The 576,716-nt window shown below is 34.2% G+C and overlaps 1 protein-coding gene, 2 long non-coding RNA genes and 2 pseudogenes across 15 annotated transcripts, besides 1 other annotated feature; 2 read left to right on the plus strand and 3 right to left on the minus strand.

Annotated features, from left to right (window-relative positions):
• Positions 1–57,957: 57,957 nt before the first annotated feature.
• On the minus strand, positions 57,958–408,880 carry EPHA5 (EPH receptor A5). 13 transcript variants are annotated; one of them, NM_004439.8, is made up of 18 exons: positions 407,953–408,880; positions 381,754–381,818; positions 340,032–340,695; positions 233,779–233,934; positions 228,768–229,103; positions 158,832–158,956; positions 152,675–152,834; positions 142,765–142,867; positions 115,389–115,454; positions 105,748–105,815; positions 104,323–104,448; positions 103,408–103,593; positions 91,433–91,494; positions 89,780–89,989; positions 86,445–86,594; positions 74,323–74,516; positions 70,364–70,519; positions 57,958–62,610 (listed from the first exon to the last, which is right to left on the minus strand). In NM_004439.8, the coding sequence occupies exons 1-18, from the start codon at positions 408,131–408,133 to the stop codon at positions 62,505–62,507; spliced, it is 3,114 nt and encodes a 1,037-aa protein (NP_004430.4). In that variant the 5' UTR covers positions 408,134–408,880; the 3' UTR covers positions 57,958–62,504. The 13 variants fall into 13 exon arrangements, with proteins under 13 accessions (NP_004430.4, NP_001268694.1, NP_001305690.1 ...); NM_001281765.3 differs by having other exon boundaries at positions 142,765–142,870; NM_001318761.2 differs by lacking the exon at positions 407,953–408,880 and adding an exon at positions 407,828–407,879 and having other exon boundaries at positions 142,765–142,870.
• Positions 311,831–312,753, plus strand: RPL6P10 (ribosomal protein L6 pseudogene 10; annotated as a pseudogene).
• Positions 406,498–407,029: an enhancer, noted in NCBI's record as "H3K4me1 hESC enhancer chr4:66533825-66534356 (GRCh37/hg19 assembly coordinates)". NCBI's record gives its function as "activates a minimal SCP1, AML or CMV promoter by ChIP-STARR-seq in naive H9 embryonic stem cells {active_cell/tissue: H9 hESC(naive)}" and the evidence as "EXISTENCE:reporter gene assay evidence [ECO:0000049][PMID:30033119]".
• EPHA5-AS1 (EPHA5 antisense RNA 1) lies at positions 408,352–431,777 on the plus strand. The gene is made up of 4 exons (NR_034138.1): positions 408,352–409,064; positions 410,167–410,272; positions 419,659–419,738; positions 431,500–431,777. It is a non-coding gene; the product is annotated as an EPHA5 antisense RNA 1 (long non-coding RNA).
• An 87,251-nt stretch (positions 431,778–519,028) lies between these two features.
• Positions 519,029–523,063, minus strand: LOC105377258 (uncharacterized). The gene is made up of 3 exons (XR_938833.1): positions 522,877–523,063; positions 521,082–521,186; positions 519,029–519,111 (listed from the first exon to the last, which is right to left on the minus strand). It is a non-coding gene; the product is annotated as an uncharacterized LOC105377258 (long non-coding RNA).
• RNU2-40P (RNA, U2 small nuclear 40, pseudogene) lies at positions 545,631–545,826 on the minus strand (annotated as a pseudogene).

The following is a 576,716-nucleotide window of genomic DNA, read 5'->3' on the forward strand; positions in this document are numbered from 1 at the left end:
CTACTGAGAAGTTATTGCGCCTTTGCTCCTAAGAATATTTTATAATATTCTGGTACAACTTTCTTCCTTAAATAAAAGATAATTAAAGCCATTGGAATATTATTATTGTACTTATACCCAAACTTTTATTGATTTAAACTGAAAAGCAGAGAAGGTATTTCCTACATATAAGGTAAGTGAATGCTGTTGTCTAAGAACAAGAGATTTTTAAATAATGACCATTATTTTAAATGTATTCGTGAATTTTTTAAAAAATATAATTTTAAAGTAAATATTAAAATGCAAGATGTAAAAGAAACTGCAGCAAGGAACAGGGAGATTTTTCCCAGAAAGATTACTGACTTTATATGGATAATACTCAGGCAAACCTCGATCAAGGAAGAAATAATAAAATAAGATCATATAGTTCTGCTCAACCATTTTCATGTAATTTAATTGAAATCACATAATTCTTACATTTCTGATTTCTTCAATATGTAAATGAGAAAACTTGTGATTGAATCAGGCACAATAAGGCAGATTCATAGGAACTGTCAATCAAGTGCAAACATATAATAAAAACTTATTTAGACATCCTAAAACTCAAAAAAAAAAAAAAAAGAAAACCCTCACATCTATAATTTCTTACAAAACCTATGGTAAGCGTACTTCTGGAATTGAAGGAATAAACCAAGTAAAAGAAAATCATAGGAAGTAAGAAACAGAAAACTCAACAGAGAAAAATGGTGATGTCGTATCCTAAGATGATACAGATGCCACAGACCCTGAGAATAGTCAGGTCAGAATGGAGGGGAAGAAAGAAGAATGGCAAGGGAGGATAAAAAGGTGAAACTGGTAGACTATCTGACGGAGTTTCCCTTTGAGAAACAGTAGATATCCAAGACAGCATGTGGAAACGAAGTAACAGCAAGTCTACAGACAACTAAACAATTTAAAAAATAAAATAACCCATAACTTCTAGAAAAATGCAAATACATAAAAAAGGAAATATAATTATATATAATACATTTACTTGGTCCTTCAGTGAACATTTATTATGGATCATTTTAAAAAACATAATTGCTGGTTTAATTAAATAGCAAGACAATTATATTGAGAGAATGAGAAAAGGGAGAAATCAAGGTATGGGGCTTAGGGTAGGGGTCAAAAGTAAGTCCTCACCCATCATAACAACTGGTAAATAGAAATGTTACAACTAGTAAATAAAAAACAGCAATAGACCATAATATTTAGAAACATAACATAAATAGTACAAGAAATATCTGGAAGAATTAAAAACAATCAACTATACGGAGCAGAATGTAACAAAAAATGGGTTGGAGCATAACTGTTTGCTCTTATGAAGCTTTTTATAGTATCTGATAATTAAAAATCTTATCTATGCATGATCTTAATAAAAATAATTAATTAAGATAATTTTTTCAAAAGAAAAGATTTTAAACATTATCTCAATATATCAAATATCACAAGTTTGCTGCTGTTCAACTATTTTAATGCTGTGTGTATTTGTAAGAAATGTTCCACTGACATGTAAAATTGGCTAATGCAAGTATTATTCTTATGCCAAATATTAATGTTTTCTGATTTTTTTTCCTGTTAGCCTTTAAAACCCCAATTCCCATAACTAGCAGTTTATTAGTTCATTCTTTTCCCCATCATTTTTATCTTAAGGCAGTTTTGAAGGTAATGTGATTTTAAGCTTCTAGAAAAACTAATTACAGAAGAGATGGCATGGCTTCAAAAAGATGTTGCCCAGCACTCACATCACAAAACCAGCTTTGTTTTCCTTAGCACCAGCAGCTATTATTATCTTTTTCTCCTATTTTGACTGTCTTTTACTTTTTCCTTTTAAACTGAGTTAATCAAAGTCAAGGTGCTCTCACTTGCTATATAAAGCCATATAGTACAAATCTAAGAACAATTATTTACAACCCTGAGAAGCACATCAATCAAGAAGTGTGCAGAAAGAGAAGACAATGTAATTAGACAATAGATCTATTACCTTATTGTTGAAAAAATAAAAGTAAATCATCCTATTTTTTTCTATTTGTGCTGTGTTTAAATATGTTAATATAAGAAATAATATTTTCTTTTACAAGATAATGTTAAATCATCTTTTGCAAAAATAGACAAAATAGAACAAATTGGTGACATTCCTTATAAAAGGAAATAAACAAAAGGACCATAGTATTTTTGTGTGTGAAATATAATAAAGCTTTGCTGATGGTAATTGGAATTGAGATGTTGAAACTTTTAGATTAAAAAAATTGCATGTTTGTAAATATATTTTTTTAGAAAATTTTAAATTATTAAAGATTAAAATGAAAGATAGTGGGCCAGGTGCAGTGGCTCATGCCTGTTATCCCAGTGCTTTGGGTGGCCAAGACAGGCAGATCTCTTGAGGTCAGGAATTTGAGACCAGCCTGGCCAACATAGTGAAACCCTGTCTCTACTAAAAACACAAAATTAGCCAGATGTGATGGTGCACTCCTGTAATCCCAGCTACTCAGGAAGCTGAGGCAGGAGAATCACTTGAAGCCAGGAGGCAGAGGTTGCGGTGAGCTGAGATTGCACCATTGCACTCCAGCCTGGACAAAAAGAGTGAAACTCTGTCAAAAAAGAAAAAAAAAAAAAGATAGTGAATACAATATTAAAAATCAACAAAAGATGAGTCAGTACATTAAAAAATTCAGTTTTTTGATCAAGTAAAAAGGTTATCTTAGATTTCTAATATTGTTACAGTATATACAGCACAGCTCCAGGCAGAATGATAGACAAGATTACCTTGAATCCTTTACAGGCATATGATTCTAAAGCATTTGAGCACAGATAGTTGAGCTGAAACAACATCTGTATAAATGAGCTGCTTGCTTTTGTGATTATTGAACGTAAGATTTTTATTATATGAATAAGATTAATGGATTGATTTATCAAAGCATAGCAGTATAACTGCTTCAGATTAAACTAGCTTGTATAGTATTCACTACAGAAAGAGGAATGCTCTAAATCTACTTACAAGTCAGCATTACTAACCTAAATCTAAATTATTCATTACACTCAATGTTAACTTTCGGATGGTCTCTAAGAATATTTGAAATAAGCTTTTTACAGAAACTAATTTTTTTCCAACGTGAGTCTTAATTTCAAGAATTTTTAAACAATTGTGACTTCAAGCATCACATTATTATTTTAAGCTAATAAAAATTAAATATTTTATTGAAAGAACATGTGTGCTATTCAAGGTTTTAAAAAACATCTATAGATTCAATTCTGGCATCCATGTGAATAATTAGTTAAGTTGCATTTTAATTCTTGGCCCACCTCTCTGTCACTCTTAATTCCAAATATTTAATAAATATTTTTACTTTGATGCAAAATTATGTTATCAAATTTACTTTAAGTACTTTTGCATATAAGCCTTTCTACTCTGTTTTCTGATTTCTAACCTTGGGCCAAATCCTATTAACCTATTCTTTAAGTATTTCAACAACATCTTTGCCTTCAAATCCCCCTCTTGTTTTCCATTCTGCTTATCACAACTACATTTATCTTATTAAAGATTTTTCTGATCATGTTGCCTGTGATAGTAAATTTTGTTTCAACTTGGTTGGGCCATGGGGGCAAAATATTTGATTAATATTATTCTGAATGTCTCTGTAGTGATGTTTGGATTAGATTAACATTTAAATCAGCAAACACTGAGTAGAGCAGATTACCCTCCATCATTTGGGTGGGGTTCATCCAAACAGTTGAAGGCCTTCATAGTACAAAGAGTGGCCTCTGCTGAGTGAGAGAAAATCCTTCCAGGTGACTGCCTTTAACTTAAACTTTAACTCTTCCCTCAGTCACTTAGCTTTTGTGTCAGTGGAAGACAGGGATGTTGTTCAGAGCTTGTGTCAGGCCCTTATACCTGAATCAAAGTGCAGGCCCTTAGGATTTTATAACAAAGCCCCACCATCCTCAGCAGATTACTATTCTCCTTTTGAAAAACAGTTTTTGGCCTGCTACTGGGCCTCAGTAGAAACTAAGTTCTTAGACATGGGCCACCAAGATTCCATGTGACATGAGCAGCCCATCATGAACTGCTATTATCTGACTCCAATAAGTCATAATATTGGGCATGCATAGAAGTATGACATCATCAAATGGAAGTGAGAATATAAAATCTGGCCCAAGCTTGTACTGAAGGCACAAGTAGTTACATGAACAAGTGGCCCAATGCTCATGAATCCCATTTCTGCTACACTGGCTTCTCTCTCCCAGCTTACACCTATGGCCTCATGAGGAGTTCCCCATGATCTGTTGACAGATGAAGAGAAGAGTCAGGCTTGAATTACAGATGGTTCTGTACAATATTTTAGGGATCACATGAAAGTGGACAACAGTAGTAGTGCCCTTTCTTAGACATTCCTAGACGTCAATGGAGAAGGAAAATTCTCCCTGTAGGCAGAACTTCAATCAATGCACCTAATGTTCATTTTGCTTAAAGGAAGAAATGGTCACATGTGTTATTATATACTGATTCATGGGCTGTAACTAATGGTTTGACTAGATAATCAGAGGCTTGGAAAGAGCATGACTGAAAAATTGGTGACAAGAAAGTCTGGAGAAGAGGTATGTAGGTAGATCTCTATAAATGGGCAAAAGGCATAAAGATATTTGTGTGCTATGTGAATACTTACCAAGAGTTACTTCAACAAAGGAAGACTTTAATAATCAAATGGATAGGATGACTTGTTTTTTTGGATACTAGTCCACCTCATCCCCCCACCACCCTTTGTCCAATGGGACAATAAACAAAGTAGCCATGGTAGCATGGATAGAGGTTATGCATGGGCTCAGCAACACAAGCTTCCACTCATCAAGGTTTACCTGGTTACAGCCACCGCTTTGTGCCCAGTCAGCTAACAACAGAGACCAGCACGGAACCCCAGTATGGCTCCATTCTTCAGGATGATCAGCCAGCTACCTAGTGGCAAGTTAATTACATTGAACCACTTTGATCATGAAAAAGGGAGTGTTTTGTACTTACTGGAATAGACACCCTGAATATGGATTTGCCTTCCCTGCATGCAATGTTTCTGCCAAAACTACCATTAGTGGACTCACAGATGCCTTATCCACCATATGGTATTCCACTCAGCATTAATTCTGACCAAAGAACTTATTTCACAGCAAATGGGATGTGACAATGGGCCATTCTAATGGAATTTACCATCCTGAAGCAGCTGGTGATAGTACAATGATATGATTTTCTGAAGACTCAGTTACAGTACCTGCTAGGTACTGTATAGTACAATGAAATGATTTTCTGAAGACTCAGTTACAGTACCTGCTAGGTAGCAATTCCTTACAGAACTTGAAGAATCTTCTTGAGGAGGCTGTATATGCTCTGAATCAGTGTCTAATAAATGGTGCCATTTCTCCCATAGCCAGAATTCATGGGCCCAGAAATCAAGAGGGTGGAAATGGAAGTGGCATTACTTGCTATTTCCCCTAATGACTCACCAGCAACATTTCTGCTTCCTGTTTATATAAACTTATGTTCTGCTGGTCTAGAGGCTTTACTTCCAAAGGGATGAATTCTTCATAAAGGGGCACAATAATGATTTCATTGAATTAGAAGTTGAGACTGCCACCAGGCCCCATCAGGGCTTCTCACACCTCTAAATTAACAGGAAAGAAAGAGTTGCTATTCTTCCAGGAGTGATTGATCCTGACTACCAATGAGAATTTGGACTGCTATTCCACAGTGAAGGTAAGGAAGAGGATGTCTGGAAAACAGGAGATTCCTTACGGCATGATTTAATATGACCTTACCTGTGACTAAAGTCAATGGACAACTAAAACAACTAAGTCCAGTCAGGAATACTAACAACCTAGATCCTTCAGGAATTAAGGTTTGGGTCATCCCACCAGGTGAAGAACCACAACCAACTGAGGTGCTTGATAAACGTGAAGGAACTAATGCATTGTGGAATAAGATTGTTAGGAATACCAGCTAGAGCCTTGTGATAGCTGTATTACAGAAAAGAGGGCTATAATAATTATGAGTATTTCTTCCTTATTTTGTTATAAAAATAATAAAATTTTGAGATTAAGTATATTTAAAGAAATATGTATGAGTGCCAAGTTGACAAAAGGTGGACTTGTGACGATTAATTTTTGTGTCAACTTGGCTGCACACGAATGCCCAGATATTTAGTCAAACATTATTCTGGATATTTCTGTGAAGGTGTTTCTAGATCAGATTAACATTTACATCAGTGGACTTTGAAGTAGACTACCCTCCATAATGTGGTTGGGCCTTATCTAATCAGCTGAAGGATTTAATAGTAAAAAGATTGATTTCTGCTGATCAAGAAGGAATTCTGACACTGGACTGCCTTTTGACTCAAACTGCAATTCTTCCTGGTTTTCCAGCTTGCTAGCCTATCCCATCAGGTTTTGGACTAACCACTCCTGCAAAATTGTGTGAGCAAATTCTTAAAAACCAAACAAAACATCCTGCTGGTTCTGTTTCTCTGGAAAATACTGAATAATTTATCATCCCAACAATTAAACATTTAAAAATCTTCATATTTGTAACACATACAGTTTGATGTCTCTATCCAGTTACTGCATACCTTCTGTAATATGAAACAATGCTATGTTTTTATTCTCGTTTGTTGTTTCTGTCCTGAATCTTATTATGCAGTCAGTATACTACCATCAATCTCTAAGTATATATTATGATTCTACTTCCATGAATTGATAAAGGAAGTTTCTCTAACTGAATTTTGCCCCTTCCTACTCCATCCTAGCATATAATACACAAATCTATTTTTCAAGGCCAAATTAAAAAGCTGTGTATTTCAGTTTCCTAGATAGTGTCAGGTTACAAAACTGTGTTTGAAACTGTATTTCTGGTTTAAAGATAGAGCACTTAGCCTTCTTAAGGAAACCCAAAGCAAAACAGAGATGAGTTTTACAAATATGTTCAGAACAGATCTCAAAACAAGAAAGGGTACTATGTGTAACTCAAAAGTTGGTATTGGAGAAGAAGCAGACCGAAAATCGTAGCGGTTGCTCCTCCTGAAAACCTCTGCTATTACTGCCAACTTTCCCAAACTAGATGCTTTGTTCCTGCAATTGCCACAATGTAATGAAGAGAAAATAGTTTTTCAACAAATGGTGTTGGAATAATTGAATGTCCACATGCAAAAAAAAAAAATCTAGACACAGACCTTACACCCTTCATAAATATGAACTCAAAGTGGATGAAAGACCTAAATGTAAAACACAAAAATACAAAATTTATAAATAATAGATAACATGGAGAAAATCTAGGCGAACTTGGGTTTGGTAATGACTTTTTAGATACAACACCAAAGGCATGATCCATGAGAGAAAGAATTGGTAACCTGGACTTCATTGAAATAGAAAAAGTCTGCGTTGCAAAAGGGACTGTCAAGAGAATGAAAACAAAACAAGCCACTGACTGAGAGAAAATATTTCTAAAAGACAAGTCTGATAAATATACCAAGAACACTTACAACTCAACAATAAGAAAAAAGACAGCTTGTTTAAAATATAGGCCAAAGATCTTAACAAGATACCTCACCCAAGAAGATATACAGATGGTAAATAAACATATGAAAAGATACTCCTTATCACATGTCATCAGGAAAATTCAAATTAAAACAACAATAAGGTAAAACTACACACCTATTGGAAAGGCCAAAATTAGGAACACTAACACCACCAAATGCTGGTGAGGATGTGAAGGAGCAGGAACTCTCATTCATTGCTGGTGGGAATGCAAATTAGTACAACTACTTTGGAAGACAATTTTGCAGATTATTACGAAACTAAACATACTCTTACCATATGATTCAACAGTTGTGGTCCTTTATATTTACCCAAAAGAGTTGAAAACTTATATCTACACACAAGTGTTTACAGCAGATTTTTTTTTTAAATGGGCAAAGCTTGGAAGCAACCAAGATGTCCTTTGGTAGGTAAATGGATAAATATACTGCAGTACATACAGGCAATGAGCCTTTTTCAGTCCTAAAAAGAAGTGAGCTATTAAGCCATGAAAATACATGGAGGAAACTTAAATGCATAATACTAAGTGAAATAAGCCAATTTGAAAAGTCAGCATGCTTTGTGATGCTAACTGTACGACATTCTGGAAAAGGCAAAACTATGGAGATAGTAAAAAGATTAGTGGTTTCCAATGGTTAGAGGCAGACAGGGATAAATAGGAGAAGTACAGATTTTCAAGGTAGTGAAAGTGCTGTATATAATATTATAATGGAAGATATAGGTCATTATATATTTGGCCAAACCCAAGAATATTCTATTCCATGAGTTAACCCTATTGTAACTATGGATTTTACGTGATAATTATCTTCATTCATTCATTCATTCAGGCTGCTATAACAAAATAGTATACATTGGGCAGCTTATAAACAACCAAAATTTATTTTTACGGAGGCTGGATAGTTCACAGCCAAGGTGATGACAGATTTTATGTCTGGTGATGGTCGCCTTTTGGTTCATAAATGATGCCTTCTCACTGTAGTCACATGGTAGTTTAGAAACTAGCCTTTTAGGATCTCTTTTATAACAGCATTAATCCCAATCAAGAGGGCTCTGCCTTCATGACCTAATCAAATCCCAAAGGCCCTACTTCCCAATTCCATCACCTTGGGGGATTAGGATTTCAGCATATGAATATTGGGAGGACATAAGCCTTAGTCTATTGCATAATAATGTGTGGATTCATCAGTTGTACAAAATGGACCACTCTAGTGGGGAAGTTGATGATATGGGAAATGAGTGAGAGCAATCGATGTATAAAAAAACTCTATAATTATCTCCTAATATTTTTGCTTAAGCAAAACCTAAAGATGCTTTAAAAACATAACGTCTTTACAGAAAAAAATGTGTGGGGGTTTCTGAGAGATAACGAAGGAAATTTCCTTGGTGGAAAATAAAAAGAAAGCAAGAAGAGACAGTAACAAATATATATTATTATTGTTAGACCTTAGAAGAGACAAATATCATTTCCAATAAAGATTACAGAAAGCAACTAACAATTGAAGAAACTGGAAGATCAATGTAAAAAAAAAATACCATTCAAGAGAATATTATCACAATTAAATTATCCCACATAAAAAAGTTTAGAAAAACTTTAAGAAATATGGTAAATTATAGGATGTATTTAATATGAAACTTCATAGAAACAAATAGAGGTAATGAGTAAAAACAATGTTGGAAGTAATAACAGCTCTTACTTTCTCAGAACTGAAGAAGAAGTGGAATGCTCAGATTCGTGTTTAAAACCATGCTTAATGCTAGGGTTACAGAGATAGATAAGCTAGACTACATTGAGCATTTTTCCTTTAGCTGGGGAGGAGTGCATGTGGAAGGCATCCCTTCATAAATATTAATTCCTCAAATTGCCATCTACTGTCAGCTTCCTTCTCCAGGCTCTGATCTCGCTTTTACTGTACGTACAATTTTTACTCCAGATCCAACCTACTTTTATTTACTTGTTACAATATTATCCTCACACTAACAAATTTATTTTTGGTAGAGTTCTCAACTGCTTGTAAAATGAATGCATGAATAAATAAATAATAGAAAGAGTAAATGTAACATTTGGTAATCCTGTTTTTTTTATTATTATACTTTAAGTTCTAGGGTATATGTACACAACATGCAGGTTTGTTACATATGTATACATGTGCCATGTTGGTGTGCTGCACCTGTTAACTCGTCATTATTATTATTTTTCTTTTTTTGAGACAGTGCCTCACTCTGTTGCCCAGGTTGGAGTGCAGTGGCGCAATCTCGGCTCACTGCAAGCTCCACCTCCTGGGTTCACACCATTCTCCTGCCGCAGCCTCCGAAGTAGCTGGGACTACAGGCTCCAGCCACCACGCCCGGCTAATTTTTTTGTATTTTTTAGTGGAGACGGGGTTTCACCATGTTAGCCAGGTTGGTCTCGATCTCCTGACCTCGTGATCTGCCCGCCTCAGCCTCCCAAAGTGCTGGGATTACAGGCGTGAGCCACGGCGCCCGGCCAACTTGTCATTTACATTAGGTATATCTCCTAATGCTATCCTTCTCCCTTTCCCCCACCCCATGACATGCCCCAGTGTGTGATGTTCCCCATCCTGTGTCCAGGTGTTCTCATTGTTCAATTCCCACCTATGAGTGAGAAGGTGCAGTGTTTGGTTTTCTGTCCTTGTGATAGTTTGCTCAGAATGATGGTTTCCAGCTTCATCCATGTCCTTACAAAGGACATGAACTCATCCTTTTTTATGGCTGCATAGTATTCCATGGCGTATATGTGCCACATTTTCTTAATCCAGTCTATCATTGATAGACATTTGGGTTGGTTCCAAGTCTTTGCTATTGTGAATAGTGCCACAATAAACATACATGTGCATGTGTCTTTATAATAGCATGATTTATAATCTTTGGGTATATGTCCAGTAAAGGGATGGCTGGGTCAAATGGTATTTCCAGTTCTAGATCCTTGAGGAATCGCCACACTGTCTTCCACAACAGCTGAACTAGTTTACAGTCCCACCAACAGTGTAAAAGCGTTCTTATTTCTCCACATCCTCTCCAGCACCTGTTGTTTCCTGACTTTTTAATGATCACCATTCTAACTGGTGTGAGATGGTATCTCATTGTGGTTTTGATTTGCATTTCTCTGATGGCCAGTGATGATAAGCATTTTTTGTGTCTTTTGGCTACATAAATGTCTTCTTTTGAGAAGTGTCCGTTCATATCCTTCACCCACTTTTTGATGGGGTTGTTTGATTTTTTCTTGTAAATTTGTTTGAGTTCTTTGTAGATTCTGGATATTAGCCCTTTGTCAGATGGGTAGATTGTAAAAATTTTCTCCCATTCTGTAGGTTTCCTGTTCACTCTGATGGTAGTTTCTTTTGCTGTGAAGAAACTATTTAGTTTAATTAGATCCCATTTGTCAATTTTGGCTTTTGTTGCCATTGCTTTTGGTGTTTTAGATATGAAGTCCTTGCCCATGCCTATGTCCTGAATCATATTGCCTAGGTTTTCATCTAGGGTTTTTATGGTTTTAGGTCTAACATTTAAAGTCTTTAATCCGTCTTGAATTAATTTTTGTATAAGGTGTAAGGAAGGGATCCAGTTTCAGCTTTCTACATATGGCTAGCCAGTTTTCCCAGCACCATTTATTAAATAGGGAATCCTTTCCCCATTGCTTGTTTTTGTCAAGTTTGTCAAAGTTTGTCAAAGTTTTGTCAAGTTTGTCACAGATCAGATTGTTGTAGATGTGTGGTTATTTCTGAGAGCTCTGTTCTGTTCCATTGGCCTATGTCTCTGTTTTGGTACCACTACCATGCTGTTTTGGTTACTGTAGCCTTGTAGTATAGTTTGAAGTCAGGTAGCTTGATGCCTCCAGCTTTATTCTTTGGCTTAGGATTGTCTTGGCAATGCAGGCTCTTTTTTGGTGCCATATGAACTTTAAAGTAGTTTTTTCCAATTCTGTGAAGAAAGTCATTGGTAGCTTGATGGGGATGGCATTGAATCTATAAATTACCTTGGACAGTATGGCCATTTTCACGATATTGATTCTTCCTATCCATGAGCATAGAATGTTCTTCCATTTGTTTGTCTCCTCTTTTATTTCATTGAGCAGTGGTTTGTAGTTCTCCTTGAAGAGGTCCTTCACGTCCCTTGTAAGTTGGATCCCTAGGTATTTTATTCTCCTTGAAGCAATTGTGAACGTGAGTTCACTCATGATTTGGCTCTCTGTTTGTCTGTTATTGGTGTATAGGAATGCTTGTGGTTTTTGCACATTGATTTTGTATCCTGAGACTTTGCTGAAGTTACTTATCAGCTTAAGGAGATTTTGGGCTGAGACGATGGGGTTTTCTAGAAATACAATCATGTCGTCTGCAAATAGGGACAATTTAACTTCCTCTTTTCCTAATTGAATACCCTTTATTTCTTTCTCCTGTCTGATTGCCCTGGCCAGAACTTCCAACACTATGTTGAATAGGAATGGTGAGAGAGGGCATCCCTATCTTGTGCCAGTTTTCAAAGGGAATGCTTCCAGTTTTTGCCCATTCAGTATGATATTGGCTGTGGGTTTGTTATAAATAGCTCTTATTATTTTGAGATATGTCCCATCAATACCTAGTTTATTGAGAGTTTTTAAGAAAATAAGGGATATTTTAGTCATCAAATGCAGTTTTGAACTGAAAGGAAGACAAGTATTCTAAGAGATGGTAAAAACCTCACTGGCTCATCTCACATTCTAAACCATTGAGCCAATAATAGTGTACTATACATAGATATAGCCCGATTACAATTTTGTAATTTGTCCTGAAAACTACACCCATTCAAATGTTCATACACGCACACACACAGACACGCACACATACACAGACACGCACACATACACACACATATGGAAATTAATGGGTTAAATAGTTTGTGTCCTAAGCATTTCTCTTTTTATTCTCTCTGTATTTACTCTACCTTTAAGCAAAGCAAATTATTGATCTATATTTTATTATAGAACAATATAATACTAAGGTTGAAAGAGTCTTTAAAATGATTTTAATGTCTCATCTTTGGCATTCATCAGGAAGTAGACTTAGGTTTCCCTCATAACTGTGTATTGTTTATGAAGGTAATGTATACTTTATGAACAAGAGATAATCCAACAATTGGGTAGGATAAGATTTTCTGCTGTAATATACCTTCAAATTCTTGTACAGATAAAAGTTGGATGATATAAACCAGATGCATCATTTTTCTCTCTCTTCTTTTTTCTTTAAGTTTCTAAAGAGTGAGAAAGCAGATATAGTTTACCTTTTAAAAGTTATATCCAGATTCTCTATCAGTGAGATAAATATTATATTTGACCTTTCAATTATCATGATATGCTGTTCTAAGACTAAACATGAATATTTAAAAACTGGAAGTTATTGAATGCACTTTTACTCTTTCATCAATTACTACACATATATTCCTATAAGAATATAAAGATGAATGAAATAACTTTCCTGTCTCCAAGTTCTCCAGATCTAGAGTGTGAATCAGATTTGAACATACATATGTATATGTACATTGGAGTTTCAAAGGGGAGTCTCATAGAAATACAAGTTAAATGTTGTAGTAAGGATAGTTTAAAATATCAACTAGGGTATCGTGGTGGATATACTTAACAGAAAGCTCATCAAATTGAAAAGGAGGGGCTGAGGAGGGATTACATTCCAGCTAGAAGAATGAGCATATAAAGTGTGCAGAGGCAAGGATTATCATAAGAGTTACAAAAATTACAAACGTTTAAGAGCTCTAGAAAACAAAATTTGCATATAACTGTGACATGATTGGGTTGTACCCAGGTCATCATAGGCCTTATATGCCAGGGGTTTGGATTTTATGTTAGAGAGATAATGGAAACTATTACACATATTTGAACAGCAAGATCATCTAGTTGATCTTTTAATAAAATCATTATGGTGGTACAATAGAGGCACAGTTTTCAACTATTTTGGATGAGTATCTTTTTTATGTTAAAATATGTTGTGATAATGTTGCAGTGTTTCAGAATTGGGAAATGTTGCAGTATTTTAGAGTTGGTTGGAAGGCCTGAAGCCATTTAGAGCAGCTTCTCAAAATTTAATGTGCATATGGATGACCTAAGCATCTTGTTAAATGGCTTTTTGCACATTTTTCACAAGCTCCAGCTGAACATATTGAGTATTAGTATATTGCTCTTTGTACAGCCAAATTAAAAAGTCCAGTTACTAGTTATAATTACTGTTCTCCAATTCTGGAGAGAGATTTTAGTAATTCTCAGGCTAAATCATCGTATTTATCTCGTATGATAAAAATAAAAAAATCCAAAGCCTGAATCTGATAGATTATCCTCCAACACTGCTACTACCAATTTCATGTAAATCTCAGAATTTTCAAGATACTTCTGCCTGATGTTTTTCACAGTTATAGACTAGAATTCAAGCACATTAAATGTGTACTACTGGGAGAAATTTTCCATAGTTTTGGAGTTCAAAATGTTTAAAATATTTTTAAAAATCTGTATGCATTTTACTTTCTCACCTGTATTGCATAACTTTAATGAGAATTTCAGCATAATCTTTCCAAATCCCTAGTATCTTTCTTACTTTTATCTCTCAAGACAAGTCAAAAGTAGCATCTAGCTATTGCTATTTACACTGATATGTAAATTTGGTCATACATATTTTATAAAGACATGTAAATGGCTCAGCTGAAGCATATTCACCTGTTTATCCCTTGGATAGATGTGTGTACCCCTCTTAAGAGCACAACAATGGCAGACACCTGCTTAGCATAAGCAGCTTATTAAAATGCAGTAAGGAGAAGAATACCTTTGTGAGCAATTTTCTTATAGTATTAATAATCCCGATGGAAAAACAATGGAACACAGATATGAGTCTTTTCACCAGTGAACCATCTAGACTTTTTCAGCTGTGTGAGCTAATACAAAAGGCTTAATGGTTTCAGGGAGGTTAATGCCCACTGAAAGAGTTCACATTACAAGAAAAAGGAAAAAGGCAAGGAGAATGAAAGATTTCTCTTTGACGTGAAAAAAGAAATCTGTGGAAAACAATATAGAATTCTCATTTGAGCCCTACCTGAATGTTAGCAACTGATAATATCATTTTTGAAACTGATGTAAATGTATTTTTTGTAAAAATTATATGATCTTTTTGTATTTATCTCACTGGATTCTGATCAGAAACAAATGAGAAGAACTAAATTAAAAAAAAAAACTGATGCCTATGTAAATTCAGATCTTATTCTCTGTAGTTGCTGATAGTTTAATTGTGAGTTAAATTAGTGTTTCCAAAATTTAAAGATATTAAAAATGTGATGACAAGAGTTATGTTTTTCTATATGTCTTCAAATAATTTTTCAGAAATGTAATATAGATGTTTTACATTAAAAATTGCTAGTGCTAATCACTAAAGTCAAGAATTTTGTTACTTTATATTTTAACTATAATATTAATTAGTAATATATTTTCCTTTTGGCATGTATATAGACAGAGGTAGAAGAAGGAATTTTCAAAAAAATTTCCAGTCCAGCAATCTGCTCTGTTTATAGCAAATTTAATATGAGTTTGATAAGAGTTTTATTTCAATAATTGTATGTCTATCTGAAAATTAAGCATCAAAGATAAAACTTTTTTTATTTTCTTGTCATCTTCCATGAGTGAATCTTCATAGGCTGCTACCCCTAGAGATCATGTGTGTATCAGAAAAAAAAATAGTGAAAAGCTTTGAAATGAAGACATGATTACTGGGTATCTTTTTCCTGGAATGCTGTGTTGCTCATGGAGAGTTGGGGGTACCTGATTTTATAGGGGTTTGTGAATTTCATTGTTTTTAGAGGCCTACTATGCAACATTGTATGGAAAGTAATGTAGAAGGCTGATGGTGATGCCAACCTTTTCTTGTTCACAGAGATGAAAATTAATTATGTCTAATGGAAATGTGATTGATTTCTCCCATACCAACCCACTGTGCTGGAACAAACAATTTCAAACATTACATTTTACTTTCTTTTTATATTGAATAGTTTTGCATATATTTGACAATTTATTTCAGCATTCTTGATTCTTTATGGTAAATACAGTTATCTAGACACACAAAAAATGCATTCTTTGGAATCTCTTGAATCAGTTTTATCATCTTGCTGGTTCCCTTATCAGTTACTCAGTAAAATAAAATCTTTGACTCACTTATATTTTGTACTAATATATAAGTCATGATTTTACCTTTTAAAACACATAGCTTTTAACACTTGTTGATATAAAAATAAAATCTCTTATCACTAGACATGGTAAATCTTCCAAATGTTTAGAACATGAAGGTCTAGATGAGAATATATTACGCATAATAAAACATTCAAATAGGCCCTGTGCAGTGGTTGATGCCTGTAATCCCAGCACTTTGGGAGGCTGGGGTGGGCAGATCACTTGAGGCCAGGAGTTTGAGACCAGTCTGGCCAGAATGGTGAAACTCTGTCTCTACTAAAGATACAAACATTAGTCAAGTATGGTGGCAGGCACCTGTAGTCTTAGAGACTTGGGAGAGCTTACAGAATGGTTAGAATCTGGGAGAGGTGGAGGTTGTAGTGAGGCGACATTGTACCATTGCATTCCAGCCTGGGTGATAGAACAAGGTTCTGTCTCAAAAAAAAAAAAAAAAAATTAAAACAGCCATTCATATTTTCAAGTCGAAATGAGGATTTCAGGCAAGTAGAGAAAATTCTTTTGCTATGAATACCATTGAATTATTAAGTAACATAGTTCTTAAAGCAAGTTATATTAGAAAGTCAATTTGGCAAATTATAATTTTTTGCATTCCCCATCAACGGCTATAACTACCAAATCTATTTTTTTAATGTTCAGAAAATTCCATGTCAATATTTGCTTTTGTTTATCATGCTGCAGAATTATTCATTTATTTTATGTGAATAGCCTCCAATTTTAAAATATGCTATATGCCTCTTTAGTTTTCTTTGCAACAAAGAGGAGTCATTATATGCATCATTTATGTTAACTGAAGTATTTAGGAAATTTAATATATGATTCAGGAAGCTTAGAATCATACACTAGACTAGATGCAGAGCTTTGCAACTTATGTATTGTAAATGGGTTACATTTTTAATGCTAATGTAATGACACAGCAAAGAGGGAGAAATTTATGATTCAGACTAGAAAGAAAATAAGACCTCTTTCTCAAGCTTTGATGCAAAGACCTTGAAAAAGAATAAAGGAGTAGGTTCTGGAGCATAAGGGATGGTTTAGATTTGGATAGGAGCATAAACACCTAATTTATTGGATGTGGTTGAAAAAAATATAAATTAACAAATATGATAGTGGGCAGTTCTTTTCTTTTTTTTTTTCTCTCCTTCTCCTCCTTCTCCTTCTTCTTCTTCTTTTTTTTTTTTTTTTTTTCTTTTTTTTGACAAGAACTCACTTTGTTGCTCAGGCTGGAATACAGAGGCATAATGACGGCTCATGGCAGCAGCCTTGACCTCCAAGACTCAAGTAATCATCCCATCTCAGTCTCCTGAGTAGCTGGGACTGCTGGTGAATGCCAATATGCTTGATCATTTTATAATATTTTTGTAGAGACAGGAGTCTCACAATATTGCCCAGGCTGGACTCAAACTTCCTGTCTCAAGCAATCCTCCCACCTCGGCCTCCCAAAATGCTGGAATTACAGGCGTGAACTACCTCGTCTGGCCAGTGGGCAGTTCTTAAACAATTATATCAATTTTCTCTCCAAAGTATGAGGTAAGGTCACCAGATGAAATTGAGACATTATTATTCTAGCTTTAGAATGAAGATGGTACTTGGAATAAAAGGGAATGATATGGAGGAGTGGAAATATATACAAAATTTTTAAGGAAATTACAAGCTGTCTAATGTAGTTAAACAGCTAGAAATATGTATTAGAAATGTGAAGAGGGGGAAACAATAATCACCTGAAGCCAAATGGCAAGGGTCTTAAATACTATTTATTGATTAGGAACATATTTGTAGGTGGTGAAGAAATGTTAAACTTTTTAATAAGTTGATTAAGCTTGTGAGTGCAGTTAAAAGATTTATTCAATGGCTGAGTGAGAGACAATTAGAAACAAAAGACAATAAAGGCCAATAAAGTGGTTAAGAAGCATTTGTAGTTACACATGTTTCAGGCCATCAAAGGCTGAATTAAAGTAGTATAGGTAGAAAAAGAAAGATGAGAACAGGAAAAAAAAATTACAGAAATTGGGGGAATCTTTTTTAAGATCCTCAAAAGAAACATAAAACCTCTGTATAGTAGTTTATCCAAAGAAATATTTACTGTCGGTAAGCTGTCACCTACAGTATAGTAAATGAAAGGAGTTTATATTCTTTGTTTATATTCTTTCTTACTAAAAGAAGTCTAGGCTAGATATAATTTCACTAATGCCACTTAATCTCTGTATTTTATCCCATTGTTTCCAATAAGTTTTATAAACATGTACTTAAACAATGAAAGTAATTTCTAGAAAAAAATATACTTTGTGCAGGATGAGTTTAAGTATATGATAAACTAAACGTAAATAATACAAAGGTAAAATTTGCTGCTCTGTATTTAACACATATCACAGAATCATGTATTTCCCAGCTTATCCAGAAGAGACAGACATCAATAATATAACAGAAGTGAAACTCTCTGGTTAGGGCTAGGGTCTTCACCCCTGGGACCTCTCTGGGGTCCTCCAAGGAAGAGGAGAACTGTCCTAAAGTTACCAGTTTTCTAGCTGGTAAGAACCTTAGCAAGCATCATCTCCACTTTAGATACAAGGAAAATAAAAGATATTAAAAACCAAAGTAAATATAGAAAAACAATTTGTGCAAGGTTACTTGGAGTTAGCAAGTTTTCCTTAGAGGCTTCTGAGAGTCACTGCCTAAATAAAGAGATCACTTAAGTCAAGATTCCTAGTCTTTTTCAAGGATTGATTTGCTGTATTAGTATGTAACAAAAAAATCTTTTCTCTGTAAATGTGTAGCCATTTTGTGGGAGTTATTTTTTCAGCACTTGTGACATGGCTGCTTACATGAGCCAATTCAAGTGTTGTGAGACCAAATCTTTGGAGACACCTTGAAGTGTCTCCACTTTCATATCCCCGAGGTCATTCTTTTATTGGCCTTGTGACAGCCCTGCAGGAGTCAACTATTGTGAGGACAAGGGAGACATATATGCTTCTGACAGCTTTATTCACCATAAAGAAATTTGAAGACATTTTAAAATAGAGTCCATAACTGTGTCAATAGCAAAGTTTAAATTCAGGTTTACTTGAAAATCATGTTTAGAATTTGCCTAAATATTTAACATTTAGGCTTCAATAGGTGTGTGATACTCACATGATAATCTTTTATAAAAATTTATTTTTAGGATTTTTTTGATCTTTCAGTATACATAAGAACAAATGTTGAATATGGATAAAAATAATAATTAAGCTGCATATTTTTGTAAGGATTTAAAGTGAATTACATTGCAAGGAATATACATATATTCAGCAAAATGAAAAGCCAATAGATTTATTAGGTTGGTGCAAAAGTAACTGAAGTTCTTTCCATTAAAGCTATTTTATCAATCTATAAGAATAATACCAAAAGTGAAGTTAAGGAGATGCTTCGAGCAATTTCTTAGGCTACTGCTGGAAGATTCCAAAGGAAGGCAAGGGTGAAGGTGAGTGGGTAGATTGTCCCTGAGAAGCTGGGCACCTATTGACTAGCTCCTGTCCACCATTCCTTGAGAGTTGTCCATGGGGGTATTCATTCCTTTTTGTATGATTACATGTTTCTTCCTAGTTTGTTAAATAAGAGCAAGGTTTTTGGACCCATTTATTTTCTTCTGCCTTTATATAAACTTAAAGGATAATGTGAATAAAGCAATTAGCTGCTTTCTCTTCAAACATACACTGTGTTAAATTTCTACTTCCCCGATTATTTTATATGCTTAGACTTTAATATACTGTCATCGTTAATATTATTTTATACTTATTTGAAAAAATATTTTCTTTCCTTAATTGAAAATCATCATTACATTTTACAGCAATTTTTGAAAGTATATTATTTATCATAGCACCATTTTATAAAAATGCTTGACTATGCCATGGAGACCAAAAACAAACAAAAACAAAAAAGGATAACAGAGGAGACACTTGATGGATGAAAAAGGAATAGTGGAGATCATTAAGCCACCCACCTGTCTCTCATAGCTGGTGCGGTTGTGAAACAAACTGCAACACAGGCTGATTAATTTTGCTGAAAAGGCAACACATCTACCCCCTTATGACACAGAAAACTTTAATTTCCTTACTTTTAATAACTCACCATTGTGAAAACTAAATATATTCTTTAGTATTACATTAAAAATGATGAAGAAAAATGAGTAGAGTTTTAAAAGCTTTTTAAATCAGGTTTCATGCTTATTCTATTACTGTGTTCCAGTAAGCAGATCTGAGTATCTCTTCTTCTATGACCGTTTTTGTTGTTGTTTTAATGCACAGGCAGAAAAAGTAGAATTTATTATAGATCACCCTCTGGAGAATTTTCCTTTTGATTGAGTTTTCTCTTTTTAGTGCTTTTACACAAAAGGATTATAGCAATTAGAGAAATGTGGGCTAATTTAACTAAAAATACATTTTAAAAAGATTACATGAGTTTTTTAGTTTCTACTCTTGTCTACGATAGACAATCTTAGCATATTAACCAAAGTAACAAGGCAATTTGACTGTTTCATTTCTGAGTTGTAACTATATGTTTGTCTGAAAGCCCAGTTATTAAAATATATATGATGAGGTTAGACCATAATATCCAGAGATCAAATAATCTGCTTCTGAATCTCTTATCAAGTTGTTGTATGAGGTTGCATATTGTTAAGGAAAAAGAACATACTTTTGTCTAGCTATATCAATTCAAAAAAGAAATCTGAGCCTACAGATAAAACTATAGAAAGAAGATTGATTATGGGTATAAATACATCCACTGTCTTACTGGGGCCAGTTAGATCCCAAAGTAACTACTCCACTAAATAAGAACCTACTCCATTAAATAAATTATGAGGGCATCATGGTTAATACATCAAAGAAAATCTGGTAAATATATTCTTCATTATAAAACAAAAAAATTACAGCAAGAAACTGAGATGAAGCAAAACTATAGTTTTAGTATGTACTTTTATAGAATATCCTGGGGAGATTGGAATAAGGAGACAAAGCAAGAAAGTTCATTGTGGTTAACATATTTTAATCTTAGAATAAAAAATTAAACACAAATGGTTAACTGTTACCTATGTGGTCTTTGTAAATATGGATTGCAAAATGTGCACTTTCTCTAAATGAAGGTTTTGTTTACATCTCATTTTGGGTCACTTTAATATTCTACCAGCTCCAAGGTAAGTGAAATTTAACCTCATACATAAATAAAAATTAAGGGATTTGAAATATTACACAGTTGTGGTAAAATGAATATAATCTGAATTTGAATTAATCTTGTATCCTGTACTACCTAGTATTAATTGTTATTGTCTTCATACTGGCTTTTAGGGCTGGGATATTCAATTAATTTGGGCTACAAACTAGGCTAGTTATTTAAAATACAATCATATGTTCATAGACTTAGAACCAAGTAGAGGAGATAGCTATTAGCCTAATAAAACCACACTAAGAAATGTTTACTTTTAAGCTCAGAGAGGTAATGCAGTCTTTCTAAAATTGTCATGTACATGTAAATCACCATGAAACTTGCTACAATGTAAATTCTGTGTCAGCAGGTCTAGAGTGGGGCCAAAGAGTCTGCCCTTTTATCAAGCTCTTTGGTAGTACTGATGCTGCTAGACCACAGACCAATTTGAATAGTGCGTTAGTAAGCAATCTACTAATACATTCTACCATTGTAGAGAAATGGAGTCAATAGGATCTCTGTCTACATGAGAGAGAGACTGAGAGAAAGACAGAGATTATCTCTCTCTCTGTATATATATATATATATATATATATATGTGTGTGTGTGTGTGTGTGTGTATATGTATATACAAACATGCAATAAATATATATTTCTCTATATATAATATATATTTCTCTATATGTATTTCAGCCCCCTCATACATATGTATATAAATCTATTTATCTATCTATCTATCTATCTATCTATCTATCATCTCTATCTATGTATATATCGATCTACCTATCTACAAAGAGAGACTTTTTATAAGAGGTTAAACAATATATATATATACATGTATATTATATATACATATAAATAATGAGAGAGAGAGAATTTAAGAATTTGACTCGTGATTGTGAGGGTTAACAAGTCAGAAGTTCATAAAGCAGGCTGGATATTCTAGTAAGAATCAATGCTGCAGTCTTGAGTCAAATAGCCATCTGGAGGCAAAATTTCTTCCTTTTTAGAAGACCTCAATCTTTTCTCTAAGGCCTCACACTGACTGGACAAGGCCCACCCACATTATGGAAGGTAATCAGTTTAACTCAAACTCTGCTAATTTCAAGGTTAATCACAGCAACATTCAGATTGGTGTTTAATCATGCAACTGGGTACCACAGCCTTGCCTAGTTGACATTTAACAAAATTAACCATCACAAGTAGCAAAACTCTAAAGCAGGGATGGGCAAACTATGGCCTCTGGGCTAAATGTGGTGAGCCACAAGCCTGCTTCTGTATATCCTACAAGCTGAGTTAAGATGGTTTTGTACACTTTCAAATGATTGAAAAAGTCAAAGAATAATAATATTTTATACAAAGTGTAAGTATTATATATGAAATTCAAATTTCAGTGTGGCTAAATAAAGTTATACTGGAACACAGCCACACTCATTCATTTACATGTTGTCTGTGCTTGGTTTCCTAGATGCAGAGTTGAGCAATTGTGACAGAGAGCATATGGTCCACAAAGCACACAATATATATTATCTCACCCTTTACAGATACATTTTGTTTGAATCCTACTTTAAGAAAAGAAAATGGTTTTATCTGAGTATAATTGAAATGAGAATATGAAGTAAAGTGACAATAACGGAGAAAAGTGGTTCTCAAACTTCAGTGTTTATCAGAATAATTCAGATCACTTGTTAAACTACAGATATCTGGCTTCCATTCTGAGTTTGCAATTCTGTACATCTGTGACGGGAACCCAGAATTTGTACTTCCAACAAGTTGGAAGTTGTTGCTGATGCTGCTAATCAGAGAACTACTTTAACATCACGTTTAAGAAACTTCAACATTTTTTAGCTGGCCAGCAGAAAATAAACCTGTAACGAAGTCAAGAAAACCGCTAAGAGAGAAAAATCAACACAGCATAAAAGATATTATTTCAAGAGAGAGAGTGCATATGTCCAGCTGTCAAAAGTGCTAAACAATAAAAAAAAATTGATGACTGAAAATAGTCTTTGGATTTGTAGAAAGAAAATATCTGCTGGTCCTTCTTAGTCTGCTGGTCCTTCTTAGTGAGACTGTCCTACCGTACTCTGGGTATATCATGGGAATACAACTACTTTACATCATATTACTAGAAACTGAATTCAAAAAAGTTGAAGTTAATAAATCATACATACGAAATTATAATTATGTCACTAGGTAACCTTGTTATATTTGAGATGGACACATGCCATCTCATTAAATGACTAAATATATATGTGATATTAAAAGAGTTGGAACAACTTGACAGATGTTAGAATTACTATTAGAAATAGGAAAAGCTTTGCAAAATTGGGCCAAAATAACTAATGTTAAATCTGACAATCTTTTTTTGTGCTCTACCATTAGCATATGATATTTGAAAATAAACTTTTGAAAATAAATAAATAACAACAGAGCCCTATTTAAAACCAAAAATAAAACTTGTATGTTTCTGACATCTTCGTAAATGAATTACTCCCAAAGAAATATTTTATCAAATTGCTGTCATTTTCCTAATGGTATGTGAGAGTGAAAAAAAACTTCCAACTGAGAAAAAAGCTGTATTTCCTTTTTTAGATCTTGTTTGCTTTGATCATTTAGTCATGAAAAATAAACTGAACAGCCATTATAAAAAATAAATAATCTTTTCTTACATTTGAATGCATTTTAGATATAAAACATGAAAAGGTTTGCAGTCCTTATTGAAAAATAAAATCTAATCATAGTTTTACTAAAATGTTTTGCCAGTTTTTTCCCTTTCTGCATTATCTCAAAGTGACAAAATTTCCTAAATCACAACCAAAATGTATGTATCTCCAAGTGCATTCACCAGAAGCCATATCCAGAAGAATATCTTGTAGTTTATTTCTTTTCTTCTTGGACATTCCCCCATGAGTTAATAGATTAAAGGGGCAGGCATGCATGTGTCCTGTAAAGGCAAGCCACAGAAGTAAAATATTAGCTCTCTCTAAATAATATGCATATTCTTAGTTATTAAGTTTCTCCTCTTTGTGGTTGCTTGGACAGGCAAATGTGTATATCAATAATTATTTAACTCTTAGAGACTATGCTTGGAGCCTATTGTACATTATTTGGTTCACTGTTTAAAAATTTGGGATATAAATCATTGCAGATAGGACCACATCAAATTTTACCTTTTTTAATGTGTTTTTTCGATTCAAATTTATCAACCTTAAAGGTATTAAGTTAAGGAAAATATTTATTTCTTAGACATGAATATAATTATGGCCTATGAATAATAATCTCAGCTTTTCTATTTGAATAATAATTTTTCATTTTTAGCTAGATAACCAGTACACAATATTTTGTGAATCATATTACCATTAAGACACAAGATTGAACTGAGTGATTATTCTGTCACACCATATAGTATCTGGGAAGATTTTGAATAAATATTTGATTCAATGTAAAATGAGTAAAATACACAGAATGATTTTTTTAAAAAAGAAAAAAAATACAATAATAAATTCAATGACCAAAAAGAGAAATAAATGGAAGAACAGTCTCAGAGATAGCAGCCTTAAGAGTGACTCATTCCTACTCCTGCTCTCCTTTGCGTGATCCTTCAGATCTTCTGTGGAAATTGGGCAAGTAAAGGGGACATGACAGGAAAGAAAAATAAAAGGCTCTATTCAGGGTAATAGAGTAAGTTGGACAAAAAAAGAATAAAACCGAGCTGAATTGGACGTTAGAAGAAGGGGTTTAAAGGATGAGTTTTGGAGTTGGACTCACTAGATTCAAATACTAGCTCCACCACTATGTGTTCTTGGGCAAATTATTTTTCATTATGCCTTTTATCTTACCTACAACAGTAACTGATTCCAACAGCTGTTACGAAGCCCCTAATATAAATGTTTAGAAGAACACCTCACAGTTAATAATAATCAAAACTTATTTTATTACTAAATTATTATCCTTTAGGTCTTTAAAAAGCAGAATTAGTAATGAAAAATAATGATTTTCTATAACACACCCAGTATGAGCATCTCTTAATTAGTTTGTGTTGATAACCCCAAAAATTTCTGTAAAAGTGACATTTTCTTAGAAAGCTTTATATTTATAATTATAATAAAATCAATATTTAAGTCTGTCTTGCTGAACACCCTCCAAATACTCCTATTTTATACTATTTTCTAATGTCTCCAGTAAAAGACAACATATAAGTAAATGTAATTACAAACTCTAGTAACCAATTGTAATTTAAATGTTCAAAGTCTTATGTATTTGTTCAATTTTATGCACAGAAGATGAGCTTTATGTGGTTCATTAGTCTGTTCTCATGCTATTATAAAGAAATATCGGAGGCTGGGTAATTTATAAAGGAAAGATGTTTAATTGACTTACAGTTCTGCATTGCTGGGGAGGCCTCAGAAAACTTGCAATCATGGCAGAAGGCACCTCTTCACAAGCCTGCAGGGGAGAGAGTAAGTGCTGAGCAAAGGGGGAATCCTTTTATGGAACCATCAGATCTCGTCAGAACTTACTATCATGACAACAGGATGGGGGAAGCCATTGTCTTGATTCAGTTATCTCTACCTGGTTCCTCCCATGACACGTGGGGATTATGGGAACTACAATTCAAGAGGAAATTTGAGTGGGGACACTGCCAAACCATATCACGTGATATGAGTAAAAGATAACTAGTTGTCACTGAGTCATGCAGATAAATTTTGTACTACTGTGTTCTTTGCCTTTTTTCTATTCTTTATTTCTCATCCAAGTTTAATTTCTCTGACTTGAATTTCATGTAATGTATTACAAAACATTTCAGTTTCTTTCCTGTATTACAGGCAGAAACCAAAGCTGTCTATTTTGAAAACATAGTTTTAAGGAAGCTCTTTATTATAGCATCATTTTTATTCCAGATTTATATTCTAATGCATATTATTGTCTCTGTGTATCAGAAAGTATATGTAAAGACTTGGCAAAAGCATTTTTTTCAGATTATTAGATTATGACAATATATATGTGACTAGAATCATATTCTTATAAAAATGTATAGTTTTTTTAAGTACAGATAAATCATTTTAAAACTTGTTTATTTTTTACTATGAATGCTATTCTTTCCATAAATACTTCTTCTTTATAAAAGTACAGAATTGTGAAAAACACTATGTTCTCTACTTACTGTTTAAGACTGAGTTGTCTGTCAATAGTGGAATAGCTCTGGTCTAACAAAGTGAAGTTTAACAAACCTAATATAAATATTTTATCTTTGACTTTAAAAGCTGGAGGATTTTTTTGTTATTAAAAATCAGTTTTCTAGAGAGAATGCATTTCGTCATAGCCAATTTTCCAAAATAATATAAAAATACAGTAACTTTCAAAGAATAAAGCTATTTTCAAAGAAAATGCAATAACTTTCTTATAATGTATTAACCATGCTGTAGTATCATCACCTTTAATCTACTAACAATTCTGAATGACTATAGAATGTCACTAAATGGAAATTCAAGTAAAATACAGTATTGTATATAAAGCTCATGAGACAACTCTCTATGCTTCAAATATGCAAGTTTCAATGATTAACCAGTTGCCATTTGTACAGTGCTTTCAGTTGTTTCCACTTAAAAACAAATACCATTATTTAAGCCATTGTATTTTTTTTTTTATACTTTAAGTTTTAGGGTACATGTGCACATTTTGCAGGTTAGTTACATATGTATACATGTGCCATGCTGGTGTGCTGCACCCATTAACTCGTCATTTAGCATTAGGTATATATCCCAATGCTATCCCTCCCCCCTCCCCCCACCCCGCCACAGTCCCCAGAGTGTGATATTCCCCTTCCTGTGTCCATGTGATCTCATTGTTCGATTCCTACCTATGAGTGAGAATATGTGGTGTTTGGTTTTTTATTCTTGCGATAGTTTACTGAGAATGATGGTTTCCAATTTCATCCATGTCCCTACAAAGGACATGAACTCATCATTTTTTATGGCTGCATAGTATTCCATGGTGTATATGTGCCACATTTTCTTAATCCTGTCTATCATTGTTGGACATTTGGGTTGGTTCCAAGTCTTTGCTATTGTGAATAATGCCGCAATAAACATACATGTGCATGTGTTTTTATAGCAGCATGATTTATAGTCATTTGGATATATACCCAGTAATGGGATGGCTGGGTCAAATGGTATTTCTAGTTCTAGATCCCTGAGGAATCACCACACTGACTTCCACAATGGTTGAACTAGTTTACAGTCCCACCAACAGTGTAAGAGTGTTCCTATTTCTCCACATCCTCTCCAGCACCTGTTGTTTCCTGACTTTTTAATGATTGCCATTCTAACTGGTGTGAGATGATATCTCATAGTGGTTTTGATTTGCATTTCTCTGATGGCCAGTGATGATGAGCATTTTTTCATGTATTTTTTGGCTGCATAAATGTCTTCTTTTGAGAAGTGTCTGTTCATGTCCTTCACCCACTTTTTGATGGGGTTGTTTGTTTTTTTCTTGTAAATTTGTTTGAGTTCATTGTAGATTCTGGATATTAGCTCTTTGTCAGATGAGTAGGTTGTGAAAATTTTCTCCCATGTTGTAGGTTGCCTGTTCACTCTGATGGTAGTTTCTTTTGCTGTGCAGAAGCTCTTTAGTTTAATGAGATCCCATTTGTCAATTTTGTCTTTGGTTGCCATTGCTTTTGGTGTTTTGGACATGAAGTCCTTGCCCACGCCTATGTCCTGAATGGTAATGCCTAGGTTTTCTTCTAGGGTTTTTATGGTTTTAGGTCTAACGTTTAAATCTTTAATCCATCTTGAATTGATTTTTGTATAAGGTGTAAGGAAGGGATCCAGTTTCAGCTTTCTACATATGGCTAGCAAGTTTTCCCAGCACCATTTATTAAATAGGGAATCCTTTCCCCATTGCTTGTTTTTCTCAGGTTTGTCAAAGATCAGATAGTTGTAGGTATGCGGCATTATTTCTGAGGGCTCTGTTCTGTTCCATTGATCTATATCTCTGTTTTGGTACCAGTACCATGCTGTTTTGGTTACTGTAGCCTTGTAGTATAGTTTGAGGTCAGGTAGTGTGATGCCTCCAGCTTTGTTCTTTTGGCTTAGGATTGACTTGGCAATGTGGGCTCTTTTTTGGTTCCATATGAACTTTAAAGTAGTTTTTTCCAATTCTGTGAAGAAAGTCATTGGTAGCTTGATGGGGATGGCATTGAATCTGTAAATTACCTTGGGCAGTATGGCCATTTTCACGATATTGATTCTTCCTACCCATGAGCATGGAATGTTCTTCCATTTGTTTGTATCCTCTTTTATTTCCTTGAGCAGTGGTTTGTAGTTCTCCTTGAAGAGGTCCTTCACATCCCTTGTAAGTTGGATTCCTAGGTATTTTATTCTCTTTGAAACAATTGAGAATGGGAGTTCACTCATGATTTGGCTCTCTGTTTGTCTGTTGCTGGTGTATAAGAATGCTTGTGATTTTTGTACATTGATTTTGTATCCTGAGACTTTGCTGAAGTTGCTTATCAGCTTAAGGAGATTTTGGGCTGAGACAATGGGGTTTTCTAGATAAACAATCATGTCGTCTGCAAACAGGGACAATTTGACTTCCTCTTTTCCTAATTGAATACCCTTTATTTCCTTCTCCTGCCTGATTGCCCCGGCCAGAACTTCCAACACTCTGTTGAATAGGAGTGGTGAGAGAGGGCATCCCTGTCTTGTGCCAGTTTTCAAAGGGAATGCTTCCAGTTTTTGCCCATTCAGTATGATATTGGCTGTGGGTTTGTCATAGATAGCTCTTATTATTTTGAAATATGTCCCATCAATAACTAATTTATTGAGAGTTTTTAGCATGAAGGGTTGTTGAATTTTGTCAAAGGCTTTTTCTGCATCTATTGAGATAATCATGTGGTTTTTGTCTTTGCCTCTGTTTATATGCTGGATTACATTTATTGATTTGCGTATATTGAACCAGCCTTGCATCCCAGGGATGAAGCCCACTTGATCATGGTGGATAAGCTTTTTGATGTGCTGCTGGATTCGTTTTGCCAGTATTTTACTGAGGATTTTTGCATCAATGTTCATCAAGGATATTGGTCTAAAATTCTCTTTTTTGGTTGTGTCTCTGCCCGGCTTTGGTATCAGAATGATGCTGGCCTCAAAAAATGAGTTAGGGAGGATTCCCTCTTTTTCTATTGATTGGAATAGTTTCAGAGGGAATGGTACCTGTTCCTCCTTGTACCTCTGGTAGAATTCGGCTGTGAATCCATCTGGTCCTGGACTCTTTTTGGTTGGTAAACTATTGATTATTGCCACAATTTCAGCTCCTGTTATTGGTCTATTCAGAGATTCAACCTCTTCCTGGCTTAGTCTTGGGAGAGTGTATGTGTCCAGGAGTTTATCCATTTCTTCTAGATTTTCTAGTTTATTTGTGTAGAGGTGTTTGTAGTATTCTCTGATGGTAGTTTGTATTTCTGTGGGATCGGTGGTGATATCCCCTTTATCATTTTTTATTGTGTCTATTTGATTCTTCTCTCTTTTTTTCTTTATTAGTCTTGCTAGCGGTCTATCTATTTTGTTGATCCTTTCAAAAAACCAGCTCCTGGATTCATTGATTTTTTGAAGGGTTTTTTGTGTCTCTATTTCCTTCAGTTCTGCTCTGATCTTGGTTATTTCTTGCCTTCTGCTAGCTTTTGAATGTGTTTGCTCTTGCTGTTCTAGTTCTTTTAATTGTGATGTTAGGGTGTCAATTTTGGATCTTTCCTGCTTTCTCTTGTGGGCATTTAGTGCTATAAATTTCCCTCTACACACTGCTCTGAATGCGTCCCAGAGATTCTGGTATGTTGTGTCTTTGTTCTCGTTGGTTTCAAAGAACATCTTTATTTCTGCCTTCATTTCGTTATGTACCCAGTAGTCATTCAGGAGCAGGTTGTTCAGTTTCCATGTAGTTGAGCGGCTTTGAGTGAGATTCTTAATCCTGAGCTCTAGTTTGATTGCACTGTGGTCTGCGAGATAGTTTGTTATAATTTCTGTTCTTTTACATTTGCTGAGGAGAGCTTTACTTCCCAGTATGTGGTCAATTTTGGAATAGGTGTGGTGTGGTGCTGAAAAAAATGTATATTCTGTTGATTTGGGGTGGAGAGTTCTGTAGATGTCTATTAGGTCCGCTTGGTGCAGAGCTGAGTTCAATTCCTGGGTATCCTTGTTGACTTTCTGTCTCGTTGATCTGTCTAATGTTGACAGTGGGGTGTTAAAGTCTCCCATTATTAATGTGTGGGAGTCTAAGTCTCTTTGTAGGTCACTCAGGACTTGCTTTATGAATCTGGGTGCTCCTATATTGGGTGTATATATATTTAGGATAGTTAGCTGTTCTTGTTGAATTGATCCCTTTACCAATAGGTAATGGCCTTCTTTGTCTCTTTTGATCTTTGTTGGTTTAAAGTCTGTTTTATCAGAGATTAGGATTGCAACCCCTGCCTTTTTTTGTTTTCCATTGGCTTGGTAGATCTTCCTCCATCCTTTTATTTTGAGCCTATGTGTGTCTCTGCACGTGAGATGGGTTTCCTGAATACAGCACATTGAAGGGTCTTGACTTTTTATCCAACTTGCCAGTCTGTGTCTTTTAATTGGAGAATTTAGTCCATTTACATTTAAAGTTAATATTGTTATGTGTGAATTTGATCCTGTCATTATGATGTTAGCTGGTGATTTTGCTCGTTAGTTGATGCAGTTTCTTCCTAGCCTCGATGGTCTTTACATTTTGGCATGATTTTGCAGCGGCTGGTACCGGTTCTTCCTTTCCATGTTTAGGGCTTCCTTCAGGAGCTCTTTTAGGGCAGGCCTGGTGGTGACAAAATCTCTCAGCATTTGCTTGTCTGTAAAGTATTTTATTTCTCCTTCACTTATGAAGCTTAGTTTGGCTAGATATGAAATTCTGGGTTGAAAATTCTTTTCTTTAAGAATGTTGAATATTGGCCCCCACTCTCTTCTGGCTTGTAGGGTTTCTGCCGAGAGATCCGCTATTAGTCTGATGGGCTTCCCTTTGAGGGTAACCTGACCTTTCTCTCTGGCTGCCCTTAACATTTTTTACTTCATTTCAACTTTGGTGAATCTGACAATTATGTGTCTTGGAGTTGCTCTTCTCGAGGAGTATCTTTGTGGCATTCTCTGTATTTCCTGAATCTGAACGTTGGCCTGCCTTGCTAGATTGGGGAAGTTCTCCTGGATAATGTCCTGCAGAGTGTTTTCCAACTTGATTCCATTCTCCGCATCACTTTCGGGTACACCAATCAGACGTAGATTTGGTCTTTTCACATAGTCCCATATTTCTTGGAGGCTTTGCTCATTTCTTTTTATTCTTTTTTCTCTAAACTTCCCTTCTCGCTTCATTTCATTCATTTCATCTTCCATCGCTGATACCCTTTCTTCCAGTTGATCGCATCGGCTCCTGAGGCTTCTGCATTCTTCATGTACTTCTCGAGCCTTGGTTTTCAGCTCCATCAGCTCCTTTAAGCACTTCTCTGTATTGGTTATTCTAGTTATACATTCTTCTAAATTTTTTTCAAAGTTTTCAACTTCTTTGCCTTTGGTTTGAATGTCCTCCCGTAGCTCAGAGTAATTTGATCATCTGAAGCCTTCTTCTCTCAGCTCGTCAAAGTCATTCTCCATCCAGCTTTGTTCTGTTGCTGGTGAGGAACTGCGTTCCTTTGGAGGAGGAGAGGCGCTCTGCGTTTTAGAGTTTCCAGTTTTTCTGTTCTGTTTTTTCCCCATCTTTGTGGTTTTATCTACTTTTGGTCTTTGATGATGGTGATGTACAGATGGGTTTTCGGTGTGGATGTCCTTTCTGTTTGTTAGTTTTCCTTCTAACAAACAGGACTCTCAGCTGCAGGTCTGTTGGAATACCCTGCCGTGTGAGGTGTCAGTGTGCCCCTGCTGGGGGGTGCCTCCCAGTTAGGCTGCTCAGGGGTCAGGGGTCAGGGACCCACTTGAGGAGGCAGTCTGCCCGTTCTCAGATCTCCAGCTGCATGCTGGGAGAACCACTGCTCTCTTCAAAGCTGTCAGACAGGGACATTTAAGTCTGCAGAGGTTACTGCTGTCTTTTTGTTTGTCTGTGCCCTGCCCCCAGAGGTGGAGCCTACAGAGGCAGGCAGGCCTCCTTGAGCTGTGGTGGGCTCCACCCAGTTTGAGCTTTCTGGCTGCTTTGTTTACCTAAGCTAGCCTGGGCAATGGCGGGCGCCCCTCCCCCAGCCTGGCTGCTGCCTTGCAGTTTGATCTCAGACTGCTGTGCTAGCAATCAGCGAGATTCCGTGGGCGTAGGACCCTCCGAGCCAGGTGTGGGATATAGTCTCGTGGTGCGCCGTTTTTTAAGCCGGTCTGAAAAGCCCAATATTCGGGTGGGAGTGACCCGATTTTCCAGGTGCGTCTGTCACCCCTTTCTTTGACTCGGAAAGGGAACTCCCTGACCCCTTGCGCTTCCCAGGTGAGGCAATGCCTCACCCTGCTTCAGCTCGCGCACGGTGTGCGCACCCACTGTCCTGTGCCCACTGTCTGGCACTCCCTAGTGAGATGAACCCGGTACCTCAGATGGAAATGCAGAAATCACCCGTCTTCCGCGTCGCTCACGCTGGGAGCTGTAGACCGGAGCTGTTCCTATTCGGCCATCTTGGCTCCTCCAAGCCATTGTATTTTTATGTTTACTTGGTTTGAAAACCTGAATGAAACAATAGCAATAATTTAATTATACAAATCTATTTCTGATTCATATTACCTATTAATAACCACATGCTTTCTTAAACAAAAGAAATAAAAGGAAGAAAAGGGAGACAGAGAGACAGACAATGCAAGAGAGCAGGGATGGGGAAGGCAAGAGAAGGAGAAGCTACAAATAGCTTATACTAGAGCAAAGAAGGAAATGAAGAAGCTACATGAATATTGGGTTTCTTTAGCAAACCTAGGCATCTAAATAGTAAATTATTAAAAGGTGCTGTTTAAACATTCACTGAATGACAAAATGATAAATATTGCTGGATTTGAGTAAGGTAGTAGAACATTAGAGAGTTGGGAACATGGTCATTTGAGTAGATGGATGCAGGGAAAACAAAGCTGTTTAAGAGATCTGTGTTCTGTATATTTTCTCCTTTTTTTTCTTTTCTATTTTCCTGCCTATTGTGGACATGTGACTGCATTCTTAATTTCAAATTTCTGACTAAATTTTTAGAAAATGTTGTTTATAATAGAAAAGTTTGTTTCATTTGCTTATAGAAATAAACCTCCAAAACATATACATTGTTGCTGCTATGCTAATCATGTACATAAAGTATTGAATAATGTATAAAGCATTTATTTCACTATATTACTGGATGTTCATAAAATAGACTTTAGCCTTTTTCCTACTATTAATTGTTTTGCAGTAAAAAGCATTTAGAAATTGTTGGTAATATATATTAGATTAATTCAAAGTCCCTTACATTCATCACTTCATTCAAATTTTCCTTAGTTCTTTCATGAACATGTAAATATTTTCTTCATCATTATAGTGATAATTTATGGGAAATGGTATTAATTTTCCTCAAATGGTATAAAGAGGGTTACTGCATAGTTAAACTATACTGATTTCTTTCCTGGATATATCCTAATGACTATGCTTGCTTCTTATACTGGTTGAATCTCAAGGCTATTTTTTAAAAATCTATTCTAAACAATGGCTACTTTTAAAATGTATTCACTCAACAAGTATTTATAGGGCAGCTAATTTTTCCTTTAGGCATAGTGTTATATAATTGAGATGCAATGATAAGCACAAGTATTACTTGGTGCCCCTCTGGACACTGTAATCCAGAAGGATAGATAGATAATTAACTATGTGATTACAGCACAGTCTGACAAATGTAAATACTGTAATTCCTGTTACCAAATTGCCATCTTAATTTTTAGTCTGTTTTACTTGTGCATAATACAATACAATCTAAATTATCCCCCTTCTTCTTCAATGATGACCTCTTAATCAACTTGTTCTCTCATTGAACAAACACCTGTATGTCAGTTATTCATCCAGATGTAAAAATAATAGCAATAAGAAAAACAGATACAATAATTGTTCTTAGATTACATTTTCCTAGTGGAAACAGACAATAAGCACAAAAACAAAAATATAAATGAATTGAGATAATGAGTTCTGTTATGATAAAGCAAAATTTTAAAAAGTCATGCAGAGAGAGGATGAAAGGTGATATCTGAGCAGAAATTCAATGAAATAAGGAGTATCATGGAAATATCTGGAGGATGAGTTCTCCAAGAAGAGAGAACGGAAAGTGAAAGAAACTTGCATGCTTTAGATACAGTAACAAGACCAAGCCATGTAACTATGATTAAGTAAAAGAGACATATATATTTATTTGTTTCAAGATATAGTCTAACTAGAGTTATTTTAGACATGTTTAAAAGTTGGATTTTAGAAAAGGAAACTGCTATAAAGTTTGAGAGCAGATTAACAGTTTCCAATTTAATTTTTTAAAGATAATTCTGGTCACTTTATAAAATATTTGCATAGAGAAATAAAAACAGAAGCAAGAAAATCAGTTAAGCGGTAGTTTATGCAATAGAAATGGATGTGATGAGAAATGGTCAAATTTGGGATACATTTTGAATATAGAGCCCATATATCTTGTAAAAAATTTTTATGGGATTTAGATACAGAAACGAGTATTGACTTCTAGAGTTTCTGCCTGAGCAACTGAATAAATAGTTGTTCCTTTTATGGAAATGGAAAAGAATAAGTGAGGAGCAGGTTTTGTAGCACAAAACCTCACAAATTGGACCTGTCAAATTCATGATGCCTTTTAGACATCCAAATGAAGCTATCAGGAAGGCAGTCAAATATGTGTCAGCAGCTGAAAGCACGTTCATTCTGAAGGCAGAAGTTTTGCCGATATTAGCATGGGTGATATAAAAATTATTTACAGTTATAAAACTGGGTGTGGATTGAGCTGAGCATAGATTGGGTATGGATAAAGACGAGCATAAATGAGACCCAGAATACCCAGAATTATCAGTCTACTCTAGAGGCTAAGTGAACAAAACGTTTCAGGAAAGAAAACTTGGTAATTTTAGAGGCTAAGATGACTAAGAACTGAGTAATGCATTTGTTAGTCAACACTGGTCAACACTGTTAATGAACTTAACAGAAGAAGAATAATTGAAGTAGTTTAAGGAAAGCGTATGAGTTGAGAAACAGAGCAGTTATGGTAAAAAACAATTTTTAAAAATTTTTCTGCATAATGATGTAGACAATGGAGTGGTAACTGGAGTGAGTTGAGGGATCCAAGAATGGTCATTTTAGGATGGAGGATATGACCATGTATTTGTATGCTGATGAGAATGACCTAATAGAGAGGATAGCATTGATGATATTGTGGAGACAAGAGTTTATTTCTTGGAGGAAAACAAGATCCTTAAATAGATGTGGGGAATGATAGGGTGGCTGGACTAGATAAATGCAATGATTGCTAGGCAATGCTACGAGCTCACTTTAAATTTGTGAGACTGAATATGAAGTGATTCAATTTGGGCTGACTTTAATTACATTTTGAAGGTTATTCAGTTACTTACGATAGGAGTTATAGTATAAGCCTGGGTGTTAGTGGCAGAGATAGAGTAGAGGTAAAGTCGTTGACAACGATGAAAAAAAATAATTTAAAAGAAAAAGGAACTGGAGGAATCATTTGCTTGGGCCATTCCAGAAACCAACCGATTCATTGGCTAAACTCTACACAGATTCTACTTCCAGTCATTGGCCTGGGAAACAGGCTAATATCAGTATAGAGGAAGGGACCCCTTTTGAATTGATCTGCCCATGGGAAATGCCTTTATTTAAGTTCACACACAGAGAGGGACATTTTAAAATAATTTGAAAAAATATACTCTGTGCTAGTGGGCCCTGGTTTGAAATTACAAAACCTGTAGGTTAGGTTATTAAAGTTCCAATGATTGATGACTGCCAGGAAGGTAGGTACATGACCACAACACAAAAAAGTGCCATAGTCCTCCTGTATTCATGGTTTTACTTTCCATGGTTTTAGTTACCCACAGTCAACTGAGGTCTGAAAATATTAAGTGGAAAATTCTAGAAATAATTGTTTTAAATTTCATGCTGTTCTAAGTATCATAAAGTGATAAAATGTGCTGTACCACTTTATACTAGCATGTCAGTCATCCCTTAGTCAAGTGTATCCATGCTGTCTATGCTACCTGTTGCTGAGTCATTTAGTAGTTGTCTCGGTTATCAGATGAACCGTCATGGTATCTCATCAAGTGGACATTTTATCATCTCACATCATCACAAGAAGGAAAGGTGAGTACAGTACAATACGGTATTTTGAGGGAGAGAGAGATTGTTACAGGTAGTTAGACAGGCATGCTAAGGGCAGAAGGGGGCTCTCCCCTGACCACTAAAAATGCCAGATGATGGTTTGACAATTATCACATTGCCTCTCCAAAAGTGATAAATTGACAGCCCGTGCCAGGGAGAAGCCATTTTCTGATGCTCCGCACCTGTTGCACTAAAGTGCTCATTGAATGCAGATTCCAGGGAGAAGCAGCTTCCCGGGCAAGTGCATTAAGAGATAAAATGACGGATTATGACCTTCTGGGGACAATCCACCAGAAATAGGAAGAAAGCCTCAGATGAGCATGTGTACCACTTCCTAAACACACTGTGTGTGCTCACCTCCCAAGGGTAAGGAGGGCACTGAGCATTCAGGCAGCCCACCCTAAGAAAAGAATCCTGGGAAAGAGGAGAGCCTTTAAAGTCCCAGGATCATGATTAAACACCACATTTAACCTTCATATGCCTGCTTGAGTCTCTTCCAAGCATACTTTCCTTTCTTTTTCCTTTCTTTCCTATTACAGAGCCTCTTTTTTTTTTTTTGAGACAGAGTCTCTCTCTGTCACCTGGGCTGGAGTGCAGTGGCACAATCTCTGCTCACTGCAACCTCTGCCTCCTGGGATCAGGCGATTCTACTGCCTCAGCCTCCTAAGTAGCTGGGATTACAGGCACCCACACTATGCCTAGCTAATTATTTGTATTTTTAGTAGAGACAGGGTTTCACCATGTTGGCCAGGCTGGTCTCAAACTCCTGACCTCACGATTCACCCGCCTCGGCCTCCCAAAGTGCTGGGATTACAGGCATGAGCCACCACGCCCTGCCCCTTTTTAAGTAAACTTCCACTCCTGCTCTAAAACTTGCCTCAGTCTCTTTTTCTGCCTTATGCCCCCTCAGTCAATTTCTTTCTTCTAGAGAAGGAAGAATTGAGGTTGCTACAGATCCATACAGATTTGCTGCCAGTAACTCAGTTACCTTCCACTGGTAGGAAGATCACATTTACATAACTTTTATTATAGTATATTGTTACAATTCTTCTATTTTATTATTAGTTATTATTGTTAATATCCCTTAACACGTCCTTAGTAATATATTCCTTAGTAATATATCTTACTGTGCATAATTTATAAATTAAACTTTTTTTTTTTTTGAGACGGAGTCTCGCTCTGTCACCCAGGCTGGAGTGCAGGGGCGTGATCTCGGCTCACTGCAACCTCTGCCTCCTGTGTTCAAGCAATTCTTCTGCCTCAGTCTCCGGACTAGCTCGGATTACAGGTGCCCGCCACCACACCCAGCTAATTTTTGTATTTTTAGTAGAGACAGGGTTTCACCATACTGGCCAGGTTGGTCTCAAACTCCTGACCTTTTGATCCACCCACCTTGGCCTCCCAAAGTGCTGGGATGACAGGCATGAGCCACTGTGCCCAGTCTATAAATTAAAGTTTATCAGAGGTAAGCATGTACAAAAAAAAAAAAAAAAAAAAAAAAACTATTGCATTTAGGGTTTAGTACTTTATGAAGCTTCAGGCATCCACTGTCTACTGGGGATCTTGGAATTTGTCCTCTGTAGATAAGGGGAAACTATTAGGCCGTACATTCTACTGGCATATGTTTCAAAAGGATTGAGATTTTAGAAAGGGAAAGGAATAACTATGGCCTGAAAGCAGTTACAGGAAGGATGGAAGACTCCTCTCTGTAAGCAGGAATTGTAAACCCATCCCCGCTTGTTAGGGCTGCCAGGTAAGCAATATCTTGAGGTAATAGAAGATTATAATTAGATTATGAAGATGGAAATTTCTTTTCAGAGCAGAGTTTGTGTCCTGGCTTTACCACTAAATGTATGTTGTCTCCTAGTTACTCAAGTTCTTTGTGCCTTGTTTCTTCATCTCTAATGTGGGAATAATATTATATAAATTGTCAGATTCCAGTGAAGATTTAAACACATAATATACACAAAGGACATAAAACATTTTCTAACACATAGTGTTAGTGGTGGCAAATATCTGAGTTTCATGGCACCAAATATGTTACTGGTGGTAGAGATGTGATTTACCCGTGGTGAATCTGTACAGGTGGGCAGCGACTTCAATTCTTGACTCCTCAGAAGAAAGAATTTGACTGAGGGGCATAAGGCAGAAAAGGAGAGACCGAGGCAAGTTTCAGAGCAGGAGTGAAAGTTTATTAAGAAAGGCTTTAGAACAGGAAAGAAAGTAAAGTTCAGTTGGAAGAGACCCAAGCAAGCACCTGAAGGTCAAGTGCGACATTTAGCCATGATCTTAGGACTTTATTGGCTCACCTTTTCCCCATGATTCTTCCCTTAGGGTAGACTGCCCGCATACACAGTGCCCTCTTACCTTTGGGAGGTGACTATATGCAGTGTGTTTAGGAAGTTGTACACATGACCATCTGAGGCTTGCTTTCTTTTTCCGGTGGAGTGCCCCCAGAATGTCATACTTCACCATTTTGTCTCTTAATGTGCATCCCAGGAAGTTGCTTCTCCCTGGCACCTGCATTTAATTAGCACTTTAGTGAAACAGGTGTGGACCATCAGAAAATGGCCTCTCCCTGGCACTGGCTCCCAATTTATCACTTTTAGAGATGCAATGTGATAATTGTTGAACCATGATCCGACATTCTTAGTGGATGGGGGAGAACTCTCTCCTGCCCCACTCATGACTTTCTAACTACCTATAACAATAGTAGACACTAAAATATGAGTTATTATTATTTATTGCATAGTCCTGAGTGTGTTGCTGTTGTTGGTGGTGGTGATATGTGTATATAAGAGAGAGATGATGAGGGTGGGTACTGTGCACAGGAAGGGATAGGTAGTGACTGTCTTACCATGGCAACTTCTAGCTGGGAAGATTCTGTCTGTTCATACGTAGAATTCCCATCATTATTCCACCCCTCCTGTGTAAAATACCTGCACTTTTATGATCATAGCATTTAAATATAATGTTTACTACCTGCTCAGTTTTTCATCCTTTTTAAAAGTCCTTTAATATTTGGAGATTTTTACTCTCATTTTCTTCATACCTGAGTGCATTTATAATTCAAACTTTAATGGTATAGAATAATAGCCCAGGCAATAACTGGTCTCTGAATTACTTGGCCTTTTATTTTTTTTCCCCTTCAAAATTTTCCCCATTGAATTAACTAAGTCAAACACTATGCTCACTTATAAGGTTTCTGTAAGGTGGCTTGAGGAACAGATGGAGACTAAAAGGGAATCTATCCTCTCTACCTTGTTACCACTTTGGAATAGAGTCTGGATGACTAGGGTGTAAAGAAGATTATTTTAATTACCAATGTCGCCTCTTTCCTTGGTTGATCTCTGGTCTCAATCACATGGGTTGGCAATTCCAAATTACTCTGACAGTACACGTATCAACGATCTAGCATGTTCTCTTTATTTTTTTAATAAAGTATTAATTATTATTTAAGAAATAACTGGAGGTAGAATTCTGGGCAGGAATCAAGCCCTGATTTATACTTTTTGTGGATTTCCATAGTGCAAATATTTTACCATAGCTAATGTCAAGCTACAGCATGGTATATTAAATGTATTTCTGGGGAAAGACATGCAACAGCACTCCATTATGTTAGTATTTTGTCATATAGATTAAATAGATCTACATAACATCAAGAAGGTAGATAATGGAAAATAATTAGAACATGATAGATTTTGAGTATTAAATACTTTTGTTTTGCATAAAATGTATTTAATTATATAATAAATACTTTTGCATAAAATGTATTTATATAATAAATACTTTTGTTTTGCATAAAATGTATTTAATTATAAATTTAAGATATTTCATTTTTAATGATGACCATGTTTTAAAACCAGCTATCAAAATACCTTAAGAGATTTTGGCCACCAGATCATCTCTAGAGCCATGGCCTTCTTGGAAGTCATAACAAACTGCTCTATTTGCATATTAGCTTGAAAGAATGGGGAAGTTAACACATCAAAAAGCAATCCTCAGCCATATGGATGAGAATTACTAAATTAGTGTCCTGGTATTTCATCCCAAGACAGACATTTATGGCAGGGAATTTTTTATACTTCTCAGTGATTCCAGCTAAAACCTCAATAGTGGGCTCTGATGCTTTTTTCTTCTTTTCCTGTCTCACTTTCTCTACTCCCAAATCCTGCTTTATAAAAACACTTGAGATAAATAACTTGCAGCTATTTCCTTGCCTCAAATTTTGCTTTGGGGAACACCCAGAAAAACTAAGAAATTAAAACCAGAAGTGGATCTAGTAAGCAATTATTCAGAATGAGATGTGAAACTAAGATAAAGTTATCTTAAAGCAGAACTGCTTATCAGTGTTATCTATGGTGATTTGTGGAAGTCTGATACTGACTCAGACCAAGATAAGTATGAGATAGACCAGCTAGCAATTTATATTTTGCTATTTAATGTTTGAAACTCCCTTGGCAGGACCCAGAGCCACCTTCTTTGTGTTACTTAAGGATGTCTAGATTGATGACTTACACGTGGTGAAATGCATTAGCATCTGGCTTGGATACCTGTCCAATGGAGCATAAAAGATTCTCCAAGAAACTTTTGTCCTAGCTCATCTAAAACTAAGATTCCTCCCATATGTCTTGATGGTTCACAATCTAGAGTCAAAGAACATCCTATATGACTACAGAAAATCTCTGGAGAGCTGTGCCTAGACATTTCTGCATACACTTGGTCCCCCTGTGCTTACCTACATTTTATTTCTAGTGCTCTCTAAGATCATTTAATTTCACTAAACCTAAACCTTGCATGAGTATCTTCTGTGAGGTTTAGTGAGTCCTTTCAATTATCTGATGTGTTTAATCCTATTTCATTTATACCATTCCATTTCATTCATTGTAGTCTCTCATCATCAGAAAATAACAAAGATACCATTCTTAATGGTAAGTTGTATGTTCTGATATCACTATTAATAAGAGTCATATGAACTGGTTTACTATAAGGTACAGGTAATGTGGAAGCACTGTTATTCAGGAGTTGTAGCATTCTATCGGTGATTGACCTGATGTATTACTGCACAATAGTAAAAACTGATGATAGTAAGTTTATGACGGAGCTTCTGAATGTTTTCAGTTCCACTAATTCATAAGGTCTAGTGGGTACAGCAGCAATTTATCATACAATAGAAAAGGTCCATTTTGGATCAAGCCCTAGCATAGCCAGTGGATCTAAGTTTGACAAAGTGGTGACTGAGTCTCTTATGTTACCTACTTCTGTTATTCTGACACCTCTCTTTCAGCTTACAACTAAATGATTCAAGATTTTAATGGATTATAATTGGAAATGGCCTGGGTGAGATTTGTGTATTGATTTGACATTTAAGCATATGATTAAATACAAACTGACTGAGGTTATCACTAGAAAAAAAAATGTTGGCTGATGACCAAATAAAATTGGGGGCCTGTTTCCAAATTGTTTAGCTTGTTGGGCTGATGTTAACTAAAGATGGATTGTTACTTCATTGAGCAGACCTGTAAGAAGTGAGTACACTTGGACATACCCTTTGAAGGAGAGATAAGTGGCCTGAAGTAATGATATACATAGACTATCGGTAGTGGTGAATCGACATATGGCTCAGGGCCCTGGAAACTAAAATTGGAAGATTAGAGGTAAGTTTTCTGGAGCAGTGGCATGCTGATGGAATCTACGTGAATGGTTATACAGTGAAATAATTTTTGTTTTACATTGAATGCCCACACAGTGCAGAGAAGACACTCGAAAACTAGGTGCACATGATGACTTACCTAGCAGATGTCAGTGAGTCTGTCCTTGGCTTCTCCAATGCTTGTGCAGTGAGTTCATGAGTACAATAGTCATGATGGCAGAGATGAAAATTATGCAGGATTACAGCAACATTTTCTTCCTTACAAGGCCAGTGGAGCGACTACATTACTGGCAGTGAGAACTTGTTATCAGATAAATAACTTGGGTAAAAAATTAATTATATCAGATACCTTCTACCCTTCTATGTGATATGCATGGGTTTGCCTTCCCTGATTACAGTGTCTCTGCCAGCCCCATTCTGAGAGAGCTTATAGTATGCCTGATTTACTGACTTGGGTTGGCACATAACAGAATCTCAGACCAAGGATCCAATTTACAATGAAGAATTTGTGACTGTGGGAGTATGACTACAGAATCCATTGATTATATGCCATATACACACCACTGTAATGTAGCCAAACAAATCGAAACCCTGGAATTGGTCCATTAAAGACTCATCTAAAGCATCAGATAGGAAGCAACACACTGCAAAGTTATGGTGCTCTCCTTTAGGAGGCGTTATTTATGATAATGCAAGAAATAATTTATACATTTCTACCATTCATAGCTAGAATACCTGGGTCTGGAGAACAAAACATGAAAAAATATTTGTTATCAGACCCAGTGCCTATTATGGACTGAATTGTTTCTTCCCACTTAAAATTCATATGCTGAAGCTCCAAATCCCGGTCCTTCAGAAACTAACTATATTTGGAGATATGGTCTCTAAAGAGGTAAAATTAAAATGAGGTCATTATGGTGGGCCATAATCCCATAGGAACTGGTGTCCTTATAAAAAGATTAGGATGCAGAACATGTACAGAGGGAAGACCATGTGAAGACACAGAAGGGACAAAACAGCCCTCTGCATGCCAGGGAGAGAGGCCCCAGAATAAACCAAACCTGGGATCCCTTGATCTCAAACATCTGATCTTCAAACTCATAAGAAAATAAATATCTACTGTTTAATCCATGTGGTCTGTGGCACATTGTTATGACAGCCCTAGCAAACTAATACGGCGACCAGCTTGCAAAATTGGTATTTCTGTTTCTGCATTTTGGGCTCTGCTGTACTGAATGTGCTGATTTGGGACTGAAAGAAAATGTTTTCTCTACTGAACCTGAGTCTTGACTATGAACCAACAGATAAATGAACTACTATATTGTAGTAAATGAATTACTACATTGACAGGAGTAATTGACCCTGATTATTATGAGGAGCCAGGATTGCTTTTATGTAATGTGGGCAAAGAGAAATATATCTGAAACTTGGGGAAGTCACTGGGGCACTTCTCCAGGCTTCCATGCTTATTGAATAGGCAATTGCAGCAACCAGAGCATGGGAAAGCCAAGGCAATCAAGAGCACATGCCACTCAGGTTTGAAGGTGTGTTCCCCAATCAGGCAAGCAAACTAGACTGGCTGCAACTTTGCCTGAGAGCAAGGGGAATCTAGAATGGAAATGATCAGGGGTGAAAATTAATATCGTTTATAGCCTTGGGGGTGGTTGCAGCAGCCTGTTTCTTCTGTATTTATTCTTTTTTAGAAATTATAGAGAAGCACTTCCTTGTAACAGAGTTGGCTACGTGATTTGTGGGGCCCAATGCAAATTGTAAATGTGGGGCCCTGCGTTCAAAAAGCAGGAAGAAAATTACAAACACTAAAATATTGTATAAACTTTTCCCCCTCTTTCTTCTTGTCTCTCTCTTGACTGCTCAGGGTATTTTAAAATCCCTACTTAAAGTTGTGCTCCTTCTAGTAAGAGGGAATCCCAGGGGAAGTACAGACATTCGCACGTGTCAGGGATTTCCCTGTAATACAGCATGTTTGTGAGAGACCTACAGGTTGTTGGGTTTGCCCTCCTGCCAGCTGCTGGACCAATACAGCCTGAAGGGCAGGAGGAGATTGTAAAGTAGTAAGTTTCTCTTTTTCAAAGGCTGTTAGCTCCAGGCACAGTGGATGGGCGATGCCCAGGGTATTGCAACCTCCACAATGGGAAGTACTTGGTATCTGGGTTGGGAGTAAGCAAAAGACTCATCCCTGACTAGGTGCCTGTCATGATGCTGCCAGCCAGGACCAGGATTGCCACTGTTATGCCCTACTCTGAGACACTGTGGGGCATATGACCCAACAACTCTCCCTGCACCTGTGCCCATGCTGCTGCTGGGGGCAAGAGTGGATGATAGTACACGACCTCCCTCCATTAATGTGATGTTATCTCTACAGAAGGGCAGGTTGGCAGCAGTGGTCTAAGGGCTAGGGCAGGTAGCGAGGCACTAGCAGTGCTAGTGCATGGGGATCAAGCAGCCCAGAGCTCTCCGAAAGGAGGTGGTGGGAGATGGAATAGTGCAAGAAAAGCCAAGATTCCAAGTTCCCTTCTCCCCTGCCCCGCAACTCCCATATGCTTCATTGATCTATTAGATTTCATTTACAAAATACAAATTCAAAAATAAATTTTTAAGGCAGCAACTGCAGAGCATTGAACCTTACAGGTCAAGCCCTACTGAGCATGGACTCTGTAAAACTGCACAGGCCACAGGTCAATGAGGCTACCTCTGCCTTTAAGACTGGACTGAATATAAGGCCTGATTGGATCTGAGTGTTTCAAGAGTTGAACTGCGGCAAACACTTATGTCTTCAATTACACTATTTTGACCTGTCTCTGATTTTATCTGCAGTTATGGTCGATAGTTCTGACTGGTGGTACAACACATACCTTGATTTTCTATTGCATATCTCCACTTTTCTATTTCAGGACCAATTCCACTTCAGCATCATTCCTGAAGACAAAGGAATATGTAAAGCCCATGAACAGTGTGGCATGAAAGTTTGCAGGTGGTAAAGCCCCTGAAGTCATGTGGGATGGGAGCTGGTGGACAAATGCCCAGCCTATCAAACTCTGAAGGCTCATTTCTGAGCGACATTCTCCATGTTTTCGAGAGATCTTTGTGACAATGGAATCCTTGGTTTCCACACCATTGTCGTACTGACTTTTCCTCCTTTCCCTTTCTTTATTCTTGCTTTCTGGGGTCACCTCCCAAATAAATCTCCTGCACCCAAGTCTTTGCCTCAGGCACTAATTTCATGGAATGCAAATTAAGATGTGGGTGAGGGAGAATGAGTAGCTAGTGTCATCACTTCTTTTTTTCCAACTATATCTTTCAGTCATTCCCCAGTACCTTCACAATAATTCCTAACAATTTGATTATGTGAATTGTAGAGTGCTGAATGAAATTCCCAAGATATTTATGAGACTTCTGGAAACAGGGGAAATAAAACCATCATTTCAAAGCTGTAAACAATGTCCTTTCTTCCAAAAAATGTGGAAATCTTTTTTTTTTTTTTGAGACAGAGTCTAGTTCTGTCCCCCAGGCTGGAGTGCAGTGGCGTGATCTTGGCTCACTGCCAGCTCCACCTCCCGGGTTCACGCCATTCTCCTGCCTCAGCCTCCCGAGTAGCTGGGACTACAGGTGCCCACCACCACGCCCGGCTAATGTTTTTGTATTTTTAGTAGAGATGGGGTTCCACTGTGTTAGCAAGGATGGTCTCGATCTGCTGACCCAAAAAATGTGGAGATCTTAAGCTACCCCTCCATTACACTTTTTAAATTTTTTTTTTTCTGTTTTATTCTGGTATTCTGAGCGAGTCTCCAGAATTACTCCTTTAATCTCAGATGTATAGGTCAAATAAACAAACCATTATTTAGGATGAAAACTTTGAGGTAGTAATGGAGATTTAAACTTCTAAGCTCAGTGTTCTTTCAATAATATAGATGGATGTTCATGACTTTTTGAGTCACAGCTTTGTCAATAAAAATTGTGTTGCTCTCTTTGGGAGAAATGTTTCTTTTCCAGATATAGATTATAACTGCACTGTGCTGCATGCTGATGTTTATTTGTGTGGACATGAATGTTTTCATATTTCAACAGTCACTGGGGCCAGAACTGAGATCCAGGGGACTGCAGACAAGATGTGTAGCTTGTTCTTTGTCATTGGCCAGAAAAATTACCATTAAAAGAATAAAGCTAGGTTTATTGAAGCTCACGCTGGTTCAAAGATTAATCTCCTTTATATTTTAATCACTTTAATTGATGTCTTAGCCACCTGAGGCAGAAACTTTGCACTCAATCCTTCTCTTATCCTAATCAAATTCCATCAACCCATCTATGTGTCCTTTGACGCTGCCTCTAATTTAAAAAAAAAAAACAGTTCCCTTCTTTCTATTTCCTCTCACTCCACTACTATTTCTTTAGTTTAAGCATTTCTCATCTACAATACTCACTATATTTCTATTCTAATTGGTCTTCATAGCTCTATTCTTGCTCTTTCTGACATCCCCACACAGATTAAAATGTCAGGCTCTCAGTTGCCTGGATCAGTGTTGTCTAGTAGAACTCCCTGCTGTGATGGATACATTCTATATCTGTGATGTTCAATAGAATAGCTACTAGTCACCTGTGACTATTGAGTACTTGAAATGTGGCTAGTGAGATTAAATAATTGAATTTTAGTTTATTTAATTTCAATTAATTTAAATTTCAAGTTAAGTAGAAACATGTGACTGGGGCTACCATATTGAACAGTACAACTGTGGAATGTAAACTCCATGAAGAGATTCTTTCTTAGCCATTGGAGATTGACTATTCTGAATTGTTCCTAAAATCGCATGACCACATTGCTTTACTGTACTTAATTCCTTTACTGATATAACTCACTCTGCTAGGTTGTAGCTTCTTGAGGGCAAGGTCATATCCTGAGTACAGCAATAACAATAATCTCAACAAACTTAAGTGGCTAGAATGACCATTCATCTGCTCTATGTTCCTGCTTTAGTCGCAGAAACGTTTCCACCAGTAACTCTGCCATCTGGGAGAAATCACTGGAAGAACATCCTTTTCTCTTACTCCATCATTTACTTGCTATTCTTTATTGGAGGAAGATTATGGAATCTGATTATTAAAATTCTAACATTCATTGGGCCCACATCATATGTACTATTAATAGTATGTGAAGGCCAGGCGCGGTAGCTCACGCCTGTAATTCCAGCACTTCGGGAGGCCAAAACGGGCAGATCACCTGAGGTCAAGAGTTCAAGACCAGCCTGACCAACATGGAGAAACCCTGTCTCTACTAAAAATACAAAATTAGCCAGGCGTGGTGGTGCATGCCTGTAATCCCAGCTACTCAGGAGTCTGAGGCAGGAGAATCACTTGAATCCGGGAGGCAGTGGTTGCGGTGAGCTGAGATCATGCCATTGCACTCCAGCTTGGGCAATAAGAGTGAAACTCCGTCTCAAAAAAAAAAAAAAATAGTATGTGATATTACTTTGCCTCAAAGATTGATAACCAAGAAATAGAAGCAGTCTTTTAGAAAAATCCTTGGGGACTAGAGACTGACTCTTCTGCTTTCTATCATGACAGAAACTACGTTTGTGAGGTAAGCCACAATCTTCTATATTAAGAGTAAATGTATTTGAATTTACCTTTGTATACCTAACTTTAGGTGGCTTCCAAAGTCTTGACTGAGTAGGAATGGAGAGAGTAGAAAAATAAGGCTCCAATTTGCTCCCAAATTCAAGCTGCTTCTTCAATTCAGTAATACCAAGGAGCTCTATACTTTAGGGGTCATAAGTGCTTTATTTAATTATCATTTGACTCTCATTGGTTTCTTGCATCTTGTCTCAATCGGTTAAAACCTAGAAGGAAAATTTATTTTTGTTTGGTACTTTATGGTCTCCAAGATTAATAATTGCTAATATTTAATTTCAGACTTACTCTGTGTTATAAAACGTTGGATACTTTATCCCTTCTTTCATTCAAATGATGTATATTGATGTCTATGCTGCTCTAAGAACTATGCTAGGTAATAGAGACACAGCAGTCTACAAAACAAACCTGTTTTCTGCTTTTATGGAGCTTAATATTACAGAGGTAAAGACAGGTAACAAACTTACAATAAGATAGGCAAAAAAATACATATTTGTAAAGTGTTTTGAAGAAAATAAAGTGCTATGATGAAAAAAGATAGGGTGTGGCGGGATACTTTTAGACAAGTTTAGTGGGTAACCCCAGAAGACCTTTAATTGGAGACCTTAAGAATAAGAATAACAAGCTATAGAATGTCCTGGGAGAGGAGTGTTCCCCACTAAATAAAACAGCATATCCAATGACCTCAGGTAGATAGTAGCATGAAAATCCATTCTAAGTGACAGTCTGGAGTAAACTTATTATTGCCCATACTGCAGGTGAGGAGGCTGAGCATAGAGGTGTAAACTGACTTGCCAAAGTCAAACAGCTAGTAAGTGGCAAAGCCAGAATTTGAACCACATCTATTGGACTCAGAGACCATGATCTAGATAGTGAGCATCTAACATAAAAGGTTCTTAAATGAATGAAAAGATAAGTAAATAAGTGTTTGAAAAGAAATCTATATGGACTATTAAAACTGATCTGGTCAGAGAAAATATCACTACTAGTCTTACAACAGGGATTTTATTTAAGGCAAAAGGTCTTGTAAATTATAACCACTGAAGTAATACAGGGTTATAATTCTGCCTGAGGATAAGCTTTGGGGACATATAGATTTGACACCCTTCGATTTTGACAGCCACTTAATAAAGTAGTTAAGTGACTTCTTACTATTTTAAAAATAGTAAGATTTTTATGATAATATCATTGCTTTAGCTATATAGGAGGATTTGTTTAGTGTTTAATATAGTTTTCCACTTAGTTCGTGAAAAAATGTATATCAGATTATGCTATCTCTAGGTCCCACCGTATTATTATTATCAATATCTTTTACTATCTATAACTATTATGATCAAAATCTTTGATCTACTGGAAAGAGCTACAATGAAGTTAATCTCTCAGGAGTAATATCTCAGAAAGATTCTCCAGGACTTAGATTAAACCTTGAAAAAATAAGTCAAAATCATAGGAGAGTCTTATTACAAATTGTTTACTTACAGGTATAAGATGTCACTGGCTAGAGGACATCCAAAGATTACTTTAAGCCAGTGATTTGTAACATTTTATTGACAGGTAGCCCTTTGTGAATTTAATGAAGTCTGTGAGTCATCTCCTTCCAAAATATACATACACAAATTTTGAAGATTTACAGGGATCTTCAGTTCCCTAAGGCTAACTAAATTCAATAATGCCAGCTTTAATGTCTTAGGTTCTAGGTCATTTCTCTAGAAATATCCCTGTAAAATTGACGTATATATTTTAATTATTTCATTCATTCTCTTTTTTTTTGATTTTCATGTATTTTTCGAGTTTCATATACTTCCATTTTATACATCTTTCTCTTTTTTCACATTATACATAGTCTTATGTTAAGGTCTAAAATCATGTTTATGTACGTGTACACATGTACGTGTTTGTGTATATATATGTGCACATGTATATACACATCCAGTATATACACGTCTAAAATGCTTTATTGATTTTCAGTCTTATATCTAGGTCCCAGGCTTTTTCCTTGGCTCCTCAGAAAGGATGAAGTGTGGTGATGCCCTCATTTCCTCTGAGATACTTACTCTATCAATAGTTCCTTGTTATATGTTTCTGCTCTTTCACACAAGATTCATTGTTCTTTTCCTCCTTCCCCCAAGTCTATTGACTCAAAATATTTGCATTTTATATAACTATCATATCAAGTGACACATTCACCAAAATAACAAGGATAATAAATTCAACATCATGGTTCAATTGTTGTATAATGTTTTATTTTTAATTTAAAAGTTTTTATCTTTTAAGGCCAAATTTCTTAATATCAGAAATTATTGAAACACAATTCATGTTCCAAAGTGGGTACATTTAATTAACTAGTTTTTTATTTTTTAGGGCCCATCCAACTCCATCCAGATTCATCATACTTGTGCTATTGCACTAGTCCCCAGGAAAATTAGGCATGAGTATGGACGAACTGTTATGCAAATATATTGCGTTAAAACAGATGCAACTCTGAGTGGCTTTCTTCCTATCAGTGTTCCCCCAGAGTGACACTGATTGAAAAAAATATAACATTCTTATAGTTAATTTGGGAAGTGTTCACGTGGATGACACTCCACTCTTAGAATTGCCTTGAAGTAGTAGCAATACTTGTTACTAACTAAAAGGGTTCTGTGGTCAAACACTTGGGGAATCACTGAACTAAACTTACTTGAGCCTTTTTATTTCTAGGATTTTTTTGTGATGCTCTAAAAGAGAGTGAAATATAGAGGGTTTTCAAACTACTTTTACTTTGACTGGAAGAATTTTTCTTAAAGAACAAGGAACATTTACTTTTTGGAAACCTTCTTCTAAAAAGAGTAAGGACATTTATTTTTTTGGTAGGGAGGGACTTTCTTCTACATTCTGGATAATCAGGGCCATGTGCTTTAACAGGATGTAAAGGGGAAGCTCATGATTAAACATGGGAAATATGCAGCAAATTGCAAGACCTGAGCTTAACCGCATAATTAGAACATAATTTTTCACTTCTTCCAGAGCATCAGCCAAGCAAAGGACTGAGAAATCTGCAACCCAATTGTCCTAAAAAGAAACTTAGGCTTCACATTTGTGACATAATTTCTTTTAAAATGAATATAAAATTTTATTTTTTATATTTGTAGAGCATAGGATGATTGAAATCCAGTTGTTGTTTTGTCTGACCTCCATATCTAATATGGCTAGTGCCGTTACTACTCTACAGAACGCGCAATAAGTCATTTTCTTTTATTCTTACATCAGAGTGGAAACTCTTCAAGTGTTATCCTTTAAAATGTCTATAACAAAAGTTTTATTTTATTTTATTTTTAATCTTCAGCATAATTTATGGAAATTTATTTGCTGACATGGCTCAGAGCACCTCATCTATAGGCTATTTCTTTATTTGGACAATCAGTTAAACATATGCTTTCTAGCTTCTACTTTCATGACAAAGAATACACTAGTTGGCAAAATTTTGGATAAAAACGTGATTGTTTAATGCGTATAATATATTTCTTAGTGTTAGAAGATTTGTGTTAAATCCTCGTTATAAAAATGCTTAAAATAATGTATTATTAAGCAAGATTGTCTCTTTGGTTCTGGGTGATATGTTTAATTTTCTAGGATGTTTCCCATTCGGTGGTACCTTTGTTTTGCTCTTCCTTTTGTACATTTGCAAGTAATATATCTGAGAAACATATTCAACATGAAATTAATAAAATATAAGGTTTAGTGTAGTTGATTGGGGTTAAAAAATTTAAAATACAAATTTTAGATATCTACTTTTGTTTACCATATGTAAAGTAATGTCTTTTATTGGTTAGGAAGTATAGGAAGAGATATAAGTTGTTTTCAAGGTAAGGAGGTCAGTTTGGGTACTCTACTTTTACAATGCCTACAGTACAGCCGATAAGAGATGTTTAGTAAAAAGTTATATATAAGAAGCTATATGTTACAGAAAAGACCAGGATTGGAGATTTAGTATGCAATACTATACTGAATATCATTTATTAAAATTGAAGACTTACTAGCTTCAATTTCCTAGGGAAAGCATACGGCATGAGATGGGAAGAGTATAAAATGTATGATCTTTATTATATCAGCATTTGAAAGAAAGGCAGAATAATATTTTTAAGTGGAAATGACTGAGAATAAATAACCAGAAAAGTAGGCAAATCAGAAAATGGGTTATTGGATGCCAAGAAAAGGCAACTGAGGAAAGAAGGTCAATATAGTATGTCATCAAGCCAAAGGGCCACAGATGAGACAAATTGAGCCTTTGCTTACTTTTAAATAATGATAGCACACACATACAAACTCACCAATCAACTTATGCTTTCTCTATATAAAATCTATCTCAGAATAATTAAGTAATTGATGAGGGGAAATCAGTCTTTATAAAGACAGTTTGGTAATTAAGTGAAAAATCAGCATTGTGAAATTATTAACGAATAATGATTTGACAATGATCATCAATTACTCTTAACATCACAGGAAGTCAGTTTGACTTTAAGTGTGGCTTGATGGAAGTATACAAAACTACCTATGATGTATTCTTAAAAACCTCAATCCTGAATCTGATTGAACTTGTAAACCCAACTACTAATTTACCAGAAATGAAGGGAATATAAAAACATGTTAAAGGACTAAACAGTAAAGTAACTGATAAAATATTGAGCATTTTCAAAAAATGAAATAGAAGAAACAGGGAGAACAGGAGGAAGGAAGAAAGATTATAAATTAACAGAGACTTTATTTGAATACTGATACAAAAATCTGTAAAAAAAAAGATGTATAATAAAGCAGGGGAATGCTGATTGGATATCGAAGATAATTTTAAAATATTGCACATTTTTAGGTAGTGTAAAGGTACTATAATTAGTTTTAAAATAACCTTTCTACATTAGAGATACACACTGAAGTAATTATTTATGAAATAATTAGATATCTGGGATTTTTGTTCAGCTCATCTCGGAGAGGAGACAGTCGGTAGGGTTGTTAACACAACAAGATTGGCATTGAGTTGATAACTGTTGAAGCTGGGTTTCATGTACAAGGAAATTTATTAAAACTTTATTGAGTTTTATATGTGTTTAAAATTTTCAATAACATTACGTGAAAGCAAAAAGAGAATGAGAGAAAAGATTGCAGTGAAATAAATGAGAGGGAGAGATAAAAAGTGAAGGTAAGTCTTTTATATGTTTTGACACTGAAGAAATGGTAGAGTAGGGTATATAAAAATAACGTTTACTAAAGAATTATTATGTGCTGGATACTATTTTCAAATTCTCTATTAATATATTCTTAGATTTTTGCCAGTTATGTTCTCATTTAATAGACGAGATACCTCAGGGCTAAGCGCCTAAATGGCTTGCCTGCATTCTCACAATTACTAACTAACAAAGCAGAATTTGGCATGCTGGCCCCAGAGAACCAGCATGCCTTACTCCCTCTTCATGACACAGAGGGTAAGGTGAAGGGAATCATGGGGAGTGATTGCTGCGGATATTCAAGAATAGGAGTAACTAATGGAATAGATTCCAAAGCAAGAAAGCGGGCATCATATGGAACTCAGAGGGAGAAGGCTTATTTGAAAGAGCAGCTGAGATACAGTACTGAACTACGTTATCTGAGGAAAGTCACTTAGCCATTGCATAGTCTCTTTTCTACATTTGTTCAAAACAAAAACAGAAGAAATCTCAGTTAAAGAACTGTCATGAGAATTAAATGAAAATATATGTGAGAGTATCCAATACATTTTCTGGGAAGATGTGGGTCTTTAACAGATATTTGTATTATTGTTATTAATCCTCACCATTTTCTTTATATGCCTTTGTCACTAGATTACAGGAACACGTTTGTAAGTCTTGGGGTTGTTAAAGACTGTCAATTCACTAGATCCATGATTTTAATTGTCAACAGTATTGAACTTTCTCAGTTTCCTCATTCACAAAAAGAAGATAATAATCTTGGTCCTGTTTAATACACAGAATCCCTTTAAAAATTAAATCAGAAGATATTTGAAGAAATGTTAAGATTTTATGAACTTCTTCCAAAGTCTCAATATTCAAACAAACAGAACTAAGATAAAGACAACAGGTCTCCAGTTGTTAGCCCAGGGTGTTTTTATTTTTTAAGGAGGAGCAAGCTTCCTTCTTGATATTTTTTCTGCATTTGTATATATATCAATTGTTGTCTTCCCAGAGCACATTGGCCCTTGTTGCCAAAAACATCACCTAATTTCTAGCATCAAAGATATGATGGAAGATGTCTGTATGTTACGACATGGAAACTCGTGGCAAGCCCACTACATGATGTTTTATAAGATATTCACTATCTAATACTCAGCTGGGATGCAATTATATTAAGGTAATTAGAATGCCCAATGGCTCCAGGATATGAAAGATCCTCATACTTGCATGTTGATTTATTCTTGCAGAATAGTCCAAGAACTAATTTTAAATTGTGAATGTATTTGTTTCCCACTTAATCTATAATATTTCTAATTTCAAACATATAGTAGCAGCTTAGAATATTTTATTTGGGAGTCTTAAGGGTACAAATTTATTTAGAAAAAGTGTAAAGGAGTTCACCTTGAAGCTACCTATTCACTGGAAACAGATTTTTATTTATTTATTTTTCCTCTGGAGCCTAAAATAAAGCTACTGAAAATTATGTAGGAAGAGAATGGACTAACTATAGTCTTCCCTATAAACGTTGTGTTATCACTTTTTTGGAAGTCCCAAGTTTTTCTGTGAGTCTGTGAAAAATTTTTAAGTGAACTGCTAGCCAAAAAATGGGGCTCACTTTCAGTTCTATACCATTTAAAATTAAATAAATAGATAGTTCCCGACCTGTTCAGCCCCCATAATAGAAAATAACAAGTTTATATTTTTTCTTTTTTTTGCACAGATCAAAGCAAAATCTATAAAGATTTATAAAGCTCACTCACAAACAGGCCATATTACAGTTACTTGGTTAGAATCTCTTGTGTTGCATACAGACATCTGATTTGCCTTTATCAGGCTTTTCTCCATAGAAACAGAATTTGGGCACTGAAGTCTATTAAATGGACTCACTGGTGAAGAAAGAAAAGATAATGGCATGCTTTCTTCCATTTTACCTTCTCATATTAATTTAAAATAATATATTCTTTTTTTTCTTAGAAAGTAGTGTGACAAAAAAAGATGTAAGAAGACAATCTGAGGAAGATATGTAAATCAAGCCCAGAAGTAGATTTGTGTATATCAGCAAATATAGCAATAGGTGGACATTATGTGCAATTCCAGAGAACAAAGAGTCCAAAAAAGGATATCATTTCTTGACACCTTAAGGTAGATAGAAGGTCTCTGACCTTCACTTAGAGGCTAGGGTCTAAGAAGGATCTTTCATATATACCTCCTAAAACAGATACTCTTCAATGAATTTAGAACATGTAAACCACATCGGAACTGAAACTTAACTTCTCAGTTCTAGCAAAGAGATCACGTTCTCCTAATGGATAGATTATCTCATACTGTGAACTTGAAAGTATTAATAGCTCATACTGGCTGTACCTGTGTTGAGATCATATTTGCATTGCTGAATAAAGAAACCTGGTGCTTTTCGTCAAAGTTATCGACTTACTCTTTTTTGAGTGTGAGTTTTAAAAATTGATTGATTGATTATATGACTTAAATAAATGGATGAAAATGCTTGTTGCTCAAGATAAAGGTTTCTTATCAGCATGGTTTGAGACATTTATCATGCCAATGAATACTATGAACCACAGAAATAATATTAAAGTACATATTTTAGAAAGAAGGGAAAGTAAAAAAAAAATTAAAATCATAATCTCCTGGCTGATATTTAAATTTATCAATAAATTATAAAATGCATTTATAGATAAATATTTAGAGCTCTGTTTAGGTGGGGATATCGTTTGGATATGTGTCCCCACCAAATCTCATGTTGAAATGTAATCCCCAATGCTGGAGGTAGAGCCTGGTTGGAGGTGATTGGATCATGGGGCTGATTTCTCATGGTTTAACACCATCCCCATTTGGTGCTGCCCTCATGGTATTAAGTTCTCCTGAGATCTGGTTGTTTAAAATTGTGTGGCACCCCCCCCCACACACAGCCTTGCTTCTGTTCCTGTCATGTAAGTTCTGCTTGTTTTCCCTTCGCCTTCCGCTATGGCTGAACTTCCTGAGGCCTCCCCAGAAGTCAAGTATATGCTAGATTCATGTTCCTGTAGAGCCTGAAGAATATTTTTTTTGTTAGGAGCAGTATAAGAAACCATGATTTTTTTGGAAAAACACAGCCAAATTTCTACTTGTCATCTAATTGAGGAAAGAAGCCTAGACCAAAGTCTGAACACCTGCAAAATCTCTTTGAATTAATAAGTTACGCTATTTAAAATGGTTTACTCATGGTGAGTGTATTTTATCTCATGAAGTAACCTGCCACATATAAACAGTGTTTAATTTTAAAAAGTCTTTTTTTCATTACTCATTTTAGAGAGTAAACTTTAACATGAAATTTGCTGTTGAATTTTATTATCATAATAAAAATGCTAATTAATAGAGAAATTTTTCTTTTTGTTTAAAAATTCAATATCACAAAATTGTATAAGATTCTTAACAAATTTCTACTTTCTGGAAATATAAGATCACTTGGAAATGTCAAATTGAAAATAATCATCACATCACACATCTTAATATTTTTCATAATCAATATTTTTTAAAAGTAAAGAAAAAATTTAAGAGCAAATAACTCTTGCTGTGTAAAAACATTTATCCATATATCAGCATTTCTCCAGCTTCATCCGACTTATTTTTTAACCTGCTAAATTAAAGTAAAATTACCTTTAATATTTTATGTACAACTCTGCCTGATTTAAATAGCTACTGTGGATTTTCATAAATACAAACTTATTTATTTTATGTTGGATGTAGCAGCAATTTGGTAGCTAGTCTCTTGTAGACGTCAATGTTCTATAAGTGAAATTCAGATATTATAGCTGAAAATAACCAACAAATATTATTTGCAACTTCCTGAGCTTGTAGTTTCAGACACTATGACCTATATTACAAAAACATCCTGAATTAGATCATGTTGCTACTCAGTGGCAGAATAACAAATAAGGAAAACTATTTTTGATTACCAAAGTTTGGCTTATTCCAAAAGCTGAACATGTTAGAGGTGTATTCAGTCAGACCCTGGTTTCTACCCAATGTTCACACTTTGCTTATTGTAAATGTGCAATTCATTGTTTCCTGATGACTCTCAGTCCTTGTGTCAATTAAGCCAGAATGTTGGAATAAATGATACTGTTATCTCAATAGCATGGGCAACAGTGTGGAATCAGAATTGTGTGATGGGAAGTTCATAGGTTTACTCTCAAATAAATGTGGATTTCATCAGCCTTTGAAGAGCAGTCAGGCCTTGGACAAGTTTTGGACAGCTTTACGCTGTTTTTTCTTCATCATTAAAATGGAGTCAATAATATGTATCCAAAAGGTAAAAGTGGAAAATTAGAATACAGAATGGTGTATTCTCATTAAATGCTAACATTTTCACTATCACTTCTTCCTTTCTACCTGGTCATATAATCTTTACTTCTGAAGAAAAGCAGAGGCAAAAATAATAGTCTACCTAGTGACAAAGAACTCAGAATTATTTACATAAAATATATACTAAAATATTAAATAATATCATTTGTAGTTGTTATTTTATACATATGATACATATGAGAAGGAGTTGTGGATTATTCCCATAGGCATGGTGATGTTACATATTGTGACATAAATGCAAACAACTAGAAATATAATTTATTTCCTTGAATACAGTGCATTGTTTGCTATGCTTTCTACAAAAAGAGACCAGTATGACACAATACTTACAGAAAAAGAGGGAGGTGTTTGTACTAAATGACACCTCTTCCTGTGACAATGCAACTCTTCCGCTCTATGCCGTAAGCACATGTATGGAGAGGAGATAGTCTTGGGCTGATGCTGATCAATAAAAGTCTCTTTTCTTTTTCCAGATAGTGTGCATAGTTTTCTGTTTTTTCCAAATAATATATTACACTGTCACAAATCAACTTCTAATTAGATTTTGACACAGTAATGCACCTGTGCTACAATTTTAGTGTTAATCTCCATATGCAAAAATTATTTAAATGCAGGCTCATGAATCTGTTTTAGAAGAAAATGGATGCTAATGGCCTGTAAAATATTTAGCATAAGAAGTTGAAACATTGTTATTAGAAGTAACTGAAAACATTACACAAAGGCTATAAGTTTAAACTTTCCAGAGAGGGTCAAGCATGACAATCAGATGTAACTGTATTCAAAGGGTTTTTATTTTCTGAAAAAATATAAAATTTCATATCTTACACTACAAAAAGCATGTACACAAACCAAATGCACATAAAGATTCAAATGAGAAAAAATACAGAAATCCTAATCCTTCTTTGAATTAACTGTGAGACAGGAACTTGAGATAGCCTGATGTATATCATAGAATAAGATATGCTATATAGCTGCTTCTGACATGTCTGAAACTAAGAGATTTTGGTAAAAATACTAACAAATGACTGAGTCTAAGTATTCTCAGGCTCTTATAAATGTAACTACTCACTTTTAAATAATTGACTGTAAAACTACAGCAGCCTAAAGAGTCATAGATATGTTGACCACTGAAACTTCTACTGTGAATACAGTTCCCAGCCTGAATAAACATGACATTTTACCACCTTCAATTTTCTCCATTAACGTTTAGAAGAAACAAACAACATTTGATTCTGATTATTATAAACAGACTTTTTTTCTTTTAAAAGAATTGGTATCTTCTTCTAAGCAATGATTATGTGGTCATTCTGAACAAGAACATTCAATCATTTATGTGTGAAAAGATTTCTTCATAAATGAATAAGAAATGAAAAGAAAGTTCCTATTTCTATTTTGATACATTACTATATAATTAACAGCACAATAGAGAAAATTATTCAATGTAAACAGCTGTGCTACAGAGTTGAAAAAATGATGACTTATTTTACTTATTAATGTCAAATAAAGCTAGCATTTTGATTCCATTTATTCTTCATCATCATCATCATCATCATCATCAGGATCATCATCATATTGTACCTACTTTTTGCTTAATTTGAAGTTAAACATCTGGCAGGACATTAGCAAAGACAGTTTACTATCACACTTCTTTTTTTTCTTATTTTTAGGAAAAACAAAATGAGAAAGGGACCTTATTCTACTATGTAATATAATACATCTAATAAATTTCTAACACCTGACTCAAATAGTGTTTGCCATCCAATGCACTTTTATAGCCAAAAATGTCTTCAGAAGGTAAATATCTGTGCTTGTGCTTCTGAGAACCCACTTTACATGGCATAAATAATGGTGTTAAAAATATTTTACTTTCACATACAGATTAAGTAGAAGACATGAAAACACATAAGTGCTCAAATGATATTAACTTTCCATTTTAAACTTGAAACATGAAACTGTGTCTTCACTTTTTTACACTGGTCAAAACTCTTTTACAAACTGAATTAAGGATATTCTGTGTTGTTTAGGCAACTCTGAAACCAATAATGCTGGCCACACTTAAGTTTAGATAAAATATTGGAATATAATTTTTACAGTAATCTTACAACCTTAGAATACTGACTTGGTAATTGAAACACAAGAAATAAAAGATCATGCACATTACAATTTTAAAACATAGGAAAATCAAAATCTTTACATCTTTACATAGAAATAGTACATTATGAAAAGAGCAACTGGTTATATTAATAGTATATATGAGCAAATGACAAGATTAGAAACAAATTATGATAGGTCAAAGTAGTAATTGAGTGACTTCAAGTATCAGTCTGTTGAAAATTACTCCCTGTACCAATTTTTCAAAGTCCAATACTGTGAAAGACTCATGCCCCTTAAGATATTGCTACTGGCAATTACAATAAGATTATGTATTATTTGCCAAATCTGTTGTATATACTAAAATTGTCATGTCTGTGCTTTATTTTTGGTAGTCTGGTGGGTGACAAAATGAATCAACAGAATAAGAAATTACACAATCAAGATTTGTTAAACTTTGCCTTGGATTATGGCCTCACTACATTTTACTAGAGTTGGCTCCTCTCCTTGTTCCATTTCTCACACTTGCAGATGAGATTGGCATTTTCCAATTGGTGACATATACAATAGGAAACAAATATTTTAGGAAGGCATTCTTTCCTCTTTTTTAGGGAGAGTACTTGTTGTTTGACAGTCTCTTTATTCATTCTAAAGTCATATTAACCTTCCTTAGAAATTCTCAACCAAATTGAGATGCAAAAGAAAACTATGTGGCTATTTAACTTTCCTTTCAATTTACTTTCCAAAATGATCACCAAGATTGCAAAGAAGGCAAATAAATTTGATCCAAATTAATTTATATTCTTCCTTTGTTAAAAAGAGAAAATCTATATTGCAACTTAAAGTTCTAGTCATTTAGATACACTCCACCCGGACCTCCTAATTATCTTTCAGCATATAAAGTTGGAAAACAATGTAGAAAATATCTTTGTTATGTCTAAGCAATTGTGGCAAGTTCATCAGCCCTAAAGCATATGGTAATTTTCCTTTTGAATCAATAAGGCTTTCATTCTGAAGTTTCTCAGTTGTTACTTTATCACTTAGATTGGAATATTTCTATAAAATTCAATAAAGTGCCACATAATCATCATTTATTTTGTACAAAAGTAATTTGTTTCATTAATTTCTGTTTATTGAAATGAACAAATGCATCTTTAATAATGGTGATGCTTTTTTATGATTTTATCAAGAAAATATTAAATTCACATCTCTGGAAATTTTACTAAACTAATAGATTATATGTTTGCAGCACAGTTTGTGTGGACCCATGGTATATAGCCCTTATTATTATGAGAACTGAATGTATTATTTGAAAACTGTTTAGATTTTTGTTGTGGTTATTTTGATGTTTCCTGGTTCTTTAGAAAAGAGGTACTTTACTGCTTAAGTAAAGGGTGGGCAGAATAGGAAGTAGTTATTTCCCAAAAGTTTATTCTTATATGTGCTAATATTCAAATAAAACAAGTGCTTGGAAAAAAGAATACCATTAATATAACGTGGCTATATTTCTGATAAATTTCATTAATCCAGGCTTCTCTGATCTACTGTACTATTAACATTGATAATCATGAGTAGGCTGTATTTTATTTAAATGCTCTGATTTTGACTAATCACATGACATTCCATAATTTTTATAAAGTGTAATAATACAAAAATGTTGGTTATCTCAGGAGCTCAGTTTTGGACAATTTCTAATACACTGCATAATTTGTATCACAAATATAAGTCTTCATCATGTGTGGTATATAGAGCATACATAGAAGATATGTTATATTCCTTAATAAGCCTAATTACATAATACCTTGGATTGGTTCAATAAAATAAACTCAAAGCCATGTAACTGAATACAAACTGAAATTAACAAATGAATAAACATCCATTAAAAATAAAACTTATCAATTATTGAAATAAAATTCTGAAGGGAAATAAGCATATATATATATTTGTGTGTGTGTATGTGTATATATATATATTTGTCATAATTCCATTGCTGCCTTAGAGTCAAAATTTCTAGAACTGAGTCAAAATGGGAATGGTTACAACGGATTAACACTTAAGGGTGATGCTTCGTGCTATGTGCCTGGATTTAACAACATTAACAGAAGCCTGCACAGTTAAATCCTTCTACATCCTGCTGAAAATGTGCCCTTCGGTGTCAACTTTGCTTGACAAGATACTTTTCAGGACTCAGAAAGGTGAAATTTCTTACAGGGGTACAAGATTAATGGCTAGAAGAACTGCATTGTCACTGATATCACAAAATGTTTTTAAAAAGCCAAAGGGGATTTAGTCTTATACACATTTCCTTTTAGTGAATAAAGAGATTAGCTTTTGGACACATGAGAGGAAAAGAGACACAAGCTTGTGTTAAATTTTGTTTTACTGCTTCCCTATTTCTCCTATTCATATTACATTCTGGAACACTTGCTCCTATATGTTGCTAAAATTGAAACACTATTAGAAATGCAAGCAGAATGGTAACACACACATGTGCAAGCAAACACACACACAATTCCATCTTAAATCAGTTCCTGGGTATATTGCAAATTATACAGTATATACACATTTATTACCTAATAATCTCTAGAAGAGCAACTAAAAGTAAACTTTATAACACAAAAAATAAATATACACCCTGTATTGTACTTTTTCTTGATCAAGCAACATGTTTACACACTAGTTTCTATAACTTAACGCTGTGTAACAGCATTTTAAAATTACAAAAGAAGATATCTATTAAGAAATAATCTAATCATATTGCTCTTCAATACACTTTTGTAGACAATTAAGACTTGAAGTAAACTTCAGTAAACTGTAGCTTTTGTTAGCTCACAAATGGCTATAAAACATTTCCTTTCAAGTAGATCCCTGGAAGTTTTGAAAGGGGTTGCCTTAATTCAGTCTATAAAAGTGCTATATAATTATATATTTCATGTACAAAATTTTGTAGAAGTAGTGGGAAGGATTCTGTTGTTGTAACTTAAGATGATGTCTAACTTCATGTCCCTTTTAATGCAAGATATGTTTGCTTCATGAAAAATGAAGACTAAGGACTAAGAACTGGATACTTCAGTAAAACCATGATTACAAATTCTGTGGCTGAGGCAAATGTTTTCTAAGGTTTAGAAATCACTGTTTTCCCTTTTCCCCCTTTTTTTGTTAAAATAAATCTCAGTGCTGTTTACAAAGTGCAGAATCATTCACTTGAAGAAGCGACATTTACATGAAGTTACAATGGCACCATTCCGTTTACCAGCTGCACCTTCATTTCTTGAAGGCTGTTCATGATCTTCTTCTGGTGACCGACAAGAGTCACTCCAAGCCGTCTCAAATCCCTGCATGAAGAAAGCACACATTGGATGTATTGATTCAATTTGTAGCACACCTCAATATTTCATGTTGGCAAAGGGGCAAACATAGTGCAGACACTAGTTAGATTACAGTCCTAATTTAGACATACAGAGTCTAGTTTTTAAAGGTTAGGCTCTAAAATTATACCTCCAAAATCTGTTAGTAGTCAAAAAATATTTATAATGAGGAATGATATAATACATATTTGCTCTCATTTGTGGACATCACTATTTTAGTGGTGCAGAGTGGTGATAAAACAAATTTGCACATTATTACCAATAAAGAGTTAACAGGTACAATTTCATTGAAAAGTTTTGAAACTGCAGATTTACAATATTCATAAGCACTTATTTTTGCTAAAAGAAGCTTGAAATAGACTTTTAATATTTTATAGCTAAGCAGTTGAAAACCAAAGTCATAAAATGACTCATTCTATACAGTAATTTTATATAACAGATATCTTTAGGAGATAATCACCACTACATTGCTTTTATAACAATGTTTTACTTTTTTTTTTTTTTTTTTACTTTATACTGAAAGTACCAGAATTTTTTTTTAATCAAATAACATCCAAGCTCTACTGGCACTTAGAGCATGCTGAATATTACATGCTTTCAGAACACTTTTCAATCAAGATACTTCTGTGCATTTTTTTCAACATGCTTATTATTCAAAATAAATTTACAAATATTTAGATTTCTAAACTAACAACATATTATGGAGCTCAAGACAAGTGGCCATGGTTTTTCAACGTTCTTTTACAGGATGTTTAGGAATGCTATTCCCCTAAAGTATGTATTTGTCAGATATGTTTGGCAAATGATAAGCATTAATTATAGGAAAAAATAAACATGAACAATTCAAAATCCTAAATGACAAAGATGTTTGCCATGTTAGATTTCTCAAGGTAATTACCTTATTGAACACATTATGTGAAAAGTGGAATCTTTTTCCATTCAGTGTGTGTTTTAATTCAAGATTTTCTTAGAGTTCTATTGAATTAATGACATTAGACATTAGAATAATCACAGGTAGAAACTGAATAGTTTTAATTGTTCTTTGAATTCAAAGAAACTCTTAATTATCAGAGAATAGAAATTAAAGGATGCTAAGGCTCTGTGTATATTCGTATTGGAAATATTTTTTTCCAAAATAGTATTTTAGTTTTCTTTTCCCTTTATGGTTTCTTGATTTCTTATGACAGTTTTAGGAAATGGCAAGCAGCTACCCCCCCAAAAAAATGCTATTGATATTTGTGATGGAAACATATTTGTTTTTTAGAATGTGAATATTAAACAGTAAGCTTAAAAATTACTACAACTAAAAGGCACCAGATTGGAATATAAAAATAATAATAGCGGTAGAGAGAGCATGGAAGACAATCCTCAGGGAAACTTAAAATTAGTAAAATTAGCTTTGAAACAAAATCATTATTATTAATAATGGAATAGACTACAAGCTAGCTAATTACAGACCAAACGAGGAATATAAGAGACATGAGTCTAATCTTGTCTCTTTTCAACTAAACCAGAGTTTCTCAGCCTTGAACCTGTTAACATTATAGGCTGGATAATTCTTTGGCTGGATAATTCTTTGTTGTAGAGGTGCTGTCTTATGCATCGTAGAATATTCGGCTGCATCCTTGGCCTCTGCCCACTATATACCAGAAGCACTGCAGCACCACCAGCCCTTCATTTTTACAAGATAAATTGTCATTGTCAATTTCCCCTTAGTGACAAAATCTCTCCTGGTTGAGAATCATTGAGATATATATATCTCATATATATATATATCTCATATATATATGTATATATATGTATATATATATTCACACATATAAATTGGTGACACTTTATAAACATATTTACACACCAATTTAGACACATATAAATTGGTGACATTTAATAGACATACATCCTGTATGCTAGAAATATCAATAACCCTATGATACAGATTTTTAAATTTCCTTTTATGGATGAGGAAACAAAGGCTTAGATAATTTGAATTACTTAGCTATAAAACACAGCCAAATGGGTAACCAAGTTAGGGCTAATATCAGGTACCTGAAAACCAAGTCTATACTTTTAATTTATCATTATTCTAAGAGATGATTTTAAGTAAAGCACTTCAAATTATATGCAGTAATTTATTCATCTATAAAATGAGAATCCTGTAAATGTAATTTAAAATGTCCAAAATTCTAAAAGAAAATGTCTAATGAAGGGAATGAAACACATACTTTGCCTGAGGCTATGGTCACCAAATCTGACCATAGTAGTTTCTGTTATGCACTAATATTCTCGTGTTTCCACATGTAAATTATTAATTATAAAGAATTATGTAGATGTGCATATTCATGGGTGTTCACTAGCAAACTGGATCACAGCCAAGAGAAAAAGGATGAAAATTTTTCCTAAACTGAAAACTGTCTCTGCTGGATAATTTAATTAGGACTAGAAACAAAGTTTTAAAACATGTGTTTTATCATATGTTTTATAAACCCATAAGAAATACTGATGAATCCAGATTGGGAAATATGGTTGTAATAATATATATGCTTAAATTGCATAATTCATGATTGCTATGTGAATTATTAGGAATTATTAGGAATGAGCCTTTGAAAATAACCATTATTATTTATTTTGAATGACCTGAAAGAATTTATAAGTTCTCTTTCAAACATGGAATTTATACAATCACAAAACTTAAATTTGAAGCATGTATGGGTTCCATATTCCAAATCTTGGTTTTGTCTAAAGGATATCAAATCACTAATAACTTATTTTTATTTCTACTGTCTTAACTTGTTATATTAGAGAAAAATATAATTTAATCTTCTAGATATGACTTGAGAACATGAAAGACTCTAGCTCCCTCAATGTTTCGGTAGTTTAAATTTTTCATGATAACTATATCATACTAAAGAATTGTGAGAAATTTTATTTGATTAATAAATGTGGGTATTGTTTGAGTTTATTGAAAAATGAAATCTGTACTTTGTCAGAACATTTCATACTTACAGATTTTAAGTTAAATTTGTTTGAATTTTAACAGTGAACTAGGGATAAAATTTTATTTCAAGAACAATTTATTATCTGATTATCCCTTGAGATGAATGTCAAAGGGCACACCAGTGAAATTATCTTTCTCCTCTTCCTTTTACTTCTCTCTTGCCTTTCCATCTCATCCTAAACCCATCTCCCCAGCGGAGAAATGGAATTACAGAAACAAAACACTGAATTTTAAGTACTGCCACAAATGATGTTTTCTCCCATGAAATTCTGTTGTTTTTCTTTAAATCTGACCTATCATTTCAAAAACTGTCAAATTAAGGTGAAGAGATTTAGAAGATAGGATAACTATAATAATGCATGCAACGTACATGTACCTTTATACATGTGATTTTCAGTGAAAACATGGATAAATAAGATGATTTATGCAAGTTAAAATTGTTCTCAGCAACTAAGTAGTTTCTTTTGAAATGCATCTTAATATTTTTTAATAACACTACAGATGAGAATTAACACAGTATTAGAAAATGTTTATAGTAAAGGTTAAATAACTGTTCAAATATTACTAAACATTTTAAGGTATTTTCTTCTAAGTAGTTTAGTCTCACATTTCTTATTTCCAATAATTCCCATTTTACTACCTAAACCACATATTAAATGGTCATCTTAGCAGTAATTACATAAATTTGATGAAAATAAAATATAAGAATGATATTGCTGCCCTATGTACAATAATTTTTGAAAAATAATTTGGAAATGGTACAAGGTATGCATTTTTTAATTTCATTTTTCTAAGTAGAAAATTTTATAGCTACACAATGTCTTAAGTATGTTCCCATTATAAGTATGACACAAATTTTATCATGATCATGCATAATCTTAAGTAATACCGAAGGTCAATTCTAGTGATAACGAATTATATTTTGATATAGGCCTATGAATCTAAACATGACGAGACTAGCATTGTTACATAAACATAGTTTGGATTTTGTTGACAAAATTGACTACTTTTAGAAAAGCTTCAAATGTTATGAACTGTCATTGTTGGGTTTACATTTCAGTATTTTTTCAAACATTATTCAATAATATTAAACAATGGAAAAACACTGATATTAATGATGCTAAAATGGCAGAATGAAAATAGAGTAATAAAAAGTATATAGTTGATGTTGGAACCAACTCTTAATTATTCAGGCTTAAATTAATCTATCTACAGATGATTCATTCTCTTCCTCATTCTTCTCCCTTCTACTTTACACACCTTTTAGCCGTATCACTGGTACTTAGCCCCAACCAACATTGGCTGGATAGGAGAAGGGAGAAGACAGATTAATGAATATTCCCCAAACTTCAATATTTATTGCTTTTGTCAGAGTTTTATCATGCAGTTGTATGTTTGTCATTTTTTTTTTTGTTAACTTTGCAGAACCCTAACAATCAATGATATAGACATTGTACAGGATAAATGTATTACTTTTGGCAAGAAGAGATTTAACCATGGTCTGTTAATGGTTCTCAATGGAAGAGATGTTGTCAGGGCTAGAACACAGAGGACTGTAGGTACTCCTATGTGTACTTTAAGGGTATAATAAATCATGCATAATGATTTATTGATAAGTTAATAAATCTATTTCAATTAATCTGTAAAGATTTTGCCTCTGGATTTTGAAAACTTTCATTTTATTAGTTTAAGATTCTATTCCAGTAACTGATGATAACAGGAACCTCTTCAGCTGACACACAATTGGTATAATATTTAAATTGATTGGATTTTGCTCATTTTCTGAATAACCAAAGGCTGACAGTACTGATACGAAAATAAGTTTAAAAAGTAGCTGTGATTCTGTCCTTAACTGAAATGTTTGGATTCAATTTTCAACTCACCTCAAGCTCACAATTATCCCTGTTGACAATAACCCACTGCACTTATACAAGATGAGATAGTTTGCACCATTACTGCCACAATTGTTTTCATATAAATACTGAACACAGAATAGAAAGGTTTAGGCACAAACAGTAGCAGACAAACACATCTAAGATTGAAAGCCACTTTCATGAATATGCTTTGACTCTCAGACCTCTAAGTTCTTCATTACCTTTCAATATTTAGCTATACATGCACGTACTGGCAACAATCCATATACAAGTGAAGTTAAACCTTTGTGATGGAGATTTTTAACCAAAATATGTCATTCTGAAAATTTTATATTTATTCTTTTTTTCTAAACCCACTATGAAAACAAATTTGATGCCACAAATTACAATGTAGTTTTTAAATATGGCAGTTGGACTATTCGCTTTATATTAATTGATTTTCACATTTTTCCTAAGTATTTACAACAGTTATGAATGTATTCTTCCATTCTCAGCTTCTACTATCTTCTGACAATAACTCTAAGAATTATATTTTATTATTTTATTATACAGCCTTCATAAAATTAATACTTAGGTATGGGGTAAAGACTATGCGTGAAAAATCAGTATCAAGGTATTTTGAGAGCTGGCCTATTTCTTTTGCTGATAATCCCGTCTCCTTTGCCATTAGTCCTTAGCAATGACTGACTTTTTTTTTTTTTTTTGGAAGAAGAGTAGGCAAAATGAACAGATGAACTTTTAAAAAAATTTTTTTGACCAAGAAAGTAACTGATTACTTGAGTTACTTAACATAATGTTTTGATAAATGTTCTTACAGTTGAAAAAAATGTAGTCGAAAGCACAGAAAACAAAGTGGCATGTAGTTAAATTTAAAGGGCCTGGAGTTGCCCCAAAAACCAGCTTTCTTGGAGTTATGATCTGCTGGCCCAATTACTGGTAAGAAATGTATTAATGATTATGACCCCCAGGAATTTGGAGCAGTTACTATAGACAGACCAATACTTTCTGAATGGGAAAATGCTGGTAAGTCTCCCAATGTAACTTTACTCTTCTGGTCAGAGTAAATGAATTAAAAGACAAATGTTTGAATAAAGGCAATCTAGCAAGAGGCCATAAGCTGGAGAAGAATCATTATGAGAAGACATAAGAGGTTATTAGGGCTTGAAAGAAAACAAAAACTAAAGAGCATTTGGGGATAGAGGAGCAGATAGGAAAGAAATAGAAAAAAAAGGAATAAGAAAAATGTGAAACTATAATGCTAAAATATTCAACATATTTATAGTATTTTGGGACCCCAAAGATATAAGTAAAACACAAGTAGCTAATGCAAAAACTATAATTTGTAATTATAACTATTTTTTGAAGGAAGAAGCAAAAATGTAGTAGATGTAACTATATACAGAAAATGTGCTATTTTAATAACAAAAGAGACATTGTTTAATGCAAATAATTTTATTATATATTTACAAGTAATCTGACATTGGGTAGAAGAAATACCTACAATATCATTTTAATATAAAATGACAAATGACTTTAATAAATTAAAATGACCATTTTTACTGAAAAATTAAATAGCAATCATGTAAAAATAGTTTTAAATTATCAGTAAATTTTTCAGTATACCAGTTTAAATATAGCACAAATGGGTTCCTTGAGTGTCCAAAGAAATAATGGACAAAGCATATGTGTTATCAAGTAGATATGATCTGGTGGACCGTGAGAATGAGATTCAGTAAATTTAGAAAGCAAGCTGAGTGGTTGGTTTCAGGTCCTTTTAGTTATCGGTATGAAGGAAGAGAATGCTGAGAATGTGACATTAATTGGTGATAAATGGTGGTACCCTGTTACCTTCTGTGGGGAGGAACAATGAATTCAATGAATCAAAGAATGTCAGAATAATAGAGATGGGTGAGCAAGAACTGCTCAATGTTCATATCATGTGTACAAATAAAATAACAACTATGGTTTAGTGCTTCAGAATATTCTACCATTTTCTAAACCTTACAATATTTTAACCTTTGAATTGGCAGGTAATTTGAAGTAAGTTATCATTATATTCACAGGTTAAAACATTAATGTTAATGTAATCTAGATGGAACCACCATAAAGACAGTTAATTTTCACAAATAACAATTAGGCTAAAACAACCACATGTACAGAGTATATAATAAAATACAAACAACTTACAACCTTAAAGAACTTAATATTTAACTCTAGTGATTTTTATTTAATAAGGTTTGATAAATTTTATCTTAAACGTGCAAACAGAAAAGGGCACAATTGGTTCCACTGAGATTGTACCAAATAACAAATCAGAGGCGGGATCTGATACATCCTTAGATTGAAAGAATGTAAGGTGCACCATTTAGAAATTAAATGAGATCCTGCCAGGGAAGCTTTGTTTAAGCTACTGTTACCTTGATATTCATCGTAGAGAGCCAAAATGTACAAATATGTTTGGTCCTTATGTAGGACTAGCCACACCAATTGTGCTTACAGTTTATTTTGTTTTGTATTTACATTCATATAACATAGATACCAGTATAAAAAAACTTGTCAAGAAAACATCTTTTCCACAACACAAAACACCAGTATTTTGCCAAGGAGCTGTTATTCCAATTATTCAAGTATGCCAATGTTATTTGTTTGAAGCAAAGAAGCAAAGATACTGGCCACATGTAGCATTAACCATGCAGTTGTTAACAATACAGGCTAAAGATGATGAGGCTTCTTTGAGAGCTGCCACACATCCGCAAAGGTTAACTGATTTCCCTTACCTCATCCAGATTGGTTTTTGAACAATTTTTCTTGCCCCAGCAATTATGTAAAAATTATCAGAAAAATTACTCACTCCAAGGTCACCTGAGCCACAGCGTCCATTGAACTGTATCCATTTTCCATGAAAATCTCTGTATACCGGCCCATCTTGATTGCCTCTAGCCATTCACCTACTGATCTGTAGGCCCCAGATCCTAGTGGGCTATGTTCTGCCAATAAATTAGATACTCTAAAACACATAAAACATAAATATTAAAAGTTACAATTTAATTCTTTTATAACAAAGTTTACTATAATGTTAACTCATATTCAATGGATCTTTGAGTCTGTAAGTATATTTATAGAGGAAAAATATGCAAATGCTAATATGGAAGAAAATAATTTAAAATACAGGAGAACACAAAATCAGTCTACTGAGATTATTTTATCCATAATTAATGAGGACTTAACATGAAGACTTACTAATAAGTAAATTTTATGTAAAACAAAACAATAGCTAAAAATTTTATTGAGTACTAATAGATGAACACAGAATTTTTAGGACAATAAAACCACTCTGTATAATAGTATAATGGTGGACACATTTGTCCAAATCTGTAAAATGTACACAACCAACAGTGAACTCTAATGTAAACTATGGGCCGTGGCTGATAGAAATACAGGTTCATCAACGGTAATAAATGTGTCATTCTGGCGGTTGATGCTGGTAATGGGGTGGTGGGGGGTGGGGGAAGGCTACATATGTGTAGGGTAAGGAGTACTTGGGAGATCTCTGCACCTTCCACTCAATTTTGCTGTAAACATAATATTTCTCTAAAAATCAGTCTACTAAAATTTGTCATGTAGTGATTTAGATATACTACTCTTTGTTTATGAAGGTAAGAAAAATGCTACCCACTATAGCTATGTGGGATAATTTGTGCAAAGCCAATCGATTTTTCCTAGAGGAACTTATCGACTTCCTAGAGGAACTTATGCTCATTTAAGTAAATTTATCTGGAAGTTAAGAAACTATTTATTCTTTATTTTACACTTTTACATAGAGTGTTTCTTAATACACCGAGGAGTGGTAGATCATGAAAAACAAAATGTAACCCCAAATACAAAACAAAACTTAATAGAATCAACTAAATCAATAGACACTTTTAATGACACTACGTTCATATTCTTTGGACAATAATAATAATGATATAATGATGATGATGACTTTTAGAAATGTATCTTAAGGGAATAATCAGAAAAAAATGGCAAAAGGAAACTAAATATTAAAAATAATTTACATGCCCATTATGTAAATTTACATAATTTACATGTGAAATTTACTTAAGTAAATTGCAACTATAAGAAAAAGGACACAAATACCTTTCTCTCTACTCAGGTTCTCTCTACTTTCTCACATTCCATTTACCCTTGAGTATAGTTTCTTCAAAACCAATTTTATAAAAATTACTCTAGTTGAGATGGTCAATGATCTCTCTTTTGCCAAAATCTGTGAGCACTTTTCAAACTACAAAATGACTGACCTCTTGGAAACATTCAGCCAACACCACTACCACCTCCCACCTTACTCTTGAAATCTTACTCTGTCTGAACATTGTTTAAATCACAATTGTGTGCGTGTGCGTGTGAGAGTGTGTGTCTGTGTGTGTGTGTGTGTGTGTGTGTGTGTGTGTGTGTGTGCTGGATTCCCCTCAATCTCCTTTGCCTGCTAGTCTTTTTTTTTTTTTTTTTTTTCCTGACTTTAAAACTCTAAGGGAGCCAGGACTTGGCCCTATATTTTTCTATTTAGGCTATAACTCCACTATAGACAATTTTACTCATTTTCATATCTTTAAAAAGTATCTACTTTTTAAAAATTTTTGTTTCCAGACTAAGATTCTTCTATATCCATATGCCTATTTTGTACCTCCATATTTCTCAGAGAAATACGGCCCCAGGTCCAAGACCACACTCCTCATCTCCACATCCGTGTGCTCTTGAAGTTCTGCCCATTATATAGTATGATGCAACAGTCCACCTCTTCCCTGTCCTCATTTTTCTCAAAACCTATCATTGTGCATACCATCTATTCAACTTCCAATATATTGTACAGCCGACCACTTCTCTCCCATTCAATATTAATACCACCTTATTTCAAGATATCATCATGTCTCGCCTGCACAATCTAACCTTCTAGTATTCATCTTGAATTCAACTCTCACTCCCCACTCCAAAACCAAACACACAATTGGTTTTGAAGTTTTTATTTTGTTCAGTGTCTCTCTCCCAACAGTGCATTGGCTTCATAAAGGCAAATACTTAGGTCTATTTGCTTAATGCTGTATCCTCAGCACCTAGCCCACAGCATGACCCAGAGTATAAAGGTGAATAGATGTTGGATGAATAAATGAATATGTTATAGTGATTTTTAGCCATTAGGCATGAATTGTGAGAAAGAGAATTGCAGAAAGAAACAGTTGGAGAGTAAGATCTTGAAGTTGAAGTTATGAAAGAATTGCAATTTTGATAATAGCAAGGTCTAGAATATAAGCATGGAAAGGAAAGCACAAGGTCGATTTGAGAATAAAATCATTGAAGGAGAAAAATTCAAGATATTTAGAGATACTGGAATATCATCTACATGGTTATTGAAGTCATCAACTCTTGTGACATAGGTAGGGATGGAGAAAGGGCGAGACAATGGACCAGGAACTAACAATTTCTAGAGTCAGGATATGCACATGACTGAATAAAGGAAAGGTAGTGAGTGGTACAGTCGGTCTTAAAGCAAAATTTGTTTAAACGAAACCTAGAAAGCTGAATCCTATATACTGCATACAATGAAATAAGAAAATTATTTAGAAATTTTTAAATGCTCTCAAGCTGTAATAATGATGCCTATATAAATTAATATAATTTAGAACATAAGTTTTTTTTTACTCCTTTTGTACGTCCATTTGTGACAATGTAATATAATTCAAATAAGTAGATAAGAGAAAGTCTTAATATTTTACATGACAATAAGCAATTTAAAAGCAGATATTTAGGGAACAACATAAGGAATAATTGCTAAGAAGATACGTTCTCCATTTGCTACCACAGGAAGTTAATGATGCTTGAACAGAGTTTGAAGATTCATTCCTCATTTGTATTTAAAATGACTTTCCATCTAGTAAACAAATGTTATGTCAGAATCATAGAACTTTCATAACTTTATTAACAAATTGTTTCTCATTTAGTCCATGCTAATAGGCAGCCAATTTAGTTATTAACATAACACTTTCTTGTAAAAATAGACAACTGCCTCAAACATAGTGAAAATAACAATCTGGTAAATTTTCTAGTGCAGAATCAAACTGATTTATTTTTTGAGAAGATAATTCTGTTTTTCAGAAAAACAGAAAGGCATGCTTTACAAATATGAAACATTATTTAAATGCATTCATGTGCTATTCAGAAAAGTAAAAAATATGCTCATTTACTCCCACAAATTTTCTCCACAAGATTACTCATTTATCAGTTTTAAATCTCATTCAAACTACATGCTAAATAACCAAAAATCTGTGTGCAACTGGATAAGAGCAAAAGGGTCCCTAAAATTGTCAATGTTTCTAAAATATGAATACTAAAATGTATTCTAAATAAATCAAAGAGTAATTATTGCTAGATATCTCTGGTTTAAAATGCATCAGTGCTTAATTGGCTTTTTCTTATGTTATAATCTTACATTCCTCCTCCTCACCTATCCTCCAAAATGCATGAAAATACACACATTTAATTTTTTTTTATGCTACCTGAATGTGGCTATAGTTCATTTTTCTGAAACCTGGCATGTCACACTATTAGATTAGGTATAGGTGATTTTAAGTATCATTTAGTCACATATTTCATTCATTGTAAGAGAGTAGCATGCAAAAACTATATCCAAATAAATTAGTGTCATATAGATTCACAGATTAATGTCTATACGAGAATGATTTAATTGATAAAATATTTGTGACATCAATCTGAGTTAGCTACATTCTGGAAAATCACTCGGATCTGGCCTTGTACCTGCAGGATGCATTAACCAGCGTCTTCAGACTACTTGGGTTACGTATCAGCTTGTCCAACATGTTGACTATTTCATCAAACTTGGGCCTGCTATTTCGCTCTTTCTGCCAGCAATCCAGCATTAACTGATAGAGAGCAGCAGGACAATCCATGGGGCTTGGCAGACGATAGCCTTCCTCTACCGCTTTAATCACCTGTATAAAGCAAAACAGAACCAGCACCCCAACACCACAAATTTAGTATAGAATAGCTTTAAAAATGTCCCACTGTCCAACTTTTATCCTTTCTTATCCTTACTCTTGCAATAACAACTAGCATTACTGTCTTTAAAATCCACGGCTATTTCCATTTGCTGCAAAATACAACATAAAATAAATATACTATCATAATATAAAAAGATAGGCTTTCTTCACGTATTATAAATAAAATAAATGGTAATCATTTTTTCTTAAAATCTTGGTGAAGGGTGATTTGTAAAATTAATTGACATAAAATATACAGTTCATGTTTTATTTATCCTTGCACTCCAGAATCAAATAGAGATTAAATTTTCTAGTGATTTTTCTGAAAAGTTAATGTCTTTTTAATGAAAAACTATGTGCACAGCCACATTTTTAAAGTAATAGAACTGTAATTTTACTTCAAAAGAGACTTTTCGATGGTAAATGATGGATAAGTCAAAGGCTAAATTAGCATAACTGTCTCATGTATCATTTAATAATGTCAAGGTCTGACTGTTTATTATCATCTGCTGATTTCTGTCAGGAATCTGGAATGACTGTCTAGTAGCACAAGAATTATAAATATCCTTGATTTTAAATGTAACCACACATATGAGTATCAGCCTAATTGTGAGGTCATTTTATCAAAACCATTTGTAATGTTGCTGCCCACATCAAAATACCTAACTTAAGAAGAAATTTGTTTATGCTACCAAACACAGCAATACAGGTTTATTTTATTATTAAAATTCAAATATTTGAGTGATACTAAAACAAATATTAATGAACATATTTCTCAATATCTTATTTTGCATATTTCTTTAACAATTAGTCTTAATTATACTTTTTCACAAAGAATTCAGAATTGATTTGATAAATGGAAAAAATGATTAGCATAGGAAATTTACAAAGATAATTTTAATTTTTTTTTCTTTTTCTGCTGGCACATAATAATTGTACATATTTATGGAATACAGAATGATCTTTCAACACAGGTATAAAATATATAATGATCAAATCAGGGCAATGAGCATACCCATTACCTCAAACATTTATTACCTGTGTTGTGAATATTCAAAGTCCTCTCTACTAGCTTGTTGAAAATATACAAGAAGTTATTGGTAAGCATATTAACCCCGCAGTGCTGCAGAACACAAGAATTCATTCCTTCTACTTCGCTGTAATTTCGTATCCCTTAACCAGCATCTCCCCCTCCTCCCTTCCCCTTCCTCTTCCTGGCCTCTGATAGCCACATTCTATCTACCCTTCTACTTCCATAAACTTATTTTTTTTCAAAGACAATTTTTAAGCATTGGAAAGAAAGCATTCTCCTTATGATAAATAAAATGGCACCTGACCCAGTGCAGGGGCAGATGGAAAGAAGATTAAACGGTACTTTTAAAGTAGTTAAAACCAAGCAAATTCAAGCCTATCACATTTGATGGTAATTTCTGTTAACTTTAGGCAAGCACATTTCTGAGGGTAGAAAATGTTGTCAGATATAATTTGGGACTTCTTTTATTTGAAGTGAGTAGAGAATACCCAGATGGCAATTTGCAGGAATCTGGCTAGAGCATAGGAGATAGCTGGACTGATAATATAAAGGTAAGGGTCATCAGCACTTGGCCACAGCTGATGTAGTTTATATCCCCCCTGGAAAAGCATATAATAAAAATTATTAGAAATACCAAAAGCTAAGTGCAAGCAGAGAAATAAAAAGTACTCAAGGACTCCAAAATTAAATGGTCAGATAAATTCAATAACTTTGAGCAAAAGTCCTAAGAGCAGCCTACTACCTTAATTAATTTACCTCAAAAACAATATAGTAATTATAAGGCAAACTCCAGGAGAAAATGTTTTCAGTAATTATAACATATAATTAACATAACTTATTAAAATTTATACATATTGAGAAATAAAATAATAAAACAACAGATACATGAGAAACATACTAGCCAATAATTTAAGAAAGAAATAACAATGCTAAACAAGCCTTGAAAAAATATTTATTCTCACTAATGATCAAATAAAGAAATATTTTTAAAAATTATCATTTGCACACATAGATCGATAGAAGTTTATTTATTGGTTTGCTGATTATAAGATTTTCCATGGCTGATAATAAGGACAGTTTTTATTCCCTTTAACAGCATATAGGTATCAAAATAAAGCATCCTAATATAAATGGCTTAAGTCATGTAATATATTTGCTATACAGTGAGAATAGTAATTCTTATTTATTCAAAACATGGTTTATTTCATAATTTGCCCTTTCTCCAAAGCTGCTACCAATTAATTCGATTTTTTTCTTTAGCACCCTTTTTTTTTCAATAATCCTTCCTCCACTAAGCACAACAATACAGATGTTTACCTTAAACACCTTAAGAAGTTATTTGACCTGTGAAGATATTTCTAGAATTTATTTCTTATTCGGTCTTATTTTCGGGTAAATTTATACTTAGAAATACAGTGCTCTGTCTCTATATCAACTTAGAACTGGGTCCAGGTAATTAGGTCATGAAATTTAATTCTAAATTAATTGTTAGAATTTATTTTAAAAATAGATTTGGAACTATAACTTCACATTTTATATTAGAAGTTTCCTTTTTTTTCCATTTCTAATGATTCTTTATAATAGTTTTGGGGGAAATAGATAGCATTACTACTCTGGTAGGTTGTAAAATGATGGAAATCTACCAAAAATGACCAAAGTGCAATTTAGGTGTTCATTTTCCCATGCAACTTGTAACATATAACCAAATGAGTTATAATCTCGATGGACTTTCTCATTACTATTAGATTTGTTGATACAGGTGGCTGAGATGAACAAAGTAAAGAAAAGACAATTAGAATGAGAATTTTTACAGGCAAGCTGGCACCAGTTCAGATGTGCTATATCTGAAATAGTATAATATGCTATGCATTTTCTTGGCATTGGCATGTAAACTGATAGTCTGAACACAATACTGCCTCTCTTTCCAATTCCTAAAAACATAACTTAGCCCCCTATATAGTATTATTCATTTGATGGCAGGGTGGCTCTCTGGGCTCCTTCTATCACATAAGTGTCATTGGGTTAGCATTTTTAGGTGTATATACCTGTTGTGGGTATGGTTGCTTTTCCCACCCACAGACCCTCAGCCAGCAATAGGAGTTTTGAAAGGCTTTATTCACAAACACAGAATTCCACATAGTATATCACCCATCCAGAGTATGCCTTTTGCAGTAAAGAATGTATGGGGACTTAACTATCACAAATAGTTAAGTCCTCACTTAATATCATGGATACGTTCTGGAAACTGTGACTTTCAGTGAAACAAAGTATAATGAAACCAATTTAACTATAACTTTGTTGATATAAATAAACAAGAGTTAAGCTCTTAGGGCATATTTCTGGTCACAAAAACATAACTAAACTTCTAATAATGACCCAAAACACCTCTATTATTAAACACTGAAATAAATGTGAGCTATACATACATTTAAGAAAAAGTGACAAAAACAGGTAAGATAATTGCTTATTTGCTTATTCCATTTTAGGGCTGCAGGTGGCTGGAGCCTATCCCAGCAGCTCAGGGCACAAGGTGGGAAACAACCTTGGCCAGGACACCATCCCTTTGCAGGACACACTCACACTCATGCCACACTCACTTGGACTGGGACCATGTAGACACACCAATTAATCTAAAGGGCATTGTATATGGAAGGAAACCCACACAGACATGGGGAGAACCCGCATGGTCCACACAGACAGTGGCCCTGGCTGTGAGTTGATATATTTGTTTTTCTTATCAACGTTATAACAAAGTGCTGTTGAACAAAATTATGTTATTTCAAGAACTTTTGTACTTCATGAAGTGCTGATAAATTTGTAACAACTCACTCTCCCTGGGGGAGGACAAATTTGTAATATTGTATCGTGACATGGTATAAATACTCTCTCTATGCCAATTGTAAGCTACTAACATGGTCTCATTCAAGTAGAAATATTCTAAAAATATGCTAGCTGGTACAAGCTTGTTGGGGCACACCAGCACACATAGTTCATTATCCAGAAGCAACAAGACACAGCTGAAGCACCAACATGGAGATAAGATTCTGAAAGTATGGGTGTTATTCTTCATGTTGCGATATATATATAGTCAGAGACTTCTGTGTTGTGCTCCATTCCCAGTGACTCTTGCCAGAAAACACAGCAAAGCTCCATTGAACTAACAGTTATGAATTACTCATGCAAAGAGATCAGCAGAAAAGAAGTCACCATAATGGCAAGGATAACTGATACAGAGCAGCAGGAAGCAGTTGGACTTCTTTCTCACAGTGGGGGCAGGGAGAAATATGTGTGAAACCCCAAGAATGAGGAATTAGATCAGACCACCAGTTAAGCTACCATGACCTGCCAAGATCATAGTGAGGGGGATTCAGAGTGGATAGTGGAGGAGGGGGAGGATAAGGACCAGGTGACATCCTATGATCAACTATAGCTACAGGCTGCAGTTCATTTAGTAACCTGCCTTTTCTGAATTCTTTCTTAGGAGGAAGTGCCCACAGAACCATGAAACAGATGTTTTCTGAACCTATGCGAAGTAAGTGTGTCATGGCAAGAGAATAGAGCATGTCAATCATAAACATTTGTCTCTAGGCTCTTCAACTGCAGAGATAGTAATTGGCCAACAACACTAGCTGCTGTGCTGTAAAGCCCTTCATCACATGTGCACCTGCATAAAGCTTACTTTATGCACGTTGCTTCCAGGCAATTATGGAGTATGGCAAGGATAATAAGACTCCTTTAGAACGGCATTTCTACTCCATAGCTTGCAACCAATCATCCTTCCTTCCTTCCATCTCTACTGTACCTAGGGACATACCTGTGTCACAGTCTGACATCTATCCCGGCTTCCCTTCATCCCTCCTCAATTTTTCTTAGAAAAATTTTCCTCAATATCTAATTATTTCCTGTTGACATAGGTTTCTTGGAGGGCTGGAGGGCCTAGATTAGCCTATGGATTATGTCAGTCATAGCCATGCAGGCTGTTTTTAATTATCTAAATTCATCCATATTACAAATCTACAAGATAAAAATTATTATACACATTTCACATATGAAACACCTCAGGTTCCAAATAATCAGAAGGTTTAAGAAATTGCCCAGCTAGGAAGTGGGGGTGGCAGGATTCACAAATTAAGTATTTTTGTCATGAAAACCTGTGGTCTTTCCATCTTGGTGCTGAGTCACACCATTGAAATTAGAAATCATCATCGCTACACTTCAACACACACCAAATAAAATAATTTGAGAGAGATATGAATGTCACCCCATAGAATCATATTTATTTGCATCATAAATAAATATACATATGAATGCCACCCTATAGAATCATATTTATTTGCACCATAAATAAATAGATATTTACATATTATATATATTATATTTATATAAATTATTGTGTGTGTATATGTATATATGTTATATATCTCTCTCTCCAGAATTACAATGAGCTATTTTGGAAGATAGTGCATTCTTCATCACAGGAGATGTGAAAATGTAGGCTTGAAAACTGAGTGGCAGGAAGATTAGGAAGATTATAGGAATTCAAGCATCAGCTGTGTGTTTCCATGAATTAAGTTCTATCTAGGGCTTGAGTACCTATGTTGCTAGGCATTTACTTGAAATCTCACATATAGGAGCTGTTACTATGAGATATGAAGCTCCCTACAAATGACTAGAGTTTATGAATATATTTCTGGAAGCAAACCCAGATGACATAGAAATAGTTTCAGATATATCAGTTTTATTCTAAGATTCTAAGATATATCCGTTTTTATTCTAAGATAGTTATTAAAGATATATTATGTTTTTTTCTTAGTGCATCAATCTTAGATCAGTAGACTTCCAGAGATTAAAGAGATCTTAGAAATCTTCTGTTGAAGCCTATTCCCTTTATAATCATTGAAACTGACCAAGAGTTGTAGAATCCAAGATGACTGGTTTAAGTCCAAGATTTTTGTTTTGTTGTTGTTGTTGTTAAACATCCAGGTACAGAAATCTTGAGCTGAAGAACTGATAATTTTTTATGTGTCATTTTTTTCAAAAGCATAAGAATTTTCATGAGGCTACTAGTTCCTAAAATAATTACTTACATCCAAGGGCGGCATTATCCTTAAAAGATGAATATTCTTTGGTCAAAGACACTCATTTTAGATTACATAGCAATGAGGCTAAGGAGTCAAATAATTCGCTTACTGTCAAATCTTAGTAATTTGCAGCATTTGGATGAGAACTAAATTCCTCATACCCCTTCTTTAGTTAATTACAACATACTGACTCTTTATTTTAGCAAGAAATATGTCTATAATATAAGCAATATACATAAACATATAAGGAATATGTATACATATGTATATGTATGTATATCTGATGTGCCAGATATACATATATACATATATCAGCAGTATAAATTATATGTATATGAGCAATATACATAAACATATAAGGAATATATGTTTATGTATATACATCAACATATACAATATACATAAACATATAAGCAATATACATAAACATAAAAGGAATATGTATATGAGCAATATACATACACATATAATTTATACTGCTGATGTATGTATATATGTATATCTGGCACATCAGAAATGAAACAAGGAATAGAAGGAGGAAGAGAGGCACACCCAGTACAAAGCTAGTTGATCTTTTCTGGAGTCAAATAGTCTTTCTGCTTTACAAGTAAGATCTGGGCCAACAGAAGTAGTAATAAAACGACTGGATTAAAACTGGCCAGAAAAAGAAAGCACAGAATCTGACTTCCTAAAACCAAAAAAGGCAAAAATCCTTCCAATATAAGAAGATTAAAAAACAGGCTACTTAAATTAGTTTTCAAAATATTGTGCAATCTATGTACTTAGTAGAATCTATACAGTCATATACTCTGCAATAAATATAAGAGAAAGACCTTGTCACTAAAAATAAAAATACAACAAAATGAAATCTTTAGTTTTTATTTTAGCTTCTGAAAACTGTTGACATTTAAAGTGTTTACTATCAATAAATAGGCTTCTACTGACTACATGATATTATCTTAGCTTCTGAGCTTGAATCAGAGTTCATGGTCTGGTATTTACCTAAAATCTCCTTAGTTGTTCTAGTTTATTTTCATTATTGTCATTACAGGTTTTCTTCCTGATGGAAGAGGCAATCCTAAATCCCAGGACTCCTACTGCTGCATTTTGTCCTCCTGACACAGAGGAAGATCTCCTCTGTGAGATTTAGATTATCCTGCATGCCTTGGTAACGTAACATTTTCATGGTGGCAAAGCCCTTTAAGAATCAGATAGCATCTGGAATGTAGAGATTATGGAATATATCATTTGAAATTGCCAAATCAGCACTTCTACTTTGTTTTCTGAGAATTTTTCTCCAAAGAAATATTTAGTGATTGAAATCATTAAATATAGTTGATTTGTCATGTTTCTTGGATACAAAATTTGGACAGAAATTAAGGCATAGGAAATTTAATGCTGTATCTGAAAACTAAAATGCCACTTATGAACTAATTGAGAAAGTAACAATGCATGCATTGGACATTGTATTATAGACAGATATTTTAGAATGATCTTTAATTGTATGATCATTTTCTGTAAACCTCATTTAAATTCTTAGAAAACCAAGTAAAAGCCAAAATATTAGTGTTTTTTTTTTCTTTAAACTTCCTGAAAGGTTACATAAGCAATTTCTAGTGTTTTTCTAAGTAATTTGAAATACAGTTATCTGAAAGAGTATCAAGACACTCAAATAGCTGAAATCAGGAAAATAAAATTAAAGGCACAAGGAAAAATAAAAATCACAAAGAAAGTACTATGAGAGTAAAAATAGATGATACTATAATGTTAAAGAAGTGATTAAGCATTAGATAAATGAACTTTTATTCACTTATCTATGCAACTTTGTAGTGCCCATCCACAAAGAGTAGTGTCATTGACTCAGCACTTTGATTATGGGATTGGCCAATGAGATTTTAGCAGACATGTTGCAGGCTGAGATGTAATTGGGCTCCTTCTTACTCTTCAGCCATTTTGCAAATGAGATCACGTTTGGGCTAGCTGCTGGTCTCAGGAGGAAAATAAGAGACTTGTGGAGGAGAGCCAAGGCATACTAATACAGACCCACTGGCCCTCAGGAACATAAGAAAGCCTAGTCAAGATGAGCAGTTATGAACATTCACCTAGCACCAGTGTTTGCACTGGTGTATAATTGTGTCTGTGACAGATACAACTGTATTAGGCATCATTCCTTATAACGTGGATGATCTGCTGCACAGCTGGGAAAAACTAATAATTCTGAGTGACAGGATCAGAATTCAAAATATCTCAAGTGTGAATAGAAGTTAACCAGGCAAATAAGGGATGAATGTTTCCCTTGAGTGAAGTAGACACGTGGTAGAAACCAGTATATCAAGGCTCGCTGCCAGGATGGATTAAAATACTTTCACAAAAATTAAAGGGAAGAATGGCATTGCAATGAGGTTTAGATAAGTTAGAAATGAAACCACGCAGTGTTCTGCAGGGCCTGTTAACATTTGGCATTTATCTGAAGAATAGAAAGTAGTAAATGGGTCTGGTCTTAGTCTAGACTAAGATCAAGATCAATCCAGAGTAATCATATATTCAATTGAACATTTTATATTTTATATTAAATTAGAAAGCTGATGTCGGACTATTGGTTAGAAATGAAAGAGAGGTAGGAGACATTGATTCAATTGGAGACAGTGTGATGCTTAGATACAAAAATTTTGGAGAACCAGATTGAAATTTCTGGTATCACTTTCATTATTTCTGTGATGGTAAATAAGTCATTTAACATCTCCAAGCTTCAGTTTCTTAATTGTAAAACAGTAACAATAATAGCATCCCTCTGACACAAGGTTGTTAAATATAAGTATAAATATATGTAACAGGAATTGAATGACACAGTTTTGTCATAGTCCCGCCCCTAAAATCATAAAGCTGAAGACAATATATACCATTTTCCCAGATTTAGAGAAATGCTAGTCAGTGCTCCCCTCCCCAAGCCAAGTAAGCAGGGCATAAAGAAAACCAATTTTAGCAATTTTAAGTGACTACAAGAAGGGGAGACTCATTGTCATCCGGTGTGCTTGCTGAGAAGCAGAAATCCATAACTCCAATTTGCTGTTTCGATCAAAGAAGAATGCTATGAAATCATTCGTGGGAAAGCTGATGTGTGACCCTGGCTTTTCTTCTGGGGAAATTTGAAGAAGGCTGGCTGGAGCAGCCTGCAACAGATATCTGCAAAGAGAAGGCACTGCTAGTGCATCCAATAAGAATGTGTGTCCCTCCAATAAAGTGGACACAGCTGGAACAGTAAGAGACTGTCAGATGGGGAACAGACAGAGAGCGAGAGGAACTATGGAAAGTCGGAGGACATCCTCCTCCTCTAGGGCCCTTGCAGAGAAAAGGGCTTCATCAAGGGTCTTTGGAAGAGCTCAGACAGATAACTCACTTGAGAACTAATGCCTAGGCAATTTGTCTCACAGGAGGCATCAATATCCTCACATTAGGAAAGCAATCATGCCTCTTCTTTTTCTTTTCTTTTCTTTTTTTTTCTTGAGACAGAGTCTCGCTCTGTCGCCCAGGCTGGTGTGCAGTGGCGCAATCTCGGCTCACTGCAAGCTCTGCCTCCCGGGTTCATGCCATTCTCCTGCTTCAGCCTCTCGAGTAGCTGGGACTACAGGCGCCCGCCACCACGCCCGGCTAATTTTTTGTATTTTTAGTAGAGACAGAGTTTCACCGTATTAGCCAGGATGGTCTGACCTCACGATCCACCCGTCTCGGCCTCCCAAAGTGCTGGGATTACAGGCATGAGCCACCGCGGCCAGCCCGTGCCTCTTCTTTTCTCTCTCTTTTTTTTTTTTCTAATTTGTAGTTCTTTTATTTAAAAAGTTAAACATTTTTTCATACATTTATTGGCCATCTGCATTCCATCCAATGTATCTTGCCAAATCTTATGCTTTGCCTATTGTTTCTATTTTTCTTAATGCTTTATTAAGTCTCATTGTATAAGTAAGTACATTATACTTTTGTTTATAATGCAGTATTGAAAATATTTACTCAGTCTAAACTTGTATTTCTTACTTTTTGTTGTGCATTTTTCAACACATAAATTTATAATTTTGTTAGTGAAAACTATCAAACTCTTTTCTTAAATGGCTTATGGATTTTTCCTGTTTTTAAAGAAAGGCTAAATATAATCAAAATTTTTCTTCTATTATTTTATATTCTGATTTTGACATTTCAATATTTATTCCACCTCACATGTATATTTTATATATACATGGTGTGAAGTTGGGGTTTCATTTTGTCTTTTTTTATTATTATATTTTAAGTTCTAGGACTTCATGACTAAAACACCAAAAGCAATGGCAACAAAAGGCAAAATTGACAAATGGGATCTAATTAAACTAAAGAACTTCTGCACAGCAAAAGAGACTACCATCAGAGTGAACAGGCAACATGCAGAGTGGGAGAAAATTTTTGCAATCTACCCATCTGACAAATGGCTAACATCCAGAATCTACAAAGAACTTAAACAAATTTACAAGAAAAAAATCAAACAACCCCATCAAAAAATGGGCAAAGGATATGAACAGACACTTCTCAAAAGAAGACATTTATGACCTTCTTTTCTACCTTTCCACCCAAACCAATCCTGAAGAATCCTGATATAGACTTTGGCAGAGGAGGAGGGGCAAATACTTGATTCACACTGTAGGTACCTACAATTAGTCTAGGCCTCCAGTTGTGGAAGACACTTTGAAATGAATATAGGATCCACTTTTAGGTTGGACTCGAATTTTTAGATTGGAAAGTGAGTGTTAATTACAGGCATTGTTGTTTCAACAAAATTCAGCTGGAGAGCTATATAGTATCTGTCTAACCAACCCTGAAGGCATGAGAGAGGGAGGTTTTATGGAGCATGGATGACAGAAATAATGCGAGTGAAAAAGTGTTTCAAATAAGCACATTATTAAATTAAAACTGTTCAATATACTAGCTTTACAATGAAGTAATAAAATAGTTGGTAAAGCACTTAAAATAGTGTATGTCTCATGATAAGGGCTCAATAAATGTTAGCTGCTTTTATAATTGTTGTTTCTCAAAATAAAAATATGAAATTTCCATATGATCCAAAATAGAAAGGGCTGTATTGAATAGTAATGATGGAAAATTACAAAGGGAAAGATTAAAGAGCCATGTGTCAGGCATCACATAATAAACGCTGTGAATTTGAACAGAAGATTCTTTCATAGTTCCTTTAATTTTAGGATTCTATTATTGTAAGTATGAATTATTTTTCCATTGTGGGGAAAATCTGGTATTTCTTTCAAGTTAAATAAACAATACAACTCTTCTTACATTTTTTAATTTAAAGAAACGTAGACTATTCCTTTTTATCCTCTAAGAGCATCCACTATTAAATCAATATCATCATCCTATTGGTTTGGAGTATTAGCTGCCTTTATCAAATGCAAATCATAAAAACTTGCCTGTCAGTATTCATTCTTTGATGGCTCTTTCTTTATCTTTGAAAATGATACTGACAAGAATTGAGTGAAACATCACTACAGTACAGCTAAAACTGTCTGGCAAGGGACTGAGTTTTTATATAACTGTAACTTACTTTCCTTTGTAATAACTCATTTTGAGCTCCTGCTTAAAGGATATTTCAACAACACAAAACAGATCAGAGGGTAAGCAAAGTATTTCATTTTCTTAAGCAACTGTCACTTTCAGAAATGAAAAACATTGTGTCTTGACTCAGAGAACAAAGCATTTCATTGTCAAGTTGGGAAAGAGTAGTTCCATACTCACATCTTGATTGGTCATCTCCCAGTAGGGTCTCTCTCCATAAGACACAACTTCCCACATTACTATTCCATAACTCCAGACATCACTGGCAGAAGTAAACTTTCGGAAAGCTATTGCTTCTGGGGCAGTCCATCTGATTGGAATTTTTCCTCCCTAAAATTGAAAAAGATTTAAAAAACTTCCTACATACTTCAAATGTGCCTAGGGACAGTGTTGCCTCACTGAAAAGATCTAGACAGAGATGTAGCATTTTTAAGTGAATCTGTTTGACAGCGCGCAGTGTCTTTTCAAATCTCTCAGCCCATAAGCAGTTGTAGACTACTAATTGGCTGTCTAGAAGGTTTCTAGTTTAAATTCTGTGTGACTACTGAAATACATACAGAAACCACATCTCAATTACAGTCCTCAGTATAGCAGCTCTAAGTAAGGGAAAGCAGGCAGTCAAGCAAACCAATAAGGTATACTCTCATGACTTTCTAACAGAGTAAAAGACTCAAATTCCCTGGGTGCTTCGTTTCTTTAATACAGAAATTGTAAGTGGAAATTATAGGTTGATGAATGTGACCCTGAGCTGTTTAGCAGTTAATAAGAAAAGCATAAACATTGGAGATATATATATATATATATATATATATATATATATATATAAAATATATATGTGTGTGTATATATATGTGTGTGTATATATATGTGTGTGCATATATATATGTGTATATATATGTGTGTGCATGTGTGTGTGTGTGTATATATATATATATATATATATTTTTTTTTTTTTTTTTTGAGACAGGGTCTCGCTCTGTCTCCTAGGCTGGAGTGCAGTGGTGAGATTTCCACTCACTGTAACCCCCACCTCCCAGGTTCAAGTGATTCTCATACTTCAGCCTCCCGAGTAGCTGGGACTACAGATGTGCGCTATCATGCCTGGCTAATTTTTGTATTTTTAGTAGAGACAGGGGTTTGCCATGTTGGCTAGGCTGCTCTCCAACTCCTGACCTCAAGTGATTCACCCACCTTAGCCTCCCAAAGTGCTGGGATTACAGGCGTGAGCTACTGGGCCCAGCATAATATTGGATATATTAAAACAAAGTTACACTTTCCCTTGACGTTGTGTTATTTCTTTTAGACTTGCTTTTCTCTTTTCCTCTGTTGTCTTATTTTGTTTTTGTTTGGTTCAACTGTTTAAGAGGAGGGTGTCTTGTTTGACTAAACCAAATTAAAAATTATTGAAATTGGATTGGGGGAAAATCTTACTACATTATCAAGTTGTTTTTTATGGCATAAAAATTGATTTGGAGACTTTCTCTTAGTTCATACAATAAACACTTTTATAATATGCCTCTTTCAGGGTGAAATTATTATTCTCTTAGCTTCAATAGCAGGCAAATCTAGATAATCAAATATTTCATCTATCATCAAATATATATTGAAAGAGAAAGAGGTGAAGGTTTCCAATATTTTCTTGTAAAAAGACTAACATGTGCCTTCCCATTTTGCAGGAAGGGAAAGATTTAATTTACATTGCAAGGGAAAAAATAGGACTTAAATTGCTGTTTATGAACCAAAGTTTCAATATATATAAGGAAATAACAGTTTGGGGTCATACTAAAAATTATTTTGGGAATTGAAGTTAGGTTTGAATTATTTGCTCTTTAGATATATGGTAACATCATTTGAAGAAGACTTACCTGAAACTTATTCTCATTCGTTAAATATTCATAGGCAAGATTGTATTATGAGTCCTAGCTATGCATAGATATTCTATAATGTCTTATTAATATTCCTTTTAGAATTGTCATTTGTTGATTATATTAAACCTTAGCCCATAATTTTTCTCCTGATCCTCTGATCATCCTTCATGTCTTCAATAAATCTCAAGTTCCTTATGTTCTCATCTCTCAGTGTATAGATTTTCCACAGGCTGCCACTATACCCCATTTCAGAGGAATAAGCCTTGAAGGTTTCAGGTTCTCTGTCTCTCACTTTACTCTGTAGCATAACACACTAACACAAATCTTGAAAAATCTACTTTTTACACTTAACTAAGACACCCACCAATCACACTGGCAATGGATAGTTGTATAACCTCAATCTTGATCAGGCAAAATTTATTAAAGGTAACTCTATTCCCAAAAGAATTCTTAATTGAGTTTTCATGTAATGAAAATAATGACACTGATAGGTCTGGAAGAGGAAGGATATCCCCCTAAATACTTTATTGATTAAGCTGACCACTGGAAGTCTTTGTTTGCTTGGATAAGTTACTTTCTCCCTTCAACAAAGTACAAATCCCCATGAATCACAAAGCAAAAATGTTTTAAAAAAAAAACCCTTATAATCTGAAAAGAACTTATTGTTAGACTACCAGTGGATGTAATTTTTAAAAGTTGAATTAAATATGAAAACATGCATATTACTTTGAGAATGAGAGCTATCAAATTGTATAGGGAAAAATAAACAATGACAGATCTCTATCTTCACAAGGGTTTTAGACATTGAGGATATTCAACTTGATGACACTGAACATATTTAGAATTAAGCAAATATTGTTTATCATAAGGAATTCAAACTCAAAAAGTATGACATTACAGATCACCCATAACATTCTGTTGTAGCAATATGCACAGTTTTTCACAGAAAAAATGTCAATTATATACCATATCAATACAGCAAGCAATTACTTTCATAGAAAAGAGTTTTGACTTCTGTGAAATATAACAATATGAGTTAGTGATCAATTTTCCATAGTGTAGACGTAACAGTTTTTAAATAGCTATTACAATACCTCCAGGAAATCAAAACTTTTTGAAGGAATAGCTCTTTTTTCCCTACAATGTAAATCCTTAAAAGGTGGGAGCTAGATATTTCTGTATTTATTTTACAAGTAAGGACAGTATAATGCAGAGAGCTTAAACTACCCAATAATATTATACATGTTTACTTATTCATATATATGTGTGTATACACAGACACATACATACTATATATATATATATATAACCTTTAATGTAGGAGATTCTGTATTTAACTCCTTACTTTGAAATTTAAGATGATTATTCTTACATGCTGTATCCATTCTGAAGTAAGATTTTTTATTTTTAGTATCTTCAGAAAAAATGAATTATGAAACTCAGATATTCTAAAGTTAATATTTAAATTTGCTGATACATAAAAGGAAGAATTTTTTGACTTTTGATTTTCTCTCTCCCTCTCCCCCTCATTCTCTCTCTTTCTTTTTGACTTTGTTGCAGGAATGCTCTTTTAGCTATTTCTTTCAGAATCTTTAAAAATAAATGGCTCTGGTCTAGTGTTTAGAAATGCACTCTGTTAGATCTTACCCTTGTGGTGTAGGCTGCCTCGGGATCATCTTCCAGTACCCGGGAAAGTCCAAAGTCAGACACTTTGCACACAAGGTTACTGTTGATTAAGATGTTTCTGGCAGCAAGATCTCTATGCACATAGCCCATGTCAGAAAGGTACTTCATTCCTGCAGAGATACCTCTCAGCATGCCAACAAGCTGAATCACAGTGAACTGCCCATCGTTTTTCTGTAAAGACAATGTAGAAATATTAGTCTAGCAACACCAATCACTGGGGGAAAATATGAGAGGTCTGTATTCAATCCCCCAAATTGATACTATCAGTCGCTAAAATTCATATGCAATTTCTATCTGAAGGAGATTGGAAAATGGTAGGAAGTATATGGCTAACTTGGTGACATTTATTTTTCCTCTGCTTGGTCAAAGCAGATAAAGGTTTTGAAAACCCTGGCCAAAAATCTTATGTAGTTGCCTTTTTCTGCATCATAACTCTTTTATTCTCAGTCATCAGAAGGGTTTGTTCACACTCCAACCTAGTATCTGCCTTGGGTCAACACCGTACTATTTTGATGTGATTTAAAAGAAGCTAGCTGGATAGACATATTAAGGTAAAGAAGAAATGGACAGAGGTGATAAGGGAGTTTCTGTAACAGCAGATGGGAGACGGGTGACTGAGCAGTGATCAGGTCAATGTTAGCAATTTTTGGAAGTTTGTCGTCTTTGTCAAGGGCACTGAAATTATTTCAGTTACATTAACTCATAAGGCTCAATGGATGGCTATTTTAAAATAAAGGAATGGCGTGACTCTAAGAGACTGGAGTACTTAAAGGTATGGTTAGAAAATTTGATAAAATAATTTGGCAGAGTCTGGCAGTAGGAAGAAAAATTTGACTTTTCAGTGGACCATTATCAAATTCATTGCATAGGTCCCTCTTACAATTGTTATCAATGCCATTGGGCTATCACTTTTTCCTACCAATGGTAATGAGCACTATATTAAAATTACAAACTGCCAGCCTATATGTTTAATCAGGCCTGCAAATATGTTACATTGTCTAACACAAGCTATTTACTAATAAAGTGGGTTGCCATTATTTAAAATTTAGAGATTTGCACATGAAGAAAATCTTTCCCTGAAACGCTGGTGATCTGATAATATTAGCTATTGTCAATTACCACGTGAACTCTGCTGGTGCAAGTCGTGACGGATCTTCAGGTAGATTAGGAGCACTTATAGGCTCTAACTTGACACCTTTATTAATGACTTGCCTGGGCTATTTACACGTTTTCTTGCTCTGCCTGATACACTAAGAGAAAATCGAACACTTGTAAGACCTTATTTTTTCCTTTTTTCCCTTTTTACATTTCTTTTTTAAAATTTTTCTTTTCCTCTCTTATTCCCTTCTACTTCTCTGCATTTTTTTTTTCAAATTAAGACATACTTAAATAAAACTTTAGGGGCATATAATTTGGATTTGTGTGAGTTTTCTGAAACAAACCTATGTTCATTTTGGAGTGTAATTATTGTGGCTCCATAAATTTCTGTTCTATTAAAAACTTAAGCTTTAAAGTGGCCCAAATTCAACTTCAACATCACAGCATCATCATCACAGCACAACATCACAATATATAAATAACACCTTGAATAACTAAATTATTCCCCAATCCTACCTTCAAAAATGTATCTAAAGAGCCATTCTCCATATACTCTGTCACGATCATCACTGGTTTACCTGAAAAGAAAACAGAGTGATATAACCTGCTGCTCTTCGATTTTGCATTCTTATCTGGCAAAGCTTACCCAGAAGTTTTTATTAGTGTCAAAATTGTATATATATATATATATTTAAAATATTTAAATAAAAATATTAAAAAATAAAATTTATTAAATGAAAGATATTTAAATATTTAAAAATATTTTAATATATTTAATATTTTAAAAACATTTTTAATATATTTAATATTTTAAAAACATTTTTTAAAGTATTTTAAAACTATTTAAATATTTAAATATTTAAAAATGTCCTCTTTAAGAAAGAAGATAATTCCTGATATGATGATATCTTAGTGTTATGGTTGAGTCAGTGAGAAAAATGTATCACAAGGTTAATAACAGACTGATATTTAAGATTTACACACACACACACACACACACACACACACCCTTGCCAATATCATCACTAATTTATGTAGGAAATGTGTTTAAGAATAATTCTATGAGTATTAGGATAAATTTTATTTTAATAGAAATAATGATATAATGTATCCAATAATATTCAGCGAAACACTTGGAACATATTCATCTTTCTAATTCTCACAATTCTAAATAAAAACTCCATCCTATCTAACTGCCCTGTTTATGATCCTTTGAATGTATATTGCATTTTCCTACCTTTACCTCTATGTTTTTGTAACTCCTTTCCTTATGGCTACCTGCCCTTCCTCTCTCTGCTACACACTTAAAATCTCGATTAACCCCACTTTTCTTTTCATTTTTTAAAGCTCTGTTCTAATTGTTATGTGAAAGATTTCCTTAGCAGTCATTAATTATGATGAAAATGGTTCTCCTTCTTTCATATCTGACATTGACATGTAGCCTAGAGGTCAGCTGGACAGACTCTAGAGCCATACTTCTTGGATTTTCATCCCAGAGCAATCACTTATTATTATGGATCCCGGGCAAGTCAATTCTTATCTCTGTGCCTCAGTTTTCTCATATGTAAAATGAGGATAGCAATGGCGCCTACCTCATAGGGTTGTTGCGAGTATCTGCTAAGTCATATGGTTATCCAAGGCACTTAAAATAGTTCCTATTACTCAGAATTTGCTATGCAAGGATTTAACATTTTAAAAATACATTTGATCAACTTTGTGTGTTAGCTTCCTTGCTAGATGTAAGTTGACCAAGAGAATAGATCATCTCATTCCATATAAAATTGTGACATTTCATACCTAGTATGTCTGTAATACAAGATGAAAATTGCAAGATAAAAAATTATTGCTATATGAGAAAATATCTAGAAAACAGTTGCTAGTTTTATCATTCCACATTTTCACTATATTTTAAGACACACCCCTTTACTCTTTAATAGAAACATATGACATAAAACTAGTTTTAATTTAAAATATTTTGAGTTAAGAAAACAGAGACCTATGATAATAAAATTACCATATATGTCCATTAATTAACTTTTTAATTTATGAAGAGAAACAAATACTATACAATTGTGAAATGCATTATAATTAATTTAATGGCATTCTTCAGAAGAGTGTCTGTATTTTACTGGATAATTGATTGACTCAGGTCATAGAATGACAGCTTGCATATTTACACATATCATATTATCCAGAAGTACAACTATAGATATAGAACATATGATTAATACATATGAAAAAGAAATAACTGGGAAGAAAAAAGAATGTTTTAGTCCCATATCACTTAAAACTCACCGTTTATAATAATAATATAGGACAAGTAAGTCTAATTCTCACTTAATTATCTTCTTATAAAATACTCGAGACAATATTTCTTTAAATGGAATGTGATAAGTGTATTGCAAAGGCAGCCACATTTCCTCGTCCTCTAAAGTTTATAAAAGTTGTAAAAATGTTTGTCTAAAATACTTTATTTGACACAGGTTTGTAGATGCCTATGTTAGGTGAGAGATCACATATGCAGAGAATGTGCATTTTGGATGTAATTTAATCTGCACCTTGAAGAGTGCAGGGGTCACAGGTGTAATAAAAGGTGGCCAGAGTTCCAGGAAGAGAGGTGGCACATGTCTATGCATATTGTCAAGAAAGAGCCCATGAAGTTTAAATACAGTCACAACTCTGAATTTTTTTCTCTTCTTAAATCATAAAGTTACAAGAGATGAGGTGACAAATACTGACCTTAAAACTAGATGGAAGTGAAATTTCTTAGTAGAAAAATAATTATTTAGGTTGTATTTGTAAATGGCTCAAGAACAGATCAGGAAAAAATTGATAATGAAATTTTTATCATTAGTATAATTTTAATCTACATTCATGAATAAAAAATGCTTGCAACTTAAACTTTATTTTAACTATATTGTCAGACTCTTTTTAAAGGACCTCAGGCAAACTCTAAAATAGACACAGTTCTGCTTTGGGCTCTTTTCGTCCCATTCTCACATCTCTGAGCCCATTTCAACCTTTTATATTCATCTGAAGTCCTGTTCTTTCAAGAATACAAAACTAATATACCTCTCCCAGTAGTGATAGCCCCACTGTTTGGGCACGGGTATCTATATGTCAGAATTTATACCAGCGATAATGCTGAGGTATCCTGGATCACCCTATGATATTAAGGCATTATCCCATCATTTGCCCAGTTTCAGGAATTTGAAAGAACTCAGCGAAGAAACTGTTACTCACATAAAGGGGACACATGGGCAACTCCGGCATCAGTTTTTAGAAAGATTTCAATCAATTTACAAGGAATAGAGTCAAAGGGTATGTACCTGACAAAGATCAGCCCTAATCTAACTAAAAGGAGGACTAGATTTTCTGGAATCAGCCTATAATTCCAGAAATCCTCCATGTGTGGCTCTTTTACTTGGATTCTGCCTGATTTATCCCCTCATTTACAGAAATCTATTGAGAGGGTTGTCACATTATAATAAATTGAAAGAACTGAATTCCAGCAAACATCTAGAGAATATAGTCGCAGCTTTTCCTGCTTGGCACCTCTCAGCTCATATCACATGAACAGACGCTGTGCTCCACTAATCTATGTTATCATTATCTACTTTACCCCATGTCCTTTATGTTTTCAGGGCTTTTCCTGCATTTCTACTTACAGCACTTTCAGTTTCTTTCTTCTTTCTTTTGTAGAATTTCTTCTTTCTGCCTATCTTTTTATATTTTAGGATCTCTTTTTAGAGTTATGGGTTAGTGGTAAATATGACCACTGCTCACCCAAGGTCTACTGAGTAGGATTTAGATGGAATTCTCATATAAAATTATCTCTTTCTTTGAAAATCTGTATCTTAGATTCAACCCCAAATTCATTGAGCTAAGAAGACAGAATTTATACCCTAAAGAGAATGTGCTGATCAGACAACTTATTAACACTGAATAGTATATATTTGGGGAAAAAAAGGGAGATGGGCACCTGGTATTCATCCTGTAGGATTTTTCAGCTAGTGTCATCTAATTTTAAAAGCCAGATTAATTATTTATGACAGTGTAGGTTGTGATGTGAAAAGCAAAAACATTATTTGAGAAAGATGATAAGGACCTAAAACACCTCTCATATTTCACATGATGGGGGAAAAGCAATTAAAATGAATGTTTGCAAACAAGTATGATCTTCTTTTGTTGACAAGAATAAGACACTTCAGGACCCATTCGATTATTCTTCATGCGTGAGTCATTTTAATGCTAATTACATTTAGTTTGGCTTATGTTTTGTCTCAGCAAAACATAGCCTGCTAGCCTGCAAAAATGACATAGCAATAATTAACATGGCTTACTCTAACCCTTGTAAATTCAATAAAACTGTATAAACCATATTCCATTATCCAGCTTGAAGTACAGACAAAGACTAGATCTGCCAATAATTTTGAAAGCATGTTATCAAAAATCCATATAAAAATAACTCATAAAGCATGTCAAAACATGATTTTAATCACAGGGGAGAGTTTTTATATTACTTTATATTATTTACTGAAGGCCCAGCCCAGGGAGAAGTAACAGAAATACATTATTTGAGAAATTTACCTTTATTATTGATAACCATAAAAGAGCTCAAATTTATTGAGCATCTACTCTTTATAAGGCAATGTTATGGATTTATATTATAATTCTATAACTGTGATATTATAATAGACTTTTTCAGAGAAGGCAAGTAAGGCTCAGAAAGGTTCAATATATTACTCGGGTTGTCTGGAGCAAGTTATATAAGGAGTAAAGTTGAGAATCAAATTTGTATCTCTCTGAATATTAAGGCTGTTTTCCTTTCTCCCATACTGAGATGTCTACAAATTCAAAATATTTACTTTGATTTCATTTTAAAAACTCACAAATATTCATTTTTTTGTGTTAATACAAACTTGGGAATCACAAATATGTCATAACTATTCAACCATTGATGGCAGATCTAGTTCAGGAATTTACCTTTTCTCAATAAATATTCTATTTTTATATATGCTCATTACCCACATATGATCCAAGCAGTGTATTGTGAACAATCTTGGATTACATGCATAAGAGCTACTTAAAGTAGTTAAACCCACAGAAGCAGAAAGTAGAAAGGTAGTTTCCAGGAGCTGTGGGAACAGGGAAGTGGAGGGTTGCTGTTCAATGTGTACAAAGTTACAGTATGCAAGATGAAAAAGTACTAAAGATCTGCTGTACAACAGTGTGTGTAGGGGTAATAATACTGTATTGTACACTTGAAAAAAAATTAAAGGTGTATAGCTCAAGGTGTGTGTGTATGTTTTTTCTACAATTAAAAAAATGAGTTTTTTTAACTTATTATGTGACTTTTTTGGTGCTAACGTCCATCACAAATCTCCAAAAGAGAAGAGAATATGCCGTTCCTGGTAATACAATCCTTTGCCATAAGACATCTCAAAGTTAGGTGAAACAAATTTGGGGAATGTTGATCTAGTCCTTGTTTCTCAGAATATGATATCTGACAAGCAGCATAGACATGGCCTGGGAACTTATTAGAAATGTAAAATAGCATTCCCCAATCAGATCTATTGAAACAGATTCTGCAATTTAGCAATATCCCCAGAGGCACATTAAATTTTGTGAAACACTAAACTAGGCCACATCACAAGAGTTGCTGCTAAATATAGGCTTATTATTTTTATTTGCATTCATACCATCTGCCTTTCCCAAACCATTAGCTCATCAATAAACACATGATACCACTTAAGGCTATCAGTGAACATTTCATTTAGAAGCCTCATAATTCACTGGAAAATTATTGTCACTGGATTTCTCTTAGAAATATATTTTAAGACTTGTAAATGATTAAAAGTAAGCCTCTGCTTATAGACCTATAGTATGATTTCATTATGCCATCTTATTTGCATTGTTTTCTATTTAGTATACTTATCTTTGCAGCTGTTTAAAATGTCTTTTATTCTTACCCCAAAAGAAACTTAGGATAACACAAATATGGTGAATCAATTATTAATGGATAATGGTCAACCAGAAAATAGGATCTTGTACTTGTAGTAGGAATAGGTAATGCTTATTAAAAGGGGAAAAAACAAAACAACAAAGATAAAAACAAACTATGAGACAGAACTTAGAAATGTACTCAGATATTTTAATTTTATTATGGTTCTTATTTGCTGGCTAACATGTTGGGACAAGTCCTTTGTAAAATTATATAATTTCAGATTGGGCAAATAAGATAAAATCAAAAGCTTGTATACCTCACCTGAGACAGGAGCATGGAAATGCAAAATGTCTCTATGGGTAGAAATTTCAAGCTTTCCAAAATATCCTCTTTATTTCGGAATGTTTACCTTGATATAAACCTTTTCAATAGATGTTCGTTTCTCAAATTAAAAACAAACTAGAATTGCTCTTACATTAGCGAAAGTGGTTAATACAGTAATTATGGAGTCAGAAATTATAGACTTTTCAGAAGAGATGGAGAATCTAAAAATGATCAACTCTGACAACTTGGTTGTATTAACAATGAAAATAACTTTAAAACACAGTTTCATTTACTAACTGTCAATCTGCAAGTCAGCAAATCTCTTTCTATAAACCTATATTTTTTTCAGATGATTGAGATTTAGATTCTTTCAGAGACAGCACTTGTAAATCTCTCATTTTTAGTGTACGTGTATTTATTAAAAACCTGTATCTGCCTTAAAGAAAAACAAGAACCAAATTAATGAGCTTGGTTCTGTCTCCACTTCAGTTTTAAAGTTGTTTATGTATATCATTGTTTATAACTGGTTCATATAATTTTATTTCTTCTTGTGAAGTGGAAGATATAAAATTAAAGTTTACTCATACTTCAAACATTTTTCTTTTTACTTCTTGAGACTAAAGCTAAATCCAACTTTATGCACAACATCTGTAATTGTATGCTAATAGGTATCTCCAATTTAACATGTCCACAACTGAACTACTGATTACCAAGCTTAATCTTGTTCCTCATAAGCTTTTCTCCATAAATTGCAACTCCTTTTTTGGAGGTACTCAAGACAAATAATTTATAGTTATCATTGACTCCTCACTTTTTCTCATACTTCACATCCAATTCACAAGAAGGTTTACTGTGATTGCCTTCAAAATATCTACAAAATCCAACCACTACCCTCTACCATGCTAGGTCATTATACTGACCTAATCCATAATGATCTGCGAACAATGTCAATTAGCTTCCAGTGCCTCCCTGCTTCAACACTGGGTCCTACCACCTCTTCTTAACCCAGCAGCCTTTCTGGTCCTGTTAATGTGTAAATCAAATTCTATCCCATGTTAGCTCTACGTCTTCAAAGTTCAGATTAAGAGATGGTCTTTGCAGGCACCAAAGAGTTTTTACATTGTCTATTCTCCTACTACATCGTTAATCTAAATTCTTACCAAAGACTCCTCTCAATCATTCCACTGCAGCGCCAATGGCCTTCTTGCTGTTTCTCGAACCTTCCAGGCAAGTTCCCTTAGAGCATTGCTAGTCCCTCTTCCTGTAACAGTCTGCCTCCAAATGTCTGTAAGGCCCAAAACTTTAATTTGTTCAAGCCTTATCTAAGTAAAATAGAAAACACCCACTCTCAACAGAAGCAACCCCTAATCTCCTTTCCCAGCTTGATTTTCTCCATTTAACATTATTATCTTAAGTTATTTGTTCATTTAATTTCTGTCTCCATCACCCAAAGGTAAACTCTATAAAGGCAGAAACTCAGTCGGTTTAATCTCTGCTATAGCCCCACTGATTAGTAAGAATAGGCATATATTAGGTGATCAGCTAGTATTTTTTGAATAAATGAATGTTTCTTGTCAAGCATGTACAGAATGATGAAATATGAGGTTGGTTATATTCACTGTTTAAGAGTTTGGATTTTGGAGTCAGATAGAGCTGTTTTAAAATCTGACATTATTCCCATGCTAGTTTTATGATATTGGATAAGGTATTTAACTTTTTTAATGTTAATTTTTCCCTTCTGTAAAATGAAAACAAATACTAATGTCTATAGCATAGCTTATTGTGCAGATTAAAAGAGATAACATATAAAGAAAACTAAGCTTACTAAATTCTTAATGCAATGTTAATAATTAATAGTGGTGTATGCAAGATCTGATTTTCAAACTTTCCTATTAATTTTATTATTTTTCTTAAAAGCCCATGGTTTTATATAATTAAGTTTTTAAATTTAAAACATAAACTATATCATTCTAACTAGCTTAAGATCTTTACATAGCCACAATTTATTCATTCACTATTTTAATTTCTTTCTTTTTTTTAATTACCTAATGTGTCTGGCCCTTTGCTAGACACAAAGGGGGTGACAAACCTATGCTAGTTTCAACGAGCTCATTGCATAAGAAGGGTGATAAAACATGTGCAGATTTAATTATGAAGTAACATATAGCATGACAGAGTATACAGAAATGCCACTGGTATTTAGACAATTACTTCTGACTGAGAATTCATTCATTCAACACATATATAAAGTGCTACACCTGTTGGGCTTGGATCTAGGAACACACAAGTGAGCAAAACAAAAACCTCTGCCCTTTGAAGTTCATATTTTAAAACTTGTACTCCAATGTAGAACTGGGAAGTTTTCCTTTACTCAGCTATTCAACATAATTGAAGGCCTACTTTATGCCAGGCAGGCACTCAAGATTGAAGGAAAAATGAAGATAAATGACACTGATCTCATAGAGGTCACATTTGAATTAAACCTGAAGGTCGAGTAGAGAGAAGAGAGGACATTTTAGGTCTGAGTGAAGTATCTCAAGGGGGCAGGGCAAGAATAAGGTAGAGTTTTCCAGAAAGAAAATAGTGAAATATGGAAATGTGTATCAGGTTAAGTATGAAAGTCTATGCATTTTGGTTGATTTGTTTGCTTGACTGCTGATGAAGCATGACAGGAAAGCAGTGATTTGAGGGCAATGTGTATGGAGTGGACTAAAGTGGAAAGTGACAAAATGGGAAGAGTAGTGGAAGACTGTTGGAATAATGTTAGTTAATATATAATAAGACCCTGTATAAAGAAAATGATCTTACTAGACAGACTAAGGAAATATATTTGAAAGATAATTATAAATTTACAAAGTAAGTCAAAACTGTCTAGCAGTTTAGGTAATCAATGTAGTTGGATGTTCTATCTCTGCAGATATAGAAATAAAGAGAAAGACAGAGATTCTTCTAATGCTTCTGTAGTGTTTTGTTTAAATTTATTAATTTTACAGAACTAGGCTTATTTATACATGATTCTAAATTAAGAAATAAAATTATGACTAATCCTAAGACTCAATAGATCTTCCTTTGGTCAGTTTGGATAATAATTTTCCACTGATGGTAGATGAAATCTTCAGGAACTAAGGATGCTGCAGTGAAAAAATTACAACTTTTTTTCCTTTTTATCTTCTTCCCAAATCTCATTAAATAGTAAAAGCTGGCACTATGTCTATTACACTAAAGTGTCTTGCATTTCAAATGAGTCAATTAAGCCAAGAACTGTGGGCTTTTTTTATGTCATTCGTCATGAAAGTTCTTTAGAATATATGTATCTATTTATGATGGTTGCTGTTTAACAATAAATCACAGAAGGAATTTGAATGGGGGCTCAAGCTTCTGGCATGTGATAGTGAAAAGATGAAGGCTCACGATGACACCACCCATAGGAGGGCTACTTCAGACTCCCTACCTCAACTTCAATAAGAAAAGTCACAAGATTTAGTTGCACTTATGTCTCATTATCTGTGTGCTGCTGGTTGAGAATAATTGCTGAATAAATTAGCATCAGATCAGAGAGCATGAAATTAAGGACACAAATAAAGTGAGTTGCAACATGGTAAATTAAAAACAAGTTGGAGACTTCCTAAGTTGAACATTAAGAGCTAAATTTATAAAGGAGAAATATTGTTTCAATTCATATGGAATAAAAAGTAAAAGCAAATAAATATTGTTGGTATTTACAGTTTGCTTTACATGTATGTGTAGCCTCATGCTGAACAGCATCATCCAGCAGAATATTTGATTAAGAGATCAGAAATTTAAAACTGCCTTTCTAACCACAGTAACATTTTTTAGAATAGAATTCACAGAATCTAGATATAGTCATTTGTTAATATTGACACTAGCTCCTAAAAAATGCATATACAATATATGAGAAATCTGTTTGTATTATTACAAGAAGTTGTCTTAAGTTATCTCAATCAGGATCTGTTCAAATAAACAAGTTTTGTAATAAAGGTCTGTAAAATATAATATGTTTACATAAATATTTAGGATACGATCTTTGTCTTCAAGGAACATACATTTTTTAGCTAGAGAGCTGAAAAATATAAGCAAAAGAGACAAAATTAAGTGAGATTTAAATAAGACTTTTGAACCAAATGAAGAAACGTTTTAGACTTCAAAAATTGTCATGTACGCATAGTGTTCAAAAGAAGAAATTACTTCAGGACAAAGTGGAAGGGATTGTTTCACAGAGTTGGTAGACTTTGAATAAGGTTTCAGTGAAGTTGAAAAAGTAGTGAACATGAGGGTGTACATTTCAGAGAAAGAGGCAATGAAGGCAGGGCAAAATATAAGGTACTTTAAAATGGACTAAGCATAGAATGGATATGGAGAAGTTCAGAGCATAGGAAGAAAGATAAGTGGAGAAGTAGTAACTATGTACTAAATAAGTACTTACTTTGTGCCTTGCCCATTCTAAACCTCATCTATATTAATTAGTGTCATCTTCACAATAATGCTATAAGGTATTCTCACCCCATAGCATTAATGTGGAAACTAAGGTTCTAAATGTTTATGATGTGCAAAACCACATAATTGTTTATATTCAAATTAAAATTCAATTGCATCACTAGATGCAGAGTCCATGTTCTTGACTATTATGTAACGTGGTCTTCCATGATAATAACAGTAATCTGGCATTGTTCTAAATATTACATCTTAACTCATTATGAAGGGTAGATTGGCTGCCTATGGAGTTTGCATTTACCCTGGGGTAACGGGATGTCATAGTGAGAGTTTATTTTCAGAAAGTTGAATTTGGTAGCCATGTGAATAAGGTGATGGAGACAGAAATTATCAAATATTTGCTTACTATTATTACTGGTACCATCATTAAGAACTATGTTTTATATTAGATAATACCATTTCTGCATAGCAAATAATTTTACTGAATTTTTGTTGTTATCATTCTTGCTTCTACGGTATCTATCGACACTTGCTATCACAGACGTTCTTTCAAGGTCCTTCCCCTCAGATAGAATACAGCCACGTTCAAATTCTGATTTTATTTTATTGCATCTGTGACCATATTTTTATATTATATTGTTATTTCACATATTTCCACACATCCATTAAAGAATATCCTCATTATAAAATATTTTTGTTTTATTCCATTAAAAAAATGCTGTTTCCTCTGCCTGCCTCTTGATCCTGCCTCTTGCCTTTCTTTAGCAATTTACACTTTTCTAATAAGACCTCAGGATTGCCTTCTTGCTCCAGAAATGCCGTGTCTGGGTTGCTATCAAGTAAAGAATAATGTGTGGGTATATACTCAACTGGAGGAAGAAACACATCTAAGATTTGAAGAAACCCACGTATGTAGTTTATTTTATTCTTTTCCTACATTCCTCTCTGAGCATGCTTCCTGGAGATGTATATCTCTTTAAGATATGGATTTCGGTAACTTATGTGTGTGGTGTAAGGAATAAAGGAAGGAATCAGAACACATAGAAACAGTAAAGAAACAATGAATACAAAGAAAATGAAGGCCTCAGCTATGTGCCACAAAAATACATTACTTGTTGACTGAAAATGATTTAAAATCCTTGTATTGCAAGGCTCACCATGCTAACACATTTACAAAACATTAACACAAATTAAAAGAGATGTAAAATTCTAGATATTTTTGAGAAAGAAAAACTAGATTTGCTTTCACAACAACAAAAATTCATTAAAAGGAACTTTTCCTGTCTTCTGTGATTGTTGCTTTCCCTTGAACTATTAACATATCTTTAAAAAATGAATAAACAAAATGAACCTGGCCATAAAGAACTGCTTAAAAGGTGGCATTGCTATGGTTATAGTAATCCTATTGAATGTTAAACTTCAATGCTTCAATCAAAACTTTGAAGTTAATATTTCATTAGGATAAAAAGTAAAAGAGCCAATAGTTAAAAAAAAAGTTGATATATTTACTGCTTCTTTTATCTGGATACATTTTTGTCTGACATTGAATTCATAGCAAATGGGTTAAAATATATATTTTAAAAGATAGATGAAAATTCAAGTTCATTGAAGATTAGCTTTAACAAAAATCTACTAAAATACAGGATAAACATTAATATTAGAGAAATTAATATATTACAATCTTGGTTTCTCTTTACCCTAAATTAATAATAATCTAGACAGATATTGAGGATATGCACACACATGTATAATTTGCCATCATACTTACTTTTGGTCACCACACCTTCTAAATGGATGATGTTAGGATGATCAAACTGTCCCATGATACTTGCTTCACCTAGGAAATCTCTGCGTTGCTTTTCAGTATAGCCTACTTTAAGGGTTTTGATAGCCACAGGTAATTCTCTTTTTCCTGGTAGTTTCAAACGTCCACTACAAACTTCACCAAATTCACCTTGTGATAAAGATGAAAAAAATGCAAAAACTCATTTGAAATTGTTAGTCTATTAACACTTGTATGCCCTCTTAGACTACTAAGGCTTAGATGAAAAAACAAACAAACAAACAAACAAACAAACAAACAAAAAGCAGTCAGAAAAGGGTAGTCTACACTACATTATTGATAGTAATGAAAATAAATAGTACATTGGAACAAATCATAACAGAGGATCATAAAACACTATAGGGGCTATTAACTTCCTCTATCTCACTTACAAAAACCTTTTAAAAAAGAATGAAATTAAAAGTAACTAATGAAAAATCACTTTTTCTTCTTTTTCTGTCTACCGTAGTAGTAATAAGAAGAGAAAAGCCAACCAGGTTATAGCTAGAAAAAAAGGAAACAATTTTAAGGCAGATATGAACTGAATTACATAAATACTTTTGGGTATTACAAATTCACTATATATATATATATATATATATATATATATATATATATAGTGAAACATTATCTATTTAAAATATATTTTTTGCTGTTTTTAAATTTTATAAACCAGATATTTGCTGGTTTAAGCTTGAGTTACACTGAAGGTTGTATTAAAATGTGATCAGTTACATATCACTTTGAATGCAAGCCAATTAGAAAAGATTAAAAACATTCTCTGTTACATCAGGACACTGGTATATTACATTCTGGAATGCAAACAAAAGTTAAAAATGAAAGTCAAACACATTGTCGTACCTGCTCCAATAACTCTCTCAATGGTGATACATGATGCTTCTATCTCCTTAGCAAATTCGTGGACAGCTTGATTGGGATCCTCATAGGTATGTGGATCAATGTAAGTTCTTACTCCTGGCAGTTTAACTGTAAATATAAATTGGCATTAAAACAGAAGTAGTTGTGATGGATGAGCAAAATTATGAACTTTATTAACATGCAAGTATGGCTTAAATCTCTAATTCCTGGAAGTATTCAAACTGCAAGGACCAGCCCTCTCCTGAGTTACAGTTGTTTGTACAACTATATCAGTTTTATAATTTCAGAAATCTGTTTGCAGGCACAAGAAATGCATATGTGATGACATATCTGAGAAAATACACCTCTCAATCATAATACTTAGAAAGTCTCCAAGGCAAATTAAGACAATGTTATTCACCGAACTGGACAATGCAATACTAGTGCTTAATTTGCTGGTTTATTATTCTATATTTCATATGGATGATATTCGATATAATCCCATTAGTATTAATTTTAATTTTATGCAAAATGATTTCAAGTAACTTTTCTGGTGCTATGGTGCAAAAAGGCTGACATATAAGTCAAAAGAAAGTATTCTGCTTCTCACTGTACTTCTGTCACTGCATGACATTAGACAAGACTTACGCTCTGTGAGTTTCAGTTTTATCACATTTAACGGCTACTAACACTGCCTCATCAAGTTTTTTGGGAATAAATAATATTAAATAAGATACGATTAGGAAATGAACTCAATGCTTTGCAGCATGAGTTATGGCTTTAATGATTTTGACATTTAAGATGGCGGAGTGAAAAAAACAAATATATTTGTCACTCACTTGGCAAATCAATTCACATTGCACCATTTAAGGAAAAATAATAAAATATCAAAATTCAACTCATTTAGGCTAGTTGTTCAAATTCTTTATTAAAACATGATTTTCTGCATTATTTTTTAAAGCAAGGTCTTTTTAAGTCATTTGAACCAAGATTGCTGCCACAGGACCTGTTCAGGTAAATTCCCACTAAAAGCTAGAAGAAAAAAAAAACCTGAGAAATTTTATTTATTTAACCTGGTGATGCTACTTATTGATAGATTTCTACTCATTGTGTTGCTAGGAATTAGAATATTCCAGGAAATTTTATTTGAAATATAATAGTTCTTTATATTAAGCAAAAAGTTTTTATTTTGATTATAACAAAAGTATTATTTAAATAATTGAATAAAGCATTCAGCTATTGCCTAAAGCCTTCCAGAAATACCCAAGCCCGTATTCTTTACAGGAATGTAACAAATAGAACACTTTTAAAAAAAAAAAAAACAATATTTTGGTCAGTTATTATAAATCTTGTAGCCTGAAAAGAAACTTAAATAACAATAAAGTGTCCCCTATTTTATTCTATTTTTATTTTTTACAATTTGCTTACTGTGCCCATTATGAAAATGCATCTTTTCCTCTTCTGGATCTTGTTTTGCTTTGCTGTAGCCACACCGCCTGGAACAAAGTAAGCTAGAATTAGCCACATCTGAAAGTGGTGAATCAGTCACATCAAGCCCAGAAGCATGAAGCACAACTGAAATTATTGCAACCCTAAACTGATTTTCATACTAGTAGTTTGGAATGATGCCAATACTAGTAGTTTGGATGAGACCTATGTCCCTAACCAGTGTTTCTCACTCAGCAAATAATCTTGCCCAGATTTCACTGAGGAGCCTGAAGCCATCCAAACCTGTTTTTAAACTTCCCCTCACCAAATACTGTATACCAGACATTGTTGTTCTCTTTTCCTCTTTTACTTTATTTTATTTTTATTTTTTGGCAGTTCAAAAGCCACTGCCTCTTTCTGAATGAACTGCCCAAAAATGTGTGTCTGATCTAATAGTTTCTTGCCTTCATCACCCTGCACAATAGATTTTTGATTTTTGTTTTTCTCTCTACTGTTTTGGAATCCTCAGTTGCTCCACTGGCTGTTTTCCACTCACATCCACCCAGAAAACTATGAAATTCACCACAACTTGCAAAGCCTCTCAGCTTCACTTTTCAAACCTTTGTCTCTCTTCGTTTTCTCAATAATCCACAAATTTGCAAGTTTTTGCAAATTTCTCTTATTACTAGGAAAAAAAATCTGTCCTCCTAAGATTCACAAATGACATCTTAACCTCTAAATACAATCTTAGTTTTTCATTATTCTTGATGGATTGAAATCCCTCACTACTTTTCTGATGCTTTTTGCTCTTCTCCACATTGATGTATGGACATTTTCATAGGTCCTCCACGTGAACCTCTCTGGTTCTCTCCTCTCAATCCATCTATTTCTATCCGTTTAATTAATACTTCTATCTCACTGGTTTAATTTATTTTGAGAGTTATGTTCTTATTCCTGGTAGATTTATTTTATAGGGGTATTCCACCAACATTCAAACTCAATGGACCTGAAAATGAAATCAGTGCATTTTTCTTTACTTCTTTCAACCATAGTCTGCCTTCTTTTCCTGTTAATAACTCCAGTATGGCCTTGGTCCCTTAAAAGCAAAGACTTATTCTTGTGTCCTTCACAACAAACTAGTGCCAAATCCCAGGAACTACGACCCATCTCTTTCTTTTCATTAACTCTAACATTTCCTCAATTAAGTCCTTAACATTTTTCCTCCACATTACTATAAGTGCCTTCAAAATGATGCTCCTCCACTCTGTAACTCCTTTCCTAAACTCTACTAGACATGGCTATAGCCAAATTACAGTATATAAGATGCTTTTCTATTGCATTACCTATCTACTGCAAAATATTTAATGAAATAATAATATAAAGATTCCTAAATGTAGCCCTAACACACATTTCCTGCATCAACTCCAACTGTTCATCTTCACATGTACTAAATTTTCTCCTGAAATCTCCAGGATATTTCTCCATGCTTCCATAGGTTTGCACATATTGGTTCCTTCACTGAGGATTTTCTTCCTAACAATTTCCAACTGTCAAAGTTCAGTTCCATTTTTTCCTTCTTCACGTTTTTCCCAATACTTAAACTTAATGTAGTATTTTCCCTTTGGAGCACAGTAGCTTTCTGCATCCCCTCATGTGATTTCTAGTCTATGCTGCAGCATAGTCATTTGAGTGCGCTTGTTGGCTTCCTTACTGCTTTTTAGCTTATTGAATGGCAACAAATTTTATTCATCTATAAATCCTTGCAGTGACCTGGCACCTGACTCAGAGTTGGCACTAAAAATATTCGTCACATTGATGAATGAATAAATGAATGAGAGAAAGATGTTTTGATTATGTCTACACAATGACAGGTGTTTGGAGAGGGAATGTGCTGAATGAACACTGAATTGATGATTAAGTGTACAACATTAAACAACTGGCTAAAATGAAAATATTTAAATTATTTTTAGTGAAACTCTAAAGAAGTGATTTTACTATTCATAAGCTCTCAGCACAAAATTCAGTTTACTAAAAACAAAATTTCCATTGATTTATGCATTAAGAAAAGACAGCCAAATGACAGACTGATAAAATATTTTCATTACAAAATTGGTTGAGAACTACCGTGTGACGTAAATGAAGTTTCTATTACACATGTACTAACAGAGACTTTTCATTACATATTCTAGGATATATTTAAAATATATGTATATTTTGATATTAAGGGAATATATTTTGTTGTCATTTTACAATGTGTAACTACATATATATTACAAAAATGGCCAACCCAATCCATCTTTCATCATTTTTGGAAAAAATACAGTTATCTGGCTGGGCGTGGTGGCTCACGCTTGTAATCCCAGCACTTTGGGAATCTGAGGTGGGCAGATCCACGAGGTCAGGAGTTTGAAACCAGCCTGGCCAACACAGTGAAACCCAGTATCTACTAAAAATACAAAAATTAGCTAGGCATGGTGGCAGGCACCTGTAATCCCAGCTGCTTGGGAGGCTGAGGCAGAAGAATCGCTTGAATCCAGGAGCCGGAGGTTGCAGTGAGCCAAGATCTTGCCACTGCACTCCAGCCTCGGCCACAGAGCTAGACTCCATCTCAACAACAACAACAACAAAATACAGTTATCTTTATCATATTAAGAAACTGGCAATGTATTAGTAAAGTAACACTAGTAAATTTTCAGTAAACTTGAAGTAATATTCCTAACACATATAATGTTCTTGGGTGAGGAAAAATACACAACAGGGATCTCATGGCTTCAAATTTTATTCATAACACTTAGATACATATGTCATTCCAGGGTCCTTAAGACATCTTAAATCACCTCACCAAAATGAAAAGGAGGGAAGAAACAAATACATTAAACCATACTGAAATTGTATTTTGTCTTTCAAGCTAAGTTTTAAGTTATTTTAATACATTGCTCATAATTTTGCTAGATATAAAATTATTCTTTTAGCCTTTAATATATGTGCCTCTAGAGAGAACAGTTATTAATGTTTCTCTTTAATAATATTCTAAATACAATTGTGTAAAATTATCCAGAGATTTATGTTATTTAAATAATACTGACAAAAACAACTTTGTTAGACGAATTCTACAGAGACCTGAAAGCTATACATGTTCTCACAATTTACGTTAGAAAACAAACATCTATTCATCCACCTTCAACTCTCCCACCTTCAAAAAAATAAATAATACGCTTTCAAAATTGTATCCTCAAATAGCCTTTATCATTAAATAAGCCTCACGGATATTTAAATTACATGAAATTTCCTGGTATGAAAATGAAAACAAAACTTTGGATCTCATAAGAAAATGACTTGGAAATACCTTGGTGAGGAGCAGTTAACATTGCATTACCTAGGGTGAGAGTCAGGAGGGCAATTGAAAGGAGTTATTTTTGACTATGGGCATCTCTGGAGCTCCATAACATATACGGCTGCATATCACATTAACGTATGGAATTAAGTTCTGGAACCTCCCGAAGCATCATTAAAACAAGCCTCAACAAGAAACAGCAAGTAAAAGTGCAGCTAGCAGAGACTGGTACTCAGGCAGCATTCAGTCTCACTGAAAAAGCATTTCAGGAAGCCTGTTCATTCAGTATCATGTTCTGTACCTGCTCCAGATGCATAATTTTAACCAATCAGAAAAACAGTCAATAAATATGTCATTCTGTATGTAAATTTTGCCTCTCATTTTCTGGAAATGATGTCTTTTTTTTCTGAATGGAAAATAAACTATTTTTTTAAATTTTGTTTCATATCACGATTTTAATGAACTTTGAAATTATTTTACTAAAAACATCTGTAGTGTCTGTATTTAGAGGAATCACATCCTCTAATCATTTATACTCATGTCCTTTTGGAAAACAATGTGCTTTTGCTCTTTAGTAATAGAGATGGGCAGGAGAAATTATTCATAGGCATAACTCATATTCATTAATTAATATTTATTTAAAAGTCCTAGAGAGAGATGCTAGATATATAAATATACCAATGACCTTATGGCTTATTTAGAAATCAACCCATTTTCTCCCATGCTTTTTCTAAGGATTTGGATAATACATTTCTGATACTATTAATGCTGATCTTAAAAATTTGGTTGCAGTTATAATAACAAATTTGGATATTTAAGAATTTCATAATACATGAAATAAAAAATATTTATGTAGAGATGGACAGCCAACGAATAACTTAGTTCTTGAGTATAAATTTGGGACTTGATAATGAATTTGGGATATGAATGTCAAGAATTTCAGAGTACCAAGTAATGTACACAAGCAGTACTTTATAAATGGCACTCTTGTGACCAATGAGGAAAGGTAAGTGAATAGAATAGCCAAAACAGAGTGTAAATCCTTGCAAAACAATAGCCTCCATACTATCAGATCTTTCCATTGCTTTAGTCTATAGAAATATACCCTAAATAATTTTTTTCACCTTAATCTAAATAACGTACAGTGGATCACAATAGGGGAAGAAGTGGTTTTGCACTTAATTTACTCAAAAGAGTGAGCATATGCAGTGTCTAGCTCAGAAATGGATACTCCTGTATTGTTTCTCTATTTTCCAGATTGATTAAGAGACGCTTTTCCTATATATTGAAGCAAAAATATTCAAAAAGCAACAAATTACAGTGAACATTAATATCTATATGAGATGAGAAAAAATAAACACTCTTAATTTAGCCTCGTTTAAAGCCACATTTCTTCACATATGCACACTCACGTGTTCTGACATAACAAGGACCTCAACCATTGCATAATGTTGTATATAAATGACAGTATATAAAGAATTTTATATACTGCTGGAAACTTGAAAGGAATAATACTGTTTTTTAGAAAGTACTTTGAATTTTTCACTTCGGGATTTTCTCCAACTAGACAAAGATAGGATTAACAAAAGCTCAGCTAACTTATCCTCATAAAATAAATAAGCATATGAACATTAAGTTATTAACATATCTAATAAAAACTGAACATTGATTAAATTTTGTTTTATGAGCCAGTATTCTTCAATAAGAATGCACATGAATAGTACTAAAATGGGGCATTGGATATTTAGGCAGTCTTGCTAGCAAAACTGTGTGAGTCATTTATATTTTCCTCATTTATAATACCAGAATATTTGCATTTTGGGTTCTTCATAGATAGATTTAAGTTAGACAAAAAGGGCAACTAATCTATTTTTACTTACTAAATATTTTCAGATATACTGATTAAGAGGAATTTAGTTATTTAGAAAAACGTACTTCATTGAATATGGGAATGATGTAAGATTATACCACACAAAATGAGAAAACAATTTTCTGAGTTCTTATCTCACATTTGATCAAGGGTGCTAACAACCCTATGATTAATGCCATGTGAGAAGCTAAATTATATCTTACTTGATGTTTTATATATCACTTTGTATCTTCATATTCTATAAAACAAAGAATTTTAAAACTCTTAGAATAAATCTCCCAAAATATTATACACATGAAATGGCAAATCTCTTACTAATAAATTCTTCAAATCCTTTTAGAATAGCTATAATAGGAAAACCTGAACAATTTCAAATTCTTCAAAATATGCAAAGATAAATTATACACTATTTTCTCTGTTGAATTCAATTGTAATTGACAGAATTTTGATATAACACTATCTTTAATAAAGTGTGACCTATGAAAATTAATTCTCCCTGTTTTTTAAAAGTTTTATTCTAATGCTAGAGTACGTAACTTCCTATTAATTTTTAACTGTTTCATGGATGCCACTATTGGATTTCTCAATCTGAGGAGGCCCAGTTAATATCTCCTGTAGTCTGAAGCTTCATAGTTATTTTTAAAAATAGATAGTTTGGAGCAGTTCGTGATTATATTTTGCTTAGCAAGCCTTCCATTGAAATTTAATATACTCTATATACATGTCAAACAACACCCCCATCTGCCTACCACAAAGCACTTTAAATGGAGTTCTAGAATTATTACAAAGGGATGGCTTTATTCTTTATGCCACTTTCGTGCTGTATAAAAGGGAAGAGTACTTCCACACTCCCCCCGGCAGATATCTTATAAAGATGAATAAAATAATTAATGTAAAGTGTGTATGAAAATAAAAATCTTCTCATTTCACATTTCAAGAAACAGAATTAATATAGAGAAAGGAAAATATATTTAAAAATTAGGATAATAGTTAATGTTTCAAAGACATCCTGATCCTTTGGCCAGAGAAATTTGTTTTGTTCGGATTTTGTTTTTAATTTCTGCATTGTATGTCTGAATTATGAGATACACTAGACTTCATTTATTATGTCTCTGATTTAAAATATTTTTGAAATTAAAAAAGTCTTTAAAAATGAAGTTTATTATCTACAGATCACATAATAGGTAAATGCATAAAATAAGAATTTAACATCTCTATTTTCAAAATAGTGACTGCTTTTCCCTTGCCATTTAAATCCCTCAGAGGATGGAGTAAATAATATGAAGACACTGAAAAGCATGAAACCTAATGAATGAAGAAAATAATCTGACTAATTTGAATTTAAGAAATGCAAGAAATGGCTACTTTGGGACTAAGGGATATTTTAGATGGATTTATAATAAGTATTATGCTATAAATATACATTGGTTTCTGTAAGCACAAACACAGATGAATATTTGAGGATAAAGGGTAACATTAGAAAGTAGAGACATTATTACATTAAAACCATCAATTCAAAATTGGTTGTTTGTAAAAATAGATTGTCTTTTTGAGAAGTAAAACTATGATTAGAACGTTAAGTTGGTTGAGATGACAATAAAGGCAACGGCAACTTAAACAATACCTTTGCTAAAAATGTGGGCAGCCTTGGGGATATGGTGCTTAAACTTTAGGCGTCTGAGTTTCATTCAGAAATAGTACAGAAATAGCTTTTATCACTGGGTAGATTTCAGTCAAAGCAGGGAGAACATTTGGAATATTAACATTATGTTTATGAATGTCACAACAAAGCAAGCAGGCAACTATACTGATGAAAATAATTTGAGATAAAAGGATTTAAAAAGGCAACATGTAATTACAAATATCATCTTATAAATGGCACACCATGTATTTTTAAACTGATGGATGTGGTTTCCTGGTGGGAAACATGAAAGATCAAAAATTAGAATCGCAGAGCCTTGCAAAAGTGTCAGCACATTGGAATTGCTGAGCCAAGAATCTAGATGAACGGTTTTGAAACAACGTTCTTCGGAACGCTAAATTTCCACAAGTTATCTCAGGGTATTTCTAAGAGTTAATGCATTTACAATGGCCAGTTTTAATGTATATGTATCATATTATATTAAGGTCAAAACTAACCACATATATATTCATGAGTGATCTTTCAAGACACGAAAAACAATGGAATTCTAAGATTAAGAATGTCTACAAATTTCTGTTCTAAAACTGTAAATGTGTCTCTTCACAAATGATGATGATAGAATGTTTTTGAAAATTATTGACATGGTGATTGGAAATGCTGGTATGATGAGACATGCAAAATTAGATGACGGGATTTCAGATTTCTTAGTATTTTACTGACTCTCCTAGATAAATGATTCTTCTCAGCTCTTAATATTTATTAATAAGATTATTTTCTTCCTAATGCTTTAATCTAAACAAATGTCATCCTTAATAGAAAATTTGTAGTAATTTGAAATTATAAAATGAAACTTCACAAAATATAGCAATAAAGCATTTTTAGTCCTGATTCCTACCCAGTAAAAATTTTGGAGAACTTTTTTATTGTTTATATAAGCTCAGTTAAAGTTTGTTTCTTTGGCTTTAATTTGTTTTATTTTACCAAGAATATATTTTTTAATATTTCCAGCTTTTCCAGGGGGTCTTTCCATGAAGACTGGTAGCATTTTACTGAGTGCCTAAATGCATTTGTGGCTAAATCTTTTTTATTTTTTTTTCACAAACACACACACAGGCAAATACACATGCACATATACAAACAAACTCATTGCCTTCACAATTTCTAACATTATTGGAAGAAAGATATTGTCATCTTCAGTTTACTGGTGTGTTCTTTATAAAATAAGAATTCTGCCCTTCTATTTTCCTTCTTTTATTCTATTCGTTTTATAAACCACCTGAAGCCAAAAGTACAGTAGAAAAAGATACTATCTTTTTAAATCAAGAATTTCAATCTGGCCAAAGCTAGCCTTTTCCAATACTTTCAAAGCCATAGACTCATAAATGTTCACACTTCCATTGAAGCATTTTTGAGATGTAGTTCAAGGTAAGGCATCAATATCAATGTTCTTTTCTAAGTTGTAGATTCTGCTTATTCTGCTTCAGAGATAATTTATCTATGTTAAAAACTATAATTGACACTAAAGTAGAATAGACAATTCAATGACCATTTTTAGTTTTTCATAGCACAGAAACACACACACATACACACACACACACACACACACACACACTGTAAAGCCAAACTTTATACTATAGCTTTTACCAGATTTTAGTTTGTATTTAGTTTGACACTGAAGCCCCATGCTCATAAGAATTTCCCATGTAAGTTATTTGGAACAAATCTTTACCTTCATATTAAACTTTAAAACTTTCTCCAAATTCAAAATTTTTAAGAAATTGACAAAATATTTCTAAATTACATCATCCTGTGTTTGTTCACTCTCTCTTCTTCTCAGATCATTGGCATCCATTCCACAACTTCTCCCATTTGCACATCTGTATACACTCATTCACACATAATTTTTTAAGCAACAAAAATTACTTTACACCTAGAGAATACATCTAACAATTTAAAAAGCCCCTAGGAAACTCTATAGTCCTCTAACATGCATTAGAAATCTTTTCTTGGCAAATTCTGACTACAAATGACACTGGGTACAATAGTGCAAGGATTTAGGCTATTGAGTCTAGGAAGAAATTATCTGGAGTATTTCACTTTTCACAAAGTAGCTCCCATTGTGTAGGAGTTCCAATACATCTGTGAATAATCGTAACCCCAGATGTATATTTAGGATTTGTATTTATAAATAATTAAGAGTATGCCATTTGGGCACTGACTGAAAAATGTGCATATTTTCTACTTCATTGGCATCAAAGTGAGAATATCACTTCTGATATCTGTCATAATTCAAGCTTAATGAAATTAGGTAAACCATTTGAAATTACATGTGGCTTTGTTTTCCAGTGCCACGTGTATTCACAATGATATGACAATAGAAGATCCAAGTTATATTGTGGTCATTCCATGGTTTTGGGAAACAGAAAAGGTGATTTTGCCTTGACAGAAGTAGCATTCTACTTCCACGTGTGACATGATTTTTACTTCATGGAACAACAAAAATGGTGACATGTTAAAGTTAGAACATATAACTATAATCTCGTAACTCCCTAGTTTAAATCAGGACCACAGTAAAAGCCTCAGAAGAGACGTATGAATGCTTGACATAGGGATGATGTGCCATATGTATAATATTTATTTGAAATAATCCATTGTGAAATCACTTGTTAGGATTCACCTTGGGGAGCCAGTTTTATTCTACTCAAATGTACACAAATGGAGAAAGAAAAGGAATGCCGACGGTAATACATATAGGTGGACATCACATAGGAGTGAAAGTGGGAGGGAACACTAACCATATTAGGCTTGGATGGGCAACAGCGCACAGGGAAGAAGCCCTCCCACAGCCACATTCGCAGCAACTGAAAAGCAAACAAGAGAGCCCAAGATAAGGAAGAGATCCCACTCCCTCAAATATAGCATAAAGACACTATGAATTTACTCAGGTGTCTGCTTTCCTTTTCAAAATCAAAAACCTCTAAATGCATACAATTAATTTTTTTCCACAGTGCCTTTCAAATTAAGAAGCATTTTATGGATTTAAGAAATATAGAGTTGTAGTAAATTGTTATTTTTATTTTGCTTAAAGTGGTTATCCAGTAGGAAATGTCATGAGCCAATATATTCGAATTAATTGTATGCAATTCATATAGACATATAAATAAAGATGTAAGCCCATTCTAATATATCTCTCCTCAGAAATTCCCTCAAAATTTACATCAGAAGAAATCCTAAATAGCCCTTTAAATACATGTTTTGCACATAGCCTACAACCTTGGAAAGAGTATAAAGACTTTCTCATGTGACCCACCAATTTCTTATGCCTGTGGTATTACTTATCATAGCCTATTGAAAATGTTAGGCATACATAACTCCCCAGATCATTTATTGAAGCCTACCAATTTAATTTTACATTTCCAGATTTAAAAACAGTATCTCCAAATATATATTTTCAGAGCAGTTGCTATATAAAAAAGCAAACTATACAGAATACATGCATTTTTCCAGATATTGCAACACTCAAGATTCTTTTAATTTGTCCACATATTCATAGTAATAAATCCAGGAAATACAAAGTAAACTATTTTATAAAATGCACTTTATTGATAGAAAACATGTAAACTGGTGGCAGAATAAAAGACATAAGTTATTTAGTGCTTCAATGCATTCAATTCTATGTATTTTTTAAATGAGTAGCATTCACAGTGATCTCAACAGAACTATAATGTGAGCTCAGTAGAGATAGGATATACCAGCAGGTCCAGGCTTTCATTTAAAATCTGTTTTGAACTTTCATTTCTAGAAATGTATCTATTCTTTTTTATATCAAAAAAAGTAAACAAAACATAAACTTCCAATAAATTTGCAAACACTAATGAAGATAGATGATTATTTCCAAATAAAATTCCAATGGATCTTTTCAAAGAAAAAGTAGACAATTTTTATATATTTTCTTTTGTAGCACTGACAATATTTTAATTTGTAGTACTACTAAATGTCTGAGGATTTGACTGCTGTCACTAAAATGAAATTCTAATAAAAATTGCTACGTAACATTTATTTCCAATTTGTCTATTTATTATATTTTAAAGAATATGCCAAATCATTATTTTCACTGTAGAGATATTGAGAGTCAGAGTTACAGTATATCAGATTATTAAAACAATCAAAGAGTAGTTAATACATCTGTAAAGTATTTTGGCAGATCTTGATATACTCCTTTACAGTAACACCTGTTGCATTAATGTCTCCAACAATTACTAAAATTTTATATAAGTTAACTTTCCTACCACTTCTGCCTCGTTGCAGCACTCAGATTAGGGGTTGGCAAACTACAGAGCAAGGGCCAAATCCAGTTCACTACTTGTTTTTGTAATTACAATTTTATTGGAACACTCACTGCTTGTTGTTTATGGCTTCTTTAGTGCTGCTGTGGCAGAGTTGAGGAGTTGGGGCAGAGAATGTATGTCTTATAAAGCCTAAATCAAATATCTGGCCCTTTAAAAACCGTTTGCCCTCCTTTGTTAGACTGCTAGTTTTCTGAGATGAGAATGACTGCTCTTGTTTGCTTGTTTTCTTTCTTTCTTTCTTTTTTATTTTTTTGCATGGTTTAAACACAATGATTGACACTTGTAAGCAGTCAATGTTTTACCATAATTGGTATTAACTAACAATAAAATTACCTCAATTTACTGATATCTACTAATGTAGAAAGCCTGCAGATATGGGTTCATTTCAAACAGCAGTTTCAACCCAACAAAAAAATGAACAATTACTGGTTGTTAACAAATGTATCCAATTGTTTGTTAATGAGGAAAAAAAGATGTCATTTCCTAACAAAACACAAATATACTTCTAGTTGAAAGTGTGCACAGTTTATAAATTCATATAGAATTGTGCATGGGAAAACAATAACTGCATCGTGATTGGCTATTATCTCATAGAATTTGTCTAACACTTGGTCAGTGAAATAAATGTGTCAAGAAACACATAAACAATTCTAAAAATAATAACATTTTATAAAGTTATCTTAATTAAAAAATAAGCTTTGTGTCTTATGAATAAGTATGCACATACACACACACACACACACTCACACAGAATTCACTATAACACCAAATCCAAGAATCTAAACCAAGTTACATATCATTAGAATTCTACTTTATAATTTCAATAAAATTTGATTTAAAAACCTAGAACCATATTAAATTAAATATTTATACTTCTATTTTATTGTATTTGTTTTAAGATGACATAAAAATTGCTTTAGATAATTTGGTTAACCTTTCTTATTTAGGTTGACAGCTATAAAATAGTGATAAAAATAGATGTTTTCTCATAGGTTTTGTGAAAATAAAGTGAGAGAATACATCTATTTTACTTTGATCAGTGTCTGGCATATCAAGTATTTTGGAGGAAAAGTGTTAGCTATTACTCTTAATTTTATCATAATCGATGTGACAGAATAGATTCTCATTATCTCAGAGTAATTTATATTTTTCATAATTGATATGACATTACTAGACTAAATATTTTTATCCATAATAGAACTAAATAAACATTACATTCAGATTAACTAATATAAATACCTAATGGCCAATGTAATTTAAAAAATCATTTCCACGAAATACGTTTTCTAAGGATTTGGTGATTAGATAATACTGTGCATTAATATGTTATTAAGAAAACTAAGACAAGTTACTTTTCTATGAACATCTGAAGTTTAACAATGGCCCCCTAATAACCTTTTAAAATAATTTCTGAAGACGCTTTCACAGTAACAGCTTGACATCAGATGGTATAAAAAACATATTTTTCCATCAACCAATAAATATGCAGATAAGTACAGGTTAATGCTTAGAAGCTCAGAGATGATTTAGAAATAGAAACCAAAATGTGCTAGAAATAGCAAGCAATCTTATCTGTGAGCTCTGATTCAACACAGTCTACATCTGTATTCCCATCAGTGTTTAGTACCTAGAACACTGTACATAACTGCATGCAGCTATAACAAGATTGTTTTAATCCAAGTTTAAAATAGCTTAGCTCCTTTTGGCTTAGAATAAAAAACTGTTGATCTTTGTTTTAACAAGATATTTCCATTTGTCCTTCAGCAGATTAAAATATGATAGCATAATCTTTTCAGACCCAAAGAAGATTCAAATAAAATTACTTTAGTCAGCTCTTACACAGAGTTGATCAATATAGGTATGAAGTGTGTCTATGTAAGTATGATAACCTCCTTCCTATGGAAGCAAGGTGATTATTCATCTAGGGAAGGAATTCTCAGATGCCAGAACAGAGAAGCAAGACTGCAGGCTATGGATAAATTATGACTTAAATTCTTAAACAAGAGATCATAGAATTGGATAATAAAAACACTAAGATGTCAACAGGTAAATGAGAAAAAAGCAAGAAGAGTAATTTCACAAAAGAAGTACTTGAATTACATAGAAAATATTTTTATTTTACTTGTAACAAAGGAAGAAAACTAAAAGGCTGCATAATTTTCCTATTTCAAATTAAATTAACAACAAACGATGATATTCAGGGCTAGAGAAAACAGAATGGAGCTAGTGTTCTTATGTGTGGCAAGTGACACTGAAAAGTGGCACCAATCCTTTAGAAAACAAAATTCTAAACCTATCAAAAGGCAATAAAATGTTCTCATGCTTTGGCCCTATTGTTTCACAAAATGGTTAGATCATGGGGTTTGTAGTCAAACTAGAAGCAGTCTTGAATATATCCATTACTAGATGCATAGCTTTGGATAATCTAGTCACTGATGAAATGAGATAATAAAACCTGCACCACACAGGGTTGCTTTGAAGAATGAGTTTGATCATATATGTCAAGCTCTCTGCACTGTTTGGGGCTCACAGTCAGCACTTAGAAAGTTTTTAAGTGATATTACTATATTAAGACAGTCTTAGGGCAAAGAGTGAGCTATATTATTATAATGTATATTATTTGTAATATACATAAGGCTGAGCATAGCTTTTAAAGCAACTAAATGATAAAATATTTGTTCAGTAAACCAAAGTATATATGTGGAGTCTATGAAGCAATTAATGTAAATATGGTATAATATTAAATTTTTAAAAATTAGGTAAAAATCGGTGTGAAGAAAAGTAAAATGATGGCATAGGCATATGTCAAATGTGTAAGAGACATTGTGCTGAAATGTTACATTCATTGCATTATGGAAAAATTTTTAGTTCACCCTGGTTTCATTTTTTAAAAGTTGTACTTTATAATTTCAAAAAAAATTAAACAAATCCAGTAATGATACTTATTGCAATATATTTCATTAAAGGCCATGAGTTTTTAAGTGATTAAAAAGAATTTAAACACATAGCTAATATTAACCAAATAACACTGAATAAATTGTTCACTTGTAATTAACACTACAATGTTAATAGTTTTATACATTCCTTAAAATATTTCAGGATGCAAAACTGCATAGTACTAAATGTGTTTCCGCCAAATTTGTATGTTGAAGTCTTGACCTCAAAAGTGATGATTTTAGGAGGTAGGGTATTTGGAAGCTGATAAGATCATAAGTGCCCAGCCCTCTTGAATGAGGTCAGTTTTCTATCAAACAGGTTTGAGGGAATTCCCTTGTCCCTTCCCTCCATATAAAGACACAGCAAGAAGGCAACCTTCTGCAAGGTGGTAAGAGAGCCCTCACTAGGAATCAAAGAGGCAAGCACCTTCAACATTAAAATATCAACACCTTAAAAATACTTGATGACCCAAACTCTACCACATTATTTAAATGCAAGTTTTAAATAGAGATTAAATCATATAAATGACTGAGGTGCACCTTAAATAAATTATGCACTTAACATGAATTTCTTTGAAAAATCCCCCAAATTGTACAAATCTAAGTGTCTCCTGTGCGGCCATTCATCTTAAGGAAAAAGTCAAAAACACAAACAAACAAAAACTAATTCACATTAACACTGTAATCAGACACTCTCCTTATTTCTTACTCTAAAAAAAACTATTAGGACCTAGAAATATCAAACTAAATGAAAGCAGAAAAAAACTTGAGGTGAGACATATTTAGAAAACACTTCAATTATTTTTTTTCAAGCTATACTTCAATAATGACTCTCTGTTTTTACTTTGTTTCATTACTCTAATGGGCCAGAGATCATTATAAAACATTAAGTTCTTCCTCCACGAATGCCACAGGTAAAGGAATTGATTCAATTAGCAAATGTTATTAAACGTGTTAGATACAATTTGCTTATTCCAATATATATTTGAACTCAAAATAAATTTTATCAAATATTAACCATCTTTCATAAACTTTTTGCTGCGGTAGAAGATACAGTCATTCTCATTATTAGTAAACATTTACTGAGAATCTATATGCTATTCTTTAATAGTGAAGAAATTACATAACAACAGTTCTCTACTCATGTGTAACACAGTGGTTCCAAACCTGGCTACACATTAGAATCAACAAGGAAGCTTAAAAACAAAAGTCCAGGCCTTACTTTACAATAATTAAATCAGAACATCTTGATTGTGGAACTCAAACATCATTATTTTTCAAAATCTGTAAGTTGATTCTAAATTTTCTCCAGGTTGAGAAACACTGATCCAAGAGATACTCAATAAACACGTATTGTATTGAACTGATGTGTATTATAATAGTTCTTTGGGAATTTACTTAATGAATACAAGGGAAAGGCTTGTAATTAGCATATTAATGGCCTGCATGTAAGCAGAAACTTCAAAAGTGCCTGGAGGTGCTTATAAATAATATGTTCTTTGGTAAGTATGTATATATAGAGAGAGATTATATATAATTAAACATATAATTTATATATACATTATATATATGTAAATTATGTACAAATTTTATATGTAAAAATCTTATGCATAAAAAGTATTAAAAACATATATATCAGATATATGATATGAAGAAGACTTCAATAATGATGTATATATATCATATATATGGTATATATGTATCATATATACATCATGATGCATATATGATATACACACACACACACACACACACACACATATACATTAATCAGGTCCAATTCCATTAAGAAAATTAAAGTCAGATGTGGTTTCTCCTTTGCTCTCCCAATTAATATTTCCAATAATTATGAAAGGCCTGGACATGATATTAGTGGCAACAATAACAGGTTAGAAAGAGTTATGTTCACTCCTAAAAATCTTTCCTGTATTTCTTGAAGAACAAAATCACAATCACCACTGCTACCACCATTATCACTTTCACTGCTACCAGTAAAAACAAAGCAAGAAAAGAAATATTAAGAAACACTATTTTTATCTTTGGCAAGAACATTATAGGGAAAAAAACCCAGCATGGAACTATGACTATTGTGGAGTTCCCTCTGATATTTTGGGATGATGGATTTTATTGAGCTCACTCTAGAGCGCATATCCTATTTTAGAAGACTTCAATAATGCCCTGGTCATAATATCTGCCAGTCTGAAGGAGTAATGGTATCTTCCTACCAACTTATTATAAATCAGTGACTCAGACACTTGGACATCTCTTCTTCTAATATTTGTTTAAAAGTAAGAAAAGGGGTTGGGGGAAGTAGGAAGGAAGGTGTGGTTTTAAAATTTTTGAATGCCTTCTCAGTGATTCATAACATAAAAAATATATATGATATGAATCACGTAAGCCATATTCCCATTTGGAGCCACAATAAAAACTAAACAATATTAAACACTATCATATTCTGGAAAAATATAATTTTTTTAAAAAGAAAATCTTGCATGTGTATGATGTGCATGTAAAAATTAACTTCCTTATTTTTCAAAAATCGGTTTGTATACGAGAAAGTTCCTGCCATTAATGAGTCAGGAAGGAATAGAAGATGAGGTTGTGCAGGGACACAGGAGAGGCTGTGGAAGGCCAAATAGTCTGGGCTAAGGAGTCACAGGAAACTGGGCATGCCATATGCACTCATACCCATGCGCCTTTTTCCATCATACTCTCCCGACCATCTCTGGTAAAATTTATCTTCACCCTCAAGGTGTAGTTCAAATCTACCACTCCTCTATCAATATTTCTGTGTTCATTTAAGCAGAGATAATTTTATCTTCTATTCTCACACTGATTTCTTCTCAATTTGTTCCAAATACTCACAATCTATAGCAACTGGTCCAAGAAGTCAAACCATAACCTTTGTAGCAATCAGACCAAATGGTTAGAACCTAATAACTGCAAACTTCCCTAATTTTTGGTCCCTATTTCCAATTCAGGATCAAACAAAGGAAGCCAAATCACCTAGGATGCTCTGATTTTAGGTAGCCCATTTCCAGCTTCAATATGCCAACAACCTCCAAATCTGGGCCTAACTGAAGCCTTCTCTTTGTCCCCATTATTACCCTATCCTGTCTGCCTTTGGGTTTCTACCAAATGCATGTGATGTTGGCTGATCCTCTTCTGTAGTAAGCTGTGGAAAAAATACTCTGTGTTTGTTCTCAGCTGGGTGATTTCAGCTTATTTCCACAGAAGAGATAATCTTTACTAGTTCAATAAAGGGAAAATATATGGATTCATCTTTGCAATCAACGACCATCTTATTTCTGTTCCAGCATAATAATAGTGTTGATATACAACATACTGAATCATGTTTCTTACTCCTGCAGAACGATGCCTACACTGAGCAAACATCAATTACCTCCATTTCTAGGAGCCTAAATTTGCTAAGCTTCTTCCACTGAGCTCTTCCTCCCCCAGTCATTTCACAGCTGAAACACGTCTGTCTCGGGGGCCTCTTAGAAAAGAACGTAGGATTATCATGATGAACCTATTTGTGCTCAGCTATTTTAGGTTTTAAATTATTTTGAGAAAAGGAGAGAAAATTTGAAAGCAAATAAAGTTGCAAATAAGTGATGCTGTTTTCGTCAGCTCAAATAAATAACGTTTATAAACACAGCTTTGAAAGTACTGTTTTAAATACTCATTTAATGAAAAAATAACATCAATTAAAAATATGAGTGGGTTCAAAAAAAGAAGAAAATAAGTAAAAGAAACAAGTCAAATATGTACATTGTTTAGCTCCCTCCATTATGTCTGTCTAGTATTTTTCTAAAATTGAATCACATCTATCAGCATGAAACTTTTAAGGTGGAAAAATCAGAAAGACTAAGCTTTCCATTTAATTATGTCTCTCTCAAATAATAAAAGTAATTGCGGCAATATACTGAAATTACCAAAACTCAAGGAATGTGTGTATTTTGTGATAAACATATTATGATAATTGAACATACTCTAGAATGACTTAAGAGGAAGCTAAATGTCACATTTTCATATCACACTATTCAAATTCCATGCAACTACATTCTGTTTTTTATTAGTATTGATCAGTAGCATTAAAATCACATATTATAATAGTTGCCATAATTATTTAAAATTAAATATTGTGCTGGTGATAAATGTGAAATATTTAATACATTGTATACATAACAGTGATTAATTATGGTTACAATTGCTTTATACATTGAATTGTGTATAAATGTATGTGTGTGATTATATTCACAAAAATGTACCTTTATAAAATATTCGTAATTGTGACTATATATGATCTCCAACAGGAATTTACCTGACCAAACATTGAAAAATATTTTAATATTATAATATTTATATTTGTATAATACTGATAAAAATCAGACAGATTAATAGAACGGCTTTCATAGCCCAGAGCCAACATAGACAAAATAATACCCGTGTAGCTGCTTATTTAGTACATGCTACATGTAGAAACCTATAAGATTTTTGGAGGAGAGTGAAAACCACTGCTGAGTACTCACATAAGTCTTTGGAAAATATCAATTTAAATCCCCACGTACACAAAATTAACATTTTAAAGATTTTTTTATATCCCGTGCAAAATAAACATTACTAAAACACAAAAGTTGACACTTTCAATAATATAGCTCTGTTCTGTGAAGTGCTACAATCCCACTAGTTTTAATGGGTAAAGAGCCTGTTCATGCAATTTACAAAACAGATGTTAAAACAGCTAATGACTGTACTTTTTGCTTATAAGTGAATGATCTCATTAAATCTAAAAATAAAAATAAATTTAATTATAAATGCACAGCTATTTTTCTCCTATTAAATAAGCAACGATGTTCTAGGTTGTGAACTACCAATATCATGTACCATTGAGGGGAATGCTAATTGTACAGTAGTTCAGAAGGGCCATTTGTCAATATGTATAAACAATCTTAAAAATATTCATATGCATTGACCCTTACTTTGAATTTTATGAATGTGTTCTAAGGACATTAATGACAGAAATAGTAAGATACAAAACATGCACACACAGAGGCACACAAAATCTTTCTCTCAAACAATAACAGTTATACACACACAGAGAGAGCAAAACATTCATGACAAAGATCAAACATTAGCATACCTAACAGACACTAAATTTTTGCTTTTAAAATATTTTTAATTGCTCATATAAATTTTATATTGTTATGTTAAGTAAAAAAAACAGAAAACAAAACTACCAATTAAAAATTCAACTGTACAAAAGACATCTTAAATATATATGGCAAAATATTAATACTGTTTGCTTCTGGTGGTATGATTAACTTTCTTTCTGAATTTTGTCTTTTATGTTCTTTGTAATTTAAAATAAGAATTAAGAAATGCCTACCTAAATAAAAATAGCAGCTTAGTGAGAAATTAGGGCAATTGACTTAACTCTGCCAAATTTGTAACCTGCAATATAAAAAAAAAAGGCTGAAACTTATAGGAAAGTGAAGAAGCAAGACGTCTTGGTAATGTCAGCAAATCAGGGCATTCATCTAAGGACGTGGCCATTAATCTAACCTCTAAGAATATGTTGGAAAATAGCTAAAGTGGTGCAGGTGCAATCTGAGCACTTGGAGTCTATGGAGACACAATGCAGTGGGGGCGGGGGTTGGGCGGTAAGTGGAAGCAGGATTGATAGTGATTTTCACCTTAGGACATTTGGTTTATACTGAGATGATCCCCTAATAGACTTCCAAGCTGGGTTATTTCAGAGTCCTCCTTGGAGCTGGGGGCGCTGTCCAAAGGCTTGGATACACTGGAGCAGGATCCAGTCACCATGGCTTTGGAAACTGATAGGAACAAATGGGCTAAACTGTACAAGCTCCATTCAGATATTTGAGATATACAGAAGTTCCTTCTCATTTCAATTTATTGGATGAAGATTTAGAAGCCCCAAGGCTTAGGCAGAAAGATACAGGGTGGTAAAATGCACATCTACTTATATTTAAAAGTAGCTTTTTCCCTATTGGGGCTGAAAAGCAACAGTATACACTAGCACAGGTTTGAAATGATTAATAATACATCATTAAGCCTTAAAAAAAAGCCTTACCCTGGCCCACTACTTCCCAAATTACTAGAGAAGAGGTAAATCCAAAAGACTACAGTATGTACGTTTGGAACAGGTAGAACAGGGCTGAGTCAGGAAAAGTTAGATATCAACAACACAACAAATCATTAAGAGGTTCCCATGTATTACAAAAAGCATGGAAGTCATACAAATGTAGAATACTGGTTTATTACATATTTGTCCATCTAAATTCATTTTTTTTGTATGTCTCATTCTTTTTTTTTATTATACTTTAAGATTTAGGGTACATGTGCACAATGTGCAGGTTAGTTACATATGTATACATGAGCCATGCTGGTGTGCTGCACCCATTAACTTGTCATTTAGCATTAGGTATATCTCCTAATGCTATCCCTCCCCCCTCCCCCCACCCCACAACAGTTCCCAGAGTGTGATGTTCCCCTTCCTGTGTCCATGTGTTCTCATTGTTCAATTCCCATCTATGAGTGAGAGCATGAGGTGTTTGGTTTTTTGTCCTTGTGATAGTTTGCTGAGAATGATGATTTCCAATTTCATCCATGTCCCTACAAAGGACATGAACTCATCATTTTTTATGGCTGCATAGTATTCCATGGTGTATATGTGCCACATTTTCTTAATCCAGTCTATCATTGTTGGACATTTGGGTTGGTTCCAAGTCTTTGCTATTGTGAATAGTGCCACAATAAACATACGTGTGCATGTGTCTTTATAGCAGCATGTTTTATAATCCTTTGGGTATATACCCAGTAATGGGATGGCTGGGTCAAATGGTATTTCTACTGCTAGATCCCTGAGGAATCGCCACACTGACTTCCACAATGGTTGAACTAGTTTACAGTCCCACCAACAGTGTAAAAGTGTTCCTATTTCTCCACATCCTCTCCAGCACCTGTTGTTTCCTGACTTTTTAATGATTGCCATTCTAACTGTTGTGAGATGGTATCTCATTGAGGTTTTGATTTGCATTTCTCTGATGGCCAGTGATGATGAGTATTTTTTCATGTGTCTTTTGGCTGCATAAATGTCTTCTTTTGAGAAGGGTCTGTTCATATCCTTTGCCCACTTTTTGATGGGGTTGTTTTTTTCTTGTAAATTTGTTGGAGTTCATTGTAGATTCTGGATATTAGCCCTTTGTCAGATGAGTAGGTTGCGAAAATTTTCTCCCATTTTGTAGGTTGCCTGTTCACTCTGATGGTAGTTTCTTTTGCTGTGCAGAAGCTCTTTAGTTTAATTAGATCCCATTTGTCAATTTTGGCTTTTGTTGCCATTGCTTTTGGTGTTTTAGGCATGAAGTCCTTGCCCATGCCTATGTCCTGAATGGTAATGCCTAGGTTTTATTCTAGGGTTTTTATGGTTTTAGGTCCATCTAAATTCCTATGTAAATAATTTTAATTCACTTATCATGTAAATATTGAATTCATGCTAATTTGATGATTCCTTGTTGGAGTTTTAGATCATCTTTGGTATGATTACATAGAAATTAATAATTTAAGTGGCTGAATTTCATCTTAAAAGTTGTCTGAGGAAGATTGGACCTCTAAATTGGTAATTCCTTATATTTTTCCTTGCAGCAAATTAGGAAAATCAGAATACTTGTGCAAGCTTAATGTGTCTATTGCTTAAATAGTTATACTGAACTTTGCATCCTTAAAAATATAGCATTGTGGTGCTGGCATATCCAAAAATCTCTTGAACAACATTAGCTTTGCAGATTTTTGGTAAAATTCCAGTATATCTAGGAAAAATTAACATTAATATAAAAAGTACTTGACTTCATCTTATATTCTTGAATATTTCTGAAGATTCAACTCTTTTCTCTGTAATTGCACATTATGATTATCTTTTACATTGTATGTGTAATATTTCTCCATATTTTGAAACAGGTTTCTCTTTGTATTAAACACTAAGGATATTAATAAATGTATTAAACAATTGAATTAAATGATTAAATAATCAAAGCTACATGACTTCAATTGAAATTCAACATGGATAATAGATTATTTGGTCTTTAATGTTGGCAGGATCTGTGCATTATCTATGGAGAGGATCAGTTTAAACAAAGGCTACTCAATTTGCTTCAGGAAAAATCAAGGGGAATAGGCATAGCAATATCAGAGAAGCATTAGGATTCTCCAACATCAGAGGCATTGAGAACTATTGGAGGTAGGCAAGAGGTACTTGTGAGGTACATGGGACTATTTGAATCTATGGAATTATCTGTCTGGAGGGACACTAAAGAGGAATTACAAAGTTGGTCTGAACACAGCCTAGAAAAAACTTGGGAAACAGAGGTTTTCCCCAATTAATTTCCACAGGGAGGTCAAACCTTGCCAACTTGATGAGATCTTGCCTTCTGCATGGAAGTAGGGGTGTAGTAAGGGGGAAAAAAAAACTACACTAAACTTTCAACTATATTTCTTGGCTTTCATTGCATTTCAACCTATCAATCTATCTTGGTCCAAGAGTACTCTATTTTTTATATATTTTCTCTGTCTGTATATTATGATATTTTGACATCTTGAAAACCTCTCTGGCTGGGGAAAGACTGCCCCTCTCATGGCTAGCCAGTTCCTAGAAGTAGCAAAGTACTTAGCCTACAGCATGTATTTGAGATGCAAACTAACCAATCTGGAGCAATACCTTTTTTAACCTCCCATTAACTTCAGGAGGCAATATTCCCCTGCCTTGATAACCCCAGGCCCAGGTTCCAGGCAACTAGAGACCTCTTCTATAAGCCCAAAGTTTGCCAGAATTCTTCAAACTAGCCAATATACTTTCACATAGAAACACCAACAAAGGCTCACTCCTAGACTTTCCCCTCACTCCTGTCTTCTTCCTCCTGACCAAAATCTGGTGTTTCTCTGATGGCCCTGCATGACATGCCATACCTTCCGTTTCTAGGACCGGAGAGTATAATAAACTTTGTTTTCCTATGCCTCTTCCGTGTTTCTTCCTGTGGTCATACCTTACTAACCATCAGTTAGATGAACACAGGGCAAGAACTCAACAAACAGCAACCATCATGGGTATGCAGATTCCAGTGCCGAATCTTGCAAACAGGAAGAAATGATAATATGTTATTTAAAACAACAGCAAGGAAGAGTCCCAAAATAACAACAAAATCAACTGAGATTGTCATTTATAATAACGATGGCTAAAACACAGTGTGACGATGAAAGCAGACATAACTAATATTTAATACATAAAAGTATGCCATTTTTCTGTGAGATTAAAACATTAGAGGAGAAAAAAAGTAATGAGAGAAACAAGGAGTAAGAGACAGTACGGGAATTTTGGTAAGCAAAATAATTGGTGTATTAGTTTGTTTTCATACTGCTATAAAGAACTGCTGGAGACCGGGTAATTTATAAGAGAAAGTGGGTGGAGAGGCCTCAGGAAACTTACAATCCTGAATCATTGTGGAGGGGGAAGCAAGGGACGTTTTTCATAAGGCAGCAGGAAGGAGAAGTGCCAAGCAAAGTGGTAAGAGCACATTATAAAACCATTAGTTCTTGTAAGAACTCACTCAGGATCATGAGAACAACATAGGGGAAACTGCCCCCATGATTCAATTACCTCCACCTGGTCTCTCCTTTGACATGAGGTGATTATGGGGATTATAATTCAAGATGAGATTTGGGTGGGGACACAAAGCCTAACCATATCACTTGAAATAGAATATGCTTTTTATCACTATAACTATCACAGCCATCAGCAGTATACAAAGTCAGTCCTTCCAAATGGCATAATAAAGAATTCAGCTGCTTGAGATTGAGTTGCTGATCTATTAGAAACATTTTCTTTTTTTCCTGGTTCATGTAAGACCTTATAAAGCACAGATCTTGAACAAATGTGGCTTTTAGCTGATGTTTAAAATCATCTGAGACACTTTGATTCATTTTTCAACAATGAGTATACTTCCAGACATGGCTCAGGAAATTAACTGATTTCTCTGTTGAATAGATGTTCTAGCCTTTGGCATAGGGCAGTGCTATTGATTTTCACTGTGGAGCTGGGTATCAGGTTCCTGTGAAAGGCTGTGTTATTGTGGGTTCTGAGAGATGTGTAAAATTCCCAGAAACCTAGGAGGGTCTTCTGCCAGAGCCCAGCGTCTTCTGGAGTGCCAGCCTGTACTCTTTCAGATAGGGATCACATTCTTAGAGAAATGGAGCTTTGAGCAAATGGAGCTTTAGACAAAAAGTGTATTTTGCTCTTGTGGTTAGGCTTTTGACCTGCCCTTTGCTTCATACTAGGTGAAATCTAAGTCATTTGATTCTTTACTTAAATAATTTATATCTTTGCAAGTGAGTGATATTAACTTGTTGTTTCCAGTACCATAAACTGAGTTTTTCTTTCAAATGTTTGCCTCAATATAACTTCCTGAGCATTGCAGCATGTTTACATATTTGATTTGCTCAATAGTGGATGTTCAATAGTGTTGAGCAATTGAGCCAGTAACCCTCTTACGTTCAGTTTCCTAGGACGGTTTACTTCCCACAGTGGGCAATTAGTTGTTGCTATGTTCCTTGTCTTCCTGGCATCACTCTGCCCTAATCCCCATTTGTCAGTTATTAATAAATTATGATGTGCTCTCTAATTATTTTGATTCAGAGCCTTTGAAGAAAAAAGCATGTAATCATGGGAAAATAGAAGAGATAAAAACCCTCAGATATTAAATCAATACACGTCTGGATTTTTTCCAGTTTTACAAAGTCACATCTATTGCTAACTCATAAGCTTCTGAGATTTACTTTTATTGAGCTTTTTTCTAAAATCAGGGATTGTATATATGATTACAAATGTTTGGTTACCATTATTTTAAAATATAATATTTATGAGATTAAAATGTTTTCATAAAATTTATTTTTCTTATTAGAACTTATTAAATTCTGAAACTATACAAGCCTAATCATGTTATAGATGCCAAATATATCAATTTATAAAAGTTATTGCTGCTTGACGTCACCGGGTACATCATGACAATGGTATAAGCATGTCCAGATGTCAAAGAAATAAAATCAAAAGCTAGTGAGGATTTATTAACTCCTATGCACTACTTCTTGAAATCATTGCATTTACTTTGTGATGGGATCAAAAGGATTATATTTGTTTATTTAAAGGTGTATTTATGGGTTGAGCATTTCATTATGTTTATTTTAGAGATATTAAAGTTTTTCATTTTCTAAAATGTCAACATTAATGGGAAAAATGGACAAACCACTTCAAATGGAGATTGATGCACAGCTCATCTTTAATTCAATAACTTATGAGTTATTTATTTAATTAAGTTATGTAGGAAAGCCACAGAAGCCTTTATTCTCTAAATACTTACTGGCCGGCAGAAGAGAGAAGATATTTACACAATGCCCTATAATTTGTGGCTGAAAGTGTTAAATTCTATGAGAATACTGATACATTGTTTTGATATATTGTTCAAAGGAGAGAATACTTTGGCTAAAGGGATTGAGGAAATTTCTTTTTCCTCTATTCATGACAGAAAGTTTGATATAAGACTTCACATGTCAGTAAGGCTTAAATATTGAGAGATAATATGAAGCTTTTTCCAAGCAAATGGAGGATGTGAAAAAGAGTGTAGAGTGAGAGATTCTCTTTCCTCATTCTCAGTCCACGTGCTTTGTATGAAACTGACCCTATTTTCAGTTTCAGTTGTGAGTTCCTATGGTGTTGGTCACAAAGTGTAACTTCTCTATCCTCTCCTTAGTTAAGGTCTCAGTGCTACTGATTGACTTACTCTGTGGAGCTGGGTATCAAGTTTCTGTAACAGCCTGTGCCATTTCAGCTCTGAGAGTGAAGGGTGAGAGCCCTAAAGTCAAATCTGTGTTCAACACAGTGACCATTTCCCCTTAGTGACCCAGCAGTTGCCTGATCTCTTCCAACCTCATGGGCCTCTCCTTCTTAGCTGACTGTGGCTGGATCTTATTCTTCCACCCTACTTTTCAATATCACAGTGTCCCAAGGTTTTATCCAATAACTTCATTTTAATCAATGCCTTTAAATACCATATTTGTTCAACAACATTCTTGAATTATGTCTCAATTGCATAACAGACATTATTTTAAACACCTGGATCTATCAGTACCTGTTCTTTAGACTTAATGTTTTAATATCTGGGAACTTTTCAGCTGCAAGATCAATAATTTCCTTTTAGATTAAGCCACTCTAAATTATGCCTTCTATCATTTGCAAGCAAATAAATCCAAGACAACAACATATAGTGATAATTCTGGAAAGGTAGTTTGAAGCACATTTTTAATAGTCTTAAACTCCAGCTGCACTCCTCCAGTCATACTTTCATTAGACATTTACCCAGGACCTACATTGTAATCTGGATATTCAAGATGAGTACATATCTACTGGGGTGACAGATACATTAAATGGTGAACTAAAACTACTTTAGTGAGAAAATAAAGTTTTAAGGGTAGACAGAAATGGAATTAACCAGGGTTCACAAAGTCAGGAATGACCATGGAGTTGGTGACATTTAATTTGCATGATTTTAGAATGAATACAATTTACTGGATATACCTGTCCCATGAAGGGAGGAGGATCTACTAAAATTCAATGTATTTTTTAGTGTCAAGTTACCATTAATATTAATTTCTAAGAGATGTTTTATTCATATTTCTGATAGTTTCTAAAGTTTTAAAATGTAAATTCCATTATTTTTAGCAGCAGAAAATCAGAGGCTTCCCACACAAAAGTTCAAAAGTTGAATAATCACAAGTCTTGGGGAAGTTATATCCTAAAGAGCAAAGGCCCTGACGTCAGAGCTGGGTTCATGGTCCAGGCCCTTACTGACTGGTTGTATACAACAGTTTATGTTCTGGACACTTTCCAAGAGGAAAAAAGTCACAGATAAAAATCTCTATTATTTTGTATCCTTCTCTAGTAGGACAGACAGACTAAAAATGATGCATGGTGTGTAGAGGAAACAATCAGGTCATCTTTTTAGTATGCTCAATTGAGAGAACAAGATTGAGCAAAGATTTGAAAGAAGAAAGAAGCTATAAGGTTCTCTGTGTCAAGGAAGTTTTAGACAGTAAGAAGAGCCAATGCCAAAGAATTAAGGCAGGACCATTCTTACAATTTTTAAGAAACAGCAAGAAGATAATTTTATCAGCTATAAATTAGATAAGATCTAGTATTGAGACATCGTGGTGTTGTGAGATATTACTTGTAAAACCTTTAGAACATTGCCTAGTAGGAAATGCTATGTAATTAATGTTAGATAATGATATACTTATCATTATTATTACCATGTTACTTCCATTAGGCAAAGAAGCTTCTCTGCAGGTTTTAGCACCTACCCTTCATGAATATACTCTTCACAAAGTACTCATTCAAGAAACTATGATGCTTTGATATCAGATGTAGTCAGAGCTCGTTGATGTGTCTAAATTAAATAGCTGCATTAAAAACTCTGACATAAATATTTTATTTGGCCCCAAATGAGCTTGAAGAAAACTTTCTAAGTTCAAAGGATTTTACTATCAAGTCATTGCTTTGACTAACATAAGAACTGTGCCAGGCATGTAGCAAGAACTCAGATACTTCTTGAATTAATGATTCAGACTAACTGAAAAGTTATCATGAAGGGACAGATTCCAATTGTACTGTAAACTCTTCTTCTATGCCTAACTACTGTAATTGTGTTTTATAAAAGTTTGACTACTTATCACGCTACTAAGTAAGAGTAAAAACATTTATAGAAAGAACACTGCTTTCTTATATCATATGTCCTGGACTTACCTTTGTGTTTATGTGCAATAAGTGTCCAAAAATGTTTGTAATGGATAATTGTGAAGACGTCATTTACAACCTATCTTACTTCAAGGGACTTAAAAGTAAGTACAAAAGGCTAAATTTTAATATTATTTTCTTGAAACAATAAAACCTACCGTTTTATACAAATTTACTTGTTTCTCTAATTTCTACATGGTCTGATGATCATAATTATGATAGCCTCTGTTATAGTATTGGCTGACTTCTAAAGAATTTTTGCTTCAGAAAACTGAGACATTTCAAATGGATTGAGTTTCAATTGTTGAATAGAACATAAGGAGAAATAGGATTGAGCAGTTTTATGTCCAGGTACATGATTTGAACATGATCATGACAATCAAAGAGAAGACTGGTTGGCCAGAAAATATAACTTTTAACAGGCATTAAGCCATTTCTCAAATTAAATTTATCATCTAAGGAACATCATAGCATTAAACTCACATATAAATAGCCTTAAAATGGATGGCAGTGGTGGCATGTCTGGAATGACCACTGCAAAGGCACCGACTGGAGAGGGGGAGGTGAGGCCATGGTTATGCGCTCTATGGAGCCAGCAGAAGATGTCAATGGATGGAAACCCACCCCCTTCCAAATTGGCAGGGCAGGAGCCCTGCTCTTCTAGGCACAGCTGCAGCCACCCAACTGTGGATGTAGATCTGGGCATCCCTGTGCTTTGGGGAACCCCAAAAGACTCCCTGCCCCTGTAGGCTCAGACGTGCCTGCTCCTGCTGCCTGGCCTCTCGCTGCTACTGGTGCCAGCTCTGATTTCAAAGCAAAGTTGAGGATAAGCTTGGGCACTGTTAAAACCTTGCTGGTGTGTGTGCATTCGGGGCAGTGCTGACACACCAACCCCCTGCTACCTAGATATTGATTAGGGTCCTAGTTCCCTTTTCTCTACAGGACTTAAGGCTAATTAAGGGGAATATTGTAAAGTATTCAGATGACCTGACAGTTATATAGAAGCCTTCCAGAATTTAACTCAAGTATTTGAACTCACCTGGAAGGACATTACGTTACTTTTGAATCAGACCCTGACTACCACTGAAAAGCAGGCCACCCTGCAAGCAGTGCAGAATTTTCGGTACGACCTTTGTATCTCATATAGTTTCAGAGAAGGGGATGAGCCTTATCCCGTTGGAAGAACAGCAGTACCACTGGAGGACCCTAAATGCGACACCAGTGATGAAATGGAAGAATGAAAGAGGAAGCACTTTCATGTGTGTATACTGGAAGGGTTACGAAGGACTAGGACTAAGCCTTTCAATTAGTCCAAGCTATTCATGATAGAACAGGGATTAGATGAAAATCCCACTGCCTTCCTGGAAAGGCAAAGAGGGGCCTTGGTAAAGCACATGTCTCTAACTCCTGATTCAGTTGAGGGACAACTGATCCTGAAGGATAAGTTCATTATTCAAGCAGCCCCTGATATCAGGAGGAAGCTGCAGAAACAGGCCATGGCACCAGATAGTACTTTAGAGAACCTCCTGAAAGTGGCCACCACAGTCTTTTACAATAGGAATCAGAAGGAGGCCCAAGAGAGGGAAAGGAGACACAAGAAAAAGGGAGAGGCTCTAACAGCTGCCTTGCAGGCTCACAAATCCCAAAATCCCTTGGATAGACCTGTTAACTGCTACAAATGTGGCAAGCTGTGGCACTTTAGGAAGGACTGTCTGGACAGCAGGAGGAGGCCACTTTGGCCCTGTCCAATTTGCAATGGGGACCACTGAAGACCAGACTGTCCTTGGAGACAGGTCACTGCGTCCAGCCCAAATGGTCCAGCAGGACTGATGGGCCCTGGGGTACTTCTCCCTGGCTCTGATGGTTCAGAAGTCAAAGGGAGAAAGGTGGACCTCCTCCTGGACACTGGAGCTGGTCTTTCAGTTCTCTCCAATACAGCTCCCCTCTCCTCTCTTAGCAAGATTGTGGAGTGGGGAGGGCATCTCAGGAACACATCTAACCCAATATTTTTCCCAAACCCTTAGTTGTAGTTGGGGAGACCTCTTGCTTACTGTTCTCACCTTTGTTCTGTTCCCCACCTAAAACATTTTTGTCAAGGACTCCTTAATCCTGAACTCCCAAGGGATTATCTACCCCCTCAAAAGAGTTATTTCTCTCTTAAAGTTTAACTGCCCCCATACAAGACTTAATTTTTTTGACCAGGATGAAACAGCTCTAGTCACAACATTCTTTTTCAAAATAGTCTACGTTTTAGATTTCTAGTTTTTTTTTTTCCTTTTAGCTCCTCTTTGTATAATACTCACACTTGATCCATGCACACTTAACCTCCTTGTAAAATGTGTTTCTTCTTGTCTTGAGGCCATCAAACTCCCAGCAGTCATGCAACGGGAGCCTCAGATGATGGCTCCTTTCTTACCAGGGACCCTTAGATAGGCCTCTGAGAGAGATCTGACTGCTGTTTTCCCCAGAAAAATGCCCCCTATCATATGAAGCAGTTAAGAGTAGTCATTGTCCCTATCCTAATGGCAGTTAGATGTACCTCTTCAGAGGGGGGACTGATGGCAGTGGTGGCCTGTCTGGAGAAGCAGTTGCAAAGAAGCTGGCTGTAGTGGAGGAGGCATGGCCTGGGCTGTGTGCTCCATGAAATGAGCATGAGCCAGGACAAGGTAGAAGCCTCACCACCCCCCTTCCAAGTTGGCAGGGGAGGAGCCCCACCCTCTTAAGTGCAGCTGCAGACACCCAGCCACAGCTGAGGAACCAAGCATTCTTGTGCTCTCAGGGGCCTGAGAAGCCCCCTGCCCCTGTAGGCTCAGAAGGGCCTGTTACCACTGCCTGGCCTCTCCCTGCTCCTGGTGCCCACTCTGATTTTGGAGCAAAGTTGAGGATGACCCTGGGTGCTGTTGTGACCCAGGCAGATGTGTGCACACTTGGGGTGGTGCTGACACAGCAGTCCCCTGTCACCTTGGCTCCCTCTGGACTTTGGGCACCAAAGAGCACAGGAGAGAGTTGAGGGAAATCTGAGAGTGGCTCAGCATGGGCCTGCAGGAACCCCTCAGCATGAACAGCCTGGGTGCTGTGGACAGCATATTGATGGTGGCAGGAGGCAGACAGGATCCTGGACAGAAGACAGTGGCTCCCCAGTGAAGCCTCACCTTCAAGCCAGGGATGGCCTGAAGCCTGGGGGCTAAGCTTTCACTTCTGTGATCCAGAGTGAGAAGTTATGGTGCTTTCTCTCGCCTGCCTATGGCTGCCCACAGTCCACTCAACACACACTTTCTTCCTTTGGAAGCCCATAAAAACCCTGGACTCAGCCAGACTGGGGAGACAACAGGACTTCCTGCCTGCAAATAGGAGCTACCCACTCTGGGTCTATTCTCCACTAAGGGCTTCAGATATTGGGACAACATGCCTGCAGATAGGAGCTACACACTCTGGGTCTCCTCTCCTGAGAGCTGCACTCACTGGGATGATCTACCTGCAGAAAGGAGCTACCCACTTTGGGTCTCCTTAAAGCTATACTGTTACTCAATAAAGCACCCCTTAACCTTGCTCATTCTACAGTTGTCCATGTACCTCATTCTTCCTGAGCATGAGATAAGAACTTCTGACACTGAGTGGTGAGAGTGGAAGAGCTGTAACAAACAGGGCTAAAACACGCCTCTCAACTACACTCACCATATTGCTGGCAATGAGAAGGAGAGAAGAGTGGCAACCCTTTGGGGAGCCCAGACCTATGGGTGCTCCGAGTCAGGAATGTGACACCCTCTTTGGGGCTTTGCAGTTTCTGGCATTTCCAAGTTTCCAGGCATCACCACATTCCCCTCATCCAGACATGGTGCCCACAGTGAAAGCTACTTGCAATGCATCTGATTCAGCTGCAGCTGGCACTAATTAAGTACTTGTGCTGGTATCAGGAGCAACCCACCCCTCCACAGCAGGAAGCGTGCCAGGCTGTGTGCTCAGTGGCCAGACCCTGTGCTCACTCACTCATGCACCCCTCACTGCTCCATGCCTGGCTTGCCCTTTGCAATTGTGGGATTCAGGCTGGTAACACAAGATGAGTGCAGCCTGCCAGGGCGAGTGGGCAGAACGAGCCTAACAGGCCTGAGCAAAACTCAGGCAAAGGTGCCCCTGGCCACAGAGGCTTCTGCCTGGAAAAGCAACACCCTAAGAATCCTGTGACAAAATCATACATAAGGCCAAGCAGCATAACAGAATTATTCTTCCTCTTCAGAAGATATTTTTGGCTTTTTTGTTTCCTGTTTTTAAAATTAACAAAAAGTTTTAAGTGTTTTGTTTATATGCAAGAACATGTGCAAACAAGGGTGGAAAAGTACATGTGTGCAATGTCTATGTTTTTACTTCTAATTGTGTATGTGGACTTAATTTAATACAAAAAGTGAAGCTCTGCATGCTTGAAATTTAATTAAATTCAGGATCACATAATAAATCAGTGATCAGAAACATAGTATTAAAAAATATTCTTTAATCCCATAATGAAGGTTGTATTGAGAAAGGTTCCAAAAAGAGATTGCTTCTATAAACTAAAAGATGTTTTCCTTTGTATGTCTATACCACTAAATCTTGTTACTTTAAGCTTTTCATCAGCCTCTGAACTATTCAGTAGTTAATTTTCAGAATTTACACTGTCTGAAATAAGGACACAGATAAATAAAAAAGTCAATTTTATATCAATAATCATATTTAAAGTATTAAAAAGAGGAAAAAGTAAAGTGAAAAACTTTCTCAAACATTTAACTGGAAAACAGTGAAAATATTCATTGGTGAAAGACTGGTCAATTAAACATTTACAAATCTGTAAAACAGTAAATATAAGAGATAAACTCTACAAAATTAGGACAAAAGAAAGTTATCAATGCCCAATGTCATTAGTGATAAAAGAGACAGATTAAAGGGCAATTTCAATATGCTGTGCATATAAAGAGGCTTAATTTATTTCCATCCTAAGATGATTAGCTCATAGTTTGTGGAAGGCATATCAATTGTTTTATAATCCTGTAAGAAACATTTAAAGGTTAATGGGAAACAGTGAAGAGAGTCTGAACCCTGCAGAAAATACCCCATAGATTACTTAACACATTTAAAAAGGAAGATCACCCACATTCTAAAATTGTCAAGAATTCTAACATGTTATACTTCTTTGCCATTTTGTTAAATAGGATTTTTCCTTCAAGATGGATACTTTACATTATTTTAAATTGTGTCTAGGTAGGAAGATTCCAAAAGATTTCTGCATAATCAATTTAAGCCTGAAAAGATTAAAAAGTCTCTATATTTGATTTATTTTTCATCCTTGAGCATATTTTAGAATTTTAAAAGTTAACCTTTTTTATTTGAAATAGATCAGTTTCACAATACCCAGTGTGTCATCATTTGCACTTTTTTTGTCTAAATAAAAATACAAATTTTCAGTGAATATGGATCTTCAAGATATATTTCCTCTTAGACCCAAATCATAAAATAAATTGCCAATGAATATTACATGCAAGTGATGTTAATATTTTGCAATGTATCAAAATAAAATTAACTTATTTAACCAATGATGAGTCTAATTATTTTTACTTAAATGATATGTTACCTAGGAGCAAATATCTGGGTTATCATATCATATTCCAGATATTAGAAAGTAATAAGGGTAATTTCAAAGTGAGATGGTAGTCATGTGTGTGTGTGTGTGCATGTGTGTGTGTGTGAGAGAGAGAGAAAGAAAAAAAATCAATCATGTTTTAGCACAGAGAGATGGGAGCAACATATATAATCCTATATTTTTACATCTTTCCTAGGACAAGCTTTTTAAAATAATTTGCTATTACTCAAATATAGTTTCCCAAATTTATGTTAGGTTTTGGCCACATTTCTTCATTTAGTTTTCCATTTATTTAACAAATCTTTACTGAGTTAATTCAGGACAATCTAGGTACTGCAGGGTGAGTTATATTTAATGGGTCCAAATAAAAATTACAAAGTTTATTGCATTAAGTGAGATAGAAAAAGTCTTTCAAGAATCATATCATTTAGCTTTTAGTTATATTTATATAATAAAATATAAAGTAGTTTGTCCATGAAGAGTACAATACAATGGCCAAAGATGTTTCTATCACATGACAAATGTCCCCCGAAATTCAAGAAAATACATCCAACAAATAAAGTAATTAAAATTTAATGCAAAAAGTTGGTTTCTAAAAAACTATAAGCCTCAGATTCGTTTTTGGCGAAATGTGCTGTCTTTTCAACTGCAAATTCCTAGTGTCAGCATCTTAAACTATGTTGTGAAATTAAATTGGATTAGGAAAGAATTTTAATATGAATGAACAATGTACTAATTGCTAAGATGTTGCTGTTTTTAAAAGTAATTACACTTTCATTAGACAAAATGTTCAAAAATTTTTTTACCAAGCTTTGGATTTGGCAGAAAATTAAGCTATGTGTTTTGGGTACATACCTGATTCTAGTACAAATGAGACATTATACTAAAATTTCATTGTTCTTGAACAGCAATTTCAGGTATATATAGAATTTGTGTATGTGTGTGTGTGAGAGAGAGAGAGAGAGAGAGAGAGAGAAAGAGAGAGAGATAGAGATGGTTAGGCTTTGTGTCCCCACCCAAATCTCATCTTGCATTATAATCCCCATAATCCCCACATGTCAAGGGAGAGACCAGGTGGAGGTAATTGGATCATGCGAGCGGTTTTCCACATGCTGTTCTCATGATAGTAAGATTGTTCTCAGGAGATCTAATGGTTTTTTAAGGGACTCTTCCCCCTTGGTTCCTCCCCTTTCAGCACTTCTCCTTCCTGTTGCCTTGTGAACAGGTCTCTTCCTCCATGATTATGAGTTTCCTGAGACCACCCCCTCCATGTGGAACTATGACTCAATTAAACCACTTTTCTTTATAAATTACCCAGTCTTGAACAGTTCTTCATAGCAGTGTGAGAACCGATACAAAGTGTATGGGTGACTTTGTAGGAATGTGCGCACGTATGCACTAAAATGATACTATCCTTCGGTTACCAAATAGTAAGTAGATTGAAAGTTCTTTCAAACATTTTATCTAATGTGAAAGATGCCACATAAGGGTAAGTAAGAATCCATAGTAAAATGTCACCAGTAAATTCACTGTGCTAAGTCTACACCAACATATTTCTTATATTTGATGTGTATTCCTTAATAAATTTTCAAAAACACAGATTTATTGGATTCTAGACCTTGGTTCTTTTTTTTCCATTTTTATTCATTTCTCCTAAGTGCACACACAACAAATACAGAATCTTCTTATAACCTCCATGGCTATAAATATAACTAATGTTTATTTAATTTATTAGAAAGGAAATCACTAACTCTTATCTCAGTCAGAAGTAAAGAAATGGCATTACAAACCAGCTCCACAAAGTCATCATCTATACTTTGGGGTAGAAAAGACACATTGTCACATGGTAGTTTTCCTAGTAGTTACAGTTCTTGCAACTTGATTATACTATTGGATCAAAATCTGACAAGACCGATGAAATCAGCTTATCTTCCAGAAAGCAGGGATATAGGTTGTGCATTCTCCCCAGGTGACTTCAGAGAGATGAAATCAGTGGGGCACTAGATAGCTATCCCCCTGGCTGGGATGGGCTTAATTGTCCTCAACAGAACACAAACTGTCCCCTAGGCTAGAAATTCTAAAAACGCGTAAATGCTAATCTAACATTAAAAGTAAGCAATGAATTACTGCATATATTCTTAAGAAAACTTCAAACACTCAAATAAATAAGGACCAGAAGTAATAGAATTTTCATATACAATGAGGAAATGTTCAAAATAATTTGCAATATTTTATAAAAATAAACTGTTACTTCTGTAATTTAAGGATATAATCAAAAATCTTTTCAGAGCACAATATGCAGTACATTGAAAAGTGCCCAATTCTGTATATTTATGAGTCGAATAGGTGCTGAAGAGTCAACAGTAAATGAGTAGAACGGTAACAAAATCAATATGAACATTGATTTCCTGTCTTTTTTTTTGGACCTTATGGTACATTTTCACTTTTTTTTGCTCAGAAATAAATATTTCCATGAAGACTTTCATTAAGTTTTCTATAATGATCTAACACCAAAATATATTTTCAAATGGACAGCTCCCATTACTAAATATTCCTTCTAATAATGGCCTGGATTTTAAAAATACGTGAAACTATGTTTATTGTAGGAAAACAGCATACTCTTGTTTTATATAGTTTATTTTGTTTTATTTAGTTTATTTTGTTTTATTCTACTTTATTGCATTTTATTTTATTTTTAAGGAGGTTGATTATGCTCAGCTTAATATCAGAAAGCACCTAGAATAGCTATTGTTAAGACTTTATCTCTTTTTGGTATAAAATGAAAAATGTAGATATGTAATATATTATATATTCATGTATCTATTTAGATAATATTTAATACAATTCACTTCAAATCAGTATATATCATGATTGAAGTATTCAGGTTGAAATCACTTAGAAGCTGAAAATAAAAGTGGTCAGTGAAAATGTTTGGTCATTTTCCAAGTAGCTTGTTTGCCATAATTTCTGCTTTGTATACACCACCCTGTTAGGATAGAATGCTGACTAAATAGAATTATTTCTTATTCCTCAAAAATATACTTGGTACAGAGATAGCTTTTCCCAAATGCTAATTAAACTTGAAGCAGGCAACCATATACAATTTTGAGAGATAAAAAATTTTCAGATTAAAAAATATGTGTCATATAAAGAGATATAGCTATATTAACCGAATAAACAATAACACATCAATACAGCTCTTGTGAAGAGAGCATACCTAAAAAGAGAAATTGTGGGCTTAAAAAATATCAATAATATGAACAAGATAAGGCTCAGGAATTGCATCATGTATTGAGATTATCTGCTGATATATTGCTTGCCTGATTTGTTTTGGGATGTGCTCAACAGCCAAATGGTCAGATCAAGGTGAGGAAGAGATCAGCTGCAGAACTTCAGAATCACAGCTTCCTCTCTTACCTTCCACTGAGGAGGACGCCGATAACCACTGCCAACAAAATGACTCCCACTGTCACAGACACAGCAATTACAGGAATCTGGCTTTGATCGCTGGATGCTGCAACTGCTGATAGGAGATACAGAAAATGGAGCTTGTGGTTAAAGTGATCACATGCATTCAAAATAAAAGTTGCTTAATAGACAGTAATCAATTCATGATTTAAGCAATTTACCCACACTTAGCTGAAATTTCCCCTAATATCCTTTCTTAAAAGTGTGTAATTGAAAAGTCATCTATAATAGAAAATATTTACTTTCCAAATAGAGATTTGAGAGCATCACTAAGTCACTGATTATTTCCTTGTCATAATAAAAAATGAATGCATGTTGTTTGCATAGTATTCATCTAGGGGCCTTAGGTCTGTGAATTAAAATGGAACTCCTTTATTGACTTCAAACACCTTAATCTAAATAGGAGGTGCCAGGTATATAAGATTTGACATTTTTAGAGTTTGTATTCTGCTGTTCTCTAGAAAAGAATCTGATGAACCCAGATGGGATTTTTTTCCCCATAGACATTGGAGACATTGATGACCAAAATAATGTGACTATGACCTCATTGAAGTAAAATATAATATCACTATTCTGAATATTATTATAAAAATACAATGTAAAGCACAATATATTTCATAAATAAATTCACTTTTTGAAAAATATGAAGGTAAACATTTAGAAGTATAGAAAACTATCTTACGATTGGATACATTTACATCACCTACTCTTTATATACATAGATTTAGATGAAACATTTTAGATTTTAGCATAAAATTCCCATTATAAGAGGAATATGAACATGATTAGGTAGTTGTACTTAAATAAGCAAATAAATTTTATTTTTGTGCTGATAACTAATCTTGATTAAAATAAAACGCCTTATAGGGCAAAATAAATTGTACTAATGTTCATGAGAATCTCTCCATAGAATATCTAGCATGCTTCTTGTTTAATGACATGATCAATTTGATAACTTCAAAGTAGCACTAGTTCAGCTTCATGGTATCAAATATTGTCATAGAAATTAATAACAATCTGTGTTTTGTTTTTCACAACCCCATACCAGATGTTGGTCTACCAAGAGATTTGGATCTCCAAATACCTCCCTTTCTATTTTAGTCACATTGTTCTTGATTCTTTCTACCAAAACTAAGTGATTTGCTGAGGACCCTCTTGCACTGATCTACTTTCAAATATTCTAGACCAGTAGTTAGATCCCAATATTATTAACAGCTGTTTTGAGTAAAACTATTATTTTCAATATAAGTCAGTGCTCTTACCTTCTCTCTTTTTGCATAATATATACAATAGTATTACCCTGTTTTCTCCTAGTCTCTGACGCTAAGGTCTATGGTAAGAAATTTAGTTATTGGCTACAGTATAAATGAGGTAGGAAAAAACTACCCCCAGAGTCGCTAGTACCCTTTCCCCAAGGTCTGCTTTATTAATCTCTAAACTCATATTATTTCTACCACTATTTTTTTTCTCTCTTTCTCCTTCTTTTTTTGGCAGAGGTCACTGTTTCTAGAGAAACCCATCCAGACTTCACTCAGAAACTCAATGTTACTTGAGTGAGCTGCAACTGCTGCTTGAATGCCTTAATTCTCTAATTAATTTCCTAGTAAAATCATCCCCGTAATGAGACGTCTTCATTTGCTCCGTGTATTAATCCATTCCCACTTCCCACATTTGAGAAATGCTAAACTTTCAAAGATCTCCCTCTGGGAGAGGGTTTTGCTGCCTTATAAACTACTCTGCTGCTTACAAGCCTAAGCAGATATCACCTTTAGGGAGAAATAAATATTTATATCTAAACTTACTAGGGTTAGTTCAATCCAAATTGGAAAATAGGTCCAGCATTTTAAAATTCTGTCTGAAATTTTTTATTCTTCTGCCTTTGAATTCCACAGATGATATTTGCCACATGCAATGAGTGCTTCTCTATTTAACTTACCCTCCACCATTGTAAGGCGTTTGACTTAGCTAAACGTATACCTTAAACTTGAAACTCTCCTCCTCTTGGTTTCTATGGCATCAGACAAGCTGTTTTACTCCGTCCCTCTCTATGAAGCACTGCTTTGTCAGTTCTGATGGCTTCATATTCTCTTCCCACAGCAATGTATGAATGATTCTTCATGAATGCTCACTCCTGACCCTTCTCACTTCTCTCCATTTCTTTCTGTATTTTTGTTTTTTATCCTCCCCTTCTTTCTCCCTCTTTCTGATACTTCTTCCTTCATGGTGTCAATTAACAACTCTCAGGGTGACAAATTTATATCTCCAACCCTTATTTCTCTCCAAAGAATCCTTTCATTTTTTTAGAACAAACTGTTTAGCCCTTTGTTTGGATTTTATTGTTACATAAAAATTAACATGTTTAAAATTGGCCCTTATACCACATCTACCCCCAAAGGCATTAACAAAAACATATATCAGCAAATAAACGTATCATTAATCAAACAAAAAAATCAAACTGGTTTGATCTCTTTCTGGTTTCTTTGAACTGTTACTAAATCTTTCTTAACTTCTGCTTGTTCATTAATTATCAGATACTATTGTGTTTCTTTTATGTTTCTCCCCATACATCAATTATTTTTATCCATCACTCACCTATTTGATTCAAATCTGTATAATGAAAATGGTGGAATATGGTTCATAGCATTTTAACTGTTCTCTCAGCCTTCTATGTACTCAAATTAAATATCTAAAATATCATTTTTATGATGTTTCCCTGATCAAAAACTTTAGAGAGTCCTACTACCTTTGGAAGAAAATTCTCAAATGCTCAGTCTAGCATTCAGAAGCCCTTCTAATCTAAGTCTGATAATTATTCCCACTCTTAATGTGCCAGTTTGGGAACTCTCACAGATACAGTTTTGGAGGAAGAGTCCACAATTACTCAGAAATAAGGGTAAAAACAGAGTAACTTCAGATTGGCCAAAGTATTAAATTTGAGAAAAAATATAACATTTTGGTAGTGTCAAATTCTTCATTTTTAGTAATTTCCAAGACCTAAATTAACAATGTGCTAAAGTAGTGCACCTCTGTGTAGAAAAATATATTGCATTAAAATAATTGCTAATGACATTCAAAAGACTGTTAAAATGCTAAGACATTTTATGAACATATTTTATAAGTAACATCAAATCGCAAACATTAATATTCTATGTGTTTATCTAATGTCCTCTGAAATCAGATCATTTTTGTATAAAAAGCAATCAGAGCCTATTTTGTGAGGAAGAATTTAAAGAATATATTTTTGTTTATTATTTTAATTTAATTTATTTATATAATTTTATTATTATTATTTTAAATTTACAATATTTTCTAAAGTCCTTGATGGGTTTTACATTTTCTTTTTTTTGTGGAGACAGGGTCTCACTTCGTCACCCAGGCTGGAGTGTAGTGGCATGATCTCGGCTCATTGCAACCTCTGCTGCCAGGGCTCATGTGATCCTCCCACCTCAACCTTCCGAGTAGCTGGGACTACAGGCCTGCACCACCACCTATGGCTAATTTTTGCATTTTTTTTTGTTTTTATTGTGAAGGGGTTTCACCATTTAGCCCAGGCTGGTCTGAAACTTCTGAGCTCAAGTGATTCGCCCACCATAACCTCAGGTTTTAATTACTAACTGTTTCACATGCATGAATTAATTTGTGAGCTATTTCTAATAAGAAATGATTCATCAAGATTTTTGAATTGTTTATTCTTTTGTTGGACCTGAGGGCATTAATGATATCATTAATTATATTAACTCAGGTGAAAATAAATAATTTACAGGGTACTGTCAATGCCTTCATGCTTGTTGGTTTGTTTAGGAGTGAGAAAAAAATATTTAGGTCAAGTAGGAGATATGGTAATCATGTTAGCATATTGTTAAAATTTTAATCTTTAAGATATATACCTTTAGTTATGCATGTTTCTTATTTTCTTATGTTTAAGAAAATTAGTTTATTAATGATGCTGTTTTGGAAAAACAGCTGGGAAATATCATGGGAACACTTAAAAGAAAATATTGAAGCAATGTAACACATTATGGTGAAAGGTCATCAATTATAAAAATTAACATTCTGACAAATTTACAAGAAAAAAACAAACAACCCCATTAAAAAGTGGGCGAAGGACATGAACAGACACTTCTCAAAAGAAGACTTTTATGCAGCCAAAAAACACATGAAAAAATGCTCACCATCACTGGCCATCAGAGAAATGCAAATCAAAACCACAATGAGATACCATCTCACAGCAGTTAGAATGGTGATCATTAAAAAGTCAGGAAACAACAGGTGCTGGAGAGGATGTGGAGAAATAGGAACACTTTTACACTGTTGGGGGGACTGTAAACTAGTTCAACCATTGTGGAAGTCAGTGTGGCGATTCCTCAGGGATCTAGAACTAGAAATACCATTTGACCCAGCCATCCCATTACTGGGTATATACCCAAAGGACTATAAATCATGCTGCTATAAAGACACATGCACACATATGTTTATTAAGGCATTATTAACAATAGCAAAGACTTGAACCAACCCAAATGTCCAACAATGATAGACTGGATTAAGAAAATGTGGCACATATACACCATGGAATACTATGCAGCCATAAAAAAAGGATGAGTTCATGTCCTTTTTAGGGACATGGATGAAATTGGAAATCATCATTCTCAGTAAACTATCACAAGAACAAAAAACCAAACACCGCATATTCTCACTCATAGGTGGGAATTGAACAATGAGAACACATGGACACAGGAAGGGGAACATCACACTCTAGGGACTGTTGTGGGGTGGGGGGAGGGGGGAGGGATAGCACTGGGAGATATACCTAATGCTAGATGACGAGTTAGTGGGTGCAGCGCACCAGCATGGCACATGTATACATATGTAACAAACCTGCACATTGTGCACATGTACCCTAAAACTTAAGGTATAATAATAAAAAATAAATAAATAAATAAATAAATAAAAGAGCTTTGTAAGCCGGAAAAAAGGTAATATTCTTTAGTAAATAATAATGTTTCTTAAAAAAATCATTATACATTTGCATCATGCCTGGAAATTTTAAGGCAGCATATACTGAGAAGTCACATTTTTAACTTCACTTTGCTTCCCACACTCCTGGTTGTAGACCCATATTATGTGGATATTCTCTAGACTTTATTGCCTCAGCTATATGTGTGAAGAGTTCATCACTGAAGGTTAAAATAATTGCAAGAGCCAGATTATAAGGCTACAGGTCAGAGTAAGAATTTGGGATCCTTCTCTCACAGCAATAGGTATCTATAAACTTTCTTAATCAGGGTAACTTAATCAAAGGCATAATTTTTAATAAGTAATGTAAGTATGTAGAATCAGTGGAAACATTAAAAACAGTATGGTAGGCAAATAAGTGCATGAAAAGATGTTGAACGTAATTAGCTAACAGTGATTTTCAAAATAATGAGATATCACTACCCACTTATTCAAAATGACTGACAAATAAGTAAATAAATAATGACAATTCCAAATGCTGACAAGGATGTAAAGAAACCAGATCAATCATCCATTGCTGGTGGAAACGGAAAATGATAGAGCCGTTTTGGAAAACATGTTGGCAGTTTCTTACAAAATTAGATATACAATTACTATACAATCCAGTGTTGTACTTTTGGAAATTCATCCTAGGGAAATAAAAACTTACTTTGACATAAAAATCTGTATACAAATGTTTACAGTATCTTTATTTGTGATAGCAAAAACTGTAATCAGCCCTGACATCCTTCAACAAATTAATGGTGGTTAAACAAATTGTGGCACATACATATTATGGAATATTATTCAGTAATAAAAATAAACAAACTTGATATACACCACAATCTGGATCAATCTGCAGGGAATCATGCTAAGTGAAAAAAGCCAATTCCAAATTAAAAGGCACGTACTGCATGTTTCTATTTATAAAACATTTTTGAAATTTGAAAACGTTATACATAAACAGCAGATGAATGGTTTCCAGGGCTTAGTGATAACACATTTGTTCTTAAAGGCAGTGGGTGTGCTTATTAAAAAGCAACACAAGGGATCTTTACGGTATTGGGATTGTTTGATGACTTGAGGTCGGTGGTAGATACACAAACTTGTACAAGTGACCAAATGGCGTAGAATCTAATACACATACGTATCCACATACACATTTACAAAGGAATACAAGAAAACAGGATTAAGATCTGTGGATTGATTGCATCAACGTCAAATGTTCTGGTTGTGATATTATACTATGGTTCTGTAAAATATTACCATGGTGAAAACTAGGTAAAGTGTATAAGAGTGGTCTGTATTGCTGTTACAATTACATGCAAATCCACAATTATCTCAATACAATTTTTAATAAAAAACACAATATCATTATTTCCTCATTCAGACTACACAGATTTGAGACAAATAGATATAGTTAGATAAAAGGAAGTGATGCATTTTTAAAAATTAAAAGAATCACAAATGTGATTGATAAATCTTGGGCATGTAAAGGTTAAGATAGATTCCGTTACAGTCTCAAAGCTTCAAGATAAATTATGTTAAAAGAAACCAGAAAAGGGTCTAACGAGTTTGGCTGAATGGTTTTATTCATGGTAAGTTTCTTTGTTGATATATTGTTTTGTTTTGTTTTGTTTTATCACTGCTGTTGAGAATGGGGGTAATGTAAAAAATCAATTTTAAATATATTATTTTTATGCATGATAAAATTAAAATGAAGAAGTTAACAGTTATAAGACATAAACTAAAGCATGGCAGAGGAAGAATAATTGGAGATTTTCTACCCAAATCTTCATATTAAATAGTTTTTCTAAAAAAAAAGTTTTGCGTTTCCTGTTGGTACTACTGTTTGCATTTCTCTTTAGGGCTATATTTTGACTTACAAGATAATGTCAATGAAAAATAAAAGCACTCATAACATTTTAACTTTTTGTTGACAAATGACGGAAATGTAATATAAATTAGTAAAAATAAATTATATAAAAATGCCAAAAAGTGTCAATGTTTCATTATTTGTATCATCCTTATGAATTGAACAGGCAATTGGAAAATTCTTTTTAAAAAGTATACTCAGGGAAATTTTAAAATAATTTCCTATTCTTACATACCTGACTGATAAAATCAATTTTTCTTAGTACAGATGGCTCATTAAAGCCAGAACTCTTTAACTATGACTTACCAAATAAAAATCACTGATAGCTTAACGAGGAAAAATACCAATAGGTTGGGAAATAATAAATGTACATAAAGAATTAAAATATGGTATGAAGTAAATAATTGCCCAGTAAAATAATTAATGTGGATTTCAGAAAATACTACAAAAATACAATACAAAAGTTCTGGAAAAAAGTATTAATTTAATTATCATTGTGTATCTTCTTTGATTCTTTATTAGACAATAGGCCTTGAGAAAGAAGGGATTATTCCTTAGAATTATTTGAGTCACTTACAGCATCTTGAGCTAAAAAGAAACCCTTTGATGGCTAGAAATTAAATAAAATCAATTTTAAAATAATAAGCAAAATTAGGCTGGGCACGGTGGCTGACGCCTGTAATCCCAGCACTTTGGGAGGCCAAGGCAAGCAGATCACCTAGGGTCGGGAGTTTGAGACCAGACTGACCAACATGGAGAAACCTCATCTCTATTAAAAATGCAAACTTAGCCAGGCGTGGTGGTGCATGCCTGTGATCCCAGCTACTTGAGAGGCTGAGTCAGGAGAATCGCTTGAACTCAGGAGGTGGAGGTTGTGGTGAGCCAAGATAGCTCCATTGCACTCCAGTCTGGGCCATAGAGTGAGACTCTCTCAATATAAATAAATAAACAAGCAAAACTATTACTCTAAAATGCTCTTTGAAACAAATATTCCATATTTTAGAATTAAACACAGTATATTCCTTTTGTCTGGAGAGAAGTTTCCATGTGTTGTTACTCATGTTGATTTCTTCAGGGCCTAGCAAAGCCTAATATGTTATAGGTGTTCAATAAACTATTGTTGTTGAATTATATTCAGAAAATATTATACATAAAGATCAAAAGGGAATTGATATCTAATAGATACTCTCTACAAATAATACATTCATTCTTTAAAAAGTTTTTAAATATATTTGCACATATATGAGTAGAAAATAAGATTTTACTCGTAGCTAGGAGGCAGTATGATATTGAAGTATTTTCATTAGCTATTAAAAATAATGCTACAATCTACTTCAGTAATAAAAAAACAGTGGGAGATATTTCTTTTTCTTTAGAAATTATATAGGAAAAGTTTTAAAAGTAGCTTATTTCAGGTAAAATTTTGTAAAAGTAAACAGGAAATGATTAAGTATTAGTCCTCTAAGTCATCTGATTGAGTTTTGGTGTGCCTGGTAGCTACCATTTAATACATATGTAAATGATAGAATATTGAAAAGCCTGAAGAAAAACCAGTTGCTGAATGTGCCAACATCCTAAAACTGAGTAGAATTTACAGTTGTTTTTTTAAATGGGATTTTTCATTGGTATAGTTATCAAAGCACTCAAGCATAGTTTGAGATTTCATTTACGGCTTTGTTCCCAGAGTTGGTAGACCACATAAGCAATATTTATTACTAATTGTACCTAAATAGAATCAAGTCTTGTTAAGATGGCTAACTTATATAGCATACCTTTTTTCCTACATCCCTTTTAGTTTCAAGGTGCAGGATTAAACAATCCATTACTAATATTACGAGAATTTTCAGACTAATATCACATGTTCCTATTAAATCTAGTAAGAAAAGAAAATTTTCTGAATAGCATTAGAAGTTCAAATTTCAGTAGCTTCAGTTAAACTTCACTCATGGATTTTCCTTTGCGTAGAAAACAAATTTATAATTTTTTACAATGGCACCCTTTTCTTTATAAAATTCAGTGAAACAACATTTAGAAAGCTATTTTAAAGGAATAAAAAATATTTTTAAATAATTCACTTAAATATGCTTTAAAAAGAAGATCTTGATTTTCAAAGGGGATGTATAATATAGTTTTATTCACATTTTAATTTAATAACTCTTCTGATTCTTACCAAGTAAATTCATAACTGAATTATCATTTCATTGATTTTTGAAAAAAGGAAGCATGCATTTTATTTTCTTTATTTTAAAATTACTAGTTCTTATGTAACTTGGCTTAAAGCAAATACACACACACACAGACACACATATATACTTCTGCCATTTCACAATACTGTGTATTTCCTCACAAATAACTTTAATAGCGTCTATTTCTGTCTTCGAATTCTTCTTTCAATGTGTTTAGGGCAAGTAAGTAACATAAATATTTTGTTGAAATTAAAGGAAAATATTTTACGCTATTTTTATAGAGAAAAAAGTGATTCAAAAAGGGTGCTCCAAAAAATATTCCCAGATTCTCCACTTAAAGACAGTGCCAGAGATTTAATATATTTTATGAGATCAGATTAGTTCCTGAGAGCACCATTTTCTTGCCAAACTCACTGCTAAAGAAAGCTCCCTGTGGAATTTTCAAAGAAAGACTAAACCTAGTAGCCTAGTTCAATAAAACGACTAAAAAAGTAAATGGGAATAATTCAATAAAGTATGGCAGCAGTAGAAAGAAAGTCTTTAAAAGCAAGTTTAAACATTTTTAAAGTATCTCCTGAAGTACCATCTCCCAGAAGACTGAATGCAATGAGGAGCACGGACCAACGTGTTAACCTGCCGACCTACCATAATAGCATGACAGATGCTTCCTACCTGAAGGGGTCATGCCTGGGAGAGAGAGAGGGAGAGTGAGACTGACAGAGTGCCCAGGGAGGGTATTGATCCACTGACTCTTTTCTGGTAACCATTACTGAGACATGAGCTGACAGTAATTAAAATGACTTACACACTGGGGTGGTTTCAAACTCAAATCTTCGACTGAAGACACCATAGCCTGCTGCTGTACGTGCTCGAATTTGGAAGACATAAACTGAAGCTGGTTTCAAGCCCTCTGCAGTAATAGTTGTCTCTTTAGATTTGATAATCGTGTAGCTGGTCTCTTGGTCCTTGGGATGCGCATGCATATACAATAAAAAAGACAGCATATAAATTACTAATGACAGCAAAATTTAGAATCATAGATCAGAAAATGAATCAGAAACCAAAGGACTCTATTAGTACAAATATAACATTTTAGAAAAAAATCCTACACATCCTAGGTGTGCTATTTACATAGAATATTAAAGTCTTTTCTAGAACTCAAGGTGGTGGGTGACATACTGTCCACCCATCCGGAATACATGTCTTCGGCAGTAATAAATTTCTAAAACTTTGAAAACATAATGTTGTAGGAGACTGATTATTTTACAGACTCTATTTTAGTATTGTTATTTTTGTGCTTTTTTTCCCTCCAATATAGTTAATCGGAGCATGTCTAACATACTGCCTATTCATACAGAAAGTTAACAACATCTCCCATTCTGTGAGGTAAGACTTATGCTTTAACTCATTAGTGAATTCAATTTCTAATTGTATTTAGTTCTTAAGGTAAGAAATTAGTACTTCACTGGTGAAATTTAATTTCAATTCACTAAGTCTAAATAGAAAGCATTAAAGAAAAATGCAGATAAGCAAAACGTTTTTATTTATCTTTGAAAATGTCCTGATTTGGAGGGGCTAAGTTAATGGAGATGTACTAGGAAAAAAATTACTGGAAAGATAGTTTTGGGAACTGAAACAAAGAGGAACTTTTTATTTTGATGCCAACAAAAGTTTAGACTAACCATCCATAGCTCCTTATTATCTCTGTGAAGTTACCACACCAACTTTACCATGGATACAGAAATCACATGCTCAAATATAACGGGTCCATTTTTGCTTTTATATTCAGTTTCCTTATCAGTAAAACTGGGTAGAGACTTGCTTGGGTTTCCTCACAGAGATGTTGTAAAAATATAACAGGTAACATATGTGAAAACAGTTCATAAACTACAATATATGTTTTAATTTTCATAATTATTTTAAATATTTGTAATTCTTTCTTATATGTAATGTCAAAGTTAACTACCACTAATACTATCTAAAATATACAATCTATAAACATTTTTCTTTTAAAGCAATTTACCATTCCTTTTGTAATATGTTTAATCATATAAAATTATCTTAGAGTTAAGTAGGTCCAAAATTCTCTCTAAATAGGTATGGTATAATTTATAAGCCAAATAGCACATTTTCTGATTCATCCTAGGCAAATGATTGATCTTTAATTTTTTAAACTGCAAATTAATTTAATTATCTAAACTTTCATATATTTAGGAAATTTTATTAAATTTGAGCCAAGGATTCAAAGTAGGTAATTAAATCTTGTAAAACTTTACCTAATAATACCAGGAAATTTCTTCATTGACAAACGTGTAATGCTCTTCCATTATCCACTCTATTACCCCTTCTGTATGCTAGGATCATAGCAGTAAAAAGCAAATAATTTCTTAATGTGTTCCTTTTAACAACTGTAAACAGCTTCTATAAACTATGACAGTTACTAATTTTTCTGAGAATGCACAGGTTCTTAATGGAATAAACCTGATAATATTATTTATTATTTCTCCATATTATTGAAAAATATTATTTTCCCATATTGTTTAAAAGCAATATTTCTCAATAATATTCAACTTTCCAGTCTGGCTATGATTGCAGTAGTAACTCTCAGTAAGTAAGTTAAATGTCTGTTTGCTGATATTTGTTTAAAGAAAATTTAACTTAAAGAAAAAATCTAGTCAGAATTTAAGTATAAAATTCTGATAGACTTTATAAAATTTTCATTTTTACGTAAAGGATTAACATTTATAATATAAACAATTAAAAGAAGGCCTCAATGACAGCATTAGAATTCCAGCCATATTATTAAGTAGATGAGAAAATGTGGGTAAACAACTCTGAACCTCAGTTTTTTCTTCCTTAAAATGGAGATAAAATTATTTACCAAGAATATTGGAAGGAGATAGAGATAAAAATAATGCATGTACCACCAAGCGTAATCTCTACAAAATAGGTTCTATGTAGAATGGATTACTTTTAACTCTATAGCATGATGGTAAGTTCCCCCATTGAAAAGTAAAAAACGAAACAATTTTTAAAAGCTTCCACAGTTGTAAACACTAACTACTGAAGGTACAATGAATACATTTTGTAAAAATATTAGAAATTGATACTTTTTTGCCAAAAAGGAAACATATACAAGGAAACTGGGCTGCTGCTCCTTGAAATAAGGTGTGATCTAATATCAATTGCAGAACATTCTGTCTGATTTAACTGTTAACGTTATGTATGTCTCAGTTGTTCCTTAGCTAGAGTTTAATTGTACATTGGCTCTCTCTGAGTTTGCCATACATAAGTTATTGAAGAAAATTTAGGGAAGCATATATCTAGTGGATCAAAACCAACGAATACACATTGTGAATCATCTAAGCGTCTTCCAAAATTTAATTATGTTTCATTCCTTTAAATCACTCTCATATTGTAATTTTCTACATATCACAAACTTTATGTAAAGATTGTCAACACCCACAATTGCCCTGCTGCCAAGTCCTTGGTCAGGGCAGTGACTTTTCCTGCCTTCGTGCCCCAGCTGAGCAAATGAGCTACATTCCCCAGCTGCTTAGCAAACACTGTTCACATGCAGTGAGGGGACGGCCTCAGCAGAAGGAGCCAGCTGGCAAACACCCTGCCAAGGGGCAGCTTCCCTTTGCCTCTGCCTTTAATTAAGAGATGGCAATGAGCCCATCATCACACGGTAGCAGAGAAGCCCAATGACCTCTATTAGAGCAGGGCAATCACAGGCAGAAATGCCAGCTGGCAAATGCATGTGCCCTGGAAAGCTCTGCCACCTGTGTCTGGCCAAAAGCCATCCAATAAATGGTGGTGTCATTCTGAAAGCTCAAAATCAGCTTTGAAAACCTATCAGGACCCCTAACTCAATACATGGTATAAAAACTCATAATCCATTTTTTTTATAAATGAAAGTCTTTAAAAAATCTTTATAGGTATAATGTAGATATGCTCAAATATTTGGCTCACACACGATGGTCCGGGAATTAATACTTTTATTTTAAAAAGGAAAACACTGACCAAAATAATCACTTCCACCAATATATTATATAAAGATTTTTCTGCTTTTAATGAATGTAAATAGGCAACTTATTATTAATTTATTGGAAATATGTTTAGAAACCTTTTTCCCAAGTCATTTTTTCTTAATTTGAGTTATACAGATCATATAATGGAATATACAGCATTAAATTTGAACTATTAAATATAAGACCAAATCATACTGAGATAAATGTAACTCAAAAAAAATTAAACTATAAAGAAAATAATATCACAATGTGGATAAATATTTAATAGAAACTCCTCCCTACCACTTGTTGAATAACTCTTTGTTGTAACAGAAGCAGCAACGTTTTTTAAAAAGATAAATTCTTCTTAATATTGAATATTATATACATAATGAAACTAATGCATATGCTGGGAAGTGGTCACAAAAATATCAAAGGTTATTCATAAGGGGAAAAAAAATAGGATGCTTTCCTCAAGGACAAAAAAGAAAGCCAGCATTAATCCAGCTAGTTGATTCAGAGATAAAAGAAAATGTAAGTACTTGTTAAACTTTTAGTCTCCCAGCTATTAACCCTTATTGCATCTCAGATAGTCAAATATACAGTTTTTGGTGACTGGATGTTTTACAATTCTATTTTGCATTTTACCTTCTTTTAAAATCAACTTTAATCGCAATGAAAATTGAGAAACAATGTTCACAACAGAATTCAGCATGTGTTAATATATATTTATATAACTCTACATAGCTTTGCATCAGTATAGAGTAACAAAGGTTACAAAAACTTGAATAAGAAATATAAACCTTAATTTTACAAATTGTTTTTTGATATAGCCTATGTTTAAATTGTAGACCTCTGGAATTTGCAATGCTGTTTGTTACTAGTAATCTCACGGGAACAGTAATCAGTGAGAAAGTTTAATGTCACTATATTCCACTTGATTAACTACAGTTTTGTTGACAATAAACAGTGTTAACCATATCCCAACATAACTTTGTCTCAGAGGTATTCTCTAAGAGCATTTTTGGTGAATAATGTATTTAATAACCTATTTTTGAAGTATGTGTCATCATTTATGTTTCGGAATTATCTGATAGTTGCATTTAATACTACCAGTAAGACATTCCTAGAAAGATGACTATTTCAAAAATCGTTGACTATTTATCTACTAGTAAAATCAATATACGAACATTGTAGAAACATTAAAAACCTGTAAATATGTAGATAGCCTTTCTCCATCCCTCCCCATTGTTTTATTCTTTGTTGTATTTTTACACAGGCAATTGTTGAATCAATGAATGAAAGAAGAAAATTTATTTTTGAATTTTGTATACTGTGACAAATTAACATTCAATACACTTACCTAAACTCTTTTTTTTTTTTTTTTTTTTTTTTTTTTTTTTTGCTTCGAGACTGAGTTTTGCTCTTGTTGCCCAGACTGGAGTGCAATGGTGCGATCTTGGCTCACTGCAACCTCCGCTTCCTGGGTTCAAGCAATTCTCCTGCCTCAGCCTCCTGAGCAGCTGGGATTACAGGTGCCCGCTACCACACCCAGCTAATTTTTTGTATTTTTAGTATAGACAGGGTTTCACTACGTTGGGCAGGCTGGTCTCGAACTACTGACCTCAGGCGACCACCCGCCTCAGCCTTCCAAAGTTCTGGAATTACAGGCATGAGCCACCGCACCCGGCCCTAAACTCTTTTATCTATGCATGTATATATGTATATATATAGTTGCACTTTTAAGTAATTTTCATTAATAGGACATTAGCATTTTTCATGATGGTGAGGAGAACCATTTATTCTCCCTCTCTTTTCCAATGCCCTAGCTTGGGCAAGTTCTTAGGTATTGTAAAGTAAGATTTTGTATTTCCTACCATCCCTTTTACTCTTCCAGAAAAAACGAAGGAGTGATGTCTCTGTGAGTCTGGAAAAGCAATTGAGTAAGTAGCGTGGTTCAGTCCTTCTCTTCTTTTTTGGGATCTGCATGTCTGCATTTTTTACTTGTTCATTTCTATTCCTACCTCCATAGGACCAATATTTCTAGCTCAGACTCTCCAACCCACTTCTCAAAGGCTGGTTTGGGTACCCATCTATCTTTAGCTCCTCTTTTAGAATTCAGGTTGTCCTAAGGTGCGTATGCCATTCAGGTCCAGCCAGTAGAAAAATCACAGATGAATGGGGCGGGAGTAGTAGGAAGACTCATGGTGGCTACATCTCTGAGCCACATACTCCAGCCCAGTTTTAGAAATTAGAAGCTTTTTCAGCTTCCATCTGTATGACTCTTTCATCAATAGCTCACTTGCTTGTGAATTCAGAAAAGAGGAAAAGAGTTTATTACAACCTTGAGACCTCGACAGCTATTACGGTAAAATGTTTAAAAGTGGCTATAAGAGACTCAGAGAACAAGGGGAAATCAAGAAAATATAGGGAACGTGATGCATACATTTTTTATTTTTTACCTGAAATTTAAACATAAATTTTATACTACAGTGCCAGATGTTTGCTAAGAATCTTTAAAAAATGTATGTGATATATGTGTCTCATCTTTTTTCTTATCTCCTTAACAGTATAGGTGTTATGTTGAGTTACTGGCCATAAGCACACATTTCTCTGTTAGCACACTGCAGTCACTACTGAAAGTCTATAGCTTAAGTATTTGTAACACTTTCAAATGCCCTATGACTTCATCTTTTAATGCTGTGCAACTCAGTTAAGCCAATATTAGACTATATGGCTATATCTAAGCAGTGTAAACTATGTGGCAGCAGCAGAACATGAATAGAGAGCTCCCTGTACACTTCTAGCCTCCATAATTATGACTGCAGAATCAATTGTCATTGATTTACACATAAAATTGCAACATACTCTTCTGCAAGTTGGATAATTGTAGTTGCTAAAATGAAAAAAAAAAGAAAGTGAGGACATTTTTTATTCTGTTAGTCTTACCTTTTCAAAATACTTGATTTCATACTCTAGGATGATTCCATTGGGACGATCTGGTTCTTGCCAAGACAAAGAGATGCTGTTTTTTGCAATTTTCCCTTTTTTCACATTGGTGACTGGAGATGGAGCTGCAAAATAGTTTAAATAAGGAGCAGTATGATTAATAAGGCCCTAAAAGTAAACCTGTTATGTTTATTACGTATATTGGCATTTTGAGAACGTAGCAATATAAAAAAAATCCCAATTAAATTTTAGTTTTTCTATATAAGGTTTAAAGATTGTGAAGATTTTTTACAAATATAAATCAGCTAAATATCCTCAGGATTTTTTCATAATAAAACTATTTGTATTCTATATTGTTTCCAAGTTGTTTAGAAACATAAATTATTTTATTTCATAATTTATAGAATAAAGATATTCCTGATTATTTTATGTATCTTCTACATTTCTAAAATGTATGAGCTCTATATGACATATCCCATTATGCTAATAGATACATGATTATATTACTGCATTTGCACAACACAAACTCTCTTTTATAATTTATTACATTTGAAATTACATGGATCCTAAAATCATTAATAAATGTATATATTAAACATGGGCAGGTTCCTTAAGAAACATGCCACCAAAGATATGATACACTTTAAAATAAGAGCAAATAAAATAAACTTTTTTTATTCTCGTTTTTCTCATATATTTCCTTAGAAATCATAATCACTTCTGGTGATCATCACAATTTTATATCGGGTCTATGAAACCACCACTTGTCTAATGAAAATAGGACTTATATATCTGCTCTTTCGGGTATGTCTGGATATTTTGAGTTTGCAAAACATCTGAATATTTGAGTCAAAGTTCTTTTTATCAATCTGCTGATATATGTATAGATAACATGTCTAAAAGACATGGCAACATAGAATAGTAATCTATGGGCCTCCTAGTTCACTGTAGTGTTTATTGAAAAGTACTAACATTACTGAAATAGAAACAACAGAGGGTTAAGTAAGACAATGAAGTTTTGAATATATTTTGTTCAGTAGTGAATATCTGTATGAATTATTTTGAATCATGAATTATGCTCAATTTCCCATTATCACTACATATGTTTCATAACACAACAGTAAAAATCGCAGAGAAAGACTAAGTCTTCAAAGTTCTTCACTCACTTTACTATAGTAAAATCATTTTTTTAGATTTACTTATTTCTTGGAGATAGCTGTCAGTTTTTACCTAATGAATTGGTGGTATTACCACCTTGCTATTCATAAATTATATTTAATATGTATGCTTCATGAAGGCAGGAATTGATTTGGTTTAGTTCACTGCTACATTTCTAAGATGAGAAAATTGTTTAGCATATAGAAATTTAATGAATATTTGTTGAATGAATTGATGGATGGATGGATGAATGAATGGCAAATTCATATTTAATTATGTGTCATTCAAAACTGAATTTGTCTCATAGGTGCACATACTAGGATAATATTAGTTTGGGATTTGTGCTTCATTTTAAAACTTAATCAGTTCTTCAATAAAATAATCATTTGTGGGTAAAGACAACAAATAAATACCAACACAGAAACAGCCTAAGGTGGAATACTTTGTTATTTACTTGCATTAATCAAAGTTAAGCATAAACTATTTCACTTTCAAACACTTAGTTAACAAACGCCAGTGTTTTCCAAACTCAGTTCAGTAGCTAAGAATACACTTTAAAATACTGGTTTAGAATGAGGGGAGAAGACCATTTCTGAGCTCAGAATAGGTCAGGGATAATTTCCTCTGTGACAAGAGCATCTTTGCATCTTCTGGGTAAAGCTGATGAAAGTGGGGATGCTGACAACTCCTGGGGACATAATGATGATGCACAAATTGTGAATGGCAGCAATCCTTCACCACTGCAAGTATTATGCACATTAAAATAACTGTAACCAGGTTTGTCAGCATCAAGGAGCATGCTCAATTTATCTTATTTGTCTCCCTCACTGATACCTTTTGCCCATTCTCTGCCTGCTCAACCTTTTAAGTCTGGTATCAAATGAGAATGATGACTTAGAGCATTTATGCTTGTAGAATTTTGATGGGTGATGTCAAATCATAAAACTATTACTGTCCCTGTATAAGGATAGAAAAAAGTACCAAGGAAATCAAGTTGTGAAGAGTATAAAATAATTTCCAAACTTCTGAGTTGTAGCTTTAAGATATGTGGAAATATTCCAAACTCTTTCCATATTGTACCTTCTGTGTTAGAGCTAACCTTTGCATACTAGTATGATATGCAAAATGGAGATCCTTTAGGCTACTACAGTTCCCATTATGAACTGATTGCCTTGTCTGTTTCAAATTTTTAAAGTTTTAAATTTAGAATAGCTTTATTTTTATAGAAAAATAAGATAATAGCATTCCCACATACCTTACATCTAGTGTCGCCTATTAGAAATATATTACATTAGCACATTATATCTGTCACAATTAATTAACAAATACTGGTAGATTATTATCAATTAAAGTCCACAGTTTATTCAGATTTCCTTAGTCTTTAATTAATGTCCTTTTTCTGTCCTGAGATTCCATCCAGCAAACCACATTCATTTAGTCATCATGTTTTCTTAGGCTCCTCTTGGTTATGGCAGTTTTTCAAAGTTTCCTTGATTTGATGACCTTGACACTTTTGGAGCACACTGGTTGGGTATTTTGTAAGCAGTCTCTCAACTGGGATTAATTTAATGTTTTTTCATGATTAAAATGGGGTTGTGGGTTTTTTGGGGTATGACCACAAAGGTAAATTGCAAATCCTATTACATCATATTGAAGGTACACACTATCTACCTATCATCACCGTTATGTCACCTTTGATTTCCTGAGTGACATAGGGTTTACTGTTCCTCCACTATAACATTTTTTCCCCAGCATTCAATATTGTACTTTTTGGAAGAAAGTCACTATTTGTAGCCCACATTTAAGGAGTGGGAATTTATAATTCACTTTCTTGATGGTGGAATATCTACTTAAATTATTAGAAATTCTTCTGCATGGGAAATTTGTCCATTTTTCTTCATTTTTAAATTTATGTAATTATTTACATCAATATGACATGGATATTTTTATACCTTGGTTTATAGTCGAATACTTTATTTTATTACTTAATTTGCTAACGCTTTGGCCATTGGAAGCTCTTTCAGAGCTCCTATGTCTCTTTGATATACCCCCATCATTATGGGTTTGTCTGTTTTTTTTTTTTCTACATTATTTTCTTATCTTCTGGGACTAAAAGACCAGATGCTCTAGGCTCATCTTGCTTATTCACTGCTCCAGTCCTAGAGTCATTCATTTCTGTAAGGAGCACTGGTTTCATTTATTAGAAAAGGCATTAGAAACCAAGATCTGGGTGTTGAGTGTGTTTCTTGCCACTGAGGTGCCATTGCTTCTAAGCCCTCTAACTGACAGGACAAGGACATAAATGTGTATATTAACTTGTGTATATCTATACATATTCCTATACATAACTACCTATATCTATATTAACCTAAAGATGCATATATACTGATGTTGCGAACTCTAATTATTACATAAATAATTCTAGCTTTCACACCTTACTTATCTGTAACCTCCCACTCTAATGGTGAGTCCCACCATCAGCCATTCAACTGAACTTAATTATTCAGTTCCAGTACATATGTCTAGTATGTACTGAATTGTTCAGAATTGTTCATCTGTGTCTGTTTGACTTATTGATAATGATATAATGTAGAAACCTCTAATATCCCAATGACACAAACAATGATATCAATGATATACAAAATCCTGTCATCAGTTGTATAAAACAATATATCTTCCTTACTTTTCAGATATAGAAACCTAGTTTAAGGCACAGTGTTCCAAGATGGAAAGGCCTGCCATGGTACAGATACGTTGAAGCCTGATAGAATTGACTTCAGGTATTTTGGCAGCCAGACATTTCTATGTAATTCTGTTAGTTAGTTAACTTTTATAAATGTGCTTTCAATCTTTATAATAGGAACAATAATATAAATTCATTTTTTGAAGGTTGACATCTTATTCTTCAGGTACAATGTCAGGTACAGGGTGGGTGCCAAATAAATACTATTTGTAATAATATCGGTTGTAAAATATTAGAAAATTGTTTAAGAAGTTTTCAATGATGAATTTTCCACAATTCTTTAACTGTTTTATCCTTTATCAGTCAAAATTATTTGTCGCTTCTTCTCTGAACTTGGCACTGCTTTAAAATGCTCGATGAGATCCAAAGGCAAAGTGCTTACACAGATGAGATGCTTTGTTTTCTGCATCCAAGGCTTCATGACTCTAAATTAATAAAAAGTTATGAGTAAATTTCCTTGATTTTATTAATTTTATTAATTAAAATGTTGGGCTTTCTAATGTCAATTAAAACATTGATAGTTACACTTAGTATAGAACAATATCTTCCTCATTCTTTAAAACAAAGTGAACATGATGAAAACATGAATCTCAGCTGTGTCAAATGGAATAAGAAAATACCATTCACGCATCCCTATAGCCAACACTTTTTGTGTAGGCAGTAAATTATAAATAGAATCAAGTATTGGTTACTTGTATTTAAAAAAATAAATAAATAAAACTCCATGCATTTGATTTATATACCCATATTTTAAGTCTCAAAGACTAGAGAGAGGTAAATAAAACAATATTGAAATCTTTTCAGTCTATGACAGTCCATGAATGTGTTAAAAACTTCATCAGATGACACTTTTTAAACTTTCCAACTGAAGTCCCTACACGTCAGTCATGTGTTAGTTCATTTAAACACAAGGTTTAAAAATACATGTATTTTACATTTGATTCTATAGGTTAAAATTTGGCCAAATGAACTGTCAGTATCTGCCAGCTGGAAGCCCCCACTTCTCACTGCTATGCACACTTTATCATATTAAGGTACTTCTTATTAATGAAGCAGGTCTTATTAATGAAGCATGTCTAGGCCACTACAGTATTCCAAAACAACACAGAGTATTAGGCTTCTCTCCAGAAAATTCTGACTCTGTAGGTCAAGTTGGGACCAAGATTCTGTATTTTCAGTAAAGACTCTGGTGGAATCATTTTGTCAGTAAAATTCAGGAAGTAATTAAGGCAAACCATACTAGGATTAATTCTTCTTTTTAAAAAATATTATTATTACTATTTTAAAAATAATAATTATTATTAATGCTTCTTTTATAAAAAATCAAACTTAGAAAGCTGAGGCTGAAAGTTGGATCAGTATTGAGGTTTTCTGAACTGCTGCTGACTTGAACCAGTGGCTCACTATTGTTGCCTGTTATCCTAATCATTGTTAGCAACTTTGCCTTTCTGTGAGGATTATTTCTGCTTATATTTGGTATTTTCCTGACCCTTTAGTATTTGTTGGTAATTTGATTTGTTTGTTCATTCATGCCATAATTCGGTTTAGTCTGTTGATAATCTATAAAATTAGAAAAATCTTATGTCTGGTTCATTGTTGCTTGCTTAGTCCTTAGAATATTTTTCTGACAACTTCGTAAAATGTATAACCGCGTCCACCCTCGTTGAAGACGCCATGATTTTTCTCTTAATTGGACTACTTCTTTACACCTTCCTGGCCTTCAGGGAGTTTTTCTAAGAACAGCCAGTGTGTTATTGTTCATGCTGTAATTTTGTCACGTCACTACCCTGCCTTATGGATTACTAGGTTGCACATGCTCTATCCTCTGCCTAAATTTCTCAAGTCATCAAGTCAACTATCTTTCCTTGATTTTATTTTATCTTTCCTTGATTTTCCCTTTCATGGACATGACCTTCTATATGTTTCTTGAGCACTCTAAATTTGTCCTGCCTCAGACCCTTTACACTTGCATTTCTTTTAGTTTAGAATGTCCTTCCTTATCTTCCTCTAAATTGCCCTTCACTTTATTCAAGTCTTTAAAATACAAGTCATATTTTCAGAATTAACTTCCTGACTGATTGACCATTTGTTAATTTCTTATTTTTCTTTATAATGGCACTGCTTGAAATGATATGCTTATTTCTTTACTTGTGTATTGTCTTATATTCTACAGGAATATAGCTTCCATGATGGGAGGTACTTCTACTGTCTTATTTATTGATATATCTCATGTGCCTTGAAAATTCCTGGAGCATAGAATGGCATTTAATTTTTCTAACATGCATAAATTATTTTTCTGGGATTTAAAGCTAATAAAGGATATATAGCACATGGTCCTACTTTATAGTTTTTAAGTCGAATCAATTATTGCATGGATCGTTCTAGTCTCCTCACTTTATTTATCTGTAACCTCTTGCTCCAAGAGTGGCTCTCACCACCTGTCATCCAGTTACTTACCTGTTTAATTTCAGTATAAATGTCTTCAAAGCAATATATTTTTTATTTGTTTTTGGCACAGCACAATATAGGTAGAACTATATTTGAATCTAGTATATATTGAATATGTATCTGACTTACATATGAATAGGACAGGGAATAGTAAAATGAGTAAACAATGTTATTAAAGAATTTCAAGGAAATCTAGAGACTTCTGGAGCAAAGAATAAATAAAGAATTAGAAGTCAAGTGACTACCACCCCTAACTATTTGTATAAAATAAGAGTTACTGGAAAAAAAGTCCAAGAATATATATGCGAATATACCCACACACAATTTCATATTTATATATAGAGAGACAATTATATGTATAAGTATGTTTAGTAATTATAAAACTCGAGTGTATTCTTTTTTTTTTTTTTTTTGAGATGGAGTCTTGCTCTGTCACCGAGGCTAGAGTACAGTGGTGCGATCTCTGCTCACTGCAACCTCTGCCTCCCGGGTTCAAGCGATTCTCCTGCCTCAGCCTCCCGAGTAGCTGGGGTTAAGGCGCCTGCCACTGCACCCGGCTAATTTTTGTATTTTTAGTAGAGACAGGGTTTCATCATCTTGGCCAGGCTGGTCTCGACTCCTGACCTCATGATCCACCTACCTCGGCCACCCAAAGTGCTGGGATTATAGGCGTGAGTCACCGCGCCCCGTCCTTGAGTATATTTTTAAGATAAAATATATTCCTTCAGTAAAGAACAGATTTTTGAAATGATGAAAGACAAAGTATGGTTTTAAATCTATGTGTCTTATGACTCTCTTCATAAGGCTTTCCATTCTTTCACTTCTTCACAAAGGTGGAAAAGGGAAGAGGGAAAAATAGGAAGACAAGCCCTAGCTAATCTAAAAACCTAAGCTACAGTTATAGAATTTCCAGAGAAACATGGGAAATTACAAAACCTACATCCAATGAATTTATCTTTGGTTTATATTTTCTAAGATGAAATAGTATTGGCATTAGCATAGTGAATACATCTTTGATTTTCATGTCTGTCTTTCAGTATCTATCTGAATAATAGTATAATACTGTCTACACTGAATTTTGGTATAATACTGTCTTTCAGTATTTATCTTTACTATCTATGTGTATGATCATGTAACAATTTAACTGCCTCCCACAGACTACATATATATTTTTAAATGAAATGCAGATATAGATAAATCCATATTTTATTTTATATATACATATATACACACATCACATAGACATACATACATCTCTAAGAGAATCATGTACGTCTTCTGTAGCTGGTTTAATAAATAAAGCTACATATAGTGATTACTTTGCTATCTTTGTTTTGGGGTACATATTAGCATTTGAATGTAAGAAAATGAGTAACTAAATTTCCTAAAGTAAATGAGAATTGCAGTTATTGAATTATAAACTTATTCAAAATTATTAACAGAAAAGTAAGGCAGACATAATATACACACTCACAAATGTGCAATATTATACCCTTTATATTTTTATAATACATAACATAAATTTTATATACTTACATACTTAGTATATCCTTCTTACTGTGTTGTCATTTGATACTGTTGGGCCAGGAAAAGTAACTAACAGTGCATTCTCAACACACTTAGTACCTAACCATGTTCTGTACTAAAGAAAGAAGGTATTTTAAAGGTTTCTTTCTCAAATAAAAATTCAATCTGCTCACTCAGACAAAAACCTACAATCACTCCATCTTAAAAGCCTGCAACTGGATCTTTTGATATATGACCTCAGTAAAGTTTTGAAACGACCATTTTACCAAAACCTGGCCTTAAATGTCAGTAGTTCTAGAGAGACGGTATCTGTTTTAATAAAAAGAATTTATAAACTAAAATGCACCATTCAGTATAGTTTGGTTTTTTTCAAAGACTTGAAAATCACAAAATATTAAAAATTAGTTGCTTCCAGCAGGAAACGAAAGTAACTTAATTGCCAAGAAGTAATTTCTGGTGTGATTACAGTTCATAGTTGAAATCATACACTTTAAATATTGTTTTGAAGTCACATTCACAGTGATATTAACTTGAAAAGAAAATGACAATAATAAAAATAGAAAACTATATCACTGGCACTCATAGTATTCTGTAAAATAACAGTGCAAATCACAGTAACAAATATTAAATGTAACAAGGTGTATAATGGCAACATGCCTCCTTCTGAATAGCAAAATTAATCTCACACCAAATTAATTGTCATTGAATGTGTTTTCCATTCATTACTTGTTATTATCCTATAATAGAATTTTTAATACACGAAGAGTCCTAAGTGTCAATGATTATTTGATCTTAATAACCACAATCCCCATTTTACAAGAAACAGAATTCAAATAATTTTTACAGTATTGTAGTAAAATAAAATGAGGCTATATCTAGCAGATAGCGTGGTGCATTTGGAAAACTTTAATCAGCTCAGTATTATTCAGTTATACTATATTCAAGAGAATATAGTCCCATATGCAATTTTCAATAATGTTTTATCAATATCAAACTTCCATTATGGAATACTGCAGTTTGTTTTACAGGAAATTAAGTAGTAATTAGCTCAGAAACAAATTTTTATAGCTTATGTTTAACAAGAAAAAATTAGTCTCCTCTTATAAATCCACATTAAATAGGGTTTTGGCAACCACAGACTAAGTCACTAACAGTAACAAGGCCATAAAGTGCAAACTCTAATTCAGTTGTTAATTATTTCAAAATTTTCACAATTTAAACCAATCTGATCAAGCATTTTTAAAAGCAAAACAAACACATCATAAATATAGAGAACCTATTCATTTTCCTTTCTCACTTCTCATTGGTCTTAGTCTTATATAGCCAAATGAACAACAGAATAATTTAATTCACTAGGAATTGTGATATTAAATTATTTATCTATTGATTGTTTAAAGAACCAGATTGAATTTCTATTATACTATTAAAATTCAGGACCACCACATCTTCTCTGCTGAAATATATTCTCGCTGATACCATCTGACATGATTTCTTCAAAATCTGATATTATGCCAGTAGACACAAAAAAATAAACTTTATGGCTACAGAATGACTGGGAGACCTGAGTAGTGTTTATCAGCAGCTCTCATAAACATCCCAATCACAATATCTTTAAATAGCATCATTTCTAACAGCAACATGACAGCCTGGAACTAGAGAAAATACAGGATTAGTGATTGCAGCTGGTCAACCTTTTAAAGTCCAGAAAAAAAGCCAAATCACAACATTCTGTTCCACATTAGTAATGTTACCAGATATTTAATTTTTAAGCCATGGGACCAATTTTAGTGAATGAAACCACATATTCTTCAGTTGTGGGAAATATCTGCTGCTCAAGTCACATGTAAGGCCATTTTTTACTCAAACAGATCACGCAGAGAAATTTCTAATGCTGATAAAATATATAATTATATATCTATCATTATAAGTTTAAATGGCATAAAATCCATATTTTTTGTTCCACTGGAACAGTAGTCTAGATTCCTATTTATTTTAAAAAGTAAATAAAATGTAAATAAAACTGGCTGCAAAGTGCTCAAGATGTATTTTGAAAAAAACTCAATTATTAGAAAGAATTAAGTCCAAATTTTGCTTTGAGAATTGTTTAACAAATATTGGCTAAGTGAATGAACAAATAGATGTATGTATGAATACATAGATAATGAGGCTACTGTAATTGCTGTACCATAAGAATACATAATATATCACATTTATAAGAAACATTATGTGCCAGACAGTTTATAGTTTAAGCACTTTATATACATTAACTCATTCATCCTTCCTAACATCATTAGGAAGTAGAAACTATTATCGTCCCTTTTTGATGCACAGAAGTTAATTATCCAAGTTCACCCCACCAGGAATTGGCAGACCTTAGCAGTCTTTCTTCAGAGTTTGTATTCTTGAGTATTATTCCATAGAATAATGAAAGAATAGCTCTAAATAGAGTGTTACATTTAATATGTCATCGCACATACAATTATGTTAAAGATTATTCAGATTATCTAATTTCTTCTTTGAGTATATAAATGTCTTAATTTTTGCTCAGTTTCCTTACTGCTTTGCAAAGCTGATTATAAAAAGCAATAGGAGAAACAACTGTCTTTGATAAAAACTAAGCAACTTTTTATTGCACATTCTGTGACGTGTAATTGTAAAACTCTTAGTTGTATTACCTAAATCAAAGTTTTACAACTATTTTTGATCTACCATGATGCATTTATGTAATAGCATTCAAATATATGAGAAATATCTCTACATACTCCTATACCGATGCAACTTGAAAATTGTCTTCTGAAAATAAGCCAAGATAAATCCTCACAACGATTAACGGTACACACAAAATGACTGCTCTCCGCATGCTGCACCATAGATAAGATGAACTGTGGATTTTGAGAAATGCCCTGCATGCTAAATGCAAATTCAATTTTCTCTACCACTCAGGAATACACATGTAAACACTTTGAGGCAAATATTATAATACAGATAGCCATAAATATCCTCTAGTTTATATATATTTAAAATTATGTATGTATATATTTCACAAACTTTGATACTTCACGATTAATAAATAATAACTTGTAAAAAGTAACATAAAACATGCATGTGGAGTAACAAAGCAGAGATCTGAAGGACTCATATGTAAGTTTCTTCCTTATTTGTACCAGCACATTCCTTTCCTCAAAACTCAAAACATCTCTTTCTCCATCTCATGGACTTTTAACAGGTCTTCCCACCGAAGAAAAAGTGCTACTGGCAATTCTCCTCTTCCCGACCTCCCTCCTTTCCTTTTTTCCTAATATTACTGAAAACCTACTGTATGCCAAGCGCTAGTGAGTTGGGTTATCGCAATCAACAATTCCACGTGTCCTGGCCAGTGACCATACAGCTGGGAATATTAAAAATAAATAGTTTGGGAAAAGTATTAGATATCACAGATAGAGAAAGTTAGATCATTCCTCTGAAAATCCATGTACCTGCATTCCATATTATACAACCTTGAGCACAGAGAGTGGCCTCATTTATCTTTGTATCCTCTACAGCTAGAAAAAGAACAAGCATGTGGTATGTGCCCAATAAAAAAAAAGATCCAATCCATCAAGAAGCCAATGAAACAGGAAAGTGGTATGAGATATTTCTGACAAGTAGTGAAGATGTAATATCATCACTAAAGACATAATAGAATATTAGTTTCTCAAAATTTATGGATAAAACTGACAAATGTCAGTTTACTTGTAGATGAACTTTTATTTAAAAAACCAGAATTGAGTTAACTTGAAAAAAGCCTTTATGACATTATGTTACAAGTTTGATTCTAGCTCAAGTTTAATGATTAACTGTACATTTTATGAGCAAAAATGATACAAAAATAACCAATTCTTGTAAATTCAAGGAGGAATTGAGGCAAGTGAAAATTGCTAAGGAGTACAATAAATATCATTTTAATTTGCTTTTTGAAGTAATGGCTGTATAGAATTGACTGCTATAATGTAATGTTTGCAAATGTAGAAACTTGCCATAGATATAGAAGTGAAATAGGTAAGAGTAACCTGCGCTCCAATAAAATTGCTTAAAAATACTGGAAATAAGGTTGGTTAACAACACTTTCTAGAGAAAGTCTACAGTTAATTAATGGAAACAAGTCAGAATATGTTTGAAACCTTTGTTGAAAATCATCTAACTAGCTTTAGACTTCTGTGTTGAGTTCCTTTTCGTTGTTCTGTTTTGTTTATGTTTTTGTTCATGTTTTTGGTTTTGTTTTTCTTTTTTAATATGGAGTCTTACTCTGTCACCCAGTCTTGAGTGCAGTGGTGCAATCTTGACTTACTGAAGCCTTGAACTCCTGGTTTCAAGAGATCTTCCCGCCTCAGTCTCCTAAGTATCCTGGAATATAGGTGGGCAGTGCTACACCCAGCTAGTTTATTTATTTATTTAATTAATAAAATCACTTTCTACTACTGCTTTTACAGCCACCTAGAGCAGGTTGTGTCTTATTTTTATTTGAAGTAGATAAATTTTGCATATAAATTAATAAAGTATATATTATATATAAAAATACATTTGTAAATATATTTAGTGCCTCTATATTTTAAGTATCAACAGCTCATAAGTAGTGGATTAGGGATTTAAACACATATATGATTCTAAAGGTACTTAACCTGATGCTTCTAAATATAATGATACAATGTGGTGTTTAGTAAAGTTAATTCAAAGAGAGATGTAGCATGGTGATCTATGCAAAACACTCGCTAATGCAAAACATTACATACAGGTTATTAAGTATGCAAACCAGAACAAAATAAAATTTTCGAGTGCTGAAGCAGATTATTCTTAGTTCATTAAAAACACTGTAGGGTATTTGTTTTTGACATAGTTCTGTATATAACTTAAAATGACTTCCATGATATAAATAGTTTCATTGTGCAGTGAATACAGAATCTAAACTTAATTTAGGTAAAATTTTGGGAAGCTTCCATATTCAAATACACATAAATATAAAACAAAATATTCTAATGCCCATTCTGATTACTAGGCCTCTCTTCAGTGAAACAAAGTTGTAAGACCACACCAACATATTGGATATTCGCTTAGAATGCATAGTGATAACATTATGTTGGCCAGAACATGCATAGTTAAAATGTTATGTTGGCCATAGAATATGAGACTCTTGATTCTATTCACCCAGAAACTCAGATATATTTCAACACAGCCTTGCCAAAGTATCCTATCATATAAATTTCCTATTGCTGCTACAACAAATTACCAACAAAGTAGTGGTATAAAACAACACAGATCTATTATCTTACGGTTCTAGAGGTCAGAAGTCTAAAACTCAAGGTGTTGGCAGGGCTGTGTTTCTTCTGGAGGCTTCAGCAGAAAATCCATTTCTATGTCTTTTCTATCCTCTAAAGACTACTGGACTTCCTTGGCTCCAGCCTCTTCCTCCATGTTCAAAGCACTTTCACTTGGCTGGGCGCAGTGGCTCATGCCTGTAACCCCATCATTTTGGGAGGCCTAGGCAGGACGGATCACCTGAGGCCAACATGGCGAAACCCCGTCTCTAATAAAAATGCAAAAATTAGCAAGGCGTCGTGGCAGGCTCCTGTAATCCCAGCTACAACTACTCTACTCGGGAGGCTGATGCAAGAGAATCGCTTGAACCCGGGAGGCGGAAGTTGCAGTGAGCCGAAATCGTGCCACTGCACCCCAGCCTGGGCAAAAAGGTGAGACTCCATCTCAAAAAAATAAAAAAATTAAAAAATAGCACTTTAACTCTAGCCTCTGGTTCAGTAGTCACATCTCCTTTTTATCTAACTCTATTGGCTCTCTTATATTAATATAATCACCCTTAGATTACAGTGGGCTAGGATAATCTCCCTATACAGGATAACCTACCAATCTCAAGATCCTTAATCTAATCACATTAGCAAAATTCCTTTTTTCCATTTAAAGTAACATATTTAGAGATCCTAGGAAATAGGTTGTGGACATTTTTTTTAAGAAGAGCATCATTATTCAGCCTACCACATCTACATATATCCTGGTTTTCGCCATGTTTGTGTCTAATCTATATCATTTTATAGTCTTCTCATGTTCACATTCTAGGCCAAGACGATATATTTCTAATATCTTTATTATGGATTTGTTAAATGCATCTATAAAATTATATTTTAGGTATACATATCCAAACACTTTCCACGGGACTACTTAAACATAGTTAGCAAATTAATATCTTATTTGTATTCATTTATGGAAGGTTTTTTTTGGATATTGATCTAATCTTATTTGAAATATCACTAAATATTTTTTAAATGCATCCCTTCCCTTTGCTCTTCCAAAGCACTTCTCTATTCATCACTTCCCTTTTACATAAATTAATGCAACTTTTCATCAAATGTTTCAAAATTCCAATGGAATAGGCAGAAAATTCCCTCTTGAATCAAGATTGCTGCTTCACATAATGTTGTAGGCCATCTCACTACTAAATTGTTATGTTGAAATCAAAACACTGACTATTTTTTTAAGACCATGAAGTACCCAACCAGGACACCCTGTTTAGGAAGACTTTTATGTGATTTTTTCAGCCTGTTCCAAAAATGAAAAACACAGCCAGCCAATGTCTTGTTTAAGATATAGTGATTAAAATCAAGTATACATAGGAGACACCACAGAAATATAGGTCCTTGTAATTTCCCCATTGCCCTCTCTATGTGCAAATTATGGTACACATAAGGATAGGAATTTGCCATTAACTGTCAATATTACATATAAAAATGACATTAAAAAATAGAATCACCTATATTATCCACATTTTAACACTGGTCGTAAACTATATATACACCCTGGGCAAGTTCATGAATATTTTATTGCTACACATTAAATTTCACCTCACTGTCACTGAGAATTTTAGATTTGTGTAATAGGCGTCTTGGATCAGTCCATGATTTGTATCCATTGTTAGGTTTCTTGGCACAGAGTGGAAGCATTTTCATTGATGAGTCCATACATATGGGCTAAGAATAATATTTACAGAATTTAGATTAAGTATTCTTGAAGGCATACAAAATATTCATAATGGCATTTGTATGGTTTTTTCATCTTCAAAGGATTCTTTTAAGTGTAGAAGATACTAAGAAATCAAAATATTACAAGCTTTGATACTGATTCTCATAGCCACAAGGACAAGGGGAGAGCTAGGATATCTAATTAGACTGACATATTCTTGAAATACTCCCAGATAAATTAAGGGTTTATAAACAAAGCACTTGTCTAGATGTTGCACTGTCTTTTTCTTTTTCCGCTTGTTATCTGAAAAATCATTATGGCTGCTGGAAACCCCAGATCTGGAGTTGAGGAGAGCTTCCATTCTAGCTCTGTCACTATCTTAGCATTAGGGGTAAAGAGCTGAGCCTTTTTATATGTAAAATTAGAGCGTTAATGGAAACCATTTTTGCTAGTTTCTCTCTGATGGTTAAAAACATTCTGCAAGCATAGAAATGAAGCACTGGAAAAAAAAATCCATCCACAATTGGTGGATTCAATTATCTGACTGCATATTGAACATCTCCAATTAAATACCTGCATTAATAAAATGTAACTATTCTATAAAATTTAAATATGATTTTTTTCTTCCCTGTGATTTTAAGCATTTATTATAATGTTACAGTTAAATTACACACTTTTTCTCAGTGATAGTAGATGCTATAATGTTCTCAATGGATAATGATAACAACCCTTAGTAACGAAATAACTATAAATAATATCAAGTTCTTTTCTGTGAGGTAGATTAAGCTGTTACTGATGAGAGTTGCTTAATTTGACTTATATTTGTAGGAGTTAGGTCAGTTTGGACATATTCATCTTTTGACACAGAGTTGTTCTGATAAAATAGAACTTGGGGAATCAGAAGCCATTATATAAATTCTTACAAATGGATGATTTGTATTCTTAAGACAGTATTTAACACTTTGGAGAAATGTTTCTATGTTTCCTAATCAACTACTATCAAGATCTACTAAAATAGTGCTATAAACAGACACACACACACACACAAAATGTAACTAACATCTATTAATTCACAATTTCTCGAGACACTCATGTTAAATAAAAATTCTGTCCGTCATATTTTAAACTCCTGGTTACTTAGAGGATAAGATGATCATATCTCCTATTTTTAAATCACCCCCAAATAACTAAATGGAAGTACTGATGGAACAATTCAGAGACAGATAAAACAAAAACTAATTGGTACCACATGCACATGAAAAGTTCACTAATTTGTGATTCAATGTTTGTACTTCTGAATATGTACAAACTTCAGTAAAATATCCTCAGATTGAACAGTGTAGTATTTATTTTGAAATCTACATGTTTGAAACAGTTAAATCACCATAAGATCAAATAAACATAAGATTACCAGAACGATAACTAACTATTTACACATGAGACCACTTATCCATCACTAACTTGCACCTACTGGTATGTGAACAGTTTAATGACTCTCTGATCAATTACATAATGCCAAAAGTCTTTTTCCCCCCTTTATTTAGCACTCATTTGATTGTTATTTTTATGCCCTCTTTAGAAAATGATGCCAGGCTTTTGATCTAAATATTTTCATTATAATAACATAGTAGGGAAGAAAAGAATCCTCTTTCTATAGCATTCACTGCCAGGAATTTATTAATGGTGTGCTAATTTTTATAAGTATGCCTAAAGAGAAGGAAAGGGATATTTGAAGAATATGTAAACGAGATTAAAATGTAAAAACAAACAATAATTTCTAACAGAAAAAATGAAGTGTTAACACTATGATAAGTTATTTACAATATTATTTTATTTTTATTTCCCAACTTTACCTACGTGTAACAAAGGCATTTTTGTGAAACTTATTCTAGAATCTCAGCTTGCAATATTGCAAAGAAGGCAGAGCCATCCTACTGAGTTTATAAGTTTCACAAAGAGACTCTGGCTTCCTGCCAATCAGAGCCTATTTCTTATTGTACTTAGTGGCTATTGTTCTTGCAAGTGCTGGGAAAACTTCCCAAATAGGCCTTAATGGTGTCCATCATCCTACATTAAAATTAGGCATTTGTTTCTTTAATTAATTAAAAAAGACATATCAAATTTTAGAATACTTCACAAATAGTAATAAAAGACTTTTCACTTTTTATTAGATAATAATGTACAATTGACCATATCTTCTTAGAATGATCAAGAAATAATACATTTTCTTGAAATCTATAATAATTAGGGACTGACCAACACTTCTGATGCAAAGTTACCAATTACTGACCAGAAAATCATTCATAGGATTTTAATCATGTTGTTTCTGATTATGCAACTGGATTGCATATTGGATTCAGAGTGAATCTAGAGCACAACTTAAGTTCTGCCAAAATGTAGTAAAAATCAAGAATCCTACCAGTGCCTCAATATAGTCATTTGTAAAATTGGGGTTATATCTGTTTTACCTAACTCACAATGTCATAGGGATTTAATACCATACTAAATTTAATTTTAAAATAATTAAAATAATAAAATTTCCATGTTAAAAATTTAAAAAATCATGAATTTACATAGTTAAAATTTAAGCATCATTTTTTCTCTGTCCTATGGTGTCTTATCAGATCTCATAAGCCTCATACTGCATCCTTTTAAAAATATTTCAGAAATTAAATCCTCTGGATTCAGAAAACAGTATTTATCTGCTTATACAGCATCATAGTAGGATCATTCTTTTATTTAATTAAATACTTGGAGGGAGCCTATCATGTGCCAGGCATTATTTTAATCGCTGGCAAAACAGCAGTAAACAAGAACAAGGTCCATACTTTCTTGACATTTGCATTTAAAATGCTATTGATTTATCTATAAACTCATTCATTTAATGACTAAAAGACCATCAAAATAATCATAACAATAACAAAATGTTCAATTGAAGCCAAGATTATTGCAAAAGCCTCATATTTGATTTTTCATCTTATTTCTCCCAATGTGAATTCCCTGTATCAGTTAAATAATTAATTAGTTATTATTTAACATTTAATTGTTGGAAATATACATATAAATATGGATATTAATGTAAATTTAAATATATACACACACATGTATATATGTATCCATATATATATACATTCATGTATAAATTTTCATATGTTTTCATCTTTGAAAGGCCTCCCCACATTTGATTTATAAAATATGAGCAGAAGGCTATAGAGACACAAAGAAGACAGTGAAGAACCAAATGGAGCTGAGGAGAGTTATGAAAGGATTTCAATAAGAAAATATGTGAGCTGAAGCTTAAAATGGAAACTCTTCCATTGGACAAAGAACATTTTAAAAGTGTGGAAGTGAACAGTAGAGAGATATACCATAGGGACTTCAAGCAGAATGAAACTGAAAACTAATTTTTAGAGTTAGCTACAAGATGGTTAGAGGTTTTATTTGGAAAAAAAAATAGCAAGAATGTCAACGCAAAAGGAGGAAACCATATAAAAGAAAGGACATTAAAGGTTTTAAGTTGTAACTATAAGATAATATAATGTGTAACTATGAAAAAGGAGTGAGAACTTAGAACTGAAGTTCTGAGAAGGTGAATAAAATATAAGGGTTGAGGCAGTTTACATTTAAAAATAGCTGTAAGAGCTAACACTCTACACAATGACTTAACTAAAATATACTAAACCCTTACATACACCAATTCACAGAAACTTCTCAACAATCCTATGAAGTAGATACTATCATTATGCCCATTTTACAGGTGAAGATACTGAGGTAAGGAAAAACTACAACTAGCAGTGCAGTTGATAAAATGCAGCAAGTCTGGATTCAGAGTCCATATGTCTAACCATTGGTACCACCATACTATATAATAGGAGTTATATCCTAGAAGAGGCGAGAAAACTTGGAATACTTGAATACATTCGTATATATAAAAACTACTTTATATTTTGTAAGGTAAATCCAGATATTTAACACTTTGGTACTGCTTAGATTTACTGTACAAGTTAGGTTAATGTTTGTTCTATTTGTGTCTAATTCCTAACATAAAAGGTGCACAATCTTTGCTGAACTAAGTAAAATTTTGTTCCGCTGTTCCACATCTCCACCCCCACACCACCCCCCGCTGCCCCATACCCTGCTTTGGGATACCAAGTATCAGAATCAACCACTCTTTAAAACTCTTTATAGTCCAAGAGTTCATATCTTGCAAGTGCTGGTTGAAAATTCCTCCCTAAACCTGAGTAGAATTACAAGATGCTGACATAAAAGCATTTGAGTTAAGAAGAAAATGTCCATGAATCAACAATTAAGTAAGTATAAAGACAGACGACAGGGTATTTTAATTTGTCTTCTTAGGAGTTTGAACTGAGAATTCATGATCTCTATCAAAAACTACTCTGATTTACTTTGGTAATTTCAGTAGTATATTTTATTCTGTACACAATGTACCTGTATTTCTTCTATTTTCTTTCGTATTTGCATTTACCGAAAGGAAAGCCGAATGCTTAGGGTTTCTGCATTTAATTGATTTAGATAAACTAGTGCCTTTGATATTTTTAAAAAGCAAAAAAAAATTTGTTTGCATTATGAAAGATTATGTCATGTTTGTAGCTATCATGTTAATTATGTGGTATTTTACTTATCTTTTTGCAATAGTTTGCACTAAATGCTTATATCCTAATTATCAGAAAATAAATAGAAATACTTCAGAAATACTTGACACTAATACTATGTTTTTATATATGGTCTTTGAGAATGTTACTGTAAACATTTAATAATATACTTATTTAAACCAAAATAGACTTGTTTGCCTTTTAATAATATATTTGAAAATGTTATTTCTAACTTCAGAAATATTGTCATTAACATTGTCATAGACATAATCAATATGAATACTACTAAAATATTTAAATAGATGTTATTAAAGAAAATAAACAAAGGTATTCTCGGCTTTTATGAATTCATTAAAAAGTTTCTTCAATAAATATATAAGTAATACACTAAGAAGAGAATATGGCCATAAAACAGGACACTCCAGAACAGAGCTGGAGATATGGATACATATTAAAGTTAGTATTATGTGTGCAAAAATTTAGTAATAATCATACAGAAATAGTGAGATTAAGGAAAATATGTAAATCTTTTGTTTTTATTCAACTTATACTTTTCCTAAATCTTACACACACACACACACACACACACACACACACACAGAGGGAGGAATTTTCTAATCTTACCAGAAATAATGTAAAGTTATTTTCGATTACTTCATAGTAAAAAATACACTTCAATTAAATAAGCTAATTTTTTTGTAGCATCAGGTCTAGTAATCATAAGCAATTCAAAGATTTATTACTCATCCAGGCATATGCAAAGCAAGCAGGGGGCCTTTGAGGAGGAGCGATACCACCTTGAGGAGGGTTCTCTGATGTCTGGGAAAAGGGAGAGAAGGAGAAGAAAAAGAAGAGGAAAAGCCTTGTCTCCGGAGCCATTTTTAGTGGCCCATCTCCCTATGGGTGTCTTCAGAGGTGGTAGTTTGGGGAAGAAGAGCAAAGAAATTGAGGAGGCTGCTTTGTGTGCAACTTACCAAGCTTACTAGAAGTAAGTAAGGCTAAGATTTCTGTCTGTAGTTGTCTGCCCTAGGCTTGTGTTAATGTTTCCACCAGATGTCATTTTGCTGTCAGTAATTTACTGTTTCCAAACTTATTTCTCCACAAATAAAATATCAAAAATAAATTTACTACATAATAGACAAAAGGTTAACAATTTAAAGATGGATAATCCCTGTCAATATACTATATTAATTTTCTAATAACTTCAGCATCTTTAATATACTATATTAAATTTTTAATACCATCAGCACCTTTAATAACCTAATATAAAAGTTGGTGATATAAAGTAATTAATTGAAGAAAAATGCAAATGACCTGTAAACATGAAAAAATAAAAAAAGTTTAGCTTCATGTGAATTAAACTATCCAACTGGCAAAATTAAAAATAATCTAAAAACATATACTACTGAGGGTGTGAGAAAAACAGTATTTCCATAATTTATTTGAAAAAATGAAAGCTATTTGCAAAGTATATTTATAGTATTTACTTAAATTTGAAATGTATAGATCTAAAATAATTTATCTTTACCACTAGTTAAATATATCTTTAAAAATGCTCACTCTGGTATTACTTATGATAGGAAAATTTTTAAAAAAGGCAGAGTGGAAGAAAGGAAAAAAGGGAGAGAGGAAGAGATAAAGTAAGAAAGAGAAAAAAGAGCAATTGGAATGACCTAGAAGAACAAATTATGGTGTATCCATTCTATGGAATGCACTACAACTACAGATATTTCTGCATTTCATTACAAAATAACTGTTTAAAAGAACTACTGACTCGCACTGACTCTGTAAAACATATTAATAAAAAAATGGTTTGGAACATTTGGAAATTGAAGGTATCAGAAAAAAAATTCTTCTCAATTAAGAAATATAATCTAAGCTAAATAGAATAATTATCAAGGAAATCTACTAGCTAGCCAAATCAATTGCACTTCTTGATTACATCTTTGTTGTAAGTGCATGCCTATAATCTTTTTATTCTAACATTTATAGAGCGTTCACCATGTGCCAGTACTATGCCAGGTGTTTGACATAGATTTCACCATTTAATCTTCCAAATAACCAAAAGACTTAGATGCTATTATTACCCTATTTAATATATACATAAACAGGCTATGTATAATTTTCTAAATAAAATGTCCAATGTAATTCAGTTTATAAGAAGAGGTTATGACCTGAATATTTGTGCCACCCCCCCGCCACAACACCCCATCCAAATTCATATATTGAAGTCCTAACCACCAATGCAATGGAATTTAAAACGGGGCCTATGGGAGGTAATGAGGCTTCAGTGAGGTCATTAGGGTGGGGCCTCCATGAGAAGAGCTCTTATAAGAAGAGGAAACCTTAAAGAGATCTTTCTTTCTCTCTCCACATGTATGCACCAAGGAAAAGCCATGTGAAATTATAGCAGAAGGCAACTGTGTGCAAACCAGTAAGAGAACTCTCACCAAAAATGAATTGGACAGCACATTGACCTTGAACTTCCCAGTCCCCAGAATTGTGAGAAAATTAATTTCTGTTGTTTATGTCAACCAGTCTATGGCATCGCTAGCTGATTAAAACACAGTCTGCCTACAAAGATTGACTCTTTGTGTTATACTGACTCCACAAATCTATATATCAGTGCCATTCTGTGTACTTGTATGTGTGTAGAAACTGGACATCCAGATATGTAAGTGCTCACACACACTCATGCATCCACACAATAATTTTTACATATTTCATATTAATATGTTGCATTATTAAATTTCTGAGTTTCTATAAATAATAAAGCAGAATAAAATTACATATGCCCACCACAACCATATTTTTCCTTAGAGCTAGTAGCAAAACATTTTTGAAGACACTTTATGTTGTCTATAATGATAAGAATAGTCATTATGAATTGACAGTGCCCCATAAGGTGAGAAGAAACTGAAATGCAGAGGAGGGTAAGTGACTTGTGGCAGTCAGAGTCACTGCCTAACACTTGAGATGACAACTCTAAAGTCTCAGATCTTTACTAAGTTCACCAGATCATGATCATTTATACAGTGAACTTCTGAAGTTAGAAACCCTTTAAAGTCGCTATTTGAACAAACTATATATTCTCCAACAGTTCTTTTCAAAGAACGATGCTAGAAACCTAAAACACCTTGGAGACTTGCCTTTTAGAAGAGCAAATCTAAAATGTCAGGTATAGTAGATGAGAAGGTCCAGCTGTAGTATCCTGGGGTTTGCCCTAGTTATTTACAACTTGTCTAGACTGAGGCATTGTACTTCATAGATGTTTCTGCTTTTCATTACTTTTTTAAAAAGTGTATCCATATATAACTTTTCCCTATCTGAATTACATAAAGCTATCCAAGTTTTTCTAATATGTTGGTGAATTTTAGCTGCACAAAACCGGTAATTGTATGAGATGGAATCTTGTTAGAAAAATAGTAAACATACTAGATATTTCAACAGAGGGCATTTAATATAGGGAGTTGTTTATACTGTTACTGCGATACCGAATTAGATGGAAAGGAAATATTGAGGTAACCCAATGACAATCACTGAAAGAGGCAGCTATCATTTCCAGGTTGAAGATAGGAAAAATTTAAGGCATATCAGAAACAAGAAGCCTGGCTGAAGCTACCTTAGAAGCCTGGGGGAGGGCCTTTGAAGGGGTGCAATGAGGCTGGTTCTAGCAATGCCTAAAGAAGACCGAGGCTAGAATCTCCTGTTGCTGTGAAGGCAAAAAACAATTACTAGAGCAGTAATACCTAGAATGGCAAGCTAATAGGAAAGGCAATTTCCCCTCCGCACTCCATCTGCTTTCTAGTCTCCTTTGCATTCTCTCTTACTGGTGAACTCTGACAGAAAACCATTGGGCAAAGGAGAAACATGTTTGCTGGGTCTCAACCCTAGCAATAGCAGAGTAGCCTATAGTAGGATGACCTATTTCCTTGAAAAAAATAGTTTCTACTTGCAGATGTTTGTGTGCCTGTGTGTGTGTGTGTGTGTGTGTGCGTGCACGTGTGCACGCGCACATGCGCACTGGGGGTACACATCTATGTGTGCAAGTTTCCTGTAGATTTGATTTGTACTGTAACAGGAAACATCTATTGCTAAGAAGTTGACTCTTATTTGAAAGGCTGATATAGTGGACCTGTGTACTTATATAGTAATTTTACTAATGTTGCTACCAAGTAATTAGGCTACATGTTTTCATTAAAACTGTTTTACTTTTATAATAGTGCAAATGTGAACTTAAATTCCAGTTCTGCCACTTTCTAGCTGAGTAATTTAGGGAAAATCACTTACCCGTGCTGAAGATCCTTTTGTCTCTGCAAAATGAAGATAATATCTATCCTTAAGTTGTTATAAAGATTAAGGATATGATATATATACATATAATCTAGCCAGCATCTATTATATAGTACTGCCCAGTATAATATTATTGTAGATACAAGTCACTTTCATTTGAATAATCTCATTTAATCTTTATAAAATCTCAGGAGAAAAGAGGAAATCAAAGATCCATTTATTGAATGTTACTATGCACAGTACACTGATAGAAGAATTTTTATAGGAGCTATCTTGTATATATACCTTGTCTGGTTTTTCCAACTGAGAGAAATTAAGTTTAAACAGGTGAAGTGATTGGCTCAGTCCTGCACAGTGTTAACATCCACAGCCAGTGTACTTTTATTGCCCTGAGTTTAGCTAAAATACTTAGTGTATAAATTGTGGATTTACTTCAGATCAGAAACATTTTATTTATTTTTTTGCTGCTGTAACCAATATTTACCTTCTTTCTTTGGTAGTTCTTCTGTATTATATTACCACTTCATCACTATTTATTGAAAAATATAAAAAACCTAAAAATTCTGATGCCTTTTGCTTGGTTGCTTTTAGAAGTAATTGTATTTTTCCCCTCAAAAACTTAAATTCTTTTATCCCTAGTCTTTTCCTCATATTCCTGGGTACCTAAAAAAATTGATATTTTTCTCAGTTTTTCTTTGAATTAGTCACTTAACACATTTTTATTTTGTTTAAACAATACAGAAAATATAGCAAAGAAATAAATAGTATTGGAGTTTAGAAGAGTTGAATTCAGAAATGTTACTGTGATTTATGTTTTATCCTGCACTTCAAAATAAATAAAATACTTCTTTTTCTAGTCTGCAAATGTCTCTTATTTTTTATTCATGTTTTGGATACACATTTTTATAGGATATCCATAAACTGAGGGCCATGGTAACTTTAAATCAATCTATACTTTAAAAACCTTGAAATTTAGTGTTGGGGTTCATGATTTAAATTTGTTATATGCACATTTTAAATTTACAAACAAATTGTTCAAAATAATTTAGATTTTCTTTATCTAATCCAGTATGTGACTATGAAGTTTATAACTGATTGAACAAAAATATTACATTTTTAAACAATATGTTATTTAATTGACTTATTCATCAGTGTTTAAGAGCATTGATAATCACAGATGAAAAAGCCTAGTTCAAAGCAAATGATGAATAGCTGGAAGCCTTCAAATATTGCTTCTTTATGAGAAAAGTTAATTGGTCATATAGTTTCGTAGTAATGAAGATGCCAACAGGACTGTGAGCATTATAAAGAAAATTTATCATCAAGAAAATTCACATTAAATATAATATCTGTGTACTCCAGCCTTAACTTGCAAGCTTGAAAGAAATCGGTTGCTATCTAAAATTTTAGCCCTTTTTTCCTATAGGTTGGTGTTCCATACCTTTACTTGGTGACCTTCTGTTTGACAGATTACACTTACTACATTCATTAAACAAAAAGTTTAATGTTCTTGTACAAAAATATTAATTTTGGTTCAAATAGCTATACGTCAAACTACTTCAAATCCACATATGGATAAAACCTCAGGAGCAAAGCTAACAATTTCTTCTTTTATCTTCTCTAGTAGTTCAAGGAATAGAAATATTACCAATTAGGGATGGCGTGCTTCTTAAATACTGAGTTCATTCTGAAATTGAACATTCAAAATATACCATCTCCTTTGTCACCAGTGTCATCTGGGCCACCACTATCTCTCCTGAGTCCTGAAATAACATCCTAACTGGTGTTCTTTCTTCCACTCTGGCCACATAGCTATTAGCTACATAGCTGTCAAAGCGATCTTTGTAAAACAAAAGTTAGATCATGTCAATTATCTGCTTCACCCTCATGATATTTTTAATATAATAACAAATGTTTCAATGGGTTACAATGCCTTCAATAACTACAGATGTCTGCTTAATGCAATTGTACCAATTGTCTATTATTTTTAAAACTTGGTATTATCTTTGCTTTATTGTCTTAGTATGAATAACTTTATATAATGACTAGAATTAGGTCTATTTGGAATAAAATCCTATCATAATCAGTCAAAAAACTTATTTGTTCATTTAATCATTACTTTACTTAATAAATATGCTTTTTCCTGTATATTTTATTAAAAGCATTGATAGATACTGTGACACTACAGGAAAAGGAAAACAAGCAAACTGTGAAAGCCACAAGCATTATTCTTGTAGAACTTAGCTTCTAGTGAGGGATACAAACAAGTAAAAGAGGCTATTACAATGTGGAAATAACTATAGTGGTAGGATAGTGTACTATGGGAACACATATGTAAAACACCTCTTCTGGACCTGAAGAATCAGGCAAGTCTACTAAAGGAAATGAATTATAACTTAAGATATGAATAATGTACAGAAATAGTCACATAAAAGAGTGTAGGGATGCTCATGTATGCACATGGGGTGCATGTATGGACATAAAGTACATTATATGTGTGTATGTGTTGTGGAGGGATTGGGGGTCATTGTATGATATTGAGATACTTAAATATGTTTCTATATGGCTGCGACACAAATGGTGAAGTTGGAGAATAAAACATCAAGTAATAACAAAAGCAGGGACAAATAACATAGCTCCAATAAGCCATATTAAAGAGTTTGAATAATTTATTCTAAGACCAACTGGTTATATTCAATAGTTAGAATTAAAGACTGCTATTACCATGTCTGCGTTTTTAAAAGCTCATTTTTTTTTTTTTTTTTTTTTTGTTCCTTGAGACAGGGTCTTGTTCTGTCACTCAGGCTGGTGTGCAGTAGCATGATCATAGCTCACTGTAACCCTGAACTCCTGGGCTCAAGCAATCCTCCCACCTCAGTCTCCCAAGTAGCTAGGATCACAGACATGTGCCACCACACCTGGCTAATTTTTACTTATTGTTCTTCTGATTACATTGAGAACAATGGATTGCGGGTTGGGGGGTGGGTAAGGCTGTAAATAAAACAGTTAGAATATGGCAATAGTTTCTAAGCAGATATTTGCTATTGGGTGGAGACTATGATATTCACTTAGATATTCCACATACCCCTGCAAAATAATGTTACTGCATTCAATATACTATGACAACCATTATAGTTGATGTCAAACAAAATTATTGCTCCTTTTGTACCAGTTGCTACTCTGAAAAGAGGATTTGGGGCCAGATAACTATGAGAAATAGTCTGTCATATATTAGAAACACATATATATATATATTAAACTTTATATAATATATATATTTTTTCCTAATTCTGAAGCCTAGACTTGAGTGATAAAATTTTATTGAAGCAAAAATTGACAAAAACTGGAAGACCTCTAAATCTTACTACTATTTTTGCTTAGACAACATTAAATCAACAATATGCATTCATATCCCATTCCTTGCCAACACAGACAGCTTAAAATGTTAAATTATTTACCACAGATGAATCTATTTACTTGTGAAAAGTGCATTCATTGGACAGGAGGAAAACTAAAAACAATTGGGAATTTCTGGTATTACTTGAATAAATTTACCCTTATCTGACCAAAAAAAAAATGATTTGAAGAAATTACAACAAAATGACAAATTTTTAAGATAACCTAATAAGAGGGAAAAGACATGAAAGATATAATGAGAAAACCCAGCATTTATCTAACAAAAGTGTCAAAAGAATAAAGTAGAAAGAACAAGAACATAAGATTTAAAGACACAACAATGACCAATTTCTAAAATAGATGAAAGTGATAGATATAACTGCATATTCAACAATCATGATGATTTCCAAAACCTATAAGTGAAAATAATACCAATATCAATTTCTTGTTATATGAAAACTGTAAAAATCATAAAGACAATAAAAAATTTAAGAGACAACAGAGAAGAAAGTAAGATGATGTATAAACTGTGATTTACACTGATAACAAGCTCTTTTAGAGGACAATTAAAAGTATGTCATGAGAAATGAAAAAAAAATCACCAAGCTATAAAAAAAGCAAAGAATAGTCAAAACAAGTAAAAAAAAAAGGACAGAAAAAATCACAGACACATTGTAATTTTATAATAATTATGACATTGTAATTATTATATTTATTATTAAAAAACAAAAATACATTTTAGGGCTGGGTGTGGTGGCTCATGCCTGTAATCCCAGCACTTTGTGAGGCCGAGGAGGACAGATCACTTAAAGTCAGGAGTTCCAGAGTAGCCTGGCCAATATGGCGAAACCCCGTCTCTATTAAAAATACAAAAATTAGCTAGGTGTAGTGGCACAGGCCTGTAGTCCCAGCTACTTGGGAAGCTGAGGCAGGAGAATTGCTTGAACCCAGGAGGCAGAGGTTGCAATGAGCTGAGATCATGCCACTGCACTCCAGCCTGAGTGACAGAGCCAGACTCCATCTCGAAAACATAGAAACAAACAACAACAACAACAAAACGACTTTGTACTTACAGTTATTTTGAATAAACAAAGCACACAATGGAGAAACTAGAGAAAGAGCCATGTATATGTGAGTGTATTATATATTACAGAGGTGTCATTACTCATAAGAAAATGATAAACTCTTTAACAAGGGGCACTGAGAAGCAAATTATTCATACTGAAATGACACTCACATCATAATATATAAGAAAATAAATCATAGGGAAATTAGAGATCTCTATGTGAAAATCCAAATTTACTTTTAGATGGGAATATATGACCATATCTTTATATCACACTCCAAGAAATAATTTTTAAAAAATTGACAAGGTACAAATCACACAGAACAGATGGACAGTTTTATACTTGTCAAAGTAAGAAATAACGTAACAAAAATGTATTTAAAAACTACATATTAAGAAAAAAATTCATTGGGTTAAAAACAATAAAAATTACTACCTAGTGAACATAAATTTTAAAAAGGATTATTCCTAAGTAAAAGATTGTTTAACTATGACCAGGCAATTTGTAGAATAAACTCAAATGCCCAAAATTATATGAAAAGTTTAAAACCGTTTTTCAGAATCAGGAAAATGCAAATAAAATAAAATGGGATACATTTAGCACCTTAAATTCAAAAATATGATAAAAGCAAGCATTAATGAGGGTTTAAAAAAAGAGCCTTTTGCACTGACTTACATTTTTTATAGTACACATTTGTACACTTTGGTGGGAAACTTGAAAACTTCTGCCACAGAATAAATTTAATTCTATGTATCTGCCACAACAAAACCCAAGAACAGAAGCAGAAAGGGATATGTACAAAGATTGTCATAGAACAAGAAGTTGACAATATCAAACAGTCTTATAGTGGAAGAATGGACAAACTGTCGTATATTCATATAACAATTATATAGTGAAGTTGATATCTAAGTATTGTTATGGGTTGAACAGTGTTCCCCAAAAAGTAGTTGAAGTCCCCAATCCCATTACTCGTGAAGTTGACCTTTGCAAAAATAGGGGCTTTGCAGGACCATGTTAAAATGAGATCATTAGGGTGAGCCCTACTCTGATATGACTGTGTCCTCATACAAAAGAGAGATTTGGAAACAAATACACAGGTATCACACAGGTACCCTTTTTCCACAAGAATGCCTTGTGGACACTGGGGCTATGCTGCCACCACCCAGAACCTAGGAGGGAGGCCTGAAACAGGTCCTCCTTTAGTACTTTCAGAGAGATCAGGGCTCTGTCTACATCTTGATTTTGGATTTCCAGTCTTCAGAATCATGAGCCAATAAATTTCTGTTGGCTAAACCACTCAGTTTGTGGTCCTTTGTTATGTCAACTCTAACAAATGAATACAGGTATCAACATAGATAAACGTTTAAAGCATTAAAAAGAAAAATGCAAAAGAGTCATGAATATTACGTTTTTAAATATTTTTTTTACTAATGTCTACATTTGCAGTGAAACTACTGAAACACATATGCAAACAGGATACACCCACTTAAGGATGATAGTATATTATGGAGAGATTGTGAGAGAGAAGAAATTAACTATAGTCAGAATTTAACTATAGAAATTGTTATATCTCATTTAGAAAACAAAAGCATTTAAGCAAATGAGTGGAAATGTTTCTTATGTTTCAGCCTACTGCTAAGTACATTAGATCATTTTATGTAAGCTTTTGTTTCATCATTAAAAATACTATAGTTAAAAGTGAAACACAGAGACCACACATTACTCTATATTTTAAGGTCCAATGGACCCAGACACATATGTCAGCATTTCACATGCAAAGCCACCCATGACCATTATGCTGAGGGGCATAGATCCAGACCAATGTAAAATCTGGTAGACACTTGTTTCATTTTCAATTCCAAAGCATAATGGCAAATAATATGTGACAATGTGAAATACTATAAATATCTTTTCTCCATCTAATTATTAATCATATCAAACAATTAAACCTAGAGATAATTATAATACCAGCCCAATGTTTGGATTAAAAAATAAAAGTGACATACTTGCAGCTCAATTCATTTTTTTGACAGAATGAAGTCACCTACGCATTGACTTTCCCATTTAATCTCCCAAATGATTAGTTTGTTCACAATCTAATCCCAGAACAAAGTATAATATCCCTAAAGAACCTCAAAATAATTGTGGCAACTAATTCATCAGTACAAATCCTAAATTGCTTTTCTCTTTTATGCACTTTAACTTAAAATGGAAACATGAGTAGTACTTTGCCTCTTTAAGTAAAACATTATACAGTCTCAAAAGGGTATTCACGCACAAGAGGAAACATCTTTCCCATTTTGACTAATTCTTGGAACTTGAACAGGAAAACCTTATTCTTCAATACAGACCTTCTAATGATACTTCAAAGATTTACAAGCACCCTAGAGACTGTTGAGAAGTGCCCATTGTTACATGATAAAGCTGCCTCACAGAACAGGTGGCTTCAATCACTTTTGGATAAGTAGCTTCTTTCTGTGAGATATCTTGCATCACATACATTGACTGGTCAAAAAGAAATACTAGCTTTTTATTTTTTCATTTAAAAAAGAAATGAAAAAGGCCGTAACCATATTTGTTCTTACAATATGTTTTCAAGTATCTTCAAATAATCTTTTTTGATACAAGACATTTTAAATTGTTTTGGATTGAATATTTAAATACTATTCTACTACATTTTTACCACATTTTACAATCCCAATTATATACCAAAATAAACACAGTCCTTTTTCCTAGCCATTGATTATAGTAGGCTGTAGGTATATAGGTTCAAAGTTATATTTAAAAATAGAATTAATAAACATAGTTGTGGCACCTAAGTATGACATTCAAAGGATAGAATTACACTTTTATAACAATTAAACAGCAATATAATGTGAGTCAAATATGTCCTTGAGCAGGGTAAAGCTGTTTTATCAAAGTTAGTACAGCTATAACAAGTTTTTATAACTATAGTCAGGTGCTGTTAAAACTAGATTTTTTTGTAAACTTTCTATATAATAGCACTGACAAGGCAAGATTCCTAGAATAACCTAAATAGGCCTAATGTTGTGGTCAGATATTCATATATGTATAAATGAGCTATGAGATATGTTTACGAATGATTGTGTGTTGCCAATTAAGAGGAAGGATGAATGTGACTGCAAATGAGAAGAGTCTGTGAAAGCTTGGAAAAATCAGACATGGGCTATTGAGGTGACTGGCTGCTGCCAGAGGACCTTTTCTTCCTACTAGTTTAATTTTTAACATTTTCTTCTTTAAATGTCCAAAAAAGTCATATTATCTTGTTAGTTAAAGCTAATGTTTCATCTCTTTAAAATTATTTTGTGGGTGATGATGAAGTTTGGGCAGGTGGGGAAATCTATCCAGTAAATATTTTTAAATCATCAGAAGATCAGCAATAGAGAATAAATCAACAATAATGAATAAAATTAATTCCATTGAAAAGTTTCATGGACTTTCAGCTTTTCTTCAAAATGTTATTGATCATGCCTGTACATTTTATTGGTAAGTTGTGTTTAACCACTTCAGAGATTACTATTTGGTGTGGTGGGAGTTAAAATTTATAACCAATTTCAATTTCTGTACAATTTTTTAAATGCAAATAGATTAACGCATTTATTTTCCTATGAGACATTTAACATGTATAACAAATGTGAAATAGATTAACACACCTATTCCTAACACAATTGAGAAGGTAATTCATATACAAATGTTATTTTAAATGCTGAGATATGTTAGAAAACTTATTTTGTAGTGTTCTTTAAGTTACATAAACACACACACTCCAGCGAAGGACAGAGAAGGGTAGTTACTCTAAGTAAACTTGTGATGGAGACTGATTATTGCTAATAAATAAATAAATAAATTAGCTAGCTCAGCTAAAATACCAAAAAAAAAAAAAAGACAAACATCCTATGGCTGTTGGAATGCATAAATTAAAAATCAGAAAGTAAATGTGTAAACATTCACTTAAAGCATAGTGTCAGTTTCCTTGAATGCAAGCAAATAAACTAAAATGTGTAATGTTTGTCCTTAAATTTGAAAGAACTAAAGCAGAAATGATAAGGAAATTAGTGTATTCAAAAGATTCATAGCTAAAAACAGTTTCTGCACTGTATTAAATATGTATTCTATTTAGCATCTTTAACACTCTAGGTACAATAACCTAAACTTAATTGAAAAAAGAAGACGAAGAAGAAAAATCCTCCAAAAAGAAGAAATTGTGCTGACTTGGTCAGCATTCTTTTTCTTTCCTATGTTTTCCATTTTCACTGAGTAAAAGTTTCTAGGAACTTCTTTCTTCAATCTTTGTCCATATAAACAATGGTTTTAGTGACTCAGAATTATTATAAGTTAAATGCACACAGTTTGGCAAATATTTGCTTCCATGGATAATCATTTTTTGATACTCGTAATGTAAGCTGTTTTTCTCTTGAATTTTACTATACCAGCACACATAAAAAGTTATACCTACTTAAAAATCCTAATTAAAATATTCAATAAAAATAATATGCTCTTGTTTATGTGTAGAAATTATAATGGAAAGTTAACACAAATCTACATAAATCACTAAATATTTCACTAAGCAATACATTTTGTAAACATGTTTTTACAATCTGTCACGTCTTTTTTTCCAAGATATGTGAAAATAAATTAAGGTTAAGATTTTTAATTCTCCAACTCTTTAGGTCAATGAAACTGCCGTGGGCCACAGGTTGGACCAGCTTGCTCTAAAACAATAATTGGTCACAGAGAGAACCAAGGAAAGACAGTCTCCCAATAAACAGAAACACCTGAAATTGGTGATCAGCAGCATCCTGATAAGATCTCAGGAGCTGGGTAAGTGGACTTAAGCACGTTCATTAAGAAGCAAAGTAGCAGAGTTCATCTGGTATATGACCTTCTAGGGACATTCAGCTGGTAAGGGAAGAATGTCTCAAGTAAGCATGTGTACAACTCCAGTAAACACACCGCACATGCTCCCCCGACCAGTGCTAGTAGTCCACTGTGCTTGTGGATAGCCCACCCCAAGGGAAGAATCAGGGGAGAAGGGATGCAAGACCCTGGAAGCATGCCAACACATAAAACCCTAAGTCAAATGTCAAACCAGGCAGTTGATCTGTCAAGTCACCCACTTTTCCCTCTTTCAAGTGTAGTTTATTTTCTTTCATTCCTGCCCTAAATCTTGCCTAGGTCTCTCCTTCTGCCTTATGCTGCCTCGGTTGAATTCTTTCTTCTGAGAAGGCAAGAATTGAGTTTGCTGCAGACCCCTACGGATTTGCTGCCACTAATAATATGAATTGTGGGCCAGGCACGGTGGCTCACGCCTGTAATTCCAACACTTTGAGAGGCCAAGGCGGGCGGATCACCTGAGGTTGGGAGTTCGAAACCAGCCTGACCAATGTGGAAAAACCCCGTCTCTACTAAAAATACAAAATTAGCCGGGCATGGTGGCGCATGCCTGTAATCTCAGCTACTGTGAAGGCTGAGGCAGAAGAATCGCTTGAACTCAGGAGGCGGAGGTTGCAGTGAGTCGAGTTCGTGCCATTGCACTCCAGCCTGGGCGACAAGAGCAAAACTCCATCTCTAATAATAATAAATAATAATAATAATAATAATATGAACAGTGTTGGTCCTATGCAATGGTCCTCAGCAAATATGGAAGAAAGGTAATTTATTCAATGAAAAATCTTTTTAGTTGTGTACAAAAAGTATAGATCAGAGTCAGATGCCTACTAGACAAATGTCAATGCATGAAAAAGGCTATGACTTGTTCTATTTAAAGGCAAAGAATAGTGTAAATGCTGTAAGGTAACTTTGCCACAGAGATTTCCATAGATTCAACAGCTTCTAGAATGTACACATTATACATGTGAGTCTATCAGATAATGTAACTGCTCAAAATTGCATCCTGACACTTAGAGTTTTTTGAGAAAGAGTCCATCTGCTTCCACAAATTTCAAAGTGGATGAAACCAGTATGTTTTGGAAATTGATGCCTATTATAACTTAAATTGACCTGACAGAACAGCAAAAGTTCAGTTTAAAACTTTAAAGCACAGACTGCAAGTACTATTTAGTGGAAGTGCATTCAAAATTGCAAACTTTATCCTTTCTTAGTCATGCTGAAGAAATGGGTTATGAATAGCCTTTTGGGAATTAACTTATTTTTAAGTAGAGAGATGCCTATGTTAGTCCTCTTTTCTTTCTCACCTCTGACTCTCTCTCTTTCTCTTTCATACAAATACACATTTTATGAAAATTATATTTCTGCTTGGCACGGTGGCTCACGCCTGTAATCCCAGCACTTTGGGAGGCCGAGGCGGGCAGATCACAAGGTCAGGAGATCGAGACCATGGTGAAACCCTGTCTCTACTAAAAATACAAAAAATTAGCTGGGAGCAGTGGCGGGCGCCTGGAGTCCCAGCTACTTGGGAGGCTGAGGCAGGAGAATGACGTGAACCTGGGAGGCAGAGCTTGCAGTGAGCCAAGATTGTGCCACTGCACTCCAGCCTGGGAGACAGAGAGAGACTCCGTCTCAAAAAGTAAAATAAAATAAAATAAAAATAAATAAATAAAAATACAAAACTAAAAAATGAAAATTATGTTTCTTTCTTCTTGTTAGTGGGAAATCACCTAAATTTTAGTTTGCACATCAATTTACTAGAGTGCACACAAGCAAACAGCTGGACATCAGGCCTGTCCTTTCTTATTCCTTGCTAGATGTTCTCTCTAGTTCTTGAGAATACTTATCATAAATATTGATCATTTCTTAGTGGTTGCTAGAAGTAACTTCTCATAAGGAACGCTGATCTGCTTACAACTCAGGTAATTAGTGTAGATTTATTTTAACACTGTGAGGAAGCAATATCAATGCATTCATAAAATCATTGATACATGCAAGAGAAACAGTAAACAATATTCTGAACTTTGTTTCTATTTCCTTTTTTAACTTATTAGAAAATAATTTTATTTCAGTAACATTACTATGTAATGACAAATGTGACACACATAAAGAAAAAAAGCAGATGGTACAATTTAGTGCACTGTCATTGACATTTAACTCTTAACAATCACTGCTCAATCTAACCTTCATTGGCCCAGACTTGATTAGAATGAATTTAAATACAAATGCCCTGAACACATAGGATCGGTTTTCTTAAATTCTGAAGAGTTATTAACATTGTTAAAACATTATGCCCATAGTAAGAACAAAAACTGAGTCCCAAACTCGTTTCTTACACATTTTATAGTTGTACATCTTTATTAACTAAATTTGAAATATTTTTCCCCTTCTGTTCAAGTAAACATCAGATTTCAGAAGCCATTCACAAGTACATTATTTTTTCTACTTAAATGGACAGTAGAAGATCCCAGAAGGAAAGTTGTGGGGAGAGAGAAACTTGTTAAAAGAACTTTGAATCCGTATGAATAACTAGTTCGCAAATTTGCTTGAAAATGGGTGCATTCAGAATGAATGCCCTAACAGTGCTCTGCTAGCCTGTCAGTGGAAGAAAAAGGAATTTCTATTGCAGAGGCAGATCTCTACTGTATTTGCCTTCCTTGGCCGATTTCACAGCATTAATTACTGCAGTTTTATTTCTGAACCCTTCTTTACTCTGTTCTTCGATTTTTTTTTTTTCTTCACAGGAGTGGAAGAAAAGGAAACAGTAGTATAATCTGCCATATTCTAAGCATTCTAAGCATAATGTAGAAGCTGATCTATTGTCTCCAATTTGTTAAAGACCAATAAGAAGAAAAACTATGCACTTTGTTTTAGAATCATTGATGAAATGTTAATGCTGATTAGTGTGTCACAACAAGACTGTCGTATTTTTAACCAATCTCACATGCTGCTTAATTTATGATAGGAGTGCTTGAAGGAAGCCAATTAATTAATGAATCTTGGAAATGTTTAATTAAATTTCTAATCAACATAAAAGGTGCATGAGAACACAATTATTTTAGTGAAATATTAATCTATCAAAGGATATCAGTTGTAAGTGGAAAAATCATACAAAATAAACATATACACACACACACACACACATACACATTGCTATTAGCTGATTTGTAATATGTCACCTATCCACTTTCCCAGAGGTGATTAGTAATACATGAAAATTTTCTTTCTGTTTCAATCCATGGAAGTAAGTTGATATACTTGAATTCATCCTTTCATTCCTTTCTATCTAATTAAAGTGCTTAGTGCCTGAAAATTCATACCTCCAAGAGTTTATTTGCTATCTCATTGTAGCAATGAACATTATATGCATTATAAATATCATTGTTTTATTAGGGTATAATGCAAATCTGCATAACTAAAAAGACAGAAATGATAACCTGAGAACTGACCTCCTTATACTTAAAAGCAGGAAAAAAAAATAGACTTTTAATAAGCTACACATACTTTCAATTGTGAACTGAAATAAACATACTGCGTTAATTCCTCCAGTAAGAATGAGTGGGAGAAAAGGAACATTGAGCTGCACAGGAAGAGACTGCATACTGTTTTTGTTAATGGGATTTAGTTCAGTGAAGGCTGGCTGGGTTATTTACAGTCTTCTACTTAGGCTTCTAGTGACTTCTGTGACTTTAGCAAGTTACTTAAACTTGGTGTCCTCGCCTGTTAACTGGGGAGACACTATACCTACATCATAGGATCATTATAAGCATTGAATGATTTGATTGATAAAAACCAACTATAAGTTATACCTTAAATAAGTAATAAGCAAACTATAAGTTATACATTAAATAAGTAATTCCTTTTCCCCTATTCTTCCACTATGGAACATATTTCTCTTTAATTTGAGAATATATTATATTTATGTGAACCAGTATTTGCTAAGAATTGCTTAAAGGTATACATCTCAGATGAGGTGTCAAGAACTCAAAATTTGAAATAAATACTTTTTCTATATATATAATTATTTCTATACATATTATCTTTTTCTAAATTATTACTTTTTGGTCAATGAAGAGTCGTGTAGCATAACACAGTAGTTTTCTAAGCACAGCTAAGCACCTACTACACCAGAATCAACAAGTAAAATTATTCGGAGTGTAGATATTATGGCTAATGCTGTTTCTGTTATATCAGGTGGCTGATTTTGCAATGCCAATATAACATATAAATGTATGCTACTTAGATTTATTTTTAAAGATTGCTTAAGAATAACTTTTTTTCCTAGCTAACAGGGTGAAACCCCGTCTCCACTAAAAATTCAAAAAGTTAGCCGGACTTGGTGACTGGCGCCTGTAGTTCCAGCTACTCGGGAGGCTGAGGCAGGAGAATCGCTTGAACCCGAGAGGCGGAACTTGCAGTGAGCCGAGATTACACCACTGCACTCCAGCCTGGGTGACAGAGCGACACTCCATCCCAAAAAAAAAAAAAAAAAAAAAAAAAGAGTACCTTTTTTGAAGGAAGTTTTTATACTAAGATAATTGACAATATACATATTCAGTGTAAGATATTTTTGCATTTCAAATTATTCTTTGCACTTATTTTATCTCAAAAATGTGTGAAGCAAAATTTAGTTTCATACGAAGAAATTGTAATGGCTCTTCAATGCATAGAGAATTAAATGAAATATTTATATTCTAGTATTGAAGCCCTCCAAAATCTTATATCAATTTACCTTTCCAAACATATCATCCCTTATACAGCATGAACTAGACCATTCTAAATCTTTTATGCATCTTTGACAATGCTACTTCTCTGCCTTTACTCAATATGTTTCCATAACTCAACATGCTCTTTTCCATCTTAGCATGTCCAAATCCTACACACAATTGATGACCTTATTCAACTGTCTCCTTAATGAAATCTTTTGAGTGTCTCATCTGGAAATAATCACTGTTTCTTCTTAATGTTCACATTAATTTATTAATCTTCCTAATAAACCTACTTTTAACTTTATCTTAGAGTTACTTGTATCCATATGTAATTCCCATATTAAACTGTACACTCATTGAAGACAGAAATTTTGATTCATTTCTATTTTTCAAGTATTACCTACAATAGTACCTTTCTAATAGTAGGTATTCAAAATTATTATATAGTACATGTATAAATAGAAACAAGCCTACAGTAAATATTACCTGTTATTAATTTGTTCAATAATTTAGTGAACCGTTCATTTACAAGATTTATTTATGCTCCATTTGGCTCCATTTAGAATTTGAGATGAATATCGTCATTAAGAAGGCAAGTTAACATATTCATTAATATAAATCAAAATATCTTTCTCTTTTATTAATTTTAAGTGCTTAGTCACACAGTGATGATGCATGTGAATTTTCACACCTGTTATTTTTTGAGAGTAAGAATCAATTGCATTTTCACATTCTAACACCTGCAAACAAGATAAGCAAGAAATGCATAAGCAGAAATCTGAATTATTATGTTTCTTTCCTCTGAAGTTTAAACTGGGGCCAATTTGTGTTACACACATTCAAGGGATGTAAGGACCATACTCAATACTTAGTTTAGTTCCTAATTCAAATAGGATATTGAAATAAAGTAAGGTAAGTAACACATCTTAATAATGGGCTTCAGTTTAAATTTTCTGATCTGGAACTGGCAAATTATTGTATCTCATCAATAACATGGAAACTAAAGGAAAACAAAACAACAATTTCAAAAGTTAATCCAGCTTTATGGGAAACTACTTTTCCATTATTTATCACAATCTATTTCAGTTGAGATAAATAATGCACAAATCACTGTTCTTTTTGAGGATTTTAATATATCTTAGTATATATATAAATACTTTCATTTACTATTGCATATGGAAAGTAGGAATAATTAGTTGAATAAAAGGCTATCCCTTTTACTGTGTCAGTGGTCTGAACTGTAACTTGACATACACAGATTTACCTCTAAGGCATGATTACTGTCAATTTTTCTTCTCTTTTCTCACATACTGAAACTCATACCAAGAACATATATAGAGTAATAATATACATGTGTTTATTAAAGCTATTTACCATTACAAAATTTTCCAAACATGGAAACAATAAAATGAAACCTAAATTTTTATATTTATGCATTTCAGTCTCTCTTTTGTTAGAATGGAAATGAAACATTAAAGCCAATGAGTCAATATGGGAGACAGTAATTTTTATAAAGGAAATCTAAAAAAGAAGATAGTTAAAATCAGCAAATGAAAGAAAAGCTAATGAAAAATATTGATTGATTATAAAATATTCAGTTATCCAATAACTGTTTAGTACATTAAAAAGGAGAAAAATGTGTACTAGTGCTAATGCTGGGTATAGGGAACCCTATTCAAACCATATTTTGAAATAATCTACCCTTAATATTAAATTAGCTTTGAATCTCGACGTGAGAAACTGGAAAATAATGCATTCTTGACCTTTCTTTCCAATTTGATTTCTGTTGTAATCTAATGTAAAGATAATTAAGGACACTTTTATTTTAAAATTATATATACACATATATGTACATGTATTCTGCTGATGGAAATATATATAGGAAATTTAAATATATATAGGGAACAGAATTATGTTAATGTATGTAGAATTTTAATATTATATAGTCTCAAGTTTCAAAACCATATTTACATTACTATATATTCATATTTCTAAATGTGAATTTAACTGTCTGAATGAAGATAGCTAGCCATAGTTTGAATCTCAACTTCACCTTCAACTATACTATTAAAACATTATTTAGTTTCCTTATGTCTCAGATTTTTAGCTTTGAATGAAGACTCTACATAGGAATACTAGATAATTAAATGAGAAGTTAATGTAAATAACTTAGTTTTGTGCCTGGAATATACTAAATACTCAGTAACTATTATTTATAAGTAATGACTTTTTAAGGTTAACATCCATAAAAAGTAAAAAAGTCAAAAGTATATTTAAATATTTTATATAATATATAGGCATTTAAAATATAGCAATATTACTCATTGTCTTAGTAGATAGGCAGGTAGATAAAAATTAGAGACTTCTAAGTGTTCACAGTAGTTTTTTCAATTGATTTGTATGTATTTGACATTTGGGAATTAATTAGCCTAAAGAAGTGTTTCTCTCATTGAAACTGTAATGGTGAAAAGGATTTGTATGTGTGTTGGTATATGCTTCAATGTACGTGTGTGTTTGAGGTGAATGAGGGGAGATAGAGAATTATTTTATACCACAGTGATTTTTATTATAGATAGTAGTTTAATGATTTTTCTTACAGATTTTATATTTAATCACTGCACAATAATTTAATGTGGTTAATCATCAAATTGCTATTAGTGTCATGGATTGTATGTGTGATAAAATAACCATAACACTGGAAATAAACAAAAATTTACTATAAATATTCCACATGATCACTACACTTTCATTTAAATCATAAATACCCTCATAATTACATACCATAACACTAAATTTTAACATTTTGAAATCTGTCTTCACCTAACAACAAATCAGCAATTAGCAATAAGAGAGTTATTGTAAATGTACACCTAGCAACCAAGACTAAACTTAAAGTCTAAAAACTAGACTTGCTTGTGATGAAGACTTTAAGTGAAGAACAGATCCAGTCACTATCTGTGATTTAATATTATGTTTCCATTTGGCTATACAATCTTGATGTTCTTGTTTGTTTTATTTTTATGCAGTTTATTCACATGTATTAAAAGGATGTCACTGTAAATCACTGAAAAACAGAAAATTTATATTACTGTAAATCTAAATATGTAATGTTGCCGTTCTCTTAAAGGACTTCCAATTTGCTCTAACATATTTTCGATATACAAATTTACTACCATGTAACAGGTAAACTAATAATTTCCTCAGCATTATCTTTTGCTATTTTAGAAAGTATTTATTTTACTATATTCTTCATACAAAAATTCCATGAAAACATATCACAAAAGAGCAGATTAATGGAGGACGTAGAAAAAGAAAGACTATTAATCAAGCTATCTAGCTTATAAAGCTGTAAGTCATGACTTTCATAAAAGATATATAAACCTTGCAACCTCAGAAGTAAAATGACACATTTAATGGGTACAGCAAAACTTCATTAACAGCTACAAAAATGGGGCACATTTGAAACCATGATGTATCCAAAGAGCTGTTTCTTAAGCTTTGAAATATAGACATGAAAATATTGTGAAATATAAAAAGGAGAAAAATGAGAACAAAAGCTAATGAGGAAATATTATCATAAAAGAAACCCAGGTCAAGTCTACAGAGATACAATAACAGAATATAATTGATATTGAATCATTATGCAGTTAACCAAGCAGAACATGCCGTCTACTGGAGAAATCAAGCATATGCACACATTAGATTATAAAGAGATAGTAGACAGATTGATAGGCAGATAGATAGAATAGAATATTAATACATAATTAATACAGGGCTATTGGAGAAGTGTAGTCTTTTACATTTTAGGAATCGTCTGTGTTGATTTCCGAATTATCATCTTTTGAGCACTAATGTGGTCACGGGACACTTCTCAAGCCAAATTCTTTAGGTTCAAATTCTGAATTCTTTACCTACTAGCTAAATACAAGTTTCTTAGATTATTTATATATTGTCTTTCCCCTCAGTAAGAAGAACAATTATAAAAATGATAGAATAATTTTTATTTTATTCTCCAAGTATTGCTAGGCATTTTGCAAGTATACCATGATATTGACTATTTATTTACCAACTGCTGTAATGAAACTGCTCCCAAATTTGATGACAGAAAAACCACTGTTTATTCTCACAATTCTAAACATTGATGGGGGGGTCTTCTCCTGGTCTTGACTAGATTCATCCACAGGTCTGTATTCATCTCAAAGACTAGCTGGGCACTAGGCTTGTCCAAGATAGCCTCCTTCAGGAGTCTGGGGCTTCAGTGGGGGAGGCTAGAGTGACCAGATGACCTGGTCAGGGCACTCCCTCTCTCCACATGCTCTCTCATCTTCCAGGAAGCCAGAAGAAACTTTTTCAGATAGTGGTGGTCTCAACGTTCCAAGAAGGTGGAAGAGGAAGCCACAGATCTTTAGAGGCATTAGCAATAGAATTTATACATCCCTTCTACAACACTCCATTAAACAAATAAAGTGACAAGGCCAGCCCAAATTCAGGGTTGGAGAAACAGACTCTAACCTCATGATGAAAGACCTTTAAAGGTATCTGGCCATATTTTTATACCCTACTATATGCATTATTTTTGTTCTGGGAACTGGATACTTAAACAGAAATCCCTATCTCTGAATAAAAGCAGAATGACATAAACTCTTTACTTAGGTCTCTAAAGAAATTTATGATTAACAAATGCAATCTTCAGAATATAACTTAAGCTTAATGGCCATGATCTATAAATTCTGTTTAAAGTATTTTTCAAAAAGGTAAGTATGTAGTACACTGACATAAGTATTGGTCTATATTAAAACTGTATCAATAACATCTTTTTTTAAAGTGGAAAATATCTCTCTACTACTTTGCCACTTACAATATATGTGTTCCTGTGTGATGCAAGTTTGTTCATTTCATATCCAAGCTGGCTTTTTATTTGCAAAGCCGTTCAGCACAGATGACTCTTTAATTGGGTATTTAATAGTGACATTCACAAGGTAAAATCTTATGAAGTATATCTCTTATAAGGTTATATTAGGCATGGAATTTGTGGTTTCTATGATATCAGTGAAGTAAATCATTTTGTTCAAACTGGATTTTAGTTACTTAAAATGTTCCAGTCATGTGTTTTAGAAAATGATTCTACAAAAGTTATGAGAAAGATCACTACTGTTAATACAGGCTCTTCAAAGTAATAGAAAACTCTTTAAATCAGCATTGTACTGTTATAAGAGAATAAACCCAAAGATATCAACAAAGTAAAATCTGAAGATCACTAAATAGGGATTCCAAACCACTCTATTACAGTATCGCACCTTGCAGTAATTGTGTTGCCTTTAACAAGTACCTCATTTTCTACTGTCCTCATTTAAGTATAAGTTCATTCAGATGTCAAAAAAAATATTGTCTACAAGGTGAGTCATACAGAAATCATAGTTTTTCTCTTGTCATGTAGTTATTTTTTTGCACAATATTTCTCTTGCCATGACTGGGAATACATTTGACATTTAATATTTTGCCAGAAAATGAATGCTTATATACATAGAGATCCTGAGATAGGGAAATAATTTTTTAAAACTATAGTCAAAACTCTAGTGTAGACCTCAAAGCTGATTTAGTAATTTGGTAAAAATGTGTCCTGACTCTTAAAATCTATCTAAAAATTTTATTTTCAATAATTAAGACTAAGCATTTCTTCTATTTGTCCTACACTAAAAAATAAATAAATAAATATTAAGACTACAACAAGAGGAAATTTTTTTTTGGAGACCTCAAAGCCTTGTCTTTCATCCATTCAAAGAAGAACAAAAAACTGTAGTACCAGAGTAACATGAAATATAAAAAGAAACTCCAAGCATGTACAAAATAAAGTAATAACTTTATTTTGGGAAGTGTAGGAGTTCACAAATTTGAATTGACCCTCAATTTTACTCATTATAAATAACTAGGCTTCAAAACCCATCAAAGTTCCCATATGTAGCTTGTTTTCTACAAATTCTTTTTTCTATTTGGAACCACTTTAAAATTACTGACGTGCCTACAAAATTTAAATAAAACAACAAAAAGAAGAAGATATGTGATACTTGGCTCAGGAGATTGATAAGGCAACACAAAGGAGAAGCAGGCACTTTTATTTTAAGGCACTCAATTAACCTACTTTAATCTAAATAGATAATAATTTACACAATATTATAAAGAACCAGAAAATCAAACGTTGTGATAGTTTTGCCTAACAGTAATTTTGATGTAACAACTTGTAAAATAATTACTGGTAAGATTGAATAATGTACACATGATAAAGCACATTTATTAAAATCATTTTAAAAATAAATTAAGCAGGACTATTTAAAACATAGACATGATGACCAAGGGGGAATGTTGACAAAATTTTAATAATTCTATCTGGAAAACAAAGTTGCTTTAGGGTGACTGAAATGTTAGAAATAATTAGTATTAGTATTTAGAATAAATCAGTTTCAATTGATAAAATTAAAAATACGAATTTGGCTATTAGATTAGATACTGAAGTTTTTTCTCATTTTGGAATTAATAGCATTTAAATGAATTACATTCATTTATTTATTCATTTAAAATATTTATAAATACCTATTATATGTTAAAACAGTACTAATCACTAACAATTCAGTCATTAACAAAATATGGATAATTTCTGTTCTCAAAGAGCTTATAGCATAGTAGAAGAGACAAATAAGAACATTACAACAAAGTTATGTAAGAGTGATGAAATTTCCAGAAAATTGAAATTTCCAGAAAATTGAAATAAGACATCTATCTCAGATTTAATTATTCAAAGACAGCTTCCCGAAAGGAGTCATATTAGCTGGTAATAGAAATTGAGTAAGAGAAGCCAGGAGCGGTGGCTCACACCTGTAATCCTAGCACTTTGGGAGGCAGAAGCAGGCGGTTCACAGGGTCAGGAGTTCAAGACCAGCCTGGTCAAATAGTGAAACCCCGTCTCTACTAACAATACAAAAAATTAGCCGGGCGTGGTCGTGGGCACCTGTAATCCCAGGTACTAGGTAGGAGAATCGCTTGAACCCAGGAGGCAGAAGTTGCAGTGAGCCGAGATCGTGCCATTGCACTCCAGCCTGGGCAACAGGGTGAGACTCCATCCCCCCACCCCTCTAAAGAAAGAAAGAAAGAAAGAAAAGAAAGAAAAAGAAAGAAAGAAAGAAAGAAAGAAAGAAAGAAAGAAAGAAAGAAAGAAAGAAAGAAAGAAAAGAAAGGAAAGGAAGGAAAGGAAGGAAAGGAAGGAAAGGAAGGAAAGGAAGGAAAGGAAAGAAAGGAAGGAAAGGAAGAAAGAAATTGAGTAAGAGCTCACCAAACAAAAAGCGGAAATAATAGGAATATGACAGATGTTGCCCATACGGGTTCCCCTGCTGTTGGACTATGTAGTAGTAGTATCTTTCAATATGAGATAGCAGATAATTTAAGAATGAGGAAAAGATCCCCGCTTTAGCTCCATAAAAGAGCAAAATATAACCTGGAATTTCCTAAGAAAAAAATACCCATTTGTAAAATGATACAGAATCTATAATGTCATACATTCACTCGTTCACTCATTTTTTTGAAAATATCAAGTATTTTCTGTGTGTACACACAATTCTTGGCATTTGACGATACTTCAGTAAACAAATTATACTATCCTGCCCTAATAGAACTTACATTCTCACACTTTCAAGGACAAACAAAAAAAGACATAAAAATTAAGTAAATCATATAGTGTTAGAGGGTAATATGTGCTGTGACAAGAATATCGTTAAATGGGATAGGAAAGGTTAGGGTGAGAGAGGTTGTATGTGTGCATGTGTGTGGGCATGTGTGCCCACGTGTGTACACATATGCACATAACTTTAAATAGGATGGTCTGAAAACACTTTTGAGAATGTTTGAATGAAAGGTAACAATAATGCCAAAGTTGGGAGAAATGTGGATATTTTAGAAAAGATGGTTCTCGGCAGACATAAAAACAAGCATAGAAGTCCTGAGACTGAAACAGTCCTGGAAAGTTCAATGATTGGCAAAAAAGGCAAATGTACCTGGTAAAGTGAGTGAGTGAGAAAGCATTGGGAGACGAGGTCAGTCAAATAAATGATAAAGTTCCAGAACCTGTAGGACTATGTCTCCCATTCTGAGTAAGATGGCGAGTCATTAGAGGGTTTTGAGGAGGGAAGTATCGTCATTTGACACATTTTAAAGAGATCCCTGTGGCTGCTGTATTAAAAATAAACTGTAGAGATCCAAGAGAGAAAATAAGGACATTCACCAGGGGACTGTTGCAATCTAGTTATGACATAATGGTGGTTTGGATCAAGGTGTTAGCAATGGAATGGATGACAAACTACTGAATTACAGCTATATTTAGGTGTAGAATAGTTAGAATTCACTGGATGATTAGATGTGGGATGTGAGGAGAAAAAGCATCAAAAGTGTTTCCAAGATTACCGAAGCTCTTAAACATTACCTGGGAATATCTGATTGTAAGCATAGACTCCTCATCCATGTGGCTCCTTTTCTTTAAGTTTTTATAGGCCGAAAGTCCTGTTATTAAAGTCAGATACTTAGGATGGAGGCATCCCTTCTGTAGCATTTCCTTTTCGTTCTACACAAGCCACCCCACTGCACTTGAGCATATAGTTGTCCCACATGAATTTCCCACATCTGGGAACAGAAAGCAAGAAATGAGACACAGAAAAAGTGATAGCCCCTTAATTACCATTGGGACAAAAGAAGTGGTTATTTAAAAATACACAAGAAAGATGGCAATAAAGCAGAATGAAACCTGACTCTTTTATTTGTCTTCCAATGGACCACCTCCATAACAAACCAAAGTACAAAGAGATTACTTTGTTTTCTACTCAGCAGAATGAGCAAGGAAAAAAGATAGGGTGCCAGCCAGTCAGAATGACATATATAAAGACCAGAAAGCAAAAGAGAGTTTGTCTGCTCAGAGAATAAACCAGTCATTATGATGATTAAAGGTATTCCAACAGTGGTAGATTTATTGCAAAACTGGCCCCAATTCTCCACCCCTGTCAATTTCTAGGCCATTTGTCATGTGATTTTTGTAGCTTCTCCCATTAAGGGTGGAATACTTGGATTTCCCACCATTTGAATCTGAACTGATCTTTTGACTAATTACAGCCAGTAGAAAGTAGTGCATGTAATGACATGCTATTTCTCTTAGTAACTTGACTTTACAAGAGACAAGCCTGAGCCAGCCTGCTGCAGGTTGAAAGACCATAAGGAGAAAAATTCAGTTATCTCAACGAAAGCCATCCTAAATCAGTCAGTGTGCTGATCTTCAGATGCCTAAGAGAGTCTAGATCACTTCCACAGAGCCATTGTTGTAGGCATAATAATGGCCCTCCAAAGACGTCTGTTTACTAATTCACAGAACATCTGGATATGTAACATTACATGACAAATGGGAATTAAAGTTGCAGATAGAATAAAGTTTGCTAATTAGCAGACAGGAAAATTACCCTGAATTATCTGGGTGGGCCCAATGTAATAACAAGGGTAAAAAGAAGTGAAGAGGGGGGCTGAAGATGAGGTCAGGGCGAAGCAATGTAAACATTTGAGCCATCATTGCTAGCTTTGAAGGTGGAAGAAGAGGACCAGCAGCCAAATGCATCTTTCCTCTAGAACCTAGAAAGGATAGTAAATGAATTATGCCCTAGAACCTCCGAAGAGAAACACAGTCCTGCTGACACCTCGATTTTAGTCAGAGAAGATACTACTGGACTTCCAACTTACAGAATTTATGATAATAAATCCATGTTGTTTAAGCCACAAAGTATGTGGTAATTTGTTACAGCAGCCATAGGGAATAAATGTAGTTACCTATCCAACCTGCATCTGGCTGTATATACATATTTATCAAGTAAGCCAGCTGAGGAAACATGGAACACCTAATAGATATATAGACACATGAGCAAAAATAAATGGTTATTGTTTTAGGTCACTGAGCTTTTGAGATGGTTTGTTACATATCACATAGCCAAGCATGCTTTTGGAATAAAATGTCACAATATATATTTTTTCAAAGTGAGAAAGATTCTAGGGCAGAACTTTGAGTAATAGAAATCTATAAATTGATGAGAAATATAAAATAATTTATAAAATAAACTGGAAAAATAGCCAGGGGGGAGATATATATCATACACACATATGGTATGTATACACACACACACACCTACACATATATACAGACACACACCTTTATATATATATATAATATATATATTATATATTATATATATATATGTAAAATATATATAATATATATATTATATATATTATATATATATGTAAAATATATATAACATATATACATATATATGTAAAATATATATAACATATATACATATATATATAAAATATATATATATATAAAACAAGGTTTGGATGTTCCAGAAGCAAAGGTTATGATTCATGAAGACAGCTTAAGTACTAATAGACAAGCTTTCACAAAACGCTTATGAACTAACACAAAATTACACAAAAATACTGCATGTGGGCAAGAAAACATGCTAAGATTTAATCCCTAAATCCATTCCATTTACTCTCCATTTTGTCACAGTTACAAAGTTTTGATGGGATTGACTCTACATCTGGGGCCCTGTGGAGTTCCATGGGGAAGTCTGTGGGGAAGGAGCCAGCTTCATCACAGTGATAGGTTTTGTGGTAAGCACTATCTTAAACGGGCCCTTGAGTGTGAAGTCTAGGACTTTTAGCTGATGAACGGAGGAAGAGAAGTTTCCTTTCCTTCTGGATGATGTGGTATGCATATGTGAAGTCTGTAATTGCTCCAGCCATTTTGCTATTATGGTAGAACTTCAGCTTGAGGTAAAGTTGGTGAAGAAGAAGGTCAAGTTCTGCAAATTTCAGAAATGAAGCCAGACCCATAATCAAAGTGTTCCTGGAACTGGTGATTTTCAATGATAAAATATATTCTCTGTATTGTTTAAGTACATTCTGGTTAAATTTATGCTACTCGCAGCTTCTAGACTGCTGTAGGGTCAGAAAACTATGAATTTAAATCTCTGGCCTATTAACTAGGGTGCGAAATAGGTATTCAAGTTATGTATTCCAAATGATTAGTATGAGGTGTAAAATGATGATGAGTAATGCTCTTTATTGTTTGTATTTTAGAAAGTATTAGTAAAAGGTGATTTATATAGGGCAATTAAAAACAAAAACAATGTTCAAAGTAGAAGAAAGCTGAGACACCTTTAGCATCTCAGAGCAAAAGGGCAGAGTTGGACGCCAGCAAGGAGTATAAGGGCCACTTAATAGCTCTTTGGAAAGAGGATCAGATTCAGGAGAAAAACACAGATTTTGTCTCTGTTTCTAATTTAACACAAAAAAATTAGATATTTCTGTAATAAATGTACTTAACATATCCATATAAAATTTAGGACAATTTGGCATGTTGTAATACATTTTTTGCTATAATCATCATCATTATCAGCATAAAACAAATTTAAAGAATATGTAAGAATTTTAAGATGAATCTGGATTAAATATCTTAAAAATCTGTTCACTTAGTAAGAAAAAACATGTATACACTACTGTGTGCGCACAAAAATTGTTAGAAGATAAATAAAATAAAAGTTCATAGCCACCTCCCCCAGAAAAAGCCAAAATAGCCATTAGGCTTTAAAAAAGAAAAGAAAATCAAAGGAGAGTAGATTGCTATTAAACCAGAGTCTAGTTGAACCATTAATGTGATACCCTAACAAAATAAACAAGAGTTATTTTCCATGACATTCATGGTTAGTCTTTATAATAAAGTTAATACAATGTTGAGCCCAGGAACTTCATCTCATGTGGCAGTAACTGAAGAAGTCTGTGAAGAGTTTTCTTTTTCTTTCTTTGTTTTTTTTTTTTTTCTTGAGACAGAGTCTCGCTCTGTCACCCAGGCTGGAGTGCAGTGGCATGATCTTGGCTCACTGCAACCTCTGCCTCCAGGTTCAAGTGATTATCCCACCTCAGCCTCCCGAGTAGCTGGGATTACAGGTGTGTGCCACCATGCCTGGCTAATTTCTATATTTTTACTAGAGACAGGATTTTACCATGTTGTCCAGGCTAGTCTGAAACTCCTGGCCTCAAGTGATCCATCTGCCTCAGCCACCCAAAGTACTGGCATTACACGTGTGAACCACCACACCTGGTGAAGATTTTCCTAAATATATAATAGTAGAACATGTATTTTATCTGCTGTCTTGTAATAACCATGTACATGAATACCATCTCTCTCTATTAAAGATAGCACAGTGACATATAGAGTTGGATATTTTTCTTTAAAGGCGATAAAGTAATGGTAAGGCAGAAATAATGATGAAGCAAGATAAGATAATGAAAAATTCTTTAGGAAGCAAAGAATACAGTAAGTCTACATGAAATTTAAGGTCACTATCAATTATGTTACATATGCGACTTCACAGTTTTGAAGAACAAGCCACTAATATTTGCAGTCCTGTTAAAGCAAACTAAATATGGCCTGAGAAGCACTGTGTACTTCTATATTTGAGCCCTTGTGGATGAACTGTAACCTAACTTAATAGATAGACAATATTGAAACCCTAAATTAGGAGTATGTGCCTATAACAATATCTGAATTTTGGCAAATCCCAGCAGCCATACACTGCTGTATTCAAACTGTGTTCAAATAAGGCAAACACTGAGCAGAACCAATCCAGCTGTTTCTGTACCTCATGTCCAATATCTATACATCAGTTCCTTTCTTTGTCTATACATTTGTTCTGATCATGAGGCATCCTTGGAGTCCCTCTGAATCTGCTGTGATTCTGGGGGCTGCCCGATTTGCAAATTGTTCATTGCTCAATTACACTCCTTTAAATTTAATTTGGATGAAGTTTTTCTTTTAACAGTCCTAACTCCTAGAAAAACAGACATAAATCTCATAAACAAGGGCATATCTACCTTCTTTCTGATGGATACCAATGCCAACATCATATTGGGAAATGTTTAAAATTATTCAGTCTTTGAAACCATTTATTCTCATAAAATTTAATTGTCTAAAATGGATGAAAACAAAAATAAATCACTGTTACCACCCATATCACTAACAACTTGAAAATCTTAATAATTATTTTTATGTCAACTTTTATTTAGGTTCATGTGGTATATGTTCAGGTTTGTTGCATGGGTATTGTATTAGTCTGTTTTTACACTTCTATAAAGATACTACCTGAGACTGGGTGATTCATAAACAAAAGAGGCTTAATTGACTTACAGTTCCACATGGCTGGGAAGGTCTCAGGAAACTTAAAATCATAGTGGAAAGGAAGCAGATTTGTCTTGCATGGTGGCAGGTGACAGAGAGAGAGAGCAAGAGCAGGGAAAACTGCTTATAAAACCAACATATCTCATGATAGATTTTTCATCACTCACTATCACAAGAAAGCATGGAGGAAACTGCCCCCATGATCCAATCACCTCCCACCTGCTCTCTCCTTTGACATGTAGGGATTATGGGGATTATAATTGAAGATGAGATTTCGGTGGGAACACAGAGCCAAACCATATCATTCCTTCCCTGGCCCCTCCCAAATCTAATGTCCTCACTTTTCAAAACACAATCATGCCTTCTCAACAGTCCCCCCAAATCTTAACTCATTACACCAAATTAACCAGCGATAACCCAAAAGTGCATAGTCCAAAGTCTCATCTGAGACAAGACAAGTCCCTTCCACCTAGGAGGCTGTAAAATCAAAAGCTAGTTAGTTCCTCCCAAGATACAATGGGGATACAGGCATTGGATACATGCTCTCATTCCAAATGGGAGAAATTGACCGAACGAAGGGGCCACAGGTCCCAGGCATGTCTGAAATCCAGCAGGGCAGTCATCAAATCTTAAAGCTACAAAATCATCTCCTTGAGTCCCTGTCTCACATCTGGAGCACACTGATGCCAAAGGTGGGCTCTTATAGCTTTGGGAAGCTCCTTCATGGGTTGGCATTGAGTGCCTCTGGCTTTTCCAGATACAGGGTGCAAATTGTTGGTGGATCTACCATTCTGGGGTCTGAAGTGGCCCTCTTCTCATAGATCCACTAGCCAGTTCCCCAGTGGGGACACTGTGTGGGTGCTCCGACCCCACATTTCCCTTCTGAGGTTTTCCATGAGGGTTCTGCCCTTACAGCAGACTTCTGCCTGGATATCTAGAAGTTTCCATACATCCTCTGAAATCTAGGTTCCCAAACCTCAATTCTTGACTTCTGTGCACCTGCAGGCCCACCAGCACGTGGAAGCCGCTAAGGCTTGGGGCTTGCACCCTCTGAAGCAATGGTGCAAGCTGTACCTTGGCACCTTTTAGCCACAGCTGGAGCTGGAGCAGCTGGGACATAGGACACCAAGTGCCACAGTTGCACAGAGCAGGGGCCCCTGGGCCTGGCCCACAAAACCTGGCCCACAAAACCTGGCCCTTCTCTTCACAAGCCAGGAGACTTAGGAGAGAAGGGCTGCTCCAAATTCTCTGACAGGCCCTGGACACATTTTCCCCACTGTCTTTGCAATTAACATCGAGTTCCTTGTTACTATGCAAATTTATGCAGCCGGCTTGAATTTCTCCCGAGAAAATGGGTTTTTCTTTTCTATCACATCATCAGGCTGCAAATTTTCCAAACTTTTATGCTCTGCTTCCCTTTTAAACATAAATTCCAGTTTCAGATCATCTCTCTCAAGTTCAAAGTTCCACAGATATCTAGGGCAGAGGCAAAATGCCACCAATCTCTTTGCTAAAGCATAGCAAGAATGACCTTTTCTCCAGTTCCCAACAAGGTCCTCATCTCCATCTGTGACCACCTCATACTGGACTTCATTGTCCATATCACTATCAGCATTTTGGTCAAAAAACATTCAAGTCTCTAGGAAGTTCCAAGCTTCCCTACATCTTACCTTCGTCTTCTGAGCCCTTCAAACGATGCCAACCTCTGCCTGTTACCCAGGTCCAAAGTTACTTTCACATTTTCAGGTATCCTTATAGAGGTACCCCGCTCTCTGAAGTACCAATTTCCTTTATTAAACCATTCTCACACTTCTATAAAGATACTACCCAAGAGTGGGTAATGTATAAACAAAGGAGGTTTAATTGACTCACAGTTCTTCATAGCTGGGAGGCCTCAGGAAAGTTACAATTTTGGCAGAAGAAGAAACAGACACATCTTAAACGGTGACAGGCAAAACAGAGAGAGAGCAAGTGCAGGAAAAACTGCCTGATAAAACCATTGGATCTCATGAGAACTCACTCAATATCACAAGAACAACATGGGGGAAACTGGCCCCATGATACAATCACCTCCCACCTGGTCTCTCCCTTGACACATGGGGATTATGGGGATTACAATTGAAGATGAGATTTATGTGGGGACACAGATCCAAACCATATCACTTATATTATGTAATGCTGAGGTTTAGGGTACAAATGATCCCGTAGTGAACAAACATCACCCAAGTAGTGATCATAGTACCCGACAGGTAGTTTTTGACACCCTTTTCTCCCTTTCCCATTAGTAGTCCTCATTACTCTTTCAATGTTTTGTAAGGGCTTTTTTTTTTTGTCTGAAATAGAAATATTTCCTTTAATATCTATAGCATATTGAGGATTAAGTACATGTATAAGAAATGAATTCTTTTTACACTTGGACACAGGAAGGGGGACATCACACACCGGGGCCTGTTGTGGGGTGGGGGGAGAGGGGAGGGATAGCATTAGGAGATATACCTAATGCTAAATGACGAGTTAATGGGTGCAGCACACCAACATGGCACATGTATACATATGTAACAAACCTGCACATTGTGCACATGTACCCTAGAACTTAAAGTATAACAATAATAATAAAGAAATGAATTCTTTTTAATATGAATATACTGTAGATGACAGAAAAAATAACTGAAGATTAATAATTCATTAGATAATGAGAGTTTTCATCTTCAAACGTCATTTACTATTTTATTAGTGAAGAAATAAAGAGTATTTAAAAAATAAACACAAGCTCTATAAATCATATACATTAAATAGGCAGATACAACCAAAGCAAATAAAATTCACTGTTAGAATAATGTTATATTTATATTTTGTTCATACCACAAGTCTAGAGGAAACTATTTACTGAGTTATAATGTAAGCATCAGTTTGCAGAACAGGTCATATCCTCAGGCCTTCTAGGCTTGAAGAGTCAATAAACTATCCTCTATTTTCTTACTAATGGAGGAAAATTCGAAAATGTAAGATCAAAAAGCCACCATTCAAAGTATGTTTTGTCTAATCAAAAACATTTCACATCTTCAAAAAACCTCCTCAAGCTAGATGCTTGTTCTGATAAAGAAGATATTGGTGTTTTGCAGCCAAACTACAAAATAGCTAAGTTGCTTTGACTATTTCAGTAATGTATCCAATGAACGGTTAATTATTAATAAAATCAAATGGAATAAATAAAAATGCTCCCAAAAGTCAATCTTAAAATATTTCTTTACTCATTTCATTTTATGTTAATATATCATTTAACAATAGGTCTTCATCAATAAAGATCGATTATGCTGGCATTGAGACTCCCCAAACAACTCACGACCTTTTAAATAGACATAAGAGCTGTTGCAAAATGGTTTGTCATCTATTTTTAATAATTGCATTTCCATACCATGACTAAGTGGATTTGAGTAAATGCTTTCACAGATGTGTACATTTGATAAAGGAGGCAAAATAGAGACTAAAAAAGATAGCGTAAACAAGTCAATCTATATTGTCACTCAAAGGTAATAGATTTGATGCTATTACTATTGAGTTCAATGCCCAACTGCCATTCATTCATTTCTGTTTTATTTTATTAGCCTTTATTATTCAATTTTTTAATTCTTCAGAGGGGGAATAGAATACTCTAAAGACGATGCATGCTTTTGACTAGCTTAATATCTTTAAAAATGTTCAATTGAGTATAACGAATGCAGAAGGTGCTGAATAAATACTTCATGTGTGAATGCATGGCAATCAATTTCATAAAATCACATGAACAAGTTATTTCAACATGCTGCATAAAAAATCCTTCTTTCCTCTAAGTGAACTTTGTTTAGAATCTAATAAAGGACTCATGCATATGCTTGATTTAAACATAACTTTGCCTCTCTGGGTTCAGTGTTATACTACATCTACACAGCACACTAAGAAGATGTATATGATTTCAACCACTGGGAAGGCTTTAAGAACTGTGTTCCCTAGGAATAGTAATAAAGGGGAGTGAAACCTCAGCATGAGGTTTTAAGAAAATTGATAATCTATGCATATCAATTTACAATATGCATTTTTAACAAATAAATTCATAGCATGTATGCCAATGAGAAGAATGATTGAACAGTTCAATAACTGAGCTGCTCTGATTATGAGCTAAGCCACACGAATGTTTGATGAATTTCTCAGTTAATAGATTGTTGACCACGTTTACATTGAATAGCAAATCTGTTTGCAACCAGATTTGACACGAAATAGTAGAGTTTAAAACTAGTTTCTAGGTGAGCAGTGGGCAGAATAGAGCTCACAGGTGAGACAGAAAGAAGATAGCATTAACAAAATCATTGCTGGTGCAAAAATAGACTATCAGCAGGTATTTTGTACAGAGCATTTGGGCAAACTGACATCAAACAACCCTGATTAAGGGTGTCACCATTTCCCTAGAGAAAAGAGATAGAAAATAAATATCAGAACTTCCTACAAATGTAATTTTTTTTCAGAATGTCAGACAAACACTCCCTGCATCAAAATCACTGAGAGAGAGAGAGAGAGAGAGAGAGAGAGTGTGTGTGTGTGTGTGTGTGTGTGTGTGTGTTAAAATATGCAGATTATTGGCCCCTACATTGTATATACTAAATCATAAATTCAGGGCATGGAGTCCATGAAAATGCATTGTAACAAACAGACAGGTAATTCTTAAAACCACTAAAGATTGAAAATACTGTGAATTGCCATTAAATAACACAATACACAAAATTTATCTCTAGAATGGGTTCAGTCACTTTCAATGGATCCTTTGTCATGATTTTAGTTGTCTTCCATGGAACACTACACAGCCACAAAAAAAACAAAATCATGTCTTTTGCAGCAATATGAATGTAGGTGGAGGCCATTTTCCTAAGCAAATTAATGCGGAACAGAAAACCTAATACCCATGTTCTCACTTATAAGTGGAAGCCAAACATTGGGAACTCATTGACATAAAGGTGGCAACAATAGACACTGGAGTCTAACAGAGCACGGAGTGAGAGGAGGGATAAAGGGGTGAAAAAATAACTTTTAGGTAGTATGCTCACTATCTCAATGACAGGATCATTCGTATCCCAAACCTCAGCCTCATGCAATCTACCCATGGAGCAATAATTAATTAACTAATTAATTAATTTTAAAATATAGTGTCTAAAGAAGAAAGATTAACTAAGTAGGCTAAGACCAGCTAAGCAGGTAACCTTAAGCTATAATGCCTTATTTCAGGGTTCTGGAAAAAATCTGAACCTATCTATTAATTACAATTAGTGTACTATGTCTGGATCCTTAATAATAAAAAAGAAAACATCAAGCATAAACAACAAAAAATTGATGTAAAATTATTTGAAAAATTTTCAAAAGTTTAAAACATATTATTTACCATCACTACCAGACATTGAAATTATAACACTGATTTGAAGAACAGGAAAACCATTGAACCCATCATTTATGAACTATTTTAACAATCACGAGTGGTAAGAACTGTTGTGCTCCTAAGAAAAGATTCCAGAAAAATAGACAACAGAACAAATTGTTATAGCACCTGTGCTTCGAGTTACCTTAGAAAGCCATGTTCAAACTGGAGAGCAGAGAAAGCTTTTCTCAAGAAAGCAGCAATTTAAGTGAATTTGAAAACTGAGCTATCTAGGACAATGATATAAGAAAATAGATTTTAGGTAGAGAAAATAGCATGTGCAATTTTTTTGTCATGATTCAGAGCATTCTGGCTCTAGTATAAGAATTGGTTTAGATTTCTATTCCCTCACTTACTAGATCTGTGACCTTGGGGGAATCACTTCATGTTTTTTGTTTGTTTTTTTGTTTGCTTGTTTGTTTTTTGAGACAGAGTCTCACTCTGTCGCCCAGGCTTGAGTGCAGTGGCGAGATCTAGGCTCAGTGAAACCTCTGCCTCCCGGGTTTAAGTGATTCTCCTGCCTCAGGCTCCCAAGTAGCTGGGATTACAGGTGTGCACCACCACGCTCAGGTAATTTTTGTATTTTTAGTAGAGTCAGGGGTTTCACCATCTTTGCCAGGATGGTCTCGATCTCTTGACCTCATGATCACCCCTGCCTCGGCCTCCCAAAGTGCTGAGATTATAGGAGTGAGCCACCGTGCCCAGCCCACTTCATGTTCTTAAACTTCAGTTCCTTCATCCCAAAAATGGGAATAATATTTTGTCAAGAGGATATTGCTAGTATCAAATAAGGAAATTCAAATAAATTTCTTTGCAGCACACAATTAGTGCTGAAACATGCTAGCCATCATGTCTCTGACATCACTATAGATAGAAGGGAGAAAGAGAAGGAACAGAAGGCCCTGACGTGCTTTTTTGGAAATGAGGTGAGTCTCTGGCAAGACTCTAAAGTCATTGAACAAAATATGAATTTTGATGACTTCTAAAAATATTCTATCCCAACCATAATCGTTATTGAATAAATCAGAGATGAATTATAGACATATTAATTGGATTAGAATCCCATCTTTGAACTGTTTTCCAAACAGCAAACGCACAAGGTAACAAGCACAGAACTTGAGTGTTGCTGAAGACAAATTTCAATATTTCAATATAGACGGGCAGCTTTAATTGGCAAAATGAAAAGATTTTTGTTGGCAGCCATAGTCAGAACACTAATCTGGTCACAGAAGCATCAGTGTGAGGCCAATATAGATATATTCATGACATGTAATGAAACAAAACATTCATCTCATATCTGTCCTTAGAAACTTCAATGATTTATCAAATTAATATCCATCCACACATTAAAATGATAAGTTAACAAAATTTGTACATTTTCAGTTTATGTTTTGATGAAAATCAAATTACAAATCTGTTTTCTATATACAATATATTTCCCTCCATTTGCTCTTAGTTTGATACTGTTATGCTCTTTTTTTTCTAAAACAGGGTCTTCCTCTGTTGCACAGGCCAGAATGCAGTGGCACAACTTTGGCTCACTCCAACTTCCCCCTCCTGAGTTCAAGTGATTCTCATGCCTCAGCCTCCTGAGTAGCAGGGATTACAAGTGTGCACCACCACATCCAGCTAATTTTTGTATTTTTAGTAGAGATGGGGTTCCGCCATGCTGGCCAGGCTGGTCTCAAACTCCTGGCCTCAAGTGTTCTGCCCACCGAGGCCTCCCAAAGTGCTAGGATTGTAAGTGTGAGCCAAGGGACCCGGCTTTGACCCTGTTAATACTATTGTTTCTTTATGTTATTGTTCTGGATATTTTATCAAAATTAGAAGAACTTCAAGATTAATATAAGCTCAATATTTTAAGAAATCATTAAAAATATAGTTCCCATTAGAAAAGGAATTTTATTGGTTTACTCCTGCAAGCTTGAAGCAGTTGTCTTTTGTTATCTGTAGAATCATGGTCCTACACATTATTTTTTGCTTTTAAATATTTATCCTCTTTCCATTTTACTTTACCAATGAGTCTGTCTATATAATATTCATGAAGTCTAAAACCTATTTTTTCCATAATTTATTCCATGGATTCATGCTACTGAGTAGATTATTGAAGAGTTTCTTAAATAATACTATAGTAACATTTATTTACACCTTACTACATGCCAAGCATTAAACTAATTGTTTTGTATATTTAGCTCATTTGATTGTTGTAATCATTGTATGTCACAGATACCATTTATTTCCACTTTACATGTGAAAAACCTGAGGCCCTGTGATATTTACGTAATTTACTCAAATCAAAAAGCTAGTTAGTAGAAGAGATAGGATGGAAACCAGAAAGTCCAGAGATTTAACCCATACACTAATCTGCTGTTCTATGTACTAGATGCAAGCAAACAGAATTTATTCTGTTTAAATTTCTTCTGTTTAAATGTATTTCTTCTGAAATAAATCACATTTCTTGGTGAAAAAAATAGAACTATATTAGGTACCTTGTATAGGGAAATGGGGAAAGGACTAAAAATGTAATGAAACTAGTGTTATTGTTTTTGTTTCCCTTCTCATATTTGAGAAAACAATTAAGGAAACATTGTGTATCCTCAATTAAAATGACTGTATCAGGGCTTTACACTGAATACAGAATGTCCACAAATTAGGCAGTAAGAGAACCTGGGTCTCTGTTACTGGGTGAGTTGATATGAAAAGTGCAGTGAACATGGATATATGATGCACATTAAATGGCCATAAGCAACATGTATGGATTTATAAAACATGATTATGTAGAAAAAATTATATACAATAAGCTATACAACCATTAAATAAAAAACATATGCGTATGATTTTAAATAAATATATTCATAATAATACTTTATGAAAAACAAACAACATATTAAAATGGTTGCTCTTTAGTGTAGATAAATGGCAAGCAGATTTGGGATAAAAATGAAAGTAGGTACATAAGAAAATATATAACCCAAGAGAGGGTCCTGTTTGGTTCAAGATGGAAATGTGCCATGAATTGAGGCACATTATTAACTCAGCCCTCAACACATGAGATACAAACAAACAAACAAAAAACACAAGAATACAGGAAAAATAACAATAAAGGAGACAAGGAAAGAAGGAAAGGAAGAGAGAAAGGATGAGAGAGGGAGAGAGGATGAACAAACTTCAACTAATTGTAAAACCAGATTTTCTCTAAATATTTCAGATGACTCATTTAATAAATTATAGGTAGAAATTTTCATTCAAATTTGAATAAGTATGCAGTGAAATGTGTCAACTTCATTGGAATGCATTATTTTTTGAATGGCAATTTATATATTTAAAAGCTCTGGTAGGGAAGCCTGTCTTTCCAACAAAAATATCAGAATTCAAAAAACTCAGTTTCCGTTTCTCCTCGCATAAAGGTATATGGCTTCAGATATACCAAACCAACGGGCCCAGGCAAGATCTTGATTCAAATAGGCAAATTAAGAAACCACGTTCTTCACGAAGTTCTCGTTTTTGGCTTTCTGCTGATGAAAGTGAAGGAAAAAAACATGAAGATGTTGCTGGTAGAAATACTGATGATTTCTCTTTAGTTTTGAAGTTTGAGATCCAGAAACGGCAATGCTACTTGTGGCAATAGCAATTGCAATAAAATCAAGACCTTGTCATTCATTGTTCAACAGCTGCCATGGCAATGTTCAGCTTCATCAGGCCAGATCTGTGGTAGCGTTTTGGGCATTGTTCCTCTAAATTTATATTCTAATGTTTGAATCTATTCTCAATGAGTCTATGAGCCACTTCATATCCTTTATTAATGCTCTTTTCTATTTCAACTAGCCAGAGTATATTTTGAGTGCAACTAAGAATACAAACATTAATAATAATAATAATAATAATTCCCAGGAGAGGAGTGTTGTAGGCAAGTCTATTAAGGAAATGGGAATATAGGATCAGTGATCAGACTGTTGTGTTTCAGTGTAACAAGGATCCATTTGGTGTTAAAGAATGGCAATCTGACAACTTCTGGCATATAGGGGCATGCAGCTCATTGCTTGTGCTCACCTCAAATCATATTGAAGATTATATTTTTGGTGACTCAAATTCCACCATAAACTCATGAGAAATTTAAGAAATTCAACAAAGATCGTCTGTGTCTAAATGCACTTCATAGTTTAAAGAAATAAAATCACCATCTCCAAGATTAAGTTCTTAGTTTAAATCACATTGAAATGATCAGAGCATCTCTTGTCTCTTATAGTGGAAAGGATGACATAGCTATACATCAAAACTCAAGTCTTTTTCCATGAATTCCTGAATTACAAAGATGATTTAATTTATTTTTTGCCTTTTGAGAAAATGAGACCATTGACTGAGGAAAAAAGTTAAATCATGAGCATTGGAATATTTGGATAAATAGGAGGATTCAGGTGACTGAAAATTTTCTCATCTGCTAAAACTTACTGAGTCCTTCTTGCTAGCAGATTCAGCTGTCCAACACATGACTGAGGAAGCTGCTCCTTCATTTCTTCAATATCAAGTCCATACTTTATTTAAGGTGGTTAACTGATGGAAGAAAGCAATATTCTTTCTGACCAAATCTATTATTTCATTTGAACTCAAAATCCCAACATCCTCTTGGGAGCCAATTATCTAGTTAATACTGAGGACTAGAAGCTTCTTGAATATGAGACTTGCAAGATTTTATAGCTAAATTTGTAAATGCATGGGGGAATATGTGTGAAAATGGATTTTACGTGTTCCTGATATAGAACCAAGAAAGGATTTTAATTCAAGCTGGTATAAATATCTGATTAGAGATTCTAGATTCAATGTGCTACTTCTGGTAGCTGGCTTAGGTGCTAAATACTTCTTCAATTAGTTGACCAAAATCTGAACTGAAAAACAGGCTAAGTTAAATAAAGTTCAGACACTTGGAGTTCTTCCTTTTAATATACAAGGAATTCAATGACCTACTGAAATATGAAAGTTAAGGTGGAATTATTGTTCAAAGCCTGTGAAATAGGCTGGATGCAGTGGCTCATGCCTGTAATCCCAGCACTTTGGGAGGACGAGGCAGGTGTATCACCTGAGGTCAGGAGTTTGAGACCAGCATGGCCAACACGGGGAAATCATGTCTCTATTAAAAATACAAATATTAGCCGGGCCTTGTGGTGGGTGCTTGTAATCCCACCTACTCAGGAGGCTGAGGCAGGAGAAGTGCTTGAACCCAGGAGGCGGAGGTTACAGTGAGCCAAAATCTTGCCATCGCACTCCAGCCTGGGTGACAAGAACAAGATAAAAAAAAAAAAAAAACAACCTGTGAAATAACCCACTGATTAAATTTTCAGAAAGAGCTCAGAAGATACTTTCTTCACTATAACAATAAAAAAGAATGATGAGCACAACAATGCTATCTTTAAAAAAACTCTATAATTTATATTTTCTATACTGGGGAACACAGACATTGAAGCTACATTCAAGTGATTTCATTTCTTTAGGGTTTAGGAGTACTTTACCACTGGAATGGGGGTGGACACGGATCTCATAATAGGTAGCAGGATATGAATGGTAAAAAACACAGTACTCTAGCATGCAGAGACCAAAATAATGAGTCATCTGACCCTTGGCAATGACATCAAGGTCTGGGAAGAAAAAAATCTAAATTTAGTGACCTACTTAGTCATGACCTGTTAATAGTGTTCACACTTGAATTAATTTACTTACCCCATGGCCACTTAAATGAAGAGAAACATGGTTACTCTTGAAGAAGGACTCTGCAATAGCATCATATGTTAGTATTGCACATCTTCTAGCTTTTCTGAAAGACATTGCCTACCATTTCTTTTCCTTTTTTTTTTTAGAGGATCTTTTTTTTTTATTATTATACTTTAAGTTCTAGGGTACATGTGCACAACGTGCAGGTTTGTTACATATGTATACATGTGCCATGTTGGTGTGCTGCACCCATTGACTCGTCATTTACATTAGGTATATCTCCTAATGCTATCCCTCCTCACGCCCTCCACCCCACAACAGGCCCCAGGGTGTGATGTTCCCCATCCTGTGTCCAAGTGTTCTCATTGTTCAATTCCCACCTATGAGTGAGAACATGTGGTGTTTGGTTTTCTGTCCTTGCGATAGTTTGCTGAGAATGATGGTTTCCAGCTTCATCCATGTCCCTACAAAGGACATGAACTCATCCCTTTTTATGGCAGCATAGTATTCCATAGTGTATATGTGCCACATTTTCTTAATCCAGTCTATCATTGTTGGACATTTGGGTTGGTTCCAAGTCTTTGCTATTGTGAATAGTGCCACAATAAACATACGTGTGCATGTGTCTTTATAGCAGCATGACTTACAATCCTTTGGGTATATACCCAGTAATGGGATGGCTGGGTCAAATGGTATTTCTAGTTTTAGATCCCTGAGGAATCGCCACACTGACTTCCACAATGGTTGAACTAGTTTACAGTCCCACCAACAGTGTAAAAGTGTTCCCATTTCTCCACACCCTCTCCAGCACCTGTTGTTAAATACGTTAGGGAGGGAAGGAGGTGGGTGTAAATGCCCAGACCTTTCACAGATTATTGAATACTGCCTTCAAGCTAACATTGATCTTGGTGGATTCAGACTATCACCAAAAAAAATTTGCGTAAGTAGAAGTTATTAGGGTCACGTGATGAATGAGATTTTTGTCTTGGGTTCATATTACAGTTGATACAGTAATATTTCCATTTCAGCTTTTGATTATTTTACCAGATCTTTGGTGTGTATTTGGAAGAGTTACACTGTAAGTGTATCTCAGTGGCCCCTGAAGTCAAAGCTGTGAAACTCTAGTAATGGCCAAACTAAAGACCTCTGAGCATCTCTCTCCTACAAAAACAGTAAACATAAATCCCTGGGAGAATGTTTCAACTAGAGCCGTCATAAAGAACATGGAAGAAAAAAGGCTGGTGCTTATGAAAACATTAGCAGATTTAACTTACCTATTCAGTCTACATGGAAGACAAATTAATCTTGTAAAACAAAAATACCTTTAATTAGGTGGTGGTTCAAGTACAGGCAATGTGGTTTCTCCACTAAAGAGAATCAACAAAGACCCTGGCACTCATTATTATAATAATAGTCTAAAAGGTGACCTTTTTTTTCTTTTTAGAAGTTCACATCTCAGTAAACAGAGATTGCCAACAAGTATTTGCCGCTTTTTGGCAGAAGCAACAGTGTGCTTTCACCATATTGTTCTAATGGTCTCTGAAATTTCCCGTTTTACAGCCAGATTTAGTCTGTGGGAACACTGATCATTTCAATATTTTATGAGACACCATGCTTGTCAACTACAAGGATGGCATCAAATTGAAAAGACCCATTGAACTGGTATTATAATGTCCTCCAGACATTTGGGCAAGAACTAAGAAATAAAACCCATGAAAGTATAGGTAACACCTACCTTGGTGTTATTTCTGATAGTCTGGGACAGCTTGGAACATGCCCTCCAAGGTAAGGTGCAAGTTTGCTGCATTTTGCTACCCATAGCATGTCAACATAGCCCTCTGGAAAAAGGTTCCAAGAGTCTGAGCCTACATTCAAAACAATTAAAATGTGTCTGTTTCGGCCCAGAATTAGAATTCTGTACCTTGGCATGTTAATTATTTGTAATTTTGGTTTTCTGGTTAGAATGAGCTTATTTTCTATTGGGACAAAATATACATGTATATATATTAAAAGAGCTTTAAGCTTAAGCTTAGAAATTCCTAGTGTAAAATTATTTCAAAATAGAAACAAAGTATATATTTATAGAAAAACATAAATACACACTATTTTGTAAAAAGATAAAGAAATTTCAGAGTAACTGTTTTTAACAGAATTTCAAAATTTTACACTATGAGTTGCTATGTCTCTATCTGTATAGATAGATACATTTCATAAGTCCTAAAAGAATAGAACAGAACAACAGAAGTGTTGTCATGTAAATAAATCTAAATATTATTTGGCAAAGAAAGATTATCATGTGTAAATCAATTTTGTGTAAGAATGTATTATATATGAAATACTCATTAGAAAACTTGAAGAGCTAAATAATTTTATTCATTTTATAAGATTAATAGCTTAATAATGAACATATCCACTATTTTATCCTCTAATTTGTATATCCACTATTTGCATATCTACTATTATATCCTCTAATTTTTATCCACTATTTATATTTTATTCCCTTTGTAATTGGCCAAAGAATTCTTTATATAACTAACATATTGACATTTTATTTTCTTATCATTTTTCCCTTCATCATAGCCACTATTTCTTTACATTATGTAACATCTACTTTTTTCTTGCTTTTCTCCCCTTTTACATTTGCTTATTTTTCTTGACCAAGAAAAGTCTCACAATTTTATAATTCTTTCTGGTCAGTAACATTATTATAACCATGTTTTACAAGAACTATAAATTTGAACCAATTCTAGTATTTGACTTTTCCTTAAAATTTTGTAGCTTGATTATTACATGCAAAAAAGTATTGTTTTAGTCCAGATAGCTTCCCCTAAAAGCAAGTTCCTAGGCTCCATAATGATATAATGTTTTGGAAAATGTCTAAATACTATGTATACATTTATAAATCATTTAATCGCTTCTATAGACTATCAGCCTAATGCAAAATTTTCAACTTGAACACACCTATTTTTCCTTCTTACACTTTTTGAATCCAATTTTGAATCTGGACATTCATTGTTGTCACACGCACAGAAATACATTGTTGGAATGCAGAGAGAAATACCACAAAGAATGGTGCTTTGGCATGATGAGCACTTTGAATTAAAAGAAATCAGAAGACCTTAGATGTTCCCTCAGAACCACAAACTTTCTAACCTTCCCTTGTTTCTTCCCTGTCCCCTACATCTCACAATTGCAGGGAGGGACTCTCACTGAAATTTCCTTATTTTACTAAGGGAAACTCCTTTTCAAAAGAAATGTGATTGTCTTAAAGCATCCTTCCTGAAAATCTCACAAATAATCAGGAAACATTAACCACCAGAAAAGAAAAGAGAAGAGACTAAAAGTCATCACCATGTCCAGACAGACTTTTTGTTTATTATTCTAAGGACACCTCCCAGAGATTACCTGGGAGACTTTATTTTTATAATAAGAAAACCTTTGTTCACAGTGAAGTTCGAAGTTCCTCCCCTCATCTTCTCATTACTGGTTCCCCCAGAGGTCAGAGAAAATTTATACCAGGTCATTGTTCTTTGAGATCATTCATTTCCCCATTTACACCCCCCCACCCCCATTTCCCTCTCTATATGAAGAGGGTATTTAAGCCTCAACCATCTGGCCCTTCTTTGAGTCTTATATATGTGGGATACCACATCCAAGTGCGTGTTACTGAATTTATTATGGATGTTTTTCCCTATTAAGCTGTCTATTTTCAGTCACCACAGCAAACTTACAGAGAGGGCCAAAGGGATGCATTTCCTGTACCCCTACAAAATCAATCAGAAAATATCAACACAACTGTTGAGGCTAATTATAAATTTGAAATCAATTATTTAAAAAAGAAACATATTTCCTGAAAACAATCTTTGGAGGATCTCAAAACTAAATTTAAAATCTGCTGAAAAAAGTTTTATATAACAACCACATATGGTGAAGATAACTTTCTTCAATTTAATTCTTAAAAGATATTTAGGCATTAAAAACTACTACAAAACACTTTCTGCAATTTGGGTACTTAAAAAGTGTTTTGCCATGGTGGCATTAAACTTAAGACATTTTAGGAATTATTCTGAAACCACCTTTGCAGAGATTATAACAGTGATATGGCTTGGGCCTGTGTCCCTTCCCAAATCTCATGTTTAATTGTAATTCCCAATGTTGGAAGTGGGGCCTCCTGGGAGGTGACTGGATCATGGGGGCAGTTTCTTGAGAACAGCATATCCTTGGTGCTCTCATGATAGAGAGCAAGTTCTGAAGAGGTCTGGTTGTTTAAAGTGTGCAGCACCTTCCCTGTCTCTTGTATTCCTGCTCTCGCCATGTGAGATGCCTCACTCCTTCTTTGCCTTCTGCCATAATTGGAAGCCTCCTGGGGCCTCACAAGAAGCAGAAGCTGCTATGCTTCTTGTACTGCCTGCAGAACCATGAGCCAATTAAACCTCTTTTCTTTATAAATTACCCAGTCTCAGGTATTTATAGCAGTGGAAAAAGACTAATACAAACAGTGAGAAAATTATGACAGTTAAAGAGATCTTACTTAATTGACTCCATCTTTCCTTTAACCTCCAAGCTGCCCTTGTTCATTCCTCGGGATAGACTGAACTAACTTTGGGGGGAATTTAGTTTATGGTTTAGCTTTCCAACAAAAATGATACTAACTCCTATCTGAAACAAATCCCCTCCTTGCTTAGGGACCAGACAACATTTGTAAAACTAACAAATTAGCCATAAGATTAAAAATTATGGCTCAGGGGTCATGCAGCCAGAATCCACAGGATTCCTAACCTCCCCAATGGCTCCCATGGCTAACATTATTATTTTAAGACCTTTGATTGGTGTTCAAGATATTTTTCAGACACTGCAGCATTCTGATGGATCAGCTGGCATCATACAGAACACTTAAACTGGCTCATTTGGTCTTGTAGCCCTCACCCGGAACTGACTCTGCAGGAGGACAGATTCAGCTTCTTATGATTTCATCCCTGACCCAACCAATCAGCACTCCCCATTCCCTAGACTCCTGCCCACCAAACTATCTTTAAAAAACTCTAGCCTCTGACTTTTGACAGAGCTGATTTGAGTAATAATAAAACTCTGGTCTCCTGCTTAGCTGGCTCTATGTGTATTAAACTCTTTTTCTGTTGCAATTTCCCTGTCTTGATCAATTGACTCTCTCTGGGGAGGGGGCAAGAAGAAACCATTGGGTGGTTACAATTAGAAGTTTCCATAATTTTTGTGTAAAATAAGACTTAGTGATTCTGGAATGCTGATACTGAGAAGAATCTTATTTTGATGTTTTGGGTAGGTTTGCAAAATGTTACAGTGTATACAGTGAGAAGTCTAACCAATAGCAACCAAAAGTCAACAAAATTGTCTGCTGTGAATATAAAAATTTGTTTTACAAGACACCTATGTCTTGACCACCTGGATGAAAATTGATCTTTTTTTGGTATTTAAGGTATTCAAGTTTCAAATAATATACTTGGGAGGCTGAAGGGGCCAGAAAGTTAAAGACAACTATAGCAAATATTTGTTGAATACATCATTAAAAAATAAACAGTTATTTTCTCTACCTAGTTTATCAAAGGAATACCTTTCAAAGAAGTTAAGGTTATGCAAGCTGGAAAATGTACTTCTAAAGGAACACAACTCGGTGATTGTTCGATATGCTTACAATATGTTGGTAGAAGATTCATACGTAGAATCAAGTAAAGTTGAAAGATGTTTCGTAAGAAGGCTGAAGCCAAAGGTTTCAAGCCAATATTTTTCTAACATGGGAAGAGAGTTCACATTTACCGAACACTCCTGATGTCTAGATACAGTGACAAAAAGTCAACACATGCTAGCATTGCCTACAGCTGAGTCTATGCTGAGGGAAAAATTGATTTTCGCTATTCCTGTCCAGCTCTTTAGCACTTCTATTAGTTTCACCTTAGGTTAGGTAGTAAATGGTAAAAAATATAAACGATTCACTGGGGAAAGTGGCTTATATGTGTGCATTATATTTTCTAATAGGAAAAAAAATGCCATAGACAAATATTCAATGTGGCTAAGAACATGAAGAGTATAGAATAATTCCTATTGCATTAATCACATGCTTCACACAATCTGGGCTAATTTTGAATGTTTCCGTCAGCTTTATCAATCAGTAGCAACTATCAACTCTGAACTCAGCTGCATGCATTTTTTTTTTTTTTTTTTGAGACGGAGTCTCGCTCTGTTGCCCAGGCTGGAGCTCAGTGGCGCGATCTCGGCTCACTGCAAGCTCCTCCTCCTGGGTTCACACCATTCTCCTGCCTCAGCCTCCCGAGTAGCTGGGACTACAGGCACCCACCACCATGCCCGGCTAATTTTTTTTATTATTATTTTTATTTTTAGTAGAGACGGGGTTTCACTGTGTTAGCCAGGATGGTCTCGATCTCCTGACCTCGTGATCCACCCATCTCGGCCTCCCAAAGTGCTGGGATTACGGGCGTGAGCCACCGCGCCCAGCCAGCTGCATGCTTTTTCTTATTCTTAGAATATAACCACTTGATTTACCTGAGGTATCCAACAATTCAAATTAATTATTTTTGCTGAGACTTTGTAACCAACAGCATTCCCACATCAAGGCTAGCATCCCGCAACCTACAAACTTACACTAATATTGTATAAACTAAGCCTGATTTCATTCAGTCAAACATGTCCTATTTCTTTGTGAGTACTGGTGGCAAGGATGTGCTCAGTGACCAAAGCCCACCTGAAGTACTAAGGTGATGACAAGGTTACTACACTTTGGACTGAGAGTTGTAGTCAGTTGATAGAGGAAAGTTACAACTTTTTGGCTTTAATGCCTTTTTCTTCCCCTCCCAGATACCTGTTGGTGGACAAAACATGCTAGAAATTACTCTTAGGTTTAGAATGCCACATAGTGGGTTGAATTATTAAATTAGCTGTAGTTTATATTCGGTTTTTATCTTACCAGGAAAGAAGTCTTCCATGTTAATTTGCTTAAAAGTGAACATTTGAGGGGAAAATATAGACAAATCAGTAGCTCAGACACGACTGTATTCCCTACTCCCTAATAATTACTTATTAATTCCAAAATTTCCATATGGAATCTAGAAGTGTTTTCAGGTGGTTGTATAATAGTTCATAGTTACTCTAATTTTGATAAATAAACTTAGCAAAGAAAATTTCATTGCATGCATTTTTGCTACAATAGTTGAAAAAATATGAAAAGATTTATGATCTGCAAGGAAAATTCATCTGTGTTGCCAAGCAAGCAAATAAACAAGCAAATAAAACCTGCCTAATCACATGCTAAATTAATGAGTTTTTAAAAATTAAAGGAAACAAAAAATAGATTTGAGTTGTAAAAATGAATGCTATGAAATTATATGAGATAAATTTTGCTTCAAATGGATTTGATCCAGAAATGTATTTCTAATGAAAAAATTCAATTAAAAAATGTTTTGTTTTGTTTTGTTTTCCTGTAAATGGGATTGCTAACAAAGCTTTAACTATTATTTATTTAAAACTGCAAAAGCGTTTTTGATGTGTTATACTTTAAGTCCTGACCTTCCGGTTGAGGGAAAATTCTCACACAGATTTCAGTCAACTTGGCCGTCAGCTATGGAAATAATTGACAGAACTAGGCCTCACATACACAATTGGGTTGGGCATGGCACTTACCTGCTTGATTTGTGGTTACATTTACAGACACATACTGCCGGGCTCCTGGGCTCAAGTCGGACACTCCATTCACTGCCTCAATCTCAAAGGTATAGTTTGTGTGAGCGAGTAGATCCACCATCATGACAGAGGTGTTTTTCAGGCCGCTTTGCCGGGGAAGGTACCTGACATGACCGCCACACTCCTCACACACACCTGCATGGGAGTTGCACTTCTTGCATGCAATATAATATGACACGTCTTTCCTTCCACCAGTGTCAGCAGGCGGAATCCATTCCAGAAAGACACTAGTTTCATTAACATTTGAGATGGCATTCCGAGGAGCAGAGGGGGGTCCTGGTTTACAAAGTAAAGTAAGAAAAACATATTTTAAGATGGTATTAATTAGGCATTATTTATCACACCAATTCCTGGTCTGAAGGAAAAAATAGATTTGCAATAAGTCCTTTAAGTCATAATTTGTAGTTTTGTTTTCATAATTTTGTAGGGACAATAGTGGGGTTTATTCCCTATGGAAATGACTTATCTTGGCATTGTTATAACACTAGTTCAGTAAAAGCAGAACGTTTTGCTTCATGTATATGTAAACAATTATGGAGTAAAACTATGTATGCACAAATATTATAAGATAAAATTAAAATTATATATTTATAAACTGGTGAGTTTCCTTGGGGATTGAACTGAATGTTTCCTCATTGGTGCTAATCCCTGCAACCTACAAAGTAAACACAAAGTACCTACTAAGAAACAAGCATAGGAAAATACAGAATTTTCAGCGTAGCTCCTGACTACAAATGTTGTAAGTAAAAAAAAAAAAAACCTTAGCATGCTTCAAAATAGATTGCATATCTAGTTGCTAAATCACCAACAGAATTTGAAACCCCCTACTGTATATCAAAAAAGCATTAGAATTTAAGTAAATGGTCAAAATTACAATTTGCAGTAAAACATATTTTACTTTGATATTGTTTTTATATTACAGTTCTGCAAGTTGTGAATTTTATTTAATTGAAAATCTAAAATTTATTTTAAAAATAACCCTGAAAAGGACTACAATAGGATGAATAAAAGCGTTCAGATTTTGAAGGATCAATAGAATAAATTTCAACCTCTAATAACCTACCAAAATAAGAAAAGAAATAGATTTAACACAAATATTTTCATAGAATCATAACATATTAACTACGAATAGCTTTCAGGAGTGAAACTTCCTAACTTCATGAAGTATTTCTTGTACACTTTATTTTTTGTATATACCTTAATGGAAACTGGGTGTAGCTTTTAAAATATATTTTATATTCAGAATCATCTTATTTCAATAAGATGGAATATTTCCACTAAAATATGAGTAATGAAATCCATGATCAGAATTGCTTTATGAATTTCATATATTAAGGGTAACCATATCTTATTTGTATATTATTTTAATTATTCCTGAACTTGATTAGAATAATAGAGAGAACAAAAATTAATTAGGTAATTTCTAACACTAGAGTCAATGTTTAGATATTTAGTTAAAACTTCAGTCAGCTGTTAATGTTATATTATTGGATAATCTCAAAGAAAAAACACATTTATATTTGTTCCAGAGACAATTTGGACATCTCTCCTTACAGAGAATAAAATGGAGTATGGTGGTAGTTGAATGGTTCATAAGCATAATTAAGCTACTTAGGATGATCTGTTATCCTAATATGCATTGTCTGTTCTAAATATCAAAATTGACAATTTTTAACTAACATTTATTAAGTCATGACTTTTGAGGGATTGTTTTAAAAGTGGTAAGAAAGCTAATTGGCATTTAAGATTTAGCTGGATAGAATGTCATTTATCTATTTATTTAGGGACAGAGTCTCTCTCTGTCGCCCGGGCTGAAATGCACTGGAGTGATTTTGGCTCATTGCCACCTCCGCCTCCCAGGTTCAAATGACTCTCCTGCCTCAGCCTCCCGAGTAGCTGGAATTACAGGGGCCCACCACCACACCTGGCTAATTTTTGTATTTTTAGTAGAGATAAGATTTCACCATGTTGGCCAGGCTGGTCTCTAACTCCTGGCCTCAAGTGATCCACCCGCCTGGGCCTCCCACAGTGCTGAGATTACAGACGTGAGCCACCGCGCCAAGCCAAAAGAACCCCTTAACTAAAAAACTTGACATCTTTGCAAAAAAAAAAAAAAAAAAAAAAAATCCCCACCTTGACCATGTTTGAATCCTATGAATTTTGTCATACCGGCCATCTCACATACTTCAATATAAAACAGTCCCCTTTAAGTTGAAATAATGTCTTAAAATGGAAATATCCAGTCTATCAATGATGGGCATTTGGATTGTATTTGCTTTGCTTTACTATCGTAAACAGTGCTGCAATAAACATACTTGTGCATGTGTCTTTATAGTAGAATGATTTATAATCCTTTGGGTATATACCCAGTAATGGGATTGCTGGGTTAAATGGTATTTCTGGAAATACACGTGTTCTTGTTTACTATAAACTTTAGCTTATTTAATAGTACAAAGTTATAGACAAAATGAAATTTAAGATAAAAAATTACAGGATTAACCTCTGAGAAATATCTCTAAGTTAGAACAATGTCAAACTTCTGTTTTGTTTTGTTTTGTTTTTTAATTTCTGCCAACTGAAAAATCCTTGCATTTAACACATTTCCTCTAAATCTATAAGAATGCATCAGCAGCTGAATCCTCCTTTTCTTCTGACTCTTCTACTAACAGCTAGGATGGGGGCACAAGCAGCTTTAAAGTCAAAAGGAAACTCAAACTCAAGTGAAACCCTAAAATAGAGGTAAAAAGTGGAAGCTCGAACTAACACGCACCTACAAAAAACATATAATAAAATTCCTCTGCCCCAATCATAGATATGATGCGTCAACCAAAGTAGAACTGTGAGACTAACCTTTAATTTAAGCAGATTCATCAGGATTTTAGGTTTTATTTTTGTTTGATTTTTTCCTGTAGGCTTATAAAATGTTGTTATATAGATTTAAAAACTTTGTATATTCTAGAAAAAAAATTTGAAGTTGGAGCTATAAATTCAATTCCAAAGAGCCAAAGGCAAAGTGAAGCTCAAGATCTTCATCTGAACATCTATCAGGCGATAAGGAAATCATATGCAGTATTTGTGGTATTATGAATGCAACTAAAAACATACACACACACTCATAGATTATGTATTAGAAAGATCTTATACATAAGTCCTAATTTTTTAAATTTAATTTTATTTTACTTTTAGAAATGCATACAAATTAGTGCTCATTTGACAACACAGTATTAGAAATTCACACACCTGGAAACTGAGAAATGTGAAGCCTGACTGTGGGCTTTGGTCCTAAAAAAGTGCTAAGCAGTCCTTGCCACCAAAGTACAGCTTCCCCCCTCACGCCCCACCCCCATTTCCAATCCTAACAAATTTGCAGAAAGGGAGGCTCACATTTATGCTGAAAAAAAAAGAAAGATAATGGGTAGACCACTTAAAGAAAATAACAATTAGAAAATTAATAAAATTTGAAAGATAATTTAAAACATGGTTTTCTCTTTAATTTACCACTCTGTTGTCTAGCCAACATTTTCCCTATTTGGGCATTCATTTGCTCTCATAAGCAAAATAATTATTGAAATCTCCACTGGAACCAAAATTCATCACATCCAATCATAGTTTATATCTTCTCCATTGATATGTATCCTTACAAAAGAGCATATAAAAATTGCATTTATTCATTTGAAGAGGAAATTATTTTTCACTAGTAATCATCTAACCCATGAAATCATCAGCTTTGGGATAAAAGAATGGTCTTCAGAATGTAAAGCTAATTAATAGCAATGATTTAAGGAAATCTGAAAACATGTTTCACTGACACTATGAAATTTAGACACTATGAAATTCAGATAAAATTTCAATTTGTGATTATTTGATAACAAAAAATCTTCACTGCTTCTTTAAATTTAGAGACGGATACTAATATTTCAAATTTTTGTGAACAACTTTGAAAGCAGCTACAACTTTCTGGGACCTAAAATAGTAAATCCAGGCAGTTCATGGAAATTAAACAATATGAGGAGAGAGGGATTCACTTCCCTTCTCTTTAATTTTCTGTTTTTGCTTGATTTGCTACAGAGACTTTCTTATGGAAAAACTCTGAAAGTATTGTCATCAAGCAAACAAATGCACAAATGTGTTACATTCTCAGAAATATATGGAAAACCAAATATACGGAAAACTAAAAATGTTGAAAGATGTGGCTATATCTACTGCAAATGTCAGAATTAAATGTTTACTATTCATCTACTCTACTTATGATCAGCAAATATATTAAATAATAGTTAAGGACACTCACTAACAAGAAACATGACAGCTGCTTGAGAACCCTAGCAAAAAAATTGGTGTATGTATGACTCTGATCTGATTTAAATCTTGTTTGCCACTCCCAGTTCTCTATGTTCCTGAAATATTTCCTGTGTTCTTTTATAAATGACTTCTTAGTGGCTTTATTGGGGCAGTTTAGAACAAGATGGTGAAGGCTCCATCAGCTACATAATTATGTGATGGGAAAACTGGCAGAGAAAGAGGAAGAAGAAGAAGAGGAGGAGGAGGAAGAGGAAGAAGAGGAAGGAAGAAGAAAGAAGAAAGAAGAAGAGGAAGAGGAGGAAGGAAGAAGAGGTTTTAATGTAAACTGGGAAGTAGATTATCAAAGTCATGTTTAGCTAGCATGAACACTGAAATAAGCCACAAAATAAAAGAAAATATTCTATATCTGTGTCTCAGCTGTTGAATTTGAAGTTAGGGAAAATGGATACTTCTAACAATGAGTGATAAAAAGAGACTCAAATTTTTCAGTGCTTATTCAAGGAGATTGAAAATTGGTGAAAACTGTATAGAGATGATTAAACATTATGTCTGTTTTAGGGGGAAATGTTACTAGACTATAACAGGCTCCATCATGCTGTTTCCTCAAAACTGGTTAAAGTTAGCACCACCAAATATCCGTGGGTTTCCTTACTTGTGCATGCCATTGTGGGTGGATCAGACTCTCTCCTGAAATAATCCTTTTCACAGACACAAGAGGTTGAAGCTTCCTCATGGGTATAACTGTGAGGTGGACATTTGCCGCAGCTCTGGATGTGAGGTGAGGCTTTGAAGAACCCAGGTCTGCACACTGTCAAAAGAAATAAGAGACTAAGCTTTTCCCTGGAACAGATGCAGTGTTTGTTTTGTGAATAATGTCATTATTTTGACTTGTATATGCAGATTACAGATAACACAATCTTTGCATCAATTTCAAGAAGTTTTCATAAGCTTCTGGATCATAAATACCAGGCTATTCATTCAAATAATCAAATATTTATTTAAAGTACTTAAACATTTATGGAATGTACATACTTGTAATGATTTTTATGCTACAGGAGCTTATAAGGAATTATATTGATAAAAGGCAAATATTTTTATGTATTTAAAACTGAAGCAGTGCTTTGTGTATAGTTTTCACTTACTCTATCATTACTACAACTATGTTGAAGAAATAAATATTATTCCATGTACTGCTAAAATGGTATGATACAAAGTAGGCACTCAAAATTGTGTTATTGAATAATAAATTAATTAATTAGTATGTGCTAAATGCCTCATGAATTCTGTTAGATTGGGGAGAATGCATAGATGACCTGATATATCAACTGTATTATTTTTATTTTAAGGGAGTCACATTTTTGACATTTGTTTTACATTTACTTCATTTTAGAACTTTTCTTTGAGACACCTACTGATTCAACATTTATCTATTCTAATATCAGTAAGGCTTATTTACTATACAAATTATAATGATTTCTTAAGTTCAAACATTATGTCTTTTTTTTTATTATACTTTAAGTTTTAGGGTACATGTGCACAATGTGCAGGTTAGTTACATATGTATACATGTGCCATGCTGGTGCGCTGCACCCACTAACTCGTCATCTAGCATTAGGTATATCTCCCAATGCTATCCCTCCCCCCTCCCCCCACCCCACCACAGGCCCCAGAGTGTGATATTCCCCTTCCTGTGTCCATGTGATCTCATTGTTCAATTCCCACTTATGAGTGAGAACATGTGGTGTTTGGTTTTTTGTTCTTGCGATAGTTTACTGAGAATGATGATTTCCAATTTCATCCATGTCCCTACAAAGGACATGAACTCATCATTTTTTATGGCTGCATAGTATTCCATGGTGTATATGTGCCACATTTTCTTAATCCAGTCTATCATTGTTGGACATTTGGGTTGGTTCCAAGTCTTTGCTATTGTGAATAATGCCGCAATAAACATACGTGTGCATGTGTCTTTAGAGAAGCATGATTTACAGTCCTTTGGGTACATACCCAGTAATGGGATGGCTTATGTCTTACTCAGTTTTGCACTTACTTTTTCCAGTGTTTGACCACAAAAGGCGTTCAAAGAGTTCTATGAAATGTGTGAATGAATGAATGGATTGGCATGAATATTATAACAACTATTTAGAATCACATAAAGAAAGTGTTTTCTGATATTTCTATGAGCATTTCTAAGCTTATCATCAGGTAAATGCGCATGAAGTAAATCTTTTTATTCTGTGGATTTTCTACATGTTCATATTATTCTTATTTCTCACTGGCTAATAAAGCCAAACTTTAATATGCTAATTGCTCAGTATGGGTCAGTCGAAGACTACCAAACTGATGGTTTGAGTGCTTTGTACAGCTTACTTTAAATAAAGCTAATCAACTACTTTTTTCTATTTTCAAAGCTCACTACATATACTGAAGTATGACGCATATTTGCTGAAGCTCAAAGGTGAACTTGTATTTCAGTAGAAATTTCTGATAGACTAAATGAACTGGGGCCAACTTTCATATTCTATAAATGATTTCATGTTTTAGTAATCCATGCTAAGGCTCTCTGCCATCACCATGAATAATCAGGAATTGGCAAAATTGAGAAGGTACTCTTTTCAGTAGATCTAATTATAGTGATAGTAAAGCCTTAATGCTCTTATAAATTCTGAGAAAATGTGAAGGTATTTGAAAGATAAAAAGAGCTTTTTGATAGTATTAGGGACATTCTTGTAGTTAAATGATTAGGAGAAGATTTAAAATATTATTTTTCTTATAATAGGATTGCTATAGCAGCTTATGCCATACTTAGCTAAGTTATTCAATTTTTCTTCTTTTATCCTTTTAGTAAAACCATTCTCACTTTAAACACTATTTGCTTTCAAAGACATGAAGTGTCAATTCATATGTTCTAAGTATTTGGAATTCATTTACCATTCATGAAACAAAAGTCATTTCTTTTCTTTTTAATGAATGCCTCTTAACTTAAACACTTTATATTATATCACATATAACACTGCTGTTCAAACCCCAAAGGGAGCTTTGGAAATATAAAATAATATAAATCGAAGTAAAAAGTAGATAAATGTATCTTTCTGTTCAGTTCAATAAGATGTTTTCAGCAGGTATAGTGGGCCAGTAACTCTACTTGAACTGGCTTCAGAGGTAAATGTGATAGACACAGCCTTGCCTTTATGAATCTTAAAGGTAGTCCATAAATATTATAAATATTACTACACCAGGAAAAGAAAAAGGAGCTATAGCAGTAAACATAGATACCCAATTTAATCTAGATTATTAAAGGAGATTTCCCTCAGGAAGCTGAGTCTCTGCTTATATTTGAAAGATTATGAAAATGATTTAATTTGAGTTAAAGTGTATCCGTACCTTAAAGGGAGAAATCCTTGCAAAGGACCACATGAGGTGGAGAACAAATAGCGAAATGGAAGATACTAAAGAATTGATCAAGAAGATAGTCAGAATAAAGTGGAAGAGTCAAGTTTATACAGGACAGAGGGCACCAGGCCACAAAAACCTTACATATTTTATTAGATATTTGGTACTTTATTTTATAGGCAAAGGGAGGTCATTGGAAAGTTCCCCTCACCCCAGCTTTATTAAGGTTTAACTGACAAATGAAAATTGTATATTTTCACAGTAACTGCAAAGTTATTAAGCCAAGGAATAATGAGATCAAAGTAGTGTTTATGAGATCATTACACAGCAGCCTGGGTAAAAAAGCAAGATCAGAGGCAAATAGCTCTTTTGTTTCTATTGCATTGGTCCAGAAAGAGACAATGTCACTTAACCAGAGTGGTTCCAGTAGTGATCAATAAAACGAGGGGAATTCAAGAAATGAGAATGGGGTAAAATCAACTAGGTTTCATGATGTATTTAATGGGTTAGATGACTTAGTGGAAAATCGTAAGAGTGACTGTAAGGTATTTGGCTTAAACTTTACAGAAAATACTGGTGCCATTTTCTCAGAGAACAGGACATGAAATGTGTTGGAGAAGATAATGAGTAATATGTAAGGCATTATTTAATTTGAGGTGGTTGAAGTAATGCAAATAGATGTTTAGAGAGAAAAAAAACCTGTGTGGTTCAATATTATCCAAGAAAAATGTCATAAACTGTAATTATTCATCACCTTCAAATCATGACCCTAAATTCCAAGGGGTCATAGTACCCTGCTAGACAAACTTATATTATTCCCTTAGTTAACTTCATTTCCAACATCAACAGGATTTTCTTGTAGCATCGCCTCTTATTCAAACTCATATTATTCCCTTAGTTAACTTCATTTCCAACATCAACAGGATTTTCTTGTAGCATCTCCTGTTCCTTCAAGCTCCTTATGAGCTCTGTTTCTGTTACTATCAGCTGATACAGTCATTTGTCTTGAGAAAATAAAAGTTGTCAGAAGGAAACTTTCTCATTTTCCTACCATCAAATCTCCAAACCTATATGTCATGGTACCCATCTTCTCTACCTTTATTTCTATCAAAATAGAATAAAATGTATCCTTCTTCATATCAAATAAAATTATCTGTATTTGAATTAGGAACCCCCACTCTGCTCTCTGAGGTGAAGCTTCCAAGTAGCTACAATTCTTTTAAGATGCTCAAAAACAAAGCAAAACAAAACAAACAACAAAACTATCAATCTCACATGATTCCAATTTTCCCAGTTTTATTCCACTTTCAGGATATGATTTCTTAAATTATTTTCCATATATACATCTGTAGTTCCTCATTCTAAATCACATGATGACTCACTCCACTCCATTGATACCTCTCAATGAAAACTATTTTTGTTGAGATTGCAGTTACTTTCTTGCCGTACTCACTTCTCAGCAATATTTGACATGCCCTCTTTTAGGAAACTCCAGATATTTTCATTACAAAATGCTAGCATAGCCTACAAGTTTCCAAGTAATATTTAAAAACTCTTTAAAGGCAGTCTCCTACCATACTCATTGTCTCCATCCATCTACTTATTTCCTGTATTTGAGAAACTTTTCTTCTGCCTCTGAACACTGTAGGAAAAGCATTCTGGGCCAAAAGACAAGACATGTAAATAAATAAATGTATAATCTTTTTTTTTTTTTGAAAAAGCTTGTAGTCCACGATAAGAGATTTGAATTTAATCTGAAACAATTTGGAAGACACTGAAGATATAATTCGTTTTTTGAGTCCACACTTTCTGTCAAGAACTGTGACAAAACATGTTTGAGTTGTGTGAGGAAAAAAATGTTCTTCACACCCATGAAGATACAAGTGTATTTCATGGGTGGAATAATAAATAATAATAATGAACAAACAATGATAGAGGCAAAATTGATATTTTACATTTTAATCATGATAATATTTAAGAAATAATTATCTAGATAAGTAGTACAATTTATTTAAATACCAATCCAAAATGGTTTATTAAAAATAAACGAAGCTTCTGGAGCAAACTTGTTTCATATGATGTCTGTACATTACCTAAATATCATTTAGAAAACATTATGCCAGTCATTTAAGTTGAGCAAAGAGTAGAAGACAAAAAATGCACCCATATTGACATGTTTCATGAGACTATTGTGACAAACTCCTGGGGGAAAGAAAATTATGTTTAAGAATTATTTCTACCCATGCTTGAAGGCTCGTTTTTTAAATGCAACCATTTCCATAGTATATATGCTAATCTGCAAGAATACATGTTGTTTCCCCACTTATCCTTTAAACCTTTGAGCCATATATTTAGCACCTATTTAGAAATTTGCTGTATAATCTTATGAGAAATTGTTTAAAGATTCTCAAAATTACCAAAAAAAAAAATTAAACTGACAAATTGCATCGATTTTTCGCCATATTTTCAATTAAATTTCTTTTAATGTCTCCAATATATTTTACCCTTAAAGAGCTATTAACCTTGGGATAACTAAGTATATTCACTTCATAATTCAAAGTCAATACTCCAGAAATATGGCCCACCAAGAAAATGTTTTAAAAATATTAATATATATAATAATTACTGTTTTAATACTTTAAAATACTATACTTCTTTCCATTACAATTAAAATATACAGCCATATATGTGTGCGTATATATATATATATATGCATACTATACATATAAAGGAAATTGAGTTAAAAAGGCACAGACTATCGTTGTTTGCAGTGTACAAGATATAATTAACTTTCAAAAGCATTGCTGGCCTTATCTAAGTATGTTTTATTGAGAAAGAAAATCACTATGAACAAGATTTATTCCCATAGCTCTATCATATGTGAATTATCAGAGGATATAAGCTAAGCTAAGTGAATTATATTTATTTAATACATTTTTCAAAATAAGGTACTCAGAAGATAGTTTAGTGTGGGTTTAAAATATGTGTTTGCTAAGAAAAACAAAATGCTATAAGGGAATTAAAACTCAAAACATGTCATATTTTATATAGTATAAATATTATTGCTTATACCAAAATTTAACATTAACAGCATTTTATCTTCATATTTAAAACATTGGAAGTGTAGCCAGAGCAATTAGGCAAGAGAAACAAATAAAAGGCATCCAAATAGGAAAAGAAGTCAAACTACTTCTCTTCACTGACAATGTTATTATGTACTTAGAAAACCCTAGAAACTTCACCAAAAGTCTCCTGGATCTGATAAATGACATCAGTAAACCTTCAGGATGCAAAATCAATGTATAAAAATCAGTAGCATTTCGATATATCCATAACATTCAAGCTGAGAGCCAAATCGAGAATGCCCCATTCACAATAGCCACAAAAAGAATAAAATACCTAGGAATACATTGAACCAAGGAGGTGAAAGATATATACAAGAATAACTACAAAACACTATTGAAAGAAATCGTAGGTGACACAAACAAATGGAAAAACATTCCATACTTATGGATCAGAGGAATCAACATCATTAAAATGCCATACTACGCAAACCAATGTACAGATTCAATACTATTTCTATTAAACTACTGATATCATTTTCACAGAATCAGAAAAAACTTTTCCAAAATTCATATGGAAACAAAATGCGCCCAAATAGCTGAAGTAATCTTAAGCCAAAAGGAACAAAGTGAGTGGCATTACATTACCCAACTTCAAAATACAGTATAAGGTTCCAGTAAGTGAAATAGCACGGTACTGGTAGAAAAACAGACACATAAACGAATGGAACATAATAGAGAATCCAGAATAAAACTGCACACCTACAACCTTTTGATCTTTTACAAAGCCAACAAAAATAAGCAATAGGGGAAAAACTTCCCATTCAATAAATGGTGCTGGGATAGCTGGCTAGCTATATGCAGAAGAATGAAACTAAACCCCTACATTTTACTATGTACAAAAATTAATTCAAGATGAACTAAAGACTTAAATTTCATGTCTCAAACTATAAAAATCCTAGAAGAAAACATTAGGAAACACCATTCTAGACATTGACTTTGAAAAAAAGAATGTATGACTAAGTCTTTACAAGCAATTGTAACAAAAACAAAAATGAAAAGCGGGATCTAAGTAAACTAAAGAGCTTCTGCACAGCAAGAAAAACTATTAGCAAAGTAAACAGACAACCTGCAGAATGAAAAAAAATTGCAAACTATGCATCTGACAAAGATCTAATATCCAGACTCCCTAAGGAACTTAAACAATTAAACAAGCAAAAAAAAAATATATAGCCCCATTAAAAAGCAGGCAAAATACATGAACAAACACTTCTCAAAAGAAAAGATACAGTCAACAAACATGAAAAAAATGCTCTACATCACCAATCGGAGAGATGCAAATCAAAACCACAATGAGATACCATCTCACAATAGTCACTATGGTCATTATTTAAAAGTCAGAAAACAACAGATGATGGTGAGGCTGTGGAGAAAAGGAAATGCTTATACACTGTTGGTTGGAATGTAATTAGTTCATCACTATGGAAAGCAGTTTGGAGATTTCTCAAATAACTGAAAACAGAACTATTACTCAACCCAGTGATTCTATTACTGGGTATATCCAAAAGAAAATAAGTTGTTCTGACAAAAAGATATATGTGTTCATATGATCAGTGCAGTACTAATCAATATCAATGGTGTAGTATTAAATAGCAAAGGCATGAATCAACCTAGGTTTCCACCAATGGTGGACTGGATAAAGAAGATGTGGTACAAGTACCGCATGGAATACTACACAACCATAAAAAAAGAACAAAATCATGTCCTTTGCAGCAACATGGATGTGACTGGAAGCTATTATCCTAAGTGAACTGATGCAGGAACAGAAAACCAAATACAACATATTCTCACTTATAAGTGGGAGCTAAACTTTGTGTACCCATGAACATAAAGATGGCAACAATAGACTCTAGGCACTACTAGAGGGAAGAAGGAGGAAGGAAGTTGAGTCAGGGATGAAAAGCTAACTGTTGGGTACTATGTTCACTACCTGAGTGATGGGATCATGGTATCCCAAATCTCACCATCACGTAATATATCCGTGTACCAACAAACCTGTACATGTAACCCCTGAATCTAAGAGACAATTTGAAATTATTTTTTAAAAATGTCTTCTCAGTATGAAAGTTGTTATTAGGTTAAAACATTGATACAATTAAAATAAATTTAAACTACGAGCTCTAAAATTTGGCAACGTCTCTTGAATAATATCAAACAGAAACAGGAAATAGGTCCTACTTGAGAATCTAGGGTTAACTGGCTAACTAGAATGTAAGTTTAAATGATTGAAAACAATAAGGCTAATTGTAACATTAGAATATTACATAAGAAAAGGACAGGAATACTATTGAAAAATCATTAAATCTCTCAATACAATGTATTTTTAATTTATGCTCACCAAATATTGGCAGAAATTCAAAGATAATATAATATTTATAAATGAAACATAAAATAAATTTGGTTACATATTCATTCATCTACAATATGTAATAAATCAGAATTTCCTGCCATGAACTGTACTGAACATGGAATATACAAATATAATTAAGACATTTTTCTTACCATTGTGTCATTAAATAACTTAGTTGTGTGGCAATCACTTATACATTACCCGTCACATATTTAGAAACACACTAATTGCTTAATGGTGTTTAATATTAACATACACATTTTTAAAAAGTCATTCAAGACAATTTTAATAGCATTCATGTGTGTGATACACACACACACACACACACACACACACACACACACATATATTTAACCAAATTGTGGACCATCAGTAACAGGTATATGTATATGTTGTAATGTGTATATATGTAATATAAATGGTAGTGTGTGTACATATAAATAAAATCATAAATAAAATAAAGCTGTGTAAAGTATTAGAAATTGATTAGGATTATCAATTTCACATTTTTATATTGTTACATCTATATATTTTATAGAAGTGTTTTATCACATAGTATCAATGATTAATTATAATACTAATTTCCTTCCCATAATTCAGAGAAAGAGATTATTACCTCATTTAGTATTCCAAAAATGGCAAAATACTTTTAAATTTGGTAAAAATTTATTATGTACCAGATGTCACTCCCTGTTTTATTTTTAAAATAACAACTTCTATACTCCATTACCAGCAAAGTTAGAAAATTTTAAAATATATTGAAAAATATATATATATATATAGATAGAACAAATTCACCAAATAATCTAGGACAGAAAGTTTGTCATGCTCAAGTGAAGTACATTGATTTGATTGTTATACATTTCTAAACTATTCACTGACAAATAATGTAGCCTCCTAAGATAAAATAGTTAAGCTGAACTAATTTCAGTTTTACAAGTCTAAATGCCAAGGGTATGGAAAAATATTTATGGAAAGACATTCTGTAGTGATGTGATGGTGTATGTCTCCATCTCGACAATGCGGATGTGCTTGACATATAGTAGCTAAACATGAAGCTCATTTTGGCCTAGAATGAACTGACACATGGCTTTTTGACTGCAGACTATCGTAAATCACAATATTACTTTTTGTTTATCTAATTGAACCTCCACTGAAATAAAAGCCACATGATTTCAGCCATTCTTCAAAGGTTTCTAGGAACAATTTGTATAATATAAATACTTATCATAAATAATATAATTCAGGTATCTTTCAAAGCAGAGTTGATTTCCCCTTGATCATTGATTCCTCTATAGCACTAAGTTCTTTTAGATAAATTTACGTTTTTATTTTACTTAAGATGCTAAGCAGTTCTTCTATCCCAAACAAATAAATGTGAATTAGTTAAGAAATAAGAGTACTTCAATAATAGTGTGTATAAGGGTATATATAAAAATGTAAGCTTGTCTATGTGCAAAACATTTTAAGTATTTGGTTACATATTTCCCACTTCATCACAAATTTTAATTAGATAAAGATTTGAGAATTGGAAAGAAGTATTTCTGCTGTCAAAATGAACAGACTTGGAAAGAACACACTAAAAGACTAGGAAAAGTTAGAATAAGCTACGTTTGAATTAAGCATTATGCCTTCTCTACTCTTAAACTTTTATTTCTTCTACTTCATAGAAAAAAGATATCTATCTGAATGAGAGTTCATCTTGACACAAACATACTATTAATGCTTGTTTTATTGTGTCATTTTGGTCTTATGAACAAATGGCACTTTTGAACAGATTTAACAACTTAAATTCTTCATAAAAACAAGAAGCATCCACTGTCAAATGAGTTTAATAAATCCAGTTTCTTGTGAATTTGTACTTTAGAAAAGCAGAAAATTGAATTAAATTAAATTAAATGACTTTTAAATTTTAAGTGATAAAGCTTCTAGCACCTTATTTTACCATGCCTTCAATTAGAGAAAGCATAAAGCCAAAAATGTCAAGGGATGGTTTCTTCACAAAATATTGAGAAAATGCACTCTCACGTTAAGTTTTTAGAGCACCTAAATTTAGCTCCGTGCCTTGCAAATTTTTCAACATATTTTCATGGGTTAATTGGCAAGCCCGAATTTATACCTCTTTTCCATCTTCTCAAGCAAAACTAGCATTTGTAATTATTTTTTAAGTTTAGGGAAAAGCCAGAAAACTATGTTTTTGAGAGTGATTTAACCAAGGGAATTTTTTTGTGAACTTTTCCTTTTATTTATTTATTTTCTTTTATTCTACTTTAAGTTTTAGGGTACATGTGCACAACGTGCAGGTTTGTTACATATGTATACATGTGCCATGTTGGTGTGCTACACCCATTGACTCGTCATTTAACATTAGGTATATCTCCGAATGCTATCCCTCCCTGCTCTGCCCACCCCATAACAGGCCCCAGTGTGTGATGCTCCCCTTCCTGTGTCCATGTGTTGTCATTGTACAATTCCCACCTATGAGTGAGAACATGTGGTGCTTGGTCTTTTGTCCTTGCAATAGTTTGCTGAGAATGATGGTTTCCAGCTTCATCCATTCCCTACAAAGGACATGAACTCATCCTTTTTTATGGCTGCATAGTATTCCATGGTGTATATGTGCCACATTTTCTTAATCCAGTCTATCATTGTTGGACATTTGGGTTGGTTCCCAGTCTTTGCTGTTGTGAATAGTGCCACAATAAACATACGTGTGCATGTGTCTTTATTGCAGAATGATTTATAATCCTTTGGGTATATACCCAGTAATGGGATGGCTGGGTCAAATGGTATTTCTAGTTCTAGATCCCTGAGGAATCGCCACACTGTCTTCCACAATGGTTGAAGCAGTTTACAGTCCCACCAACAGTGTAAAAGTGTTCCTATTTCTCCGCATCCTCTCCAGCACCTGTTGTTTCCTGACTTTTTAATGATCGCCATTCTAACTGATGTGAGATGGTATCTCATTGTGGTTTTGATTTGCATTTCTCTGATGGCCAGTGATGATAAGCATTTTGTCATGTGTCTTTTGGCTGCATAAATGTCTTCTTTTGGCTGCATAAATGTCTTCTTTTGAGAAGTGTCTGTTCATATCCTTCGCCCGCTTGTTGATGGAGTTGTTTGTTTTTTTCTTGTAAATTTGTTTGAGTTCATTGTCGATTCTGGATATTAGCCCTTTGTCAGATGAGTAGATGCAAAAATTTTCTCCCATTCTGTAGGTTGCCTGTTCACTCTGTCTGCTGTGCAGAAGCTCTTTAGTTTAATTAGATCCCATTTGTCAATTTTGGCTTTTGTTGCCATTGCTTTTGGTGTTTGGTGTTTTAGACATGAAGTCCTTGCCCATGCCTATGTCCTGAACGGTATTGCCTAGGTTTTCTTCTAGGGTTTCTATGGTTTTAGGTCTAACATTTAAGTCTTTAATCCATCTTGAATTAATTTTTTTATAAGGTGTAAGGAAGGGATCCAGTTTCAGCTTTCTGCATATGGCTAGTCAGTTTTCCCAGCACCATTTATTAAATAGGGAATCCTTTCCCCATTGCTTGGTTTTGTCAGGTTTGTCAAAGGTCAGATAGTTGTAGATATGTGGCATTATTTCTGAGGGCTCTGTTCTGTTCCATTGGTCTATATCTCTGTTTTGGTACCAGTACCATGCTGTTTTGGTTACTGTAGCCTTGTAGTATAGTTTGAAGTCAGGTAGTGTGATGCCTCCAGCTTTGTTCTTTTGGCTTAGGATTGTCTTGGCAATGCAGGCTCTTTTTTGGTTCCATATGAACTTTAAAGTAGTTTTTTCCAATTCTGTGAAGAAAGCCATTGGTAGCTTAATGGGGATGGCATTGAATCTATAAATTACCTTGGGCAGTATGGCCATTTTCACGATATTGATGCTTCCTACCCATGAGCATGGAATGTTCTTCCATTTGTTTGTAACCTCTTTTATTTCATTGAGCAGTGGTTTGTAGTTCTCCTTGAAGAGGTCCTTCACATCCCTTGTAAGTTGGATTCCTAGGTATTTTATTATCCTTGAAGCAATTGTGAATGGGAGTTCACTCATGATTTTCCTCCCTATTTGTCTGTTATTCGTGTATAAGAATGCTTGTGATTTATGCACATTGATTTTGTATCCTGAGACTGCTGAAGTTGCTTATCAGCTTAAGGAGATTTTGGCTGAGATGATGGGGTTTTATAGATATACAATCGGGAATGTTTTTAAAAAGAGAAATCTGTGGATGAATGGTATCTCACTTGAAACCATGACAAAAATATTAGTATTTGCTTATGATAATACAACATATATTATTTTCTCTAAATTAATAGATACCCAAATTCCCCACTCATAGTTTTTTCTCAATATAGGCAAGCATAATTTTTGTGTACAAGTTGATTCAATATCATGACCCTTAGGCTCTTTTACTTTGTTTCATATAAATATGATGAAAAATATGAACTAAATACTCATGAAATAACCTTATTTCAGCTTTTAGTTTTTCCTTAGTACATGGGCTTTTGTGAGCAATATTTGTGTTAACATGAATGTTTATTGCCTTGATAGGTAGGGTGCACAGTTTAAATATAAGCTGGATGATTTATTCTGTAATTGAAAGAAAAGCTTAATGGCCTGTGTATTTGATTTGAAGTATACATTATTTTAGACTCAAGTAGTGAGATCTGCTTTGATTAATTCATGTCTATACGGTCATAAAATAAGTCCAGCTATGAATCATTGAGTGAGTATGTTGTGGTTAACGCAATAAAACTTCCATTTAGGGACAAAAGCAACCAACACATTGTTATAAAAGGATATGCAAGGTCTTGGCCTTGATTGCTAAGATAGAAGTAATGTTTTCAGTCATGAATATCTCTCCTTGTACTATTGGGCATTGTATCATAGTTCATTAACTCAGAAGAAAATCCTATGTATCTGACAAATTATATTCCCTTTCATAAAATAAAAAAGTACAATTAACTATGTGCTATTTTGGAATAAAGAATAAAACCATTACATGTAGTATAAAAAGCATTCACGATTACATTCTTTCCTTTAAAATCAAGCAACAATTACAACAAAAAGAAACTTATTCCCCAGTTAAGTTAGATAATCATTGCCCAGGTTGTGTATAATTTAATCAAAACATTGACAATGCAGTTTTTTTTAAAAGCATAGATAGCTAGATATAGATAAAGGTTTTCACACTGTAATTTGACTTAAAAACAAAAAGAAGTGTTAAAAAAAACTATCCCTGATTGTGAGAAAGTCTTCTTGGAGTAGCATATCTGTATCTATGAATATAAATATAGTACAGGAAATATAGAGAACGCATTGGGCATACAGTTGCTTTAAACTACTTTTCTTCAAACTGTATGCTGAGAATTAAAATGAATCAAGCCATTTTGCAAATGTTCAGTGCAAATCTATAAAATATTCCTCTTTTGAATTGAAAATCTTTAAATTAGCAAAACCAACTGGCTAATGAAGTTCATTTGGTAAAAGCAGTCATTGATTTGCCATTAATTTTCAGTGTGCAAGTGTCCTACTGGGTCTTAAATTAAACAATTTCAGGTGTCAACATTTAGAGACATACTTCTTTACTTACAGAATAGAAAATTCACGCTCAAAATAACTTGGCAAAGACTGTCCTTTAACAACATATCTTATTTCTAAAAGTTTCAACCAGGTAAACTCTCAAATATATTTCATAGTATTATATATTATTTATCTACATTTAGTTAACTGTTCGACCTGTTTGATACAATTATTACTACAGAAATATTCAATCCCTCCCAGAGTCTATATTTGTGTCCTAGCTATCTGGGGATATCAATTTCAAAACCCGAATGGGTCTTGGCTTTTTTGCAGAAGCCAGAGAGGGAAGAAAAAGGAAGCCAGGAAAACAATAACTCTAAAAGACTGATTATAGGGATGGTTAGAAAACAGTGTCCTGATTTTGTAAGATGAGAACTTAAACTTTACGGTTATATCTTAACCCATATTAGACTATATTGTAAAGCATATTCCTTTTCCATTGTTATTTTATGATTACTAATCTGCCACTATTTATCAGAACATTCACACTTTTGCGACCCTATGACAAAGCAGTAATACCAGTAGCCACATTAATAAAGCAAACTAACATTTATTCAGCATGTTCACTAGGGTCATTCAGTGAGTAAAATTCTACACTGATTCAGATCATTTCATTAGCATAATCAGATCATTTCATTAGCATAATCATCAGATGAAGTGAATAGTAAATTTCGATTTTATAAGTACAATGCTAGACAATATGCCTAAATTCTTAAAAGCACTAAGTGAAAAATCTGAGAGTTCAGGACAGGTGGATCTGGTAACACAGCTAAGCCTTCTTACAAATGTTCTAACCATTGTGGACGACATTTCAAGTCTATTCTATGCAATTTCAGATGATACATACTTCTTTTTTTTTTTTTTTTTTTCGAGATGGAGTTTCACTCTTGTTGCCCAGGTTGGAGTGCAATGGCGAGATCTCCCCCCACTGCAACCTCTGCCTCCCGAGTTCAAGTGATTCTCCTGCCTCAGCCTCCCGAGTAGCTGGTATTACAGGCATATGCCACTACGTCTGGCTAATTTTGTGTTTTTTTTTTTTTTTTAGTAGAGACAGGGTTTCTTCATTTTGGTCAGGCTGGTCTCGAACTCCCAACCTCAGGTGATCAGCCCACCTCGGCCTCCCAAAGTGCTGGGATTACAGGCATGAGCCACTACGCTCGGTGGATACATACTTCTGTTAGCAAGACTTTAATTTACTAGTTTTTCTTAATTACTATATTCTCCATATGCCTGTTCCTAGCTCTTCCAGTCCATGTAATCACACAGTATCTTCTCTTTTGGTTGTGAACTTTGAGGTCACATAGACTTGAATTCAGTGTTAATAAGTTTACACTGTTTCTATATGACCCTTGACATTTCCTTATCATAAAATAGCACCTCTTTTGTGGAATTTCTGAAAGGTTTTAATCAGAATGTGTATGTGTGTGAGTATAACTGCTGGCAGCAGAAACTAAGCACTCAATAGCCGTTTTAAAACATTAGGATGGTTACTATGATTGATTTGGCAATGGTCATTGAGTTTTAGCTGCCTTGGTGTCTGTCCACTTCAATCCAAAATTGATATCTCACAATCACTGTAGAACTGAAAATAACTGTTGAGGCACTGGCATGTGCCTGACATAGTCCACAAACATGCTAGACTTGTATATGATGCTCAAGTATAGGTAATTCCAAAAAGCTGTATCTCCCAACTTGGTGGCATTTGAAGATGGGTCCTTAGGGAGGTAAATATGATCACATTAGGTCATGAGAGTGGGCTCTTGTGCCTTATAAGAAGAGGATGAGCCCTCAATCAATCAATCAATCTCTCTCTCTCTGTCTCTCCACCTGTATCACTGAAGAATGGCCAGGTGAGGACACAGTGAGAAAGCAGCTGCCTGCAAGCCAGGAAGAGAGCCCACACCAAGAAATGAATGACTGGCACCTTGGTCTTGGACTTTCTAGACTCAGAACTGTGAGAAATAAATTTCTGCTGCTTAAGCCACCCAGCCTGTGGTTATGGCAACCCAAGCTGACTAATGTTACATTACTCAACAAAGTACAGGGTGGAGATGTGGTAAGTAGGGTGTCTGTTTGGTATGGTATCAACTAAGTTATGTCTTTAAAAAATTATCTTTATAAGAGGTCCTTGAACTTTCAATAATATGTTAAGAACACTTTCTAGGCGTGGACTAACTGATCTGTAGTGTTTAAAAAATAAATGAAAGATTATCTGTGTGTGATGACTAGTTGTGATGATGAGTTTTTTTATCTTCAAAATATATGTATAGTAATGGTAAGATTTCATCAATGGGACTACATCAAATATATTTTGTAAACATTAACTTAAGAAGATTTTACCTTATACTGTAAAATACAGTGCATATGTGTATATATGTATGTATATTTGAATTTGACACTCTGAATCCTTTAATATGTGTTTACTCTATAACCCCAATTCTATAAAACTTATAATCATAGAAAGAGGTAACAATTTCAAATGCTCTAAGAAAAGTTTTGTAAATCTTAGCTCACCCTGTGGGTAATTTAAACGACATTTTTTAGGCAATCAGTTATTTTAATTTCATAGAACATCTTTTAATATCTCAGACTAATACTTTGGTTTTTAAGCAATGCCTGCTAGGCTAAAACTTATTTGTATAAGATAATTTATTTCCAAATCCTAGAAAACAAAACACCTTGTAGGTTTCCATGTACATATGTACACTTGGCTGAAATACAGAGTAAAAGAGAGGTGTCCTAGAAAATAACCAGTAGTCAAGTGAAAACATGTGACAATAATTGAAAAAAAATTCCAAAGTTTATTGAGTGCTATGGGCTAGGCATGTGCTATTCAGGAGTATGTGTAAAAGTAAAAAAGACATGTTTGATAAGTGCTATAAGAGGTTTTTAAGAGAATAAGTGAGAGGAATACCCAATGGTGGGGAATGAAAAGAGGGTCATAGTCTGCCTGAATGAAGTGATATCTTTGTTTAAATATGAGGTAAAACATGATCACTTACAGGTGAAGTGTGGACAGGTTGGGTAAAAATGCACCAAATTCATCATTAACCGTAGCTATTATTAAAAATATTTAATATGGCACTAAGCATGACATTGCTAGTGGTCGGTGAGAGTACAGAAAAAATAAAAATAAATAAATATGTCAGGAAATGTAATAATTTTAATAGACACATGATATGGTTTGGATCTGTGCCCCCATTCAAATCTCATGTTCAATTGTAATCCCCAATGTTGGAGGTAGGGCCTGGTGGGAGGCGATTGGATGATGGGGTTGCATCCTTCATGAATGGTGAACCGCCATACTTTTGGTGCTGTTTTTGTGACAGAGTTCTCACAAGATCTGGTTGTCCAAAAGTGTGCAGTACCTCCCCGCTCTGTCTCTCTTGCTGCTATGGCCATCTGAAGTGCCGGCTTCTCCTTCACGGTCTACCATGATTGTAAGTTTTCTGAGGACCCCTAGAGGCCCAGCAGAAGCCAATAGGGCTTCCTGTAAAACTTGCAGAACCATGAGTCAATTAAGCCTCTTTCTTTTGTAAATTTACCCAGTCTCAGGTGTTATAGAAGTGCCAGACAGACTAATACAACATTTTAAATACAAAGGCCGTTGTGTTTCATACCGATCTCATGGCGAACCATTAAACACCAAGATATCATCAACATGAAATGTAAATGAATACACCTAACTGTCAAAATATCTATTATACATGCCAATATTAAAACAATCTGCTGGCAAAATCTGGAAAAAAAAAACACTTTTAAAAGCCAGATGCGTGATGGCTTTACTAGAATTGAAAGTCTGTTGTCCTATGATTAAGCATGCCATGCAGATTTGGCTCTGAGCCTGTAGAGAAAGAGGGAATCTCAAATTATTATGTGGTTTGGACAATTGAAGTAATTTGTGGTTAGGAAATATGGCATTTGGGAGAAGTTACTCTGATGATTTATGTCATATGTGTTTGCTCTACCCACATTTTAGGACCTTAAAGTAATAAAAAGTTATAAATGTGGTTCTTGAGAAGCAACTAAATATTCTTGATAGATTTTCATTTATGTAAGCACACAGATAGTATAATAGCAAGTTTTTGTTTTTTCTATATTTTTCCTTAGCTCTATTGAGTGTTTAAAGCTGAAAATTATTCCTAATTCTGATGACTCATATTTTATAGTGTAGTATTTCAAAAGATTTGGGGTTTTTTTGTTTGTTTTGTTTTGTTTTTTCTGAGTTGGAGTCTCGCTCTGTCGCCCAGGCTGGAGTGCAGTGACGCAATCTTGGCTCACTTCAACCTCCGTCGCCCAGGTTCAAGCAACTCTCCTGCCTCAGCCTCCCGAGTAGCTGAGATTATAGTCACGTGCCACCACGCCCGACTAATTTTTGTGATCTCAGTAGAGAGGGGGGTTTTACCATGTTGGCCAGGCTGGTCTCCAAATCTTGACCTTGTGATCCGCCTGCCTCTGCCTCCCAAAGTGCTGGGATTGCAGGCATGAGCCACTGCGCCCAGCCTCAAAAGATTTCTAAGTACTTCTAAATCTTTCACTTTTTTTGTGTTTTTAAAGTCTTCTGAAGTTCTACCATTTTTTATATTTATCTTATTTAAAAAAACGTCAATACTTGAAATTTATTGTCTATTATATGCCGGCCTTGTCCTAGGGCTTTTTAACGTTTTTACACTTAACCTCCCATGTTATCCCTTACCTATTGAATCTTCCTCTTTGTATAACTTTGTACAGTCCTTTGTTTTTGAATCCACCTGTCTCACTTCCAAAACTGCTAAAAACCTACTCTAGTGACTGTTCTTCTACTTAAAACTATCAGTAAATTCTTCTTTATCTATAATCTTTTTTTCATATTCTCTTTACCTTTTTGCACAAACAAACATATGGCTTTGTCCTGATGACACTAACTGTGCAGTAGTAGCTGTTCTCTCCCATGCTTGCTATAATGGGGTTCTGCATAGGATAGGTCTCCCCTTTGCTCCTTATTGCACCTTCCAGACCATGCTCCTGACAGTAGATTTTATTTCCCACTGTGGCTGCCACAGATATTCCATTCCACATTCTTTTCTTGCAATCTGATGTTGACATTCTTCTCATCATTAGGTGAGATCCTCTGTCCCCTGAATCTGGCCATGCCTGCGATTAGAGCAGAATTGAGAGTATGCAACTCCATGTAAAAAGTAATACAATTTCTGCCTAAATTCCTTGTGACTTGTTCATCAGCATCTTGAAGATACTCAAGAGGCCACATGAAGAGCTACATGTAGGTATTCTAGCTTACAGTCTACAGCCCCAGCTAAGGCCCCGACCAACAATTAGAATGAACCTACAGACATGTTAGTGAATCTTGAGAGTATTCCAGCCCCTAGACTTTGAGTTGCCTCAGCTGACACCTTGTGGAACAGAAATGAGCTTTTCAATCTAGGCCTTGTCTAAATGGCAGATTTGTAATCAAAATTACTGAGTTCAGTGGTTTTCATCAACTGCATTTTTAAAGGTTTGTTATACAGCAATAATAACAGAACACTCCCATTTTTCTCCCTAAAATGCTCGTCATCAAATCTCATGCCATCAAACTATATAACCAATTCAATTCCTTGATGCTCCCCTTCACTCCTCTAATACTTTAACTCCTGGCTATTCCTGCAATAATTCTTGGTAATTAAAGTGTGCATGAACACAAGCCTTCCACAACACCTAGGCCCTTGACCTCAACTCCAATAATCATCCTATCCCTTTCCTACCTCAGCCAATATTTCCTGTAATGAAACAATAATTCCTATAATCAAATCAAACGTTGTGATTATCAATAGCTGCAAACTCCACAATCTCAATTTTAGACATCCCATTCTCCAACTTCCACCTATTTATAATCCTCTTTTACTTCCTCTAGTGCCCTGACTCTACCAACTTGTCAACTCTCCATGTTCCCTAAAATCCATTTCTCCTGCCAACTTTACACTGTCCCTTTCCATGCTAATAGACTTGATTAAACATATTCAACTGTCTTTACACCTCTGTCACTTTATCTATTACTTAAAGCTATAATTACTAGCTTTAAACAAATCTTGTATTCAGGTAGTAGAAATCCACCTACATTGTTGTTTTCTTTTTTAAAAAAAACAACAACATTGCTTTGGCTCATCCAGTTCATTTGCATTTCCATTTGAATTGCAAAACCAGCTTACCAATTCTACGAATGAAGTCTGTTAAAATTTTAACTCTGGTTGTATTATACCCATATATAAATTTCAGGACAACAAGTATCTTAAAATGAATCTTCCAATCTATTAAGAAGATACATGACTCCTCTATTTTATTTCTCTCAACAATATTCTGTAGTTTCCAGTGACAAGATCTTACACATCTTTTGTTGAACTTGTACCTAAGTATTTTATGGTTTTTTGTGAAAATTTATAGGATTTTTAAAAATTTTATCTTCTAATAACTTGCAGTTAGTATATAGAAACACAATCTATTTTGTTATATTATACTTACATTTGCAAACTCGTGATGGTTAATTTTACTTGTCAATTTAACTGGGCTAAGGGATGCTGAGATAGCTGGTAAAACATTACTTATGAGTGTGTCTGTGAGGGTGTTTCCAGAAGAGATTAGCATCTGAATAGACAGACTGAGAAAAGCATCACCCTTGCCAATGTGGCTAGACGTCATCCAGTCCTTTGAGGCTCTGAATAGAACAAAAAGGAGGAGAAAGGGAGAATTCAATATCTCTTCTTGAACTAGGACATCCATCTTCTCCTGCCCTTGGACATCAGAGCTCTTTGTTCTCAGGCCTTTGGACTTGGAGTACTGAATTATACCACTGGCTTCCTGGTTCTCCACCATGCTTACAGCAGATCTTGGGACTTCTCAGCCTTCATCATCACATGAGATATTTCCATTATATAACACACATAAGTAGTTGATCCTTGAACAATGTGGGGGTTGAGGCATCGACCAGCATACAGTCTAAAATCGACCTATAACTTTTGACTCCCCCAAAACTTAACTACTAACAGTCTACTGTTCACTGGAAGCCTTACCAATAACATAAATAGTTGTTTAACACATGTTTTGTATGTTATATGTATTATATACTCGATTCTTACAGTAGCATAAGCTAGATAAATGAAAATGTTATTAAAATCATAAGGAATTTACTGTTCATTAAATGGAAGTGGATAATCAGAGAAATCTTCATCGTTGCTCTCCTGATGTTGAGTAGGCTGAGAAGGATGAAGAGGAGGAAGAGGAGGAAGAGGAGAATGTTGCCTGGCTATTTTAGGAACAGCAGAGGCAGTAGAAGCTCCAAGTATAAATTTATCTGTGCTTTTAAAACCCTTGTCCAAGGGTCAACTCTGTGTGTGTGTGTGTGTTTGTGTGGGCATGCGCGCGTGCATATGTCTGTGTGTCTGTGTTTCCTACTGGTTCTGTTTTTCTGGAGAACACTGAATAATACACTTATTAAAGTCAGTTATTAATTTTGGTTATTCTTTTGCATATATATTCTATAAGACGCAATCTTCAAAAGAGAAAATTTTCTTCCTTTTAAATCTATTTGCCTTTTATTTCTCTTTCTTGCCTTATTACAATGTCTTTTAGACTCCATACAATGTTGACTAGAAGTGGTATTGTTGATTTCAAACTTAATCCCATTGTGGTCAGAAGTTACACAGTATGACAACAATTGTTAATAATTTATTGAGACTAACCAGACAGCACAGCATGTGGTTTATTTTGATCTACACTTGTAAAGAATGTGTAGTGTTTGTGTGGTATTTTATAAATGTCAATTAGGTCCCATTGGCTTATAATATTGCTCAGATCTATATTTGTACTGATTTCCTATTTACTTGTTGTATCAATTACTTAGAGAAGTGTGTTAAATTTTTCCTATTATATTGTAAATTTATCTATTTCTTCATTAATTCTGTCACATTTTACTTCATGTATTTAGGGACTTTTTAAATGTACATATTTATAATTGCTAATGACTTTCTGAGGAGTTAACTATTTTATCACTTTGAAACATAATACTTTATTTTAACTGATACTCCTTGTTCTGTAATCTATCTTTATCCAATATTAATAACTGCCAACAGAGCCTTCTTATGCTTGCTTCCTTTTTGCTTGGTATGTTTTTATTCATTTTATGTTTTCAACCCATCTGTGTCTTTATATTTAAAATATGTTTCTTATAAACAGAATAGTAATAATTTATTCAGAATATTCATTTATTTTGAGTAACTTTTATTCAGAATAAATTTGAGTTTTGATTTCTTATTGTACTCTAATGATCTGCACCTTTTAATTGTAGAATTAAGCCAGTTATCATGTAATGTAATTATTGATATAGTTGGATTTAAATTTACTATTATATTGTCTGTTTTTTCACCCTCTGTTTCTTTGCCGTTTATTCCCCTTTTCTTCTTCATTGTGGAATACTGAATAATTTTCATATTCAGCTTTAATCTTGTCTTCCTAGCTCTTCTTTGTACTTTTTAGCTAGCATTTAGAAAATTACTGATATGTTATTCTTCAGGTGGAAAACGTTTTCTTTTTGCCTATACCTCACATTTATTCAAGTTGAATCTATAATTTTGTATTAGCAATGATACAAAAATGTAGCCCTTTCCAAAAAAGTTTTTCAAAGTTTAACAGACAATGTATTTAAAACTAGACAACATTCTATATAATTTATAAACAGCATTAAAGATTCTACTTTTAGTATTACATCTACTAAATTTACATTAAAATGTTTAACACCTCAAAATAATAAGATTTGTAAGCAAACTCATATTAAAAGATTAATTTTTGAGTTTTAGAAATAATATGCTCTTACAAAGTTAAGTGATAGTTAATTTTCTGTCTTACAAATCAGACTAGAGAACACAAAGGACATTTTACATCAGTTTTATTTAAAAGTTTGAAGAACTAATTATTTCACCTTTGAAAAGCTGTGACATTTCAAACTTAATGTTTGACTTTTTTGGTCATGATATAAATGCCATTTATTATTTAAGGAGAGTAAATTCATATTTGTTTAAATTAAAATTTTTTCTTACTTTTATTATCTTTTTCTTTATTATCTCTTTCTATACAATTAAGATGATTTTAAGATGTCTTACGTATTATCTTATAATGTGTAAATTAGAGCCCCCAAATCACAAATGTATTAGCTTTTATGTTTCATTTTGCCATATTTTTGTTTGTTTGTAAATACATGTACTTATATTCACACACACACACACACCCACACACACACAGTCTCTATATTTCCATATTCCTGTTTCAAATTTAGTACTTTAATCTCCAAACTTTGCAATCACCAACTACATCCAAATTGGGCAGTATAAACATTGACTGAACAATCTCTGGATATAACAGAAACAAAAGGCAAAATCTGGTTTTAACTAGCCTAGTTTGACATGCATAGATTAAATTTATCATTATGTTCTTACGTCAGATGTACCCTAGGACAGGAAATGTACCCTTTAAATAGGTAAGTTGGCAAAGCTTCTGAAGAGGGGATACATTTCAGGTATTTTTGAAAATAAGAGCAAAGGATACAAGACTAAACCAGGAAGAAGTTGAATCCCTGAGTACAACAATAACAGGCTCTGAAATTGAGGCAATAATTAATAGCCTACCAACCAAAAAAAGTCTAGGACCAGACAGATTCACAGCAGAATTCTACCAGAGGTACGAGGAGGAGCTGGTATCATTCCTTCTGAAACTATTCCAACCAATAGAAAAAGAGGGAATCCTCCCTAACTCATTTTATGAGGCCAGCATCATCCTGATACCAAAGCCTGGCAGAGACACAACCAAAAAAGAGAATTTTAGACCAATATCCTTGATGAACATGGATGCAAAAATCCTCAATAAAATTCTGGCAAACTGAATCCAGCAGCACATCAAAAAGCTTATCCACCATGATCAAGTGGGCTTCATCCCTGGGATGCAAGACTGGTTCAACATCAATAATGTAAATGCAAATAATAAATATAAATATAAAAAATAAATGTAAATGCAAATAAATAATGCAAATCAATAACTGTAAACCAGCATATAAACAGAACCAAAGACAAAAACCACATGATTACCTCAATAGATGAAGAAAAGGCCTTTGACAAAATTCAGCAGCCCTTCATGCCAAAAACTCTCAATAAATTAGGTATTGATAGGATGTATCTCAAAATAATAAGAGCTATCTATGATAAACCCACAGCCAATATCATACTGAAAGGGCAAAAACGGGAAGCATTTCCTTTGAAAACTGGCACAAGACAGGGATGCCCTCTCTCACCACTCCTCTTCAACATAGTGTTGGAAGTTCTGGCCAGGGCAATTAGGCAGGAGAAGGAAATAAAGGGTATTCAATTAGGAAAGAGGAAGTCAAATTGTCCCTGTTTGCAGATGACATGTTTGTATATTTACAAAACCCCATCGTCTCAGCCCAAAATCTCCTTAAGCTGATAAGCAACTTCAGCAAAGTCTCAGGATACAAAATCAATGTGCAAAAATCACAAGCATTCTTATACAGCAATAACAGACAAACAGAGAGCAAAATCATGAGTGAATGTCCATTCACCATTGCTTCAAAGAGAATAAAATCCCTAGGAATCCAACTTACAAGTGATGTGAAGGACCTCTTCAAGGAGAACTACAAACCACTGCTCAAAAAAATAAAAGAGGACACAAACAAATGGAAGAACATTCCATGCTCATGGATACGAAGAATCAGTATTGTGAAAATGGCCATACTGCCCAAAGTAATTTATAGATTTAATGCCATCCCCATCAAGCTACCAATGACTTTCTTCACAGAATTGGAAAAAACTACTTTAAAGTTCATATGGAACCAAAAAAGAGCCTGCATTGCCAAGACAATCCTAAGCCAAAAGAACAAAGCTGAAGGTATCACACTATCTGACTTCAAATTATACTACAAGGCTACAGTAACCAAAACAGCATGGTACTGGTACCAACACAGAGATATAGACCAATGGAACAAAACAGAGCCCTCAGAAATAATACCACACATCTACAACCATCTGATCTTTGACAAACCTGACAAAAACAAGCAATGGGGAAAGGATTCCCTATTCAATAAATGGTGCTGGGAAAACTGCCTAGCCATATGTCGAAAGCTGAAACTGGATCCCTTCCTTACACCTTATACAAAAATTAATTCAAGATGGATTAAAGACTTAAATATTAGACTAAAACCATAAAAACCCTAGAAGAAAACCTAAGCAATACCATTCAGGTCATGGTCATGGGCAAGGACTTCATGTCTAAAACACCAAAAGCAATGGCAACAAAAGCCAAAATGGACGAATGGGATCTAATTAAACTAAAGAGCTTCTGCACAGCAAAAGAAACTACCATCAGAGTGAACAGGCAACCTACAGAATGGGAGAAAATTTTTGCAATCTACTCATCTGAGAAAGGACTAATATCCAGAATCTACAAAGAACTCAAACAAATTTACAAGAAAAAAAACAACCCCATCAAAAATTGGGTGAAGGATGTGAACAGACACTTCTCAAAAGAAGACATTTATGCAGCCAAAAGACATATGAAAAAATGCTCATCATCACTGGCCATCAGAGAAATGCAAATCAAAACCACAATGAGATACCATCTCACACTAGTTAGAATTGCAATCATTAAAAAGTCAGGAAATAACAGGTGCTGGAGAGGATGTGGAGAAATAGGAACACTTTTACACTGTTGGTAGGACTGTAAACTGCTTCAACCATTGTGGAAGACAGTTTGGCGATTCCTCAAGGATCTAGAACTAGAAACACCATTTGACCCAGCCATCTCATTACAGAGTATATACCCAAAAGATTATAAATCATGCTGCTATAAAGACACATGCACATGTATGTTTATTGCGGCACTATTCACAATAGCAAAGACTGGGAACCAACCCAAATGTCCATCAATGATAGGCTGAATTAAGAAAATATGGCACATATACACCATGGAATACTATGCAGCCATAAAAAATGATGAGTTCATGTCCTTTGTAGGGAATAGATGAAGCTGGAAACCATCATTCTCAGCAAACTATCACAGGGACAAAAAACCAAACACAGCATGTTCTCACTCATAGGTGGGAATTGAACAATGAGAACCCTTGGACACAGGAAGGGGAACATCACACACCAGAGCCTGTCTTGAGGTCGGGGGAGTGGGGAGGGATAGCATTAGGAAATATACCTAATGTAAATGATGAGTTAATGGGTGTAGCACACCAACATGGCACATGTATACATATGTAACAAACCCTCACATTGTCCACATGTACCCTAGAACTTAAGGTATAATAAAAAAAAGCAAAGGTTAAAATCTGTTATGTAAAAGTTTTTATTTTATAATTTAGATCCTACTATGCTTTTTTCTAATATTTACGTCTACTTTTTAATTTTGGGGGGTATCCAAATTTCTATTAGAATTGAAGTATGCTGAGCTTGGGAAGCAAGCATTATAGAAATGCCAAACCTAAACTACTCTGGTCCTAATCATTTGAGTCAGTGTTGCTGAAATATGCCCAATAAGGAAGCAAAAGCAAGCCTTTCCTTTCCTTTTCTTTGTGTAATCCAGCTACCATTCCCACCCTGACAAATCCATTTCCCATTGCCTTACATAAACATGTTATAAAGTAGGTGCCTGCAGCAAGTTCAGCAGCAGCTGTTCGGCCCACTGTCTGTGCTTCTCAGATTTAGAGCTGCCAGAGCCTGATTTGTTAAGCTTTGATTCTGAAAATCATTATGTAACTTAACTTTTCCCTTCACTTTACATTTCATAGTCTATCTAAAAATTCTTTATAGTTAACATACAGTGATGACACTCAAAAACCCATCTTGGATCTTTAGCCGACAGAAAAAAAACTAAGATCTCACTGATTAAAATATGCCAGAAGTGTTGGAAAGTCTAAGGTCTGTCCTGTCATGGCCTGTATGTATTTTGTATCTTTCAAGGAGGCTTTGGGTCTTTTGTGTCCTAATTCCTTAAGATTACAAGATGGGGATTTCCTGCTTCTTCCCTAGTCTGTTGAATTCTTTTAGGCAATTGATCATTGTAAATGAACTTTAGAAATATGTGTGTGTATATATATATGTATATATATATATATATAAAATCAACAGTTGCACCTGACTTACTCAAAGTCAACTTCTTGGGTTTTTCTCATTTTCATCTATCTTTCATACTGGCGAGGAAAAGAATTTTGTGCACTCACATATAATTAAAAAAGCAATCCTGACCCTTCTTCAAACCTAGTCGGCCACACACAATTAGTTATCTGGAGTACTGAGACTTACAAGGTGATTGCTTATTAACATATAATCTGAAGTCTGTGGTTAGTAGTGAGGAACAGGTTTATAGTGTCACCCAGCTCATACAATATTTACACTGCAGAGACCTCTGCGCTTTCTTAACATAAATGTATGAATGACAGATTTTTAGTTAGTGTAACAGAAACAGCAGAGGAGCTGTTTAGTTCATGATTGATTTATAGCTGTTCATATCACCCCATCGTCATCTACTCGGAAGGCTGGGCATTCATTTGTGATCTGTCCTTCATGAGCTCTTCACTTCTATTTCCTATTCATCCAATTTACTACAGTTAAAATGGTTCAATATCACTTATACAACAGGCCAAATGTGATGGTCTCCTATTACACGTTTTATTTTAAATCACTCACTCACTCACTGTAAGTGATACCATGGGAATTGAGAATGTTATCAAGGGATTCTAAAAAGCATGATCAACAAAAAAGAGGTGGTGAAAGGTACAAAGAAAAATCATCGTCAAATGGCTGCTAATATAGGATCAGTCAGTGGAATTAATTTTTTCATGCTCTATTTTCTCCGTTCTTAATACTCAGTCACACAGCACTGGTGGTTAGACCAAAACGATATATATTATTTAATGTATGTTTAATATGCTATGTCATATATTCATATATTACATATTTTAACATTTAGTTAGAATCTAATACAGCATATTCTATTACATATTGCCAGAAGCCCATGAAAGTAATAAATATCACATAAAACAACTTTGAGTGTTTTTCCTTTGCTCCGTGCTTCTTTAAGTAAAGTGATTTCTAATGCTGACTTGGTGCTTAGGCTTTGAAGCAGAAGACTATAACAACAAAGATCAGTACTTTTTCACTCGGTTTGATATTTCATCTCTCTTTGCTAATGTAATGAAGAGAATCTGGTTAATTTTTCCATAGTTCTTTGGCTATCAGCCATCGTAAACTCAATGTGACAAAATATCCAGTTAGCTGGTACAAAAGACAGGTTCTGAGAGGAAGAATGTTGCTTTGCCACTTGATGAAAAACTTTTTATAACCAAACATGCAAAGTGGAAGACAGTTTTAAATTGAGTTTGCAAATCTGATGTTCTATGGTATTTTCCTTTATAGAATCTCTCACATATCAGAAACCAGGAACTATCAGTGAAGAAGACAGACTTTACACAGATAATAAAAAGTACATTTCAAATAGCTTTGGTGAGTTTTCAGAGTCCTCTTGATTTTTTTAGTTGCTTCTAGCATCTCCTGAGTAAAAGACTACTGACTAAGAGATTTGAATACATAGGATGCCTAAAGGCACGGTTTCAGGTTCAAAGGATTTCTTCTTCCAACTTAGAACAAAGAAGGGACGAAATGGTGGATACTCCACTTTCATATCACAAGAGTGAAGGTTATTAAGCCAGGTCCATAAAAGCTCTTTGAAAGCTTAGATGTAAATATCAAATGATGAAAATCCTAGAAGTAATTCAAAACAATGAACTAGAAGAACGACTTGGTCTCTCCTTCCAAGCAGTTGAAAATATGTAAAAATTTTACTAATGGCAACATTGCTTCACCATATACTTCATTATATTTTTTCTTTTACTATATTCCTGATTGGCTACAGTTATTAAGTAATCAAACAAGAGGAATGAGATTTTTACAGAGAATTTAGAGCACTATAATGTAAACATGTATGGGTACAATTTTTTAAAAGGTATACTGTTTCAAAGTGACCGAATAAAGGGAGAATAAGTCTATAGACAAAGTCTACAAAGTAAAAAAGATACTGTGCTTTGTCTAACTAGCCAGAGATGACTATGTAGACAAAAATGTGTTTCTTCCAAATTGTTCATATAATATCCTTTATTGTTGCCTTATATTTTTATACTCTAACAAACACATTCTTATGCTCTTCATAGTCTGTACATTTACATACCAACTTACATATCACATTGTTTAGTTCTTATCAATATTCTATGTTTTCTCTCTCCAAACTATAAGTTCCTAGAAGACCAGATTAATGTTGGATGGTATTCCAACATCCCTGTTTAGAAACAGAAAAATATAACTTAAATTAGTCAAATGAAGTATTATTAAATAACTCCTAGAGAAAGGAAGTATTATTAAATAGCTTCTAGATGAAGGAAGTTAAATATTTGCAAGTGCATACATAGCACACTTTATGATTTTTATAAACTGTGCCATTTCAGTACGTTTAAATTTTGAATAAAATCCTGGACATTTCCCATATGAATGAAGAAGTTTTTAGAGTACTGACACCAATAATTTTTCCAAGAAAAATAACAGATTGTATGGCAGCTGAAACCTGAGTATATAAGTAAATATGGCAGATCTAGTAGTTGTTTCTACAAACCAAAGGATGGGCTCCTGAGTTTTGTGTTTACAAGTATCTCATCCTTCAAAGAAAGATCTGCTCTGTTCCATAATGACACGTATCATTAAAAAGTCACATCTTTTTGTGAGTCAGTGTCTGATTGTTTTCCTTTCTTAGAAATATCTACCATATTCTATCATCTTTTAAATTTCATGTATAGTCTTATGGTGTATATCTCATGCCTTAAGAAAACCCTGTATTTGAAGGTAATAACAGATATATTAAAACTTATAATTCTTCAATTTTCCATCTACTGAAAGATTATTAACTATTAACTAGTTATCTCTTTTTAATAATATTAAAAGCTATATTAAAGGAGTGGCATTTGGCAGGAAATACTATAATTTATTTTTAAAGTTCCCTCTATGACTGTTGCTATAAAAGAGAAATAATTTAATATAATTTCATTCATTCATTCACAAGTCTTTAATTATTTTGTCCCAGGACCATGAAATGATAACAAAATTTTTAAAGACAGATTTAAATTTTATCATGAATCTAATATATAGCCTTTTATATATGAGGCTGGAACATTTTCATACAATGTATTTTTTTCCCCTGTCTACAGTGGGGATCAATGTTTGCTACAAGTCTCTTCCTGCTCTTAAATTGTACAGATACACATCTGCGGCCCATTTAAGTAACCTACTGCACCCATTGGAACCATTGGAAAGCTATTTACTAGACTCAAAAGAGCAGTGATTTCTGCCTTAAAGTGTTCACATTTAAACCAACAGACTTTCTCAAATGAAAAACATAAAGAAATAAAAACACAAGAACCTTACTGAAAACAAAGACTCATCATTTTCTCAAAGAAAAGCCCCCTGGCATGAATAAACCATGAATGTACAGATCTAGGAGTGGTATAAGAATAACAAAATTTATAGCTTATCAAATGTTTCTATTTCTTTCCTTCAAACAAGTACCATGGGATTTTTTCAGAATCTGTATTTCTGTTTCTCAAACAATGAACAAAGACTTTTAAAAATCTTTTGGTAGGGGTCGCTGTCTCAGGCGCTGATTATAAAGAGATGAACATTTCCTTTAATGATTCTGTCAGTTACTTAGCCCAAATTACACTCTCTGAATAACAGTTTCCTTGCTGTCAATTTCATCTTATGATTGAAATAAATCCTATCAGTATTTAGCCCAATACCGGGCACATGTTATTCAATTGATGGTAGGTATTACTGTTTTGCATATATCAAATATTGTTTTCAATGTTTCATTTATCAAATCAGATAAATTGATGTCTGTTGGGACAATTCTAATAGTAAAAAGGGTCACTATTGATACTACATGGATATAAAGGGAAAGGACTATAATTGTCCCAGACTTTTCAGTACATATGATTGACATAACGTGACTATGCCAAATACCAGGAACCCAAAAAGCAACAAGACAGAGTATCCAACCACAAATAGTTCAAGGTCTAGAATCCTTTTATGCTGGCTATAATTAAATTGCAAGAGGCACAAAACATTGTGTGAAAATGTTCCAGCCTCATATATAAAAGGCTATATATTAGGCTCATGATAAAATTTAAATCTGTCTTTACAAAAAATTAAAAATTTGATTTCATTGAATTATCATGGTCTCAAAATAGTTTTATTTCTTGTGTTTTATCAGATATTTTTTATTTCATAGGTTTAGAATATTAGGGTGTAAAATAAGATAAGTTAATGGCCAAGCAATTTCCTATTTAGTAAATTTCCATTGTTTGTTATAGTAAGTATCTACATGAGCTCAAATCATTTAGAGCAATAAATTAAGCCTGATCTCTGACATCAACTTAAGGTCACCAAAATGTCATGAGAGCCAAACTTTGCATATGTGTAGATTATATCACTCATATAACAACTGCATGGAATGGCTACAAGGTTTCTACAGTCTCACGTCTACCTTCTTAGAAAACTGCAGCATCTCCCTCATTTTCTTCCTTTTTATCTGCTTTTTTATTTTCAATAAAAGGCAATTGATCTTAGTGATAAATTTCCAAATCACATTAACAGAAATTTTAGAAAATAAAAAAATCTAATGCTACTAAACATAAAAGAGATCCTCATTCTTTCCTCTAAATGGGTAAGTGTAAATGTAGTTACCATTTCAAATAAATCAGACTAAAAATCATTTAAAATATTCATATTGCCCAGTGTTTGTGGAAAAGTGATAAAAAGAGAATTTGTATATAGTGCTTAGGACAAACACACTTTGGGAAGACATTTGGCAGTATCTGCCTAAATTTTACCTTTCTGCATATTTACTATACTAACATTCACATATATGTTGAGCCATATATTAAAATGCTTATTGTGTTATTACTTGCAATAGCGAAAAAATTAGAAAGAACCTATAATAGAATACTACATTGCAATGAAATTAAATTAGTTCTACATTCACCAAAGTGACAAACGATGAAAAATAATGCTGACAGTAAAAGTTGTCAAGTTATACGTGAAATATTTGTCAATTCCATAAAGTTTGAAACCAACAAAACAATAATATGTTCTGAATTAGCGATAGACACACACAGAGCAAATACATGGAGTACAAAAAGTCATAACTTCAGGATAATGTTTACGTTTGGAAAGGTTTATGACAGAATAAGAAGTAGAGTCTCTACTTTTAAAATGCAAGAAGAATGAAAAATGTCTTAAGCATTTCTTTTTTAAATTAGATCTATATTTTCAACCACTAACTCCTATGATTTGGTAGAAAAATCTGAGCATAATAACTGCCGGCTACTGGAACATACTAGGAAGTAAAGTTCTGGGTATCTTTATTAATATTATTTTTTAACTTTTATTTTAAGTGCAGGGGTTCAAGTGCAGGTTTGTTACACAGGTAAACTTGTGTCATGGAGGGCTATCGTACAGGTCATTTCATCACTTAGGTATTAAGCCCGGTGTCCACTAATTGTTTTTCCTGATTCTCTCCCTCCTCCCATTCTCCACTCTCCGAAAGGCCCCAGTGAGTGTTGTTCCCCTCTACGTGTCCGTTTGTTCTCATCATTTAGCTCCCACTTATAAGTGAGAACATGCAGTATTTGGTTTTCTGATCCAGTGGTAGTTTGCTAAGGATAAACATTTTGGTTAAATAAATGAATATTTAAGAGTTTAATATTACCAGACATTTTGTTTTATTATAGGGCTGGAATTTTAAAGTATGGTCAGCTTGAAATAAAATCTATCAACAATTTGACCAGAAAATGTTAGATAACAAAATGTTTCCTAACCCATTTCTTACATAATGAGAGAGAAAAAGCTTGCTGTAGATGTTTGCAAAATATAATTATAAAAGGGGAACTCAGCTAAGCATCACACGTCGGCAAAACCATAGGTGCTCTGAGTCAAAACATCACAGAAGAAATGAGCACCTTCTAAATGTAGCCTAACAAATCTAAAATTAAACTGAAATATAATGTGCCTTAATTTAAGTAATATTTTTTGCAAAGACAAAAATATGTTTCTTAAAGAGTGTAGTGTTTCCACTGAAGTACATTTTGTGCACTCAAGAAATATATTTAATTCGCTTCTTCCTCCGCCCTCCTCCTATCCTTAAGAGAAAAAAAAAGTCGTTAGTTTTCCCTGTTGCTTAAAAAAATCCGTAGAGAATTCAATGTGTACAGGCACTTGTTTATTAAAATCCATCTTTTATTGTTTAATTCACGAATTTCCAAGAGGGAAATACGTAGTTCAAGATATCCAGTGATTTGCATACTATGTACTTGTCAACAAATAGGTAGAGTTGAGATTACTTTCATTTCCCTTTGTTTCATGTTATTTTTTTTCCAACTTTGGTTAAATCTGAATTTTAATTCTGCTCACATTCTGCCATTCCTAGGAAAGTGGCCTGAAGCGGACAGCAAGAGGAGTGCACTAAATCGAGCACTTAAATCACTTCTTTCCCCGTTCCATAACCAATTTAAAGACCATTCTGGCATTAATGCTCGGAAATAATATACTGTCAAGGCTGACACAGCAGAAGGACTCTACTTCAAATTATAGGATAGTCCAGGTGACCATGCAATTACAATTAACCCACTGCCCACAATGTCAGTGATAAACAGCTATGCAAGTCATGGTCTAGGAAAGCACTGAGGTAATATTGAAGTTATTTCTGAGGTTTTAGAGTGTTTAAAAACTATGTTCAATTAAAACATCTCACAGTTTCAAAAATTGGTTGCATAGTGAATGTAATAAATTTTCTTTTAAAACAACTATAGTATAAGACATAATAAACGCAATTCAAAGAATATCAGATATACAATTGGTGCTCAAGAAACTTTTATGAAAAAAAATAAAAGAATACAAGCACATTTGCAAAAATCCACAATCTTTCAAATCCCCAAACAGTGGTCTAATGTTTGGAATGGCTTCTCAAAGCCTAATTTTTGCATCATCAAGTTATACAAATTAATGATTATGCTGATCTACTAACCTTAATATAAATAAATTTATTGTTTCCTTTGAGTCTCATAAACATATATGTATACCTATGTTTATCTGTGTGCATACGTATGCATATTATATGCACACACACAAATGCATATTATATGCACACACACAAATACAACATATTCAGTTATGTACATCCTTCAGAGAAAGAAAGAAAAAAACAACAAAAAAAGAAAGACCAAGAGGGAGAGACAGAAAGACGGTAAAAACCCCTGGAAATTTCACCATACATACTCATATAATTTTCATTGTGCATATGTTAGATACATAATAAATCTACACAATTGCTTATTAATAAATGTCATGGTTTCAGTTTTCAACCCTGAATCACATAAGTGTGCTTGCATATATGAAACTGGAACAATGACATGAACGTATATAACTCTTGCTCTATTACTATATATCTAGGTAGAACTCAATACATTAAATTGGTATGATTGGAATTATAATTAATAGTCTACAAATAACTCAATGATCCATTCTTACAAAGTTCTGGTGGGTGTTGTTATTGGCCATTAGAAAGCAATATTTTCTAATTTAAAATAATATCGAAATTATACACATTGGAAACATTGATACCTAAGGTTATACTAATATATACAAATAAGATATTTGAGAAAGCAATGACAATATCTATCAACAATTTTAAAAAACATAACTATGTGTCCTTTGTTGTGACAGGTGCCAGGTGAATACAGAGATAATATAAGTTTTGAAAATTATTATAATCTAGCTGGGGAAAATCTATCACAGATGTCTTAAAAATAGGATTATTACATTTAGTTCAAACTATTTTGGGGAGGAAACTCAAGAACAACTTTTATAGAAAAAATATATGGAACTACTGGGATTAGAGCTATGCCCAGTAATAGAAAAAACATAATCTTGGCTCAGGTGAAATAAAGAGATTACCAGAGCATAGATTTAACGGCTGTTACTATGAGCAGTTGATTCTGAAAATAAAGATTAAAGACTTTAAAAATAAGACAAATAAACTTAAAATCCAATTGGCAGAAAATACTAAGCTATCGTATATATGTATGTAAACAGGTGTACATTTGTGTGTGTGTGTGTGTGTGCGTGTTTATGATGTGTTTGTTGTGTGTGTTTGTACAGGAGCACAAAGGAATAATATGGTCAACAGAGAACTAAGGATTCTTTGAATGTATGGTCAGTTAGAAATTCAGTGTAAATTATAGAAATTGTTGAATAAATTGTAGAAATCCAGCATAAATTGAGAAACTATATTAGCATCATAGCTTATGTGGATAGCGAAGAAAATGGGGTGTAAGGCAATTTCTGAATGACAGACTTCTGATAATTTTCTTGTTTCTGATTTTATAGAACTAACCTGACCTCTCCTAAGCCTCAGCTTCTTAATATAGGTATTATGAATTGAAATGGATAATAGTACTATGGTGAATACAGCCAGATGCCTATCCACTACCCATTCTTTCCTTTTTGCTTAGGAACAGAATCTCTATATTGGATGTAACAGTGTGTCCAACAATAAGCTGACATTTATCACCTCTCCTTGCAGAATAGAGGTGGAGAGAATTCAATGAGATATAAGTGAAAGTATAATAGTCGTATGTTGCTTCCAGGAATTTGCTTTAAAGGGTGCTGATTTAGCTGGATGGATTTTTTTTTATTTTTTTTATTTTTTTTATTTTTTTTATTTTTTTATTTTTTTGAGACGGAGTCTCGCTCTGTCGCCCAGGCCGGACTGCGGACTGCAGTGGCGCAATCTCGGCTCACTGCAAGCTCCGCTTCCCGGGTTCACGCCATTCTCCTGCCTCAGCCTCCCGAGTAGCTGGGACTACAGGCGCCCGCCACCGCGCCCGGCTAATTTTTTGTATTTTTAGTAGAGACGGGGTTTCACCTTGTTAGCCAGGATGGTCTCGATCTCCTGACCTCATGATCCACCCGCCTCGGCCTCCCAAAGTGCTGGGATTACAGGCGTGAGCCACCGCGCCCGGCCTTTTTTTTCATTTTTACCCTTTCCTCCTTCCTCCCTGGAAAGTGGAGTTGATGTTTGGTGATCCAGAAGTCATGCAGGGCTAGAACAGGAGTTTCTTTAAGAATGAAAGCTATATACTGAGATGTCTTTGCAGAATGACCATGATCCAGGAATCTGATCATAAAGAGGATATACTGAGATGTCTTTGCAGAATGACCATGATCCAGGAATCTGATCATAAAGAGGATATACTGAGATGTCTTTGCAGAATGACAATGATCCAGGAATCTGATGATAAAGAGGATATACTGAGATGTCTTTGCAGAATGACAATGATCCAGGAATCTGATCATAAAGAGGATATACTGAGATGTCTTTGCAGAATGACCATGATCCAGGAATCTGATCATAAAGAGGATATACTGAGATGTCTTTGCAGAATGACAATGATCCAGGAATCTGATGATAAAGAGGTACCATATCAGTCTTGTGCTTAGTAACTCTCAGGCTTCTTTTACATGAAAAAATAAATAAATTTCACCTACCTAGGTCTTTGGGCTTTCACTTGTATTAAGCAAAACTAGTTCTAATGAATACATAAGCCTATCTCAAAAGACTGTTGTATTAAATAAGGCCATGTGTATACGAGGCTTAATATGCTTAAATAATACATAATATATTATTTTCGTCAGTTTTAAATCTACATAAAGTGTTAGAACTTATAAAAACTATCTTATTGTGCCATAATTAAGTACACTAGGCAGGATAAATGTGATTATCCTTATCTTAATATTTGGAAACTCAGGGTTGGTGTAGAAAGCTATCAATTTTTCTTTAAAAATCCTGCATAAATTAAATCTCATTTTTGACAACGAGTACTCTTTAAAAAGTAGAAAAGCTTTCCCTTATTTTCAAGTGGTTATCAATTAGTAATGGAATTTAATGTGACTTTTAAAATCTCCCATGAAGTAATGAAAGCTTCTCATAATTTCACACTTAACTATCGTCATTCTCTATTTGAAAGAAAATTATTTAAATATTTTATTAAACTAATGATATTTTAGTAATATTATAATCTCTAGTTCAGACACATAAAATTCAGGTACCAGGTGTTATTAACTGTGATTTCAGTCTATTTCAGTATAATAATAGACCAATCCTATGTAGCTTTACACTATTTTGAAGTTTTATGTTTTCCATTAGCTTCATTATTTTTGAAATTCCTTTATTTTTCCTGTTTCCTGGGTCCTGTCTTATTCTTTTGAAATCATTTATTATTTTTCCAATAGCTCTTTTTTTTTTTACTTTCAACTCCCCAATTTTCGTTGAATCTCTCACCAGCTGTATTGGTTACAGTTTTTTTTTTTTTTTTTGTAACTCCCTTTTAATCTCTTTTTTTATACTCTCTGTCTAATAAATCTTCTAGTGCATAAAACAACTGTAACCTCTATGCACTTGATTTCCAAAATTATACTTTCAGATCTCAAGTATTTTCCAGCTATAGGCATAGTTTTTTAATGGTCTCTTTAAGAGTAACATTTTATGGCCATCATTGCCAGCATCTAAACAGTTATTTGTCATACACAGTTCATTCGCTCCAATTTTCAATTGTCTTTTCTTTCTGTCTATTTATTTTGGTCAGTAGCACAGTCATGCTTCCATCCCCCTAAACTCAAAACAAAACAGTGCATTTTGACTCTTCCTTGTCTGTGGCACACACTCAGTCAAACTTTCCATTAATATTTTTTTTTCAGTAACATCACCTACTTCCCACTTCAATTTCAATTATTCTAATCCAGGTCCTCATTCTAAATACCAAATCAATGCTGAAATAAATTATTCTGTAAACCTAACTAAGATAAGACAATTTGTGTACTCCTTCTCCTTGGTAGGCTTGCTGCTTAAGGCTTAAGGAATGTTAAAAAAATTAATTTAATTATTATACATATTGTTTTCCATTTGAAAAATTTTTGCCATATCTTTACTTCTACATAGAATGCTGAAATTTATAAAACCATTTTTTTGTGCCATGACTAAATAAGCTAGGCAGGATAAATATTATTATTCTTATTTTAATATTTAGAAACTCAGGATTGGCACAATTTAATGTATGGTTTAAAGTGACACACAAAAATGGAAGTGTCTGAATTACAACTCAGGTTTGTGTCATTTTTGTTTTGTTGTCTGATAAGAAAAGTATATATTATGTAGTATCTTCTTTTATTATCTCATGAGGTCAGAATATTATAACTAAAATTGTGAATATCAAGTTTAAAATTAAATGATCAAGAGATTTTTCCACCACACAAGTCCTTTACTTATTGAAAGAGGGATGAGGGCCGGGCACAGTGGCTCACGCCTGTAATCCCAGAACTTTGGGAGGCCGAGGTGGGCGGATCACCTGAGGTCAGGAGTTGAGACCAGTCTGGCCAACATGGTAAAACCCCATCTCTACTAAAAATACAAAAATTAGCTGGGTGTGGTAGTGAGCACCTGTAATCCCAGCTACTGAGGAGGCTGAGGCAGGAGAGTCACTTGAACCTGGGAGGCAGAGTTTGCAGTGAGATGAGATCCCTCATTGCACTCCAGCCTGGGTGACAGAGTGAGACTCCATCTCAAAAAAAAATAAATAAATAAAAGAAAGAAAGAAAGAAAGAAAAGAAAAGAGATGGGTTTAGCTGAGAAAGAATGAATGATCAGATACTCTGCATTACTGCGTTTAAAGTCCTCTCTGGAAAACTCACTAATAAAACTAAGATAATTAGCACAAAATGTCTGTGCCCAAACATGTTAAATTTACTGGACAATGTATGAATGGCTTAAGTTTCCAACTGTGGATCATACTTTTCAAGTATTTATGTAACATTCTATGAAAGTAATTGTGTTTTTTGGGTAAAATTGAAAATTAAATTTTATTTACACTTATAAACTTTTAATTATTTAGATTTTTAAAAATTAAAGCAAAAACTCAATAATAAACAATCACAATAATATTGTTACTGCCCACATGCCTGAGATTCGTGAAATATTTTGTTTACACAAATAAATTAAGAATATGTGGGAGAAGTTGTTTACATAATGTTAATTTAGAGGATTTCCTCTTTCTATTGAATCTGCAATAACATACAAACAAAACCAAACAAAAGCAAAATAAAGAGATATCCTTTTACCTTAGGAAATACTTTTCAACTTATAAAAGAAAAAATGAAAAACCTCTTCCTCCTAACACTTTCAAATCATTCACACATCCTAAGGTAACTGGGCAGACAAAGATGTCATCAAAAGTAGACATATCAATGATATTCCATGCACATGCATAGCATTTACCTTATGGACAATTTTCTGCAAAGATCTGAAACCTGATCTCAGATAAATTACACAAGTTGACTCAGGCCGGGAGAAGTATGGATCTCATTATGTTTCTATTACAGATGCAATGTTCATATCTTTGAGTTTAGATTATTCTAGATGAGAGAAACACTGCATCAAATACAACAAAACATGCTTAAATGGATATATTATGTTCACTGAAAAGTGGCCATTATGTGAAACAACCTGCAGATAAACATTTTTATTTTTGTAAAAGAAAGTTTGTCCGTAGTTCTGGTTTATCTTTCAGTGGAAATGGACAGCCAGGTAAAATATGTTATCATATTTCTTATGAGATACTTTGAAAATTTCTGAAATCCTAAATTTACTCACTCATGATTATTTTTTCAGTGCAAATAAATAGCTTGTGCTTGCTGTTGAACAGAGTCCACATGCTACAAATAGTCTCCTGGTAAATCACACTAGTAAGTATGAATTTCCACATGTGAACTAAAATCAAATAATTAATTTGTTTTATCATTTGTCTTTATAATTCACCATGGGATCTTCTTACTAATCTATTAATATCATGTAATTGCTAATGAGACCACTGTAATCTTGGATAACTTGCTCTGTTCCCCTTGTCATGATTAACGATCCCCATTGTCTGTGGCAGGATGGAGACATGAGAGAAAATGCTGAATCACAAGACACAGAAGAATGAAGCAGCAAAGTGAAAGGTATTGTAGAACAGAAGGGTGACTGCCCGCACGTAGTTGAACAATTTTGGGGACATGTAAGTCTCAAACCAGAGTTTCTGACTACATTCAATGTCAAATGTTAAAAATGCAGATAAATTCACTTTTTCATCTTATCTATATAGAACATATATATTCATCCTCTTTCCCATCCCATCAGTTAGTATTATAAATTTTTAAGGCAATTTATTACACTTAGTTATTATATTATTTGTTCACACTATTAAGATGCTGTTTTGCAAAGTTGTAGAAAAATATCAATACATGTAAAATGTTAAGAAGTGTGCTGAATATACCACTGTTTAATATTGAGTTGAAGGTGATGAAAAATAGCACCATATTATTAAAATGTACATTATATACAAGAGAGAATAATATGGGTCCAGTGAAGGAAACAGTAGTATTGATTTGGGAAAAACTGAACTGGAAGTGGAGGTTTAACTTTTGCAAGGGATCTCACAGGAATCCAATCTAATTAGAAATAAGTCTAATTAATATTATTATTTATCTGGGGAGTAAGTTACCCATTTAGGTATTATGGTTTTACAATAAAACATTTTTTAAAAGAAAATCTATTTTGTCTTTATACATTTTTAATGTACATTGAAAGTTTGAAGAGACATGCTTTATAAGAACTTTAAAAGTACTAATATGAAGTAATATTTGTGATAGAAATAAAATATTACCTTCATGTTTTTAACATACTTTATATTGATCAATGTATTAGTGTATAAATTATTGTTTGCATTTAATGACTCTTTAGTAACATAATATACTTCCTATTACTTTGAATGGGTGGATCTATCGCTGCCCCACAGTGCTTTGAGCAGACAATTGCTCCATCCTAATCTCTTTTGAAATAGATAGCAATTTATTACTGTGATAGGACTTCTTTCAGTTCATTAACCTTCCTTCAAGTATGACAGGCATCAAAATCTCTTGTAATCGTTCCTTTATTTAAACATTTTTAAAAATCACCGCATTTAACAATGTGTTATAGGAAAGCAAATTCTTATTTTCTTAACAGAGAGATTCTGCCGTTTCTGGTCTAGGGTATAAGTGAAACCATATATATTTTTTTATTAATTGTGTGAAACAAAATACAGTTTTCTTACACTCTTTCAAATGTTAATCCAACAGCTATTTCAGAAGTCAATTTTACAGTACTCCTTCAGACAGAAATTATTCTTAAAACTTTGCAAGACTGCTGAATTCTAACTACATTTTTAAAAGATATTGTTGAAATAAGTTAATACTTTGAATCAAATTACAGGCAATCTGAAAGCTTGCAATAATTCAGCAATTTAATCCACACAAAATGAGACAATTGTACTCTTTGAATTTGAGTAAAAATAAATCTAAAATATAAAAAAAAAAAAATTCACTGTTCCTAAAAGTTAGGTTTGGGAAGAATAAAATTATAAAAATCTTTACATTTAGATGTCAGTTTAATAGTGATCTATGGCACCCAAAGGGAAATGTAAATTAAAATTAATGAAATTTGTTTTTAAATATTGTATTCTTGATTTGTAGAATTTGTGTGTCTGTTAGAATGGTGTTACCATGATGACAACCCAGTTTTACATCCTTTAAATGGTAGATGAATTAATCATTTTCACACTCTAATTGGGTCAGACTATGACTTAGAGGGACAAATTTTCCATAAAACCCTTGGGATCCAAAAATTAGAACATATTTCTCACAGGAGAGAAATAGTGAGTATCTGTATTTTCCCTGTGGTGGAAATAAAAGAAGGTACTGAACAAAAATTCATTTTCAGTTGTAAGAAAATAGGATATGGGCCACTTATTTTCCAATAGATTCTTTGTAACTCAACTGAGCTTGTCTTTACATCTAAATTGGAACATTATTGTCTTACAGTCAAGGAACAAAACTAATATGCATCACTAAGTCTTGTAGTTACTATATAACTATGTGGTGAGAGATATTTTGTAAAAAATTACACCACATAGAAAAATTCAAGTTTTTCAGATAGCAAAATTAAACTATATCTTGCTAATGTGGCACTAATCCCTGCCACTGTAGCAAAACCTGCCAGAGAATGCTTACCTACCCTATAGAATATACTTCAAAATAAACTAAATGTCCCAAAGTAAATATCTACAAAACAGGGTTAAGTCAACAGTTTAATATAGGCTCAATATATCTTTTAGTTTAGAACCATTTCCTACTTTTATCCTATTAAACATGAATGTTTCTGCATATTTGGTATATCTAAGGCCACAAAAGTGATTTTAGGTTCAACTTGCAAGAGACAATTCTGCATTTTTCTTATATAGAAGGATTGAGAAATTATATAGTGGGAGTTCAGAGGCCAGTTAATTTGTTTATTCCTTAACAGTTTATTTTAAAATTTTTTAAATAATACAATTTCTAAGAGTTTACACATCAATTTCATGTCTTAAGGAACAGAGAGAAAAGAGAGGTAGAAAATATCCCCATACAATAATACACATTTAGACACTGAAAATAATCATCACAAAAATTATTTTGTTATTTAAAAACCTCGAAATCAAGAGTATCACTTAATAATCATAACTATGAACACACACAGTCACCTATATTGGGGTGGCTTATTAAAATACTGTTCTCATCTAATACTTTTCTCATTTTAGAAAAATAAAATAACATTCCCTAAAGGAAGGAAGATGTATTTGTCAGAAGGACCTGACTTGAATTCGTCATTGCTCAGCTGGTCATTTAGTTTCCTTGTCTTTAAACAAACAAAAAATCTGCAGTGCACTATGTGAAACAAAGAAGTAAAATACAAGGGAGGTCTAGGGTACGGAGATATATCTAATTGCCAAATAACTTAAATAAGTATTTCTACAAGCATCAAAACTTTTGTCACTTGTTAATATTTAAATATTAGAAAATTTAAATATAAATCAGCAAAAATAGTTCTGGGAGCACCAATTCAGCAAAAATGTTTAGGGTAATCAAAAATTGATTATGTTAAATGTTATGGATGCACATTTAATATACAATGCCCCCACACTTCATTCCCTTCCTATTCCAAGCAATATCCCTGAATGTAGAACTAATACTTTTAATTTATTCCAAAAGTCATCGTGCCTTGCCCCTTGGCCTATTAATGCATCATCTAGAAGTCACCCCGTATGGGAAAGCTAATACATTGGCTAGTTTTTAGTCAATAAAATATACACTCTGGAATTTGTAAAGAAAAATAAAAAGATTAACAGATGGAGTCAAGAGCAGAGACAGACAAGTGACTCCTAGATGTAGTCTTCATTCTTAATAATAGGACTTCCTGTGTTGTAGCTAGGCACATAGCGATCCAAGCAGAGACATTTCTCAGCATGACTTTCCAGTAGATGTGAACATCGGACTAACTTGGGCAGATTGGATATGAGGAAATGACTCATATAACTTCACAGATATCTCCATAAAGCTAAAGCCACTGCTCTGGACTTCTTTTGCCCTCTTGTCTCTGACCTAAAGATGGTAAGAAATGTAGCAATTACCTTAGATCCAACACTCATGTTGGTGATTTAAAGACATTCTGCCAGCAAGAATCTCTTTATGATATCACGAAGAGTAGCCTGTCTAACCTACTCTGGACTGCTAACAGAGAGAAGTAAATTGTTCTCTGTTTGAGCTGTTGTGTTTTATGTTCTCCTTGTTACAGAGAGCAGCCTGCACCCTATCTAATACATAGGCTAAGTGGCATTTGCTTAATGCTAGGAGATTTAAAATAAGCCAACTGTAGGTGGAGAGGCATTATAATAAAATGGGGAAAAAAGTTTCCGAAAACAAACTGACTGCCTTGGAACTGAGATGTCCCATAAATGAGCTGTGGAAACTCTGACAAGTCTTCAAAGAGTGGATCAAGAAGACAAGCTAGAAGAAATTTCTTAAGATGATTAAAATTCTTAAAAGATGGACAGATAAAACCAAGACAAAGGAGGAGGAAGAGAAAAAGAAGTTGTTTAAATACAATATTTAGGAAATGAAGATAGGGCTTTTATGTGTCAGCATAAACAAGAAAGAATGTCTAGGTGTGACAAAATGATCCTTCTTTAATTGTTTTTAAGCAGGTGTGAAATAGAAATGTAGCCAAAATTCCGTTTGATTCTATAACCATGTTCAATTGTAAAGTCTGTTGAAATCATACTGGAAACCAAACAAGTGAAGGGTATGTTCCACCAGCTGCACCAAAATCTGCAATTTGATCAATAGAGATATTGCTCCCTCACTCAAAGAAACTTTCAAATTGTATATCAGAGAATAGTTTTTGGAAAAACAGGAAGCTTTACATTAGGCATGAAAAAAGTTTCTTAAAAGCATACTGTTTTGAAAACCTGGATAATTCAGATAATACTGCATTATTTGTCACTGTCATTGTTATTGCTGTTACTATGAGTAATATTAGTGTTGATATCACCTTATTTCTGTTTTAAAATCATACAATAAACTATACAATAAGCTAAATATCACTGAAGTTTCTTTTACAATAAAATTCTAATGTACCTATATTATTATTATATTATGCACATATGTTATCACTATATTATTTCCCTAAAAAATGATTTTGGAAAGCCATTCTACAGAGGCATTCATTTGGTTTGAAATTTACAAAAAATAGGCAGTTATGTACCATGATTCTTCTACAAGGATGTTCTATTGACAGGAAGAAGATACTGACAAAGTCAGCACCATGCATGAAATTAATCACACTGAAACAAATGTCAAGAATGTACAAAAGCTTATCATAAATGTCATAAACAAACTAGTAGCAACAATAAATGTAATACTAAATTTAATTGTACAGACCAAAGGAAATATTCCTAAAGCCTGAATACTATTTTGAAAAGTAATATTTTTCAAGTGGAAGAAATATGCACATGAAAACTTATTTCTTTTCAAAAGAATCAAGTTGTCTTTTGTATTGTATGCTTTATATGAACAATGAGATCTGACACCAGCCTAACTCTGTCACTGGCAACACTATAGTTCAATCAGCAACCATTTTTTTTTCCCTCTCTGAACTATTATTCTCCCTTAAGTTTGGTGCTCAGAGGATGTCTTTTCAGTAATTGTTTGAAAAATAATTTATATGTTGACAATCTGAAAAATTATAGTAAATGCCCCAAAAAAGCATAGGAGAACTATTTTTAAATAATGAAAGAGAGAAGCATTTTAAAAGATTCTCAAAGCATTTCGAAAGATTCTCACAAACATGAATTTAAGATGGCAGGTTCGTATTACACCACTAATCAAACAATTATTAAAATACTGTAGGAATTTATTGAACCCCTGGCTGGTTTTACCTAGGCTCTTAGATTGTAAGGTACTGGAAAATCAAGTGTATTTAACTGAGTTTTATTTCCTGATTTTTTTTTTCTTCTTTCTCTCTTCCCCCATCCCCTCTCTTTAATGGTATGAGTTTCAGAGATCCCATCCCCACCTTTACCTCAGAATCACATAGCAGTCAATTTTATAAAAAAAAAAAAACAAAAATCATTTCTGAAGTGTTTGGCAGATCTGGCAGCTAACTTCTGTTTAATAAAAAAAGGAATGCTTTTGGACAAAGAAAAGATCATAAAGATGATCTGAACCTCTGACAATGATGAAAATACAACCATAATATCTCTCTCTTGCTCTCTCTCTGTCTGCACCTCCCTCCCTCCTTCCCCTTTCTCATCTCCAATTTTTCTACTTTTAAGAAAAAAATGCAAGCACTAAATATGGAAAGGAAAAATCGGTATCAGCCACTGCAAAACACATGAAAATGTAAAGACAAGTGACATTATGAATAAATGGAATCAACTAGTGTGAAAAATAACTAGATAGTATCAGGATGATAGGATAAAATTCACATATAACAAAATTAACCTTAAATATAAATGGGCTAAATGCCCCAATTAAAAGACACAGACTGGCAAATTGGATAGAGTCAAGACTCTTCAGTGTGCAGTATTCAAGAGACCCAACTCATGTGCAAAGTCACACATAGGTTCAAAATAAAGGGTGGAGGAAAATTTACCAAACAAATGGAAAGCAGAAAAAAAGCAGGGGCTGCAATCCTAGTCTCTGACAAAACAGACTTTAAACCAACAAAGATCAAAAGAGACAAAGAAGGGCATTACATAATGGTAAAGGAAACAATTCAACAAGAAGAGCTAACTGTCACAAAGATATATGCACCCAACACAGGAGCACCCAGATTTATAAAACAAGTTCTTAGAGACCTACAAAGAGACTTAGACTCCCACATGATAACAGTGGGAGAATCTAACACCCCACTGTCAGTATTGGACAGATAAATCAGACAGACAATTAACAAGGATATTCAGGACTTGAACTCAGCTTTGGATTAAGTGGATTTATCTACAGAGCCCTCCACCCCAAAGCAACAGAATATACATTCTTCTCAGTGCCACATGGCACTTATTTTAAAATTGACATTATCGGAAGTAAAACACTCCTCAGCAAATGCAAAAGAACTGAAATCGTAACAGACAGTCTCTCAGACCACAATGCAATCGAATTAGAGTTCAGGGTTAAGAAACTCAATCAAAACCACACGACAACATGGAAATTGAACAACCTGTTCCTAAATGACTCCTGGGTAAATAATTAAAGTAAGGCAGAAATCAAGAAGTTCTTTGAAACCAAAGAGAACAAAGAGATAATGTGTCTCTGGGACACAGCTAAGGCAGTGTTAAGAGGGAAATTTACAGCACTAAAAGGTTCACATCAGAAAGTTAGAAATATCTCAAATCAACACTCTAACATAACAATGAAATGAACTAGAAAAGCCAGAGCAAACAAATCAAAAAGCTAGCAGAAGATAAGAAATAACTGAGATCAGAGTGGAACTGAAGAAGATAAAGACACAACAAACATCAAAAAATCAATAAATCCAGGAGCTGGTTTTTGAAAAAATTAATAAAATAGATAATCCACTAGCTAGACTAAAAGAGAGAAGAATCAAATAGACACAATAAAAAATGATAAAGGGCTATCACCACTGACCCCACAGAAATACAAACTACTATCAGAGAATACTGTAACACTTCTACTCAAATGAACTAGAAAATCTAGAAGAAATGGATAAATTCCTGGACACATACACCCTCCCAAGACTAAACCACAAAGAAGTCGAATCCCTGGGTATACAAATAACAAGTTCTGAAATTGAGGCAGTAATAAGTAGTCTACCAACCAAAGAAAGCCAGAACCTGAAGAATTCACAGCCAAATTTTACCAGAGGTACAAAGAGGAGCTGGCACCATTCCTTCAAAAACTATTGCAAACAATTGAAAATAAGGGACTCCTCCCTAACTCATTTTATGGGGCCAGCATCATCTTGATACCAAAACCTGGCAGAGACACAACAAAGAAAAAAAAAACTTCAGTCCAACATCCCTGATGAACATTGATATGAAAATCCTCAATAAAATACTGGCAAATCAAATTCAGCAGCACATGAAAAAGATTATCACTATGATCATGTTGGTTTCAGCCCTGGGATGCAAGGCTGGTTCAATATATGCAAATCAATAAACATAATCCATCACATAAGCAGAACCAATTACAAAACCACATGATTATCTCCATAGATGCAGAAAAAGCCTTTGATAAAATTTAACATCCCTTCAAGGTAAAAACTCTTAATAAACTACGTATTGATGGAACATATCTCAAAATAATAAGAGCTATTTATTGCAAACCTACAGCCAATATCATACTGAATAGGCAAAAGCTGGAAGCATTCCCTTTAAAAACTAACACAAGACAAGGATGCCCTCTCTCAAAACTGCTATTCAACATAGTATTGGAAGTTCTGGCCAGGGCAATCAGGTAAGAGAAAGAAATAAAGTGTATTCAGACAGGAAGAGAGGAAGTCAAATTGTCTCTGTCTGCAGATGACATGATCCTATATTTAGAAAACCCCATCATCTCAGCCCCAAAACTCCTTACTCTGATAAGTAACTTCAGCAAACTCTCAGGATACAAAAATCCATATGCAAAAATCACAAGCATTCCTATACACCAACAATAGACAAGTAGAGAGCCAAATCACAAAGTAACTCCCATTAACAATTGCTATAAATAGAATAAAATACTTAGGAATACAGCTAACAAGGGATGTGAAGGACCTCTTCAAGGGAAACTACAAACCATTGCTCGAGAAAATAAGAAAGGACACAAACAAATGGAAAACGTTCCATTCTCATAGATTGGAAGAATCAATATCACGAAAATGGTCATACTGCCCAAAGTAATTTATAGATTCAATGCTATTCTCATTCCACTACTGTTATTACATTATTCACAGAATTCTAGAAAAAAATCTTAAAAGTCATATGGAACAAAAAAGAGCCTACATAGCCAAGGCAATCCTGAGCAAAAAGTACAAAGCCAGCGATATCACACTACCTGACTTTAAACTACACTACAAGGCTACAGTAATGAAAACAGCATGGTACTGGTACCAAAACAGATATATAGACTAGTGGAACAGAACAGAGACCTCAGAAATAACACCACACATCTACAACCATCTAATCTTCAACAAACCTGACAAACACAAGCAATGGGGAAAGGATTCCCTATTTAATAAATGTTGCTGGGAAAACTAGCTAGCCGTATGCAGAAAACTGAAACTGGACCCCTTCTTTACACACCTTATACAAAAGTTAACTCAAGATGGATTAAATACTTAAATGTAAAACCCAAAAACATAAAAACAGTAGAAAAAACCCTAGGCAATACCATTCAGAACATAGGCATAGGCAAAAACTTCATGATGAAAATGCTGAAAGCAATTGAAACAAAAGCCAAAATTGACAAATGGTACCTAATTAAACTAAAGAGCTTCTGCACAGCAAAAGTAACTATCATCAGTGTGAACAGGCAACCTACAGAATGGGAGAAAAGTTTTGCAATCCACACATCTGACAAAGGTCTAATATCCAGGATTTAAAAGGAACTTAAACAAATTTACAAGAAACAAAACAAACAACCTAATAAAAAGTGGGCATACGATATGAACAGACACTTTTCAAAAGAAGACATTTATGTGGCCAAGAAACATATGAAAAAAAGCTGAACAACACTTATAATTAGAGAAATGCAAATCAAAGCCACAATGAGATACCATCTCATTCCAGTCAGAATGGCAATTATTAAAAAGTCAAGAAGTAGCAGATGCTGGCATGGCTATGGAGAAATAGCGACGCTTTTACATTGTTGGCAGGAATGTAAATTCGTTCAACATTGTGGAAGACAGTGTGGCAATTCCTCAAAGGTCTAGAACCAGAAATGCCATTTGACCCAGCAATCCCATTACTGGGTATATACCCAAAGGAATATATCATTCTACTATAAAGACACATGCACATATATATTAATTGCAGCACTGTTCACAATAGCAAAGACCTGTAACCAACCCAAATGCCCATCATTCATAGACTGGATAAAGAAAATGTGGTACATATACACCATGGAATACTATGCAGTCACAAAAAGGAATGAGATCGTGTCCTTGCAGGGACATGGATGAAGCTGGAAAAAAAAAAAAGCCATTCCAATTTTTTTTTCTGCTAAATTTCAAACCTGTGTTCCTTCTCTAAACTATGTTTCAACAAACAAGGACAGAAAGTATATTCATTATGGAAACGACTTTGTGGTCAGTAAACTACCATGGGGGCTATTGTTCTTGTTAATATATTTGCCATTAAAATGCACAAATATATGTAGTCTCATTATTTCTGCTATAGTAACTTATACTGCTAACTGAAAGTAATATGACATCGGAGAATCAGCATCTATGATTCTTTAATAAGCATATTTTTGCTATCTTCCCTTCACTTAACTTGTCTCATTTTTCTTTCCCCTGCTTATATAGTCTGGACAGAATCACCTACTAAAAGTAATCCCCATAGATTTAGTAACCTCCAAACAGATGGATTCTCCATTTTCCAAAGTAACCCATCACTCCCAATGAGGTATCTATGAAGATCGTATGTTGATGTCTTGACTAACACACATCTCAAAGCAGAAAAATTAAAGAAACTTGTGATGCCAAGTTTTGAAAAGTGCTTATAAAAGAGAAAGAAAATTGTTATGGTTATTTTTTCAGACCAAGAGGTGCAAAAGAGAAAACACCCTTATAGAACTTAACTACTAGTACAATGAATTGACATAATAGGACACAGATGAAATAGAAAACATAAAACAAAGAATTCAAGGCTCAGCCTAACTGAATATGAATAGAGAACAAGATAAAAATGGAAAGAGCAAAATATTTTGAACATTAGGTGATATTCTAAGTGGTAAAGCTGTTATATATGCCACACATATAAATTACCACTCTTTAAATCGAATAAGAGCTTCCATGTTGCACCAATGATCCAACTGAAAGAACAACTTATAAGGTCTGGAAGGAAACCCTGTTGTCAACAATCAATCAGCAGTCCAATGATGGTTGGCCATTAGGGTCAATTTGACACATTTGCATGAGTCTATTTTAAAGCAAGACTAGAATGATGAAATGTCCCATTTACTATACTCAGTGGTTTGTAAGGACCAGATAACAAATATTTACAGATTTCCAGGCCATAAGGTCTCCATCACAACTACTCGACTCTGAATGGTACCTTGAAAATAGTAATAAACAATATGTAAATAAATGATCTCTAGGCTGTATTTGACACATGTGCTTTCATTGGATGACCTCTGTTCCAAAGAACCATACTTTGGTGAACATTTTAACTTACTGCATTTTAAACTTTTTATTTTCTGAGTTCATGGTAAGGCAGTGAGAGTCTGGCAGCACTGAGATTCTCAATTCTCATAATATTTCAGACACAAAATTCATGGTAGAGACACTTAGAGAATTTAATAATCAAGTTGCAAATACACTGGACATTAAACATTTATGTGTCTTCTCAGTAACATTTTCTTCTCTTTTGCACTAATATAAGGTGTCCAGAAAAAATATGTTAATATTTGAGAGTTGTTAAAAGGTGGATATGCTCAGTATTGCCTATAAAGCAATACAGTTTATTTCACATTGGAAATACTTTTTTTCTTTCTGGACTTCTGCCTATTAACAACCTATTTTTCTAATGGTTCTTGTTTTTTTCTCAAATAGTTTTCTCTGTAGTTCAATATGTTCTGAGTGAGACATATTTGCAAATGTTTTAACAACTGTCCACTGATTTTTAACGTGATTTATAATTCCAGTTTTCTAATTTTGCTCAAAGTTAGCAATTAAAATTCTAGGTCTATGACATTAAAGTCACATTAATAGTAATGACTTTCAACATTTCATCAACTAGTAAGAGCAATTTACAATGTCTGCGAACTTCAAGATCCCTAAAGTCTAATTCTACAAAAAAGAAATGTTGGCATTATTATTTTAAATAACCATTGAGTTCTCATTAATCATCAAAAAATGTTATTTTCTAAAAAGTAACTCCTTTTTTTTTGTTTTTCTAATTCAAGACAACTAAATCCATTTCCAGCCCAACTTGAAAAGACACATGTACGCGTAATACATTCATTGAAAATTTCAACCTCTTCCCTAACAGAATAATCATTCGTAAGTCCACATGTGACTGGAAGCAAAAATTCTGTGATGGAAGTGTCACTGCAACCTTAAATATAGTGTTCACCACTGTGAAAACTGTAATAACAGATGCTCACAAATGCCTGGTGTGATGAATCAATGCAGAGAAAGAAGGAAAGAAAGAGGTCTGTGTAGGTGTTTGTGTGAAATGCGTCACAAACACAGAGTAAACAGATGGCAATGACAGGGCATTCTGGGATAAGTTTGACTTTTTACACCCTGTGGACTTCCCTGCTACCTGCAGTTGCCTATACATCAAATGGACAAGATAATGAAGATTCAAAGCCAAGTGGAAAAAAAAAAAAAAGAAAGAAACCAGAATGACTTTACTGCTATCACTCTTATGATGAGAACAAAAGAAAGCAGGTAATAAAAATGAGCAAATGAGATAAGGAAGCTGTTTTTAAAAAGGTCAGTCAATATACATTGACTGAGCTGTCTGACATATTTTATGGTCTAAAATAGTTCATAATCCATGCATTTTTATTTTTTTTCCTGGTGTTATATTAAAGGTGATGTTCCGGTTAAGTCATTTCTGGTATCTTTCATATAAGAAAAAAGATTAGACTTCCTCTTTTTATTACAATGAAATAGGTAATTCAGGCTAATTTTTCCTCCAAGGAAAATTGTAAAACCAGGTTGAAACATTTAAAATGCTTGGTGTTTTGAGAAACTTTCCCTAGGAGTATTTGTTGATTCTCAAAATGAAAGGTTAATTGGCCCTTTTGACAATCTCATAGGGTCAGGGAAAGAGAGATTTGAATCCAGGGCCACTCAATGACAGGGGCTGGAGGGTCACAGTTAAATATTATTTGCATTAGAAAGTGACCCTGAAAGGCTGCAGTCTAGATAAAGCCAGAAGGCAATCTTATATAGAATTCTGTTCAGCTTCAGATTATCAAAATTCCTGAAACTGGACTGAGATGATCCAAGACTACTAGTACTATAGGTCCTGAATCAAAAGAAAACATTTTCTGTAGAAGAAAATACTCCTTTACATCAAATAATGACATAGTTTTGCAAATAAAATATACAACACATAAATATAACCAGGACCATAAAATAGGACAATATGAATAAAAGCCAGCCCCAAACAGTGAGCAATATCAACTGATCTCTATGACTATGATATTGGAGTTATCAAAATGGATATTAAATAACCATACATAAACTATTTTGAAGTAAATACATAAAATATGTGTTTAATAAGAAAAATGCAAGAATAAGATTTTTTCAGAAATTTGAAAAACCTATTTTAAAATACAAAAGTATAACAAAGTTAAGAACTCAATTTGCTTGGATAACAGCAGATTAGATAAAGTAGGAGAGTTAGTCAACTGAAATATAAGTAGGAGGAAAAAAATTCCAGATCAAAATATAGAAAAGGAGAATAATGGAAAATGGAGAAAACAAGGTATGAGACAAAGATAATGCACTAAGAAGTACTAACATACCTCTAATTGTCACAGAAAGACAGCATAGGCAAAATGAGTCAGAATTAATGCTTAATAAAGTAATGGCTGAGAAATTTTCACACTTGATGAAAGATGTGAAACCACAAATTGAAGAAACTCTGATCCAAAGCAGTAAAATATAAAGCAATACACTTTGGAAAATGTTCCATGTTTCTGCATGACTTACAAGCAGAGGCACTGATTGTGTTTGTTCTGGACTATTTTTACATGAATATCCATATAACACTTAGCCTTGGATGACAGACAATTACCTTCACTCTAGAGCATAGAGCAAGTTTCTGTCTGCCTCAGTATAACAAAGGTAAAGCTAGAAACTCTCATGTTCCCTAAACTCAAGGTCTCTCATTTGAAATGTAGCTCACTGAGTGTTGAGGTGTCATACAGCACTCTATTCATCACTATGTGGAAATTGGGACTTAGGGAACTTGGACAAATGTTAATTGTCTGGCTAGCGCTAATGCTGTAAAAAATAAAATTATTTGCCTCTAACCTAGCAGTGTCCTGTCTTCTGCAGCATTCACGAATTAAAGCAAGCTAACTGTATTAGATTTCAAGTACAGTGAAAATAGCAGATCTTTCTTTGACAGTTTTTGACATATACACTCAGTAAAAGTGCACAAAACCAAAGAGCAACATAAATGCAAACATCAGGAAGAGAAAACTGTCAGATTACAATGAAATAAGAAAAAGTAGACTACAACTAAATTTCCATGATGTCTATGGCCAGAAGATAATAAAATGACATCATTAAGTCCTGAAAGAAAATAACTGGCAACACAGAGCTGATCAAAAGCATCCTTAAGATTCAAACAAATCTGCGAAAATTTATTACCAGCAGATACAGAATGAAGGAATTCTAAAAGGTATTCTGACAACAAGTAAATGATTATAAATGGAAGGGCCTAGATGCAAGAATGATGAATAATAACAAAATGTAAGCATGTGCCAAAATTATATTCAACGTTTATACAACAATGATAATATGTGTTGTTTGAAATATAGAGCTAATAAAAGAAAGCAATGATATTTGGGTTTGGGAAAGAGTTACTGGTATCAAGTGTTCTAAGTTGACTTTTTCTAGAAAGAGGGTTAAAGTAACAAATAACATTTTTAATATGAAAGGGATGCATGCTATAATTTGTAGGGCAACCCTTTAAAAACTGATTATTTACTGACAAAAGAAAAGACAAAAAATTGAATTAAAATTCTTACTTCAAATATTCTTGATATAGAAGAGACTCACAGAAGCTTAAACTAGAGGGTTATAGATTTTTTAAAATTCATCTTCACATAGAAAAATTTCTGTTAAAGTTTAAAGAAACTTGCATATGTTCAAACTTTGATATGCAGTAAAATTTCTTGTAGACAAAGTAAAATTAAAACAAGTTCCTGTCCTGCTAAGATTGATAATGGTCTCCCAAACTATCTTTGAATAGAGATGCTCAGAAGGCCCAAAAGCACACTTTACATTCATTTATAAAACTAAATATATTGCAGTATTTTAGAATCCTCTATATTACTACAAATTAATATTCTTTTGTAAATGACATCATGTTAAAACATTTGACATTTGAAACACACCCACAAAAATCCTTAGGAATTTTTTTCAAAGCATAAAAAGATAATACATTATTTGTTAAATAATATTAGTAATAATAATTATGATAATCAAATTTTTTTCTTTACTGAACTAAGTCAAACATAAGGAAAAAGAAACAATAAAATTATGTAATGATTACATTTAGGTGTAAGCTACTAATTCTTTAAAACTGTTGTTTCATGTATAGTAGTGGAGGGGTGCCCATATTTCTCTTGATTCTAGTTATTAAACCAATGTAAAAATATGTTGAACCATTACAAATAGTTGATATTTATCCATTTTGACATGTTAAAATGAATATTTTATTTGATGTGTATTTTACTAATATTTCAAAAGTTTGGACGCCCTTAATAGATATTCTGTAAACCATAATGATCAAAATATTATTTTTCTGACACTCATATCCAGTAGCTTTTATTTTTCTGCCACTCATATCCAGTAGCTTTTAAGCATTTATTAAAAGAAACAACTACAGCCGGGTGCGGTGGCTCACGTCTGTAATCCCAGCCCTTTGGGAGGCCCAGGCAGGTGGATCATGAGGTCAGGAGATCGAAATCATCCTTGCTAACACGGGTGAAACCCCGTCTCTACTAAAAATACAGAAAATTAGCCAGGCATGGTGGCGCGCGCCTATAGTCCCAGCTAATCGAGGGGCTGAGGCAGGAGAATCCCTTGAACCCAGGAGGGTGAGATTGCAGTGAGCCAACAGCATGCCACTGCACTCCAGCCTGGGCGACAGAGCCAGACTCCTTCTCAAACAAAAAACAAAAACAAAAACAAAAAACAACTACTAAAAACTCCTGAGTACAAACTTGATGAATCAATGTCAAAAAAATAAACCATGATTTGGAGATTCCTACTAGATTACAGAACACATTATATTTATTTTTAGAAAAGGCAACTGCTATGTATTTGTGCATTATATATATATATGCATACATACATATATGTCTATTTACACATATATGTGTAGTTACATATTTGTACATATACACACGTATGTATATTCACATATATGTGTATATATGAAATATATTTACATACATATATAAATGATGATAAATGAGCATATCATTTATTATCCAAACATAAGTAGGTTTGGATAAATAAATGATATGTTCATGCCATGTATGTATATATATGTTTAAATATATGGAGTGTATATATTTATATATGTGTGTGTGTGTGTGTGTGTGTGTGTATATATATATATATATATATGGAGTCAGCATATCATTTATTATCTAAACCTATTTATGTTTGAGAGTGAAAGGAATCAGTTTTCATAATTACCCTAAGGGAATAGTGTAAAACAGAATGGTTCCAGGAAAACCAGAATGTATATCTAACCTTTGAAAAAGCAATTGACTGTCCTTAATCAAAGGAGAATATTGTAGGAAAAAGAACAAGATAAGCAACATATTTCCTTCTTTCTAATTTGCTATTGGTGGAAGTCTATTTATAGTGAATGATCACTACTTTTCTTAGCCACTGAATGTGTGCATATCATATACAGCACTTACATTTTTATTCTATGTCAAGCATGTGTTGTGGCATAGTTCCTAAAACACCTTAATATGCTTGAAAATTTTTATTGTAACATTTTTATTGCATAACAGTGTCAATTTTCAAACTAAATATCTAAAGTAGACTTCCTCCTGTTTACTCATGTGTTACACCACTCAGTATTTATAACACATAAAGTTTATTAGACTGATTTTAATTTCAGACTCCAATACTGTAGCTATTACCATATAGGTAGTTAAATTATTTAAATCATCAGAAGCTAATGGTTAATAAATTACGTTAAAATTTTTAGTAAAATATTTATCAAGTCTGTATTTGCAAGTATATTTTGGTAATTTTTTTCCTCCTACAAACTGGTGGCACGAAAATACAAAACACTGTAAATGATGCTCACCTTAAACAAGCTGAGCAATGATTTAGGCCTCGATTATTTCTACCTGTTTCCTCAAGTGATAGCACGTTTTCATTCACAGCAGAGGGCAGAAAAAGAACCAATATTACTAATAAAGCTGTCCGGCCCTGTGGCCTGATGTCAGAACAGCCAAAGCAGATGCTGACTTCATCAGTATTTAAGAATTACAGGAGCTGAGAATGTTTCCTACTTCAGCATTGTTCCAGTTCTTTGAACCAACTGCCATGGATTCCTGGAGCTTGACCACATTACAATTTTCACACTTAGCAACTGTAAAATTGTTAAAGCGATATCTTTCCACACGGTTTATCCGTTATTACTGCTAAGTTTGGCATACCACCTTAGTTACGGGCTTTAAATGCCACTTTCATCACTTCCCAGGGCAACCTGGGCCATGAAATCGGAAAATCAGATAATTTTCTGGTCCGTTTTCTTCTTTTTCTTTGGATGGCATTAGATTTTGCTACGCTTGACTGACAAATCTCATTTAGGATTCAAGGAGAGGCCTGAGCCCTGACCTCTTTAAGAAGTGGGAGGTGAGATGTCTTAGGCAGTGATGAGGAAGAAAAGACCAATTTCAACTCCTCACATAAAGGTAATTAGTCATTAATTCACACTGTAAGACATAAATACTTGTGAATGTATAGAGTCTCTTAGTGTCAGGTCACAACATTATTTAAGATTCTTTAAAAAATATCAATCATGTTCAAGGGTTTTCTCTGCATGTTTTGTTTTCCTTTCTAATTATATTTCTAGGTGTGTTAAATTGTAAAGCACAAAGCCCAAACCAATTTTATTTTTACCTAATTAAATGTAATCCACAATTAACAGGAAATATTCTTTTTTTTAGTAAATAAGCAATATGACATCAATATAGATACATTTCCCAGGGCATATTAACTTAAGGTAAATTGCTTTATTATTTAGAAATGGACTGCTTAGTTGCTGGGTTGTATGCTTTCCCAATATTACCTACTTTTGGGGGCATTTATCCATTTTAGATAGAAGAGCTATAGTTGGAGACAATGAAAATCACAGTTGTCAAGTGCCTCAAAATTAATGTCTCCCAGACATATTAATAAAATTAATACTTCTCTGAGTGGGGTAGGTTTACAATCTCAATGATGAGTTTAGGAATAAGTTGGGTTTTTGAAATCTATCTCCTCCTATGAAAATTTACATTAAGCTCATAGAAAGAAGAAACTCAATTGCATCTACTATGTGAATTTTGATGAGTAATTGGATCATTGTGTCATCTAAGCCATCTCCTTGCCTTCAAAGTCCTGTTCAACCCTGGAAGGTTGATTTAAATACAGAAACTTGGAAGAAGAATGATACCTTGAAGGACAACCTGGCTTAAAGTGACTGTTACTTTATGTTTTCTCCACCTAACATTTTTTTTTCTAAACTTCTGTTACTCAATAATTGCATTTCAAGTAATTACTTTTGCATCATATTTTATATCACTGAAATTCTAGTTACTTCAAAAAGAATACTTGGTTGTCCTCAATTTCTCTTTTGGTAAATTTAGTTTCTGATTTGTTTCCAGTCAGTTCATGCCTCGAGTCAAATATCTGGTAAAAGAATAAGCAGAAATTCATTTCTAAAGTGTTATGTGTGAAGAAATGCGGATCACAGTAGCTGTACAAAGTGCTAAATAAATATTTGTGAAATATTGGGCCATCTCCCTTAATCTCTCTGGCTGTATAAATATTGCAGTGCATATATTACATTTTCGGATGTAGGACCTCAAGTGTTTTGAAATAAATTATATATGGAGAGAGTCACAGTTGCCTAAAAATTTAAATAACTTATTTTTCCACAAAATGAAAGAACTTTCAGTAACATGGCAATGAGCCGCATCCTAATAGAAAACTCTAGTGAAGTTTGATTTCATTTTTTATATTAGCTACATTTCTGAGCAGCTGTACAAAGCAGACATATATAAAAAATTTAAGTCTCCAAATTTAATTACACTTTCATGAAGAATATCTCTTAGCAAAATATATTGTCTCTGGTATAAAAGAAAAATTACTACGTATCTACAAATTTCAGTGTTCATTTCAAAATGTACTATTATTTTCCCCTTGTGTTTCTTATTTCACATACCTTTTGAAGAGTCCAAGCAAGTAAGGAAAAAAAAAATTGAGAAACTTGTACTTTTGCTAATCTCAGAGTTCCACATTTTCACTTGAAAGCTTATATATAAAACATGAATATACTTATAATATATATAATTATATGTTATATATAATTAAAATATCTTTTCCATTTTATGTTGTTTTGCTTTTATTAATTACATGGGGCTTTATTATGTACTTGGCTATAATTTTGGCTAATCTATTTGAAATATAAATACTATTCAGCTACACTTTATTAACCAAATAATGATTATTTATCAAGAATGTACAAAATTAATTTTCATTAAATGTGAATAATGTGCTACAGTAGTTACAAGTGAGAAATAAGACAGTAATTGACTAAAATCTGATAGTTGAGGAAAAAAGGTTTTAAAAACAAAAATATAAATAATTATAATAAATGTATAATGTGGATTTTATTTATATTGTATTTCTATTCTTATAACTTTTTCTAGGTAATACTAATACTCAGTTTATATTTTATTCATAAACTATTCCCCTGTGTGTGGCCAATGAATGTCTCCATCATTAAACATCTTTTCATGTTAAATGTTTTTACTCTATAAAATGTTATCTAAGTACTATGATATGAATTAGAGAATTATTTTTCATAAAGTAAATATTTAGTGAGAATTTATCCTATGTCAACAATTATTTTAAGGCCTATGTATATACTTGAGAGATAAACATCCTTGGTACTCAGACTCCATTATTCATAATCCATAAAATGTCTCTGTGCTACCACATAAGGTAATGTTTCAGAGATGAGAAGAATTCACTTCTAGCTATAAAATGTTATCACTTCACCCCTATACAACAGCAAAAAAAAAAAAAAAAAAAAAAAAAAAAAAAGTACATGTTTTTGTCAGTTTTAAGGAAGTTTTGTCTTCTACACAGGTTATTTTAATCTTTTGAATATCTATGTTTCAACATGAATTCATTTCCACTATACCAAAGTTGTCTCTTTTTTTAGTGGCATTCTAAAATGCTGAACATGTTTTGTCCCCCACCATTTTACTCCCATGTGTGTCCTTAGTAGCAATGGATATGTGTGTTCAGGTTTAGCAGATGAGAAATGAACAAGAAAAGGCTATGGAAGCTTGGAATGCACTGGGAAGAAATACCCGAGGGCTGTATTTGGACACCCTACCATGAATGAAATCATTCATTTGAAAATCGTGATTTTAAATATGTAGCCTGATTTCAAATCCTAAATTTACCTTACAAGAAAATGCCCACCTATCTGACTATGAGTATCAGATCAAAACAAAAACTACCTAATAGGTACTAAGCTTAATACCTGGATGATGAAATAAGCTGTACTGCAAACACCCATGACACAAGTTTACCTATGTAACAATCCTGCATATGTACCCCTGAACTTAAAATTTTTCTAAAAAAAAAAAAACTCCATCTTCTGTTTTCTCCAAAGTTACTAGTTTTGTTTTCTTTTGAATTTCACATATTACGTATTTTAACACATTTTTCGAAGCTGGGCTACTTCATCAGGCTCTTAAGAGATCACTGGAATATTGTGACAAGTGACAGTAATTGATTAGTGTGAATTTTTATGTTAAAAATCATGAGGCCAAACTAGTGCTACAATGAGATATATACCATATTCAGACTGTCAAGTAGGAGTACTAGGATAACATTCAGGAGATAATATTTTCGATTTGGCATTTTCAGCCTGTATTTATTTAGAAGCTCTTTTTTTATTTTCTTACAAGTTGTTTCCAAATAATCTAAAACAAAAAAGACTATGGAAAACATATAACAGCTTTCCAAATGTTCAGAAATGTATTTTCCCAAATAGTAGCCTTTCTTCATTCTATTCCAACTCTATTTTTAAATGGAATTAAAAGAATATTCCGATGCTGATGAATGTGTGCAGAATTCATCAATTCTTATTGATATTTTATAACATGAGAAAGATCTATACCCTAGATAAAATATCAGTAGCCAGTTCTGGTATGGACACACATCTTTCTACTGACACACCATTTCTGAAAAAGCATAAAGCCAATTGGATGGTAAGTGTGGATATGTTTATTTCACCACCAGTTGAATTAAATGGTACAGCCTCAAGAGACTTTGCATGAACTACTGTGATGTCAATAAAATGTTGTTTCATGAGTGTCAGGGCTTAGCCAGGGGCAATTCACCCTCTCACTAGTGGAAGTCCAGCCACACGCTGGGAACACTGAGAAGAGTACACAGCAAGATTAGTAATAGCCTCAACATGACTGTATATAATTTTTCCTCTCCATGAAAATAGGCATGTAACAAGTGTGGGTAAAAAAGATATATGGAATTAAAAGCATTGAGATATATGGAATTCAAAGCATTAAGTTACGTTTCTATGACTAACAATGTATTTGTGTTTAGTAAAACTAATTTCTCCAATGGGATCAGGTTCACAGTGATCCAAGTCACATGTGGAACAATTTCATATAATTTAGAGGATTCTAAGTATTTTCTGATTACTATAGTAATATTAATTGTTAATTGTTTTAGTGTTAATGCTATTTTCAGCAAATAGAGCGTTATTTTCAGCATTATTATTATTTTCAGCAAATAGAGCATTAGCTTCAGCACTTAGCTTGATTTTACTTTAACCATGTAAAATTGCTCTATGATATGTTATGATCCAGGAAAACAACTTGCTCCTTTTCATTGTCTAAGCTATCCCAATTATTGATGTTAGTAAAAATTCAGCTTTTTGTGGTCTAAAAAACATACTGTGTTCTAAATTCACGGAATGTTGCAAACTCATGGAATGAGTTTTCCTTCACTTCCTCTGTCAAAATATTATTAATGAATATAAAATTCTGTTTGTCCTTTATTCGGACAATTACAGGACTCACTTTCTGTAGTTTCTTCTTCGATGAAGGTGTGATAAGGCTTAGAAATAGATTTTAAATAGGACTGATGTTTAACAGCATTATAATTTATATGGAATATTCTAGACTTGATTATTGGGACTAAAGATGAAACCAGATTTGGGGACGGGGCATGGTGAGAGCAGCTGTGGGTTGTGGCTGAATGTATTTTGAACATCATTTATACTGGGATATATATATATATATATATATATATTCTCACACTTTGTTATTAACACTCCATCTTATTAACGTTTGGGCACATATACATTGGGAATCTTTATGAAGCAGAAAGCATAATCTGTAACTAATGTATTGAAAAATTAAAGTTAGTTAAATACTTTTTCCAACTCTGATCCACAATAATTTAACAAGTATTGTTTTTATAATTATTATCATCATTGATTCAGCAAATATTTATAGGGTATCATGTGAAAATCTTTGATATAGGCACTGAAACCACACCAGTAAAGATAAGAGATATAAATCACCAAATTAAATTCATGAAGATTATCTCACTAAGTAATTATTCTAATAAAGCAGAGAGATTAGGGCAATGTGTATGTGGATAGGGGTCAAAACCCTGGGAAATTTGTAAAAAGTAACATCTTATGAAGAAGTGAGATAAAGAGGGAGACAAGTACACTTCAAGGAGCAAGAATACATAGATGCAGCAAGATTCTGGCAACCATCTGAGGCTTCAGAGGTGGATGAACAAGGGAAGGAGCTGTAAAGGGCTAGTGTAATGTGAGTTCAAAAACGAAAATGCAAAACAATAGCAATGTTCCCAACATTAATGATTGGTCACTGAAATAATTCTGTGGATTCCAAGGTAAAATTCTTTTTTTTTTTTTAGACGGAGTCTAGCTCTGTCACCCAGGCTGGAGTGCAGTGATCTCAGCTCACTGCAACTTCCCTCCTCCTCCTGGGTTCAAGCGATTCTCATGCCTAAGCTTCCAGAGTAGCTGGGATTACAGGTGGGTGCCACCACACCCAGCTAACTTTTGTATTTTTAGTAGAGACAGGGATTCACCATGTTGGCCAGGCTGGTCTCAAACTCCTGACCTCAGGTGATCTGCCCACCTCAACCTCCCAAAGTGGCGGGATTACAGGTGTGAGGCACCACACCTGGCCCAAAATTCTTAATCTGTAGTACTCAGAAAATTTATTTCCATATTTCTCCATTAAGTGTGTGTAAGTATGGTTATATGTGCATTTATCATTATTGGTAATGGTAACAGATCACACTTGCATCAAGTTACATTTAATGTATAAATTTTTCACACTTCATTCATAAAAACTAAACCTAAAATGCATGCTGGAGTTGTTCAGAAGTAATAAAATAGAATATCATTAGGGTATTTCATTTATATCATGTCTTTCAGTTGGTCATTTTATTGGTCTTCATTTGAGATATGTGTATCTGTGTGCATGTGTATGTGTGTATAGTAGTGAATATCTTTATTCACTAAGCACAGTAGTATAGAATTTATTGCAAATTAATTTCTTTTTAATTATACTTTAAGTTTTAGGGTACATGTGCACAACGTGCAGGTTAGTTACATATGTATACATGTGTCATGTTGGTTTGCTGCACCCATTAACTCGTCATTTAACATTAGGTATATCTCCTAATGCTCCCTCCCTCCTCCCCGCACCCCACAACAGGCCCTGGTGTGTGATGTTCCCAAATTCTTATTTTCATTTTACAAAAAATAGAAAATAATTATAGAAGGTTTGTTGCTGAAATTTAAATCCAGGTTTTCTGCTTGGGGACCTGGCATTTTATTCAAGATGCCAATGCTTGCCCAAAGCAAATTTCTCATTTAAAAAATTCTTAAAAACAAAAGATAAGAATTATTTTAAGACAGTGATTTTTAAAGTGATTTTTTAAAACAGTAATAGTGAGCATAGTACCCAACAGATAGTTTTTCAACCTTATCCCAAACTCCAGCAGCACACAACATATCCATGTAACAAACCTGCATGTTTATGCCCTGAATCTAAAATAAAAGTTGAAATTAGGAAAAAATCAAAATTAAGAAAAGTAAACAATTATCTCACATAAATTTATTTTCTCTCTTTTTAAAATAAACTTTCTCTGTGGTAAATATTTTGTGGTAAATTTCCCTATTTAGAATTTATTTTTCTCCAACCACTTTTTAAAATGTATTTATTGTTCAACAATAATTTTTCAATTTAAAATCTGCTGAGTTACCATACTCATTCATAAGGTATCTAAAGCACACACAAAATGGAGAGACCCTTTTCATAAATTTGACGATCATTTCAAAGTAAACACATAAGGATTTGAATGAAAGCACTTAAATTGTCAATTCCAACAGCTGTCACACCAGCAGTGGGCAGAGGACGCTCCCCATTCCCATCTGAGGGTGCACTCTGCAAGTGAAGGAGCTCCTCTTGGGCAGGAAATCATTTGTTTCAGGAAAAATTCCCGAAATCCTTCTCCCAACAGCAACTTTGAGGTTTCTCTGTGATGTCTCTGCAAAACAGTGTGACCACGGACATTTCACAGGGTCTTTCTTTTTAATAAATATTAACCAGCAGGCTCTTTAAGTAGGGTCCCCTACTGTGATGTGCATATGCAAAGGCCCATGAGCTTATGTGAAAATCCCTATGGGTCTATGAAGATACCATGGGTATTAGAAGGGCTTCTAGAAAATAAAAATAATAATGCCAGCAACTTCAGGGACCCTTAGTCTGAATTTATTAATATCTTATAAATGGAAAACAACATTTCTTTGCTGATTTTGTAATTGCTGACATTTTTCTTTTACATGGTTGATTTCGGACAGAATAAAATGTCTCGATTACTGAAAAGGTGTATGTTTTACATGAGGATATTAGTTTTACAATTTCTTATGTATATTTACAAAAGTAGAAGTGCTGACAGTTCCACAGCTGGTACATAAGGATATTACCTAAATCTGTAAACAATCAATGGGATATATAATCTCTCATTCACAAAAAAAGGTTGGCAGTTTAGTGAGAAAGCTTGATTTTTTATGACTGTGACATGTTGGGCTGGTGGGAAGAATTATAATTTATTGAACCCTGGAACCTACAGCTCATTCTTTTGAATAAAGTTGATTATTTCCAGCAATTACTCCCCAACACTTTCAGGAGATGAAAAATGATAATTTGACAATAGATATATTCACATAAGATTTTTCAAATAAGGAATTTCTGAAGGAAAATTGACACACTAATCCAGATACCTGTTTTGCATGTCTATAGCTAGTTTTCTATAAAAAATTTAGTATTGTAATTTTCTGAAACTTGGGTTCCCTAGACAAAAGAATGCATAGCCATTGTCCCGTATCACAACTTAATTTTTCTCCATAAGAAACGGATATTTTTTCCTTCTCTGTATTGTTCTGAAGATCTTTTCAAATAATTTTATTCTGAGAAATATGACATCTTCTCCTGATGACATGAATAATGAATACATTACATGGAAATGTTTATCATTGTTAGGATAAACACGCTTATCCTTATATTTCATTTGCCCATCCCACTCTAGGAGAGATAGGGGAAGCCAATGCCATTTCTTTTTATTTCTACTCACTGTCAGTTTTCTTTGTCCATCTCTAAGTTGAAAGTTGCATTTTAAGTCACTGGAGTTGAGAAATGACAAAGGTAATACAAAAGTCCCTAGCTTAACCCTGAATGTTTATGTTCACATAAGTATTCTAGACATAATTCCTGCCTGTTAAATGACTCAAATAATATTCTGAGGATAAACAAAATAATATAGAATATAGATTTTATGCTTTCAGTCCTTTGAAAAATTATTTCTAAGTAAAATGCAGTGATTTTGTTTTTGTTAAATGACTCCATGTTACTTGAATGCTCAAGTAACTTTTTGAGGATCCTCTGTCCATCCATGTTGAGTCTTTAAATCACTAATTCATAAACTCTTGTCTAGAATAAAAATCTCATATTGAGTAAAACATAACTTTAAATCACTTCCATTAGTAAGTACAAGGCATTTATCGGTACCAATTAAGTATAGGAATTCATACTTTTTCTATCCCCGATAGGCTAGAAAGGTTTGACATGATGGAAAAAAAATTTCCTCCGTACCAACTGTAACATTTTTAAGGGACAAAAAACACAAACATTAAAAAAAAAACTATTCAGTCCCCTTGTTCTTAAAAATAAATGAGCTTTGTAAGATATTATTTATCTAAGAATGGGAAGACCTATCAAATGTCTATACTCATGACAGCAGCATCACTAGAATGCCAATCACTTTATTACGCAATCTGCCAGAAGCAAGTACAAAATACTGATGTTATTCACAGTCATAGGCATATAGGGTATCCAGGGTAGTCTCTCATTGTCCCTCTGTTCAGATCCATCATTCATAAGCACGGGCATCATTCATAGGCAGGGAGTAGACTGAGTGCAATGTGCTGAGGCATAACAGCTTAGCTGGCAGCTGTGTTTCTAGATTTAGGCTGTTCACAGTGGTCCATTGATCACATGTTCACTTCCTAATTTCTTGCAAGTACATAAATGCAGGATTGAGTAAAAGCAGAAAGTGAGAGTAACAGGAACATTAAGCCCCAGAAATTAAGACACATTGTATTGATTTAAATCTTTCAATGCCTGGACTCATCACCAAGTCCATGCACCTCCATTATACTAAAAGCCAAATACATATATTGATCTGTGGTATATTTCTTGGAAACCATAGGGTGGAATGAACCACAAGAGGTTGCAGAAGGGGAAACCATTCTAGGAAATAATTTTTAAGTAAGATTGATATACCAGAAAATTGAATATAAACATAAGTGCCTATAAAAATTTCTTTGCAGCTCTCAATACAGAAGAATTTGTCTAGACTCGCATTGAGGTCTAATATTATACACTGAGACATTTCTAGTGATCATCCAAATCTGAAAATATTTGGAACTAACCTGATAAATGTCTGCAATCTAGATAACCCTGATTATCAGAAAGTCAGCTACCTTCAACTGAATATCACAGAGCTCTTGATTCTTCTGATTATTTTGGATTTTGAGTCAAGATTGAAGGTCACTGGCCATCATGTTCTGAAAGAATTTGGCTTGCTAGGCATGTTATTTATGCTACAGACACAATCGGGTGGCATTTCTCAACCGCAATCCAAGTAAACTTGAAGATCCATAATTAAATTAATATGAATCAGTTATAAATTTCCCCCACTACTGAGGGATATTTTTGTACAAAATTTTATTGACACTAAGTAACCAAAGTTTAGATTTTTAACTTTTAAGGCCATGCTTCTCAATTGTTTCTTTTGCACATTTTGGAGACGTTTAGGGTTCTCCAAAATGACCATAAATATTTGCAGACCTTTAGGTAAGCTTAAACCCCCTCATGTTTTAGGGGAAAAAAGATGCATTTGGCTCTTCTTGAAACTAAATTTTAAATTGACATAAGAAAAATAAAAATTTTAGATAGTTGAAGTTGTTTTCAGAAGCAGTTCATATAAAAATTCATAAGAGAATGTTTGCAACTGTATATCCATGCATGTGGAAGACATATGGTTCATTATGCAAGGGGGTCACAGAGAAGACGCATACCAAGACATTCTTGACATTCTGAAAGTTAGTGACTTTTTCTATTACGTTACAATTCTCAAAAGGCAAGATTATTGTATAGAGCTTCTTCTCACTTTTTTGAAATATTCTGTTTTTAAGAAAATCTCAAAAGTCTTCAAGACACTGAAGATGCTGATTAATTAAATATAACATTTAAAAAAATTAGCCAGGTGTGGTGGTACATGCCTATAGTTGTAATTGTATACATGGTAATTGGTAAACTGAGGCGGGAGGATTGCTAGAAACCAGGAGTTCAAGGCTGCAATGGGCTTTGATTACGCCACTGTACTCCAGACTGGGTGACAGAGCAAGACCCAGTCTCTTAAATAAATAAATAAATAAAATAAGGATAAAATAAATATACTATATGTAAAAGCTTTGCTTTAGTTAAAACCTTGTGATCATGATAAAATATACTTTCAAGTAGATCAAGTAGATATAAATTCTTTTTTTTTCTCACTATTTTCACCCTCCCACTGTTCCTATTGTTTTAGCCATACATAGTTCTGAGGAGCCATTTGGCTGATACTTACTTTAGATCCCCATTTGGCAGACCTGTCCCTTGTTCAAAAGTTGCTGAATTTTATTTCTCAGGTGCTGCTAAGGCGTTGATGGCTGATGAAAACAAAACTGATCACTTATTAGATAATATTTACATTTTAAGAGAAGTCTTCAGTTCCTTCACTCAAAGATTCAAGAAGTAAAGCATTCGAAATTATTTAGAGAAGCAAAAATATTTCAGCATCCTTCAATCACAGCACACAAGTAGCTTCTGATTCTAACATAATTATATGGAGTAGTATAATTATTTGTCTAAAAGAGCAGGTAACAAGAAATTACATAATGGTTAGATTTTAGGAAGTAGAGTGGAGTTAGAACTTTAAAAATTAAATACTTAGTTGGCAGATTTATTGGCAAAATTCTCCAGATATTACTCTAATGGGAAGAGACAGAAGAATCAGCATAAATCATGTGTAGCAGAAAGTACCAAATCCACATATCCTGTTCTAAATCAGTGTGAAAATTAAAAAACTCGAAGCAAGCACTCTTTTGATGAAAATATTTGGAAATTAGCACATGAAAACATTGTTAATTTCTAACTGGAGGAAAATAAAGCTATTTTTCACATTTCTGTCCTATTGAAAAGTCTGATGAGTAATGAAAGAGATTTTTATATGCAAAGTTGTGGGAGCTAAATGACATCAATAGTATGTGTTCAGAAATCTTCCCTCTGTTTAAAAAATATCAAAGGCTAATAAATCAAAACAAGTACTATAACATATTCCACAAATACTAGAAATTTTCCTCTCAAACTATTTTTTGCCAAGTATCCTTTATCAAAGGATTTGGTGCTAAGTGTTGAACAAAATTATCATCTGTTGTTCAGCCAACTTACTCTTTGCTATGCTTCACACAGTTTTAAACAAACAAACAAAAAATGATTTCTTTGAGGCCTGATTTTACTTGTGCATACATATTTCACCCTGTATTTCTGTATCACAAATAACTCAAGATAATCATTTTTCTTGCATATTAATTGAAGGTGCTCCCAGGAATACCACATAGACACCAACATTAGTTTCTAAATCAAAGTACCCATAGGAGTTCTTAACCCAAAAGATGCTTTGACTAAAATACTACAACCATATCAACAAATATTTCTAAATGATAGCTCCTATTAAAGTTTAGGTAATTACTGGGGTCCTAATTGCTAGAAATTTAAATATTACATTAGGAGATTGTCAAAATTACTTATTCCTTTTCTTCCTCATTTTCATATGGTTTTGGTTTTTGTGAATCCAGAATTAACCGCCATACGTTTTGCTTTCTAGTGACCTGGCTATGAATATATTGTGACTTTGTTTTTATTGTATCATTTTATAAGCATATGTGCGTGTTAACCGAGCTCAGTCCCTATTTATACCAATCCTATTACTATAAACTTTAAACCCTTCTTAGCTACATGTACCAAGTTATTTAAAAATCTCACAGTAGAGTGGCTTATGTTCTGCAATGTTTTATACATTTCGTGAACTTCCCAACGTTACAAGGGTAGATAAATATCTGTTGTAATGGAAAAAAATGAAGTATTACTAGAATTAAGCAATGTATTTGTATTTAGGGTGATACATATATACTTTTATAGAAACAATTAATAATGCAAGGACACAGCATTACTTATCAGGGGCTTCTATTTCTCATTACTTGCATTTCTAATGCAAAGTGTTCTCTATGGAAATAAATTTCAAAATACTTTCACTGTTAATTTATGACCTAATTTTACACAATTGCATCCAGAAAGAAATCTTATAGTAGTCTATAATTTCCACTTATTCATTACATACAATCTATTAATAAATATTATACAGTTAATTAAAAATAGATAGAGGGCTGGCAGAAGCATATAGATATTTCACAGCAGTCACTTAACACTCTTCATATCCAATTGCAATGTAAGGACACCTCAGAGGGTTCCTTAAAAATTCACTTTAAAGACTAAGACTATTCCCAAATCACCTTTCTATAACCAACTTTTCCAGGAAATAAGATTCAAGGCCAATGGTGACCAATTTGCTAATGGATCAGAGTTAATAGACCTTTAGCAGACTAAATTTTATATTATTATGCAATCTTTTCAAAAGAGCACTTTAACAGTGGTGCCCAATATATTCAATCCAATTTCATTTCAATAACTCTTTTTAAGCCTTCACAAAGTATTTCATTTTGAAACTTCTACCCTTACATGCGAAAGGGACTCACAAACATATAATTAGAAAAGTCATATAAATGTTTTTCAGTAAAATTTAATAAGAGATTTCCAATAAGGCTTAAAGTAATTTTTATTTTGCTTGTACTCAAATTTATTTTATTTTACTTCAGTATTTTTGGTAATAAAATATATTCATAAAAATATAAGATTCTACTTATTACCTTGTTTTCATAAACAATACTTCAAATAATATTCTGCTTTCAGCAAATTTAGAAAATTTGAATATGTGCAAGGCAAAAGAAAGAATAGCAGACAAAAATAGCCATTAAAAAAAAAAGATAATCTGTAAAGCTAGGAGGATGCCAAACTCTAGCTAATACATATTATGGGAAATATATATGTGGCAGTTAAAATGCAATAAAAAAATTACAGAATATAAATGAAATATTAATTTAAATTAAAACTGTTTCTAAGTTTATAATTTTGAATAAACACTTTTTATTTCCTATTCTACTTTGAATAGGAAATAAACTTGGAGACTATTTCTATCTCATTTTTTTCCTCCCTGTTGATCTTTTCTTCAAATTTGGTATGTTAGAAATGCTGATATTTTATTTAGTCAATTCATGGGTTATAACCTTGAATTCTCCAATTCCTTCAAAATATCCTTTCAAACTTGTCTTTCATAATTCCACTATCCTTGGCATTACAAAGAGACCTCTGTGGGGGCCCTACTTCTACAACATGGAAATATGGTAATTAAGAGCTTTCTGCTCCCATTTTCTCATGACTGTGTAACGTGAAAAACAATGGGGTCTCCTCTTTCTGTTTAGCAATTCCATTCATGCAACAAAGATGTTCAGTGTACATGTCACAATATAATAACAGTCTAAATGGATTAAATTGCAGTGTGTAGCAAACACACAATTCTCTCTGGTAGATGTGTATAGATATTTTGTAGGGAACCACTTAATATTCTTCATATCCAGTTGCATCACACAAATTGACACCTCACATAGTTCCTTAAAAAATCCACTCTATGAAACTAATATTCTTTTGAAATACCTTTCCATATCAATTTTTTCAAGAAATAAACTGTAATGCCAATGGTGAACCATTTGCTAAATCAATTTCACGCCCTTTCTTCAATTCCACCCACCCATCTTCTTTATTCTTCCTTTCTTTTCTTCCTTATTTATTTTATTTTTTTGATGGAAATCTAGAGAGGCAGCAAAGTGCTACTCCAATTTAATTCACAGTAGAGGCACTGAGCGTATGAGCTTTAAGCTCTAAGGTGGTTAGAAACATCTGCTGGTTAGCAATGCCTCTTCCTGTCAGTTGTAAGGCTTGTCTGTATTATGCCACTCATGTTTAACAGAAGTAAAATGCAATTGACAGCATGCTAATTATTACATTTTTTTCTCCCCCAAACTGTAACATCACTAAAGGTCATCCAAAATATATAATGGTTGTTTTGGTACATTGACATTTGTTACATTTCTTTATTTTTTGATAATTTTTAAAAAATTTTTATAACGGAGGCTTGTTTTTGAGGGTAAATAGTGGGAATGTATATTTATGCATGGTCAACCTCTTATAGGTCTTATATACTTAATATAAAAGAACTATACACTATCTGACTACACACACCCATATACAAACACTCCACACTTTTATTTGTGCATTCATCAAACTCTGACGATTAACAGAAACTTAAAAATATTTATTTCTGAAGTGCTGTAAAAGCAAAAAGCAAACCAAAAAACAATCTTTAAGTTCATAGATCTTTATAAGACAAATTTCTTTTTATGTCTTGAAAAGTTGGTTTTTCAAATTATTTTTCTATACAATGCATAAGTCAGCAAACTTGGTAGATAATTTACTTCCAAAAATGAACTTCTTAGTAAACCCCTCTCTTCCGTCATTCAACAAGGTTTCATCAGAGCACTTATATTCTAAGTTTTAATACTTGGTCTTGAAATGCTTATAATATGTCAAACCGACAATCCTCATCATTACAAAAACATATACTATGTACTGGTGACATATTGGTGTATGTAAGTTAATATCAATAACTTCAGAATTTGGCTTTGTGAGTATTCTACCTATTAAGAAAAAGAGACATCTTAAGACAAGGGCTCTGACAAGAAAGAAAAGTAAATGTTCAAGTACAAGTTGGTGATAGCCAAACTGTCAGTATAAAACATACTGTTATTGAAAATGTAATGGAATAAAAATGCCATACTCTTTAAAATGATTTTTACAGAATTTCAACACATATCTAAGTGCATATATCTAAAAGCATATTTTGCAAAGAGCACTAAATACAGAATATGACTGCACCTATTAACCAAAGTGCTTGAGTAGTATGTTCGACTCAAAATAGTGAAACTCAAAATATGTATCAGTGGATCTTTCTACAGTGGGGAGTTTGGAAAAGTCTTTTATAATTGATCTTCTCTTTTAATTGACATTGGCCTATATTGTCAGACTTATAGTCATCCTTTAGTCTGATCCTCCTGTTTAAAATTCTGCCTGCTGATAAACTAATCCTATTCTTTGAATTTTTTTTTCTTCAGGGGCAATAAATTATTGGCTACTTTTCATACTCAAAATGTTGGTGCAGAAAAAAATGGAGATATATTCATGAATAATAGAAATTGAAAAAGTGTTTCATTTTCACTCAAAACCATGTTTAACTTCATGTAAAGGCTCTCTCTTGTTTTGGGTAAAATTTGTAACCATGACCCATATCATTTTATCTGCTCTAGAGAAAATGTGTCTGTTACCTCAGATGACAACTATATTTTTCAAACAACTTTTAATTTTTATTAAAGGTAGATAGCTCATTGAGGAAGTAAAGTACACCCTTTAAAGTGTGGTTCCAATAATAATTGTTGAAGGATAATTAAATAGTAAGTAGGAGAATTGAATATGCAGGTCTTTTTTGACACCTAACACAATTCTATCTCTCAAAATATTGTTGCATTTGAATTAACTATTTCAAATAATCAAAAACTCTGTCCTGTGATATAAAAAAATTAGATTTACTCACAATTTGTTATAAAATATCAAATAATCATATATTTGGACTATAATTTGATTTTAAATATAAATTATACACAAATGTGCAATATAATATTAAAAATTTTTATTAATAATTAACAACAACGCATCCCTTTTTTTTAAACATGTAAGCTTCATCCTCTGATATTGTGTTTTATTTTACATTAAAGGATAAATGAGCAAATGTTGTGAAATTACTATCATCCCATTTTCAAAGAATAAATTATTTTAGGAAGTACTTGTCTTGAAAGGTAAATATGTCATATCAATAGAAATAATATCTTAAATAGTTTATACACTTTTTCAAACCATAACTGATAAAGTGACTTACAGAAACAGTTTCTTACAAATAATAAAACAAAATAAATCTATCTTCAACGAATTTTCCAACTTTATTATTTTTAAGGGCATTCAAAGTATTTCTCTAGTGATCTTTAGTTTTAGTTTATTGTTTCAATAAATAAGAATCAGTATATATTCTAAAACTCAGTGTGACCAATATTTTCCTTTATCATAGAGTTTTTAAACATAATTTAGCTTAATTTTTAAAGCATAATAACAGAGAAAATGCTTAAATGATTGAAAAGCAACATTTAGCTCACTATTTTATTTCAGAGAATAATGTACTTACTATGCAAACATGCCATTGCAAAAAATTATATATTTCAAGTATCTATTTTGAAGATATATTAATAGATAGTGAGCTATCACAATATTAAAAGACACAAAAAAATTTAGGTTAGGCTCATTATATTTGAATAAATGCTTTTTAAGTTGTTTAACCCCAAATAAAATATTTAGAAAGCCAAATCCAGTAAATAATGTTAACTAAGGGTGAATGGCATTTTATCAATTTAAATGGCTATTTTTGTTTTATCTTAATTAGTACAATTATTTCCTAAGTGTTCTTTTAAAAGAATGTTTAAACTTAAGAGGAAAAAATGTGCCATTGTAAGCTAGTTAGCACAGTTGAGGATCATAGAACAGATATATCAGTATAAGAATAGAATAACACATATATTTTCCCTACCCCCAAGTAATTAAAATAATGTTTTATTTGAGTTTTCAAATGTATTTCCTTAAACAATACAAATATTTCTGAGTCAACTTGAATCTGGACCAGATAAATTAAAAGACATTAAAAGAAGATGATTTTGCTTATTAAAGATATACATTATGCTCTTTTACTTGAAACATGCATGAAAAATTAGAATATATTTTCACACATGAAAGCAAAAACAAAATGAATGACCATTAATTATTCATTTTTGTGAAAATATGCAAGTGAAAAATTTTAAAGTTCTTATATTTAATATGGGCAGAATCTTTGCCATTTCACCTCAAAATGAAGTATCTGGAACTTAGTTAAGGGTATAGTGCCTAAAACAATGATTCCCAATCCTGGTTTTTGCATACCCTCATCCTCCATTTCTGGAAATAAAAGTCATCTAGAGTTCAATCAAATATTTGACAAAAGTTTGAAATCTCCCTGCTATAGATGATGCCCTCTCTAAGCAACAAAATATTTACAGTCCTAAATTTCTAAGTTAGCAACAACATATTTACTAAATGAATGTGTGTGTGCATGTGTGTGTGTAATTCAGTATGTGAGAAGGCCCATAATTATATATAATAGATGAGAAAAGAAGCTAGATCACTGGGCAACTTAGTAATTCCAACACTGTATGAGTTCAGAGAAGTTCTTCCCACTCCCAAGATATTCTTCATTCCTAAAAAGAAGATGATAGAACTATACTCCTAACTACACTCACTCTTAATTCCAAACTACATCAGGGTCACTGCCTGAGGTAATTAATACTGTATTATAATCCAGAAAGCTTTAAAATCAGATATTATCAAGCTATTTTCTTTAATCTCAGAGAAGCATTAATGAATTCAAGGCACTATTCCAAGTTAAGAGGTAGCATCTTCTTTCTGAATCTATTCATAAAGTTTTAGTTTTTGCTATGGTTGGTTAAAGCTCTTTAGTGTGATGGCCTTGGTTTTTTTTTTTCTTCCCCACCTCCCCCCACTCTACCCTCATACATATACTCATGCAAATGTTCTGATTCCCCTTTTTCGGCCTTGAAATTGATTTAATATCTTAGTCAGCTTTCTTTTCCAGAATAGCCCTAATCAGCCATCAAAGTTTTGTTACTCTAGGATAAAAAAAGGTCATGATTATACGATGAAGAGCAGTGAAAGTAGAGAGATGACTCTTTCAGGTGGAAGTATAGCTATGTATAAGTACTCTATACTTGTCCATCTCTGAAAAAAAATCGTAGTATTCTAAGCAGAATTTCATTGTCTCTGTATATTTCTAACCATTGTCATGATTTTTACTGTCAGTCTGTGACTATACAATAGTTTCTCCATTTAAAACCAATAAAAATCTTAATATATAGTTAATTTATCATATTTTAATAACAAACTTAAGTTTAAGGTATATTTGGAAGATAGCAATGGAGATTAAACAAACAAGTGGTGATATGATGTCATGGGTTCTGGAAAGACTGGGCATAATATGACCAGAAGAAACAAGAAAGATCATAGCAATCATTGATTTCATTCTCTCCCTTCCGCTGCCCACTCTCTCCTTCTTCCTCCCCCTCCCTTCTCTTCCTACCTTTCCCTTTTCTTTTTCCCTCCCTCTTCCACTCCTTCTCCAAACTCAGAAAATATAAAAGTTATTTTCAAAACATTTATTCATCTGAGAAAATGATAAGGAAGAAACAGAAAGAAATAGGAAGATTTATGGAAGTAATGGAATGGGAAAAATGTGAGTAGGGGAGACTATATCTTAAATTTACTTTAAAAAGGAACGCTTATTAATTAAAATGCACAATATGGCCCACTCACTAGTAAAATAACAATATGGCTTGTTTACAAGTAAAAAAAAAAAAACAGATCAAAAATTTACATTCCCTAAATGTCTAAATCAATAAGTGTTAAAGTAGATTTAATGGAGTACCACAAAATTTAAAAAAGTACTATACTAGTATTGCTTTTAAAATCAACACATGAAACTGCTTGAGAAGATGAATGAAACTGTCAATTCTTTAACATTTTCTTCTTAAGCACTATTCTTAAATAGGACTGAACAATGAGTAAGTTCAAAAGATTGAAAGAAAAGAGGTTTGCTTCCTAAACAGTATTATCATTTCTACTCAGCTTTTCCCATCTTTTTTTCTAGTTTTTACTGTGGCACCCACAAGAACTTATGTTTTAACTTAAGTTGATTCTTAGGTCTTACGTATGTTTTACTTTTCAATAAAAATATGTATTTTTGTCACAAGGGGCTTGTTTTTGTGGGTTTTTATTTAGACTTCTGTTTTGGTTTGGTCTTTCTATGTAGTCAAAATTCTTATTCTTACAGTTGCATAATAGCATTTCAGTATTTCGGGTCCAAAGTCCAATTACATTTCCAAATATTATGTCTATATTGTTAAATCAACAAATTAGAGCATGCCTTCCAAAAACCTGTTATATACAGTTATATATTTCATGTTAGAAATGTAACTCTCCAAAATAATTATTAAAATTTTTACTTTTTACATCAACTCCCTTCCTAATTATTTTTAAATAATTTTTGAATTAACAAAAATACTGTAATTGAAGCAAATATTAATATGAAGGGGTTAAGATATTCTTTTTTCTCTATTCTTTTTCTAGTTTTACAACTGAAAATATCTTCAGAAATAACGTGGCATAATGAAGATTTTGGTGAATTCCATATAGCAATAAAATTATTAAATGAGTCATTTTCTCATTAGCTTAATTATTATCTCCTATAGAACTCTGAGGAAAATAAATTATTAGAAAGAAAATAATTTAATTATTCTGAAATTAGTTTTCAAGTATATATACTACTTTTAATTATTTATGACAATATCACCACACTTATTTCAGTGATTTTATCCCCTTGATATATCACTTACTCTCCAACGCAGGCATGCTAGTGATGATTATATGGACTTGAAACATAATCAAGGCTTGATATTTAAACTTAGGCCCCCACTGCTTCTAAATGCTTACAAGCATAAATCATCCCAGTCATCTACAAAATAAATGGAAAGAATTTAGATACTTAGTGCAAAAGACACACATCAATTTTTGTCACCTTAAATAGCATAATGAGCCATATGCTAGCTGAAAAGTTTGTATAGCAATTGTGACTGTAAACCTATTTATCTGCCAATAGTTTCATGTTATATGTACGGAATATGACAAGTATCTGTGTATAGAAAACTAGAAATAGAAAAAAACAAGAGAGCATGTCCTTTACTCATTTATTATTTGTGTAATAATAATTATCACAAGCTGGGCGTGGTGGCTCACGCCTATAATACCAGTCATTTGGGAGGCCGAGGCAGGCGGATAACCTGAGGTCAGGAGTTTGAGACCAGCCTGGCCAACATAGCGAAACCCCGTCTCTACTAAAAATACAAACATTAGCCAAGAGTGGTGGTGCACGCCTGTATTATCAGCTACTCAGGAGACTTAGGCAAGAGAATCACTTGAACCCAGGAGGCGGAGGCTGCAGTAAGCCAAGATCATGCCATTGCACTCAAGCCCGGGCAACAGAGTGAGACTTTGTCTCAAAAAGAAAAAAAAGAATAATAAAAATAATAGTTATCACGATAATTCTGGAAGTTATGTTTGAATAGTTTTCAAAAGCTTTGAAAACACTCAAATACAGGGCCGGGCGCGGTGGCTCAGGCCTGTAATCCCAGCACTTTGGGAGGCCGAGGCAGGTGGATCACGAGGTCAGGATATAGAGACCATCCTCGCTAACACGGTGAAACCCCGTCTCTACTAAAAACACAAAAAATTAGCTGGGCGTGGTGGCAGGTGCCTGTGGTCCCAGCTACTTGGGAGGCGGAGGCAGGAGAATGGCGTGAACCCGGGAGGCAGAGCTTGCAATGAGCTGAGATTGCGCCACTGCACTCCAGCCTGGGTGACCGAGCCAGACTCCGTCTCAAAAAAAAAAAAAAAAAAAAAAAAAGAAGCTCTTTCCCATCTTGCAAGATGGCGGGTGAAAAAGTTTAGAAGCCAGATACTAAAGAGAAGAAACCCGAAGCCAAGAAGACTGATGCTGGTGGCAAGGTGAAAAAGGGTAACCTCAAAGCTAAAAAGCCCAAGAAGGGGAAGCCCCGTTGCAGCCGCAACCCTGTCCTTGTCAGAGGAATTGGCAGGTATTCCCGATCTGCCATGTATTCCAGAAAGGCCATGTACAAGAGGAAGTACTCAGCCGCTAAATCCAAGGTTGAAAAGAAAAAGAAGGAGAAGGTTCTTGCAACTGTTACAAAACCAGTTGGTGGTGACAAGAACGGCGGTACCCGGGTGGTTAAACTTCGCAAAATGCCTAGATATTATCCTACTGAAGATGTGCCTCGAAAGCTGTTGAGCCACGGCAAAAAAAAACCCTTCAGTCAGCACGTGAGAAAACTGCGAGCCAGCATTACCCCCGGGACCATTCTGATCATCCTCACTGGACGCCACAGGGGCAAGAGGGTGGTTTTCCTGAAGCAGCTGGCTAGTGGCTTATTACTTGTGACTGGACCTCTGGTCCTCAATCGAGTTCCTCTATGAAGAACACACCAGAAATTTGTCATTGCCACCTCAACCAAAATCGATATCAGCAATGTAAAAATCCCAAAACATCTTACTGATGCTTACTTCAAGAAGAAGCAGCTGCGGAAGCCCAGACACCAGGAAGGTGAGATCTTCGACACAGAAAAAGGGAAATATGAGATTACGGAGCAGCGCAAGATTGATCAGAAAGCTGTGGACTCACAAATTTTATCAAAAATCAAAGCTATTCCTCAGCTCCAGGGCTAGTTGCGATCTGTGTTTGCCCTGACGAATGGAATTTATCCTCACAAATTGGTGTTCTAAATGTCTTAAGAACCTAATTAAATAGCTGACTACAAAAAAAAAATAATAATAATAAAAAATAAAAAAATAAAAAAATACTCAAATAACTCAAATACATGTATTCATACTCTTGAGGCTCTACATTAAGAAAATAATTATAAATGTAGTTAAATATTTGTGTAAATAAAAATTTATTAAAATGTCATTCCACATAATGTAGTCTAAATGTCCAATACTGGAAAAATTATTAAATAAATTGCCAGAATAAATATGTCTCTCTCTATATATTGCTGTATATATATATACATATATATATATACACATATATATATACACATATATATACACATATATATATACACATATATATACATATATATACATATATATACATATATATACATATATATATACATATATATACATATATATATACATATATATATATATACACAGTAATTTTCTCAGAGTATTGAATACTATGGCAGAATTGCTCTAGTGATACTGTTTTTGTAAAAATTCCATCACTAATAAACTTTTCTTATAAAACCCTGCAACTTCAAATGGGCTCTCTGGCATCTCACTGTCAGTTCAAGGATTAGAGCTAGAGAACCTATGATACATGAAATAACTTATTTTATTGAACAAGGTTTCCTTTCTAGTGATACAGTGAGGAGGCTGGTACAGGTGTGTACTTTAGATAAACACTTGCCAAAAATGAAGTAAGTTTTAAATTGGGAAAAGAATGCTGCTAGGTATGAACAAGAATAAATCTAGGGAAACAATATAAACAGCTGAGCAATCTAGGATGACAGCAATCAACAGAAAGAATAGACAAACTGGAATGAGTGAGCAGATCAGACAGAAAAGTCCAAAATGAATCCTGGCAATCATTCTGGTCCACTGAAAGTTGACAGACCACATTTTATAGCATTTCTACTGCTCACAACCTTGGATGGTCAGCTACCCAAATCAGTGGGCTCCCACAAGCTGAGTGGTTCCATGTACCTTCTTCACTTGATGTCCAAACCCCACTCCTTAACAACTTTGTGGTATAGGAATACTCTGTTCTCTCTACCTACTACTTTCGTAACTCAACACAGAAATATTAGCTTACCTGAATACTTTACTGCCTAGTGAGACTATCTGTTCAGGTCTCAATGTTTTCTGCTAACACTCTGCAAAGAGATGGAACCATTAGAGTGGCTTATTTACTCACATAAATGTTGCCATTTCACCTTCCTTTATCCTATGAAGCAATTGAGCTTACAATAAGATGCAGTCTTAAATAAGATTTGTTAAAAGGCCATTAATAAGCCTAATAGCAATCTCACCTCCATCATTCTAAGGTAGTGAGAACTCTGTTAGAAATAACTGCAGAAGGCTGCACGTGGTGGCTCACACCTGTAAAACCAGCATTTTGGGAGGCCAAGGCAGGTGAATGGCCTGACATCAGGACTTTGAGACCAGCCCAGCCTGGTCAACATGGTGAAATCCTGTCTCTACTAAAAATACAAAAATTAGGCAGGCGTAGTGATGGGCGCCTGTAATCCCAGCTACTTGGGAGGCTGAGGCAGGAGAATTGCTTGAACCTGAGAGGTGGAGGATGCAGTGAGCCAGGACCGTGCCACTGCACTGCAGTCTGGTGACAGAGCGAGATTCCATCAAAAAAGAAAGAGAGAGAGAGAGAGAGAGAAAGAAAGAAAGAAAGAAAGAAAGAAAGAAAGAAAGAAAGAAAGAAAGAAAGAAAGAAAAGAAAAGAAAAGAAAAGAAAAGAAAAGAAAAGAAAAGAAAAGAAAAGAAAAGAAAAAAGAAAAGAAAAGAAAAGAAAGAAAGAAAAAGAAAGAGAGAGAGAAAGTAAAGGAAGGAAGGAAGGAAGGAAGGAAAATAAATGCAGAAAATTGATCAAGGGTATGCATGACATTTGCCAATTTTGTTCCAAACCTTTGGTTTCTAGAAACATGCCCAGTATGGAACTCTGCATCCATGTGGAGAAAAAAGTATAATAATTAAACAAGCTCAAGTTATGCAGTAGGTGGAATGTGCAAATATCGTTCACCAGAAGAAGTACAGCCTTTTTACAGTCATTTTTCTTAACTTTGGTTCATCCAATATATTGGGCATTTAGGAAGCAGGTGGTAGATAAAAGAATGTTATGTTCTGCAAAATGTAGCACAATATGGTTTTTGAACACAAACACATAAAAAAGCTGTTAAGCCTCAAAAAGCTAGTGTGTAAATAGTGACACTTTAGAGAACTTTAGAATGGATAGTGCCTGTACACAGGCCAGTCACTGAATTATCCAAATAAGGCAGATTTGTGCTCCAGTGGTTAAATGTCTTCCTCCAGTTACATATATATTTGAGGGTAAGACATAAACATTAGGAACTAAGAGTTTCTGTTACCTATCACAGACTTTGTCATATTTTCCTTACTTCCTGCTATGGATTGTCACTTACCATATAACTCTATTCATCTGGGAAATCTCTCACCCTAGACACATATGAAAAGTTCAACAAGTTAGGACAGGTGGTCATTTGAAGTAGCACTACTGGGAGTTCTGACCTTGACTTCATACCTGATGCAAATGCTCAGTCCCTTGGTACCTCTTTCCATGTCTATCAGTTTGAGTGACATTTTCTCTCCACATAGAGAAAGAGGAATTTTACACTCTATAGAAATGGTAAAACAAGTCCCAGTGTTCTTGAACAGGTACAAAACTTTATAACACTGTTGCTGATAGAATGTTTACATGTGCACTTTACTTCCAACCAAAGAAAGAAGAGTTAGCTAAGAATCATTTTTGAAAGTAAGGTTTTTCTTTGTTTGTTAATTATTATTTAAATCTTTGGATACAGAATTACATTTAATTTGCTGCCACTATCATTTTTATTGATTTCTTTACGGGTGCACTTTATATTAACTGAATTTATATTGTATGTCAAAATTTGTATGAAAAGCTGTTTTTAAAATGTCTTTTCTACCTATTGAACCTCAGTATTTGCAGGTTTCCTCTTTAATTAATACTTTCATCTATGTTTTCCAGGTGATTATTAGGCATTTCATTTCAAAAGCATTTAAAAATTAGTGACAATTGCATCATTTTAATGAGATTTTTAAAATCTGCTTTATTATGTGTAATGTAATAGTAGCTTATATAGTAAGTTACTACGCATTTGTTGAGGCTTATAAGTGACTGATGTGGTGTTTAGAAACCAATACAGGAAAAACCATTCCAAGTCAGTTCACTTACATAATTATAATTTAAATCTAATTTACTTATTATTCCTTAGTCTATAATAAAATTTTAAGCAAATTTTGTATATATACCATTATTCATATTTTAATTTGAAATAGACTAGGTAACTTACTACTAACATTCAATTTTAGACAGAAATATTAATGCATGCAGAAATGCCACTAATGACCCTGGATTCTAAAATATCAGTAGATATCCAGCCACAATTTCAAGAAATCATGTTAAAGAAAAAAAGGTCAGAGGGAAAGTATGTACTTAGCATCAAAACTAAGGTGCCTTTACAAATCCTGTCACATTTCTCTCATCAGACTGGTATGTGACTGATTAGACTAGAAATTGTCCCCATAAACTCAGGAATCTTTTGGTTATTGTTCACTTCTGCCTCACCAGAAATTCCTAGAATTTATAGCACTTAATTAGCCTCAATTAATATTTTCTGAATAAGTGAATACAAGTTAATTATAAATAATTTCAATGCATAAAAATAAGCTACTTCTTGGGATATCTCTATCTTTATATCAGTATACCTATATCAACATCTAATCTATCTCTATCCAAACACCACACCCTCTCCAAATGTGTAATTCAAGTCCTGGCAGATTATTTTCCGAGTTTCTCATCTAACACCCTCCCAACTGTACTCCACCCCCATCCCTAGTCTTTTTCTTTTTGTCAGGGGGCGGGGCATACATACATACAAGACATAACAGTAGGCTTTGCTAATTCCAAACTTCTTCCTATAGTTTTATGCTAAAAAAAATGATGGTTATGGGTTTTCCATCTCGTTTTCTTCTATGGAAAGGTCAGTAACAGACACTGTGGGTGGAGGAAAAGGATATAGGACAGGCACTCTCAGGGAGCCAGGCTGTGTTGGGCCTGGACCATCCCAGTCACCAGAGGGGCACACACACAGACAAATGCTCCAACTGCACATGCTCTAAATGGTCTGAGCCACTAATATATGAGCAGTGTAGAATGTTGACAGTAATCAGTTCGTTGTAAACTTGTGAAGACTTCTACTACATAAAGAATGTATCTAAATTAAAGTTTTGTAAAAAGAAACCTTTAATTTTTGCAATTAAAAGTGTGTATATTATTTGATTTTTAAAAAGACGAGAGTACCGAAAGGACACTTTAGAAAATATGTCTTTGAGGTTTCCCAACAAATACGTGGATGAGATTTAATATAAAGATTTGGCAATAATTGGTAACAAGCTAAAGAAAATATGGGAGAATAATTAAAAAAGAAACTCAATGCTGACTATAACTCAATCTAGCATGCTTCTAGAGCCTATAATTATAAGTTTATTGTACAGAGAATTCCATATTGGTGTAAAATGCTAAAGACCGCTATTAAAAAATGTTAAGACTACATTTTTGAAAATAATCTAGTACTATGGTAACTTAAACTTCAGTTAGACTTTGAACTAGAAAAGGTAGCCTAATGTGGGAAAGAATGGTATTTTTTAGTGTTTCAAAATGTTAATCTAAAATAAAAATAGCTATATGAAGATTACTTTTATAGCCAGCAGGAAGGGTACTTTCTTTATATTTTGTAAAAATGTTTAAATATTATTCAAAAAGGCTTATGGAAATTATATTTTCTTCAACTACAAAATAACTAAATAAGCAATTTGCCATGAGAATATAAAATTTCTACTGTCCCATCATATTAGTTATGTTATCAGTGTTGTTCTGCCTAAGTAAGAATGACTGAATAACTCGAAGACAGAAAAGAGATGTAATTGAGAGGGGAATAACCTGCATGTGTAAATATATATATGTATGTGTGTATATATATATATATATAAATATATATATATAAAATATTTATTCTAAACTGCCATTTGTCATCTCAGGATTGTGGCAGTATAGATTAAATAAAATTTTAATGTGAGATGCCTGAATATGGCAAAATGTGAGCCTAATTGCATTTGGAACGTTTTGCTATATGTAATGAATGCTGCATAACATTTTCAAAATATTTCCTAATTATAAAATTATGAGAATAATTACTAGTTATTTCTCATTGTATTTGTTATCTTCATGTTTTATTAAAATAATCTTCAGATTTGTTGAATAAAATACACCATTGACTAATTGCTTGAGTCTGTGATTTAAAGATGAATATTCTCGTGTTTTAGAAAGCGGATCTCCAACCAATCACATGGCAATCAAGACAGCTGAAATGATAAATTCTGTTTTTTTCTGAGCATAGTAATTTCAAACCAGCAATAATAGAACCTCCTGAGTTAGCCGATCAATGTAAACATACACATCTATAAGTGCTAAAAATAATTTTCCAATGACTCACATTTAAAAAGCAAGTACCTTAAGTTAATGAAAATACTGATTATACAACAAAGATTAAGATTGCTTCTATCATGCGAAATTTAATAGTCTTTATTAATATTTGAGAAAATGTCCTAAAGAATGTAAAGCTGATGGTAAATATGCATACAACAGAGTGCTGAGCCTGCTAATAATCCAATGACTTAATTTTCAAGAACGAGACTTAGAGATCATTTTAGAACAAAGTTCTAAAGGTTAAATAATGTTTAGTCACTTTTTGAAAGAAAAAAAATTTGCTTTCAGTATTTACTTAAAACTTTAAAAATGTTTAAGGACTCATTAAAATAGGCATATATAAACTTAAAAATAAAATTATTAGGTTATAGCTGCTGTAACTACAGAACCAAACAATTTTACAGAATTAATACAAACAAACCTACAGAGCCAATAAAATTCTAATTAACAGTACTAATTAATGTGACAATTCATGTTATTTTGCTGAAACTAAATGCTACTTTAAATTGTACCGTCTGACATTACATGGGAAATTTTCAAGTTTAACATAAAATTAAAATATAAAATGCAGTCCTTCCAATGATGATCTTCAGTGACTGAAGACTATGTCCAGAAAACCCATTTTGAAAAACATGATACTAAATTCAAGGGTGGTAGAATATTTCACCAAAAACTATGCCACTTTGGCATAAGGATTATTTTGTGCTGAAGGTAAATAATGTGAAACACATATCAAATAAAATAAAATAAAATAAAAGCCCTCTGCTCTTTCCCTATTTGACTAAAATTAGGACTTAAATTTACAAAGATCTCCCTCCTCCCCTGTCCCTCAAAGAGGACAAAAGTTGAGCATAAAAGACTTCAGACCCTTATCAGCCTGGAGATGGCACCAAAGGAATCTAAATAACACAGTTTACTTTTTTTTTTTTTACTTTGAAACATCTACTTATTTCCATTTCCAATGAAGAATTAAAAGATACAATGTGTTAAAGACATATTTAAAAGACTAGCAATGGGATTAGACAGATGAATCAAATTTTGTTGATATCCCAAGTAATTACAAGAGATTTCGAAAATGTAGTGTAATTCAGGTTTTCTTTCCAGTTTAAAAATTTCTATCCATTGCCTCTATCTTTGGTGTCACTGCCAGCAATAAACACAGTATAGAGCTTAGAAACCTAATTACTATCTTCAACTAGGAAAAGGTAAACCAACCAATTAGCCTTTATCTATCGTTTGTTCTCCCATTTATTTAGCCCACAACAATTTGCTCCTTTGGTGACTCGGGTCCTTTTCCTTTGTCTTGTCACTTCTCTAAAAGTATATTGTTCTTTGTTGAAGATGCTCTATATGCCAGAGTTTTAAGCATCTCTTTCAGATTTACTCAGTTTTTCTCTTGGGTCTTTTTCACGTATACATGAAGTATGTATACATGTTAATAAACTTCCGTTTGTTTTTTTGTTCTTGTTAATCTGTCTTTTGTTACAAGGGTCTCAGCTAAGAAGTCAAAAGATTAGAGGGTAAATTATTTTTACATATCCTACAAAGTCAATCTCTTATTTTAAAGACTAACCTCCTGAAGTCCTAGCAAGCAAAGCGATTTACCCAAATTGGTCTATTTCTGGCAGAGGTGGTATTTGAAACATGGGTCCTTATTTATCAGTCTGGGTTCTTTGAAACTTAACCTAATGTTTTTTCACTTGACAATTTTATATAGATTATGTTGACTAAAGGTAATGAATCTTAAAATATACCAGCCATAGGGACATTTTAAATTCTTGTTTTATCTTAACAGTTACCAGGTTTTGAGTTAGAAATGTCTTCAGCGCACTTTACTTCCTTAAATAAAATATAGGCTTGAACTAGTTAACTTATTGGCATGAAAACTCTTTAGTACCAATTTAATGGAAGGTTTCTAAATGGGCAATAACTTGGTTTATATGCTAAAGTCATGAAGTAACTGTCCAAGAGTTTTAACCATGTTTTATTTGTAATTCTTTACACATAGACAATTGAAATTCTGGTAAAGTAATTTACTTTAACAAAGTTTAACTGAAAAGGCAGGAAGTATTCATGTTTTAATAATGTGAACATTTTTATGTGTGTGAGCACCTTTCAACATCTTTTGTCTTTGTTGGTTTGCTTGTTTTGCTGTAGACACTATGAAGCATATAGAAATGGTCCTCCTCCTCAATCCCTCAGGAGCTGGGTTGCATTAAACATGTCTGGATATTTTAGGAAAAAATAAATAAAAGGAACTCCTCAGTGTGTTCTGAAGGAAAAAATAATTTAATAACTTGAAACCAGGACTGTTACTGTGATAAGATAGATATGTATAAAAATTTCCATATGACAAACAATTTATGACTAATTTTCAAGACGCCACAATTCTATTCTTAGACTGAGACAAGGGAGTAGGTATTTTTAACTATACCTTGTATAACTTTCCATTTTAAATTTTAGATCTGAACTATGACGAGGGAAACTGTGCATCAGATAAGCAAAGTCAGGTATTCTTTGCTCATAAAATATCTTGTTTTCCTCTGGATGGCAAAGACTCAATCATTTTTGCCTGGACACCAAAAGGGACTAGCAATTGGGAAAAAAAAAAAAAAGAAAATCCAGAAGTATTCCTTTTCTTACTCTATGAAAAAATTATGGGCAAATTATCAAAAAAAAATAAACTGAAGTGCTTTCTTGAAGTTGAAATTTTCTGATAACTCTTCTCCAGATGAGTGAAGGTTACAGATGTCTATGAAAATAACTTGGGTATTATCTGAGGAAAGAGGAAAAAAATGAATTCCAACATTTCTTGCAACTTACTTGCAGCTGTGTTGTGTGTGTGCAATTTTAATTATGTGATTTCTGAAAAAAGAGGTAAAGGAGAAAATTGCCAATTTACATATATTTACTCAAAAGTCTGCAAAGGTATAAAATAAAGTAAAATGACCATTGGAATTCTTGCTGGTTGGCTATCATTTGATTCTATAACTTAGAATTACATAATAGATGATAATTTCTGTATTGCCTTTGACATTACCTCCACATTTGCTTTCTTATTATATCTTTGTCTCTTTTAAATAAGAGGAGGAGAAATATAAAAACTAGAATTGAGACAAGATTTTTTTGTTTTTAATCTACAATTGAATTCTTATTAAATTTTAGGCAATAGGTATGTATTCTTACTTGCAAGTGTACACAGTTGTTCATTAAATTCATTTAATAATATGTTTAAGGTATAAGCCAGGTCTATCTGCTGTGATAAATCATGGACAAAATATATAAAATTCCTGCTCTCGGAGAGTTTATATTCTAAGGAGAGAGGAAATTAATAATATAGAAAGAAAATTATAAAATCAACATTTAATGAGAAACTCTTGCCACTAAACACAAATATTATTAAAGCTTTCTCTGTAACATAAAGAGAAAATTAATTTAAAAGTAAAAAAAGAAAACTAAAATAAGCAATAACAATCTATGTTCATTGCCTTGAAAATTCATGTTCTCCTACCGAAGAGGAGGACATTCGTCTTTAATCTTACTGTGTAGTTTTCTAGATTGGAATGGCATTTTCTGAATATTTAAAGTACACGAATCAATTTATATATCACCAATAAAATTCAGTAAAATTAAACATGACAATAGTTTATCAAGGTTTTGTTACAAGAAAAACAACAATTTGTAGTTGATAAAGACCCCACAGAATAAAAGACTGATTGCAATGATGAATAATGCATATCGCCTATGGTACTAATTAACCTTGTACTCCAGGAAGATATTACAGAACAATAAGGCTAATTTGAATGTGGTCCGGCACTTTTCCCTATGGCTTGTGGTTATCACCCTTCAGAATACGTAAAATTTGATTTTGTTAAAAAAGAAACATATCTTTGTTATTGTTTTTCACATAAAATCATGAAAAAGAAATTCTATTATTTGACATTATGCATTTCCCAAAAGGTAGACTAAATGTATACATAAAATAGGTATATATATTCTTATTTGCGAATGTATATACTGGTTCATTAAATTCATTAAACATTAAATTAAATTTATTTAAAATATGTTTACACACTATATATGTAATATATATGTAATACGGTATATATGTAATATGCTAAGTATAAATTGTAAAATAATGTATTTTAATAACCAATTTGAAAAAAGTCAGCTAAAACTTTAACACATGATCAATTCTACTAGACTTTTAAATCTCTTCAATTTATATCCAGTTTTTCCATTCATATACCTGAGTTATTTTTTATCTTAAAATAATAAAATCAATCAAATGGATAAGGTATAAACAAAACCTGTAATGAAAATATTTCCTTCAAACAGAAACTCATCAATTTCTTCAAAATATAATGTGTTTCTCTTCTGTGACTAAATCTCTGTTGGATGTACAGTAATATTGATGTCTGAGAAATATATCTTAATTGAAAATGCCAATCTTTAATGTCTTAACTATGGAATTCAAATAGTAATTTAAATATATTTTTAAAATACAAAATAATATTTCAAATTTCTTTTCCAAAATTCTCTTGCACGAACTTGACGATAAAGCCCTTTTCGGATTTTTTGAGTGGCATGACACAGCCCCCTCAACCCCCAAAAATACTCAAATGTGACAAAGCATAACCTAAACATATCAACTTTTCCTTTATGACATATTTAAAAATAGTACAGCAAACAAGAGGAACCAGTATGAACAAAAATGGAATACCTATTAGAAAAGTGTCTCTAATACCTTTAATATTAACACATTTTAAATGACAATGTTACTATTTTAGTACATAACAATTTTTGTTAATTTTTAGAGTTTGTGGACATGTACATTTTTAATGGAAATATTTAGTATTTGAATCAGTCTCTTTTTACAAGATAAAAAGGATCAAGTGCCTAAGTGTTCTTGAGATTTTTAATCAAAATAACTTATGAAAGTATTGTTAAAAAATCTTCCTATTTAATTATTTATTTGTCACTCATATAATTATTACATATACAGCCTTCTTTTTTCTTTTTAACTGTTTTTTAAATGCCTTGGTGAGAAAATTGAGAAAAAATTAGGAGAGAGGAAATGCTGTTCTCTCCATGACCAGAATGACATAGTAGTTAAGAGCAGAGAGACCCTGGAAGATATGACCTAAGTTTCCCTCCAGCTCCAGTACTTACCAACGTGTTATCTTCATTACATCTCTGTTTTTCACTACCTGCATGCATGCATGTATATGTGTGTGCATGTGTGTTTGTGTGTGTGTGTGTGTGTGTGTGTCTGTGTCCAGATCCAATTACATAATAAATATGATGTGCTTAGAATAGTGTGTGATATATAGAATTTGCTATAAATGAATTGAATGAATTTATATTACAGAAAATTTATAAGGGAGGAGAAAAAAAGCAGGAGATTGAAATGGGGTGTAAGTAGAAGAAATCAAAACAACACAAAGTAAAGTAACTTTAGAAAAAAGTAGTAAGAATTGGAGAAAACAAAAAAAATCAGAAAACAACCAGGTTTTAAATCTTACCTAGGAGTTGAAACTGAGAGGTTTTCAGGATTCAATACTACTTTGGTGAGAAAAAAAAAAATATTTACCAAGAGTGTTTTAATTGACCTTAAGAGCTAAAGTAGTTAGTGCTTTTGTGAGTTGAAACAGGATCTGTTAACTTTATTAGTAGAAAAGCTGAAATGGCAGGATACAAATAAAACAACATCTTTTTGTTTCCAAGAACAAAGCAAGAACACTTATTTGGGAAAAACAAAACAAAATAAAAGAAAACAAGAAAATCTGAAGATTATTGGAGATTACAGTTACATTTAGCTGTGTATCTCTCCTTTATATAGAGAAAACATGAAACAGCTGTTGTAATTAGTGCTTATAAGTCTATGAGCTCTAAGAAGCATTTAAAATTATGAATTAGGAACAATTTACACAAAATAAAGGAGCATATGTTTTTCTACAGCAGTATGGACATATACTCCTTTTCAAGTTTTATTGTAAAATTAGTAATATTTATAATATAAAACTGGAAAAAAATGCCTGCAGCCTTACTTTTTTTTCTACGTCAAATACACTGAGAAATACAAAAGTTATCATTTCTGGAATGTCTCCTAAAAATAAAGAGAAAAAACAAAAATAGGAGAAAAGGAAAATGAGGGAAAGAAATAAGGAAGAGGAAGAGAGAGAGTACACTTAGGGAAATTGGATTTGCAGTCAAATTTTCCTTAATTATTGAACTATTTTAATATATAAGTAATGAGAAAGTATCAATAAGTATTAACTTGATATCAAATGCTTATATCAAATATAAGCATTTGATTGCATATATGTTATTTTGAATAACATGAAACCATCTTTTCTACTTCAAAATCGTCATATATTAGCAATTTCTTCATTGTACCCAATTTAATATAACTTTTCCCACTAAAAGTAACTCCCATATTCAAGTTATATAATAATTAGACAATCTTAAGTTCATTGTGATTTTTTTCATATTACTGATGCCATGTATAAACATATATAGTCATATGAATATAATTAGTTCTTTTTATATCTTCTTTTCATATAATTACTAGCAAATAGTTGTCTTTGATTTTGATTTTTCAAAACAGGTAGCAGTTACTATTTTTCTTCATATCAGTGCTACAATATTCTCTATCCTTGTCTTTTTACTATACATCTCTTCCCCTGTCATTCCAGTAATTAAGCTTTATCTACTTTTTCAATTAAAAACTAAAATGTGGTATATTCTAAAATGTTAGAAATCCCAATGTGTTTTTTTTTCTCTCAAAGCTAATATATATTTAAGCATAACAAAGCTGTATTTGAAGCTAACTACTAACTCAGGGTTCTTGGAAATCATATTTAATCTACATTAATCTCATTTATTTCCAATTATAAAATAAAAACAACAGTATATATCTGGTAAAGTTATTGTAAGGATTAAATTCTTTTCTACAGACCTGGCATGCAGCTGGGTGAGATAATGCATGGATATGAATTTTATTTTTTCTAAAACAGTTCTGTTCTACCCATTAGAACATAAGGACATTTGTCTTCATTATCAGCATGATGAATTCATTTAGATCAATCATCAGAGAAGTAGCAATTATTTTAATTGTACTATTTTGCTTATAAAGATATTTTTATTTTTGCTTTTGCTTTTAATTGTCTTTGTTTTGTTTTGTGTTCTGCTTCTTTTCAACTTCCCACCATCAAGAATGACATGAAAACACTTCAAACTGAAAGTCTCCTCCAGTCAGAAACCTTGTACCTGCTAAATGTGTAATTTCGGAATTGGTGGGGAGATGAAGAATCCTTTAACTTCTTTACTGTGGAAATGAAAAATCTAAAGATCCCACCAGGTCCATGAGGTACAGAGGATGCTCCCACATCAGAATCCTGACAATGTCTCCTCCCTTATTTTGTACAGTCCAGTTTTGTTTTATTACTTCCATACCACACCTCCAAACAAAACAAAAACAACAAACAAAACAAAACTTGAATACAAATGACACTTTAATACTCCAAAGGCCAAAACATGTTTTAAAAAAATCCTGTACTATTTACAGGAGCAGACAAGTAAGGCAAAGCAGCTTATGTGTCCAAGAATGTACAGACCAAAAGTTCAGAAATGGATTGAGAACTTTAAACCCATGTACACAATCTCTCCCTCAACTACATGTATGTTGAGCTTATGCCAAAAGGTGCCCCGACCCCCATCTGGATATTCCCATAGGAAATATGTTAAAAAGTCTAGTTCGGTTCCTGACTATTCATAGAGCCTAATTATAGGGCCTCTACTGTCTAGGGTAAGAGCTTCAGAATCCCAGACATTCTTACGCATTCTTTGCTTTGCTCACTCAGTCTTGCTTTGCTTATTTGTTCCATCTTCCCGCTACTACATTTTCTCCCTTTCTAGCCACTTTTCCTTTTCCTCAGTCTGAGGTCTGAAAATAGGGTCCGAATCTCTCTTCTGTAAAGACAACTCTGGTGGCTCCTGTGTCTTTCTGGGGTGCCTCCCTCTCATGTGCACTTTAGTGCAGCTCCTACAACAACAGATTAAGCTCACAGGTGATCTAAGTCAAGGTGACAAAATTAAATGAATTTCAAATACATTTTATTGCAGAACATATAGTAAAAAGGTACAGACTTTGAAACAAACACACTGGGTTCAAATGTCAATTTACCACTTTCTAGTTTTAGTTTGTGTGATCTTAGTAAAATTAACCTTCTGAGCTTTCAGTTGCCCCTGAAACAGTGGCTTGCAGGATGTTGTCAAGCTTAAAAGAGTGAATATGAATAAAACATTTAACAGTACAGACACATAGCAGCTTTTTGCAAATGTGTCAACCCTTCTTCTTGCCTTACCATTCCGGTTAAAATATCCTGACAATTCTGATATTCAGAATCTTAGATCTTATTTCTTGGGATCTCTATTATTTCTAGTATATTATTGCTTTTTACACTGCACTTGAAAGTCAAACTATTCCCTTTGGCCTACTTTTGTATTTTCTAGGAACAAGCTCCTTTTCTCCTCAGCTTTCGTTCCATTCCCTGTAAGTGCAGATGAAAATAACTATGATCTCCTGAGATCTGCTCAGGGGAACAGTCTGGCTGGTCTTTCCCTTGATGATGACAGGTTGCCCTTGGCTAAGACTTTCCCCTTCATCAGATTTTTACCAGAAGTCGGATTTTTCACCCAATTCTATGCTTCCTGAATGCTTAATTTCTTATACCCTCAGTTTCTGATCAAGGTGTTTTATTTATGGTCTCTCTATTCCTATAACATATATTTAATCATTAACAACATGCCTGGTTGGTCTGGTTTATTTCTCCTTTAAATTGAAATGAAAATGTGCACACTTGCACTCATACCAACAACTCTTAGAAAGCTTCTGAGTCCTTAAAGGGCTTGCCATGAGTAGCTGGCCTGGTCGGACGGTACCAGGTTGAGTGTGCTCCTATGTTCCAGTGCTCCAATGGCCAGGGTGGTGGCAACAATACCAACAAATGGTAGCACACAAACAAAAACAGAAGGAAACAAAAGACCCCAGCACTTTATCTAGGATTATCTCTCATTGAAATTAGAAATTGCTTTAAACTTTTAAATCTAACTAGCATGTATTGAGGATTTTCTTTGTGCCAAGTGCTAAGCTTTATGAGCCTCCAATATTTAAAATCTAATCCAAGTTTTGAAATCATAATCAATATGTTTATTGTGGGAGACAGTGGAAACATTTTTTAGTATGAACTGGTTTCTAACATTATGTACTGAGAGCAATAACCACTCAGGGCCTGGTAATAAAGTATGAAGGAAATCCAACTAAAACTCGATTTCTTTGAGTGTTATTTGGTTAAACTGCTAACAGACGTTTTTTTTTAACTTGTCCATAATGGGAAAACAAATTCTTATTCTGAATTTAAATTTTTTTTCACCTGAATAAAGACTGAAGCCCTCCTCAAATGTAAGTACATTATTCTATTGCTGTTAGTCTGTGTGGGCCTTGAGGAGCACAACCTGACTTAAATGGGCTCTATTATTACTGTTAAAGTTCCCTCCCCACCTCCCTCTGTAACCACTGGCTGTGCCAAAGAAAGCCACTGCTGTCAGAAAACAAGGAGTCTTCACTGTTGTGACATTTCATTTATCTGGGCAGCAACATTCTTGAAAGGCAACTTGCCTAGCTCTAAGTGAAGTATGGAAGACAATCAAATGCAGTTAAGCAAACCGGTGTTGACATATTAAATCATGCTTGAACCAAGAGAGCAAACACAGATGACACACAGAACCTTCTAAAGAGAATTTAAAATAAATAAATAATACAGGTCAGTCTGGTTCTAAAAAAAGAAGCTTTTAGCATTGGAAAATATTGGGAACAGGTGAATATTAAAAAATCATCCACAGGACCAAGTAATTATGTTGCTTTCAGATTGTGAGGCATAAAAGTAGTGTGGGAAAATGAAGGCTAAGGGAAACATGGAAAACGCTGGTGAAATCACATCACATGACTTTTCCACCCACAAAATGGAAAATAAAACTTTGATAGTCTCATTTTTTATTTTATTTTAGATATGTCCTAATGGAATCCTTTCAAAATACTTTGAATTCATCAGAGGAAAAGCTCTTATGCATATGGAGTAGTGTATTGTGATTCTCCTTTACAATCACACAGCAGGAACTTTCCAGCATTCATTCTCCATGTCTGATTCCTGCTAACAATTCCATCAAATAAATGGAGTTATCCGTCAGTCAAATTATCATTTGCTCTAATTGTTACTTCCTCCAAACTGTGGTTCTTCTTTCTTTCCTTACCTTTTCTTTTATAAACTACACCTTTACAGTGCTCAAATGAGCAGGATATCTTCAAGCTCAGAAAAGATGAAAGCATATCAACAAATCACTTTGGTTCTTACAGATGAAACACTGCTGGTCAGCCGTAAATGCAGACAAAGCATTTAAGCACCAAAGAGAATCAAATACTTAAAGATAAGATGTGATCCACACGCATGACAAGAAATAATAAAGGATATAAAAGCATTTTCATGTAATGAAAACCAGTTATGAGATCATGTATAGCTTAGAATTCACTTTTTTATTGTTATTGCGAATTATACACTTCCTAGAAAGAACTATGCCAGGGTTAGTAATTCCATGCCTTCCTGCTTTATAATAATTGGCATGTCTTTCTAGACTAAAGTATGAGTTAAATTTAAAGGCAATAATTGTACAATTTCCGTAAAAGGCATACTTTTCTATGAGTAGCATAAATTGGAGAGAAAGAGAGAGAGACAAATTAAGCTACACTTGCTATTAGTCAGATAGTTTTCTATGCAACCCTTGAAAGTGGGTAAGTAGATTCCTCAAGGTTAACCCATCCATGGGGTACACTAAATAAGTCTATACAGATGAAGCACAAAACATTTAGCATATTATTCCTAATAAGGACCTAGGATGTAACAGTACTTTTTATTCAGGTTTATCATTAATGCAGTATACAATTAAAAGTACAGATAGATCATAGTAATTAAGTGTGTTTTTACACTGTACAAGGTCAAAAAGTAAAACAAAGAGTCTGAAGTAAAATACGATTCTAAGGCTAAAATTAAAATATGGTGGTTGTGTGATATCAGGCAGGTTAATCCCTTCCCCAACCCCCTACTCCAGATCTCATTTTCCTTATTAGCTTACTGACCTTCATGAAATTTTCAACTCATGTTAAATTTTTATTAAGGTGATGAAACAAGATGTGCTAAAAAAGTAAATATATTATTATCCTGTCTAAAATAAAAGTTTTCCGTTTTCCACATGGAAGGATCATTGCATTTCACTTATGTTTTGCAATGAAGAGATTATGAAATAGACCAATATTTACATCTGTATTATATCTTCATTTTTAGTACTATGAAGAAATATGATTAATCTTATTGTAATAACTAGTATTAACATAACACCTCTAAATTCATGCCTTTTTTTCTTTATACAGATGACATGATTTAATTATAATTACTGAGTTGACTGATGAAATAAAATTTAACTTTATCATATCATTTAGGAGTATTTATGCTAAAACTATTTAAAAAATAGTTTTCTGTTCCCAAGTTTCCCTCATATCTTTATTTCATACTCATTTCTCAGAATTAGTTTTGTGTTCCCAAGTTTCACTCATATATTTATTTCATACTCCTTTCTCAAAGCCGAGATGACTTTGCCTACATTAATTTTAATTTTATTTTTTTTAAAAAAAAAGCTTCAGAGATTGTGATCAGAAAAGATGAAAAACTGTAAGGAAGTACAGGGACTTTTTTTCCCTAAGTCATGTAAATTATTTTAATTCTAACGTTACTTACAGAAGATGGAAAAGAAAAATCACAGCTTTTCTTCTGTTCATTACAATGTTAAAATGACAATGCTTATTAATAGATGAAAGTTACTTTACTTGCCAAATTTTTCAGACAGCTTAACTAATACTTTTTTAGATACTAACTATTTAGTAAAATAACATGAGTTTTGAGTAAAACTTAAATGAAACGTATCTTTTAAAAACATAAAAATTCTTCATTTCTTACCTAATAAAAAACTGAATTTAGTATTGGGAAGGTTCAAGTAATTTCACAAATTTTATCTTCCTATCAGTCCACAGTAATTTTTTTTAAAATTAAACATTTTGTATTTGGCATGGTATACCTGGGGAGCTATAAAATTTAGAATTCGTGAGTTTTCAGAAGGCTTTCAGTACCAACCATGTGAAGGTCTAAGAAAACCTGAAAATGCTTCAGGTATAAGCACGTAAAAAAAATCCTGAACTAAGTATAACAGCTTGACGTTCCTGTTATGTTTTGTTTTAACACAAATTCCATTAAAACTAATAAATTAAAAATGTCTGGCAATGTCAATCCACACAGGGCAGAAACAAAGGGAAAGCCAAAGCCTGGAGTGGTGAGTGCCAGAGCATATCCTTGGCGGCCCTGCAAGCTCAGTGGGATGAGGCAGGCTCTGGGAAACAAGGCAACTTGAATTTTAATGCCCCAGAATCCAAGAGAAAAGGCCATAGCCTGGTACCAAGTGGGGAGACCTTCAGAGAACCTGAAACTTTAAAAAGCTGGCTACATCCTCAAGAGGACTCCGAGTTAAAAAAAAACAAAAAGAAAAAAGAAAAAGAAAAGAAAAGAAAAAAATTTACACAAGGAAAGCACAAAGTGGCTGTTACCTGATAACCTCCTAATGGGAAGAAGAAAGCACAACCTTCAAGAATCAAAATCAGTGGCCTTCTCTGGGTGAGGTTTCGGGATGCAAATTCATATTAGCCACCAAAAGCAAAACACACATGAATTTCAAATGTTACAACACGTCTCAATCCTGGTTGCATATAACAATCAACTAAGAAACATTTTAAAAAATACTGAACCTCTGACTAGCACCATACCATGATGTCAGAATTTCTCCTTGGTTATGGCCGACAACAACGCTGCTTAAAATGATTGTGTTGCACCGTAAATGTTGAGCACAGAAGAATTAGACAAAATTTGGTCCCAATAATACACATCAGTAAGAGGAAATGCTAAATCATGTGAGAAACTCCTCTAGGTCAATAAGAAAAAGACAAGCATCCCAAAAGGGGGCAAAATAAACAAACAGCTAATTTATACATTGAACTCATTAGAACATGGATGCACCTCTACTTTTTTCTCTACTTGTCTGTTGTTTGACTTTTCCTCTAATTTGCTAAATATTGTCTATTTATGATAATGGGATAGAGAAATGATAGTAAATATGTAACTCTTAAGTCATAATGCAATTATCAGAAAGAAGTATTATTAGTTCTAATACTGTCAAAAATTAAATAATTACCATATGTATGATAAAAGTATATTAAGGAACATTTTGAGGGGGAGAAATATTTAACTAATGCACAATGGCTCTAAAAACATTGATACTGTACTATTTTTACATACATACAAGGGATTAAGATAAATAAATTACTGTTCTTGACCTTATATACTAACACGGTCCTAATTTATCTGTACCTAAGTATCCCAATCTGTGAAATAAAAAAGAAAAACACACTCACTGCAAGAGTGCTTTCTTTCAGTGCTTCTTAAACTTGATGTACATAAAAATCACCAAGGAATGTGCTAAAATGTAGATCCAGATTTAACATTCTGGGGTAAGGCTGAGATTCTTCCTTTCTAAAAAATTCCCAGGTGATGCCAATGCTGCCGGTCCATGTATCATTTCTAAGTAGGCAAACATTACTTGCAGCTACATGAACACTTTACAGGTGAAGATTATAACATTTAATATTTCACAGAGGAAGAAAGCAGGGCTCAATCTGGTTTTGTAACTTGACCACAGTTACGTATTTACCAAATGATAGAGTGAGATTTGAGCTGAGGCCGGCATCACTTTTAAGCCCAATGCCGTTAATCTGCTACGCACACAAATACCTCCTGATGCTTTCAGAGATCAATTTTAATGTTTGAAGTCTATTGAATGATTTTATGCAAGTGTTGGTTACTTTGTTTCTTATAATTCGCATTCATATTTTGAACTATTATTTCTGAAGAATCTGAAAACTGATACTGAAATATTTGCTAAATCGCACTCTGAGTTTTCACGATCGAATTTCTCTGTACACACTTTTCCCATGAGAGCTGTTCTGTTTTATGTTATCAGACTTTATGTAAGTTCTTTTGCTGGTATCTGAATAACAAGAAAATAAGCAAACAATAAAACAAAAGGACTATTTTTTGGTTTCCTGGAACATTTAAATGTTGTGAATTTTAAATATATAAAGCTTTTTGTGAGGTCTTTATAATTAAAATCTTCTCCTGATAATTATCATGTTATAAAAATGTATTATAATAAAAGGAGCTTATCCAGTGCATCTTATTTTAATAAATGTTTATTATTAAGAGGTGTTTACACAAATATGAGACATTTCAACATAAAATATAATCATTAATTCTCCATCCATATAACCATGATGAAACTCAAGTCCATTAATGTTAAGATTCATTTTCACGGTAACAATATGGAACATGTCATCATCATATAAAACATCCTAGAGACCTGCCCAAAGTGAAATTTACAAAGTAGTTATTACTGTTACTGTAAAGATGAGGTATAGCATTTGCCTGTTACATTTATTCTAAACTAAAAATATATACAACCTCAAGACTTTCACTAGCATAATTTCTTTTATGAGTGAGAAAGTAGGAGTGCAGACCAGATTTAAAAGTTTGACCAGAAAGAAATCACGAGGTTTTTGGTTCTTCTGTCTTTTCTTTCATTGCCAAGTCCCCGTATTTGTCCATCAACATATAGCAGAAGAGTCACTAGTTATTAACCATTGTCAAACCAATGAAACAAGTTCTTTAAGAAAAAAATGGGTTTTATACTTTCAACGGGTGTAATAATTTACAAATAATCATCCACCAACACCACTTATAAATAAACTGAATTGTTTCATGTTTGATATGCATGCATTTGACCCTAGATATTTATTAGGAGTTTTCTGTCTTTAAGATAATAATAAATGTATAAGAAGAGCATATTTTAGCTGGTAAGTTCAGGAATCATCAGGTCTTTTATTTCTCAGATTTTTATAAGCAAATACATTTTTAAAGTGTAATTTTAGAAAGAAATGAGACATACATAAAATTAATGTATTAAAATAGATTTCTGCACTGGAAGCTCCCTCTGTTTGCTGTACTGTTTCCCATACTTTTCACAGTTTTTTTTCCCCTAACTTCTATGTTAAATGCCACCATTTCAGAAAAAAAAAAAAAAAAATCTTATTTCCCTATCTAAAATACCACACTTCACCCACACTGCCATTAGAAAATTTCATAACTTTTAACTGTAGATGTGAGTCTATATGCATGTTTGTATGTATATATGTCCACATTCCTAGGATACAGGAATTCTATAGGCTGGATAGAGTGCCTACTACAATAACAACTTATAGAATAAGTGATAATGTCTAACGAGATAGCAAATTTTTCAGTTTTGTACTTCTAACAAAATTTTTATAAAGGAAGTTCTATAAAACGTACATAGTTTTATTTACCCATTGGAAAAAATGTAGTATTATTCTTTGATAAATTAAATTGCTCAGGAATATACTACCTACTTAGAGAAAACTAGATAATTTTATAACCTGTAGCTACCCTTTATTTTATAATTTTTATATAATATCTCACAAGATTTTTTTTTTTTTTTTTGAGACGGAGCCTAACTCTGTCACCCAGGCTGGAGTGCAGTGGCGCGATCTCCACTCACTGCAAGCTCCACCTCCCGGGTTCACGCCATTCTCCTGCCTCAACCTCCCGAGTAGCTGGGATTACAGGCTCCCGCCACCACGCCGGGCTAATTTTTTGTATATTTACTAGAGACGAGGTTTCACCATGTTAGCCAGGATGGTCTCGATCTCCTGACCTCGTGATCCACCTGCCTTGGCCTCCCAAAGTGCTGGGATTACAGGCATGAGCCACTGCCAATATCTCACAAGATTTTTATGAGCTAGTTAGAGATGAGAACAGCAAAGAACAGAGAGATTCAGCAACTTGCATGGGGATACAGCCTTGGTAAATGGCAGAGGTAGAATAAGACTATATTAATTTTTACTCAGAATTCATGTGGTTAAACTACTAGGGCATGCTGCCTCTTACAAGCAGCGTATTTCCCACCATATTCAAATTCAATTGGTCACATTTAAACATGTACATCTCCTTCATTCTTCCAAATTTAAAGAAAAATGTTCACTTTTGCAAAGGTATCCAGTCCATAAACATATCTATAAACATATTTTGTGTTAGCGGCATGTGTGTTCATTTGGGGAGGGGACAAGTATTTGGATTAGTGGTTCTCAACTGGGAGTGATTTTCCCCCAGTGAATATTAGGCAATATCTAGACACATTTTTGACTGTGAAAATGGGGAGTGGGGTGTCCTACTGCGTCTAGAGGGTAGAACCCAAGAAAGCTGCTAAACAGTCTACAGTGAACAAGACAACATCCCCCTTCCCACCAACAATAATTATCTGGCCCAAAATATCAAAACTCCAGTGCTGAAAAACCTTGATTTAGAAAAAACAAACAAACAAACCAAAAAAACAAACAAACAAAAAACAAAAAAACAAACGCAGAGTACTCTCAAAAATTTTATTAGAACTAATCTAAAAGTAGGCCAGGGAGCAGTTAAAATGGGGGGAAAAAGACTATTTGAATTATTCTCTTGTGTAATGTTTGTAAATGGATGAAATGATTTGACTACTTAATTGCCTTGGTTGTGCCTCACAAAAGCAGAACACACACACACACACACACACACACCAACACAACACACACAGGCACCATTGATATTCTGTACTTCCATAATTGCCATCATTTGTTCAAATTTTGAAATTAAAATAGGTTCCTTTTGTTACATATAATAACATACTAAATAGAACGATAAGTTCAACCCCTTTGATGTTTTTTGGTAATGTCCCTAATTAAAAATAACTAGGCTCTCTAATCCATAATTGCATGGACACCTAATATACCTAATATATTTCCAGCCAATTTTGCTTCAATCATAAATATGCACCAGAAGTACGAATGATCGACATTCTACTCCCTGCTGTAACTGTACTGTTTCTGAATCAAGGCTCTTTCTTGAATTGGGTATTTTCACTACATTTTCCTCGCTGTGCAATCATCTCCCAGTTGGACAATTAATAAGTACTTTTTCTCCACAGCCCTTGACGTGTAACCCTCCTTATCCCGTATTTTAGCATGTACTATATACCTTCTTCACTCTGACTGGTTTTGGCAGTGACCCACAATCTAAATCTCTTTCCTCCATTTGATATAAGTGAAACTATAATTATCTAGGGCTAATTTCAAATTACTACTTCATTCCACTAGCAACTGATGAAGATTAGTGGTCTTGCCTTGCATCTAAGTAAGTCAGCAACATAATCACAAGAGAACTCAGCAGGCAACATTTGATTCATGTGAACTCAATTACTTCTGTCAAAAACATTCACTTCAATAAAAGACAGAAACTTCTAAAATGTGTTTTTGCTAACCATTTTTTACTAAAAAAAAAAAGTCTCACATGAGTCTTAAGGGGAAAAAAATAGCATGAATTTCATCAGAAATAATAATAAATAACAAGTGGGGAAACATACTTGGATAAATGGATTTGAGACATTATTTATTTCTGAAAATAAAAAGACTTCCAAGAAAGAAATCTGTAGACTTAAATCAGTTTATTATAGAAAATTTAGGCATATAAGTAAGACTTACAAAAATAAATGTACACTATATTTTAAGTTCATACAATAGAAATGAGTATTTTGTTACCTCGTCAAAACCAGATTACTATGGGTGAGGTAGTCTATTTCTCTTAAAGAAAGTTAAATGAGAGGAAGTTATATTAAGATGACAGATCACAAATTGCTAAATTGACCAGGACTCCAGACTCACTGCTTGGTCACCTGGATTGAGGCCATATGTTAATGAGCTGCCTAGCATTCTGAATCTTGAAGGTTTAGTTTGTAAAAGGCCATGTGTCAACTCCATCATGCAAAGCACATATAACAAGTCACATAAGCATGATATGACAGCAAGTACTCAGTCACCTGCCAGCACAGACTAAGAAATATTAACATATGAAAATCATTGCCACAGATATATTCAAACTTTAGCTTCTCAATAATATATTTTAATTAAATTCTAATATAGTTTGGTTATCAAGAAACTGAATAATTAAATGTCATCATGTAATATGGCCATATTATATTTAAGTATGTGATGTTCTGTGCTCTGTAAAATTCACTAAATTGGCTTCTCTAATAGTATGTGAAGTACCAATCACATATGACTTAATACCTTGAATATGAAATTTGGGCTGAGAGTCTTAGAACTAAGAAATGATTAAGTTAAAAGACATATCCATCAATTTTCAGACCAAGGAGATATTTTAGAGATAATACAAAGGTAAAATAAATCAACACAATGTGATATTTAACATAGAATAACATAGTATTCTTTTACACCTTTGCAGATTTTCTTTCCTCTCTTTTGAATTCATTGTCCTTCTCTTGTGCTTTTTGACTTCTTTCTCATCCCTTAAGTTAAGGAGTACATGGTCTCCCGCTACTCCTGCCATCAAGGTGTATGTGGACTAACAGGAGTAGAAAAAATAATTAAACAGATAACAAGTATGCAAATATAGGTAAAATAATAGTTCTAAATTGTTTTGTGACAAAAGATATATGAGTAAACAGTGACGCTTGATTTAGCCTTGATTGATTGGGGCATCTTCTCTGTAGAAGGGATATTGGAGCACAGATCTGAAGGATTAGTGTATGTTAGATACAAGAATAATCCATGCAAGAGAACATATTCTTAAAACAACAAGTAGTGAAAAAGAGCAAATTGAGAAACTGAAAAAAGTTAGCTTGGCTAGTGCATAGGGAAGGGGAGAAAGCAAAATTTAAGATGAGACATGAAAGATAACTGGAGCAAAACCATGCAGCCTCTTAATGATAAAACTTTGTCTTAAAGGAAACCACTGAAGTGTATAAAGTGTGTGTGTGAAGGGGGGAGGTTTCAGGGGTAGGATGGATGTGTGAAACAAATATTTGCATTTGTTATAGGTGATATATTCATATAGTTAAAAAACCAAAACTATATATAAAGTCATTCATTAAATTTGAAAACAAAGTTTCAACAAGGTTTACCTCTATATTGAAGGAAGAAGGAAATAGAAGTAGATGATTTAAAGAGAAAGTTGACTGGTAATTTCTATAAACACTGTGATGGATTGGAACTGGATAGTGAGTAGGAAAGAGATGAGAGAAATGATTCCTAAATTTCTGGCTTATTTAGAAGGATGATTCCAAATCATCAAGATCTCCACTTAGAGGTTTGAGGCTAGCAGGTTAAGATGTAAAATGAGCTAGAGTCATGGTGGCATTTTATAACACACACACACACACACACACACACACTCATTTACATGTACTTATTGTGTACAGATAGAAATCTCTCAACAATATCTATGATGCTTTAGTTCTCCAAAGCAAGCCCTCAAGATGTATTTATTCATTCAATGAGTCATTCTATTACATAAGTTGTGTGTAGAATAAATACTTGAAACTCTTCCTAGAGTGCCATCACATACCATTTGTACATAGTAAAATACCAGCAAGCGTTAATCATACCGACTACATGTGTGAAACATTCTCTGGGCTGTAGTAAACTTTTTGCATTACCTCTGCAAACCACTGCTCCTACTACCAAGGGAGGAAGATAAATGCATGAATTAAGACAGAGTCCAGTTAAGTAAAGTTTTCTACAATGAAATGTCTCCAGTTAATCCAATGTCCATCAATTAAGGTTCTACTTTTCAATTATTAAGAGAATAACATGAGAAGAGAAAGAAAAGATGTATGCTAACACTTGCACTAAGACTGCATTGCATTCTGTCAGAACGCTGCCTCCCAGGATTTTTGTGACTATCACCAGCAGAATGTTTTAATCTCATCGACAATCAAAATGCATCCTCGAAACATGGAGAGAGGCCTCTTATACTATCTGTCAATCAAAATAATGACAAAGGTCATGGTGGTCTGAATTAAGTGCTCACATATTCTCTAAAATGATAGAAACAAACAACCAAATAGAGTACGTTGTTTTATAATACTAATAAACAAATTTTTAGAAATAATTAATAAGATTTATATTTACAATATTTTAGACAGAAATATATTCAATGGATTGCTTATAACTCCTGCTTTTGATCCTTTAATTACATAAAACCTCACCTTAAACCAATAAGATTGCTCAAAAGTAAAAGATAATATTAGAACATTTCTTTAATTCCAGTCCTGAAGAAATTATGATTCTTTTCCCCAATAAGCTTTTAAGCATTTTATAAACGTAATTTTGATGGAACAAAACTTTCAGATGTACTTGTGTAGATATAAAATCAGATGTAGAAAGTTGTAGCTTGCATGGAAAAACAACAGAATTAATAGTAGATGGTATTTCAAAGATACAAAATAGAAACTGGTGCTGAAAAAGGAATTTCAAGTAAAGTGCAATGTGTTTCTGGAGAGAATTAATTAACCAAGTTATTATAATTTACAGGTAATTTCCCTAGTTTTGTTTCCCTGGATCGATAATCAATCTACAGTCAAGCAAGAACAAATGAGGAAGTCTGATTCATGTAACAGAGTGGACTTAGGAAAAATAAATGCACCTGAAGCTACCAGGTGGGACTAAGGGGCTGCTCAGCATTCAAAGTTCCCTAAGTTAATATTCATTAACTTTCATTACCTAGTTAGTACACTCACATCATGATGAAAACAAGTTCAGGATCATGAGGGTGAATAATTTAAATAAAAACATGCTGCTTTCTTTCCCATAAACTGCTCTTCGTTTTGATATAAAATACTCCCCTGTTCCAGAAAGCCATTGACAAATTTCCAGTTTAAACGGCCAACTCACCACACTGCGGGCAAAATGAGGGCATTTTCAAAGGAAGAGAGAAGCATGCATGATCAAGTTTCAATTTAAAAGAAAAATAAAAACAGAAAAAAAAATCCCCCAGGGCAAATTGCTTTAAAATGACCTTTTGTATTGGTTCTATCTTCAAATAGTTATTTTTGTGGGGCACTGCTTATTATGCATTTAAAAATATCTGTAATTTTTAAAAAGCAAGCATGTAATTACAACCATAAGTAAACAACACAGTAAACTAATCCTGTCAGTTTACAAATGTTTTGCTATAAAGTTCATATGGCTGAACTTTTTTTCTGAAGAATTTTTAAAAGGCAGTTAAAAACATGCCAAAACTAGTCTAATCTAAGATTTTGCATTTAAATTTTATACAGCAAATAAAGAGTAGAAAATAAGTTCATGGAGAGAAAATAGATGTAGCAGACAATAATTATACAATGAAGGTTACTAGTCCCTTGGTTTGAGTTTTTCAAAAATAAAATTTCTAAAAGCAAAGTGAATATGAAATATTACACTGCAAGTCAGACACTCTCTGAGTATTAATTATGTATATCCAATAAAATATTACATTAAATCTTTCACGGTTGCCAGAAATTTTAAAATTCTGAAAAGAGAAAAATAAAACTTGAGAGAAATAATCTCCATAAATTAGCAAAGTAAAAGGTCATTTCCTCATAATCATTGGAGGAAATACATATACATGATCCAACTGAAGCAGACAGCCCCTGCAGATCTGGAGGCAAACTCTTACCTTGACAGGTGCCATTTTTCTCTTCATATCCTGCCTTGCACATGCATTTCCCGATGGGCACCAGCCACTCCCCTTCGGCGCTGCAGTGCATTTTGGGAGGTTCATCGGTCACAGAATGGTTGACACAGGAGCCTGACACTTCGAGCAATTGGGAAGAATCAGCTCCAGTGATGGTGTCAGGGAAGACAGCCAAGTGTCGTACCACAGAAGGGCATTTTTTATAGTATACACGCACAGAAACCAGAGCAATGCAAGCACCAACATCTTGAAAAGCAAGATAAAATCCCTTTTTGCTTAGAGGTCCTACATCTCTGACCTCTGTATTCAGTTTCATAACACGGTCACCAAGATCAAGTTCTGTAAAGCTTTCATCGGCAGCAATGGTATCAATTTTGATGTATTGGTTTTCCTTGATGTTTCTCCCATTCTGATCATCTGACTCAAAGTAATACATATTAAAGGTTTCCTTACAGGTCCCCAGTCCTCCAGGAAGGCTGTTGCAGTCCCGCAGGGTAAATTTGAGTTCTATGAAGATTCTGGAAGCACCTTCATTGGAGATCCAACTGGTCAAAAGCCAGTTATTCTGATTCTGTTCCATCACTTTGCATACTTGGTATGTGTGGATAGGGGCATAATTTTCATCCACTTCACCAATCTCTTCCCACTGTACAATATAAAATAGAAAGATAAAAAAAATTCAAAAAATAGAAAATAACAAGGAACTATAGCAAAAATTATAAAAGAAAACTAACTGAGATATAGAAATATTCGTATCCTCAATATGTGATATTTACAGAAGGAACTAGATATAAAGTATTGGGAGAAGAGAATCACAAATTTTTATTGTAATTTTTAAATTAAAAGTAAATTAAGAAATTATTATTCTTCATCTCCAACATAACTCCAAGACGAACACATATGAATATGCCCCAGGGCAGGAAGGAACCATGCATTTCAGAGTAAAAGTAAAAGAAATTTAAACGTGGGTGAGGTTAACAAAATGAAGCAAAGAAAGAAAAATATGTATATTTTGAATAAAGTTCAGCATATACATAAATAGGGTAGAATACAAGAAATGCAATTAAAAAAATGAAATAAGGGATAAAAGGATCGCAAATTTGAAAAAGAAGGGAGAAAAATGTAATATAAAAACAGTCATTTATTTAAATCTGTCATGTCACAAATAACACACCAATGGAATAAAAGTTGAAAGAAAATCCTTTAGTTTAAAATTAATAATAGATCTTTATTTCACTGAACCCATCTATTCAGGACTCTCACAAATTGGCTAGCTAAATATTAATTCATAGATTTATCTACATATATAAACATGGAGACAGATATGAAAGAAAGATTAAAAATTACAGATTAAGAATATGGATAGCCTTGTCATTTTGAATATTAGCTAACTTCTTGCGATATGTTGGGACCCCATTAATTCTTTCTTACCAAGGCATTATTTTATGCATATGGCCTTAAGAGTTCTGAAGATATACAGGACGTAAAAAAAATTAAGTACAATTTATATAGCTTCCAAAATATTATTTGGCCAAAGAAGAGTTCTAAACCTATCTCTTTCCTAATAAAATACTCCAGTTTTGAGAATCTCGATGTACCATAACCATTTCCTGAACGGTACAGAGCCAAATTTTTATTTTTCATAAAGAAGTAATTATAATTTAAGGAATTTCTGAAGCCTGTAAAAAAATCTGTGTGTACAAAAGTGATATATAATTTTAAATCTTTAAAATACCACTGGAACACAAAGAACAATGAAACCATACTGACTTTCAAAAAATCCAGAATGTGTGATTTCAGACATTAAGTATTGTAGATAAAAAAAACTTCATAGACACTCATTTCTTTAGACATGAAATTAAATATAGCATTATTTCTTGATTCTGTTCTAAAAGCAAAGATGTGAAAAATGCAAGGCACAAAGGATGCAAATAAATCTTATACATCAGATGGCTCCTCTCGAAATCTAGCTGCAACATCAGACAGACATAAGCAAAAGGTGCTAATGAGGTAAAACTGTTGAGCTCCTTAAATTCACAAGAGAGAGACATGAAGATTTTATCTTGCCAAACAATTTCCATATATGTTATTACCTAAAGCCTCAGTTCTTTCACTAAATCTCATTTTTGTCCTCTCTCAAAATGTATATATACTCTACTTAGCTCCCTATTTTCTAAACCAGATATCTATTGCAGCACTCCATAATTAAACTACTTACATTTTCTTTCCAATGTGATTTAAGTATCAATCTCTTTATATTATAAATGGCACCAAATATTATGATCAATATTTCATGCAAAAGAATATGTCAACTAACCAAATAAAATGGTAAGAATTATCAATTTACCATAATAAGATTAAATATATATTTTTTGAATTAGTCAAATGAAAGATATCAAAAATCTCTTCTCTATAAAAAGAAAATAAAACACAAATATGTATATTTTTTGCCTTGAATCACTTATTGATGACCTATTTCTGGACAATATATTCTAGTAGGATCCTCCTAGCAAGTAAAAGCAAGCAGAATAACAGGATCTTTCAAGATTATAAGCCAAGCAATTCAGCCTTTGTCTGTACAAAGTCCAGGGTACCACAAATACTATTAAAAATGCAAGCCAAGCAGCACTTGACAAGATAGCTTAATAGTTACTGCTTCAGGTGATAATTTCAAAGTATGTGCATAAGCATCTTGCTTCTCTGAATATTCTCAGTTAAGAAGATGGAAACTATAATTTTCTTTGAATTCAGAAACTGTCATGGTGAGATTTTATTTATTTTTCTTTTCAAGTACCCAAAACATAAATGATGGCTCACATTTAATATTTCTAGTGAGCAAATAGAATGAGTTTAATTTAAATAATTATGGCCATAAGCCATTCAGAGAATCACATGGGTAATATATCCATCTCTAATATCTGCTGTCATTGAGACACATATACTAAGAAATTGACAGAAAGATTTTATTTTAGGCTGGCTCTCTGAAATAAAACTTTGAATTTTTCTAAGCTTTCTTTCCCCTTTAACATGAAGAGAATATCTTGCTGTCCTCAGCAAAAATCAGGTATGTAAAAAAAAAAAAACCAAGAGGATGAAGAGAAAGTAACACTCACCAAGAACTTTAGAATGTGGCAGACGTATTCCTAGACACTTTTACAAATGTCATGTACAGGATATTACAGTAACTTAATAAAAGGCACAGATAGGAATCAATATTTTCTGTTCATTTTTGTTGGATTTTCCATGACTTCATGATTTAATAAAAATATTTGCTGATCCTTCGATTACTAGAAGTTGTGAGCCTGGACATTTTGGAAGCATGGATTGCTGAATGCAATATGATGGCTGTAGCTCTGCTCTTTAGGTCTAGCAATTATTCAATGCCATCCCCTGAGCCCATGCTTTCCTGTACGTTTATTTCCTCCTTATTGCCCATTCTTTCCCGTTAAGAATAAATAACTGGTTACGCAGCTTGGGTTTGCTTGATTTATCTCCCAGATTCTTAGGGTTACTCCTTTTCCCTCAGGGCTCTGAAAATTCCAGGTCAGTTGCGTTCTAAACCCATTGCTGGCCAGGCATCTCACATCAGCCACATTCATCAGAGAAGGGTCGGGGGAAGAAAGAACTTACTTTCATAACCATATGTGTATCATGCAGTTACAATGTTTTTCTACCCAAGCCGTTAGGAACTAGTTTCTCCCCATCTGCCTCTCATTGCTCTCTTGGCCTTCTGGTATCAAGCGCCTGCTGTTTCCTACCTTGTTGGCATTGCTCTCCTTTCCAGATCCCCAGCCTATACATCGTTTTTTCATGAAGAGCTTGAAAATACTGACTCATGACACATGGGCTGGACCAGAAATCCCTCTTACATTATGTCCCCAAATTCACAGTAGGAAGCATCATGTGAACAGAGACAATTTTAACCTTTCAAGTTATTAGGGGTGCCCATTATCTAGTTCTGTTTTCATTATTATGTTTCTATTTATCTTGATTCTATATCGAGAGTGATCTATTGAGGCTAAGGTGCAACAGTAAGAAACTTTGGAGTAGACATCTGAAAAAAAAAATGGCACTGTATGGGTCTTGTATAGAAGAAAAGTACAAGCCCGAAGCTCTAGTTTTAGTCCCAGCTCTTATAATATCTAGATATATAAGCTGAGATCCAATCTCTGGCATAACAACTATGCAACTCTGTAATGAGAATGAAAGCTCTCTATCCTAGGCATCTAATATTCAATAGAGAACATCACAAAGAGCCTTAAAAGAGCCAGTCCTATTGTTCATTTTAGAAATAAGAAATTGAAGACCAGACCAAAAAAAAAGGATTTACTCAAGTTCACACAAGACCAAGCTGACTACCTGGGCATCTCCTTTGCCCATATCTTCCTTTGTCTTCTTGTCAGCATGTCTCTGCCTCAAAGGGTGGATTTGTGCATGGGATTCCTTGATTCGTTGCATTAATTGCTACACAACATTTTTTCCAGACGTCATGTAACCATCAATAAGTCTTTTTTTTCTTTTGCTATATATTTTAATACTCAACCCCAATATGAGGGAGAGGCAGGCATGCATGATTTTCTTATCGTCAACTGTATCTTAGAGTCTGATACAACAGGGCACAGAGTAGGGCACTTGATATACATTTTATAATGAATGAATTAATATCAAACATATACATATAACTTCTTAATTCAGAGATCCCACTAATTTGGAATAATTCAAACATATTGAATAAATAGTTAAATGTTTTGTGCTATCTTTAAAACAAGAAAATACATTTTCTTCTCTGTAAATCGTCAGAATTTTATAAGAGCAAATTAGAAAGGTTTATAAAAGCAGATTAAAAATTAGTTTGGTAATTCTTAATTAAAAACACTAAGTATTTATTAAAAGAGATTGTCTTATTTCCATTGTTGATACAATTTTTATGAGTTTAGTTTTGCCTATTAACCTGTTGAATGATTTTTCACTAGCATTACATTTTACTAATTGTAACTGATAACTAAGTTTATTTTATTTGTGAGCCTATGTTTTCAAAATAAGTTTTTATTTTGTCACTCAGTAGTCTTCTTCACCATTCTGTGTAAATCAAAAGCCCAGAATATAGCATATCGGTTCAAGGAACTATGGACATATTTCATATTTCAGTCAAATAATATTACGACCATCTTAGGGATTTCCTTTGCAGAATTACATAAAAATCTGGCAAAGAATCAATTGCCTGCAGCTTTACTCTGACATGACCAAATCATAACTTTCTAGGAAGACCTTGTTTATCACCTAACTGCCTCTTTAAATACAGGGAAAGCTGTTCTTCACACTTTGAGTCACATATTTTAAATATAATATCTTCTCAAGTTCCTCAAAACTACATAAAATATAGGTTTTAAATTTAAAATATTTTTATATATCATTTATTGTGATTTTCATTGTGCAAATGTGTGTGGTATGTTTTGTTTCACACACTAAGTTTTGCTAACTTTACTGAAGATATCCTGATTTCAAATTACTAACTCACTGATGTTTTTTTTAAAGATATAAACCTAATACCTAAAACCATAAAAACCCTAGAAGAAAACCTAGGCAATACCATTCAGGACATAGGCATGGGCAAATAATTCATAACTAAAACACCAAAATCAATGGCAACAAAAGCCCCAAATTGACAAATGAGATATAATTAAAGAGCTTATGCACAGCAAAAGAAACTATCATCGGAGTGAACAGGCAACCTACAGAATGGGAGAAAATTTCTGAAATCTACCCATCTGACAAAGGGCTAATATCCAGAATCTACCCCCCAAAAAATACAAAAACAAACAAACAAACAAACAAAAAAAAAAACATCAAAAAGTGGGCAAAGGATACGAACAGACACTTCTCAAAAGAAGACATTTATGCAGCCAACAAATATGCGAAAAAAAGCTCATCATCACTTGTCATTAGAGAAACGCAAATCAAAACCACAGTGAGTTACCATCTCATGCCAGTTACAATGGCGATCATTAAAAAGCCAGGAAACCACAGATGCTGGAGAGGGTGTGGAGAAATAGGAACACTTTTACACTGTTGGTGGGAGTGTAAATTAGTTCAACCATTGTGGAAAACACTGTGGCAATTCCTCAAGGATCTAGAACCTGAAATACCATTTGACCCAGCAATCCCATTACTGGGTATATATCCAAAGGATTCTAAATCATTCTATTATAAAGACACATGCACATGCATGTTTACTGCAGCACTGATCACAATAACAAAGACATGGAAGCATCCCAAATGCCCATCAATGTTAGACTGGATAAAGAAATGGTCACATATATACACCATGAAACACTGTGCAGCCATACTAAACGATGAGTTCATGTCCTTTTCAGGGACGTGGATGAAGCCAGGGAGTGGGCGGCTAGGGGAGGGATAGCATTAGGAAAACTACCTAATGTAGATGATGGGTTGATGGGTGCAGCAAATCACCATGGCACGTGTATTACCTATGTAACAAACCTGCACGTTCTGCACATATATCCCAGAGCTTAAAGTATTTTAAAAAAGCAGTACCACCCCATGATTTTAGAAAGTGCCTGGCGCCTGTAATCCCAGCACTTTGGGAGGCTGAGGTAAGTGGATCACGGAGGTCAGGAGATCGAGACCATCCTGACTAACACGGTGAAACCCTGCCTCTACTAAAAACACAAAAAATTAGCCGGGCGTGGTGGTGGGCACCTGTAGTCCCAGCTACTTGGGAGGCTGAGGCAGGAGAATGGCATGAACCCATGAGGCGGAGCCTGCAGTGAGCCGAGATTGCGCCACTGCACCCCAGCTTGGGCGACAGAGCGAGACTCCATCTCAAAAAAAAAAAGAAAAAAAGAAAAAAGAAAATGCCTGGGAACAGTTTTACTACACACTAAAATTTGAAATTCAGACACTGGCTTCCCAAATGCTCAAACAATAAAGAGTCAAATAAAAGTGCAAACTTCATCTTGGGTTATAATCCTTTGAAAGATATTGTGTGCTAATTTAAAGGTGATCCTGGAAGAAGAGTTTAAATATATAGATCAATTTTAGATCAATTTTCCTGTTATGCAATGCATGCATGACATAATTATACTGCAGAATAAACTGCATCTTTTTGCAGATGAGTAAACTGAGGCCACAAACAACTGGCATACTAATTAGGGCCTAATTAATGTCTACAATTAGAAATCTGTGCTTATAAATTATTTTTTCTCTTTTTTAGGGGTTAAAATTACTATGCATAAAATATAAGGCCACTCGAGGTCATTTTAATGAACGAAAGATTCATTACCTAATGAACTAGGTATTTATGTTTTCAAAAGACAAAATTATGTGCCCTTGTTGTAGAATTATAGCTTCCATCCTCCTTGTTCACTTTCCTTATTTTGGATCAAGAAAAAAATGGGCAATCCATTGGGCAACAGAAGCATCTCTATTTTTACATATAACAACAAGAAAAATGTGGTTTTAAAAGAATAAAACATGTAGCACAGTTTCTGTTTTAGAAATTCAAATTCTCTAATAGCTATGATTCTTTAGAAAATAAATATGACAAAATATATCAGCTTTCAGCAAAAATCATTTGAATCAAAACCTTGTTATATTTCCTCAATATTATGTTAGTGGGAAAAAAAGACTTGCATCAAGTAGGAGTTTGAGTTGTTCAAAACATCTTTAAAATTCGTAAGTATGATGCAGCAGTATTGCTAGAAATGACTCTATTAATTTTCTGTGTATGAAATAAAACTGAATTTGATTACTTTATTGCCTGTGGAATAGTACAAATATTTATGAGCTCAAATTCAATTCATAATACAAATGAAATCACTTGAGAAACACAGAGATTAAAACTTTCAGGTTAATATTAATCTTTTTGCAGCAAAATTCACAGACAATTGAGCATCTATTTTCAACAGTAAATGTGAATGGCAAGCTAGATATTTTTTTTTCAACCTGGAGGAAAAAAATCAGTTTTTTTTTTTTCATTCAATGTTGTCATTGTATTTTTTCAAAAACGTATGGATCCTTTCCTCATTAATTCCTTTAACAATTATCCAAGTGCAGAAGCAATAAATGGAAGGATGGAAAAATCAAAAGTAGCATATCAGATAAAATACACACAATTAGAACAGTTTATGATTTAATCAAGAAAAGTATTTCTTAGTTAAATATCATGATGAACATAATATGCAAACAAAAAAAACCCAAAAAGCATATATATAGACTGATTATGTATTTATTATGTATTTATTGCTATTCTACTTTTAATGAGAGATATTAAACAGTTTCTCATTATATAAAATGATCAAAGATGTCATAAACACTTCAAATTTTAAAATAAGGCATTCAAAAAGACATATGAACTCATATGTTCATTGCAGCACTATTCACAACAGCAAAGACAAGGAATCAACCAAGATGCCCATCAACAGCGAACAGGATAAAAAAATGTGGTAAATATAGACTATGGAATAGTCTATATTGGAATAGTCTAATAGTCTATATATGGAATAGTCTAATACACAACCATTAAAAAGAATGAGATCCTGTCCTTTGCAGCAACATGGATGCAGTTGGAGGCCATCATCCTAAGCAAACTAACACAGAAACGGAAATCCAAATACTGCATGTTCTCATTTAAACACTGAATACACAGGGACACAAAGACAGGAACAACAGACACTAGGGACTGCTTGACAGAGGAGTGTGTGTGGCTGTATGGGTTGGAAGGCTGCCTATCCGGTACTATGCTCACTATCTGAGTGACTGAATCATCTATACACCAAGGCTGTGTGACATGCAGTTTCCCCATGTAACAAACCTGCACATGTGCCCCGAGAACCTAAAATAAAAATAGAAGAATAAACAAATTAATTAATTAATTAATTAAACAAATAAAATGGGATATTTTTCCTTGAAAAATTTACTAATAAGAACAAATGCAAACTATCAGTCAATAATAATTTTAAAAGAATGAGCAAACTAGGTAACCATGCCTGAAATTAACAAATTAATAAACTGAATAAAATCTTAAATGATCTCATTATTGTTTTATAAAAAGCAACCCTATTGTATAGGGTACATGTGATCTAATTTGTCAGTAATGAGTGCCATGAGTTATAATTTTAAAAGATGCAAATAACAAATAGGTTTATAAACCACTGATCTAGTTTAGTTCCATTATGGTACCACTGTATATGGAGACACCTTCATACTTAGGTGATGGTAGCCTCCCACTATGTATTTTTCATCATGCTATGCCAAGAGATGATTAGGCCAACATTTGATATCATGTAACTGTAGCAACAGAAATAAGCTTTTGTGTACTATTATGAAGGTTTACATAGTTGGTGAGTTTATATCTTTCTTAAGAGTGATTGCAATCTCAATTATATATTATTTAAGATGGAGTACAAATTTACCATGTAGATTTTAAGGTATTTCGTGTTTCAGGACTTCAAATGACAAACACATATATGCACACATGGGCACACACCCACGATTAAGAATTCCTTTGCAACAGTCATTGTGAGACATTAGAGATGGTCCTTTTAGTGATATTTCAATATATTTCAGTATATATTTCAATATATTTCGGTATATTCTCAGTAAGATGTAAATTGAAAAGTAACATAATTGGTACTCTTTAATATAAATATTGCACTGTCCTGTTATAGATAGCTGTAAATTCTGTGGGGAAGCCTTATTTTCAAAGCAGAATGAAAGTTCCAGTAAGTAAGGGAAAAGAAACTATTTCACTTGGGATTCAGCTTAATGAAAATAAAGTAGATTAGCCTTTGGTGCACTTAATGTTTCAGGCAAAATAAATACAATTACACCCTTGTTGTTCTGGCAAAAAAAAAAAAAAAAAAGGTTTCAGTAAACCATGTGCAACTCTTGATCTCTTGATTATATATCCACTCTATAAAATATATCCGAAAATATAATGCTGCCTGTGCTCTCTGTTCTTTTTTCAGTCCTCATTTTTCAGTAGATAATATTATGCTTCTGATGCAAGATTTGACAACAGCACCCATAAATCAATTCTATATCTCACATTAATGATGTTCTTGTAATCAGTGGCTATTCAACACAAATTTCCATCGCATTTTTTTTTGTTGGAAAACAGCCACATTAGGGCTGTTAGCTTTCTCAAATGTAAGTGGCTATATTGCCATAATACATAATAAAGTGCACTCCAGCCACTTGCCAAAGCAGTATTAAAGACATTCTATAGAAATTGAGGCTATCCAGGAGGATGGCGTGAACCTGGCAGGCGGAGTCTGCAGTGAGCCGAGATCAGGCCACTGCACTCCAGCCTGGGCGATAGAGCGAGACCCTCTCTCAAAAAAAAAAAAAAAAAAAAAAAGGAAAGAAAAGAAAAGAAAAGAAAAGAAAAGAAATTGAGGCCATCTACTGTCAGTACGTTGTCCAGTCAGCAGCTGGCATTTCCATAGAGAATGGCTTTATTTTTAATTTTTTAAAACAGATTTAGGAGGTATAAGTGCTCTTTTGTTGCATGGATATACTGCATAGTGGTGAAGTCTGGGTCTTTTGTGTAACCATCACCGGAATAGTTACCCATTAAGTAATTTCTTAATGTTAATGGTAACATTGTGGCCCATTAAGTAATTTCTCATCCCTCATCCCCCTCCCACCCTCTCACCTTGCCGAGTTTCCAAAACTTATTATTCCACTCTCTATATCCGTGAGTACACATTATTTAGCTACCACTTATAAGTGGGAACATCTGGAATTTGACTGTTTCTGAACTGTTTCACTTATGATAATGGCCTCTAGTCCCATTCATGTTTCTGCAAAAGACATTACTTCATTCTTCTTTATTATTGAGTAATATTTCACTGAATACATATGCCACATTTTCTTTATCCAATCATCCTTTGATGAACACTTAGGTTAATTCTATATCTCTGCTATTGGGAATAGTGCGGTGAGAAACATAGAGGTACAAGAATATTCTTGATGCAATGATTTATTTTCCTTGTGTGCTTTCTTTTGCAAAATATCTGTTCACTTTTTAATAAGGTTATTTGTGTTGTTTCGGGGTTGTTATTGTTTCTGTTCCTTGTAGATTCTGGATATTAGTCCTTTGTCAGATACATAATTTGCAAATTTTTTTCCATTCTTCAAGTTGTCTATTCAGTCTGATGATTATTTATTTATTTTGCTGTGCTGAAGCTTTTTAGTTTAAATAAGTTCCATTTATCATTTTTGTTTTTGTTGCATTTGTTTTTGAGGTCTTAATCATGCATACTTCAACTAGGCCAATGTCCAGAAGAGCTTTCCATGGTTTTGCTTAGGATTTTATAGTTTCAGGTCATACATTTAAATCTATAATCCATCTTGGGTCCATTTTAATAGACAGTAGAAAATAGGGGTCCAATTTCATTTTTCTGCGTATAGCAATCCAATTTTCCCAGTACCATTTATTGAATAGGGTGTCCTAATCTCGGTATATGTTTTCATCAACAATGTCAAAGATCGGTTGGCTGTAGGTCTGTGACTTTATTTCTGGGACTCTATTCTGTTCCACTGATCTATCTGTCTATTTTTATGCCTGTATCATGCTGTTTTGGTTATTACATACTTGTAGTATAATTTGAAGTTAGGTAATGTGATGCCTCCAGCTTTATTCTTTTTGCTTAGAATTCCTTTGACAATTTGGGCTCTTTTGAGAGGTCATATAAACTATATAATTTTTTGTCTAATTCTGTGAAAAATAGTGTTGATATTTTTTATAGGAATTGCATTGAATCTGCAGATTGCTTTGGGCAGTATGGTCATTTTAACTGTATTGATTCTTCCAATCCATAAGAATGGGATGATCTTCAATTTGTTTGTGTCATCTATGGTTTATTTCATCAGTGTTCTGTAGTTTTCCCTGTAGAGATTTTTTTAGCCACTTAGTTAAATATATTAAGAATTCCAGTGCTTCTCTATTTGAGATAGAAGTAAATGAACAGCCATATGTCTATTGCAAATTCCTCCTCCTGGATTTTGTTAAGCTTGTGTCTGGCCAAAAAGTTAATATCAACCAAAAGCATACTTTTGAATAAATGTATACCTCACTTATGGAAGTTTAAAATGTTTAGTGATAGCTCTCCAATGACAATTCTAAATATTTAGTGTTTATGTTTTTTGATCATTAATTGAATGCAAATTTAATTCTGACCAACATTAGACCATAGAAGTTTACAATAGGGATTGACTATCTGAAGACAGTGATTGATCAACATTTACAGAATTTTTTATCTATCAACAATCGATATATTTTGTTGCACTTTAATATTTTACTTGAGAATTACTATAAAAACAGATGTTTCTACGAATGCCAAGAATTCTAGAAAAATATGATATATTTACAGATTTAGTGAAGTTGAAACATTAAAAAAATTAAGTCTTCACATTTATTATTCCTACTGGCGTCTTCTGTCAACTTGTTCCTTGTCTCACTATATTGTCCCTTAATTATTTTGAGGCCTGTTGCTTAGGTTATCAATCACAGATGGGAATAGTAAAATTAATTTTTCAGTGTGATTTTAGCCTTAATATTAAAACAAGCTGTTAACTGCCTTTTTCTCTGCTTATCAACACAATCCCTTTTGCCAATGTATTCTCATAACAGAAAACATACATAGAGCAAATGCAGATAACCAGTAAATCTAGTTATAGTAAAGAAACAGAATGTTTTAACATAATATCTTAGATATTATTTCATACTTTTACATCTATTTGTATATGAGCAAACTGAACTCTTGATATGATAAGGAAGCTATGCATAGAAGGTAAATGTCCCTGACCTCCCTTTATTATTCTGTTTGCTGTATCTGATAGTTTGTCAGCTATGTAAGTCCATCCTTTAGCAAAGATGGATTAGAGGGCTCCTGGATATCACAAGCTCTTAATAATATTTCTTCACCCTACTTTGGCTATTTATGCTAAATATAGGCTAATGCTTCATACATTTAACTGACTGTTTATTAGGAGAAAACCTGGCAGAAATTGAATCAAGTGATATAAAGGCAATAGGGAAGAAGTACTCTTCTATGCTCCTGCTGGGAGTATATATTAGTAGCCAGCTTTGGGAAGTGTTTGGAAATATATGGTGCATTTAAAAGTGTTTTAAACCTGGGATCTTTACATGATTCTAAAGATACATATGCCAAAGTAAGTCTGAAACACTGTAATGATCAAAAAGAAAGTACTAATGTCATCAACAATAGAAATAAATAAATGTGTTATATTCATGCTATAAATCATCATACAAGAGTTAATAGTAATTGTTATATGGAGTTTACAAGTATATAATAAAGAAAAATGTAAAATTTATAAAACAGCAAAATATACTTTACAAAGAATGCAATTATGCTAAATTGTGTTTTGTTACATTCATAACAAAGTGATAAAGTATAAAATGAACTGGAAAAATACACTAAATTCATTATCAGAAGCTTATAGATCTCTAGGAAAAATAAAATATATCATATTAACATATATGTAATGAAAGTCTCAAAAGAAGGAGTAAGAGAAAAAAATGGCAGGTACAATAGTTGATTAAATAGCAAGTATTTTACAAATTTGATTTAAAAACTTAGGTAGAAATACAAAATGCCTGCTGAAACCAATTGGGGTACATACAAAAGTTCATGCCTAGATACTTGAACATGATAAAAGCTAAAACATTTTTGAAAATTTTGAAAGCAGCAAGAGGAAATCAACTCAGTAGAGAGGAACAAGAATATGACAATAAGCTGACACCACAGATGAAACAATGAAGGCCAGAAGAAAATAGAATGACATAGTCAAAGTGCTAGAAAAACAATACTATCAACCAATAATTCTATATCTAGCAAACCTACCTTCCAAATGAAAGATCACTCAAAACTCACAGTAAAACATATAAAACACAAATCGCTGAGAAAGTACAGAAAATACATGAAAAGACAATACTGAAAAGTGTATAAATATGGGAAATATGCTTATGAAATGATGCTAAATGTCATTAGCCATCAGGGAAACTCAAATTAAAGCTCCAATGAGATGTCACCATACCCCTATTTGAAATGAATAAAAAATCATTTTTAATAGTGACAACAACCAATGCTGATGAGAAAGTGAAGAAACTGGAATACCTATATATTGCTGGTGGAAACATAAAATGGTACAGGCACATGGATAACAGGAAATTTCATATTAAATTAAATCTGAAATTGCCATTAAAAGGAGCAATTTCACTCTTCAACATCTATACCTGGTAAATAACAACTTACGTCCACAGAAATACCTGTACATGAATGTTCATAGCAGTTTTGTTTATGGTAGCCGAAAACTGGAATCAGCCTATGTGACCTTCAGTGAGCAAATGGTTAAACAAACTGTAGTACATTATATATCATGGAATACGACTCAACAATAAAAAGAAACAAACTATTGATAAAAGAAGGAACTGATGAATCTCCAGGGAATTATGCTGAGTGAGAAAAATCATACACAAAACGTTAATACTTTATGACTCAATTTTTATAATATTTTTAAAATAAAATTTTAGAAGTGGAGAAGAGCTGAGTAGTTACCAAAAGTTAGATCTGCGGATGAGGGAAGAAGTAAACAAGAAATATATGAGAGTGGTCATAAAAGGATGACATGAAAGATCTTGTGGCATTGTCTCTGTTTGGTATCATACAGGTGGTGACTACACAAACTTACACAGATGATGAATTGTACAGACTTAATGCATACACACACACACACACACACACACACAGAGAGAGAGAGAGAGAGAAGAGCATTAAGAGAAGGGAGAATTGAGATATACAGGATGAAAGGTCAGGAGAAGTTGTTACATAATTAATGATCAATAAAAACAAAAATTATAATTCAGATTTACCTGACTTCAAAGCTCATATTTCAACTCACTACACCATGATGCTTCACAAAATAAGATAAAGAGTATGGGAAAACAGTCATTCCGAGGCAGACTAATGAATGGAGTAAATGAAGCCTCTTTGATATTCTTTCAAAGGCACATTCATTTTTTTATTCCCCAAATTCTACTCTGCATTTATTTCTCTATACTTTGAATTAAAACTTAAGTACTTATTAAAGTAATATTGCTTAAATTATTTACTATACAACTATAATCTCACTAAATATTTCATAGAAAACAAATGTTCTTTAGGGAAACAACAATGAAGCTCTTCCTGGTTTATCTATTTGCAAGATATTAAGTTGAAATCTTTGTGAACTCTGTGAATATCTGTAAAGTAAATCTGCATAGTATGCAATATGTATAGAAAAGCGATACAGTAAATTATACTATTTGGTTTTATATAATATTTCCCAAACTTGTATTGTGGGATAACTCTTTTGTTAATAACACACATTTACATTTTTCTGTACATCTCCATATTTGGAGAAATTCTAAGTTATGACAGTGGCTGACAGCTGCTAAGAGACCACACTTATTCTACTAAGTGTGGTCATTTAGTGAAATACCATATCATATTATCTTAAATCCTGTTTACTCCTCTTACACGCATTTTTCATTGCACCTGATTTATGCTACATTGTCAGTGTACACATTTGTATCCCCCAATGGATTCATTCTCTTGCCCCAATTTTGTCATTGGGGCAAACCTGTGATCAATTGTTGGTGTATCGCCCTCTCCATCACCAGTATTATGTCTAGGGAACTGGATATATTTAATACCTGTTGGCTGAATTTATGCATGTAAAAATGAAAGAATGAATGAATAGATGAATTAATGAAAATGCCAACAGCGATTTTCTTTACTTTTATTGCTTTACTGGTAGTGTACTGGGATCTACAGCAGGGAAACAGAAAGACCTTTTGAATAACAATTACTTATCCCTCCTTTTCCTAGAAGTAATTTGGTCAAAGAACACTTGGCATGTCAACTCTGAAATGTTGCCAGCCTTTTGGTCTGGCCACTATTTTTTTCTTCTCAATAATAACTGCCACTAGAAGAATAGTAAAGAAAGAAGGAAAGTTAAACTCAATTCTGTCACATGTTTTTAAGAGTTGATAGCTCCAGGGAAGGTTTTATAGTGAAGAGAATTGAATCTAGTTGGAAAAGGGTACTACTTGAATCACTGTGAATTTCATTTATCTGCGTATCTCTATTCCTAATTATCACTAGGAAGTGACAGTTGGCAAGCCCATAGAGGTCTCAGAAGATTATAAAATTCTATTAAATCATCACAAATGTTTCAATATAACATTTAAAAGCTTCAGCTCTTCATATAAATAAAAGTAGGGTTTATTATCATGTGAGATTGAGGCTTGATCTAACCAGTATTTTTCTTCTCCTCATATAAAATAGAATGTTAAAATTATTTGATGGTATCTGAAATTCCTATCTTGCCAGGGAACAAGACCTAATTAGTTGGGCTAAATGTAAAGTTCAAACACTGGGACACAGATTGTCTTCCACTTACCACCAGAGAAGGAGAACAAGAGCCCCAATGACCTCAGTTAACACATGCCAATTCACTTGGTCCAAATGAATACAGTAAATTAGAAAACTAAATACTAAAGTTTCTTTGATATATACCTGATAAGCTGTAGAATTTCATTAATTCTTTGATTATAATTACCACCCTTTTAACATGTAAATGGTATCAAAAGACAATTACTAGAAATTTAATTACTATAAAATGTAACAAAGCATATAATTATTGAAAAATTTTTAAAAGAAAAGAAAAAAATTTTACAAGTCTCTATATTCATAGTTAAATTTCTGCTTTAATTGAAAATATCAGTGTCTCTTTAATTAATTAGTTTTCACAAGAATTTAGAGCCATGTTTTAGATCTGATCACTCTACAGGATGATCAAGGTACAAACACTTTTTTTGACAATCTTCCCCTAAGTAGTTACTTTATTGCTTTATACAACCTTATTGCTGACAGAGTTCATTTCTGCTACGAATTTTACAGTAATACTAACATGCCCCAAATATGCTGGTTTGTGTTTTTCTTATATCTGGTGACAAAGTATAAACCTGAATTTTTTAGAAGATAATTGTATTTATAATTCTGTTAAGTTCCCATTGGAGACATTCCATTCATAACTATAGAGAGCCAATAAATGAGTAAAATACATCCTTGTCCTCATCAGAGAAGTCAGTTACAGAAAAGGCCATAAAAGAATAAACTAATTGGTTGGGCGCGGTGGCTCACGCCTGTAATCCCAGCACTTTGGGAGGCCTAGGCGGGTAGATGATTTGAGGTCAGGAGTTTGAGACCAGCCTGGCCAAAATGGTGAAACCCCGTCTCTATAGAAAACACAAAAATTAGCCGGGCATGGTGGCGGGTGCCTGTAATCCCAGCTACTCAGGAGGCTGAGGCAGGAGAACCACTTGAGCACAGAGGTTGCAGTGAGCAGAGATCGCGGCACTGCACTCCAGCCTGGAAGACAGAGTGAGACTCCGTCCAAAAAAAAAGAATAAACAAATTACATTTACAATCAGCTGGATGTTTACATTTGTACACTTATTGATAACACATTACTTCATAGACATTTGCACTAATCTATAATAAACAATTTAATATTCCCTACATAATTGAAAAACTATCTCTAACAGACAATGATTTATATTTGAGAAGTTAAGATTTTTCAGATTTTCAAAAACTAGTATTAGATATGTATATATAGGCATACACATACATTTAGGCATTTTTAAAAATATGGACTTTTTTTGAAGAAAGACATTAAATGAGGACCTTGGGATATTTAATAATGGATATAAAGCTTTATTCAACTTAGAATCAGTAACCATAAGGAATATATAACTACAAAACCTGTATATTGACATTAAACAATTAAATTTGATTTATGCAGCATGGTTTTAAAAAAGTATCACTAAATGAAAAATGAGTAAGGACTGGTGTACTTTTTTTCTCTTTAAACCATCTTAACTCATTTTCTTCTTCAGCTAAAATAACTTCAGGCTGACAGAATTAAACATTCAGCCAGAGAAATACTGAGTCTCATTAATTATTATATATATATGCCATATTTTCCTAAGTATCTATGTGCACAGAATTTCCATTCAATTTAATGAAGTTATACTTACATAAAAATACATACATGTCCAGAAAAATTAGCTTAGAATTTTTACATGTAAAATCTACTGTTTTTCTCTTTTTCCTTATATTTCTTTCTAAAACACTCATTCATAACAGTATATCTTCAATATTTTGTTTTAATTGATAATAATATTATAAAGTTTCTCCTTTTTTCATCCCTATGCTCAATTTGAATGACCCAGAACAGAGTTTTAAACACTAGTTTAATCATCAATAGTATCACAACCATCTCTGGTGTGTGTTAAAGAGCAAATTCTTTGGAATCTACACCAAACTACACCAGATCTACAGAATATTTGGACTCAGGTATATATATATATATATATATTAAATATATGATAGTAATAACTGTTTAAAATTTATCAAGAATGAAGTATGTGCCTAGAACTTTCCTAAACATTGTAAATATTTTAACACAAGTTATCACCAAAACAATCCAAAGAAGAAGCTATTATTATATCTGGGAAAACTAGGCAAGTTAATAAGTTTTGGAGCTATGATCTGCCAGCTTCACTTCAGAATCCTGGCTCTTGACTTCTTGCGATGCACACTGTTTCTATTTGATGAGTCTAACATCTAGCCAGATTCCTATAAAAAATGTCTTAACACCAATCCAATAAATGTGATGACATAGTACACTCAATTTAAGATATTTGAACTGTGGCAATTTTAAAATTAAATGAAAATGTATTTGAGAGAAGGGGGAAATATACATATACATATTCACATTTTCAGCAAAATAATTGAGTCGTCAGTGAATATTTGTTGAGTTGATTCTTCTTTTCACATTCTTTAAACAGAAATTTACTAAAAGACTATCTGCACTAAGAAAACATTATAGAAGTTCAAAATGATATTTCAGTTCTTGAAAGGTTATATATTTATTGTTGTGAAATAAAGGCAGATCATGGTCTTGGTTGAAGTTTTGTTTGGCTAAGCTTATGCTAAAACAGAAAAGACATTAAGATTTTTCTGGAACAAAGAAAATGGAAAGAAATGTATTCAGAAAACATCCGGTAACTTAAAGAATCAGATAATGGATTTGCGTAAATTTCCCATATGCTTTTTCCATATGTGAGAAAAAGTGGAAAACTGCAAGTGGTATGGCCTTTCCTTCTCAGAGATAGGAGGAAAAGAAAGTGAGGACTGAACATTCAGAGTTGCATGCTTCAATACTTCCAGGTATATAATCAGACATTTATATGTATCTCTATGGACCAAGTTACCATTTTTTTCCATGATACACTGAAATTCATTAGAAAAAATAAATTGAGTAATTGCTAACCTCAGATATGGTCTTGGGAAAGTGATTCTCCCCTTAATAAGGATAAAACCTAGTTTGAATAATGAACACTGCAGGGATACTTAGCAAGGTTAAACAGAATAAGATGAAATAAAAACATTGAGAAGCATCACTTGTTTACACAAATTGCCTCATTCTTTACATATGCCTGTTTTGACAATATGCACCAGCTGGAGGATACCTAGACCAGAAGCAGCATATGTCACTGTGGCCAGAAGTGGGATGGAGCCAAAAATGTACTGGCAAAGTGACTTTCACTAGACTACAATCCTTTTGAATATGGAGATAATAAGATACCCATATTTGATTCTCTAATGGTAAATAGTCATTAGCACATAGTAAGTACATAATAATTTTTATGAATTAATATTAAAGCCTGATTTCTCATCAAATTATGAGCAGCAGAAAGTTTCTCTCATCTCTCCATTTACAATGTATATAGTACTTTGTACAAAACTTGCTTATAATAAATGTTTTGTAGAACAAATAAATGAAGGTACCAACATCAAAGTAAGGTGTGTTCAGAAATAACAAACCAGGAGAAACATTAATATACAGAATCAGAAATATAGTCAGGTGCCCAGGGACAAAGACACGAGTCCAAATGTTGGGTTATTTTCAGAAAACTGTTCCACTGGGTTCTAGCAAGTGCTGTTTGTATTAGGGGTTCAGGCATGTTTTTGGATTTAATCCTGGGAATATTCTGGGTGTCTACTACTAGGCTGTATACATCTGCATCCCTACGTATGTCTGTGTGTCTGTATGTGAATATATTTCTGAGTATGTTAAGAGATTTCTGAAAACAAAGGAAAGCTGCATTCGTCATGAACATTAAGATCAGCACTCTGAGTTCAAAGGAAAGGCTACAGTCCATTAAATTAATCTGAGTACATTTTCACTTAGATTCTATTTGGCTGAAGTTTAAGTAGTATGATTAAAACTTCGAAGAGTATTTTAAGTTTAAAATTATTTAGTCAGGCCCAACTTGCTCTGGGAATACTTACATTACTCCCGTGTAACTATATTCTGTTCAGCTTATTTTATTTTCTAGAAAAGTAACTTTTTTGTTGTTTAGAATCAACTCTAAACAGTATTTGGTTTGGTGTTCTCTTCCACAGTGAACTGTAAACTTATTATAGTTTTTGATTAAATCTTCCAACTAGTGTCTGGATAGATAAACTGAGTTAGAAATAACGGTAAATTCATTGCACCATAAGAGCTTTTCTTGAAAAACAGTTACACTTCAGCTTATTTCATATATGACACTAGGTGAGTTCACCAAAGTATGTTCAAGGCATAGGCAACATGGCAGATTTGAAAAAAAAATTAGAAAACTATTCAAGCGTTCTTGCCTTTAAATGAAGATAAAATGTTTTGTAATTCCCAAATGTTAGCCAATGGACCATGACAAAGTATTCACTAATTCTTTAAAAACTGAAAATAAATGTAGTACTATTTCACAAAACCAAATTTGTTCAATTTAATGGCTTACTCTTTATTTAGGGAATATATGCCAATTTTTGGTATTATAATTCTATTTTTAATGATGTGGTAGTGATAACAGAGGATGGTTTATTGACTCTGACTTAAGGTAACCTTTGAATTTTGTTTTTAAATCAATGGTTGATGAGGAACATAACTCCTGTATAAATTCTAGGTGATCTTGTTGGGCTTTACCTGTGGAAAAAAAAAGAAATAAATCCTGTCTCTTAGAAGGGACTTGGTCTGGCTTCCAAGATAAAGTGTGTGTAATATTTAAACCTCAAGCTCACTTAACTTTAATTTTTAATAAGAACTGAGTGTCTGGCACGTCATAAAGAGACTCAGCAAGGCTGAGAACTGTTAAGCCAGTGTATTAACATTAAAGTTTAAGAGCATATATTCATTATATAACAATTTTTATCAACTGATTTGGATAACATGGGTTTAGGTAGTTTAAGTTTATGAAAAGTTAGCAGTCCCATATTACTTCTTAATAACCTTGTTAAATAACGATTATTTGAAACTTGAAAATCATATCACCACCAAAAAAATCCCACTTTTATTAAGAAAAGATGGGTTAGTACACTATAAATCTCACAAAAGGCTGTCAACATATACAATATATAATTTATATATCTAATATTGTTACTACGGGGATCACATTAAAAATTATAATTGGGGATGTCTGATGCCTGTAATTCTTTTGTAACAGTCCCAGAGTCCTGAAACCAAATTCCTTTAAGTGAGGGAAAATCTTTCTTTCAATCTCAACTTCAAATCCATTTATTTGTTCTTTCATTCAACAATTATATTGATTACTCACTATGCTGTGGAGACACAACATTGAAAAAGAAAGAAAATAGTTCTCTTCACATATTATACCTAATACACTATCATAAGAAGTATACAATATGTGAGAATATAATATAACATATAATATAATAGCATCAGGTTTGTGATAAGTGCTATGAGGAGATACAGTGTTTCTCTTACAGCTTTGCAAGATGGGTATATGAAGCAGGAAGCTTCAGAGTTTTAGAATTCTAGTCATATTCAGAAAAGCCACTGCACAAAGACTGAGTCATTAAAAACGCTGGAGTCAGTGACTTCATAATGACTGCCTGATGGAAACATTTTTGCCTCATGACATAATGGTAACAGATTGTATCTACTAATATGAGTATCATCAAACTTCTGTCATAAAACAAAAATTATTGAGGAATTCACATGAAAGATTATAAGTTATACAGGATATGTGTCTCATTTATGCAAATAAAGGAATTAAATGCTTTAACAATAAACCATGTGTTTTAACAACACTATGGCAAACATTAACAATAAATTTAACAATGAAAATTTAAGGTTTTATCTGACAAAATGACTATATGCCAAGCAAAACTTTAGAAAATGCTAAAAATGTATATATTTGTACAATCAGAAACAAATGAATAATGGACAAAAAACTAATATAAAATTCATGATCTAATAGCTAACTTCACATTCCACTATTACCAATTATGATACAGATCAGAGAATAGGTAAATAAAATCTTGATGGAAAAACCAATACTTATTTATATTTAGAGATTTATGATAATAAAGGTAATAGTAAAATGAAAGAATTATTATGCTTCAGAGAATGTTAGAGAGGATAAGAAAATCATGAGATTTAATAAAAATTTTATGAATTATTTTAAATACAAAAACAATTTCCATGAATCTTGAAAATTTAAAATTTAACACTTTCAGGCATACTTGTCATTATTCAGTATCTTTCATATTAGCCATTCACAAATTCACTGCAGACTGTGGTTGCCACACGTTGATGGATGTGCGACATGCTGCCTACAGACAGGGGCAAGAACTTTTATTTACTGTTACTAAAGGGTGAGTTTTCTTCGGAAATTATCACAAAATAAATCCTATTGTTATAACTCTCAAAATATTTTAATAAATTTGAGGCTTTTTAGGGTACCAACTATTGAAAATCATTCATAAGGAACATTAAAATTCAATAAACACAATGGTCATTTAAATAAAAATTGCTTTACTTCATCCCCCTCAATTCTCTGACTGAATGTTACAAAACTCTCTATTGGATTTATCCCAGATTCTACCTGGTTACTAGCAAGGATGAATTTCATAATGAAAGCAAAGGAGTCTTGATGTTGACCCAGGAACCAAACTGTTAGGATTCTATTCTCAGCTTCACTTTCCAGCTCTATGACTGTGTACAAGTCATTTTTCTACTGCTCAGATTTCTTACCAATAAAGTGGAAATAATCATTGTGCCTAACTCTTGAAATATTTAAGAGATGAGTGTGCTTAGAACAGCTTATGTCACATAGCAAAATAAAAGTGAGTGCTAGTGTTAAAAAGATAAATGTATTAAAAATAAAACAACAACCACTTTAGAAAAAATTGTCATTGGCATAGATAAAATGAACACCTCAGATTTCAGTGTTTACTACACAATTATTAAATATAGCACTAATGATGTTTAAGATTTAGATAATAAAGGAAACACTAGACAGTTTAAGTTATCTCATATGATATAACATATTAAACTTTGTAGAACATAAATTATTTAATATAAAAATATAGAGAGCTATGTTGTAGAACAAATCTATTGAATGGAATAATAGACTGAGATAATAGAAGAGAACGCCAAGTGAAAAGAATTACTGTGCCTCATAGATCTAGTTTTTTTTAAACTGCTAGTTTGTCATACCAAAAAAAATGAAATAATTACTTGTTCTTTTTACATAGGTATACAGTAATACACGTCTAAAAAAGGTTTTTGCATCTTACATATGCACCTCTTTTCACAGGCAGATACAATCATACAGTATGTAATACCAGAGAAAAATTCTCACCTTCTCCAGTCATCAACTGATGCCAGCTATCACATTCAAGAATAAGATATCAAACATTTAAACACTGTTTAATATTTCTCTCTCATTTCTCCTATGAAGTCAATATTATAATCTTTAGTAAGTTGTAGTAATTGACCTACTTGACCTAATTTGCAAAAGAACATGGAAAAAATGAACTAAAAAATCTCCTTGTCACTGTGGTTGTAGTTATGATAAGAAATAGTCCACAACATAATACTAATTGATTCAATTTACAATTTAAAATAAATAAAATAAATTTTGGCATCATTCAACTAACACAACCAACTTCCAGATCCCAGTAAGCAGGTGCTTTTGCAGTAATTTTAACATTTATTTAAAGAATGCGCGGCCGGGCGCGGTGACTCACGCTTGTAATCCCAGCACTTTAGGAGGCCGAGGCGGGAGGATCATGAGGTCAGGAGATCGAGACCACGGTGAAACCCCGTCTCTACTAAAAATACAAAAAAATTATCCGCGTTTGGTGGCGGGCGCCTCTAGTCCCAGCTACTCGGAGAGGCTGAGGCAGGAGAATGACATGAACCCGGGAGGCGGAGCTTGCAGTGAGCCGAGATCGCGCCACTGCACTCCAGCCTGGGTGACAGAGCGACACTCCGTCTCAAAAAAAAAAAAAAAAATGCACTTTTAAAAAATGTTAATTGAATATCACATATAGCTAAGTCACACTTTGAGTAACAATTTTATATTTAGAAAAAAATGGATTATGTAAAACATGGCTTGATATTTAAATTTATCACAAACAATGAAAGAACAAAATGTAATAATTTAATGAAATCACAAAAAATACTTTTGAACTTTTTAGTTGTTATAAGTACTGTAATAGAAGCTTAACACATTGTAGAACACAAGAATTGCTTACTTATGTTTTTCAGAGTCTATAAAAAATATTGCTAATAGCTATTTTCATTATTGTGATCAAATAATTAGGTGTTACTAATTTAAATTCAGAGTTCAAATTTCATTTTGTTGTAAACCTTTATGAGAATTATACTGCTTCACGTATTTAATTCTACAATAATATAATCTCCAGTTGCAGAACTTGGATAAATATTTTTTGAACAAATAAATATTTGCTGAATGAGTGCATCTACAACTATATCAAGAAATTAAGTTCAAAATCATGATTTCAAGGTTATATGCCATTATGGCCATTACGTATAGTTTCAAATCAAAGTTGTATGTGGACGATCTACATGCTCACATGTAATACAGTAGATTTAGAGGAAACACATTTTTTTAGAAGACATTTGTTCAATATAACTTTCTGTGGGGTTTTACACAGCTGCCTTCTCTTTTCTACTATGGATCAATAGATGAGATTATATAGATGTATAGTTAAAATATCAGCTAAATAAATTATTTAGTTTCTCACTTATGTAAATTAAAAGGGAATTGATTTCATTTACCCCCTGGAAAAAGGTAGACTTGAAATCCTCTCTAGCCACAGCTTGCAAGTCTAGGTCACTGTGTCTCTGTGATATGAATGTGGAACATGCCTGATCTGGCCATCCAACATACCCAACACTATATATAGGTTATAATATCCAGTGCAGGCTAGCTAGTTGTTATTATTGTGCCTTAGACAAAATTTCCACACATGTATAGAAAAGCAATTCTTAGGCAGTTCTCCATACTTCATTATGATAAAGAGAAAAACTCTTTCTACACTTATTTCTATCACTGCATTCAGAAAGGTTTTAAATGTAGAACCAGCTCATTTGAATTAAAATGTTTCCTAAACTGCATTCTGCTAAACATTTTTCAAGAAGATGTTCCTAAGTATACTGGGTAAAATGTTTCCTGATCAAATAATTTGGAAAAACCTGAATGCCCATTAATATATTAAAAGTTTAGTATAATGCTGCAAGTAGAGAAATCTGTTTAATACCATTTAACTTGATATTTTCTAGACTCAACTTGAGTATAGAACCCTTTTGGCTTAACACATTTATTTTCTGTTTCAGATAATTTTTAGTAAAGTATCACTTTGGGAAATAGTGAGTATCAATTCAGCAACTTCAGTCCTCTAGTTATTCACAACTGTAATGTTTGTCCTGTTTTGTAAAAGCATATGCACTTGATGGAATGTGTAGTTTGAGCAGGAGAGAGAAAGATAAAGACAGAAAGATATCTCATGATAGCATTGCCATTTCTATGTCTAACCATATTATGCCTTGTTACTCTTTTAGAAAAATAAAAATTAGCAAAATGCCACCTACATTCTCAAACTTCACCAAACCCACACTTCAATTATTCATCTTTATCACCCCAACTAGGACCACAGAAGTAATTTCTTCAGTAGATTTACACAAAGTCTAACTATGAAATAATTCTAGTGTTAATATCTTTGTGCATGTTATAATTGACCATCATGTCATATTTCAAATCAGTCAAAAAAATAAAAGCATAAACTATGTGTATTAAAAATAATCTTTTTATTAACTGTCCTTTTTTAATAGTTGAGTAAACTGAGCTAAAGTTTGAAATAAATCACAAATTTAACTCAGTATGGACTCAAGTTGTCAGTATTATTTGCTCCTGTTACTGTTGCTGTTTTTATGATGTGGTTTTCATAATTTTATACCACCTGAATTCATTGAAAAAAATGGACATCTTTAAGTATATTGAAACACACTGACGATACTTGGCTAATAATATGAAGAATCCCAACTATAAAATCCTGTAGTTTATTATTTTTCACAGCTATGTCATAAATCTTCCATCTGAAAATGTGGGGAGTCTTCATTTTAACATTTTATTGACTGCTTATATGATACTGTATCCTCATCCCCATTTCTTCTTTCAAAGGACAGCACAATACATGTAAGTGTCAGGAATGAACTTCAATGTATGAATAATGCTACCAAGAAAATTACTGATGATTGGTTAGTCAGAAAGAACTTTCAATATCTGATGACATGACAGCTACCTTTAACCTTCCAGGATAATGGCATACTGATACCACTTTTGCAACAACATTAAGTTTCCTGATATTAGCCTTGAGATTATATATGTTATTTTGATCATAATAACCTTAATCTATATATTTTAAGGATGTAAAAAATAAACGTTATAAGATGAGATAAATGCAGCATACAGCCACCACTATTAGTTACCTTTAAAAATTTCATTATTCAATCTGGCATCATAATAAAGCAAACAGCAAACTAGAGAAGTTTGTTTAATGAAGTGACTATATTTCAGGATTATACTCATGGTTATGTCTTTAACTGTGCAGATTGGAAGTATTTGTGAATAATCTTGAATTATTTGAATAATTTATAAGCACAGCAGAGCCTGTGTGATTCATTGGCTTATCGCACATTCGCATGTTATAATCAACCAAAGTCCATGCATGCCCAATATACAAAACTCTCTTAAATTTTTTTTTCTAACAGCCTTGGCAGCTGTCCTGTCCTGATATATATACTGTAGAGTAGAACATATGAAGGATTAAGTTCGATGTTCATAAAGTATATGCACACCATTTCCATTATCTGTGTTCTAGATAAAATGCTAAGAAATAAGATGAATTGGAATATATTTGCTCAAGGAGTTCACATTGATAAAATATGTCATCAAATATTTATAATAACATTTGGAAGTGTTAAAATAACATAAATAAATTCCACATAGGAAAAGCAATGTAAACAGACAGTAAAGGTTGTCTTCCTCTTTTGTTTCTATACTTTCATATCTACAACATGCTTCTAAGCTAGAGCCAATGTTAGATGCAGCACAAGGACTTTCAGAACCAGGTCAGCAATCACAAGGGTGACTTTCTTAGGCTCTAAGGAAACAATGAGCTAATAGGATGTTATTAGTTTTTTGCCTACTCATAATAACTGGATAGAGGCAGGAGTATAAGATTATTATACAGTCAAAGCATCATAGAGGAACAGAAGTATTTCTGTTATGGAAAAGAATGATGATAAATAAAGACATACAATCAATAGGTGCAATAAAGTCCCAAATATACAAATAGTGGGATAAAATTCATATGTATTGTATGATCAGACTTTAGAAATATAGTGGACATTATATGCTGTAACAACGCATTTTTCTCCAATTTTGGGGAATAAAATATTTCACATTGGTAACTATTTTTATAACTAAGTCAATTTTATATTTATGGAAATACTTCCTCATCAGAATTCCTAAGAGACACTAATTGAGATGTGTCCCAGATAGTTTTTTGATACTTTTTTTTCTAAAGCTGCTCTCCTTAACTGTAGTGATGGCTGCCAACATCTACAGCAATGTGTTTAACGCATGATTCCATCCTCTTCCCCCTACCCAGCTAGAGCTGTTTGCATCAGTGATGCACAGGTGAACCAAGTGGAGCCCATTACAATATTTCATTGTGGAATTTGGAATATTTCCAGTCAATGTGAGCTAGTCACTTTAATATAGGAGGGCAAATTTGGAATTGCAGAAAGGGCATGTGCTAAGTGAAGCAAAGAAATCTGGTCTGCAGAGAAGAATGAAAAAATAACTCGTCAGTTACTGTAGGTAGCTTGTCAGACATAAGCATAGCAGAAGAAGCCTCCCTCTACACACACACACACTCTCTCTCTCTCTCACACACACACACACACACACACACACCAGGAATGTCAGGCAACCATCAGGTAATGGTCAGGTGGTTAGTAACTATCTCTCTAAAATAATCATTGGTCACAGCTAGTGCCAGGGAAAGCTAGTCTCTCCATGGAGAGAAAAGACGTGAAACTGGTGATCAGCAGCTTCCCTATGAGATCTCAAGAGTTGGGCGGGTGGGCTCAAGCATGTTCATTATGAGAAGTGATGGAGTTTAACTGGTATATGACCTTGGAGGGACATTCCACTGGCAAGGCAAGAATGCCTGAAGTCAGCATGAGCACAACTCCAGTAAATACACTGTGCATGAGGCCCCTCTCAAGTGGTAGCAGGCCAGTGCATGTGGACAGCCAACTTCAAGGGAAGCCTCAGGGGAGAAGGGATTCAAGACCCAGAAGTATGCCAACATATAAAATGCCAAGTCAAAGGTCATCAGTGCATTCTCTCAGTGATCTCTCAAGTTGCCTGCTTGGCCCTCTTCCACGTGTACTTTATTTCCTTTCATTCCTGCTCTAAAGCTTTTTAATAAATTTCCACTCCTGCTCTAACACTTGCCTCAGACTCTTCTTCTGCCTTAGGTTGCCTCAAATTATTTCTTCTAAGGAGGCAAGAATTGAGGTTGCTGCAGACCTGTACAGATTCGCCGCTGGTAACAGTCAGAAGCAGGAACCAGAGAGAGAAAGCAACCCCTGCCTAGCTGAAGTCATTTTACATTAAATGAAACCAATTGACTTTTGACTAACAGAATAATAAATAATTAAATCAGCTTTATTTGTATGGATAACTCATAAGGTTAGAATATTTCCTGGAAACTGTCCCTGTAAGGATAATATTTTATCTTATTAATAATTTTTGGATGAAATACTTCCTCTATATCCTGACTGCTTAAGAGAAAAAGCGGAACAACACTTAAGTTGTTTTGAAGATCAATTTTATTATTGAGCACATGCCCATCATTGTACCCCTGCTCTTGGTGAGGGTAAAGTGATGCATACAAAAAGGTTTTCAAAGAGTGTTGTCATAGATTTATGTAAGCCTATCATCAAAAAATCTACAAAATTACAATCCTTTAGTCTGCTTTTGATAAACATTCCCTGCCTTCACTGTGCATTTTCCCTTCTTGCTGTAATTAGTATGCATTCCTGTTTTGATTTGTGAAACTGAATTGTTCATATCAGTGAAAAACAATTAATTGTTTTAGGAAAGTTTATATACATAATACCAAGAAAAGTGCCAGAGTGACTTTTGGTAAAACCATTCAAGGGTTTATTAATAAATTATCTACATGCTTTATTTAACAAGTGAATATCTTTTCCATCTTTAAGTTTTAACTAAAATATAGTTCAAACATACCAAAGAGAATGATCAAAACATAATGAACTTATAAGTCTATCACAACCACTACCTATCATTTGGTAAGAATAAAAAAGCTTTTTAGTAACTTTCCACTCCTGCTGTAACATTTGCCTCAGACTCTCCTTGGCAACATCACACACTGAGTCCTCAATATGGGTCAGGTATTGTGCTGAACACTGCATCATACTTTCTTGAGGAAGTAATACTTAAGTCAAATCTAAAGGGTAGGACATTAAGCTAGCCAACTGCAGTTGGACATGTACCCTAAAACTTAAAGTATAATAATAATAATAATAATAAAAGAGATTAATAAGACTATATTATGGATAAAGGTCATTTTCCAATTTATGAGTTTCTCTATTAATCAGGAAAAGTGTTTTGAGAACTTCTAAAGAAGAAAATATTGGCATTAATTTATATTGATTTTAAATATATAACCAGGGTAAACACAGTGATACTTAATGAACCTAAAGAACAAATAATGCATGTATATCTCAAAAACCAAACAGAAACCAAGAACAAGAACAAGAATAATGCCAACATCACACTGAGTCCTCAATATGGGTCAGGTATTGTGCTAAACACTGCATCACTGACTCATTGTAATCCTTATAACAACCTTGTACAGTAGGTAGTATTATACATAATGTATAGATGAAGAAACAGAAAGATTAACTAATTTGTTACACATGAGGTAGTAAAGAATTGGATCATATCTGGAATCTAGATTAGCTGATGTCAAGACCTCTATATTAACTATACTGCCATTAAGGATGCAAATATTTATATACATTAGTAAATTGGATCAAACTCAATGGAGGAGTAGCCCCATTGTTGTGTTTATGTTTGTGCAGGTTGTATATTTCACAACTCTAGGAGACATCATTCAAACCGATGTTTTTTAATACTTGAGGACAGAAACTGAGTCCTGTTTACCACCATAATCTCTGTGCTTGGCATAAGCACTGTTGGTAAAAATAAGTTGTAAAGTATTATTGGCTCAGCTTAGTACAATACAAAATAAATAGAAACTCCTAAATCCAAAGGTTGCTATCTTTGTTTCACTGTTCAATTTTCAGCAAAAAAAAAAAAAAAAAATCTGCAGCCTTTTGGTTCCAAACAATCCCTTCTTCCTAAAGATTTAAATACCTGATTATCAATCAGTAACTGATATAGGTAATGCAAATTTATATTTGAGGCATAGAGTGATCTGCTAGAGGTGAAGACAAAAAGGTCTTTACAGTAGAACAGTTTACAGTATTCACACAATCGATAACACTATAAATATCTAATTTTCAATGTGTTCAATATACAATAATTGCTATATTGATTCATCCAAAGAAGTATCCACACTTCTGGGTGGTAATGAGAGGTTTCATGTTGTATAACTTGAGCTGTACCTTGAAAAAATGATTATCATTAAGATGGATTTTATGGAGAGTAAGAAGTATTTCAAGTAATTTGTGGAAAACACCAGAAGTAGAAATTTATATGAATCATTTGTAGAGTTAAGATGAAAGAAATGAGCTCATTAGAGGGAAAGTATTGGGGGATATAGGATCACAAAGACAACAATGGCTAGGCTCCAAAGGACCAAAATTTCAGGTTGAGCAGTTTGGGACGTCATTTTCTCCATTAGTGCAAGCACTGAACAACACAAAAAAGAGAGAGAGAATAAGGCAATGAATAGCAAAAGCCTCAAAAAACTTCAAAAGCAAGAGGAGTCTCTCTTCCCCTGCTGCCTTTAATGGAAATAATCAACAGGAATGCGGGATGATTACAGTATATTTTTTCTCTGTGGGAGAGGGAGATTATGTACTCAGAACCATAAAGCATTTGCTTTCAAAATTAATTCAAATTGACTTGCATGGGAGCACTGTCACAGGAATTGAAAACAGCTGAAGGATGATAGGAAAAAAAAGATCATGATAAACACCAATCAAACCACTTGGAAAAAATACCTGGTGATTTGTCCCCAGGGAACTCTGCAAGGCCTAGTTTTATTTAACATTTTCATTAATAAATGGGAAGATGGAAGGAAAAAACAAAACAAAAATAATTATACTCACATACGGAAACTGGTGCAAATATCAATGTCAGGAGATTTTTTTTTCAAAAGAAAAATAACTTTAGGCCTGGGTTTTGCATGGACTATATCATTTGGCAGAGAACCACTTAGACAGAGACCTATATATCCCTCTATACATAATGGGGAAAAGGAAAATATTTGGACTCAATATGAGATTGTGGAAATTATACTGGGAAATATGCATCTGGTACAAGTCTGTTAACAGGTACCTCATGTCACAGGAGTAGGTAACAATAACTTGTATATGACTCTATAAATGCCCCGAAACTCTTTGTTCACATGTTTGCTTCCCGCCTGTTTTACAAACAAGTGAAAAAAGCAATCTAAAGAAGAAAAAATCAGAATAATAAACAATTGGATGCAAAACTAGACAAAGTGATAAGTGTGGATAACACACCTGTACACGTTGTAATCTGGAGCAAAAACATTAGATAGAGGTTAGGATGGAGGGGAGAAGAGATGGATTTCACTGCATGAACTGCTAACGAGGAGGAACAGAGTTTGTCTGGATGTCATACTTTCTTGAGGAAGTAATACTTAAATCTAAAGGGTAGGACATTTAGCTAGCCAATTGCAGTTGGGTTAAAAAGAGATTAATAAGATGATATTATGGATAAAGGCCATTTTCCAATTTATGAGTTTCTCTATTAATTAGGAAAAGTGTTTTGAGAACTTCTAAAGAATAAAATATTGGCATTAATTTATATTGATTTTACATATATAACCAGGGTAAACACAGTGATACCTAATGAAGCTAATGAACAAATAATGCATGTATATCTCAATCGTACTATGCAGGAATATGCTATGACTATTATCAATTCATTTTAAGTGTTTGTATATATCAAAGACTAAATACAATACTTGTCTTATATACAGAAGCAGAGAAGAACATTTTAAAGAACCTTATTCATAATTGCTGTTTCCATGTGAGAAATCTAAATGCAAAATATTTTGTCTTCTATACTTCAGTGTATGCTTAATGTCTAGCTTGAATTCCATAAATTATTTATCTTAATTATTTTACAGATGGGGTATGCTTTTTATTTTTCTAAAAAATAATGAATACAAAGCTACTTTGGATCAGGCTTGTTCTTCATTATATTGGCATTTGCATTATATATTATAATATCCATTCCCTTTAGAATTATTGTCTATCACTGTTCAAATAAAGAGCTTTTCTATATCCACTAATGTGCTCTTTTTTTTACCCACTTCAGCATTACTTTAATCTTTATTAGCCCCTTCATGCTCAGTGTGGGCTTCTGTGCTAGTCATTATTTTTCCTTTCTTTCAGTAGGAAGCAAAGCCAAAATAAGGTTCTGGCAAAACTCACTGTGATCCTCAACAAAATACGAGATCAGCAGAGTTCAAATGCTTCTCCTTATTCTTGCCTTTAATTTGAGGTACAAGAAATTATACACAAAACACGCACACAAACACAAACATGCACACTATTGTCAAAATCTGAGTACCAGAATGGAAAATCCAGCTTAAGTTCTTCTTGATTCAGGAGAAAACACATAAAACACTAACAATGTATTCACAGTCCATTTTGAGTAAAAACCTGAGTTATTTCCAGCTTCAAAAGTAAGCACAAAGGTTCTCAGTCTCAAAGAAATAACAGAACAAAGCGACAATAAAACAAGAAAAGCCATAAACTCCTGTTTTGAAGTATCTACAATGTAGGGTTACTTTTTCTTTCTCCTCCAGGCACAGAGCAACTTACTTTGTCTCCATTTTAGTACAAATACCACTTAAGTCAATAATCTGAAGTCTTCAAATGAAAAAATGATTATGAATGATCCTAAAAGTTCTTAAGATCAGCATTAGAAAAAAATTTAAAATGATGTTTATATTCTTTATTTGACTGGAGGAAGAAAATAGAGCAAAAATCAAAGCAGAATTAGCAATACAACCGATGCTCAGGGGAATGTAGTGGTTTCCCCATTGTGTGCTAGAGGAAGCACAGACAACTCAGTGGGGAGAAGACTGGTTCCACCAAAGCAAAGGAGGCAGGTGTATCTTGTGATCTTACATAACAACAGCTTACAGAAAAAAAAAGAGCAATAGTGGAATTTCTAAGACATGAGATCACAAACTGTTCTAAGCAAACACCAAACCATTAATTTTATTCTCACAAGAATAAGCCTTGAAAACACTTGATAAAAATTTCCAGGGAAAGATTATGTTCACATAAAGGCTTAGACTATATAAATTAATCAATACAAAATGTTCCAGACGCTGACTGAAACAACTCTAATGTAATTAGAAGGAAGCAAAAACAAAATACATTTTTAGGTTGTGTACATATAGGCTAGTGAAGCTATGAATAATGAGATTGATAGCTTAAGGGCAGAAAGATAAAGAGGGAGGAAAGCTTTAAGTGAGGAAATATTTATTTTACAGAGTCTATTGGGTTTACTATTATTCCGCCAAGTAATTTGATCAGAAAACTGAGATTAGTGTATTTCTATGAAGTTTTAAAATTGATTCTAAATGCTTTCATAATTTTAATTAAAATGAGATTTATATAAAACAAGACTTTTACCTTTTAAGAAAGATATTTAGTTCTTAAAGGTTTTGTTTATCTTTTTCTAATGTTCAGGTTTGGAATTTGCTAACATAGGTTTGACACTCAATGAGAAAGTGAAACCTTGCAGAAATTTGAGTAGCTATGTTCTATATGTTGTTTCAACATTTATGGTCTAACAGTGGATAGAATGCAACCCACTCTGGACATTTTAAAACTTCTCTTTGAGGTGAATTCCCTCTTTAGCATGGACTCTTGTAGGTATAAAGTAAAATCTGGGTACCCGCCAGAACCTGGTCGTTACTCTGAAAACCTAACCATTTAGAGTAGCTCATGTCTGGTTTTAAATAATCAGGACGTTGGATGACCTGGGATTGAAATGGACTCAGTCTCCAAGTAAATGCAAAGCCTTGGGAAAGTCACTTACCCATACTGAATCTCATTTTTTTTTTCATCTACAAACAGAATATTAAGTGTCCCTTTGTGCATTGTCATTATTAGTACTAAATGTTGGTGTATATTTATATACTGAAAGTGTATTTTTTCATAGCAAGATAGAATTAGAAAGAGCTATATGACACTGCATGTGCCAAATACAGAATACGTGCTCTTCCCAGGTGTGTCGCTAACTACTTAAGTGACCTTGGTCAAATACCATCATCTCTCTGACACTTTTGCACATCTATAAAAAGAAAGAACAATACAAGAAAATGTATTATCTACCGCCTTTTTCTCCTTGATTCTTCATTCTCAGGACCATAATGCTCCCTTAAGTTCTAGGATGTGAGGAATTTGGGGTGTTTTACTTCACTGCTGTAGCCCCAGTGCCTAGAAGACTGAGGGAAATACACTAGGAGCCTGATAAATATTTGTTGAATGAATAAATGCAGCAAATTTGCATAAAATTTGCTGTAACATAGTACTGCTAGATATGTCCAGAAGAAAAAAGAGGAGAGTTAAAGTTACTATCATGAGGCAGACCAACAGGCACACAAATATACACACACAAACACACACAAATAAATACTGTCTGTCACATATGTAACAGTTGAAAAATACATATGGATGCCAAAATTCAAATGGCATTTCCTAATTAAGGGGAAGTACTCAAAGACTAAAAAGAAACCATGCCAGCATGCACAGAAAAGTTTTTTTTTTTTTTTCAGTTAGGTCCCTCCAGAAACAAACAAAAAAAAATGTGGATGCTTCTGCAATATCAAAAAAATGACTATTCATTGCTGTCATTGTCACAGATTGGTAACTTAAATGAATGAGGAGTGTCGGGTAGTAAATAAGTCAAAGAGGAGAATTTGCATACTCTCCTATATGGCAGTTTTACTCAGCTTTGGACTATTCAAGCTATGAAAGGCTCCTGCCTCTGGCTTCCTGAAATATCCAATTAACAGAAACTTGAAATTCAGATTTTATATGAAATCTTCAAATTTTGTCTGTTAAAAATGAACTCATATATATACACAAATATGAGTTTTGCATATATATATATATATATATATATATATACGTATATGCTAAAACAAACAAAACCTTATGGAGTGGTGGTTCTCTTAGCATTAACATAGAAATGCAATAGAAGGTCAAGGAAAGGATATTTACTGACTGCCAACACTGTGTCAAGTTCTTTGCTAGGTTTTACTTATTCCGTGTTTATCAGAAAACTGTAAGTAATTTATGCCCCATTTTATAAATAAAAAATAAGTTATCCTTCCAATAAATATTTATTGAAGTTCTATTACAAGCCAGAAATTGAGTCAAGTTTTAGAAACATTGTAAAGTGGCAAATATGAAATAATTACAGTAAGTCTGAGTTTACAATGTAATAAAGAGGACACATACAGAAAAGTATTGCAGGTGCAATGATTGTTTTTAACAAATGTATGGTACATGTATCTGATTATGAGGAATGAATAATAGTGTTTCCCTTAAATTCTTGCCAAATTCTTAAGCCCAGATTTGAGGTAGACATTTTTACCAGTATAAGAAATAAACATATCCATTCTTAAGGCCTAAAGTTAAGAAGAATATTCTGAAAAAAGTGAAGAAAGTGTAGTACTTTTAATTGAATATTCATACAATTGCTTTTTTATTATTTATAAGGCATTTTGAATTCCCAAGGGACCAATACAACTTAATATATATTTATTAACTATATCATCTGTATTAGGCAATATGCCAGGCAATATCTCCACAACTGGGGATAAAAATCTGAGTAAGATTGATTCACTTTAAATCAGGAATTCTATTTAGAGGAAGAAACTATATGTAAATAATACAAAACAAAGTAAGTTTTCTGGTAGCATAAGAGAAAAAACAATCTCTAGAACAGAATTCATAATTTACATGATATATGTAAATAGGCAGACTGGGCACGGTGGCTCATGCCTGTAATCCTAGCACTTTGGGAGACCGAGGCAGGCGTATCACCTGAAGTCGGGAGTTCGAGACCAGCCTGACCACCATGGAAAAACCCCGTCTCTACTAATAAAATACAAAATTAGCCGGGTGTGGTGGCACATGCCTGTAATCCCAGCTACTCGGAAGGCTGAGGCAGGAGAATTGCTTTAACCCAGGAGGCGGAGGTTGCGGTGAGTTGAGATCGTGCCATTGCATTCCAGCCTGGGCAACAAGAGTGAAACTCCGTCTCAAAAACAAGAAATATTCAGGTAAATATTTCCTGAATGAATGGAGCAATAGGGTTAAGTTATATGAGACTCACTCAAGGACAGGGACCCTCCTCTTACCCAAGTTTTATATAAATCAGACTCTGGTGTAAGACATTGTATACAACAAATATTTAAGGCCACTTACTGATTCAAATTATACTTGATTTCTTTAAAACAATGTTAATATGCAAATCATACTTGAATTTGAAATAAAATGATTTTAAGCCATATCTATGAAAGCATAAATGCAAACAGCAGCACTGTGTGTTTATTATTAAAACATGACATCAAATCATAAAACAATACCATAAACAAACTCTTGTAAAATTAACTGTTGTTACTTAAAACACATTTTTCAAACTTGAGGGAAATCAAATAATCAGTTTATGTTTCCCTATGGAAATGAAGTAGACAGAATAAAAGGAAAATAAAGATGCAGTTTTCTCAGAAAAAATATGTAGGTTGCATATGTGTAAAACCTATTTCTAAAGTTATATTTCCAGTAGTAAAAATATTTATTTTGATCATTTATAGTTGCACAGATTTTACTTATTTGAGAATGTGTTAGTTTCTTCATTTTTGAAAGGCAGTTTTCCTGGATATTGAATTCTAGCTCCACAGTCTTTCTCTTCTTGCATTTTGAAGAGGTCATCGCTTTGCCTTCTGGACCCCATTATTTCTAGTGAGAAATTAGCTGTGCAAAGTACTGAGGATCTTTTATACAAGGTGAGATGTTTGACTCTTGCTACTTTTGAAATTCTCCCTCTTTGGCTTTTGACAGTTTAACTATGATGTGTCTAGCTGTGAATCTCTCTAGCTTTATCCTGCTTATGTTTGCTGAGTTTCCTGAATGTGTGCATTAATGTTTCCTCATCAAATTTGGGAACTTTATTTCCATTAATACTTCAAATATTTGTTCTGACCCATTTGGCCTCTCTTCTTCTGAGACTCCCATTATATCTGTGTTCTTTCCACCGATCTCTAAGTTTCTGTTTATTTCTGTTCATTAATTTTTCTTTCTGTTCCTCAGATTTGATTATCTCAGTTGTCCTATCTTCAAGTGGGCTTATCCTTTCTTCTCTGTGCTCAAATCTGCTGTTAAGGCTGTATTGCAAATTCATTTGTTTTTATACTTTTCAACTCCAATTTATTTTTCATTTATAAGAGGTTCTATCTCTTTATTGATACTTTGAATTCAATTATACATTGCTCTTACATTTTCTTTTAGTTCTTTACACATATTTTCCCTTACTTCTTTCAACATATTTTAACAGCTGGGCATCTTCAGTACAAAGTCTAATAATTGTGTTTGTTCTTTTTGCCTTTGCATTTCTCATAGTTTTTTGTTATTGCAAACCTGGCATATTAAATAAAGTAATGTGACAACTCTGAAAATTAGATTCTCCCCCACTCTGCAGGGTGTGTTAATGTTTGTTTCTTTAATGACTTCTCTGAAATAATTCTGTAAACTCTGTATTTTTCAATGGCCATGTGTAGACATTGAAGTCATTGCTCAGTTTTTTCTTTTTTTTTTTTTTTTTTTTTGAGACGGAGTCTCGCTCTGTCGCCCAGGCTGGAGTGCAGTGGCGCAATCTTGGCTCACTGCAAGCTCCACCTCCCGGGTTCAAGCCATTCTCCTGCCTCAGCCTCCCGAGTAGCTGGGACTACAGGCGCCCACCACCACGCCCAGCTAATTTTTATGTATTTTTAGTAGAGACAGGGTGTCCCCGTGTTAGCCAGGATGGTCTCGATCTCCTGACCTCGTGATCCACCCGCCTCGGCCTCCCAAAGTGCTGGGATTACAGGCGTGAGCCACTGCGCCCGGCCAAAGTCATTTCTCTATTAGCTTACATACCAGGTATTGCTTAGACAGAATATTTTGTTAATCTCAAACCAGTAAGTGTTCTCAACTTCGCTGAGGGTCTGTGTGTGCATGTTGGGACATTCCTTCAATATTCAGCTAAGCAATTAAAGACCTACCTTAACCTTCACTTCCTGCTTGTGCACAAGTAAAACCTTAGGTCTTTCTCAGGTCTTTCCTGAGCATACTTACATCCTTGGGCATGTACACAGTCCTACACATGTGCATGGCCTTATAAATTCCAAATAATTCATTGAGACATTTTAAAATCAATGTGGACATCTCAGTTTCCAGCTTTCCCTAAGTTTTCTGGTTGGCAAGCCTATTGTTTGTCCCAAATTTTATCTAGCCCCTCACACAGAAGAAAAATCAGACAATTGCCTCTCTTTTTGACAAATTCCCAGCTGAGAAAAAGATACTTCAAGAGCTCTAAGTCAGGTGAAATCAAGAGTGTCTTACAATGTAGTCTTCTAGAGAGTTCTCAAACATGTCAAATAAAGACAATTCTCTGAAATTGAGGCTGGGAAGAGTCTCCTACTTCCTTTCTGTTCTTACGAGGCTACTGGTTTTCACCATGATGACTGAATTTTGGCTTTTCAAGACTACCTCAGAGCTAGAGAGGCAGAAAGGACACGGAGCAAGTAAAATGCCACAAACCTTGCTATCTTTAAAAGATTCAGTCATTTTTCTTAAATAAGCATGCCCTATATTGCTCCAAGATGTTGTTTGAATCCAGAGTTCCAAAACAATTGACTCGAACATTTTTTTTCCAGTTTTCTTGTGGCATTTATTGAAAAAAAAATTGGAGTTCATTACTCCACAGTTTTTATGTACATCATTCTGATAATCTATATTTCACCTACGATTATGTTGCTTATCTAATCACAAATGGCACAGCCAACTAAAAACATTTTAAGTCTATATGTTTTTACTATCATTGTATATACCTTGAACATTCATTTTCCTTAAATATAATACATTTTTTCCTTCATTTTGCATTCGAGTGATACAATACAAAACATAACACCTGAATCCCATACACATTTTTCACCCTCAAATATACATTCATTAAGCCCCTCTAAATTAACTTCCCTGTCTTCAATATTAACATCTGGTACACTATGTTGAAGGAAACATTACTCAACATAATTACAAGAATTTTGAAAAGGATCCTTATTGTTTAAAAAACAGAACAAATACACCACTATATTAACAATAATAATAGAAAAAAAAGACAGCATGAAGTTGTTAGAATAATTTAAAAAATCCCACTCCCAATACAGAAGGATTATGTTTTTATAAAGCAATTAATTGTTTCATATAGAAATCATGTATAAAATTGAGTAATTGTCTTCAAATGTATAGTTGCAACAGCAACTACAACACCATACGTATACTCTCATAGATATGCTCTTCCAAGGCTCTATTTTAATAATGTCTGAGTGGAAACAGGAGAAAAACACAAAACTAAATTCAAAGAGAATATCTCATATATTTTCTCTGGATTCTAAAAAATTAATTTCAACACAGCACATCAGCCATCCTCTCAGAAAGAAAAAAAAATTAAAATATTTATTCAATAGATTATTTTTGGTACATGAAAAAAGGGAGAATACAAAATATCTGTATAGGTTCTCATAGACAGATGTTAGCCAGGCATTTATCTGTATGGAGCGATGATAGATGAGAGAAAGAGTGTGATGGTGCAGGGAAGAAGGAAGAGTGTAAGAAAGATAAAAGAGGAACACATTGAAAGTATACATGTTATCATCTTGAGCCTGGCTCTACCTGGGTTATGCAATGTTTTTGTTTGTTTTTTGTTATTTTGCCTTACCTTTATGTTCTATTATCTTAAAAATCTAGTAGTATTCCTTCTTAATATTATGTCTTTAAGTACATCTGTAACTTTTAACAACTAAAAAGAAATACCAAATTGATGAAAAACATAAAAGCCCACTGAGATGAGGATGTTAATATACAAATTATTATGAATTAGAATAATTAATACAATGTGTTATTTCCATAATAACTTTCTTAGTAAAGGACTGATTCACACATCTGGTTTACTCATTAATTTGAAAATGAAAATTTTGCCTCTTTAGGTTGTTATAATCAAATTTGTTATAATATTTGATTACTCTAAAATTAACCTTTGATATCATCTAAAAATATAAGTGTGCACAATTTTCTAGATGAATTGCATGTGTACATGATATTATAATAGTTTCTTGGAATCTTTTTTTATCTCAATGTCATTTAAAGGAATTTCTTATAATATTTTTTATTCCCTGATTCTGTAAATGAAGTAAAAATTAAATTGGTCCCAGCGTTGAATCAACACTGATCATAGACCTGTTAAATTTTATTTCCTGTGCAATATGCCAGGATGATGGCAAATTAATAGCAAATAAAATACTTTTATCTTTAATATAAACTAATTCTGAAAGTTTCTTTGTTGTTTTAATGTGAACTTTTCCTAAATGCTGAAGGAAACTTCACATCTCTTTGTGGAACAATACTCAGAGAGGAAATAATATATTGACTCTTCAGTCACTGAAAGCCCTTCCCTAGTGTTCCTTTTTTTGATTAGAGTTATTTGAAGTCCCCTCACCCCATCCAACACACACATAGCACCTCCTGTCTTAACAACATATACATCCAGTACATATTCATTCCTGTGTTACAAGTATCAAGATGCTTACGCACATAGCTTAAGTTTTAGAAAAACTTTCATAAAACTTACCCCATTTTTTGGAAAAGCAATCCATCCCAGGTCCCCCATGACAGTGCGTGAATCCAATAAATTCACTGAAAAGAAAAGAACAAAAAACTCAGTGAAATGTATATTATCATGAATATTGTATCTCTATTTTAATAGTGTTATTAAAATTGCATGTTGTTTACATAACTGAAATTAAGTGTTCATTATGATGAATACAATGGGTATAATTTAAAGAAAATATATTGATGCAGGAGAACAAATGATTTTAAATAAACATTTGAAGAACAATCACAGCAAAATTCTCTGAAAGCAAATCATTACCCTAATTTTTTTCTTGCAAAACAATAATAAATTTAAAAAAAAAGCTAATAAGGAAAAAAAAAGACAAAAAGTAAGCCCACAAAAATGAAACTTTCATGTGGCCTTGTACAAAGCTCGAGGTTTTGGGATTAAGCTGCAGCCATAAAATTGGAGCTAAATGTATTTTATTTTCTTCTGGAAAGCTGTTATGCAGCAATTAACAAATAATTTACATTAAACAGCAATAAACTATTCCCAAGATTGTAACATTTTTTGTGATATTAACAGAAATCTGTAATCCAAATTGCAAGTTTAATTAAGAAATAAATCTACACACCCTTAACCAAGACAAGGAAATTGTAGCAGTTCTTGAGATAGTTGATATACTTAAGAATCCATGGCATTCCCAAAGATATCTTCTTCTTAGATATGACCATAGTCTAAAAAGGATGTTTCATGTAGAACTGTCAGATATATTATATATGGGAATCCCAAGATATTTAGAAACTCCAGGACGGAAGTTTGAGTACCGTCATTACAAAAGGAAGCCATTTATGAGTATCTACACACACACACACCCCCATGCACACACATACACACTCATACATATCATACATATGGTGTTACATACTGTCTCTGAGAAATCAAACTAGCTTATAGGGTACTGTCTAGTCAAAATACTTTAGCCCTGGATCACAGATCATTATTTTTCCAACCTATTATACCTATCCCACATGGTTCTACCTGGCCTCCTGTGCAACAGAACAACTTTGAATGAGCCTGGAATATGAACCTGAAAGGGAAACACGTGAGTTATTCCTATGTAGAGGTATTGAGGCTTCCTTAAGCTGTATTCAAAAGCCAGTATCTTGAAATGCTACCATTTCTAAAAGGATGATTCTTTGTGTAAGTGTAAGCCTAAAGTACTAAAGGAATAACAGTTGATAGGCTGGGATGTGTTTTAATACTTTATAAGATAATATAACATTATTATGACTGAGGAAATTTTCTACATCTTAGAGAAATTATGTACATTTAACTATTATTATGCATCATTTATTTCACAGTAGCAAAAATTAATGAGACAAAAGCACGTTTGGGAACATGCATATCTTATAAACCACATTGAAAGTATATAATAATGTTAGTAACATTAAAATAAATCAATAACTTAAAATCTGTAGAAAAACAAATATGTTAAATATTACCTATATATACACATATATAGGTTGTTGCTAAATATACTTTATTCATCTATTTTCTGAGCTCATTAACTATACAAATGCATGCAATATAATGTTTGTATCATTTTTAACCTACTCAAATCATACTGGTTTTAAGGAATAATAATTAATTTGTGGAACTGTTAATTTCTTAAAGGAATGGTGATCTAACTGAAAAACTATTCTTTAAAAAACAAACAAAAACTGTTCTAATACCCACTGACCTTGCAAATCCTGCCACTCACTACATCTAATTTTTCAGACAGATCCATACTCTTCTTTTTACTTTATGGTTGGCTTTCCTGATTTCCATGGGAATAAGGCTACATTAAACTTAAATGCCCTTGTCCTCATTTTAGTTTTTCTGGGACACTAGGGCTGTGTCTAGACATGACTAAATACCAAGGGGTTGCAGAACCTAAATTTTATGTTTATTCATCTTAATGATTCATTTGATTCACCTTTTATATTGAGCAGCAGCATATCTGTGTAGATGAGACAAAGTAGAGCAAATCAGCAAACTAAGGGTGCTAATGACGGCAATCAAATTGAACTTAATCCTTTGGCAGCAAACTGATGTGCATAGGAATTCCAGGAATTCATAACCAGCCTACCATGAGAAACACAGCATTCCTTGTAGACCTCTTACTAATATGAAATATGAAGTATTATCAACAGAATTTCAGATGGTTTTTCAAGATTCAGTTAACTGCACTTGAATTAGGTTTAAACTAAATTACCATTTTTACCTTTTTTTTTTTTTCCTGGAAAATATGTATGTGTTGGACAAAACGAATTACCTCAAAAAACTAGCTTGGCTGTTAATATAATTTATTGAGTGTTCTCAATGTCGGAATACACTGCAGAATACATGAGAATAACTACATTAGGAATCTCTATAATCTTACAGTGATATGGTCAAATAGTTTTATTCGTATATAGACTAGGAAATTCACAAGAAATACATGTATGTATCTTCCCACTACTGCCTAAAATTGTGGTCCTTCTGGAAACAAATGATTTCATAAAATTCACAATCTTAAAAAGGTAATTACACATCCCATTTCTAGAATGGAAATTGAGAAAAAGAGTAAAATTAGGCATTTTAGCAATTATTTGCATATTATTATATTATGATTTTGTTTATATAATGGAGAATAAATTAGGATTTGATTCTCAGAGAAAATAACTAAAATGTATGTGCAAATTTTAAAATACATATCTTTCTTTTACCTTCTGAATTGCTAACGTTTCCTTTGTCCTTCAAAACGTATTTCAGGAACTTCCTTCTTCAGGACACTATTCTGATCTTCCCTTTCCTAAATCTGAGTTAGGTATTATTACTTAATATTCTATGACTACTCAATTCCTATCTCTAAAACACTGAATGCACAGAATTCTCTTATAAGAACACCATGTTTGACTCACGCCTATGAACCTAGCCTCAGTTCAGAAGAGCTGAATAGCTGTTTATCTTATGAATGAATAATCTGGTCAGTGGAAAGATCAGGAGGGTGTGGCTAATCAGCATACACCAGTGGTTCTCAACATGGAGATATAATAATGTCTGGACACATTTAGGGGCATTTATCTATTTTCTGAGTTCATTAGTGGATGAATACTTGCTTCTGGCATTTAATGGGAAGAAGTCAGGTATGTGGTGAAACATCCTACAATGTACTGTCAACCTCCCCAGGAAAGAATTATCTGGCCAAAATTTCACTGGTACCAAAGTTAAGAAACCCTGTTATATACCTATTGATGCCACTAGAAATTTTCTACTTTCACAATTATTTATATGGTATATCAGTAGAATGATCTGTTCATCTATCAATGTACCAGATAAAGAATTGTGAAAGTAGAAATTTAACAGAAGTTAGCATATTTGGGGGCCTTCTTTTTGAACCAAAATAATACTTCAATTTAAGAAAATTAAAGTAATAAAATATTTTAGTCTTATTTATAAAAATAAAAACAGAATATCTGACTATATAACACCACTAAATTATCTTTCACATAACCGATATAATTATTACAGGTGTTCTTATATACGCTTCCATAATTTCTCAGTATTCATGACAATATGCATGAAAAAGCACTTTGCCACTACTGTAATCAATGCCTCCATTTTCCCTACTAGTAAAACAAAAAATCAAAGATAGCTATATAAAAAACAGAAGTTTGCCAGGCATGGTGGCTCACGCCTGTAATCCCAGCACTTTGGGAGGCTGAGGCGGGTGGATCATGAGGTTAGGAGATTGAGACCATCCTGGCTAACACGGTGAAACCCCATCTCTACTAAAAATACAAAAAAATTAGCCGGGTGTGGTGGTGGGTGCCTGTTGTCCCAGCTACTCATGAGGCTGAGGCAGGAGAATGGTGTGAACCTGGGAGGCGGAGCTTGCAGTGAGCTGAGATTGTGCCACTGCACTCCAGCCTGGGCGACAGAGCAAGACTCTGTCTCAAAAAAAAAAAAAAAAAAAAAAAAGAAGTTTAGACATAGGGTATATATAAATGTGAATTTTCAGAAGTTAATTTCCCAATTACCAAATTTATTAAAAAGAGGGGATTGGCAGTAATAGAGCATAGTCACTAAGTATCTTCTGTGCTATAATTACAGTAATTAAATTGTTCTGAACAGTATATATGCTTGTCGTAAATTGCAATGAATACATGAGTATTGATCTTATTGTACAACTTAATTAAAACTTGTCTGGGAGAACCCACTAATGAATATAATTAGAGGAAATGTTTGATGCCACAGTTACTCTAGAAGACATTAGATATCAGAAATTTTATGAAAATTTTTTTCATTCTATTATTTATATTTTAAAATACAGTCATACCATTCAACTGAGAGACAGATTTCAAGGTGACTTTTCCCTGAGCCATTGTATAATTATGATTAAGATGGACATGTTGGTTGATATTGGTATTTTAATCAGTAATTAAGAAGGCTGATTATCCAGGAGAAATAACTTTAAAGGGGTTAATGAATATGTACTAAATTGCAAATTCCTAAAGTTAACGTATAGGGAAAAATACTAATACAGGAACTTTTTAATAAGGAAAAGTCACTTAACTGAATGCCCAACCAAATAACAGATTATGAAAGAAACTAATTCAAAATAGTCTTTAGTATGCTTTAATTGTATTACTACACATTAACAATTTCAATGCTTTATTGAACAGAGAAAAGCTTTTAGAAAATTCACTTTCAGAAAAAGCAGATTGCTAACTCATTATATTTGTTGAGATTCAAGGAGAGCAAAGAGCAAATAAATAAAATGGAATATGAATAAGAAGATTCCTAAATCCTCAACTTCACACATTCTAATAATTAAAGTTTAGCTTAGGTTAATAATACAAATATGTTCTTCAATGATTATAACTTTCAAACATTCTAACTTGTTCTGTATCACTTTGACTCCACTACTTTATCCTTAACATCTTGCCAACTTAAGTCACTATGAGCAGGAAAATGTATTAGATTCTCCAGGAAATAGACACATTGGAATGAAAGTGTTTTCAGACTTTGAAGAGTCAAAAGATAGATCAAGGACATGTGATCCCACCATATACCATCAGTGGGCAAAGGCTTAAGAGAATGTGTGATCCTTGATGACATGAAGATAGACAATTAGAAGTCATATTCTTACTTATATTGTTTCTGTTTTTGCCATTATCTTCACATTAACAAACACAATTATAATGTCAGTTAAACCTCCGCTACAGTATGAAAAGAGAACAATTTGGGTTAGTAGCAGATTATATGGCCTTCTCTTTCTCTAAAGGCATTGAGTCAAAGTCACATTGCATACAAGAGGCTTTTGATGGATGCTTGCTTATTGACTTTCATTTAACAATATCAGAAAAGCTACTGGATTCAATTATAACACACATTTAACTAATCTGTGGGAACAAACCCCAGATATACAGCTGTCCAGCCTCTCTCCATGGTCCCATTCAGCACAGATGTAATTTCTTGCTTTCAGGCTAAATTTTGTAGTTTGACAACTGCTGCAGGGAACAAAGAACAGTTTACAAAATGAGTGCAGAGAAAGAGGACATGTGTTTCCCACTGGAAAACTAGATTTGTAAATTTGGGGAAAATTATGTTATAGGTTTAGAAGTGTTATGTAGATTTCTGGCATCCCTTGACTGGAAGGCAGGAAGCCATAGCCAACTGTATTTTCACAGACAATGAATGGAAGAGTATTTATTTTACAATTCTGAGCAATCCATATGCATAGTCTTTTTTAGAGAAAAGAAGAATGAATATGGGGAAATAACTTGGTGAATGCTTACTATATGTCAGGTGCTCTACAAGGCAATTTATGTATAAAGCAGTAACTGAGACCTTAGTAACAGACCATGAGCACTGCTTATTGTTTCCTGCAGCCAAGTCAGTCCTCTACTTAAGACCTAAACATCAGATCACTTTATTACAACCACCTATTTCCCTGGACATCCAAAGACTCTAATCAGGAATGAATCTACCTTGTTTGTACATGAACCAAGGCAGCTGAACATAGCTTGAGAAAAACTGCACAACCAGAGACTGATTTCATTCTAAGTAAATGACCTCAAATGAGCCATCAACATTACCTGACAAACCTATATTTGGGTAACTAGTCCTTTTGTATATTAACCACAAAGTATTTTCTAAAAATTTTCATTAAAATATATTCAAAAATAAACCTCACATTCCCATCCAGTAAATGTCCTATCTCTGTCCTTTTCATAACTCAAATTATTGAATGAATTGTCAACACCCCTATCTATTATTTCCTCATATCTTCCTCATTCCTTACCTAATCCATTATAATCTGGCTTCAATCCCCATTATTCTATTAAAACTTCTGTTACTAAATTCACTAGTGATAATTGCGTAGCTCTGAGCTCCTAATTTGCCTTATCTTTTGGCAGCATTTGGTCATGATCACGATAGACAAACAATCTCACTTTTCATCTTCAGTGACAACAGATTTCTGTGGTTTTCTTACCTCTCTAGCTACTTCTTTCTCTTTCCTTTATAAGCTATTCTTACTGTACCATCCCTTCAAATCTCGATTTTGATCAATGCCTCATTTTTGTAGATTTCCTTCACTTCTCACACTACACCAAAAATTCTTGATTAACAAATGATATTAACAAATGATATTGATATTAACAAATAATCACATAAATCCATTTAGTTTGTCCATCTGTCTCTCCTAAAACTCCTGTAAATTTGTAAAACTGACTGCTGGTTCTTAACATATTTATGGTATATAATCATCCCCAAATTCAGCCTGCCCCCAAATGAACAAAGTATCTTCTCTATACAGAAGTAAAAATAAAAATTGTGCTCCCATGTTCCCTAGTTCAACGAGTGCAATGCCATATAACTAGTTGCTCTGGCTGGGCGCGGTGGCTCACGCCTGTGATCCCAGCACTTTGGGAGGCCGAGGCGGGCAGATCACGAGGTCAGGAGATGGAGACCATCCTGGCTAACACAGTGAAACCCGGTGTGTACTAAACATACAAAAAAAAAAAAAAAAAATTAACCAGGGCTTGGTGGCGGGCGCCCGTAGTCCCAGCTATTCGGGAGGCTGAGGCAGGAGAATGGCGTGAACTTAGGAGGCGGAGCTTGCAGTGAGCCGAGATCGCGCCACTGCACTTCAGCCTGGGCAACAGAGTGAGACTCAGTCTCAAAAAAAAAAAAAGAGCTAGTTGTTAGTTGTTCTATCCAAATATCTGAGTCACTGAGTCACCCTTTCCTCACCTTTAGCCCCACATTGAATCATTGACCAAATCCTACTGATTCTAACACAATGATAACTCTAAATCACCTGCTCTGTTTCATTCCACAGTATAACCAGTCCAGTTAAATCCTTGCCATAATTTTTCACTTGAAAAATCTCCTAACTGCTCTCTCTGCAGAAAAAGATATGATGCTTAACACTTTCTTCAAAATACTGCTTCCAGAAAGATCTTTGTAAACCACCAATATAATCATGTCCCTCTCTTACTTCAATCTTGTAATATTCTTATTATTTTGACACAAGTCCTTCCAGGGTTTTTCTTTTCCAGTTTTATTCAAGTTTGTTTGTCTCTCTATTTTCCCATTTCAGCAAAAATGAACTTATTTCAATTCCAATTATGTGGTCCCACTATTGATTCAGTTCTCTCCAGTGATCTGTGAAGGGGATCTGCAAAGGAAGGGAATTTAGGTAGAAAATATTAGTAAAGAAAACTCCTGACTGCCTTTGATGTTGCTGGGAATGGATGTATTTCCTGGAACTGATACAGTCATCGAGAGAAAATAAGTAGAATCAGCAGGGGAGCAAAGCTTTCAGATTAAGGTTGGCAGAGTGAAGGGATGGGAAGTATCTGGTTCCAAATTATATCATAGAGTTGTTAATCCATCTAAACTTGAAACTTGCCTCTCTCAGGAATTGCTTTTATGTGGGAAAAATCAATGTTGTTGCTTAATCCAGTAGGGAAGTTATTTGCTGTTATTTGAAGAGGAAGACATACTAACTGATACAACTTGTAAGTGGCAGAGCTTGAAGGCAAACCTATGTCTCCGTTCCAGTGTCTATTCTCCTTCCATGATGTTAATACTTCCAAAAATTGTATTCACAGAATTCTAATGACATTTAAAAACTAGTCACTTAAATTTTCACATTATCTTTGAAATGATTCCTAAAAGAGATGACTTTTATTTTTCCTTTAGCTTAATATTATGCTTAATTGTTTACTGCAAATAATGAGTGCCTTTTTTATTTCAAAATATTTTCATCTTTATTTATTTTACCCCAAAGTATTTTTCATCACCACAAAGATGTTATAGACATTGCTCTTCAAAAGTTAAGCAGTAGAATATTCATACCATAAAGCATATGACTATGATGGAAGCAAAAATCAATCCGAAATGTATACCAAGTGTTTTGAATTGTTAATAGCCTAAAAAAGTGTAAACCCAGGGAGATGGCAGAAAAGAATTCAGAAACAGTATCCACTGGTTCGTCTGTACAAAGTGTTAAGGCAGAGCTCATACAGTAGTCTACTGACAGCTAAATTATGACTAATGAGCAGTCTGCTATATTCACAGAACATATTGCATGAAAAGAGCAACACCATATGGTTTTCGGTGGCTACCTTGTCAGGTATGCTAACCAAACTTGTATAATCTTACATATTGTTTTTATTCTAAAAAGAAAAGCCAACATTAGATGATATAAGAAGCTTGAAAATCTTTACATCACAAAATACTTCACATAAAGCAGCTTAATTCCACCCTACTATGTATATAGATAATATGAGGCTGTTTCTTTCAAAAACAAAACATTGTCAAGTCCTCACTACTGGAAATAAATGTGCATATTCACAATTCACTTTGGGAATGCTTCATTGCATAGAGAATACTCATTAGTTCTATGGTTCCAGTTCTGCTACTGTGTGACCTTGAGGAAATAATTTTACTTTGAGGGCCTCAGTCCTCAGGTCTGTAACATCAGTGACTGAAACTAAAATTATATGTTTCTGTACTTAATATACATTATATCACTTAATCCTAACAATTGTCTTTTAGTATATTATTTTGCCCATTTTACAGATGAGGAAATGGAAGTTGAAAAACACTAATAGGGCAAGAGCCCAAGGTCCCAGAGCTAATAAGCATATAGCTGAAATCTAAATCCAAGTATATCTAACTCCAAAGCTCTTTCTCTTGTATCTATATCATACTCGCCCCAACGTTTGACTGGTGAAATACAAAGGTTCACTCTTTTGAACCACTTAATCCTACATATCAATGAATTTTATGAGATCAATTACTGAAAATCTTATGTTACAGAAGCCAGCATCACCATAATGCTTCAATTTTATTGTATATCAGATGAAAATCTTCAGGCATATCAATCTAAATAGAACAGACATTAGGTTTTCCTGGAAAAATCACATTTTCTAATCAAATTTTCAAAAATAAGTTACAAGATTCCAGAAAGCAAATGAGAAAGCAACAAAGTAATAATGAACCCTCTTTTCTTATTTTTTTATTTTGTTACTCACTTTGCTTTAAGCATGTTAATGGGGGCAAAATAGGATAGCATTTGTCCTAAACAGGCAAAAGGTACACTAAAAACTACTATATTAAAATAGAATTTAAAAAAATGTAAGCAAAGCTGATTCTTTGTTTTGAAGGGATGCTTACCTTAGTTCTTAATTACCCCTAATGCTTAAGTGAATTATACCAAACTTAAAAACAACCTATATAATCATTAGCTTTCCAGACTTCAGGGGAGGATAAATGAGGATTACAGGAGACAGAAAGTCACACAAACTCATAGTCTCTATTTTAAAGTGATGGCACATACCAAAAATAAACAAACAACTTGATGACCTAGTACTCCTGATGTAAAAGGAGAAGTGACCCAAATTTTTGCTGACATTCATGTCAGCCTTGCAGTTTAGTCAAAATTTAATATTAATGTAAACCCTACATAATGATTTTTATCTAAAATTTTTAAATCTTTGGTTAATGTTTTATCATTAAAAACTAGTCAAAATATAAAGTAACACAGACAAAAATACTAACAAAGTACAAATATTGTGCCAAATGATTTTAGGTGGCTGATCACAAACATTTTAGTACTCAGAACTAATTATCCATCTCAAAATAACTGGATTCATGATAGCAGGAAAATATTTTAAAATTAGTCTATTAAAATACAATGGTTTATATATCTTAACTGTATAAAATTGTTGTAGTATTAATCACTTTTGTCTAGTTAGCCTAGTACATATAATCGATTTTTGGTCACAAAATGACTGCAGTAGTTGGCTATTTGTCCTTTCTCAAAGGTTACAAAGAAAATAAAAAATAAAAGAAATAATGTAAAATAAAAGAAATAATTAAAATAAAAGTACTTTCATTTTTCTGTGATATTGTGGCAGACGTTGTTTTATGCTTATTAATTACTCATATCCTTTTTCTTTCCTTAGTATCATAATATCAGTGATATGCTTCATATCAGACCATGGATCAGAGGGGTCTTAGCAAACAATGATAATCGTGCTGCTGTTATCTTAGGCTCCCTTGAATCTGGTAGCCTTGTTACATAGGTCTGGCAATGAGATATGGACAGCAATCTGCTTGCCAATTTCTGGGAAAGTTTTGTTGTTTAAACTAAAGGAATAATGCTGCTGACATGGCTATCGGTGCTTCTCTTTCCCTTTTTCTTATTCTGAATTGGTTGTGATACTGGCAGATGCATTAGCATTCTTGCAACCATAACACCATGAACATGAGAGTAAGGCCAAGAAAAACACAGACTTCTGTCTTCATAGAACCCAAGCCACCAGACATCTACCCTCCAACTTCTTTCTTGAAAAAAAAAAAAACAAAACTATTTTTAAGCCGCTGTTGGATAGTTTTTTCTATTTGTAACCCAATATAGTTCTACAGATAATATATACACAACGGACGAGAAAGTCCAACTTACTGCCTTAACTTTTGTTCAAGTTCCATAGAATATAACACCTACAATGAGGGTTCATTCATTAAACAAATATTTATTGAGTATCTACTTAACTGCCAAGAATTGTTCTAAGCCTTGGGGATAGATACATCAGTAAATAAAACAGGAAGTATCTTGATTATCATTCAGTCTTCTAATAGCATGGCCCTGAGAATAGAAACTCCTTTGAATTTATATTACCTGTGAAGTCATCCATCTGAATCTCCTAAATCAGACTCTCAGGATGTAACTATCTAAGTTAACATTTAGCATTTACAGATACATATATATTTATTTATTTTTAATATATATTTATTTATACATAAATATATAAATGTATAAATATATTTTTATATATAACTATCTAAATTATAGTTATCTATCTAAATTATAATGTCTAATTTAGATAGTTTCATTCTGTTATAAATCCTAAATTAGATAGGATATAACTATCTAAACTAACATTTACCATTATGGATATATATGTATTTTAATATATATTTATTTATATATATTAAATATATATAAATATACATTTATTTTTATATGTATGTATATAAGCTTTGATATATGTATATATATCAAAGCATATACCTTGAGGATCAGTTTTTTCAAATCAGTGGTTATGTCATTGAATATGCATCAAATCATACTTAGAATTCATTTTTCTTTTGCACAGTGTTACTTGCTTTTATAATTCTCTAACACCTTGTATTTCCTTAATGTACATAGTGTTACCTGATAATCATCTATATCCCCTTTATCCTTAGAACACTTTCATATTCTCTTTTATTAACAATAGAAACCATTTATATAGCATTTTCTAAGCATGAGTCATATGTTAAGTGATATATACATGTGAGTAAATATACACTGTTTTTTTGAAGTGTGGTATTTCTATCACCCACATTCAAATCACCAGAAGTACTTTTTTTTAAACTATAAATCCATTGGCTCTTTCTAAAAGTACAAAATCAGGACATTAGGTAGAGACGAAAATGCAAGCAACTGCATTTTAGAAGTTCCCGCACAACTACCAACCCAAGTAATTCTTATGTTCACTTAACTAGAGTTAGAAGTGAGCCAGCTATGCCTTGGCTCAATGAGGTGAATCTACCTATTACACAGCTGTATTTTGTAGCAATGTCAAATTGCAATAATAGTCTCTAAATCTAACTCTCAATCTTTATATTGATATAATTGCAAACTAGTTCCAGTGTCAGTACACATCTCACTTTAAGTACTTCCGTTCTAAGCAAGGGTTCTTTAACAAGGATAAAGATCAGAATTATCTATGGGGGTTCTAAAACTACAGATTTCCAAGTTGCAGAAGTATAGATTTCCAAAGAATTTGCTTTCATCAATTTTGATTCCATAAGTTTAGGTGGGTCCAGACACAGCATAATTAACAATATTCTGAGGTTGGCTCTAATGAGCACCTCTGCATTAGGGACCATTGGTTTAAAGTAAACTTCACCAGATATTATAATTTCTGTTTTAGGCAGATTTATAGAAAGTTACAAGTCAGGATTATATCACATTGATCTTCCATACAACATTCCTTTTATATTTTAACACAGTAGTTTTTAAACTGAGCTCAGAATGGCCTGGAGATCCTAAAAAGATGTCTCAGAAGTACAAGCATATGGAGGGAAAAGGGAGACAAGAAAACAGCCAGGAAGCCCAATAATTCTTTTGTTACCTGATTTAGGTATTAGGTTTCCACAGTGATTTCTTTTGAACTTGCTGCTGCTGCTGCTTAAAAAAAAAAAAAAAAAAAAAAAGTCCCTAAAACCACTGCTAGCTTTATGTCTATGGCTTTCTACAATGACTCATACAAGAATCCATCAGATAATCAGTGAAAATTAAAAATATTATTCATGGCATCCTTCAAACAAAAACACCACTGGGGTTCTCTCAAACCCCAGAGTTGGAAAAAAAAAATGTCAGTTACCTGATGAACTGACAGGTTTTCTACCAGGAAGTGAGAACTGTGTAACTGAAAGCTTATGCTTAACTTTTCTATATAATTGCTTTAGCATTGATGATAGTGAGATTTTCTTGATACGAGTTTTCCATATGCATATTTCCACATTCCATATGCATGTTTTCTTGTGCATATATTTATATTATTTTTATATCTTCATTTATTTTCTCATGAAGCATACTATTTATATGTAGTATACTACATTTACATGTAGCATTTTATATATATATTATATATATATAATATATATATAATAATGTGATTGTTTATTTTTGAGAAAGGGTCTCCCTCTGTTGCCCAAGCTGAAGTGAAGAGGAGTGATCAGGGCTCACTGAAGCCTCAACCTCCCAGGGCTCAGGTTATTTTACCACCTCAGTCACCTAGGTAGCTGGGACTACAGGTGCACGCCACCATGTCCGGCTAATTTTTTGTATATTGTGTGGTAATAGTCTCCATAGCATTTATAATTTTAACCCTCCCATCTAGAGGAAAATTTAATTCAAAGAACTTTTATAGATTAGGAGAATCTAATATTAACCCTGTGATATTTTGGATATATTTGATATTATTTTAGAGTAAATGAAAACGTGTGTGTGTTTTTTTTTTTTCTGGAGAAATAGTTCATTTAAAACGCTAACCAGATGCTGACCAAACTGTATTTAAAAAGTCTTTATCACACATTTTAAACTTTCTTCCACGTAAATCTATCTTAAAATGCTATTCTGTTCACATAATTAATAACAACAATGTTTCTGCTGTTTTCTCTCCAATATTAAGAATTCTTGCCAGCTTGTAAATCTAAAGTACTTCATAAAATAAGTGACAGTCAAAATAATCCAAGAAATCTATAACAAATGAAAGAGTAAATCCTTCTGCCCCCCAAGAAATTTAAACCATTTAGAAACACATGTTTTATATTAATTGTTTTTCTGGAGGTAAAATTAAGACATGCTTAAGGCAAAAAAAATTTATGTTATGTTGGCTGATAGCTGTTCAAGTGATATGAATTCTGAGAATTTATCATAAGAAAGCAGAGGTCTTGGGAAAGCTGTAGTTGATTAAATTACAAAGAGGTAGTGACCACAGGATGTCTATGAATTGTTTTCTAGCAGCTTGCTAATCTCAGTAGAACTTTCTTCTCATTATACGTCTAGCAAATCTAAAATACAGTATTCTACTAACAAATTTCTTGGAATTAACTCGCTTTGGTTGGCAAATCATAGAATCTTTTAGTTGGTAACTTTTCAGTTTAAGAAAGACTGCAATACCAGAGATTCTGAACTCTATTGGTTATGGATTTATGAAAAGAGCTATGTTGGCTTCACCAGCAATACAGTAATGAGGTAAGACTTGGTGTACTTAACAGCAGTGACTTTAAAGAAACAAATAAGTTACTTAATAATATTCGTTCACTAAACACAAATGTATAGATTATAACATACTTCACTGATATTCCATATGGAATAGCGAGCACTGGAGGTGGCACTCAATGAGTTTACAGACAGGCAAGCTTTCTTCATATTGATACATTTGGTATATGCAAAAAAAAAAAAAAAAAAAAAAGATATTTTACTGCCAGTTTTTGTGGAACTAACTTGCTTTCTTTAGAAAATCATACTATTTCAGTGGCCATTCTCAGTTCAGAAGAGAGCTTTTTTTTCTAGTCAACCTTTACTTTTTACAGGGATCTCTATTTCCAGCAAAGATCAGAAATGTACAGACAAGCAAAAACACAATTCCATCTCAGTATGATAGGCAACACCTAGAATAAAAATGGGCACACAATCCTGGGAAAATCTTGTACAGACCTAGGCATAAATATCAAATTATTTAGTGAAGAAAAGAGGTGAGTGTTTCTGACTGAGCTCATAGGATCCTATTGCACTAAGAGCAGTTCTTCACCGCAGGAGCTTGGAGTGCAGGGAAGGGGAACAGGCAGGAGAGGTGGGCCAGAAACAAAATACTGAGAACTTTGTACTCAGGCTCAAGTAGTTAGGTTTTATCCTGAGGGCACTGGAGGACTATTGAAAGGTTTTAACCTGGGAGTAAATAAGGGCTGCTTGAGCTATTGAGCTGAAGTCAAGTGTTTTTCTTCTGGCATTTCCACTTGCAATGAATATTAGACAGTACTCACTGACTAATGTAAAAAAGTAGACCTTGCTCAATGTCAGAGTGCCAACCCACACTGTTTTAATACATGTAATACTTAACATATATATTATTTACTATATGCTAGAACTTTTATGGAGCACATTATTAATAATAATTCAATCTTTTCAATTCTAAGCCATATTGTTATAATAATCCCATTTCACAGACAAGAAAACAGAGGCACAGAGAGGTTTACTAGCTTGCCCAAGTCACACAGCTCTAAGTAGTTGAGCCAGGTTCCTGAGCCCGTGTTTTTACAATTTTGCTATACCTCAGCTAAAATGTTGCACTGATTCTTCAGTAATAAGAAATTGGCTTTGATACTAGTTCTAATTTTTTAATAGATCAAACTCTCGTTTCAGCTCCCTAATTTATAACATTGAGCTTCTCTAATCTATTCTACAGGCTCTATTATGAGATTCATGTGGAATACCATTTTTCATAATATATGCTACAAAATATTGATTATAAAATATTTAATATAACCTTGTATGTAAAGGAGGAAAAAAGCATCCAAAGGGTTGGCTTGGACAGGAGATGAAAGGTGAGTACATTTTCCAGGAAACCTTTCTGTCTTCTCTCTTGTTATAAAAAGTAGTGCTGCCCAAAATAATATAATCTATCATGAGTTAGAATAAAACTATTTTAAAAACTCTCCTCTATTTTTAACAGAGCAAGAGGTAGTGATCAGCAATAGATAGCACTTCTTAAACAATTTATTAATAGGATTTTGGGTATGCATGCCGAGATATAGAGTGTCTGGTCTGGGCTAGAGACTGGGAACTGGATTGTTTATATACTAGAGTAACAGAAAAAAAAAAAAAAAAAAAAAAAAAAAAAAAAAAAAAAACAGGAAAGGTAAAGCATAGATGCCGTGAATTGGAAAGAGGAAAATATGTGGGAACAGTTCTCCCCTTGTGCCAGTGGGGATCTGGACAATGAAGAGAGAAGATGTTAATACGAGTTAAATTAGTGTGTAAGAGTATGATGACCAGCAGCTGATCAAGCGTTTAATGAGAGGGAAAAAATTATAGCTATGACTAAGTATGAGAGGAAATATCTCCAAGACCTCACATACATTTTTTAAGACTTGTTTTGAGGAAAATAAATTAATACATACGTAAACCACTTAGAACAATGTCCCCCACCCAGTAAGTCAATAATAAATGTTAGTTATGATTACTTTATACACATGTGTGCATTTGTGAGCCTGCAAGCACACGCATACATTTTAAAAGTGGATCTAAATATAATACATTCCAAATTTATTTTACCTGTTTATGCTCACCTAAGTAAAAAAGCTAAGCCTTATAAAATTACATTAATACCTTTTGAAAATATAAAAATTCAATTATATTTCCAGGTAATATTTTTAACTGTGCAAATAATAGAACAGATGAGACATCTACATATTTCAAACTAAAGGTAGAGGTGTCGACTTACAATATTAGTAATTTCTAAGAATCTAATTCTTCCAACTGTCCACTTTCAGCAGCATTTCTCATGCCCTTTTAATGAATTTCTATACAGACTCTACATATATATGACATTTTATACATATACGTGTGTGTGTATTTAAAAGTGAAACTGATAACATACTATTATTATAGGACTAAATATTCAAAATATTTGAACATATTTCTTGATATGATTTGTGGCAAAATTTTTTAAAAAAATTCTGCCCTCTACCAGTCTACCTGAGGGCAAATGAGGTAAAATACAACATTTACAACCCATGACCTTGTACTGATGGTTTCCATTTATTTCCTAATCAAATTCCAATATTCGATATTAAATAATGGGGAAAACCAACAGAAAATCAAGATAATGTCATGTGGTTGGTTTTCACCTTGGATAGCTCTATAGAAAATGTGTATATGAATTCCTTTTCTCAGATTGTTTTCCAAGCCTAGATTCCTTTTAATCGTACAGTGTCAGGAAGATGACGATCTGTGAGTGTGAAATCATACCTCAAATATTCTATATGTAGTAATAGGAGAAAGGGAGGAAAGATAGGGACTAACATTTTGGTGTACCCACTTGGCTTTAGGAAACCTACTAGGCTACATAGGTACATTATTATTTTATTTTCACAGCAACCTTTTGGATGTACCTTTACATCTTCATTTTAACTGTGTGGAATCTGAGGTGGATGGTTCAAGACCATACCACTGTCTAAGACCATGGTTGAGCTGGGTTCCTGGTCTCTACATCTCCCCATTCTGAGCTACCCCACAGCAGGCATAATTATCATGAAGTTAATAAAAATTAAGATACAGGACCCTCAAGGACATGGGCCACTTGAGGCATGAGCAAAGTGTTCATAAAATCCATATTTCTGTTAAACTTGCAAAGTAGAATATTTTTCTACTCCGTTTCTTAATGGAATTCCCTCACATAACATAATCTTTTATTCTTACCCTTACCCAGCAAACAAAGAGTAACACACAGAGACCATGTAGGGCATTTATTCAGTTATATTCCCAGGCTTCCTCTGCTCCTCTACAACCTATATTTGTGTATTGCTCTAATAATTAGAAAATGGTTTTATTTCATTTGTTTTCCATAGCAATTATATGAAGTAGGCAGTACCATTATTGCCGTAATACAGATAATTGAGTTGAAGTTTAAAATAAATATATAAGGGCCAAATAATTTAGAGTTAGTAAGTGTTAGAGACTAGCACAAACAAAAACTAAAACCATGTTTGTTTTTTAATTCAAAACAGATTTTCTTAACTGTTTTTGTTTGTATGCTTTTGTTGTTGTTGTTGTTGATCTGTCTGTACTTCCACTGTGACTAATTCTTTCCCTACTTTGTTTCACAAGTTTAAATCAAAAACAATGACTTCAAATCTGCATGATTAAGGTAATTTTGTTGTTGTTATTGTTGCCTTCCCTCTTTCTAGAGACATCAAATACCATGGTTCGAAACTAGGTGTGGTTAAAATCCTTCAAACACAGCAGTTTTCAAGTATCTTCTACCTCAGAAGTCTGGCTGTATCCCCCTTCTTAGGACACCCAGTATGGCATTACTACACTGACTAGAGAAAAACTCTTAAGTGAGATGACAGTGCATTGTCATCTTCCATGAGACTGGGCAGTCAGCCTCACCTTTTCTGCTAGTACACATGGTGAAAGCTTTGGGTGAAGCTTTGGGTGAAAGCTTTGGGTGAAAGCCAAGTTAGAACTTGGCTCTCTAAGCAAGCTCCTGCTGTGGACTGATGGGCTGAACTGGTGCCAGCCGGATCTGCCTACTGAGTTTGCCTTTCCATAGAAAAGACATTAACAAGCATCCTGGAAAGGGAAGGTGCTGTCATTGCAAAGCAAATAAGTTAGCTGTCTTATAAGAAAGGCAAAACTGACAGAGATGTCTTACAAACTTCTGATGTATGAATTAAGTGAAAAAATATATAACTGGGTTTGACACAATCTATTCTGCAGGCAGAGTCCCACAATTTATTTACAAGAAGACTATATATTATCTTCTTAACAAACACACAGTCCAAAATCTTGACTTCCTTGAGGGTGTTGGAACAAAACAGGCAGGGGCTCTTACCCTCTTAAATCATTTTGACTTAGTGGAGGATGGAAGGAGGGAGGAAGAGAAAGAGGGAAAGAGGAAGAGAGGATGGGAAGAGACATGACAAATGAAAATAAGAGTGTAAAATTAATATAAGAGAAAAAAGACATTACCCATCTCTGAGTAAAAGAACAGACTGTATTTTCTCTAAATCTTCCAATACTTAGCCTGAAACATGTTTCCAAGTAGGAACATGTTCTTGCAAAGCATATGTAAAATATTTCAACCCTCAGGTTTTGGCTCTTTAATTTTTTTTATTTTTTACCAGAATCATTTACTTAACAGAGTTGTGTGGCTAGTTTATTTAGAACTGAAGACAAGCTCGATGAATGCAGAAGATGGCCTGGGCAATAGTCCAGCAACTAAAACATAATTAGAATTATCACAGACACTTTAATCCCAATTATTTAATCTGTGGGGTGTCCAACACAACAAGTGTTTGGCATAACTCAACAAAACAGATCTTACAGAGAAATAGAAGGAAAAAACAACAACAACAACAAATGTATGAAACAAAATGAACTAGGGATTTATTTATTCTTTTTTCTTTAGGCTGGGGTTTTATCTTCAGGGTCATAGTAAAACAAATGTAAAATTAGAATATGTGAGTGTGTGAGAGTGTGTATGTGGGCAGGGGTGATATTTTTTAAAAATAAGATTGAAAACAATACTCAAAACTGTTATTAATATCAATTTTGTGGTGATACCACATTGACATCCCTCTCCCTACCCTTTCTTCCAGCCTTCCAACAACCTTTCCACACACTCAGCACACACCCATGGGCACATACACCAAAATTCCAGGCAAGTTATTGCACTCTGCTTAATAAACACACAACAATTAAAGGCATGAACATTTTATCACTGAGAGACACAGAGGAAAGAAGGCATGCCCTAGGTTCTACTTTTGTTTGACAAAGTTTTGTTATGCTCACCTATAGTATAACTAATAATTTAAGCATTATTAATAAAGTAACACATAAGCTGATCAGAGACTAAAGACTGCAAACCCTACAGGAAAAGAAGAGCTACAGAAAAGTTTAATTATGAATAGAATCTACTAGGACTTTTTAAACTGGGATACAATTAAATGGCACTCTAAAGGCAAAACATAGACACTTTTTTAAAAGAGGTTTTCAGGCAATTTTTAAATATAGAAATGACTGCTTATGGTTTCTTTAAATCACTATAAATTTAAAATCATTTCACAAAGTTAGACTAACATTAAAATGACAATAAATGTCATCATACCAAACCACAGAGTTTTTAAGAACTCCAAGTGGGACACCTACTAAATTACAGTTTTCTTTTATGACTTTGTAACATCTGAGATTCTCATTAGGGATACTGGATGAAAATTTGAGCTTTTAGGGAAAAAAAAATAAAAAACAAAAAACAAGACCTTCAATTACTACAAATTTCACCAGACACAATTCAAATTCTTATGTATCTTATAGCACTTTTTCCTTCTGTTTATTTTTCTTTGCACTAACAGATTATATCATGTAACAATTGTTTAAGATGGTAATGAAATAGTTTAAATGCGATTTTTAAAATCTGATTCTTGAAATTAATTGATCAGAATTACATTTTAAACCACTCAAATATTTCTTATTGTTATTATAATAGGAATTTAAAAAATAGAGCCATATCTTTCTTTTATGTGATAAGAATAATTGCAATGAATAAAACTTCTGTATGGGAATTCTATAGGGTCAAAAGAAAAATGCAAATTCCAATAAAGTCTTAATATTCAAAAATAACTGCACCACTATTTATTTGGAGCTTCATGTGGAAATACCCATTTCACAGTACAATTTATATGACATCAGATTCTATTTTTGTAAAAGCTTCTTTATTACAAGAACATTTTGCATATGTTAATAAATGAATTGTCAAAAATAAGATGTTCAAAATTTATATTTAAAATTGCTACACTGCTTCCATTTTTACCTTGCTCAAACACTTTAAAATCTATCTCATGAACTGAATACAAACAAATGTCTGGAAAGTCAGAAACTAAAAGTAAATATTAAATAGAGAAAAACTGTCCTAAGAATTCATGCTAATTGTTTTGGAAGTTCAAAATCAAATACTTAAAAAATAGATCATTCATATTTTGAAATAAACATTTTCAATGGCACCAATTATTTAGACTAGATTTTCAACATCTAATAATTGTTAGTTTTCTAACTGTCATATCATGCCTTCAAAAATTGTTATTAGTACATCAGAAAATCTCTTGTTATTTATGTATTTTCTATCTCTAATGCATCTCACTCAATAAATGTTTGTTGATTACTTTAAAGATAGGTACTAATAATTTTTTCTTAAAAAATGAACCCATTTTAATCTGTGTTTACAAAGCCTTCAGAACTCATTTTGCTTTTTATCTACCTTTATGTACACCCATAGGAATATCTGTACCAATTACACAAGGATAGAACATATGATAAATTTTTAAAATCAGTTAACTATCCCATTAGGTATATAAGTATACAACGGACTATAATAACTCTTTTGAAGAAACCCTTATCTATCCTATGAATTACATAACTTTTGATAAAATAAATATGTATTTACTCAGAAGGGCACAGCAGTAGGAGCCATTCTCCACCTGAAATATACTCACTACAGATATTATAACAGTAAGAATCATTCTGAGCTTCTAAGTAAGAGTTGACATTTTTAGCTCTAATGTTGCTTTTATAATCACAATTCACTCTTTCTGAAAAGAAAAATGCAAATACTACGATCAATTTTTACTGATTAATAAGCAAGACATGAAATTCAAACCTCAGTTAATTCTGATGCTTTATAAAAACCATTGTGAGCTATTTTAAGATTGCTTAAAATGATGTCATAATCTTTAAGTAGGTACCCCTGCTAACTTAAATTGGAACTATTCATTAGTAAAATAGAATATATTAAATATATGCTAATTTAAATTGAAAAAATAATGTCTAAAGAGTTATCAATAATTTGTTCAGCAATTATTTCTTTGAAGTATGAACACGATATTTTTCTTTTGAAAAAAGAACATTAAATTTGACTCATAAAAAGGATAACAGCTATAGTTAGCTAATATAATTATGTACATTATACTCTATTTTTACAGTCAAAGGTAGAAAGGTTTCTACCAAATGAAAAAGAAACTAATTGCCATTCAAGCAAATACATTTAAAAAAGCACTCCAGACAAAGGAGATTCAAGTGGTAGAGTCAATCAACAAAAGTGTGGTGGAAATAACTAAAGCATAGTTATTTTCTCAATGGTAGCAATCAATTCTGAATAAAATATTTAATTAAAAAGTTTGGAAATGTTTGCTATAAACAGCTATATCATTTCATTTTGATTTTGCATGTAAAGATACAAAAACACATACTCTAAGTGGTCACATTTTATAGAGCATAATAATATCAATATGTTATAGTAAATAATGTTCTTATAGGTGTAAAAAGTGCACCTTTTTTTCCATACCAACTATATTTTATGTGAATTGGAATAAAGAGCCAACAGTATTTCCAGATGACAATATTACAAGAAGAATATTTCCAATCAAAGAAAAATCTTTGTTTTAAATGCAGAAATTGTTCACTGTCCTCTCTGTCTTATATGAGTAAATGAAATCCTCTTACCTGTCACCCTAACACCCAAGAAGATCTTTGTCTACCTCAAAAGGAGCTTAAAATGTCAAGACCTAGGTCCCCTTTTCATGGTTTATTAAGCAAAAAGCCAAAACTATTCACGGTCCCTTGTAGTTTCAACAATCTATGATTCAAATAGGGGTAATAGCTCTCTTTTCTTGTTCAGTAATGTCCTGGTGAGGAAATGATTTTACTGTCCTTTTTTCTGTGGGGTCCTGCGGATTTATCTAAAAGGAAATGAATTACAACAGGATGACAAGGCCACAGAATAAAGCCATTTAGTTTTACAAATCTATTATGTCCTCCAATCTATTTTATGGGCCTGGTTCTATTATAAGCCAAGAAAAACCCTAAAACAAACTTTTTTTTTCCTTTTTTATCTTTCCAAGGAAAACATTTACAAGTTTATGATAGTTTTTCAGGCAGTTTAGCCTTTTCTTCCCACCTTATGTGTTTCTACCCCACTTTCTTAAACATACAAAACATTCAGAGACAAGAAACTGGACTTTTTAAATCCAAACTGCTGACAACTGTCAGAAGCACTTTACTGGGACATTACTGACTGTAGCTTCAATGAATTAAGCTTGATTCACTGCGGGTGAATCATTTTCAATGCAGGGCTGTTCAGCAGTAATTGGCCAAGAATCCCTGCTGTGAAAAGCACTTGTCAAATAATGCTTGTTTACAAATATATCTCCAGACAGCAAAAAGTGGCAGCTACTGAATAAGTTCAGGGCCACCTCCAAAATTCATAGCAGTGGACATGAACCCTTTACTTACTAAATTTATTTAAATTTTCACTTGCAGATACACTTGCTAATATTTGTCCTGCTTGATCAGAGACAAGTCTGTTTCTAAATATACCTCTGAAATCTTTTATAATAAAAAAGTTTTGAATATTATACTGTAGATCAAATATTCCTTTCACATGTAGTTTATGACTAATATACTAAAACTACTAAGGATATATTTATCTTATAAATTGCTTAGAATTTAGACTAAAGGGTAAATTTTCCTCTTATTGTCTGCTATCCAACATATTCAAACATGCCAAATAAACACATTTCATATCAGTCCAAAATTCCAGATATATGTTTGGCTTTTTCTATTCAATTCTGCTTGGTTATATCTAACAAAGTTAAATTTAAGAAATGACTAGAATAGCAGCTATGAATATACACTTACATTTATTCTGTATGTTTTAAAACTTTTTTTCACATAATGGGAGCATTCATAATACGCACACACACACATACACACACAGTCTTTGGGAAATCACTAAGCATCTATAGATTGCAGAAGTCAAATTATATGAGAAAAAGTGATTAATGAGTTCAGCATATACATGAAATCTTTCTGCCCCCTGACCTTCCAAAGTCCCTCCAGAAGCAAACAAACAAATTGGAAAACTCTAATCTGAATCTCTAAAAAAGCCCAAACATTTTATGAATATTTTAGCATAAATAAATATTTTAATACACTCTGCTGCTCAATTTATAGCAATAGCATGGAGAAACAAGAAGAGAAGAATCTATATTTCACAGAGCAGAAATAAAGATCTAGGATACTAGGTGGAAAGATGGAAAACTGCTCAGCTGAGATAGGATGAATTAGATAATGACATAGATATTTACACAATTTTATTTCCAATTAAGTATAATAGTGACATATTACAAAATGTGCCCCAAACAGCAGGCTTTTTTCAGAGCACCAGGTGGTAAGGTACATCTCATTTTTGATTAGATCCCCAAGCCCCATCTCCGTGTAGTCCAAGTTTTGCTGTGTGACGGACTAGATGAGGTAAGACAATACAATCTGTGGGTGTTAAATCTGTAACAACAGCCAGGCTGTGTTCCACAAGATTCCAGCTCTGCCTTCAACACCTTAGGAGACCGGCGCTATTTCTCCTTCCTTCTCTTTCCTTCTGCCTCTTCCTCCCTGCACAGTCTTGGCTCTTGTTCCCATTCAGTGTCACTCTCCCTGAGAATTGAATTCTTCCAATTTTCTAACCAAGAGCGACTCCCTTTCATCTCCACCTAAGTTCTCCCCTTCCATCACACCTGGAGAGAGGACTTGAAATCTAACGGAAACACGAAAGGATGAATGATATTACTGTTAAACCTCTTCAAATTCAAACGAGGATGCCCCTTTCGGTGGAATAAGACAGTTAATAAAAGAGCCTCCTCCAAAGCTGTTATAATCCTCCAGACGTCTAACAGAATGAATTTAACATAAGGTGTTAATAAAAGGTCTACGACTCTCAAAAACATTTTTTCAACTTTATCAGAAAGGGAAAATACCCAATTGTTTGGCTTAAGCATGAGAGATAGCTATATATATGTATATAGATAAATGCAGATAAATACACATAAGCCTTTAATTAGCGTTTAAAAAATAAACTTAGAGGTTAAAGAGAAAGTTCATGGGATGAGGGCAGGGGAGCCTCTATCTGCCCTGCTTTCACACCCTTCCTTTAGAGCTGGCATTGCTGGGATATCAGCTCAGCGCCTTCTCCTACAGCGGAGACTGAACCCATGCAAGTCACGAGGACACACACGACTCCACCACTGCTGCTTCATCTTTCCGGTCTAGTGTCCCGTGCCCAGGAGTGGAAGGAATTTCTGCAAGGTTTTGAGCCTCACGCGTCGCATCCACAGCCCCAAACCGAAACCTCACCATTCTAGCCAAAGTGGGTAGGTTTTTCTATGTTTTCATGGTGGAGCTGACAGATCTGGATCTGAGATACTGTTCCCGCCCCTCCGCGAGTAATGCGCCCTTGGGCTGAGACCCGAGCTCAGTCCGGGTGTGGGAGAGGAGCAAGCGCTGCTGGAGGGGACCCAAAGGCAGAGGTCTCAGGTCCAAGAGGCAGGCGGACAGAGGGGCTGAGCACTGTTCCGGGAGCACGAAGAGCGACACAGGTGTTGCTCCCGCGCCAGCTCTACTCTCCCAGAAAAAGGCAGGGACAGTATTCTGGGTCTGGAGCACAGGATTGGGGGTAGGGAGGGGGACTGGGTACTCCTGGATCAGGTGCTGGCCAGAGCAGGTCTTTTCCGTCTTTAAGACATGCCCAGGTGGGTTTTAGCGGCAACTTCCTAGCAGCGACACTCCCCCTCACCCCTCCTGCCGCGGCATCCCACCTTCTCGCCTTCTTCCACCTTGGCTTGAGTGTGACAATGAACTCCCCCAAGAAGAAGGGCACCCAACTGTGTGGGGCGCCTTCTGTCCTTCGCTATACCCCTCCCACGAGAAATAAAAGCTCCTGCCACCCACCCCAGAATAGCAGCTGGTGATGCCCTAAATAACAGCTCCCAGCAGGCACTTTCCCCAAAAATAAAAGCATCCAGCCACCCCCACAACGTTTCCCATCACTGGCCTCAAATAACGGTTTCTAAAAGCCCCACTGCTCCAGAGATCCTTGTCACTGAGCTTCCAACAGTTCCCACTCCTTCAAGCCCGAAATGTCACTTCCCCACGCGCCTTAAGTGAGGCCCAGCCGCACCCATCCCCCTGGAACGGGCCTCCATTCCCCAAAGGAGGCCTCGACCTCCTTTCCCCCAAGGTTTTCCACCTTCCCAGCCCCCCAACCAGCCTCTGTCCACACGCATGTTCCTTGCCCAGCACTCCGCAGCTAACGTCAAACAATGCAACCAAAAACCGCAGAGGGGAGCGAAAAGGCCAGTGGAAGGGGACGACAAATACCAATTTGAGATGAGACTGCGATTTAGTCTGCAGCAGCAGCGTCCAGCGCGCTGAGACCTGAACTCCCAGGCCCCGCCTAGCCCCTCCGCCCCAGGTCGCCACGGTCCCCACCCCCATCTCCCTACCTTCGTTGCTGGGGCTGGCCAGGAGGGTCCGGAGTGCGGCGCACAGGAGAAGGCACGTCCAGAGGGGAGCCCGTCGAGGTGCAGAGTAGCAGCCGGCCAGGGACGCTGGGGTGATGGGGGTGTCGCCGCCGCCGCTTGGGGGCCGCCGGCGTCCCGCACCCCGGGGCCCCGAGCCCCGCATCTTCTCCGAGCCTCCTCCGGTGCCGCTGTCCCGAGCGGCTCAGTCCACCGCTTCGGCCTCGCAGAGCGGCGAAGGGAGACTCGGGAGTCCTCCTTGTCCCCCCTTGGGGTCCTACGCCTTCTGGCACGCGGCTCCTCCAAATGTAGGAACCACGGATCCGGCTGAGACAGCTGAAGTTTGCTTCTGGCTCCTCTCGCCTCCCCCTTTGGTGGGGTTAAATGAAATATTAGTTCTGGTTGCTAGTGCAGATCTGGACTCGGATCAAGGGTGTCGAGAGGGTCCTGGGTCCTGTTCCTTTGCCTTTCAAAAAGACTTTTTACGGATTGAGAATTTTTAAATACCACTAGGGGAAAGGTGAAGGTTCTTTGCAGCCTTCAGTGTTGAAATGGACGAAGGTAAGGAAGGCAAATCATTTTAAGACGAAATCTCCGATTTTTTAAAAAAGGAGGAAAAAAGCAGGGTGGCTAAGGATAAAGAAAGAGGACTTGAGAAAATGTGGAGAATGAAAAACAGGAGAGCAGCGAGCAAAAGCAAAGATCCAGAGTTCAAAGAGACTGGCAGAAGGAAATAGCTGCGGGCTGAGTGCTGAAGAGGGGAGGGACTGACGGCTGCCGGCCGGTAGGAGCGCGGAGCTGCGCTGCGGCGGCCCAGGAGCTGCTGCGGTTCCCGCTGCTCGGGGAGCAGGCGGTGTGTGCGCGGCTGCGAAGTCGAGGTTGAAACTGCACCGCCAAGGCGCGCTCCTGCTGTGTCTGGAGCTCCGGCGTCTCCTCTGCCTCCCAGCTCAGCGCCTCCCACCCTCCTTCCCTCCTCCTCTTCCCAGCTCCCCCGCCCTCTGCTGCTCGCAGCCTCGCCAGTGAGAATCTACTGTAAGTGTGAGTTGCTTCGACGAAGTCACACACCCACGGAGGGAAGTAATCTGGAGGCTGCCTTGGTGAGTGTTGCCTAGCGGTCTCCGGGAAAGGCGCGTCTTCCTCCCGGGATAATTAGGGCAAGGAATCCTGACGACGCTGGCGAGGACTGGGGTTCCCGGGAGGCGGAAGGGAGATCAGCCCCAGCTCAGCCGGCGGCCCTTAGAGACGCGGGTCCCTCCGTTTGGCATCTTGCCTGCTGTCCCTCACAGGCTGTGGCATCAACAACCTTGTCGTCACATCGCCGCGCATTCGCAGGCTCTGCTGGTCCGTGGCTAGTTTCTTAAACACCCATACCGCTTACCGCTGCTGACTCTTTCTGTTCTTCCCATACTTTGATGGCTGGAATAGGATAATTACTCAATGTTTTCTTCAGAAGTAAATTGTAGAGTAAATAAAGAGGCGGTAGCTCTGTTTGAGATTTCAAGGAGTCAAAGAATTTGACTATTGAGATTTGTAGTGTGCCAGGTACTTTCATAGGTGGCGATTTAATTCATTTATTTCATTGATAAAATGTTTTAGTATTTTAGAAATTGGACGATATGCAGATACACGACATACATTCCAGTGAAATTAGCCTCGGTCAAATAAATTCAGGGTTTTGAAAAATTAATTATTTTAATTGATTGTGCCCTATAGCATTGGGAGATTTACAAACAGTGAAAAAAAAAACAGTTAAAACAATCAACTTTCTATGCTTCACCTCTATTATGTCTTTTCTTGCTTTAGTATATTCCCTCGATTTATTCATTCTTTCAAAGAGATACATTTGAAGGACAATTTTAGTACACAGGCATTTAAAAACAAAAGGCTGCAGAGAAAGCACTTACAGAAAGGTCTGATTATAGAAGAAAGATATCTCATTTAATTTCATGTATAGTAACCACTGTAAAGCTTGGGCTTCCGTTCACACCTAATAAAGGTGAGTCAGCTCACCAGTTTTGACATATCTAGAGCCTTGTTTGTCTCCACAATAAATTCCTCACTATCTTTAGCTGGTGACATTTGTTTTTTGTTTAAATATTTGCAATAAAGATGAAAGAATAAAGCAGCAGTGATGCAATTTTGTAAAGAGGTGAAAGCTCATCTTTGATTTCTTTTTTTCCTGAAATGTTTTGGCACCAGAAGTCTGAAAGCAGGTTCTTTTTATTATAATGTGCTCCGAATGGATGAAGCAAATTTAGAGGAAGAGCAGTGAATCAGTTTCTCAGTTTGGCAAAAAGCCTCACGGGTGAGATGGAAAGTTAAAATTTATGTTTCTATTTGAGGACCATTCAAAATGTAAGCTCCCCTCTCCCCTACAATTATAATTGAGTTACTTAAAAATATTTAAGCAGAATACCAACTACGATATCTAAAGCCCAGAAATATGTAGTAAAACTAATATGAGTTTAATGGGGCTTTGAGCTCGTTCCTTTACTTCTACAGGCTTCAGTATCCTCATCAGTAAAATGAGGAATTTGGAGAAGACAATCTTCAAGCCTTCTTCCCTTCCGTTGGTTGCATGTCTATGTGACTACCCTGTTCATCTATCTCCAATTATTTACTATTGGCCACAAAATAACCAAATTTTTCAGCCTAGAATTTAAAGCCTTCTACTACAAATGGTTTAAATATATTTTTTATTCTATACTACAATGTTAAACTCATTTTTCCCCTAAATTACCTCATGCCTCTCTGATTTTTCTACCTGTCATTCCATTCTAAAGAAATCCCACCTCTGGAAATATTTATCCGCCCCCCACCTCACCCCACCACAACACACACACACACACACACACACACACACACACACACTACTGTCATCTAAATCATACCCAGTGTCCTAGGAGAGCCAGGCACTCAAGATTAAATTCTTCTTTTCTCAACAAAAAAGTTACTTCGTTCTCCTCCTCAAAGTACTCATAGCTTTACATAAATCAACACAATGCCAATATTTTCTGAATCAAAGGTGGAATAAAATTGTCTAACTATATCTAAAGAGAAGAAAGACAGAATTTAAATCTGGTTTGTCAAAGAAAACCTGGGACGCTGGTCAGCATGGGCATAATTGTGTTATCTTCTCCCAACATAGCTAAGTTACATGATTGAGAATACAGAAAGCAAAATTCTTTGTATTCTCCACCTTAAATTGCAGCCATCTTTCTCATAGTTCTTTAATAATATTGATTACACATCTCTGAAAGAATGAACAGCTGTAAAGTTCATTGAAGCTGTAAAGTTCATGAAGTTCTGATGACAACAATGAAAATCATTTTTTGATCTAAGGAGGGTTAATCAGAAAAGGTAATGATGGTGGTTTGACTTGGACTTCAAGCTCAAAGGAGATTCACATTTGGCCACGTGTTGATGTCTTGGCATATTAATACTTTTTATTTTAACACAATTACATTGAACCATGGCATTGCATGAAAACTAGATTTGGTTTATATTTTTCTTTTATACTTATTGTTTTGCACAACAAAAGGCCATGCCATCAATATTGGTTTTGGTGCCCTATTGTTTGCATTTCTCATTTCTTGGAATAGCTACTATGACCTTAAAAGATGCAAGTGGTTAGTGTCTCCCAAGATCTGTGCTTTTGTGTGACTTCAGTACTAAGTATTCCTGAAGGAAGGATATTCAAAGTAACCTTGATAAGGTGCCTTGAAAGTTTACTAACCTCATAAAAAGTTTTAATATTATAGTTAGGTTCAGTGTATCAATAAGCCCAAATGTATCTTCCCTGCATTCAAAGATTCAAGAAAAGCAATTTTGACAGAAAGCCTTGCTAGTTTTTCCTGAAGATTTGCTATGTGTAAAGCATTATGTGACGTTTTTACCTTAACTATTTTACTTAATGCTGACACTTCAACCCTGATGTTGGTGTAATTATTATCCCCATGTTAATGATGAGAAAACTGAGGAAATGAGATTAGGTGATCCAAGTAGTCTCACAGCTGGTAAGACACGGAAACTTTCACCCATGGGATTGAGTCTATTGGAGAAAAGTCCTACATAACAGAAGTAAAGAATAAATTTGATAGCCAGGTTGATCAGAAAAAGAGAACTACCCCAAAATTCTGCATGAATGGGAGCAATGAATACATGAAAATATTTTAATTTTCAGGTTTAAGTCTAAAAGCGATTTTCCAAATAGGTAGTATAGGTCAGATAAATGAATAGGAGAAAACAAGAAATGAAGGATCATAAGCAAGCATTACTTAAAGAAAAATACTGTTTCGTGTACATAAAAACATGCACACGATTTGTTTGTGTACAATGAAGACAATGGACCAAATCAAGGAAATAACAAGATTGACGTCTGTGGTCAGATAATAGTAGCTCAACACATGGCACACAGCCCCTTTAAACCATGGTAAAAAATATAAGCAACAGTCTTTACTAAAACAATTTAAATAAAACTCCATAAACTCAAGAACATTTTTCCTCATATAATTGTAGCAATTTTTTACAAATCAGTTTTAAATATTTTTGTCACTTAGCTAGATTCTTTCTTTGGGGGAATTTGGTGAAAAATACAAGCAAAGCAAAATTTTAACCCATGGTAGATTTTAGATGAGAAATTATATGATACCCTAATGAAACGATAAGATACCCTAAAGAAGTTAAGTTTTCAGATTCATAATTTTATAAAGAGGATAGATGTACAGTGATATTAATTATTTTGATCTCAAAGGTAAATATTGACTAAAATATATTTAAGCAATCAATAACTCTTGAAGTTCACAACATAGATAATATTGTAATGTATCCATAATTGTGTGTATTATGTCTTAAGTTAATGAACATAAAACATCAAATATTTTTTGTTTAGTGTTATTTCTTAAGCATTTTTTTCCTGAAGTCCTAGAATCTCTTCTTTTTGCTAATGACTCACATTTCTACCTATTAATGTGAAGTTAAATTATTTTTAAATTTAACAAGTTATCAGATGCGTGTTCAATTAAAAAATGCATTAATACCATTTTAATAAATTAATGAGGATATAAATATAGAAAGTATTTTATAACTTAACAATACATGAAATGCTTACTTATCAGAAATTTCACTTATTAAAGATGTCCATATCACAATCAGCACTCTTTTTATCTCTTTTCTATCAATATTGAGAACAGAATAAAGTTGTCACACTGTTCGTGATTATTAATAGGAAGTTATGTAGCAAAGAAGAAAGAATAAGATGTTCAGATGAATTACAGTGAGCCGAAGAGACATGGTGATTGTTGATGGTGGTGGTTTCTTCTTTAATCATTCTTTCATCAATGTGCTAGGATTGCAGATGTTGCAGCATAGCATGAGGCCAAGGCTACTAGAGTTTATGATGAGCCAAATTGACTTGCCAGGAAATTCTTTGGTTATTGTTTGCATCCAGCATCTTGGATAACTGGCATCAGATGAAGTTGTGAATGCTGGGATAATACGGACTTTTGGGACTGAAAAAGTAGGAAATGTGTGGACATAAGAGTCAGAAAATTGAAATAACACTACTGTTAGAGTTAAAATTCTACCTATTCTAACCTGTTTTCTGGACTCCAAAAGTATTTGCAAATATGTGAAAAATAAGCTGTAATATTTTTCACATTCAGAGAACTGTTTATTAATCTCAGTTGATATGTGACTTGAAATTGATAGCTAATCTACTCCTACAAAAACATATTTTATAAAATAATTGCTATAATTTGCTAGGGGAAAACTGATCAATTTTTTTCAATAGCATAAATAATAAAGGGGTACATATGCAACTAGGATTTTTTTATTTATTTATTTTTTTGAGACAGAGTCTCCCTCTGTTGCCCAGGCTAGAGTGTATAGAGTGCAATGGCTGGATCATAGCTCACTGCAGCCTGGAACTCCTGGCCTGCAGTGATACTCCTATGTCAGCCTCCCACGTAGCCAGGAATACAGCCTCCCTAGTAGCCGGGAGTCCAGCCCAGGCTTTTGATACCACTGTTCATTGTCTATTGAACAAGCTTCCAGCTAAAAGTTAGCAGTGATAAACTCATGTACTCTGATATGCTGTTCGTGGGATGTTAATCTGAAACATCTTTATTATCGTTGTTTTAAAATAACATCAAGTGCTTTTAAGGTATGCATAGTTTCAGATCTAGCAATTACATTTTTTATATTGTGAGTAAATTAAAATGGGCCAAAAGATTAAACATAGTGGTATTTTTAACTGATAAAAACCAGAAGTGTTCTAATCTTTAATACGAAATGGTTAATATATTATAGTATATTTATATAATAGAATATTATGGGATCATTTTAAAAATTTTATTTATTTATTTATTTATTTATTGAGACAGACACTCTGTCACCAGGCTGGAGTGCAGTAGTGCAATCAGAGCTCACTGTAACCTTGAACTCCTGGGCTGGCACTACAGGCTTGCAGTACTATACCTGGCTAATTTTTTTAAATTTTTTATAGAGATGGGTATCTCACTTTGTCCAGGCAGGTCTTGAACTCCTGGCCTCAAACCATCCTCCCACCTCAGCCTCCCAAAAGACTGAGATTACAGGCGTGAGCCACAAAGCCCAGGAGGACCATTTAAATATGAGAATATATATATATATAATACTTTCACTTTGATATTTAAAGCTATCTTTACATATATATAAAGATATATAAAGAGAGATATATATAAATATATACAAATATATATATTTTATATATATATTTATATATAAATTTATAAATAAACATATGTATATAAATATATATATGTGTGTGTGTGTGTGTGTGTGTGTGTGTATATATATATACACACACACATATATATATATAAAGCCTGGCTAATAAAAGCAAACTTTTTTAAGTTTGAAGAGCTATATCCCATTATTCACATTTGTATATGACTGGTGGGATAAATTGAATTTATTTTTATATTTTTAATTTTTGCATTTTCAATAATTAGCATTTATAACATATAACAATAGAAAAACATGAGTAAAAATAAAAACATCCTAAGCCAGGCTCAGTGGCCCATGCCTGTAATCACAGCACTTTGGGAGGCTGAGGCAGGTGGATCACCTGAGGTCAGGAGTTCAAGACTAGCCTGGCCAACTTGGTAAAACCTCATCTCTACCAAAAATACAAAAACTAGCTGGGTGTGGTTGTAGACACCTGTAATCCTGGCTCCTCAGGAGGCTGAGTCAGGAGAATCGCTTGAACCCAGGAGGCAGAGGTCACAGTGAAATAAGATTTTGCCACTGCATTCCAGCCTGGGTGACAGAGCAAGACTCTGTCTTGAAAAACAAAAACAAAAACAAATCTTAGATGAAAATGTATATGCAGTCATCAATACACACACACAAACACACACACACACACAAGAGAGAGAGAGAGAACAGGGAAGAAAAAAATAAAAAGGTGGAAGAGAAGGAGAGACAGAAGAGAGTACAAAGATGGTAATAATTAGTAACTTTATATTACCAAAAAATAGTAAAGAAAAATTACTTTTTTTTTTTTTTTTTTTTTTTTTGAGACGGAGTCTCGCTCTGTCGCCCAGGCTGGAGTGCAGTGGCGCGATCTCGGCTCACTGCAAGCTCCGCCTCCCAGGTTCACGCCATTCTCCTGCCTCAGCCTCCCGAGTAGCTGGGACTACAGGCGCCCGCTACCACACCCGGCTAATTTTTTGTATTTTTAGTAGAGACGGGGTTTCACCGTGTTAGCCAGGATGGTCTCGATCTCCTGACCTCGTGATCCTCCCGCCTCGGCCTCCCAAAATGCTGGGATTACAGGCGTGAGCCACTGCGCCCGGCCTAAAAATTACTTTAATTACCCTCTTGCCCCTATTATAAAAAGAGTTAGGTACAATACTTATTTGACTTAATCATTTTCTGTCCACAGAAAATGTATCCACAACATTTACAAGTCTTCCAAAATTCCTAGGATGCATGATTTCTGTTGTGTACCTCATGTTTCAATGCATTTTCCCACTAAATTTTCCAGCACACTAACTTTATTGACTGTAGTTCTAATTCCATTTTCTTTCCACACTGGTTTACCTCATAATTGGTAACATTCCTCTTCTTCGCTATCATATGTGTAGGTTATGAATAGTTAATTTTCTTGAAATATGTGAAAAGAGGAGAAGACTATATCACAGAATTAGTAAAAATTGAAATTTCACTTCCTAAAGTTTTATGGTGTGAGATTGGTGTGGTTTGGCTATGTCCCCACCCAAATCTCACCTTGAATTGTAGTAATCTCCGTGTCTCAAGGATAGGGCCAGGTGGAGATAATTGAATCATGGAGGTGGTTTCCCCCATACTATTCTCATTGTAGTGAATAAGTCTCACGAGATCTGATAGATCTATAAATGGGAGTTCACCTGCACAAGCTCTCTTGCTTGCTGCCATGTGAGATTTGACTTTGCTCCTCATTTGTCTTCAGCCATGATTGTGAGGCCTCCCAAACCATGTGGAAGTGTAAGTCAATTAAACCTCTTTCCTTTATAAATTCCTTTATGTTTTTATTAGTGGGGTAAAAACTGACTAATATAGTAAATTGGTACCAGGGGTGTGGTGCTTCTGTAAAGATACCCAAAAATGTTGAAGCGCCTCTGGAACTGGGTAACAGGCAGAGAGGTTGGAACAGTTGGAGGGCTCAGAAGAAGACAGGAAGATGGAATGTTTATAACTTCCTAGAGACTTGTTGAATGGCTTTGACAAAAATGCTGATAGTGATATTGACAATAAAGTCCGGGATGAGGTGGTCTCAGATGGAGAAGGGGAACTTGTTGGGAACTGGAGCAAACATGACTCTTGCTAAGTTTAAGCAAAGAGACTGGCAGCATTTTGCCCCTGCCCTAGAGATTTGTGGAACTTTGAACTTGTGAGATGATTTAGAGCATCTAGTGGAAGAAATTTCTAAGCAGCAAAGCAGTCCAGAGGTGACTTGGGTACTGTTAAAAGCATTCAGTTTTATGTATTCACAAATATATGATTTGGAATTGGAACTTATGTTTAAAAGGGAAGCAGAACATAAAAGTTCAGAATATTTGCAGTCTGTTGATGTGATAGAAAAGAAAAACCCATTTTCTGAGAGAAATTCAAGCCAGCTGCAGAAATTTACGTAAGTAATGAGGAGTCAAATGTTAATCACCAAGACATTCGCCTCTAACAGGGCATGTTAGAGGTCTTCATGGAAGCCCCTCATATCACAAGCTGGGAGGCCAAGGAGGAAAAAATAATTTTGTGTGCTGGACCCAAGGGCTTGCTGTTTTCTGCAGTCTCTGGAGTTGGTCCCTGCATCCCAGCCATGGCTAAAAGAGGCCAACCTAGAGCTCAGGTCCCTGCTTCAGATGATGCAAGCCCCAAGCCTTGGCAGCTTACATGTGGTGTTGGGCCTGCAGGTGCAGAGAGGTCAAGAGTTGAGGTTTGGGAACCTCTGACAAGATTTCAGAGGATGTATGGAAACACTTGGATGTCTAGGAAGAGGTGTGCTACACGGGGGAAGCCCTCATGGAGAACCTCTGCTAGGGCAGTGCAGAAGGGAAATGTGGGTATGAATCCCCATACAAAACCCCCACTGGGGCACTGCCTAGTTGAACTGAAAGAAGGGGGCCTCCATCCTCCAGATCCCAGAATGGTAGATACATTGACAGCTTGCACTGTGTTCCTGGAAAAGCTGCAGACACTCAATGCCAACCTGTTAAAGCATCCAGGAGGGGGGCTGTACCCTGCAAAGCCACAGGGGTAGAGTAACCCAAGACCCTGGGAACTCACCTCTTGCATCAGTGTGATCTGGATATGAGACATGAAGTCAAAGGAGATCATTTTGGAGCTTTTATGATTTGACTGCCCCACTGGATTTTGAACTTGCATGGGGCCTGATGCCCCTTTGTTCTGTCCAATTTCTCCCATTTGGAAGAGTTATATTTACCCAATGCCTGTACCCCCATTGTATCTAGGAAACAACTAACTTGCTTTTCACTTTACAAGCTCATAAGTGAAAGGGACTTTCCTTGTCTCAGATGAGACTTTGGAATGTGCACTTTTGACTTAATGCTGAAATTAGTTAACACTTTTGGGGACTGTTGGGAAAACATGATTGGTTTTGAAATGTGAGGACATGAGATTTGGGAGGAGCCAGGGGTGGAATGATGTGATTTGTCTGTGTCCCCACCCAAATCTCACCTTCAATTGTAATAATCTCCACCTGTCAATGGTGGGGCCAGGTGGAGATAATTGAATCATGGGGGTGGTTTCCCTTATACTGTTCTTGTGGTAGTGAATAAGTCTCATGAGATCTGATGGTTTTATAAATGGGAGTTTCCTTGCAAAAGCTCTCTTGACTTCCTGTCACCATGTAAGAACTCACTTTACTCCTCATTCAACTTCCACCAATATTGTGAGGCTTCCCCAGTCATGTGGAACTGTGAGAAAATTAAACCTCTTTCCTCTATGAATTACCCAGTCTCAGGTATGTATTAGCAGCATGAGAACAGACTAAGAAAATGTCACAGAGAATTTTTTTTTCATCAAATGGTTTTCTAATGTCCATTTTCCTGGCTTTTTTCGTCTTTGAAAACCATTTTCTATCTTCCTCTTCCTCAAGCACCTAAACTCTTATCTTCTCAACTGAGAAGAATATTTATTTCCCAAAGCATTGTCTTTGGTTAAACCCTTCTCTGCCTGATTAAGTCCCATGAGATCTGATGATTTTATAAACAAGAGTTCCCCTACCCAAGCTCACTCTTCTCTTTGCCTGCCGCCATTCATGTAAGATGTGACTTGCTCCTCCTTGCCTTCTGCCATGATTGTGAGGCCTCCCCAGCCATGTGGAACTGTAAGTCCATTAAACCTCTTTTTCTTCCCAGTATTGGATATGTCTTTATCAGCAGCATGAAAATAGACTAATATATTGCCCAATCTCTCTCATGGAGACTCTGCCCACAGATCCTCAACAATCATAATTCAAAAAAATCCATAAGAAACTTTCTTTATTCATACTGACCCAAAAATGAAACTGGCCCCTGAAATAATACTTTTTCCCTTCCTTTCCTACTTGTTAAATTTATAAAATTATATACAAACACAGAAAGCTATGTGGATAGAAGAAATACATAATTTTCGTAAAGTGATAAAAGGATGTGAGGCAAATATAAAAATGTAAGTGATGGTTTGTAGTAAAACTGGTTGATTCCATCAAAGATACTATCAGTTCTTTATGTTTGATAATTAAAAATGTATTTAATCATCAGTGCTGATGACCACTGTGGGGGAAGTACATGACTTAATAAAGGGCTTAAACGTGAATCATAAATCACAAACCAAAGTCATGGTTTGAAATCCATCAATAGTTCTTATTGTTAATTCTGAACTTGGTTATTAGATGACAATTACTAAATTATGAAAATGATGGTGTATGAGTTATTTTATAAAAACATATTTAAAAATTAACTAAATTTTCCACAAAACAAAAACCTAGGAAAAAAATCTTCCTTTTTTACCTTTACAAAACATATTCCTAGTATTATTTGCATTGTAATTTCAAATTTCATTTTATGTTTATGAAAAATAATCAAAGAGAGCAAAGGGCAGAATGGAAATACTCCCTTCAATATTTAAAAAAAGGAAAAAAAAACACTTTTGAATCCTTTTTCATAGGCATGTACAGGAAGCCTTCCTGCAGACATCCACAGTGAACAAGTCTAAGGACAATAGCTTTCGTTGGCCCCCAATAGAAGGTGAGAAGAAGTAAACATTAGTAACCTCAAAACAATTAGATTCCACAAAGTAAACGTTTGCAATATTGCATTTTCTCTTAATGTTTTGCCTATCAGAATTATTTTACATCAAGTGATTTTTTTTGTAAACATTTTGTTTTGAGATAATTATAGATTAGCTGGATGTTGCAAAGAAATGTATAAAGAAGTCCCATGTACACTTTCTCAAATTTCCCTCAATGTTATCATAATACACATTTATAATTAAAAATCAAAACCAAGAAATTGACATTGGCACATTTTACAGAGCCTATTCAGATTTCACATATTATAAAGTGCTCATGTGTAAGTGTGAATGTGTGTGTGTGTGTGTGTGTGTACCTGAATCTATGTAATTTTATTTCATGGGTACCCTTGTGTAACCATCAGGAAACTCAGGATACCCAACTGTACCATTACTACAATATTCCCTCATGTTATCTCTTTATACCCACACATCCACTGCCCACTATCCCTAGCACCTAGAGATCACTAACCAATTTCCATTTCTATTGTTATGCTGTTTCACAAATGTTACATAAATGGAATGATGTAGTTTGTATCCTTTTGAAATTGGCTTTTTCATTCAGTATAGTTTGTGTGAGGTTCATCCAAGTTATTTGTAAGTCAATAATAGCTCATTCTTTTTTATTGCTAATTAGTATTCCATAGAATGAATGTACCACAGCATATTTAACCATTCACTCATTTAAGGACATTTGGGTAGTTTCCAGCTTTGGGCTGTTACAAATAAAACTGCTATGAACATTTGTGTACAAGTTTCTTTGTGAAAATAAGTCTTCATATCTGTGACATAAATGCCCAAGAGTGCAACTGTTAGGCTGTATGGTAAGTCATTTTCACCATCAATTTTTGATGATATGTGGTTATAGCCATGCCCATTGCACCCTCAACTTATCAAACAAGAACAAGATGAATTGGATCCAATAATATAATAAATTTCCTTCAAAAGAAAATATTAGAACACACAAAAATATTCAATATATACAAAAAAACAGTGAAATGAAATAGCCAATAGAATATTAAATAAATAAAAGAGGAAAATTCAAATATCAAATGAATATCCTCATATATAAATGATGTAACATATTTCTATATTTAAACTTTAAGCATCCTAAGAGTAGAGAAATAATTATCTTAATGAAGTAGTAACCACACAACTTTTACTTAATTGATTTATTCAAAATATGTTCTTCAATCTTATTCTATCTCTTTAAAAATTGTTCCACACTCCTAACACTTATATTCCAGTATTTGAATGAGTAACTCATATCACTTGGTCCCAAATTGACATTTCAAAAGATGTGTTCAAATACATTTGCAGAGATATTTTTGAGTTCATTCAAGCCGAGCAGTACTTCTTATCTTTTGAAATGTCAGGTAGCTGGTCTAAAGAAAATGGAAACAGATCGCTTTTTAAAGATCATCACACATGTGGGCATAGGATTGTGACTTGGTTTGTACAAGCATACTGTGGGGAAATATATTTATTTGTGTGCAAAGTGTTTATTTTATGGAAAAAAAGAAAAAGCACTTGCAAAATAAAAATCAGCCATCTTAATTATTTCATATTATGAGTTTTACTTGAAGTCCTCTTATATCTTCCCCTTTTAGATGTGTTCATGGCTTTTAGTTTATTATCATGAAGTAATATTATTATACTATGAAAACCCAAGAACCTTATTACCTAGATAAAATATTTTAATCAGGTTTTTGAAACCTAAATTTGACAATAAAATATTAAAAACAAAACACTTCCAAAGATTAATATGAAAACATCAGTGTATTCTTAATCCCACATGAATAAATACTAAATTTATATTTGTTTAAAATCATTAAAATGTACTGATTACTTTTTGCTTTATATATAGTGGATTGAATCCATTTTAGATGGCCCCTGAAAATTTACTAAAGTTATTAACAAGAATATTTTTAAAACAAACACATTCAGCACTACAAACGGCAAAAGAACAGGAAAAGAGAAGACAGAAAAATATTTTGGAAGCTGAACAGCAAATGAATGAGTGGTAAATAATCTAATAGACCAAGAAAGTTAAATCTTAAATCAACAGGTAGGAAGACTAAATAGCAACCTGACTTTTTCCACAAGAAACCTCTGAAATGTGTGGTATTAGGTAACCCTGATAGTGGAATAATGGGATGAAAACAGAGTTTCGTTGAAAGTGTGTTTCAAAAGTATCCTGTTTCCAGATTCTGGTCACTAATCTGGTCACTTAACTAACTAGATTGCCTACTGCCTTACCCCATTCAAAACTGCAGTTTTATTCACTAAGAAAAGTAATACAGAAAGCTCTGTTCTAGTTTATATCAGGCAGAATGAAGATAAGAATAGCTTCATAAATATCATATGCTATATTAATTGCCTGTTGCTGTAAAACAAATTATCCCAACACTTATTTGCTAAAAACAACATTTATTATTCACAATTTCTGTAGATGTAGAAACTGGGCTCAGCATGGATGAGTTCTGTGGCTCATGGTTTCTCACAGGCTGAAATCAAGTTGTTGGATGGAACTGTAGTCATCTCAAGGCCCAACTTCAATTCATTAGAAGCAAGGCCTTGGGTCAGCCAGAATATAATAATATCAGAAGGTGAGATTATGGTGGACATCTTAGAAAGTGTGTCTCTACCACGCATGGCCTTTGTTCACTGAACTACAGAATTGCCAAGAATATTTTTAAAACAAACACATTCAACATTACAAAGGGCAAGAGAACAGGAAAAAAGAAAATCCCTACTCAGCTTTGAAGTCATGAGATGGCCATAAAAATGGAAGAGTACAAGAAAAGGGCCTTTGAAAATTAAATATATATGATTGAAGTGAAAAAATAAAACACTTAACTGTACTTTTAGAAAATTAAACAATGAGGCAAAAACCTGAGAACAAAGGAATGTAAGAAATTCAGAGGACTGGTAAAATGGCCAAAATATTAGAAGTATTATTATTCTAAAATAATTCCAGAAATGCAAGAAATAAAACTGTCAAATAATTGAAATAAAACATCTAAAAATGAAGGGCTCAAGCTTGCATAAAGAAAGCCAATACCCCATACCAAGTGATCAGGAAAATTGGTAAAAATAAACTTACCCAAAGGCACATGGACATGATATTTCAGAACAATAATGAAAAAGAGAAGACGCTATTAGTTTCCAGAAAGAGAGAGACAAACATAACAAAATAAAGAAAGAAATGTGGAAAGAGTCAGAATCAGTAACACTTTACAGCAAGACTGGAAAATAGACCACAATGGAGCAATGTCTTCAAAATGCAGAAAAAAAAAATAGTTTAAACCTTGACTCTTTCATCCAGATGAATTATCAACACGTATGGAGATTGAATTCATTTATATTCTTAGTATTGCTCATTCAGCCTTTTTTAGGAAGGTACTGGTTGATATGCTGTATCAAAACATGAGTGTAAATCAAGAAGTAACAACACATTGGATTCAGAAAATGTATATGCAGCACTGAGATAAAAGAGAACAGAATTCTTAGAATATTGTCAAGGATGATCCCAAGATGAGATATGTACCTCACGCATGGAATGCAACCAACCAGTCCTAATTGAACAGATCAGAGGCTATTGGAGATATTTCTATAAAAGGATAAAATTGATGGAATGCCTGGTACATATTAATGCGAGGAGAAACATCTAAGATCATTGGCAGATAATTTGGGGTTATTTTAGTGATAAGTGGAAAGAACCAGACAATTATTCAGGAAAAACAATATTTTAAGGAAATGACAAGCAATCATAAGTTAGATCTTGACTCACCTATCAATAGCATTCACATGGTAATAATGTGAATAGTTAATGTAGATGCAATAAAACTTTTGATAAGTAGGAGTGATGGAAAGACGGGAATGAATGGTTGTAGAGGGAAATGAAAGAAAATCAAGTTCTTATTTTTATTATTGCAAATTCAACAGATAATATATAAAATTGTAAGAAATAGAGATGCTAACATATGTATATAGTATTTAGAGATAGTGTTATATGCACAGATAATCAGCTAAAATGTTTGAAATTGTTGATTTTGGATATTTCTTTCAAAGTTAGGAACAATGAATCACTGTCTCAAAAACCATATAGAATTGTGTGATTCTTATATGCATGTATAACATTGATAAAATTAAAACTAAAACAAAAATAATATGGTTTGTGTGTTTTTTTAATATTTTGCAAATGCTTAACATATTATATGTAACATTCTTCAATTTGGTTTTTATATCTCAGCATTATATTTCCAGCTTCTATACATGTGAATAAATGTGTATATCTTTTGGTTATTTGTGTAGTTTTACACTATTCTGATCATACAGATTGATGCACAATTTAGTGATCCATTTTTTTTTTACTGTTGAATTGAAGGATTGTAAATAGGGACATTTTAATCTTAACTAAATATTGCCAAGTTGTTTCCTAAAATGCTTATAAACCTTTCAGTGGAAATATTTCAAGTTTGGCAAAAGATAAATATTGTTGCCCTTCCCTTCCCAAAGCAGGAAGTAGTTCAGCTTTGACAAATGTTTCTCAGTAAACTTTTCATTTACTTTATTGTTAAATTTTGATAGTGTCTTTTCTCTAAGGAGTATATGGGGTTTCATGTTTTTTCTATGCAACAATTAATGCAGGAGGACAGTGAAGCAAAGTCAATAGATTTTGTAGAAAAATAATTGTAATTCAAAAATGTTATTCTTAGCAAACATATGGTTCATATGTGTAGAAAACATCCAGAGCCATGCATAACTTCAAAAGTACAAAACCCTAATATATTTTCCTTTAAAAATTTCTGGAAGAATTGTTTTGTACCACAAAGAGATGAATGAAATATCAACTAAGGAAGGCTATTCAACAGGTAAAAACTAATATAAATGTATGAAAGCTCTAACTTATGTGGGGAGGGATAGGATGTTAGTGGATATAAATAACTGTTGTAATTATAACTCCAAAATAGAATGTTTAAGTCTAAACAATCTGGACAGACAAATTTATTTCTTTATGAAATTTATAACCTGAAGATATATTAAATATGAACTAAGAAAAATGCTGGGAAAGTAATATAAGGAAAACGAGTAAAAGAGTGTAAAAATAGTTTAATTTTAATATTAATGTAACCCATCTTTTTTAAATGAACATGTCAAAATATTTAAGTACTTGAATTGAAATCAGGACCCTATTTTAAAAATTACAGAAGAAAATAAGTCAGCAAAACAAAAGATGTAACAAAAACGAATCAAAAAAAACATAAAATTAAACTATACATTGGACCAAATACAATGTTATGGAAATAAATATAAACGATTAAATTCCTTGATTAAAAGTTAAGATACTCATGTCCTTTGTAGCGACATGGATGAAGCTGGAAGTCATCATTCTCAGCAAATGAACACAAGAACAGAAAACCAAACACTGCATGTTCTCACTCATAAGTGGGAGTTGAAGAGTGAGAACACACGGACACAGGGAGGGGAACATCACACACCAGGGCATGTCGCAGGATTGGGGGCAAGGGGAGAGACAGCATGAGGACAAAGACCTAATGCATGCAGGGCTTAAAAACTAGATGACGGGTTGACAGGTGCAGCAAACCACCATGGCACATGTGTATCTACGTAACAAACCTGCGCATTCTGCACATGTATCCCAGAACTTAAAAAAAAAAAAAAAAGTTAAGATACTCAAGCTGAGTAACAGGGAAAAGCTATTTAGTATTGTTGGTTCATGCATGATCTCACCCAGAAAATGACCTTTCAAACAAAACCTGATGGATAGAAAATTTTTTAATTATTTAGATAATATTTGAAGGGATAGAGAGAAAAATACATGAATGTGTCAACAATGAGATAAAATGAAATATCCTTTGACTTCTCTGTCTGTGGAGTTTCTTCTCATTTTTCAATGATCTGCTCAAATATAACTTCTTATTTAAGTATTTACCAATAGGCCACAATCTTAAAGACTGAATTGTCAGGGGCAGGGGAGATGTTCGTCAAAGGGTACAAGGTTTCAGTTACACAGGATAAATAAGTTTGGCACTGTGAGTATAGTTAATAATAATGTATTATGTACTTGGAAATTGCTAAGAGAGTAGGTCTTAAATGTTCTCCCCACAAAAAAATAAGAAATATGTGCTGAGGATTATGTTAATTAGCTTTATTTAACCATTGCACAATGCATACATATCAAAACATCCTATTGAACACCATGAATATATACAATTTTTGTCAATTATATCTTAATAAAAAATGAATGAATGACTCTCTACTCTTGTGTATTTTTATTACTTCCAAGGGAACAGTTGGACTTGGTGGTTCCAATGATCTTCCTTTACTTCATGAAGTCTTTAGTGGCAGAAAATTTGTGCTAGTCATATTTGTTGACAGTGTCATTTCTAGAATAATCTGAAATGTGTTATGTATTCAAATCATATTTATGAATTGACCTGAAATGATTTTAATATTATCTGTCTCACAATTCATAAGCAGGTAACTTTTCATAAATTATCACACTTTGTAATTTTGTTATAACCACTCTATATTAGAATTATGACTAACTCATACACCCTTGAATGTGTTAGGAATATTTTCAAAGTCTAAGATCATGGTATATTAACTTGCAAAACACTGAAAATAAAATGGTGATTTTTAAAGTATTTTTGCATTTAGAAGACATACATATTTTTAGTCTAGCAACACAAAAATATATCAAAATTATTTATTTATATAAATACATACATTAATGCATTTTCCCCCATTTTCTGCTCTTTTCCACATTCTTACTAAACATTCTTTTACATGTTCTATTTTAGAACAGTAGCAAAATTGGGAAAGAAGACATAATTTGAGACAAACTGCTTCATATTTCTAGCATTACTTTAAGGAAATCATGGAAGTCGCTATAATATCAAGAATTAAATTTGGATCTAGGTTTATGTTGAGTTTTTTTCTCTTGAGTGGAATAGTTTTTTTCTTCCAGCTTAATGAAAAAGTTTTGATGGTATCCTAGGTGTCAATTTCATTTAGAAGTCTAAATTAAAAAACAAAAAACAAACCTTGTTTTAGTTATAAGTCATTTAAATCGGTTTCACTATTTTACTTAAGTAAAAAGCAGCTTTTAGTTAACATATTTTGGAGAGACATACATTAAATTTCTAATAAAACTGTATACCTATTTTACATATGTATAATTGGTATTCAAATTTGCACACAACTACTGCTAAAATTGCTATAATTGTGTTTGCAAGTGTGGCTGAGAAAGCTCAATGCCTGAGGAAGAGCCATTTTCACGATTTTTTACAATTCTTTCCTATAGCTTTTTATAGAACTGAATTGTCTTACTGTTTTCTAGTTAGTTTCAGCTTCCACCTTATAGTCCGGCGTGCTTACATCTTCCCTAACTTGGAAACTGCTAATTAGTGAAGACAAATCTATCTGTTTATTGCAGTTCTTTTCAGGTGTTTAGGTGTTCTAAGTTGTGTGAATTTTGCTTTGAGTTGTATTGCACTTTCTTTGTATCCTTTCTGTCTGTGTGCAGTTCTCAGATCTGAAATAAGGAACTCTATTGAAAGACATTTTAGGTGCCCACTGATTACATTGGAACACAATAATATTTCAAGTCATGGATCTTTTAGGAATTAAGTGTCTATAATTTGGTTTGCAGTGGAAGGAAAATATTCATTGTTCAATGTTCATTGACCTAAAGCATATAAATTAATGGCAATATTATTGCTAAACAGAATGCCTACCTAGCTCTATAGGACACACACATAAAATCTTTAATGCAAAATCTGTATTTGTGAATGAATTGATGAAGATATCTGTGGCCAGCTTGTGAAACTGGGAAAGATTTGTTTGTTTCTGCAGTCCTCTGCTTCTCTGCGGTAAGAATGCCTGCTTGAAACAAAAATGTGTTCAGTTCACAACTCAAATACTTCGGAAGTTCTGTTGGAATTTACATTGACTAGGAATGTTGCTGGGAAACCACTCATTCTAAAAGAAAATTGTGTCTAATTACATACTTTTTCCCAACATTTATGTTATGTTGTTTTACAAGTCACTTCCTTAATTATTTACAAATAAATTATTATGAAATTTATAATATCACCTATACTATTGATAGATGTAGGGCAGCATGATTATATTGTTACAAGCATCATTAATAGTACACTGTTCCCAAACCTCACTGATTCTTCTCTTTTCTCATTTAGTGTCTTATAAAGAGAGGATATAATGTGATAAATTTCCAGACAGGCAATTAGTGACCTACTGTTCTTTCTATCATATGGAAAAGTTAACACAACCTTTTTCTATAGACCTATTGCCCCACAGTTTTTTTTGATAACACACTCTATCAATCATTGAAATATTTTGGACAAATATTTCAACACGTTTATTTATTTATGAAATGTGTAATTCTGCTTCTTTACTTATGGATTATATACTTTGTAAACCATCACAAAATACAGATGAGTTAATGATTATTGAGAATTATTTTAATTAATATGTGCAATTATACTTCAAATGATCATTTTGATGACTTAGAAAAAATCTTGCTGACCTCTTATCCTTTCAATTTAGACTGTCATCGCTTTTGTCTTATAGTGTGGCCTATAAAAATAATGAATTTGGTTTATAAATATCAGTGCTACAAATTTTTGATGGTTGATTTTATGTGAATTATTAAATCTTATATTATTTTTAATACATGTTTATTTGGCAGAAATATTTGTAAGCAACTCGTATAGTTTGTGAGTTTGCTTAATTAAAACTATAAATCATAGTGTGTAAGTCCACTCAACTATGCACATGCAAACTTCAAGAAGTCACCAAATGCTTAGGAAAATAAAAGATTAAGTGTGACACTGTCAGTTTCTCCAGGATGTGGAGCTTCTACACTTTACACAAGACACATTGCATGCCATCTGTGACATGCTGACCACTCAAAAAGGGATGAAGCAGGGAACCTATGTCTGTATATTCAAACACTCCAAAGAATTTACAAATAGCCTCCTTAGACCAGTTGTCTTCTAACTGGAGTATACATACCCTGGGGTTATAAGATAAAAGCACAGATGGTTTTAAGGAAATTAATTTTCCAATCCTCACTTCTGTATATATTATAAGACTGATAAGGCTTCTGAATCAGGCAACTCCTTTCCTTTCTCTTTCTCAATTAAGATTATTCCCACTTTATACCAAAAAGGAATACTTCTCATCTATTCAATGGCTAATTACTTTGTATTGTGCCAAGCTGTAAATTTTTCCAGTGTTTTACACACACACACACACACACAATCATACACAGATGCACACAGGATAAACCAGATATTGATGTCAGAATTGGGAAAATGAATAATTCTGATGACTAGAAAACAAATGCTTTTTCAGGTGTTTTTTAAATCACACTTTTCAACAAAATTGAAGGAGAACCAAATTTAGTGATTTAATAATTTTATCAGAGACAGTTCATTAAATGTATTTTAATGGGAAATCAGCAACGATTTTTGGTACAAAACTCAGGGTTTAAGGATTCGGTTACATGCTTATCACAAATACTTTTGTTCTATCTATTTACTTATATGAATATAGATTCTTCATGCTCAGACCTATTTTTTCATAAAGAAATGGAATGGATGTTGCACTCTGCATTGTTCTCATGATAAATAAAATTCATCTATGGATACATGATAGAAGATCTTTGATCAACTGTATGTTACTTTTATGTGTAATAGGAAAGACATGTCAAGCTAGAATAACTTTTTAAAAACTCTTTACTTTTTACTATCTTATGCTCCTAGGAAATTTTAAAAAATGATTTTAAATTTAAACATATATTTTATATCATAGAGAAGCAATGAAAGAGTTTAAACAAAATATTTAAGTGTATTATATACAGTCATTTGAAAATCCTATGGAGGAATTGGGATTTAATTTTGATCTAAAGACAAAAACAAACATGTGCAACTCATGTATTTTAAATCTGTGGTGCTGTGTGTTGAGTGTCATTGATAGTTAGATCCCATTGGATGTGATTAAAGGACTGACATAATATGTCCACTTTTAAATACGAGTATTTAAAAGAAGCAAAATTTCAATGTCTTAGCCACTTTAAACTGTTACAATTTAATCATCAACCTGGAAACTTTTTGAGACCACTTATTTTATTCTGAATTCTTATGGTAGTATATAAGGAAAATGCATGCTTGTAAAAATCACTGCTTTAGATTAACATCATTAAAACATCAATCTATATTAGAACTTACTAATGATAAGATCAAATCAGGCGGGGCTTGGTGGCTCATGCCTGTAATCCCAGCACTTTGGGAGGCCGAGGCAGGCGGATCACGAGGTCAGGAGATCGAGACCATTCTGGCTAACATGGTGAAACCCCATCTCTACTAAAAATACAAAAAAATTAGCCGGGCGTGGTGGCAGGCGCCTGTAGTCCCAGCTACAGGAGGTTGAGGCAGGAGAATGGCGTGAACCCAGGAGGCAGAGCTTGCAGTGAGCCGAGATGGTGCCACTGCACTCCAGCCTGGATGACAGAGCGAGACTCCGTCTCAAAAAAAAAAAAAAAAAAATCATATTTTAACCATTACGTAAGTGTACTTGTATATTGTAATGGAGAGAGAGAGAGAGAGAAAGATAGCGTGTATGAATATGAGAGAATGACAGAAGATTTAAAACCAATAGTTATTTTACTGGAATAGGTTTAATTACTGGTATTCTTGAATGCAATCAACAGTAATTCTGTGTTGTGTTTTCTAGATTAGAAGAATTGCTGCTATCTAATGCATCATGTGTTTGAGAATAGACTTCTATGTCAAAGTAAATTTTTTAAAGTATAATTGCTTTATTATAATTACTATTACTGCTGCTATTACTATGATGAATTATGTTAGGGCACAGGAAATTTAACTAATTTTTCATGGGTCATTATACAGCACTGTCCATTGGTCACATTTGTAAGGCCATATGTGATTTTAACATCCTTTCTGGACTTAAAACTATTACATTATCTGGAAAGAATATTATTATATATTTAAAAATTCTGCTTTCATTGATGCTTCTAAATAGTTTCAGATACCAAATTGCTGTTTTCATAACATCTCTGCTTTAAATTGAAAAAAAAGACTTCTCAACTTAAGTTCTCTTTGCTTCTAGTTGGTAAGAAACAAAGTTTTTCAATAAACAAAAATTACACAGATGAATACACATATTGCATTTTAGAATGAAGACATAATGTAACAGCATTATTCACTTAGGGAACATAGAAAAAATAAGTGATTAAAATAATCCTATTATCCAAATGTCATGATCTACACTGATTTACTCTATGAAAGGATAGAAAATCAGAAAATTTAAAAATCAATTCAAAAGTTAATACATTAATAAAAGTAAGATCATTTTATTATACTTTGCCCCAATGATGTTCAAAATGTTATTTATAATAATGATGACTTTTTTGGTTATATTATAACAGAAATATTAAAATAAGAGAAATAGTGTCTATATTGTATATTTTATGTTTTCTTTGTGCCACTTATTTTGTATATGCTGTTCTTTTTAATATTTATAATATTTTGACTATATTTTCTTTGTGCTACTTATATCTAATGTGTGTGCATATCTCTGACTGTATTTTCTCTCTTTTTTGTTTGTTTGTTCCTGGTCACACAAATGGACTACGGTTGCCAGGCATTTTTAGTGATGTGTGGCCTCACCACTTAAATCCAGTTTATTGAATCTGAAGTGATTTGCTCCTCTTTCTGGACTACACAATAAACACCCTCCAACGTCCCCAGCCATGCTCTTCCCATCATTTGGCTGAAAGGGGAGGAATTCAAGGCCTTAGAGTGGGGAAGCTACAATTTGGAAGAATCCTGGAAGCACAGATTACCCTGTGAAGCAGCATCCCCATGAGGGTCTCTTTCTTCTGTGATATAAGCAAGAAATAAATGAATTGTGCAAATCCAGTGAGATTTAGTCATCTCTGTGTTAAATCAGTTAGCTACTCTGGCTCATACATCATCTTCTGGCTGCTTTTGACTCATAGCTTGGTTAAGATGAGGTTATCTAAGGTGTTCATCATTTCAAACCGTCCTTCTTAATATTGCCAAGATAATTTTTACGTCAAACAGCCATTTAATGGCAGCTTATTTCTAAATTATTCCTATCTTTCACAGTCTTAATATAGTTCACATTATGACCCTAACTCCATTGATATTTTATTTTTATTTTTATTATTTATTTATTATTTATCTATCTATTTTTGAGACAGTCTCACTCTATCATCCAGGCTGGAGTGCAATGGTGTGATCTCGGCTCACTGCATCCTTGGCCTCCTGAGTTTAAGTGATTCTCCTGCCTCAGCCTCCTAAGTAGCTGGGAATACAGGCACCTACCATCATGCCTGGTTAATTTTTGTATTTTTGTAGAGACAGGGTTCGCTATGTTTCCCAGGCTGGTCTCGAACTCCTGGGCCCAAGTGCTCTGCCTGCCTCGGCCTCCTAAAGTACTGGGATTAGAGGCATGAGATACCTCACCCAGCCACCCTTGATATTTTAATAAGTTTGTTTTATTTATTTTATTTTTCATGTTTATCTCATCATTGAGCCACTGCTTCTCTCTCTCTCTCTCTCTCTCAGCCTCCCCCCTGCCCCCCCCCTCCCCATACACACACAAATCTCAACATTCCTTCCAGATCATAGTAAAGTTCACATTCTCTCTAAGCCTTTACTGGCTATCTCCATCCTCTTTACATTTCCGGCCCTCTACATGAAGCCCCCATCTCATCTCCTACCATGTTGTCCCCTTCACATTGTCCTTCATGCTCTGTTTCCAACACACCAAGTTGTTTCCCTTAGGATGCCAGCACTTATTTACCCATTTTCTCAAGACGCTCTTAACCTAAAACCCCTTATAGTTTGCACTCTCATGTCATTCAAATTTCTTATTGCCATTTCTTGGAATTTCAATAGCCCTATTTTAAATAGTATTCCCACAGGCTGTTATGCTGCATCTCTTTATCGTGCTTTGCTTTTTTCTAGTGCTTACAACTATCTGATATTGGTATGTCTGTTTATTTAATTTTATGTTCCCTTCCGTAGAATGTAAATTCGCTCAGAGAAGGGGATTGGTCTGTTCTGCACTATGTGTTCACTGTCCAAAGCAGTTTCTGCCCTATAATTGGGGCTCAGTAAAAATCTGTTTAATAAACAGATGAATCAATAAGTGTACCCTTCTGAAAAACTATGTTAATGATGATGAAAACCAAAATCAAGAGTTTCAGATATTTTTCCTATTTGTTACCTCATTTGAGTCTGTTTCTCTCTCTCCCTCCTTCCCTATTTCTCCTTCACATATTACATTCTTTAAACATGTAGATAGTGAGGCTTAAAATTACCCTACCCTGTTAGAACATTGCAGTGGCAAAGGAAGAATCCATACATTTTTACTCCTGAGTATGATACCACGACAATATGCACACAACACCAGTTTGTAGATTCAGTCTTAAATATAATACCTAGTCATTACCTCTTAGTGTTTCACCAATATTTTAATATTTGATATTGTTATAACTAGATTATAAATATTTTAAAAGAAAAGATCATAGATTAGCATTATAGTAAGAGGTTGCATTTGCTCAAATAGTTCCATTGATTTACTTACCTATTGATTTTTGTTCAGAAAATAAATTCTAGTTTAATGTAGTATCATTTAAAGTCTTACTTTAAATGTAACATGGCTTCCTGCTTATATAGAATATATGTTCTACAAATAAAGTACTATTTTCTAGGCTTTTAAAAATAATAAACACATAATGAAATAATAGTAATGTCTTATGCTTGGTGGACAGCAATAACAACCATAAATCTCTTTTCTTGGCAATTCTCCTTAGTCTGAAGTGAATACTGTTTTGATAAATTAATTGAATAAATAAATGACTAAAATGAATTTTATCATGTCATTTCTTTCAAGTGACACACCATGTGCCACAAAATGCTGCTACCTTTCACACATTGGGTGTCCTTTATATTTGGACATATTTTTTGCTCATGCAAAATGTTCTCAAATAGTTGTAAAGCAGAAAGAAGAATAATTTAACATCATGGTAATAATTTATGCTGCATTTTTTCTAAAACAAAGAAAAAGCAATCTTTTCTCCACTGCCATATAAGCTATGTATAGGATTTGCATCAAAATATAATGTTTGCACTGATACACAATTGTAAGCCCTCTTAGGGACTGGCCTGTTTGAGGTTTCTTGCATACTTTTACATTTTGCCTTTGGATTGCAGACGAAGCTGAAAAATGTGTGTGTAGATCTTGTTCTTTCTGACTCTTTCTTTGGGATGGCTTCTTTAACTGGATTTTGCCTAGTGTATTACTTACTATATTTTATCCATTCAAGATATTTTCCAATCAGCTCCTTTAAAAGGAAAAAAGTGACTATTTATATATTTTTCTTAATCTTTGATTTTAATTATTAACTTCACGAGGTATTTTCAACTTAATCAGAAGCCATTCCTAAATCACTTTTCTAAGGAAGCACACTCTTTTGCTAGCATCCTCTGCCATTGCCTTTTTTATTTCTCTTCACAGCTCTGAAGTCACCTATTTAAGTGTTTTATGCATTTGCTTACTCTCTGCCTTCCTCCTCTGTCATAAGCTTCATGAAACCAGGTACTTTTATCACAGCTTTTGAAATTATTATGTCCCTATATCCTGGCACATAGTGTGATTAATCAATATTTATTGAATGAGTGAATGGATGGATGGCTGAATTCATATTTTAATTCTAATTCATTATATCCCAGGAGAAGTTTTTGGCACAGAACATTAACTAGACTAAATTTACCCACTTTCAAATACATTTATCACACTTTTTTGCTATATATTAATAGATTTTAAATACAAAATAAAAACTGTGTTCATATATTAGAAAAAGTGAGTTCAAAAGTAGAGTACTTTTAATCCGACAACTGTTCTCCAATTATTTAATTGTCCAATCTTACTATTTAAATATAAATGAAATAACTAATTCAGTTTTTATATTCCTTCAAGTCAAAAGTCATAGTTTATTCCTGCCCTGTCACGTACCTTTCTGGCAAATGTGCTTTGCGTTCTCATTTAGAAACACTGGCAACTTATTTTAAAGTAGTCTATTTGTTCCTTGCTAGTTAAATGTGCGAGACACAGAAATAGAACATTTTGTGATGGAACAGATGCTGTGGCAATGGTGAGTTTATATGAGGATGCTGATGACAGATGCCACATTACAGCATTAGCCAATTAAAAAAAAATTATGGGTATTACTATTTACAATTACTCAAAATGAGCTGGGCTGTGGGCAACCCCGAATGCACAGTCTCACTCTCATGTTCTGTAAGTGATCATGTATTATGGGTGGAATAAATATTTCAAGCTAATTTAAAGAGGTATAAAGACAAAGTTATTTTAAGGCAGGTAGCGTGAATCACTTCTGTTAGGTTTCCTCTTAGGGAAGCACTTTATTCTTTATGACAAGAAGAGAGAAACTAAAGACAAATAAAACTTACTTGGAACAGAATTCATCGACAATGGTTAAGTAACTGAAATATGAGACAAGCAGAAATACTTCAGAAGAGAAAATAAAAGTTATAATATTGATAAGCAAATTTACTGTATTTTATTATTATAGAATTATGTTCTATCCTATATTACTAAAAATAAATGTATAATTTTCTTAAATATTTTTAGTTGTAATAAAAGGTTATTTATTATGAGAGGACTTTGATTTATATATGTGAAATAATCAAATTGAACATCAATCAATACATTATTATCTATAATCACTATGTTGTACAATAGTTAATAATAATGGATTTTATACATGAAAATTCCTAAAAAAGAAAAGCAGATCTTAAGTGTTCTCATCACAAATAAGGGAGAAGTATGTGAAGTAATGAATATATTGATTAGCTTGATTTAATCATTTCACAATGTCTACATACATCCACATATGTTATTATACACTGTAAATATTTTTAAATTTTATTTGTAGGTTATTCCTTGTTAAACCTCAGAGAAAAAATCAGTAAGTATGTGAAGGTCATTTTACAGTCTGTCAATGTTCAGTTTGACCAGGTTTCCTATCTCTAGCACTGATTATTTCACAATAGAGGTAACTGAAATGAACAAAGTATATTTGCCTTATTCTATGCCAAGTTTGAGTGGGCCTAAACACAGACTCAGAGATGAGAACTTGGGTACAAGTAATATATGGAAGTGGTAATCTAGAAGGTACAAATATGAAAGTAGGGAAAGTGAAGCAGAAAAGTTTGTGTTAATGAAATTACTGCTGTAGGCTATTGTTGCTTAACCCTCTGTGGCCCCTTTGGGAAACTAGGTAGAAAAGTCTTCAGAACTATCCCTCCGAAGGAATGGAGGTCTTGCTCTTATTCATTGACCACTTCATTTTCCATGGTTTCAGCGTTGCCTGAGGGAAGGACATTAACTCTCCAAAACCTGTAATTTGTCCTTTTTTGAATTCAAGCAAGTCTCAAGGTGACAATAGTCCTCAGGCAGACAAGAAGGAATAAGGGTTTGAGATGAATGGCTACAGCTGAGAGTATGCTGGTAAGTGTCAAATGAAATTGCTCATGAATTCATTTGGGGATGGGGCATCAGCATCCTCTGCTCCAGTGACTTTTGTGTTTTTGTGATATGCATCAAAGTGACTCCAGGAATGTGTGTGTGTACATATGTGTGTGGTATATATTCTGCATGCTTGTGTGTATACTTTAATTTTGCCTTAATATAAACATTTCTTGAAAACATGTATTTCACTGCTAGTAAAGTTTTGAGAAATTAATGAGTTCAACACAAATGGTGGTATATGAGAATAGCTATTGATGTGTTAATTTTGTGACAATTAACATTTTCTTCTTATTGTAGAAGTACAATATTGTAGGAAAACTTCAAACTAGAGTTATTGGAAATATCATAACTGAACATAAATGTAGTTTTCCTCATAACTGTTTTTGTTCTGGTGCCTCCTAAATCTTTCTATACTACTCTGGAGAATTTTCTCTCCATTAGGATGAATATGATTAAGTTCATATTAAGTTAATTTCCTTATAGTTTAGCATTAAAAACTAGATTTTAATCTACCAATATAAAATTTAGAATTTCTTTTTAGGGTCTTTTATTTATTGTGAGGCAGTTCCTTTCCTTCCTTCCTTCCTTCCTTCCTTCCTTCCTTCCTTCCTTCCTTCCTTCCTCTCCTCCTATTCCTCCTCCTCCTTCTTCTCATTATTCTTGTCAAAGATCAGGGGAAAAAGAGAAAAAAATAACTTGCTACATTGATTTGGAACAAAAAAAAAGAATGAGTATAGCTTGAGCTGTGTCCAGATCTGCTTTCTGCCATCTCTAGAATACTTGCAGTCTAAGCTCATATAAATGCCACTGAGTGAAAGGAAAAGGTCAGGGGAAACTGGTGGCTGCCGCTTTGTTCAACTTCTAGTCATACTAATCTGTGTACAGCCTATCCCTTGAGGCATCAAGCTCTTCCTTGAAATTCTCTGCTTCAGTTTCATTCATTTTCAGTAAAAGAATATTTTCTGAAACTCTTAAGATATATTGAAGGTCAGAGGCAGAGCTAAACAGGTGATGCCACTGGGTCTTTTGCAATAATAAATACAAACTTACTATTGGCATTGGGATTTTCTCATATATTTTTTCTTTCTTTTTAATATCATTAGTATAAAGAAAAAGTAACGATATTCTTTCTATGCTCCTCAAAATCAATAGGATAATCACCTTTTCTAAGCAATTAAAAGCTTCCAATCAAATAATCAATGTTTATAGAATTTTTGAAAATCACCAATGGTTCCCAAAAACACATTAGAGGTATGAGTAGCTGTTACAGATTTAGTGTGTATGTCCCGATGATCCCTTTTCTATCATTGCCAGTCCCCACGTCTTGCTATATTATATTTAGAGCAAGTCTTGTGCCCAAAGTTTATATGCAAGGAATTGGAAGAAATCTTATTATACTGCCAGCCAAATAATTGGGACTAGAAATTAAATTTTGAAGAGCTAGACATTCTACCTACAATGAGCAGCCGTGAAAGAACTAAGTCTGAGCTATCGTCCTGAGTGTCAAAGTTATAGAATTAAAGTACAAATACAAATTCCCCAGGAAGTAGCAGGTCTAAAAAGGCTAAAATTACAAAATAATCAGAATATGCCAGTATTAAGTTAAAGTGGTACCTGGGCCATCGCCAAGAAAGGATTTATAGGATGTATCACTTACTTTTTTCAGTTACCTAACATGCCGACTTATCACCTTAGTTTAAGGCAGCAGGAGAAACAGAGGTGGCAAATTTGAGAGATTCAAATAATTCATGAAAAAATGTGAGAATTTTAGGAATTTGATATCATTTTGAAATCCAATGAATAAATTGACACAACAATTTTACTCATAGTCATGGAGTTTCTATCTCAGGGAGACTATGCTTTTTTCCTTTTTGTAGCCTACATTTGCCTTCCTGAACATATCTCTTAAAGATATTGACCTGAAAGGAAGACTGAGCAGAGTTTGTGCCTTTCTGGTATTCACAGTTCCAGAGCCCAGTGTTCTTCCTTAGATGATGAGATTCAGTCAAACATTTTTCTGCAGTACAGTGTTGCTCTCACAGAAGAACACAATCTCTGCTCGTAGCTTTTATTGTAAAATTGTTCTTAAGCTCTAAGAGTGAGTGTCCAAGAGCTGCAAAGTGTCTACATCGATAAAGATCATATTTGGATTAAAATTTGAAGCTGTAACTTAAGGTTGTTATAGTTTCTATAGTGTAAAACATAGCAAATAAAATGTCTTTTTTTTGAGACAGAGTTTCACTCTTGTTGCCCAGGCTGGAGTGCAATGGCGCGATCTCGGCTCACAACAACCTCCGCCTCCTGGGTTCAAGCAATTCTCCTGCCTCAGCCTCCCGAGTAGCTGAGATTACAGGCATGTGCCAACAAGCCCGGCTAATTTTGTATTTTTAGTAGAGACGTGGTTTCTCCATGTTGATCAGGCTGGTCTTGAACTCCGGACCTCAGGTGATCCACCTCCCTCAGCCTCCCAAAGTGCTGGGATTACAGGTGTGAGCCACCGCGTCTGGCAAATGTCTTAATAAATACTAAACCTATGGACTAATAGAAATGGTTTAATAATCCATAAATGACACAATAATAACAAACAACATTTTAAATAAATTTAAATATGGAGATCGATTTTAATGAGAAAAAATAGACTTATTGGAGAAATCAAATGTGTCAAGTTTGAAACTGTAAATATATACCAATAAAATAGAAATTTAGCACATCCACTACATATCATTGTAATGGTTAATTTCATGTGTCAGTAGGCTACAGTGCACATATGTCTGGTCAAACACCAGTCTTAAAGTTCCTATGAAGGCATTTTTAATGGAATTAGCATTTCAATAGGAAGACTTTGAATAAACAGATCACTCTCCATAATGTGGATGGGCCTTATCTAATCTGTTGAAGGCCTAAGAAGAAAAGACTGAGGTGCCCCAAGGAAAAATGGAATTCTGTCTCCATACTGCCTTCAGAGGTGAGCCGCAGCATCGACTCTTCTCTGGATCTGTAGCCTGACAGCCTGACCTGTAGATTTCGTACTTACCAGTAATCACAGCTGTGTGAGCCAAATCTTTAAAATAAATTCTGTCTTTATTTTGCTGTCTCATATATATATATATGGGATATATATATTATATATATCAGATATATATATTATATATATATATATCCCATTAATTCTGTTTCTCTGGAGAATCCTGACTAATAGGATCACCATTATGTGTCATGACAGTAAAATAATTGGAGCTAGAACTTCAGAGAGGCACTGTGGCATGGGGAAAGAGTCAATAGACCACAGTATAAATTCTGCTTGTATTTTACTACTTGTATGTCTTTGAGCATTTAATTAGCCTTCAGAGTATTGATTACTTTATCCATAAAATGAAATGGGAGGTAAGAAGTTGGGAATAAGTGCTCCGAGTCATGTTTCAAGGACAGACTGGTAAAAAATTACATGAGAGTTCCTAGGATAGTGATTTTACATAGTAAGTGTTTAGATGCCATCTCTTTCCTTTATGATAGGGAGAAAACACAAACACAAATTATCTTGTTAAAATCATTGATTGTAGTATATCTCAGGAGATCAAAACTTTTTAGTATTCTAAAGGTGTTCTTAAATTATTAGCAACAGTCAGTAATTTCAGTGGTAAGTAGTAGAAATTCAGTTAAGCAGTAAACTATTATATCATTTTGATTGTGGCAAATTGAATAAATAAACACCAATGATTTGATAGTGAAGGTGAAGATAAAAAATTGAAAGGAATCTCTTTACAAAATAATGAGAACTAATAAATGATAAAGTTTGAAAATTCCCATTTTTTAACACTCCATGTTATAACCTATTCAAACATATAATCAGTGAATTGTAAAATCATTACATGAAATATTTTAGAGAACAAGATATGAACAGGGTGTTCATGTATCTATCCACACATTAATTATTCATTGTAAATTTTAAAAAATGCACATTAAAAAAGTGGCCAAACTCAGGAATACTCACAGAATTATATCCTTACATCATGGTTTTTCCAATGCGGTGCAATATAAAATAGTAAAGATTACCTATAAAATATTAATTCACAAAATGTTTAGTCTGCATCTATTCCAGCCTCAAGCCCTAACGTTCACTTACAGGAAATAAGAAGATAAAAGAACAAGGCCAACATCACAATGAGGAAACAATCACACATATTCAAAATGTTGGACATTCTCCAAGATAACCAGGGTGGAATAATCAATGTCATTTGAAAAAATGAGCAGACTATTTCATATCAGAAAAAGACTATGAAAGAATAAAGGAATGTAAGTAGCTTACCAAATAGATAAAATTTTATATTATTAATAGTAGAATTATTCAATAATTTGGAGAAGAAAACTAATGTGCTTTTTCAGAAATGTCATTCTTACAGCAATTTGGAAAAGTGATATATTTGTTTGGCAGTAGTGCTGTGTCTGAGAGAAGTGCAGGGCCTAAATTAAGTCTACATTAGGAGCCATTACGTTGTGGGACCTTAGATTTGGTGACTGATTAAATGTGATTTCTGAAGGAGTGTGTGAAACATCCTTGAATCTGCCTTAAATTATACTATCATATAGACACGAAATACAGTGAGTGGCATGATCATAGCAGGGGAAGTAGGGGAACAAAAACAGAGACACTGTGGCCATGTTAACCAAAGGTGGTAACTTCAACAGAGCAGTTTCTACACACCTTCCATTACACCTTATACATATGCTTACTGATAATACTGATTATGCTTCATTGCAGAATTCTTAGTAGACTTGAATTAAGTAGATTTTTAACTAAAATTTATAGGCTGACCCAGTTTCCTTTGCTCATGCTCAGTTTTGGAGACTTATCTACACTACTGAGATGCAGCCATTGGAACATGTTCCAGGTTTTACTAGACTATTCAAATATTGGCACAGACATTCCAATGAGACCACATTCATCCACATATGTCATTGTGGACAGCATGTTATTTAACCATTTTACTAATGATTATTGAATGGGTAGAAAGAGTCAAGTATACCAGAGATATAGTATTTATTCTCATTAAGAAATTTGTATTCTATAGTACTTGACCAAAAGCCATGGGACAACTGCACACACACACACACACACACACGTACTAAATTCTAAGGTGCTACTGATTGTAACACATATGGTTATTTTATATAATACAGTGAAAATAAGAATTATCAAATTATGCATAATTTAAAAATGCATCTCAAAGTTCAGTAATACCATACATCCATTTAAATACATCCATTTAAAAATGCATCTCTAAGTCCAGTAATACCATATTGGGGGATTTAATGTGTCCTGATATAGACAAAATGCTTTGTTTCAATATAGTGCATATCACTGTTTTAACACAGTGGGTTGACCACATTAATTGAAATAAGGGGATTAGTAAGGCTTAACAGAAAGAAAATTGGCTAGTTCTACTCAAAGGATTAGAAGTTATCAGACCATGATCAAAAGAGGTTGCTTTTGTTTACCTGTTTGTTTTTTCATTTTGTCATCTTAGCTATTACTTCACAGAGATACCAGAACAAACAGGAGAAAGTACAATATTTATATCTGTATTTGATAGAATTTAGATTTGAGAATGGAGAGAGATGCAGAAATGTACATGTGGGTTTATGCAGACATTGAAGAGTCAAAATTCCTTCCAGTATTTGTATTGATTACATTCTGTAGGTTATGGATGGATCCTCACATAGGTTGAGTGGGCTAGACAAGACAATATTGCTTGAGCACTGGCCTGACAAGTGAGAAAGTGGAGAAGGAAACAAAGAAAAGCCTCAACAAACACATGGAAGCATGAAAGAAATGGCCTCTTTGGACCATTATCTATTTTAGTATTGCGGACTATATATTATAATGGTGGATGATTCTGAAAATGAGGCTAGGCAGTTAGGCAGAGTCATACCATGTAGGAATGTATGTCATCCTAAGGAATTGAACTTTATACTTTTAATTAATGTGTGGTTATTGCTTTTATTTTTATAAATAATAGCTTTTGTGATGATAAAAATAATACATTATCAATAAAAATAAGATTCTCAGTATAATATTTTCACCTATATAAGAGTATAAGGAAAAAGTTAAAAGTTATCTCAAATATACAACTCAGCTACACCACTGTTACCAATTTGAGAACTATTCTTTCCAATATTTCTCTGAGTAAGCAACACTAATACACACAGACACACACACACACACACGCATGCATAATTGCTCCATATCCTCTTTAATCTTAAGGAGTTTTTTAGGTAAGTACTGTATTTCATTTGTGTGTTATATATTATATATTAAAGTAAATATGTATGCTATATATCATATTATATATTTATTTATAATATAAAGATTATATTTATATGATTTATATATGAATGTAGATTCTAGAAGATACATGTGCTATGATTGAGGGTCTGCAATCTTTCACCATTATTGCTTTATTTATTATACCAAGGAACATGACAAATGTTTGCAATCTGACTTGACCATTTTTACTGTCTTTGCTGTGCTTGTTTTTTTATTGTTTTTCTTTCTTTTTTTAAATTCTCGGTTTTTGAATTTTCTTTTGAATATTTGCATTATTACATTTTTAAATTTTAGCATCCTAGTGAATATCTAACAACAGAATCATTATTATCTGCAAATGAAACTATTTTTCTATAAAATCGTCTTGTATAAGATACATATTTTCCCACAGAGGCTACATAATGTGTGCATGAAGTTTCAGATATATTTAATAGGCTATACTTGGTCACTCTGGAGATAATCTGTAAAAATAAGGCATAGTTTTTTGCTAGCAAAAAACAAAATAGAATGTGATCAACATTTCAAAAGGACTCTTACATGCTCTATTCAAGCACTACTGACAGTAAAAATAGCATGGTTACCAGCATGGAGACAGAACTCCCCAGTTATCTGATTCATCCATGTAGCACTTTATTATGTGCCAGGCCCTGTAGGGGTGCTCAATATTAATGGTGATGCCATTGTGGCAAGTGCATACTGATGACTTACAGCCTTTGAAATGTCATATATACTCATATCCACATGAAATCTATAAGTGTGTATTTAAAATACAAAGTCACATTTTTCAAGTAAACTTTGGAAAATGCAAAATAAAAAGCTGAACAGCCTCTACTGCAGTTGATGTTTTGGTCATACAGACAACATCTAATTTATTTATTTTGAATTGATTTTACTAGTTTATGATTTTATAATGTCATATGTTAATTTATTTACAGATCATAGCTGTGGTGCTGAGAACATAACCTACTCCCATTGGTTTCCAACAACTGAGACCTTGAACAGTGACTTCTTAGCTGTAAATCCCAGAATCTTCTGTTTCAAATCAATTCTTCAGGAAAAAGAGGACAAAATATAAACCCAAGTGGAGAGAGTACTAAAAGACACAAGATTTTTTTTTAGAGAATTTATCAATCTAATATGAGCAATTAATTATTTATGATGGTTCCTATGTTTCACAGAGAAGTTGAAGAAATAAGATTAGAACCATCTTATGGGCTCTGGGTAAGGCTCTGCAATCTTTCACCATTTTTGCTTTATTTATTATACCAAGTAGCATGACAGATGTTTGCAATTTGACTTGAACATTTTCATTGTCTTTGCTTTTTTTGTTTCTTTCTTTTTAAAAATCCATGGTTTTTTAATTTCCTTTTCAATATTTGCATCCTTTTATGGAATATAAGAGACCACTTATATGCACAAGAGTTATCTCTTGTGGGTCTCACTATTATTATCATCAAAATGCCTGAAATTACCTGTGAGGGAACATTATAAAGTAAATGATAAAGAAATAATTTAATGTTACACATTAGGTAACCTCTAGGAATATATGCTGGAACCATAGGAAGACATTGGGCAGGAAGAACAATAAAAATATTTGGATTGGAAGTAAAAATGCTAATCTACTTGTCAGAAAGGTCATGTCTACAGTCAACAACTGTTCAAATAGAAGCTTTAAAGCGAGGCTCAGCACACTTTTCTGTAGAGCCAGACAACAAATATCTCCGGCTTTGTGGTCCATATGGTCGACACTGCAACTACTAGAGTCTGCCATTGTAGCACGCAAACAGCCATAGACCATATGTGAATGAATGGTGTGGCTGTGTTCCAAAAGCCTTATTTACAAAAACAAGGGAAGTGTTAGACTTCTTCAGATCTTGGTGTGCTAGTCCTTGCTTTACACAACTAAGATGAGTGTGAACTATATTTCAAATAGAAGTGAGAGCCCCAAAGGTGGGCAAACCATTATAGTAAGATGGTCAAGTTGCCTAGGCAGGGGCAATTTAGACATCTAGACATCATAATTTTGAGTGAGCTATCAATTTATTCAGGCAGGTTTTCTAAGTCTTAGATTAAAGGGGTAGGTTGGAATTTAGGGTTAGATTCTACCTCACTGAGACAAAATGATACAAATAAAAAGTTCATGACAAGGATAGATAAAGACCGTGAACTTACTAGAACATACTAAGTACAGCTGCTCATAGCAACAAGGTTTATTTCAGATCTTACCTGTTGCTAGCACCATATATTACTCTAACATGCTTGCTCAATTTGCTGTCCCATGGAAAAAATAATTGGTTGAGAACTAGTCAGAAGAGTCTTTGTAACTACTTTAAGGACAAAAGTAATGTTGCTGTTGTGTCCTCAATATATATATACAATAGTGCCTGGAACACAATAGACATTTAGTGATCATTCCTTGTGTACCTAGAACTTGATACCTATTAAATATTTTTCTAGTAGAAGTTTGTAAATTAATACTACAGGATTTTTAGCATTTATTCTTTTATAATATTATATATAAAATTTTACTGATAGACAATGTCTTCCAGTTCTTTATACTATCCTTTGCCACTTTAATTCAAAAGCATATTAAATTATATTTTATATTAAAAATTTAATTCTAAGAGTAAGAATTACAGTTATAAAAATATCCCAGGTGATCAAAGATATGGAGCTATTGCCTAATGACAGACATTATAGTATAGTGGTGAATACAGAAATTTAATTTTTCATCTCCTCCTGTCACTCCCTCTTAAGACATTTTAGGGTCACCCTCCATGAGGTAGCAGATTCATTAGCTTCTACTTTAAATCCTGCCTCAGAGTAGAAATCAGTCAGCTCTGTTGAGGGAATTCCTGAGCAGAAAAAAATATCTTTCTAGGACATTAGAGAGCAATTGAGTATTTAAAGAGTCATTCAAAGAAGAACCTTCAGTAAGCATTAGAGTAAGCAACTTTACCTATATTTTTTAAAAAGGAGAGCTGAGTCAACTCAGGCAAAAGAAATTGAATATGTCATTTTAAAGAGTCTCAATATAACAGAAATGAAATGTGTCACTAATCCACCTTGCCAGCTTATACAGCTTTTGAGAGTGAAAGACTCTTAGTAATGACATTGATTATTATTAAATGTTAGTAGCTCAGTGTTGTAGAGAATATAAACAGCAGTATTTATAGACTCTTGGTAAAATGTATTTTAACTTTTTAAAGACATTGCAGAGTTGGCTATCTTCTCTAACACAACATATTGTAGAATTGTCATTTAATATTTCGTAGAACTAGCTAGAGCAACTATTCTTTCTTAAGTGGCACATGTTCATTTTCTGTATTTTCCTCATCTTTACCACCTGCTAGCAGTGTTTCAGGCAACAAAACAGCAGTGTTCTCACCAGACAGTATAGCCTCCTCCAAAATGGTAGCAATCCCAAAGATTCACAATAAAACAAAACCTTTAAGACTATGATAAATGGTTTTTATTTCTTTTTTAAAAACAGTTCTTCCTTTATTCTTTAATCTTTAAACACTGAGTTGAAATGGATGATTGAAAATATTATTTGGGGTATATTGTTGTACACATAAGAGAGTAAATTTTAAGAGCTGAATTAAATTTCTCACTCTACCTTTTCTTTCAGTTTATTTTTAAATATATATATTTGTAGAAGCAGTTATCTGCCATCCGGAAATTAATTCTCATTTTCTTGGATTATTTTATGGTGACTACTTTCTAAGTATTTTATCCTTTAGTGAACAAATGGTCTTTCTTTCCAGTTAGAAGGTGATCCTCAATAATTATGTTCTTTTCTTTAACCAAAACCTTGTTTCAATTATGACATTTTGTTGATATGTAAAAATTCTGAAGAAATAAAAGCAAAAAATATTGAATAATAATTTTGTTTAAACAACATATTTAGAATATTGAATGACCCTGTTTAAACAATATATTTAGAATGTCTTATTGGTAGAAAATGTCTTCATGAATTTTTCAATGGTTGATTTTTATAGGTATTGTACATTTTGTATCTTAAAGGAACATTAAACTTTAAATACAATTAAGAGAGAGGAATCTGTAAATTACCTTGGGCAGTATGGCCATTTTCACGATATTGATTCTTCCTACCCATGAGCATGGAATGTTCTTCCATTTGTTTGTATCCGCTTTTATTTCCTTGAGCAGTGGTTTGTAGTTCTCCTTGAAGAGGTCCTTCACATCCCTTGTAAGTTGGATTCCTAGGTATTTTATTCTCTTTGAAGCAATTGTGAATGGGAGTTCACTCATGATTTGGCTCTCTGTTTGTCTGTTGTTGGTGTATAGGAATGCTTGTGATTTTTGTACATTGATTTTGTATCCTGAGACTTTGCTGAAGTTGCTTATCAGCTTAAGGAGATTTTGGGCTGAGATGATGGGGTTTTCTAGATAAACAATCATGTCGTCTGCAAACAGGGACAATTTGACTTCCTCTTTTCCTAATTGAATACCCTTTATTTCCTTCTCCTGCCTGATTGCCCTGGCCAGAACTTCCAACACTATGTTGAATAGGAGCGGTGAGAGAGGGCATCCCTGTCTTGTGCCAGTTTTCAAAGGGAATGCTTCCAGTTTTTGCCCATTCAGTATGATATTGGCTGGTGGGGACTGTGGTGGGGAGGGGAGAGGGGGGAGGGATAGCATTGGGAGATATACCTAATGCTAGATGACGAGTTAGTGGGTGCAGCGCACCAGCATGGCACATGTATACATATGTAACTAACCTGCACAATGTGCACATGTACCCTAAAACTTAAAGTATAATTAAAAAAAAAAAAAAGAGAGAGGAAAAGGAAATGTTTAATCAAAATATAAAATATTTTAAATTGCTTCCTATAGTAGTAAGAAAATCAATAAAATTAATGATTAAACAGTTCAGAAGAACTAAACATTAATATCCATTTATAAGAAAGAAATGTGATGACAGATTAGGCTGAGTAGGATGTTATTCACTTACAATTTTAAAAATAAAACTGTGTAGGTGGGCTTTGTTATTTTACACCAATTTCACTAAAATGAAGTAGAGACTTGAATGGCTAACAATGTAAAAAATTACATGATAGTGCTTTCGTATTTTTGAAATGAGAAATAGTCAGAAAAAATATTTACAAGAGCAACCTTTAGAGTGTCCCAATATACATTTATGAGTTATCACGCTAATTTGCAAAATGTAAGAAAAAATTACAAAATAGACAACATAGTTTACCTGATAAATGTTCAATTTAATTGAATAAATTCATTTAAGCACTTCTGAAAGATATTGTGTTAAGTTTTGGGTATATAAAAATAAATTTTAAAATGCCTGACTTCAAGGAATTCACAATATATTATGAAGATAGACAAGTTAAACCAACTATTTCAATAAAGTGTGATCAATTTCCTAAAGAAAAGAATAAAATATCCTAAAAATCCAGAAAAGTGGTGGCCCAAAGTCAGCTTATGGTAGTAGTGAAAAAGTTTGGGAAAATTTTCTAAAGAAAATCAACTGAATAAAGTATTAAAGAGTAAATGACATTAATTCAAGCAAACAGGTTAGGCAGAAATATTCTAGTCCATACCAAAAAACGTTTCCCAACTAAATGCAGACATATATAGATCTACAAAATCATACATGTAGCATGTAGGTTTTTTTAAAAAAGACAGATGGTTAGCACCACCAGTATTAACCTGTGGTGTTATGTCTTTCACAAGATTTTTGAAATGAGGAGCACTCAACAGATGTGGGAGATAAGGAAATAATTTTGAGATATTACTGACAAATGAGGATTGTGACTTATTTTTTTAATTTACTCTGTTAACTTCCCAAAATTATGTAATATATTTTACATAGAAATAAATACTTTAAAAGGTCAATGGAGTTTAAGCTGTTGTTTAGCTCAAATAACCCTCTTACAGAGAGAAATGATAAAGTAGAAAATAAAAAAAAGTTTGAGTGCCATGTAGAGTGATGAAAGCTAGCAGAAGCTGAAGAGGAGTCTGCTCTTAAATAGAAATTAAAATAAGTGTGATATGTGAATTAACAGATTTTTGTTGGAAGTTACCCTCCAATGGAGTACTGTTACTGCAGTAGAAGACTATGGCCTTATTAACTTAAGAGTTTGGTACTGGGAAAGCAGTCAGAAATGTAGAGAAAAATATCTGGAAAAGAAGGAGTTGTATAAGAGATGAAAGCCCCCCAAAATGTATAAAAAGCGCACAAATCTTGATAAAACATTTAATTTTAATAATGAATGAAAAAGAGCATGGGGTCCTGACAAAATCCTAGATGCTCAAAACTGAAAAATCTGAGTGAAGATTTTAGTTGCTTCCCACAAAGGGGAAACACAGTTTATTATAACAAAATCCAGTGTTTGTATAATGTACAATTTGTAATGTTGAATCAAATATCACTAGAATGAAAAAAATTAAAATATGCCATTTTCACAGAGAAAAAAATGCAATCAATAAAAAACTTTCCTAAAATTTTCAAGACATTATAATCAGCAGTATCAAAGTTTTTATTAAAATATACTTCATGACTTAACACAAAATATGATTAATAAACAAATGAGGAATATCAACGGATTAGAACTAAAAAAAAAATCAAAGCAATGAAACTAAAAGTACAACTGAAATGAAAATTTCACTTCATGAAATTGATAAAAGATAGGAGGTAGCAAAATAAAAAGCATTAGTGAACTTGAATGCAGATCAATTAAAATATTGAATGTGAATAAAGAGAAATATTAAGTGCTCTAACATATGTATAATTGGAGTTCGATAGGAGAGGATAGAGACAATGGGGCAGAAAAATATTTGAATATATTAAACAAAAAGAAAAAAGCAAAAATTTGGAGGAAAAGCATCAAACTGTACATACGAACACCTCAACAAACCATGTCATTGTAAACTGTAGATATCAAAACATAAAGAACACCTAAAAGGGTCCAGACATAAATGACATATTACAAACACAGCTATTCAAATAATAGCTGACTTCTCATTAGGAAAAATATGATGGTTAGACTACAATAGAACCATAACCCTAATGTGCTGGGAGAAAACAGAAGGACAATAAAAGACAATTTAGGTAAACCAAAATCAAGACCATTCATTGCATTGAGACTTATGTACAGAAAATGCTAAAGGAAGTAACTCAGGATGAAGGAAATTACACTAGATTATAGCTTGATTATACATAAAGGGGTACAGTTGCAAAATGTTAATAGTATAAAAGACTAATATTTCTTCAAGTAAAATAAAGTAAAAAGGACTAGATGTATAATCTCATTTGAAACAACCAAAAATTGAAACTAAATAAATGAAACAACGAATCACATCCAGCAATGCAGAAGTGATCCCTTAGACATGGTAAAGAAATAAAATGAACTATACAATTGCCTCTGCTTGCTGTCTGAGAATGTAATTCAGGCAGAACTCAGCTATCTCGTTGAGGAGATAGATCTGAGAACTCAGATAATCCAAGGCAGCTAAGGTTCACAGTACAGAGTATGACAGAAGAGAAAGGCATACACATGCACACACACACATCCCAGCCCCCAAACACACACCCCACACAGGGCTCCAGGGTTCTGCAAAAGATTAGCAAAATACTAATTAATGAATACGTGTATGAAAAATATCTATTTCTAGTCACCAAAAAATGACTAGAAATAACAATCCTCAAAGCTCAGAGTGAGGAATATTGCCTGTTCTCAAAAGACAAAGTGGAGTACTTCTGAATTTATGAAGTTGCAGGTGGAGTACTAAGAAAGTTTTCCTCAGTAGTTTGTAAAATTAATATGAAAAACAGCTCCACTCCCTCCCACCTAGTAAAGTTAGAACTCAGTATCCACAATGGTCAAATCATTTCCAGGTAAGTTAATTGTGCCCTGGGAGAATGCTAAAAAATATTCATAGGAACACAAAAAATATCTAGACCAAGCAACGACAAATCCAAAATGGGTCTATCACCCAATAGAAAATTACCATGCACTCAAGAAGCAGAACATTCTGCCTGTAACTAAAAGAAAAAAAAAATCTATCAAAATAGTCCTAGAAATAATGCAGATGATAGAGTTAGACATTTAATACATAGCAAGAGAAAATATCACAAATGAAATACAGAATAAAAAAGACAGGAAAAAATCAGGGAATTATCAATGTGGGTGATAAAATTTCTAGTGAGATATAAAAATTTCCTGGAATAAATAACATGTTTTTATATTGATAAAGGGCCAGTTTCTCAGAAGGATATGACAGTCTTATTTTTTTTTTCACTTCTAATCCAACTTAAAAATTAATGAAGGGAAAACTTCCAGGAGAAATAAAGGAATCCACAAATACAGTTAGAGCTCTTAACACTCTGTCTCAATAGTTTATAAAACATTTATAACATCAGTAAATATGATATTATAAAACATTTATAATATCAGTGTTCTGGTTGACAGAACACTATCAACCAACTTGACCCAATGGACATTTGTACAACAGTCCACCCTATTACAACAGAATACACATTCTTTTCAAGTGTTTATAGGACATTTACAAAGACAAAACGTAATCTCTCAGCAAACATACCTCAATACATGTAAAAATGATTCAGGCCATACAAAGCAAATGTCTTCCAATGATGGAACTAAATACTAAAGAATTACAAAAGAGATATATGGAAAATCTCCAAATATTTTGAAACCAAATGACACATGTACATGTTATCTATGGGCCAAAGAAGAAATGTAAATGCATATTAGAAAGTAGTTTGAGCTGAATGAAAATGTAAATGAAATATGTCAAAACATATGGGAGGCTGTTAAAGAAAAAAAGAGGGAAATAATAAGGGGGAATTCTCAAATTAGAAAATAAATAATTTTCAAATCAGAGACTTCGGCTTCTACTTTAAGAAACTAACAAAAGGAGATCAATTTAAAGCCAAAGTATGCAGAAAAAAATAAGGTCAGAGCAGAAATCAAATAATTTAAACTTAGAAAAAATAAGTAAATGAAGCCAAAAACTGATTATATGAAAGATAAATAAAAATAATAATTATCTAGCTAGGCTGATCAGCCTCCAAAATGAAGAAATTACAAATTACCAGTATCAGATGTGAGCGAAATGCTATCACTTGAAATTCTAGACATTATAAAGAGAAAAGGCAACGTAAACAACTTTAGGTAAGTGAATTCGACCACTTAGTTTATGTCTTTTAAATACATAAACTAAAAAACGTTTTCCCAAGAAAAACCTTGTATCTCTGAAAGACATTGAGTTTTTAATTAAAAACTTTGCAGAAGAATACACAATGTTTTCACTTGGAGAATTCTACTAAACATTAAGCAATAAATAATATCATTTTTTAAAATAAAATCTTCCAGAAAATTTAAGAGAAATGATATACTCTATGTTGTTCTGTAAAACTATAATAGCATTTCTCTGATGCAAAAATCAGAAAAAAGTTGCACAAGGAAAGAAAACCATGAATCAATATTACTTGGAACACAGATGCTAAAGTTTTAAACATGATTTTAGCAACATAATACAGCAAATATAAAAAGGCTAATACATAATGCGTAAGTAAGATTTATCCACAGAAAGTAAGGTTAATTCAACGATTGGAAATCAATCACTATAATTTACCACACTAACAGGCAAACACTAGCAACAATGTCATATAATCTTTTCAATAGATGGAAAAAATGTCTGATACAATTCAACACCTATTTTTGAAAAAGAAAAAAAAAAAACTCTCGGCAAGGTAAGAGTAGAAGGAATCTTCCTCAGCCTGATAAGGGGTAATTACCAATAACCAAAGTTAACCTTATATCTCATAGTAAAAGACTGAATATTTCCCAATAAGATAAAAAAGAATCCAAGTGTATCCACTGTTAGCACTTCTACTGACCATTGTACTAGAGATTTTAGTTAGCACAATATGATAAGAAAAAAAAAACACATTCATATTAGAAAAGAAGTAAATCTATATTTGTAGATGACATAATCATCTCCAGAGATAATTTTATGGACCCTACACAAAAAGCTTCTGGCTAGGCAATGTGGCTTATGCCCATAATCCCAGCACTTTGGGAAGCCAAAGTAAGTCGAAACAAGCCTGGACAACATGGGGAAACCCCCTCTCTACTAAGAACACAAAAATTAGCTGGGTGTGTTGGTGTGCCTGTAGCCTCAACTAATCTACTCCGAAAGCTAAGGTGGGAGAATCACCTTAGCACCAGAAGCTGAGGCTTCAGTAAGCCAAGATCTTGCCACTGCACTCTAGGCTGGGCAATAGGAGTGAGACCAGGTCTCAAAGGAAAAAAAAAAATTGCTGAGGAGTGCTTTATTTCCAAAGATGTGGTCAATTTTGGAATAGGTGTGGTGTGGTGCTGAAAAGAATGTATATTCTGTTGATTTGGGGTGGAGAGTTCTGTAAATGTCTATTAGGTCTGCTTGATGCAGAGCTGAGTTCAATTCCTGGATATCCTTGTTAACTTTCTGTCTCGATCTATCTAATGTTGACAGTGGGGTGTTAAAGTCTCACGTTATTATTGTGTGGGAGTCTAAGTCTCTTTGTAGGTCTCTAAGGATTTGCTTTATGAATCTGGGTGCTCCTGTACTGGGTGCATATATATTTAGGATAGTTAGCTCTTCTTGTTGAATTGCAGATGACATGACTGCATATCTAGAAAACCCCATCATCTCAGCCCAAAATCTCCTTAAGCTGATAGGCAACTTCAGCAAAGTCTTAGTATACAAAATCAGTGTGCAAAAATCACAAGCATTATTACACACCAATAACAGAGAGCCAAATCATGAGTGAACTCCCATTCACAATTGCTTCAAAGAGAATGAAATACCTAGGAATCCAACTTACAAGGGATGTGAAGGACTTCTTCAAGGAGAACTACAAACCACTGCTCATTGAAATAAAAGAGGTTACAAACAAATGGAAGAACATTCCATGCTCATGGATAGGAAGAATCAATATTGTGAAAATGGCCATACTGCCCAAGGTAATTTATAGATTAAATGCCATCCCCATTAAGCTACCAATGATTTTCTTCATAGAATTGGAAAAAACTAACTTAAAGTTCATATGGAACCAAAAAGAGCCCACATTGCCAAGTCAATCCTAAGCCAAAAGAACAAAGCTGGAGGCATCATGCTACCTGACTTCAAACTATACCACAAGGCTACAGTAACCAAAACAGCATGGTACTGGTACCCAAACAGATATATAGACCAATGGAACAGAACAGAGCCCTCAGAAATAATGTCGCATATCTACAACCATCTTATCTTTGACAAACCTGACAAAAACAAGCAATGGGGAAAGGATTCCCTATTTAATAAATGGTGCTGGGAAAACTGGCCAGCCTTATTCAGAAAGCTGAAACTGGATCCCTTCCTTACACCTTATACAAAAATTAATTCAAGATGGATTAAAGACTTACATGTTAGACCTAAAACCATAAAAACCCTAGAAGAAAACCTAGGCAATACCATTCAGGACATAGGCATGGGCAAGGACTTCATGTCTAAAACACCAAAAGCAATGGCAACAAAAGCCAGAATTGACAAATGGGATCTAATGAAACTAAAGAGCTTCTGCACAGTGAAAGAAACTACCATCAGAGTGAACAGGCAACCTACAGAATGGGAGAAAATTTTTGCAGTCTACTTATCAGAAGGGCTAATATCCAGAATCTGCAATGAACTAAAACAAATTTACAAGAAAAAAACAAACAACCCCATCAACAAGTGGGCGAAGGATATGAACAGACACTTCTCAAAAGAAGACATTTATGCAGCCAAAAAACACATGAAAAAATGCTCATCATCACTGGCCACCAGAGAAATGCAAATCAAAACCACAATGAGATACCATCTCACACCAATTAGAATGGTGATCATTAAAAAGTCAGGAAACAACAGGTGCTGGAGAGGATGTGGAGAAATAGGGACAGTTTTACACTGTTGGTGGGACTGTAAACTAGTTCAACCATTGTGGAAGTCAGTGTGGCTATTCCTCAGGGATCTAGAACTAGAAATACCATTTGACCCAGCCATCCCATTACTGGGTATATACCCAAAGGATTATAAAACATGCTGCTATAAAGACACATGCACATGTATGTTTATTGTGGCACTATTCACAATAGCAAAGACTTGGAACCAACCCAAATGTCCAACAATGATAGACTAGATTAAGAAAATGTGGCACATATACACCATGGAATACTATGCAGCCATAAAAAAGGATGAGTTCACGTCCTTTGTAGGGACATGGATGAAGCTGGAAATCATCATTCTCAGCAAACTATCGCAAGGTCAAAAAACCAAACACCGCATGTTCTCACTCATAGGTGGGAAATGAACAATGAGAACACATGGACACAGGAAGGGGAACATCACACACCAGGGCCTGTTGTGGGGTGGGGAGAGGAGTTAGGGATAGCATTAGGAGATATACCTAATGTTAAATGACGAGATAATGGGTGCAGTACACCAACATGGCACATGTATACATATGTAACAAACCTGCACATTGTGCACATGTACCTTAAAACTTAAAGTGTAATTTAAAAAAAAAAAAACCACAATGAGAGACTATTAGACCCCCACCAGAAAGGTTGCAATTAGAAAGCTGACAACACTCGAATATCAGTGATGATGTGAAGACACCAAAACTCTCGTTCACTGCTGATAGGATTGTAAACAGTACAATCACTTTGGAAATTAAGGATTGGAAGTTCTTACAAAGATAAATATTTGATCCTCCAATGTCACTTCCAGGTATTTAACCAAGAAAATTTAATATCTTTGTCAACAGAATGATGCGTGTGCAAATGTTCAGAATAGCTTCATTCATAACAGCCAAAAACTATAAATAACTCATATTTCAATCATCAGGAGAATGAATAATTGATGTGTGATTTATTGATATAATTAATCAATATTATGCAGAACTCCCCTTCCTAAAATCAAAGCACAATAGATTACCTATTCATACAACAACATGGGTGAAAGTTGTAGAGATTATCTCGAGGCAATTAAGCTGGAAATAAAAAAGTACACACTTTATGATGCCATGTACATGAAGTTTTATAATATGTAAAACTGTCTCTTCGAAAAAAAAAAGAAACAGAATTATGGTTTTCTCTGGGCTCAAGAGCAAGTGACTGTCAAGGGACATGAGAAAGTATTTGAGGTGATGAAAGCAGTCTATATCTTTATAGGAAATGTTGGCTATATGTTGCCCATTTACCAAAACTATACATTTAATATCTGTGTATTTTATTTATGCAAATTTTATTTGAAAATTTGAGTGAGAGAGTGAGGAATGGGCAGAAGCATAAATTAAACAAGGATGATGATCACGAATGTTGATTGTTTTTGGAGCTGAGTGACGGAGGTATGAGGATTCCTTATACTCTTTTGTTTGAATATGGACAACAAAACTGAAAACCTTAGATAAAAAAGATTGTACAAGATTTTTAGCTATTATTTAGTACATCATACTAACGAAGAGGAGTATCAGAGTTTGAGAAAGGAAGCACATAGATTTATATATTTGGGATACCCAGGTTCAATTTTTTTTTCTTTTTTTATTAACTTTGTTAGTTTGTGCCAATTATTTTTCTGAATTTCAGTATATTCAACTCTAAGTTTAATGATCTCTACCTGAAAGGGTGGCAATAAAAATTTGACAACTTTAACTTATTGCAACCAGTTGGTATACTGTATAAAATTTAGGACATATCAAAGGAAGTGTTGTTGTAGTTATTCCCTAGATTACCCTTCAATCGTGTCCTCAGTTTTCTTAAAGAAGCCATAAGAAATTAGGATTTGCATTAAATTATGTGAATTTGTCCACATATGCTTCTAGTCTTGGAAAGCAAAGATTGAAGTTAGATAAGATTAACATGGTGGAAAGAAAATTGCATTTATAATCAGACTGGAGCTGTCTTACTTACTTATCACTCTGCAGCTTTGGGTAAAACTTATTTCCTCCTCTATGAAAGGAATATAATAACTAAATTGCAAAATTAGATGAAATATTGCATATAAAATTCCTTGAACGTTTTGTATATATTTGGCACTAAAAAAGCAAGCTAGTTCTTTGTTAACATAAACACAACAGAAGGGCTTACTTTGCTGCTTTCGTATTTGTAATCTAGCAAAAATCTAGAGTGAAAATGAAATATCAAAGACTAATCTGTGTAAAGAGTTTTCAGTTGAGAAATTGAATCCTACAATTCTGTGAGAACCAAGGATATGTATTTGTGATTTTGAATAGACGAAACTTTCCTTCACCAATATGTAGGGAGGATTATTCTTTCTGTCAGTTCTTAGGGCACTAAATCTGAGGAGTCAGGATAAATAATTTTGCAAGCATAGTGGCTCACACAGTTTAACTACGGCAGAAGCAGCAAAGCTACCTGTAATCTAAGGAGATTTATATGATCGAGTTTATTTAGCAAAACTGGAGTCCAAGTGTGAAGAAATTTGTTCTGATCTTGAAGGCTGCAATTCTGAATAGCTGAGTAATGTTATCAAAGCAGCACATAAGGAAGATAGCTTCTGAACTATCATTTAGGATTAAGCTGGGAAGAAGACTTAAATTTGTGAGAAGAATAACATTTTGTCATATGTTGATACAACTTGCAAAATCTTAAATAATAGAATTTATTTTTATCTTTTATAATAAATATACAGCAATACTAGATTCATTATTTACCCATACTTTTTTCATACTTTTTTGAACAGAAACTCTACTATCTGGAACATTTTTGGCTTATCCATACTTAAAAATATATTACTTGTCACTTTTTGCAACATGAAAAATAGGTATCTTAACATAAAATTATAATGATTTGAGTAACCTGAACCTAAATTTCTTTGGAGGCATCAATATCCAGTTGCCTTAGTCTATTTAGGCTGTCATAACAAGATATGATACAGTGGTGGCTTATGAAAAATGGACATTTATTTCTCACAGCTCGAGGAGCTGGGAAGTCCAAGATTAAGATGCCAGCAGATGCGATGTCTGGTGAGGGATCATTTCCTCACAGAGGGCCATCTTCTCACTATAATGTCACATGATGAAAGGGGCAAAGGATTCCACTGAGTTCTCTTTCATAAGGACACTAATACTATTTATGAGGGCTCTTCCCTCCCAATACCATCAACTTGGATGTTAGGATTCCCACAACATTCATAACCATTCAATTCCTTACTCTCCTCAAAATGGGACTCCAAAAAGCATAATGTTGCATTATTTAAATAAATCATTTAAACAATTACCAAATACAGGTATAACACAGTTGAGAAACAGAACATGAAGTATCTTGCAGGGTAGAAGAGGAACTCTTTAAGTAAGTTTTCCTTATCTTTATGGTCATAAGAAAGAGAGGCAATGTGACTCATATTTTTTTACCATCCTTTTAGACAAATATTTTTTTAAAGCCTACTACATGTCATGTACTTTGTTTACATTACACGATATATTCCTCATAGCAATACGAGGAAACAGATACCATTTTCTCACATGGGCAGTATAGGAGAGCAAAAGTGAGGTGCACACCCAAAATTAGAAATTAGAAAAATAAAATCAGAAGATAAAGCTGTGAAATCAACATATAAACTTATATTGTCAGAATGGCTCCCAGAATAGCAAAATTTGCCAATAATCATGTTTTTAAAGCATGCACACACACACACACACACCACACACCACAAAATATGAGGAACGATGTATGAAATATTAAAACAAAACCAATGCAATTTCTTTTCTATGTTGGACACTATCAAAATTAGAATTAGAAAAGAAGATAAAATCGTAGCTATTTTCTGTAAGTTTTAATTAAATTAAAAATAAGCATTTTCGTAATTGTCTCGAATGAATTTTTAAATGCTCATTTGTTACTTTCTGTTAGATTCAAAGTAACTAGTTTATTCACAATCCTAAAAATACCTCAAACTACTTTTTCAAGGCTCTGACTTTTTTGCTAACGTTTATTTATTAAAGACACATTATCACGGGATGTATTTTATTTATTTATTTTTTTGAAACAGTCTTTATGTTGCTCAGACTGGTCTCAAATTCCTGGACTCAAGCAATCCTCATTTATCAGGGGATTTTAATTTGAAGATATGGTTTGTAATCTCAAATCGCTCACAATTTATGACAACTAATTAAAAATTTCCCCACCAAATACATATATATATCCATATACATCAAATATATACAAATATATATAAAAAGATAGAGAGAGATATGTATTCCCCAGACCAAAAAAAAAAAAAAAACAAAAAAACCCAGGCCCTAATACCTTGACCGGTGAATTTTATGAAACAATTATGAAGTAAATAAGACTAATCCTTCACAAAGTATTGAGAAAGAGGGAATACTTTCTAACTCATTCTATAAGGACTGTTTCACCCTAATGCAAAAGCTAGACCGAAGCATAACTAAATAAAATTAAAAAGCAACATAAAATAACAACCAGATCAGTACCTTTCCTGAATATAGATGCAGAAGTCCTCAACAAAGTAATCACAAATAAAGTTTAGTGATACAAAAAAATTATCAATCTGACCAATTGAGGCTTATTCTAAAAATGCAAGTTTGGTTTCATTTCTGGAAATCAATTATTGTAATATGCTCAAGACATCTTCAATAGACTTAGAAAGAACACTGAGCAAAATTCAATAACCATTCATGAATCCCCAACAAATTAGAAATAAAAAGAGAGTTAATTAACCTCATAAAGGATATCTATGAAACCTCTGCAGCGAATATTAGTCTTAATGGTAAAAGACTGTTTTACCTCTAAGACTAGGAAAAAAAGATGTCTACACTTGTTACCTTTTTTCAAAATTGTACTGAGGTTTCTAATAATCATTGAATTGTATACTTATATCCAGTCAAATTTATAGTATATCAATTTACCTTAATAAAGCTGTTAAAATATTTAAGAAAAGTAATAAAATTAGTTTACTTTTTTAATTCACGCTATTTGAATGTCCTGTTCAGATCATGAGAGGATTAAAAATGCAGGAATTTAAATTTCATATAATATTGGGAAAACAGAAGCTCAAGTTCTCATGCTCAGATACTGTAGGCAGAAAGGTGTTAATTTGTTAATTATTGTAAACACTAAAATTCTCTGTAATTATGGTCAAATTTATTTGCCTCTTTCACTGACAATATGTCAATAAGCTGATTCAAACTGAAAACCAAATTAATTTCTTATATATAAAGCAAAAACTTTCAGAAAGAATTTCAATTTTTATATCCCATATTACGTATCTCTATAAGTTAAAAAAACTTATATTCTGACACACTTGATTTTAAAATGTAGCTATAAATTTTATCATTATCCATTTTAGGCATTTATCTGTAGCTTAATGAATATCTTTATCACATGTTATTAGAGTAATATGTGTAAGCTATTATTTTAAAAGGAGGGCAGAAAAATGACATTTAGCCATCAAGGAATGCAATGTAAAGCATACAAGTATTTACCTCTCCAAAATTCTTTAAATAATAAGGAATTCAGGTCTAACGTTTAAGTCTTTAATCCATCTTGAATTAATTTTTGTATAAGGTGTGAGGAAGAGATCCAGTTTCAGCTTTCTACATATGGCTAGCCAGGTTTCCCAGCACCATTTATTAAATAGGGAATCCTTTCCCCATTGCTTGTTTTTCTCAGGTTTGTCAAAGATCAGATAGTTGTAGATATGCTGCATTATTTCTGAGGGCTCTGTTCTGTTCCATTGATCTATATCTCTGTTTTGGTACCAGACACATGCACACGTATGTTTATTGTGGCATTATTCACAATAGCAAAGACTTGGAACCAACCCAAATGTTCAACAATGACAGACTAGATTAAGAAAATGTGGCACATATACACCATGGAATACTATGCAGCCATAAAAAATGATGAGTTCATGTCCTTTGTAGGGACATGGATGAAATTGGAAATCATCATTCTCAGTAAACTATCGCAAGGACAAAAAAACCAAACACTGCATGTTCTCACTCATAGGTGGGAATTGAACAATGAGAACACATGGACACAGGAAGGGGAACATCACACTCCGGGGACTGTTGTGGGGTGGGGGAGGGGGGAGGGATAGCATTAGGAGATATACCTAATGCTAAATGACGAGTTAATGGGTGCAGCACACCAGCATGGCACATGTATACATATGTAACTAACCTGCACATTGTGCACATGTACCCTAAAACTTAAAGTATAATAATAATAAAATAAAATAAAAGAATTCATAAGGAATTCAAAATAAATAAATAAATAACTTACAAGGAATGCAAAATAAAGCATTCAAATATTTCCCTGTGCAAAAGTATTTAAATAATAAAGAGTTTGCAAATTTAAATAATTCACATACATAATTATTATGTATTAGCCACATCTAGGATTTTGGTGGAGGAACAACATGTAAAACTTTTATGTTGTTTTCATATTTCAACTGATAATCTTTCAATATCAAATTAACAATAAATAAAAACATCTACACTAAGAAGAGAATAAAAAGGCTGGTAAATACAATCATAATAAGTGCTATGAAAAACATTCAGGATCTTTTTAATCCAAGTTGAAAATATCTAATTAATTTTTGTTTTGCAAATCTCCCCGAATAATATACCTCATAAATTAAATTCTTAATTCATTTATTACTAATATAATCTATTTGAAGGCAGGCTGAGATCCTAATATATTTCAACAACACATACTTTGGCATATTTAAGGATGCCGATAGATATTACTATTAGCTCAAAATGTACAAAGACTGGCTACACTGTCTTGTTTGGAATAAACATTATATCCCTGTGTCTTTTTAATAAATACATTGGGTTTTTATTTCATTTTGTTTGTTGGTTTATTTGTTGTCACTGTGATTGTCCTTGTTTTGAGAAATTATATGGAAGAAACAAGGGTGGTAACAGTAAGCAAAATTGGAGAAGGGAGATTCATTCGAGAAATATTTCAGAGATGACAAAATCAAAGCTGCTGAGAGTATGTAAATATGTACCTAAACCTCAGAGCAGAAGAAAACCATTAAAGAGGTACTTAGCTTATCTCTTAGGCTAGCACTACAACAAATGTAAAATATATTAATTTTTAAATTTGAGTTTTGAGGTTATTCGGTATTGCAAATTTAAAAAACAAACAATAAAATTAAAATTTTGGAAAAGGTATATTGTAAATATAGCATATAATGTTATTTTATTATTTATTTATTATATTATTATAAAATCATAGGCTTTAAAATTTGTGAAGAAATTTTGAGATTATATATTTTGAAGTGTTCATCTTTAGTTTGAAGAATCAAGGTTTATTTTATGCCCATATATTTTTTATATCTTAAGATATTCTTCTATGTTTAAAGTTTTCTCTCAGAATTGAAGATATCAGTTAATATGATAAAATTTCAAATAACATTATATTAAGACAATACAAAATATAAGATCTTAATATTTGGATTTTGCTGATTATATATACATAGAGGTAATATTTAGACTGGGTAAGATATTACAATGGTAAATTTTACATTGTCTTTGTATTTGAAGATAGGAAAAGATAGACAAGTACACGGTATTTTAAAATTTTGATTTTTATTTTATTCCATATTTTATTCAAATTGCTTTTGAATAAGTGCATAAACTTCTTTGAAGTTATCATTAACATGGTTTCCCTCCAAATTTTATTCTTTTTGAAGCATATTTGATGGTTTAGATTCCAGAGCACCACTGAAATATTTTTATGTAGTGACATGAAGTATTTCCACTTTCATTTATTCTATAAGTATTATGTGCTTATTATTTGCCAGTAGTATATTATTGGGCTCCTTTCTGTATAGAAAATGAAGACTTCACCTTGTTATACTCTACATTATGAATAAAACATTGCAAATTAATTAATAAAAGAACTGATAACCCCAATTATTATTATTGTGTATTTACAATTTGCTAGATTTCCTATTGAGAAACTTTACATATATTTCCATATATAATGCTCACAAAAAAATCTCTGAGACAGTACTTTTTACTTTAGCTTTGTGAGTGAAGAATGAAGTCTATGAGATTTCATTAACTTGTTCAATGTCAACACAGGTAACATTTAAACGTAGTTCTGTTGGATGACAAAAGCATGCTTCTACTGCTATTCCACTTTCCTTCAAAGTAAATTAAAGGTGAATACATAATAATTTCTAACCTTTCATATGAAAAATACCAGAAAATCATCTTTAAAAAACACAAAGGGAGAGGGTCACTTCCAAGATGGCTGAACAGGAACAGCTCCAGTCTACAGATCCCAGTGAGATAGACACAGAAGACAGGTGATATCTGCATTTCCCACTGAGGTACCTGGTTCATCTCAATGGGACAGGTTGGACAGTGGGTGCAGCCTATGGAGGGTGAGCCTAAGCAGGGCAGGGCGTCACCTCACCTGGAAAGCACTAGGGGTCAGGGACTTTTCCTTTCCTGGCCAAGGGAAGCCATGAATGGCTGTACCTGGAGGAGTGGTACACTCCTGCCCAAATACTGTGCTTTTCCCACTGTCTTCATAACCTGCAGACCAGGGGATCCACTCCTGTGCCAGGCTCGGCAGATCCCACGGCCACGGAGCCTTGCTCACTGCTGGTGGAGCAGTGTGAGATCAACCTGGGATGTGGGAGCTTGGTGGGGGAGGGACATCTGCTATTGCTGAGGCTAGAGTAGGTGGTTCTATACTCACAGTGTAAACAAAGTGGCAGGGAAGTTTGAACTGGGTGGAGCCCACCATAGCTCAGCAAGGCCTACTGACTCTCTAGATTCCACCTCTGGGGGGCAGGGCATATTTAAACAAAAGGCAGCAGATAGCTTCTCCAGACTTAAACGTCCCTGCCTAATAGCTCAGAAGAGACCAGTGGTTCTCCCAGCATGGTGTTTGAGCTCCAATAACGGACAGATTGCCTCCTCAAGTGGGTCCCTGACCCCCTTTTAGCCTTACTGGGAGACACCTCCCAGTAGGGGCCAAAAGACACCTCATACAGGTGGATGCCTCCCTGGGATGAAGCTTCCATAGGAAAGATCAGGCAGCAATATTTGTTGTTCTGCAGCCTCCTCTGGTGATACCAAGGCAAACAGGGCCTAGGGTGGACCTCCAGCAAACTCCAACAGACCTGCAGCGAGGGGCCTGTCTGTTAGAAGGAAAACTAACAAACAGAAAGGAATACCATCAACATCAACAAAAAGGACATCCACACCAAAACCCCATCAGTAGGTCACCAATATCAAAGACCAAAGGTTTATAAAGCAACAAAGATGGGGAGAAACCAGAGCAGAAAGGATGAAAATTCCAAAAACCAGAATGCCTCTTCTCTTCCAAAGGAACACAACTCCTTGCCAGAAAGGGAATAAAACTGGATGGAGAATGAGTTTGTCAAGTTGACAGAAGTAGGCTTTAGAAGGTCAGTAATAACAAGCTTCTCCGAGCTAAAGGAGCGTGTTCTAACTCATCGCAAGGAAGCTAAAAACCGTGAAAAAAAGGTTAGGTGAATGGCTAACTAGAATAATCAGTGTAGAGAAGAGCTTAAATGACCTGATAGAGCTGAAAACCACAGTTTGAGAAGTTCGTGAAGCATACACAAGCTTCAATAGCTGATTCGATCAAACGGAAGAAAGGATATCAGTGATTGAAGATCAGATTAATGAAATAAAGTGAGAAGACAAAATTAGAGAAAAAAGCGTGAAAACCTCCAAGAAATATGGGACTATGACAAATCTACATTTGACTGGTGTACCTGAAAGTGACAGGGAGTATGGAATCAAGTTAGAAAACATTCTTCAGGATATTATCCAGGAGAAATTCCCCAACTTAGCAAAGCAGGCCAACATTCAAATTCCAGAAATGCAGAGAACACCACAAAGATACTCCTTGAGAAGAGCAACCCCAAGACACATAATTATCAGATTCACCAAGGTTGAAATGAAGGAAAAAATATTAAGGGTAATCAGAGAGAAAGGCTGGGTTACCCAAAAAGGGAAGCCCATCAGACTAACAGTAGATATCTCTGCAGAAACTCTACAAGCCAGAAGAGAGTGGTGGCAAATATTTGACATTATTAAAACAATTTTCAGCCCTGAATCTCATATCCAGCCAAACTAAGCTTAATAAGTGAAGGAGAAATAAGATCCTTTACAGACAAGCAAATGCTGAGAGATTTTGTCACCACCAGGCCTGCCTTACAAGAGCTCCTGAAGGAACCACTAAACATGGAAAGGAACAACCAGTATCAGCCACTGCATAAAATATTCCAAATTGTAAAGACCATTGACACTGTGAAGAAACTGCATCAATTAATGGGCGAAATAATCAGCTAGCATCATAATGAGAGGATCAAATTCACACATAACAATACTTACCTTAAATGTAAATGGGCTAAATGCCTCAATTAAAGGACACAGGCTGGCAAATTGGATAAAGAGTCAATTGGTGTGCTGTATTCAGGAGACCCATCTCATGTGCAAAGACATACATAGGCTCAAAATAAAGTGATGGAGGAAGATCTACCAAGCAAATTGAAAGAAAAAAAAGCAGGGGTTGCAATCCTGTTCTCTGATAAAACAGACGTCAAACCAACAAAGATCTAAAGAGACAAAGAAGGCCATTGCATGATGGTAAAGGGATCAATTCACAAGAAGAGCTAAGTATCCTAAATATATATGCAACCAATACAGGAACACCCAGATTCATAAAGGAAGTTCTTAGAGACCTACAAAGAGACTTACATTCCCATACAATAATAATGGGAGACTTTAACACCACAGTCAATATCAGACAGATCATGGAGACAGAAAATTAACAAGGATATTCAGGACTTGAACTCAGCCCTGGACCAAGCAGATCTAATAGACATCTACAGAACTCTCCACCCTAAATCAAAAGAATATACATTCTTCTCAGCACCACATTGCACTTATTCTAAAATTGACCATATAATTGGTAGTAAAACACTCCTCAGCAAATGTAAAAGAACAGAAATCACAACAAACTGTCTCTCAGACCACAGTGTGATCAAATTAGAACTCAGGATTAAGAATCTCACTCAAAACCTCACAACTACATGGAAACTGAACAACCTGCTCCTGAATGACTACTGGGTAAATAACCAAATGAAGGCGGAAATAAAGATGTTCTTTGAAACCAAGGAGAACAAAGACGCAACCTACCAGAATCTCTGGTACACATTTAAAGCAGTGTGTAAAGGGAAATTTATACCACTAAATGACTACAAGAGAAAGCAAGGAGAGATCTAAAATCTGCATCCGTATATGATAATTAAAAGAACTAGAGAGCAGAACTAAAGAAGATAGGGAAAAAAAAAAAAAACCCTTCCAAAAATCAATGAATCCAGGAGCTAGTTTTTTGAAAAGACGAACAAAATAGATAGGCCACTAGCAAGATTAATAAGGAAGAAAAGAGAGAAGAATCAAATAGATGCAATAAAAAATGATAAAGGGGATATCACCACCAATCCCACAGAAATACAAACTACCATCAGAAAATACTATAAACATCTCTAAGCAAATAAGCTAGAAAATCTAGAAGAAATGGATAAATTCCTGTACACATACACCCTCCCAAGACTAAACCAGGGAGAAGTTGAATCTCTGAATAGACCGATAACGGGTTCTGAAATTGAGGCAATAATTAATAGCCTACCAACCAAAAAAAGTCTAGGACCAGATGGATTCACAGCTGAATTCTACCAGAGGTATGAAGAGGAGCTGGTACCATTCCTTCTGAAACTATTCCAATCAATAGAAAACGAGGGAATCCTCCCTAACTCATTTTATGAGGCCACCATCATCCTGATACCAAAGCCTGACAGAGACACAACAACAACAACAAAAAGAGAATCTTAGGCTGATATCCCTCATGAACATATATGTGAAAATCCTCAATAAAATACTGTCAAACTGAATCCAGCAACACATCAAAAACTTATCCACCATGATCAAGTCAGCTTCATTCCTGGGATGCAAGGCTGGTTCAACATACGCAAATCAATAAATGTAATTCATCACATAAACAGAACCAATGACAAAACCACATGATTATCTTAATGGATGCAGAAAAGTCCTTTGACAAAATTCAACAGCCTTCATGCTAAAAACTCTCAATAAACTAGGTATCATTGGAACGTACCACAAAATAATAAGAGCTATTTATGACAAACCCACAGACAATATACTGAATGAGCAAAAACTGGAAGCATTCCTTTTGAAAACTGGCACAAGACAAGGATGCCCTCTCTCACCACTGCTATTCAACATAGTATTGGAAATTCTGGCCCGGGCAATCAGGCAAGAGAAAGCAATAAAGGTATTCAAATAGGAAGAGGGGAAGTCATATTGTCTCTGCAGATGATATGATTGTATTTTAGATAACCCCATCGTCTCAGCCCCAACTCTCCTTAAGCTGATCAGCAACTTCAGCAAAGTCTCAGGATACAAAATCAATGAGCAAAAGCCACAAGCATTCCTATTCACCAATAACAGACAGAGCCAAATCATGAGTGAATTCCCATTTACAATTGCTGCTAAGAGAATGAAATACTTGGGAATACAACTTACAAGGGATGTGAAGGACCTCTTCAAGGAAAGCTACAAACCACTGCTCAAGGAAATAAGAGAGGACACAAACAAATGGAAAAAACTTTCCATGCTCATGTATAGGAAGAATCAATATCATGAAAATGGCCTTACTGCTCAAAGTAATTTATGGATTCAATGCTATCCCATCAAGCTACCACTGACTTTCTTCACAGAATTGGAAAAAAAACTACTTTAAACTTCATATGGAACCAAAAAAGAGCCCACATAGCCGAGACAATCCTGGGCAAGAAGAACAAAGCTGGAAGCATCACGCTACCTGACTTCAAAGTATACTAGAAGGCTACAATAAGCAAAATCATGGTACTCGTACCAAAAACAGATACATAGACCAATGGAACAGAACAGAGGCCTCAGAAATAACATCACACATCTACAACCATCTGACCTTTGATAAATCTGACACAAACAAGCAATGGAGAAAAGATTCCCTATTTAATAAATGGTGTTTGGAAAACTGGTTAGGCATATGCAGAAAACTGAAACTGGACCCCTTCCTTATACAAAAATCAACTCAATATGGATCAAAGACTTAAATGTAAGACCTAGGACCATTAAAATTCTAGAAGAAAACCCGGGCAATACCATTCAGGACATAGGCATGGGCAAGGACTTCATGTCTAAAACACCAAAGCCAATGGCAACAAAAGCCAAAACTGACAAATGGGATTTAATTAAACTAAAGAACTTCTGCACAGCAAAATACACTATCATCAGAGTGAACAGGTAACCTACAGAATGGGAGAAAATTTTTGAAATCTATTCATCTGACAAAGGGCTAATATCCAGAATCTAAAAAGAACTTAAATTTACAGAGAAAAAGCAAACAACCCCATCAAAAGATAGGCAAAGGATATGAACAGATACTTCTTAAAGGAAGACATTTATGCAGACAGCAAGCATATGAAAAAATGCTCATCATCACTGGTCATTAGACAAATGCATGTCAAAACCACAGTGAGATACCGTCTCACACCAGTTAGAATGGTGATCATTATAAAGTCAGGAAACAACAGATGCTGGAGAGGTTGTGGAAAAATATGAACACTTTTACACAGTTGGTGGGAGTGTAAATTAGTTCAACCATTGTGGAAGACAGTGTGGTGATTCTTCAAGGATCTAGAACAAGAAATACCATTTGACCCAGTAATCCCATTACTGGGCATATACCCAAAGGATTATAAATCATTCTACAATAAAGACACATGCACATGTATGTTTACTGAAGCACTATTCACAACAGCAAAGACTTAGAACCAACCCAAATATCCATCAATAAGAGACTGGATTAAGAAAATGTGGCACATATACACTGTGGAATACTATGCAGCCGTAAAAAAGGATGAGTTCATGTCCTTTGCAGGGACATGGAAGAAGCTGGAAACCATCATTCTCAGCAAACTATTACAAGATCAGAAAACCAAACACTGCATGTTCTCACTCATAAGTGGGAGTTGAACAATAAGTACACATGGACACAGGGAGGTGAACATCACACACCAGTGCCTATGGGGGGTTGGGGGCTAGCGGAGAGAGAACATTAGGAGAAATACCTGGTGATGGGTTTATGGGTGCAGCAAACCTCCATGGCACACATATACCTATGTAACAAAACTGCACGTTCTGCACATGTAACCCAGAACTTAAAGTATAATTAAAAAAAAATAATAAAGACACAAAGGATATAGCATTTTTGTAAAACCACATTATTTAGAAGTTAAGGTCAAAAGTGAGGGCTAGCTGAAGTTGCCTGTCTGTTTATTAAACTGTTTTTCTAGGTTTTTTAAGTCTGTAGTAGATTGTTGAGGGTGAAGAAAGGCATAACTCAGCTTAAATAATGATAAGCATTACGTGCCACAAATTTCAGTAGATCACTGACATGAGTTTGAGCCAATGACCTATAAACAATAATCATTAACTTGTAATAACAACTTCTGTTAGTGTAAGAATATGAAATGTATTTAATACAATAGTAATGAAAACAGTCTTACAAATGCTTAATATACGTTATATACAATTCTAAGAAATGTATAAATATCACATTATGTAATCCTTACAACAATCCTGTGAAACAGGTAGACTTTTCTGTCTCCGTATTTTAGGTGAGAAAACTGAGCCACATAGTGGTTTACTAACTTGGCTAAAGACCACCCGGAAGGAAGCAGGGGTATTTTCACAAAATTCACAGACAGACTCTGGAAACAGACAACCTTTGTTTTCAAAACATAAAATATCTGAGTGATAAAAGAAAGCATTGCCCCACAGTTCTAATATCAGTGGGCCTTTTTTTTGGTTTTCTTAATGATACAAAATAACACATCTTATTATGATGAAATTAATGACATTTCAAGTTTGATGAAATACAATGTAATATATAACATGTGTGATTATTTGATTAGTCCTAATCTCTCTAGATTATAAACTCCATGACTCTATCGTTTAACATTCTAGAGTAACAATGTTCTTGACACATAAAATGGGTAAGCTTCCTATCATGCAAAAATACGAATAAAGGTGGATTTTAAGTGATTACGCCTTTCAGAGCCAGTTGGTGTCCTAAGGTTATTCACCAGAGAGTCCCCTGACGTGGGCACAGTATGGGGCTTTTGCTCTAGATATCTATGGAACATGTCATCTCATGTGTTACTGGCATCAAAAGGGGATGTCATAAATTTAAAAAGCCAGTGCTCTTCGCCCACATTCCTGGGTTTAAGTTACACCATCAGCCAGTTCTTCCAATATTATTTACTCGCAAAACCCTTCAGGCATTTCTAAATTTATATACTACTGGCATAACTGTTCAGTCAGGTTCTCCTGAAATTTTTGCTTTCTTGAGATATTTAAAATGCGTTCCCACCTGCCTCTAGAGAACCTTTAGTATCATTTCATTGGAATCCTTAAATCCCTCAGTAATTGTGTTTTATCTCTTTGATCTTTTTGACAGAATTCTGTACTTTATTGGTGTGTGTGTCTGTGTGTGTGTATATATATACACACATATATATATACATATACACACATATACATATATACATATATACACATATACACATATATACACATATATACATATATACACATATATATACATATATACATATATACATATATATACATATATACACACATATATATAGGTGTGTGCTTCTGTGTGTGTGTATATATATAACTTTCCTAGATGTCAGAATCACAATTATTATATATATTACATTATATCTTAATTAGATTCTGCATACTTTTTATGACATGGCTTTGTCTGGCTCTATAATTGCAACCTTGAAGTCATGCTAAGGAATCATACAGCATGAACTTGTTAAAGTTAAAGTTATAAGTTGTGAATATCACATACATAAAAATCAGTTAACTTTTAAGTATTATGGAGTAGGTAAATACAAACAAATTAGCAGTATACCAAATCTATCTTTAACTTGTTTCCTTAAGTTTCACTAGCCTAGGAGTAGATAAAAAATTACACTGGCAGGCTGAAGTGGGCAGATTATGAGGTCAAGAGATCGAGACCATCCTGGCCAACGTGATGAAACCCCTTCTCTATTAAAAATACAAAAATTAGCTGGGTGTGGTGACGCATGCCTGTAGTCCCAGCTACTCGGGAGGCTGAGGCAAGAGAATGGCTTGAACCCAGGAGGCGGAGGTTGCAGTGAACCGAGATCACGCCACTGCACTCCAGCCTGGCAACAGAGTGAAACTCCGTCTCAAAAAAAAAAAAAAAAAAAAAAAAAAAAAAAAAAAAAAAGAATTACACTGGCAGCTTACCCCTAGAGCAGATGGAAAAACGTTAGCACTCCACAAAGTCCCCTGCCTGGTATTTCAGAGTGTCTCACATTTTCTTGCAAACAAGTCTGCTCCCATCGACAGTCACCACCACTGCTGACGTCTCCCTCTGGGCATTGGCACGACTCTACTCATTCTTACCTTCTCTATTTGGGCCTCTATGAATGTATTACTGCTTTACTGGATACCTACTCCTGGGTACTGGGTATTCCTACCATTAGCTACAGTCACTCTGCCAAGTGCCTCTGTTTGTGTAGGAGTCTTAGTGCCAAATGAACAAGGCATTTGGAGGGAATTGGGAGAGAATAGTGTGCTATCCTCTGAGTTACACCATGTCAGAGCAAAGAGGAAGCCAGGCTATAAAAATTGCAGTGAAATTGCTTTTGCCTTTTTAACTTATTAACTGTATCTTCACAGTAATCATAGGCACTGCAATGGAGGGCACATCAGAGTTGCTAATATTCCAGAATCACCAGCTTGTTAATGAGAAAACTGTCTGTACGGAAGTAAGTCTAGCTCCTGTGGCTGGGACTCTTTTTTTTTTTTTTTTTTTTTTTCTTTGCTTAGGATGGGAGTGCTCCTGAAAGTTCTTCAGCCACTTCTCTTAGGCCTACCCCACTCATTACTAGAATACCTTTTACTACTTAGGCTCAAGCTGGAAGTCTTGCTCATAATTTATAATTATAACATGAAAAATGCACAATGCTGACTCACTTGTTGATGTGAAAAATATATTTATCTTTTTTTTTTGCTTTAAATTTGAACTGGACAAAATTCTCTTAAATGCAATTCTAAAATAATTTTAAAATGTTAACTTTGCATACCATTTATGCCTTTCTTTTTACCAGAAAATATGGTTTTCTTTTGACTCAGATGCTAGTAGTAGCCTAGAAATTCTTTTAGTTAAAAGGTCTGTTTGTAGTTAATAGTGTCACACCACAGCGATAAAGGCTGACATGGGCTTCTGTTTTGAGCACAGGGTTGTTGACAGGTGCTCATGAGTTCTAATGACAGTTCTGGTGCAGACTCTTAATGTGGCCTTAGACCATTCAACTTTCCTCTTTGTGCTAAACTCTACATATAAGACTGGGCTTATACATCTGAAAGGACTTTCTGAGGATTAATGACTTCCTATACAGGTTTAGCCGCAGTACAGAAGAACAAACATGCTCAATGATATCATCTACTTTTTCTATGAAATGGTAGTTTTCTGGAGTTAAAACAAACAAGACCAAGCTGGACCAGAAGAAACTTCCTTTACCTATTTTGCCTATAATACTATCGGTACTTCTGTGCAATGCAAATGTTGTAGTTAGGCAGAGGCAGACAGCAACAGCCAGAGGGGAAATGATTTCTGCCTTCTATGTGGAAGAGATTATTTATCATCTTTCCCAGATAGAGAATTCTTATTAACTGAGCAATTTGTCTTAGAACAGTGTATTATTACTTTTCCTATTATTCGACATGAAAGAATATGAAGGCTGATATTTGTTTATCCTCTGAGAAACAGTACCAGAATGAAGTTGTGTAACTATTGACAATGAACTCTATGTGCCTATAGGCAATGCTCAATTTGACACAAAATTTTCCAGGTTTTTAAAAAAGATTTCCAGAAGTTCTCAAATTGCATATAATAATATCTCATGGTTATTTTAAAGTAATTTATAGTCACTTAGGAAAAAGAAGATATATGCAACACAAGTAGAAAATAAGATATGGTTATACGTATGTGTATACATATATATACATACACATATACACAAATACAAAGTATTATGGGAGCTACAAGCAACAAAATATTATTTTTGCCAGAAGTTTCAGGTAACAGGGTTTTACAGAAGGTGAGTAGTTTTAAAATGATTTTAAAAGTCTGAAATGATTGATAAGATTTTAATATTCAAACATTGAAAATTATTTTTCAAACTGAGACAAGAAGGTGGGGGGGAATCTGGAGAAGAGATGAAGGAAAGAATTCCATTGAGGTGGAGAGCCTTCTGGAGAGGCCAACTAGCTACCTATAAAGACTCCCAAAGGGCTACTCCCTGGGCAAATTTACTTGTGTTCCTGATATGGATCTCAATATTGCGTAGCCAGATATCGTGATGTATGTGAGAATCAAAATGTCTTTCAGAATAGATTCAAATGATTCAATCCCAGGAACTGGTAAAAATCAAAATGACATCTTATTAATGAAAAATATAAATGAGAAATATAAAAATCACATAACAGATATACCTATATTGAAAGACCAGAACATTCTGTTCTTAGTGGCAAATCTATGTCATAAGCCAAATTATGGTTAAAAAGTTGCTTGATTAAAATGGAGTCATGGAGTTTGGAGGCACTCTCTTAATTTAGTGTCATTAATAGCAGTCTAAGGGAGTGATGATCTTACCAGTGTGGCTATAATACTGAAGTCCTTGGAGAAGACTTTGAGTGTCACATGTGGCATTCTTAGACAATGGTTGACAGTGTCAGCTTATGAAATTTGCTTTGTTGATTATTTTTCTTCTTTTGTTTATATTTTTCTGAAAGGCATTTTTCTTTAGTTATATTATTTTTTTTTTGTCAAGATATAGGTATAGGCCTTAGACCTTCCTACTCCTTTTTTATGCTGCTTTTATACTTTGTCATTTGGAATGAAATTATTTTCTTTTTTCCTCCTTCGCATTTCTTCAGCTGTCAGAGTGCTTTGTACAATATGGGTTCAACACATGTCTTTTGAGCAAAGGTGAACTTACTATCGTTTTTGTTTTGTAGGTACTAGAACACTTCAATCAGTTCAACTTACTATTTTTTCACCATTACTTTCTAACAAATAGCTGCTGAGATTCTGTGGTCTAAAATAATTTCTAAATACTGAAAATATGACAAAAAGATGATTGCAAAAGTAAAGATAAAATGTTTATCTATTTAAACATGTATAAACATGAATTCTACTTGCATTTTCAACATGTTACAGATCCAATATTTTTTTGAGTGGGGGGCAGGCTGGCTTCAGGGTGGTAGAAGCTGATTTAAGGGAGACATGATGGGCTTAATCCTAAAAACTTCAAGGAAGCTGGACATTTATGCTCCTTTCATTTGGCAAGATAGTAAAATGATTCATTTTGTATCTGGGCTTTAATTGTTTCCTCTTTAATGGTTTATTCTTTCCTCCTGGCATTTTCTTATACTGGCAGGGTTCCCAACTGCTTTCCTACCATGGGTTATCCAAAAACATGACATAAGCTCCGCTCAGGGATGGTTATGGTAGGCTCAAGTGTGCATATGAGTGGCATCTACTTGTCCCTTCCAGGCAGCAATCTGCTGCCATGTCTTTGTCTTCACACAGGAAATAATTTAATAGTTCAGTCACTTCATCGCTATTCTCCTGACCAGGTGGCTAGGCTGTTGGCACTGGCCCATAAGTAAGCAGCAGTATGGCAAGATATGGTGGTAGGTCTCGCCTGCATGGCCATTGCCACTGCATGTAGGTTTGATCCATTGGGCAAAATAATATGTCCAGTCTGAGTCAGAAGATGGCCATCCCCTGGCTGGATGGTAGCCACAGTCCAGTGGATCCCACCTGCTTGTTTTTTGTCAGAGTTATCAGTACTCCATGCCATATTGTAAGAAGGCTCCTCTCTAAGTCTTGAGCTCCCTACAAGTTGCTTGGTCCCTTCTGGTAAGCTAGCCAGTTGTTCATGGAGCCTACTGGTCCCTAGGCATCCTGTCCAGACCCAATCTTGAATGTACCCTTTCCACTTGATAACTGAACTTAGTTGAGCATGTTTAATTTTACTGGTGGAGTTGTGAGCACCCAAGAGAGAAAGGGCAATGCATGTTGCAGTGTCACATGTGGCACTTCAGCTGTAAAGAACTCAGTCTCCACTACTTCCCAAAAGCACTCTAGGAGTTGCCATTTAAAGGAGTTGTATCTGATGGATACCTTAGGCAACTTGTGAGTTCAAAATCCAAGAGATTGGTACACCCCATTGACAGTTTTCTGTTGCCCCAAATTCCAGTCAGCATATGTGAAGGTTGCAGACACCTGTAATTCCATCAGACTAGCCGACATTAAAGGTTTGAAAGGTAGTATCATGGCCATGTCTTATCAAATGTCTTTCCAGCATGCTGTTGCAAAGGGCCCCACTTAAAATTGGTGGCTTTATTGGTCACCTGGGCTAAGGAGGCCTAAAGAACACTTCTGTAAGATAAACATTGTATCCAGTACCCAAAGAGGCATATAGCCTGTTGGGCCTCCTTTTTAATTCATGAGTATCACCAGGAATAATAATTTTTTCTTGATGGTATCTGGAATACTTCTTTGGATTACCACTCCAGAAGCCTAGAATTCAGTCCATTGTTAGTCTCCATGCCCTGAAGGTCCTTTGACCAGCCAAACTGCCTGGTACACTGTAACAAGGTTGATTGTAACCTTTTTATGTGTACCAAATCCTAAATTAACAAATTAGTGTCCATTTCTCCACTCAGCATGCAGTACTACTTGTGTTGAATAATCTGTTGGGACTTGGATAGCTAAGGTTGCAGGTAGGAGGGGATATGCCCCTTTATTGTGGCTGGAATCCTTAGCTGCGAGGGGCATGCCCCTTCAAGCAGCAATGATATTCTGTGCCACAAGCAGCCAAAATGTCAATACCTATAATGCACTCAGAGAAGTCTGAATTGCCTTCTTTCTCCCTTCTATCTTGACCAGAGTTTAGGACCACTGGCCTCCAATGAGCATCCAGAGACCTTGTCTTTGCCCTTAACTGCTCCATTTATCATTTGGATCTGCAATGTCCCTTGATCAAAGAAATACATCATCCAGGCTGCATAGGGCTTCTCTGGCCTTTCTTCATTTCTGTTCTTTAAAAATGAGCCTCGCTCTCTGAGAAGGCCTGCAATACTTGTGTTGGCTCCTTCCCAAACACCTGAGAGTCTATCTGAGTACCGACTTCCTGAGGTCTATGATTCTAGGAATGAGCAACCACATAAGTGGCCAACATCAGGGACTCATGTGCCACTGTGCATTGTCAGGCTGACATCTTCTCCCTGGACCAGGTGTACTAGACGGTATAGCCCTTCTTGCTTTGCCAATAAAAGTCATGGTCTGTCAGAGGTCACCCTGCTCTCAGTGCCAATTTCGTTCACTGTGTACTGGCTATCCACATGACACTCCAGTGAGATAGAACACCCACACACAAGTTACAGGAAGTGAATTTGTTATGTACAGATAAGTAGCGAAGGACCAGAAGCATAGAATTTATTACAAGCCAGTACTTCAAGGCTCAGATATGCTGGCTGGGGTGGTTGGAGAATTGTCTATATATGCCCCATTTGCACCACAGGTGAGGGATTGCAGAAAGCAGCCTTCTCTGGATTTTATATCATGGGGCAACAGGAAAAGCTGACTTAAACCATTGAAAGACATATTATTTCTAGAAGAGACTGGAACAGAGCCTGTGCTGTTCTGATCAGCCACTCCCTGTCTCAGGATGTGGCATTCTCAGCACATTCGACAGTTATTCTTCAGAACTACAAGCAAGAAAGTGGGGAGAAATGGGTCTGTCCAAGGGCACTTGAAGAACTGTCCTGCATGGAGTGGTGAGCAGAGGATTAAAAGATGACAAACAGTCCAAAGAGCCTGAGCTATGACATTACGGACATGTATTTATTTTTCCCAGCTATGAAGTGGTTCCAGGTCTTATGCAGATGTATTCTGTTTATCACTTAGAAGAACTAAAATTTCTAGTTACATAAAGAAATGAGAGAGAGAGAAAAATAGGAAAGGAAGATAGAAGAAGGGAGGGAGAGAGAATGAATTTGAGAGATTTGCACTCTAAATTAAATACTCTACTAATCATATTCCAAATAATACAATGTTTATTTTTTAAAGAAGATATGTTGGTGTCTTGGATTAAATTATCTGTGGAGCCCAAGTTATACACACTATATTGTGAGTCAAATCTAGTAACTTTGTAACTAAACTTTCTTGGACTGGGTTCAAGATAGAGCTAGCTTATTTCAAAACTCCATGTTGCCAATATAATATAATTTTATGATCTAATCTCTCCAAACTTATTCTGATAGAAAGAAATGTCTATTATTTTAATTTTCATCTTTATGGGTTTTCTTTAAAGAATTTCCACAAAGATCTTATGATATGGTTGAAAATCTGCTTATGCATGTATACATTTTCTATAGGCAATCACAAAATATTTTAATGATATATCTGTGTTCTTTATTTTATGGTAGGTGTTCCTTGGTAATGGAAACTATAGAAATGTGATCTTTTATTCAGGGCCTGATTACCAACAGCTTGATTTTCTCCTAGCATCTTGTATTATTTCACTGGAGGGCAAATGTAACAGGAGGTTCATTTTGGGATATTGTTTTGTACATAGATTAACATTCAAAGCTGTTTTCATTACTAATGTACTTAGAATGCACTTTCTCCGTTAGGAATTTTATTTTTTCCTCTATATAAGCTTATCATTTTGTTATTAGAGAGAAGTAGTATGCTGTAATGGCTTTCTTGGGAAACAAATATTTGCATCAGGGCTTGAGAGAACAAAATCATTACACCTGACAAATAGCTTAACTTTCAGGCTTTTATGCAAGCATATTTCATATTATTTTCTCTACTCGTATAAAAGAAAACAAAAAAGATTAAAAATATTGGAGAAATTGGACTTCTATTTTAAATTTATTTGTTTGAGTATTATTTAGTTGATAAGATTCACAACACTAACTGTGGGTTCTTATAACTTCTTTAGTTTCATAATATTAATTTCTTCTGTATGCAGATTGGTTGTTTAGTTGCTAAGTAATCAATATAGTTGAAAATTATACATATTTAGTACCTATGATGTGTAAGACACATATAGAAAAATAAAAGTGAAAGATAATTCATTGTATAACTAAGGTTCATGATATAATGAAGGAAATAAATAAAGACAGTAGACCTCAGTTAATATTATAATTTAGCTGAGGTAGTTTTACTTCTAAGGAATAAGAAACTTAAATGTCAGCTGAACATAGTTGCATTTCTAAAGCTTGATTCTACCCCAGTAGAATCAAACATGAAACACTCTCTCAAAGGCCTATAGAACCCAGGGTCTGTGGTATTCCTATGAAATAAATAGCTGCTGAGGATAAGCTCGTGATTAAAAATTATAAAAAAAATAAGGAAAAAACACATTAAGAGAAAGTGGCACAATTTAATAATATAATGGCTAAAATTACTTTCTAATAGAAAAAATACTGAATCTTCAGATTGAATAATCATCTCTAATCCCAAGCAAGGAAAATAAAACCAAAGCCCATGGCTGAGTATCTTCAGAATATCAACGTTAAAAATACACACACACACACACACACAGACACACACACACACACACACTCACACATATGTATGTATGTATGTAAACACGGAGTTCCTAAAAAGGAAAGTCTCTGATTGACTGCAGGCTTATCATGAGCAACGGAGGCCAGAATTATCTGAAGATGTAATGCATCAACTCAGAATTCTTTAATAAACTAAACTTTTTTTGAAAGGAAGAGTGAATTTTCAGATTTACAAAGACTAGTGTATGTATTACTCACAGATTATCACTGAATAAACAACTTAAAGTATGTCCATCAGCAAGAAGAAAATTAAAAACAGAAGAAAGGATTGGTATACAAAAAGCAAATGCAAACAAGTAAGTAATATACATGTATATTACAGACACACATATATATACATATACATGTATATTACATGTATATATGTATATACACGCACATATATTTGCACACAGATATATTTAAATGTTCATGGCTTTTAAGTTCATGTAAAGCACATATGTAATTTCAAATAAGTAAAATCTTTGGTAGGCCTAATTTTGACTGTTATTTTTATTGATAATAGCAGTAGTATTATTACAAATAATTTTATGCCAAAAGTAAGTGGATCTAAATTAATAAGAAAGAATTGTACCTGACACATGTAGTATATGCAGTAAAAATTCCATGAACAAATGAATGAGCTTCATTGAATGAATTCCATTGGAACTCCCATGGAATATTATCTGACTCCACAATATATTTAAGGTATTCAATGCATGTTCTTCCCCAGCATTGGGGAAGGTTTTGCCTTAATCTTCTGAGCCTTGACTATCCTTTCTCTTGGAAGAGTTCTTTCCATGGAAGGCATCACATACCACAGCATAGGACCTGATTTAGACCCTCTACTCATGTCTAGGCATGTCCAATCATAGGGCCAATGGAATTTAGGCTTAAGTTAGATTCTGTTTGATCTAGCTGAGGTAGGCCCAAAAAAGTTAATTGTAATTTTTTTACACCTCTTTTTGAAAATTTTCCTTTAAAATTGCTTCAGAGGACTTGTAACTTGACAGTCTGGTTCACTTAGAACTGGCGTAAAGAAAAGTATATTATATACTAGTGGTATACTGGACAGGTGCATCAAATTGTTCCTCCTCCTTACCACTGGAGGAGAAAGCTTCTTTCTATTTCATTTTATTTATTTATTTATTTATTTATTTATTTATTTATTTATTTGAGACAAGGTCTCATTCTATCACTAGGCTGGAGTGCAGTGGTGTGATCATAGCTCACCGCAGCCTCAACCTCCTGTGCTCAGTTGATCCTCCCACCTCAGCCTCCAGAGTAGCTAAGACTATGCTCAAGCGATCCTTCCACTTCAGCCTCCAGAGTAGCTAGGACTACAGGCATACACCACCATGCCTGGCTACTTTTTATATTTTTTATAGAGATAGGATTTTTCTGTGTTCCCCAGATTCGCCTCCAACTCCTGAGGCTCAAGCAATCCTCCCACCTCAGCCTTCCAAAGTGCTGAGATTACAGATGTGAGCCAGGCACCTGGTCTTTTGCCTTGCTTAGAAAGTTAAAGGATTGTTTTAAGTTAGATAAGATAAAGCTGAAAGTTTGAGCAAATTGTGAAAGCTTAATCTTGTAAAAGAAATTCTGTTAGTGAACATACTTGCCAAAATTAAAGGGGTATTATTCAGTTTTTTCATAGATTGAACATTGGAATAAAAGCACAACAGGGTTTTCTTAGAGCATTGATCTATTCTTTAACCAAAAATTTAGAAGAGTTATAAAAGGTTAATGAGAATCTTAACTTATAGTCAAACTGATTAAGATTGAATAAATTTGTCAACAACATTTTATTGAGAATTGGGTTTGACATTAATAGTACACTCATGCAAAGGTGAAATTTCGCCTTCTCTCTTGAACAAGATTTTCTAGTAATATTAAAAGAGGAAAGACTTTAATTTGCCTTGTAAATAAACAACAGGAAAAGAAGCGAAGAAAAAAGAGACAAATTGTTTGGAAAGCTAATTTCTCCCTGTATCAATGAGTAAAGCTTTTTGCCTTTTTAAAATATTTTGAGTTACCATTTTTGCTAAGTAAATGACTTATGGTGACCTAAGATTCTATTTTATAACATTGTTTAAACCCTTCATATTTGAAAAACTTTCCAAAATCTAATTCAAAATTAAGCCTTTTTCTGACTTGATAGTTCCTTTTAGATATATCTCCCAAAGTATAAAAAAGACATATATTTGGTTTATTTTGTGTACTAAAATCATACAGGAAGGATTGTCAAGTATTAAATGGTGTTTGGCTTTCTTTGGGCTGTATTTGTATAAAGGCATTATTAGTGCATGTTCCAGAATTATGAGAAACTCCTATAAGTCTGACATGACTTAGGGCACATTATCAGTAATAATTATAATTATTATGCCAAAGTATTGTGCGCCACAGAGACAACCAAATTTTCTTGTTAATTTTGTCTTCGACTGTGGCTATCCTAAGACATTTTGTCATCGAAGACAATTGTCTTGTTTTGATTCTCTTCAAAAGTCAGTTTATAATCAGCTATAGAACTCTGATGAATATATTTAAATGTAAGTAAATTTGGAAAGTGTGCCATTAAAATAAAGAGGAAAAACCTTTTAGGACTCTCTTGGACAACTAATGTGCTCATAAATATCAAGCAAAACAGGAATTAATTGCATAGACTGAACGAATAAAATACCAAAATAATATTTTTATTACCTTTGCTAGAAACATTTGTAGATATAGAGTTTTGGTGTGTTCCCTAGGCTGTTCTCCAACTCCTGGACTCAAGCAATCCTCCCACCTCAGCTTCCGAAAGTGCTGGGATTACAGGTGTGATCCTGTAGACAAAACAGCAGCTGACCTGTTTTGTTTTTCAGAATCTAGAAAACTCTTATTTTGAGGTATTTACAGCTTTTAGCAATTGGGTAAAGTATACACCTGTAAACAAAATTCGGATATGTTTCTTTCTAACTAATTTCTCCAAAAACTGGAAACTATTTGTGAGTATTTTTAACCTATAGCAATATAGTTATTTGCATAAGTCCAATAAGAATCTGTTTTCTTTTGCAAGAGGACACAATTGGAAAAACTGGTAATTTTTACCAAGACATTGATTGGAATGGCATGATTTCAAATATAAACAAATGGCTTTAAGGAATCAAACTTCTTAAAGAGCCAATAAAAGCCCCTTGGGAAAACTGGCCTCATACCTTGTCTACATAGTCCCTGTACATAATTCCTGACCTGTGGTAAGTAAAGAATGTCACTTTCTGACAGGCCTGGGAAGCCCAAGTTATCTTGTGCCACAAGAGGAGACAAATTCACCCAATTTATACAGGTATTTTCAGGCACAAAACTATGGTGAGCTTATGGCTTTAAAATGTCTAATATAAGATTCCATATGGAAAAAAAGTTCCAACAAAGGCAATTTTTTCAAAAGCCTATGTGGCAAATAATTATTCTTACTGCATTTTATACAGATAATCAGGCCAAGTATAACAATAATAACACTTGTTTTGCAAACAAATCAGAACTACCATCATTTGTTTTCAACAAAAATGAGGATTAGTGAGAGAAAAATTGTTTCAGAAAGTGTGGTACGCCTGTTAGTGATCCCATATCAGCTTTGTTCTAACAATTGTCCACGTCACGGAAAACCTTATTGAGTTTAGTTGGGATAATTTTACTTATATTACTTTACTGTTGTGGAATATATTGCTATTGTGCTGTGTGTAAAAATGCAAGATAAACTTACTCAATGCTTTGTTAAATTGAACACTTATTTTCTAGATATCACCTTTTGTCAGGACTCAGAGTTATGAATGGACCCCACTATACTGATGATTTCTGACTAAACTCCTCTCTACCCTGAATACAAGAGACCTTACAAGTTATGCAGGGATATCCTTACCCCTATTCAGTCTTAAGTTACAGAAGATGGATCTTCATCCCACTATAACCCTTACAATTAAAGGTCCCCTTGTAAAAGGGATGGGGGATGTATGTCAGAGGCATTTGAACCAGTGACTCCATCTTGAACAGGGGCTATGTAAAATGAGGCTGAGACCTGCTAGGAAGCATTACCAGAAGGTTAAGCATTTAGTCACAGGATGAAATAGGAGGTCGGCACAAGATACAGGTCACAAAGACTCTGCTGATGAAACAGGAGTGGTAAAGAAGCCAGCCAAAACTCACCAAAACCAAGATGGTGATGAAAGTGACCTCTGGCCATCCTCACTGCTCATTATATGTTAATTTTAATACATTTGCATGCTAAAAGACACTCTCACCAGTGCCATGACAGTTTATAAATGCCATGAGAATGTCTGGAAGTTGCACTATATGATCTGAAAAGGGGAAAAACACTAAGTTCCGGCAATTCTCCACCCCTTTCTTGAAAAACTCATGAATCCACACCTTGTTTAGCATATAAATCAAGAAATAACTATAAGTTATTTAGAATAGTCATTATTCCTTTGCTTTCTTAATAAACTTGTTTTTACTTCAAAAAAAGATAATCTTGCATTTGTGTGTTTGTTGTATTTGTATTTTGTTTTGTTTTTCTTGTTTCTTTACTCACACATTTTCTGGTTTGTTCCTTTGTAGGAAGGGGGCACAAACCATCATTTTTTTCTGTGCTGCTTCTCTGACTTTGCTCCTTATCCTTTAAAGTGATTGTAACAACTAGTTTGTTACAGAAGGATGAGGATACTACTTTGTTTAAATTATCTTTGCTTGCAGATAACTCGCAAATACTCTATTCCTATTTCAAAATGAAAGGAAAATCCAATTGAATGTTAATACCTGCTTTATTCTTACTTAAATAAAAATTTTCCATGAAAGTATATTATCATGGGCAGCTTTTCCCCACCTTCCTACCTGAAAATTTGATCTGTGGAGCAATTGTACCAGAATAACTTGAGATTCTGGAGGCTGAGATGTGTTACAGATTTTGTGAGTCACTAACTCTAGATATTAGACCTCGAAATTTAGAAATATTCCTAAGTTTTTCTTTATCATGCTAAACTTGGGAATTATTGATCCATGGGCATCTTACCCTGACAAGACATTAAACATATTTTTTTGGTATCTTAAAAATTTCCATCGTGGTTTACAAACATTCCATTATTTTCACTTTAAAGTATTTAAAAAGGTATTTAATTAATAAATATATGTAGTTGATGAAGGAATCTACATACTAAAATATAAGTTTTCTTTTTCTTTTAACATTTGTACTTCTTAAGTTTTGAATGCAAAATATACCATTCTGTAATTTATATATTGGATACAAGCTGTATAGATTTCGTGATATATATGTACTTCAGCAATATGAAAATAGTCATATTTTGTGAAGTAACATTTCTCATCAAAATGCTGCTAGTTTGATTTTTACTCAGTAGAAATATGGAATATATTCATATATACACACATATCCATGATATACATATGTATCTATCTATCTGTCTATCCATTCATCTATCTATAGATCTTACCTAAAAAACAAGCAATCTTTTATTTTTTCCTAAAAGCTAATAAAATTGAGAACAAGCTGCCCCAAACTTTCCATATTTCCCGTGTGTGTGTGTGTGTGTGTGTGTGTGTGTTACACTGTGTTGTATTGTTTCAGGCTACCAAACATACTTCCTGGGGAACAATACATTGGTAGACATTAATCATTATTCATTGTAGAATATTCAGTGTATCCAGCAAGCACATTATGTTTTTGCTTTGATGGCATAGACAGATTCCAAGACTAATATTCCTCTATTTATTTTCATCTTGAGAAAACACTGCAAGTCCGTATTCCTTATCCCATCTATACTATGTAGCAGCATGTAAAATATTTCTTTGATTTATTTGGATGTCTATATATGTCACATATTTTGATATATTGATCTAATATCCCCTTCTTTGTTCATAAATATACAGTTTGGAAGATTTTTGTAAATGCATTTGATTTTTCTATTTAATGAATTTCACTTAGCCCCTTTCAATATAAGGCTAACATCACTGGAATGCTCCCTCTTTTTAGCCAGTGACTGATAGTAGTATTAAAATTAGCAAATGATGGACATAGAATTATAACAACAAAAGCCACTCTGTGAGGTTGTATTGTAGGTGCAAAAATATTTAGCATTCTTAATAAAATCAGTGGACATTGGGCATACTCTATAGAGTAGACATATTAGTAGCATGCACATTGATATGCCTTCAGACAATTTGTGACTTGCCAATCCAATTCACATAGTAGAATTAAGGTTGTGCTCTTTGGGTTCAGTTACTTGTGAGAGCATTGGGTATACCAAGTTATGGGAATGCCAGATAGATAAAAATGACGTTAATATTTTTTAACTACCCGAGAGCTATATTAGAGACGAGGTTTTCTACCTAAAAAGCAAGCAATCTTTTCTCCTGAGAGTTGTAAAAATTGAGCACAAGCTGCCCCAAACCATCCAGCTATTATTTCCCCCACTTTTTTTTCCACAGAGGCAGAAAGTTTCATCAGCTCTGATGGCTTACAGGAAGAGATTATAGGTTTCATGATGGTCTCTGTCACATCACTAGTATTCTTCATTTCTGAGTGGTAGAAAGTTTTTTTTTTTCTCAGCTGCGAGAATACTAACCTTCAAATACTTTGTGTTATTATATACTATAATTAATTGTATATTATTTCATTATATTTGTTATATAATACATTGTTTATAAATTAACACTTCATCATATCAAATTTTAGTAGAAGTTTGATATCTTAAAGACAGTCCTATATTAAGAGTCATGGGGTTTTAATGCTAATTCCATTTTGGAGGGAAAATATTTTAACATCTCTGAACACCTACCCTGTCTACATTCCAGGATTTTTGTGAAAATTAAAATAGAACATATGTTCTATAGAATCACAGAAAATAAATTTTAGGTAATTTGTAATAATATTGTGCTATATTTTATTAATTAAACACTTGTATTTTATATTTTTGAGTTATTCCTTTTATAGTGCAGAAGCATCCTCAGTTCTCTGGAACTGAGGTTATCATGGACAGACTTAGTGGTACAAATACACTTAAGAGTTTGCATCCATACAAATTCAACTCAACAGTCCAGTGATGTTTTATGAACTGAATTTCCTTGTATATTTACGGTTCGATCAATCTCAAGGCTTCTAAAAGTGCTTTTGTAATTTTACATGAAACATTTTATAGTGACCCTTGAGTAAGGCACATAACTTAAGAGTACTAGCCCACATGAAAAAAACATAGTCCATAAAAAACAATCTCTGAGATAAACGTCCTGTGTTCTTCATGCCAATCAGCCCACATAGAAAAACAATAAATAGTTGCTCTCACATCCTACTAAAAGCAACCATATTGAAGTGGTCATAGGAAAACTATTTAAAAATGAGTCTTCAGGATATGGTAACATAAACAACATTCACAATGTTAACTATAACTATGTTTGAAATTGTGCGAAAAGTAGGATTTTTCCAAGGCTTATTACTTATTATAGCATATGAAATAAGATTTTTTTAAATAAAGGTAGTCTGGAAATTCAAAGAAAAGAAAGAACAGTAGTTTTACTACGTAGGCCATTAAAGTTAGGTAATTTGGTGTGAACAGACGTAAAGAGCCTTGGACAACCCACTGCAAATAATCTAATTAGAGAAGAATCTGTATTTTTGCCAACATTTTAAGGAAGGAGAAATATAAAAAGCTGCATAAGGTGAAACATAGCTTCAGACAAAGCAAATGCTCAGTTGCTCTCATGTACCTTGTCTTGGACACTTAACTCTTGTCATCTCAAAATAAGTTATTGTGGCAGACTGGGATGAAACAGGTCACTCTAGAGAAAAACCAAGAAAGAAGTTCCGAAACATGCACCAGGAAAATAAAATCCTTGACATTATTCAGTCAGAGAAGCTGCAGCACTTATGAACATGTCTCAAGAATATTTCTCTTGTGCATAAAAATCTTAGTATATAAAATAAAGATAAATTTTAAATATTGTAATGAAACTAGGAGGTATATCTAAATGCAAAGTTGGATTAAGAGGTATAGATTATGTTTTATCAAATTATCTCCTTTTTTTGTCTCTGATTTTGTGTTGTACATCTTGTATCCATAATGCCTACAACAGGACATACCTCCTTGTTAAGTAATCAATAAATACTTGCTAAATGGGTGAATTTATGAATGTAAGAGGGAAAGAAATGAAACACTGGGAGCAAAACAATATTTTCAGTGTGTAGTTGTGAAGAGTTGTTTCTCTGAACACAAACTCAACACTTCCCAAGTACCTGCCCATGTTAACTTCCCACCAAACATTCTCTACCTCCCTGGGGGACTGCTACCCTGCTATGTCACTGATGACAGAGAGTCATTTATTTTATTATTCATTATAGAAAGAACCACTCTGATCCTTTTTAGTTCCTCAGAGGTGATATTAGTGAATGGCATTCTCAAATTTCTTTTAATTATTTTATCTTCTAGTTTAAAAATGTACTTAATTATAGAAAACTCCTTTTAATAAATATGCATACATATCAAGGAATTGTGTTGTCTTGAGGATCATCGTCTTGTTGAAAAAGGAGAATTCAGACAAATAGTAATTACTGTCTGTTGACTTTGCTTCTAATTTTTCTACTTAACTGTGAGATATTAAAGAGACTCTTTACAGAAGCAGTCTCAAATTAACTAACACAATTGTTAGCTAATAAAAACTACCTTTAAGAGAGAAACAATATCTGAAACTAATCCTTTTTTCCATTTTATTTGTAGCTATGTTTTAGAAAACTATGTTTTCTGTATTACACTTTAAATATTTTCTGAGGTATTATGTTGATTTATAACCAAAACTAAATATACCACTGAAGCTTTATTTTTAATACCCAAGATATGGAATCAGCTTAAGTGTCCAGTAATGGGTGAAAGAAGATGTGATACACAGCCAGGCGCAATGGCTAATGCCTGTAATCTCGGCAGTTTGGGAGGCTGAGGTGGGCAAAGCACTTGAAGTCAGGAGTTTGAGGCCAGCCTGGCCAACATGGTGAAACCCGCTCACTAGTAAAAATACAAGAATAGGCTGGGTGTGGTGGTGCATGCCTGTAACCTTAGCTACTTGGGAGGCTGAGACACGAGAATCACTTGAACCCAGGAGGCGGAGGTTGCAGTGAGCCGAGATCGTGCCACTGTACTGCAGCCTGAGTGACAGAGTGAGATTCTGTCTCAAAAAAAAGAAAATGTCACAAACACACACACACACACACACACACACACACACACACACACACAGAGGAATATTATTTAGCCATTCAGAAGAGGTAAATCTTGTCATTTGCAACAATATACAACAACCCAGAGGACATTATTCCAAGTGGAAGAAACCAGACACAGAAAAATACTGCATGAGCTCGCTTACATGTGAAAAGGCAGAGTAGAATGGTGGCTCCCAGAGGGTGGGGGATAACGGAACTGGATAGATGCTGCTCAAAGAATAAAAAGTTTCAGTTATAAGGGATGAATAAGTTCTGGAGTTTAATGTATACAACTCTCTTTGACCGTGACCACTGTACCTTCCTTTTATGAGTCATCCTCTAAAATAATGAAGTCTTCTCCTGTATCCAAATTGTTAAACTGGACCCTCGTATCTTTTAATAGGATGCCTAGTTTCTGAAACTTGTTTGGGCTCAGTATTGCTCTGTGTCTTAATGCTGGGCTATAGGCATCTGCTGGGATTTTTGGTATTTTTTCTGAAATTCTTAACTAATTTACTTCTATTTTACCTGGATATTGTTGAAACTTTTAGATTCTTTTTTTAGTGGTTATATCTACTCCCATCTCAAACACCAGGAGTTAGTTTAGCTATAGAGTATTTGTTTGATTCCAGTGGATCAAGCCAGTGATACGTTCTGAACTGGGGCTAAAACCTTTGCTCAGTTATGGCTGTAGTGTTTCCCTGTGAGTTTGAAGTTATAACTATTTTCATATTATAAGAAGTAGGATTTTATATTGTTTTAATTTTCTATGAATTTATGGTACAACTCTGCTTTATCCTATTTTGAATTACTTGAAATATTTGCAATTCATGAACCAGAGTTTTTAAAAAATACCTTTTAGTCAATTTTGATGATCACTTCTACCCATTAATACCAATGAGCAACAATTTCCCATTTATAGATGGCATTAATGAGCATTGAAACTAAAGGCAAAAGGATAAATGCATGATTTGTGATATGAAAAGAAATGGTGCAAATATTTATCCTTACTCTGTATAACCTTGTTCAAAATAATGTGTTTATTTGTTCTTATAAATTCTGAAACCTCTCCATGTTTTCTAACCTGCTTCACATAATATGAATTTTATTTTTATATGCATCTATTTAACTGGGCAAATTCAGGCTTAATGAGGATCAAGTAAAACTATAAGAACACTGAAACAAGTTGAATTAAAGGATACAAAGTGTACCGCTAGTGGAATCCAGGCTACAAAAGTCAGTTATCAGGACGAGGTTTCCAGGTTGAATTAACAGCAGTCATCTTCGTACTGGAACCATGGTTAGTGGGACAAAAGCCATTTAAAAATTTATTGCTTTGAGTTGAGATTAGTTCTGGGTAATGTGGAAGTTTTGAATCTGCTGTTTAATATATTTAGAATATATTCCAGTTTGAACATATTCTACATGTACCAAACTCGGGAAAGTTTTCAGTTTCTTTCTCTATGAATGGAAAAAAAATGATAGGACACATTTCAGTTTCTGAAACTTCATTGGGGTCAATATTATTATATGAAGTTTTCTTGTTGTGGACCCTCACACTGTTGGGACTTTTGTTTTTTTATCTGAAATTATTTATTACTAGCTTACATGATAACATCAGATGTTAAGATTCCATGAGATGATGTATGTATAGCCCTTAGCAAAGTACCTGGCCCATTGTAAGTGTTCAATAGTTTTAATTATTAAATACTATTACTAATCATTGTTCCTGAGGGCCAGATTGAGCAAGTAGAGAGATCTATTTTGTAACAAACACTTTAAGATTTCTTTACAAGAAGCCTCTTAATGACATTTATTTCCCTAGTTTGTTATAGTGTCTTGCATGAAATTGTGCTAAGGTAATTATTTACTTAATAAAATATTTATATGTTTAAGAAATTTCTTCAAGGCACAAGGTATTGTATAAATGTATACCCAGACACTGGAAATGGTAAATTTGGATTGGATTAGACATCTGCAGAATTCACTCTAATAAATAAGTTAGTAATGTAATTAGGATGTCTTCCAAATGATCATTAAGCATCCCATTATGATTCATGTCATCATCAAGGAAGGACAATTTGTAAGAATATTTTTAAAGGATTTCTTATGCAATTTGTTGTAACAAGTATAACAAGTTATAATAGAAAGCTCATGCTTTACTAATTAAATTAAAATAAAGAAGGAGGGAAAGGAAGATGAATAGAAAGAAGGAGTGGCTTGCGCCTGTAATCCCAACATTTTGGGATGCCAAGATGGTCAGATCACCTGAGGTCAGGAGTTCGAGACCAGCCTGACCAACATGGAGAAAATCTGTCTCTACTAAAAAAAAAAAAAAAAAATAGCCATTAGTCAGGTATGGTAGCACATGCCTGTTATCCCAGCTACTCAGGAGGCTGAGGCAGGAGAATCGCTTGAACCTGTGAGGTGGAGGTTGTGGCAAGTCGAGATGTTGCCATTGCACTCGAGCCTGGGCAACAAGAGCAAAAGTCTGTCTCAAAAAAAAAAGAAAGAAAAAAAGAAAAAGAAGAAGAAGAAGGAGTAGGAAAGCAAGATACAGGGAGGGGGAAAGAAAAGAAGAGGGGGAGGAAAAAGAAGATAAATAATACTACTGCCAATGATGACAAAGAAAAGAACAGTGAGGCTTCACCATGGTTTCAAGGAGACTTTCCTGAGTCACTCTTATGAATGCTCTAGTTCTGCCTGACAAATGTTCCGATAATTTTTAAAACAAATTTTGAACACTTTCCTAATCATTGAAATAAACTTCTGATATTGATTTGGTTTCCCAAAAGAATTTTCTTAGAAAGAAAGTATCGTCTTAATCAGCCAAATATATTCTGACCTGCTGTAATGGTCTTTTGATATGTCAACTTGACTAGATTACAGCCCTCAGTTGTTGGATCAAACACTAATCTAGGTATTGCTGCAAAGGTATTTTGTACATGTGATTCAAGTTCATAATTAGAGGCCTTTAAGTAGAGAGAGTATCCTAAACAATCTGGGTAAGCCTGAATCAATTAGTTGAAAGGCCTTAAGAGCAGAGCTGAAGCTCAGAGCTTCTAATGGAGAAGTTCTGCCTGTGGAAAAGGGCTTCAGCCCACATCCAAGATTCCCAGCCTGCCTTTCCTGATGGCCTGTCCTACGGAGTTTGGAATCAGCCAATTGGTCCCACAATTGTGTAAACCATTTCTCTTAAGTAAATCTCTCAATAGAAAATCCCCTACTGGTCTATTCCTCTGGGTGAAACCTGACTAATTCACTTGTGTAGCACATGTATATATATATATATATAATTCAGTGACTGTTTGGATTAGAGTTCAGTTAGTTAAGAAATGCACCCCAGAAGAAACTATCTGAAACCACAAATTTCAGAACCACCATAAAAAGAGTGGCTCAAACTTAACACTGGTCTTTAGCTCCTTTATCCACCTCCTTCTATTTCATATGTATAATTATTTTATTGTAATAAGGCAAAGGCAATTTGCAACTCAGTGTGTGTCTCAAGTATACTTCATGAAGTAATAATCAGTAAACACAATATGGTCATAAAATATGTAGAAATACATAATGTATAATAAAATATGTTATATATGTATATACTGTCACTACATAGATATACACACACATGCATATACGTATATATATATATACGTATATGCATGTGTGTGTATATCTATGTAGTGACAGGCAGAGAGGGATGGAAATTGATTCCACTTCCCTCCACACATCATCTTATTTCCCTGTGCTTCTTTAGAGCAATACCATAAAATAGAAATCTCTATGTGTACACAATACCCCTCCTAGTACTCTTTTTTGAATTCTGGGGGGTATTTTCCATTAGATTTTTGCTGCTAATATTCTACCAAAATTTATCTTATTAACACATAAATAACCATCACCTTGATAAAGACAATAATCAGTTCCTAGCTCTTCTGTAATCAACGAAAGCTCTAAAGTTTCAATACAGAAGTAACAAAGATATGAAAAGCATACAAACAAATGTCTGCCAAGTATTTGAATACATACATTTGGACCTACAAAGAGTCAAAAAACGTCAATTATAAATACGAACAATATTTTTTAACTTTTAAAATTAACAAATTATTTTCAGTGAAAACTCATGTGTTTCACAAGGGTGCATAATGGGAGTGTGATAAATATTATTGCCTGACACAGTAAGTTACTGAATGAATTAATTTAATGAGAATGTAACCTAGAGGTAAATATGTAAAATTTAGGGTCCTTATTAAAAGTAATTAACATATAGATACACAGGATTCTAAAATACCTTTATTTATTTATTTATTTCAAAACACAGTCTTACTCTGTCACCCAGGCTGGAGTACAGTAGCATGATCAGAGCTCATTACAGCCTCAACATGCTGGACCCAAGCAATACTCCTACCTCAGCCTCCCAGGTAGCTATGACTACGGGCATGCATCCTCATGCCCAGCTAATTTTTAAAATTTTTGTAGAAATGAGGTCTCCCTATTTCTGCTGTTCTTGAACTCCTAGGCTCAAGCAATCCTCCCACCTCAGCCTCCCAAAGTTGTTGGGATTACAGGTGTGAGCACTGTACCTGACCCTAAAATATTTTTAATTTAGAATTTGAACTTCAGAAAATTGCAGAAATGCAGAAATAGCTGAATACACAAGAATGTTTGTTGAATCATTTTAAAAAGTAAAAAGGAAACATTAAATCAAATGTTGAAAATACTCAATGAAGGCTGGTATTAGAAAAATGTACAAACAAAAAGATCAGCAGTTCTTAGGTGGGAATGAACTTGCTATGTTTCAGAAACTAAATGAATGTAAAAATAGCTGGAAAATAGCATTCCATGGAAAAAGTGTTGTAAAACTGAAATCAGTCATGCAGGTCTTATAATCTTGTTTAAAGTACTGGAACAATGATATATCATCAAATAATTTTTAATCTGGGGATTATGAAATAAAATGGACACTTTAAAAACGATCATTCTGCTTTCTGTGAGGAGCACAGATTATAGAAGGGGTAAGGAGGCTAAAGGAGAGTAGTTAGAATATGCCACAGTTTTCCAGGTGCATACACATCATTTTTGTTCACTAATCTGTTTTCCCTCTCCTGGGCCTATACAAAAAACACTGTAATTCTCAGACTCGTACAGTTGGCCATTTCTGGACAATGTGTTGTTCATGGAGGTACATGTATCCATTCTAGGCATATATATTTCATTTACAGTTTAAAACCGTTTTGATCTTTTTCTTACCATGGGGTTCCAGGAAGAAGGCGAAGTATTAAGATAGTGAAGCCACAAGACTGAAACATCCTGGATTGGGAATTTGTGGTATGAGGTAGAGTTGCTGTCAGAGTTGCCCGAATCTAGAGTTAATTTTGTGAAAGTAAGAAATACATCTTTGTTTTGCTAAGCCAATGAGCTTTGGATGTTGTTTGATAATTTAGCTTGCCTTAACTAATACATGAAGTAAGAGAATATAGTAGTTTCGATGTGGATGGCAACGGAAAATTATGGGAGTAGGTGAAACAACTTAGGGATAAAGCTTAGAGAAAGAAGGAAAGAGAGCCAGGATCCTCCCCCAATGAATTATTGTGAGAGGTTACAAATTCAAACGCTAGAGGGGACAGGTAGATAGTGTGAATAAGTGAGGCAGACATTGTGATAAGAACTGGAAATCAAGAGTCTCATCAAAATCTGCTATTTTATACTCACATTTTTGCCTGACAAAATAATGAACCCCAGATTGGCAGATTTTCCATATTTTTAAGGAAAGCTTCAAATAAATATGTTTAAATTTGAACTTCTTTAGTTTTTAAAAGTTGCCAATGAATTTTACTAAAATTAAATAAAATATTTGTAAAAATCAGTATCTTGTGTGAGACAATCCTGGTGGCCTGATCAAATAAATAAAACCTGTGACTGTTTCACATCATCTCATCATCTGAATGTATTCAAATTTTATGCCCCCCATTATATTATATTACTTATGCCTTAAGCCAATTCTATTAGTTTCTACAAGGTGGCACATAAGAGAGAATGTAGAGAAAATAGAGGAGAGAGAGGTATAGAAAGAAAATCAAAATAGACATTGTTTATGGAAGATTGATCAGAAAGGACTAATTTCCTCAAGAATCTGCTGTTATTTTTCACCACCTAATCAGTAAGGATGACCTAATGCCAGTAATAATACATTTCCCACATTAAATATGTGAAAACCAGAATTCCGGAATTGCAACATGAAGATGTAATTTACCTACCTTAGTTTGTACATTCAGATTACTCCTGTGCCCGTGCATGTGTGTGTGACTTCTCCATCATGAGCTTGTGGTGGCTTCAGGGAATTATATATAAAGAAATGAGAGAACGAAGAAACAGAACCTTATTCCCAGGGCAAGGTATACATTGCACAATATCTTTAATTGTTAAAATGATAGAAATACATTGCCATTGAAATAAAATTTCCCAACACCTCTATTAGATACTCCTAAGTCCATTGTTAAGTAAAGAATTGGAGTAGTGGAAGGCAGAACATGGAGAACCTGCTAGCACCTCACAGAAAGACAAAAAGAAACATGAAAGAGAAGTTAAAAGGCACGGAGTATAGAATGAGAAGCTCAGAAAAATTGAATAAGGTCTCTAGAAAGAAAAACATAGGGGTCATATAGAAGCAGCAAGATTCAAGTTGAAAACTGCTGATATATTTTTTTCAAAATATAATACCGAAGTTTTCAAATTAGCTCTCCCTAATGAGTGCCAAGTAAAATAGTGAAAATAAAGAAATCTATAATACAATGTAGAGCACACAAAAAATTACCAAGAAAGAGAAAATCCTAAAAGGCCACAAAAGGAAAACTAAATAACTTATATCAATGAAATGAAGATTGAAAAAAGAAAAAATGATTTTAAATCTAGATAATTAGTTTAGAAGTCCAATAATTTAGATCAAAGCCAAAAAATACAAAGATCACTTTATGTAATTTCTCACCCTTGTTCCAACAGCGAACATTGTGAAGCAGTCAATGCTTGCTTCCCCCTGAGCTAAGATGTGGCAGGGGCACTCTTCTCAACATTGTGCTTGGCTTTGGAGATGAACTATTTTCCATGCCAGAACGGTTAAAATCGAGTATGAAGGACGACAGATTTTCAGGCGGTTACAATAATAATTTTCACCTCTGTTCATAAAGACTCCCTTCCCTTTGTCCGATATGGCCATTCACTTAAGTTTCATGGCCCGCTGACATCTGACCTTCCTTGTGGCAGGGTTTTCCCACCACAGGGCAGCCTAGTTGCACTGTGACTACAAACTCAGTCAGCTTCCTTCCCTGTGTAAGTAACTAGCTGTCAGTACTTTTCAACCTTCTTTTCTACCTATGCCCAGTACATAAGAAAAGTAAAAACTCTGGTCTTTATATATTCTTTCAATATTGTTGTTATTATGGCATGTCTAACAGGTTTTCCTAGTTTGTATCCCAGATGTTGTTTTATCCCCATTTTATACCATGTTTACTTCCACAAAAATGTAAAAATTAGGAGAAATATTGCCGTTTTGTTTAAAAGCATTTCTAATGCCAACTTTCAATTTTCTCGTGTTATGCAAGGTTTTTCTGATGGTCAATTTTGAGATAAAAATTTACTGTATACCCTAAGGCTACTTGGATTCTGTTATACAGTGCTCCTCAGACTTTCATTAAAGTAGTTCTTGTGAGAAGAGGGAATGAATGCTTACCTCCAGTTGTCTGGGGACTTATGCTAAGCAGACTCAATGAGCAAAACATTTTGTTATGAAGTAATAACTTTCATTTGACAGAGCATCCAAATAGTTACAAATAGATGCCATATCAATGTGGTTTTAATACTTACCAACTTAATCTGACACTACCGAAAGAAACATTATCTTTGTTTTCAGAATTGATACCCTTTTACACTACCAGTTAACTCTCTCCTGAAAGGTAGTGTATATTAGTTTGAAAAGCCCAGTTCTGTGGCAATCATTAAATGCAGAATACACTTTTATTATAATGCCAAATAGCTATTTCTGAAATGTAGTAATTTTAAAATATCTTAATTTGAAAGAAAGGCATGACAATTTATTTAAAAAGTCCCTGAAATTTCAATTACTACTATCAAGTCCACATCAATGTAATATAATTTTTATTTGCCTTGCATAACTATCCACAGTGTAAGATAAAATTAATGGTAACATATATCCAAGCATCTAGGCTTTGCTAACAGCAGAATGACATCAATAAAATTAACTTATTCCTTCAGTTATGCGTGAATTCTTATTTTAAGAGTAGATTTTTAAATTAATCAATAGCACAGGATAATGAAAATATATACAAACATAATGCAAAATAATTAATATTCTATAGATTGTTCCCAATTTTGAGAACTACAGACTATTGACACAAACCAATTGGCAACAAAGCAATTAACAAAGCAATTAACACCATTTTTCGAGGTGGTTAAAAAAATCTTTTTTCTCATTGAATATGCTTTATGTACCCTCAAGTCTTAATATTTATTCAGTAACATTATTTGGAAATACACCATGAACATATATGATTTAGTCACGTAGACTGTACAAACAAATCCTTAAATGATACGCTTTTTAATTTATAAATAATTTGTTGTATATTTTACGTGGTCTTTTTATTTTACTCATTCATCTGTCCTTTGGTTTAAAATCAGAATTCTTTCTAAAAAACAAAACTATGCAATTAGCCCACAGTTCTAACTTTATTCTGCCACTTATTTCTTGTCAATAGTTTGACACATTGAAAGAGAGTGGAGTTATAGAAGGTTAATTTACATTATTGTTAATTTTAACAATTTGATAAACATTTAAATTTGAAAGACAGTAGAGTATGAAAAGGATAGAGAAAATTAGGACTCTTCTACACTCTATATATGTTTACAGTTATTTAACCTATATCTAACACTTATAATGTGATTGGAGATGAACACTGCTTTCTTTTCAGTACAAAAGTTCTGTTTGTTGACACAATTACCTTGTGGCATTGACAATTTTTCAGTAGCCTGATGGGTTATAGCACATTGTTTCAAGAAATATAACTCATTTAAACATTCACAAAACTGTTTTTGGCGCTTTTTACTCCTTATTGGAAATTTCTTGACAGTTAAGATCATCAAAAGTGACAACTAACAATTAATTGTATTTTTTCTTACTACAGATTCAAAGAAAAATACTGGCTACAACCAGCATTTAAGACCCCAGGGAATGTCATTGTTGTTTTCTTAAGAAGGCATAGAATTTGGGTTTACCAAAGCAGAATTGGTTAATATCTTGATATGAATACTTGAAGGACTATGTGAAGGTCTACAGTAAGCTCAGTAAGAGTTAAATAGATGTTGAGCAAATGAAGTCTTTAATGATATTTTGAATTTCTCTTTTATAGCATTTAATAGTAAAAATAACTTTAATCTTAGCCTGTATTATGGCAACTTTATTTACTAATGTCATTTGATAGATAATTTGGACATTTTTTAAAAATTGTTTTTCACATTTTAAAACATAAATAGTAATTTCTTGCACTACATGATAATAATAAATCATTAAAATTTTGCATGTTGGTTTAGGATTTAATGATTTTTCTTTGATATTATAACCTATGTAAAGGCTATTATTCAAAGAAGGAAATATTATAGATATTGTTTTGGGGAATGGGCCACAGGCATTTTGCAGAACCATATTTATTAAAATGAAAATACTTGCTCACATGGGATAACCAGCTTTATTTTGGTTTAGAGGCTAGCTTCAAAGACTGAAAGAAAATTGGGAATGATGTAACAAATAAATTTCTATTTAGTTAATCACAGAGAAAGATGGAAATAATAAAATCATAAAATCTAATAACGTTAACATCATTGTCAGCTGTTAGGGTCTATAGGTAGGGATGCAGAATGACAGCTAATATAAAAATCTGAGCAAATCAAGTGTTAATTCATGTGTCTTAGGTGGTTTCCTTCTTGTGACCTATAATTGTATTGCCAGATGGTGATTTATAAATGTAAATCTCTATTGTTTTCAAACCCCTTGAAACGATCTCTTAATTTATTGTATCTTCTTTGCCCCTCTCTTCTCTCTACACACACACACAAACACACACACACACCACACACACACACACACACACACACAGAATCATACAAACCAGCAGGGATGCAACCAACATATCCATTTCAACACAAATCCTTTGTTTATGCCTTTGTATCAGAAATTCAGCTTCATACCACCAGAAGAAAAAAATCAGATTAAGAAGAGGGTGAGAACAATAAAAAATGCAGAGATAACTATCAGTAGCTTAACAAAGTATATTTTTTTGTTCATACCACTTTCAAATTCCTACTTTTTTACTGCTTCTGTGTTGACTGCTAGAAGTAAAGATTCAAGTCTCTCTTGCTCTCTTTTAAAAAGTTTTGAAAACTGTTGTTTTGAAATTATTTTCAGGGACTCTATTTCTCAGTAACACTTAGCTGATCCAGCTGTCTCTGTATTATTTTTTTATAGTAACAAATAAATTCTAAAATTATAAAAATGTCACAGAATAAAGCAAGAGATAACTCAAATATGTCACTGGGTAAATATATTTTTACCATTTGGTAAATATTGTTGCAGAAATTTTTCTGTTGAATCTATACAGAAAGAAAGATGGGTATACTTATGCATGCATACATGGACAGGTGGATAGATGGGATGGGAGGATAGATAAATGGACAGATGGAAAACAAATAAATGGACAAATTTAAAAATAATATTACAGATTAAAAATAATTTAAAAATAATTATTAAATGAAAGCATTTCATCTTTTTTAGCAGGGTAGTGTTAGGACTGAGTGTTACTCTCATATCAATTTTCTTTAACCTAAGTCGTATGTACCCAAAGCACATGTGATTTAGAAAGGAAGAGCTTGGTTTGTGCTGAATGTAGTTTATGAAAATTCTAGGGAGATATTCACATTGTGTTCTACAGAACTGTCTATTTCCCGGGGTGATGCAATGCAATGGCCCTGCCAGTCTTTCTATCCTTTTTCTTTATAGAAGCTATTATGTATGTATATACAGGTGTATGATTCTGTCCAGGCTGATTTCAGTATCATGAGTTTTTGCTCACTTTCCTCATTCCTAAAAAGTTCTGAAAAATGACATGATCGGGGCCTTTCATTCTAATGTCTTCCAGGGTAGCATGAGTATGCAGCACCACCTGTACTCACTGTTTTGCCCTACGTTTCCCACCAGAGCTTACTCATAACTCATCCACGTATATCCCAATCAACGTTGAGATGGGAATATATAAGTAAGAATTCTCACGATGAATTCCAATCATGTACTTTCCTCACTTCTGTCTGGCTGGAGGTGCTGACCCAGAATTTTTTATTTATTTCAATGATAGGTACATTTTTTTCCTTTGCTATGTTTTTTCTATTGTTTATTTGATGTTGGCACATATAATTTTTATTTAAATTCTTTAAATTTTATTTTATATTGGGAGAAAAGCATATATAATTCTGTTCTGTTCTGTTTCACCCAATGCCAGGTGCAGCTTTACATATTGTTACATTTGCATGCATACACACGTGTACACATACCCAAATAGAAGATGTATGCAGGTTAGAGATATAAGCTACACTACTTGCTATATCCCATTTCAGATATTAATTAAACTTTCATTTTTCTCAAAAAGCAAAATAACTACCAAATTATAATTTATGCTTCACCACCATTTATAAACTTGTGTTGTACATCATTTCAGCCAGGTGTTGGCAAGTTAATCATATTCTCAGCATGCTTCGCTAACTTTAACGTTATTTCTGAAGTATTGTAAATTCTTCCCCTAATCCAGATCCTCTATCTCAGACCCAATCATAACATATAGCAAACACTAGCATTGATTAACTAAATGTTATTCAATAAGCTATTTTTTAAACCTAAAATTGTATTATTATAAATAATTGCTGTATTTAATAAGTAAATAGAGAATGAGAGGCTATAAAACACACTATTAAAATTAAATTAAAATCCTGTAATGAATGATAGTTGAAGGACAATAGTGGATTATATAACAGTAAGGTTGGCACCAGAAACAGAAATTATTTTTCAGTTTTAATATTCAAATGACATAGCAAAAGCTACACATGCCTTATAACTTTAATTATTTTATATTTACATCATTAATCCATATCAAATATTTTGACATTATAAAACTCTATCATATCAAATGTTATTGTCACTTGATTTAAGTGATTTTTATTTTTCTCCTTCTTCTCTCTCAAGGGGTGAGGTCTCTGTGCTATTGATTTATAGACCAGCTTCTGGGGTCATGTATTGAGGGCTGTCTCACGGGGAGAAGAGTGGTGTTAATTTACTGGTACTTCTTGTGTGTTACGATAACACTCAGATCTTCTTTACAATGTTATGGAAAAAAAATTTCCTCAGATTCAGAAATGCAGGCATTAGCACCTAAAAAGGTCATAGGCATGTGGTTGGCCACTGCCAGCATCCATTACTTTGGGGCTACCAGCTGCACTGACAGAGAGTGAGCTTAACCAAATCTCAGTGGAAGAGATAGTCAATGAAGCATCTATAATCAAATTACCTACACAAAATGGAATCTAGCATAGGGTAGCAACCTAGGCTCGAAACAAGGAGATAAAGGTCATGGAGGAGAAATGTTTCAGTGTACCTTATAATTAATTCTGAAAGCTCTTCTAAACCCATTCTCCTGCTCCAGGCTTTGAATTCTGGGCAACAATATCTGAGAATGAAGATAGAAAGGGAAAACCTTGGTGGTCTGTGCATGAAGTTGGAGCAGTGAAGAATCACAGCAGTGTGGAAAGGATATTTTTGTGACTGAAGAATGCCAGCTCTCAGTAGCAACATCATATATCAATGTGGATTGATGAGCTATGTAGCTTATTCTCTCCACTTGGATACAATGTCTAAATGAATATCTGGCACCACAGTCCTGGCATGTTTAACAATTCTGGATGTGTGGCATACCCGAAAGTGGTTAATGGACTTCGCGCTTTTCTTGCATGCATTTACTGAAACTGAATTTATTTTGAGTTGAAAAATAAAGGTGAATGGCTCCCAATCTAGAATCTCAAAATAACACTTAAGAATCAAGGCTAAAAAGACAGCCCATTACAAAAATACATGAGAGTAATATATTCTTTTCCCAAAGAAGATATCCAATAACCAGTAAGCATATTAATATGTGGTCATTCTCATTAAATAAGAGAATGCAAACTAAAATCACAATAAGGGATCACTACTGCACTAACTAAAAGGACCAACATTGAAATGAATTACAATATCAACTCCTTTTGAGAATGTACAGAGATAGAAACTTTGATGCATAGGTTGACAAAACCAATCTGATTTGCTCAAGAAAATCTTGGCTAAAGCCAATTGTCTCAGTATATGTTTTTAAAAAGGGTCTCTTTTTCATTTTCAGAAGTATCCTATTTTGTACTATAAATTATATGGATAAATGATATGAACTTCTGGTTGGAGTAAAGATTGGTATAATCATTTTAAAAACTTGAATTATCTATTAAATTAGAAAAATGCCTAGCTTAGCCTTTTTTCTTGCTTTCCTTTTTTCTTTTTTTTTCCTTCTTAAAACAATTCTCTTCCTTTATCTTCTTTTTTTTTTCTTAACTTTTATTTTAAGTTCAGGGGTACATGTACAGGTTTGTTTTATAGGTAAACTAACATCACAGGGGGTTGTTGTACAGATTATTTCATCACCCAGGTATTAAGCCTGGTATCCATCAGTTGTTTTCTCTCCCTCCTCTCTGGTAGGCCCCAGTGTCTGTTGTTCCTCTCTATGTGTCCACGTCTTCTCATAATTTAGCTCCCACTTGTAAGTGAGAACATGTGGTATTTTGTTTTATGTTCTTGCATTAGTTTGCTGAGAATAATGGCCTCCAGCTCTATTCATGTTCCTGAAAGCACATGATCTTGTTCTTTTTTAGGCTGCATAGGATTCCATGGTGTATATGTACCACAATTTTATAAACCAGCCTCCATTGATGGGCATTTAGGTTGATTCCATGTCTTTGTTATTGTGAATAATGCTGCAATGAACATACGCGTGCATGTGTCTTTACGATAGAATGATTTATAAAACTTGAGTATATTCCCAGTAATGAGATTGCTGGGTTCAAATGGGATTTCTGCTTCTAGATCTTTGAGGAATCACCACGCTGTCTTGCACAATGGTTGAACTTATTGACACTCCCATCAACAGTGTATAAGCATTCCTTTTTCTCCCGAAGCTTGTGAGCACCTGTTATTTTTTGACTTTTTAATAATAGCCATTCTGCCTGGTGTGAGATAGTATCTCATTGTTTTTTTGTTTTTAACTGTTTTAAAGTTCAGGGGTACAAGTGCAGGTTTGTTACATAGGAAAACTTGTGTCATGGGGTTTGTTGTACAGGTTATTTCATCACCCAGGTATTAAGCTTAGTACTCATTAGTTATTTTCCTGATCCTCTTTTTCTTTTCACCCTCCATTCTCTGGTAGGCCCCAGTGTGTGTTGTTTCTCGCTATATGCCCATGTGTTCTTACCATTTAGTTCTCACATGTAAGTGAGAACATGAGGTATTTGGTTTTCTGTTCCTGCATTAGTTTGCTAAGAATAATCGTCTCCAGCTCCTTCCATGTCCCTGCAAAGGACATAATCTCATTCTGTTTTTATGGCTGCATTGTATTCTATGGTGTATACATACCACATTTTCTTTATTCAGTTTATCATTGTTTGGAATTTAGGTTAATTCCTTTGCTACTGTGAATAGCGCTGCAATGAACATACGTATGCATGTGTCTTTTTATTATTTTTTTGAGATGGAGTCTTGCTCTGTCACCCAGGCTGGAGTGCAAGGGCATGACCTCAACTCACTGCAACCTCTGCCTCCCGGGTTCAGGCAATTCTCCTGCCTCAGCCTCCCGGGTAGCTGAGACTGCAGGCACCCTCCACCTTACTTGGCTAATTTTTGTATTTTCAGTAAAGGCAGAGTTTCACCATGTTGTCCAGGCTGGTATTGAATTCCTGACCTCAGGTGATCCACGCTCCTCAGTGTCCCAAAGTACTGGGATTACAGGCGTGAGCCACTGAACCCAGCCTCCTATATTTATAATATAATGATTTATATTCCTTTGTGTATATACCCAGTAATGGATTGCTGGGTCAAATGGTATTTCTGTCTCTAGGTCTTTGAGGAATCACCACACTGTCTTTCACAATGCCTGAACTAATTTACATTCCCACCAAGAGTGTATAAGCATTCCTTTTTCTTCACAACCTTCACCAGTTCTGTTATTTTTTGACTTTTTCATAGTAGCCATTCTGACTTGTGTTAGATGATATCTCATTGTGGTTTTGATTTGCATTTCTCTAATAATCAGTGATGTCGAGCTTTTTTTTATAAAATTGTTGGCAGCATGTATGTTCTCTTTTGAGAAGTGTCTGTTCACTTCCTTTGCCCACTTTTTAATGGAGATTTTTTTTTCTTGTAAATTTGTGTAAGTTTACTATAGATGCTGGATGTTAGACCTTTTTCAGATTCATAGATTGCAAAAATTTTATCCCGTTCTCTAGGTTGTCTGTTTACTCTGTTGATAGTTTCTTTTACTGTGCAGAAGCCCTTTAGTTTAGATCCCATTTGTCAATATTTGCTTCTATTTCAAATGCTTTTGGCATCTTTGTCATGAAATCTTTGCCCGTGCCTATGTCCTGAATGGTATTACCTAGGTTGCCCTCCACGGTTTTTGTCATATTGGATTTTACATTTAGGTCTTTAATCCATCTTCTGTTAGTTTTTGTATATGGTATAAGGAAGGGGGTCCAGTTTTAATCTTCTGCATATGGCTACCAGTTATCCCAGCACCATTTATTTAATAAAGAATCTTTTCTCCAATGCTTGTTTTTATCGGGTATGTCAAAGATCATATACAACCATAGTTGTAGGTGTATGGCCTTATTTCTGGGTTCTCAATTCTGTTCCATTAGTCTATGTGTCTGTTACTGTACCAGTACCATGCTATTTTGGTTACTGTCATCCTGTAGTATAGTTTGAAGTCAGGTAGTGTTATACTTCAACTACTTGATCATGGTGGGTAAGTTACTTGGTGTGTTTCTGGATTTGGTTTGCCATTACTTTGTTGAAGAGTTTTGCATCAATGTTCATCAAGGATATTGCCCTTTAGTTTTCCCTTTTTATTTTGTCTCTGCCAGACTTTGGTATCAGGATGATGCTGGCCTCATAGAATGAGTCAGAGAGGAGTCCCTCCTCCTCAATTTTTGAGAATAATTTCAGTAGGAATGATACCAGCATGTTTTGGTTGGTAGGCTATTTATTACTGATTCAATTCTGTGTCCTGGGCTTTTCTTGGTTGATAGGCTGCTGGGCTATTGATTCTGATTCAATTTTGGAGCTCGTTATTGGTCTGTTCAGGGATTCAATTTATTCCTGGCTCAGTCTTGGGAGGGTGTATGTCTCCAGGAATTTATCCATTTCTTTTAGATTTTCTACTTTATATGCATAGAGTTGTTCATAATATTCTCCAGTGGTTATTTGTATTTCTATGGTGTCAGTGATAATATCCCCTTTGTCGTTTCTAATTGTGTTTATTTGGATCTGCTCTCCTGCCTGCTAGTCTAGCTGGTGGCCTATCTATTTTATTAACTTTTTTTCAAAACCTAGCTCCTAGATTCATTGATCTTTTGAATGGTTTTTTGTGCCTCAGTCTCTTTCAGTTCAGCTCTGATTTCTGCTGGCTTTGGGGTGGTTTTCTCTTGGTTTTCCAGTTCCTTTAGTTGTGATGTTACGTTGTTAAATTGAGTTCTTTCTAGCTCTTTGATGTGGGCATTTAGTGCTATAATTTCCTTCTTAACACTGCCTTAGTTGTGTCCTAGATATTCTGGTACATTGTCTCTTTGTTCTCATTAGTTTCAAAGAACTTCTTGATTTCTGCCTTAATTTTGTTATTTACCAAAAAGCCCTTCAGGAGCAGGTTATTCAATTGCCATGTAATATATGGTTGGAGTGAATTTTTCAGTCTGGATTTCTAGTTTGATTGTGCTGTGGTCTGAGAGAGTGGTTGCTATGATTTCATCTCTTTTGCACTTGCTGAGGAATGTTTTGTGTCTGATTATGTGATTGATTTTAGAGTATGTGCCATGTGACAATGAGAAGAGTGTATATTCTATAGTTTTTGGGTGGAGAGTCCTGTAGATGTCTATCAAGTCCATTTGATCCATTGCTGAGTTCAGGTCCTGAATATCTTTGTTAATTTTATGCCTTGATGATATGTTTAATGCTGTCAGTGGGGAGTTGAAGTCTTTCACTATTATTGTGTGTGAGTTTAAGTCTTTTTGAAGGTCTCCAAGAACTTGCTTTACAAAGCTGAGTGCTCCTTTGTTGGGTACATATATATTTAAGATAGTTATTCTTGTTAAATTCTTGTTAAACTCTTTCCATTATGTAATGCCCTTCTTTGTCTTTTTGATGTTTGTTGATTTAAAGTCTGTTTTATCTGAAATTAGGATTTCAGCCTCTGCTTTTTTCTGATTTACATTTGCTTGGTAGATTATTCTCTATCTCTTTATTTTGAGCCTATAAGTGTCATTGCATGTGAGATTGGTCCCATTCCCTTACCTGTGGGTCTTGGTTATTTATCCAGTTTACAACTCTGTGCCTTTTAATTGGGGTAGTTAGGCCACTTACATTCCAGGTTATCATTGATATGTGTGGATTTGATCCTGTCATCATGATGTTAGCTGGATATTATGCAGACTTGTTTACGACCCCACTGCTTTGCAGTGTCACTGGTCTGTGTACTTACATGTGCTTTTGTAGTGGCTGGTAAGAGTCTTTCCTTTTCAAATATAGAGCTTCCTTCAGTAGCTCTTATAAAGTGGTCCCTTTCTTGTTTTTGTCAGGTTTGTGAAAGATCAGATGGTTGTAGATGTGTGGTATTATTTCTGAGGGCTCTGTTCTGTTCCATTGGTCTATATCTCTGTTATGGTACCAGTATCATGCTGTTTTGGTTACTATAGCCTTGTAGTATAGTTTGAAGTCAGGTAGTGTGATGCCTCTAGCTTTGTACTTTTGGCTTAGGATTGACTTGGCAATGTGGGCTCTTTTTTGGTTCCATATGAACTTTAAAGTAGTCTTTTCCAATTCTGTGAAGAAAGTCATTGGTAGCTTAATGGGGATGGCATTGAATCTATAAATTACCTTGGGCAGTATGGCCATTTTCATGATATTGATTCTTCCTACCCATGAGCATGGAATGTTCTTCCATTTTTTGTATCCTCTTTTATTTCGTTGAGCAGTGGTTTGTAGTTCTTGAAGAGGTCCTTCACATCCCTTGAAAGTTGGATTCCTAGGTGTTTTATTCCCATTGAAGCAATTGTGAATGGCAGTTACCTCATGTTTTGGCTCTCTGTTTTTCTGTTATTGGTGTATAGGAATGCTTGTGATTTTTGCACATTGATTTTGTATCCTGAGACTTTGCTGAAGTTGCTTATCAGCTTAAGGAGATTTTGGGCTGAGAAGATAGAGTTTTCTAGATATACAATCATGTCATCTGCAAACAGGGAAAATTTGACTTCCTCTTTTCCTAATTGAATACCCTTTATTTCTTTCTCTTGCCTGATTGCCCTGGCCAGAACTTCCAACACTATGTTGAATAGGAGTGGTGAGAGAGGGCATCCCTGTCTTGTGCCAGTTTTCAAAGGGAATGCTTCTAGTTTTTGCCCATTCAGTATGATATTGGCTGTGGGTTTGTCATAAGTAGCTCTTATTATTTTGAAATACATCCCATTAATGCCTAATTTATTGAGAGTTTTTAGCATGAAGGGTTGTTGAATTTTGTCAAAGGCCTTTTCTGCATCTATTGAGATAATCATGTAGTTTTTGTCTTTGGTTCTGTTTATATGCTGGATTACATTTATTGATTTGTATATGTTGAACCAGCCTTGCATCCCATGGATGAAGCCCACTTGATCATGGTGGATAAGCTTTTTGATGTGCTGCTGGATTCGGTTTGCCAGTATTTTACTGAGGACTGTTGCTTTGATGTTCATCAGGGATGTTGGTCTAAAATTATCTTTTTTTGTTGTGTCTCTGCCAGGCTTTGGTATCAGGAGGATGCTGGCTTCATAAAATGAGTTAGGGAGGATTCCCTCTTTTTCTATTGATTGGAATAGTTTCAGAAGGAATGGTACCAGCTCCTCCTTGTACCTCTGGTAGAATTCGGCTGTGAATCCATCTGGTCCTGGACTTTTTTTGGTTGGTAAGCTATGAATTATTGCCTCAATTTCAGAGCTGGTTATTGGTCTATTCAGAGATTCAACTTCTTCCTGGTTTAGTCTTGGGAGGGTGTATGTGTACAGGAATTTATCCATTTCTTCTAGATTTTCTAGTTTATTTGCATACAGGTGTTTATAGTATTCACTGATGGTAGTTTGTATTTCTGTGGAATCGGTGGTGATATCCCCTTTATCATTTTTTATTGCATCTATCTGATTCTTCTCTATTTTCTTCTTTATTAGTCTTGCTAGCAGTCTATCAATTTTGTTGATCTTTTCAAAAAACCAGCTCCTGGATTCATTGATTTTTTGAAGGGTTTTTTGCTTCTCTATCTCCTTCAGTTCTGCTGTGATCTTAGTTATTTCTTGCCTTCTGCTAGCTTTTGAATGTGTTTGCTCTTGCTTCTCTAGTTCTTTTAATTGTGATGTTAGGGTGTCAATTTTGGATCTTTCCTGCTTTCTCTTGTGGGCATTTAGTGCTATAAATTTCCCTCTACACATTGCTTTGAATGTGTCCCAGAGATTCTGTTATGTAGTGTCTTTGTTCTCGTTGGTTTCAAAGAACATCTTCATTTCTGCCTTCATTTCGTTATGTACCCAGTAGTCATTCAGGAGCAGGTTGTTCAGTTTCCATGTAGTTGAGCGGTTTTGAGTGAGTTTCTTAATCCTGAGTTCTAGTTTGATTGCACTGTGGTCTGAGAGACAGTTTGTTATAATTTCTGTTATTTTACATTTGCTCAGGAGTGCTTTACTTCCAACTATGTGGTCAATTTTGGAATAGGTGTGGTGTGGTGCTGAGAAGAATGTATATTCTGTTGATTTAGGGTGGAGAGTTCTGTAGATGTCTATTAGGTCTGCTTGGTGCAGAGCTGAGTTCAATTCCTGGATATCCTTGTTAACTTTCTGTCTCGTTGATCTATCCAGTGTTGACAGTGGAGTGTTAAAGTCTCCCATTATTATTGTATGGGTGTCTAAGTCTTTTTGTAGGTCTCTAAGGACTTGCTTTATGAATCTGGGTGCTCCTGTATTGGGTGCATATATATTTAGGATAGTTAGTTCTTCTTGTTGAATTGATCCCTTTACCATTATGTAATGGCCTTCTTTGTCTCTTTTCATCTTTGTTGGTTTAAAGTCTGTTTTATCAGAGACTAGAATTGCAACCCCTGCCTTTTTTTGTTTTCCATTTGTTTGGTAGATCTTCCTCCATTCCTTTATTTTGAGCCTATGTGTGTCTCTGCATGTGAGATGGGTTTCCTGAATACAGCACACTGATGGGTCTTGACTCTTTATCCAATTTGCCAGTCTGTGCCTTTTAATTGGGGTATTTAGCCCATTTACGTTTAAGGTTAATATTGTTATGTGTAAATTTGATCCTGTCATTATGATGTTAGCTGGTTATTTTGCTCGTTAGTTAATGCAGTTTCTTCCTAGCCTTGATGGTCTTTACAATTTGGCATGTTTTTGCAGTGGCTGTTACCCGTTGTTCCTTTCCATGTTTGGTGCTTCCTTCAGGAGCTCTTGTAGGACAGTCCTGGTGGTGACAAAATCTCTCAGCATTTGCTTGTCTGTAAAGGATTTTATTTCTCCTTCACTTGTGAAGTTTAGTTTGGCTGGATATGAAATTCTGGGTTGAAAATTCTTTTAAGAATGTTGAATATTGGCCCCCACTCTCTTCTGGCTTGTAGGGTTTCTGCCAAGAGATCAGCTGTTAGTCTGATGGGCTTCCTTTTGTGGGTAACCCGACCTTTCTCTCTGGCTGCCCTTAACATTTTTTCCTTCATTTCAACTTTGGTGAATCTGACAATTATGTGTGTTGGAGTTGCTCTTCTCGAGGAGTATCTTTGTGGCATTCTCTGTATTTTCTGAATTTGAATGTTGGCCTGCCTTGCTAGATTGGGGAAGTTCTCCTGGATAACATCCTGCAGAGTGTTTTCCAACTTGGTTCCATTCTCCCCGTCACTTTCAGGTATACCAATCAGACGTAGATTTGGTCTTTTCACATAGTCCCATATTTCTTGGAGGCTTTGTTCATTTCTTTTTATTCTTTTTTCTCTAAACTTCTCTTCTCACTTCATTTCATTAATTTGATCTTCAATCACTGATACCCTTTCTTCCAGTTGATCGAATCGGCTACTGAAGCTTGTGCATGTGTCACGTAGTTCTTGTGCCATGGTTTTCAGCTCCATCAGGTCCTTTAAGGACTTTTCTACACTGGTTATTCTAGTTTGCCATTTGTCTAATCTTTTTTCAAGGTTTTTAACTTCTTTGTGATAGGTTCGAACTTCCTCCTTTAGCTTGGAGAAGTTTGGTTGTCTGAAGCCTTCTTCTGTCAACTTGTCAAAGTCATTCACCGTCCAGCTTTGTTCCATTGCTGGTGAGGAGCTGTGTTCCTTTGGAGGAGGAGGGGTGCTCTGATTTTTAGAATTTTCAGTTTTTCTGCTCTGTTTTTTCCCCATCTTTGTGGTTTTATCTACCTTTGGTCTTTGATGATGGTGATGTACAGATGGGGTTTTGCTGTGGATGTCCTTTCTGTTTGTTAGTTTTCCTTCTAACAGTCAGGACCCTCAGCTGCAGGTCTGTTGGAGTTTACTGGAGGTCCACTCCAGACCCTGTTTGCCTGGGTATCAGCAGCGGAGGCTGCAGAACAGTGAATATTGCTGAACAGCAAATGTTGCTGCCTGATCGTTCCTCTGGAAGTTTCATCTCAGAGGAGTGCCCGGCTGTGTGAGTTGTCAGTCTGCCACTACTGGGGGATGCCTCCCTGTTAGGCTACTCGGGGTTCAGGGACCCACTTGAGGAGGCAGTCTGTCCGTTCTCAGATCTCAAACTCTGTGTTGGGAGAACCACTACTCTCTTCAAAACTGTCAGACAGGGACATTTAAGTCTGCAGAGGTTTCTGCTGCCTTTTGTTCAGCCATGCCCTTCCCCCAGAGGTGGAGTCTACAGAGGCAGGCAGGCCCCCTTGAGCTGCAGTGTGCTCCACCCAGTTCGAGCTTCCAGGCCGCTTTGTTTACCTATTCAAGCTTCAGCAATGGCGGGCGCCCCTCCCCCAGCCTCGCTGCTACCTTACTGTTCGATCTCAGACTGCTGTGCTAGCAAGGACCGAGGCTCCATGGGCTTGGGACCCTCTGAGCCAGGCACACAATATAATCTCCTGGTGTGCTGTTTGCTAAGGCCATTGGAAAAGCACAGTATTAGGGTGGGAGTGACCCAATTTTCCAGGTGCCATCTGTCACAGCTTTGCTTGGCTAGTAAAGGGAATTCCCTGACCTTTTGTGCTTCATGGGTGAGGCCTCACCCTGCTTCACCTCACACCCAGTGAGCTGCACTCACTGTCCTGCACCCACGGTCCAACAAGCCCCAGGGAGATGAATCCAGTACCTCAGTTGGAAATGCAGAAATCACCCATCTTCTGCTCATACTGGGAGCTGTAGACTGGAGCTGTTCCTATTCAGCCATCTTGGAACCACCAGGGACAGTCTTATGAATGATAACCTGAAATACATTTTCCAAGTTTCTTAAACCCTCTCCATCTCATTCAGGCACAACGAGTCATAGATTTGGTCTCTTTACATAATTTCATATTTCTTGGAAGTTTTATTTGTTCCTTTTCATACTTTTTCTCTATTCTTGCCTGACTGTATTATTTCAGAAAGTCTGTCTTCAAGCTCTGACATTCTTTCCTTAGCTTGGTCTATTCTGCTATTAATACTTTTAATTGCATTATGAAATTCTTGTAGTGTGTTTTTCAGCTCTATCTTGTTATTTATGTTCTGTTCTATACTGGCTGTTTTGTCTTTCATCTCCTGTATCATTTTATTGTGATTCTTTGCTTCCTTGAATTTGGCTTCAATATTTTCCTGAAGCTCGGTTATCTTCATTCCTACATATTCTGAATTTTATTTCTGTCATTTCATCCATTTCAGCCCAGTTCAGAGCTCTTGGTTGTCAGAGTTCTTGTGTTTGTTCTTTCTCATCTTTATGGTCTGATTTTTGTTCAGTCTTGGAAGTCACTGAGCTTTGGATGGTTTTTGTTTTCCCTTTGATCCTATTTAATGACCTTGAGGGTTTATTCCACTATAAAGTGGATTCAGCTGACTGGTTTCATTTCTGGAAGATTTTAGGGGGCAAACACTTAGCTCCCAACTCCTGGACTGCCTGCTCTAACTTTGAGAAATTTGTATTGGGCCTATACTTTGTTCTCTGGATCCCTGAGGTTAGAAATGTACTGCACTAGATTGGGCCGTGGTGTTCCGGGACCTCTGGTCACTACACTCCAATAGGTGGTGTCAGCCAAAGCTTTTCGTAGTGCACTGCCAGTGGGATCTGTCTTTCTCTGTACATGCAGCAGCAGCAGCAGCAGCAGCAGCAGTGCAGTAGAGTGCAAGCTTGTCAGCTGCAGCAGGGTGCTAAGTGGGCCAGTGGGCCTGTTTCCATGTGGGTGTTTCCCACAGTGACAGAGGCAGCATGACTTAAGAGGGCAGGGGCCCCTGCCAACAACTGTACAATCAGTCACACTGGTGGTGGTGTTAGTATGGTGGTGGAATGCCGATGGGTGTAAGTCTGTATGCATTCTCTGTGTGGAAGGCAGGGGTGGTCACTCAGGGCTGGGGAGGATCTGCTGTTTCTCTGTGCCTAGTTTCATTCCCACAGCAGTGTTGGCACAAGTGTGGGGCACTGGCAGGTGTGGGGCTGGCTGGCTTTGTGCCTGCCAAAGATCTGACTGCAAAGGCAGTGTGGTGGAGAGTGGGGTGGACAGCATTCTCACCACAGCAATGGCTCGGGAGAGTTCACACTTAGAGGTGTACTGGCAAGGAACGCAAAGCCCACCCGCACATACATGCTGGTAAAGTGATGTGGGGGGTTCCCATAGGCCTGAGGGAAAGCTTCAGTATAGGGAGGAAGTGGGTGGGCTGGTGCATGGCTGTAGGGGCTGCTCCACAGGAGCTCCCCACTGGTCAGGCAGGGTCCATCAGTGCACAAGCTATGATGTGTTCCCCCAGGTCACCTGAGGCTGCCCTACAAGCAGGCGTAGCCAGGTCGGGGCACCTGGAGAAGCCAGAACACCACAGGTGCTCATGTCGGACCAACCTACTCTGATGGGCAAGTCAATTCGGTAGAGTTCAGATTCAGCAGTTCCCCTAGGGCTAGCATCTCCTGTGGCAGCAAGTTGAGCTTGGGGGATGTTCTTCCCTGGACATGCTCCACTACAGACGTTCTGGCACCAAACCCTCTGTGCTTTAGTTGGTATGCTGACCCTAGTACTTCTCTAATCCGCTCTCTCTGCTAACTCAAGTGTCTATGGTGGTCGAGGGGGTTTCCTTCTGCCAGGATTCCAGTGGCCCACGGCAAGAGCGCATTACTCCTTGCCAGTTTAACTCACCCATTCCTCCAGAGTTGTTGGGGGCCAGGAACGAGTCCCAGTGCACTGTAGCCCTGTGCAGAGTTCTCAGCCAAATTCCCTTCAGCCCAGCTTCTGTAGCTTCCCTCTGTTTACTCTTGTGTATTCCCTCTGAACATTTGTTAGGAGCGAGCCAATCTTCTCAGTCCCTCAGTGGCAGCTGTTCCACCTGGCTGCGTCTAGTTGGCCATTTTTCTCTCTATCTTGATTTCAAATCCTCTTGTTTTCTTTTCTTGAAATTTTCTGTCCAAAAGCCAATGAGGCCAAAGAAGTTAGGAGGTTGAAGATGACGGGACTCTGGCCTAAAGAAGGGTATGAGAGCCCAAGCATAGTGAAGGAGATCCCCTGGGACATGCGGTCCACTGCCATGTGGTGTTGAAGCCCGAATGGTGTACAAAGGCTTTCATGTGTGGGCATGTACCAGTGAGGAGTGTTGGATCTGCATAGGGTGTTGTAGGCATTTGGATATAAGTGGAGGTTATCGTTGGTGGTGGTAGGTTAGTTACATAAAAGGGATTTGATAATAAAATCTAGGTTATTAAGAATAATGAGAGAAATATTTCCTACTATCAAGGAAGGGAGTTAAAAATATAGAATGGGAGAAAACTAGAATAAACATTGTTTTACCAGATTAGAATTGGATATACTGATGTGAGCTCATGATTTTTCTACCTGGAGAGAACTCAAATCCCCATCAATGAGTAAATACATAATGTTATATTCATAAAATAGAATAATAAATTGCAATAAAATAACAATTTGCAGCTTCATGCAACAATATAGATAAATCTCACAATAATATCTTTTAACAAAATATGGTAGACACAAAAGAATACACTCACTGCAATTCTATTTATTTAAAGTTAAAAGGCAAAAATATTGTTTAGGGACATTCTCTAGTGACAAAAACATTTTTAAAACATGGTAGTGACTTAGATAAAAAGTGGAGCTGGTCAAAGAGCACACATTTCAGTTTGTAAGATGGACAAGTTCTGGATATCTATGGTATAGCATGGGTGGCAATCAAATAATTTATTTGATTATGGTAATCATTATGCAATATATATGTAAGTCATCACATTGTCACATTACTTCTTGAATATATATAATATTTGTCAAATAAATTCTTAAAAACAAATATCTTGTGCTAAAAAATTTAAAAATCTGTTATTAATTTTAAAATATTTAAAATAAACACCGCATATTCTCACTCATAGGTGGGAATTGAACAATGAGAACACTTGGACACAGGAAGGGGAATATCACACTCTGGGGACTGTGGTGGGGTCGGGGGAGGGGGGAGGGATAGCATTGGGAGATATACCTAATGCTAGATGACACGTTAGTGGGTGCAGTGCACCAGCATGGCACATGTATACATATGTAACCTGCACAATGTGCACATGTACCCTAAAACTTAGAGTATAAAAAAAAAAAAAAAAAAAAAAACGAAAAGTGATCCAAAAAAAAAATAAATAAAAAAAAAAATAAATAAAATAAAATAAAGATTAGAATAGTGGTTACCTTTAGAGGGATAAGGATAAGGGGCATGAAAGAAGTTTCAGGAATGTTGTCCATCACCTATCTTAACATAGGTAGCAGTTACATGGGTATTTGCATTCTGAAAAATCATTGAGCTGTACGATTTTACAGTACTCTTTTTATGTGTGTTACATGTTATAACGAAAATAAAGGTATGACTATAGAATGGGTCCAAAATGGTTATATTATAAACATCGTAGACTTATGATTATCTAAAATTTCATAGATTGTATTATTTTTATTATCAATGTTTATCTTCATAATCAGCTTAAAATTAGATGGCATTATTCCTCTTGTATTGATGATGAAAACACTCTCAGAAAGGCTAAGTGATTTCCCTATAATTTTTAGCTAGGAAATAGTAGAGTTGGATACCAAATTTAGTCTTAAGGTTCAAGTTCAATATTCTTTTTACTATAATATGATCCTTAGTACAGTGCCTGACATATTGTGAGTTCTCAATGAGAGTTGCTGAGGTAAACCATAAGATATGGATATGGGTCTCCTTTTCTGTGCACTAGCAGTGCTCTGTTTATTCATCTATTTCTGTAAATATAGCATTCTGTTATAAATGAGTATTTATGTCTGGGTTCTCTACTGCACTCAATACCTTGAGGGCAAGAACAACACATCATCCATCTTTGCATTATTGCTGCCTAACACACAGGTCATAAAATTAGTGTCCAATAACTATATGTTGAATTAATAAATAATCATAGAAAAACAAGGCTGATGTGCATAGAGACAAATCTAGAACAAGTAATTGCTTAGCTTCTGATATGGTTTGGGTCTGCCCCCACCCTAATCTCATCTTGAATTGTAACTCCTACAATTCCCACATGTTGTGGGAGGGCCCCAGTGGGAGGTAGTTGAGTTGGGGAAAGTCTTTTTCATGCTATTCTCATGATAGTGAATAAGTCTCACCAAATCTGATGGTTTTAAAAAGAAGGGTTCCCCTGCACAAGCTCCCCCATTCTTTGCCTGCTGCCACCCATATAAGATGTGACTTGCTCCTCCTTGCCTTCTGCCATGATTTTGAGGCATCCCCTGCCACGTGGAACTGTAAGTCCATTAAACCTCTTTATCTTCTCAGCCTCTAGTATGTATTTATCAGCAGCATGAGAACAGACTAATACAGCAAATTGGTAGTGGAAGTGGGACACTGCTGTAGATACCCAAAAATGTGGAAAATGTGGAAGCAACTTTGGAACTGGGTAACAGGCAGATGTTGGAACAGTTTGGAGGGATCAGAAGGAGATAGAAAAATGTGGGAAAGTTTGGAACTCCCTAGAGACTTGTTGAATGGCTTTGACCAAAATTCTGATAATGATACGGGTAATGAAATCCAGGTTGAGGTGGTCTCAGATGGAGATGAGGAAATTGTTGGGAACTAGAGTAAAGGTCACTCTTGCTACATTTTTGCAGAGACTGGCAGCATTTTTCCCTGCCCTAGAGATTTGTGGAACTTTGAACTTGAGAAAGATGATTTAAGGTAACTACTGGAAAAAATTTCTAAGCAACAAAGCATTCAAGAGGTGACTTGGGTGCTGACAATGTGATAGAAAAGAAAATCCCATTTTCTGAGAAGAAATTCAAGCTGGCTACAGAAGTTTGCATAAGTAATGAAGAGCTGAATGTTAGTAACCAAGACAATGGTGAATAAGAGATCTTTGCAGCAGCCCCTCCCATCACAGGCCTAGAGGTTTAGGAGGACAAAATGGATTTTTGGGCCAGATACATGATCCCTTTGCTGTGTGCAGTCTAGGGACTTGGTGCCCTGCGTCCCAGCCACTCCAGCTGTGTCTAAAATGGGCCAAGGTATAGCTCAGGCTGTTGCTTCAGAGGGTGGAAGCCCTGAGCCTTGGCAGCTTTCATGTGGTGTTGAGCCTATGGGTGCACAGAAGTCAAGAATTGAGGTTTGGGAACCTCTGCCTAGATTTCAGAGTACGTACGGAAATGCCTGGATGCCCAGGGAGAAGTTTGCTGCAGGGGTGGAGCCCTCATGGAGAACCTCTGCTAGGGCAGTGCAGAAGAGAAATTTGGGGTTGGAATCCCTACACAGAGTCCCCACTAGGGCACCACCTAGTGGAACTGTGAGAAACGGGCCACCATCCTCCAGACCCCAGAATGGTAGATCCACCAACAGCTTGCACCATGCCCTTGGAAAAGCCACAGACACTCAATGTCAGCCCATGAAAGCAGCCTGGAGGTGGCCTATACCCTGCAAAGCCACAAGGGCGGAGCTGCCCAAGACCATGAGAAGCCACCTCTTGTATCATTGTGAACCAGATGTGGTACATGGATTCAAAGGAGATAATTTTGGAGCTTTAAGATTTGATTGCCCTGCTAGATTTTGGACTTGCATGGGGCCTGTAACTCCTTTATTTTGGTCAATTTCTTCCATTTGGAATGGCTGGATTTATCCAATGTGTATACTCTCCTGGTATCTAGGAAATAAGTAACTTGCTTTTTGATTTTACAGATTCATAGGTGGAAAGGAGTTGCCTTGTCTCGGGTAAGACTTTGGACTGTGGACTTTTGGGTTAATGCTGAAATGAGTTAAGACTTAGTGGGACTGTTGGGAAGGCATGATTCATTTTGAAATGTGAGGACGTGAGATTTGGGAGGATCCAAGGATGGAATGATGTGCTTTGGCTTTGTCTCCACCCAAATCTCACCTTGAATTGTAACTCCTACAATTCCCATATGTCGTGGGAGGGACCCAGTGGGAGGTAATTGAATAGGGTCAGGTCTGTCTTGTGCTATTCTCATGATAGTGAATAAGTCTCATGAGATCTGATGGTTTTAAAATGAGGAGTTCCCCTACACCAGGCCTCTCTCTCTTTGCCTGTTGTCATCCTTGCAAGATGTGACTTGCTCCTCCTTGCCTTCTGCCATGATTGTGAGGCCTCCCCAGTCACGTGGAACTGTAAGTCCATTAAACCTTTTGATTTTCTCAGTCTCAAGTATGTCTTTATCAGCAGCATGAAAACAGACTAATACAGCCTCACAATGCTTAGGATAAGTATATAAATGTACAAGCTCTGTAAAAAGTATTTTATTCTTTTAAGAAGCACTTCTCAATCCTCTGCTCAAGTCTTGTTCTAGAGATTTGAGGTTTAAACTTTATAAAGAAGGTGATGCAGCTGGGTGCTGTGGCTCACACCTGTAATCCCAGCACTTTGGGAGGCCGAGGTGGGCAGATCACGAGGTCAGGAGTTTGCGGCCAGCCTGACCAACATGGTGAAACCCCATCTCTACTAAAACTGTACAAATGAGCTGGGTGTGGTGGTGTGTCTCTGTAATCCCAGCTACTCGGGAGGCTGAGGCAGGAGAATCGCTTGAACCTAGGAGGTGGAGGTTGCAGCGAGCCAAGATCATACCACTGCACTCCAGCCTGGGCAACAGAGTGAGACACCAACTCAAAAAAAATAAAAATAAAAAAATTAAAAAGATGGTGATGCTATACTAGTTATGTGCTAATAAGTCCCCTTCTAGCAATCCAAATCTTATCATTGCTATGTCTTAAATTCTGTAATTAAAAATCAATTTTCTATAATTTGAAAAACAGAATGAAAGTAAATGTATAATTACATTTTAAAATTAGTGAAAATTTTTTGTTAGTGTGCTCAGATCTTTAGCTTAACTTTAAAATCAAACAGTGGTACACTAATGCTTAATTTTATTAGAATTACAGTTACAATTAATTTTGTATATGATATTTATGAAGTGACTGTTTTATGTCTTCTAGAATAGTTTTCTTTTCTGTTGTTCTTTATCTTCCTACGGATTTCTATCTGAAATTCGTATTAAGAAGGATAATGAAAGTGAAGCAATATACTTTACAAAATTGAGGTTAGCATTCTTTAACAACAAAAATATTGATTGTACCAAATCATAAGAGATATAATTGATTTAAAATTTCCCCTGACCATTAAAGAATCAATAAAAATATGTAAAAGCATAAATATAAGTGTCCTGGAGCAGTGACAGTGTTCATCTGCATGACATTCATATTGTATTACCTATTAGCACAAAATTGTTACAAGTTGAAATAATAAGGATGTCACTGAATAATAGCAAAATACATCTGCATTAAAATATACCTGGAAAGTTTCCTAAAATTATTCATATTTTACTAAATTAACAGTTTATAAAAACTTAATTTATATAAAAGGAGACAAAATGTTAAATGTGAAAATGCTTGTTATACTGAGCATCATCTTTTAATCATTCAAAATTGTGCCTTTTTTAACATGTAAATGTGGCTTTACAATTTGGCCAAGATGTTTCCAAAGTATTAGCTTGAGATTCTGGTTTTGATCATAATGCAGATAAAACTTAACCTCATTCTGTACACTATGGAATTGAATAAAACATATTTTCTTGTACTGGGCAACAGAGAGCATAGGTCTTTGAGAAAACAGGAATATATTAGGTGAGCACTACCTTTACCTTGTTTTTTTGCATGAGGGCACATTTGAAACGGGAGAGGCAAGTGGAGCTCAGAATGTGATGGTCTTGCTGAGTGGAGGAAACAGAGAAGTTCATGGCTGCTGAAATGGATGGGATTCACAGGAAAAAGTAGTGGTGCAGAGAGAGCTGCACAGAGAATTGAGCACATACAGTTTTTTTGAGTCTCCCTGGGGTCTTTAGCCAAATTTAAGTTTCACATGCCCAGCATAAGATTGTGCTAATCATGGCAGAAAGCAAATACCTGTGAACTGTGAGATGAATGGAAAGTCTAGAGGTCACATATATTGGAAGATAGATTTCTGAGCTGCCAGAATGGAGAGAACTGTTAGGAGGTTCAAGACATTCTATCCCCAAATATGACACCTTGGCATTTGAAAAACAGTAGAAGCAGGACAGTCACTCTCACCTTTCCCTTGCCATTACTCCTGAAGCAGGTCATAAAAACTTCATTCCAGTGTAACCTTCTGTATACCCAGATGAAAGAAACATCTTGTTCTCTAAAGCAGAGATATCAAATAGAATCTGAACAAACACACTTTGCTAATTTCCTCCCAATTTATTGCCATTCGATTTTCCTCCCTTGCAATCGTGCTTCTCTACAACTGTTCACACTTCATCAAACTACGCATAACGATACCTAGGTTTCCCTATTTCTTTGAATCTTCATTTCTAGAGTGCTCTGTCAGGTAAAATTGACATTAAATACACAATTAGGCTTTTATTAATCTGTCTTTTATTATAGGTGCCTTTGCCATAAACCTAGCAATGGGTGAGGAAATAAATATTTTATCCCATACAACTGACAGGAAACATCAAGAACTCATTTAAAATTTCAGGACATTTACTCCTAAGGAATAGGGTTATCTCATCCTAGGAGCATGGGCTACTGTAGACACATGCAGTCAAATGTTAAAAAGCAAACTTTGGCAGTATCAGGGTGAGCCACCATTTTTTAACTGTCTTCCAGAACTAAATTCAATAATTAGAAATAGGAAACAGCAAAATTCCTGAAGACAGGTGAGTAAAAATAATGCAAATTGAGGCTCCAAATTTACAAAAGGACTTTAAAAACCATGAATAGAACTTCAATGTTTTATTGGACAATATCAAGCAGTACAACAAACATGCAATCTGAGATTTAGAGGAGAGAAGAGAGATAGGGACAGAAAAAAGTTTTGAAGAAATAATACCTAAATTTTCTTCTCCAATTTTGATGAAAACATTGACACACAGATTCGACAAAAAACAATTAACCCTAAGTCAGAATTACATAAAGATGATCACGGGTAAGCATATCACAGTAAGATTTCCAAAATGAAGATAGGGAAAAAAAACCACTCAAAAGCACTAGAGAAAAAAAAAAAGATTCTATTCAGCTGGATAATACAATTATGTTTAGAAAAATACAAAGAAGAGGGTAATGAGAGACATTTTAAAGTTCTAAAATAGAAGAAATAATCTATAATTATATGCCCAATAAAATATATTATGAAAATGAATGTAAAATGAAATATTTTCAGATTAAAAAAAGGCTAAGGAAAATTGTCACCAGTAAACCTGTCTTACAAGAAATGGCAATGTAAATTAATCATGCTAAAGAGAAGTGTTATAATAAAGGCACTTGGACATATTTGAATGATGAGGTTTGGATGAGGTACATGTATAGGGAAATATAACATTTTCCCCACATTTCTTAATTTGTTCAAAATGCAATTGCTTGATTAGAGTACATATAATAAATTTGCATTGAGGGTTTTTTAGGGTATGTAAAGTTAAATGTATACTAGTGAAACTGCCTTTGCAAAAATTATAAGAGTGAGAGAAATCTGACATAGAAAAATTATGACAGTGAAATAAATCTGACCTAACTTACTCCACCTTGCCTCTAACCTCCAAACTTCCCTTATCTATTTCTAGGCATAGGCCAACTAACTAGGAAGGAATTTAGTTTATAGTTTAACTTTAAAACAAATGTAGTAATAGCTGCTTCCCAAAACTAACCTCTTCCTCACTCAGGGACCCAAACTGCTTTTGTAAAACTAACAAATTAGCCACAGAGTTAAAATTAACGTTCAAGAGTCACGTAGTCAGAAGTCACAAGATTTGCAACCTTCCCAATTTCTCCTATGGATAACATCACCATTGTAAAACCTTAGATTGGTGTGAGGTATTTTCCAGACTCTGCATTATGATAGACCACTGGTACCTCCTGAACCCACATTAAGAAACCGGCTCCTCTGGGTCGTGTGATCCCCACCCAAGAACTGACTCAGTGCAATAAGACAGCTTCAACCCCCTATGATTTCATCACCAACCCAATCAAGCAGCATTTCCTATTCCCTAGCCCCTTGTCTGCCAGACTATCCTTGAAAAACCCTTTTCCTGAGGTAAATGGTGCTGAGAGCTGGGAAGGAATCTGGAGCTAGATAAAAAGACCAACAACCTGGATAAAGAAATTCTCACTTACCCAAATGATGGTTTAGACACACAGTCTTGACTATTTTTAGTATTTCATTCTGTGCTTCTTGTCATGCTTAATTTTAATCATGAAAATAGAACTGAAGTTCCACATCTAAACTTGTGAAACAGAAGAAAAAGAAAAAAGACAGCCTTAGAAAGAGCTGATGAGCAAAAGGAATTGGGTCCTTGGCAGAAGCAGGAACTCAGAGTCAAAATATCTGTATTAATTACAGGACTTTAGGAATTCATGGAAATGTTGATGAGTTCATTGAACTTCCAATAGAAAGTAGATAGGTGGATATATCTGATTTTGTTTAAATTTTAAAAAACATGGTAACATTGGCTGGGTCACATTGACTGATTCAATGTCTAACATAAATTAATTTAACCCGTCACTGTTAATTTGCTTCAATTTAACAGACATTTGGATTTAGTAACATCTTCTACTGTTTCATTAATTTTGGCATTTACCATTTTGTGAGAGGCTAGTATGGGTAAATGTTGTAGAGAATTTAATCAAACAGAATTCTTCTGATGATAGACATAGTTTATAGCATAGAACATTCCATAATCATACTGAATGATAATACAGACAGAAATAATTCAGAGGCATGAAAAGGGACAAATAAAGGGTTATGGGTGTTTATAGGAGAGAGAAATCACTTCCAGGAGATCTTGATAGAAAATGTAAAATTTGTATTGGGCCCTAGATAATAGGAATAATTTGAGCACATGGGGATGGGGTGATGACAGGACATTCATTCTATTTAGAGGAAGGAGGTGCAAAAGAATGGATACAGAAAAATACTGGGTGAAAATGGAGAATACCAACTTTGTTTTTGTTGTAGTGTGTGAAGAAGAAAAATAGGTTAATAGATTGTGAAGCTAGAAAAGTGTTAGTTTCAGAAACCATGAACCTCAGTCCTAGAAGTTGTGTCTCTGGCCAAGAATAATTCTTTTTGTGTTTCTCTCAGTGTGGGTGGGGGTTGGGGGAGCTTCTAGAACTCTTCTTCAGCAACATAAATACTTTAACTGAGTATTGAATATTTTGTGTAAGAATATTTAAGATACCTTTGCCAAAGTCCTTAAAGAACAGACTTGAATTAAAGGCACTGCTGAAGAAATGGCTTGTCGGGTGGGTACGTGTCAGGACTATTTCAGAAATAGAATGTACAGAACAAGGTAATACACAGTTTTCTCACTCACAGTTAATGCTACCAACACTCTCACAATTGGTGAAGGTGAATCATAGGAATCATTTTAGATATTGCCCTTTCCTTTGTCTCCCATAATTAATCCCATAAAATAGATTTTTAATTTCTCTCTGTCTTTCCATTTTCAAGAGTACCGCCTAGGCCTCTCTCATGGATAATGGCAATAGCCTCCTAATTCTTACCAGCTTAAAAATAAAACCTAGCTGAAATTATATAATTCTCCATTGTAAGTATATCCATGAAGTACCATTATACTAACAATAAAATTAGAATTTCTAACTATGGAGTACAAAGCCCAACATGATCTGGTTCATGTGGTTCTATAATTCCTTTCATGGGCTCACTTATTATATTCTACCTATATGGGTGCTTTTTTCATTCTGGCACATCCCAAGCTTTTCCCCTCTTCTGGGACTTTGCATTTGTCTCTTTGGATGAAATGTAGCCCCTTTTTAGCTTTGTTGCATGGCAGGCTCTGACTCACACTTTAGTTGTTAATTTAAGTGTTACGTGTTTAGAGTCGTTCTCCCTGATATTTTACCTAAACTACCCCCTATCTTAATAAATTCTGGCTGCTATATCAAATACCGTAGACTGGGTGGCTTAAACAACAGGCATGTATTTCTTTCCGTTTTGGATGCTGTAAAGTCTAAGCTCAAGGTGTCAGCAGATTTGGTTCTTGGTGACAGCCTGCTTCCTGGCTTCTAGGTAGCCACCTTCTTACTGTGTGCTCAACATGGCCTCTCCTCACTGCGTGCATATGGAGAGACAGAGAAATTTCTCTCTCTTCCTCATCTGATTTAATTTAGACCTTATCACTTTTTAAAGGCTCCACCTCCTAATATCATCACAATGGGGTTAGAACTTCAACATATGAACTTTGGAGGAGGAGGGGGTGCACATAATCCTCCATAATACATACATACATACATATGGAGTGGTGTTATGGAATGGTCTATACTACTGCTCCACACATACCCAATGTTTTACTCTCTATCATATCAAATTGAGAATTATTTTATGGCAATTATCACAATTATCTCTTCCATATCACTGTTTTTTTCTTCTTGGTTATGTAGCAATCTGAAACTATCTTGTTCATGCATTTGGTGACTTGTTTATTTTTCCACTAAAATACAGCTCTCATGTTTTGTCCTTATTTATATCCAAGGACCTGGAAAATTGCATGGCACATAGGAATGGTTCATTAATTATTCTTTACATTAGTGAATACATTATTCTAATAAACAGGGAATGTTACTAAAAGCTACTATAACATATCCTGTCTGAATTACTAGGGGAATCTTTAATGAAATTGAAGAATTGGTGATAAAAAGTTCATTAGGAAAGGAAAATAGCGAGCTAAATTTGAGGGGTACAATTAACACAACTGTAAAATCAGTTTTACATAAGTTTTAGAAGCACAAAGCACTGTGGGGATATAAAGGTACATACAGCATGTTCCTGTTCCTAGTATTTCCCATTTAGCAGCTCATAGCTGGATTTATATTAGTCACTTTTCTGATGCACTGGGTCCTAGATGCTCAGAGGACCCTAATCCCCTAATCAAGAGTGATCTCATGGCATATAAGAGAATTCAACTTTCAGGATTAAAGTGAGTACATCAAGGTCTAAGCTGAAAACAGATGGCCTACTCAAGTAGGTTATGTAAGAGACCATATAAAAAATGTGGACATGGTTAATGAAAATCAATATGGGGTAGTAAAACACAGTGGGACCTGTCACCATGCATAAGCCTGCAAGGCTAACTGGAGAGAGTAGTTGCCTAAATGCAGTTAACTGCTGTTTAGCAGAAAGAAAACTCTCAAAATACCCCCCTACATTTTTACCTCTGCTGTCCCTGGTAAGTGGCTGATACTTTTCATTGGTCAACTCCACCAGAAGCCAAAGGGCAAAAGAACCTGTAGCTTTATTCTATAAAATTCTGCCTCCTTAAAGACAGAAAAGAGTTAAATAGCAAGAAGTTCCCATGTTTTGACCAATAAATATTCATAGAATCTAGAAAAAAGGCCTGATACGTAATAATTCCTCACTAAGCATTAAAAAAAGTTAGTGGGTGAATGATTGCAAATAAGATGTAATCAAACGAGGGAAAGTTACTGAAAGCTATTAAAAGATATTCTGTCAGAGTGCCAGGAGAATGGTGATATCTGAGGGTATATCTTAACATATGTGGCAAATGGAAATTACCTAGAACAATTTATTTTCCATTACCTGTAACTATTTCAGTAATGCGTTCCTGTAGTTACCAGTGCAGAATGCCTGCTATGTGCAAAGCATTATTTGAAACCTTTTACAACTCAGTGAGGCAGAAAAATGAGGAAAAAATATTCTTTGTTCCAGGTTGCACAAATGCCAAGTGTTGGACTGTGACTAGAACTCACATCATTCCAATTTCAAAGTTAGTGCTCTTAACCATGGCATATTGCCTCCTTGTACTGTGAATCACCCGTTTCTTTTCCCCTATGGTCATGATTTCCCAAATTACTCTATTATTCCCATAACCCCTTTCTTCTATGAAATAAAAGATTTAGATGAGGTGATTTCTAAGATTTATGCCATTTAGGAGATGTGATATATTTAGGTACGTTATAATTATTTGTGTGATATTGTAGTGTAAGAACATGACTAAAAATTTGGAGGTAAAATACATAAAATAGGAAACGCAAAAACAGTAAATAATAATTACTCCTTGATATAACCTAGATTTCTGAAGAAATATTTAGGAAGGAAACTCCAAAGTTTAAATCAGTAATACCTTTACTGCAGTAGAAAGTATTATGTTACAGGGTGGGTAATGTGTTCTTTCAGTTTAAACTGCCTTTTAACTGGATTATTTATCACATATGCAAATAAGCTATTTAATTAATAAGGAAATAGATACCACGGTTGAACCTCATTGAAGCCTGTTCTTTAATTACATTGATATCCTGAGTTGTTGTAATGTGATATTATAGTATCTAAGAGATTCATGGATCAAACAGTATTTTAGAGTTTATGAAATATAGGAATATTTTAGTATTTTCTCATGCACATTAATGTAAGTAAAAATAAAAAAATACTATTTTTGTCTTTACTCACACAACACTTACAACACAAAATTGTATGGGGTTTTAACTACACCAGCCAACTATCCAACTCTTCAGACATCAACTGAGTGTCCTACAATTCAGTTATGACACTAATTACCTACAGTTTCTGCAGACCCTGCTGGTTAAAGGCTCAGTCCCCCAAGACTGCCCCCCACTTCAGATGACAATCGCCAAGTAATACGTCCCCAAATTAGCCACACTTCTCTCTGACTTGGCTACAACTTGAGAGTTCCTATGACACCCCTTCTCAGGTTCAACAATTTGTGAGCTATGATGGCTCACACAATTAAGGAAAACACCTGCTTACATTTAGTGATTTATTATTAAGGATATGACAAGGGGTACAGATAACTCCAGATGAAGAAATGCAGAAGGCAAGATCCAGAAGGGTCCTGAACACAGGAGTTCTGTTCCTGTGGAAATGCAGCACGCTCCTGGCACAAATATATGTTCGCCAACTTACAAGTCAAATCCCAATATTTTAGGGACTTACTGGAGTTTCTACAATTTAGGCATAACTGATTCTTAACTCAATCTCTTGCCCCTCTGTCTTTCCCATGCAGGATGCTGAGGTAGGGCTGAAAATTTGAAGCTTCTAATCATAGCTTGATCTTTCCGGAGGCCAGCCCCCATCTTGAAGCAATCCCCCTCATTAGAACAAAAAAATGCTCCAATTACCCAGAAAATTTCAAAGTACTTAGGAGCTCTTTGCCACTTCTATACCCATATCACCTAGGAAATTAAACGGGTTTTAGGAGCTGTGTCAAAACCAGAGACAGAGAACACACATAAATTTACTAATAGGTCACAGTGAGTCAGGAAAAATTTCAGAATTGATTCAAAGGTAAGAGAAGCCTGTGTTTAAATGTAGGCTCTGCAGTTTTTAAGCCAGTAATGCAGAACATTTTACTAAATACTGTGAGGATACTTTATTCGGCTTTTGTGAGGATAAGGATATATAGGTTATACACATGCTTAGTATAGTGCTTTGTCTATAGAATAGACTCAATAAATGGTGACTAAATTATAATTGTTAATAAAAAAATAATATCATAAGCATTGTAATATATACATTCTTATTATTTAGCATAAAATCTTACAATGAAAGTCAGTTTCCATTTGTGCTGAATTCAGCTAAGCCACTGAGCGACATCATATATTTGGGGCTATAATTTAGTCAAATATGATTCAATCATTACTCTAGTGTTTTTAAAAAAATGTTTAATGAGCATCCTCTCTCACAGGTAAAAACAAAGAAACCAGCCAATAACTTCAGAGTTCATAAAATGTCTAAGTAAATCTCTCTTAGTTCATTTTCCAATACATGTGGTGTTAGAGGCCAAAAGAGATACGTAGATCTCTGTATATGTATTTACTAGTCAGGAGTCTCCAGAGAAACGGAACCACTAAAATGAACACACATCTATTATCTTCTTTATATGTGTATAACAGGAGATTTATTATAAGAAATTAGCTCATGTGATTATTGAGGCTGAGAAATTCTAAGATTTGCTGCCTGCAAGCTGGAGACCCAGCAGCTGGTGGTGTAAGTCAGAGTCCAAAGGCCTGAGAACCAGGAAGCTGATGGTTTAAATCCTAGTCCAAGGGCAGGAAAAGATGAGATGAGATGTTTGGTAAGGAAAAAGAAAAAAAAAAGTGGGGGGAATTCTCCTTTGTTTGACTTTTGTTCTATTCATTCCTTCAACAGGTTGTATGATTCCTGCCCACACTGGGGAGAGCAATCTATGGAGGCTACTGAGTTGATTACTAATGCCTTCCAGAAACACCCTCACAGATATACCCAGAAATAGTGTTTAACCAGATATTTGGGCATCCCCTGATCCAATCAAGTTTATACATAAAATTAATTATCAGAGTACAGTATAAAAATTCACGATACATTTCAGAAGACAGTGAAGTAAAGAAAGGAGCAGCAAGGTAAATATGCAATAATCATAACCAGGGGGATAAAGCACTAGATGCAGAGAATAAGGAACTGCCAACATTTGTACAAAATGACTTAACAAATATTTATGTATCATAAACATGAAAAATGATTAATTTATTAGGAAATAGTATATATTCATTGAAAATATTTAATTCTTACATATATAAAGCAAAAGGGAGAGAAAACTCCTACTCTCCAAAATCTCATTCTTTGTGTGTGTGTGTGTGTTTGTGTGTGTGTGTGTGTTTGTGTGGATATGTCTATAAAATGAAGTCCAGTCTTGCTTTGGACACTTTCTCTCAAACATTTTCATAATTCTCAAGATTGTTTTTATGTGTTGCCTGAGTATAATGTAGACCTCTCCACATTGTGTCAGGGAAAGTAATTTTCCTGCTATAAGTACCAGTGAAGTTTGTAAGATGTTTGTGTGTGTCTAAAAATGAAAGATATGTTTGTGTGGGGCTAAAAATGTTGTCACTCACATAAAATTAACACATAATATGCTTTAGCTATAATCCTCCTAATGCTGCGTTAAACACTGTTGATCTCAGTCATATGCCACTCTCTAGGGTGATACCCAGTGAGCCATGCCCTGCATAATCTTCTCCCCTTGAATGCTGCAGAACATGTGACCGATTTCTAGTGAACAGAGTATGACAAAGGTGATGGAATAATCACTCCCATGATTTTATTACATGATATAAGACTGTATCCTAGTAGACTTGATGGAGATTCTCCTATTGGCTTTAAAAAATTATGTTACCATGTTGTGGAAATATCACAGAGTCATTTAGTAAGAGCTGCAAGTGGCTTTTTAGAAGTTGAGAGTGGTCCAGAAATGACAGTCAGCAAGAAAACAGGGACCTCAGCCTACAGCTAAAAGAAATTGAATTTTGCCAATGGCCGCATGAACTTGGAAGAAGACCCTGAAATTCAGAAAAAATGGAGCCTGGCCAAATTTTGATTGATTGCAGCCCTCTGAGATTCTGAGCAAAGGACCCATCTAAGCTGCCCCTGGAATCCAGCCTAAGAAAACTGTAAGATAATAAATGTATGTTATTGTAAGCTGCTGTGGTGTGAATTTTACAGATGACCTCAGCAAATTTCTGACTACAAGTACCCGCTGGATAACTAGACACACCTGATATTCATCAACAGCTTATTCAGCAGTGGATTCCACATCATAGAGGTACTTTTCCTTGCCCCTCCACTTAGGTGCTCACATGTGGTGTTGGTGAGAATGGTGGGAGTAACTAAGAGAGAGTTCAAGTCGGCAACATAATGCACCTACAGCCAATTTGACTTGCAGGCTCTGCAGTTCACTCCCACCAAACTCTTTCAGGATGGTGATTTTCTCCCAGAATCCCAAGCCAATGCACTTCCTGCTTAGTTTGGAGGCTCGTTAATAAATCCCACGGGTCCATGTAAGTCTGACACAACTGGAAAACATAGACCAAGATCTTTTACAAAGAATGCCGAGCTTTTCACAAATGAAGACAATGAATTGCTTATTTTATTATTAATTTATAATTACAAGTTATTTTAAGATATTAAGTTTATATTATAAATTATATAAATTAATGTAAGAAATTTGTTATTTACTTTCATAATCTTGTCTTCAGTTTAAGTTCTTTTCAGTTAATCTCTCTGACATTCCTAACACTTCAGCTAAAACTTTAGTATACATGCAAATAATGTATAAATCTTTTACAAGAAAATAGGAAAATGTTATACATATTTGCCAGCAATAAATACGATGTAGCATATTTCCTGGTTAGTATAATATATATTGTATTTTATCGGCTATGCTATAACCCATAATGAGTGTTAATACACCACACACACACACACACACACACACACACACAATTTAGTTTTATCCTAGTTTTGTTAACATCTATTTTCTTCTGAAATACATAGTCTAGAAATAAAATTAATATTTTAAGTGAAAAATAATGTATACTTTCAAAATTCAGGTAATATACAAGACTATAAAGAGACACTTCCACTGGAGAGAAATAATATGAAAGATTTTATGCACTCTTAGTTAAGTATTGTTTGATCCATAAGTTGTTAGCTTTCCATTGCTTTCATTTAACAAATATTCCTTTGTAACTATAATTTCTCTGTGCACACCTCCTCGTACAAATTTAATTTATCCCCTTCCTTTCAATATTTATAATTTTCCTTAGCTCATTTTGAAATATTATCTGAGAAACTTTTGATAAATAACTTTATACCCACTCCTAGCAGTATCTGAATAGTAATTTTAGCCTCAACTTATTTTTGTATTGACTTTAAGGGAGGCATATGACTCTGGCTTTAGTCACAATCCATTGTCTATTAGGAACAGCTGTCAGGATTGGCCAGTATTTGAATTCCAATAAGGATGTATGACATATCAATTCTTTTGCCTTTCTAGAATGTACTCGTGCATCATCCTAGTATATTCCTGGGAAGATAATAATAAAGGACCCACACTGCTTTCCAGTTTACCTTAGATGAAAATTGTAACTTTGTCACAACTGTCTGAAAATTTCTCTCTGGCAGTCATTTCTCCTTTCATAGGGAAGGAATTTACTAGTATCAGAAAGAAACTTAATCCCCACACATCCTCCAAAATTTCAATTGTAATTAATTGCTTAAAACAATAACTATACAAAAAACTTCTAAGAGATCTTATAAAATAAGAACAGAAATCAGTCTCAAACTAGAGCTAGGTGAGGAGCCTAATCTGTGTACTACAGTTGAATGTGGAATGTAGATAGAGAATTGTGATGGCTTTGCAATATGTCAACCTAGTTTCCCTGAATATCTTCTTTTGCATGTTTTCATTAGAGTGAGCAGCAAGGGATATTCTTGGAAGATTTGAAAGGAAGAAGAGAAACAATGGTCATTTTGTAGTTCACGGACTTATTGCAGATCTGCTGAGTCACCTCTTTGCTGTGAAGCAGCAGCTGGGCTTGCAATTGTTCCACTTTTCTCTGGATCTTTCTTCAGTTTCTGCGACCAGGTGTATATGTTTAGCTCTGTAACAAAGGGCTCCAGTTTCTGCCGTTCATCTTTTTCACTAAAAACAAAGGCAACAAGAAACCACATAGAATTCAATGTGTTTTTGTGGATTTCTAGCTTATGCTTCTAAGTTCCGCCCTGCTTATAACCTTCTCTTCCTGACTGACTCCCCTGTGGATTTCATGTTCCGGTATGGAGACAGCAGCCTTAGAAAGACAACTTAGTTGGTTTTCATAATTAAGTTAGTCAAGTCACTGTAACAGATCATCTCTCTCCCTTTCTTGCTCTCTCTCTGTCTCTCTCACTCTCCCACCCATCTCTCTCACACACACTGTCCTTTTCTCTTTCTCTCTCTACCAGTTCTGCTTCCCTTTTTGAACCCTGAAAGACACAAGGTAAAGACAATGACCAGGGAAAACTCTTTCAATATGATTTTTTTTTTTTTAGTGAAGGGGAGCAGAGAAATTAGATGATATCTAAAGATAATATTTAGTCAAATAATGATTATAACAAATAGGGTGTCATTGATTCTCTGTTTCCAGAAGAGAGAGAGAGAAAAAAAAATGTTGACTATGTGAAAAAAGAAATTAATTCTGAAAGCAAAGCTTAGATAAGGTAAAAAGGGATGAGATCTTTAGAATAAGTAAAAAGGTCAGCCATTAATAGAAGTGTGGAAAATCATCAATTCAAAGTTATCCATGGAAAAAGAGGAAAGGCAGAAAGTATAGGCACAGATTCAGATGTGTTAATAGATTTCAGGGAAGGTAAGGGAGTTTGAGTTTGATTTTTTTATTATTATTTTTCTTAATAAGATAGGAAGCAAGGTTTTCATTTAAGAATAAGGAAGGAGGAGATGGCCAACGAATTTTTAGGAGAGAAAAAGAGGTGTGGAAAATATCTTTTGGAAAAGAGACAAAGCAAATATAACGGAAAAGTGTTGTAGCAATGTTAACCAGTATTAAGAAGTTATTTAATATTAAAATTCCATGAATTAAAATCAAGAATTCTCAGCATAGTTGTGGCTATTCACCAACAGTATTCAGCTACACAGGACAAGCACAGAGTAAACAGAGATGGCATTATGTAGAGTGTGCCTTTCCCAGGTGTGTAGAGTAGACAAACACTGTTCATAAAGATGGATCAATGAATCCAAACTGATCAAATAGAGATAGAAGGACATGAGTAGATTGATTTCTGGAAAGAAAAATGATAAAGTTAATAGTTGGGAGTGAATTGGTGGCTGTGATGTGATTGAATAATTAATTGAGTAGATTCATTCAAACAGGTGAAATGGACCAGGTGAATAGGTGAATACCTAGTCCAGTAGAAGAGTTTACAACAGGCTCTCCAAAAAGGTGGTTGCTGAAGTACCATGGTTCAGAGATCAATTTGTCCATGAAATCTTTTCTGTTTAACTCAAGTAAAAATTTATTGTATTGTCATACACATTTTTCTGTTACACTTCAAATCTCTATGAATTATTTTCTGGAAAACAATAGATTTGGAAATACTTGCAATTGTTTCACTTAGTGTTGACTGGGAGATTTTCTTTTTTCTTTTTTTTTTTTTGGAAACAGAGTCTCGCTCTGTCACCCAGGCTGGAGTGCAGTTATGCGATCTCGATTCACTGCAACCTCTGCCTCCTGGGTTCAAGCGATTCTCCTGCCTTAGCCTCTGGAGTCGCTGGAATTACAGATGCATGTCACCACCTCTGGCTAATTTTTCATATTTTTTGTGTAGTTGAGGTTTTGTCATGTTGGCCAGTCTTGTCTCAAGCTCTTGACTTCAAGTGATCTACCAGCCTCGGCCTTCCAAAGTGCTAGGATTACAGGCGTGAGCCAATGTGCCAGGCCTTCACTGCAAGATTTTATATCTATCCTTCATTTTTTTTTTATTTCTTCATTTAATCCTTCCCCTTTTCCTTCCTTTCTTTCTTATTTTTCATTCTCCAAACATTTAATGAGCATTTATTATGCACTAAGTAGTATACTTGTCACTGCTATTGCAACACTAAATTTATAGTTCTAGTAGAAGAAAAAGTCTCAAGTCCCAAATCTCATGTCCTCACATTTCAAAACCAATCATGCCTTCCCAAAAATCCCGCAAAGTCTTAACTCATTTCAGCATTACTCAAAAGTCCACAGCCCAAAGTCTCATTCAAGATAAGGCAAGTCCCTTCCACCTATGAGCCTGTAACCTGTAAACCAAAAGCAAGTCAGTTACTTCCCAGACGCAATGGAGATACAGGCATTGGGTAAAGACAGCCATTCCAAATGGGAGAAATTGGCCAAAGCAAAGTGGTTACAGGCCCCATGAAAGTCCAAAATCCAGCAGGGCCGTCAAATCTTGAAACTCCAAAATCATCTCCTTTGACTCCACGTCCAACATCCAGGTCACACTGATAAAAAAGGTGGGTTCCCGTGGTGTTGCACAGCTCTGCCTCTGTGGCTTTGCAGGGTGTAGGGCCCCTCCAGGCTGCTTTCACAGGCTGGCATTGAATATCTTTGGCTTTCCCAAGTGCACAGTGCAAGCTGTCAGTGGATCTACCATTCTGGAGTCTGGAGGATGTTGACCTTCTTTTCAAATCTCCATTAGGCAGTGCCCCATTGGGGACTCTATGGGGGCACCCACCCCACATTTCCTATCCTCACTGCTGTAGCAAAGGTTGTCCATGAGTGTCCCACCCCTGCAGCAAACTTCGGCCTGGACATCCAGGCGTTTCCATACATCCTCTGAAATCTAGGCAGAGGTTACCAAACCTCAATTCTTGACATCTGTGCACCTGTAGGCTCAACACCACATGAAAGCTACCAGGGCTTGGGGCTTGCACCCTTCAAAGTCACAGCCTGAGCTGTACCTTGGCCCCTTTTAATAATGGCCTGAATAGGTTGGAGTAGGGCACCAAGTGCATGGACTGTACTCAGTAGAGGTATCCTGGACCTGGCCCAGAAAACCAATTTTTCCTGCTAGGCCTCCAGGCCATGATGGGAGGGGCTGCCGCAAAGTTCTTCGACACATCCTAGACACATATTCTCCATCGTCCTGGAGATTAACATTCAGGTCCTCTTTATTAATGCAAACTTCTGCAGCTGGCTTGAATTTCCTCTCAGAAAATGTAATTTTCTGTTGCATTGTCAGGCTGCAAATTTTCTGAACTTTCATGCTCTGTTTCCCTTTTAAAACTTAATGCCTTTAACAACACACAAGTAACCTCTTGAATGTTTTGCTCCTTAGAAATTTCTTCTGCCAGATGCCCTAAATCATCTCTCTCAAGTTCAAAGTCCAGAAAATCTCTAGGGCAGGGGCAAAATGCCTCCAGTCTCTTTACTAAAACCTAGCAGGAGTCACCTTTACTCCAGTTCCCAACAAGTTCCTCATCTCCATCTGAGACCACTTTAGCTTAGATTGCATTGTCCATATCATTATCAGCATTTTGGTCAAAGCCATTCAACAAGTCTCTAGATCCAAACTTTCCCACATTTTCCTATCTTCTGAGCCCTCCAAACTGTTCTAACCTCTGCCTGTTACCCAGTTCCAAAGTTGCTTCCACATTTTCGGGTATCTTTTCAGCAGTGCCCCACTCTACTGATACCAATTTACTGCATTAGTCCACTTTCATGCTGCTAATAAAGACATACCCAATACTGGGCAATTTACAAAACGAAGAGGTTTAGTGGACTTACAGTTCCACATGTCTGGGGAGGCCTCACAATCATGGTGGAAGATGAAAGCCATGTCTCACATGGAGGCAGACAAGAGAAGAGAATGAGAACCAAGTGAAAGGGGAAACCCCTTATTAAACCATCAGATCTTATGAGACCTAGTCATTACTAGGATAACAGTATGGGGAAAATTGCCCCCATGATTCAGTTATCTCCCACCAGGTCCCTCCAACAACATGTACAAATTATGGGAGCTACAATTGAAGATGAGATTTGGGTGGGGACACAGCCAAACCATATCACTAAGATTACACAGGGCTTTATTAAAAAGTATTAAAAAGTTTGGATCTTTCTTTGGAAAGATCTTTCTTTCTTTCTTTCCTTCCTTCCTTCCCTGCCTCCATCCCTCCCTGCTTCCTTCCTTCCTTTCTTTTTTTTTTTTTTTTTGGAGGCTTGCTTTGTCACCCAGGCTGGAGTGCAGTGGCACAATCTCAGCTCACTGCAGCCTCCACCCCCTGGGTTCAAGCAATTCTCCTGTCTCAGCCTCCTGAGTAGCTGTAATTACAAGCACGTGCCACCATGCCTGGCTAATTTTTGTATTTTTAGTAGAGACATGGTTTCATCATGTTGGTAAGGCTAGTCTCAAACTCCTGACCTTGTGATCTGCCTGCCTTGGCCTCTGAAAGTGCTAGGATTACAGGCATGAGCTACCGCACCCAGCTTTTATTGGCTATTTCTTTCAGGAATTCCCTAAAACACTGTTGTATATAGTCAATACCCAACATTGACATGAAGGCTTCCAGATTACAAAAATGTAACTGTTTTCTTAATTACCTATAATATTATGAAAGTTAAAGTTTTTTATATATACATAATACATACAAATGTACATATATGTTTATATGTATATTTATTGTATTTTATAATTAATAAAATACACTACAGTAATTACATGGCTATAATTATTAGGAGCAAACTTTTTTATTTTACAAAGAAAGAAAAATTGCTCATCAAATTTAAATGTGATCAGTAAATGTTAACCCAGTACTTTGACTGTTTTTACACTGTATAATAGTTATTACTACTTAGGAAATATTAGACTGTTCAGCTTTTAAAACCAATGCTTTAGAAAAAAGTGCTTGTGACACCATTATGTGACTGATCAACTGGCCTTTAAAAAAAAGAAATTATAACAACAGGCTATTTCTATTTTTTATATGGGGTAATGATAACTTCTCATTTTGTATAATTGTCAATTATATTAAGTGATTTGCTAAAAGATCATGATTGTCATAGTCATTATCACCATCATTATTATCAAAAGGTCCCAAAAAATAGTTTACAGTACTAGACTCTATTAAACATAAAAGAATTGAGGCTAAATGGAGTCTTTATGTTAAATAAATTTGGCTTTCTCTTCTATTTTAAGATTTGTGCCTGAGGTTTACATAAACATGCCTATTTTAAGAAATTGCATCTATTAATATAAGGTTGAGTGGCTTAGGTGAAAGGAAAAAGGCTCTAGGACTGTAGAAAAGTATCTTCAGCATCCTATTTGGATAAACTGCTTTTTATGATAGAAATAATACCTTCAAACATTAAATAATACTTTGCATCTGAATGAAAGGCTGTGAGCTAATTTAATTTTAGATAGTCCAAATCATGAAAACTAAAGATTTAACCAGACTGTTGTCATATAATTTTAGTTTCTGTAAAGTAACTCATAAAGAAACCATTTGACCACTACTTCCTGACTATCCTGCATTGGAATGGAGAGAAATAAACTCATCCTTTTTCTAATGAAATTGAGTCAAAAAAGTGTAATATAATTATACATATATCCAATAGTTATTTAGTATTCTATTGGGATGGTAGATACTTTGGCATTGACTGATTTTTCTTTAATCTAGTGACAAAGTTGAATTGAGAAACATGGTCCTTGAAACTCGCTTTCTGATTGCCTTTCTAACTATGACACTTTTCAAAGTTCTGTTATGTGTTTTACCCAATCTAGAATAAATAAATCTGACTTTCTGATTAAAAGAATAACAGGCTGTGCACGGTGGCTCATGCCTGTAATCCCAACACTTTGGGAGGCCAAAGCGGATGGATCACCTGAAGTCAGGAGTTTGAGACCAGCCTGGCCAATATGGTGAAACCCCATCTCTACTAAAAATACAAAAATTAGATGGGCGTGGTGGTGGGCCTCTGTAATCCTAGCTACTCGGGAGGCTATGGCACAAGAATCTCTTGAACACGGGTGACGGAGGTTGCAGTGAGCTGAGATCGCGCCACTGCACTCCAGCCTGGGCGACAGAGTGAGAGTTTGTCTCAAAAACAAACAAAAAAACAAAAAAGAATAACAATAACTGGAATAATATAAGTTTTGCTACTTAATAGTTGAGTTAATTGTCTAGAAATCCCGAAGTCTATTTTTTTTTAAATTCAGGAATATCTAATGTAAAATATAAAGTGATGACTTGTGAATTAATCAAATGAACTTTCTGTTTCCTCATCAAGACAAAATGTAGAACACTTAAGGAATAACTTTTTGGTTTTTACCTACATGCTATTCTTTTCATTTGACTGTATCATGATTTATATATTCTTGGACCTTTATCAAGGAAGAAATGTAGAGCAGATATGCTGCAATGCACACCTCCTGGCTGAGTAAGTGTAATACCTTTTGCTCTCATCTGCCATTAGCAAATATCCACAGATCAATTTTTGAGTTACATTACTTCAGACAAGACTCTCTCTGAAATGGTGTATAAGCCATAAAATTATCCATAGAGAAATATTTATATCAAAATCCTTTCAAATATAAAGTTTATTATAATATTTTGTATTTAGCTAATATATTATTTACTACAATAATAATGCTGAATAACAAATAATCACAAAATCCCAATGGCACACAACAAACATGCAGTCATCTACTGCAGGTCATGTAAGTGGCTGTGTAGCTCTTGCCTCACACACATGCCCTTGGGGGTCAGCTGAGTGACTGCTGATTTAGCATGATCTCAGCATAGACAGTTTGTAGCACTTGGATCAGCCACCTTTTTATCTCTGGAATGCAAGCCCAGACCTGTTCTCAATTAATTGCAGAGTAGAAGAAATAAGAGGAAAAGCTCAATCACGCAAGTGCTTTTCAAACCTGTGTTGTTGTCACATTTACTAACTTCCACTGGCCAAATCATATCAGATGGCTGGGCCTAGAATTGGAGTGGAGGACACTGTGTGTTAGATGCTATCATGTGCTGTTTAGTTCTTCCTTTAGGAGTGAAGGACAAGTTATCCCAGTTGCTCTGAGTGCTGCTGGCAGGAAGCTCTCAAGTGTTAGCCTGGTTTAATAATTGCCTCAGCAGAAGAGAGCCACCTCGAAAAGATTATGTCTTCTTGGGGCAACTAGTGTTTAATGACTGGTTTACACAGGAGTATTAAAACCTGACACTTTAACCACAAACAGGGAACAGTTCTGAAAAGTGATTCAATTTTCAGATCTCCCTGTAAGGTTAGTTGAGAATTCCATGAAGACTCCATTGCTGCTCAACATCTCCTTCTGTCTGATTCTGCTTCCTTTCATCTCATTCCACAGGTGTTGAGCCCAAGAGCGTTTGTTAATTCACTTCCTGCTCTAATCTCCACCCCAATGTCAATTTCCCAGAGAATGTAACCTGCAACACACTGCAAAATCCCTCAAAGTTCATAGTGGCTCAAGAAAAAGGTAGTGAACTCCTTAACACTATCAATCAAGCAGAATATTTTATCATAACAATTAAGCAGGGTGAGATTTGATCATCCTTAAAACAGTAACCACATAAAGATATTTTTATTTTTCTTTCTTTCTTTTTCTTTTATTTTTTTTAGACAGGGTCTGAGTCTCTGTTGCCCCAGCTGTAGTGCAGTGGTGTGACCTCGGCTCACTGTTACCCCCACTTCCCGGGTTCATGCAATTCTCCCTGCCTTCGCCTCCGAGTAACTGGGATTACAGTTGCCCATCACCAAGCCTGGCGAATTTTTGTATTTTTCATAGGAACGGGTTTCACCATGTTGCCCAGGCTGGTCTCGAACTCCTGACCTCAAGTGATCGGCCTGCCTCGACCTCCCAAAGTGCTGGGTTTACATGTTTGAGCCACCGCGCCCGGCCAGGATATTTTTCTTAATTCCAAAAAACGTGCTCTGACTTTCAAGGCCCTCTTCAGTTTGTACTTGGCACTTGTCCCCAAAATCATCGTCCAATTCTCCTTTAGCATTGACTAATATTCTAGTAAGCCAGCAGCATAACTAGCCTGTGCCCACATTTTCTTTATTTTTATTCTTGGTCACATTCCTGACTCTGTTTGAATGCTATTGTTTCTATTGGGCTGCCTGTCAAGGTTTAACTCTTTATTCTAAGCTGATTTCAAATCTTACTACTTACTACTTGTTCTCTCTTGGGATTCATCACAGTTGGACAGCATATGATCCCTCCTAGCACATTATACCTCTCTTTGTGCACTTATCATAGCCTGCTTAATAACTTATATTCTTGCCTGACATCCTGCTGGGATTCCCAAGGGTAGGGATTCTGTCACAGTCACCTTTTTTATTACTTAGGTCTTCTAGCAAGGTGAATTAACATAGTTTCTTTTTTAAATATAAACAACTGAGTGATATATTAAAAGTCATCTATTATCCATTATATTCCATAAAGATTTCTCATATAGAAATATGTGTCAATAAATATCAGATTTTAAATAGTATTTTGATGGAGAATGTGCATATTTTTTTTTTCCACAGGACAAACATGTTTCAAATGCAAACAAGAAGAAAAGCTGTTGCAGCAATCTGGATACTCAAAGTGAACAGATGATGTACTCCAAGCTAAAGATCTCAATTTTGACCTCTTATTTATTGGACCATAGTATTATATACAAATTACACGCATAACTTATATACATATATATGTGTGTATATATATATATATAAATACACACGTATATATATATATGTTGACACATACACTTACATATACATATATGTCTGTGTATATATTATGTGTGTGTGTGTATATATGTGTGTGTGTGTGTGTCTGTATTATTTTTAGGGTACCCAGCAATTTTTTTTAAAAAACCAGAATTTTAAGATATGCAGACACAGAAATGACTGTCGTAAAGAGAGATGGTTTCCCTCACAGGTTCCTAGAGACAGGAGACACTCCATACCACATAGGGCCACATAGAAAAGCATCAGGATCATTCAAGTAGCAGAGTAAATGAGGGAAAACAGGTGCAAGAGCCTTTATTTTAGTTTCTCTGAGAAGAAATGGGTTAGGCAAGGTAACAAGCCTAGAATTGGCTAGTTTGAATAATTTCATTGGGCACTGAGCATCCCTAGTTGTCTAATACCTGGTCCTAGAATGATTAAGGAAGGAAGATAGCAGCCCAGAGTGTAAGAGCCGAGTAAAAGTGGTAGCTGGGGCCATGCACTGTGGATTGGTTGGTTTGCATATGAAAAACACACTCACAGAGTCCCCAAGTTATTAAAGTATCAAAAATACAGAAAGAGACACAATTAATATATACATATATATGTGTTTTGTAATTTTTTACACGTTCTTTTTTTTCCGGACCACATGGGACATTTTTACAGTTATGTTATGTATAATCTGTTCTCAATAAGTACTTTCATTATGTATTATTTATTCAAACTCATTCAAAGTGAATCTCAAGATGCTATTTATACAACCTATCCTCCTCTTGGAAAATATACTTTTTAAATCAAGAAGCTGTTCTTCTCATTGTTACCCTTTGGCTTATCTTCTTGACTTATTTTATAATCAATTACAGCACACAAGCTTAACTTACTTAAAAAGATCATAGTTATATAACAGTTCGTTCTTTTCCTACCAATTTCTCTCAAAACACACATCCTTTATCCTCTTAACACAAGAGCAAGCAAACTTATTTTCCTGATTTGAAACTCCAAAGCACATTTTATTATTTCAGCTGCTCACCTGTTTTCAATTCCTCAAGAGTTTCACCATATAAACAAGTCACTACTTAGCCAGCTCTTTTTATTCAAATGCAATATTAACATTGTAATCTACAAACTATAAATCCTGACTCGGAAAATATAGGGACCATCAATAGTGGGTTGATATATTCTAATTTCCAAAAGAAGAACACTAACATTAAAGAAGTCATGTGCCCTGCAAAATTTTTCTTTAAAAATTAAGGATAAATAATGGTATCCCAATATAAAAGAGGAACTTTGTCACTAGCAAGCCATCCCTACAAGAAATACTAAATAAATAAATTTCCTGAGGATAAAATGTTGAAATAACAAGAAACTGATCAGTAACTTGAATCTATATGAAGAAATGAAGAGCACCAGTAAGGATAACTACACAGATAAACATACAAGACAACATAATGGATGTTTTGGGTACAACTTATTTATCCTACTTGATTTAAGAGACAATTGAATAAAGCAGCAAATATTAGTTTGTGTTCTTGGGCATGTGCTATGGCTTGGATATGGTTTATTTGTCCAGACCAAAAGTCATGTTGAAAATTTGATTCCCAACATGGTGGTGCTGGCAGGTGGGGCCTACAGGAAGGTATTTGGGTCATAGGTATGTATCCCTTAGGAGTGGCTATGTGCTGTTCTCCAGGTAGTGAGTGACTTCTTGCTCTCATGAGACTGCAGTTGTTCTCACAGGAATGGATTAGTTCCTGAGAGAGTGGATTGTTATAAAGCCTGAGGACACCCCTCAGGTTTTCCCTCTTTGCATGTTTTCAGTTCCCCTTTGACCTTCCCAGCCATGTTTTTTTGCAACATGAAAGCCCTGGCCAGAAGCCCTTGAACTTCTCGACCTGTAGAACTGTGAGCTAAATAACTTTTTTTCCTTAAAATTTATCCAGTCTCAGATTTTTTTTCTAGCAACACAAAATAGACTAAGAGAGAATGGAAAGTATAAAGGTGTAATTTGTAGGACTATATCAGCAAAAAGGAGGAGAGAGAAAATAATGTTATATGTAAGGGCAAATTTCTTGAATACTATTGAAATTAATTTGCTATTAATCCAAACTAGATCATTATAAATTCAGCCGCAAATTATAATCCTGGGAGAAACTACTAGAAACTGTCAATTATGGGTGTGTGTGTGTGTGTGTGTGTGTGTGTGTGTGTGTATGATAAATATAATTGGCAATGGAATTAAAATGGCACACTAGAGAATATCTATAACAAAAGTGGGAAGTTAGGGAGAACAGATGGAAAAAAACAACTTATTACATACAGAAAACAAATAGCAAAAGGCGTGATGGTCAGAGGTACAAAATAATACTGATTAATATCAAGTGTTTAATAGATTGGTTTAAAGATCAGGTAACTTAAAAGAGGCAGTTGAAAAACTGGTAACAAGAAGATCTGAAAAAAACATAGGTGGATAGACCTCTTCAAGTATCTATAGACTATGAAGATATTTTTGTCCCATTTCAGTTCTTCATAAAAATCAACATATGCCAAGAAAGATTTTAATTATCATATTGACAAGAATAAAAAAACAAAAACTCTACAGTAAAAACACAAATAAACCAATTTGAAAAATGGTCAAAGGAATAAATAGTCATTTCTCCAAAGAAGATATGCAGATGACCAATAAGCATATAAAAATATGTTCAATAGCATTAGTAACTAGAGAAATGTAAATCATACCACAAAAGATTCAACTTCACAAACCACTTGGTGAATATAATAAAAAAACAGACATGAATAAGTGTTGGCAAAGATGCTGAGAAATTGGGATACTCATACATTGATGGTGGGAATGTAAAATGGTACAGTCAATTTAGAAAACATTTTGACAATTTCTGAAAAACTTAATCATTGACCCAGTTGCAATATGACCCAGTAATTGTGGTATGAGATTTATATTCCAGTGAACTAAATGAGTATTATACACACAATAACTTATACACAAATGTTCATTACATTATTCATAAAATCTAAAAAGTGGGAAAAAATCAAATGTCCATCAACTAATGAATAGCTAAGCAAAATGAGGTATCTATATAATTAAATATCACTGAGCCATGAAAATGAATATGATACTGATACATGCTACAATATCAATGAACCTTGAAACTATTATGCTAAATAAAAGCATCTAGAGACAAAGTTAATATATTGCATGATGCAGTTTATATGAAGTGTTCAGATAAGGAAATCCCTAAAGATAGAATGTTAATATTCCCTCCCAGCATCCAGTGGGACATAAGGAAGATGAAGGATTGGGGAGCGAGTGCTAACTGGGATGGGGTTTTTTCGGGGGAGGGGATGAAAAAGCTTTGAAATTAGTGGTAATATCTGGACAACTTTGTGAACACACTAAAGACCATTGAATTGTACACATTAAAATGGTGACTTAAGTGACTTATGTATATTTTCTCAATTAAAATATTGAAACATAAGGTTTTGTTTATCATCCTAAAGTCAAATTTGCCTACAAAACACCCCCTTTATATTTATGTAACAGCCAATTAATTCATCTTGGGTTAAAGATTGTACATAAGAACTCCATATCACATTTCCTTGCTAGAATTACAGAATTCTACCCGGATAGCAAGATTATATAATAAGTGTACTTATATTCATATATCTGATTTCTGCTTTATTTACAAGTGAATGTACATTTAAGGTAGTATATTAACAAAGTTATAATTACGCAGTTTTTCATTTTTGACTGATTTGAAGAGTGTCCAAAGCAGTTTATTAAGAAAAAAAATCTGGTGTTCATTTAATGAATGCATAAAATTTATAAAGAAAATACTATTCTAAAGCTTATAATTAAAATATTCCTCCATGCTGATAATATTTCCCAGCTCAGTCACTATTGAATTATTTCTTCAGGTATCTTCTATCATATTTTTGAAATTTTTCTACCATTTCTTGATTTCATAAATTAAAATTATTGAACCATTTTCAATGATGTATAATGATATTTTAGGTTTCATTTCTTTATGCCCAGGCTCACACATACCTTCTTTCCCCCCACATGCTCAAATGTGATTATACTTCACGTATTGTTAAGTTTATATCATTTTTATATAATTATGATTATGTTCTTATTGTTCACAGAAGCCACATACTCTTGTATGATTTCATTTCCATCTTTTCTTAATAGTTTTCAGACCTAATGACTGCCTTGCTTTCATTTGCCTACTTTTTTTTTTTTTTTTCTCTGAGACAAAGTCTTGCTCTTGTCACCAGGCTGGAGTGCAGCGTCGCCATCTCAGCTCACTGCAACCCTCGCCTCCCGGGTTTGAGTGATTCTCCTCCCTCAGCCTCTCAGTAGCTGGGATTACAGGCGTGTGCCACCATGCCTGGCCTTGCCTAAGTTTCTCAGTACCCATTTTTTCCTAAAATTTTCAACAGAATTCTCAATCTCTTCTCAGTGTTAAGTGCATCGTGGAATCTATCATTCCATATTTGATCACGTGGCTATTCCTCTATGAGTCCTCTGTCCTTTGGCTCCTATACATACGGCTAGAAAACTGCCAGCTGCAGAGCTGGCATCCTCACTCACACTTTCCTTTAACATCATTCTGGAAAATTATTTAGCCTTTATCTTGTATTTAGTCCTTTTTTTGCTTTGTTAATTTATTTCTTTTTTTATGTGAAATGTGTTCTGCGTTAGCTTTCTGGGAAAGGACACGTGGAAATTAAATATTTCGCACCTCTGGGAGTGTTTGCAATCTTTCTTATTTCTGTTTGTTAATTTATTAGACTATGAATTCATCAGGACTTCTTAACACAGTGTCACAAACTGACTAGCTTGAACAGCAGAAATTGATTGCCACACAGTTTTGGAGCTAGAAGTCCAAGATCATTGTGTCTGGGGGGCTGGCTGGTTCCACTTGAGGTGTCTTAGAGGCTGTAAGGAAGAAACTCCTTCATGCCTCTCGCCTAGCTTCCAGTGGTATGCTGATCTTCTTTGGTATTTTTTGGCTTATAGAATCATCTCTTAGCTCTCCGCCTTAATATCTTTATGGTGTTCTCTCTGTATGTGTGTCTATGTCCAAGTCTCCCTTTTTCATAAGTGCATGATATTGGAGTAGAGGCCCATCCTATTTCACTATGTTCTCACCTAACTAATTTAGTGGCCAAGACTCTTGAGTCCCTGGAGGTTCACTGAAAGACACTGACGTGAAGCAGATTGATTAATATGAGAAAAGACACACAAATTTAAATAACATTATATATATAGTAGCCTTAAAAATAAAGACCTGAAGATGCAGAGGAAATTGTCCATTTTTATGCTGTGTTAAACAAAGTTTGGACAGCCATGTAGAAATATGATTAGATAAAAAGGATATAATCTAATGTTAATAGATAGGTTAATTGATTAATAAATTTAGTGGGGAAACCCAGTAAAACCTGTCTGTCTAGATTTTTCTTGACCTGTCTGAGCATGCATTTCTTTTTTCTGGGTATGGGGCAGGGCCTCTCTCATAGTCAAACCAGGTAGGTCAGATAATTTCTTTATGGCCAGTTTTTACACAGACTACTTACAGGTTTTATGACTGGCTTTTGGGAAAAGAGGTTGTGGTTTCTATGACCCACCTTGGAGAGAGAGATTCTAGTTTCTGTGGCTACTCTTGGGGTAGAATGGAAATGAGAGACAGGAGGACAAGGGAAGGTTACAGAAAAAGAATTGCTTCTGTGGCTGTTGCTGATGCCTTCTTTTTGGGGTATTGTTTTCTGATCTCCAATGCTAATTATGTGCACATTGATCTTATTTCCAAAAAAGATTATGTCATGAGGCACTGGGAGTTAGGACTAAGGACTTCAACATACACATTTTGGGGAAGATTCACTTCAACCCATAAAATGGACTATACAGTTTTTGTTTATAAATTATTTTACTTCAGGTAATTAAAGTCACTTTGGCATCATAGACTATATTTTAGCATTGTTGAATGTTTTAATGCTACTTGGGTCCTGGGAACTTGTATCTGTGTAACGTATTTCCCTCACCTTTTCTTTTTTCTTTTTTTTTTTTTTTTTTGATTTTTCTTTAATTCCTTAGGTATTCTGAAATTTTTGAATGGCATGCTCACTTCATTATTGTGTTAATGAAGTCTCTAAATCAGCCCATTCAATTGGCATATCACTTGTGGTTCAAGAAGGGAAAGAGAACCTGTATGAAAGAGATACGTGTGTATGCACATGCATATTTATATGCTTACATAGACATATAAAGAAATTTCTATGATTCAAGGGCCTGGATAAGTTAAGTTCACAATCCGTAGGAAAGATGAGCTCATCTACTGAAGGAATTACTTCTCTCTCTTGCTAATTCAATCAGGCCCACCCAGATAACCAAAAATACTGTAATCTTTCTTACTTAATGTCAACCAATTAGGGGTTTTACTTGCATCTCTGAAATACTGTCATAGCATATCTAAATTAGAGTTTTATTGAATAGTTTGGACTGTGCCCAAGTCAATCTGAATATCAAACATACCATCAAAATCAATAAATAAAATTATCTTCATTTTCAGGAATTTTCTAGAAATATTTACACTGTACTTTTCTCCCCAATCTTTCTTTTCTTTTCTTTTCTTTTTTTGGAAGTACTGCAATATCAAGTCAATGTGTGGAGGCATGGAGCAAGTGGGGCAACTTTCTAGTCCATCTCCTAGTTCCAAAAGTCCATTTAATATGTTGTCTCAGATAAGGGATATATCACATATTAAACTGACAAGAACAGATACTGCAGTTGCTCTTAGCCAAAAGACCAGGAAGTGATCTTCAAATTTCTTTATTTTATTTCTTCTCTTTTGGAAACATTATGAGACACCTGTTGAATACTTGGCTTGATCTCTCCTTTAAAAATTTTTTGTTTTCCTATTTTTTGTATTTTGACTTTTTGTTATATTTTCTATTATATTACATAAATTTAATCTTTTAGTAATTGAAGAAACATTCTATTTTATTTATAATTCACCATATTTTAATTACTTGATTTCTAAATTCTGTTTTCATATATGTCCACTTGTGGAACTTTGGGTGCAAAAGGTTATCTAATTACTCTGAGGACATGATGGTTAACACTAAGTGTTAACTTGATTGGATTGGAGGATACAAAGTATTGTTCCTGGGTGTATCTGTGAGGGCATTGCCAACGGAGTTTAACATTTGAGTCAGTGGGCTGGGAAAGGCAGACTCACTTTTAATCTGGGTGGGCCCAATCTAATCAGCTGCCAGTATGGCCAGAATAAAAAGCAGGGTGAAGTATGTGAAAAGATGAGCCTGGTTTAGCCTCCCAGCCTACATCTTTCTCCCATGCTGGATGCTTCCTGCCCTTGTACATCAGACTGCAAGTTCTTCAGCTTTGGGACTTGGACAGGTTTCTTTGCTCCTCAGCTTGCAGACATCTGATTGTGGGACCTTGTGATTATGTGAGTTAATACTCCTTAATAAACTTGCCTTTATATATACCTCTATCTTATTAGTTCTGTCTCTCTAGAGAACCCTGACTAATACAGATTTTGGTACCAGGAGTGGTGCTAGAGGAAAACAATGTTAAGGATAAAGTCCTTTCATTTGTTTTGAGTTTTCTGGAGTTGGCTGCTTAATATGATTAGACCCCAAAATGCTAAGGAATCTACTTCTAATAGTATGGAGAGCACTGATTGTCCTTGGTGTGAAGTGTTTAGAGAGAGTTATGCAAAATAAATGCATTTGACACTCTTGATTCACCACTCATGAGAAGCAAGGAGTTTTGTGACTCTGTACATAATACCTTTGATAATATGCGGAGAACCAAGGACCATAATGAAGCTGGTTGGTTGCTCCTAAGTTCACTGGACAAAGTGATGAAAGAAAATTATGAACTCAGTGATTCTAACTCCCTGCTTCAGAAGCAGAAATAGAGCCTGAAATCTTCTAATCTAATCTACTAAGATTTCCCTGAGTGACAGTCTTATCTCCTATAGAGAAAGAGCTGAAATTGTGGAAAAACAGACACAAGCTCTTATCATGAGAGTGGCTGACTTGCAACAAAAGGTGCATGCACAGCCTCACCAGGTGTCTGCTGTTAAAATGAGGGCATTGATTGGAAAAGAATTGGACCCTGCAACTTGGAATGGGGATGTGCGGGAGGACCCTGATGAATCTGGAGACACTCAGCTTGTAATCTCTGATGAAACTTTTTTTGCCAGAAGAAACAGCTTCCACATCCCCAATAGTGGCAACATCCCCTACCAGACCCACACTGCCATCAGCCTCTCCACCTTCGTCTGAGGAGATAGACTCTGTGCTGCCTCAGGCAATAGTGGTGGCTTCCCCTGAGGCAGTTGCCAGGCAAGACAATGTTGATTCTCCTCAGGGCCCATCCCAACAACGCTGCTTGCTTCTAGAACTATAACTAGAGTAAAGTCCCAGCAAGACCCTAGAGATGAGGTTCAGAGTTTGATCCACAAGGAGGTGTGCTACACTCCAAAAGAACTGCTTGAGTTTTCTAATTTATATAAGCAGAAATCTGGAAAACAGGCATGAGAAAGGATATTAAGGGTGTCGGATAATAGTTGAAGGAACATAGAATTGGATCATGCTGAATTTATTGATTTGGGGCCACCAAACATGGATACTCCATTTAATGTTTCAGCTTGGGAAGTTAAAAAAGGTTCTAATAGTGTATTTGGTTGGTTAGCTTAAATATTAATTAAAAGATGGCCCACTGTAAGCAAGCTGGAAATGCCAGATCTCCCTTGGTTTAATGTAGAAGAAGAAACCCAAAGGCTTAGGGAGATTGGGATGCTGGAGTGGATCAGCCACTTTAGACCTACTCATCCCAGCTTGGAGGGTCCAGAAGATATACCCCTGTTTAATACTCTGCAAACCAGATTTGTGAGGCAGCACCTGCATCCTTGAAGAGCTCTGTGATTCCTCTTTTCTGCATGCCAGATCTTACAGTAAAAACTGTAGTTACTCAACTACACAATTTAAATGCAATAGGAATAATTTGGCCCCAAAGTGGCAGGGGCCAAGTGGTGGCACTCACCCCTCAAAGGCGATTTGATCATAGCTATCATAATGGACAGCAGAGGCAAAGCGGCAATCAGAAGAGCCTGACTTCTGCAGAACTCTGGCATTGGCTAATTAATCATTGTGTTCCTAGAAGTGAAATTGATAGGGAGCCTACCGCATTCTTATTTAATTTATATGAGCAGAAAACTTCCAGGTCGAGTGCACAAAAGACTAATTTGATTTATAACAACAGAGAATCATGGCGCCTCATCAATTTCCAGACTTGAACCAGTTTACAGACCCAGAATCCCTTGAATGAAGGGGAGTCAGCATCCCCTTGAGAAAGAACCTCACTACACTACCAACAATTTATGCTGTTTTTCTTTTTCTCATCCTTCCCCAAGGAGACCTATGGCCTTCTACCAGGGTAACTTCAATGGGCAAAGGGAAATGATCAGACATTTCAGGGACTGCTGGACACTGGCTCTGAGCTGATGTTGATTCCAGGGGACCCAAAATGTCATTGTGATCCTCCAGTTAAAGTCGGGGCTTATGGTGGTCAGGTAATTAATGGAGTTTTAGCTTAGGTCTGACTTACAGTGGGTCCAGTGGGTTCCCAGACTCATCCTGTGGTCACTTCCCCAGTGCCATAATGCATAATTGGCATAGACATACTAAGCAGCTGACAGAACCCCTAATTGACTCCCTGACTGGTAAGGCAAGGGCTACTATGGTGGGAAAGGACAAATGGAAGCCATTAGAGTTGTCTGTACCTAGAAAAATAGTGAATCAATATCAGGGGAAACCAGCCCCCAATATTCAACGTGGGTTCTTTTCTATTTCCCTAAGTGTCAGCCAGTCTGAGAAATAAAGGGAAAGAGAACAAAAGAGAGAAATTTTAAAGCTGGATGTACTGGGGAGGCATCACATGTTGGCAGGTTCCGTGATGCCCCCCAAGCCACAAAACCAGCAAGTTTTTATTAGTGATTTTCAAAAGGAGAGGGAGTGTACGAATAGGGTGTGGGTCACAGAGATCACGTTTTAAGAGCAATAAAAGATCACAAGGCAGATGAGCAGGGCAGGATCACAGGACCGGGGCAAAATTAAAATTGCTAATGAAGTTTTGGGCACGCATTGTAATTGATAGCATCTTACGAGGAGACGGGGTTTGAGAGCAGACAACCTGCCTGACCAAAATTTATTAGGCAGGAATTTCCTTGTCCTAATAAGCCTGGGAGCCCTACCGGAGACTGGGGCTTATTTCATCCCATATCTACAACTGTAAAAGACAGACGTCCCCAAAGTGGCCATTTCAGAGGCCTCCCCTTGGGAACACATTCTCTTTCTCAGGGATATTCCTTGCTGAGAAAAAGAATTCCGTTCCATATTTCTCCTATTTGCTTTTGAAAGAAGAGAAATATGGCTCTGTTCTGCCCAGCTCTTAGGCAGCCAGACCTAATGGTTATCTCCCTTGTTCCCTGAACATTGCTGTTATCCTGTTCTTTTTTTTAAGGTGCCCAGATTTCATGTTGTTCAAACACACATGCTTTACGAACAGTTTGTGCAGTTAATGCAATCATCACAGGGTCCTGAGGCGACATTCATCCTCAGCTTAAGAAGATGATGGGATTAAGAGATTAAAGTAAAGACAGGCATAGGAAATCACAAGAGTATTGATTGGGGAAGTGATAAATGTCCATGAAATCTTCACAATTTATGTTCAGAGATTGCAGTAAAGACAGGCGTAAGAAATTATAAAAGTATTAATTTGGGGAACTAATAAATGTCCATGAAATGTTCACAATTTATGTTCTTCTGCCATGGCTTCAGGGTCCCTGACTTCCTGCAACAAATCAAAAACAATATCACATCCCTGGAGGGATAGTGGAGATTAGTGCAACCATAAAGGAATTGAAAGATGCAGGAGTGGTTATTCCCACCACATCCCCATTCAACTCTCCTATTTGGCCTGTGCAGAAGACAAATGGATCTTGGAGAATGACAGTGGATTATCCTAAGCTTATCCAAGTGGTGACTCCAGTTACAGCTGCTGTACCAAATGCAGTTTCATTGCTTGAGCACATTAATACATCTCCTGGTACCTGTTATGCAGCCATTGATTTGGCAAATGCCGTTTTCTCCATTCCTGTCCATAAGGCTCAACAGAAGCAATTTGCCTTCAGCTGGTAAGGCCAGCAATATACCTTTACTGTCCTACCTCGGGATATATTATCTCTCTGGCTTTGTGTCATAATCTTTTTCATAGAGACCTGATTACTTTTCCCTTCCACAAGATACCACACTAGTCCATTACATTTATGACATTATGCTGATTGGATCCAATGAGTGAGAAGTAGCAAACACACTGGACTTATTGGTGAGACATTTGCATGCCAGAGGATGGGAAATAAATTTGACTAAAATTCAGGGACCTTCTACCTCAGTAAATTTCCAGGGTTCCAGTGGTGTGGGGCCTGTTGAGATATTCCTTTTAAGGTAAAAGATATGTTGCTGTATTTGGCCCCTCCTACAACCAAGAAAGATGCCCAATGCCTAGGGGGCCTGTGCAGATTTTGGAGACGATGCATTCCTCATTTGGATGTGTTACTCCGGCCCATTTATCAAGTGACCCAAAAGGCTGCCAGTTTTGAGTAGGGTCCAGAACAAGAGAAGGCTCTGCAACAGGTCCAGGCTGCTGTGCAAGCTGATCTGCCACTTGGGCCATATGACCCAGCATATACAATGGTGCTTGAAGTATCAGCGGTAGATAGGGATGTTTTTGGAGCCTTTGGCAGGCCACCATACAGTGGAGGCCTCTAGGATTTTGGAGGAAGGACTTGCCATCTTCTGCAGATAACTACTATCCTTTGATAAACAGCTCTTGGCCTGTTACTGGGCTTTGGTGGAAACTGAATGTTTAACTATGGTCATCCAGTCTCCATGAGACCTGAACTGCCTATCACAAACTGGATGCTTTCTGACCCATCTAGCCATAAAGTAGGGTGTGCACCTCAGCATTCCGTCATCAAATGGAAGTGGTATATGCGTGATAGGGCTCAAGCAAGTCCTGAAGGCACAAGTAAGTTACATGATGAAGTGGCCCAAATGCCCATGGTCTCCACTCCTGCCATCCTGCCTTCTCTCCCCAAGCCTGCACTGATGGCCTCATGGGGAGTTTCCTATGATCAGTTGACAGAGGAAGAGAAGACTAGGGCCTGGTTCACAGATGGTTCTGCACTATATGCAGGCACTCCCCCACCCCGAAAGTGGACAGCTGCAGCACTGTAACCCCTTTCTAGGATATCCCTGAAGGACAGTGGTGAAGGGAAATCTTCCCCTTGGGCAGAACTTGGAGCAGTGCACCTGGTTGTGCACTTTGCATGGAAGAAGAAATAGTCAGATGTGCAATAATATAATATACTGATTCATGGGCTATAGCCAATTAATGGTTTGGCTGGATGGTCAGGGACTTGGAAGAAGCATGATTGAAAAGTTGTTGACAAAGACATTTAGGGAATAGGTATGTGGATTGTCCTCTCTGAGTGGTCAAAAAATGTGAAGATATTTTATCCCATTTGAGTGCTCACCAATGGGTGACCTCAGCAGAGGAGGATTTTAATAATCAAATGGATAGGATGACCTGTTCTGTGAACACCACTCAGCCTCTTTCCCCAGCCACCCTTGTCATCGTCCAGTGGGCCCGTGAACAATGTGGCCATGGTGGCAGGGATGGAGGTTAGGCATGGCTCAGCAACATGGACTTCCACTCACCAAGGCTTACCTGGCTACGGCCACTGGTGAGTGTGCGCAATTTGCCAGTGGCAAAGACCAACACTGAGTCCTTGATATGACACCATTCCTCAGGGTGATCAGCCAGCTACCTGGTGGCAGGTTGATTCTATTGGACCTCCTCCATCATGGAAAGGGCAGCAGTTTGTCCTCACTGATGCACGCTTATTTGGGATATGGATTCACCTATTCTGCATGCAATGCTTCTGCTAAGACTACTATCGGTGGACTCACGGAATGCCTTATCTGCTGTCATGGTATTTCATGCAGCATTGCCTCTGACCAAGCCACTCACTTTATGGCTAAAGAAGTTGAGCAGTGGGCTCATGTTCATGGAATTCACTGGGTTTACCATATTCCCCATCATCCTGAAGGAGTTGGATTGATAGAATGGTGGAATGGCCTTTTGAAGTCACAATTACAACACAAATTAAGTGACAACAATTTGCAGGGCTGGGGCAAAGTTCTGGAGAAGGCCGTGTATGCTCTGAACCAGCACCCAATATATGGTACTGTTTCTCCCATGGCCAGAATTCATGAGTCCAGGTATCAAGGGGTGGAAATGGAAGTGGCAACACTTGCCATCACCCCAGTGACCCACAAGGAAAATTTTTGCTTCCTGTTCCTGCAACATTACATTCTGCTGGCCTACAGATCTTAGTTACAGAGGTAGGAACCCTGCCACCAGGAGACACAACAACGGTTCCATTAAACTGGAAATTAAGAATGCAACCTGGACACTTTGGACTCCTCCTAACTTTAAGCCAACAGGCTAAGAAAGGAGGTACGGCGTTGGCTAGGGTGGTTGACACAGACTATCAAGATGAAATCAGAGACTGGCACAGTGGTGCACACCTGTAATCCCAACACTTTTGGAGGCTGAGGCGGGCAGATCTCCTGAGGTCAGGAGTTCGAGGCTAGCCTGGCCAACATAGTGCAACCCTGTCTCTACTAAAAATACAAAAAAATTAGCCAGGCGTGGTGGTGGGTGCCCATAATCCCAGCTACTTGGGAGGCTGAGGCACGAGTTCTCTTGAACCCGGGAAGCAGAGGTTGCAGTGAGCCGAGATTGTGCTATTGCACTCCAGCCTGGGTGACAGAGCAAGACTCCTTCTCAAAAAAAAAAAAAAAAAGATGAAATCAGTCTGCTATTCGACATCGGAGGTAAGGAAGAGTATGTATGGAATATAGGAGATTCATTAGGGAGTATCTTAGTATTACCAAGCCCTGTGATTAAGGTCATTGGGAAACCACAACAGCCCAATCTAGGCAAGACCACAAATGGCCCAGACCCTTCAGGAATGAAAGTTTGGGTCACTCCACCAGGAAAAAACAACAACAACAACAACAACAACAACAACAACAACAACAACAAAAACATGACCTGCTGAGGTGCTTGCTAAAGGCAAAGGGAATACAGAATCGGTAGTAGAAGAAGCTAGTCATCAATACCAGCTATATCCACGCGACCAGCTACAGAAATGAGGACTGTAATTGTCATGAATATTTCCTCCTTCTTTTGTTAAAAACATATTTGTGCATGTATACATTTGTACTAAGAAAATATGTTCATTTTTTCCTTTATCATGTGACATAAGATTTATTGACTTCATATCAGCATTTAAGTGATGTTAACTTTATGTAATAGCATTTGGGTTGGTAATTGGTGTGTTTCCGTTTGTACGAAGGAGAGTTGTATTATGTTAGGTATAATTATGACCTTATTATTATCTTTCTTTGAAGATTATAGATGATTTCAGGAGATGTGTATGGCTTCAAATTGACAAGGTTTGCACTGGTGATGGTTAATACTGAGTGTCAACTTGATTGGATTGAAGGATACATAGTATTGTTCCTGGCTGTGTCTGTGAGGGTGTTGCCAAAGGAGATTAACATTTGAGTCAGTGGACTGGGAAAGGCAGATCCACCCTTAACCTGGGTGGGCACAATCTAATCAGTGTGGCCAGAATATAAAGCAGGCAGAAGAACGTGCAAAGGGGAGACTGGCTTATCCTCCCAGCCTACATCTTTCTCCTCTGCTGGGTGCTTCTTGCCCTCAAACATCAGACTCCAAGTTCTTCAGTTTTGGGACATGGACAGACTTCCGTGCTCCTCAGCTTGCAGATGACCTATTGTGAGATCTTGTGATAGTGTGAGTTAATACTCCTTAATAAACTCCCTTTATATATACATATATCCTATTAGTTCTCTCCCTCTAGAGAGCCCTGACTAATAAAGAGGTTATTCTTGCTGTGTATGATATATATTATACATCAATATAAATATACACAAATATATATGTGATCTGTTTAAGAATATATTTAAATGTTCACAGACATATAAAACTGTATTATTCTGTTAAGACTTATGTAATATAAGCTTTGGTCTCTGACTTCCACATTAGATCTTTTTCCTAATAATCTCTGAATGCTTAGAATTTTGCCAAAATTTAAGGAAGCACATCATGGACCTACAAAAGTTTTTACTCGTCGTTCTTCACCACACCTAGTGTCTAGCCATCCTACCATTTCATTGGCACTCAGCCCTCCCTCATCACACCCTGCCTGCCTCCGGGTCCTTATTTCTAGAGATTTTTTTCTTTGGCTAATCAATTTCCCAAGTAAAATAATTTTTCAGTCTTCTGCCTGAAGTTTATTAGTCTAGCTATCAATACTTTTGGAGCTTAGTGGGCAAGGAAATAAAGAGGTCTCCCTTTTCATTATGCAATTTTCATTTTATCTCTCTTTTTATTATAGTGCTTTACTTCTGTCCTCTAACATACCTGACTATGTTTCTAATCTTTCTATCTCAAGTTTTCTATAAACTTTACACATTATAGGCTGCAAATGGAGCAAATACCACTTCATTATGAGAGAGAGAGAGAAAATGGTAGTGTCTTAGCTTTTTGTAAAGATATATAACTAATTTATCTTCTTTATCTCCACACCCTCAGCCCCACAATAAGAAGTTGGTGGCTGCAATTGTTAAGTATTCCTGAGATTATGCAACTTGAATTTTGTGCAAGATTCCCACCACTCCCAACCTTCACATTTATATTTTAGCTTCTCTGCTCTGCTAAGCCAGGTACTAATGGTTTGTTGCTTTCCTTCCTTAAATATCATTGATATTATTCATCTCCTGTCATCTCATCTTGTATTCTCACTGAACCTGTATGTTTAAATAATTTTTGTTAATTATCTTTCTGCAAGTCTTTAAGAGCTGTTAGAAATACACATGAGTATTCAATTATCCAAATGTACCCAGACAAAGCATCTATTTGGATTTTATTTTCTAATCCAATTTCATGGGGTTTGTATTTTAGCACTGATATTTATTTTCCTAATTGTATTGTGTCATTAACTCATGACATGAAGTCTTCTGCTGACATACTCTGTGTTCACTGTTTACCAGCTCTGCTAACTCCATGTTCCCAGCTGATTTAGTTACAGAGCAGTTCTAGGATCAGAAAAGAACAGTCTGAGATAGTGTACAGCATTGTCTAACTCTTTCTGCAGATATTGATGTAACATGGGCTGTTTAATGGTGTAATCTCCACTGTACAGTTGCTATTGATCTCTTCCAGTGAGTCAACATGTACTTGGTTTATTCTGAAGTCATTTAAACAATAGAGGAAGACTAGAGATTTCACAGTCAAATTACATCCTTTAGTCTATTACTAATATGCAAAAGAGCAATGTTTAATATTCTATACACTCTTCACTTAGCTGTCAAGACTGGCTAATGGAGTTCTCTGATAAGAATCATAAATTAAAATTAAGATTGGATGCTGTGTGGTCGTCGTTAACCTTGCTCTATTCATGTAACAATAAAAAGGCTGTTAAGAATAAGGCTCTGAAGCCAGACTACAAGTGTTACAATTCTGACTATGTCACTTACTTGTATGCAATTTTGGGCAAATTTCCTAATCTCTTGGGCTTTAATTTCTTCTTCTTTAAAATGTAAATAATAGTGCCTCTCAGGGTAGGGGTTGGGGTGTGATGTCAGTAGGATGGCAGAATAGGAGGCTACTGACTGTCTCTCCTCCCACAGACTCAGTAAATAAACATCTACACACGGATCAATTCTCTTCGAGAAAAAGCCACAGACTAGTTTGAGAGAGTCCTCCACGCAGTACAGCTGATAAAATATTCACAGCAAAAGATAGAAAAATCTGATAAACCCTTGCACACAAAACCCACCTCAGACTCAGCACCTTGCAATTGGAAAAGAACCCTCAACTCCCAGTTTCTCCTTGAGGAGTAAAGAGTTTTGGCCGCACATACAGAACCCCAACTTTTATGGATTTTACCAGGGGATCTGACTCTTAAATCACCTGTCTCTAGAAGTGGAATGGACATGGCATTATGAGTTTCCTCGATCCTCAGGGAACGAGGAGGTGATTTTGAATGGGCATATTAACACTTCTCTTCTAGCAGCTATTTCCCTCAGGATCAGTCCAGAGAGAATGCCCAGATCCCAATTTCCCTTTACTTGCACACTATTCCAGCTGCTGCCCCTGGGTTGAACTTCTGGCTAGCTTACATCTGAGAGCCAATGGGGCAGATAAACACTAGACCTCCATACATCTGAATGAGAGTGTGGCTACTTCCCTCACCTTCTTCCCAGGTTTGCTCTAGCAAAAAAGCAAGGGCTGCAGATTTTCTTTGGAAAGAGTGTGCACACATTGAGACTTGCAACTTTTGCAGCTCCCATCCTAAAGCTTGGCTCGTGAATCAGCTAGCTCTGAGAGTTGATGTAGCTCTATATTCCTGAGTTTTCCTAGATCACAGAGACAAAGGCATGGTTTGGGTGCATATCAAATAGCTATTCTCCCCAGGTCCAGAGTGTGCCGTATGAATGAAAACACAGGGATTTGCTTCAGATTTTCTCCCTGGGTTAGTGCAGAGTGAGTTAGAATTAAACTCTAGCTGTCAGTTATCTTTTTCCTGAAGATAGAAGGAACTGGAGCACACAAAGCACTCCAGCCTATCCAGCTGCATCTCAAGGGACTGGCTTCTATCGTGCTTGTCTCCACACACTGATAGGACTTGCCACATTCTAATCTCCTAGGGCAACTAATAAAAATTGCAATGATTTGAACTAGCACAAAAATTTGAGAGTAACCTAGGATCTCTTGCAAGGCTGATTGCTGAAGTCTATTCTTACATGATGCCAATCTGACAAAACTGGGAGAAGTGATTATCTAACATGTATAAACCAACATGGAGAGTCGGCCAAAATGAAGAAACAGTGAAATATTTTCCAAATAAAAGAACAAGATAAATCCCCAAGAACCAACTCTAGTGAAATAAACGTATGTGACTTACCCAACAGGTAATACAAAAAATAGTCATAAAGATACTCACTGAGGTCCAGAAAAAAAGGCATGAACAAACTGATAATTTTAGCAAACATAAAGAAATACAAAAATAGACCAATCAAAATAATAGAGCTGAAGACTACAGTAACTGAACTGCAAAATTAATCAATGGTTCACAGAAAACTAGATCAAGCAGAGGAAAAACCAGTAAACTCAATGAGAAATTCATTGGGAATCATCTAATCTGAGGAGCAAAATTTTATAAAAGAATTAAAAATAGTAAAGATGCTTAAGGGATATTTACAGTATACAATCAAGGTAACAGTGTATGAATTATTAAAGTAATAGAAGGAGAACAAAGGGAAAAAGGGACAGAAAGCTTGTTTTAAAAAATAATGGCTGACAACTCTCAATCTCAGGACAGGAAATATAAAACAAAATCCAAGAAGCCCAGAGGATACCACATAAGTTGAATCCAATGAGATCCACATTGAGACACATTATAATCAAATTGTCAAAAGTTAAAGACAAAGTATGTATTTTGAAAGTAGCAAGAGAAAAATGACTTGTTACAGATAAAGAAGCCCCTATTAGACTGTCGGCAGATTTTTTAGCAGAAACCTTGCAGGTCAAAGGGAGTGGAATGATATGTTCAAAGTGCTGAAAGAGAAAGAAATGCCAATAGAGAAGACTATACTCAGAAGTCCTGTTCTTTGAAAATTAAGGGGAGCAAAAGATTTTTTCAGATAAAAGCTGAGGGAGTTTATCATTGTTAGATCTGCCTTATAAGAAATACTAGAGTGAGTTTTATGACCAAGTGGGATTTACCCCTGGGATGCGAGGTTGGTTAAATATACCTGCCAAAATAATATGATAAACCACATTAACAGATTGAAAGATGAAAATCACATGATAATCTTAATAGATGCAGAAAAAGCATTTAATAAAGTTCAACTTCATGATAAAAACTCTCAAACAAGTATAGAAAGAAATTTCCTCAATATAATAAAGGCCATTTGTGAAAATCTTACAACTAATATAATCAATAGTAACAACAACAACAAAACTAATAGCTTTATCTCTAAGATCTTATTGGAAAACAATTTTGATTGCTTTTTATTATCTATTTCTATTTTCTCTAGCTGTTTCTATTCAGCATAGTGCTGGAAGTTTTAGCCAGATCAATGAGGCAAGAGAAAGAAATAAAAGGCATCCAGATGAGGAAGGAAGATATTAAAGTCTCTCTGTTTGCTGGTGACATGATCTAATATGTAGAAAACTCTAACAACTCCACCAAAAAACCTGTTAGAACTAATAAACAATAAAATTGGATGGTAAAAAATCAAAATACAATACTCAGTAGTGTTTCTATACACTAACAATTACTCTGAAAAAACAAACCAAGAAAACAATCCCATAACAACAAAAATAAAAATCCTTAGAAATAAATTTAACTAAGGAGATAAAAAAAATCTGTAGACTGAAAAGTATTAAACATCGAAAAAATAAATTGAAGAAGACACAAATATGTAAAAGGATATTCCATGTCCATAGATTGATTGAAAGAATTAATATTGTTAAAATGTCAACACTACCCAATGTTGTCAACAGATTCAATGAACTCTATAAGAACGTCAATATTTTTTCTCAGAAACAGAAAAAATAATCCTAAAATTTGTATGTAACCACATAGAACCCCAAATAGCTGAAATAATCTTAAGAAAGAAAAATAAAGTTGAAAACATCACAGTTCCTGATTTCAAATTATACTATAAACTTATAATAACCAAAACAACTTGACACTGGCATAAAAACAGCCACATATGCTGATGGAACAGAATAGAGCACACAGAAATAAACATAAGCACATATTGGCAACGAATTTTTGAAAAAAAAAATAGCAAAAAGAGACAATGGAGATAGGATGGTCTCTCCAATAAATGGTGTTAGAAAAACTATGCAACCACGTGCAAAAGAATGAAATGGGACTCTTCTTTTACACCATACACAGAAATCAACTAAACATGGTTTAAAGACCTAAAGGTAGACCTGAAACCATAAAACTCTTAGGAGAATACATAAAGTTAAACCTCCTTGACGCCGGCCTTGGCATTTTTTTTTTATTTTACACAGAAGGTACTTGAAACAAAAGCAAAATTAGACAAATTGAACTATCTCTAACTAAAAAGCTTCTACATAGCAAAACAATCAACAAAATGAAAACGTACACTATGAACTGGGAGAAAATATTTGTGAACCATACAGCTGATAGGTGTTAATATCCAAAATATATAAGGATATTAACCACAAATCACCTCTGTAGCAAAAATATAAGTAAATTGATTACAAATGGTGCAACGAACTTGAATAGAGGTTTTTTGAAGACAACATATAACTAGCCAGGAGGTATATGAAAACATGCTCAACATCACAATGACAAAATATACAAATGAAAACCACAGTGAACCATTGATTCACATGGTGGAAATGTAAATTTATTATTAAAAACAGTATAGAATTTTCTAAAAACTTAAAAATAGAACTCCCACATGATACAGAAATTTTACTTGCAGATATATAGCCAAAGGAAATAAAATCAGCAGCTTGTAGAGCTATTTGCACTCCCACGTTCATTGCTGCATTACTCACAATAGGCACAATATGGAAACAACACAATTGTCAGTCCACAGGTGAATGAATAATGAAACTGTGGTATATATAACACAATGGAATATTAGTCAGCCTTAATAAAGAAGGAAATACTGCCATTTGCGTCAACATGGAGGAAAGTGGAGGACATTATGCCGAGTGAAATAAGCCAGACACAGTAGGAAAAATACTGCATTATTTCACTTCTATATGTGGAATCAAGAAAAAGTCCAATACATAGTAAGGGAGAGTAGAAAGGTAGTTACCAGGGGCAGGGAGGGGAAAAAATGATGATATGTAAGTTAAAGGGTGGAAACTCGACATTATGTATGATGAATATGCTTAAAACCTAAATATAAATATGCCTAAAAACTATGCACATCAGAAGGACTATAATTAATATTCTATTGTATATTGAAAATGTGCAAAAAGATTAGATTTTAGGAGCTTTTAATACATACACACACAACTATGGAAAGTGATAGATATATTAATTTGCTTATTTGTAGTAACTATTTTAGTATGTGTGTATATATATATATATATATAAGCACCACGTTGTACACCTTAAATATATAAAATGAAAAATAAATTTTAAAATCTCCTTCCTCCTTTTATTTTTTAAGACAAATAATTAAATATTTAATTAAACTATGTCCTTAGAGGATAACAGATCTCTAGTATTAGCAGTAGTAGTAGTACTAGTGGAGTAGTATTAAATGGGAAAAGAGTTCAAAGCTGGTAGCTAGGCAGCTGAAGAAAACTTCAAATTTGGCTGTCAGCTGAGGAAATCATATTTTCAGAAGAAAAAAACATTTTTTTTCTTCTTTGAGGTCATCATCAAACATTTCAAATTTCTAAACACTTCAGTAATATTGGAAACTCTTCATGTACTCTGGTAGGGACTGTTTTCAAATGGATTCTTTAAAGACAGTAAAAGTTTTTCCTTTCCTGGAAGCATTTAAGGAGAAGAGGGGAGATAAAGATGGAAGAGTAAAATCCTCTGTGTCCTCTAATAGTAAATTCTTTCTTGTTATATTGCACTTCCTTTGAATAGCAGATTCATATTAAATAATATGACTCACAAACTCAAATGTTCTCAGACAATATATACAGCTTGGAGAAGGTTACATTATTACTTATGATCTAGAGATCATTGTACCTTGTGTTTTTTCCATATTTTCTTACACTTATGTTCTTAAAAACTATACCCAGGTTTGTCTTATTATTAGTGGAAGTAGTGATTTGGTCCAGAAAGGACAAGAGAATTTATATAATAGGAGCTTAGGGACTTAGAATGCTTTAGCTTTAAACAATTGTTAAAATGCATACCTGATTGCATTTTATCCCCTCTCTCTCTCATTTGTACACACAAACACACAAGTGTGTGTATATGTGGCATTTTTCTCAATGTCTTTTCAAATGCCTCTATTATTCTGCAGATGAGAAAAAATGATACACAGAAAGTATCAAATGTTGTGGACATGCTAATGCCCTGACCCTCACCCATCCCCACCAAAGTTATTCTTAACCTAATTCCTGTAACCTGTGAAAATTTTATCTTACATGACAAAGGAGACTTTGCAGATATGATTACGTAAAGGATCTTAAGATGGAGAAATTATCCTTGATTGCCCAGGTGGGCCCAACATAATCAAAAGGATATTTATAAGTGAAAATAAAAAGCAAAGGAGTCTATGTTGGAGTGGTGTAGCGTGAAAAAGATTTAACTGGCCAATGCTGGCTTTGAAAATGGAAAAAGGTGTTATGGCCACAAAATGCAGGCAGCATAGAGAAGCTAGAAAATGAAAGAGAATGGCTTCTCTTCTAGAGCTTCCAGGAGATTAGCCCTGGAAATATGCTGATTTTTAGCATTGTCAAATCCACTTCAGACTTCTGAACTCTACAAATGTCTATTAATAAATTTGTGTCATTTTAAAGTATTAAATTTATGGTAATTTGTTACAACAGCATTAGGAACTTAATTCAATAAATGATTAGTCTAAAGCTTTATAAATATAGGCAGACACAATACTTCAAATCTATGGATTACCAGTCTAGTGCTGTCATACCATAACAAAATATCTCTAATACAGATAGAATTCTATAGCTTATAATTTATATATGAGAAGTACAGATTAAAAATGTTCTTGGAAAAAAGTATATACACAGCAATATATATTTAACTGTTTACACCCTGTCTTTTTAAAAACACTACTAACTTAGGGTAGAATAGTTAAATGATACTATAGATTACACATGATGTTGTACATAGGTCCAGATATAAGCACAACCCCCAATTAATTTAAGACAGATTCCGGATTTACCTGTGACTAGTTACAAAAACTGATTAATTCAATGGGTCTAGATACTTCTATTTTCTTACCATCATTATACTTACTTTTTTTCCCAATTTTATTCTCTTGTTTGCTTCGCCAACCTCAATTTACTTTGTTCTTGCTGTTCACTGAGAATTAGGTTTAGATGTATTTTGTATGTAAAAAGTTGGCTGTGTGGATATTAAATTCATCTCGCATGAATTTCTTAGTCCATCCCCATTCTCATAGCAGCAACTACCTCTGCTTCCCTTCTTTAATAAAGTCTCCTGGAAATGAGTCTCTCTGCTCTGACAGGGTTAGTGGCGCCATCTTTGTGGTTGATCCAGTTCTCCTTTAGAAACTGGCTATTAATCTCCCTGCTCTTCGCTGGCATTTTAATTCTCTCCCTCTTGTATATTCTCTTTCTTCTGCTTTAAAATATGGCACATTTTCCCACATCTCCTATCATAAAAAAAACTCTGTCACCTTTTATGATACTACCCTATAAATCTCTTGCCTTCATCGTATCATTTTGAAAGAGTGGTCTACAACTTATTTTGCTACTAACTTAAGTTTAGGTTTTAAAAATATATTACCCGCATTCGTTTTATAAATAAAGGAAATCCGAATTCAATGTCCAATTCACTCTTAAGATAATAAGAACCCTGAACTAACCATAAGGGTGTTTTGGTAAACATACTGAAACGGGGCACCTAATTACAAATTCAATGTTTCCTTTGCAGTCTTCATTCTGCTTGAAATATTGACAGCACTTGACATATTAATTACACATTATTACTGCTTATAAACCTATTATTTAGCATCTAGATACTTGTTAAGCTAGGAGAGTTTTGTAATCATTGACTCCTTCCAATTCCCAAAGCCCAATATTCAATCAATCACTAGTCATACCTGATCAGAAAGTATAACAGAGTATAAATTTTCAAGTAAAAAAATGTAAATAGAAATTATTCAAAAAAGTGTAGGGAAAAGAAGGGATGTGATGTTGCTTGGATGAATAATGCAAAAGCACAAAGAGAAATACAATTATAGAGTCCAGGAACCTGGTGCAACTTGGGCTTTTTCTGCCGAAGTCTGTGCTCCAAATCAGTTCTGATGCTGCCAGGATGCCTTCATAGAAACTTTGAAGCCTTGACTACAGAGGTCACAGTCTCCTCCAAAACCCAGAAAAGAGTCACTTCTCTTCTACTTTGTACATATTCAGATCTCCTACTAGTGCCTCCCATTGGCAGTTCACAACTAGAAGTAAGTTGGCAAAAAGCTTGAAAAATATAATTTGTGTGATCCCAGATTCTTACAAACAGTAAAGGGTCCTAGTGATTGGGAGAAGTAGGGAACGTAGAACCCAGGTTGCTTGGAAAAGTTTAGGGGGCAAAAAAAAAAAAGGAATATAAAGTCGTTCAGGGTAAAATACTACTCTCCACTTCTAACCCAGGCAGATCATTTTATAGACTGCTCAAGATGAAAGAGTTGGGAGCAAAAAGGCATATGACACACACAATCAATCACTCACTATTACTCATCGCTTATTCATGTCTCTTCTTCCAATCACAACACTTGTTTCTCTTTATATTCTAGATTGTATGCAATAATAAGATATCATGCTTCCCTTTAAAGTGATGCAACTGTGGTTTGCATAAGACACTATCTCCCTCTTCCAAAGCAGATAGGCATAGTGTCATTACCCTCTATATTAGCTCTGACCATGTTAATTCCCCTTTGAGTTCACTTACAATTCCAACCTGAATATTTTGTAATGCAAATTTGTAAAGATAACATCAACATTGACTCTATGGAAATAAAATTAGGGAGTGGAGGGTGAAAGGATTTAATGGTTTATACATATGTGTATGTTGCTTCAGCTCATTTCTGAATGGACCATAGTTGTTTGCTGCTTCATTCTTCCACTGCCTATTCCATGTTGCTGTTTTCCTCAGTCAGTATTTCAGCTATTTGGTGTTAATCACCTGTTGGAGTCACAAAATTTTTATTCCTAAAGCTTTCAGTCATTACTGATTTTTGCTGTAGAGGACTATGAAAGTGACTAAAGGCTGATCTCACCAGCTTGCAAAGTTATGATTATTCTGCAACCAATAAAATTTTTTGCCAGAACATTTTAAAACTCTCAATTTTGCTTATAAACATATAGAAAACTGAAAAAAATAAAAATAACGTGTTTAATACATCATAATTTAAAACATTCGATACATTGAGAATTAAAGTGTTTTATTTCTTTGTAAAATCTCATCAAGAGCAGTTTGAACAGTGCTTGCCTTCCTCTCATTACATAATTTAGAGATGGAGTGGTCATCTTATCTATGTCTTGGTAAATTGTCATACTTCTTTTTGGGTTTGTCTCAGCTTACAGAATTTTATATTTTACACTTTCAATGTCATGGGATATCTCTGAAAGTTCTTTTAATACGGAACTTCCCCAGGGATATCATCATACTTTTCATCACTTTCCTTTTTGTATAAGTTACTTCACCTTTGCTGTGTATTCCTCTGTCCACATATTCAGGGTCTTTCCCATGGCAGTAGCGTCAATATTCAGGTATTTCTTCTTTAACTGTACTGATGTCTTATTCAATTTTCCAGGGATATCACTTTTTATTCCTTTGTTACACTTTCATCTAAGCTGGCCAGTTCCCTCTTAATTATCAATTGTTGTCAATATCCAAATAGGTTTATCACTGGGAGGCAAAGAGGCAATGTAACTATTTTCTTTCCTGTCTGAACATGAACTACATAAGAGTTTCATTGACCAAACATCAATAGACTTTGAAAAAAGTAACATGACTGGTCACTGATCATAATGTCCATCTGTTATTTACATAGTTATTTGTGAATTGAAGAACTAGCAGTGAAGATTATATGTCATACAATTACTCAAAGTTAGTATGCCATGGTTCTCGGAATTTGAACTGTGTTGTTAGGGGACTGGTGTTTAAGTAAACCATGGTGACTGAAATTTGTGCATATTGAAGCCATACAAAGTGAGGACAATCTGTACATATTGCTTCCATTTAACAATGGAATGCTGTGGCACATCACGTTATTTATGACTTTCTGTATCAGACAACACCCAGTTCATAAAGAGCAGTCCAGTTTGCAGAATTTTAGATTCCTGCTCGGGCCCAATGACAAGCCAAAAGCTTTTTCTTAAAAATAGAATAGTTATTTGCATAAAATTCACAGTTTTGCTCAAAATCCTAGAGCTCTGACATATTGAGACTTGCTAGAGACTCTATACAACTCCCTAAAATCTTCCATTTGCCTTCTTTTCTGTAACTCCACAGTCTTGCATTGTTTCCACATGCTGACAATTTTAGTGCAGTATCTCTTAATTTGCGACTTTAAAAGAAAGGCCAGCCTCCTAAAGATGTTCTCTGCCTGCAATATTTTCAACTCTCATATTTACAACATAGTGGAGTATATAAAATGAAAATCTGACCATGTAAATTTTCTGCATAAAATCTGTCAATGTTTCCTTATAACTGTTAGGACAAAACCAAACTTCCTTAGCATAGAATAGAGGGATGACCATCGTATGACTTCTCTTTAATTTGTTTAGTCTCACCTCTACCCAGCCCCCTTTCCTAGATTCTATGATCCATTTACTCTGAACAACCTAAGGGTACCTAAATGAATTCTGATTTTCTTACTCCTAATGTTTCCTTATGGGGCTCTCACTCTTTCAAACCTCCAGCTTTACCTGCACAATGTTTTTTAACAATAATCCTGATAACACGTCTTTGGGCATGCCTTCTATGACCCACCTAGTTGGAATAATTATTGTCTCCTAATTAACTATAACTATTTTAAAAATTTAGTTAATTTTGTTGTGCTTTATTTTTTACTTGCTTTATTCCCTACTTTTTTGTGTCTCCCTCTGCTTTTTGATAAGTAAATATATTTATTTTTGTCCCCTAAGGCTTAGTTTTTTCAATCTCTTTAAAATATTTTATCTTTCATGACAGCATTCTTTTTTATTTTCTTCCTTTGTCTTTGGTCACTGCTATCTATCATTTTAAGTATCTAATGTTCTCTTGTAACTATTTCATTGTATTGGTTTTACACAGGTTCTGACCAAAGCTCTTCTGCTATGTTTATGTGTTCTTTTGCTACCACATTGAATCCTCATGCATTAAGAATTATCTTGGAATTGCTGCTTCCTAAATCTATGCCTTCACTCCCAAAACTCTTCAGATATCCCAAGTGATATTCATAGCTGTTTATTTGAAATATTTAATGTCACAACAAATTTGTTTAAAAAATTTTATTTGTACATATTTATGGGGTACCTGTGATATTCTGATACAAGCATACAGTGTGTAATGATCAAATCAGGGTAACTGCGGCATCCATCACCTTAAGTATTTATCATTCCTTTGTGTTTTGAACATTCAAATCCTACACTTTTAGTTATTTTGAAATATACAATAAATTATTATTAACTATAGTTGCCCTTTCATGCTACCAAACACTAGCTCTTATTCTTTCTAATTGTAGTTTTATATCTATTAACCATCACCCCCTTTGCCTTCATTATTCTTCCTAGCCTCTATTAACCATCATTCTACTGTCTATCTCCATAAGTTTCAACTGTCTCTTTCTGTCATATCTGACTCTAATTACAACAAATTCATTACATGCAGAAATAAATACTTCTGTCCCTTACAATTTATTTATTCTACTAATGTTAAGTAATAGCATAGTCACTCATTTGATTTTTTGGAGTCATTTATTCTTGACATTTTTCACTTAGTTAAATAAGTTTAACTCATGAAAAAAAAGAGCATATTCTATTTCCTATACAACATGCAAAATTACAGTAATAAAGAGTTGAAAAATATCAAAACACCTGCACTTAAAGTAATCAGAAAAGCAGCAAAAGTGCTTTAGAGAAAAAAGGTTTTCAACGAAATGCCCAGTTATTTGTTATCGAAAGACAAGTGGTCATCAACATCTTCAGAGAGGAGATACAACTTAGATGTTAAGAGTTTCCCAAGTGGATTAAACTATATATGGATAACCAAAGAGATGCGAAAAAATATGTAATGTTTCTTGATCTTCCTAACTCCAACAGATGTCCAAATATGTTGAAATAATACCTTCAAAGCTTCTCTATATTCATTGCCTGCCTTCTATAAGAATCAGAAGTCCTTGCTCCAGTTGTCATTATATTTCCTAACATTTAGTTTTACTCCATTCTCTTCTATCCTAAATGCTTAGAGCAACAACTTTAAAACTGTTATGTCATTTTTCTTGCATAAAAATAATGAACAGCTCCTAATTTCTACAAGACAAATGCAAATCATTTATATGATATGGACGTTTATACACAGCATCATAGCCTCTTCTCTTGTATTGCCATCAAAAACACATTGAAAAATAGGGATCCATGGTGAGAAGTGCTTGGGATTTGGAGAAAAAAAAGAAAAAAGAATAAGCGGTGACCTGGTGACTCTGTGACATGACATTGGACATGCAAAACTTGCTCTTTGCAGCTTCTCTTTTTCTCTCTATTTATCTCTATTTATTAGATATTTTTCATCTGTCTATCCTATTGCCTTATATTTGCTTTTCTCTGAGATGCTTCTAGTCTTCTTAAGCTTATTTTCATTTATATTTTAAGATTTCATTGAATTCTTGTGAACTATGGTACATTCATGCTACAAATTATTATTGATTTTTTTCTTATTTTCTTGATACAACTACTTAAGTTTTTCTTTGTGTAGTATTTTACTATAAAATAATGGTCCTTATTACGTTGTATTATAATTGTGTATTTACTTATCATTTTTTGTATGGTAATTAAGCTCCTTGACACAGAACACCTCTCTAACTTAGGATAATACCTGGTTCATTGTGTATGTTCAGTAAATACTTGTTGACTAAGAAAACAAAGCTTTGACCTAAACTACTTTTATAAATCAAATATACATTTTTATATAAAACTCTTGGAGAAGAATTGTAACAATTCTGTATGCTACACATTCCCTGAGAGTGTTTACTAACCTAATCTATCATAGACTTTCCCTTCCTCATGGTTGTAACCATTAAAACAAATTCTCTGAAATATTATGCTTAATTTTTCCTATCAGCAGTAGTCACAAGCTGATTCAGATGATAAAGATGAGCCAGTACTTCAATGTGGGAGTAATCACAAGAACATTTTCCTGGAAGGCTTTCACTCACTAACGTTTCTCTTGACATCTTAGGTCATTTTTCTAAAGAATCATCAATCTACACAAGTGCATATTTCCTTGCCTACAAAACTGATTTAATTATTTAATTGAGTCAGTGTAACTGTCTATGTTCAATAAGTTTCTTAATCTTAGTTTAAATTTAATATGTTATCTCTTCAATTCTATATGTTACTTATGTCTTCAAATCAGATTTCCTGGAATAATGTTATACTTTGAGATTTATCTTTCAAGAAATAGGAGCCCTTAATTGTTACTCTATTATGCATCAACCAGCTTAGTAATAAATTGATCTCTTGTCAGATCAATTGTAAATAAAATATTCCATTCATATAGGAAAAGCCCCTTATTCTTAACATTTAGTATGTTTTCTTGGCTTTAAGTTATTTTATTTACTGTTACAAATGTAGTTCTATGAATAACTGTGTAATAGAATAGCCATTTCAGTGAATTGAATCATCACTTCAGGAAGGCAACTGATTGACATTTTTGGTGACTATCTTTTTAAAAAAATGATGTAATCAATACAATATTCTGTGACCATATCTATGAATGTGAACTATAAGAAAGAATGTAATTATTTAAATAAATTGACACATTTCCTTTTTTTTTTTTCTTTGAGACGGTCTCGCTCTGTCTCCCAGGCTATTGCACAGTGATGCAATCGTGGCTCACTGCAAACTCAAACTTCTGGCCTCAAACAATCCTCTTGCCTCAGCCTCCAAAATTGCTGTAGTTATAAGCATGAGCCACTACACACACCCACATTTATTTTTAAAAGCAATAATACATTTTAATATATTATTTTTACCCATTTTACTAGCAATAAACATTCTTAATAAGAAAGTGAAAAGAATATTGAATTAGTTAACGAGTAGAGAGACTACAAATGAATAAAAAGAACAGCAAAGCTCTGTTGATTACTTGAAAATGAGAAAAATTGCATTGTCTTTACAGATAATATATCATTTATCACGTTATTAGTTTGTACTATTTCCTTTTGCCAATGCCTAATTCAAAAATATTTCATGAGTGCCTCATTCTTGTAAGTACTCTGTTTTGTATTATAGGGTATGCAATTACCGATAAGAAATTAACACTATTTAGAAGAAGCTCTATTTTAGAGGGTATATTAATGGTAATATTATTCTGTTTTATAAGAAAAAAAGAATTTTTTTTTGCATTAGGGAATAGGGAGATGATTTTTCTGTACCATTCTGCTAGATCTATTCTTTTCCAAAGCTTCAGAGATACAAGGATAACAATGTGCTAATTAATTGGGAGTCATAAACATATGTTCTCAGTATAAAAGTTCAGTCCTAATACATACCAAGCTCCAAGAGCACTTGGCACAAATTATATCATTAGCACTAACATTGACTTTGCATATATCACTCTTATTCCTCATATTTTTCTCTTTGCATATAGAGGAGTTAAGCACAGTATAGCTGCTTACATGGTTGTAAGTGTGTATGTGTGTGTATGTGTACATGGCAAAGAAATATTATTTTTAATATAGTTATCCTTTATATGAACATTCTCTTCACACAAGGATGGTGAGTGAATTTATAATGCAGTTAACACAGTATTGATAAACACATTACTTTAGTAGACTTTTTTTTAACTTTTGATACTTATTGTGCTCTCTTCTTCCTTGAATTTATTGAATCATTTTATTTCTAACTCACTTATAACACTAAATATATCTTACAATACCTTATAATTAAGTAAATACAAATTATTAGTTATGTACTCAATATAATAAGATTTAAGTGATATCCTAGATACTGTCATCCAGCCTTCTATATATCTCAGGTATATTTCTTACACTGAAGATGCTCCAGTTAAAACTGTTGATTGCTATTTCCTAAGGTGTTAGCCTCAAATCTCTATGTACTTCCATTCTTTGGCAAACATATCTGAGGTGCAATTAAGCCATGAAAAATATTCTTGTCTCTGAAAACAAGATCAATCTAAAGCCAAACTTAAATAATATTTTATATGATTTACCTTTCCTGTGAGTCATGTTTTCATTTGGCCGTTTAGTGTTGAAAGAGGTTAAAAGGATGCACCGGGCTATCTTATTACACAGCCTCCCCGGAAAATGAGTCTGAAAGAGATTAGCAATACAAGCCATTTCAAAGTACCATCCGATTCGAAAATAACACCTAAGCCAAGCCAGAAAAATATTCCTCTCATTAAGCAGAACTCCCAGGCCTAATCCCAGAGAATAATGATCAGGCGTTGATCCAAGTGAGAATTATTACTCTTTGGGCAGGAAGAAAGGAAAAGACTTGTATTCCCATCCAAGGCTAGAATACTTCACTCAAAGTCTTCTATGATATGTGAAATTTCTTCTGTTCAGCTTCGATATCTGAATGCATAGATTTTCCCTGGAAGAGGAGATCATAACCTCAGAAACATTACGCCACACCTTAAATAAACCACATTTCTAGCCCTTGGCATTATTCCTATGATTCGACATAAGATCAATAGGATGGGTAACTCAGCATCTCAAGAACGTATGTGATTGTTTTTTAGATGCTACCCTAAAATATAGGAAATGTGTCAATACATTATTAAAATTAAGTATGCCTAAAGCACATAAATATTCAGGTAAGGATATACAACATGGTTTAATTCACTTCTCAAATTATTCATAGGTATAGTCAGATTTGCCAATGTTATAATGTGTATCTTAAATTAGTCTATCTTACTCAATTTTAATAATATAAACAATGCAAAATTTGTTCTACGTATTTCAAGTTTTAGCAATATGAGGGCACGTTAGTCTTTTACAGAAAATGAAGTCCCCAAGTATAACAAAAATACTAATATATGTTTCCTTTTCTTTATATTTTTCTTTTTCTGCTTATTCTGGCCAAATTCTTTATAGTATGAGTAATTTTGAACTTGCTTTCGAAGATTTGTATATGTTTGGTTCACAAAACTGTCAAAGACTTTAGAAGAAAAGTAAAATACAGGCCAATAATTTGCATAAACATTGATGCAAAACTCCTAAACAAAGATTGCCACTCCAAAACCACGGATGTTTGGGTGTTTGGGTGTGTGTGTATGTGTGTGTGTCTGGTGTGTGTATTACACATTTTATATATATACAATATATGTATATATTCTCAAGAATAATGTTAAGTTGCCAAAGTTGCCTTAGCACTAGGCAATGAATAAGGGTAATTCATGATATTAAGAAAATAGGGAAAAGTCATATGACTATTTTAATAGATGCAGAAATATAACTTAATCAGTTACCTATTTATAACCAAAAATCTTAGACAAGGAATAGAAGAACACTTCCTTAACCTAATAAGGTATGACTAAAAGGAAATACAAAGGGAAAACAAAAGAAATCATGAGTTGCAGGACTTTTTTCTGAAATAAGGTTTTCCTTCGGAATGTGTGTTTCTTCTGTAATCACATACATTTAACATTTGATCAGAATTTCCAACTAGTATAAAGTAAGATAACTAGATAAATGTGTAGGTATTGGAAATAACTACATAAATTTGCCATTGTTCATAATTGGCATGATTTTTAATGTAGAAAACAAAAAAAGAGAATATAGATTAACTGTTGTAACTAGTAAGTAAATTGGCAAGTTTTCTAGAAATAAATCGTTTTCTTCACACAAATAAATAGAAAATGAAACTAATGAAAGATATACAACTTAACACATCACCAAAAGTTGAAATGTCTGAGAATAAAAGAAAAAAAGTTGTATATATTTATATATACAAACACAACTCTCTGTGGAGACAATTTCAAAGTAAGCCCCAATAAATGGAGGATCATGCCACGTTTTTTGGATTGGAAAAGTTTATGTGAATATGTTAATTCTGCTCAAATTTTCTGAATATGTGATGCAACTCTAATCAACATCCTAACAGATATTTTAGTGAAAATTTAAAGGTTATTTAAAAATTTGTATAGAAATGCAGAGGTCAAAGTCTATCCAAGAAAATCTTGAAGAACAACAATGAAGGACTGACATTCCTAGATATCAAGACTTGGAATAAGCTACATTAATTTTAACAGTGCATTATTTCACTTTATATTTATCTTTGGCTTATTATTATTGCCTGTATTTAAACTTTTTTTAGTAGTTTTCATAGGGTTTAAACTATAAATTTTTAATCACATCTGTATTAGTCTGTTTTCATACTGCTGAAAAGAACTGCCTTAGACTAGGTGATTTATAAAGGAAAGAGGTTTAATTGACTCACAGTTCAGCATGGCTAGGGAGGCCTCAGGAATCATGGGGGAAGGTGAGGGAAGAGCAAGGCACCTTCTTCACAAGGTGGCAGGGAGGAGAAGTGCTGAACGAAGGGGAAAGAGGACCTTATAAAACCATCAGGTCTCATGAGAACTCACTCACTGTCATGAGAACAGCATGGAGGAAATCACCCCCAGGATTCAATTACCTCCACCTGGTCTCTTACTTGACATGTGGGGATTGTGAGGGTTATGGGGATTACTGTTCAAGATGAGATTTGGGTGGGGACACAGAGCCTAACCATATCGACATCCCACCTTCGAATAGTATTAAATACCTCCTAATGGGCGATATAGGAAACTTACCACCTTATGCTCCTAATTCCTCCCTCCTATATGTTGTGTTATTGTTGTCATACATTTTACTGTTACATATGCTGTACATAACACAGTATACTTTTACTATTTTTGCTTTATACATTAATTTTAGGGCAATTAAAATAAATGTCTTAAAATATATTTTTTCCTTTGTTTTAATCATTTCCAAAGATTTTATGTCTTTTTGTAAATCCAAGTTTCTGTCTGGTATTATATTCCTCCTTCATGAAGAAGTTTAAATTTTTTTATAGTGAAAGTCTACAGGAAATTGATTCTATCAGTTTCTTTGTTTCAAAATATCTTTATTTCATTTTTGAAAGGTATTTTTGCTGACTTGACAGTTTTGAGTTATTTTTCACCACTTTAAAGATGTCATCTGTTGTCTTCTGTCTTCATATACACCTTGGGGAAAATATGCTTTGCTAACCCTTTCCAGCATCTGAAGACTTTTATTTTTTGGGGGTGATGGCTTTGGGCAGGTATCCATTCCTTTTATGAATCTGTGGCTGCACTTATCCTTTATGAGTACATCAACAAAGCAAGGCTTCTTTTCTCTTACACTCTACCCAGTCCCTCTCATGACCTTGACATATGTCAATTGAGAAGAACCTGCAAAGTGGGTATAAGAGCCCCTTATGTCATTGGCTCCATAGTTTCTCTATTCTCATTCTAGCCCACACTTAGCCTCTAGAAATTTGTAAGGAGAAAGAAAAGAAAAGAAAAGAAAAGAAAAGGAAAAGAAAAGAGAAAAACCATAGATGGATTATCCTTCTTTACCCTGTTATATGGTTTCTATCATATTTTCCTACAATTGCACTCCTACAGGTCAGCCAGAGCTCAGGCTGTCTCTCCTTGGAGGGTCTTAGATGTCAGGTTACTTGGTTGCCCTATAATCTCTTCTCTCAAATGGCTTCAAAGAGCTTTTTCTTGTTGTTAGATTTGGAATGATGCAATTTTTGGCAGTCTACATCCTAGGCAAAAGGTGGCTCTCTCAATCAATATATTATTTATCACGAACAATACAAAGATCTTACAGTGTTTTACCTCTGAATGTTTTAACCTTTTCCCAGCTTATGTGATATTACTTTGTACTATTACATCTATCTCTTTTGAAGTCCACAAATAAAATATTTTTATTATTGCTGTAGGTAATTTGTTTATTTAGATACCCTAAAAAGAAATGTTAACCACTAGGTTTATGTCCTAAGTTTTCTCACACATCAAACCTTCTTTAGTTTTATTAAAGCACATTTTTTTGCTTTTCTTTTTTTTTTTTAATTATACTTTAAGTTCTGGAATACATGTGCAGAACGTGCAGGTTTGTTACACAGGTATACATGCACGGTGGTGGTTTGCTGAACCCATCAACCTGTCATCTACGTTAGGTATTTCTCCTAATGCTATCTCTCCCTCCCCTAGCCCTCCTCCCCACGACATGCCAAGGTGTGTGATGCTCCCCTCCCTGTGTCCATGTGTTCTCACTGTTAAACTCTCACTTACGAGTGAGAACATGCAGTGTTTGATTTTCTGTTCCTGTGTTAGTTTGCTGAGAATGATGGTTTCCAGCTTCATCCATGTCCCTGCAAGGGACATGGACTCATCCGTTTTTACAACTGCATAGTATTTCATGGTGCATATATGCCACAATTTCTTTATCCAGTCTATTATTGATGGACATTTAGGATGCTTCCATGTCTTTGCTATTATGATCAGTGCTGCAATAAATATGAGTGTGCATGTGTCTTTATAGTAGAATGATTTATAATCCCTTGATTATATACCCAGTAATGGGATTGCTGTGTCAAATGGCATTTCTGGTTCTAGATCCTTGAGGATTTGCCACACTGTCTTCCACAATGGTTGAACTAATTTACACTCCCATGAACAGTGTAAAAGAGTTCCTATTTCTCTGTATCCTCTGCAGCATCCGTTGTTTCCTGACTTTTTAATGATCGCCATTCTAAATGGTGTGAGATAGTATCTCATTGTGGTTTTAATTTGCATTTCTCTAATGACCAGTGATGATGAGCTTCTTTTCATAAGTTTGTTGGCCACATAAATGTCTTCTTTTGAGAGTGTCTGTTTATACCCTTCACCCACTTTTTGATGGGGTTGTTTGCTTTTTTATTGTAAATTTGTTTAAATTCTTTGTAGATTCTGGATATTAGCCCTTTGTCAGATGTATAGACTGCAAAAATTTTCTCTCATTGTGTAGGTTGCCTGTTCACTCTTTTGATAGTTCATTTTGCTCTGCAGAAGCTCTTTAATTAGATCCCATCTGTCAGTTTTGGCTTTTGTTGCCATTGCCTTTAGTGTTTTAGTCATGAAGTCTTTGCCCATGCCTATGTCCTAAATGGTAATGCCTAGGTTTTCTTCTAGGGTTTTTATGGTTTTGGTCTTACATTTAAGTGTTTAATCCATCTTGAATTAATTTTTGTATAAGGTGTAAGGAAGGAGTCCAGTTTCAGTTTTCTGCATAGGGCTAGCCAGTTTTCCAGACACCATTTATTAAATAGGGAATCCTTTCCCCATTGCTTGTTTATGTCAGGTTTGTCAAAGATCAGACAGTTGTGGATGTTCGGTATTGTTTCTGAGGCCTCTGTTCTGCTCCATTGGTCTATATATCTGTTTTGGTACCAGTACCATGCTGTTTTGGTTACTGTAGCCTTGTAGTTTGAAGGCAGATAGTGTGATGCCTCCAACTTTGTTCTTCTTGCTTAGGATTGTCTTGGTTATATGGGCTCTTTTTTGGTTCCATATGAAATTTAAAGTAGTTTTTTCTAATTATGTGAAAAAGTCAATGGTAGCTTGATGGGGATAGCATTGAATCTATAAATTACTTTGGGCAGTATGGCCATTTTTATGATATTGATTCTTCCTATCCATGAGAATGGAATATTTTTCCATTTGTTTGTGTCCTCTCTTATTTTCTTGAGTAGTGGTTTGTTGTTCTCCTTGAAGAGGTCCTTCACATCCCTTGTAAGTTGTATTCCTAGGTATTTAACTCTCTTTGTAGCAATTGTGAATGGGAGTTCACTCATGATTTGGCTCTCTGTTTGTCTATTATTGGTGTATAGGAATGCTTGTGATTTTTGCACATTGATTTTGTATGCTGAGACTTTGCTGAAGTTGCTTATCAGCTTAAAGAGATTTTGGGCTGAGACGATGGAGTTTTCTAAATATACATTCATTTATAGGACTGTATTCTTTTTCGTGAATTTGTTGATAGTAAATATAGATTATGTTTGTTTCAAACTTATTTTATTTAATATTACCCATTATTTTAAAAATACAGTTTCAGTAGTATTCAATTGAAGGTTTAAAGTTATTTTCCTTGAACACTTTTAAAGATTTCACTTATTTCTGGCTTCCATTATTGTATCAAGAAGTTTGAGATCAGTCTAAATACTTTTTTTTTATAGGCGTGATACTGTGAAATATATATTTGGTCTTCATCCCTGTTTCCTGACAGACAGGTGGCTCCTAAATTCCTTGGGATCTTCCAGAGTAATAAGAGTGTATTTGATATGCCAATGAGATGACTGGTGAATGGCAGCTCCTAGGTAACTTCAGGATGGAGGCTGCTCGAAGAAAGGCCAAGTCATCATTAGAGGGTTAAGACTTTCGGCCTTACCAGAGAGGGAAGGTGGGCTGAATGTTAAGCTGATTACTAATGACTGATGATTTAATCAATCATGCCTACATAATGAAGCTTCCATAAAAACTTCAAAATACAGGATTTGAAATGAGCTTC

Source organism: Homo sapiens, chromosome 4 (genome assembly GCF_000001405.40).
Source record: "Homo sapiens chromosome 4, GRCh38.p14 Primary Assembly".
Classification (NCBI taxonomy): domain Eukaryota; kingdom Metazoa; phylum Chordata; class Mammalia; order Primates; family Hominidae; genus Homo; species Homo sapiens.

Bases quoted from the DNA above. Each gene is read 5' to 3' on its own strand.
- EPHA5 (NM_001281765.3), bottom strand. From the start codon at position 408,133: ATGCGGGGCTCGGGGCCCCGGGGTGCGGGACGCCGGCGGCCCCCAAGC. The intron at 381,819-407,952 runs GTAGGGAGATGG...TTTTCTTTTCAG, and splicing joins GGCCAGCCCCAGCAACGAAG to TGAATTTATTGGATTCACGC. The intron at 74,517-86,444 runs GTGAGTATGGAA...TGCTTTATACAG, and splicing joins GGGAGATGACCAATCAAGAT to GTGATTAAAGCGGTAGAGGA.